Source organism: Paroedura picta, chromosome 2 (genome assembly GCF_049243985.1).
Source record: "Paroedura picta isolate Pp20150507F chromosome 2, Ppicta_v3.0, whole genome shotgun sequence".
NCBI lineage: Eukaryota > Metazoa > Chordata > Lepidosauria > Squamata > Gekkonidae > Paroedura > Paroedura picta.
The window spans coordinates 65827725-66404440 of NC_135370.1; the positions used below are offsets into that span (position 1 = coordinate 65827725).

General features: G+C 42.2%; 4 protein-coding genes, 1 long non-coding RNA gene and 1 other non-coding gene across 42 annotated transcripts in view; 3 read left to right on the forward strand and 3 right to left on the reverse strand.

The window, feature by feature from the left end:
• Positions 1-1468: 1468 nt before the first annotated feature.
• TSN (translin) lies at positions 1469-7883 on the reverse strand. Its single transcript, XM_077320541.1, has 6 exons — positions 7712-7883; positions 5615-5708; positions 5110-5206; positions 4425-4540; positions 3758-3837; positions 1469-2649 (listed from the first exon to the last, which is right to left on the reverse strand). Exons 1-6 carry the CDS (start codon positions 7775-7777, stop codon positions 2413-2415), a joined length of 690 nt encoding a protein of 229 aa, XP_077176656.1. The 5' UTR covers positions 7778-7883; the 3' UTR covers positions 1469-2412.
• A 92-nt stretch (positions 7884-7975) lies between these two features.
• On the forward strand, positions 7976-268963 carry CLASP1 (cytoplasmic linker associated protein 1). 32 transcript variants are annotated; one of them, XM_077320493.1, is made up of 44 exons: positions 7976-8113; positions 53452-53941; positions 99681-99759; positions 100639-100742; positions 103054-103145; positions 103245-103320; positions 111544-111641; positions 112632-112699; positions 135227-135379; positions 137288-137361; positions 139506-139598; positions 142995-143140; positions 146092-146227; positions 147507-147577; positions 149345-149404; positions 150888-150965; positions 152823-152990; positions 154472-154521; positions 155833-155886; positions 157745-157915; positions 159491-159514; positions 164302-164409; positions 167154-167180; positions 169838-170005; positions 179266-179373; positions 185847-185909; positions 191412-191515; positions 194133-194156; positions 196514-196758; positions 198557-198620; positions 199415-199578; positions 200897-200975; positions 201212-201355; positions 213319-213414; positions 218571-218714; positions 219201-219307; positions 230209-230325; positions 238183-238333; positions 239483-239729; positions 242563-242753; positions 245177-245305; positions 253470-253676; positions 264421-264537; positions 266359-268963. In XM_077320493.1, exons 2-44 carry the CDS (start codon positions 53747-53749, stop codon positions 266443-266445), a joined length of 4881 nt encoding a protein of 1626 aa, XP_077176608.1. In that variant the 5' UTR covers positions 7976-8113; positions 53452-53746; the 3' UTR covers positions 266446-268963. The 32 variants fall into 32 exon arrangements, with proteins under 32 accessions (XP_077176608.1, XP_077176606.1, XP_077176613.1 ...); XM_077320491.1 differs by lacking the exon at positions 7976-8113 and adding an exon at positions 25660-25897; XM_077320492.1 differs by lacking the exon at positions 7976-8113 and adding an exon at positions 26254-26451.
• LOC143831056 (U4atac minor spliceosomal RNA) lies at positions 89701-89826 on the reverse strand. The gene has a single exon (XR_013228691.1). It is a non-coding gene; the product is annotated as a U4atac minor spliceosomal RNA (small nuclear RNA).
• Positions 268964-291142: 22179 nt separating the features above from the next.
• On the forward strand, positions 291143-349893 carry TFCP2L1 (transcription factor CP2 like 1). 2 transcript variants are annotated; one of them, XM_077320543.1, is made up of 15 exons: positions 291143-291366; positions 306359-306510; positions 321096-321172; positions 326618-326723; positions 327161-327267; positions 328854-329006; positions 330990-331100; positions 334378-334469; positions 335321-335369; positions 335467-335560; positions 337121-337211; positions 337487-337587; positions 339198-339340; positions 343500-343551; positions 344979-349893. In XM_077320543.1, exons 1-15 carry the CDS (start codon positions 291305-291307, stop codon positions 345014-345016), a joined length of 1428 nt encoding a protein of 475 aa, XP_077176658.1. In that variant the 5' UTR covers positions 291143-291304; the 3' UTR covers positions 345017-349893. The 2 variants fall into 2 exon arrangements, with proteins under 2 accessions (XP_077176658.1, XP_077176657.1); XM_077320542.1 differs by lacking the exon at positions 291143-291366 and adding an exon at positions 291797-291951.
• A 29134-nt stretch (positions 349894-379027) lies between these two features.
• Positions 379028-457914, forward strand: LOC143829498 (uncharacterized). Its single transcript, XR_013228173.1, has 2 exons — positions 379028-379070; positions 457778-457914. It is a non-coding gene; the product is annotated as an uncharacterized LOC143829498 (long non-coding RNA).
• A 5157-nt stretch (positions 457915-463071) lies between these two features.
• GLI2 (GLI family zinc finger 2) overlaps positions 463072-576716 on the reverse strand; it is a 248677-nt gene continuing 135032 nt past the window's right edge. For 3 of the 5 annotated variants that reach the window (XM_077320544.1, XM_077320545.1, XM_077320548.1), the window contains 12 exons: positions 547111-547216; positions 516381-516583; positions 513059-513250; positions 498869-499070; positions 497230-497443; positions 495796-495909; positions 490501-490632; positions 482813-482962; positions 479947-480111; positions 474542-474823; positions 470018-470354; positions 463072-468177 (listed from right to left, as the gene is read on the reverse strand). In XM_077320544.1, the coding sequence (XP_077176659.1) occupies positions 465833-468177; positions 470018-470354; positions 474542-474823; positions 479947-480111; positions 482813-482962; positions 490501-490632; positions 495796-495909; positions 497230-497443; positions 498869-499070; positions 513059-513250; positions 516381-516583; positions 547111-547216 (4442 nt within the window). In that variant the 3' untranslated portion in view covers positions 463072-465832. The remainder of the gene's footprint in view (positions 468178-470017; positions 470355-474541; positions 474824-479946; positions 480112-482812; positions 482963-490500; positions 490633-495795; positions 495910-497229; positions 497444-498868; positions 499071-513058; positions 513251-516380; positions 516584-547110; positions 547217-576716) is intronic. The other 2 variants (XM_077320547.1, XM_077320546.1) reach the window with 2 other exon arrangements.

Sequence of the window (576716 nt, forward strand, 5' to 3'; positions counted from 1 at the left end):
AAGTTTATAGCTATCGATCTTAGCCTTTGTTAAGAACATGTCTTTTCTGCAGGTGCTGTTGTGTTTCCAGTGCACCTCTAATGTAAGAGATCAGTACAATAATGTGCACATGCCCAGTACAGATCTGGTGAAGCCTGCTGCAAGCAGCGTTAGCAGTGGGATCTCTCACACCAAATTGTGCCACATTAATAGGACACACAAAGGAAGGTTGAAGAAAAATATGGCCATCTTTTTGTGACAGGTGGGGGATCAGCCAACAAAATATAGAACATAGGTCCCTAAAGTGGAACATCAACACCTTTCCCATTGCTCACCAGGTGTTTTTAGAAAGTGGATGGGCTTTTTGTCAAGCAGGGCATCTTATTGGCAATTAGAGATCTGATGGGCTATAGTTTTATTCTGTTCTCTTTCCCAGTGTATTTTTTAAAAATTACCCCCCCGCCCTCCTCTCTGCTTGAATTTCCTGTCCAAGCATATGACTCTACCTCCTGCAACACCACCCTGGGCCAAAATGCCAGTATGTGCCCACAGACTCAAAAAGCTTGGGGACCCTGACGTAAGTCAACTTCCCTGTATTGCATCTTACATTTTGCTAAAATTGCAATATTTTTCCTTTCTAAAGAACACCCAAAACACAAACAATTTGTAATTATTTTATCAGCATCCATTTACATAAACTCTGTTAGTGATCTTTGAATGTGAGAATTATGGAACTTGCAATTCCCTTAATGTAAATTAACTTTTAAGTGGACCTGATGGATCTGATTGCCTCCAGCATATGCTCCAACTATAGTAATATTTGGCGCACATATTTACATAGAGCAGTGGTCCCCAACCTTTCTGAGGCTGGGGACCGGCAGGGCGTCGGGCCGCCCCCGCGCCTGCTCATCGGGCCGCCCCCGCGGGCCGCGCCTGCGCATCAGGCCGCACGGGCCACGGGCCCTGATTCCCTCTCCCCGCCTTCCCGCAGTAAGAAGCTTCCCGGGCCGCAAGCTTGCGGCCTGGGAAGTTTTTTACTGCGGGGGGAGGGGGCGGGGAGAGGGAGCCGCGGCCCGGTGCCATGGCCTTCATGGCCCGGCACCGGGCCGCGGCCCGCAGGTTGGGAACCACTGACATAGAGGATCCCATCTCTGCTCTTTCAAACAGTAATTCTACGAAATGCTAAAGGTTGAATGTTTAAATTACAGCACTGATTTCTGTAAAGACAGAAACACCTCCTTTATGTGCGCTGATACTGCTTACACATGAACAGCATTCCAGTCTGCTACTCCACTTCTTTAGATCTCATACACTCCAAACTGAATTAGCTGCCCCCTCCTCCAACATAAGCACCAGCAGAAAAAGAAGATAGTCTTTGGCTTCCTAGAAGCCCCTGCATTTAGCTCCTCTTCCTCCCAGGCAATTTGACAACACTCCTGGTTGTTTTCTTGTAGGAAATGTGTCAGAATAATATAAGTACATACACTGCTGAAGAACAGGGTTCTTTTTATTTACCCACATTAACAGTGGAAGCATTTTCTTCCCAGTGAACATTAAAAAAATAACCAGAACAAGGCAAAAGTTTTACAAAGAAAGTTACTTACAGCTACTAATTTGTAAAGTATGATGATTTTCTTATTCTTTGGATATAACCTTTATCAAAGGAAAACTTGGGAGGGGGAACTTAACAAAGCATACAACATGAAAAATAACACTGTACACTGAAGAAAAAACGTCACATGTAAATGTGATTTGAAAGATGGGCATTAAGCATTAACACAGAAGAAATTTACACATAGAAGTGGCCGGCCGGTTTGGTTTGTATCCGTAATTCAGACACTATACTACTAAGGCTATGATCCTCTGTACACGAATTGAAAGAATTTGCATCCAAGTAAGTGTGATTAAGGACCAAGAGGAGGGCAATAATTTACCTCTTACTAATCAAAAACTTTCTTCACAGCTACCTAAGGTCTTACAAAGAGATGAGATACAAAAAGATGGAAATATGAAACAAGTTACCTGGAATCCAAAGGAGCACAAGTACCCCTAAAAAATACCCCCAACTTTAGCATTTGGCTACTGACCTCCACAAGCATTGCACACCATAGAGGGGGGGGGGAATTAAACTGTGGCCCAAGGACAAACAACTCTCACACCTTGTGCAGAGCTAATAAACAGTTATGGTTGCAGTTCACAAAACAGTTTGCATATAACATGGTAACTCGCTTCCAATGCAGCCCCTGGGACAGTGTTTACTGAAAAGTCAGGTGCTTTCATGTGGACATACTAAACATTCAACAGAAAATAACAACAACATGGTTTTGCAGCTTGTGGTTCCTCTAGGCTACTGTTGGGAGAGCTCAATTAAAGCTCCTCTTTCATTGGCAGCAAAACTGAGGCAATCAGAGATTCAGTTCATCGTGCCCTGATTCATTTCTCTCCACCGGCACCATCTGTTGCCTCCTTGCTGAGCCCTCTGATTGACAGGTCATAAACGACCTCCTCAATCTTCTTGACATCATACTTGAGGCCATCGTACCGCTTCCTCAGGGAGTCATTCTTCAAGTTCAGGAGGCGGAAGCCGGAATCCAGCTCATTGATGAAAGCAGAGATGCGGAGGGGGCGAGAGTAGTCTCCAGCGGTGACACTGTTCACGGCTAGCCTAGACTATGGGAACACAGAACCGAGCAAGCTAAGCAGAGAAGCAAATTAGAACTGGAGGGACCTAATCAGAGTCCAGATTAATGCTCTCCTCTGAGTTCAGAGTGTTTTGTCCCTTTCAGAGTACGACTCGAGTGCTTTCTGCATAAGGAAGAGCTGGGTTTTTATACTCTGCTTTTTACAACCTGAAGGAGATCAAAGCAGCTTACAAACACCTTTCCCTTCCTCTTCCCACAACTGACACCCTGTGAGGTAGGTGGAGCTACAGTGAGTAAATACAATTTTACAGTGAGTAAATACAATTTATTTTACATCTTTTATATACCAGAAGGAAAACCATAACGGCTTCTGGATCAATTCTGTTTTAGGCTTCATCAGTGGTTGAAACCTCCAATCCTCCAAAAACAGTTTGTAGTATCAAAGGTGTCAAAATCCTATCGCCTTTCCTTATAGTACTATTGTTAATATATTAGTATCAATCGGCCATAGGCTTTCTAGGGTACTGTGGGGAATGCTAGTCAACGACCACTCTCCAGGAAGCCTGCGTTGGGTGGCTTATAAGTAAGCATAATAAAAACACAGAACAGATAAGTAAAAAATTAACAAACTATTAGAACAACATTAAAAAAAACTGCTGGAACATAAGCACAGGTCAAAGTATGCAAAATCTTCTAAATAGTGTCATTAAACAGGCCACAAACACTGTAAGAGCAATGTAAGAGATCAATTCCTAATTAAAAAGCTGAGCAAGAAGTAAGGTGCCTAGAAGAGAATACACAGGGTGAAAAACAAGCCTCATGGGGAACAGCATTCCAGACAAAAATACCGCCACTGACAAAGCCCTGTTCCTTTCTTACCTGGTCAAGTGGGGGTGAGGAGAGCAGAATTTGTGAAGAGGGTCAAGTATTTTCATGACTACAGCAAGCCTATCTGTGTTCCTGGTGGTTAACGTCAACTAGTAGCTTCATCAGTAACGAATAAAGCCCCATAACCTCTAGCTTTGCATAATGATAACACGTGAAAAAATATGTGCCATTAGTCTGTTGTCATTTTCATTCCAGCTATATTGGTGACAATACCTATGTTCTAAAACCTTTCAGTATTCTCCACTTACCAGCTCACTAGCAAGAGTCAGCACTCCAGAGAGGTAATCCTCAATGTCCAGATGAAAACCTTTCTCTCTTTCAGATTCAACTGCAAAGGAAAAGAATCAATCTGTATTTATGTTTGATATCAATCCCAATGGCACACCTGGGGAACAGTTTTCTCAGCAGAAAAATGTCAAAGATGCAAGATCCCCTATGCTACTTCAGACAAGGCCTTCTCCTTTTCACTAATTTGAGCAATGAATCAAAGGAGATATAGCAAGAGTGGCAGGCTTCCAGTTCAATCCTCAATGCCTCCGGTTTAGAGTTTCAAGCTGTGAGGGTAAAAAGACTTCTGTCTGAAACCCAGTCCTGCTGTCATTTAAACCAGACAGTGTAGCTCATCTGGTAATTCTGTCTGACTGATGAGACAAACTGCATGCAAAACTGTCATTATTAATCTGTGCTCTTATTATGGACAATCCACATTTTTGTAAACTTATTATAACTTTTGCCAATTGATAGCTCGAATGCATTGCACATATCAATACGAAGTTTACTGTTTTTCAAGACAGCAAGTCAAAATGCAAGGCAGGAGTCTTTCTGCATTTTAATTTTAAGCCATGACAAAAAAATGTTGCTAATTCTTTAAAGAAAATACATTTTTCCCACTTTAGTGGAAAACTGCTTACTTACTTCCAAGTATTTCTGTAACAGCTTTCCGGGTGACTAATGTCTCTGTCTCCAAGTAGACAACAAATGCTGCCAAGAATACCAAGCGCTGAAGCACAAACCTCCAATGTTCATGAAATCTGTACAGAAAATTCAGAAGTTTAACCTTGTTGTGACAACCTTTCATGCTTACGGCTTCTATATAGCAGGATAAGGCAGGCAAACTTAACACATAGGAAAATTACACCTGATTTTATACCAAGCACATTAATCATTATCACAAGGAGCTTGGCAGATTTGGGAGGGTAATCCTCCATTTTATCTTAACAACGCCATTGCAAACTACATTACATTGAGAAGCAGTGACTAGCTCAAGGTCACCCAATGACATTTAGGGACAAGTGGGCATTTGAGCCCTGGTCTGCTCAAAGGAGTCCAAGCTCATGAACCACTATGCCACTCTAGTTTACCTGAACAACAAAATGCTTCTACTTTCCCAGCTCCCTTAACTGAATTATGATGACATGAAAATGTTCAGTATATGCACATTAACCTCCTGGATCTCAGGCTTATGCCCCTCCCCCCTGGCTTCCATTTTAGAATATTATTAGAAACTGGGGGGTGAGGGTTAGATAGTATTCTATCTAGCTCTACTGCACTCTATTAATTGTTGAGTCTCCCAAATGGAGAGAGGGTTTTATTTACTCACCTGTAATACTGATCTGCAGGAAATTTCATTTTCAGAGACGCCAGCTGTGTTTTTACTGTAACAAAGTGTTCACGAGCCTTTTGACACTTCTTTGGTACTGAAATCAGAAAACAAATAAACAGCAGTGATAGCCTTCCCACTCAAGAGGAAAAAGTGCTGAGGTTAGTGTTATATAATTCAGACATTAAAACCAGCAAAAATTATTCGGCAATGTCAAATGTAATACAGCTCATAGTTTCGTAGCCAAGAGCCCACTTGGCATTACAATTCTGAATACTCAACTGATCAGTTTTTACCATTTGAGTATCCAGCCATGGAAAATGTCACTAGCCTGGTTCACTTTGTTACATCTTCGGTTTGGAATGAACAGCCTACATTCTTAAATAATATGAAGTGTATATTCCTCAAGGGAATTAATCCTCACATTTTATCATCAATCTCATAAGAATAAGCATGCTTATAACACTCTCAGGAATATACCGAAGGCAAACAGATCTTGACTTACTGTCTTGGAATCCAGAACCTTGGTGGACCCCCTGTAATACTGTCAGAATTTCTCGAGCTGTCTGCTCCAGAGTTTGAACAACTTTTCTGATCTCCTGTAAATAGGAACAAAAACAGTAAGTAAGACAAAACAACCTAAACACACTGACATCACTTGCACCTGCAACCAACTAGGCTGCATTAAAGTAAGAAATGAGAAATCAGTCTACTTTGGATCACTGCCCTGTTTGGCTCCTTGACTCCTCTTGACTGTCTCCTGCAGTGGCCATTTAGTCTGGTCACTGTGCAGTCATATGAATTATCTTAAGAATGGGTACTTTTGCTGACTCACCATTTTCCCTTTCTGCCCGGCTCCCTCTGCCCTTTTGTATTGTGTGTATTACACTATAAGCCATTTTTTTAAATAGAAAACCACAAGCCACTATGAATGCAGTGTCAGAAAGGCTGTCTATACATCTATATACAGAATGCAACTGTACAAGATCTATAACACAATACTACCATGTTTGGGATTCTACAGAATTATTTCTCTGGAAGCAATCACAACAATTCCAGTACAAGTTGCCACTGTTTTGGCATAGAGGGCCAACACGGCAATAACAACTGCAAGGAGGTCATGCTTTAGACTTGAATTCAAGGGCCAATCCACACACTCCCATGTTTCAAGTGTACACCTAATGCTATCTAGATTTACACTGCAGAGGGGCCGTGGCCCAATGCCTGAGCCTCTGTCTGATGTGTGGAAAGTCCCCAGTTCAATCCCAGGCATCTCCCATTTCAAAAAGATTGTATAATAGATGATGTGAAAGACTTCTACTTGAGACTCTGGAAAGGTGCTGCCAGTCTGAGTAGACAATGACCCTGATGTTCTGATGGTCTAATTTGGTATAAGGCAGCTTTATGAACATATGACCCAACCCTGAAAGAACTGGATTCAACTTCGTATCTGTGAGAACAAGGGAATAATACAGAGATCAATTAAAAAAACCCTATCACATTTCAATTCAACCTCCTGTTTTTCAGGAAAAGGCAAAGATAACAAAAAACAAAGGTGGGTTGGGTTTCCTCTTCCTTTAAAAATACAGGCACCCAGAGTGACAGAGCACCCTTTCTCAACTTTTTGACCACTGAGAAACAATTGAAACATTTTTCAGGCTTTGAGAAACACTAGAAGAGGCACAATTGCACAGAATACAGTTGGGAAGTAAAGCTACATGCCCATCTGGGGTCTCTCCCAGGCTCAGAAATGGCCATTTTGGGAGGGGGCAGACATGACCATATTTGATCATATATATGGTCATATCAACCATTAAATGTATAATAAATTTTAAAAATACTTTAAAAATTAATTAACTTCCACCTGGTTGGGAGACCCTTCCAGGGCTGTTAAGAAACCCCAGAGTATCATGAAACCCTGGTTGAGAAAACCTGCCTTAGAGACCCAGGCTGCAACTGCATGTCATTGGATCCTACAGCATAGTAACATTATAGCAGAGATTCACAACTAGATTTTTCTGCATGGAAAACATAATACAGTTGTGAATGATTACTACTGCAAAATGACCGTTCAAGAGCCAGCTTGGTGTAGTGGTTAAGGGGTGCCAACTTCTAATCTGTCCAGCCGGGTTTGATTCTCTGCTCCTCCACTGCAGCCAGCCAGGTGACCTTGGGCTCCCCACAGCCCTGAAAAAGCTGTTCTGACCAAGTAGTAATATCAGGGCTTTCTCAGCCTCACCTACCTCATGGGGTGCCGTTGTGGGGAGAGGAAAGGGAAGGCAACTGTAAGCCGCTTTGAGACTCCTTCGAGTAGAGAAAAGTGGCATATAAGAACCAACTCACCTGGATGCAGCTGTCACTCCCACCATCGCAGGCTACCGTGAGTTCTAATCGGTCTGAAGGTTCTAGTGGCCTCCCTGTTTAACCAACATCGCTGCTCACCTGGAATTATCGACCTTTAACCGACCATTGCTTAAAAGGCCAGATTTCCAAAGGAAGCGCTTCCCTGGCGCCACCCCGTTGCCTGGCGAGGTCCGAAGGCCCCCGCGGGAGAAGCGGGGCTGAGCTCAAGGGACCCACCGTGGACCCCTCCTCATCTCACCTCGCGGATATCCTGGTCGGCGGTCAGCACCCCCTGCAAAACGATGAACATCTCGCTGACAGACATGGTCGCCCCACCGCCGGAGGAACAGAGAGCGCCTTCCACGCTTCCGCTGTGGCGCCGCGCCTCTCCTTTGCCGCCCGGAAAAGGAAGCCATAGAGACGGTGGCAGCCCTGACAAGCTCTTCCGGTTCGTTCTCCCTTCCCAGGCGAGAGAGATGGAGATGGGAGAGCCTAGAGCGGCGCTGCGCGTGGGCTCCCCTAGAGACGGAGCGCGGGCGGCCCCGGAGGCTCCTCTGCGGCGGGGTGTTGCAGCAAAAGGAAGCCGGCCGGGGGGGAGGCCAGCCCGGCGCCTTGGAGGCCCGTTTCTTCAGCGGGTGTTCATTTTGGAGGAGGGCTGCGCGTAAGAAGCCGACAAACGGCCGGGACGAGGGGGAGTCATGAATTTCTGGAAGGGCAGAGTGGACCGTAATGGCGGAAGATAAGAACCCACGCAGGAAACGCAGGGAGGCTGTTCACTGGTTAGAGTAAATTAGTTAGGACCTATAATAGACGGGGAGGCACAGGTTTTGTCAGGGGGTAAAAAATAGTAACAACCTTACAGGCGGATTCGGGTGGGTGGCCGTGTTGGTCTGAAGCAGCAGAACGAAATGTGAGGCCAGGGGCACCTTTAAGACCCAAAATGTTTTATTCAAGGCATGCACACTCCCTCAGACAATGGAACAGGGGTCCTAAGGGTACAGATAAGAGGAGAGAATAAATTAGTAAACAGCCGTCACAGCGAACGTGCAGCTTTTTAATAGTTGGATAGTTCCTTGCTTAGGCGGAGAAGGGTGGGCCTAGCAACAAATCTCCTAATTCTGTCCACGACTGGGAAAGTATCTGCCATTAATCACCAACTTTAACATATTTATTTCCCCTATGTTTTTGTGAACAACTGAACCCAAGGGACAGATTTTGTTAATGTAGCAAGGAACTATGTAAACATTATCATGCTGAATATTGGTTTGATGTTTGCTTCTTTTGTATTATTAATTTGCTCTCTCCTTATGATTTTTGTTCCCTTGTCTGAGGAAGTGTGTATGCACACAAAAGCCCACACCTTGAATAAAACTGTTGGCATTAAAGGTGCCTTTGGACTCACATTTTCTTCAACCCTAAAGGTGGTTTCCTATTGTTCCCTGAAGTTTAGTGGCTGGGCATCTCTGATCCTTTTTCTGTCTCTTATTAGGAGAAAGGTTTCTATGGTAACAAAAGGCAATGCATTTTTTAGTGTTTTCTCCTCAAGGCCTCTATTGGAGTACATTTTGATACTTAGAAAGGGATAAGATTCTTGTGCTTTGAAAAGTGCCTGTGGCCAACTCCCACAAAGCAAACTGCACTTGAAGGCAAGAGAGCAGACCAGGTCTGGTGTGCTTTTCCCCTCTCCCCCTTGCCATTTGGTAGCCCCAAATCCAGGTGAGCATGAGTTTGAGTGTTGTCCCCTCAAATAGCCTCCACTAATAGTTCAAAGAGCAAAATACAGTAGTTAGATCACTTATTGTGTCTTAATTTAGTTTTCTTAACCCAATGGTTAAGAGTCATTGAGTGTCATTGTCAGCGCAGAATGTCTTTTTCTATCTGGAATTCAGTAATTTAAACAAATGAGAATAGCAACAAGAATTTGGTATTATGGGACTATTTTCTGGACTGGGGAAAAATGTAGATGTAAGGAACTGAAAAACTGAGCTTTGTCCATAAAAGCAGATATTGAAATAAATATTTGTTTCATTTTGCTGTGACATATGGCTAACTCTTTTTTACATCATCTGGAGACCCAATTCCTCATGCAATCAAGCTCTGGAAGGTACTTTGAGAGATTTTGTCCGATGGCTGTCTAAAAATTAATTCCTTTAAAAGCAATTAAAAAGTGGGGATACAAAAAAGGAAAAGAAACAAAGGGATTAGACCACATAACTGCATTTGTCAAAGGCAATCATGTAGTACAAAATGTATAGGACAGAATCTTTTCATCCCCAATAGTATAAGAAACACTGGAGTAAGTTTATCCCCTCCTTTAACCATGTGTACTTCCTCAGGAAAGAAGTCACATCCTCTCAGTATCAACATATTACTGGATTGCAATTTACGATAGTTTTGGGTGTTCTACACATTTCATGTGTTAAATGTGCATAGTCCCTAGCAGGACTGCCTAGTAAGAAAGGTATGTTATTTCAAGAAAATCTGTAGCAAGATTTTTCAACAGAGGTTATCTGAAGCCCTGGGGTTTCTGAATAGCTCCAAAAGGGTTTCACCTATCGGGTGGAAGCTAATCAATTTACATGTAAAAAAAATTATCAGGTGATATAGCTATATATAGTAATTTTCACTTGCCCTCCCTGTGGCCAACGATGGACCTGGAGGGGATGCAAAGGGGAAGCCCTTTATCATAAACATCTTTGCTAGCTGAGGTTCACCATACATGGCAGCAGCTGGAGTCCAGAGAGGTAACTAATCATTTTAATTTAATTGCATTGGGTATGGCACTGGGCAATGGAACACCTGATGCCTGCTCCAACCCTGTTCCCACCCAGTGGACTAGACTGCTGGGCCATTTTGGGCAGTGGGAGGGGGGGTGGAGCATGGCACTTACCTGGCCTATGAGATCTTTGTGCAATGGAGGTAACAGGAGACTGCTCGGATGAAAGAATGGGCAGAGCCACTCCGATTGTAGCTTTAGCATGATGGAACAACTTTATTTGCAGCAGTCAAACAGAATCCAGTGATCTCCATATATACTTCTCACTGGGTAGCCTGAGGACTTAGTCACAAACAAAGCCTCATGTGTGCAATGCCCATTCCCCCATCAGACTATCTAGCAGCTTTTAGCCTGGAATGGTTGATGCCAAGCTGATGAACTTTGGGTCCAGCATCATGTGGGGCAGTATTGGCCAGAGGTGGCCACTCCCGCATAGGCGATTGACTTTCTTTGGCTTGAGTCTCATGGTGCAAATGGCCTTGCACCTGAGCCTCCACCCCCCTGCTTCCATAGGTGAAGGGGTTAGTTCCATTTGTCTTCCCAGTCCCTTTCCATGGTAGCTCAGTGAGAGGGAACTCACAAAATGCAGCTGCTTCCTGCTTTTACCCTGGAGCCTGGGCTCACAGCATTGGCAGCGGGAGCAGGCTGGAATGGATTTGTTCCCATCCAGGCAGCGCAAGGGGATCTGCCCAGCCCTGCACTGCTGGCTCTCTAAGTTGCCCATGTGGGTTTTCCTCCACATCCTCTTCTCTTGCCTATGGGGCCTCACTGTGAGGACTCACCAACTTGGAGCTTACCAGCTGCTGTCCTCAAAGTTTGTATCTCTGGTATCTGACATCACTTTTGACAAGACAAATGAGTCTGACACCTATAATTTAGCTAAAATGCCAGTTTAAAAGTTTCCCATAAACATGCACATTGGCTTGATGTTCTTAAGAGATGCCGCTTTATAAATGCTAAATACAAGCATCATCCTACTTGGACTCAAACTTTGTTCCACTTACCCCTTGTGAAAGAAATTCTGTTTGATGTCTCCTACTATCACCAAGCATCTCACATTAGTCACAGTGATGCTAATCTGGATTTATTTGCTTTGTCTGATATCAACAGCTACATGGTACTTGCTGATCTTTTAATTCATCATGCAAAGCCAAAGTGCCAAACACCTGAACACGACAGTGGGAAAGACTGGCTTGTTTGCTTCGTAACTATTAGGCAATAAATATGTTTGATGTATGGAAGATTGTCATGTCTTTAACATTAGTGCAGCTTAGCAATTATTTTGATATGGAAAAGCAAACTCTCTCTCAAGCCAAGCACACTCATGGCTCCCTCATCACATCCCTGAATGGAGATCTGGCAGTGCAGCCCACCCTAACCTGCCAGAGGCCAGTCCACCATTGGGGTAACAGCCATTAGTCACATTGGCATCTGAAGCTGGCCCCTTGCAGAGGGAGCTGCGAAGACTGCCAAGGCCAACAACAGACAAGTGTGGATATCCAGGTGTCTAGCAGCCAGCACCACTCCGAGTAGCCAGTCACCCTTCCCTGGAACTGCTCACATCCATGGACCCTCCGTGGGTTGCCTCTGGCAGAGGCACTGCCGGCAGGGGGTGGGGGCAGACCACTTGCCCAGAGGGACTCTGCAAGGTCTGCCGGTAGTTTCTTGATGCCCCCTTGTCTCTCCAGGTGCATCCCATGCCAACAAGCCCCTCCAGGTGGCTGGCACCCAAAGTCACAGTTGCTGCAAGGCTCTTCATCCATTGTAGGCACCTGGCCATGGCATGCCACCATTCCTAACAGCTCACCAGGTGCCCTCATTCAATCACAGCTCAGGTGGAGGACAGGGTGGGTAAAATGGGCTGTGCAGGCAGCAGTCCCTAAGCCTGAGAACCAGTCAAGGGACTTTCATTCTCCTTCCCCTGCGTGAGCAGCTTCTGGTCTTGGCTGGGCATCAGAAGGAGTCTCTTGACACTGAGTACAGATGGCTCTCTCAGTTAAAGTCACAAGGAACCAGTATAGACAGCCATGGACATAAATCTTTAAAGCAAATGGGTGAACGTGAAGAAGCTATAATCATCGGGTTCCTAAAAAGCAGAAGATCAAAACGCAATAACGGCTGCTCCGATAACAAACTTACACCCGTTACAGACTAAATTTTCATAAATCCTTCCTCAACAACAATTAACTAGAATAAAACTAAGTAAACAAGCCATAATGTGCCTGTTTTTTTTTACGAAGTAATGAAATGGCAATCATGTACAATGAGGTTATAACTCATCAGTCAGACTTCCAAGACTTCAGTCAGCTGAATGAACACTCCCAACACTCTGAGCCTTTCAGGAACATGCTTGGAGAAACCCTTTTGATGTTCAGGAAACCAGTGCATTATCCTCTGATTATATTGCTAAAGCATTCTTATAAGGAGAAAATTGCATAGTACAGAGTTAAAGGGACACTTAAAGGAACAGAGTCATAAGTATATTATACAGGGATATTAGCTCCCACATGCAGCTGCTGACATGCCTCCTGGACAGCTCCTGGCTCACCCTACTGTCTTCCTGGATCCAGCTGGCACTGAGATTGAGGGCAACCATGGGTTCCCTGATGTGCTGTCCTCACCTCTGTATCTCATGGAGTGTCCTAGAATCATAGAATAATAGAGTTGGAAGGGACCTCATGGGTCATCTAGTCCAACCCCCTGCACTATGCAGGACACTTGACCATCCTCACTTGACCATCATGGGACATGCCCCACCTGCAAGGGAAATCACAGTTTTGTGAAAGCACTGCACCCAGCCTTGTGGCAAGGACGAGCCACCCACATTCACCGTCCATGAGGTATGCAGAGTTTGGATAGACAATGCTCTGGAGAGCCTGGCCCACCTACACACTCTTCCCCTGGTGACTTTTCAGTAAGTGCCCAACATGTAAAACTGCCTGGTTTGCTGGCTCCATGCATGCCTGGGGAAGCGCTCCCCACCAGCCAGCTACCAGGATTGCCAGAAGCTGCTACACCATCCTGCCCCCTCCCAACATGATACTGGTCTGGGCCAAGGAGGCAAGAGTCAGTGGTTACTGCTTACTTGTGGGTTCATTGCTGCCCTTTGGGATCCCAGCAGCCAGACTCCAGATCCTGTGGGCTCTAAAAGTGGGGAAAGAGTGTGGACTTTGCTGTCACAGGGGGTCTCTTCTCCCCAGTTGCTCATCTGGGGGTGGCAGATACCCTGTGCCTGTGTTGGCTGGCTCCGAGCTAGGGACTCGCTCACTCCCAGCCTACAAGGCATGGAGCTGCTTGGCAGCACCCCGTGCTATACACCCTTCCTGTGTTGTTGTGGCATGCAGTAGTGGTGGCATTTGTGGGGAGGGTTGGGGATCATATATGGGTGATTCAGTGATTGGGTGTACCTCTGGTCAGGATCCCGAGCTGCTTGAGGTCTAGACGGTTGTGGCCGTAAGTGTCTACTGAGGGGGTGCCACTGGTGTCATGGGCTGCACCTCCATTTTTGATGGCACAACTTTGTTCCTGCTCCGGGGGAGATGGAGTTCCCCAGCTGGAAATGCTCAGGAAGCTGACTCTTACTCACAACCCCTGGCGCAGCCACATTTTCACCAGTGCAGTGCTACTCATTGTTAGCAATGGAATAGTCCTCCTTACCTTTGAGGATCTCCCACTTATGTAAGTGTTGGGGTCAGTTGGTTCCCTGTTCTCATTCAGCCCCCATCACACTCCCCCCCCATTTGCTCTCTCAAATTCATGAGGCTTCCCCAGATCTGTCTGTTTTTCTGCTGTGTTGTATTTTGATGTGGTTTATTTATTTACTAATTTATTTCCATTTTTAGTCCACCAGTCCCAGTAAATGCTGGCTCATGGCAGCTATGAAATGTACAAACATTTAACCTCCAAAGTTCATAGTTTCATATGAGGAAAAAAGATGAGTTTCACCAGGGGGCAGTACATTACATTAGTGCAAGCAAGGCCTTTCTTCCCCACTCAATTTGTAGTGTGTGTGTGTGTGTTTAGGTTTCTGTGCAGTTTATTCCCATTTGTAATACACAGTATATTATGGACTTTGGTTAAAGATATTTTCTGTTTCCTGAGAGAAGTGCTATATTTTATACTGGGGAAGCACTTAAATAGCATGCTCATCTGCTTAGTAGTTTAATAGCAATGTAGATTGTGGGTGTGTATCACTTCTTTGTAAGAACAGCCCTCCATCCCTCGTTTTGCCATTGTTCATTACTGGTTCAAATGGTTTGTACCATTTTACAAGAAAGTTAAAACTGGCAGGAGATTCAGAGAAACTTTCCAAGTTGATTACCAGAGGGTTTGCCTTGTGTGGTTAAATATCTCAGCCACTGGTATTGCTTGGATATGCCTCCTCATTTAAATTGTTTAGGTAGATGCTGAAATTACCTTTGCACCCAAATCCTGTACGAATTCCATAAATGCATTAGTATTTGGCTTGAATTAGTATTGGCTCAAATGTGCATGATTTCCTTTGCCAAGCAGGCAGTAGATGAAGAGCCAGGATTTTATTCTGGGTAGGAGAGTATTTGGAGGGGGGGCAGTGTTGCCCTCGCAACAACATCATGCTACTTTTTAAATTGGCCTCTCCCCTGTGCCTTTAACAGCAGCGGGCTGATACGCAGAAACTAAGCAGGTGAGACTTTTCAAGGCACAGAGATAAAGAATGCTGCTGCTGTGACATTTTTCCAGGCTCGGCTGCTGTTCGTGTACAAGGAGCAGCATCTGGGCGAAAAGTGGCAACCATATTTGCAGTCTGGAATGCAAAATTGTATGGTCACTGGTTGCAATTTTATAATCTCCAAGATGGGAATAAGGGAGATGTTAGGTGCAGCTGACATGAAGTAGTTTATAGAGGTCAGGAAGTGAGATTCACATAACTCCTCTGGTGATAAGTTTTTCAACTGTCTGCTGGTGATAAATTTCAACTGGGTCTTTGGCAGCTTCTTGGTATTCAGATAGTAGCAAGTGATACTGTGGCTTTCCATGCTATGGTAAGCTTTACGGGCTGGATTTCACTCCTCAGGCTGCTACTAAAGTGCAAGAGAAAGCCAGATATTTCCTGTTGTCAACTCTATGTTGGGAAATTGATGGAGATTATGGGGTGGAGCCTAGGAAGGACAGAGTTTGGTAAGGGAGCTCAGCGGAAATGTGATTCCACAGAATATGCCCCCTCCCCAAGCTGCACTCCATTTCCTCCAGGAAAACATATCTGTTTTCTGGATGATTTTTGACACTGTTGCTGGCACTTTGTGTGGATCCTTAGCAATAGAAATGGCTTAAGTGGCTGGGCTGGGGAGCAATGTGAAAGTCTTGTGTTTGATGCCCACTGCATTGCACTTGGGGCAGCTGCAAAGTTTGGGGATTTCTCAGGCCTTGCCATGGCTATCTCGCCTGCTTTAGTCGCACTGTTATAATAATGCGTTTCATTTAAACCATTAATTCTCCTGGGCACAAATTTATCTTTGTCCAGAGTGGAGTCTGTATTCTTCTGGCATTATAAAAGCAGCAGTAATTAATACAGTACTGCAATTCAAGCCAAACCATGGAGCCCAGAAGGGACTGACTCAGTAGTTGCTTTCTTTAGGCTGCCTGGATTATAAACATACAACTCTCCTTAGCTAGGCCTAGGAGCAGAAAGTTGGAATCTGATACTTAACCAAACATACTTTCCAGAGCAAATGCAGAGACGTGCTGTGTCATGAGTTATGCCTAAGCCCTTCGGAAGGAGATTCCATACTCTGGTTTCTGTGGATCCAACTCAAAGCAACATAAAGCCCTTCAGTAAGAATCTAACCCTAAGGGCCCCTGAGTCCATTGAGTTTAGCATAATTCACATTTTCAGTTAATTGCAAATTATAGTATTTGGGTAAGCTACAAGAGACTGGGAGAGCTTTTCCGGCAATAATAAATGGATTTGTAACTTAGGGTCCTCACAATTTGTTGTTGGCCCACCCAAGTAGGCCACACCCTGGATCTCATTTTTGGCATGGGTTTGAATGTGAATCTGGTCATAGCAAATGCCATGCCATGGTCAGACCACCATGCCCTGAAGGCTTGGCTAAGGCTTCCACTGAGATGAATAGAGCGAGTTTGGAGGAAGACTCATGATGAAGGCTTGAGAACATTTTATAGAACGCTGATGAAGACCTATGAGATGGCAATGAAGTCAGTAAAATGAAACTTTTATTTGACCACCATCGCATCTGTGAACTCACACTCAGCACAATTGGTTAGCATATTTTCATCTGGGGAAAGGGAACAAAAACTCAACTACCATCAACTGGTATGGGCTGGGTTGTCACCAAAATGCAGATGACACGCAGCTTTCCCCAGAAGCATTAGCCAGCTGCCTGGAAGCTGTGACAAGGTGGCTCAAGCAGAGTCATCTGAAGCTCAGTCCTTCAAAGATAGAGGTCTTGTGGTTGGGCAGGAAGGGTCTAAGCGAGGAAGTGTGTCTGCCCAACCTGGACAGTGTTCAGCTATCTGTGGCTCACTCTGCCAGGAAGTTGGGTCCAGGTCACAAGAGTAGCATGGCTGTCCTTCTACCACCTTTGCCAAGTCAAACTACTAGCGTCCTACTTGGTCCTGAAACACCTAGCCCTAGTGATCCATGCGATGGTCACCTCCAGGCTTGACTTGGCAACTCACTCTATGCAGGCCTATCCTTAACTTTGATCCAGAAACTGCAACTGGTCCAGAATGCTGCGGCCAGGGTCCTCACAGCAACACCATGGAGGTCCCACATCCGGCCCACCCTCCAACAACTGCGCTGGCTACCAGTCGAATTCCTGATCAAGCTTAAGGTCTTGGTAATTACCTTCAAGGCCATACATGGTTTGGGCCCATTGTAGCCGAAGGACCACCTCTCTGCCTATGCCCTTCAAATAGTTCTGCATTCCGCTACCTCCAACTGGCTAAGTTATGCCTGGCCTGCATGAGGTCCAGCTTCCTGATGCCTAGAGGATGGGAAGGACTCTTCCCAAGTGTTCCCTGGCTTGGGAAGCAATTGGCTGGCTCGGGTTGCTCAGCTGGGCTGGTGTCAGATGAAAATAATTGAAGATGAAAAGGAAGATAATAATAATAAATAATTAACTTGGCAAGAGAAACATTAAGTATAAACAAGAGTGGCATAGTTGAAGAACAAGAAATTGTTTTTATACCCTGCTTTTCCCTCCCTGAAGAAGTCTCAAAGTGGCTTACAATGTCCTACCCTTCCTGTCCCCACAAGAGATACCTTGTGAGTTAGATGAGGCTGAGAGAGTTCTGAGAGAACTGTGACTGCTCCAAGGTCACCCAGCTGGCTTCCTGTGAAAGAGTTGGGAATCAACCTGGGTTCTCCAGATGAGGCTACCACTCGTAGCCACTATACCAAGTGTCAGTGCCATTTGGGAAACCCAAACTGGAATCCACACTCTGTCTTGGAGTCTCACTGGATCAGTCACACACTCAGCTTAACCCATCTCACTGGTTTGTTGAAAGAATAAAGTAAGTATGCTTGTAATATGGTTTCTGCCTCTGTTTGGAAGAAAAACAGTGTATAAATGTCTAAGGCAGGCATTCTCAACAGGGGTTTCCTGAGATCCTGGAAGGGTGGGAGTTAATTAATTTTTATTTATTACATTATTTTTAAAAAACTATCAGGTGATATATAACCATTCATGGCTATGTTGATTTGCCCCCCTCCCCCCAATAGCTGATGATAGGCCTGGAGGGAGTGGAAAGAACAGGGGCTGTAGTCATAAAAATCCCTGTTGGCCAAGGCTCATTGCACATGGTAGTGACTGGAGTTGAGAGAGATAAATACTCTCATTTTAACTTACTTGCATGGGGGGGTGGGGGATGGAGCATGTTGTCACATCCAGTGGGAGTGCCTGGGTGATGTCACTCATGATGATGTGACACGCATGGCAGAGAGACGTGTCCTGCTGGCATTGCTTCTGGAGTTTCTGGAAGCCCGAAAAACGTTTCAGGAGTTTCTCAACAGTAAAAAGGTTGAGAAAGGCTGGTCTAAAGGCTGGGCTGATATCAGCCTCAGAGGACCATCAGTAAAACACACGTAGTACATTCACAGAAAGCTGACATTAAGATTATGATAAGGATTCCCATGCAAAGGCCCCACAAGACAGAGCTGTTCCGTGAGGCCTACGGTTGAGGCCAGGAAATTAACATTGAGATACACTGTCCACAAGAACACCATTCTGTCAACAGAATTGGGCTCCCTCTACAAGATTTTAAGAAGGTGGCGTAAGAATATAATTTAACATACTTTAATATATTTTACTTGAAATAGTTCATAAACTATATATCAATGTCCAAGATTAATTGTATATGTCTTATTGTTACCCACCCTGAGTCAACTGTTGGGTGGGCTAAAAAAAATAAAGCTATTATTATAATAATTCTTATAGATACATTCCTACTAATTAAAGTGGCCATGCTCATCAGTGTGCTGCAAATGGCAGCTGAGCAGATCAACCATGAACAGAAGTCTGTACCATCCCTCATTACTGCTCCCCTAAGTAATTTCATTAATTAGTTTAAGGGAAGAAAGGATTTTGCAGCCTCCTCCAAACCATATTTACTCAGAAGAGGCCGCTGGTTTCAATGAGGAAGGCTCTCAAGTCAGTAGGTGAAGGACGGTGATCCTAATGTGCTTATTCAGCAAGCTTCATTCATAATCTGAATGTGTTCATCACATTCCAGGAAGTTTGCTATAAGTGTGGGATGAGAAAGACCAACATTCTTCTATGAGGCAGAAAGAGCAAGTGAGGAATTTATACTGGTTTTGCAGGGCTGGCAAAAAGCATACATTAAGAGAAAGATGGGACAAAACAGATCCAGCTGTGGCAGTATAAAAGGAAATGAGAGGCCAAAGCAGAATTAGTGTGTATTTAAGAATATGTAATGCCAAAGATAGTTACATATTATTTTTATGTATAAAACTAGTAGTAAAGCCTGTTGTGTCCTGTAATACAACAGGCACTAGCTCATGGTTTGGTGTGGGTTTAATGCCTCACTTGGAAGCTGGCAACCCTAAGAGGAGGTCTCTCTGTGCACAGCAATCTTGACCCTAGTCAGGTTTATGCACACCTAGGTAGTGTGGAATTCCAGAACATGAACCTACGGCAGCAGTTCTCAACCACTCCAATGTTATGACCCCAACTGCGGCAGCGGCGGGGTTGTCATCAGCGTGCACATGCACGCGGGCCGTGAGCACCTGAACGCGGGCAGCGTGCATGTGCGAGTGTGCACATGCAGGCACGCTTGCGCACAACAGTCAGGCAGTGTGTAGGCGGCCATTGCAATGGCTCTGCTGCCACCTGCTGCCTACTACAGCTGCCGCTGCCACCCCCAGCTGCCAAAGCCACCGTGGCGGCAACCAACCTGGGGACCCCGAAGAAGGGGCCAGGTGACCGCAAATGGGGTCACGACCTCTAGATTGAGAACCACTGACCTCCACCAATCTGGCAACCAATCTGGCATTTGGTTGAGACCAAGCATAACCAACAGTGACTTAAGGGCCCCTGCTCCCCTCCCTCTCAGAACTCCACCAGTATGCTCTGGACCTGTTTGCACTGTTGCATTGTTTACACTGTTTATATTGTTACAGCGATCATTTATTAGTATTACTATTACAGTTATTCATATGTTATAGATTGTTTCATGTATTGTTTATACGTTCCATGTAAACCTCCCTTAGCCTCCAGGGAGGGCAGTATATAAATATAATAAACAAACAAACAAACTCCTCTCTGCAATGTTTTCTTGACCTTAAATAGATCAGGGGGTGTTGTGTAGCTGGTTAAGTGGCTGCAGAGGCATTATGCCCTTTTGAGGCCTCACTTCCAAATCTCAAGGAATATTTCCAGGCCAGGGACAGCCAACCTTCAGGTGGGGCCTGGAGATCTGTCGAAATTGCTGCTCATTTCCAGACAATAAAGATCAGCTCCCCAGGCAAAAATACCTGCTTTGGAAGGATGACTCTGTAGTACTGTACCCCACTGAGGTTTAGGGAGGCCAGATTCCAGGTGGAGTCTGGGCATCCCCTGGAAGTACAGCTCATCTCCAGGCAGTTAGGCTGAAGGGAGAGCTCTTCCCCCTCACATGTGCCTGTTCAAAAGGAATAAATGTGGCCACAAACACGCCTTGCCTAGCACATTCTGTTGCTTGGCTGGTGATGTCTGTCCTTCTGAAACCTAAGGCCTACTGCTGGCAACTGCAGTCTCTGTTGTTCGCAAGGCCAAGTTGTTGCCTAATAAAAGTGGATCACCTAGTTCCCCTAGTAGTTTGTCTACTTTCCTGTAAAACTAACTGCACTTGAAATTCTGGACCACTAATGCCTTTGATTTCGTAGGACCTTCCAGGCAAATACTGCTTTTTATTTACCAGGCCAAGCTTGAGAAAAATCACTTCAGTTCCTATGTCTCTCCAGCCATTTAGTTGTTCACCATTTACAGTTTCAGGCTGTAAATATTTATTTAGATCTTCTTGCACTTTCCAGACTCATAGAACCCATGCTGGTTGGTCTGTCTGTCTGCGCCCCAAAATACAAACAGTTACTGGTAAGAGCTGGCCAAAGCCCATAGCCCATGTGGGATACACCCGTACCTCTTCACCCCAACCTCAGCCTGCAAGCCTCTCAAATAATGTAGGTTATTCCTGTGCATTCTGCAGTATAACAGAGATTTTTAAATTTATGGTCTTCGTGTGTGAACAAATATATTTTTTCATTTGGAGACTCTAAAGAATTGTTGATGGAATCTGAGGATCATCAAGGGGGGGGGGCAGAACTGTGACAGAAGTTCCATGATGCAAGGTATGCGTTTTGTATCATCACTACCTTTCCAGTCTACAAAGTTTGGTTATCTATAGAGTTTGGTTAACAGAGCATTTCTTTGGCATTTTTTTCACCTATTCTAACATTCTACCATTCTTTCTTACAAATGGTACAGAGATTTTAAAAAACTGTATTTGGTATTAATAAATCATAAACTATGAATAAATGAATAAAGAGAAAAACCCCCAATTCCTAGCTTCACCAATCTACTCATATTTACCTGTTCAGGTGGGGATATTACTTCTCAGCCACCTCACTTCCTTTACCACAAAATGACATGCAAACTTTTGTCCTCCACATTGATAACTTGAGAATAAACCCATTTTGGCATTCTGTAGCCAGAATTCTGATTCCTTTATAAAAACATCCTGTTGAATATTTCTGTTTTGCCCATTCTGTGGTCTGACAGACGTATAGGAATTTTCCTGACCACCTCTGGCAGCTCTTCTCCAAGTTATGAACCAGTGGCCATTCTATGCATTAGGTGACCCCGCCCCCCATTGGTGACCAATGATGAAATTCCTCAAGTAATAGGATTCCTGACTAGGCTCTCCAGCTCTGGGGTTGGAAATACCTGGATACTTTGGGGGTGGAGCTGGGAGTGGGCAGGATTTGGGGTAGGGAGGGAGGGACCTCAGTGGAGTATGACACTATTAAATCCACCCTCCAAAGCAGCCATTTTCCCCAGGGGAACTGATCTCTTTAGTCTGGAGATGCTCTGTAATTCTGGAGGAACCCCAGTTCCCACCTGGGGGACTAGAATTTAGAACAGTTCTCATGCATATTGAGCGACAGGCAAGATACTCCTGTATGAGTCTCTGGTAGTTCTTATTTTTGACTTTGGTTTATTTGGGGGGGGGGGTAGAGCATTAAATATTCATGTTATACTTTTTGCCTCTCACGGTTTATATTTTTTATATCGCGGACTGACAACCACATGACAGCTCCCCCCGCCCCCTATAGCAGAAGCCTAAATGCTCTGCTTAAAATGTACCACGGCTCTTCCCCCTGATTTTAGAAAGAGATATTTTGAGAGAGAGAGTGAGTGATTTTTAATACCTGGAGGACAGTCAGACACCGAGCACGAGCAAACCACAGCAAGCCCACCCGCCGTTTGTCGTCCCCCCCCCCCTCCTCCCTCCCTCCCTCCCTCCCTCCCGCCCGCCCGCCCGCCCGCGCAGCTATTGTCGGCGGTTTCCTCCTCGAGCCAGCTTAGCACAGTTGCAGCAGGCACTGGGCGCATACGTCACTACAGAAAAAGAATAGACGACACATGCGCAGTGGGAGCGGTGAGCTCATCGTCTCGGCTGGGCTTCAAGACCTCGCCGCTGCCATCTTCTCTCCGGGCTCTGCAGAGACGCTATTTTGGTCTCAGCCAGTCTTTGATTAGATTTCTTCCACCGAGGAGGGCACGCAGTCCTTGGAGTGGACTCGTGATTTCTCTTCGTGCTGCGTGTTGTACAAGTGTTTTTTCTCGGGTGGCATGTGCCCATCGAAGGGCATCGCTTCATCAAGCGACTTCCTGTGAGACACTATTGAACTCCCGCGAAGTGTGTGTGTGTTTGTGTGTAAGGAGGGACGTTCAAGTGGATAGCCGTCTCTGAGCTTCCAATACCTGAAGAGATTTTTTTTTTGGGGGGGGGAGTTATTGGGTGTTGCCTTTCCTACTGCAGAGGCTTGTGGGGAGATAAAATGTGAAGAGTGCTGTGGAAGTGAACTTGCACAGGAAAGCTCATACCTTGAATAAAACTTTGTTGGTCTTACAGGTGCCACTGGATTCAAACTTTGTCTAGCTGCACTTATACTTTTGTGATGTAATTTTTCAAATAGCATTCTTGAGTTTTTGTGTGCTCAAATTGAGATTTTTCTAATTAACTGGCAATCAGTATTATGTAAAAATCAATATTATTTTAAATTATCCAATGATCAATGGAGAACAGTCTAGTGAATCCCATCCTGACTAAATACAGTGGTGCTGAATGGATATTCAGTCCCTTTCTCTGCATTAAGAGCGTGAGTGAAATTTGTGGCTCAAGAACAACTGCAGATTATAAAAAACAGTTCAAAATAGTCAAATCAATATATCACTGAAACTTACATCAAGAAAAATACCAGCATTCTATAGCGTGATCAGAAGTTGGTACAGAATGCTGCAGCTTGGTTACAGTGGAAAACACGTCATCCCAGTTCTGCAGATCCTTCACTGGTTTCCATTCAGTTACTGGGTTCAATTCAAGGTTCTGTTGTCACTTACAAAGCTCTTAATGGATCTTGGGTCCACATACCTGTAGGACTGTTTGTCCTGCTATGTCCTATTGTGACAGCATTGTCCACATGAGCAAAATCTTCTATAGGTGTCCCTCTGCAAATAGGTAAGATCAGCAACTATTCATTTATGTACATTCTCTGTGGTGGCTTGCAGGAGGTCAGAAAAGCACATATACTTATATCATTCTGATGAGTGTCAAAAGGAAAAGGCATTTTAAACAATGGATTAGAACTGTAGTAGGATGGAACAGCCCAGGTATCTTCTATTAGGAATAGGTTTACAGTCTATTACAAAGTTTTTAGTATGTCTCACCGTCCTCTTACTGCATTGCCTTTGACCTTTGGCACCTGCTTTCTGTATAGTCATTTTCTGTCATCCCATTTAATTAATTAATTTGTATTTATATACCACCCTCCCCTGTGGCTCAGGGCGGTTTACAGAAAACAGCAAATTACAGAAAACATTACATGAGTAATAGTACAAAGAAGTTTGATAACTGAATCAACAATTATAACTTCATTGGTTATAGTGTTCAGTGGTGATTTTGAGCGCAATCCCATTTGCATTGTTGTCTAATTCTCTAGCATTGTTAATTGGAGATCTCCATTATCTGCTTGTTTATGTTCTGTAATTAGTCTTTGAGTTTCAGTTTAAAAGGTAGATTATAAATGGAGTAAATCATTTAAAAAATTGAAAATGCAAGATATTTGAACTCGAATTACTATTAATTGAACAATACATTGAACAGGTATGCTTCAGAGAAAGAGCAAGTTTGGTTATCAAGTCACAATCAACAAGCTACAAAAAAAATCACTACCTATATCTGCCTTGGGGTCTTTGTATAGATTGCTTGTGTGATCTGACGTGGCCTGGAGGAAATTATCCAGATCTGTATTTGTAGCAGCATGTTCCAGTTTGCTATATTTGACTAAATCTCATTCATATAGCATCTTTTTCATGTGTTTGGCAAGCTACTGAAATATAGACAAATGTTGAAATTTCGCAGGGCCTGCAAAAGGGAGCTCCTCCACCAGGCATTTGCTTGAGACTGACCAAACCCAACAACATCCATGCCCTGAACCCGTCTGACCTCTCTGGGGGCTTATTTATTGATTATTAGTTATTGTTGATTAAGATTCAGAACCACTGTTGATGATGTTATTTTTGACTATGTTATTTTATTTATTTATTAATTTATCATACTTATATACCGCCCTCCCCGGAGGCTCAGGTCATTCATTATACGTTAGGTCATTCCATGTATCTCCCCAGCGACATTATATGTAAACTGCCCTCAGACATATGGAAGGGCGGTATAAAAATCTAATAAAATAAATAAATAGTACTCTTCAATGGCTTGTGTATTTGTGGAATCCAAGAATGGGATGAATGGTTTTATTTCTTCAGTTTCTTGGGGACAGACATGTTCATGAGACCTGTGAATAAAAATCAGAGTTTTACCTCAAAAGAATGTGTGATCTACAACTAATTGCTTTACATTATTTCCTTAATCAATTGTTTCTTAAATAGTTACTTCTGACCTGTACAACTTCTTGCCTTTTGTTTCCCCAGAATGGATTACTTGCTCAATTACTTCCTAAATTAAATTCTATGCTTCCAAAGTCATTTGTGTCCATAAATGAATAATTTCCTAAATTAATTATGCCCTAGTCCTTTAATTACTTCATAATTGATTAATTCCTAAACATTTCCCTCAATTCATTGATTTCCTTAATTATTTCCTAAATTGTCTATATGCTTCACTAATCAATAACTACTTTAATCACGTCGTACCTGATTTTTTTTTGCTGGACCCATAAAAAACCACAATAACAGTTAAGCTCGACTACTGTAACAAATTGACAAAAGTTGCTAGGAAACAGTGACGTGCCAGGAAGACGTCGTAGCTAACGTTAGCAGAGCGGCACAATAATTGGCCGCTCTACACCGGGAAGTTTATGATTGGAAGAAAGATGGCTCCGGGAACTTTTCAAAGTAGCCGAAATCACATGTGAACTAAGACTCGTCCTAGTTGACGATTTCAAGGATATCGTCTATGGCCGGACGCTGGGTTTAAATCTCATATTTCTCCAGGCAACTGGTTTTATTTTTGTAAACGAGTAAGCGCCGGCGCTTTCTTGTAAACGGGAGGCGCGCGCGTTCCCTATGTTGGACGGCCAAGGGATGCACGCGCAATTGACGCTATGCGGGGCGCATGCTCATTCTGGGCGCCCGAGCGGTAGTGTACTGCGCTTGCGCATTACCGGTTCTCCCCATGTAGAGCGAGCGCTACATGCGCGTGCGCGGTAGAGGCTCCATTCTTACCAAGCCCAAGCTGCAGCTTTATCAGCAACACTAGGGTGGAGGAGCGCATCAGCCATGCATTGCAGCAGCGGCAGAACTAACAAGGGCAGCGGCGGCAGCAGGAAGAAATAGGCGCATCAGTTGCCCCCGCTCGCCTGAATGCCTCTTTTAGGACGAGCAGGAGTGCAGATTCCTTTGCGCCCGCCCCCAGTATTCAGACCGCTGCCAGGTATTCGCACCCCCTCCTCGCGCTGTCATGTTCGATGGGCTTTCCGCACGGGGAGGGGGAAGCAGGGGAGAGGATGCCTGGCTGAGCGGGGGGAAGGGAGCATGCTTGGGGGCGATCCGCTAGCTTCGGAGCTGTGCGGACGCCTCCCGGTCTGGAGGACAAGGGGATCCAGTTTGGGCGCAAGGATTGGCTGGGGTGGGTCGGGCAAGGGGTTTCCTTCTGGATCTGGGCTCCCCGCCCCCCCCGCCTCCCCCATTCTTTGAAGGTTGCTTGTTGATCCCCCTCCCTCCCCCATGCACGGTAGGGTCCGCTCTCGCCGCGCTAGCACAATGAGTGAACGTGGTTGGGAAACTCTTCAGGAAAGTGATCTGCCCGAGGGAATTCTCCTGCCCTCGTCCCCATCGTCTTGCTCAGTGACATGATTTATAGTCGAACAAAGCCAATGCATAAAGCTAGTGCAGCCTGGGAGAATGGGCTGGGTTTCTTACCAAGGCTTCTGTGGATTTGTTGCGCGTGTTCAACATCTAAGCCGAGACCGAGAAAAGAAATCTCAGGTAGATGCAGCTTTTGTTTCAACTCTGCCTCTCGCTATTGTGTTTAAACGTGAACATAGCTGCTGTACAAAAGTGCATACGTTGATTATCTCAGCTTAATTTTCATTAACTGACAAGGGGAAATAGATACGATTCAGTTTTCTTCTCAGATTCGTTGGCTTCTTTGCTGTGCCTTTATGGGTGATCTGTGTGTGCCTGTAGACAACATGTGAATAAATAAGGTGATGCAGTAATCTGGATAATGATATCTGTTTGTAAATCAAGTATATACTTTGGGCTTAAAGTCAGACCGGGGAATTTCATCTTCAGAACTAAGGCATTTTTAATGCTGTCCTTATTGATGGGACTGAAATGCAGCAGGACATTTTGTTAAAGCTCTTGAGTGGTGAAAAGGTTGTTGGAGTCTTCTCTTGTCTTCTATTGGATTTGTGCTGTTTCAGTTGGAAATGGATAGCATGGACCTCCAGACTATTGTTTTCGATACCATTTGCTATGCATTTATTATAACAATTCCAGCTATCATGCTGTAGAATGCTTCTGTTAAAATTAAAAAAATGAAGTACATGCATTAATAATACAACTCCACCCATAAGGTTCATAATTCTATATGTTTAGCCAATCCTCTTATCTCTCCTGTTCCTCTCAACATATGCAACATTCCTCTCAACATAAGCATATGTTTATCCTCAGTTAGTTGCACATAAGGAGTCATTGATTTGGCATTATGTATTTGATATTTTGCATAGGTATTTGATATTTTGTATATATGTGGTTTGAATGTTGGGATTCTGTAGAAAGGTCATAATTGTGGGTTATTCTAGCATGGGTTTTATCATACACAATGGTGCAGAATGTTTAGATGATGTTAGTTGACTCCCTTCTGTTTCTGTCTAGCACAATAACTTTAGCTTTTGGTAAAAATGAAATTTGGTGCTATGAATAAATAGGGCCGCTGACATAATTGGGGAAGAATGATCCAACTCTTTTTTTGTAAATGTTTTCAAGTTTCTAAGAGACCCAGTTATTTCCTGAAGTGCCACTCCAGCGACAAAGATTAAAATAAAGATTATCTTCCTATATTGCCTTTCCATTTTACAGTAATAAATTATTTTTCCAGTGAGCTATGAATTCTTAGAAAGGCCTCTTTCTAGCGAATGCCCCCCCATCCCCAAAGGAACATGATTTTCTGACTGCTAGGCTGGACTCCTCTCCCACAGCTAATTCTTCCTCTTCCTCCTGTACATGTGGACTGCACAACACACTCGTCACTGTGTTGGGATGTGCAGAACTGTCTTCCAGTTCAGACTGTTTGCAGCCCAGGGGAGTTCCAAAACCCTATTGTTTGTGGTGCACAGGGGTCATCGATAGGGCTTGGCTTCTGTGGTGTGTTGCTCCTCCTCAAGCAGGGGTGGCCAAACTGTGGTTCTCCCAATGTCAATGGACTACAATTACCATGAGCTCCCACCAGCATGGCACATTGGCAGGGGATCATGGTAACTGCAGTTCATGGATATTGGGAGAGCCATAGTTTGGCCAACCTTGTTCTAAAGACATGCGCAAGTCCAGATGGTGCCAGTTCTCCTATCCTGGCCACTCAGCTAACACTGAATAGCTCATCTGCTGCTGAGATTCCCTCAGCCAGGTTACTGGGGATGTGAAAGTTTTCTGTGCTAGAGCTTTCTGTTGTTGAGCTCAAAAGGAAGAGAGATAAAGTGTTTGTTTGTGTGTGTATGAGAGAGTGGGAGTTGTGATGAAAGAAATAACTATGTAAAGAAGGATGGACAATATGGACAGTTTTGCTTTATTTCAGCCAGGTCTTTGTTTATTATTAAACTTTTATTATGCCAGTGCTCCTAGACCTGCTACCCTCCCCCCAGTGGCTTACAACATTGCTTAAAATAATGAAAACCAGTACAGTACTAAAAGGCCCCTCTGAGATGCAGCTAAGTTTTACCTGTTAAACTGTTTGTTTGACAACAGGATGTGAAAGATCTGGCCCCTCCTCCAGAAAGCATTGACATCTGGTGCCCTGTCCCTCATATCTGCCTGGACACATATGACATCTGGAACAAAAATTTGGAGGGTGGGTTAATTTCTTAGTGTTTGTGTAGTTGACACTCGGTAATTAGAACTTGAGGAATGACAACAAACCCCCTCCTCTTCAGGTACTCAAAGAAAATTTTGGTTCTAGCTTCAGTCATTGCAGTTCACCGTGAAGACTTTATTTTCCGTTTGGTTTCAGGAAGAACACATCTTCCTTCTTGGCATCGTTCATTACATTGCTTCCAGTCGTCACTTGTAGACAGCCTAGGCAAGCCGCTCTTCCAGCTAGCTAAATCAGTGGTCTGCAACATCATGGGCCTGACAAAGCTGCTCTTGTTTTGGAAGCCTAAGCTGCTAGTATGCATCTTTCAGAGAGCAAGGGTGCCTCACTTTCTGTTTGCATGCCCAGTCAGAGAAGTAGCTGGATGAGACAAGGTCTTGCAGTGGTGGAGTATGCCTCATGGATCCGACTCTTGGCTTATTTTTAATGGCTTTTATAGTCTGCTTCCTTCTCTAATACTCAACATGGATTATGCAGTGTAAATCAATGCAGCCAGGAGGCTGGGATTTCCAATAAACAATGTAATAGGATTGGTGGTGGGAAATGGCACGCCACATCTGATTTATGGAGGGCCTGTAGGATTAGGATGTGGAAATTAAAACCAAGAAAATATCTTGAACAAGACTGAACTAAAACAATATCAATATTAACATGGCCTGTTACATGATTTAGAAATTACATTACAGGGTAATACTTACAGTAACAGGTAGTATATACTACACCCATTAGTACTGCCTGTATTCTCTTTCCTTTTATTAATGCATTTGTCCTAAATCAGTCTGTGATAATAATTCCTTTCATTAAAAAATAATCCCTCCTGAGATTCAGATTCTCATTGTTTGGACAATGGCCGGAGAGCCGGAGGCTTCTTGATCTCATCAGTCAGGCTGTTCCATAAGGTGAAACAGAAGGAATGCTCATGGACAGACAGTTATTTATCTTGCTCATTTGGAGGCCATGATCAGATGGGCGTAGCTGCTGTGACAAAGCAAAGGGGGAGAGGCAGTCCCACAGATATGAAGGTTCAGGGCCACAAAGTCCATTGCATGAGATAGCCAGTATTGAATGAGGCAATTATTGAGCCTGGTAATTTATGGGCAGCCAGTGGAGTGACTGCAGAATGGAGCTATTATTCATTCCCTGCTTAGCTCTTGATAATGAGCTATGGCATTCTGTGCCAACTGAAGTCTCTGAGTTGACTTTGAGGGAGACCTGTGTAGAGTACATTACAGTAATTTAGTTTCTGTGTTACGGGGGCCTGGATCATGGTGGCCAGATCAGCTGAGTCAAGGTAGGGGGCATCTTCTGGGCTGAAGTTGATGGAAAACATTTTTTTCAAGTCTAAAATTAATGCTGGACCCAGTATAACCTCAAAGTATAATCCAGTATAATCTCAAAGCTCTTGACCAAGTCAACAAGGGTCAGCTGACTCCATTGAAGGTGGGAAGCACAATGCCCTTCAAGATTTCTGCCTATCCAACCAGCATTTCATCTGCCTTTTTGGGATTTAGGTTCACTTTGTTAGTCATTTAACTGCCCTGTACAGGTAGGGGCTGTACCTCTGCCTCATCGCCAGGAGATTTGGGCAAGAAGACAGATATAAAGCTGGGTGTTGTCAGCATACTGATGGCAGCCAACCCCCCCCCCCCAATGTGCATGATTTACTATTATTTATTTGTAGGTTTAGATTTTTACCTCATAATCCCCCTGAGGGCTCAAGGTGGATTTACATAGAGGTTTAATAGAATGGTGGCTAGGACTGCACCCTATGGAAGCCCACAGGATAAGTCCCACACTGATGGCCAGAGGTCTCCAATGGCAACCCTTTGAGGCCAGTCTGTGAGGAATTATTTAAACCAGTCCAAAGTACTTCTCCTGATATCTTTGTCTTCAAATACCTCAAAAAGATGGCTTGGTCCACTGTGTCAAGAGGCTGCAGATAAGACCAGTAGGCTCAACAAAGAAGCATGGTGGAGCTCATCAACTGAAGCCACTAAGGCTGTCTCTGTCCTATAGTGTAATTTGAAGTGAGACTGAAGGGTCCAGATGAGATATCTCCGAATGCTTGGCTAGTATTTCCTATACCAGACTTTCTCACCCAGGGTTCTGCGAAACCCTGGAGTTTCATGACATTTCTGGAAGGGTCTTCCAAATGTGTGGGAGTTAATTAATTTGTATATATTTTTAAACTTGTTAAACATTTATCAGGTGATATGACCATATATGGTCATGTCAACACACCTTCCCCATGGCCAATGATCGGCCTGGAGAGGACTGGGAGGGCCCCCCAGGTGGGTGTGTACTTAGCTATGCTTCCCAACCTTCTGAATGATCACACTACTTCTGGACTTTCTTGAAGCCTGAAGAATATTTCAGGAGTTTTCTTAACAGTAAAAAAGTTGAGAAAGGTTGCCCTATACCAAGTTCCCTTTGCATTCTGATTGAAATTGTAACCTTGAACCTGGTGAGGCTATAACACTGTCACAGTCCACTGGGTCCTAGTGCTGATTAGGCTGAAAACCACTGAGCTGAGTGAAGCTTCACTCTCTGAGAATTATTCCTGGGAAAGGACTTAATCGGTTGTGAAGGAAGAGGCAGATGTTGATAGAGTTAGTACAGAAAGCTGTACTGACATTAGGTCTTGCCAGTTAGTGGTAGATGAAGTGGAATTTGAAAGACAGAACTAGGATCCTGGGTTCTTCCTTTTGGCCTCAGTCTTGTCTCTGATCTTGCTTTCATAATTCAGCCTCTGTGATGGTGTGTCAGCCCAGCAGTTTGCATATGTGAGGTGACAGGCATATGTGTGAGAGACTAGAATAAATTTGAATCTTGACTGCATGATATTTCTCCAACTTTTTAAATATCTGACTTGATAGCTGACACATTTCTGTTTGGGATAAACTGTTCCCCTGAGTACAGTGTGCTTTCTCACTCTGCTCGCCAGTAGAGTGTGAAGAGTTCGGGGGTGTTTTGTTGTGACACATGCCGTCCCCCCTCCATACACTTTGCTAATTGATCCAGTTTAGCTTTGCCTTTGGTAGTCTTCTTCTTGAACCCCCCTCTCCTTTTCTGCCAGTGCTGATAGGCATACATTGGAAGGGATGCAAAATGTTAACCCTTTTTGGCACCGCCTGGCAAGGTGGTCAGGGTTGCTAAGCAGTGACGAACTGGAGTCACTCATCTGCAGTCTTAAATATGCATCTTTGATCTCTCTTGGAGTGCCTTGTTCAATCTGAAATGCAGTCATTATGGAAAAGCAGTTCCTTGGCTTTGGAAAGGAGCTGGCTCACGCAGCAGGTTGCCAAGTGGCTTTCTGCAGGGCAAAATTCATCAGGTGCTTTGGATATAGGTTTGGCATCATATTCTGGTTGGATATTGCCTGATTTTCCTTCTCCCCCTGCTCCTCTCTGTGTCATGATGATTTCATGTTTGCTGCATTTCCCCACCATGGTGATGTGAAGTGGCCAGGGAAGTACATATTTGAGAGTCAGGACTCTGCCAAGGGGAAAAAATGCTAGTTTCTGTAGCAGGCAGCCAGCGTTTGATCCATCATCTCCTCTCCCCCTTGGCAGAATCTTTCTCCCCTACCCTCCAAATCACTCCCTCACATACTCTCCTCCAGAGTAGTTATAAAGGTTGTATAAAGTGGGGGAGTTTTTAGTGCCTGCTAGTTTGAACACATCCCTATGAATGGTATTACAGAATCAGACCACTGTTCCCTCAAGTTCAAGATTGGCTCTTCTGATGGTTAGCAGTGTTCTAAGGCTGAGGTAGAAGGCTTTCCTGTCACCTGATCCTTTTAACTGGTGCTTCTGGAACCTGCTTGCAAAAGACGTCCTCTCCCACTAAACCCTGCTTGTGCACTCAAGGACCTCCCCTAGGGGTGAGGACATTGTTAGCAGGGCCAGCCCTTGTTGACTTTAGGATGAACTTTCCAGATTTGAGCATGCATACAAAAGGTGGTGCGTGTGTGTGTGTAGCTTTCGTCCTGTCTTGGATCAGATAGGTGCTCAGTTGTCAGGAAGGAATGTATGTGAATCAGGTCTTCCTGGAGAGAAAGAACTTGATTGCTATCATATATACATATCCCCCTTAAGGTTGATACTCCTAACTATCTTTGCTCAGAAATAAGTCACATTGATTTCAGTGGGAAGCATCAGAGAGCCTCAAAGCATTATTTCAGGCTGGCCTCTCTTTGTAATACCTCCAGATTCTTATCCTTTCTGTTGCTTGTGCTCAAGTATAAACATATCTCCTACAGGTGCACAACTCTGATTCTATGAAAGTTTATGCTGGAATATAAGTGTTAGTCCTTAAGGTGGCACTTACTTCAGTTTAATTTTGTTGTCATCAACTTATGTGGCCTCCTTCTGCAATGGTACATCTCTCTGTATTCAGTCACACTTGTTGGCTCGCCTTGGGCTCGCCGCGGCACTGATAAAGCTGTTCTGACTAAGCAGTGATATCAGGGCTCTCTCAGCCTCACCCACCCCACAGGGTGTCTGTTGTGGTTAGAGGAATGGGAAGGCGACTGTAAGCCGCTTTGAGCCTCCTTCGAGTAGGGAAAAGCGGCATATAAGAACCAACTCTTCTTCTTCTTGTTCTTCTTCTTGTTCTTGTTCTCCTCCTCCTCCTCCTCCTCCTCCTCCTCCTCCTCCTCCTCCTCAGGAAGGATTCATCTCAAGTATTGTTGGCTCACATATTTCTATCCTTTGCCCTCCAAATTAAAAAAGAAGCTTTTTCCTGGGATTTCTGTGCACCTTTATTATGGGTGATGGGGGAAAAAGGATTGTGATCTTGCAGAAGTGATGCAGGGATAGTAATAGCAATTACTTCAGGTTGATTAACCATAAAATAAAGTGGGAGCTTGTCAGTAAAGGTTGTCAAACACTCCCCCCCCTGAAGTGCATTGTATGGGCTTTTAAATTGTGTTCTTTTGTACACAGCTTAATTTTATGGTGGTGTTTTGTTTATAGTAGGGAGAGAAGTGTGTGTGTGGGGGGGGTGAGGGTTTTGTTACTGGATTGTCAGGGCAGGGGTAGCCGACATAGTCAGGGTAATTTTCTAATAGAACTGGTAGTCTTAATTTGATGTGTTGTAAGGGTGTGTTGAACTATCTAAGGAGTTAGAACTTTTGCCCTTAATTCATTGAGGCTCTTGCACGTGTGTTTGTGTTCCTAGGAGTAGGCTGTGGAATGCTGAAAGGAGGTTATCAGTGTAATCTTATGGAGTTATTCCAGTTTAAACCAAACAAAACCAGTGAGTTTAGAGTGGAATAACTCTGCAGGGGATTGCACTGTTGATATGGCCCTGAAAACCAGCTGCTGGGTAGGGTAACTTTAGTGTACATGGCTTTGTTCTATGCAATAGCTGTTGATGGTAAACTATGTATTATTCAGGTCAGATGCTTTAAAAGTTTCTTGCAAGTTGAGTATTCTTGCCTGAACAAAATGCGGATTTGAGTTGGATAATTTGAATTATGTTAACCTCCGTAACAGCAAAATGCTTCGTTGCACGAAGACTACCTTATTGTAATATTGAGCTGATGTAATTTAAAAATGGGAGAAAAGCGTAGGAGAATATTGGTTGTTTCATGAACTGATGGTGTACAGTATACTTTTAAAAAACACCACCTCAGGGTATTGGTGTGACACCACCTGGGGTTGCCAGCCTTGGTGGGGAGGGGGGGTTGGAGATCTGACGCTATTACGGCTAATCTCCAGATGACAGAGATCTATTCCCCTGCAGAAAATACTTGCTTTGGAGAGTGGGCTGTGGCAGTGTAGCCTTCTGAGGTCTGTCCCTTCCTCAAACCCTGCCCTCCTAGGCTCTACCCCTCATATCATCAGGTATTTCCTAACTCACAGCTGGCAGCTCTGCAGCCCCTCCCCCATGCCAAAATACCTTGAGCTGGCTTTGTTTTGTGATGATCCTTGTATCCCATTTCCTGCTGCTGAAATGTAATTATCTCAGCACTGTATAAAGTGACCATATTGAGGAAACAACTGGCACTCTTGCTCTTAAATTGCTGTTGGCTACGTAAGTGGCAAACACGTTTTCATTCACTGCATCTGTATGACTTGTCTGGTAGTGGAGACAAAGGGGATCAACTGCCGGTTTTCATATTTTCAGTGGCAGTGTTCCATATCCCCCCCTCCCCATCTCTTTCTTCCAGCCACCATCAGGATCCTTGGTGGCCATATCACTGACCTTTGTAGTCAGCTAAGCCAGGGGTAGTCAACCTGTGGTCCTCCAGATGTCCATGGACTACAATTCCCATGAGCCCCTGCCAGCAACTGCTGGAAGGGGCTCATGGGAATTGTAGTCCATGGACATCTGGAGGACCACAGGTTGACTACCCCTGAGCTAAGCCATCTGCAGCCGTCCTTTCAGATAGGGATAGGAGCCTTAATGCCCTTGCTTGATACGTCTTACTTTCTCCTACTTCTTTTGGCTTCAAATAAATACCCTGGTGAAGCGTTTTAGAGAACTCTCAAGCTTGCTTGAACTCCGTTAACTGTTCTCAAGAATGAAAAAAAAAAGAAATGTGCCTTTTTGTTTTTGGATCGTTCCGTAAAAGACACATTAGCATTTTGCCACCCATGTTTTTTTTTTAAATATGTGTTTTAGATGTGGGACAATCCTTTCAAAAATATAATTGCCTCAAAAGTTAGTAGCCATGGGAATGTAGTTCATATTAGGCTTGTGCTCAATATTTTATGTTTTGGGATTATCAGACTGGCATCTCTTCTCAGACTAGCAATTTTTACAACATACTCATGCAATATTTATAGCAGTATTTGCAGACCCAATAGATCCATTTACATTTACCAGGAGAGGTGGGTAATGAGCAGCATTTCCACAAGGAGAAGGGGGGGAGATGAAGGAAATTACCTGCTGTTCATGGTGTGTGTGTGTGTGTGTGAGAGAGAGAGAGATAGTAAACTCTAGCCAGTAACTCAGTTTGGTTTGCAGCACAAACAGTTGTGTTGTGGCTTCTTAATGGCTAACAAACTATTGTGATGGAGTAGAGGATTTAAATAGTAGTGATAGTAGAAGAAGAATTGGTTTTTATACCCTGCTTTTCACTACCCAAGGAATCTCAAAGTGGTTTACAATCCCTTCTTTTCCCCACAACAGACTCCCTGTGAGGTAGGTGAGGCTGACAGAGAACAGCTCAGAGGACTGTGACTAGCCCTATATCACCTAGCTGGCTGCATGTGATGCAGCAGGGAATCAAATCTGGCTCTTGATATTAGAATCTGTTGCTCTTAATCACTAAACCAAGCTGACCATTTTTAAAGTCCATCTCTTGACCAGAAGAGAAAAAAAGTTGTGAGAATCCAATTTTTGCATAAGACCTATGTGAAAAAATTAAGGCTCCTACTCTTGTCACCAATTCTGTTAATCTATAAGGTGCTCATGGACTCCTTCTCTATTGGATCTGAATAAGTGAGCAGTGACTCACAAAAGTTCCCTCCACCATCTTAACTCCATCTTTGATGAGCCTTGCTGTGGCCGCAGAGGAGAGTAAGCAAGCCAGAGCTGCTCTTGACCATCCCGCCTGCCTGTCTTTTGCCTTCTTCCAGCCTGGAGCCCTCTTGGCTGAGCATGTCCCTGTCCAGGAGCTCCAACTCACTTCTGTTGAGGATGGATCCAGCTGCCAGACCAGCTGCTTCCCTCTCTGGCCTCCAGTGGCCCCCTGTGTTGGCCTACCTACCTTTTGCATTTAGCAGTGAGCCAGAGGGGTGTCATTCCCAGCTTGGGGGCATATGCAGAAGGGGAAGGGTGCTTCCTACCCCTCCCTTTCTCCTTCCCTCCCATCTCACTGATGTTGCTGCTGTCAAAGGTACAGCTGGTGTCAAAGGGTCGCCCCAAAAGAACAGAAGATGAGCTGGATCCTAAGCACTGGAGCCTTGCACCCTGTAGGAGATTGCCAGGTCCTTCTAGGCAGCCTAGGGGACCCAGGTAGGCCCTGCTCCAGGGCTTTCACACTGTGGTGCTCCCTTGTCAATCTGGGCAGTAAAAAAGGGAAGAGCCAGCCAGAGGAGTGGTTGTCAGCCTGGCTTCCTGCAAGAGTGTTCTTGACCCAAGTCTGGCTAGCAGCCCAAAGCACTCCTGGTCTTGCTGAGGCCTTTCTTGATCTGCCCGCGGGGGTTTCTTGCTGCTCAGCTCATGGGAAAGGTTAAGGCGGCTGATCAGTGGGTATTTCCTTTTCTGGTGAGGCTGCAGAGAGGTTTATGTGAGGTAGGCAGCAGGCCAGGCCTCACTCGCTAGCCTCTCCGTCCTTGAGCCACCCGCCACCGCTCCCCTCACCCGCCACTACAGCCGGTGTCCCCAGCTCTTCAAGGGAGGCAGCAGGAGGGCAGTGAACCAGGCCTCGATTTCTTTGTCAGCTTCATCGCTCTGTCCCGCCCAGCAAATGGCCTCCATCTTCTCTAGGCTGCCCGCGGAGCCCTCTTGTCCCTCACTCTTTCCCTTCCCCCAGCTGACCTTCCTTCCCATCAGAATGCCACCACTTCTCCCTGCCTCCCTCAAGAACACCATTTCACTTCCAAATGAACTTTCATTGCATTTTCTACCACATGTTTTCACATACAAAATTCTTGCCTTATTCCTCTAATTTTTATCACTACAACCCTAGAAAATCATTTTGGGTGAGTGAGTGACTTGACTCACCATGACCTTCATGGTCAAATGGTTATTGAAATCTGGATCTCTGTATTTTAACTTATTTATATACTGCCTTCCCTTGCAACTCAGGGCTGTTTACATAGAACACAGGGATAAGTGCATTGTAATTCAATAACTTCAAGTAGAACACAATAGTAACAGTAGTTTCAGTAACTAGTGATAACAATTCCAATTATATTTCCACTAATGATGACAACATTAACCTGTTAACTATGATCCTGTAGGTTGTTTGGTTCAGGATTCAGTTAATGGGGAAGAGTTTCTAGGGGCTCAATACAATCGACCTCAAAATGGCAGAGGAGCGCCATTTTGCAAGCCCTGTGGAACTGCGGGAGGCAGGTTTTAGGTCTAAGACCAACTTCATTGTTTTAGCATATATTCCGGTATAAAAGACCAAATAAGTACAACATGAATGTACTACTACTATTTATTTCAATACATGTGCACATACAGAACTTGAAAACATCATGTCATGCACAAATCCAAAACATTTAGACACATGGATCAGACAAGAAACAAGAAAACCCAATGCGTCTTCTTCAGTGGTCTAATATTTAAATGCACTCATGTAATGTAATAATGGGGACCATAAGGTGGCAAACAGTATGGAGAGGCTCCCACAAAGTGCCACCCTTATTGAAGCCCTCTCTCAGCCTGAGTGTATTCTCATGTGTCTCATATTCCTTATGGCTTGTAATCCATCTGTGTACTGGATATTGGTATACAGAGATTGCACATCCATGGAGGCTAAAGTAATATTCTCTGGAAGGTTATTCAAAGATTGTATTTTTCCTAAGAAAATCTGTGGTGTCACATAACTAGGAGCATTTTCATCTCATCTTCCTCCCTGCTTTAACTGGTGTTTTTTCCTCTGCCTCTTTTTCCTTTGGAGGGTAGATTCTCACTTTCTGGATCAGCCTGAGGGAGGAATATCTAGCATTACTAGGACACTTACACTAAGAATTATGTGATTTGCTTGTTGTTGCTGTTTTTTTACTTAGTGGTTTGAGTTTTATATGCCATCTTGTTATTTGCAGTTAAGCAATTTCCAGAATTTTGTGTTACCGTATGTTGCTTTTTTGGTTTGTCTATTGTTTTCCTGCTTTTCCTTTTATTGATCTTACAAGATTCAACAAAGATTAAAACAAGTAGTTTATCTTTCCCTGTCTGCCATTCCAAGCTGCTCTCACATGTGTGCTCATTTCAAGCCCAGACAAAACATCTCCTGACACAGAAATCTAGGAGTGCATGTGTGAACAGAGTATGTACTGTGAGCATTTCTGGTAACATTCATAATATTCTTTCTCATCCTGATTTTTCAAGAAAAATAACAGAGGAATAGCTCATTTTGAGTAAGGGAAAACTATTCACACTTGTTAGCAGACTGTTTTATGTATGTAGAAAATATTTAACTGGAAGCTAACTGTCTTGTAGACATAAAGTTCTTAAGGCAGCCTGCTAGAATACAACACTGAAAATCAAATTACTAATATCTATTAAAGCCAGTGACATTTACAACAATAAATGTTTTTAAAATCCCACAAATACACCATGTGATAATTAACATTTCAAGCAAATAGAAATTATCGGATTTGAAAGGAAGATGTCTCCCTATTTTAAAACAAACAAAACAGAACACTAAATGCCCAAGTAAATTTGAAATGGCATATTATACCCAAATCTTTCAAGGTGGGTAGTGGCAAGGAAGGAATTCAGCAGCAAGGTGCCACTACAGGAAAGATCTTTATTGCATGTATCTCAGCTGAATGGAGATTTAGGCATATCTAAGTCCATTTCATTCATTTTTACATGTGATCAAGCTGCCATTATATTTAGAATATGGCAGTAAGTCTGGAAATTACCTGTTATTGGGAAATAAGTTCAGTCTAAAATAATGAGACTTACTTCCAAGAACATGGATTTTGGATTAGGGTGCAAACTTCATCCCTACTTTGTAATTTATTTAAATAGGGATTGAACCTAAAGGAAAGATTTAATGCAAAAAGACTCTTTAAAGTTTTATGCATACCCTATAATAGCCGATCAAAATAACCACATCCCATACACTAACCAATAATATGCTTGCAGATGCTGGAAACAAAAGGAAGACATCGAGTAATCAAAAGATAGAGCTTTTAGACTCAGATCTGTTGTCTATAGTTATATAAATGGGTTAGTGACAGATTTTATTTTATTATTTTCCTGGGCTCCAAGATCACTGCAGATGGGGACTGCAGCAAGGAAATTAAAAGATGCTTGCTCCTGGGGAGGAAAGCTATGGCAAATCTAGACAGCATCCTAAAAACAGAGACATCACCCTGCCAACAAAAGTGCGTTTAGTCAAGGCTATGGTCTTCCCAGTTGCAATGTATGGCTGCGAAAGTTGGACCATAAGGAAGGCCGAGCGTCAAAGAATTGAGGCTTTTGAACTCTGGTGCTGGAGAAGACTCTTGCGAGTCCCTTGGACTGCAAGGTGAACAAACCGGTCAGTCCTAGAGGAGATCAGACCTGCCTGCTCCTTAGAAGGCCAGATCCTGTAGATGAAACTCAAATACTTTGGCCACCTCATGAGAAGGAAGGACTCCCTGGAGAAGAGCCTAATGCTGTGAGCGATCGAGGGCAAAAGAAGAAGGGGACGACAGAGAATGAGGTGGCTGGATGGAGTCATTGAAACAGTAGGTGCAAACTTAAATGGACTCCGGGGAATGGTAGAGGTCAGGAAGGCCTGGAGGATCATTGTCCATGGGGTTGCGAGGGTCGGACATGACTTCGCACCTAACAACAACATATAAATGGGTAGAAGAAGTTACCTGCTCAAGAGGTAACTTTAGTCTCTTAAAAATTATATTTGCGTGGGTCTGTCTGTGTCCTGTTTGTGTATCGTAGCAAAAGACAGGGCCCAGGAGGGAGCCTTTCTCTTCTGTTCAGTGTTCCAGTCAGGTTCTCATGTTTCATCTATCACACTGGTATCTAAGGGTCTGCTTGGTTGCCTAGCAGCTTTATGGTGTTTGGGATGGGATATTGTCTCGTCTGTCGGACTAATACGTGAACAGCCCGCAAAGTCATCTTTTAGATCCCTTAAATTTACTGTTTACAATGCAGTCATTACCTAGTAGAATTATCAGAAGATTATCTGGAAATTTGCTACTTCCCATAGTTTAAAGTGGAGTTTTAGAGACTTTGACAAAGGTTTAGAGGCCTCAGAATTTGTCACAGCCTTTAGACTTGTGCAGCCATACCCATACCCAGTTTTAGTTTTCTGAATTATAACTGGTCAGCCTGTTTGGTACTTGGGAAAATGAGAAGCAGCTTACTGGGGCAATGCTGGAACACCTTTAAGTCTCAGGAAAATAATGTTGTGATAGATGTGTCAGAAGGTCAAAGGTGTATCTTTATGACTGTTTCAATCACAGTAAATCTGTGGGAGTAAATACTACTTTGAAGCTAGATTCTTGCTTTACTGAGCTCACATTAGGATATTATTACTGTTACAGTGTAGCTTAATACTACAGTGTACTTGTTTGGCATGTGACATTGTATATTTAGATATTTAGACCCTACTTTTCTCCCCAGTGGATTACAGCACCGTTCTCTTATCTATTGGGACAACAACTCTGTGAAGTAATTCAGGCTGACAATAGTTGGCCCAGGTTTCTCCACTGACCTTCTGTGACACCGTGGAGATTTGAACCAGGGTCTTTGGATCCTAGTCTGGCATTCAAACCACTTTACTATGCTGAGAGAAAGAAATGGCAACTAGCAGTGCTGTCTGAGTTCTGAGTGTGAAGTATCTTATATTCTTAGCCCCCCCCCAGGTCCATGGTAATCCAATTTAGGTCAAATGTGATTAGTGTATTAATATATATCCAGCCCTTGCTTATATCTTGGCTCTGTGGGCTCTGTATCTTCAGTGACTGATTGACTGGATGTCATAGTTAAGTTGGCAGAGCCAGGCTGATGGCAGTGGATGTATGATAAGCATCACGTCACTCAAAGGTGACTTCACTTGTATTTTTATGCCTGGAAATCCAGTTAAATCCTGAAAAATCCTGAATTTATGCTGGGTGTGTCATCATAGAGTTAATGATTATCTCTCTAGTATGGCATTAGTTTACCTTCCTTTATTTGAAACATTCAATAGATTTGAATGTTGTTTTCTGATTCTTCCTGTGTATTTTCTGTCTGCTTCTTCCAGTCCCCTTCTTCTGGGATATCTTCTGTCTGCATACAAATGGGGGTTATTTTCAAAAACAGCAGCATGGCAGTACCTGCTTATGTCTGGCTACAGTGTCTAATTTCAACCAACCTCTTTGTGTAGAAACCATCCTCCCTCAGCTGCTGGTGAGAACTATTTGTTGAAGTCGCTCTTTGAGGCTGTGCTGACATTGTACTGCTTTAGAACAAATGCCATCCAAGAGATGATTGTGCTGTTGTGCAGAGTGTCTGTGTAACCCTAACCTGGAAAGCAGATGACCCTGAGTGTAAAACCTTCTCCCTAAAAATAAAAGCATAAGCAGCTTTAATTACTCTATATAACTGTAACTTATGTGTGCATTTAACACAGCCTCTTCTTTTTCTTGACAAAGAGCTGGGGGGGGGGGGTTGTACCCTTATCTTCACTACCCAAGAGAGTCTCAAAGCGGCCTTCCCTTTGTCTCCCCACAACAGATAAACAAGGCGTGAACAATATGCCAGTGCTGATAGGGGTGGTCTAGAAATTTACTAATAAATAAATGAAGAAGTGGGTGGGGAATTCCTTCAACAGGATTGCTAAGGAATAATTGGGAGAACTCATCTTTATTTTCACATCACAAATTGGATCCCTCCCCAGATCTGGAGGACCTGTAAAATTCAGCTGTTCCTCCAGGCCTATTTATTTATTTATTTATTTATTTATTTAGATTTATATACCACCCTCCCCGAAGGCTCAGGGCGGTTTACATTAAAACTAGTCAACGATACATGAAACAGTCTTCGTTAAAACATACAGTAATTAATAACAGTGGTTGTAACCATATAACAGAATAATGTAACAGTATAACAATATAATAAAATAATATAACGATGGAACGGTGCAATACCACAACAGGTCCAGAGCGCTCTGGTGGAGTTCTGGGAGGAAGGGGGGGAGAGGGGGGAGGGGGAGGAGCGGGGGGGGGAGGGGGGGCCCTTCATTCGCTGTTGGTCTCAACCAAATGCCTGGCAGTTGAAGTCTGGTTGAAGTCTGGTTAAAACTCCTTGGGAGGCCAGCCTCCCTTCCTGAAAACCTATCCACAGGTAGAAAACCCCCCTCCAAGCTCTGTTCAATCCTTATAGGGTTAAATCATAAGAGCAGGCAGTTTTTATTGTTAATAATTGTGTTTAACTTTGTTATCAACCACCCTGAGCCAAACAGGAAAGAGTGATATACAACAATAATATTTATACGTAATCTTTTAAAATATTATTTTTAGATGTGCATCAGAATGGGTAGATCTCGTGTTAAATTTATTGTGTTTCCACTGATTGTTCAGTTCAATTAAAAAAGTGCAGAACATCTTACGTGCAAATGCAGCGCTTGTATTCCACATATATCAGTATGATTACTGGATAACTACAGAAGTCGATGCACATCTTTGTAATTCCCTGCTTTAAATATAAGTCCTCTTTCTGTTCACCTTTTTCAGTGGTCATAATGCAAAGCTTTAAAACATTCCTGTTCCAACCAGTATTTTTTCACTCTGTATTGTTTGACCCATTTCTTTGTCCTCATTCATACTGCAGGTACTTAAATGGCAGATGCGCCTTGCAGATTTCCTAAACTGATGTTGCTCAGAAATCTTTAACTAGTGCAGATCTGATATAAGTAAATGTTACAGATGGGGCCACTATGAGGAGCCCCTGTAAGGGATTTTTCTTCCCCTATATGACTCACCTTTTACATGTCATATGCATGTTACATTGCTAAAAGTTGTGTGCCACACAAATATCATTAAAAGAGTGAAAATCTGGAGTTTGAAATACTGTATTAAATATTCCAAGAATTAACATAGCTATATATGGTGGCAAGATTAGGGGAAATTAAAAATGCCTATAGAAAATAACAATAAAATAATTGTGTTGGATTGGAATGCTGTGTCATCCTGCTGTGATCTTTAGAAAGCCACAAATCTGTTTTGGTGAATAAACTTATAGAAGATAGAAGAAGCTTCCCCTGAAACTGCTGACATATGAAGAAAAAGATGTAGAAGCAGCAATCAAGATATTCATGCACTTCTGGATTCCCCTGAGGTTCTGTTTTATTCAGGTCTTTTTTGGTTGTTTTAGTGCCTGAGTGCAGCATGTCTGCATAATTAAAGAAAATCACTTCTTGCTAAAAATGTGCAACATAGCATATATTTATTAAAAAGTTAGTGCTTTGCTGGGTCACAAGAGGCTATTTGAAATTTAGGTCTATTTAAAATGTTCACATAGAAGCAAATTCTGTGTTTTAAAAGGACTTCTAAACAGTGAGTTTCTTGCCTTTTTCAGCAGTTAAAAATGCTGCAATGAAATATCCATTTTTGATAAGTTAGGATGTGTGGTTTGGACAGCAGTAAAAAAAAACACCAAAAGTTGTACAATAGACTTTCACTATTGTGTTCATTTTCATGCCCATTCCTCGTTGTGATTGTGTGCCTGCCCTGAGAACTTATGATGATTCAGGAAGGAGTATGGTGTACGGATCAGTTATCATAGGCCTTCTCAACCAGTGTTTCATGAAACCCTGGGGTTTCTTGATGGCTCTAGAAGGGTTTCCTGAATGTATGTATGTATGTATGTATGTACATACGTATGTACGTAGTTATATAATGCCCCCAAATGGCCAATGATGGGCCTGGAGGCGGTGGGAAGGGGAGGGGCCCAGGGTGGTGTGTACACAACTGTGCTTCCCAGCCATATTCTGCACGATGGTGCCACTTCTGAGGTTTCTTGAAGCCTGAAAAATGTTTCAGGGGGTTCTCAAAGGTAAAAAAGTTGAGAAAGACTGATCACTTTTACTTTTGGATTTTATTGGAATAAAACACCTCCAGCCTGGATAGTTTTAAATTTTTGATGGAATAATTTAATAGGTGTGACGTGATTAGCTGTACTGTGCTATCCCTTTTTGGAAAATGTTATTCCTTCTCCAAAGCATGATTCTTGAGAAGTGCTTAAGCAAAGCTTGATATATGCCTGGTTAGAAAAACCCCTTTCATTTGATATCCCTATATCATAAAGGGAGGGACAGTCAGTCATGGAGCACCTGCTTGGCATGTAGAAAGTCCCAAGTTCAGTTGCTGGTGGTGCCAGTTAAAAGGGTCAGTTAGTAGTAAGCTCTCCTTGAGAGCCCAGAGAGTCACTGCCAGTCTGAATTGACAGTGCTGAACCTGGATGGGCCAGTTTTCTGATTCAGTATAAAGCAGCATGAAATATCAAAGCAATGATCTCTTCAATATGTATAATTCTCAGCATGGTCCCATCTGTGGAGACTGTGGCTGTGAACAGACAAGTCAGGTTTTTTTCCCTCTATAGTTATGCTTCTTCTGCTGTTCTTTGCTTGTTAATAGAAACCAGAAAATATAACATGCTAGAAACCTTTTATAGTCGTAAAGTCATTGTTCCTTCTTCAGCTCTGCATCTTGAACTGTTTGATGTGAGCTATCGTCTTTGAACTCCTGGTCTTTCTCCTGCTAGTGGTGATGAAGATTCCCAAGAGGATTTGTTAAATAAATACTATATACATGATATTTCTACATCCTCAACTGCTTACCATTGCCTTCAAAACCAGATTAGCCTGATTAGACGCTGCCTGAAGAGTGTGTTTGCATATGCTTCAAAGGGACACTGCTTTTAGTTCTGCCGTTCTCCAAGTAATAAAATTTACAGAAACCACAGAGTTTTTATAGTGTTCTGTTAGTAACAGCTGTAGCTGCCTAAATGCCTTTGTACTTAAGGCTTTTGCAAATGTAATTCTGATTTCTGCCTTATATGGGTTGTTATGGAGTCGATCCCAAGTGAAGTATCAGTTCCTTGTTGCTTTCCAGGATTGGAAACAACCTGGGTAAAGAGTCTTTATCAGGGGCAGAGTTTATTATGCACGCCTCGTATTTTACTGTAGGGGGGAGATCCCTTTCTCTTCTCTTCCTTCCAGTACTTGCCACTTACCAATTTTGGGGTAGTGAGAGGTTATCAGGGATGGTGAGAGTGAGTCACCAGATGGAAACTGTTAACTCTGAAGGTGTGGCTTTGTTTGGGGCATCATAAGCATGTGAATAGGGCAGGCATCAATTTGAAGGTGGTAATCCATGCTGTGCAGACTGCACAAGTAGAGGAAGAAGAAGAAGACTTGGTTCTTATATGCTGCTTTTCTCTACCTGAAGGAGTCTCAAAGCAGCTTGCATTCGCCTTCCCTTTCCTCTCCCACAACAGACACCCTGTGAGTTACGTAAGGCTGAGAGAGCCCTGATATCACTGCTCGGTCAGAACAGCTTTATCAGAGCCGTGGCGAGCTCAAAGTCACCCAGCTGGCTGCATGTGGGGGAGCAGGGAATCAAACCCAGCTCGCCAGATTAGAAGTCCGCACTCCTAACCACTACAGCAAGCTGGCTCTCAAACACATAGTTGCCCCATGTGAATGTACCGTTAAGTTATAGCAGAAGTATGAATAATGCCATAATTAAAAGCAGCAGAGACCTTAGACTAAAGTTTCTGAAAGAATGAAGAACAAAATAATTTCTGTTGTATTTTACTTTAATGTAGTATCTTAATCACCAGAATAAATCATGGGGTCACTAGATTGTGAGAGAGTAACTGCGAGGTCAAATTCAGTGCCTCCTTAGCTTACTGAATGCAACAACTGGACGGTTAATTCACTTTGCAACTATTACGATAGTGCGCTTAATTTAAATCTAGGCATGCAGAAAGAGTCATGATAATTGGATCCAAGATTCCTGTGTAAGAATCTGATAAAATCCATTGGGTGGCCAGTTTCTACTCTGGCACTCACTATTCTTGCTGGCAAATGTACTTTTGGGTCAGTTTATGTGTAGCAATTGAAGAGCATAAACCAACTTACTTTCAGATTACTTGGTGTGTATTGTTCTATTGGCTTCCTGTTGTACCTCCCTATTGAAAAGAGTTGGTGCTGTTTCTCAGCTGTATGAAAAGCAATTTAAGTAAAATAAATTAACTGTATGGGAACAAATTGAAATGGTCAATACATTACATAATGTTGCCAAAGTCAGTGGTAAGAAGGAAAGAATATAGGTAATCCTTATAGCCATATCACTGTTACTTGTGCATTGTGGTATAAATATTTTAATGCAAAAATGATGTTTAAAATTAAAATATCTTGAATTATGTGTATTAGATCTTCTCACCTTAGTATTACGTATCTTATGTTTTGCATGAATCATGACACTCCATCCATGTTTAGAAATGGAAAGTGAATGGAAAATGAATGGAAAAACAGTACATAAAATACATATAATATGGAAAATACTGTCACTATTTATTAGATTCATCAGTAACTAATGGGGTAGCCAATTGGGTAGTACAACAAGTTTATATCCTTTATGATTGTAGAGGGTTTCTTCAGAACTTTTGACATTCAGAAATTACAGTGCTGGTGTGAATTGAGAATGGTGTCTCCTTGGAGAATCTGACTGAGGCTAGAGTGGGGGCATTATAACTTCAGGTGTTCCACTCTTACTCTGAGATTAGTGGCTGACAGAAAGAGGGCATTTCAATAGTGGCACCTCATTTATGGCATGCCCTTCTCACATGGCTACCCACTTGGATCGCCCTTCCCCTTGAGGGTTCCTCGGTCTGTATTTTGTGTTATTATGCCCCGACTTGTTTTAATGGCATTAGACTTTTTATGATTGTACTTTATAATGGCTTTGCATCATTATCGTTGCTGTAAGCAAATCTTTGGAGAGGCTTTATATACATTTCCTAAAGAAATAAAACATGTGGTTGAGAAAGGGTTGTCTGTACTCTGTCTCTTTCGGATTTGCACATTTTCATACTGTACTGTCACTTCAGTGCTTGAATGCCTGCTGAATTAAGCTGCTGCATTCTTCCTTCCCTGCTGTGATCCAGCAAAACTACATATGCTCTTAAGGATGAACTCTGCACACTGTAAGAGGGCTCTTTGAAGTTTCCCCATAAAGCTGCTTGCTTTGCTGAAAAGGCAAGCTACTTTTTGATTTAAATTTAAAATGCAAAGTGAACAGCTTCCTGCTCCTTAGGTATGTGAACCTTCAACATAATACCCTGCCCTTCAACCATTTTCTCTGATTAAAATAACAGTAGCTGACCTGTGAAGGAAAGTGCCTGAAACAGTCAGGGTGCAGTGCAAGGTCTCCATCTGCAGCAGCATTAATGACAGATGAACAAAGAGGCTATAGAGGTCCATATTTTGAAACAATGGTTTTAGATCTTGACCTTTCATAGCCTCAGAAAATGGAAAGATAAATGTAGAGATCCTAGAAATCAGTGAGTTGAATCCAAAGGATCACTTGTGGTGTTCTGCTTGTGGATTATAGCCATGGTGGTGTATGGTTAAGAGTGGTGGCTTCTAATCTGGTGTTTCATTCCCCGCTCCTCCACATGCAGCCAACTGGGTGACCTTGGGCTCGTCACAGCCCTGATAGTGCCCTGATAGTCGGGTGCGGGAGGCCTTGAACTCTAGTATGGATGCCGTCAATATAGAACAGGGTTGCTTCTATCATACCAACAGAGGATATATGAGATTTTTAAAAGAAAAGAAGTCCAGTAGTATTGTTAGATGCTATATTCTGACTTGGCCAAGTGAGAATCTATGATAGTTGAATATCCAGAGTTATAGGAAGGATATATGAAAGTGATCTAAGCAGCATGGTCTCTGATGAACAGTTCAAGTCCAAGTGATGTTAGATGTACCTAACTTTTCTGTACATGTATATGAGTATATTTTCAGTGATTTCTTGTCAAGGGGAGATCGGAGGCATAGCTTCTATATTTGGTTAAAGGTAATACTTTTAATAAAATAGATTTAAACCAGACAAGATTCCTTCATACAGACACTGGCTTTGATCTGATAACCATGAACTCAAATCTGCTACTCTGCTGTTACTTTAGAGTAGGTTACCAGCAAATGCAGTAGGTTACTTTAGAGTAGGTTACCAGCAAATGCAGTTCTTCCCAGATTTCTTATTAAGGGCACACTGACTGATGACCTCATTCCTAGAAATTCATTCAGTTACAGAATCCTGGTTTCTGTAACTGAATAACATTCCATACCTCCTTGGGAACTACTTTCATAGTCCCTTGGAACCCAATAATAAGATCTTGACCTCTTTCTTTTATGTTACAGTTGGATTCTTGTCTGGTAGTCTGGGATTGCATCTTAACTGAAAAGGATGTGAGTTACATCTGTCTTTCAGTTGAGTGCACCAACCCCGTATGACAGGAGTATATACTACTTGTGATCCTCCTCTAATACATGTGGTTACCATTTTGTGTAAAAAGGGCAATGCACATATTTTCTATGCATAACACTGGTAATTGGAAGATATGTATTTGCACATACTGAAGCTGTGAATGATTGAAAAATGCACAAGTTGCTATATCAGGAGCATTATGGGTTGTGTGTTCTTCCTTTACACATGGCTGGTGCACCAAAACCTCCAAAGGGCTTCAATGAGGATGTGCAGGGCTTGTATTACTTAAAGTCGGAGTTGCCTCCAACCACTCTACTTCCTCTGGTGTAAGGAGCCGTGCAGCAGGACTTGTGTAAAGAACAGTGTCAGTCAGTAAATTAACAGAAGAAGAAAGCGGGAATATTGATAACCTGGAAGTATAGTTGGTATGCATAGTAGCGTAACTTGACTTCGTAAGAGAGCCAGTTTGGTATAGTGGTTAGGAGTGCGGACTTCTAATCTGGCATGCCGGGTTCGATTCTGCACTCCCCACATGCAGCCAGCTGGGTGACCTTGGGCTCGCCACAGAACTGATAAAACTGTTCTGACCGAGCAGTGATATCAGGGCTCTCTCAGCCTCACCCACCCCACAGGGTGTCTGTTGTGGGGAGAGGAAAAGGAAGGTGATTGTAAGCCGCTTTGAGCCTCTTTCAGGTAGAGAAAAGCGGCATATAAGAACCAACTCTTCTTCTTCTTCAGCTCTCGCTTTATAAGGCAGAAATCAGTTAGGTTGTGCTGCTGTATTGTTTTAAAGTGCATGATGGCCATATGTGCCAATGATGCCTGTGTTTTTGTGCCTGCTCTGGTTGTTTACATAGCGAGATCTTTGCTGTCTAGTTGCCAGTTTTCTCCCTCTCCCCCCGCTTCATGCTGAGCATGACCTGCTTTCGTTCAAATATGCCCTAGTTTCCTTTTAACTGGGAATTTTAACAGTTATTTTTAGAAAGTTTCTTTTATACATCTTTAAAGTTAAAGACGGCCTAAAAATAACATCCCTTGGTGTATGTGTGTGAGTCCAATTTTCAGAAAAATCATATTTTAAATATGTAAGCACTTGTTAGACTGAAGGTGAAGTACGGGATGGGGAGTGTAGTTGGCGGAAGACGAGGGCCTGTCTGTCACAGTTAATGCAGAGAATCCTGTATGAGGATATATTTGTGTCTCTGCCCGTGTGTGAGAGAGATTGATTTCATGATGGAGGGGGAGGGGAATGGTGAGGCTGCAGCTGCTGGTAAAATGATACAGAAGAATCAGCAGGCCTGTAATGGAGGGAACCTCCAGCCTGCATTTCCTTGGCTTCTCTGAGAAATGGAAAAACTCTGCTGAAAAGAAACTGTTAAGGCCCTGGTGCTCTTAGCTGTAGATAAGGACCAAGATAACATCAATGGTACGTAGGAGGGTATATCACTTATTTATTTTAAAAAAATAATGTTGAATCATCAATGCTAAAATGTTCATTAGGGTTCATGGCTATTTACCAGTGCTGCTTTTCACACATGCTGTGTTCATGCTTATTTTGAGCACCAGTTTATATCAGGGCAAAGAAAAGGAAGGGTTACTTTTAATGGAGGAAATTAATGTGATGAAAAAAATCCAACAGAAGGGGATAGGGAGTGTAATTTGGAATGTGTACTTGGCATAAGCAGAATGCTGTTCATTAGTAACACTGGTAATAAGATTATTTGTGGGAAACATCTATAGGAACATGCATCAGTAACAATTCTAAATAGCTTTGGTGGTGCACTTAATGGGAATTGCTATCAATCCGGTGTGGCCCACCACATGTATGTTCAAAGTGCCTGTTTCAATAGACCAGTGTTTCTGAACCTTTTCACCATTGAGAAACCCCTGAAACATTCTCCAGGCTTTGAGAAACCCCAGAAGCGATGTCAGCAGGCCACACCTCCCTGCCTCACCCTTGGAAGTCACATGTTATCAGAAGTGACATCACCCAGATGCTCCCACTGGAAGTGACATCATGCTCCATTCCCCCCCCCTGCCCAAAATGGCCCAGCAGTCTAGTCCACTGGGTGGGAACAGGGCTGGGGCAGGCATCACATGTTCCATTGCCCAGTTCCATCCCCGCAATGCAATTAAATTAAAATGAGAGTAGTTACCACTCTGGACTCCAGCTGCTGCCACGTGTGGCAAACCTCAGCTAGCAAAGATTTTTATGATAAAGGCCTTCCCCTTTACATCCCCTCCAGGCCCATTATTGGCCATTGGGAGGGCAGGTGATAATTACCATATATGGCCATATCACCTGATAAAGGTTTTTTAAAAAATTAATTAGCTTCCACCCAATTGGTGAAATCCTTTCGGGGCTATTCAGAAACCCCATGTCTTCACAAAACCTCTGTTGGGAAAGCTTGCTATAGATACTCTTGGAATAACATACCTTTCCTACTAGGCAGTCCTGCTAGGGACTATGCACATTTAACACATGAAATGGGTAGAACACCCAAAACTATCTTAAGTTGCAGTCCAGTAAAATGTTGGTACTGAGAGGATGTGGCTTCTTTCCTGAGGAAGTGCACATGGTTAAGGGAGGGGATAAACTTACTCCAGTGTTTCTTATACTATTGGGATCTTGCACTTTGAGTATTATACTGTGTTGGCTTGCCTGTGCCAGAGACCAGAGGTACAGCCTTCTCTCATTAACTGTACTGATACTTTTAGCAGAACCTTAAAATGTGCCTTAGCCTCATGTGACCCTGTCTTATCCTTTCTGTAGGGAAAAATGGGAGAGTACTGCTAAGCAAAACTGCCTTGTACCCTAAACATAAATCCTTCCATTTAGTAGGTACTTGGTCCTATTGATTTGCCATGCACTTTCTTTTCAACTAAGTGAGCTTAGGTTGCATATTGTCACACTTTGAGAATACTGTTTTTCCTGACTGAGAGGTGTTCTTGTAACAGCTTCAAGCAGATTCCCTGCAGAGGCAGCATAGAAGATTTCTGAAGAAATCTGTGCAGTAAAATACTGAAGGTTAAAGCTAGATATGCAGTCTATGATACTTGTTCCCCCACATCTCTATAATTAAGTAGAACATTAAAAAAATTATTTCTCTTAAGATTCCAAACCATTAGTTACCTTGGTTGTATACAAAGCTTTAGGATGCTTTGGGCTGATCCTGTGTTGAGCAGGGGGTTGGACTAGATTGCCTGTATGGCCCCTTCCAACTCTATAATTCTGTGATTCTGTGATTCTATTTGAAATAGATTGATATATCGCTGTGTTATGTAGACCTCAATGGAAACGATGGAAAAAATTATTTTTAACATAGGAGGTTTTGGAAATATATGTGTCCACTAGTTCAGGAAATAGTTCAAATATTTTTATTGGTATGATAAACAAGTATTGTTAGTTTCATATATAGAGCCCAGTAGTGTTCTGGGCCTTATATCAGTGGTCCCCAACCCCCAGTCCGGGGACTGGTGCTGGTCCGTAGATCAGTCGGTACAGGGCCGTGACTCCTCCTCATCCACCTCCCTGGCTGCTGCCTCAGGGGCTGCCCTGCCATTTACCGCTGGCTCATCTTTGGTGCTTTCCAGCAGCCACCATGGCTGGGGCTCCCCTCGGTGTGGCACTGCGCAGCTGCTGCTGGCAAGAGCCCCCCAGTGGGTGGTGGGAAGTCAGGGGCACCGGCGGGAAAGCAAATGGAGCAGGGGCTCAGGTGGCGGTGTCCCTCGGCAAAAGACTACCCCCCCCCCAGCCTCAGTAAAATTGTCAAGCGTTGACTGCTCCCCGGTGATAAAAAGGTTGGGGACCACTGCCTTATATGATGAAATTCCACAAAATTTTCAAATATGAAAGGGGGGGGGGCTACAAGACTAAGGTGGGGTATCCTATCCCTACCCCACTTGTCACTGTGCCCAAGTGCTGCTCCCTGCCACCACCTCACCACTACTGCTGGGCCACTGTGACCCCTGACCCATGTCACGTGAAACAGAAATGGAACTTTGCCTGCATGTGTGTAGACAATGCTTTTTATTTGTGTGTGTGTGTGTGTGTGTGTGTGTGGAGTTAAATCCCCTAATGTAATTTTTAAGGTTTACAGGTGTTTCTGTAAACCTGAGGTGAGTCCCCCAAACTTGGCAGAACAATCCATTTTTGTCAGCGTGTACCCAATCCATGAATGTAAGTACCGGCAGATAAGGACACACTTGACTATTAGATATAAGATGCTGGGTGAAGATTGCACTTTATGGTTGATATGCAAACCCTTGCTATCCCTTTCTTTCTGTGAACTTTGCAAAGACATAATGCTTGGAGACTGCTTCAGTGGTTCCTTTTCTTTTTGATATCTTCTGATTTATACTGGGAAGTCTTCTGGCAAAGTATCTGCCTGCATATAATTGACTGCCAAACTCTACATTTGATCACAGTTGCCTTCTGGAGTTTTTGAACAAAGCCTCCCCCTAGTAATTTATGTTCCATAAAAAAGGATTAACTCCTTAAGGGCAGAATGCAGTATTGGATAAAACATTAAGATCTTGTTGTTTAGACAGAGTTTTACTGGATTTTGTCACTGGAGCTAGTTGCAAGGGAACTAATGGAGAAATAGGTTTTAAAAATTAACTTGGAACCTTTATTTATTTTTTATTTATATTGAGATTTGTACCCCACCCCTCCTAGCAGGGTACTTAAGATGGAGCTATGTGCTGTTTGTTTTTTTGATGTATTATTATATGTAGTTTGTTGCTAACTTTTTCCTCTTTAAAATTTTCTTGCAGGATGGACTGTTGAAATAGGGAAGAATCGCAGACCTGGTCATACAATCCAGCTGGCCTACTCTCTGCTTTATTTATCTATTACTGGTTATTTAAATTGAACTTTTAATAACCTGCCAGCTGCTCTTCAGACACACATGGTGCATTGTTGTCATTCCCAGAATCGTATCTTTGAAATCCAGGCCCTCGGTAACCTTCATCGAACAAAGAGGCGACCTAGAGGATACATCTGCAGCAGGACGTTTTGAAACCTGCTGCCCTCTAGCTTCCTTGGTCAGTGCTGTTTTTTTAGCACATCATGGAGCCCACGATGGAGTACTGCTTGGCACAGGTTCTGCAAAAAGATGTTGGAAAGAGACTTCAGGTTGGCCAAGAACTGATAGACTATTTCTCGGATAAACAAAAATCTGCTGACCTTGAACATGATCCGACCATGCTGGATAAAATGGTTGATGGTCTTGCTACCTCGTGGGTCAATTCCAGCAATTATAAGGTAAGGTTGATGATATGCAGAGGTAGTATGATCAGGAACTTCAACTTTGATGAGTTAGCACAAGCTTCTTCATCAATTGTGGAATGAGAGATTTCACTCCTCTCTTATAAATCCTATTAATCTTGCCTGTTTCTTATTGATCAATGGTTGATGTGACAAGTTCTTTATCTTGTGGCAGCTTATCTCATAAAGAAGATCTGACATCGTTTTATAAACAAAATATCTACGTTGACTGAAATGAGCATAATGCCATTAAAGTGATAATACCCTTACATTACTAGATTGAATCACTGTTCTGTGTAGCTTGCTGTCCTTATTTTTAACACTCTCTGGATAATGTGGTCAAATTATGAAGCAACATGGAGAGCCAATGAAGAACTTTATTGGTATTGATTGCTTTTGATTTCTGACAGCCTTGGATCAAGAAAGATCCTCAGCATGACATGCATTCTGTTATAAACCACCACGAGCTGGCTGGTCTGGGAGCTGGCGGTGTAGAAATTTAATAATAAATAATACATAAATTTAAATTAGCATCCGCCAACCTTTCTAAGTCATATCAGTATTTGTACAGAGATGGACATGGAAATGGTCTGTTTTTACAAAGAAGGCTTTATAAGGCTGTAGCCAAGAACGGTAGCCCTGAGTAGAGTTCTCCCCTTTCCTGTCTGTGACATGTGATGCAGGTTGCTCTGTTCTGATATTCTTCTGTGTCCTTTCCCACCCCAAAGTTGCACTTAACATTGTTGTCTGCTGGTGATGTGGAGCTGAATCTCAAAATCAGGAATGTTCTTCTGCTTGAATTTACCGGGAGAGTTCTATTGGCAGTCAGAAGCAAGCTGAGCTGAATCCCAGAGTTGCTATCATTTCCACTTACTCCTAGGTTGCTTAAATGTTGCACTCCACCCATATGCAAAATCTGGGGCTGATCTGCTTAAGGAACCAATATAGCCAAGTGGTCAGCTGTGGGAAGCAGGTGTCCTTGTGGAGGCAGTTTCAAGAGCCCTTCTTCTGACAGCTAAGTGGTGAAAATGTTCCCCAACATGGCTGTCAGGGCATATTGTCATATTTTCCCCAGTCAGAAATTGTGGTAAGGGTATCTGTGGCAGGCCATGTTGAACATGTTGTGCATTGGCATTGGCTTCTTGCAGCAGTGGACCTGATGGTGTTACTTTGTTAAGGCCTCTTGAAGCTGTCTTAGATTGAGGCAGACTAGTTTTCTATTGTCTGCCCTAACAATGGCTCTCAACTTCAGCGTCAGTGATTCAAGAAGAGGCTTTTACCAACTCTGCCACCTGAGGCTCTTTTAACTAGATATGCCAGGAGATGAAACTAGGAACTTGTGGGTTTAAAGCGTATGTTCTGCCTCTGAGCTTGCTCCTCATTCACTGTTAGCCAAATACTTTTAACTTGCAGTTCAGTGTTGTTGAGACTGAGTTGCACGATATGCTATGCTGTCTGGCGTTTGTTTGTTTGTTGTTAAGAGGAAGTATCAGATGACCTTGATGTCTCTGCAGTGTATTCCCAGGTTTTGTGTTGCTCTAGATTGCATTCTGTGTATTATAAGTATTCTGCAACTTGTCCCTTAGAAAACACTATATGTCCAGTCAAAACTTTAAACTTAATGGATTAAGGAAAGGTTTTCCCCACCTTTATGGAGAGAACCAATTGCAAGTAGAAGTTTAGAAGAATAGTGCTGCTGGGGGGAAATGTAGCTTTACAACTGACAGTAGCTTGTTGTGACCTCGCTGGAGAAATGAAGTCTCATAATCCTCTTGTCAGAACTTCCCAACCATGACTCTTAATACTGCTAATCAGAAAAGGAGTTGCTTCCTCCACAGTGACTATTTATGGCTTCACACAAACTTCAACATGAACTATTTGCTAACAACTGTTGTACTTGCTGCTAAGAATTAGATAACTAAATAGTTATAAATAGTCTGCGTATGGCAGTGACCAATACTTGAAGATCCAGGTCTGTTACTGCAACTACACAAAAATAAAAAAGATGGTTCTAATTAATTTTGAAGGTATTTTCCTCACATTAAAACTTTGTGATCTGAATTCACTCTCAATACTACTTGAGTCATGCTGATTCTGTTTTGTGAGGAAGGGGGTAAGCGACGCAGACAGACCTGCAGTCAGGTTTTGTGGTTACAATAGGTAGTAAAAAACCACAAGGACAAAGTTCGAGTCCAGTGGGCACCTTTAAGACCAACAAAGTTTTATTCAAGTTATATGTTCGTGTGCATCACACTTCTTCAGGCACATTGAAATACAAACATCTCTGCCTCATAAAGATTCGGCTAGAGCAGTGGTTCTCAATCTGGGTGTTTGGACCCCTCTAGGGGTTGAACGACCCTTCCACAGGGGTCATGGCAGGGCAAGCAACTTGGCTGGGGGGTGCCATCCACACAGCAACCCTGTGGGGTAGATTGAGATAGAGCGTTCATCTGTCTGGAGCAGTGGAAAAGAGCGAGATCAGCATAAAGGGTTGTGGCATTAGGAAGGTTGAGAACCACTGGGCTAGAGAAACAGAGTGTATTAGAAATTCTATAAAGGAGAGCAATATGAAAAATAGAAATCCCAGATGAAAGGTTGTGGTAAGATATGATTCTTCTAGTCATGCTGATAAACCCTCAATTTACATGGCTGGTGTACATGGCTGGCTGTGATCCCCATAGCTGAGAGTGTGCAATAAGCCTGCTCTGTGCTGCATGGAATTTGATGCCAGATTTGGTTTCTCACAGGGCCACTGGAAGCAGAGTTAGTCTTTTGAGGGCCCGATTTACATGAAATGGATATCTCTCAATTCATTCTGGTTACCTGCTGCCAATTTCTGTTAAGGCCTGAATCTTGTTGGGACCACTGTGCTGCAAAATGCGGCATGTGGTTAGGCAGGATCCCCGTCTTGCCCTGCACCACAATGCTGACCGGGCTTGGGCCCTAGACTGCACTTCAATGAGTTCCTGCTTGGAAACTTCTTAAAATGGTGGTGTGCCCCCAGGGTAAACTCGAGGACACCTGTTTCATATAGTTAAGCCTGAAGTAAATTGAAAGCAATAGAATTAGACGAGTGTTAATCTGTTCAGGATGGAGCTATAAAACTCTTACATTCAGGAACGTGTGGCCCAGGCATGTATGTGTTTGATGCTGGTACCTAGGGACTTCACATTGGGCTTGAAATAATTGCTGGTTGAATTCCTCGGAGAAGCTTGGCATTGATTGAGTGGGTTTTTTGTCAGGCCTCTTCCTTTCCCCATCAACATTTCAGGACAGGCAGTGGGGTTCTGGGGTGAGGGGAAAGCATGGGAAGTTCTATTCCACCAATTACTTTCCCAAACTTTTCCATGGTGACCCCTTTATTTAGGCTTTTAGAAAGTATCTCATATGGAATTCTTATGCATCGGGCAATGAGGGAAATCTGGGATAGCTCTTGCTGATTTTATGTCCTACTGAGTATACAGAACAGCCACTGCAAATAGAAAAACTTGCATGTGGTTTTCATCATCAAGGGTCAGTGGTTGTTCCCCTATGACTGTCCCATTCTGGTAAGTTAAACTTCATAGGATTGTCAACCGTCTGGGAAAAAGATTATCTGCCCCTTTAATAGAGTCTTAGCTTACTTCCATACCACTAAGGCTTCACCTATCTATTTCTACACACTAAGCCTCATTTAAAAGGACAGGATAGGTTTTTTCTTCTTCTCCAGGCTGATTGGCAGCTTAAAATCACACAAGATCACAGTATTTTATAGGGAAAATCCCCCCCAGTTATTCTTTCATGTTACTAGCAACACGCTTAGGGAAATTACCAACATGAATTAATCTACTTCAGTATTGTGCATTATTGTGTGTTGCAGAAGGTTTATTTTGCCTTTGGTACTAAAGGGATGAAACAGATGGCTTGAACTTTGTGAGGTATAGATTAAAATAAGCTGTTGAAAGTCTGTACATTTTAAGACATACGTAGAAACATTTACATGTTCTTTTGATAAAAGAAACTGGATTGATAGTTGGTGGGCTCTCATGGGTCCAAAGATAGATTTTCAGCAATGGGTGTTCCACTGCCTCTTTCAGCTTCACCGGGAATTCTCCGTTTGAGAGAGAGAGGTTGATTAACTCCCAGAGGGGGCCACTATGGGCAGAGGTCTAATAGACATGTGGTTGGCCATGCTCAAGCTAGCATTCTGTCCACTTCAGTCAGCGTGAATCATCTCAAGTCTCTCAGTGTTCCCTCCAGAGATGGCCTCTAGTTCTCTTTCTGTGTCCAAGGCTGGAGGGAGGTCATGGTGGAGTGTTGAGATTTTGTCTGTGAAATAGCTTACAAATGCCTCACAGCTAATATCTGATACACTATTGTTTTGGTGCCCTTCTTCTAGGGTAGTGAGTGACCGAATTATCTTAAGTAATTGTGCTGAGCTTGAGCATGCAGACACTATGGAAGTCAAGTAAAAGTTGCATTTTTCTGACTTCACTGCCATTGCATAGGCTTTCATATGCATTCTATAAAATGTTTTCAAATCTTCATCATGAGCATTCCTCCAAACTCGAACAAAACAAATGAATCTATAGGTGATGGTCAACATCAGAGTCAGTGCTGTTTGAATCCCCTTCATATGAGACTTACTGAATTGTTGTAGTTGGGCCTTTCATTCTTTAAAGGTAAAGGTATCCCCTGTGCAAGCACCGAGTCATGTCTGACCCTTGTGGTGATGCCCTCTAGCGTTTTCATGGCAGACTCAGTATGGGGTGGTTTGCCAGTGCCTTCCCCAGTCATCACCGTTTACCCCCCAGCAAGCTGGGTACTCATTTTACCGACCTCGGAAGGATGGAAGGCTGAGTCAACCTTGAGCCGGCTGCTGAGATTGAACTCCCAGCCTCATGGGCAGAGCTTTCAGACTACTGCGTGAGAAATACAGGACACAGCAAAGAGGGTTGTGTTTTAATGACTGCTTGTGGAGGGCTGTGGGTGTATAGGGAAAGTCAGGGTGGAAATATTAATCTTTAGTAGCTTTCAACTATGCATAATAGATGAGGCTTCAGAAAGCAGGAAAACATGCGTTTAATAATGAGCAGGCTAGACAACAGAACCTTTCAGCACATCCTAACATCTTGCCAAAATGTTATGAAATTCTTATTTGGAGACTTCTGAGGGAAGGGCATAGTGAAAAGACCTTGTGTGGAAACCTTTAGATCAAATCTGATCTTGGCATAGAGAAAAGACCTTGTGTGGAAATATTTAGATCAAATTTTTGTGGTTTATTTGAATCTTCAGGCTATATGAAGAAAGAGTGCCTATGTACAATGTTTGATCTCAGTTTATTGTAACATACAAGCTGGAAAGAAGGTGAAGTTGTACCTGCACAATTTCTGGAAAAAAATTCTTGAAGATTGGAAGAAAAATGAGAGCCCAATCACTTCCAGCTGAAAAAAAAGGACATTTGGAAAAAATTTAAATATATGCTATATTCAACTTCCCATCAAATCTGTGCTCTCTGATTTCTGCTTTAAGGCTGCAAACTTAAGAATAATTTCCTAGGACAAAGCTCTTCTAGAACAGGGTTGCTCTGGACAAGCCAGAATGTGGCACTGATTATCAGAGGCTTGTTGTTGGGAACATATTGTACCCCTTTTAAAATGGCTACATGGGCTATTTTGTTTTTAGAGTTTGATGGAGATATGAACCCATTTTGAATACCTTAAAATTTCAGATCTTCATATGTCCTCAATTCCTGAGTCTTGCCTGACTTCTACTAATGTAATAAATGCTGCTAACATCATTTGGGAGATGTTCTGTTAAGAACGTACACCCTTGCTTCCAGTAGAACTAGTGCTGTGCCCAATAATAAGATAAATAATTGCCTGGAGATGTCTGTCCTGAGCCTGGCCTCAGAGATAAGATACAGAAGCTAGAAGATGAAGAACTATGAACTCTTGCCTGCCATGAGTAATTCCCTATTGTTCATAAGTTAGGTTGCTGGAATATGCATTAAAGAAATTTAATTGGTAAAAGTTAACAAAACATTTTGAATAGTAGTAAATAGATCACAAGGTAACTGGAGACAGAAGATGATACTAGTATAGAATGCATGGTGCATCAATTAGAAATTTAGAGAACTTATTTTCAGTGTCTGGATTTGAAGTGTGTGATTTGGTTTACCTGAGCCCCAAAACCACCTAAATCAGTGTTGATTCTGAGGTGGTGTTTTTTGGCTTCTCCTAAACCAAACTGCAATTCTCTCATTTGATTTGGGAGTCAAATTGCAAAACCCCAGATTGATTTGTCTTTCGATTCAGGTGATTCAGGTTTCCTGAATCGATGCTCTGCCATTCTTGTGACCCTTTTCGCTTCCTCCCTTCATAAGGCAGAAGAAGCAAAAGGGAGCCAAGCCCCCATCCACCACCAAACTTAACATTCCCTCGCCATAACCTATGCCTCGGGGGGGATAAGCGAGAGATAGTGTGATATTACAGCTATAGTGAGGAGGGCCCAAAGATCTTAAATGCTCTGGCCTCAACCACAGATCTGGTGGAAGAGCTCCGTCTTGCAGGCCCTGCAGGACTGAGAAAGCTCCTGCAGGGCTCTCAGCTCTTCTGGGAGCTCATTCCACCAGGTTGGGGCCAGGACTGAAAAGGCCCTGGCCCTGATCAAGGCCAGACACACCTCCCTTGGGCCAGGAACCACCAACAGATTTGTACCTACAGAGTGGAAGGCCCTGCTGGGGGCATGTGGGAAGGCGGTTCCTCAAATATGTGGGATCCAGACTGCGGATGGCCTTAAAGGTCAAAACCAGAACCTTAAAAATGATCCGGAATGTAACGGACAACTAGTGTGGCTGTCTCAGCACAGGCTGGATGTGGGCCTTCCAAGATGTCCCTGTGAGGAATCTAGTGGCTGCATTCCGGACCAGCTGCAATTTCTGTGTCAAGGATAAGTGAAGGTTCACGTAGTGCAAGCTACAGACATTAAGCCTAGGGTTGGGCGCTTTAACGCCCAAAGCGGCCATTCGCTCCTGACACAGCCAGCGCTGCGCCATGGGGGGGGGGAAGAGTCGTGGGCATTGGAGCACCGGTGGCCGCACACACGCAGGTAAGGAGCTTCACGCCTGCGTGTGTGCACCCGCTGGTGTGCTGATGCCTGTGCCTCCCCTCCTCTCCTCTCCCCCCGCGGCGCAGCACCGGCTGCGTCGGGAGCGAATGGCCGCTTTGGGTGCCGAAGCACCCAACCCTAATTAAGACTGGAGGTGACTGTTGCATGGATCACTGTGGTTAGGTGCTCCGGGGACAGGTAGTACACTAGTAGCCTCACCTGGAGCAGATGAAAATACACTGTGTGGACTACTCTAGTGACTTGAGCCTCTATCAGTCGGGAGGTGTCAAAGGTCACACCACATTCCTGGCCTCTGGTGAGATCTTAAGTTGTGCCCCGGTCAGGCTGATAGCCTTCAGTGGGAATTGCCCATTGAGAGGTCTGTTTGCTATTGCAGCATTAGCTTTATAGGAAGTGTGCTGGGAAACACCACATTACTTACTGTTTAGTTTAATTCTGTTTGTCAATTCCAACACGTATTCTTTAGTGTTTTCTTATGTAGTGTATGAAATCATTGTTCTTTACAAATGCACATACTTCTTCTCTGGCCTATTGCCTCCCCTTGATTTTTAAGTTTTCCACTTAAGTTGAAAGTTTTATTCTTCTCTCACTTGTCTTTGGCATTACTCCTCTTTTTATTAGAATTTCTTGTCTAAATATTTTAGAAATATCTTAGAAAATATATCCTCTTTGTTAGCATCGCTAGGCAATACTATCAATATTTTTGATATATTTCAGACTCCCTCCCCCTTTGGCTGAGTGGGATGTCTCAGAGAAGTCTGAGAATTGGGTTTCTGTGTGAGTCTTCTATTCAAGCTGAGGGCTGGTTCTTCATCCTACCATACTATTGTTAATACTTGCGTTTTTTAGTAATTGGATTAGGTCTTGAAAGTCAAAGTAATATTTTTCTCTTTTGTTTAGGTGGGTAACTTGGGTGAGCCCAGTGTTCAAGGGGTCAAAAGGGAGCAGGAAGCATTAAGCAAAGTGTATTTTTATCACATTACAAATAGTCTGGGCTTCCTGGAGGAAATGGGCTGCATAAAGAAATTGTGATTTTTAAAAAATAAATTAGAAACCAAAGTTTATGGTTTTTTCCAGCTCTGTGAAATGAAAGTAAAGAATACTTCAGGTATTATTTTGGCAAATCTGGAGATCATCCATGTTAGGGTTGGCTGTATTTCTGCCTACTGTTTGCAGTGTTTGTATTGTGCCCTCCACACAAAGTCATGTATGATTTGCACAGGGTTTCCTTAATATTCACATTTGCCTTTTGGTGTAAAATAACCCTTGTGAATGAGAACATTTTTTCATTTCTGTAGCAAATAGCCAAATTAGCTAGTGGTTTGGTCCAATACAGTAGTACATAGCAAGTGCATTTTATAGGGCTAGTCAAAGAAGAAGGCAGATGTGACCCTTTGTAATGGGTTTGTCAGGGTTCAGTGCTAGCTCAGTGAAAAATTAAAAAAAGCTGTTCCATGATAAGGAAATGATGAATTTGTAGGCAGTGTGCTTCATTTTTGGTTTCTTTTTAAATCCCATAAAATGCATAATCTGATTTGTTTTTGAGAATTAAAATTGCACTTCTATACATCTGAATAAGTGAGTGCTGACTCATGACAGCCCATGCTGGTAAGTCTTTAAGGTGCTATTGAACTCTTTTGTGGGTATGGTGTGTGATCTCTATGGGAGCATAGCCCTTCCATCTTGCCGAGGGAGAGGCACATGGTTTTCTTTCTCCAGAACTCTAAGAAATATTCATTATACAAGAATTCTTTTGTGTCATCCAGCATCACTGGAAAGCTGATTCCCTTTGTAGAATTACACCTGAGCTCCTTGGAGGAAGGATGAAATACAAATGTGGCACCAGTTCCCCATTCAAGTTCTTTGACTGGGCATTCCTCATGAAGAATACCGATGAAAACCTCAGTGCTGCTCAAAAGCATGCATTGACAAGAAGGGCAGAAATGATAACTGATCCATCTAAAGCGATTTTAATATGTGTCCTGTGATGAGGGTGATTTAGTGTACTTGACTTTGGACCAGTTCCTGCTCCATATTTATATTTTACAATGACTGACAACAAGAGTGTTAACAGCATGTCCAGAAGAATGTGGGCCAGCTTATTGTCTTTGAATTAAAGTTTGTTTGTCTAAAAGGCTTCTGTGATAATATTTGAAACAAGTGACTGCCATGAATGCTAATTGGAATAATTTACATTTGAATTACTTTGCAGAAAAGACAATTTTATGGGGAAAAGCTGTTTTCTAGCACAATGAAGAACTGTTTAATAGAGCTCAGTTTCATTGTTATAGAGATGCAAAGGTAAAGGGGTTCTGTCTCTTCTTCCTCTCCCCTTTTGATAATTGCCTTTTAATGGAAGCATTTGAGTATCTATTTGCAATTGTGTAACATCTAACAGTTCTTTTGCATGTGATGCCTGTAATAAGGGAGAATAATTCTCAATCTAGTAACAAACCAACCTTTTCTTGATATATTGTTCCAGTTATTGTCAATTTTTGTTATGTTTTTGCTGGTAACATTTCTTCAGAAGGGCAAGGGGATATTAAAATGCAGATAAAATGTTTCCTGAAAGACATCTGCTATCTCATTCATTCAAACAACGATGAGCTCAATATTTTCGTTGGATTTATTATTCTTACTGTTATTTCGATGAAGAAGCAGAAACTGAGTCTTTTTTCCTCAATGACAAATAATCAGTAAAGACACTGTAGTGACCTGAGAAATGCAGGTAGCCAAATTGGTTCATAGCAAAATACAAACAAATGTGGTACTGAAGGAGAGTTTTATGGATACCTTGGGCTGGCAAATAAGTGGGTTCAGGATCAAATAAAGTCAAAATTTTCCTAGAAGCTAAAATAACTAAACAGAAGTATCTGGAACCCCAGTCCTGTACTCTCAGAAGCTGGCTGCAGGATCACTTACTCCAAAGGAACCATGACTATATAAAAATATCAAAGTCAAATTAGAAATAATTTGACAGCTCCAAGTACTTTTATTGGCCAGTCTAGTGTCCTGTGTCTTAGCTGAACATCTGCTCTGAGGAGAAATTTTAGTCAAAGGAGATAATCTTTACTATAGGTTGAAAGCTGAGCTACACAGCATCTGGATAACTACGACAGATATTTTGGCAGAGGGAATTTTGCCGTGAGGTGATACTCCCAATTCAGGCTAAAAGAAGAGCAGAGAATTCTAAGGAGAGAAGATGGAACCTTGCCCAGTAGAAATGGTGAAATCAGGTGTGAGGATTTCTTTAGACATATGTGTGAGAGAACTTGTTTCAGTCTCCTCAGAAGCCAGAGGAAAACTGGTACTTCTAGGAAAGGAAATTAGAGGTACTAACATAAGTTACCTGCCTTATAGAAACCAGGGGTGTTGAGAGGAACTCACAAAGATTAAAACAAAACAGACGTGTCTTGGTTAAAGACAGTGACCACGTTCTCTCAATACTAAGAAAACTTATGAACTAAGAACAGCTTAAAGAAACCTCTTAAAACCTGTAACTAAGAACCCCTAACCAAGGGATGTAAGAGATCCAAATCACCCGTAGGATCCTACTCCTCCAGTCTTCTGCCTGTTGTTGCAACAAAAGGTTCAACAAATGTATCTCCAGGGATCTTAGAATTTTGAGTTTGGGTTTTCACAATTGGCCAACTGAGGGGCCTCTTCCATACAAAGAAAAAGAGACCATTTAGTATTAGGCTGGGATTCTCCCTTCTCTGATAGGGAAAGTTTCTCTTTGATGAACAAAATTAAGAGGAGGCACTTCAGGAATCTCTGCAACAAGAAGAGTTCCTCACCTCCATCGACTTCATAGAGGTATATCATCATGTTCCTGTTCACCCAACTGACAGAAAATACCTCTGCTTCAAGAACTCCATTTCCAATTCAGAGTGTCCCCATTCAATCTCTCTAATCAGTCTGATTGTCAGAATAAAATTTCAAGGTATTCATATCCATCCTTAGCTCGACAATCTTCTGATCAAGGTACAGCACCAGGAACAAAGCCCAGCTAGACATAAAGTTGACCATACAGTACCTTCAAGATCGTAGATTTCATAGTCAACCTACAAAAGAATTTATTGTCTCTCTTACTGGAACATCTGGAGCCATTATCAACATTTCCATCAACTAACTGTCCTTATCTCAAAACAAAGCACAATGAATAATGGAGCTGTGAAACTCCAGAATCAAGGCCGGGTCTACACCCCTCATGACCTCGGCCAAGCTACTAGGTCTCATGCTTTCATATATAGACATAATCCAGTGGGGCTGACTGCTTGCAAGACATTTGGAACAGCTGTTATGACCGTATCATGCAGAGAACGAATCTGACCCTTCAGATTCCAGGCCAAATAAAGATGATTTGTAAGGTACACAGTTGCATATCTGCTGAGTGAAAAGAGTGAAGTTCACAGATTCCTCAAGAGATACAACACTGTGGTTTCTAACAAGTTTGCCTGAATGGGAAGTTGGTGAGTTTTACACCTGAGCAGAATTGCACTAGTGAAAAGAAACTGAGATCTTCACTTTTTATGAGCAAATAAATGGTGGGGTGAAGCAATCCTGACTGTAGACTTATATCCAAAGCAGACTGCTCATTGAAGGGTGCACAGATATTGCATGGTAAGGTGTCAGACATGGGACGCATTATAGTGTTTGTCAGCAAGGCCTTTGCATTTGAACCAAGGAGAAAAGGCAGAAAGTAGATCCCAGGACCAGAGAAGATACTTTTGTGGGATATGATTCTGAAAGTAAGGGGTATAGAGTGCTGTATCTGGAAACAGGTGAAGTCTATATCAGGTATGCAATTCATTTTGAAAGCGGAGTCAGAAAAAGCAGAGTCAGAGTCATGTGACTCCGAAAAAGCGAATGGTCAGTACTGACTCTTGGACCTTGAACCAGTGCACAATGATCAGAACAAGACACACAACCTAAGAAGGCAGACTCCAAAACAATCATGCCAGAGATTCAGAGTAGAAGAGGAAACAAATTAGAATGAGAGGGCATATGGACTGGACAGCAGATGAAAATCCAGGATCATATTTCTGATGCTGATTGTGACTGAACAAAGGCATTCTAGCCTTGTGCTTGTTCTGCCTCACAAGATTGATATTACTGGCTAAACCTTCTACTTGGAAGGAAATAGAATAGATACTAGCAACTGAAGTCAATAGACAGAAAAAGGCACTGCAAAAGGAGATTGATGCTCTACACAAAAGAGCAGGCGGTGGGAAGTCAGGGGTGCCAGCAGGAAAGCAAGTGGAGCAGGAGTTCAGGTGGCAGCGACGTCCCTCAGCAAAAGACTACCCCCCCCCCCGGGCCTCAGTAAAATTGTCAAGTGTTGACTGGTCCCCAGTGATAAAAAGGTTGGGGACCATTGGATTAGATTACATTTGAGATGAGTTTATAAATGTAGTTTGGAATCCTTTTGTTGCAAAGAAATTGATCTGCTTAATTTATGTAGTAAATACATTCTTAGGGGGTGAATGACTTGACTGTCCCCCATTGTAAGTACAATGAAAATCAGTCTTTAAAATGTCCTAGTTTTGAAATGAGGAACAGTGTGGGAAGCCATATTTTAAAAGCACTTGTTGGCCACAAGTGTGTATAAGATATTGTGAATGGGAATGTTCAGCCTGGAGAAAAGGAGGTTGAGAGGGGACATGATAGCCCTCTTTAAGTATTTGAATGGTTGTCACTTGGAGGAGGGCAGGATGCTGTTTCTGTTGGCTGCAGAGGAGAGGACACGCAGTAATGGGTTCAAACTTCAAGTACAACGATATAGGCTAGATATCAGGAAAAAAATTTTCACAGTCAGAGTAGTTCAGCAGTGGAATAGGCTGCCTAAGGAGGTGGTGAGCTCCCCCTCACTGGCAGTCTTCAAGCAAAGGTTGGATACACACTTTTCTTGGATGCTTTAGGATGCTTAGGGCTAATCCTGCGTTGAACAGGGGGTTGGACTAGATGGCCTGTATGGCCCCTTCCAACTCTATGATTCTATGATTCTATGATTCTATGAATTCGACTTGCTAGTTGAATACAGAATTCAGAAATACCCCTCCTGTGTTTAATTTTTTTTAACCTAAGTAAGAGTAGCATGCATTCATCAGTTACAGAAAAAAGGTCATTTTTCTGTGGAGGTAAGCTCTATCTGTGTTTGCCTAGCTGCCTGCTTTTCTTAGTGCATTTGAAAGTTAATAAGCATCAACTCTGGCACACCTCAGACTGTAGTTTACTTTTACTTAAATTTTGCATCAAAAAGCTGGGATGAAAATGTTTTTCTTTGGCATTTTTAATTCTTATAGTGTGTCTAGGAAGTGTGTGTGTTTATGAAGTATTATAGGAATAGATTCAAATGGGTAGCCGTGTTGGTCTGAAGTAGATCAATAAAATCAGAGTCCAGTAGCACCTTTAAGTCTTAAGACCAACAAAGATTTATTCAGGGCATAAGCTTTTGAGTGCAAGCACTGTTTTGACAAAGGATTATCATTGGCTGTATTTGGTTGTGACACAGTCTACTGATATAAGAGAATTGATTTTTGCTATATATTCCCTTTCATGTAAGGCAGCGGTCTGCAACCTTTCCTTGCCTGCGCGGCAGCCCTGCACAAACGCACATGTGCAGACTTGCCACGCATGCGCGTTTGCGCCGTTGGCATGCCGGCGGCCGCGGGTCTCTCCCCCCCCTCCTGAATCAAGAAGCTTGCTGGGCTGCAAGCTAATCGGCTGCTTTGGTGGACAATTTGCTCGCGGCCTGGCGAGCTTCTCGCTGTGGGGTGGGGGTGGGGAGAGGGAGCTGTGGCCCGGCGCTGAGGCCTTCTCGGCCCAGAACTGGGCCAAGGCCTGGGGGCTGGGGACCACTGATGTAAGGAGATCATAGTCTGACGAAGAGTGCTTGCACTCGAAAGCTCACGTCCTGAATAAAAATTTGTATTATAGGAATGTTCAGCATAAAACCCCTAGCGATGATATAATTTGGCTTCTTGTGTAAGCCTGAGAGATACCTGGAAAACCCATCAGACCCTTCCAACAACCCTTCCATGAGACAGGTAGATTGTTTATATTTATTGACTGAATTAAACTGTGCTTCAAGGGATGCAAACAAAATAATGTACAGGTTCAGAGATGACTGCACATAAAGAATATGTTTAGTAAAGCAAATGACTAAGGATTCAAGTCCAGTGGACTCTAGCTCCTGATAATAACTGGAAGTAACAAGGATTGAACCAAGGATCTGAATGTCAGAGTTTGTGATTGTCATGAAAGCATACATATTGTGTGATCTGTTCTGGGCAAGACAAACGGACTACAGCTTTATCAAATCTGGCATCAAACGGATTCAGTTCTCACTATAGGAATTTGGAGCCACGGCAACAGGTATCGTCTCTAGCTTTCTCATCTCAAAAGACGAGGGAGGGAAGGAGCCAAACTCCATAGTCCCAGGTGTGATGAAGCTCCTGACCTCAATATGTCAGCAATTCTTTTTCAAAACAAAACCAACAACAAAAAAATTATATGGGTTTGTTTACAGTACGTTAAAAATACCCTGCAATTCTCTCTGTTCAGCTAGCTTGCATCAAAAATGCTCTTTCAAGTGTTGTGCATCTTTGATGCCTGATCAAAGGAAAAGCAAGTTAAATTATCTTCAGAAGGACAATGCTAATAAAAAGTCAATCTGACGATTGTAACATCTACCTTTACATAGGTTGATACCTTATGGGTAGGAAAGCTGTCTGGCCTTCCACTTACATAGTTACTACTGGGGGTTAGTTGGGCCATGGTACAGTCACTGTTCAGGCATAATGACCGTCAGGGATATGGGCTTTCTGGGAAATTTTCCATTTCAAATTTAATAAATGGAATAATGTTAGTAAAAGAAGACAAATGTCCTTGGTCAAGCCTGGACCATGTACAGTCACTGAGTTTTGTCCATGCTCATTTCCCACAATTAGCTCATGTAATGTGACCGATTTGCAGCAAAACTGTCTTGACAATGATTAGATAAACAGTAATCTTTATAGATAAACAGACTACATTGACATATGTGGGGTGGAAAACATTCAATGGAAAAATACACCATTGGAAAATTTCCCACCCTACATCACTGATGACAACTGGTGGGACTGGGGTTAAAATCAGCAACTCAAAAGCTATTGTCTCAAATGGCACTTTGATCCTAAACATCTGTCCCATTGTATTTTAGGCTGCAGGCTATAGATATTTAAATATGTATATGTTCACACACACACACACATCCCCCCACCCCTTTGGAGGTCTAGATTTCCTTACTGCTGTGTTATCTATCCTGACTTGCTTTCCAAAGTGTTTTAAAGATTCTGATTCAGGTGAGTAGTCATGCTGGTCTGAAACAGTAGAGCAAAGTTTGAGTCCAGTGGCACCTTTAAGATCAACAAAATTTTATTCGAGGTGTAAGCTTTTGTGTGCACAGAATGCTTCCTTGCTGATTACACCTTGAATAACCTTACACCCTTGTATAATATTTTGTTGATCTTAGAGGTGCCCCTGGACTCAAACTTCAAAGAATCTGAGATAGAGATAAATCGTTCTGTACATTCTCAGTTGTTGCTTCTGGTGCCTGGAACTATGCCAACACTGGTGAACCACATGCCTCTGGGAAGCACACACACCGGTCAGAAAGACAACAGCTCTTCCATTTTAATAGCATAGAATCAGAGTTGGAAGGGAACACCAGGCTCAACTAGTCCACTCCCCCATACAATTCAGGAAATCACAACTACCTACCTACCCACAGTGCCCCCAATTTCATGTCCCCACCATTTTCATTATCCTCCCCCCCACACACCAAAAATCTCCAGAATCCAGCTTGGCCTGGAGGAAATTCACTTACCATTCCACAACAGCAATTAGTAATTCCCTGGGTATGCAAGAAAGGGCCAGAAGAGACAAACACTGGCACATCCCTTCCTGCCCACCCACTCACAATCTGCCTAAGTTCATAAAATTAGCATTTCTGTCAGATGACTATCTGGCCTCTGCTTAAAGGTAAAGGTAAAGGTATCCCCTGTGCAAGCACCGAGTCATGTCTGACCCTTGTGGTGACGCCCTCTAGCGTTTTCATGGCAGACTCAGTATGGGGTGGTTTGCCAGTGCCTTCCCCAGTCATCACCGTTTACCCCCCAGCAAGCTGGGTACTCATTTTACCGACCTCGGAAGGATGGAAGGCTGAGTCAACCTTGAGCCGGCTGCTGAGATTGAACTCCCAGCCTCATGGGCAGAGCTTTCAGACTACTGCGTGAGAAATACAGGACACAGCAAAGAGGGTTGTGTTTTAATGACTGCTTGTGGAGGGCTGTGGGTGTATAGGGAAAGTCAGGGTGGAAATATTAATCTTTAGTAGCTTTCAACTATGCATAATAGATGAGGCTTCAGAAAGCAGGAAAACATGCGTTTAATAATGAGCAGGCTAGACAACAGAACCTTTCAGCACATCCTAACATCTTGCCAAAATGTTATGAAATTCTTATTTGGAGACTTCTGAGGGAAGGGCATAGTGAAAAGACCTTGTGTGGAAACCTTTAGATCAAATCTGATCTTGGCATAGAGAAAAGACCTTGTGTGGAAATATTTAGATCAAATTTTTGTGGTTTATTTGAATCTTCAGGCTATATGAAGAAAGAGTGCCTATGTACAATGTTTGATCTCAGTTTATTGTAACATACAAGCTGGAAAGAAGGTGAAGTTGTACCTGCACAATTTCTGGAAAAAAATTCTTGAAGATTGGAAGAAAAATGAGAGCCCAATCACTTCCAGCTGAAAAAAAAGGACATTTGGAAAAAATTTAAATATATGCTATATTCAACTTCCCATCAAATCTGTGCTCTCTGATTTCTGCTTTAAGGCTGCAAACTTAAGAATAATTTCCTAGGACAAAGCTCTTCTAGAACAGGGTTGCTCTGGACAAGCCAGAATGTGGCACTGATTATCAGAGGCTTGTTGTTGGGAACATATTGTACCCCTTTTAAAATGGCTACATGGGCTATTTTGTTTTTAGAGTTTGATGGAGATATGAACCCATTTTGAATACCTTAAAATTTCAGATCTTCATATGTCCTCAATTCCTGAGTCTTGCCTGACTTCTACTAATGTAATAAATGCTGCTAACATCATTTGGGAGATGTTCTGTTAAGAACGTACACCCTTGCTTCCAGTAGAACTAGTGCTGTGCCCAATAATAAGATAAATAATTGCCTGGAGATGTCTGTCCTGAGCCTGGCCTCAGAGATAAGATACAGAAGCTAGAAGATGAAGAACTATGAACTCTTGCCTGCCATGAGTAATTCCCTATTGTTCATAAGTTAGGTTGCTGGAATATGCATTAAAGAAATTTAATTGGTAAAAGTTAACAAAACATTTTGAATAGTAGTAAATAGATCACAAGGTAACTGGAGACAGAAGATGATACTAGTATAGAATGCATGGTGCATCAATTAGAAATTTAGAGAACTTATTTTCAGTGTCTGGATTTGAAGTGTGTGATTTGGTTTACCTGAGCCCCAAAACCACCTAAATCAGTGTTGATTCTGAGGTGGTGTTTTTTGGCTTCTCCTAAACCAAACTGCAATTCTCTCATTTGATTTGGGAGTCAAATTGCAAAACCCCAGATTGATTTGTCTTTCGATTCAGGTGATTCAGGTTTCCTGAATCGATGCTCTGCCATTCTTGTGACCCTTTTCGCTTCCTCCCTTCATAAGGCAGAAGAAGCAAAAGGGAGCCAAGCCCCCATCCACCACCAAACTTAACATTCCCTCGCCATAACCTATGCCTCGGGGGGGATAAGCGAGAGATAGTGTGATATTACAGCTATAGTGAGGAGGGCCCAAAGATCTTAAATGCTCTGGCCTCAACCACAGATCTGGTGGAAGAGCTCCGTCTTGCAGGCCCTGCAGGACTGAGAAAGCTCCTGCAGGGCTCTCAGCTCTTCTGGGAGCTCATTCCACCAGGTTGGGGCCAGGACTGAAAAGGCCCTGGCCCTGATCAAGGCCAGACACACCTCCCTTGGGCCAGGAACCACCAACAGATTTGTACCTACAGAGTGGAAGGCCCTGCTGGGGGCATGTGGGAAGGCGGTTCCTCAAATATGTGGGATCCAGACTGCGGATGGCCTTAAAGGTCAAAACCAGAACCTTAAAAATGATCCGGAATGTAACGGACAACTAGTGTGGCTGTCTCAGCACAGGCTGGATGTGGGCCTTCCAAGATGTCCCTGTGAGGAATCTAGTGGCTGCATTCCGGACCAGCTGCAATTTCTGTGTCAAGGATAAGTGAAGGTTCACGTAGTGCAAGCTACAGACATTAAGCCTAGGGTTGGGCGCTTTAACGCCCAAAGCGGCCATTCGCTCCTGACACAGCCAGCGCTGCGCCATGGGGGGGGGGAAGAGTCGTGGGCATTGGAGCACCGGTGGCCGCACACACGCAGGTAAGGAGCTTCACGCCTGCGTGTGTGCACCCGCTGGTGTGCTGATGCCTGTGCCTCCCCTCCTCTCCTCTCCCCCCGCGGCGCAGCACCGGCTGCGTCGGGAGCGAATGGCCGCTTTGGGTGCCGAAGCACCCAACCCTAATTAAGACTGGAGGTGACTGTTGCATGGATCACTGTGGTTAGGTGCTCCGGGGACAGGTAGTACACTAGTAGCCTCACCTGGAGCAGATGAAAATACACTGTGTGGACTACTCTAGTGACTTGAGCCTCTATCAGTCGGGAGGTGTCAAAGGTCACACCACATTCCTGGCCTCTGGTGAGATCTTAAGTTGTGCCCCGGTCAGGCTGATAGCCTTCAGTGGGAATTGCCCATTGAGAGGTCTGTTTGCTATTGCAGCATTAGCTTTATAGGAAGTGTGCTGGGAAACACCACATTACTTACTGTTTAGTTTAATTCTGTTTGTCAATTCCAACACGTATTCTTTAGTGTTTTCTTATGTAGTGTATGAAATCATTGTTCTTTACAAATGCACATACTTCTTCTCTGGCCTATTGCCTCCCCTTGATTTTTAAGTTTTCCACTTAAGTTGAAAGTTTTATTCTTCTCTCACTTGTCTTTGGCATTACTCCTCTTTTTATTAGAATTTCTTGTCTAAATATTTTAGAAATATCTTAGAAAATATATCCTCTTTGTTAGCATCGCTAGGCAATACTATCAATATTTTTGATATATTTCAGACTCCCTCCCCCTTTGGCTGAGTGGGATGTCTCAGAGAAGTCTGAGAATTGGGTTTCTGTGTGAGTCTTCTATTCAAGCTGAGGGCTGGTTCTTCATCCTACCATACTATTGTTAATACTTGCGTTTTTTAGTAATTGGATTAGGTCTTGAAAGTCAAAGTAATATTTTTCTCTTTTGTTTAGGTGGGTAACTTGGGTGAGCCCAGTGTTCAAGGGGTCAAAAGGGAGCAGGAAGCATTAAGCAAAGTGTATTTTTATCACATTACAAATAGTCTGGGCTTCCTGGAGGAAATGGGCTGCATAAAGAAATTGTGATTTTTAAAAAATAAATTAGAAACCAAAGTTTATGGTTTTTTCCAGCTCTGTGAAATGAAAGTAAAGAATACTTCAGGTATTATTTTGGCAAATCTGGAGATCATCCATGTTAGGGTTGGCTGTATTTCTGCCTACTGTTTGCAGTGTTTGTATTGTGCCCTCCACACAAAGTCATGTATGATTTGCACAGGGTTTCCTTAATATTCACATTTGCCTTTTGGTGTAAAATAACCCTTGTGAATGAGAACATTTTTTCATTTCTGTAGCAAATAGCCAAATTAGCTAGTGGTTTGGTCCAATACAGTAGTACATAGCAAGTGCATTTTATAGGGCTAGTCAAAGAAGAAGGCAGATGTGACCCTTTGTAATGGGTTTGTCAGGGTTCAGTGCTAGCTCAGTGAAAAATTAAAAAAAGCTGTTCCATGATAAGGAAATGATGAATTTGTAGGCAGTGTGCTTCATTTTTGGTTTCTTTTTAAATCCCATAAAATGCATAATCTGATTTGTTTTTGAGAATTAAAATTGCACTTCTATACATCTGAATAAGTGAGTGCTGACTCATGACAGCCCATGCTGGTAAGTCTTTAAGGTGCTATTGAACTCTTTTGTGGGTATGGTGTGTGATCTCTATGGGAGCATAGCCCTTCCATCTTGCCGAGGGAGAGGCACATGGTTTTCTTTCTCCAGAACTCTAAGAAATATTCATTATACAAGAATTCTTTTGTGTCATCCAGCATCACTGGAAAGCTGATTCCCTTTGTAGAATTACACCTGAGCTCCTTGGAGGAAGGATGAAATACAAATGTGGCACCAGTTCCCCATTCAAGTTCTTTGACTGGGCATTCCTCATGAAGAATACCGATGAAAACCTCAGTGCTGCTCAAAAGCATGCATTGACAAGAAGGGCAGAAATGATAACTGATCCATCTAAAGCGATTTTAATATGTGTCCTGTGATGAGGGTGATTTAGTGTACTTGACTTTGGACCAGTTCCTGCTCCATATTTATATTTTACAATGACTGACAACAAGAGTGTTAACAGCATGTCCAGAAGAATGTGGGCCAGCTTATTGTCTTTGAATTAAAGTTTGTTTGTCTAAAAGGCTTCTGTGATAATATTTGAAACAAGTGACTGCCATGAATGCTAATTGGAATAATTTACATTTGAATTACTTTGCAGAAAAGACAATTTTATGGGGAAAAGCTGTTTTCTAGCACAATGAAGAACTGTTTAATAGAGCTCAGTTTCATTGTTATAGAGATGCAAAGGTAAAGGGGTTCTGTCTCTTCTTCCTCTCCCCTTTTGATAATTGCCTTTTAATGGAAGCATTTGAGTATCTATTTGCAATTGTGTAACATCTAACAGTTCTTTTGCATGTGATGCCTGTAATAAGGGAGAATAATTCTCAATCTAGTAACAAACCAACCTTTTCTTGATATATTGTTCCAGTTATTGTCAATTTTTGTTATGTTTTTGCTGGTAACATTTCTTCAGAAGGGCAAGGGGATATTAAAATGCAGATAAAATGTTTCCTGAAAGACATCTGCTATCTCATTCATTCAAACAACGATGAGCTCAATATTTTCGTTGGATTTATTATTCTTACTGTTATTTCGATGAAGAAGCAGAAACTGAGTCTTTTTTCCTCAATGACAAATAATCAGTAAAGACACTGTAGTGACCTGAGAAATGCAGGTAGCCAAATTGGTTCATAGCAAAATACAAACAAATGTGGTACTGAAGGAGAGTTTTATGGATACCTTGGGCTGGCAAATAAGTGGGTTCAGGATCAAATAAAGTCAAAATTTTCCTAGAAGCTAAAATAACTAAACAGAAGTATCTGGAACCCCAGTCCTGTACTCTCAGAAGCTGGCTGCAGGATCACTTACTCCAAAGGAACCATGACTATATAAAAATATCAAAGTCAAATTAGAAATAATTTGACAGCTCCAAGTACTTTTATTGGCCAGTCTAGTGTCCTGTGTCTTAGCTGAACATCTGCTCTGAGGAGAAATTTTAGTCAAAGGAGATAATCTTTACTATAGGTTGAAAGCTGAGCTACACAGCATCTGGATAACTACGACAGATATTTTGGCAGAGGGAATTTTGCCGTGAGGTGATACTCCCAATTCAGGCTAAAAGAAGAGCAGAGAATTCTAAGGAGAGAAGATGGAACCTTGCCCAGTAGAAATGGTGAAATCAGGTGTGAGGATTTCTTTAGACATATGTGTGAGAGAACTTGTTTCAGTCTCCTCAGAAGCCAGAGGAAAACTGGTACTTCTAGGAAAGGAAATTAGAGGTACTAACATAAGTTACCTGCCTTATAGAAACCAGGGGTGTTGAGAGGAACTCACAAAGATTAAAACAAAACAGACGTGTCTTGGTTAAAGACAGTGACCACGTTCTCTCAATACTAAGAAAACTTATGAACTAAGAACAGCTTAAAGAAACCTCTTAAAACCTGTAACTAAGAACCCCTAACCAAGGGATGTAAGAGATCCAAATCACCCGTAGGATCCTACTCCTCCAGTCTTCTGCCTGTTGTTGCAACAAAAGGTTCAACAAATGTATCTCCAGGGATCTTAGAATTTTGAGTTTGGGTTTTCACAATTGGCCAACTGAGGGGCCTCTTCCATACAAAGAAAAAGAGACCATTTAGTATTAGGCTGGGATTCTCCCTTCTCTGATAGGGAAAGTTTCTCTTTGATGAACAAAATTAAGAGGAGGCACTTCAGGAATCTCTGCAACAAGAAGAGTTCCTCACCTCCATCGACTTCATAGAGGTATATCATCATGTTCCTGTTCACCCAACTGACAGAAAATACCTCTGCTTCAAGAACTCCATTTCCAATTCAGAGTGTCCCCATTCAATCTCTCTAATCAGTCTGATTGTCAGAATAAAATTTCAAGGTATTCATATCCATCCTTAGCTCGACAATCTTCTGATCAAGGTACAGCACCAGGAACAAAGCCCAGCTAGACATAAAGTTGACCATACAGTACCTTCAAGATCGTAGATTTCATAGTCAACCTACAAAAGAATTTATTGTCTCTCTTACTGGAACATCTGGAGCCATTATCAACATTTCCATCAACTAACTGTCCTTATCTCAAAACAAAGCACAATGAATAATGGAGCTGTGAAACTCCAGAATCAAGGCCGGGTCTACACCCCTCATGACCTCGGCCAAGCTACTAGGTCTCATGCTTTCATATATAGACATAATCCAGTGGGGCTGACTGCTTGCAAGACATTTGGAACAGCTGTTATGACCGTATCATGCAGAGAACGAATCTGACCCTTCAGATTCCAGGCCAAATAAAGATGATTTGTAAGGTACACAGTTGCATATCTGCTGAGTGAAAAGAGTGAAGTTCACAGATTCCTCAAGAGATACAACACTGTGGTTTCTAACAAGTTTGCCTGAATGGGAAGTTGGTGAGTTTTACACCTGAGCAGAATTGCACTAGTGAAAAGAAACTGAGATCTTCACTTTTTATGAGCAAATAAATGGTGGGGTGAAGCAATCCTGACTGTAGACTTATATCCAAAGCAGACTGCTCATTGAAGGGTGCACAGATATTGCATGGTAAGGTGTCAGACATGGGACGCATTATAGTGTTTGTCAGCAAGGCCTTTGCATTTGAACCAAGGAGAAAAGGCAGAAAGTAGATCCCAGGACCAGAGAAGATACTTTTGTGGGATATGATTCTGAAAGTAAGGGGTATAGAGTGCTGTATCTGGAAACAGGTGAAGTCTATATCAGGTATGCAATTCATTTTGAAAGCGGAGTCAGAAAAAGCAGAGTCAGAGTCATGTGACTCCGAAAAAGCGAATGGTCAGTACTGACTCTTGGACCTTGAACCAGTGCACAATGATCAGAACAAGACACACAACCTAAGAAGGCAGACTCCAAAACAATCATGCCAGAGATTCAGAGTAGAAGAGGAAACAAATTAGAATGAGAGGGCATATGGACTGGACAGCAGATGAAAATCCAGGATCATATTTCTGACTAGTAATTAAGCCCGCTGTATGCCGAATACAGCGGGCGCTAGAAACTGACCTTGTCGGGCGGCGGCTCTCTGCCTAAGTAGTGGTCCCCAACCTTTCTGAGGCTGGGGACCGGCACGGGCCGCGCCCGGGCCGCGCCCGCGAGCCGCGCCCGGGCCGCGCCCGCGAGCCGCGCCCGGGCCGCGCCCGCGAGCCGCGCCCGGGCCGCGCCCGCGAGCCGCGCCCGGGCCGCGCCCGCGAGCCGCGCCCGGGCCGCGCCCGCGAGCCGCGCCCGGGCCGCGCCCGCGAGCCGCGCCCGGGCCGCGCCCGCGAGCCGCGCCCGAGCCGCGCCCGAGCCGCGCCCGAGCCGCGCCCGCACATCGGGCCGCTTGCTGGCAGGGCCGCTGGTGGACTGTTTCTTCCTGGAACCGGGAGCGGCTGCGAGGACGGCGGAGACCATTGTAAGTTGGGGGCGAGGGGGTGGTGCGCGGGGGCTGCGGCCTGCGTGGGTTCCCTCGGGCGTCAGGCCAGGAGCAACTGCGAGCCGCGCTGCGCGCGGCTCGCAGTTGCTGGGGCTGGGAATCAGAGGGAGCAATCGGCAGGCGCTTCGCGCCTGCCGATTGTTCCCTCCGATTGTCTGTCATGAGGAAGGGTCCAATCCGGACCCTTCCTCATCCCGGACACATCCCGCCCCAGAACGCCTTACTCTTTTATTTAGTCCGTGGCGCCCGTGGCGCCACGGGCGGTGTTCAGATGCTGATTGTGACTGAACAAAGGCATTCTAGCCTTGTGCTTGTTCTGCCTCACAAGATTGATATTACTGGCTAAACCTTCTACTTGGAAGGAAATAGAATAGATACTAGCAACTGAAGTCAATAGACAGAAAAAGGCACTGCAAAAGGAGATTGATGCTCTACACAAAAGAGCAGGCGGTGGGAAGTCAGGGGTGCCAGCAGGAAAGCAAGTGGAGCAGGAGTTCAGGTGGCAGCGACGTCCCTCAGCAAAAGACTACCCCCCCCCCCGGGCCTCAGTAAAATTGTCAAGTGTTGACTGGTCCCCAGTGATAAAAAGGTTGGGGACCATTGGATTAGATTACATTTGAGATGAGTTTATAAATGTAGTTTGGAATCCTTTTGTTGCAAAGAAATTGATCTGCTTAATTTATGTAGTAAATACATTCTTAGGGGGTGAATGACTTGACTGTCCCCCATTGTAAGTACAATGAAAATCAGTCTTTAAAATGTCCTAGTTTTGAAATGAGGAACAGTGTGGGAAGCCATATTTTAAAAGCACTTGTTGGCCACAAGTGTGTATAAGATATTGTGAATGGGAATGTTCAGCCTGGAGAAAAGGAGGTTGAGAGGGGACATGATAGCCCTCTTTAAGTATTTGAATGGTTGTCACTTGGAGGAGGGCAGGATGCTGTTTCTGTTGGCTGCAGAGGAGAGGACACGCAGTAATGGGTTCAAACTTCAAGTACAACGATATAGGCTAGATATCAGGAAAAAAATTTTCACAGTCAGAGTAGTTCAGCAGTGGAATAGGCTGCCTAAGGAGGTGGTGAGCTCCCCCTCACTGGCAGTCTTCAAGCAAAGGTTGGATACACACTTTTCTTGGATGCTTTAGGATGCTTAGGGCTAATCCTGCGTTGAACAGGGGGTTGGACTAGATGGCCTGTATGGCCCCTTCCAACTCTATGATTCTATGATTCTATGATTCTATGAATTCGACTTGCTAGTTGAATACAGAATTCAGAAATACCCCTCCTGTGTTTAATTTTTTTTAACCTAAGTAAGAGTAGCATGCATTCATCAGTTACAGAAAAAAGGTCATTTTTCTGTGGAGGTAAGCTCTATCTGTGTTTGCCTAGCTGCCTGCTTTTCTTAGTGCATTTGAAAGTTAATAAGCATCAACTCTGGCACACCTCAGACTGTAGTTTACTTTTACTTAAATTTTGCATCAAAAAGCTGGGATGAAAATGTTTTTCTTTGGCATTTTTAATTCTTATAGTGTGTCTAGGAAGTGTGTGTGTTTATGAAGTATTATAGGAATAGATTCAAATGGGTAGCCGTGTTGGTCTGAAGTAGATCAATAAAATCAGAGTCCAGTAGCACCTTTAAGTCTTAAGACCAACAAAGATTTATTCAGGGCATAAGCTTTTGAGTGCAAGCACTGTTTTGACAAAGGATTATCATTGGCTGTATTTGGTTGTGACACAGTCTACTGATATAAGAGAATTGATTTTTGCTATATATTCCCTTTCATGTAAGGCAGCGGTCTGCAACCTTTCCTTGCCTGCGCGGCAGCCCTGCACAAACGCACATGTGCAGACTTGCCACGCATGCGCGTTTGCGCCGTTGGCATGCCGGCGGCCGCGGGTCTCTCCCCCCCCTCCTGAATCAAGAAGCTTGCTGGGCTGCAAGCTAATCGGCTGCTTTGGTGGACAATTTGCTCGCGGCCTGGCGAGCTTCTCGCTGTGGGGTGGGGGTGGGGAGAGGGAGCTGTGGCCCGGCGCTGAGGCCTTCTCGGCCCAGAACTGGGCCAAGGCCTGGGGGCTGGGGACCACTGATGTAAGGAGATCATAGTCTGACGAAGAGTGCTTGCACTCGAAAGCTCACGTCCTGAATAAAAATTTGTATTATAGGAATGTTCAGCATAAAACCCCTAGCGATGATATAATTTGGCTTCTTGTGTAAGCCTGAGAGATACCTGGAAAACCCATCAGACCCTTCCAACAACCCTTCCATGAGACAGGTAGATTGTTTATATTTATTGACTGAATTAAACTGTGCTTCAAGGGATGCAAACAAAATAATGTACAGGTTCAGAGATGACTGCACATAAAGAATATGTTTAGTAAAGCAAATGACTAAGGATTCAAGTCCAGTGGACTCTAGCTCCTGATAATAACTGGAAGTAACAAGGATTGAACCAAGGATCTGAATGTCAGAGTTTGTGATTGTCATGAAAGCATACATATTGTGTGATCTGTTCTGGGCAAGACAAACGGACTACAGCTTTATCAAATCTGGCATCAAACGGATTCAGTTCTCACTATAGGAATTTGGAGCCACGGCAACAGGTATCGTCTCTAGCTTTCTCATCTCAAAAGACGAGGGAGGGAAGGAGCCAAACTCCATAGTCCCAGGTGTGATGAAGCTCCTGACCTCAATATGTCAGCAATTCTTTTTCAAAACAAAACCAACAACAAAAAAATTATATGGGTTTGTTTACAGTACGTTAAAAATACCCTGCAATTCTCTCTGTTCAGCTAGCTTGCATCAAAAATGCTCTTTCAAGTGTTGTGCATCTTTGATGCCTGATCAAAGGAAAAGCAAGTTAAATTATCTTCAGAAGGACAATGCTAATAAAAAGTCAATCTGACGATTGTAACATCTACCTTTACATAGGTTGATACCTTATGGGTAGGAAAGCTGTCTGGCCTTCCACTTACATAGTTACTACTGGGGGTTAGTTGGGCCATGGTACAGTCACTGTTCAGGCATAATGACCGTCAGGGATATGGGCTTTCTGGGAAATTTTCCATTTCAAATTTAATAAATGGAATAATGTTAGTAAAAGAAGACAAATGTCCTTGGTCAAGCCTGGACCATGTACAGTCACTGAGTTTTGTCCATGCTCATTTCCCACAATTAGCTCATGTAATGTGACCGATTTGCAGCAAAACTGTCTTGACAATGATTAGATAAACAGTAATCTTTATAGATAAACAGACTACATTGACATATGTGGGGTGGAAAACATTCAATGGAAAAATACACCATTGGAAAATTTCCCACCCTACATCACTGATGACAACTGGTGGGACTGGGGTTAAAATCAGCAACTCAAAAGCTATTGTCTCAAATGGCACTTTGATCCTAAACATCTGTCCCATTGTATTTTAGGCTGCAGGCTATAGATATTTAAATATGTATATGTTCACACACACACACACATCCCCCCACCCCTTTGGAGGTCTAGATTTCCTTACTGCTGTGTTATCTATCCTGACTTGCTTTCCAAAGTGTTTTAAAGATTCTGATTCAGGTGAGTAGTCATGCTGGTCTGAAACAGTAGAGCAAAGTTTGAGTCCAGTGGCACCTTTAAGATCAACAAAATTTTATTCGAGGTGTAAGCTTTTGTGTGCACAGAATGCTTCCTTGCTGATTACACCTTGAATAACCTTACACCCTTGTATAATATTTTGTTGATCTTAGAGGTGCCCCTGGACTCAAACTTCAAAGAATCTGAGATAGAGATAAATCGTTCTGTACATTCTCAGTTGTTGCTTCTGGTGCCTGGAACTATGCCAACACTGGTGAACCACATGCCTCTGGGAAGCACACACACCGGTCAGAAAGACAACAGCTCTTCCATTTTAATAGCATAGAATCAGAGTTGGAAGGGAACACCAGGCTCAACTAGTCCACTCCCCCATACAATTCAGGAAATCACAACTACCTACCTACCCACAGTGCCCCCAATTTCATGTCCCCACCATTTTCATTATCCTCCCCCCCACACACCAAAAATCTCCAGAATCCAGCTTGGCCTGGAGGAAATTCACTTACCATTCCACAACAGCAATTAGTAATTCCCTGGGTATGCAAGAAAGGGCCAGAAGAGACAAACACTGGCACATCCCTTCCTGCCCACCCACTCACAATCTGCCTAAGTTCATAAAATTAGCATTTCTGTCAGATGACTATCTGGCCTCTGCTTAAAGGTAAAGGTAAAGGTATCCCCTGTGCAAGCACCGAGTCATGTCTGACCCTTGGGGTGACGCCCTCTAGCGTTTTCATGGCAGACTCAATACGGGGTGGTTTGCCAGTGCCTTCCCCAGTCATTACCGTTTACCCCCCAGCAAGCTGGGTACTCATTTTACCGACCTCGGAAGGATGGAAGGCTGAGTCAACCTTGAGCCGGCTGCTGGGATTGAACTCCCAACCTCATGGGCAAAGCTTTCAGGCGGCTGCCTTACCACTCTGCGCCACAAGAGGCTCCTCGGCCTCTGCTTAAAAACCTCCTCTGCTTAAAAACCTCCAAATAAGGAGAACTCACCACCTCCCAAGAAAGCCTGTTCCACTGAGGAACTGCTCCATCTGTAAGGAACTTCTTCTGGATGTTTAGTCAAAACTTCTTTTGAATTAATTTCAACCCATTGGTTCTGGTCCAACCCTCTGGGGCAACAGAAAACAACTCTGCTCCATTTTCTATATGACAGCCCTATTTGAAAATGGCCATCATATCACCATCTTTTCTCGAGGCTAAACAGACCAAGCTTCTTCAACCTTTCCTCATACAGCTTGGTCTCCAAAACCCCTCACCATCTTCATAGCAATCCTCTGGGCATGCTCCAGTTTCTCTGCGTCTTTCTTCAGTTGTGGTGCCAAAAACTGAACACAGTAGTCCAAGTGAGGTCTAACCAGAGCAGAGTAAAGTGGTAGCATCACCTTGTGTGATCTGGACACTATACTTCTTTTAATACATCCCAAAATCCTGTTTGCCTTTTTAGCTACTGAGTCACAGTGCTTACTCATGTTCAGTGTCTGGCCTACTAAGACCCCCAGATTCTTTTCACACATACTACTGCCAAGACAAGTCTCACCTATCCTAAAAGGTAAAGGTAAAGGTATCCCCTGTGCAAGCACCGAGTCATGTCTGACCCTTGGGGTGACGCCCTCTAGCGTTTTCATGGCAGACTCAATATGGGGTGGTTTGCCAGTGCCTTCCCCAGTCATTACCGTTTACCCCCCAGCAAGCTGGGTACTCATTTTACCGACCTCATGGGCAAAGCTTTCAGACGGCTGCCTTACCACTCTGCGCCATAAGAGGCTCACCTATCCTACAGTGATGCATTTGATTTTTCCTACCTAAATGCAGAATTTTATTCATTTTAGCCCAGTTTTCCAACTTGCCAAGATCACCCTGTACCTGATTCTGTTTTCTGGTGTGTTTGCTACCCCTCCCAGTTTAGTATCATCTGGATCCTTCATCCCAATCATATATTGCACAACCCAGGGCCCAGGATAGATCCCTGAGGCACTTCATTTGTCACTCTTCTCCAAAAATCTTCTCTTCTGTTATGGATTGTTTCATGTATTGTTTATACGTTTTATGTAAACTGCCCTGAGCCTCCAGAGAGGGCGGTATATAAATACAATAAATATATAAATAAACAAACAAATAAATAAATAAAGATGACGAACCATTTACAAGTACCCCTTTGTGTGCGATCTGTCTACCAGTTCTCGATCCACTTAAAAGTAATAGGATCCATACTGTATTTTACCAATTTCTAATAAGAATATGTGGAACCTTATCAAAAGCCTTACTGAAATCAAGGTAAACAATGTCCACAGCATTCCCATGATCTACTGAGTTAGTAACTTTCTCAAAAAAAAGATATAAGGTTAGTCTGACATGACTTGTTAGTCTGACCTAACATTTTGGTGGAGGTAAGGTCTCTGGGAAGCTGTTCATTATTTTTTTTTGGGGGGGGGGTTCTCTGCTTTCAGTGACTGGAGAAAGAACTAGTGTACTGGGATTTGCGCTTTCTCCATCTCCCTCATCAGTGTAAACATGCTTATTTAGTCTTCAGTCATTTTTTTCATGTTCTTATAAGAGTTCTTCAACCATGTTCTGTTCTTCAACCATGTTCTTATCATAAGAGTTCTTCAACTAGTTTAAATTGGTTTGTTTCCTGGTGGTTGTGACTGCATCAAGTTAATGCTCTCACAGAACAACTCTAATCACAGTTGCACACTACTAAGCCTTATCTTCTTCACTGGACTTAATAGGGTATAATTCTGCTTAGCACTACTGTCCGATGAGATGAGACCTGGAATTTGCAGGATGCTTTTCTTGGTTATGAGGAAGTGCCGCTAGGAAGTATGAGATTCATTTACATAGTAACAACGGGTCTCGTGATGAGGCTCCTGAAAGTAGGCAGTTGGAGAAAAGGATTGCCCCAGTGTTGGATCTGGACCAAAAAGGGAACCATAGAGTGGTAAGATGTTTGCGGCTTAGGATAGGACTGAAGCTGCAGAAAATGTGGTTCCACCTAATTTGTGAAAAAACTCTTCCTCTTTCCTGAAAATTTAATAGACATTTTATGCCTCAGAGTGCTAGAATACTGTTTTAAAACAATGTTGGTGCTTTTGCCCTGCTATGTATACTTTCTGACATATTTTTCTCTGTCCGATTGTTTTTTCTTCTTTGTGGGCAGTTGCTGTTGTCATTCCATCATGCTTGATGTGATCTTCACTACATTCCTTGTTCGTCCATACCTTGGCATAGCTGTCAGCCATGTTTTCTACAAAAGAGTCACAAAGATCTGTTCTCCGTGGAGTGCTGCACATCAGTTAATTGCTAGCGGTTCCTTTATTGGTCTGGGTTTGTCCCAAGGTATCCCTTTGTGACCACTTCCTGTTATTTGCTTGTGATGGGCAACAGGATTGGGCTTCCCCTGCTTCAGCTTTGGAAATAACTGGATAATTACTGTGGTGGTCTGGGCCCCGGTTAATTTTAGACTCTTGAGTTTACAAGTAGATAGCTAAAAAGGCTTAGAGGGCTTAAGTGCTTCCCCATTGTCTCATCTTAGGAGCGAGTGGGAAAATGCAACTGTAGTTGTTTTTATATTTAGTCTCCTGTAGGTTTTACTGTTGGTTTATGGAGCCTGTGGTGCAGTCATTCTACAAGGAAGCAGCCAATGCCTTTATTCTACTGTATATTGTTGAGTTTTGAAAGTGTCCCCAGCATTTTATCTACCCACCAATGGCACCTGCTTTCCAATTAAGTGTCCTGGTTGCCGGTACTGAACTGCCACCTGGTATTACAGTTTTTCTTTTGGGGATCTGGGCCTGACTAATTTGCAGGCATGTACCAAAGCATTTAGTAGGTGATTTGTAGTGGTAAAGTAGTAAAGGTTAAGGTAAAGGTATCCCCTGTGCAAGCACCGAGTCATGTACGACCCTTGGGGTGATGCCCTCTAGTGTTTTCATGGCAGACTCAATATAAGGTGGTTTGCCAGTGCCTTCCCTAGTCATTACCGTTTACCCCCCAGCAAGCTGGGTACTCATTTTACCGACCTCGGAAGGATGGAAGGCTGAGTCAACCCTGAGCTGGCTGCTGGGATCGAACTCCCAGCCTCATGGGCAGAGCTTCAGACTGCATGTCTGCTGCCTTACCACTCTGCGCCACAAGAGGCTCGGTAAAGTAGTAATTGGGTGTTAAAACTCACAAAGCTGTGATGGAATGTGTTGTACCAATCTGACACTTGAATCTGAACATTCAGCTCCAAAGTGATATAGCAGGGGTAGTCAAACTGCGGCCCTCCAGATGTCCATGGACTACAATTCCCAGAAGCCCCTGCCAGCAAATGCTGGCAGGGGCTTCTGGGAATTGTAGTTCATGGACATCTGGAGGGCCGCAGTTTGACTACCCTTGTGATATAGAATATATAATTTGAAATGTTAATACTTTTATAAAGGAATGCTGTGCTGGCAGGGGCTCATGGGAATTGTAGTCCATGGACATCTAAAGAGCCACAGTCTGGCCACCCCTGATGTAGACATTTTATGACCTTCTAAAAGAGAAAATGTAAATTCAGATTTCATGTATTGATAATATTGCCCTTAGAAATGGCCATCTGGGCTTCACCATGCTCTGAAAAAAGAGGGTTTTATTAAGGTTAGGAAAGAAGGCAGTGGGTTTCTGGTTTAGAAAGAAGGCTTGTTGGGTAATTTAGGCCTCGGGCCTCTCAAGGATCATGAGGCAAGCACTCCCTCGCCTTTGGCAGCCTGGAAGCATGCTTATCCTTTCTTGTAAACAGGGCTGTATTCTTTCAAGCGCTGCAGTTTCACAAGCCCCAAATGGAACACTTCAGGGTTGCCTTGTATTTGTTGTATATAGAGGCAACACAACATCAGAGCCTCCTTTTCCTGACACTAATTCCAGGGCCAGTTCTTAAACAGAAATATCTTTATGCAAGCTGTGCTTAGTCTGTGGCAGCAAAGATGGCAAGGAGCCCCGTCTCCCTTATCAAACAAATAAATAACTGCGGTTAAAAGTTTTTATGGGTACTTCAGACAGACTAACATTATTTATTTGGATATGCTGTCGCATTTGCCTGTGAGTGAGAATTGTACAGGAAAGTGAAAGGATGTGTTTTGAACGGGCTACATTCTGAGCTATCCAGTTCTGTTACCAGAATAAATAAACACCCCACCATAGGCATTCTAACAGTGTGGCCACTGGTTCACAGTATGATAGTGTTACACTCTGTGGGGCATAAGAACTTGTATGGGGTGGGATGGAAGAAAATCAGGGAAGCCAACGGTCCCTTTCTAGCTCAGCCAGAACGATCAACAGTACAATCCTATGCAATTGTAGTCCAGGAGTGTCAAACTCATTTGTTACGAGGGCCAGAACTGACATAAATGGGACTTTGCTAGGCACGGTCAAGCCGTGAGTGCCATAAAATGCAATGCCAGGTACCAGAGATACAAACTTTATAGTTGGCATGGACAAACCTAATTAATGATATTATTATTTTACTAAAAATACAAAAAAAGCAAATTGATTCCCAGGAGTAAAGCAGTTGATTTAGTGGGGAATCCACAACCCCCCAATAAGTGTGTTTAATCAGAACATTTCCTGAAACCATAGAATGGGACGTGTATCTTTCATTTCCATGGAAAATTGGCTACTTTTTGTAAATATAGCACTTTTAGGAGACAAGTCATCCTCCTTGAAGTTAAATAAGGTAGTTTTTCAGCAGCACCACCCCTGGTATGCCCAGCCTCAGCAGCCGAGCACAGCTAAAATCTGTCTCTCACTTTTGGTTTTCTCTCTCCCCCCATCCTACTTCTGAGGAACTCAGGGAGGCACACAGGACTTCCCTCTCAACTGCCCCATCCTCACCAACAACCCTGTGAAGTGGTCCAGGCTGAGTAACCAGCCTGGGTGACCCTGGAAATAGGTTCCGGACTCAAAAGGAGGGCGGGTCTGAACCTGGCTTTCCTAGATTCCCTCACTTTTTCAGTAAACTGCTGCATTCTCACCAACACCCTTTGGTGAGGTGGTGGCAGCGCTGACCACCTGGTCTCGCCCCCCTCCCATGTAGTGGCTTCACCAGTCCTCTGTAAGCTGCAGTCAGAGGAGGTAGGAGGGGGAAAACAACATATCTCCTCTTTCTCTGCTTTCACTGCCATTCCGTTCCCCCCACTTTTGCCTTGGCCTCATAGTCCTGTCCCCTAGCAACAGCTTCAACCCCACATACTTCAGTGTGCGCGCCCACTCCCCCCACCCCCAAGTAGCCTCCTGCTTTCATTCCCTCCACTCTCGGGGTCCAGTCTAGGCTTTTGAAAGCAAAGGATGTAGACTACAGTAACCCTGCGTAAAATTACTCTTATTGGTTCAATACAAGCATAGATAATGGACAGGTTTTTATTATATCCCGGGGGGAGGTGGGATATAAATTAAAGGATAATAATAATAATAATAATAATAATAATAATAATAATAATAATAATAATAATAATATAAAGGTTGGATGCATTGGCCCTGTCTCCAGCAACATGCTTGAAGGCCGAAACCACCGGTGACCAAATTTCCTCTTGCACCTCTTTCCTGAACACTTACAGATTTTTTCTATTTTTCCATTGGAACTCTCCAGATTTCCAAACCAAAATTGAATTTGTTTCCAGCCTGTTTATTACTTTTCTGCTGAAGTCTGTTTTCCATGTTCCTCAGTGGAATAATTTCAACAATGAATTCTTGATAAAAATTCTACAAATTTCAGAAGCTCTTATGCAATTTCTCTGCCACAGGCTAGCATAGTTAATGTTCTGAAATTGAATGGAGATGTCTTGTTGGTATCTAAGTACCTACTGGATTTAAACATGACATTTTGTTTCTACATTTTTTTTGCACAGCTGGCTGTTTCTTAGTTCTCAGACAGGCTCTTGAAAGAAATGTGCGTTATTAATTGGTCCTTGATTTCTTCTCAAATGCATTTAAACTTTACATAATTAAATCTCACCCTGTACTGCATTTCACGGACCTTTGACCCTGTTTTGATCTTTTTCTAATAACCTCCTTATATAAGTGTTGTCATAGTGAGAACTCACTGCATCAATCTCATGTGCAAAAACTTATGCTTTTTAATTTTTATGGTACCACTGGACTGTTTCATTTTTGCTATTGACTTGGCTGTTGGTGATCCATTTTTACTCTGCAGTAAGCTTAAGTTAGGGATTCAGCAAAGGGAATTTAAATGTTTCTATAATGGTTGGTGATGGGATAAATTGGATGTATGCAGTAGCTTTGTCTGCTTGCTCAATGTTTTTGTAACAGGTAATGTAAAACATTTTCTCTGGAGTATTTTGTAATTAATAGTTTCTATCTTGGCACACAAACCTCCAGGTAGTTAATTTTTCTTCTTTAGCCTTGTAAAGTGGGTCACTGTTCTAATTTTAGATACACAGATGCTAGTCTGTTAGTTGCCCCAAAATTCCTTTTTACTTTAGAGACAAGTAGTTTAGGTTTACAGATATATATTCTTCTAAGGCCGATAAAGGAGCAGAGTATATTGACATGGTTATGTTCCTTCTCCTGTGATCATAACTTAATACATCTTCCTACCTGCAAAGGAATGGGTGTACTCTTGGACAGATGTTTCTAATTATTAGATTGATATTTTGCAAACCTTTGTGCTTGTGCAATTCAAGGCATTGCAAACACAGGACGCAATTGTGGAAGCAGAATTTGAGGCTCGTTTAAGGCTTAGGCATTTTCCCCCCGCTCTTTCTTGCACGCACATATTGAAGTGGCATATATACTCTCTTGCTGGAAAGTAGCCCATTGTAGTTTGGAAGAAGAGTACAGGTGTTTACAATAGTCATTATATATAATTTATGGTAGAAGGTGGAAGAAGGTATTTTTGAAGCCCTTGTCACAGAGAAGAAATTAATGAAGGAACCATTTATGAATACTTACTGGCGCCACCTAGTGGGAAAAGGTAAAAAGAAAAAGGGTGTACAGAAACTAGGATTTGCTACCAGGTCATGTAAATCATCATCGAGGTAACAAAAAACAAAGCAACTTGTTTTTAATAAGCAACACAATAGGAGGAAGGTTCCAAAAATTGCACCTCAGTGGGGCAGAAACCCCAAGGATGCGTTCGTGTTGTGTAGGTGTTAGCAGTACTGTTCTCACTATACGTTCATTGAACAGCAGCGCAACCCCAAGACAAGGACGGTTAGTGAGCAGCAGCGCTGAGAACGTAGAGAGGAGACGGGGATAGCTAGTCAGGTCATAGCGACGGTTGTTTGGATGACTGCTGTTTGCATGCTCGGAATTGATCCGCCGGATGATGGAATAACAACGCGAGCCTTCCCGTCGGTAGCGTTTTACAAAGGAAGCCGCTTTTAGCCCCCGCTTGCCGCTTGTGGACGGTTCCCAGAATGCTTCGCGGGGACCCAACCCGCTAATTTGCATAGAGGGCTGTGAAAGTGAAACCGGAGAGGAGGAGGTGTGACGTCACAGAGGCGGCGGGCGTGTCCTTCGGTCTCTTGGCCGGGCTCCTTTCCGCAGATGCCTCGGCCGAGAGCCGCTAAGCGTCTGACCTGCAGCCGACTCGTAGGAAGTCCGTGTTTTATGCCGGAATAAAAACTTGACAGACTTCCATGTGTCACTCCCTTCCTGTTTATTTATGTATTTCTTGCTAGCTAGTAGGGACTAACAGCCCTCTGGAATTATTTGTGTTTCCTGGTTTCGTCAGCTAGGGGTGCAGTTTGAGGTGTATCTGCACCATTGAACAGCGTGGCATTGCTTCCTGAGGCGTCGGGGATAGGATCCTGACATAAAGATTTCGTTCTTGCAAGGCCGTAGCCCTGAACTTTTTTCTTTCTTTTTTTTTTTTTGAGAATCTGATGGGAAAAAATCTACTGGACTCCCAGATCAGCGAAATCGCTGTCACAAGCGAACTCTGCTTGGTTTGTGTTGTCCTGTAAATACCTGCTGTTCCTTGCCTAAGTAGCACTGAGCATGCCCACGGGGTCCATCAGAACGCCTGCTGTAGAGTAACTGGCCTCAATAATATAATAATATAACAGCCTAACAAGTTTTAATTTTTTTTAAATCAATTCAGGGATTTTTTATCCAGTTTAATGCTTTTACTGTATTGATAATTTGTTAACTGCTTGCTTCAAGAGTGTTGCATGAAGAGGTGCCTTAGACATTTCTTCAGTCCATAAAAAATGCACAGGGTTGAATGAATGCTGGCATACTTGCATTTGCCGTAAATGTGTGGGAAACAAAACTAGGTTTAGTTCAAATATTTTGATTTAATTGTACTTGGAACAGTGTGAATCAGCTGAATTTAATTTACGATGGTGCCTATGTTGAATTCCTGTTCCCATCTTATACACATGTGTGTATTTTTATCCCTTCCCTTGTTGAAAACTCACCTTTGTAATTCTAACACAAGGTGGTGGGCACAACCAGAAATATTTATTGTGGGAGGCAGAGCCAACCACAAAGCATCAGGGTGTGGGACGACACAGAACTCTAATAGCAGGTCTTCAACATTTCAGGCAGAAGCTCTGTTTAACAGCCTGCTTTTTAAAATTGTAATGTTTTCTAGCATATTCACAAAATAAGTGGATGTCTTGAGCTTGTTAAGAAACTCTGTCTTTGTTTTGCAGCCTTCCAAGAGAGGGTAAAAACTTGTTTTTGTGTTTTTTGTTTTGTATTTAATTGTATTAAATTTAATTGTGAAATAAGCTCCTGGAAGTGCTGTGGACAGAGCTCTTGTGCTAGGCGTTTGTTTAGCACCAATGCGTTAATAGGACACCACTAGTAGGGCCTTCCTCCACAGCTTTTCTCCACCCTGGACTGACATGGGAGCAGAACTGATTGACTGGCAGTTTGGCAGCTGCAGTGAATTGGATAATTTCTAATGGTTTTAAATGTTATTACATTTTTTTAATGGGGATTGTTATTAAATGGTTGCAAACTGCTCTGAGATGGCTACAGTGAGAGGGACTGTCGAAAAAGTAAAATAAATAACTAAATATTGTATACATTTCTGGATCCTAGTCTGACAATGTTGCCACCACACCCAGCTTATGCAAGGGGAAAAATGAGGGAAACCCATGTCTTCTCCTGGTTATGCCTGTACATGACTTCTTCTCTCATGAGCCCAGACATGTTTAATCTGCATATATACATGTAATAGCAACAGTTGATGCTGAATCGCTGGTGAGAGATTCTGACCAGATTTTTGTAGGGACGTAATATGAAAAGTCAACAAAATTGGATACACTGTAACACAGTGGTTCTCAACCTTCCTAATGCCGTGACCCTTTGATACAGTACCTCATGTTGCGGTGACCCCAATCATAAAATTATGCAAGTATTCTTTCATAGAAATTATTTTTATTTATTCATTCATTCATTTATTTATTTATTTATTTATTTATTTATTTATTATATATTTATATGCCGCCCTCCCCGAGGGCTCAGGGCGGTTTACAGAAAACAGGAGGAGATACAATTAACATATGGTAACAGGTAACAGTAATAACAATATAACAATAATAATTTAACAAGATGATAAACAATAACATTATAAAATAGAAATTGCGAGAGCCTCAGCTTAACTTTTGCTGGGACCCAGTGGGTTAAACCGATTAGTGTTGGTCGTAGGGGGGAGGGAGCTTGGAGGCCAACTGGAAGCTGTGGTTTGGGTCAACCTCAACCAAATGCCTGGTGGAGGAGCTCCCTTTTGCAGGCCCTGTGGAACTGTTTAAGTTCTGTCAGGGCCCTGATCTCCGGGAGCTCGTTCCACCAGGTGGGGGCCAGAATGGAGAAAGCTCTGGCCCTGGTTGAGGTCAAGCGGACTTCCTTGGGGCCAGGGACCACCAGGAGGTTGGATGTAGTAGAGCGCAAGGCTCTATGAGGAGTGTAGGTGGAGAGGCGGTCCCTCAGGTATACTGGGCCCATACCGCGTATGGCCTTAAAGGTGATAACCAACACCTTAAGCCTGATCCGGAATTCAACTGGGAGCCAGCGCAGCTGCTGGAGGATAGGCCGGATGTGGGACCCCCGATGTGTTGCTGTGAGGACCCTGGCAGCCGCGTTCTGGACCAGTTGCAGTTTCCGGATCAAGGATAAGGGCAGGCCAGCGTAGAGCAAGTTACAGAAGTCCAGCCCAGAGGTGACTGTTGTGTGGATCACTGCGGCAAAGTGTTCCGGGGCCAAGTAGGGTGCTAGTAGTTTGGCTTGGCAAAGGTGGTAAAATGCCAGCTGTGCTACCGTCGTGATAGGAGCCTCCATTGAGAGTGAGGCATCAAGTATCATTCCCAGGTTCCTGGCAGAGTGGGCCACTTTTAGCTGCACTACATCCAGATTGGGTAGGTGCGCTTCCTCACTTGGACCTTTCTTGCCCAGCCACAGGATCTCTGTCTTTTAAGGGTTGAGCTTCAGATGACTCTGCTTGAGCCACCCTGTCACCACTTCCAGGCAGCTGGCTAATGCTTCTGGGGGAGAGTCAGGGCGGCCATCCATCAAGCGTTAGAGCTGGGTGTCATCGGCATATTGGTGACAACCCAGCCCAAACCTCTGTACCAGCTGGGCAAGAGGGCGCATAAAGATGTTAAATAGGGTTGGAGAGAGGATTGCCTATTGGGGGACTCTGCAAGCCAGTTGGTGGCGGCTTGATGAGCTCTCTCCTAATGCTACCCTCTCTCCACGATTCCGAAGAAAGGAGATCAGCCACTGAAGGGCAGTCCCTCTGATCCCAGCATCGGCGAGGCGGTGAGCTAAAAGCTCATGATCTACTGTGTCAAATGCTGCTGAGAGATCTAATAATATAAGCAGTGCTGACCTGCCTTGCTCCAGCTGGCGACGGAGGTCGTCCATCAGGGCGACTAGCACTGTCTCTACCCCATGGCCAGGCCAGAAACCAGACTGGGATGGGTTAAACAGAAACTGACCAATGACGTGAAGATCCATTGTTCATAATCTTAAAACCGCCCGTGGCGCCACGGGCGCCACGGACTACATAAAAGAGTAAGGGCTGTTGGGGAGGAGTTAGGGCGGGCCCTGTCCGGGATAAAAACTCGGAGGGGCCAATCAGGAGCCGCGAAGCGGCTCCTGATTGGCCCCTCCGAGTGTCCATCCAGGACCAGGAGCCAATGGGGAGGCGCGCGAAGCGCGCCTCCCCATTGGCTGCTTCGGCCCGCCGGGACTCAGTGCAGTCTGCCAGACCGCGCCAACAGTCATCCAGCCGGCCTGCTCCTCCTCACAGCCATGTGAATTGGGGCCCACTCCGCCAGCCGCCGTGAGCCGCGCTACTGCCCTGAAGGTGGGGAGGAGCCCGTTCGGCACTTGGGGAGGGTGGGGGCGCGGCGGCGCCGGGCTCCCCTCGCCCCCGGGAGAAGCCTCGCTGTTGCGAGGCCTCTCCCGGGGGCGAGGGGAGCCCGTTCGGCACTTGCGGAGGGTGGGGGCGCGGCGGCGCCGGGCTCCCCTCGCCCCCGGGAGAGGCCTCGCTGCTGCGAGGCCTCTCCCGGGGGCGAGGGGAGCCCGTTCGGCACTTGGGGAGGGTGGGGGGGCGGCGGCGCCGGGCTCCCCTCGCCCCCGGGAGAGGCCTCGCTGCTGCGAGGCCTCTCCCGGGGGCGAGGGGAGCCCGTTCGGCACTTGGGGAGGGTGGGGGGGCGGCGGCGCCGGGCTCCCCTCGCCCCCGGGAGAGGCCTCGCTGCTGCGAGGCCTCTCCCGGGGGCGAGGGGAGCCCGTTCGGCACTTGCGGAGGGTGGGGGGGCGGCGGCGCCGGGCTCCCCTCGCCCCCGGGTGTCCATCCAGGACCAGGAGCCAATGGGGAGGCGCGCGAAGCGCGCCTCCCCATTGGCTGCTTCGGCCCGCCGGGACTCAGTGCAGTCTGCCAGACCGCGCCGACAGTCATCCAGCCGGCCTGCTCCTCCTCACAGCCATGTGAATTGGGGCCCACTCCGCCAGCCGCCGTGAGCCGCGCTACTGCCCTGAAGGTGGGGAGGAGCCCGTTCGGCACTTGGGGAGGGTGGGGGCGCGGCGGCGCCGGGCTCCCCTCGCCCCCGGGAGAAGCCTCGCTGTTGCGAGGCCTCTCCCGGGGGCGAGGGGAGCCCGTTCGGCACTTGCGGAGGGTGGGGGCGCGGCGGCGCCGGGCTCCCCTCGCCCCCGGGAGAGGCCTCGCTGCTGCGAGGCCTCTCCCGGGGGCGAGGGGAGCCCGTTCGGCACTTGGGGAGGGTGGGGGGGGCGGCGGCGCCGGGCTCCCCTCGCCCCCGGGAGAGGCCTCGCTGCTGCGAGGCCTCTCCCGGGGGCGAGGGGAGCCCGTTCGGCACTTGGGGAGGGTGGGGGGGCGGCGGCGCCGGGCTCCCCTCGCCCCCGGGAGAGGCCTCGCTGCTGCGAGGCCTCTCCCGGGGGCGAGGGGAGCCCGTTCGGCACTTGCGGAGGGTGGGGGGGGCGGCGGCGCCGGGCTCCCCTCGCCCCCGGGAGAGGCCTCGCTGTTGCGAGGCCTCTCCCGGGGGCGAGGGGAGCCCGTTCGGCACTTGCGGAGGGTGGGGGGGCGGCGGCGCCGGGCTCCCCTCGCCCCCGGGAGAGGCCTCGCTGTTGCGATGCCTCTCCCGGGGGCGAGGGGAGCCCGTTCGGCACTTGCGGAGGGTGGGGGGGGCGGCGGCGCCGGGCTCCCCTCGCCCCCGGGAGAGGCCTCGCTGTTGCGAGGCCTCTCCCGGGGGCGAGGGCAGCCCGTTCGGCACTTGCGGAGGGTGGGGGGGCGGCGGCGCCGGGCTCCCCTCGCCCCCGGGAGAGGCCTCGCTGTTGCGAGGCCTCTCCCGGGGGCGAGGGGAGCCCGTTCGGCACTTGCGGAGGGTGGGGGGGCGGCGGCGCCGGGCTCCCCTCGCCCCCGGGAGAGGCCTCGCTGTTGCGAGGCCTCTCCCGGGGCGAGGGGAGCCCGTTCGGCACTTGCGGAGGGTGGGGGGGCGGCGGCGCCGGGCTCCCCTCGCCCCCGGGAGAGGCCTCGCTGTTGCGAGGCCTCTCCCGGGGCGAGGGGAGCCCGTTCGGCACTTGCGGAGGGTGGGGGGGCGGCGGCGCCGGGCTCCCCTCGCCCCCGGGAGAGGCCTCGCTGCTGCGAGGCCTCTCCCGGGGCGAGGGGAGCCCGTTCGGCACTTGCGGAGGGTGGGGGCGCGGCGGCGCCGGGCTCCCCTCGCCCCCGGGAGAGGCCTCGCTGCTGCGAGGCCTCTCCCGGGGGCGAGGGGAGCCCGTTCGGCACTTGGGGAGGGTGGGGGCGCGGCGGCGCCGGGCTCCCCTCGCCCCCGGGAGAGGCCTCGCTGCTGCGAGGCCTCTCCCGGGGGCGAGGGGAGCCCGTTCGGCACTTGGGGAGGGTGGGGGCGCGGCGGCGCCGGGCTCCCCTCGCCCCCGGGAGAGGCCTCGCTGCTGCGAGGCCTCTCCCGGGGGCGAGGGGAGCCCGTTCGGCACTTGGGGAGGGTGGGGGCGCGGCGGCGCCGGGCTCCGCTCGCCCCCGGGAGAGGCCTCGCTGCTGCGAGGCCTCTCCCGGGGGCGAGGGGAGCCCGTTCGGCACTTGGGGAGGGTGGGGGCGCGGCGGCGCCGGGAGAACCCACAGCCATGTGAGTTTGGGGGGGGGGGCCCGCGCCAGCCTTCTCTTTCCCCCGGGAGAGGCCTGGCTGCAGCCACGCCTCTCCCGGGGGAAAGAGAAGGCCTTTCAGGACTTGAGGAGGGGGGAGGGGGCGGCGCTGGCCTTCTCTTTCCCCTGGGAGAGGCCTGGATGCAGCCCCGGGGAAAGAGCCCGGGGGAGAGAGAAGGCCTTTCGGGACTTGCGGAGGGTGGGGGGGGCCGCGCCGGCCTTCTCTTTCCCCCGGGAGAGGCCTGGCTGCAGCCATGGGGAAAGAGCCCGGGGGAGAGAGAAGGCCTTTCCCCCGGGAGAGGCCTGGCTGCAGCCAGGCCTCTCCCAGGGGACAGAGAAGGCCTTTCGGAACTTCAGACCAACTTCAGTCACATACATGCAGGAACTGCTTGGTTTCTGGATCTGCTTGCTTTCTTTTTCTTCTGCCCGGCTCGATGACATCCTCAACAGGATGAAATCCACTTTGATCTGTGAGTATATCTGTGTTTCCTTCAACAATAAAGATGCTTCTGTGTTCGGAGGGGGGTAGGTGGCATTAAGGTGTCACTGGACTCTAGATTTGTTGTGCTGCTTCACACCTACATGGGTTACAGACCCACTTGCCCATCTAACTATCCCTATGTATCCTTTCTGAATATTATTCTTTGTGCGGGGATCTTAACGGTGCCCCTGGACTCCAAATTTGTCCTGGTCTTTCACACCTGCATGGGTTGCATATATTCCGGATAAAATCCCCACTTTGCCATCATGTCCCCATCCCACATTCCACCTTCAGTTCTACAGCAACCTCCCTCTTTCATCAGTCCTACGTGTTTTAATTTCCATCCTTCTACCTCTCACCAACTAATTCCAAGGACTTGGGATGCTTCCCTTATACTACTTCTGAGGAGCTCAATGACAGCCTCACGACAATCAATCCCACTTGCCAGTCTAAGTCTCCCTATGTGTCCTTTTACAATACAGATGCCTTCGGGTTTCTGGGGGGGGGGGGGGTAAAGGTGCACCTGGAATCTAACTTTGTCCTGCTGCTTCACACCACATCCCACCTTCAGTGCAAAAATCTTTACTACAAACATTGTCTTCCAAGAACTCCTACCACAAACAGCACACCACCAGGCACATCAACAACATGCACTTCTAAGCTCTCTTCAACTCTCCCCTGGCCATCCCACCTCTCCTCACTAACACCCAATCCTCAACAACAACAGCATACCATTCTGCACACAACAACTTCATTCCACAAAAGCAGCTCACCCACTACCCATTCTTAACACGACACTCTTCCATGGCACTCCGCAGCTACAGCCCACATCCTATGAGTCTCGATAAAGAACTTTGGCTTAAAAACCACACTTCAACCCATTTCTCTTTATTTCGTTCTTTTTTCTTATTACACTCTCATGCCTCCAAAGAACTTTGCTGGTATCACCCTCCAACCCTGCTCTTCTAGGACCCCCACCCAACCCACTCCCTCCAGCATGACTGGACAATGCCACTGCAAAGAAAAACAATACAAAAAAAACCCACATCATCATACCTCCTTCAAATAAGCCCACCTAACTCCGTACACTTTACCCCCTCCCACCCATCCTCTGGACCATACATCCATTCACTACCTTTTCTACACAACAAACTATTTCCTCCCTCCATCACCAACCACTACTCCACATTCCCCTCTACTTCCTCTATACTTATCTGACCCTCTCCCACCCATTGTGCCAAAACCCCTACACTGTACCTCACACAAGCCCACACACAAAACACTGTCCCATCAACCCTTTCTAGCGCCCGTTGTATTTACAAGCACAACGGGCTTTAAATCTAGTTGTATATAAATTGGGTTTTTTTCCGGAGTTTCTCAGTTCTGCCTCTTGTCCCACCATGCGGATCTCGCTCTTCTCCACTGCTCCAGACAGACAAATGCTCTATCTCGATCTACCCCACAAGACTGTTGTGTGGATGGTGCCCCCCCTGCCATGACCCCTGTGAAAGGGTCGTTCAACCCACAAAGGGGTCCTGACCCCCAGGTTGAGAACCGCTGCTTTAACATATTTTGAAAAGTCTGCAAAATTTGATATACCTTTGTTATCAACTTCTTCCTAATGATAAAACTACGTTAATATGAGAAATAGCTGGTGACTTTGTCAGAGGTTCTGGTAAGGTGCAGTAAGTATTTTAAGTGTGCGGCCAAACCATGTTTAATCAGAATTCAGTCTCATTGTGTTATTCTGCTATTTGCACAGATAAAATTCTTTACATAAAGCCACTGCAAGCATTATACCATAAACAGCAAAAACTCAAAAAGCTGTTTAGATATTTTCCAGCAGTGGTCCCCAACCTTTTTATCACTGGGGTCCGGTCAACGCTTCACAATTTTACTGAGGCCCGGGGGGGGGTAGTCTTTTGCCGAGGGATGTCACCGCCGCTACCTGAGCCCCTGCTCCGCTTGCTTTCCCACCGGCGCCCCTGACTTCCCACCGCCCGCTAGGGGGTGTTGCCAGCAGCAGCTGCGCAGTGCCATGCCGAGGGGGAGCCCCAGACATGGCGGCCGCTGGACAGCACCAAAGGTGAGCTGGCGGCAGAGTGGCAGGGCAGCCCCCGAGGCAGCAGCTGGGGAGGAGGAGGAGGAGGAGCGGCGGCCCGGTACCGACTGATCTACGGACCGGTACCGGTCTCTGGACCTGGGGTTGGGGACCACTGGTCTAAGAGATGGAGATTGAGAAAGTTACCAATGATAGTTGAATGACAGCGTAAAGTTATGAATCGGGCAGTTGGAGCCCAGTTGACCAATTATATAGAGGAGAAGGATGATGAGTCATTCTGCTTGAATTGGGACTCTGGGGAAAAAAATAAGCAGGCAGTACAAGATGCCAGAGTTAATTGCTGGTTTCACAAAATAAGTGTTAAAAATTTACATATTCCCCCCCCTTCTCTTTGCTGATGACTGGATTATCTAAATAATATTTGTTATGTCCCCCCCCCTTTGGAAAGTAGACACCACATTTCAATATACTGTGAAAGCTGTGGGAAGTGAGACAACAATGGTAGTTAAATATCGGTGCAGGTTTTTGAAAGGGCACTTGGCTACAGTCCTCTGCACTACTAAACATGATAGGAATTGCCTCTGAGTTCACCTCCATGCTGTTGGACTGTGCACTGCTGTGCTACTGAGTTCTGTATAAGATTCACATGAGGACCTGCATGATCCACAGAGTGACGTGAACTTCACATTAGCTCCATTATGTCTAGCTTAAGTTATAAATATTATTTAGGGGCTACACACACACACACACACATACACACACACACACTAATTGTTCGGGTTATTTATCAGTGTAGTGACAGGTTGTGCCTCACTCTAGTATGTTTTTAAAATTTATCATGAATTTGCTGTTATTTAAAACAGTAATGAGTCCCATATTTCTCTCTTTTTTTAAGGTTGTCCTGCTGGGTTTGGACATCTTATCTGCGCTGGTGTCACGACTTCAAGAAAGATTTAAAGCCCAAATCGGCACAGGTAAGGCTAACGGTCAGGAACTTAAGTCAAAATGCTGTGATAACTGGATGTATGTTGGCCTGTTTGGTTACTGCGCTGTAGTTAGGGATCGTAACATTTAAAGTTGGAAGTAGAAGGCTTGCTGGCAGCTTCTGCTCTGGCTGCTGTGAAGAACAATCTAGTTGTAGCAGCAGAGATGGTAAAGTTCTGGGACACAGTTGCCTGCATGGACACACACGCATTGTCCTTAGTGTAAGGGCTGACTTGGTAGACGGTGAAATATGGAGCCTGTTCCTGCTGCTTCCTTGACCTTTGTATAGTGTTTATTTTGGGCTTTGCAGTATGTGCCTATTGATCCTTTTTAGTGAGCTGCGTGGAAGAATAAAGCAGTGGCTCCTTGTGCATCATTTTTGGCAGGGTAAAATAAGAGGTCTGCTTCTTGTAGCAGGTGTGGATGGATCCAAGGAGAGAAGAAGGAAAGAGGATGTGGCACATGTTGGCCACCCTTCACGATCTAAAGACCGTTGTACAGAGAGAAGGACTCTTTGGGTTGCAATCTGGGAATTCTACTGAGAATCCTGTTAAGAATCCTGCATGCTTTCAAATTTACCTTCCTAACCCAAGGATTCTAACTCAGCTTTATCCCACTCCCCCTGATTAGGAGTCAAAATAATGTATTTCTCAAATGAAATCCATATAGGCACTGTCTGTGTCCTCCAAGTGAGTACTGTAGGTTGATACGTATCATATTTAGGATCATATGAATGTAAGAGTATGTTTTTTCTCTTGTGTTATGTAGCGGCAAATAATACCAGACCCGCATCTTTGTTTTTAGCCAGTCAGCCTTTCTCTGTTTTTTCACATTCATCATTCAACATCCTTGCTTTCCCCCCCTTTCAGTGCTACCCAGTTTAATTGACAGACTGGGAGATGCGAAGGATTCGGTGCGAGAACAGGATCAGGCACTGTTGCTAAAAATCATGGAGCAAGCTGCTAACCCTCAGGTGAGTTTCTGGAAGTGTCAGATTTCAGCATAAAACCCAGTGGCTAATAGTAAAGTGATCCCTGGGGATTTTGGTTTGTGGCCACTTAGTGGTACACTCTGATTTCCAAAGAGGTAGGCAATACCTAGCCTGTCAGATGCCAGGGAACAAGAGGTAACAGAAATAACTATTCAGCAGGGGCTTTCAATGAACTTGAGCTTTCATTGAACTTTTAAGCAGATGCTAAAGAAGTAAAATACTAAGTAATGAGTTGCTCAGTGAATTAGAATCAGGGAGTCTAAATGAGAAAATAGAGTCCAGCTGGGGAATATACACAACCATCCTGTGTACAATTCTGAAGAGCCTACCCAATCACTTTGTAATGAAAAGTTTTAAACTTAAGCATATTACTGCAACCAAAAGATATCTTTCTCTGTATTGATCCCTCAAGGAGAAAAGGACAGAGTTATCAGCTACTTTCCCCAAACGTTCCCCAGAATTCTGGGTGACTTTCTCATGTACAATCAGTTGATTCTGCACCTTGCTAATATGGAAGCGGCCAAGCATTCCTGTAGGAAAGGCAGCAAAAAAACATTCCCGAATTAATGAGCTAAAGTTGATTAGACTGTTATGGCACAAAGGTGTTGAGTATAGAATTATATTAGGACGACAATGGTGGGGAATTATGCTTTCTATGAAAGACAATTGTCCCATGATTTTTTTTTTTTTTTACAAATGAGGACAAAAAAAGAAGAAGAAATCAAGAACCAAACTCTTAGATATTGTTCCTGAATCTATATATTATTCTCCACCATTGTCTGAGTAACCTTTCATAATCAGGTGCTTGTCCATCAGGTGAAAAGTACCACCAATTAACATAATATTGTGGATTTAGAGCATTTCTGCAAGTTACAGAGAAGGAAATTTAGGGGGCTAAAATTTTGTAGGTGCTCCTCATCTGAACCGTCCTGAGCCTTAGGGGAGGGCGGCATATAAATGTAATAAATGAATAAATAAATATAAATAAATAGATAGGCAAAAGAGCCTTTTGTGTAGAAGCATTAAAATATGCTCCACTTCACCTGCAGTCGCAAGGTTTCCAGCCAAGAATTCTCTTCCCCTCCTCTCCATTTATCATTCTGTATAATGTGTAGATTGACTCCCTGACTTTGCAAAACTTCAGTAAAGTTTGAAAGGCAAGATCAATTCCATTCTCAGCCCTTTCTAGCCAGATTGGGTTTTAATATTTCTCTCATCCTGTTGCCTTCCACGGCTGTTGTCATTACTTAGCAGTAGTGAACAGTGAGAAATCCCACGGTCAACACTTCTGTGTTCTGAAATAGGCCTACATTTAACATCCCCAGTTTTCCCCATTGATGCAACGTGCTGCCTACAGTTCTGCAAGCACTTTCCTTGGAGGAAACCGTTCTGAATAAAACAGCTTACTTCTGAATAAATAGACCTGCGTAGGATTGCTCCCTGAGCTGTACCTGTGGAAATGGTTTTCCTTATAGCATGCCTTCCTTAAAGCCCTGACCAATTTGTATATGTTTGCCCTGCTTATAGAAAGTCTTCGTTCATTACGCTGTGGATCCCTTCTAGTCTTCCTGAGCCCCCTTGACACTCATTCAGGACAGAGGTCTGGTTTAGAGGCAGCTGGGGGCAACAGTTGGTTTTTATATCTTTAAAGGCCATCTTGTCAGCCACAGAATGCCCAAAAATATTTTTCTTCAGAGAATGTAAGGCTGTTGACTGCTCAAGTGCATTGAAAGTAGTTCCTGAAAAATAATATTTTAGCCCATGTTTTTCTGTTTACTCACTGGCCCAGACGGTTGCTCATTGGATTTTGAATGAATTGAGTCCTAACTGTCTGAGAGAGATCCGGTTCCCATCATGTCTGCCTCTTTTTATCTTGTACTTCCTCACTGATCTTAGGATAGTAGATGTGCCCCCTCTCCCTATACACTGAGGTCTCAGCAGGTCAGTGTGAGGATTTAAACTTTGGAACTTCAGGTTCTTAATTTGACAATATCATCACTCTACCATGGGGTTGCCTGCCATGAGTGAATGTAAGAGCAAGGCTTTCTGGAGTGTCAGTGTGTGAACACGATAAGAGTCAACCAGTAGGCAGCAAACAATGAGAAAGTAGACCGGATCCATTCACTACTGATCAAACTGATCTTTATTACAGTTTTGTGAATATCTGGTTGTTCCTAGTTCTGCATTCTTTGCCCTGTCTCTTCATGTGTCCAAAAATATTCAAAATCAAGAACTGGAAATTACAGCTGATCTAGAGTTAGTTATTTCTTATTTTCTTCTTTGTCTGTGGCAGTATGTGTGGGACAGGATATTGGGAGGATTCAAACATAAGAATTTCCGGACGAGAGAAGGGATTTGCCTCTGCCTTATTGCAACACTCAATGCGTAAGTTGGGGCACATAAATTTTCGATATCTCTATTCAGATTATATATAATATATAATAAGTACTCACTCCAGGCTTTCTTCCTTTTTTGTCTTACTAGATCTGGAGCTCAGAGTTTAACACTGAGCAAGATTGTGCCACATATATGTAACTTACTTGGAGATCCAAATAGTCAGGTGAGTTTTCAGTTAAATGTATGTGTTAATACACACACACACAATTCTTCACCCCAACTTGGCCTTTGTACTGTGTGTAGTAAATTTGACTAGGGATATATGTTGAAACCTTGAGTTGGCAGATTTATAGAACTGGAAACTTAAAAATTGTTCTTCATTGAACTCACGGCATGGTGTTGTCTATTTTGGAGCTAATGTTTAAAGTCCAAGTCTTAAGCATGCTTATATGGATAGTTGTCCAACTGATTTTGGTGAGGATTTGATTTCACATCTCCATTATAACTTTCTCCTCAAGCCTGCCTACAAATATTTGCTGCTTCAATAGGGGCTTAATGTGTAAAACTGGGAAGATGAAGCTGTTCATTGCATGGAGGTAAATAACATCCCTAAAAGAAGAAGAGCTGATTTTTGTACTCTTGTTTTTTAGTACCCAAAGGAGTCTCAAAGCAACTTAGAACTTAGAATCACCTACCCTTCCTCTCCCCACAGCTTACGCCCTGGGAGGTATGTGGGGCTGAGAGAACTATGACTGGCCCAAGGATATCCAGGTTGGCTGCATGTGGAGGAGCAGGGAATCAAACCTGGTCTTCCAGGTTAGAGATCACCGTTCTTAACCACTGTACCAAGCTGGCTCTTGCCTCTTAAGCCTCTGTTAAAGGGGCAGGACACTTTTTAAAGACTGTTGACAACCCTAGGTAGGGCTAAAAGAGATCACAGCAGTGAGACCATGGTGCAGACTCTACCTTGTGGGATAACTAAACTCTGTCTCAGGGACAAAAGCGAGGCATAAACACATTTCCCATATCTGCTTACAAGCTGGCATGAAGCAGGGAACACTTGATGAGGTAAAAAAGTATTGAAAGGATGGGAAATTATTCCTCATATTAGAGCTATGCAGCAGTCTCTTGGACACTTTTATCTCAAATTCTGTACCAAAGCAACAGAAATCCCAAGGCATTTTGGACTGCAGCAGGAGGAGTAAGATGAGAAAGTTGCAACATACAAATGGAATGCTTTCTCACTGGAGAAACTGCAGTGGTTCCCAGCCTTTATGTGGCTTTTCTAGTAATGGGGAGCAATAGGGAACCACGTAAGGCAAAGAATCTTTGTCTTTTATTTTGTAAGTTCCCCCCCCCCCTGCTCCTCTTGGAAGGTCAGTGCACATGATTCTCCCTTCCTGTTGATCCTTGCAAGAAACCCATAAGGCAGGCTAGGCTAGGCTGAGAAGATATGACCGTTTATGCACTGGAGGTTTCATGCCACGCTGCAGACTAGAGTTTTAGTCGTGGCAGGTTGCCCCACCTCTTCTTGCACCCACACGGGGGAGCATTTGGCCTGGTGTGCCTCACCCGCTCCCGATTTGTGCTCCTGCACGGGAGCTGGGGCAGTGAAGTTCCCAGTGCGTAAACGATCAATGGCTGTACAAAGGCTACCTAGTGAACATCATGGCAGAGTGAGAATTTGAACCTAGATCTTCCAAATCCAAGTCCAGGACTCTAACCACTAGATCCGCCCCCCCTCCATCCTTCCTAAAATCTCATCTCTATTCTTTGTTGTGTTCATATACTTTAAGAGCCCTTCTCCCTTAAATGAAAGTTTAAATTAAAGCTGAAATTCTTAGAACATTGAATACTATGCTCAATATCAAGTGCTTTGTTCAAAGCCAACTTTTGCTTATCAGAGTTTGCAAGTGTTTAAGTTTCACAGCGCTCCTTGTATGCAGAATGCTGAGAAGTTGGATCTTAGCTGAAGAACTGACAGATGGCCTACGTTGTTTGCCTGCGACAGAGCAATTGGTGTTTTCCAAACAGTTTGCTTATTATTTCTCTATTTAGAGAGCATCAATGTCTAATTTCTACATGGTGCTCTAAGGCAATAAAGCTTTCTTGGATATGTCCTTGGTTAACATTGCCAAAAATTAATCTATAAAGACTCATTTGGAATTTACATCTTGTACAAAATAAACTATTTTGTTGAGATTAAATCAAAGCACTAGTAGTTGAATACATTCTTTTAAAAGGGATTATGGTCAGCCTTTGCCAAAGGGATAGAATCTCCGATCTGATAAGATGTTATCCTTTGCTTACTGCTGCTTGTTTTGTTCTGGTAAAAGCTGCAGTGAGTGGACTGTGGGGCAGTATTGCCCTCTGTTGGTTGAAGTTGTTAAAACAGAAAATTTGCTTCCTCTTTCAATTAAAGTTTTGGTTATTTTTAACGTTCAGTTAAAACTGAATAAAACTGAATACCAATGGAGGTATTTCCACAAATGGAATGAATATTTTTGTTAACCCCCCACCCCCTCACAACCTCCCAACTTCCCACTCATGCTTTTCCTGGGACCTCCCAGGAGCACATTTGGGGTGCTGAAAAAGTATGTGGTGTGTACTGCAAAATGGGAAGAGAGAAAGCCCTGTATCTCAGATGGAAGTCTCTTTTGCCCATGGAAATTGGGTGGATCTGTTCCCTTAATGAACACTTAATTTTACCAGGTATTTCAGATCCTTCAGTAAAAGATAATTATTGTTTACTAGTAATGCTGTTGGGAATGGTTTCAGTGGCTCTCCTTATAAGTTACCATTGCCATCATTTTAAAAGCATCTAGGCGATATCACTGTTACCTGTGGAAATGCTTCCTTTGTGTGATTCGTTATGTTGCCCTTTACTATCACATGTTGGGTAGAATCCAGGGAAATCCAGGAAGGGATAGCCTTTCACAAGGTTGTTTTGAGGGCTGCATGACTAACACATGCTGGGCTGCACCCACTGCCTGTTGACCATACTGTGGTCAGTTTAACAACAATCATTTTGCTGGTGAAGCCTGCTGGGAGGCTCAAGTAAGGGGCTGTGAGCTTTTGGGAAAGGGTCAGGGAGAAATACAGGAAAATGAATAAAATGCAGGCCCAAATCCTTAAATTGTTCTTCAGGTCTTTATAATACAAATGGAGCACATAGGAAAAATCCTCCACTTGCAAAATCATCTTTATAGAAAATCCAGTATGAGGTAAGGAACCAAGTATGTTATGTGCTCTCTAATGGTGCAAACTATAGTTTTACATTCAAAACAACCCTGGCCTGAATGACCCAGGCTAGTCCAATCTCATCTGATCCTGAAAATTAAGCAGGGTTAGCCCTGATCAGGACTTGGATGGGAGACCACCAAGGAAGTCTGTGGTGGTTACACGGAGGCAGGCAAGGACAAGCCACCTCTGTTTATTTCACACCTTAAAAACCTTGTGGAAGATTGTTGTAAATAGGCTGTGACTTGATGCCAATTCACCAGGAGAAAATGGTTGTACTGGAAGGTTGACTATGGTGGTATGCCCCACCGAAGTCCCTTCCCCAAACCCTGCCCTCCTTAGGGTCCACCCCCAAAATCTCCAGGTATTTCCCAACCCAGAGATGGCAACCCTATCTGACCATCAGAAGTTGGTAGAATCCTAAGGCCAGTAGTAGGAGCCCAAGTTCCAGAACCTTGCCAGTGAGCAGTTAAACAGAGTGACAGTTGAAAAGGCATAGGTGAGTTATTTGGGTGACAGGGAGGGCACAAAAGCTTCAAACTACGTAGACCATCCCTATATTCTCTCTAGATGACTTGAGGTTTGGAATCACCATTCAGAGGAGTTTGTATACTCATAGTTTTGCAACAGAAAGCTTTCCCACTATATGTTGTCATGGAGATAGATAAAGACCTAAACCTTGTAGGATTAGAAGTTTAAAAAGAGAGCGTGTGGTAGAACGGGTTTGGGGGAGCGTGTAATGGGGGAGGCTGGTGAGTCAGATACCCGTTTGTTCTGGAAGGAACAGCATATAGGAAAGGGAAGATGAAGTAGAAAAGTTTATGAGGAACACTATAAAACAGAGGTCAGACCTTGAAAAGCTTTTAAAAATTCTTCAACATGTTGTCTTTAGATGAGTGTTGAATTTTAACCTGATTTAAGTTGAAGCCGTCTGTCTGTCTGTCTGTCTGTCTGTCTGTCTCTCTCTCTCTCACACACACACCACACACCCAATCACACACACTTTTTAGTTATGCATTGATGTTCTTTAGGCTGGGAATTCTTTTAAAAATTTGAAAAAGAGGGGTGAGATGCTGGTCATGGTTCCAAGACCTGATGAGTCTATCCGTCAAGAAACCATGATGCCTCCCAGTCAGGAAGGACCTTCATCAAGGACACTTTCTCCATCCTTAGCCCAAGATGATAAGCCTCACAGAATGGAAGTTGAGTGGTTTCAATTTAGGGAGATAGGTTATTTGGATAAGGTCATAGCCACCTTAGTGGCCTCTACCAATTGGGTTTACAGCAATACTTGGCAAGTTTTTGTTGCTCTGAGAAAGGGTTGGACCTATGCAGAGCTAATGTGAGCAATCTTCTGCCCTTCCTTCACATGGGTTTGGATTTTGAGCACTAGAATTCTTAAAAGGCAGGTAGCTGAAATTTCTGTTGTAAGAGATGTCAAGAGGGGGTTGGGGTAGTCTTGCTATCTTCATAGGAAATTTCTCAGGAGAATGTCTCTATCTGTTTGACTTTTTAGAAAACCATCCTTGGGAAATAGGGTTTCAACCTCCACTCTTAGCAGATGGGTCAGAGGATGTGTTCTTCTGGCATGTGAAGCCAGGAGCCTGGATCCTCCAACAGGTGTAACTCCCAACATGCTCAGGGGAGCAACAACCTCAGCAGCCTAGATCTTCCCCTTCCTTAGAGGTGATCTGCTGTGCAGTCACTTGGAAGTCAGTTAATTTCTTCACCAAACACTACTACATTGACTAGGCAGCCTTTGCTAGTGTAGCCTTCAGTAGAAAGGTTCTGGAGCATACCTTTTCATGCAAAGGTTTCAGTGGTTTTTACCCTCCCAGGAGCATTCTGCTTTTCTATGTCCCTCATGTTCAGACTGTCCAATCCAGGATCCCTGGGGAATAGAAGGTTTGCTTCACTGACTGTGAATTGCCCTTCTTGGTTATCCTAGGATGGGGCAATCTCTTCCCATCCAGGGGTAGAGCCTGATCTGTTTCTAGGGGTGGCCTATGGCCTGGATAAAGTATGCTGCTCAGGTTCAGGGAATCCAAACATTTTTCTGAAAGGTCCTTTGTTCAATCTTTACCTGTGTTTTTTCACCCATTTCTATGGGTTGAATTCTTTTTTTGCTTGGCTATTGGTTTGGGGTTTTACTCATTGTAATACTCATGCATGAGAGATACTGCTTTGGAACCAGCCTGGGACCTTGGGAGAGAGAAGCCTTTCACCTATGGAATCAAAATAGACAGCGAACCTAGCTGGCTCCAGGGAGGGGCTACTTCTGCATGTTCAGACTGCCCCACCCTAGGACTACCAAGAGGGGAGATTCGCAGTAAGTGAAACAAACTTTCCATTTTATCCCGCAGCTCTCTATGGTAAAATTATGAATATCATCTGCTCCTCCCCTTTCCCCATAACATGCTGTGAGGTTTGGCTTGGTCATTTCTCCTTCCTGCCAGGAATGTGGCATAAGAGCAGGTGACATCAGCATGTCTGATGGACCTCATATCCTAGTTATGCCCTTCTTCATAATTCTGTACCGGGAGTCTGTTGATCGTACCATGGCCTCTTAAGTTCCCTCAGTATGATTTACCTTTTAATCTCCAACAGTTTGTATTTTAATGTGACACATTTATCTTCCTTGTCTGCTATTACTGAGCAGATATGAAGCGATTGATTTGATTAATTGGTTGTTATTATGTTAAAGACTTTTTGGCAGTCTAAAATAAATTAATCGGGTTCTGTATTTTTAACATCTTCTGTCAATAATTATTAATGCAAAAACCCTCTCTAAATGGTAAGTACTAGGGTGGAAGAAGATATAAGATAATGCCTGCTGTGTTCATGAAAGCATTATTTACATAAACTATTGATTAATTCATATGTAAATTTAGGCAGTTGTAATAGATGGAGACTCACAATCAGCTAAAATCTTTTGAACGGGCAGCATTCCTGGCTGGAGCACAGTATTTTGAGACCTTCAAGAAATAGCTGGCGACTAGTTCATTCGGGCTAGCTACCTTTATTATTCCCCTCCCCCCCAATTCTTTCCACATTTAGGGTTGCTTGCAGAAAGCTTAATTATCACCTGAGCTATACATAGACATCTTGACTATTCAGCCGTTATATTGGCCCATTATGCACGGCTGCCAAAACGGCGATTTTGGGTCACATGGAAAACGTGGAGGGGGAAGAAGCGAAGCAAACCGCTCATGTACGGGACAAGACGCAATGGCGACAAAACCCAGAGTAACCAATTATGCACCCGGCGACCCCGGCGACACTTCTGGTTGCGCCCCGATCACCCGGAAGCTGCGCTTTGTTCCGTGTTTCGCTAACGCGGCTTTTTCGGTGGCATGCACCAAATCTGCGGCTGGTTGCAGCCGGCATTGTGCGTTATCGGTGATTTTAGTCGGCACTATTCTACCCCGAATGCGGACCTTCCCCTCCGTGCATAATGGGCCACTGGCCTGCAGATCTGAAGCACGTAGCCTGGTTTCCTGTGAGTTTCTCCAGGAGACCCTATAAATGGATGAAATCACATAAAGAAGTAAACCTTCCAGCGATGATGTGCAAGCTAGTCCCATGGGTATTTGTCACAGAACTGCAATATATTAATAGTATGATATCTTAAGTGCGATGTATGAATAATCGGCTTAGGCTAAAGAGTATAGGCACATAATGCTATTGCCAAGTAATGCTGCACCCCAGATGAAGCAGGACGTTACTGCTGTGGAGTCTTGGGGTATTTCTGAATCTTTATTTTGCATCGGCTGTGAATATTTACGATGGCATGGTGTGACAAAGCTATGCTGTTAGACCTGCGTTTATAGCTCAGGTTCTAAAATGGAACAGGATGTACCAATACCCTTAGGGGGTTAACTGCTTGCAAATCAATAGTCCTTTTCTGTTCTTTCCAATTTTACTTTCAGGAAACAGAAATCTTCTCTTCTGGATTTGCCCAGCTGAGTCTGTTGGGCATTCCCAAAATGATATGTTTTTTGGATTAAGTGCCTAATAATAGAGCCTTTCAGTGTTCCAAGCCTTAAAGGGTATCCTGGTTTCCCACAGTTATTAGGAATTTAAGGTTATGCCCCTTGGACTTCCACATTTAGGTAATCAGTTAGATAATAAAGTAAATGTGGCTTGAACAAATGTAGAGTCCAGTGGTACCTTTAAGACCAACATGTTTTTATTCAAAGTATTAAAGGTATGTGCTTTCGTGTGGTATTAAAGGTATATGCTTTTGTATCTGAGGAAGCGTGCATGCACACGAAACCACATACTTTGAATAAAAACATGTTGTTTTAAAGGTGCCACTGGACTCTACATTTGTTCTGCTGCTTCAGACCAACACAGATACGCACTTGAATAAATGTTGCTTGGTCACTTTAAAAAGAGGTAAAAATTTACAAGACACCCCCTGCTCTCAGGTTTATGAATTTAAACCAAGTTGGTTGATGCTTTGAATAGCACACCTACTGATAAAAATAGTTATGTAGTACAGTGATCCTCAACCTGTGGGCTGCGGCCCGGCACCGGGCCGCGAAGGCCATGGCACTGGGCCGTGGTTCCCTCTCCCCGCCCCCCCGCAGTAAAAAAACTTCCCAGGCCGCAAGGTTGCGGCCCGGGAAGCTTCTTACTGCGGGAGGGGGGGAGAGGGAATCAGGGCCGCGCCCGTGCATTGCGCATGCGCGGCTGCACATGCGCACATGCACCATGTGCGGCTGAAATCACGCATGCGTGGCAGTTTCGCGCATGCACACATGCACGATTTCAGCTGTGCATGGCGCATGTGCGTAATGCGTGGCCGCGCATGCGCGATGCGCGGGCGGGGCACTTGCCCTGCCGGTCCCCAGCCTAAAAAAGGTTGGGGATCACTGATGTAGTATATCTCTTATGCCAAAATTTTCCGAGCCACCTAACTGATAATAAACTGCAAATCTTTCAGATTACATTGTTAAAGGAATAAGTTTGTTCATTCATTTTGATGGCAAAGTTTCCCATTATAGGTTGCACAATTTAGTAATAGAGGGGCTTTGAGGGAGGTCCTACCATACATAAGGTTTACACTATTGACTTTGATGGTGACTTAAAGGCAGCTGTTACAGATGGCAACTGTGGTATTGGTTATCATTTAGAGATTCTTTTAATTACATATATCAAATATATAAAATTAATTTCTCCCATTGCTTCTCTCCACTATTAGGTTCGTGATGCAGCAATAAATAGCCTCGTAGAAATCTACAGACACGTAGGGGAACGTGTAAGGGCCGATCTCAGCAAAAAGGGATTGCCACAGTCTCGGTGAGTGAAGATTCTTCTCTGTTGGATTTCCTTCAGGGGAGGGGGGGTGTCTTCTACTTTGCCTTTTGCAGCTGAACTAAGATAGAACTGCATGCATTGCTTCTCATTTGTAAGCTGCCCCGAGGTCACTACGGAAAGGAGTGGCCTAAAAATCAAATCAACCAATCAATCTATATTTGCCAAGCATTCTTATCAGTTGGATCCAGAGAACAGGGCTGATCCTTTATGTTCAGTAGCCTGAAGTGAATACAAGCAAGCTCTGTGTGAGTGTTTTTTAAACTGGAATGTCATTTATGTTATGACACTTCATACAATTTGATTGAATTACAAAACCCTGAGATTTGCATTGTCTTTTAATTCATTACATTTTGAAGTGCTGTCACTTTACTTTACCTTAAAGGTAAAGGTATCCCCTGTGCAAGCACCGAGTCATGTCTGACCCTTGGGGTGACGCCCTCCAGCGTTTTCATGGCAGACTCAATACGGGGTGGTTTGCCAGTGCCTTCCCCAGTCATTACCGTTTACCTCCCAGCAAGCTGGGTACTCATTTTACCGACCTCGGAAGGATGGAAGGCTGAGTCGACCTTGAGCCGGCTGCTGGGATTGAACTCCCAACCTCATGGGCAGAGCTTTCAGACAACATTTCTGCTGCCTTACCACTCTGCACCACAAGAGGCTCATTACTTTACCTTAATCTCTCTTTAATGAATAAAAACTAAGACTGAGTGCACCAACTTCTGTTGTCTTTTGTTATAATATACAGTTGCATGTGCAGATTTAATATTTAGCACACATTTCACAGTATGCTTTTTCTTTTTATACTGATTTTAACACCTGTATCTCCCTAGCAAAAGACTTTGAAAGGCCATCTATCCCCCACCCTCAATAGAATTAGTGGCAAAACATAGAGAATTGTATTTGTCTGTTCTCTCATTGAAAGGTTTCCCAATAACAACTGATCTTTACTTGTTGATCCCCCCCTCAAATCAGGCTGAACATAATTTTCACAAAATTTGATGAGGTCCAGAAATCAGGAACCATGATCCAGGGATCAGGTGGTAAGTAGAAATGTTTGCACATCTTTGCTGTCAAATGAGATAGATGTAATACTGTCTGAGAAAGGAAGGATGGTAGTTTTAGTTTTTGTTTGGTATTCTGATACACCCCCTTCTTTTGAAGAAGTGGGGGAAGGATATAATGAAGTCTCAGCTTAATTCTTCAGTATTTAAGGTCCCTCTTCCAACATTGTATTCCAGTTTGGTAATTGTTCTGGTTCACTTTACAAATCATGTGAAAAATTAACTTGATTAATGTAAGAAGGTGATGGTCTGATGTTTTTAAAAATGGGCAAAATAATGTATTTTAATATTCAAATGGTGATTATATAATTGCTATTTGTTTAATGCTAATATGTTGCTTTTTCATAAGGCTTCTAATAGTTTTCCAACCCAACTGCTCATTGCTCTCATCTAAGACTGTTTAAATAAAAATTCATTCATTCATCGCAGTTACTTAGTTTCAGGAATTCTGTAGCATGTCTTGGATCTTTCAATGGGTCTGTACTTGTTACTGGTTACATTCTTAAGGAGACCTTAATTAAAGTTATTAGAAGCTCTGCTTTGGTTTGTAAGTGTCACTGTATACATTTACAACAGAATATTTTGTTAGCTTCTTTAGGATCTGATCATTCTATCACTGTTTTGTTCTGGCTGAATGATATGATCAGATTCCATCTCTTGCAATATTCAGTTGTGGCAGTTTTAGTTTCTTGATGTTTTGTGGCTTATTGCCTTGATTTACCTACCCTCCAGTCTCCAGATAACCAATTCTGGATTAGTTTTTGAAATGGGCACTTATGATAAAATATCACAGTGGAGAAAGATGCAGGGCGAAAAGGCGGAAATATCCTCCCCCCAGGTGTTTCTAGTTTCTATGGAGCCAGTCTCTTAACTGCCCCTCATTTTGAGCCAATTAAAAATAAATTGTGTTTGGTTTAATTGGATACAGTAATTGAAACTTATTTCATTAGGACAAGTGCAACTAACTGTAGGACAAAATGTTTTTTGTATTGTAGCCTCTATGCCATAATGGATTGGTATCAGAGACTCTCTTAAAGCTGTTTTATGCTGTTTTATGCTGCTTGAATTATTGTTTTTAGCTATTTACTATAAATAAAAAGGTTTATAAAAGCTGTTGATGCTGTTCTTAAATTCTGGGATTTAATCATTGATTATGATTTTGTAGGGGGTCTTTGTAAGCATACCTGCAGAGGTTCTCTGCAGTGGTAGCATAGAAATTGTGCAGCAGAAGTAGGCACGGCTTGTAGTTTTCACAGGCAGTAGTGGTGTGTTGGTCCTTTCCTGTCTCACTTGGCATGTATGCCGGCACTACAGGTTGCGGCCACGGCTTTTCTTTCATGCTTCTTCTGCTGTAAAGCCTATTGGGAAGCCCACCTTGGCTCCTGCCTCACCCAGTGCCTGCTCATTCCCTGGCAGTGATGGCTGTTAGGAGCAGCAGTGGCAGCTTCCACTGAGCAAGAATCAGAGAGGACTTATCACTCTTCACTTTCCTGACCTCTGCTTGTGACAAAGGGGCTGCAGAACAGCATGTTGCTGAGAGCCCCTAGACATTTATTTAATACTGTTGTTCTGCAATGGCTACATTTAAGACATTCATTTTCCCCTCCTTAAGCCCTCCTTAGTGAATTTGCATTTTAATATTAACTGTGCTTAGTAAAATTAATAACAGTTGCTATCCTTTGCATTAGACATGAATGCATCTGTTTATGCAGGAAGAGATTCTTGCAATAGTGGAGTGGTTCATCCAGTGTGACTATTATTTCACGTGACTGTGGTATTTGCAACCACCCTCGGGACAGGAATGTAGAAACCTGGGAACTTAATAGAAGAGGGGAGATACTGCTTTGTTGAGAACATATTGCTTTATTTTCAGAGGAATCTGACATTTGTTTAGAAGTAATACTTTAGATATATCTAGGGTAGATATATTTTTAATTAACAGATCGTGTTGCATACAGAATGGGCGTTTGATATGATGTAGAATTGACCAAATGTCAGCTGTAATCTGTGAGATGATATTGTAGCACACTGTAATGAGAGAACTATTGATTGAAGCTGTTTTGGCAACTGACAGTGCTAAACCTGCAACTGGACAGTGACCAAAAAGGAAGATTCTGTGTGGAGCAACTCCTAAGTGACCAGGGCAATCAACCAAATAATTACCGTATTTGCAGGCGTATAAGACGACTGGGTGTATAAGACGACCCCCCAACATTTCCACTCAAAATATAGAGTTTGTAGAGCCTCTTGTGGTGCAGAGTGGTAAGGCAGCAGACATGCAGTCTGAAGCTCTGCCCATGAGGCTGGAAGTTCAATCCCAGCAGCCAGCTCAAGGTTGACTCAGCCTTCCATCCATTTACCGATCCTGAGGTCGGTAAAATGAGTACCCAGCTTGCTGGAGGGTAAACAGTAATGACTGGGGAAGGCACTGGCAAACCACCCCGTATTTAATCTGCCGTGAAAACGCTAGAGGGCGTCACCCCAAGGGTGCTTGCACAGGGGATACCTTTACATTACATTACTGTACCTGGCATAGTCACCATTGTACGGCCGCAGCGCGACCGCAGCGCCTCCGGGCCGCCCCTACATTTCCCTGTGACCAGCACTAGTGTACAAGTGTGCATGTGCGAGCGCCACGTAGATAAGGGGTGGGACGGAGCGCCGCTGCTTCCCACCGAGCAGAACGAGCCGGTCACGCTGAAAAGGCTGGCATCCCTGTCTCGCTGCTGATGCTCGCCGCAGCCACGCTGATGACCCACTGTGGCCGCGCTGGATACCGTGCGATACTGGATGGTATGTAGAATGAAGTGGGCAGGCATCGGGAGGCCACTATGGGCAGCTATGTCTATCCCAACTGAAGGGCACCCAGCGTATAGGACGACCCCCCCCCTACTTGGAGGCATGTTTTTCAGGGGGGGGGAAGTAGTCTTATACGCCAGCAAATGCAGTATGTGCTTGAGCATACTATGTACCAAAAAAAATTGCACCCCCACAACACAAGTTCATATGCTTGTGGGTGTATGGTAACATCCATTGTATAATGATATGAAGTATGATATGTATATCCATGCAGAAGGGATATATTGTGTATGTATATGTGATATGTGAGAGTAAAAGAGAACTTTGGCAGAGGGGGCAAATTATGGTAGGTCTCTTTTATGTATCACCTTCCTCTCTGTCATGTTCTGTGGCAAATCTCCTAGAAAAGACAAAGTAAGAGTTCTGACTAAACAAATTAGCAGTTTATTCAGAAGAGTACAAATGACATCACAAACTAATGTGCTGCCAAAGGTGGAAAAGCAGTTGCAGAGGCAAATTCTATGCCCCACCCCCACCCCCGGTACACAATAAGGACAGTCCTTATCAAAAGATAGTACAGTTTATAGCTAACACCTCTAGGTGGGAAGAAAACAGCCAAAATATCTAAAGGTACAATACAGGTTCAGATAGCCCAGAGCATGGGAACAGAAAGGCCAGGGGGATGAGCAAGTCCCTGCATGGGGTTCTGGCACACTGGTCAGGCAAATCATGACAGGTGCTGGTGGCTACCTGGCACTCTCTTTCTCTGCTGTGGGGGCCTGTTGAATTAGATTTATGCTGGAGGTAGCTCTTTTACCTTCTGCAACATTAATAACAGAAGGCTGTTTGGATATTTGAGGTTGTTCCTGATGCTCAGATGCAAAAGCTAGCCCAAAGTTGTATAGCTATATCCTAGCTCTTCAAATAGGTCATTTTTGGTTTCAAAAACCTAAAAATGAAGCGGCAGTTTAAATGAAAGATCTCTTAAAAAGAGAGCATTTGCTAACCCTTGATGGAATATTACTGGAACCAAAAATGTTAGCATTTCAGATTGGAAATTGTCTTTCCAACACATAGATTCCAATTCTTATTCTTATGTTCCGTTATAAAATGTAATGTGGATTTGTATAGGGAACTGTTGGGTTCAGAGGCTACACATGTAAATCTGTATTCCATCCCATTCTGAGTGCTTGAAATGGATTAATCAAGAACTAAATATGATTTTTTTTTTGCATGGTAGTGCATGAGGATTTTCCTCAAATAGATTTTAACAGCATTAAAATTCTTATATGCAAGAGCTTTGTTTTTAAGCTTTGATAGCATTAAGGAAAAAAAAGGGGGTGAATTGCAACCTGAAGTAGGGTTGACTTATATAAGAAGAAGGAGGATTTCATCTTGTGGATATGCTGCTAGTTGCTAGGTTACAAGGTCTTTTCAGTTCCTCACAGCCAGAAAATGGTGCTAAGCTACATGATGGATTTCTCAGATGCTTAATGCTCCCCCCCCAAAAAAAAAATCCTTCACAGATAATTAGTCATTCTTTGCAGAAATTGCAAGTGCTTCTCTTTTCTTCTCTAAAGCATTCAGGAAACCTAATTATTTTTCTGTAACTGCCTTTTCTAATTACTCAGATGCACTTACTATCAAAATATGTTTTCAGCATGAAAAGGTGAAAAACTACATCAGGAAAGAGCTATTAAGTCTTTCCCAGTGCAACAAAACTGACTGCACTGGCTGGACACAGAGTCCTACTAGGACAAGAGTTTGATTGGTTAGGGTACTTCTTAAATTAGGACTAGGATGACGAGCATGCCCATACCCTAGTTCCATTTTCTGGCAGCAGAATGGGTTAATGTAAAATAAGACAATTCTGAAACACATCATTTGAAAACTGAATAGAGTCATTTGATTCCAGTAATTATAGACTGGAGTAACTGCATAGGATTGCTTTGTAAATTTTTACAAAGATGATGTCATGACATGGGGGAGATACTGCTCTAAAATTTGCTGAGTCCTGGAGAGCCCACACACCCACGGCATGATGTCACTTTTTTTTCCCGCCACAGAAGTGCCATTGCATACAGGCATGACACTGGTGGACTGATTCCCATCCTATATTTGCCAGGCCATGGCCTGGAATTTTTACTGGGTATCCTGTCTCCTGGCTACTTCAAACAAATGCTGGAGAAAGTTCAAGCAGGAATTTATCCTAATAAGTCCTTGCTTGCATTTTTAGAACAACTGGACCATTTTCAGTTGGAATATTGCTTTTCCTGCTTGCTGTTGCAGTGCCACCTGACAGCACTATGGTACCAACCTTTAGGTAAAAACCTAAATGTGCAAGAGTTATTTAAAATACATAATTATTTATACTGCTGTTTGCATATGTTGAAGAAGCTACTTCTAAACTTTATAACTTTAAGATGGACTTCCGGCTTTTAAAATATTGTCTTCAAGTAATGAACAAAATGTTTATTTCTTTGCTTAATGCAAGGTAGAAGGATCTTGGCTGCAACTCATCGTAGACCCAACAAAATTCTTCTCTAGAATTCTGAAAAAAAAAATAGGCATATAGTGAATGCAATAGGCATATAGTGAATTGCAAGCAAAATCTTCAGTTGCAGAACTCAGGATTATAATTACTGGATTCATTATTGCTGCACTTCCTGTATATTTTGCATTGATATTTGCAAACTTAGAATGGGTTCCATGGTGTTTAATGGTTCCATGGTGTTTAAACTTCCCCATTTGGTTTTGGTAGGCATAGTTATAAACACCGTGGATTCTGTCTGCTTGTTTTTCCACGCTTTCCAAAGATGGGATTAAGAGACATGTTTCTATTGAAACGTGCTTATAAATGAGAGAGGAGCTATTGTGCAGAGCAGAACAAGTGTTTCTTCTCCAACTGCAGAGCAGGCTTTTATTTTGGAGCTGAGGTAGCAATCACTGCTTGCACTAGGTCAGGGAGGGTGGAGAGTTAACTGGTGTTTAAGTTGATGAGAGACAGCACTGTAGGACTGTTTCAGATCTAGCCTTCAGCTAGCATCGCAGGATCACAGCAGATCATGACAGCCAGCAAAGGTAGGCATATTTTCCTTAACAGGCAAACAGACTGGATAGAAATATTTTACTAATTACTATTTGCCATCTCATCATTGAATAAACTATAAATTATAAACTGACATTAAGAAAACAAATCTTTCCGGAAAAGGTACCTACACGATGAAAGAAAGTTGCAGCAAATGGCATTTTATCAGCATGCATTGGAAGGAAATTCTTAAAAAAACAAAACAAAAACCCTCCATCTGAATCCTGGTCTGGAATTATTAAAGAAATAAAATGTCTCAGGGCACAATACCTTGTAATGTGTTTGGAGAAAGCTTGCTGCTGTGTATGCCACGCTAAGCTAGCATGACATACATAATTGCTTGTTTGCAGAGAAAAACACACACAAAAAATTGGTGGTATAATAATTGTTTCAGGTGGCCGATGGAAGGTTATTTAAACCGTGAAAACTGTCTCGGTCACAAGGCATATATGAAGTGAAAATGAATGGCAGCCTAAGACTATGCCAAAGGAGTGCTGGGTTCCCTGTAAATCTTAGCTTACATTTTTTAGCTTGGATTCTGCAGCAGCAAATGTGCCTGTTAAGTGGGATATGCTCTAGACTAGACAAGATAAGGCAGTGATGCTAAAGTATCTGCATACCTACAAAATAGTGATTTGCAGGGGGAGATACAGGTTTCTGTTTTTCTCCTGCTTTTCATTTCAGAGAAACATTTCATGTTAGCCATCTTAGGCGAAGGAAGCTGTGTCTCACTGTCCTCCTCCATCTCCCCTCTCGTTTTCAAAGATCATGGTTTTGGTTTATTTTCCCACCTACATTATGTTTTATTGATAAAGTACAATTTGTTTGTTTATAATGAGCTAAATTGGTCAGCAGAATCCAAATACTATTGCTGATTGCTAAATAGTGTGCGTAACCGTTACTGCCTCCTATCTGTATAATCTTTCAGGGATCTGTTTTCAGGTTTAGGAGATGCAAATTGGGACTCTGAAAGAATTAAAACCCATTTAGTTGCTTAATTAGATGTATATTGTAACAGTATATTAGTGCAGGTGGTTTTGAACATACTTGATGGTTATTCTTCGTCTTAGCTGAACAACATCTTCAGTATATTGCCTGACCAGAAAATGGCAACAAAGTTAATAACAAAGAATCTTTACCTTCTAAAACCTGATTCAGTATCGAGCAGCTTAATAACATAAATCTGATTCTTTCCTTCCCTACAGTTTACTGACTTACTAATTCTAGAAATATATTTCATATATACAGCATGGTTTCTGGTCTCAGCCTACTGGTCTCAGCCTCAGTTTTCCCAATCTATAAAGTGGGGACATTGTCCAGCTAAAATAAAGTATCTGACTTAGATTAAGTGAGGGCATTGGTTTCTTTTAGCCTGTTATTCAGACAGGCAGAAGCACTTTGAAGTCTCATCCAAAAATCTTTCCACCCATGATTACTGGAAGTACTGGATTGAACCTGAATTTTTCTACCCCACAACACGCGTTTTACTACCGAGGTATGGCCTTTCCCAGGATAGAGATGGTGGTTAGTACTTATGCACCGTTTTACTAATGTTGCGCCTGTGTGCATGCATCGACTGGCACGCCTGCACTCCCCCCCCCCCCCGCGGCGCTGGGTGCGACAGGTGGGAACGGCTGCTTTGACGGCCGCATCGCACAACCCTAATGTAAATTGCCTATTTCTGAACTTGCTGTTTCCTTACTAGCAAAAGACGAAGACTGGTGAGGGCAGCGAGTAACCAAATAAATGATAACTGAAATGCTTGTTAGTATCTGCATAGCTCTTTGTTAGGCCTTTATTAATTCAAAATATTTCTGTTTAGCCTCTCAACAGAGGTCTCTTACACTAAATCAAAGTGGCATGCAGAACCTTAAATCTTATGGCCTTGTGTCCACCTAGGATATATTATTTTAAAATGACTTTCTCCCAGAAGTGGGACCCAAAGTTGTTTTCACTAAGCAGAAGTGACAGTACAGTAAAACAGGGGTAAAAAGCATCACATGTCATGGGAGAGGATTATGAATGTGGGTTTGGCTAGGTAGTTGCAAAAAGCCAGTGCACCACAGTGTTTCTGATACAGTACAGTCCTCAGCAATTATGGCTTTCTAACTCCATGGAAGTCAGTGGTCTTATTTATTTATTTAAATAGTTATGCCTCATCCTTCCTGGTGGCTCAAGGCAGCTTACTTATAAAGCATAAGACCACATACAAACCCCAGATATCCCCCTTTCCCCCTAAGATGCCTGTTTATTTGTGCCCCAGCAAAAAGCCTGATGAAGAGACAGGGCTTGCTGTAGTTCCTGAGTATCTCTAGTTAGGTGGGGCTCCATCTCCTCCTTTAGGGATTCCATTCCATAATGTGAGGTCTCAAGGGAAATGGTTTGGGCTCTGCTTGATTTTGGTCAGGTCATCCTGAATGGTGGAAGAACCAGCAGGTGGCAGCCTGGAGACTATATCTGGTGTATGGGAGGAGAAAGTCCTTTGGGCATGTGGAGTGCAGACAGTCAGAACTGTAATGATTGTAAGCAGCACATTGTGTTGAACTCAGAAATCCTGGTAGCCAAATGTGGTTATTTCAAAATGGGCAAGATGCATTCCCATCAGGTATTCCTGGCAGTCATTGGGCTGTTGCAATCTGGACCATTCTATCTTCAAGGGCATTTCAAGGTAGAGCTCCTTACAATAATTCAACTGTGAAGTTCAAAAGCATGGATTAGCATGTCTAGATCAGCTGAGTTTATGCAAGGAGAAGTCTGGTGAACCAGATGCAGCAGATAGAGGTCTCTTGGCCACTTCAGCAACCTGCTTTTTGAACAGCACCCTCATGTTGCTGACCTGCTCAGCAAAAGCCAACTCCCTTCTGTCCAGGACAAGGAAATGGAAACTGCCTTCCTTACCAGCCTTACCACTGTCTTGTCTGTATTCAGTTTCACTGTGTACATGTAACTTTACCACTTTGGAAAGATGTAACTATTAAGATGCTGAAGTGTGTATTTGGACTATGTCCCAAGCTACTGAAACTTCAAAAGAATCATTCTCAGATGGTTTATGTATACTGGAAGCCGTTTCTAGTTACAGACTTGGGGCAGCTGACAACATATAAAAGCCCGTACGTGCGTAGTTAAAAGCAGATTAATTTAAAATGAGAACTTTAATAATTTAGTATTCAGTAAAATTTGGAATCACAGTACTTTTTTCAGTTATAATACATTTTAGAACATTCAATATATGAGACTACATAATACATGCCATATAATACAATACCCATGTGGTGAGATTTGACAGTCTAAACAAGGTTCAGCATCTCCGTAGTACTTTTCTTTATTGACTGGCAGTAACCCACTAAATAAAAATAGTTCAAAAACTCTTTTCTTTACCTATAGGGCTTTTTTTTTTTTTTGCTGCAGTCCCAAGAAAGAAAGAAAAAACGTTATTGCCAGTACTTCTCTTTACCGATCAGCAGTGTTTTTATCCTACTTGGGGCTGCAGTAGCCAAAAGCCCATATAAGTAATGAATAAGAGTTTTTGAACCATTTTAATTTGGGGGGCAATGGCTTGGAACCTTGGGCTTGTGTAAGGGTGGGTTGCTCATGACGTGATGCTTTTCCACCCTCCCAAGAGCTAGCCAAAATACTGATGTGGAGTGACTTCTTGGGGTTTGTGTGTGTGTGTGTGGGGGGGGGGGTGTGACCTTTAATGAGAAGAGGAAAGTCATCCTTCTCTTTGTACGCTTGTAGATTCAGGATGCCATTGAGTTGCCATGTTTAGGTTTTCTTAATTATGCGTGATTGTTGTTAGCCTAGGAACAGCTGTGATGCTATGATGTGATTTAGAGCAAGTCCTCACACTGTAATAAATGATGGTGAGCAGTGTATTTAAAAAACAAAAACAAAACACGAACAGAGTTAAACAATACATACCGTCTAATGGCTGGCTTCATTGCTCTACTGAAAGCGTTAATCATACCACTCTGCATTACCAGAGAATCCTTTGGGTTGCATTATGCTAAGCAGTGTGAATGGCTTCCTTGTTTACTTCCCCAAGACCAAGCCAGACATGAATAATAGTGCCTTGCTTTATTTGTATGCGTAGCCTCTAGTGAGTTCATTGTAAAGGAGAAAATTGGGGAGGAACACTGCTACATTCTTTTTCTTTTTCACCTTCACTGTTGAGCTAGTCTAAGATACATGACGGCCACGATCTCTGTGGTCGGTGGCACGTAGGCATCACGGACTGGTAAAGCACACACCACTCTGTAACAGACCTGCTGAAAGAGCATTTTCACCAACATGAATCCTCCCGAGTGTTAAGGTCTAATAATGATTACCAGCTTTTCTGAATACTACCCGAAGAAGTCCTGGCTTTCAATCACTTTTCTGCATTCAAGATCAACATCCAGCTGGAGAAGAGGGACCTGTCTCTTGTATCTCCCTATCAGATAAACTTCAATAGTGTTTGTGGGCTGCACAGCCCTATCTTTTGGAATACATATTCTTCTGGCTTATACAAAGACTGTTTCGCTGCAAATCATGATTTTTTAAAGTTGTTATAGCAACCAGTTACCATAAGTACCCGTTCAGTAAATATATTACAATTTAAACTGGGGAAATTGATTAAAATTAATTATTTGTGTGACACAGAGTTTTTTCTCCTACCCTTCTTTTGCTTTGCTTGAGAGTATTATAGTGACTTTTGACCCAGGGCATTTAAAAAATAAGGAAACCACTGTGTTTGTGGTGTGTGACATAGGAAATGGCAATGTAAAAAGGTATTTGGAGTTGGATCCATTGGTTCCTTTATAATCTTCTGTAAGAAAAGGCTCCTTTCACTGCAGACAATGGAAGAGAACCATGGGCTGCAACCAATTTTATTTTTATTTAGAAGGAGGAGGAGGAGGAGGAGGAGGAGGAGGAGTTGGTTCTTATATACCGCTTTTCTCTACCCGAAGGCTCAAAGTGGTTTACAATTGCCTTCTCTTTCCTCTCCCCACAACAGACACCCTGTGAGGTGGGTGAGGCTGAGAGAGCCCTGATATCACTGCTCGGTCAGAACAGCTTTATTAGTGCTGTGGCGAGCCCAAGGTCACCCAGCTGGCTGCACAGATTCAAACCTGGCTCGCCAGATTAGAAGTCCACACTCCTAACCACTACACCAAACTGGCTTTTATATATGTACTAGCAAGAAAGCCCATTGCAAGCAGGAATGCAATGGGTGCCAGAAACCAAGGGAGACTTGGAGATGCAAATCTCTCTCTCTCTCTCTCTCTCTCACTGCGTCTCTCGGTGTGCCTCGCAGCAGGAGGCATAGCAGGTAATGAGGAAGGAGGGCTGGTGTGCAGTTTGGGGCAGCTCTCTCTCTCTCTCTCTCTCTCTCTCTCTCCCTCCGTTGCAGCAGGGGCAGCTCTCTCTGTGTCTCTGTCAGCAGCTTGGAGCAGCTCTCTCGGTGTCTTTCTCTGCCTCCCTCACAGCAGGAGCGATAGAAGAGAATGAGGGCTCCTGTTAGGTCTGGCAGGGCATTGCTGGCTGCACCCTGATTGGCCCTATTCCAACTTGGATAGCCAGACATGTTCCATCCTCCAGGCTGTTTCACAAATATATAGAGGAACCATGGATAAGGATGTGTACCCATGCTGGACTTGAAGAGATGCTGAACTGAACTGATCTTCTGACTGCCTGGTATATTAAGAGGAAAAATCCTCCCTTGCAGACTGTAATTATTAATGAACATTCATTTTGCAACTTTCTCTAGTTATTTAAAGAACTGAGAAAATTATGAATTTAGATTTTTTTTTGCTCCTCTTAGACTTTAGGAACAGATGAATCAGACAACAGTAGGAACTTTTTTGTAGCTAAATTTATCAAAAGCAGTACAATCTTGTCAACACCGCTCTGTGAAAATAACACATGGGTTCACAGGTCTGAGAACAGGTGTGGATTAGGGTTTTTATTTAACTGTATTGCTATGGGGGGAAATTATAAGCAGACTTAATTAACCTTACTATGGTTCAGGGAATTGATCTGTGAAATCCCTTCCCACACTCACTGCAAAATGTGGATGTTACTTAGAATTTTAAGGTCATTCTTAAATACACATTAGAAGGTAAGTCCCAATTAAGTCAGCTGACAAGATGATTGTATACACCAGCCTTTCTCAACTTTTTACCATTGAGAAACCACTGAAAGACTTCAGCCGCTGAGAAACCCCAGAAGTGGTGCAATTATGCAGTATATGATTGTGAAGTATAGCTGTGTCCACCGAGGGTCCTCCCCTACTCACCCTATCCAGGCCCATCATTGGCCATTTTGGGAATGGGGTGGACATGACCATATATGGTCATATCACCCAATAAATGTTTAACAAATTTAAAATATATATATATATAATTAATTCTCACACCCATTCAGGAAACCCTTCCCAGGCTGTCAAGAAACCCCAGGGTTTCATACAACTCTGGTTGAAAATGCCTGGTATACATGGACGGTACCAGACAGCCAATATCAAAATCAAATAGATTACATAATCAGAAGCAGCGGATGGAAAAGCTTTGTACTAAATCAAGACCAGGAGCTGATTGTGGTTCATATCATAAACTGTTAATGCTGAAAATTAGAATACAGCTGGAGAAAAACACCAAATAAGTCATAATTCCAAATACAATGTAAACAACATTTCTGAAGAGTTTAAATACCATTTAAAGAACAGATTTACACTACTAAGTTTAAGTGAACACGAACCAGAAGAACTGTTGGCTGAATAGTACCAAGGAAGAATGCACAAAGACTATTTCTGTAGTCAAAAGAAAAGAAAAGAAAAGCCTCATTGATGACTGAAGACACTCTTAAAATTGCTAAAGATAGACAAGAAGCAAAAGTAAAAAGTGACGGAAACAGAACCAAAGAAAACTCTTATTATAACCAGTGTAAAGAAATAGGAGAGAACCAAAAAAAGGGGAGAGAATGAGATCTGTTCCACAAGATCCAAGAAATCAAAAGGATCAATATGGTTAGTCATATTGAAAGATCCACACAGAAATACATTAATTAAACAGGACAAAATAAAGAAAAGGTGGAAGCAAAACACTGAAGAATTTTGCAGAAGAGATGAAAGGATGGCAGGGTCTTTTCAAGAAGAATCTAAAAACCTACAAGTTTAGAAAATGAAGTGAGAGCAATTGTGAGGAACAAATCACCAGTAGTAGATGGAGTATCAATAGAGCTATTCCAAGCCACAGAAATGGAGTCCATCAAAATCTTAACAAGAATATACCAATGAAAATGGAAAACAAAACAGTGACCCGCATACTGGACACATATGGAGGTAAAACAGATTTTTCTTCAAGCTTGGGGCACTCTCCAGGTTTGCTGAAAAATCTGAAATCTTAAAAAAAGCACAGACAGCTCTCCTACAGGTTAAGGAGCCAGCCCAGCCTGGGTAGATCACAGATCATGACAGCCTCTCTGGGCCTGGCCTTTAAACTAAAGTAGGATGACATTGGCAGCTACAGAGGACACTGGCAACCATACTGGGCTCAGCAGCAGCAGTGGAGGATGCCAGTGGCCACACTGGTAGAAGTAACAGGAGACCCCGGGCTCATTAGTAGCTATGCCAGGCTTGGCTCTGGGGGAAGTTATGGGATCCCCCACATATTTCTTCCCTCGCTGAGTCATTTTGGGAAGTAGCAGAGATCGGAGTAGGGATACCACACACACACAAACACCCCACCTCCACCCTGGCAAGTATAGCAGATTCCCCCTTGATAGTGTTCTAAAGCAGTGGTCCCCAACCTTTTTATCACCGGGGCCCGGTCAACGCTTGACAATTTTACTGAGGCCCGGGGGGGAGTAGTCTTTTGCTGAGGGATGTCGCCACTGCTGCCTGAGCCCCTGATCCACTTGCTTTCCTGCAGGCGCCCCTGACTTCCCGCTGCCCCCTGGGGGGCGCTGCCAGCAGCAGCTGTGCAGTGCCACACCAAGGGGGAGCCCCAACCATGGTGGCCGCTGGAGAACACCAAAGGTGAGCCAGTGGCAGAGCGGCAGGGCAGCCCCCGAGGCAGCAGCCGGGGAGGAGGACGAGGAGGAGCCGCAGCCTGGTACAGACTGATCCACAGACCGGTACCGGTCTCCGGACTGGGGGTTGGAGACCACTGCTCTAAAGTTTGCTCAACCATGATGTTCATGGATTGTCTTGCAGAAGCACCATTTCAGTCTAGTCTAACATGTTAGAGAGTTGTTGCAGATCTGTATTTCATTTAACATGGTTAAGACATCAAGCACACAGAAAAGCTGTTTGGAATATCACAAAACTGATCAATAATAAACCTATTTTTTCTTTAAACGAATATTATTTGAATAGGTTCTTCTGGGAAGTTCCTTCTGTCATTACTAAGATGTCAGCATTAGTTTCAGCTTGGTCATTTATAATCTGAGCTCCCACTGTAGATGGGCATATTACATCCTGATAATGAAAAGCCATGCTTCTGAGATCATGCTGGCATCTTGTAATTTGAATTGGTTTATTATTTGTAAAGCATTTTGGGGGATCCATCCAGTAACAGAAATAAAAAGGTGTATGTCACCAAAGTGTAATGATAAAACATTGCATATGAAAATATGAAAATACTATTGCAAAAGTCTGTTATTTGGGATGTTCAAACAGTGTTTTCTCATACCTGACATGAAGACATCTGATTTGCCAGTAAGGTCTGATTGATCAGTTACTTCAAATCCTTTTTAGAGCTTTGAGAGTAGAATGATGACATGAATTGTGGCTGAATTGCTGTGTAATCTAATGCATGCATCATCAACTCAACTGACAGTCATGAGCTCAAAATTCCTTCTGATGCAGTCTTGCCTCCCCCCCCCCCAATTTGAGGGGAGGAAACAGCTGCATGAACAATTTTTACTATAAAAACCTTTGAGGGGGAATAATATAGACACTTTGCCCCTCCTACTATATAGCTATATATTTTTAAAGAAAGAAAGAAAGTAGGGACAACACCACAGTCTAGTTCTCAGAGAAAGTTTACTACTTGGATATTGGATATGAAGAGCTAAAATTATTGCCCAGTTGATGATGAGCAGGATGCACCAGTCTCTGAATAGGATTGCTTAGGTGCAAGTATTGGTAAACTGGCAATTTAGCTATGACTTCCAGTTCTAATCTGATTGTTCCTTGGGGAAAAGGGGGTTCTTTCCATTTAATTTTTAGCCTTCAAATATATCATGATCAACAATTTGCTTTGCTGTTTTGATTGCTGTTGTTATGGATGTGTGATAGTCCATTTTAATGGGGGTTTTTAATGGGTTTTAACGGGTTTTTAGTTGGGCTTTTGTAAACCGCCACGAGCCTCTGGGAGTGGCAGTCAATAAATTGAAGAAATAAATAAATAAAACAAAGGAGCTAAATGAGGTCTATTACTTTGGGGAATACTTTATTTACTAGCATTTTGGGCACTCTTATGAAGACACAGTTTGTTATAAAGACCATTATTTGGTGTAATATTGTGGCTAAGAGACTAAACTGTGAATCAGGCAGTCCCTTGTTTGAATCTTGTCTTTACTACAAACCCATTAAGTGATATTATTATTATTATTATTATTATTATTATTATATTTATAGCCCGCCACTTAAGAGCCTCTTGTGGCGCAGAGTGGTAAGGCAGCCGTCTGAAAGCTTTGCCCATGAGGCTGGGAGTTCGATCCCAGCAGCCGGCTCAAGGTTGACTCAGCCTTCCATCCTTCCGAGGTCGGTAAAATGAGTACCCAGCTTGCTGGGGGGTAAACGGTAATGACTGGGGAAGATACTGGCAAACCACCCCGTATTGAGTCTGCCATGAAAACGCTGGAGGGCATCACCAGGGTCAGACATGACTTGGTGCTTGCACAGGGGATACCTTTACCTTTTTAGCCCGCCACTCCCTTGCGGCTCGTGGCGGGTAACAATATCACAAATCCCCATTAAAACCCCATAAAAACAATAATAACATTGCCAATCTTGCCGGCATGGCAAGAACGGCAGCTCAACTTACCCCCCTCCCTCCCACTACTAGCGGGTGGAGAGGAGGTCCTGATGATGTTTTGCTTCGGGTCCAGAACCTGAGTCCCCGGGGGAGGCATAGATCTATTATCAGCCCCGGCCTCAACCATAAACCTGGCGAAAGAGCTCTGTCTTGCAGGCCCTGCGGAACATTGAAAGATCCCGCAGGGCCCGCAGCTCTCCTGGGAGCTCATTCCACCAGGTCGGGGCCAGGACCGAAAAGGCCCTGGCCCTGGTCGAGGCCAGGTGTGCTTCCCTAGGGCCGGGAATCTTAGGCAAGCCCTTCTCTCTTTCTCATCCTCAGCTCCACCCCCCCAGTCTGCAATCTGAGTATAATAATACCAACATTACAGAGTTGTAAGAACTACACAGAGTTGTAAGAACTCTATAATAATACCAACATTACAGAGTTGTAAGAACTACAGGGTTATGGATGGGACGTTCTTTGAAAACTTGAAAGTACTCCATAGATTCTAAGACTTACCTCTCCTTCAAAAGGAGCTGGAACTTTTGTAAGGCTGTTTGGAACATCCTTTTGCCCAGGATTTGTCTCAGTATGATAGTTTAACTTGCTAAAGGAAAGTATTTAGGATCTAAGTTATGCTAGCAGATGTTACTATTTGGAAACATATAGGGCTGGATCCCATAGAAAAGAGCCCTGAATACACGATGAGGGGTGATTTTTGACAATTCCCCCATGCCGTAGTTGTAGCTGCTCAGTTACTCTATCGCATGTTATTCTTGGAAGTCCTGCACCATGCTTCCATGCACAGATTTTAGATAGGATCCAGCCCATGGATGCATTAAAAAGCACAGTTATATATATTTCTAGGGATTATAAATTGGGAGTGGGTTTTAGATATACTCTCTATGCAAAGTTCTTGTATTCCTGGCTTAGCATCTCTTTGTTCTAATTTTATATCTGACACAGATGTGAAAGAGTGAGCTTGTACAAACAGATACTGACAAATGTATTTGTCATGGATGAGTGATGACAGCTGTTGAGATGCTCCCATTAGGTGCCCCATGGGATAAACTTGGGCTATTTCCTCTTGCTTGGCCAAGCCAGCCATCGTGAGCTTGCCTTCCACCTTAGGTTGTTTGCTGTAACTGCTTTCAGAGAGGCGATTTCTGCCTCGAAATGTCTAAAACGTTCCGAGGCTGACCATGAAATGCACTGGTCTCTCACAGGCACCTAAGCAGTGGGCTGTTTAACTCTGTGAGCAAAAGCAGCATGCTTAATGAATACAGAGGGCAAGGATTGATTATGTCCTATATTTGAAAGCTGCAGCGGTCTATGAGACAGTGTTACATCTAGGCTCGTCATGGAAAATATGAAGGAATGTTGAGGAAGCTTATTTGCAAAAGGATATGTACCTGTAAGCAAATTTCTCATGTTTCCCTTTATTTACAGAAGGACTTTTAAGGATTTTTATCTTCCTTTAAGTACAACAATGAGCAAACAAAGGCCTCTTTTGATCAAGGCATTTGTCTGGAAATTGCTATATGTTGGTCATAAATGAGCTTTGGAGCATGGAACTTGTTATTAATGATGATGGAACAGCCTACTGCTTTGGTTGATGTCTGCTGAAAACAGTGGAAGTTAAAAAGGGGGTGGGGTGGGGGTGGGGGTGGATTTAACCTTACAAAATGTATAGCTGGCTACAGAATCTGATCCTTGTTATCAATGATAATTGCATTGTCAGTTATAATGTTGTGGTGAATATCAGTTTTACTTTGGTGTGTATATATGGACAGGTTGTGTCTTATTTCCGGAAATCCATGTTCAGATTTTCTCTTGTTCTTTGTTTCTCTTTCTGCCCGACACACGTGCTGCTTAGAGACCTCATGTCTTGAACTGAACATGATAGATTATTGAAAATGAAGGAAAAACACTGAAACATATTAAACTATTCTAGTTAAAAATTAGAATCAGATGCTTATTTATTGTCAACAAGGAGCTAAATGTAACTTTTCTCTAGAATGTTGGATTTTGTGTCCTTCTTAAAGAGATGCCTTTCAAAAAGTGTTTTTCCTTGATAGTTTAAAAATGAGCCGCTTTGTAATATGAATAATTTAGAAATGATGCTTTGCCCTGGAATACTAAGGTATAAGAAACCACACCCTTTGTGTGTGTATGAAAGAGATACTGCAGTTTAGAGAGGACTGTATGCTTTCTGTTGTCAAACTGAAGTCATTTTTATAGTATCTGTGTTTTCTTTTTGTCTTTTTTAAATAATAATGAGACCAGTCCTTTCAGAATTAATTCCTATTTTATAAGTTGTTAAATATAGATAGGATAAAATTTCTACTCAGCCTTCCACAATTACAATAAGGTTAATACAAGCAGATGCTTCTGCTGCACTATAACTCTCCATATAATTGAGCCTTTACTCTTTTGTGAAGGCATAGCCCACTGATTTCATTCTGCATGACTTGTATGGTATGGTGCTGGGATGGCAGCTCACATGTCTAAAGATCTGAAGGCAATGAAACCCTGAGGGAGTAGCTTCTTCCATAGGCTCTCCCGTCATGTTCTTCTCTTACTTTAGGCTTGATCCAGTACAGAACTGGGAGCATATGTTTGAATGTTTTATTGAACAAGAATACAGAAACAAATGTATTTGGGATGGCTACATAGGCCATTGGAAGTAAATATGCACAACATAGGCTCATCAAGACTTTCAAGTATTTCCATTGGCCAAATTCCAGAGAGCTGTGAGCCCAAGAGAGCTGTAGTTATATTTTCCTTCAACATTAGTCCTTACTCTACAGAGTAATGAGAAGGCAGTATCCCAGAAACATGTTTCAAATCTGGTACAGGCAAACCACAGAGAGTGAAAGGTTACACTGGGCTAGAGTAAGCCACTTTGTATGAGCCTAAACAGATATTTAGAGCCCAGCCAATATTTATCTGTCAAAAAACTGCAATAAAATCCAAATTAAATAGTTAAAAAACAAACAAACACCAGAAAGCAGAAAATAATTCGCTAAGGGGGGAGGGCTGTCCGGGGCCAATCGGAAGGCGTGCTGTGCACACTTCCTGATTGGCCCCTTGGCCCCGGACCACAGGCCCCAGACTCGCCTGGCTGCCTCCACACCAGGAGCGCCAGCTGCGGTGGACTACGCAACCGCCTCCTCGCCCGAGGAGAAGACCATGGCGAGGAACAGTGGACTGGCCCCAAGGGGACGCTGCCGCGGCCCATCACTGCCCTGGTCCGGACGCTGCCGCACGGGGCTGCTCCGTCGCTGGGAGCACCCAGGGCTGTGGGAAAACGCGCTGCCCCTTAGAGGGGCGAGGACACTCCACGGCAACAAGCAGCAGCCTGGCCGCACACAGACTGCCCTGCGGAGGATCGCGCACCTGCCTACTGCTCGCCAGACGGTCCTAGGTAATGGGCAGCTGCCTCGCCGCAATGCGAGGGACTTGGGGGCTGGCCCACGGGGGGAACCCTTCCCCCGCCCCGCCGAGCACCCATGCTGCCTTCTCGCCCCCCAGGAACACTGCCGCTGCTGTCAGGACGGGGGGCGGAAGGGCTTCCCGCCCCCCCTTTTCTAGCCTGCTCTTAGAAGCGGGCTTTGGAGCCTAGTATAGTATATGACAGCAGTGAGATTAGCTGCAAATATTTGATAGAACTGATACATTTTTATAAATCTTCTAAAATCTTCTCGGTTTGTCTCCTTGGGGGAGAGGATTTTCTGATTCTGAATGTTCTTGAAAACTCACTTCTATTAGATGTGGTGACTGGGCAATAGTGCATCACTTAAAGAAGGATGGTAGTCATATGACAGTTATAATCCATGTGCCCAAGCCCAGCATTCTTATAGGCACAGAATTCTTCAGCTCCAAATCTTACCCCTTGCTGGTGTTAGTATTGAATTTAGGAGATGAAGCTTTTGGGTGTGTTTTGGTGCATTTGTGCCCTTCAAACAGATTGAGCGTTACTGGAATAAACCACTCGGCATGATGGGCTGCTTGTCAGGTGGTATATCAAGTAATGGAGTGTGTTTTAATCTCCATATTGGAAGAGATTAGATTGGCAGAATAGGTGGAGTGGGGAGACCTAGAATTCCAGTTGTTCTTGGGAAATAAACAATTCACCCTTCATGCAATATCATTACTTTGGATTTGGATTTACCAAGCAGTAATTTTATTTTGTTCAGTTCTCCTGTTAAGGTCATATTCACAGTTATTCCTGCCAGAAAGGTAAGGCAAATAGCAACCAGATAAGAGGATTTTTCAGTGGTGGCATCTCAACATGAAAATACTGTGAGAGATGGCCCCTAGTTCTGCCCTCAGACATCCCAGCCTGCAAAGGAAGTCTGCAGTTACTGTGACATCAGCTAGTGAGAGGTTGTGGAACCTCAGGATGGGGGGAGAGTAAAGTGGAGAGAAAGTGTGGTGTAGCCCCTGACAGATTAGTTAGGTAGTTAATCTTCACCCAGAGAAAGAACTCATACATCTCATCTGTAGTCTACTTACATAGGGCTCAGAGGTCAATCAAGAAGCAGGAACCTGAGCGGCTACCTAGCTGACTATGCCCCCTGAAGAGTGCTTTACTCAGCGAATTCAAACTGGCTGGTTATCCTTGACCCCTTGAGAAATACAGTTCTGAAGGGCCTGCAAAACAGAGCTCTTCTGCCAAGCTTTTGGTTGGGGCCTGTAAACCTTCCCCAAGACTAACCCACTCCTGGAGATAGAATCATAGAATCCTAGAGTTGGAAGAGACCTCCAGGAGTGGAGAATACAGAAATGAATGTTTTTTTAGCTGATGTGGATTGATGTATTTTAACTGTTTTTAACTGTTTAACTGTTTTTAATTTCTAAATTGGTAATTATTTAATGTATGATGGATTTTAAGGATGTGAACCACCTCGAGCAGGTTGTACTGGGAGAGGCAGTATATAAATATATAATAATTATAAATAAGTAAGTAAGTAGTTGATATCCTGTGTTACCTTAGGGAAATAGGTCTTGTGAGGGGGGTTCAGTAGGTTGAGATTCCTAGGCTTAAGGAGGCATTTCAAATAAAATCATTCTTTCTCTCTGTCAGTTCAGTAAAACTATGGGTGTGTGAATATGTAAAGGTTTTAAAGCAGAGTTCTGCTGTCCCTTGCTGTGATAACCAATAACTTGTTACATTCCTTGTCTTATCTAGCAGATCACTAAACACCATAATTCTTATGAGTTGTAAAATCAGAGCCCAGTAGCATCTTTAAGACCAACAAAGATTTATTCAGGGTGTGAGCTTTCGAGTGCAAGCACTCTTTGTCAGATAATCTTCTTACATGACAGGGAATATAAGATTATATATAATGTAAGAAGATTATAGTCTGACGAAGAGTGCTTGCACTCGAAAGTTCACGCCATGAATAAATCTTTGTTGGTTTTGAAGGTGCTCCTGGACTCTGATTTTATCATGCTACTTGAGACCAACACGGCTACCCATTTGTATCTATTCTTATGAGTTGTGAAAGAGTGTGAATGGTGGTGTGAATGACTCCTGGAGAAGGTAAAAGTAGTAGAAATCACCTCAGAGCCCTATTTACCTCCCCAGCCTTTGTCTATAGCTGCAGCATATAATCCATTGCAGTTATCTGTTCACAGTGCCTTGCTGATTATCAACAACTCATGCTGTAACTACTCTGATCACTGCTTCTGGAAGGTGTGACAGACATGGTGGTGGCCTGAGAATGTATTTGACCATCACAAATATTCTCTTTGAGGTTTATGTTCTACCTACCTTATTCTGCTTTTAGTTCCAGACCAAAATGTTTCCTTTTTTCCCTTGGCATTTAACTGACGGAGACTATTTAAAAAACAAACAAACATGTTTTACCATCTGTCTCAATTCCAAGGACAGTTTTATGGTAGTCATTTTTTAAATTTACAAATGGTATACCCCACCTTTTGCCCTCTTCAGGGAATGAATAGCATTATAGGTAGCTAAATATTTCATGGTTGAGTTTTTGTTTCTTGATCATTTTTTCAATCACTTCAGTGCTGTTTTTGTTGCTGTTTTATTTGATTAGCCACCTTGAGCATATCTGAAGAGAGCCGCTAGATACATTTTCGAAATAAATGAGTATATTTCATGTGCCTGAAGGAAAATCTAGAAAATGTCTTAGTACTTGAGTTAATGATCTAGGTGTCAGTAATTTGACACGTTATGGAACTGTACTTGTTATGGTAATGTATGGTGCAGTTTTAGTAAGCATGGGGCAAAGGTATGATGGTTGCTTGAGTTTCCTTTGGATTAGTAGTCGCTGCTAACCTGCATTTTCCCCTATGTACACTGGTCAAGAAATAAATTTGAGTCCATCCCAGAGTAATTTGACATTTTTCATGCTATATGAAAAATACAATCTTTATACAGTTACAAATATTCTGAAAGGGTGGTCAAGCAGTTTAGAACACTTTGCTTTTAACGTGTGGATAAAATTATTGTGTAAATATCTTGCAATACTCATGAAGCCGGACATCTAAACTTGTAACTCTGAAGCTTTTTGTGCTACATTTCTGCAAAGAAAATTTGTTTTAAAATTAAAATTTAAATATATCTCTACATTTTATCTTCTGCAGATAAAAACTTTGATGATGACGACTCTGTGGATGGAAACAGACCTTCCTCAGCCAGCTCCTCTACATCTTCAAAGGCTCCTTCGACCTCTCGAAAAAGTGGGGTGGGAACTGCTCGCAGAGCTGGATCAGTGGCTTTGGTCTCAAAAACCCCAGGTAAATCAGGCTTTTACAAATTAATATCTAACACCATGAGTCTTTATTTTCCTCCTTACCCTTACTTCACATTTGAACACACTTGAAAGATGTCTGTATTGACATTTTACTGTGTTCAGTTTTGGGCACCCCAGTTGAAGAGGGATGTAGACAAACTGGAGTGTGTCCAGAGGAGGGCTACAAAGACGGTAAGAGGTTTGGAGACCAAGACATATAAAGACAGGTTGGGGGAGCTTGATCTGTTTAGCCTGAAGAGGAGACGACTGAGAGGGGATCTGATAATCATCTTCAAGTATTTAAAAAGCTGCCATGTAAAGCAGTGTCCCCCAATCCCTGGGCCGTGGACCAGTACCGGGCCTTGGAGCCTTCGGTACTGGGCCATGGCGGGGGGGAGGGAGGCGCTGGCGCTTCAGTGGGCATGCCTCCCTCCCCCCCTGCAGCGTGGTGCTCACTGTGCCAGGAGCAATCGGCCGCTTTGGTGGCCGATCACTTCCGGCGCAGCAAGCACCGCGCCGCGGGGGGGGGCACACCGGAATGCCGGAGGGTGCAGGCATGGCAGCTCTGCGCCTGCGTGTTTGCGTTCGCTGGTATGCCAGCGCCCATGCTCGCGCCTGTGTGTTTGCGTTTGCCAGTACGCCAGCGTCTGCACCACCCCCCCGGCCCAAAAAAGGTTCTCTCTTGCTCGGAAGGGATGGATTAGAACCAATGGGATGAAATTAATTCAAAAGAAATTCCATCTAAACATCCGAAGAAGTTCCTGACATTTAGAGCGGTTTCTCAGTGGGCCAGGCTTCCTTGGGAGGTGGTGAGTTCTCCATCTTTGGAAATTTTTAAACAGAGGCTAGAGAGCCATCTGACCCAGAGGCTGATCCTGTGAAGGCTCAAGTAGGGTTGGACTAGATGACCCATTAGGTGCCTTCCAACTCTATGATTCTCTGATTCTATGAAACGCAGAGAGAATTCAGGAGAGTGTATGTTCAAGGTTTTGGTGAATATACTTGTATACCTTGTCTGTTACAGGCAATTTAATTATAAATGAGTCCAAATCATTGCATGCATGCCTAGCTGTAATTCAGGAAAGGAAGAGGGGTTTTAAACTTTAACTTCTGCTCAGATTCACTAAATAACACTTGTTTTTCAATGCTGTTACCAGCAGTTGTTTTTTTTTTAATGCAGGCCTTAAAAAGAACATAAAAAAACTTACACTGTTAATGGTAGTGGGAATATCTAGGTTTCAGTTAGATAGACTGATTTGAGTTTCAAGAGTTTACTCTCCTTTTTCCTTCCCACATGGCTCCAATCCAAACCCTACCTGCACGTGCATCTTTCAAGAAATTGGCATTTATTTATTTTTGGTGGAGGAATGAGGTGTCTGTCAAGTCAGTTGTGACCCTAAATCTTCATTTTTATGTAGTTAGTAGTGGTTCTTGTAAGATAAGTGCATTTTTCAGATGGTAGGCCTGTCTTGGTGAATTTAACTGCAAGGGGATCCAACATGGCAAGAAAATAACATTTATTTCTAAACGATATCTGCGGGAAAGCTGCTTTATTCTATGTCAAACAATAACACAACCAATAAATATTTGAAAGACCTTTCCTCTTCTTTCCCTCCATCTATCTTCATATGTATCCATATCAAGAATACTACAATTTGATGACACATAAGGCTAAATTCTTTAAGAGTAAAGGCATCTCTATTGATATCTTATACTGTTGATAGCGTATTGAAACTGACCTCTGTGCACAGGTTGTACAAGTTCTTTCACTTCTACTGTCTCTCTTTTTACTTGTATCCATTAAGTAACTTAACTATCCCTTTGCTGCACTTTCAAATGCTTGTTTTAGCTGTTATATCATTAACTTATTGTATATTAACCATTAAGACTCTCTTACTTCTGCATCTCCCAGTGGCTAAAGAAGGAGCTGGTGCTGTTGATGAAGAGGATTTCATTAAAGCTTTTGAAGATGTCCCTACTGTTCAGGTAAATAGTATCATGGATTTCTGACACTTATTTAAAAGTTAAAATAGGCCTTTCTTATGAGCACTTTGAATGCTGCTCTTGTGAATTAAACATGCCACCACGGACAGCTGCTGAAGAACTTAATTCTTCCTGTTCTTTAACCATAGCAGATTTATATTTGTGCACATCCTCCTTTGTGCCTGTGCTGTTCTACCCTCTTTGCCCCAGCTATAATTATAGATAGGGATAGCATACACTACAGTTTTTTTCTGTTGTATTTTTGTTCCATATTTCCTCGAAAGAACTCAGGGCAGCCTACATGATTTTCCCCCTCCTCTGTTTTACCCTCACAACAGCACTATGAAGGGGTGAAAGAGTGGGTGGTCCAGCTTCACTTGGTGAGCTTTATGACTGATATAAGACAGGTCCTAGTATGACACTAATCACTACATCACACTGGCCCTGCAGTGCAATCATATGCTGAGTTATTACAGTCTAAATCGAATTATTTTGGTGGGTTTAAGACAGGAATAACTATATAGGCTTATTCTGTTCGTCTACAATGTCACAATTATAGAGTAAGTCTACTAATTTAGGGCTTACATTGCTACCATGATCAAACCTTCTCACTTCCCAATCCAAATTAATAATAATAATAATAATAATAATAATAATGATGATGATGATGATGATGATGATGATGATGATGATGATGATGATGATTGGATTTGTATCCTGCCCCTCACCAGCGTCTCAGGGCAGTTAACAACATAATTAAAATACAACATAGGATTAGATGGCATCCTTGTGTTCATCATATGCATGCTGCCACCATTTTAAAGCTTAGTACAGGTGAACTAAAATTGCCACAAACCCCCCCACCCAATGCCCTGAGATGAAGCACTCTTGTTTTCCCCCAACATTTTTTCAGGTGCTGAAATGGCCATGGAGGGATGCCTCTCAGCACTTTAAAAGATGTGGAAGACGGGATAACAGCACCTCAGTTGACTGTTCAGTGAGCCCAGTCCCTTAAGTCATTTTAAAATCACCCATTTTAGGCTTCAAAATGATGGCAGCGTTCCCATTGCAGACAGAAGGATGCCATGATATCTAGTTAGGCCTTGAGTGTGGAAACCAAGAAGATAAATATTGACTGGGGCTCAGTTCAGCTTCTAAGTAAAGCAGATTATTTGCATTTGCCCCAACAAATCTGTTGATAATAACATTTTTGACTGAGCTTACTATTCCTATTACCCACCATTATATGTGAACGCACATTCTTTTACACCAGTACATGTCTGAATTGCCTGCAGAAACTTCAGAGTGGAGTTCAACCAAATCTTAACCCAGGCACCCTGTAAACTGGTTTCAAAGGAATGAAAATGATCCTTAAGAGTCTTTATGGATAGTTGGTTAAATTCAGAATATATATAAAAAGATAATAGAAAATTATGTTCACAATATGATTTTAAAAGATTTGGATTTTGACATCTTTGTACATGTCACTGTTTTTTAGCTTCTGAAAGTTATTTGTTGTCTCCTTAATGAGGTAATAAAGAGAAATAGAAGACCTGCAGACAAGCCTATGAACTGTGTCTCTAGAGCAGTGGTCCCCAACCCGCGGGCCGCAGCCCGGCAGCGGGCCGCGGCTCCTTCTTCCCTCCCCCCCGAAGCGAGAAGCTCGCCAGGCCGCGAGCAAATCGGCCACCAATTAGCTCGTGGCCCGGCAAGCTTCTCACTTCGGGAGGGGAGGGAAGAGAAGCTTGCCGAGCCGCAAGCTAATCGGCCGCTTTAGCGGCCGATTTGCTCGTGGCCCGGAGGGGCCGGGAGGGGAAGCCGCGGCCGCTGGCATGGCGAACGCAAACGCGTGTGCGTGGCAGTCCGCACATGCGTGTTTGCGCTGGGGCTGCTGCCCTCTCCGCCCACAACTCCACAGCGGTCCGCGGCAAGCGGAAGCTTGCGGACCGCTGCTCTAGAGTACTGGCATCCTATTTAATGTAATGAAATGTATCAAACATATATTAAAAGGTGTAGATGATTGATGTAATTATTATAAAGGAAATAAATAAATTCAGTATTTAAGAAGTCTTCTGGCTCAGTGGTGGAAACATGTTGTAGTTAAATAAAAGCATTTTATTAAGCGTTATTACACTTCCTCTTCACAGATTTATTCCAGTCGAGACCTTGAGGAATCCATCAACAAAATCAGAGAAATCCTGTCAGATGATAAACATGATTGGGAACAGAGAGTTGCTGCAGTAAGTATCTGATTCAATATGAACAAAAGTGGGAGACATGCAAGGAGTTTCAGGAGACCCACTATGTCCTCTTTCCCTTCCCTGAAAGCCATATATCTTCTCCCAGTTTTCTGCCGCCCTCTCTTTCCCAACCACCAGGCAATGTATCTTTATTTGCCACCCTTTGTTTTCAGCGCTGCATCCTTCTGTCACCCTGGCAGCCCCTCTACCCAGGAAAACCCTGGCCCAGGAGCACAGTGCTGGTCACTGTGCCTGGTCCAGTTGTGCAGTGGGGGACTAATGGGGGGCATGTCACTTTCCTTTGTATCCCCTACCCATACTATTTTTTCTTTACTTTATCCTGGGAGTCTCTATGTCCTCACCCTTCCTCACTTCCTTCTGTCCTTCCTACCCATCAACCAACCTATTTTTTATCTGCCTACCCGTCTTCAGATATATTTACTATTTCATGTGCACCCTGCTTTTCTTCACAATGGGGATTCAAAGCAGCTACCACCATTCTCTTCTCCACTTTATCTCACAACAACCTTGGAAGTTAAGCTAAGAGTGTGCAACTGGTGCAAAGTTATGCAGTGAGCTTCCGCAGTAAATAAATCTTCTAACCTGGGTTTCCCAGATCCCAGACCGAAACTCTAACCAATACTGTCTTTCATTGGTTAGCTGGTGTTGAACAGTAGACAAAAAACTGGGATCACAGTATAAAAAACCCAAAAAAGAATCATTCACTGTGAGTGATGGTTGTGTTTTTATAATAAATTCATAACATTACACATGGTCCTTCTATGATTCTATATTCTATATTCATTACAACAATTATAAAAATATCTCAAAGGTCAATGTGATCCTATAATGTAAATTTTAAAAGGCCCTAGCCTTGTGATATTACAGAGTAGCTTCTTTAATGAACTGTGATGAGCATCGAGACGGCCATTTTCATAATTAATCTTCCCCAGAGGTTATTCTTGCTATATTTTCCTTAGAATCATAGAGTAATAGAGTTGGAAGGGATCTCCTATGTCATCTAGTCCAACCCCCTGCACTTTGCCGGACACTCACAACCCTATTGCTCATCTACTGTAACCTGCTACCCCCTAAACTTAATCATAATCATTATCATAATCTTCCTAAACATAATCATAATCATTATAACTTTAAAAAGACACTGTAGCTGCATGTGTAAGTTCTTCTTTCTTAAAGTTTCAGATGACAATATAACCTTTGTTGTTGTTATGTGCGAAGTCGTGTCTGACCCATCGCGACCCCATGGACAATTATCCTCCAGGCCTTCCTGTCCTCTACCATTCCCCGGAGTCCATTTAAGTTTGCACCTACTGCTTCAGTGACTCCATCCAGCCACCTCATTCTCTGTCGTCCCCTTCTTCTTTTGCCCTCGATCGCTCCCAGCATTAGGCTCTTCTCCATGGAGTCCTTCCTTCTCATGAGGTGGCCAAAGTATTTGAGTTTCATCTTCAGGATCTGGCCTTCTAAAGAGCAGTCAGGGCTGATCTCCTCTAGGACTGACCGGTTTGTTCGCCTTGCAGTTCAAGGGACTCGCAAGAGTCTTCTCCAGCACCAGAGTTCAAAAGCCTCAATTCTTTGACGCTCGGCCTTCCTTATGGTCCAACTTTTGCAGCCATACATTGCAACTGGGAATACCATAGCCTTGACTAAACGCACTTTTGTTGGCAGGGTGATGTCTCTGCTTTTTAGGATGCTGTCTAGATTTGCCATAGCTTTCCTCCCCAGGAGCAAGCGTCTTTTAATTTCTTTGCTGCAGTCCCCATCTGCAGTGATCTTGGAGCCCAGGAAAATAAAATCTGTCACTATCTCCATTTCTTCCCCATCTATTTGCCATGAATTGAGAGGGCCGGATGCCATGATCTTTGTTTTCTTGATGTTGAGTTTCAAGCCAACTTTTGCACTCTCCTCCTTCACCCGCATCAACAGGCTCTTTAGTTCCTCTTCACTTTCTGCCATTAGAGTGGTATCATCTGCATCAACCTTAGGTAATATATATCAATTAGTACATATTACATATTACAATTATACAAATCATTTTATGATTTCCTAATTAACAGAAATAAAATATCTTAGTTGAAATCTATAATCATTCAGAAATGTATATTACAATTATACAAAGCATTTTATGATTTCCTAATTAACAAATACAATATCTTAGTTGAAATCTATAATCATTCAGAAATGTTGTAAATGGATTACATTAAAAATGGTCTTAAAACAGTAACTACTATAAATAACATAATAGATCCAAACGTCTATTAAGTCCAGGGAGCACATACATTTTTACCCTATAAATCCAAGCCGCCTCTTGATGGAGTAATGTTTTATGAACATTATAATGATTATGTCTATGAGATGCATATTTGGCTACTACAGCATCAGCAGTGTCCCTTTTCTACAAAATGTGCTACTAAAGGTGCTTCGATATTTTTCTTATAGATTTGTGAACTGTGTTCCATAATCTGTGTTTTTACAGCACATACACTTATCTCAACATAAGAGAATTTGACAGAAACCAATACTTCAAGGCTGACAATATGGTGTGGTTCTCTATTAATAACCACTGACAGCATTAATTTCTAAAAGCCACTGGTGTTGTTTCTATTATATGGGAGAGAGGCTAACACCTCCAGTGGATTCTTTTTTTTCCAGATTTCAGATTTTTCTGTAAACCTGGGTTGTTTTCCAGGTTTATAGAAAGATCTGCCATTTGTCTTTGGTGCAGTCTCCACATCCAAGTGGCCACAGATCTGCTCATGTTGAGAATAAGGTATATTTATGGCACCGGTACACCTAATCTTAGGCATATTGAATTGATGCCATAAATAATAAATACACCTATTTCACAACATTGGCAAATCTATGGATACTTGGAGATATATATAACCATTTCAAGTGTCCAAATATGCATATGTGTATAGATTTAGGAACCTTTCGCACTCAAAGTGCTGCATGCATTTTATCTTGAGAGTTCGGGCATTCAGTTTTTAGAGTAAATATTAAATTCTTAATGTTGTATTGATAAATTTGAATAGATCATATTAATGTTTATATTTTATTTTTTATTTAAGAACGCTTCTATCCTGCCTCTCTGCTGAATAAATCATGGCAGCTAATAATATAAATCAATAGAACAATCACATCTTTTAAAAGACACCCAAAAAAGGAAGAGAAAAGAAAACACATCAGTATAATATATTATCCTTTGTTACTCTTAAACCAGTCTTTAACAGTACAGTCTTCAGTGGAGTCCACTAATTGTTTAGGATTGTGCTATAAATCTTAGTGGAATATCCCCCCCCCCCATAAAACTGAAAGATAGTCAATAATATACCTCTCTACTTATCTTACTTTCTAAATGTTTTTGTTCGCTAGCTGAAAAAAATCCGTTCACTGTTGCTGGCTGGAGCAGCTGAATATGATACCTTCTTCCAACACCTGCGCTTGCTCGATGGAGCATTTAAATTATCTGCAAAAGACTTGCGGTCCCAGGTAGTGCGAGAAGCTTGTATCACATTGGGGTAAGGACTATAAATCAACATATTCTAATGTGTAATGTTGTGTGTTCTAATAGGCAGATGCCAAGGATTTCTCAGTCTTCTACAAAGAGTCTGGGGCAACTGAACTACAGAAACTAGATTTCCAATTCTTGTTTGGTTTTTATTGCACATGTGTAGGGATGTGCAAAAAATACCAGAAAATTATTTATTGGTATTTCTTGGGTATTAATTCAGCCATATAAATACATACATGCACACACTATTTTTCAGCTATTTGAAATGTCTGAGCTCAAAAAATCCTGAAAATATTTGGGAGCTTTTGAGACCACTGGATAGCTTCAGTTGAAGTACATTTAAAAGGCTCTCATAAGTAGAAAATAACCAAATACCTTTGGAGTGAACTCTTAGCTTGGGAAATGCAAGCCCCTTTAAAAGCCTTCAGAGTTCACTCCTGCCACTACTGTGATTTGCAAAAGGTATTTAAATTTTATTTTATTTTTTTCCAAAGAAGAAATAGACAAAAAGAAAAGAAAAAAAGAAATTATACAATTAGAAAGATAGATTGATAAGCATCCAGATTCTCCCCTTCTCCTGATAAAACTCTTAACATAGTTCTCCCCATCTCCTTTTCATCTAAATCCTAACAATATTTGATATTTAGCAAAGGTTTACTGCTATGTTACTACTTTCATTATTACTACTTATTCCAGTATGCATCTTATTATCTCTACAAATCCACATTAACATTTGAACAAAACATTATTATACTGTAATTCAGAATAATACTTCAACAAATGACAGGTATCAAGAAGACAATAAAAACAGAAATAATTATAATACAACTTCTGATTCTATGTAAATCATACATTTTTAAAAATGTTTCTCATTATGAGCTTACTAATCCTTTACTCTTTTTGATGAATCACTGATTTTCCTAGATAAGATTTTTTAGTGAAACATGTAAGGAATTTTTTGGAGAATTTAACTCAGTAATAAACAATTTTTACTTATTTTGCACCACTGGCCTCGGCCCTTAAAAATATCTCATTATAGGTTAACTTCTGCTTTCATAGTAGACTCGCCATCCTTCCTCAGGTTTTGAAAATGGTCAGTTTTTCAAATATGACCTCAATTTTTTCCATGACAGCATATTCAACCATTTTAATATTCTAATTTTCTAAGTGACAAAGAATATTTTTCCATTTCACTGTGTAAATAGTTCTAGCTGCAATCACCATGTATTCAGATACCTCTTCCAATACAAGACAGTGAACCCAGCACATGCCAGTGCAAGAGGATCACCAAAATGTAATCAGAGCCTAAAGGTGCACTGAAAAAATTGCCTTTTAGTTATCTATCTCAGCATAAAATTAAGTATATAATTAAAGCCTTTTAGATCCCCCTGAAATTGAGCATTCATGAACACATGAAACTGCCTTCTGTGTGAGACCACTGGTCTATCAATGTCACATCTACAGTGGCTAAGAGCAGCTATCTTGGTGTTGGGTCTTTTACATCAGTGTTCCCCAACCTTTTTATCACCGGGGACCACTCAACGCCTTTTACTGAGGCCCGGTGGGGGGGGGTAGTTTACTCCTCTACTCTCAACCACTGCCCTAACACTCTCTGAATGCTATGGTAATGTTTAAACATCCCTTCAAAATAAGATACAGACACGCAACAACAATGAACATAAAGAACATTTTATTTTCATGGACATTTTAACTCATGACAATGACAAATCAATGGGAACCCTGAGCTTGTTTCTCTGCAACGAGATATTCCCATCTGGGAGTGATGGGAGACAATGACACCCGAAGTGTGTTGTAAAGGGCCGGGGGGGGGGGGGAGAAGGCGTCCTTTGGGGCCCACCTCCAATTAGTCGAAGGACCACATGTGGTCCGTGGCCCACAGGTTGGGGATCGCTATTTTACATTACCTATTACTTCTTTAACTGGAGATGCTAGGAATTGAACCTGGGATTTGTTCTGAATACAAAGTAGATGCGTTTTCACCAGTACACTGATATATTCTTATTATGTGTTTGCAAAATTCACCAAAATTTTGAAATCAGTGACAATGACCAGTGATAGCAAATATTTAGAGCAGAAACTAGAGAAAATACAAACCAAGTATTACATTATTGAGATGGGAAAAAAGGATGATAATTCCACCTGTAGAGGCATGGCTGTTCTAGGTAGAAGTGTGCATATGTTTTATTTACAAATTATTCTCAAGCTAGTAAGAGTAGAAAGAATAAAACTAGAATATAATATTCTCCTCGGGTTCAAACTGAGTTCAAGGTGAAGTTCAAGTGATTCCGTTCTTTCAGCAAATGCTTTAGTGGTAATTCTGTGATGAACTCTGCCAGAAGCACTGATTGACGTAAAAGGTACTAGGGCAGTTTTAATAGCAGCTCATAAAATTCACAAATGTCAGGGCATGATAGAAAGCCCATGAGAAGGTTGAAATGAAAGCTGAAAATTCAAGTAATTCATCTGTACCCTCTGGGCTGCTCTCTGATAGCAGGACAGTGACTTGTATTGAATTCATCAATTGTAAAAACACAAATGAAGAATAAAACACAATCTCTTGGGGGAAATAGTTTCATTTGATCTGTAGTTCATAATCTATATTGACAGAACTGCAGAAAGCGAAAATAGAAACTGTAATCTCCAGCACCCCCCCCCCCGTTCCAGCTATAATAATTGGTATTTGTGGAGCACTTTTGAATGTTCAGAATTCTGTATATATATAGCCTTAGATCAAGCATGTACAGAAGGTGTATATTATCCTCAGACTACAGATGTTGGGGGTGGAGATGGGAGGGAATGGTCTTCTTTCACATTAAATCTATAGCAGAAATCTGACAAAAAGTGAGGGAACTCTTGCATAAAGGAGCTCTTGCCTCGTAGTTCAGTTTCTTAGCCACTCTGATACACCAGTATGATAAGAGTCTTTTCTTTCTTCAGGCATCTGTCATCCATCTTAGGTAACAAGTTTGACCATGGGGCAGAAGCCATCATGCCAACAATCTTTAATCTCATTCCCAACAGTGCCAAAGTTATGGCCACCTCTGGCGTAGTAGCTGTCAGATTGATTATACGAGTAAGTATCTCTCAAAGCAAAAATGAATGCTGTTTCTCAGGAACATTCTGAATACAGCAGGAGAGGGGCAACAAATGGGGAAAATGTTCCAATTAACAGACTTTTCTGGAGAATCTTAAATGACAGCATCTTTAGTAATCGATCAGAGAAGGTTCACTGCTTGTACTTACTAATTTTTAAAACATTACCTCTTCATCCAGAGTCAAACTTGAACTTTTCAAGGCTCAGAAGCCAAGTAATCCAGTGTTGCCCTCTGGGCTTCTCTTTATTAGTGTGGCAGTAGTCTCTGCTGAATTTGTCAGTGATTAAAACTCAAATGAAGAACAAAGCAGACACTGGGGGGGGGGGATGAAATATGTTTTCTGAAACTAACAGCTCAGTCTGAGAAAGCAATCTGAATTTCACTCTGTTTGCTCTTGCAAATATGTTCCCCTGTTGATGTTCCCTGCTATTTATTTTAATTAACTTTCATTCTCTATTCATGAAGGAGAAACAAATCAACACATCTCCAATTACAAGTTAACATCAGGTTTAAAGATCTATGATCACAGATTCTGTGGTAGTAACCCTAGAAAGAAAACAGCTGTAATTCTGAGCTGTGTATTAAGCTAAACAATCTGTGACAAGACAAATTGCTTGGGGCAGGGGCAAGCACTGGCAGGAGCTCTTTCTCCCTTTCCCCCCCAACCCAGGCAGCACCACTGAGGCCTGGCGAAGCCATGGTGTAGCAGCTCGGGGCAGGGGCGAGTGCCAAGTACTGGCCAAGGCTCCCTCCCTCCATCCTCTCCAACCCAGGCAGCCCCACTGAGACCTGGAGAGGCCACAGCAGGGCTGCTTGGGATGGGGGGGAGCACTGGTGAGGGCTCCCTTCCCCCCCTTGACCTGGGCCTGCAGTGCCAGGCCTTTTCCCCTCCCTCCCAGCGTGCCCTCGCTAGCTGCCTTACCTCTTGCAGTCGGTCCAGTATAGCTGACTGTCATTTCTTCCACATGGAAGAAGTTGGAGGAGGATGCAGACAGGGGTGGGATAGCTTACCTGAGTAACTGTTCATTGGACGGATGACCAATCAGGTAGCTGATGAGTCCCAACCACCCACCCCTGGCGAGCTTTATGTTACAGATTGTTTTCTGCTACTCATGCAGAAGTGAAAATGGCTATATTTGCCTCTTAAGCCTTTGACCACTGGAAGTCCAATGTACCTGCCTGAGTTTAGCAACTTGTTAAAGATATTTGTTTCCAATGTTCCTAAGGGTTTCTTCATTTTCTAAATTCATTCTTCAGCATACGCACATCCCTCGACTAATCCCCATCATCACTAGTAACTGTACCTCCAAGTCCGTTGCTGTTAGAAGGTGAGTTGTTCTTTTAATTGGTGGCTTAGTAAAAATCACTTGTGTTGCACTTTTCTTATTACACTGTAGATACAAATCTTAGTATCTGACTGTGCCTCTAGAATAGAAACAATAGGTCAGGTGTTCTTTATTTGAACCAACCAGTGTTGAAGATGCAGGACATAATCATGTAATATTACACAGAAAATTTTCTCTGCCTGTATAGTTTAGAATATTAAAGAGGAGTGAATATAGTGGGTTTGATGCTAGTCAAAGTGTGCTTGGGTTTTCTCTGTTCTGAAGACTACAACCAACTCGAGCTGTAAAAAGGAAATTTGTTAGTTCCTTGGATGCCTTGTTTTAACTTGCTGCTGATGCTATTTAACATGTATCTAGCACCAACAGTGTGTAGATTGAATTTATTTAATCTCAGAGTTGGAAGGACTACCAGGATCATGTAGTCCAACCTCTTGCTAATGCAGAAACGACAGCTATAATATTCCCAACACGTACATATTCAACTGTTACTTAAAAACCTCCAGCAACAAAGAATCCAAAAGGGAGACAGTTCCAGTGTTGAACACACCGTTGTCAGGAAGTTCTTCCTCAAATTTACCTCCTTTGCTATAGCTTATATCCATTAGTCCAAGTCCAAGATGACTGAAAACATATCCATCCCAACCTCCGTGTGGCATCTCTTTAGGTTTCAGAAGGTGGTCACCTCACAAGCATCTCTTCTCCCATGGGGAGATTCCCAGTTTCTGTGGCCTATGTGATTTTAAAAGAGGAAAGTTGAATGATGTAAGATGCTTTGGGTCCCTATTGGGCAGAAGGTGGAATACACATTTATTGATTGATTGATAGATTTCTATGCTGCCTTTCTTGGACTAGCTGAAGTAACTAACTGACAGACTGATCAACAGACAGACAAACAAAGAAACAAACGAACAACAAGACTAAGAAGAGGGGATTGGGGACACCTTTTATTACATAGACTTGAAGCCTTGAAGTAATAGTGAAGCTGCTGCTAAATCTAGAACTTCAGATGGCTCTGTTGGAGAGAATTTCTCCCACCCACCTGTTTTTGTTCTTCAACCCCATCTTGGCAGTCATCAGTCATATCATTATAGTTGCACAGTTTACCAAGCATAATGTACAGTATGTGAGGCTGCTCCTGTGGGCTGTTTGTAGGCGGCAAACCCCAGGTTGTCAACATAGCCAACTGTTCTCTCTAGCCTTCCAGATAGATTCAACACTATGACCAATAAATACCAAAATTATATGGCTCCCATGTATTACTTTCCTATAAGCATTGAAGGGTAGAACTGCTTTAGCTGTTATGATTTTAATTATTTATTCCAACTGTATTTTTGTATTTTTAATATTTTATCATGTTACATTTTTGCTGTAACTCTACAGAGAAAGGGCAGGAAACAAATATGATGATGATATTAATAAATTTCTAGGATCACAGGGAACAGCCACTAAATTATAAGATTCAAGTTCAAAGTTTATGCAAGGACACATGGAATAATGTAGTGGCTGTTTCACAGAAACAGAATTAATATTCTCCCTAGAACTTGCCAAGACGTGAGCATCTTCTAGAAGCATACATTGTTTTGCAGAACTGCTGTTTAGTTACCATGTGTTAAATTGATTTGTTCTTAAAAATAATTTTTGTGGATTAAGATTTCATACCTTTCAAATGAATATCTTTTTTAAAAAATGCATTGTCTGTCTTTAGTACATAGAATGACAAAATTTATATATTTCATTAATTTTTTTCAGACGCTGTTTTGAATTTTTAGATTTACTTTTACAGGAATGGCAAACACACTCCCTAGAAAGGTAAGATGTTGGTATTAATTAATAGGGGAGGAGTGCTTCCTGTACAGTATTATTTTTTAAATCTTGACTTGGACTTGAGGAAATTTTGGAGGGGACCATGGGAATAAAAGAGAACCCAAGTTTAAAGAAAAATTTTAATCAGAGGTATCCACTACCTATGGCTATACAAACCATAGGTAGTAGAACATTCAAACAGGTGTCAAGCCATTTTAGCTAACAGAGAAGATGTTCTTTTGACCTCATTCCTTCAAAGTGGACTATTAAGTCTTTCACTGTAGGCAACTGCCAGATCACCCAAGTTACTGGGTGTTTTTTTAAAACCAGAGATCTGTGTCTCATATGTAATAGCCTGTCAGTTTAGAGCATTTAAGCCAGTTTGTGTACAGTGATAGGTGCTGAAGTTTACACATCTGTCTGCAGGAGTGCATGCAAAGATAGAAGAGCATATGGAAAAAGTCTTATCAACTGAAAAAACGTTGCAGTTCTCCAAATTAGGGAGACTGTTCCCAAGCTTCTTAGTCTTAAAATTGTCTCATAAGAGGTGAGGCAGCTACATCTTTCACAACAAACTTACACAATTCACAACACAATAACATTGTGTCTATGAGTATTGGATGTTCTGTTCGCTTAGAGGGCAACACCTTCTGGCTGTGGAGTTGTACTTTGTAGTAAAAACAAACATAATATCTTCCCTTCCAACTCTATGGTTCTATGATTCCTTAGCACCTTTGTGGGTGTTAAATTGAAAGAAAATTGAGTTAAATTCAATACTGCATGACCAGAACAAAAAGGAGAGAAGATTGCAGGGTCAGTGAATTACTCTTCTGAAAATAAATGTTGTGCATTCCAGTTTGCCCTCTCTTTCCCCGATGATACAAAATTGCAGAGGGAGGAAATCTGTAGGTTAAAGCCTTTGCTTGGAAAGCACCAAATGTTAAATTTGTTAAATTAAAATGTTAAATGGCTTCTGTTTCTCATCACTGCAGCCATATTACCCTGCTCTTTGTCACATGCCTCATCACCTTGCCTGTCCCTGCTGCCCAGGTACAGTTCTAATCCCAGCCAGACTACTTTCTACTTCCTCACAGAAGGAACACTGAACAACTTTAACAAGCTTTCCCCGTGCCAGTTATAGCAGTTCAGGCAGTTAATAAAACAAACGCAACACAATACATCTCAAACAATTTTGTTTCAAATTTATCACTGAAGTGGGTTTTCACAGTAATCAGTCTCTGAAGGCATGGCCTCTGAAGAATGTTTTCTTTACATTTCTTATGCAAGAAAATTGAATGCAGTAAGGCTGACTTGCAGAAACTTACACAACGAACAGTGAAGCACTCAAAAGGGATATTGTGTGGAAATAAAGGCTGTTTGCTTTGAGGAGAGTCAGACAGATTTCTTGCATTCTCCTCGTGCCCATGGTGGTAGGGTGCTTTCCCCATTTCACCCTTATCAGCTAAATGATGACATCTTCTCATCTCAGGCACATATCAGTATTGGCAGAAACAATAAAGAAGGGAATCCATGATGCTGACTCTGAAGCACGGATAAAAGCCAGAAAGTAAGTTTGGTTTCTTCTCTTTATACATTGCTGGAAAACCTTAAACTGTGCAGAGAAATGCAAGGAATTCAAAGACTGTTCTATGGCTCTTTCAGGAAATATGATATTTCTTGATGAGGGGCACCATCATTGTTTCAAGGACTGGGAAAAATACACAGTGCCGCTGTACATAGTTGATGTTAATACAATAATTTATGTAGAGTTCTCTGCATGTGCCCTAATTAGTCATTAGTTTGCTTACAGTTTCTCAAACTAAGCCATTACTACTCATCAATTTAAAGGCCTTCATTAAAATTCCTTGTCATTGTTTTCTCCCTTAATTTTATGGACAGTCGCTCAGCTTGCTATAAGAGGTGTCCAGGAGTTTCCATGTTAAGTTCAATATGTTATTTTTAAGAAAACCAAACTACAAAATTGTCAGTTAAGTGGGGCTGAATTGTACTCCCCACTGAGATCTTATTTTATAATAGCTAGAACAGAAGTGTTGAAGTCATTTTTTACAAGGGACAAATCTGATATAAGTGTTACTTTGTCAGGCTGGGACATGTGTACATCTGTAGCAGAGATATAAATGACACAGGTAAACCCAATTAATTATATTTTCTTTTATCCAAAATAGAAAGCAATTGATTCATAAGAGTGAAAGAAATTGATTTATTAAAGAATCGACAAAAGTCCCAGTAACTCATATCGATGGCTGGTTGCTTGCCCAAGTGGTATCATGAAAAGGGGTGGGGGAAGTAATCTTACAATTTCATACAAACAAATTTCTTTTTAAAATATATAGCACTTTTAGGAGATGAGGCATCTTCCTTACAAGTAAATAAGGTAATTTTTTTTAGCACCCCTCCTCCCATGTACTCAGCCTCAGCTGCTAAGCTCTTTGTTTCTTCTCTTCCCCCATCCTACCTCTGAGGATCTTGAGGAAGCACACTGGACTTCCCCATCCCTCCCCCCCAACTTCTATTCCCTAGTGAGAATTGGAGTGGGATCCTTAGGAGATACTTTCCAGTTCCCCTGGAATAGAGCTCTATTGTATGTATTCCCTCTTCTGCCCCTAATTCCCAAGGTTCTGTGGAAGAAGCTTCTTGGTGAATCTAGGGCTGTCCAGGCCTGGTCATGCCAACGCTTGTTTCCCAACCTCCTCAGAATGTCGGGGACCATAGGGATCCGCCTCCCCCTGGTCCTAAAGGTGCTACTTCAGTCCTGAAAACCTTCAACTAGGTATTCTTACAGGTTGGGTTTGAGAGATGGGTGTGAGAGAGAGGCTTTTGTCTTTTATCTTGTCCTCTCCCAAACTCCTGAATTAGAACCTCCTCCAGATTTCTCTGCCAAGCACCTTTATGCAGAAAAATTACAGGAACAAAAATTATTTAGTCAAAATTAAATAGATATTTGCATTTATTCTTATTTTGTTCACATAGTCCTGAATTTCACTGTTGTTTGGCCAGAACTGGCAGATTAGTTTTTGTGCATTGACTAATATAGGAGTTCCCAACATGGTGCCCCTGGAGCCCTGGCACTTTTTCTGGTACACGAGTGTTTTTACAAAGTAGGCAGGACCAGATGGGGCTTTTGCCCAGTATGGCTTCTGATTGAGAATTCAGATTTGATTGACTGTGCAGATTTTTAAATATGATGCTTTGACATCAGCTGCCACCATACCATAATGACCTTCACTGACTGAAGTAAGGTGTAATAGCCATTTTGTGGCCAGCTCTGTTACTGGTAGCAGCCATTCTGTGACTGTGGCTACCACCCTGTGTCAGAATTCCAAAGGTGCCCACTGGCTTTAAAAGGTCGGGGGACTCCAGGACTAATACATTGCTCAATGTTTTCTTGATATTTTATTTTCAGGTGTTACTGGGGTTTCCACAACCATTTTAGTCGAGAAGCAGAACATTTGTTTAATTCATTGGAATCTTCTTATCAGAAGGCACTGCAATCTCACTTGAAGAATTCTGATAGCATAGTGTCTTTGCCACAATCAGATCGTTCCTCTTCTAGCTCCCAGGAGAGTCTCAAGTAAGCCCTTTTGTACACTTGCTCCATAACAAAATATGAACTGTTTCTTTGGTTTTGAATACATTCAGAATCTATAAATTTGTGCTACTCTAGGCTTTGAAGTTCTTTCTGTTTCCTTTATGAGGTTATTAACATTCTAGCCTTGTGTACAGTTAAGGATTTAGCTTGGTTTTACAATCACTACTTTTATAAAATACTTAGCAAGCAAAATAGTATTCAGTATACATTCAAAATATTCAGTAGTATTCAGTATTCAGAATGGTATATTCAGTATTCAGAATGGTATTCACTATGGTTGATATTCAGTTTTCATATTTCATCAGTTTGCCTCCCTTTATACAAGGCAAGCCTAGTATATCACATTATGTAATTGATGGCAGCTATTTCACATTCATGACAGCTTTAAATTTTGATTCTGGAGTGAGGATTTCACTTACACATGAATAATTGAATGTGTAGATTTTATGTAGTAGATTGTTGATCTACCTTTAGGTCATTTAATTATTTGATGGGTTCAAAAATAATTATTTTGTAAGGGGGCTAGAAAAAGCACATTCTATTCTAGTCCTAAAAGATAAAGGTTTGACATAAAGCATGGGATACATTTTGTGCTAACATCATGGACTGATATGTCCAGATTTCATTTCAGTTTGGGGTGGGGGGATGCTAGGGTCCTCACAGGAATATCTTGGGTTAGGGTTAGGGTAAGGGTTCATATCCATTGGTTATGGCTCATATCCATTGGTAACCAGTTGTGGCCCAGATCAGGTTCAAGGTTTTGGTTCTGACCTTTAATGCCCTTTGTGGTCTGGGACCTGAGAGACCACCTGTCGCCCTATGCCCCCCCCCAGTAGGGCTTTATGCTCTGTGGGTACCAACTTGTTGGTGGTTCCTGGCCGCTGGAAAGCTCGCCTGGTCTTGACCAGGACTGGGGCTTTTCAATTCTGGCCCCAACCTGGTGGAATGAGCTTCCAGAAGAACTGAGGGCTCTACAGGAGGGTAGCTGTCCAAATTCTGCAGGGCCTGCAAAACTGAACTCATCTGCCAACTCTACGGTTGAGGTCAGGGCATGGAAGATCAGATGGGCCCCTCCAGGAGAGATAACTACTGGGCCAGAACATCACCTTGTGGTAGATTGCCGGCATCCGTGGATTCTCTTATGGTGGCACCGAGTGGGAGTGAGTTGTGTGAGGGCAGGAGAATAGGTTTTTTGCTGCCAGGATCTGTAATTTTAATGGGGCATTATAAGTGTTGCATTTTATGTTGGGTTTTTACTATGTAACCCACTGTGAGTTGGCTTGCTAATAGCGACTGGAAATAAACCTAATAATACTATCCCTCGTTTTCTGAATAGGCTGTGTGACCTATTATAAATTAAGAAAAGGGCACCCCTAAGATATAACACATTGTTTTGTAGCTGCTGTAATTTACTAATCCAAACAAACTCTGTTATTAAATTGTGCATTTTTATATTGTCCTAGCCGTCCACTTTCTGCCAAAAGAAGTCCCACTGGAAGTACTACATCACGAGGTAAGAGGGGGTTAATTGGCTTAAAGAAACACTCAAGTACAACTTGACAAAAGATTTTAAGTTTTCCAAATGTAATAGTTGTGATTCCTGTGATAGTGATATCTCCCTGTCAGGGAAATAATGGTTAACATTATGCTACTTCAGCAACAAAAATGTTTGTTAGGCACCCAGGGTTGCTTTTTGTATTGAAAGAAAGATCTGTTTTCTCAATTATCCTCACATATGCCTGAGTAAACCACTAAAATGTGATTAGTTGTGACAACCATTTCTGCTTTCATTCATCTTTGTAGGATTCTTTTGGATTTTGTATTCTGTAAATGTCATCCTACCAAGTTATGTGTGGGGTAACAACAGATTCTCTATTATATGCTTGGTTTATGGAACGCCCTTTCCGTCAGTACTTTGTATAAAGTCAATAATTTTATACAGATCTCTATTACAAATAAAAATAAAAGTGCTAAGTGTTCTGTCTAAGGGTGTACAATTCCCCCCTCATTTTTAAAATTGGTTTTCATTTTTTAAAACGTTAACTTCTGTTATTAAAGCCATTTGTTTCTTTGTGAGAATTTTTCATTGTTCTGTCCATCCCTCAGTAATTCTTATTTATAGGAACATATACTTGTATAAGAGCCACTTGTTAATGGCAACTGAAAATCTTATTCTTCCCTTCCTTGTGTGATTTGAATGCTCTCTCTGATTCATCCAGGGGGCTGCATTCCAGTACACATGGGAATATGTTATCCTAGGGGGCCAGGGACAAGTGAAAAGATTCTTAGCCTATGCTGGCCCCTTCTGGCTTACTGGCAGTGGTCTCAGTCCTAGTCCCAGCACCATCCTGGTCCTCACAGTAAATGTGTGTGTGTGTGGAGGGGGGGCAGAGAAAGGAAAGTTTCCATGTTGATCACTCTATCTCTTTTCCCCTTCTCTCTCATTATTTTGAATTCTAAGCCAAGCAGCAAGGCACCAAAATAACAAAGAGATAAGAATATTAAGTACCATATACATTTTTAATTTCAGCTAGTTACAAGGATATTAAAGCAAATAGTGTTTAAATATACAAAACATAATGCAAATGTTTCATTCAGATTTGCAAATGAACAAATGGAAAATCTCCAGATAGAATTGCTGGGGACTTTCAGTGTGTAGAATATTGATTTTTAGTATACTCAGTTCCTTGTGCTTTATTTCAGACCATGTTTTTTTCTGATGAATGGGGGACATAACAACTTTGCAAGTGACAGTGATAATAAGCTGTAGCAGAAATATAAAAGTAGATGGCATTAACATACCCTGTAATTTTTATTCTCACAGAAGCTACATCAGAGCAGCAGTGTGAGTTAGATCAAAATAAAGGGTTGATTGGAGGTAGGAGAACCTATATTTTATGCAAAATAGAGTCAGAATGGCTCAGGGAAGAGGGGAAAGAAATACTGGCTTCCTCATGTCTCTAAAACAGTAGCTCAAGCAAGAGAGGAGATTTAATTATTTTTCACATCACACTTGTGGCCAGCATATATAGGTATGGGCACAAAACTGAAAAAGATGTGATTCATGTTGGTTTGTGTAAAACCAAAACCAAAAAAGGAACACAACCCAACCTTTACAAGTGGGAACTCAGAAGTTGAGCTGTATAAAAATAGTATAAAAACAGTAATTATTTACTGTGGTGCACAATTTAAAAACAGAATAAAAACTACATAAAAACTATACAGAACTAACTGCACATAAGACCAAATGTGTTTCGACCCTACTGGGTCTTCCTCAGTGGACAGAATTATAAAAATACACTCTATATAAAAAATCTAAACTCATTATAAAGTGTAGCTGTAGTTTCCAGGATCCCAGTTTGTGGCTCCACAAACCCTGTTGAAAGGAATAGCATTCCCTTTTACAGAAAGCCCAGAAAACAGCTGAGTAGCAGGGAGCAGCTTGCTCACCACCATGCAGCTGTTTTGGGCTGCCTTGTGCACTCCCTTTAAAGTTTAAAGAGAGTGCACAAGACATCAAAAAGCTGCTGAGTGGCAGAGGGCTCTCCACCATTCAGTTATTTTTGGCTCTCTTGGGGAACTCTTTAAAGTCCCTTTAAAGCCCTGCTTGCTGCTCTATACATGGGTCACCATGAACTGCTTTAAAAGTTCATGGAAGCTCATGATGGTAGACTTGTCATGAAACCACATGACTTTTGTTCAGAAACCACAAATAGGGCAAATTCATGATGAATTTTGTTACATGGTTCAGTTTGCACCCATCCCTATTTATATAGGTGGTTCTCACTTGATATGCTTATATGCAGAAAGGTAGTCACAACATTGGTAAAGCAGCAGCTCTTGAGGGCTTGAAAGCACCACAGTCTCTTATGTATTCTTGAAGAAGAAAGGAAATCTTTATCTGGCTAAGTAGGAAAGGGCGGGGGGAGAATGTGTATGAGCAGCCATTAAAAGGAAATCTCAAGATTAGGTGCTACTTTTACATGAAGAATCAGCTAAGATAGTTTCCATTTTTTAATAAAATATATTAAACGAGAATTGTTTCCTATGCATTCTCTATAAATCTCAAGCTTGTTCAGAATATGTTAGAACTCAATCCTCAGGTCTCTTTAAAAATATTTATTTATAAGAAGATGGCTTACAGCAGTGGTCCCCAACCTGCGGGCTGCAGCCCGGTGCCGGGCCGCGAAGGCCATGGCCCTGGGCTGCGGCTCCCTCTCCCCGCCCCCCCCGCAGTAAAAAACTTCCCAGGCCGCAAGCTTGCGGCCTGGGAAGCTTTTTACTGCGGGAGGGCGGGAAGAGGGAATCAGGGCCGGGCCGCGCATCGCGCATGCGCGGCCCGTGCGGGTGCGGCCCAATTTGCGGGCGCGGCCCGTGGGCGTGGCCTGATTCGCGGGCACGGCCCGCGGGCGCGGCCCGATGCCCTGCCGGTCCCCAGCCTCAGAAAGGTTGGGGACCACTGGCTTACAGTATAAATAAAACAGCAGATTGGTTTTCTTATATTTTGAATATAATTTCTAGTCTAAATGAATCTGTCCTGGCAAACATTATAAATATAATTCCTTACTATTCGACAGTGAATTTTGAGAGCCTTTGAGCCCAGCCATTATTTGAGGGGTGGGCATAGAAGATGGAAGTGGTCCTCTTGCTTCTGACTCGCCTGACTGGAATGTTAGACCTTTCAAAGAGTGTTCAGAATCCTCCATTTCATTTTGCATTTCTTTCCTTTCTCGAAGCCTCAACTGTGAGTGCGAAATCAGTGTCAACCTCAGGGTCTCTCCAACGTTCCCGTAGTGACATCGACGTGAATGCAGCCGCCAATGCCAAATCTAAAGTATCATCTTCTGGACCAGATGCACCCTTTAGCTCTGCTGCTGCCCTGCCTCCAGGCTCCTATGCATCACTAGGTAAATTTCATTTCTTTCTGGCCAGGGATATCAACAGTGATTCTGAACTTGTAGAGTAATTATGTAAAATGTGTTGTTTAGGGAATGACTTCCTCACAGGGTATAGCTTGTATCCTATGGAATAAGTCATTGGTCTGCAGCTGCTTTTTCACATAAAACTATTAGGTTTCTTAAGGTATCACAGCAGGGTTTTTTTTTAAGGCTTTGGGGGAGAAAAGTGTTTTTTTTTCCTCCTGTGAGACTTCTTCATCAGCCAGTCCCAAACTGTGAAAACTGATGAACAATGTTCTATGACAAAATATAGTAGTTACAAAATAGGGACATATTTTGTTACTTTCCATATATAGGTGTCTGTATTCTTTATAAATGTTTAACTTACCAAAGAGAATTAATCTGGGAAAATAAATTTCCTCTCCACTTGCTCTGTTACTTATACCTTGGGATCATCACCAGAGTACAGAAAACAGATAAATGGGAATAAGGGTACTTCTGCCATTCTAGCTGTAAAAATAGACTCATTTACCATAGAAGTCACTTTTTTTGGTAAGGATTGGGGGATTAGTAGTGTAGTGAAAATAACCATGTGAAGATCACAAAATCATTATGTGGGGCACAAGTGTGCAGCATTTTCATACCCTGCTACTTGGCATTTGGTATCTACTAGCATATTTTTTTAGCAATGTTAAATATCTGCAGCAACTGTCTAATTCTCTACAGTTTTGAGTGGAACAATTACAGAAATTCTTGGCTTTTGGGGGAAGGTAGAATACAGCTACCAGCCCTGTGCAGATGGTCTCTCTGTATGTTGGCTCTCACTAAGTGGAGAGAAAGATGGAGCAGGCACAAACATGCTGGCCACACATCTATGCAGTCGCAGAGCTGTCTGCACGATGCAAATTCACAGAAACGTCTGTGTGTATTCTCCCCCCTTCCCCATGGTCAGTGGTGCTGCTCTCCTAACATTTCCATAGCATGGATGGCTCTGCAGTTATGTAGAGTGAAGGGTTTTACATTCCCTGCAGAATGGCAGTACATTAACTTCAGTTGAAAGGCATTAGCCCCCTCTTCTTTGCCTCTACATTGGTGCACGAACAGTTAATTTAATAGTCATTTACATCTCCTCCAATACCATAGATGCTTCATGCAGCATTCTCTATGGAATCATGCAAAAATGTGTTAGAGTTTATTAAACACATTATAATGCATTCATTACCTTACATGCTTTTTTGTTTACATGTCAGGAGGCGGCGCTATTGTTTCCATAATGTTTACTGCAAGGAGCAGTGTGGTTATACTAATGAAAAAAGAAAAGGCATTAAGGCCTCAAGATGATATAAATATCTAAATATGTGTGTGTGTGTGGGGGGGGTGTCTTGGGCAATTGCCATGTATTTTTGTAATAATTATATGGCTCTGGGTGTTCAGTAATAGCATTTTTCTTTAACTAACCCACATTTCTTCAGTTCAGCTGAATTTTTTGGTTTCTTTCTTTAGCTAAATTCACATTGCCCACTTCTGCTTATGCTACTAACTGTTCCCTATTATCCCTCTCCTTATTTTTAACTTTGCTTAAAGACGGTACTACCAGTAAACCTGATGGTAAGCAGTCTCTGTGTCCCTGAGGTCTGTCTCCAGCTTTAACCAGGTCTCTGTAATCACCAAGTAGTCCCTGGTTTTCATCTGTGTTCACTCGTGCCTTTTGCATGAACTTATGCATGGTGTTTTCCTTTTACTCATCGTGCTGCTGTTGGGTACCCTTTACGGTGTTTCTTAGCTCACCCTTGTAAGGCTCAAGTTTTAATAGAACATCTGTTTCAAAGTGGTTCAGTAAACAGTGTTTATGAATTTCATTGCATGTATGAACATTATGAATACAATATTTGTTTAGTTGAAATTCATGCATAAAGGATGCATTGCCTCCCTGGTTCTTGCAACTGAAAAAGATGAGGAAGAGGGGTTTTTTATACCTTGGTTTTCATGATCCAAAGTTGTTTCACAGTAGCTTACTATCGCCTTCCTTTCCTTTCTCCAAAACAGGTAGGTAGGGCTGAGAGAGCTCTGAGAGAACTGTGACTGGCCCAAGGTCACCCAGCTGGCTGCATGTGGAGAAGTGGGGAATCAAACCCAGCTCTTCAGATTAGATGCTTTTATCCCCTACACCATGCGGGGCTCTCATAAAAGCATGTTTATGAACCGTGGCCATATCTTGAAGAATATACTAAAAAGTTTAGGGTGGAGTATAAAGAAAATGCTGTGCTTCAGTCCCAGTAAAGTTAACAGTTAGCTATCAGATAGGGAGAATGGCATTTTGAGGACCAGTTATATATAGTTTAACTTAAATCTACTCCTATTATCTCTTGCTAAGAAAAGGGGTTTTAAAAGTTAAAATATATTCCAATTCCTTGTCAAGCATCCTTCTAGTTCTTTTATTTTTATTAATAGTTCACTATCAGTAATGTTATTTATACCACATTGCTTCAGTTTCATCATACTTCTTTGCCATTCCTATTTTCTCAGGCCAAGATGTAACCTGGTGCTACAAGTTGGCCTTATGTGCCTCCCCCTTCCTGCTCATACATAAATGCTCCATTCTGTTTCCCCCATTTCAACATTGCGCGTGTCTGTTGACATGAGAGTCTTTACTAGGTTCTTAAATTCTCTATGAAGTGCCTGAATTTATCTGGGATTTCAAAATGGATTTAGAAGTGTGATTATGCCGTTGCTGGATAAAGGGAGAATTGGTGCACAAGAGGAAAGGAGGTGCTCTCACCGCTCATGGCTTGCTTGTATCTCCTTGTTTCCGTGTAAGACTATACCTTCTTTTCTTTCCCCTCTTCCCTTCCTAGGGATACAAACTCCAGTGTTTTTATTCACTTTGTGTTCACAAGCGAGAGTTCTTGATGATGACATAATTCTGGTTTAGAATTCTGCCTTGTTGGCAGGAAACAAACCCTAATGCAATTAAAGTACCTAAATTCCAATATCATATTTGATTGTGGACAGATTGAAAGCTTTCTAAACTAGAAAATCTGCAATGTCTGTGTGATGCATGGGGGGAAAGCAAGGTAGGATGGCCTTGCATGCATAAAGTGTGACTGATTTGTGATGTCTGAGAATGACAGAAGATTGAGCCAGAACAGGAAACAAAAAGAGCTCCTTCTGAAATGAAATACTAGGCCAGATTTGGATGCTCTTTTTCTGAAGCAGAGGAAATATTTTTAAACAGTGATGATTTTGGTGCTATCACCTAAATTAATAGTTCTACGTAGTTCTATATGCTTTCTGAGAATGGTACCAATAGGCCTGGGAAAGAATGTAGAAGGAGGAATGGGAAATTTCTGTTAGTTTCCAGACTGTAATAATAAAAATGATGTGATCAACAACAGAGGCATGCACATATATAAATGTATGGCAAAACGCATAAAATATAGCTAAACCAATACAGTACAGTAGTTTTACACAGCAGTCTTGCTGCAAAATCATAACTGGGGAGATGGCTCTTCTAGATTACCAGAAAGAGCTATAACGTATTTCTATAGATAAACAGTTCCCCTGGAAAAAAAAGCAACACCCATTTGCGGTGGTGGTGTTGGAGGTGATGGACAGTGTTGTCAAGTTGCAGCCAACATATGGCAACCCCATAGGGTCTTCAAAGCAAGAGATGTTCAGGAGTGTTTTGCCATTGCTTGCCTTTGTGAAGCAACCCTGGACTTTCCTGGTGGTCTCCCATCCAGATACTAACCAGACTCTGCTTAGCTTCCAAATTAGGCTAGCCTAGGCTATTCGCATCAGGGCTATCCACATCTGTAAAGGTAAAGGTATCCCCTGTGCAAGCACTGGGTCATGTCTGACCCTTGGGGTGACGCCCTCTAGCGTTTTCATGGCAGACTCAATACGGGGTGGTTTGCCAGTGCCTTCCCCAGCCATTACCGTTTACCCCCCAGCAAGCTGGGTACTCATTTTACCAACCTCAGAAGGATGGAAGGCTGAGTCAACCTTGAGCCAGCTGCTGGGATCGAACTCCCAACCTCATGGACAGACAGCTTCAGACAGCATTTCTGCCGCTTACCACTCTGCACCGCAAGAGGCGCATCTGTAGATCCACATCTGTAGCTGTCTTTAAAATAAGTGTTCCACTGTATTGGTTTTGCTCTTAGTATTAGTCTTTTTGATGAATAGTTAAGGCTGGACAGAAGGCTTGTGTTAAATTCTGTTCTTCATTAATTTGGGTCTGTAACTTAAAATTGATGGTGCGGGGGGGGGCAAAACTGTATTATTGGCTTTCAGGTCTGTACTACAATGTAGTATTAATATTGTTGAAATGCTTTGTTTTTTATTATTACAGTATTAATGAATAATACAGACTTTGTTTTCTTTCATAACAGTTTCCTTAAGGAGTTAGCATTTTGTTTAGATAGGGAATGACTTGTAGATGCTACTGTTGCAATAAGAGCATAAATGTCAATACAGCACATATACTTTCCCTGTGATAACTTCCTAATTTTCTGAGTGAGTGGAAATGATGGATGTTGGTGGGAGAGAGTGAGTGGGTACTGTCTTCTTGGACAGCCTGTTGCAAAAATGCCTGATACATTCTTTCCAGAATGCATAGGTTTTCCATCCCACTTTCTGAATCAGCACAGGTTCATATTTTCCTTTCATTTCAAAAAGGTTGGCAACAATAATTTGTTTAGCTGCCTTGGCTCCACCATGCACCTTTCATACATGTCTTCTGATTATAGCTGTTAGATCCAGGCGACAAAATATGTAAGTGCTATCAAAGCAACTTTACAAGGCTGCTGGAGCAGTTTTACAGTTTACAGCTGAAGTAACTTCTCAGAATGTTTAGTATAATATACTGTTCTAGCTTTCCTTAGATATCTTCACTAATTTGGTTTACAAACATAGCAGCAAGGGTATCAATCCCAGTATGCTTCAAAAGGACCCGTGTCAGAGCATCTATATAATTAGTTGCACCCCGCTTTTCTACCCAGTGGAAACCCAAAGTGGTTTATTTTATCTTCACAATTACCCCATGAGGTAGGCTAGGATGTGTGTGTGTTACTGGCTCAAGGTCACTCAGCGGGCTTCCATAGCAGAGTAAGGAGTTGAACCTGGGCTTCCCAGATCTAACGCTCTTGCCACTATGGCACACCGGTGGTCACACATGGCAAGCAGCTCTTCTCAGCCACCAGACAGCTATGTGTGACTTATCTGGCTCTCTCTGAAAGAAGCCATACATCCACAAACACGATTCACACACATGAAAAAATAATAAAACTGACTTTACTGTGTCTCTCTCACTGTGTATTCCTAAACATGATTGAACTTAAAAATGACTTTTGCTAGTTTTGTGGCATACAAAAATTGTTAGTTTGGAGCGAGTTGTGCTCATTTCCAATTTTTGTGATAGGAGAACTCCCCATGATACACTGTTTATTATTTTATTGGTCACTAAATTGGTTCTAGGAATGTTTTGCTGGGTTTCTGATGTAGGTTTTGCACTTTATGGAAGACATATTTTAAAATGTTAACAGGCAACTACTAATCAGTTATTTTTTATACAGTGTAGTATGGCCTGCAGTTTACAGTAATGCCTCCTGGAATATGCAGTTGATGTGCTGTTCGCAAAGGTCAAAACCCTGTTTTCCTAGAATTCCATTTCCATGTTTTGTCTCTACTTGGCCTTGGAAATATCACACTTAAAATGCAAAAAAGCACAGGCTTGGAAACAAGATCCATTTATATCAGATAAACTGAGTACATGCATAGTTAGAAGTAGTCTAAGACTTTAGACCCAACCTGGCTTTTTGGAAAGCAAGTGCTATATAGATACTTTTAAGTATGTTTTGGCCCTGGGGCCTTTATTCTCACTAGCATGTCACCTTCTCATTTGTAAAGAAGGGATGATAATACCTCATTAATTAATACCATTATTCTGAGTATCCATCCTTCCTTCCCTATCTCTTTATGTTTAATTCCCTCACACATTTATTCAATTACTTTTTACACCAACATCAGATGAAACATTGGAAGCAATTTTGCTTTTCTCCTGTATTACTTTCCATTAAGTGTACCTTGCTTTTTGTGTATTGCACCTAGCTACAAAGAATAAATATTTGATAAAAAAGTAAATTCCTCTCAAATTTGGGTTTGAGTTATTTCAAATATAGAAAAAATAGGGAAGCTTTATAGTTTGAATTCCAATAGATTGGCTCGTTCTAGTTTGAATAATGTAGATTAAGAAATAAGACATCAAATTCCTCATTTGGTTGCTTGAAATGTTGTGAGTATGGTTTTCAAACATGTCTTTTGATGTGTAGGGAGGAAGACGTATACATACCCATTTTAATCTGTTGAACCACTGTTGTCTTTGCTTTCTCTAGGTCGGATCCGTACAAGAAGGCAAAGCTCTGGAAGTGCCACAAGCATTACCTCAACGCCCGCTGACACTCGAGGCCGCAGCCGAGCTAAAGTAGTTTCGCAGTCCCAGCGTAAGAAGTCATATAGTTTCCCCAAGTGTTTTCAGCGTTTACCTTCACAGAAACTTAATTTGGCCAATGTGTTTCATTATATTTCATTTGGGTCAGCCATCTTCTCTAAAGGCGTAACCTGAAGCCTTGAAATATTAGCCCTATCTTCAAGGTATTGGTTGACTCTAGGAAACATCTCTTGAATACTAAACATCTTCCCCACCATCTCTATACCCTCTTTATTTTACTTGGATCTAACTACTCAGTCTTAGTAAATTAACAATGAATGCATTGTTTGACTTTGTTTGCATTGTATATATGCATGAAATCCAGTGTGCATATAATCTTAAAGCCAGGCTTTAAAGATGCATTCCCCCATTAGAGACTGCTTCTTTTCTGTAATATCTACGTAATAATTTTGCCAGAAGATGCTTATAAAGGGCTTGCTTTAACTTTCTGCTATGGGATCAAGTCTACAGAATCTGTGCATTTCTAAGTGATATCCAGCATCATAGGAGTAGGAGGATGCCTTCCTGGGAATGGGAAGAATATGACTCTTCCTGTTGCTGGGACTTTGTTTTGATTGCTTGAGTTTTGACATTGACGATACTAAATGTTCATTTGTTTAAAAAGATTAGATTCATTGACAAATGATACCTGATTGTCTGCTTCTACGTCCCTGTGCTGTGAGCCTGATGAGTTAGAAATATCATCATATAGTCAGTGAGGCACACATGTAAATATGGCTTTTACTCATTCTGGTTTCTGCATACCTGAGTTTTCATCACTTAGATTATAATTCCTGGATATCTGAGTATAATTCTAGCTAAGGGGCAGTGTTAAATTGTATTGTTTTAAAAAGATTAGTGGTTGTTTACTGTAAATGCACATAATAAGAAAATAGTTGTCTCCATATAGAATATCAAGAGTTCCTTCAGTGCCCACTAAGTCTGTCAGGTCTTTAAGTCGTTTGGCACTGCATGTTATTGCCTTTCATGTATGAGTGAACTAGCTTCAAAGCCCGTTCCTAAGAACGGGCCTTGAAAGGGTCCCCTCCCCTTGCCAGGCAGCTTAAGGTGGCTTTGGGCTGCAGCTCGCAGCCAGATCAAGTGGGGTGGGCCGGGGGCTGGGACAGAGCTCCTTAGCAGGCAGTCAGCAGGCTGGGAGGCCCTCGTCAGCAGGCCCAGCCTAGCAGGCCAAGAGGCCCTCATTAGCAACCCTGCTTAGCAGGCAAATAGGTCCTCGTTAGCAAGCCCTCCACCACCCTTTGGCCAGGGCCCTCTCCCCATACCTGCTGCTGGCTCCAGGCACTGAGGCATCTGAGAGCAAAGAGACTAGAGTCCAGGGACGGAGGGTGAGAGCTGCAGGGGCAGGGCCAATCAGGGCAAAGCTGGCTGAACCCCGATTGGCCCTATTCTAACTTGGACAACCGGGCACGTCCCACCCCCTAGGCTGTTTCACAAATATATAGAGAAACAAGAATGGATAAGGATTAATCTTTTGAACTTTGTAACCAAAGGGGAAAATATTCTAAATATGGATGAGTCTAATGGACTTCACTGAAGACTCCAAAGGCAAAAATATAATAAAAAGGGAAATAACAAAATTTATAAAATTTATCATGTGGTTATGAATCCAAGAAGTGGAATGGTCATTGTCATAATTTGTGATATTTGATATTGGCCACTATATGTATGTAGAGAAGAACAGCATATCCACATATGAAACTTAACTTGCACAAATTCACGGGTATTGCGAATGCTGAAAAAGGAAGGGCAAGTGTAAGACTGAATATTCTTAATGTGATAGCAAAAGTGCTTCTTGGTTTTTAAGGTAGTTTAATCTCTTTCCATTGTTCCCTGTTGAAAAAATGAAGCTATTTTTGTGTCATTGCTTCAAGGAACATAATGGTAAAAGGTTAGGGGACATAAGAGAAATATCCAGATCATGAATGTGGTCTGGAAGAGTGCAGACTGGAATAGCTGTACATTAGTACAGCTATTCCACAGTATCCAGTTGCCCCTTCTTGCCAATACCCTAGTTCCGCTTACTTTTGCGGTGCAGCAGGGAGTCTAGGTTGTAGTGGCCTCCTAATTGGATATAGCATCATTCTGAAAAAGCTAGACTGAAGAAACCAGCCTCCTGCTTGTACACATGTGAGGTGTGCCATAGCACGTCATAAAATAAGAAGCTCTCCAATGTGGCTTGGCAGGCACGTCAGCCTTCCCTGCCTGTTACCACTACCATCCCATTTTAAAAGATTGTCAGTGAGCAATATTGCTATAAAACAGAGACAGTGCTTGGTTCCTTGTAATTGATCTTACGCTCTGTTTTGTCTGTGTTCTGCATTGTTTAAAAATCAGGAGGGAAATGTGTTGGCTAATGAATATTTGCATGATCCTGCTGTATGGTACCTGATGGTCATTGCTGTTCTTACGATAGTAATGCCAACCTACCCTGCTTTGTAAGCACAATGTTCTGGGTGAGCACATGATACCAGAGTTCAAAGCATTATGCTTGTGCTGCAGTTGTTTCACAAGCAGTTATTTGTCAGCTGGTGGAATCAGGTCATGGAAATTTGTGTGTGTATGTAAATGCTTGCTGTGTAGGTTTAATCCATAACATGCTGCATAATGTCAACAGTGATGTATTTGTCAGAAAGCAACTCTCGGTGTGTGTAACTAGCAATACTTACTGAATTTTGTATTGTCTCACTGTCCTTAATTCACTTTCTGCCTGTCCTTTGGTCTGCTCTCATAATGCAGGATCCAGATCAGCTAACCCTGCTGGTGGTAAGAAACACCTTCTTGTTTTTCACTCTGGTTCCATGACTGTACTTTCCTTCACACTGTTTTCATCTGTTTCAGTTTTGACAAACTTTGTTCTCCTTATTTCCTCCAGAGATTCCTAATATAAAAATTAATTCCCAATGGTATGCTTATAAATTGTTAGTACTGTCTAATTTGATGTGATGTTGCCCAACAATATTGTAACAGATCAGATTGTATAATTCAGTTTATTTGTGTGAGATCTTGCCAGTATAAATTCTAGGAAGGTTTGACTTTATGGAATATAAGCGGCTAGCTTCAGAGCCCGTTCCTGAGAACGGGCCTTGAAAGGTTCCCTTCACCTGGCCCCGAGCCAGGCAGCTTGTGGCTTTGGGCGGCTTGGACTCCAGAGCAACTCACAGCCGGATCACGTGGGGGTGGACGGGGGCTGTCCAGCTCGTTAGCAGGCAGTCAGTAGGCTGGGAAGCCCTCGTTAGCAGGCCCTCCACCATGACCCTTTGCCCAGGGCCCTCTCCCCTTATCTGCTGCAGGCTCCAGGCACTGAGGCATCTGAGAACAATGAGGCTAGAGTCCCAGGACGGAGGGCGGGAGCTGCAGGGGCAGGGCCAATCAGGCTGCACCCTGATTGGCCCTATTCCAACTTGGACAGCTGGACACGTTCCACCTCCAAGGCTGTTTCACAAATATATAGAGGAACCATGAATAAGGATAAGCAATGAAACGTTTGTTCTAAGATGCAGCACAGGGTTGAGAGTATGGCACAAATACCATAGTATGCTGTTTTATATTTAGTTTTCAAGCATGTTGATTCATGATTTAGAAAGGCTAAGAAGGATGTAGTATAATTTTCAGAGGTTTACAGTCGAGGGGGGGGGAATGCATAGGTTGAACAATGCATGCAATGAGTTCAGTGAAACAAGTATCTCCCCCTTTGACTTCCCGCCACCTCTTTTGTGCCCCCAAAGTTTTTTCTGAAGGTTGGAGAGGGAGTTACTTAGGAATAGAGTGAATGCAATGCAGGAAGCTGTACCTCAATGGACACCACTTCTCACTTGTTGCAGCTCATTTATAAAAGAACAAGAATTTTGCTCAAGTGTATAATCATGGGTGGATTTTTGCTAATTTTCTTTCTTGCGGAAATCCCCCATTCCCTCATCATGTTGCATCACACTCTGTTCCTCTGTTCCAATATTAAAGAACTGTTTAGGAGGTGGGGTATGATTGGGAGGGCAACTACAAGGGAAATGAAGAAATCTACTTGGTGAACTCATTACTTTCAATAGTTATTTGAATGCAACTTGTTTTTTTTAAAAACTACTCTGAGATACTTTTATTTCTTGAATAAAGATTTAGCAACATAAAAAATGATACTATGAAACATGTGGTCCATTTTTGGACCATAAGTCAAGAGACATTGTTTTTTAATTATTTGTTGTAAATTAAATTAATGAAAATACTGAAAGAAGTAGTAGGATTAACTTCATTGCTGGTCTAACATTAAAAGACCAAGGTCCAAATTGTTATACAAGTAGTTCAACAAAATTCTTAGATGAAAACAAGTCTTTTTCTTAAACAGTAATCCCACCCAAACACACACACACGCACAAACTCACTTTTGCATGACATTATGACAAGACATAAAAGTAAGCTGCATTGGTTGTCAGTTGTGGCCCGGATCTGGTTCAAGGTTTTGGTTTTGACCTTCAAGGCCCTTCGTGGTCTGGAACCAACGTATCTGAGGGACCGCCTGTTGCCCTATGCTCACTGCAGGGCCTTGTGCTCTGCGGGTACCAACTTGTTGATTGTTCCTGGTCCCTTGGAAGCTCGCCTGGCCTCAATCAATGCCAGGGCCTTTTTCATTCCTTATGGAATGAGCACCTGGAAGAGCTGCAGGCCCTGTAGGAATTGTCAGCTTTCCGTAAGGCCTGTAATACAGAGCTCTTCCACCAGATTTATGGTTGAGGTCAGTGCAGGAAGATCTAATGGGCTTCCCCCTTAGGCTGTGTCATTGTTGACCTAGCTGCTTGCTGCCCCAGCAGGTGTAACAGTATGGGGAGGCAGAGATTTTTACTACCATATGTTCTTAAGTAATGTTTTGAATGTTTTATTGGTATTTTAATGGAATTTTATTGTTATAGGGTTTTATCAACTGTTACCCACTACAAGCTAGTTTTACTGGGAGTGGTGGAATATAAATTTAATAATAATAATAACAACAACAACAATAATATAAATTGAAGGGGGGGAAGTCAAAACTTCCTCTGGGCTAGCCACAAGCTACTTATGAGCCTAAACGAAGACTAGAGAAGTGTCTGCTGAGTATTAGAACAGTGACTCTTCAGAACGAAGGGATATACTGACAATAATGCGATTTACCCTTCCTTTAGTATATATTGTTGCATTGAAAGTCCCTTAATGTTCCTTCTACATATTATTTTGTAGGACACAGTAAGAGTTGTTTCATAACATCTTATTTTCCTAAGGAAAATGCTGTTTCTTAATATATAGGATGATCAAACGTCCTTCTCATCATATGAGCAGCTTCTGAAATCTCCAGGCCTGAGCTTAATCTACTTCACTAATGATTTTTGAGCTGTAGTACATTGTGTTCAGCATAGTTACGAGTTACTCTGAAGAATGTGTTTGTGGTTTCTTTCTAGCTGGCAGTAGATCCAGTTCCCCTGGCAAACTCTTGGGAAGTGCATACGGTGGACTGAACAGTGGAACGGCCAGGGGACCTCCAGTGCCATCACCTTCTGACAAACGCAGCAAGGTCCCAAGAAGTCAGGGCTGCAGCCGAGAGACAAGCCCAAGCCGAATAGGTCTAGGTAAGATCTCCTTGACTTCAAAGTAGCCAAAGATGATATTTTTAAGACACTTATGGGCAAAAGAAGAACATAACATGACACTCTAGTGTGCCAACAAAACCTGCTGTGGTTTGCCACCGCATACTCTCGTATGATTTATAAGAAAGACACATTAACTCCTCTATAAGAGTCTGTGCTTCCAGCATATGAAAAGTGGACTATTTGTTGCAGTGTGTGTCAAAATCTCTCACACTCATAAAAAATCTCTCACTCTCTCATAAAAATGTTCATGCTGTTCCATACTAAGAGAACTGGATGGTTTAGACAGAACTATCTGGTGGATTAATTTAAATTGCCTGGCTTTTTAAAAATCCTGATTATAATTGCAGATTTTTAAAAAGTCCTTTTATTAATAGATTAGTTTAAATTCTGTTTCCAGTTGCATTACTCAGCTCTGTCCTGTGGCTTAGGTTTTGGATATATCTGCATGAATTAGAGAATGGAATTGGGAGCTGTTAAAAATTACATGATGTCTTTGGGGAATGTTTTCCAAAAACATTATGTTTCTGCTTCTCCCCACATGGCAGAAGACAACTTTGTATAGATTGTCTATACACAGTATAGTACTATGTTGTTTCCTCTAATCATAAATTGCTCCTACTATTGCAAAGTTAATGATTAAATTTGTTTAATAGGTTGTGTTTCTAATTAAGTGCGATTTTGTTTGAAGCATATTCCAGGATACATCTTGAGTAACTGTCCAGTCATTGTAGACAAGTCTAAGAAGATAAGGCTGGATATAAATATTTTAAAGAGATAAATTATGCATGAATCTTTATGTTGTCTGTTTACATATAAAACATGTGTTGCCTTCACAAATCTTGCTTTAAGATAGAACTTATATTGTAAAAGTCATCAGTTTAGAACTAGACCATATTGGGCAGAATTAAGGGTGAAGTTGCGACTGGGAACAGATAACTTTAGTGTCATCAGAATTTTAGAAGTCAGCAGACAAGTGGAATGGTAAAAGTAAAAGCAGGCAGGACTGGAGAGGGAAGACAAGCCATCAGTGCTTTAACTACTGGGGAGGGTCTGAGCAGAGGGTTCAGACTAAAACCTAATGGGAGGCATGTGTAATGGGAAGATGGATGGGATTCAAAGCATAACATTTTTGAGGGAGGTGAGCTGAGAGCTCTGAGCCATGGCAGAATACAAATCAAGACAGTTAAGGCATAGATAAAAAGGCTTAAGTAAATGATCAAGAGACCAGCAACAGGCTATGTCCAGTACTAACATAGTCAAGCTAAATCTGGAAAAATTAAGACATCTGTCCAGAACATAGTCATCCTAATCTAAAGCCTGGATGTTCCTTGTGTGTAATATCAGTTTTCTCTGTTGCTACTATTTGATGCTAAGTTCCAAGAGTTCACTTTTGACACAGTAGGGAAAAAATACTTGTAGTTTGTCAGATGTGTTAAGTGGAATTTGTAGCAAGTCCCCTCCTCTCTCCCAACTTTAGGACAAGTGCATATTACAAATAAAACTTGTTCCAGTTACATTCTGGTCATCTTGATGCTCAGTTAAGCTAGGCTTTAATTTGATATTTATCATTCAACCTCAGTATTCAGATTATCCAGTGGGCCATTTAATCCAAAGTTTGCAAGAATGAGGGCTTGCAAGCAAATCATGTGTCAGTAGCTGTTCTACTCTTCCTTTTTACTCCATACTCTGGAATAACTAAATATATTAAAGAACAATATACTACGTCATCCTAGTGATGTGAATAGCCCCTTGGGCTGTTTAACTAACTATATAAAGCAAATGGGTGCCTTTGAAATGATTTTCTTTACTCGTGTGACACTACTTCTTTTGCACTTCCTTCTGATGTCGGTGGAGGGTGACCTCTGCTGTGGAGTTTGCATTGCTTTTCCACTAGCATTCCTTTTCCACAAGAGCTCCATGTTAGAAAAATTGATCTGATGCAAGCAGAAGTGCTAGCAGCAGAGGAAGCAAGCATCTTAGCAGCCTCCACAGCATCCAGAAAGACATGCAAAGGGAGTTCTGTGTTAGGATCCAAGCCATTGACCGTATTCCTCAGAGATGAATTCTTCAGGAATTCAAAATGTGTGTTTCATCTTTGCTCTTCAGTGCAGCTCCACACTGGGACTGTGTCTGTGCAGGCTAGTCATGGTGTGAATTTTTCCAGCTCTAAAAGCTATCACAGGGGTGCTTCTGCCCTCTGGAGCCAACACAGTAGGTTTTCTCCAGAGGCAGGAGCCCCCTCTCTTTGGCTGGCACATGAGTAGAAGCGTTTCCAGTGAACTCTTTGCTTGTCCTTTCTCAACAGAACCAAGTTGGAAGTGTGCTTGCATACGAAAGCTTATGTCTTATGTTGGTCTTAAAGGTGCCACTGGACTCAAATTTTGTTTTGCATGCCACCCACTTGATTCTTTCTCAACAGAGTGGCATTTTTTTCTTGTTGTTTCTTCTTATTCTTTGGGCCAGTTGTTTCCCTGGTGGGCATCCTGGTGAATCTCATAATGTAAATGTTTGTGCCATCTGTCAGCATTTTACATACAAGATGTGTTCCCATAGGGCATCTTGACTAAGGATGCATTATGGGAGAGGGCTTTGTTGGCTTTGGTCCTATCCAAGTTGGTTCTTAGCTCAGAATGTCCCTCCCTGAGCTAATCAACCCTGATGGTCTTGTTGTGGCCCGCTGTCCGTCTAATCAATCCCAGCAGTTCCAGCCACAGGAAAAGCACCCAGTCTGCCAAAAGGTGTTGCATCCATCACATCTGTCTCAGAGTTCAGACATGGCTCCCCATCACTGGTCTCCTTGGGTCCAATCTGTTCCTGTTTGCAATATCTGTCTAAGAAACACAAAAAATCTAAACATGAAGAGAGAGTTGGTTCCCCTTTCAAACATAGTAAGTTTTCTTTGGTCTTTCCAAGACAATCATCTGAGGGGCAAGAGGTTGTTTCCCCCCCCCCCTTCTCACATTTTGGTTATTTTGGGTATAGAGTATGGCTATACTTTAAGAGACTGAGGAAGAACAATTGGATATTCCTGCAGGTCAGCTAGTGTAGCCTGACCCGACATAGCCTCTGTCTTGGCAGCAGGTTTGTCTACCACTATGCCACTCCTACTGTATGTTTCCAGCAAATTTACAGCAGTGTTCTGAACACTATTTTCAACAGTCTCTACCTCTATTTTGGGCTCCAGACGCAATCCTGATAATCTCAGATAGTTGGAAGTCTGCTTCTCTTTTGTAACATTTATGTCCCCATCTCATGACCCCGATGAGGATGTGGTTACAGTTCTGAGAGTGTGTCCAAACCACCTCCAGATAACTAAGGAGGTGACCCAACTCTAGTGTCTGCAAGTTAAAACATTTGCCTCTATGGCAAGCAGATACTGAGGATAGCCAGAGCTGTGGACATTGACATTGTCATGTCAGATAATAGGGTAAAATATAAAATTTTGAGTCGCCTTTACTCTGACTCTTCCAGCACCATGGCGTTTCTTGCTTTGGAGGGCCTTGCAAAATTTGAAGGCTCTGATTTGACAAAAGCAGCCTCTACTCTGCTTTCCACAGGATTGAGAATTTATCTAAGATCAAGCAAGGTTTGTGTTATTTTCTGACTACCCATCCACCTGTCTCCACACTGGTCACAGAGGACATGTAGGTGCATCATAGACTTGGCCAGCGCACCTCTCTTGAATCATAGACTTGGCCAGCGCACCTCTCTTGAAGACCGGGAAAGCTGGTGCCTAGATTTCTTAGAGCATTAATATTTTTTATCTGTGTCTCTCAACTTTCAAGTGGAAAATTGTCAAGTGATTATGAGAGGGTATCAGCTTTTCTTTTAGGACAATCTGTCATATTATTTAGAGACACTTCATGAAGAAATCAGGTCATTGGCCAAGATGATCTGGTCAGAAGCAACCAGACTTTCCAAGCAGATAAATGCTGGCAGATACATGGCTGACCTCTCAGCCAGGTCCATGGCCTCTGCCGTAGTACTGAGAAGGCACTCGTGGCTGCGTACTAACACCCTCTAGTTGTAGAAATTCCTTCAGGTTGGGGATCTTCTCTTTGAGGGATCAGCTCCCTTCTCTCATACCACAGATGAATTCTTAGCAACCATTAAGAGAAATCATCAAACCACAATGTCTGTGGGTGTCTTTTCCTCTCCTCCTGCTCCGTGAGAGCATACGTTTGCTATTCCCTTTTATAAGGGCCAGAAAAAACAACTACAGGAACTTTATCTAGTTCCAGTTCCTATAGAACTCCCCAGTTGTAGAAATAGGTTAGCTCAGTTTTAGGAGGCATTGTAGTTCATATGCACCAATAGTTGGGTTTTGTGTATAGTTCATAGTGGTTAGGAATTGGAGTTTGCAGTTGATAACATATATGCACATATATTTTGATGTGCTCCTTCAGAAAGGGGCAGTGGAAAGGGTTCCCATAGGCCTGTCGTCATGTATTTTCCACTCTAGATTTTTTCTTTCTTGTGAACAAAGAGGATGGAGGCTGTAAACTCATATATAACTTAAGAGAATGAAAGTTTTTGAAGGTTTAAAAGTTTAGAATGCTTTCTCTGCCATCTGTCTAGTTTCTTATTCCTGATTCCTGGTTTGTAGTCCTAGACCTTAAGGATGCATACTTTCATATTCATCCCTCACACAGAAAGTACCTCCATTTTAGATAGGTGTAAGACGTTTTTCAACACACTGTTTTTCTGTTTGGCCTTGCCACCCCTCCTAGAGTTTTCACAAAGTGTATAGTGGTGGTTGTGGTTTTATATGAGAACCATGGGTTGTACCATCTTCCCTTACTTCAATGATTGTCTTATTGTAGCACTGTCCCAAGAACTCTTGAGGATGCATATAAGAGTAGTCCTCTCTATCTGTACCCAATTAAGCGTAGTGGTTAATTGGGAGGAATCTTGCCTAGAACCTCCCTATTATGTTGAGTTCATTGAAGCCTCTCTGGACTCTGTTAAGTGTAAGGGTCTTCTTGAAGAAAAGATGGCTGTCAGTCAAATCGATATAGCGTTTACTGGGCCTTAAGGTGTCTACCGTGGCTGTTGTGCCCCTAGCTCAGGCTTTCTCACACAGGGTTTTGTGAAACACTGAGGTTTCACAATGGCCCTGGAAGTGTTTCCTAAATGAGTGGGAGTTGATTGTTTTTAATATATTTTTAAAATTTGATATGGGTGATATGACCATATATGGTCATGTTGACCTGCCAGCTCCCCAAAATGGCCAATGATGGGCATGTACACAGCTATGCTTCCAAACCATGTTCTGCATAATTGCACCACTTAAAGGCTGAAGAATGTTTCTAGGGGTTCTCAATGGTAAAAGAGTTGATCAGTTCAGACCCATTCCTGAGCATTGTTTTTCAATCCCTAGGGTGGTTTTGAAATCTCTTGTATGGTGGGCAGAAGGTGCCAACTTCTTTACTAGGGTCCAGTTTGGTTTTTTGATTCCTCAGGTCACCCTCACCACTGTTGCTTCACTGTCAGGGTGGAAAGCTCATTGCAAAGACCTCTCTGTATAGGGCAGATTGTCCACCCTTAGTAAGAGCCTCCATATCAACATCCATGAACTATGTGCTGTGAGATTTGCCCTTTCTTTGCAGATATGCTCAGAGCAAAGGGTTCTAGTTCAAAAACGGACAATACCTCTACAATATACTATCTAATCAAGCAAGGAGGTACAGGGTCTCAAAGGCTATGTATGGAGGCCACAGCAGTCTGGGAGGCCACATAGCTCATAGTCTTCCCCAGGGTTATTCACATAGCGAGAAGCCCAAATTCCAAGGCAGACAGCTTGAGCAGTGTTTATCAGACCAATCATGAGTGATCCATCTAACCCAAATATCTTTGGGAGGTCTTAGAGAATCCCCCTCCCTTGGGAAAACTTTTTGCAGACCACAAGACAAGGCTCCAGAGAGTTTTCCCCTGGCAGCCAAGTCCCATCCTTTCTGAGATATGTTCTAGATACCCTGGGGAGACCTTATTTTATGCCTTCCTGCTGTTTCCCTTTCTGAACAGGATTATTGTAAAAATACAGCAGAGAGATTGACCTGTATCCTTATAGCCCTCTTTTGACCTTGCCAAGTTTAGTTTTTGGAACTGTTCTACCTCTGGAGCTCAGAATACATTACTCTCCTCTGATGCTGGACTTACTAATATAGGGGCGGCTTATATGGCCTGCTTACACCATGCAGCATGGAAAAATCATCCCTAGGGTGACTCTTCTCTTTAGAGGTTGTAGGGCTGCTGGGGTGTCCACCCTAGTTAATAGGCTTCTCTTTCTCTCTAGGGTTCCCCTTTCCAGCCTCCAGCTCTTCTTCCAGCTCTTTCTCTCCTTTCTACTCCTTCATCTAATAGCTCTTTCTGCTTCTTCTTTCACTCAGTCTTCCAACCTCCTTCTAATTCTTCCTCAGTATCTGACCCCTTCCGTTTCTCCCCTGAGCAGAGGTTTCAAAGTCATGCTGTGATTGCTTCCCAGCCCCTCCCACTATCTGGCATCTCTTGGTCAAAGCCTTGCCCTTCCCTAAACCTGAGGAAATTGTGATAAGGAAGCCTGGGTCATTCTTGGAGCCACTGGTGAGCCTGGCACGGCTTCCCTCCGTGGCTGGCTGATAAAGGTCAGAAAAGCCACCTGCTGCTGGGAATTCTGCAGGCTGTGTTTCATGGTTCCTCTGTTCTGCTCGCCTTGGCCTTGAGGGAAGGTTTGGCTGAACATTCCTTTCCCTTGCATCCTCTACCTCCAAGCAGCAGTACAGGGTGATGTTTCCCCTGCTGCTTTCTCCTACTGTTACTTTCAACTTTGCTCTAGAGCTGCCTCTCCCTCAGTGAGTTGGGGGTGGTCCTGGGGGTGAGCCTGGGGTCTTGGTGGGCAGGTGGCAAGTGGGAAAGTCCAGGCCAAGTTTAGGGTCCTGATTCAGGCCTGTAAATCCTTCAAGAGACATTCTTATTCCAAGAAGTGGATTCTTGAGGCTTGAGCTTTGTCCAAAGAGTGTCCCTGTTTGTATGTCCTTTACTTTCATCCTGGAGTACCTACTTTCTGTAACACATGAAGGGTTGGCTGTATCATCAGTTAAGACCCACCTAGTGCCCATTTTGGCATGATAGGAGGGTACAGAGAGTGCCTCTTTTCTTACGAGCTTGCCCGACATTTTTTAAAACAGTTTCTGAATGTGTTTCCTTCCATCCCTCATATTGTCCCTCAGTGGTCTCACTGGTGCTTGCACAGATAATGGAGACCCTTTTCCTTTGAGCCCATGGCCATGTGTCCATTGGCATTACTTTCCAGGAAAGTAACCTTCCTGGTTGGGCAAGGAGGATGAGCAAATTAGCAGCTCACAGGCTGGATTCCCTGTTTCTGAAGGTTTTTAATGAAAGGATCATGTTGCATCCCAGCTTGGACTTTCTTTCAAAGGTAGTCTCTAAATTTCACCTGGCACAAGAGATTGTGCTGCCTTTGTTTTTCCTTATCTGGGCTTTAAAGCTGAGAAGGCCCATATGCTAGATGTTAAGACACTGCTCCATTATGTTGATAAAACTAGCCCTTTTTGATTTGCCAAGGCATTCTTTGTTTGTTATTGGGGCATAAGAAAAGGAAGGCTTCCTTTTCCTAGTCCCTTTTTAGGTGGGTGGTAGGGGCTACCCATTCTTGCTACAAGGCAGCTGGGAAACCTATCAGTTGAAGGTGACAGCACTTTCCACAGGGTTTCTCGGCTCCTCTCCTCAGGAGAGTCCCACTTGTGGATGTTTGCAAAGCTGCAACATGGTTGATGGAGGACATGTTTGTGAAGCATTATATGTTGGACTTGCAGGTGAGGAAGGGTATAGTGATTCTCCTCTCTTTTGCTGAGAGTATCACCCTACTTCCTCCGGTGAGTAAATGGTCCCAGTGTGGGGTTGCAGCAGAAGACAGAAGATGAAAACAGAGTTGCATTTACCTGTAACTGTGTTGTTCATTGATGTCTTCTGTGCAGGCACACATTCCCTCTCCTTGGCCTCACTGTGCACTTTTACATGATAGTTCTCCTTGTGTGGGGGTTCATGGCAGTCTTGCAGTCTTACACTCCCTTTACCCTGGAGCATATGATGGCTTGGGTAGGAAAAGCCACCCTGTTGGCTCCAGAGGGGAAGAGGTCCCATCACGATAGCTTTTAGAGCTGGAAGAGTTTATTCCATGGCCAGCCTGTGCAGGCACAGTCCCAATGTGTGTCTGCACAGAAGACATCGATGAACAATAGTTACAGGTAAGTGCAACTCTCTTTTCCTTTTTTGTTTAATGTATTTCTACTCCTTATGCATACAGCGTCTTTATACCATATCAACCCACTTTATCCAAATTTTTATAATCTCAGATTTAACTATGGAGGCAGAACTGAAGGAAGTTAGAAATGGACAGATGAAGGCAATAAAGAACAAATTAAAGCACATGAAGTTGTATGTAGAGTTTGTATTAATTGGGTAGGAAGGTGTTGGTTAAACAAAGATTGAGAGGGTGTTTGAAAAAAAATGACCTTACTCGTCTTAAGGCACCACTTTTCTTCTACTTTTTACTTGCACCACTCAGTAGATGGACTTTCTCGGGGACCCAATTGTAGCTGGAGTTAGAGATTTCAGTAGATTTCTTGTAGCTTGAGCAAGCCAATAGAATGTTGCAAAAAGAAACAGGAGAACTTCCGAGTGACCACCTATAACCATACTGACCAAACAGACACATAAGTTAATATTAATTGTATGTATCTGATGGATTATGGATTGTCAGACTTCAGAGTTCTCCCTTTTGACAAGTTATTATTGTGATAACTCTGTGTCCATATAAAATGGAAGACTCATGCAAAACTGAGGTTGTTTTTAAAAAGTGGAGTATTCCTAAACCCTTGCCACAGATATTTCATTTATTCCTCAACAGAAGTTTTAGCCACAGCCCTTTGTCTGGCTTTCTGCATGTATATCTCTAATCCTCTCTTTCCAATGAAGACTTTCTGTCCCCTTTACTAGGATGCCAGCTGGGATTGCCTGCCAGGCAAGCCTCTCAGGTGTGCTGATCTGTAACGCCAAAAGCTTAACTTGACGTGCAGGGCAATTGGTTTGTGACATGCCAGACTTGGCTGCTGGCTGGCTGCTGCCAGTGAAATTTCCTAATGTCCGTTATGACCATGAATGTGACTTTGCTGTCTAAGCTTTGTGTCCTCATTAAACTTGTGTTCACCTTCTCTGAAACTCTCCATGCTGCATGCTAGCACGGAGCAGCCGTATCCCCCGACCCAGCGTGAGTCAGGGGTGCAGCCGCGATACCAGCCGTGAGAGCAGCCGAGATACAAGCCCTGCTCGGGGCTTCCCTCCACTTGGTGAGTACCTGCAGGCAATGGAGCTTCTAAAGGCCCTTCCCTTCCCCCTTTTCTTGTTTCCCACTTGAGACACATTGCTAGGTGGAATGAGCTTGTTTTCCTCTCTTTACTTGCCCCCACTTCCTCCTTTCTAATCCCCATGTCTCTTCTGTTCCCTCCTGCATGCTTCAGTCCTGCTTTCCTTTAATAGGAAGTCTTTGTGATGATTTCTAGACTCCTTTAGCACACCTGAACAGATACAGAAACTCTGAAATAAAGTGGCCTGTGTCATTTTAGTGAAGGGCTGACAAAGCATGATCTGTGGTCTTCTTGGATCCAATGCGGTAAATTCCCTAGAGTGGGATTTAGGAAGTGCGCTCACACCTTCTTGCCTGATCTGCATTGTATCCTTGGGTCTACGTGCACAATCATAATCATGGCAGTTATTCCAGGGTGACACTGTTCCAGGTTCTTATTCGAGATGCTGTATCCCCTATTCCAAAGGGTGATTCCTGAATGTGTAAATCACAATGGTTTTGTTTTAACTCCACAGGGAAGCATCATCCTGCTGTCCCTTAGTTTTAATGGGCAATAGGAGTCCAGAGAACCACTATTTAAATTAGTAGTGCAGGTTCTTGGCTCTTTGTATTAATGCTTTGTGGTGGGTTGTGGGGGGGGGGGGAAGAGGGAGTAATATTGGTTAATTAGTTGCATGAAAGATTTTAATGGAAATTTTCCTCCAATCTGAGCACCCTGTAGCTTTCAAAGGCATGGACTGGTTTATTGTAAGCATCCAGTCTGCATATAAAATATTATGCCAGTTTATTGTGTGATGAATGGCATTCATTATTACATTGAAACAGCAGAATCATACAGTAATACTGGATATAATTTGCAATAGATGCATTATTTAAAATGTATTTTAAAAATATGTTAAAACCCCTCTATTTAATATTTAGTCAGTGTGTGCCTAATATTTGAGATTTCAGAATGGAGGAAGTGAACTGTTATGAACATGATGCTGTATCTTGCTGTACATGTAGCCTGTGGGGACTGATAGTTCAGATTTAATAAATAATACTTTGTGAAAAATATAGTACATTCTAGAGGTTTATGTCCATTAGTTTTACAAAATGGACATTGAGGATGACTAATTAGGTCAAAGATGCTGAGAAGCCTGTGGGTTATTATTTTATTTATTTGCTTATACTCTGCTCTGCTGTTAGAAAACCTTTCCAGATATGGATAGGATTTTTCTCTACTTAGCTGTGTTTTAGTCTCTCTTTAATAGGAGCAGAAAGAAAATATAAGGTACACTAGTTATGCTCTACATGCTCATGATGATTAAAGGAACTTTATACCAAAAATGGTGCCTATTTGGCATACATACTGACTTTGAACTTATATTTCTACTTTTTTTTACTAATATTCCTAATGTCTACAGATGTATTTATTTATAAATCAAGAATGTCTGTTCAGGATTTCTGAACAGTTAAGCCATAATACATCTGTGTTGTGATCTTGGTATGCTACCTTGCTTAAGAATATAAGTATCTTTGGAGCCAGATGAAGGTCTTTGCATGAACCGATTATGCACGCGGCGATCCCGGCGCCGCTTCTGGTTGCGCCCCGGTCACCCGGAAGCTGCGCTTTCTTCCACATTTCGCTAACGTGGCTTTTTCGGCGGCATGCACCAAAGCTGCAGCCAGTTGCAGCCGGCACTGTGCGTTATTGGTGATTTTAGTCGCCGCTATTCCACCCCGAATGTGCGTTATTCCCCCCGTGCATAATGGGTCATGGTGAGAGTATAAACTTAACCTTGGTGGGCCAGTGGTCAGTTTCTCTTGGCTCTTCTAATGACTGTGGAGATTCATGCAAAGAATTCTGGACTTAATCTGATTCCCTAAAGTAGAAAGCTCACCCTGGTGGATATGCATTTATCAGTATGAAAGGTTTCAATATTCATCATCATCATATTTAAAATAAAATAAAATTCATTAATTAATTCATTTTCTTACATTTGTATTCTGCCCTCCCTTCCGGCACAGGGCTGTTTACACAGAACATAGAGAGGTACAGCATAATTCATGATAACAAGTAAAACAATAGTAACAGTGGTTCTAACTGATGATAACAATTTCCATAACGTTTCCAGTAACATTTCCATATAACATTTCCAGTGATAGTGGTAACTTGATCACTATGATCTCATAGTTTGGTCAGTTTGGGATTCAGTACATAGGTAGGGGGGTTTCTGGGAGCCAGGTAGATGCTGTTGTTTTGATTTACCTCAACCAAATGCCCAGCAGAAGAACTCCATTTTGCAGGCCCTGCAGAAGTGTGGAAATTCAGGCAGGGCCCTGATCTCTTCAGGGAGTTCATTCCACAATGTGGGGGCCAGGACAGAGAAAGTTCTGGCCCTGGTTGAGGCCCAACATGCTTCTTTGGGCCCGGGGATGACCAGCTAGTTGGAGGTGGCAGAGCATAGAGCTCTTTGAGGGGTGTAGGCATTGAAGTTGTCCCACAGGCACACTGGGCCCAGGCAGTGTATGGCCTTAAAGGTGATTAGCAAAAACTTAAGTCTGATCCGGAATTTGACTGGCAACCAGTACACTTGTTGGAGAGTGGGCCAGATTTGGGACCTCCATAGTGTTCCTGTGAGGACCCTGGCTGCTGCATTCTGGACTAGCTGTAATTTCCAAATCAAGGATAAGGATAGGCCTTCATAGAGTGAGTTGCAGAAGTATAGTTTAGAGGTGACCATCATAAGGATTACTGTGGCCAGGTATTCTGGGGCCGAGTAGGGTGCTAGTGGTTTGGGTTGGTGAAGGTGGCATAATGCCAGCCGTGCTACTCTTGTGACCAGAGCGTCCATAGAGAGGGAAGCATTGAGGATCACGCCCAGGTTACTGACACAGTGGGCCACTGATAGCTGCACTCCATTGGTAACATGCTTCCTTGGACTCTTTCTGCCAAGCCATAGGACCTCCATCTTTGAAGGGTTGAGCTTCAGACGACTCTGCTGGAGCCACCTCATTACTGCTTCCAGACAACTGGCTGCTCCCTGTGGGACACCGCATGTAAGCTGGCAGCGGCTTGATAGTCTCTCTCTTATTGCTACCCTCTGTTTTTTACTCCGGAGGAAGGAGATCAGCCATTTGGGGACAGTCCTCCCATATCCCAATGTCACTGAGGGCGTAATCAGTCAACCTGGGAAGAGTGCAATCATTTTTGAGATAACTAACTATGGATTTAGATGACTAGGAGACCTAATTAAGAAGAATTATATTATAGAGTAATATAGGAACATGTAGACAAATTGTTATATGTTTGATTGGATGTTTTGGAGATAACTAGACAAGGGGAACTGGAACTAATAACAGGAATGTGCCAACTGAGATGGCAAGTAGGGAGGCCAGAGAGGACTGGGGATCCCAGGAGCCTCAGATGGAGCACTACAATTATCAGCTCTTGCCGGGGTTCGGTTGACAGCCCCTGAGAGCAGTTTTGGAAAGGGGTGGATTAGAAATCTCAAAAATAAATATAAACTGCAACCACAAATGGAGCTTGGTCATGTTTCTGAACCCCACGCTATCTATTAGAGGTCCAGATCCTTGCAATTGTCACCTTCAGACTAGACTACTGCAACTCACTGTACACAGGGCTACCCTTGTATCTAATCCAGAAACTTCAACTGGTTCAAAATGCAGCAGGACGATCCCTCACATTTGACCAATGCTCTCCCAACTGCGTTGGCTCCAAATTGAAGACCGAATTAGGTTTGCAGTATTGAAACTCACCTTTAAAGCCCTAAACGGTCTGGGACTTTTGTATCTATGGGATCATTAATGGAGTCATGCAACATAGCAGCAGAACTTGTGGGAGAAGTGTTCTACTCTTGCATTCTCCCTAACATGCATGTAACCTATCAGAAATAAGATTTTCTTTTTGTATAGGAGATCATTCCAAAATGCAGTCTCTCACCTGCTGTTCAGCCCCCCCCCAAAAAAAAAAAAAAAAATTGCAGCTGACCTATGGCAACCTGGAAGGTGTTTCAAGTAGGGGTGTGCATTCAGTGTAAGCTGAGCCATAAAATTTATTTAAACTGAATACAGATCAAAAAATCTGATCAGCTACCAGTTTAGCTGAGCCTGAATAAAAGCTGAATTTTTAATTTTTTTTCTCCAGTATATTCAGCTGTACTGAAGAGGAGATGGCCCCAGTAGAGGTGGCAGGGAGCTCTCAGCTCCTGCCACCCCTGGTGATCTGTTCAAGTCTGTCTTTGGTGGTGAGAGACTGTCTATGGTCTGTCTATGGTGCCATGCACAGATTCTGGAGACATCTTCTGCAGCTCAGTTTAAACTGCCCTGCAAGCGAAGCCAAGGCAGCCCAGTTTTTTTATTGGCATTTTTCAGTCTATTGGACCCAGAAAAAAAAGAGGATTTTAAAAAAAATATCCTGGATTCCAAGATCACACCTAGTTTCAAGTTAAGTGATATTCAGAGATGGTTTACCCTTGCTTGCCTCTGTATAGCAATCTTGATATTCTTTGGTGGCCTCCTGTCCCAGTACTGAAGAGGGCCAATGCTGCTTAGCTTCCAAGATCTGATGAATTCAGGTTAGCCTGGGCAAGTTGCAGTGTTAGAAAGAGAGAAAAAAAAGAATCCTTTCACATACTGTGTCATAATTGGATGGTCTCTAAGTGTGAGCTGCTCTGTTTATGACATTTTTTCCAGTCATGTACACTAAGAGAAGATGCATGTTGTGAAAACTTGGGGAGACTAAGGTAGAGTGAGTGTGTGAGAGAAATGTACTGGAATAATATAATTGTAATGTATATTGTCTTAATTTACAAGTAATTGTCAAAATGAGCAATAAATATTAGATTTCTTTTGCTTTACTTTTATAATTTAGTTTGCAAAGTAACCTGTTATTGCTCATTGATTAGATAATTTGTACATTTTCTGTTAGCTATGTCAGGTGTGTTCAGGTATGGAAAATATGTGAGTGAAAATATAAACAATGGTAAGTTCAGGGTGTTTTATCTTTTTTTAAAAAATAGGTAATAAGTTACTGACTTTGAAACTGATGGGACATTGTTGCTGTAGCAATTTGTAGGAAAAACCCGAAGCAGTGTTTGACTTATGTCCTTTATAAAGGACAACAGGAGAACATGTGGAAAATACAAAAAGACCAGGTGGATTTCTGTTCTGCATCTCCTTTAAACAAACATCTCTTTGTCCTTTGGTGTTAGTAGCATTCACTTATTACACTCCTGTTCAGATCATTTCCAGAGTACAAGCTGAATGCAAGTGTTGTTTTGAAAGAATGAATACGTGCTTTCTGCACTTTAGATTAACTTCTTTGGCTAAAAATAATTAATACCACCTTGTGGAGTCACATCTGCTTCCTCTTTGAGTGATCCAGGGGTGCATGAAAATAATACTTTCAGGAAGTAACTTTCTTTAGCAGTGAGATATATTATCTGACATTATTTGGCCATTAATTAAGAATATTACCTGAACTCTCAATCTAAAGGTAAGTATGCTTACTTACAGACAGATAGCATTGGGACAGATAGCATTGTCTTGGTGTTAATTCCTGGCTGTGTAATTAAGAACATGCACTGTCCTTTTATGAAATCAGAACTTTCAAGAAATGCCAATATAAACAATTTTAACTCATTGGAGAAATGGGCAAAAGAAGATTTTGCTGTTTTGCTATTTCTTATCGTAGGTGAGTTTGGATGCTACAAACAATGGAGTTGTATGGATTTATGATGTTGTACTGCATTCAGATTGGGAGAGGAGCACATGTTTTACACGCAGCATGTCTTAGCTTTCGTCTCCCATCCCCTGCAGTTAAAGGATCCCAACCAGCAGGACTTGAAAAAGACCTCTCTATCTGAGATTATGAATAATAAAGACTTATGTTTGTTATTAATAATGGATGTAATGCATGAAACAAATCCCCCCCCCCCATATTGTGTTCTATTATTCTGCACCGATGTTACTTTTATTGGCTATGGGCTCACATTTCCAAATTGGAAAACTGGAGGTTTGATTATTGCAAGCACAGTTTCTAATGATTTATTGTGATTCTGCTTTGGGGTTTGGACTGATCACATCTAAATCTTGTTGCTACTGAGTTGATTGTGTCATGTTCTCATGATGATTCTTCTGGGTCTGTGGATCTGGCAGGTCATTCATGCTTGTCAATTGCAGCTGGAATTCTTTAAAGAGATTGCTTTTGTTTTTCATACATCATACCCCATAGCTGAGGGTGGAGGAAGAGTAGAGAACAAGCAGGGAATTTGGTCCTCCCATGGGAACTGCCCTCACTTTAGATGTCCATTCATATGCAGTGCCATTTCCTTCCACTATGTAACACCAGTGTTGGTATTAATCATATGCATCCCCTTTGGACTGTGGCGTTTTTTGTCTTGAGTACTTGTGTGTTAATCCTGTGGGTGTTGCCATTCCTTCTACTTGCAGCCTCTCGACGTCATTCCAGGTCCACTAGTGCTCTCTCCACTGCTGATTCTGTTGGGCAGTCAGGTGAACCAAGTGTTAACTGCATGAATCTGCTTCTTATTGTCATTATAACACTGACCATTGCAAATGTTGCTTAGCACTCAGCATGTGCTTTTTTTAGCCACCATGGGATTTCTTTTTTGTTGTTAAAACATGCTTTTGTCATTTCATTTTGTGTTTACTTATTTTATTCCAGTGGATGAAACAGCGTTAAAATGGGAATCTAGAATTCTGCTATACCCTTTCCACATATACTGTAGGTGCATGGCATAAGTAATTTCATGGGGGACCCTCCTGACATGTGCAGAAAGGAACAGGTTTTATGTATCCTGCTGCAGGAAAAACTGATCAGCATCAACAGTGATTAAGTGTATAGATCAGGTGTGCATCTCATTTTAATCTTATTATAAGTGGCCACATTTAGTGTAGCAGCTTTTTGATGTAATCATAATTTTCTCAGTTGAATGTTAATTGTAGCAATACATTTAAAACAGTTTCACTAGTTAAAAAGTTAAAAATATTTTCCAAATTAACAATGTTGTTCTTTCACATATAACTGCTTGGTGAGAGTTTCCTAGAACCATGAGACCATATAAACCTTACATTCCTAGCAGAACTATACCCTCAAAGCCTGCTATTCAAACAGACATATGATTAGACCAGAAAGCCACTATACATTTATAATTGCTGAGGATGGATCCAAAGGTGCTTTGGTCACCAGCATAGCAGTATTTGGTGGAAGGGGAAAGTTTTTGCCCATTTTCCCTCCCTCTTCAAACCCCTGCTTCATGAAAGTCCCCTGAATCTCAGGAGCAGAATTTTATGGGGATCAGTGGGCTGCAGTAAAGGAGGTGAAAAAGTTCTGTTCTGGGTCCAATCTTTTGCAGGCATCTTGTTTACTGTAATAGCACCACAGCATTGAGTACTAGAGTTGCCAAACTCCCATGTGGCACCTGGAGGCCATCCCACTATTACAGGCTCTCCATATGATTGAGATCAGTTCCCCTGGAGAAAATGGCTGCTTTGAAGAGTGAATTCTATGGCATTATACCCTGCTGTGGTCCTATGCCAGCTCCACCCCCAAAATCTCCATGTGTTTCGCAATCCAGAGCTGACAACCTTACCTGGTACCAAAACAGAACATAACTTTATTCAAACTTAAGGAAGACCTGGTATGGGCCCTGTTAAGCCATAACAAGCCACAGCCAACAACCAACAGCACAAGTTAAAAGTGAAACTCCTTAGGGATCACATTAAAATAGCTATACCATAAAATAGGGGAACATCAACAAATTTAGAACTGCCTACATGAGTTTCTTAACCAAGACAAGTATCATGATTTGTTAGAACTTTTTTGAACACTTTGGAGAGCCAGCAGTTTGGGTAGGTTATAGTCTGCAAGTATTAGTCATTGGGAAGTCTGTCTTCAAATTGGAATCGGTAAATATTGTCTGCTAGTGCTAGAAAGTGAACCAAATTGTTTTATTTAATAACATTTTGTAAAATAAAGAGCAGACAAAAGTAGAGATTTCTCCAGCTCTGTAATAACACAAGAAGAGCGCAAAGGTGGATGTGGCTTGCTACTATACCAGTAGCAAACCCTAAGGTATAGGATTATTTACTTTCCCCTTTTCATGAAACATTTGCCCCAGGTATGTTTTATACTATGGGTCCTTCCTGTGTCTGTGATTTTTATCAGAAGAACATGAATGGGCATTGCAAAAAATTTTCGTTGAATGTACTGCCTTAACTTTTCAGTGAAATGGTTCTCATGGTGTGAAATAGAAATATGTAGATAATTTGTGTTTTAGTGCAGTCCTAAGCAGAATTATACCTTTTAAAGTTCTTTGAAGTCACTGGGCTTAGAAAGGTGGAATTTGAGTCAAGAAGCTGAGTACCAGCTCTCTCCAGGTCGTATAGTAAAATAATCAGTGAAGAACCTGAAATGATACTGATTTTGATTTTAAATAGTTCTCATAATATAAATTTGTCTTCAGTATCTTGTGGGATAGCTAAAGCACAGCTTTTATAGGCTTGTTTCTGTGTTATTTTAGTAGTGTTTGGGGCTCTACTGAGATTTGTCAGAGAGTTCCCTTCCTGTTTCAACATCTTTAGCTAACTCAAAACAGAGCAGTTTTCTTGAGACACGGATATTGAAAAAAAAAACAAATCCCCAAGTAGCAGTTGAATTACACTGTGCATACACTAAAATTCAGGTATATAGGTGCATGCCAGACTATCGTGGGTGGTGGTGGTCCTGTAGGGTTTTCAAGGCAGGAGATGAGCAGAGGTAGTTTGCCATTGCCTGGCTCTGCATAACAACCCTGGACTTCCTTATGGTCTCCCATCCCAACCAGGGCTGACCCTGCTTAGCTTCTGAGATCTGATGAGGTCAGGCTAGCCTGGTCCATAGACTGTCCTTAGTGTTATTTAACCTAGGCATTTTTCTTGAGCATTTCAAAGACTTGCAACTTGATTTACTTTGCCATTCTGATTATCCCCATCGTTTAAAAAAACTATCATCCCTTTTCTAATGCAGTTTTAAATTGCTTAAAAGCAGTAGCCAGGATTATCAGTTCTGGTTCCTTGGAAAACTGAAAGTTTTGCAATTATTTTGCTTCTTCTTTCTCAGGCCCATGCCATTTGGCTTTGAAACTAGTTCTCTAGTAGTCTACTTTTTTCTTGGAGGGCATCCATAACCATGTTTGGGTTAATTATTCATATTCATCAAAATTTGTCCAAAAATATTCTGTATGGGCACTACCAGAAAAAAGGTTCTGATATTTAAAATGAATATGGTGATTCCTTTGTGAGCAAGGTGACAATGTTTATTTATGTATCTTCTAGAATAAATTTCAGCTGCATATTCCTCCTTGATTTGGGAGGGGGGAAGGTTGTTGCATCTGCTGATTTCACATGACATGAAACTGGTCCTTCCAGCTTCATGTGGGCCATTCTGAGTCCAGTTTCTTCTACATGAAAGCATGGCATGCATCTTGATTTTTACCATGCCCATGAACAAAATTCATAGTCCCAATGTTCCCTTTCAGCACAACAATGTTGGACATCATAGTACTATTTCAGGTGTGGATTTACCACCAATAATAGCAATATTTCCATAATAAAAATGTAGTTCAGTTGAAGCTCAGCCTTTTCCAAATCCATTTCTTGTCCATGGTTGCATTTCTCCCATTGAAATTATGGTATATAAAAATCATATAGAATCATAAAATGCTTAGCTTTGGCTGTTTCAGACTGTAATTGCCTTCAAAGACTGCTTAGTGGAATTTAGCAAGAAGCATTGCAGAAGCAAAATTTCATCTCACGGTGAAATCGACATAGCAGGCATTTGATTTATCACTTTCAGTACATTGTTACCTTCTCACCAGAGAATCGACTACATAGAACAATAAAACAAGTGTTTTTGCCACTCCTGCAACTCAGCGCATTAAAAAAGGGGATAGTAACAACTTGCAATTTTTTTCCAGTCTGTAAAATATCATGCATCAGTTACTTTGGAAGTAGTTCTTTGTTTAACATGTTTATTTTTGCATGTAATGTATTTTTATTTTAGAAAATGTGCTTGTTGAAAATTTAAAATGTTTGATCTGCTAATAACATTTTCAAAAATGGAAACTACTTTAGGTAGTACAGCCTGCTTACGAATGATCCATTTGACCTTCCTGGTGTTAACAGTGGCTCCCTTCTCTTATCACATAGTGTATCTGATATGGTTTTAGTTTTCCCTTCATGCAAAATGAACATATTCACTGATACATGAACTTTTGTTTGAGTAAAAACAAGTCTCGACAGTAGCTCACAAGTGATCCTTCCTGTTCTATTTCTGTCCTGTGTCATTTGTTAAATAAAATTTTTCCCTCAATTTGTATTCTAGCAAATACCTTTACCATAGCATTTGAAAACATGAAGGTGCTTAAATTTTGTTTTTACTTAGTCATTAAATACTTGTCTGCAAATTACCATATCAATTTTCAAAAAGGTCACCCACTGCGTAATAGGACATTATACATTCAAACTTGTGAAAATGAGATAAGAGTCCAAGTTTTAGATTTTAAGACATTGTCCCCCTCACTTTTCTCTCTGCCCACTGTAGAGCCTTTCCCCTGCTTGTGATGCTCTCTTCTTCTGCCATCAGCACTTCTGCATGTATAGGGGCTCCTGGAAATACATTGGTCTTGCACATGTGGAAGTACTAGTGCCAGAAGAAGTGAGCACCCCAGCAGAGAAAATCCTCTGTAGCAGAAGTGAAACAAGGGGAGCAGCGTCACAGCCAAGTCATGGTCTCTGCTAGAAAAGTGAGATTTAATTCTCACAAACATTGCCAATCTAACTCTTCTTTACATCCTATAATCTGCTGCTAGGTTATAAAAGGGTTAAGTGTCATTTAAAATCTTCCGTAGAAATTTGAGGACCTTGATTGTATACATTTTTGAAGGCTGTTTATTCCCTGCGCATACTGTGGGTAATCTCTTTTGCAAGGGTTAAGATTCTGCAATGAATGAAGCAGAATCCAAAAGAAACACAAGTTCTTCTAGAACACCAATATGTATCAAAAGTTGAATGCCTACCCAAAACCATAATTCATGTTATAGATGTAAGACACGACTGTGCAATCCTATGCAGAGTTACTCCAATTAGTCCATTAATTTCAGTGGGCTTAGACTGGAGTAACTTTACATAGGGGTTACACTGTAAAATAGTCCAGAGAAGAGACAACTGAAGACACATGAAATTGTTAATTTCCAAGAAAACTCTGTTAGTGAAAGAGGAATGTTGTTCTTTTGGGGGAAGTTTTGGGAGGGGATGTATGTAGAAAATCCCGTGAATTCTTTTTCTTTGATAGAGTATATAGATCTGATGAATTGTGTTTCTTGAAGCTCCCTCCAGTCTGTTAGGAACATTGGCTTCTTGCTGTTGCCTTGTTTAATGGACTCTTGTTAAAGTTATTAGATCTTTCCCTTTATGTCTTGGAAAAGAGATCCCCAACCTTTTTGAGTCAACGGGCATCTTTAAAATCTGACGCAGGACAGTGGGCGCAGCCACAAAATGGTTGCTGTAAGAGGCAGAGCCAGTGACAAAAGATCTGGGAGTGACGACATGCGTAACTCTGAATGTAGCTCTTCAGCATTTCATTCAGAAGTTCTGTTTAACACGATGCTTTTAAAATGAATATAACATTTAAAATATTTTATGACATAGTATACATTTTGATCTAGCTTAAAAAAAACTCATTTGGCAGTATCTGTCAAATCTTCAATAGCCAATCAGAGGCTAACTATGATCCATGACTCAACACAGTTTCTGAGATGCAAGCTTATGACAAGTTTTTGTTTATTACTTCCTGTTGTATTTGTACTATCTCAGAGTAACCAATGCACAATAGGACCTAATAATAATTAAAAGCAATTGCTAGTCTTTGGTGAGTTCCTGATCAGCAGCCTAATTACTCTTCCAAGGGACTGTAAACTTGCATTATAATGCCTTTCGTTGTTGTCTTTTGTGCAGACCGGTTTGGGCTTGGACAGCCAGGCAGGTTGCCTGCCTCTATGAATGCAATGCGAGTCCTCAGCACAAGCACGGATCTGGAGGCTGCTGTAGCTGATGCACTGGTAAGATGAAAAACACAACCCTTCCAACACCAGGAAGTCATTTTAAGTTGCCACCTGTACGTATGTTCCTTCGTCTTGGTTTATAACTGTTCTTTTTTTATGTGCTGGTCTATGACTCTGTCTAAAAAAATTGGGGGGATGTTTGGCATATGTGAATATTATGCTAATGCTCTGTCCAGCAGACAGAGTCACTGTGGTAATTGCCTTTGTTGTTGAGAAGATTGCTTGAAGGGATTAAGCAACTAAATGGTTTGTACTTAACCACTTTTATATAGAAGTTAGTCTCCTCAGGTTTGGCTTAACTCATTCCATGTAAAGTACAGCTGAAGTCTGTGAATTATATGTTGCATTTAACTCTAGGTACCATATATCTATTTTTCTCATGAGGCTCTTATATTTTCCTGAGGGCAATGTATTCATGATATGTGTGTCTGTCATGGCTTTCCTTCATAGTGTATTTGTTTGTTTTGTGCATTATACTTTCCTCTTTGAAGAGTTCCCTTTTTCTTGTTCTTGTCTCAGGAAAGGTGGTGAGGGAGAAGATCCATGTAGCCTTAGGGGTGTAAAAATTCCTGCTAATTTCTAGATATTCCTGATTTAATATACATGTGAAAGGTGCTGCAAGTTTTTAAAATCTGAATGCACTGAATTTGTGTTCAGTCAGAAGGCAAAAAAAAAATGTAAACCAGTCAGTTTATGTATTTGGTAGCTATTCCCCATGGATAGTTGTACGGACAAGAAATAGGAAAGGATTAGTAAATGTGTAACCATAGCCCAAGTGACAGCAGTTCTGAGAATGAGTGTGACATTATCAAAGACCCTTGAGATTCTTTTTTTCGTACTGCTTATAGAGTTTAAATTCCTACCAATGAACTAAAATGGCAACTTTTGAGTAAATTTGGGTATTACGAACATGTGATGACAGCGAATGTATCAGTGAGACCGTTTATGCACTGGGAACTTCACTGGCCCACCTCCCGTGCAGGAGCACAAATCCAGGGCGGATGAGGCGCACCTGGCCAAATGCTCCCCCATGTGGGTGCAGGAAGAGGTGGGGCAACCTGCCACAACTAAAACTCCAGCCTGCAGCCTGGCATGAAACCTCCAGTGTGTAAACGGTCTGACTCAAGCGTACCTTTTCAGCACCTTATACCTAATATATGAATACTACATGCATCTGGAAATTCACAAATTACGCAGGAAGCACACAGAAAGAAATAATCCATGTATACCTTGTCACAATTTATTTATGTATAATTCAAAGCTGTTGCCTTTCTGTTTTCTGCACTATGGAGGACTCTTTCCTTTTATTGACCGTTTATGCACTGGAGGTTTCATGCCAGGCTGCAGGCTGGAGTTTTAGTTGTGGCAGGTTGCCCCACCTCTTCCTGCACCCACACGGGGGAGCATTTGGACCAGTGTGCCTCATCTGCCCCCAATTTGTGCTCCTGCATGGGAGCTAGGGCAGTGAAGTTCCCAGCGCATAAATGGTCATTCATATATATTTGAAAATGCAAAGCATTATGACCTCAAAAACTGTAAAACAATGTAAGAATCCCTGATGATCTATGAACTGCTTTAAAAGTTTGTGGAACTTTGATTTGTGCCCATCTCCAGCTATTACACTAACTCTTATATTTAAAACTTCCTAAAAGTGTGAAAAGGCCTTCAGTTATTCTACATGATCCTCTCTGTTCTTCGTTCTCTTTTGCTCTTTTCTTTTTAGACAGCCCTTTTACTTTGCTAGCTAGTTTCCTGCCTAGTTCCCTGTTTTTGCTGAAAATACACTATCAAGTAACCTAGTTCACAGACTTTTTTTTCACACCATTTGTCTGAAGTAGAAACATTATTCAAAAATGCTCTATCCCACCAATAAAGATAGCCCAGATCTCCTGAAATGTGCTTATTTCTGTATCTATAAAAAAGAACTTCATTTAAAGAAGTGTACCAGGATACAAACAACAATCATGAAACTGCCTAAAACCATCCCCCCAAAAAAGCCTTGTTAATTTGCTGGTCATGGGGAAATATTGGGAAAAATTGAGATAAAGCTATTTCAGATGTGGAGGAGGGAAATGTGAGCTAGTTGGTTGTAAAAGAAGGCCTGAAATCTTGGAAGCAGTTGTGTTTTTGGAAAACTTCAATAAGGAAGAAATGTATTATCTACTTTGAATTTAGTTATATGAGACCATAAAGTGTGTTATCATAGGCTGGGAAGCGATGGTCTGTAGGCCTGTCTTTGAATGCCACCTGGAGGACAGACAGAAGTTCAGAGGTAGTATTCCTGTTCCCTAAATTTTACAGAAATGTCAATGTCCACAAGGTGGGGAGACACCTGTCAGCATTAGTGAAGATAGAATGCTAAATATACATTGTCTGCGCAAGACCTCTCCCCAAAAGGACTTCGCTTGCAGCAGGAGCATAAGAGTAATTAGTTTGATGTCATGCCTCGCCATTTTAATTTTATGTTGCTTGATGTAAAAGTGGCTGAACTGTATTTTTTTATTTGCCAAGACACATTTGCTTGTACGTTTTTGTTGCAAGAACAATCCCTGCATAAGCTTCTGACATAATTCTTTATGCTTTCTCCCACCCTTCAATATTTTCCTGCATACAGCTGTTAGGAGACTCCAGGAGCAAGGTACTAGTGCTATCTTGACTTTTTTTCCTTCATTCTTTTTTTTTTCTTTTCTTTTTTTTGTACTTTCCAAGGTTTTGGCTTCCCCTGTTATCAAACTATTAGAGCTCATATCTCGAATTCTGTCATTTTGCATAAATGAATTATTATGTAAGAACAGTAACGACAGATATTGTTCTATGTGCCTTTTAGAAGTCAAGGTACTGAGCTGAGAATCCCCAAATTTTGCAGTGGGTTTGAGCATATGTGCCTGTAAACTTCTTAAAATGTAGGTTTTCAAACTATTTAGATTTTGGAGAAAGTATGAGGAGGCAGAAGGTAATGAAGAATGGAAAACAATAAAATAAACATTAGATGGCTATTAAAGGTTAAGGTAAAGGTATCCCCTGTGCAAGCACTGAGTCATGTCTGTCCCTTGGGGTGACGCCCTCTAGCATTTTCATGGCAGACTCAATACGGGGTGTTTTGCCAGTGCCTTCCCCAGTCATTACCGTTTACCCCCCCCAGCAAGCTGGGTACTCATTTTACCGACCTTGGATGGCGGAGTCAACCTACAGCCGGCTGCTGGGATCGAACTCCCAGCCTCATGGGCAGAACTTTCAGACTGCATGTCTGCTGCCTTACCACTCTGTGCCACAAGAGGCTCTAAGATGGCTATTACAATATGATATATTCTTGGGCCATAATATATCTCAGGGGGGTCTCCAGCAGGCTGCTTGTGGGCACCAAGGCGCCCACTGACACCTTTTCTGACACTCACCAAGAGATTTTAGAAAGTGAGTGGGGCCAGGTGGGGCTCTTACCTAGCAAGTCTTTTGATTGATTATTAAAGATTTGATTGGCTGTACAGATATTTCAAAACGTCTTGGCAGCACCTGCCACCACACCACAAGGATCCTCATTATGTGACTGAAGGTAAGCTGTGGCAACCATTTTGTAGCTGGCTCAGCCATTTTAGGGCTATGCCCACCATGCTGTGAAAGAATTCCAAAGGTGCTCATGGGCACAAAAAAGTTGGGGCCCCCTGATAGATACAATATATTATATTATATATAATAATATATAATAATAATATATAGTATAGGGACTATATTGTAGGGACAAGTTGGCCACAGCAGTCTTCTAGGCATTAAAGCCCCGTGTCCTCCTCACCAGTTAGGCTAGCTGAGCTCTGACCACCCATTTCCTAGTTTTACTTCTTTGGGGTGAGAACCAGAACATTACTTTGAAAAAGGTGTCGGAGTGCCAAGTTCTAGAGCTGGTATGTTCTTATAGCAAGTTTGCTTGGAGTTAATTTTGTTTTCTAGTCTGTGCCACTTCCCTAGGAAACCTGCCAAAGATGACTTATGATCTAAAACATGTTTAAAAAAAAATAAAACAACATAACATTATTGAAGCCCAGCATTCAAAACACATATGGAGCAGCTTCAAAAGCATCTCAAGCTAAAAATAATCTATCAAACAATGTGTGTATGTTTGTGTGTTTTAATTACTACCTTAATTTAAAACCTGGGTAAATAGAAACGTTTTGGCCTTGTGCATAAAAGAAAGTTGTGTAGCTGTGAACTGAGCATAAGGATACGCACAGTCCACAGGTGAGGTGCCACCTCAAAAAAAGTCCTGCCTCCAGTCACTATTTGCTTCACCTTTGAAGCTAGGGACCTCTAGGGGGAGATCTTAGCTAGCAGACAGGACAGCTTGGGAATATATAGTAGCTTTTTAAAGCTGTGCACAGCAGTTATCTACTTCTTTAGTTTATCTGTCAACATCTGTCCAATGTTTACTTTATGTGATCATCTTGATAATGTACCGGATAATTTATTGAGAGATCAGCATACATAAATATGAGTTATCAGGAATTCTAGAACCTGAAACACAACAAATGGTAAGTTTAGGAGTGAAGTTTAGGAGGTTTTCAGTCTGTGCTTTTGTCAACAGAGTTCCCTAGACTAAAGCTGCTAGCTGTTACTGGGGTCTGAGTTTAGCAATAATTTCAGCCACACCTCTGCCAGGGAGTACTTACCTTTTCCCATTGTACACCTGCATTATCTTTATTGATTTATGATGGAATCACTTAACTTTAAAACATATTAAATGGAATTGTCTCATTTAACCTTTAGTAAAGAAATAGACATTAGCAGTCAAAGCAAATGCACCGTTTCATAAGCCTTCGTCTGACATAGCTGTTCATTTATTTGGTCCACATGATATTCAGTGAGGGCCCCGATCTGCCTGACTTGTGAAACTTTTGTGCTGTAATTACCTACAATGTTCAGTGTGCTTCTTGATCAGTGTATAGTTTTTGCTTCAGTGAAACCATATAAAGTGTATTAAGCTCAGGGATTCTTTTCGTTCCCCAGAAAAAGCCAGTGAGACGAAGATATGAGCCATATGGGATGTATTCTGATGATGACGCTAACAGTGATGCATCCAGTGCTTGCTCAGAACGTTCCTATGGATCTAGAAATGGAGGCATACCACACTACCTGCGACAGACAGAGGACGTGGCTGAGGTCTTGAACCACTGTGCGAGTTCCAATTGGTCTGAGAGGAAAGAGGGGCTAATTGGCCTACAGAACCTACTGAAGAGCCAGAGGACATTGAGGTGATTTTTTAAATATAAAAAGACAGTACAATAATGGGGAAGCTAGTGTAGGTCTGGAGTCTTCAAGCTGGCCAGCTAGTGAGTTTTAATTCGTTGGCTGTGATTCGACTGATTTAATTGATTTTATTGAATTTCTGATCCTGCTCTCCCAGCAAGCCAGCTCAGGGACCATGCTATATATATACATACACAACAAGACCAATTAAACTTAAAATTTTAATTCAGTTAAAATCACACAATTAAATAAAAACAAATAATGGTATCAGCAGTTGAATTTTCAGAGCATCCTCTGATTTTCATCTACGTCAGACCATGGTCTCAATATCTTATTGTAGGTAATAGATGGTGGGTTGGTGGATAGGTGGAGCCCAGAAGATGTTAACATATCAGCCCCAACCAAATGCCTGGTAGAAGAGCTCTGTCTTGCAGGCACTACAGAATTGTGCTAACTGCAACAGGGCCCAGATGTGTTCTGGGAGCTCATTCCACCAGGTGAGGCCCAGGATGCAAAATGTCCTGGCCCTGGTTGAGGCCAGACATACCTCTTTGAGGCCAGGAGCTGGTTGATGTTAGCATAGCACAGCACTCTTCGGAAGGCATGGATCCATCTGGTTTATTTTGTTATCTGAATTGCATAAACCAAGTAATAATATAATTGATCTATTGTGTGTGTAATATGTTGCAGAGAACCACTGATTGCTTTCATGGTATTTTCATCTAACAGACATGTTTCAGATGGGAAAGGGGCGAGCATCTAATTCTTGGGTTTTTACTAATTTTTTCCCCCACGACCTTGATCTGTTTGCTGTTAGTGGTTGTCCTGAAAATAACTCTGTACAAATAGGGCATCATCTGAATTATTTTAGACAACTTTCTGTATTAGGTTTCTTCGGGTTGAATCTTTGAAGAATCAGACCTTAACAGTAAACTGATAAGTTCTGTTCACACTCTCTGTGGCTACTCTTCCATTTCTTTATTGCTGCTGTTCAAAACTGTTTCCAGTTGAGCCAAAATATGGCTGCTTATTTCAAATCATGTCTCAGAATCTCCCCTCAGCGAAACATGCACCTGTTCCTGTCTGATTTGGCAGGCTTCATGCTTTTCCAATTCCATTGTCTGAGCATTCTACCATGTCCGTAGGTCATATTTGATGTTTTTTGTCCAACCCATTGGACTTTTCTTGAGACTAAGAAAACTCCAAGTTTCCACTGCTTGTCTTTCCCCTCTGTATCCTACACTTACACTGCCACTGCAGCTCCTCAGTTCGCTCCCCACTACTGTCTTCTCCCATCACATAAACGGCTTCCCTGTTCTTCAGCTTTCCCTTAGCTAGGCTGCAGTTCCATCCCTGCTTAAGCATGCCCTTTCAACCTGCTTACTAGCTCTCCTGTCAATAGCACAAACCATTTCCCCCTACGCTGCAGTCATAACCACTCTTCTCAGTAGTTCAGTTAATGGCTTGGTGTATGTAGAACTGTAACCAAGAGACAGGAAAGCTCCCTACAAGGCATCCAGCTTTTAAATTTGCCTTATGGGGTTCTTTCTGAAGAAAACTTAGTAAAGCAATGTCTAAATTGAGTCAAGTTCCAATAGGTATTTTGATGTTAAACATTTGTAAGAATATATCAGAATGCCACTGTAATACATTTTGTGCTCACTGTTGTAGCAGTAGACAGAAATGTCATATTCTAAGTATTGTCTTTCACACTGTAAGTTGCAACAAGATTTCCTTGCCATATTTTCCAGATATCCTATGTCCATTCTTAAGTAATCTATTTCTTGTGTTTGTGCATTTCAGCCGGGTTGAGTTGAAGAGGTTATGTGAAATCTTCACACGCATGTTTGCAGACCCTCACAGCAAGGTAAAATCTTAAACATATGTTTAACGTACACTGTTTTTGAACAGTCGTATGTTCTGATGAATTTGTTATTGAAACCTCAGTTCTCTCAGTGCTATGATGACTTATATTTTGAGGTACGTTTAGCTTTGAATGAACTTTTCCTAGATTTTCTTAGTGAAGGGATTATAAATGTAATCAATCAATAATTTTAATGCAAACAAAGCCATGATATTTTAGTAGTTTTTCAGTAAAGGTTCAATGCTTGCAGTCAGCATGAAATAGGGAGATTCTTTAAATGAGAATTATGCAGACATGAAATTATCTAAGGTGAAAAAGATTATTAATACTTAATTATATGGTTTTGAAAGACAATGTTTGCATGAATTGGGGATGTAGGCAAAGGTTTTATTCTGTTTCTTTCAAAAACCTTCAGAACTATTGTTAAATATTCTTTCTCAAAAGTTGTCATACTTCCCCTGACTGCTTACGTTATCTGTTTGGGGGGGGGGGCGGGGGGAGTGGGACTGCCCTAGAACAATTACCTTCCAATTATTTGTGTTTATGTACTAATGAATGGTCTGTTTTGTTGCATGGCCTGCTTTGCGGTGGAATTCACAACAGAGAGTAAGTGTATTCTCCTTCCTCCTCCACCCCACTTCTTTTATCTATTTAATATGCCACATTCTAGAAATTACAGTGCTAGCATGAGTTCCAAGAGCTCTCTTCTTTAAGCAGATTTCACAAAGTTTTTCTTTTGATAATTTGTGTGCTATTTTTAAATCGTGCCCCTCCTTTTATCTCTGTGTGGCTTATAGGTTTTCAGCATGTTTCTTGAAACCCTGGTAGACTTCATAATTATTCACAAGGATGATTTGCAAGACTGGCTTTTTGTCCTCCTGACACAGTTACTCAAGAAGATGGGAGCTGACTTGCTGGGATCAGTACAGGCAAAAGTGCAGAAAGCTCTGGATGTAACAAGGTAGCCTGTCCATAAACAGCAACGAATGGCTTGTAAACTTTCCTGCAATGCTATTTAACAGCATCTGTTTACTTTTAGTTAATATTTTAGGAAGTCTGGATCGTTCTTCTAGACCCAGAAGGTGATATGAAATTACACCTAGTCTAGAGCTGGGTCTCATCTTCCAACAGTTAAGATTATGGGTTAAATACCACTGGGGAAGGAGGAGTTTGTTCAGCAGTTTCCTCTTACCATTCGAGACCTTTGGTGATCTTTGGTCTCCTAGAAGCAGCATTTCAATAGTAGAAGTCAACTCCACAGACGGAAATCCTTTCAATCAGCAGAAATGTTCCATGGTTTTGAAGCCCTGAGTTCTATTCTTTGTATGAGTCATATTGTTTTTTCAACAACCAATAGCTACGGTCTTTGCTCTGATTATAAATCTCAATAGATGCTGTTCATCATCATCATCATTATTCAATTTATTTCCTGCCACGAGCCGCAGGGGAGTCACAATATCTTCAAACCCCATTAAAGCCCCATTAAAAGACATAAAAATACCCCCAACATGGCGGAAAAAAGAAAACCCCACTCCTGCCCCCACTACTAGAGGGGTGGGGGAGGAGGTCCCGATGATGTTCCATTTATTAGTTCCATTTACCTTTTCTTATTAGTTCCATTTAGCTTTTTCTTTCAACAAATTACTTGAAAGTATCATTGAAACAATGAAGGGCTGCCTGTAACTGTGCACAATGGATGATGCTGTGCATGCACATATATGTTAAAATAAGAGTTTATATGGCAGATTTATACCATTTCAGCCCATTTGGCCCCCAGGATAGTTTACAGTTCAAATCTATAACAAAATGCAATTTGAAGTAATTTGCAGGAGACTTTTTGAGGGAGTTTCTACAGTTTTGCTTTTGGAGAGAGGGAAATCTTTGCCTGTTGGGGAAAGAAGAATTCATGGATGCATTAGAAACAGGGAAGAGGTTATCAAAAGATGGTGACATTTCCCTTAATCCAGTTCTAAAAGCATTTAGTTCCAGTCCTCACTCCAAGTCTTCTCATTGGACTGCTACAACTACTGTAGCTCTTTGTTCAAATAGTGTTGGTATGTTTTGTTTTTCATCTTGTACTATTTAAAGGACAACTGCTGACACTAGATATGATCCTTTACTATATAAATGGAAGAAAAGAGGAAAGGGGGATAATAGCTCGAATATTCTCCCCTGTGCTTTGGTTGATTATATACAACATCTTTATATGCCAGGTTGTATATAAATCTTGTAACTAGTAATTAATTATGTTGTCATGCATCTTTTCTTTTTCCCCATAGGGATTCTTTTCCATTTGATCAACAGTTTAATATCCTGATGAGGTTTATTGTAGATCAAACCCAGACGCCAAATCTTAAGGTGAGGAATATCTTTGTTTTGAAGCACGGCTATTTCTCCTGTTACAAAAGTGCAGTACAATCATTGATTGCAGAGATTGAAGAAAGTAGTCTTGTTGCAGTGCTTATTTTAAGGAATTTCAGAAAATTAACAAATGATCCATAGTAATCAAGCAATCATCTGCAAGCTGCTGTATGTGAGAATTGAGGATTTTAGATTGTTATTCCTTAGTTATACAATTATTCTATTTGCTTTAGGTAAAAGTGGCAATCCTCAAGTACATTGAATCCTTGGCCAGACAGATGGACCCAACTGATTTTGTGAACTCCAGCGAGGCAAAACTTGCTGTTTCTAGGATTATCACTTGGACAACAGAACCAAAGAGCTCAGATGTGAGAAAGGTAAGTTATAACAATGAGAGGTGATTACAGGTGGATAAGCTGTTCTTTCCATATATTCAAGGTAAACCAGTTTCAAAGGCCATTGTGAAAAGGGGGTGAGAGTACATCTTTTCAAACTATGTGTACCCTCTGTTTTAAATGCCATCTTAACTATCATATAAACGGATTGTCAGGCTAACGTCAGTTTTCTTTTCATATTCTAAAAACCACCTGATTCTGTAACTGATCAACTCAGTGGAGATGAAAACAGCTTTACTATACTGAGAGCCTGTGTAGACTATAATCTGGGGAACTGTGTTTAATTGCCCACTCCTTCACGTGAAGCCAGCTGGGTGACCTTGGGTCAGACACAGTTCTCTCAGAGCTCTCTCAGCCCCATTTACCTCTGTTGTGGGGAGAGGAAGGGAAGACAATTGTAAACTGCTTTGAGACTCCTTTGGGTAGTGAAAAGTGTGGTATAAAACACAACTATTCTTCATTTCTGATATCTGATCAACTCTCCCCCCCCCCGTACCCAATAAAAGGATCTGTAGATCTCAGGCAAACCCCCTCACACTCACAGTTTCCCCCCCCCCCAATCTCTGAAGGCAGGTTCTGAAGGACAGAAAAGCAGACATCCTGAGTTTGCTTAAGGGTTCCCCAAAGTTACCCCATGACAGTTTGGTAGGCTGTTTCACCAGACAAGTCTTCCATATTAAGTGATTAGTGATGCAATGGCAGACATGACAAGAGACTTCCAACAGGGGCTCCCCAAAGGTATCCCATGATAGCCTGATGGCACCCCATCCCCACCAGACCAGTTTTCCACTTATAGTCATTAGCAATGCCAGCTACAACAAAAAGATAGCCATTCTATAGGGAGTTCCCCAAAGTGATCCACAACTGCTTGCCAGGCATACCAACCCCACCATGCCAGTATAAATCAAGGTTCTCCATTTAAATTGATCATGAGGTAAGGGGTATGTTATGAAGTAGATGTAGTTTCATGAGTTAGGTGTTGGATGAGGGAGATCACCCTGCCCAGAAGAGGTGGTCATCCTCCCACCCAGCGATACAACCCACAGGCTGCATAAGTCACCCACAGAGGAAGAGGAATGGGTCGCACAACAGAAGACCTGAATCTTGCCATGTGATGTCCAGGGATGGGTATCCCAATACGGGGAGGTTGAGGAAGGCCAACTCATCCATCCTGGCTTTGTCCAAGTGGGAGCAGGGGGGGGGGGGACTGGGAATGTCTCCCAGATGAAAGAACACCCGCTCGCTCTGGTGGGAGGACAGAAGAGAAGACTCAAGGCTATGCCAGAAAGATCAGGCCAGGTTGGACCTTGAGTTATCGTGGTTGGGCCTTGTGTTATCAGCACTCCAGGGGAGTACTCCAGGGCGGTGGTCCCCAACCACCTGGCCCTGGCTTGTTGCCGGGCCGCAAAGGCCCTGGCACCGGGACGCAGCTCCCTCTCCCCACTGGGCCGGGCCGCGCATGCGTGTTTGCACCATGCGTGGCCGCAAACACGTATGCGCAGCACATGTGCAGCCGGGTCACGCATGCTCTTTTGCGCTGTGCGCAGCCACAAACGGGAGTGCCGCGCATGTGCATTTGCGGCCACGCATGGCGCAAAAGCGCACGCGTGATCTGGCTGCGCATGCGTGGGAGTGCCGTGTGTGCGTGGGATGCGCAGCTGGGCGATCACCCTCCCTGCCGCTGCCGGCCCGCAGCCTGAATAAGGTTGCAGACCACTGCTCCAGGGTATTGGCAGAGGTGGGCTTAGGTGCATATCTCAAGGGTGGCAGCATCCCAGGTAGCTCCAGAATATCTTTCATTACCAGGAGAATATGTGTGCTAGACAAACAATGCCCTTGGGTTGCGCAGCCTTGACAGCTGCCAGGATGTTAGTGCAGGCATTCATGACCATGCAGGCACAGACAATGTTGCTGCTACCCACCCACTCCCTCAGGTTATTTTATAATTGTTGTGTGATGTGGTCTGCAAGCATTCCCTGCATATGGAGCAAAACCATTTTATAACCTGGTAGCAGGACTGTACTCTCCTGGGACCCTGACAGTCCAGACAGATAGATCTAATGGTTGCCACCAGTGGGCAGTAAGGGAGAGGTATCTGTGCTGTTGGCTGTTTCAGAAGCCTTCCATGAAGTTTACAGTTTTCCCTTGCACTCTGGCCAGCTCACTCTTGACCATCACCACAGCAGAGTGGTCCTTGGCAGGAGAGACTTGTGGGCTCATGGTCCTCCACAAGGGGATAGAGTACCATGAAGCCAGGTTTTCCATCAGCTGGGAAAAGGCTATGTCTTCCATGAGGGAGAAGGCAATCATCTTACCAACAAGGTGAGTGACTGCTTCCTGGGCCCTCACTGTCCCCATGGGAATGACCTCTTGGGGGTTAACTTGGCTTGATGTCTCAGCACCCTGAGTGTAAGGAGCCTTTCTTTGAGGAGCCTCCTGCTCACCCGTCACTTCTCTCTGCTGAGAGAAAGTGGGCCTTGGTACTTGGGGATGGGGGTCTGTGGTAGGTCGTGGATGGAAGATGAGCTGCGGGCCCTGCGGGATTTGCCATCCTTCCACACGGCCTGCAAAATGGAGCTCTCCCGCCAGGCTTATGGTTGAGGCCGGTGCCTCCCCTTTTCAGATCGGGCCCCCCTTCTACATCAGCAGTGACCCCTGGTTTCCGGATAGTTCCGCCGCCATCAGGTGGGGTGGGTTGGGGAGTTGGGGATTGTTTTAGGTGTTTTTATGTATTAGGGGTTTTATGGGGGTTTTACATATTGTCACCCGCCGCGAGCCTCAGGGGAGCGGCGGGTTATAAATCTAATAATAATAATAATAATAATAATAATAATAATAATAATAATGATGATGATGATTTCACCTCATGACACCCTTTGCACCCATGTTCACCTTCATGGCACAGATGGATTGGTTCACATTCAGGAGAAGTGGGAGGGTATAAAATGTTGGTCCTCAGCCCAGAGCTGCAAAGAAATGGGCGGTATAGAAATCTAAATAAATAAATAAATAAAGGGACCCACTAGCTAAGCCCCTTTGGCATGAGCCAGAGAGATGGGCAGCTCAGAGTACTGTCGGCCTGATACCCTCAAACCTCAGAAAGGGAGAACAGTTCACTATCAAAATGTGCATCCTCAGCCAAGAAACCCACTAGCCAAGCCCCTCTACTCAATGTGAGCAGTGAAACAAGTTGCCTCAGAGCCCTGAGTTCACCTAACACACTATCCCCAGCAGGGGACAGGAGTTCCCAATCACAAGGAAATGTGGTCCTCTACTTGGCTTTTAATAAGTTCCCTGCTTCTCTATAAATAGCTGAGGGAAGAAAGGCTGCAGTGCTGAGTTGACCATATTCTCATCCCATAGAGCAAAATGAGAACTCTGTTATTGACAGCCGGCAGTGCATCTTAAGCTTTTAAGGACTCCTATTTGTGTTACCAAGGCTGAAGAATTCCATGCTTCCATTGCCTTGGAGTTTTGTAAACAATTGAGCATAGACAGTCTGCCTGAATCATTCGTGAACCACCACACAGAACCAAAGTTCATGAACTTTTTGTGCTGGGTGTCCTTCCATGAACATCCTTTCTGAGCCATGAACCAGTGACAGACTTTACGTTGTAAGCCAGTTTTTATCCATCTTTAGTTCTTACTGACTTCCTGAATCAAGGCACTTTGCAGGCCACCAAATTTACCAGTTTTAGTACGTTTATTCTAGAGAGAATGATTAGGTTTTATTAGGTGCTCTGTCTGAATTAATTCATGGGAGAGCATCTGGAGAGAGTGAGAGTGATTTAAAAGTACAGTTCAAGACGTAGGTACATATAAAGCGATCTCACCTAAAATTTCTGTTTTCATTTTGCCGATTCCCCCTTCCCACAATGGTGCTCTGACTCCCCCAGGAATAACAATTTGGGTTGACATTTTGGGCCGAGGGGAGGAGAGAATTATCATTCCTTCCACCCATGGAAATTATAGGCTGGATCCAAGCCAAAGCCCCAGACAAAGATGTTAACAAGGAAATTTTATATGAAGTTATGGAACAAGAACTGGAAATAAACAGACTATTCCCTGTGATACTATGCTCCCCATACCCAAATGATTATGCTAATTTACTCCTCACTCTGACAGGACAAAAAATAATAGTGGTCTTGATATAGGTTATTTGCTTGTAAAACAAGACTGTAATACACTATATAATACCTAACTGTAGATTATGGGTCTGTAATGTGACAGAGCTCTGCCATTAGGGGTCATTGTTATACACAAGATAGAACAGTCTTGGCAACTGTTAAATCAATAAGGTTCAAATGGAGGGGAAAATGCCTCAGGGCCTCATAGAAGAAAAGACAAAAGTTGCTAACAAGCACACAAAACTTGTGAGAGAGACTACCAGTGAAAGAAACCAGTATCAATTGGGAAATGACACTACCCAAACACATGCTTTATACCTCCTCCCTAACTACGAATAGGCTAAAAAGGATCCTGAGCAGTAATTTGGTTGTTAATATTCAATGTAAGGGAAAGCAAATGAGGCACATTATGGAAAAAGAACTATGGGATGTAAATTGGTTGAAACTACCTAAGGAAATACTCTTGAATCAATAAAAATACATTCTCAGGGTGTTGCAGGAATGCAATCAGCAAATTCAGTTGCCCATTGTAGACATAATACTCTCAGTTTCCTTATCATCGGTAGGTGATTGTAACCGGGGCGGGGGGGGGGGGGGTCTTGGATACAATCACAATGGCAAATACCCATTAAAGACTCCAGTATAGTTCAGAAGTTTTAGAATCTATCTGTTTTAGAAACCTCTTCAGATAAAAAGCATTTTGGGAAGAATGATTTTGATAAAGTATGATAGAAGAAGTATGATAAATAAATAAATAAAATAAACAGTTGTGTGTGTGTGGGGGGGGATGAAGCAGTGCCTCCCCTAATGGCCTTCTTCTAATAGGAATCATTCCCCTTAGCCTGCTCAAGCTAGTTTTTGGAGGAAGGAATTGTGGGAGTAACATAACTTACATGTTGAGCCTTAGCAGTTCCTCACTGTAATTATAAAATCAGAGTCCAGTAGCACCTTTAAGACCAACAAAGATTCATTCAAGTTGTGAGCTTTAGAGTGCAAGCACTCTTCGTCACTGTAATTATGTTCAGCTAGGCAATGTTCCTCTTTCTGCCAGATGGTGGTGATCAACAACCAGCAATAGCTTTCTCCATCATGGCCTGCCTGTGAGCTTCCTGTTAGAATGTGGCTGACTGGGAAACAGAGTTCTGTATTCAACTAAGCTTTGATCTGAAACAGACAGAAACCAATACCCCCAATACCATTGTGAGGGGACAAAATGTGAAAAATGCTGCTAAAGAAAGAACCACTGCATCAAGAAACTGTTTTCAAGTTTAGCATTAGAATATTTAGGCTTATTTGCCTGGTTGAAAGTTGCTGATCAACTAGGATATCTTTCAGTCTGCGTTTTGAAGTCTTAGGGCTGCAAGGGAATGCAGCCCAGGAGGCTCCAGTTAAGCATGCCTGAGAACATTCCATGTGCCCTATCAACCTCCACCCCTCAAACCTAAATGTGATTTCTCTTTAGTAAGGGGAAAGTTACTTTTCCAGAGTCCCATGAGAACTTTGTTTTATTAGTACTGCACCTCTTCTAGGGCTTGCTATTGTACTGAAAAGAGACTGTGCAGCTGAGCCTCATCTGGTGCAATTGAAGCCCTACTGGAGGTCAGTGACATAATGGAGAAAGTAAATTGTAAAAGGATCAGGGGGATTAAATGGTCTTTCCTTCATTTTCACATAAGCCTCCAACCTAGGAAAGCTTTCAGCCTTGGGAGGGACTTCTCAAGCATGGTGAAAGAGAACATACCTATCTCTCATACCACATAGGTGAGTATGTAATCTGCTAACTCAGAGTAGAGTTAAGCCTCAGGACATGAGCCCTCTATGTCCCAAGGCAGTTCACATGCATGCTTCTGATGTATCTCTTGCTTATCTTAGGGATCACAATACGAAAAAGGAAGAAAGGTTCAAAACATATACAGAGAAAAACAGAACCTTTCCAAGGCAATTGGTACAATACATTTTATATATCAATAATTTTTTAAGGACCAATTTTTCTTCAGTGGTTGATTCCTTATACTCTTATCAACCAATTTTTATATATAGATAGGCCACCGGCTCTGTAAAGTATTGTGGGGAATGTCACTCAAAAAATGTTTGATAAGAGTATAAGGAATCAACCACTGAAAAAAAATTGTGAAAACGGAGTATACCTAGAAACCATTTTGGTTAGTCCTTAAAAAATTATTGATATATAAAATTTATTGTACCAATTGCCTTGGAAAGGTTCTGTTTTTCTCTGTATATCTTAGGGATCAGCAGGCAACTCTAATTGACTTTTTCAAATATAGCCTTGTCTGTGGCTGATTCTCAGCACAGAACTCTGGATGTAACATTCAACAGTCCATAAAAGGAGGCTATTTGCTAGTCCTTTAAAAAAAATAAAACCAACTACTGTAATCTCTTAGAAATTGGGGGCTGATAAGTAGTCAGCAGGGAGGGGGAATAAACAGAACTTTCTCCCCTATAGTGTAAAGTAGGCTGATGCTACATGGGCGGAAATGGCCGGAAGGGTGGGCATATGGCAGCAGGGCTAATCCCCGATTCCACATGATGTTGCCACTGGGGCAGGCCTCTCCTAGGCCAGTTGCACGTTAGGCTGCTGTTGCCCTGCTTCAAGGGAACACAGATATTTTCTGCGTTCCCTGAGGTACTCTGGGGGCCAAAGGGGCCTAGCCTGGCTAAGGCCCATGTGTGCGTTCTCTGGAGGCCCAGAGGGGACAGAAAATGCCCCTCAGTTCCATGGCACTTTGCACCACTGCGAGGCCAAATGGGGCTTTTTTTTTTTTTTTGCAAGAAGGTAGGATTGCGTGAGAACGCAATCTCACCTTTCTGTACTCCCCCCCCGGGCGTGGCAGAACCATTCTATCCTGACTGTGACCATCAGGATGCACAAATCCTGGGAAGACTGGGTCCGCTGCTGAAATGTGTCCCCCACAGGGACACAGAAAGCGATGGAGCATGCATCTCCATCACAGTGCATCAGCAGCGGCCCAGAGTGGTGCAGGTGGTGGGGAACCACCCATAAAGTGACACAGCTGAGCTCTAAGAGAAGCCGCTTCCCAAATGAGTTGTAATGCAGCAGCATTGAATCTGAACTTTATAATGTGATACAGAACTATGGATGGTAATATTTAGCTATGTAATGGAACTTCATTTGCAAGGCAGAGGTATTTTTACCTCTACCTTTCCATATTGCATGGTAGAATCTCAGGTTTGAAGAAAATTTGCCCTTATCCTCCAGCCATAAATTCATTCCCTACCCCTGCTTTCAAAATATTCTGAACTGTCAGGGCTTTTTCCTCCATTTCAGTTAAAGTATCCTAGGCAAAGTGCAATGAATTAGGGTCAGAGGAAATATTTTCCCTTCAGTCCTAATCTCTCCCTGATTCTTGTTTTAGTTTGAAGTATTTTGAGTCCATTAAAGTTCATAGCAGTCTGGATTTGAGAGGGACTGCCTCATGGTTCAGATCTCTTCCGCCAGAACAGCCAAGCTGTTAAGGCAGGTCAATTTACACTCCTTGGCACTCAGCTTCTCTTAAAATTCCATGGTACATGCATCATGCTCAGTGCTCATCAGGCTGTGGAGGGGGTGTGCTTTTAAATCTGCAAAATAATTTTTTTGTGCATATTTGGAGAGAAATCCCTAGTACGCAAAACAAGCACCCTCATTTGCTGGTGGCCCCCACTTTGTTACCATATGTGCTCAAGGAGACGTGTACAGTAGAAATGTCTCAAATGTAAATATGCTTTACTTTGCACTTCAGCCTAAAGCTACACTGAAATATTCTGAGTGGAGGGCAGCAATCTTCCTTCTGCTGTCTCTTGTTTCTGTCCTAAATGGGGAGCACTCCTAGTCTTGGCATACACATGACTAAGGGGATCTGCTGACAAAGGACCATGCTCTACTACAAGCTTGGAAGGAATGCTGAGAATCTAGACATAATGCAAACAGAAACTAAGTTTATTGAGGAGAATGAATGGCGCTGGAGAATGAAGCAACTTGAGAAGTCAAAATAGTATTGAACATACAGTGATAAATGTTTAGCACTAGAAAGGCCATATTAGGCACCAAATATTCCAAATATGCTCCATGTGCAATTCATTCAGTTCAAGAGAAGATTATAGGTGACCTATCTCTGCAGGTCTGGCCAAGGTTTAGGCTTTTGTTGGTCTCCTTAAGAAACAGCCTGCCTCTGCTACCCACTTCATTGTTAAGGACAATAAAATATATGCAGATGTGTGGCAGGAGGATGTATATATTCCTTTTCATAAAGAATTGCATAGTTAATTCTAAAAAGGGTGTTGATGCTGAAAAGAAGCTGTTAGACATGGTTAAAGAAGGCCATTTTAAAGAACAAAATCTATTAACCAAATGTCAGCCCTGCTGTGTGGAAGAAATAAGGGAAGTAGAGTATGGTGGCTATTTCAGTAGAATTTTACTACTGATGATTCAGTAAATGTAACAGAGCAGCCACACAATGGTTTTCCTTGCAATTTTCTGGCCTCTGTGCCCCACAACTGCCATTCTCATTCCTACACATCGCAAGGTAGACTAAAACTGGGAGCTTTTGAAAAGGAATCAGTTAACGACAAATTGCTGTTGCATTTTCACTTTACAGTGTTATTTTTTTAAGAAGAAGATGCCCTAAATAGCTTTTCATGGTGCAGGATGGGGAAATGGCAGCCATTGGGGATTTAGGCAAGGAAAATGACTGTGGTGTGGGCGAGAGTTGCAGAAATACACGCTCATCCTCCACACAGCCTGTGACAATATTTTAATTGCTTCTTTCCTAAATGATTATACCGAAGAAGATTGAGAAAGATCATAGTGAAATGCAGGGGGGTAGCGGGGGCGGGGGAGGGAAGACACATGATTAAAAAAAAGAATGCTGTTCTGTGAATGCTCCTGAAAGTAGTTCTGGAGTAAGGGAGCTAAATTAGAGCAAACAAAACATCCTTGTAGAAGGAGCCTGAAACTACTTCTTTGCAAAATTACCTGAGGCATTCAAACTAAGCTTTGGTCATAAAACTTTACAGGGAGTCATGCAGTTTCCTAAATATGCTTTCTTATTAGACATGGAAACTAAGGGGCTTCAACAGAATTAGTCTGGAAAATAATTAATAATGCATAGATTATGGAGAAACTGTGCTGCAGACACTGCAGCATTTATCATAATTCATTGAACTCATTAATGTAGTACATTTTATCTCACTCAGGGCAGTATACATTGTTCTCCCCTGTCCCGTTTATCCTCAAAACAACCCTGTGGGGTAGGTCAGAATGTTCTAAGCATTGTATAGATGAAATACCAGAAGCTGGCAGAATTTGTATGTGCACATGGAACATTTTGTCACTATCACATTGACGTGTGTGCTGTCAAATGAAGGCTAAAATGTGACGGAAAATATTTTTTTCTTGGCAGGTGGGTTTTAATTTGCTGTCTCTTAATGATACTTTGGTATTGTAGCATATTGCTCCAAAATTCCATATAAACCTTAAGGGCATTTTCATAGAATATACTAAAATAAGACTTTATCCTCTTTTTTTATTGAATGTGCGAATATATTTTAGGTGGTAAAATGAATTGAAAGATGGGTTCTTTGAGAGACCATATGAGACAAGCATAATAATTTATATCTCTCTTCCTTGGAGAACAAGAAGACAGAGGAAAAGTGGTTGAAAAACCCATTAGTATTTGAAACATGTTTGCTTTAATGCTATTAGAATTAAAAGATCTTTCTGTACCTAGGTTTGTTTCCAAAACAGGGGCCATCATTTTCTGTTTGTTTTGAATATGAAGTTCAAGAATTATGTTGGCCAGTTCATATGTTTTGAATTCTATAAAGAATAGGGTTATTAACAGGATTGATCTGTATTGAAAGTAGCTTCAGGACAGAAAGAAGAAATTAATTCGTCATAGATATGCGTAATTACATCATGAAATGCATTGTCACAAAATGAGAATGTGATGACTACAATAATTTATAGAATTAACATATCATATTCATGGAGGATATAACTTTCAAATTCGGAGATAATTCAGTAGAACTATATTCAGAGGCTGTAGACTTCTGAATGCCAGTCTTTAATTAGTTGGGTTCATAGATTGCTGTGAGCTTCTGAAAAATACTCAGATAGCTACTACTGAGGAAAGAGTTCTTAGTAGGGATGGGCATGAACCTGCTGATGAACTAACCAAGGATTCCCAACCAGGGGTCTGTGGACCCCTGGGGGTCCATGGGAATTCTGAAGTGGATCTGTGGGAGCTCTGAAGCAGTTCCTACTCTTCTTTCCAGCCTACCTGCACACAGCTACCATAATAGTAATAGTAGTAGGGAGCAAAAGGAGGGCTAGGAGTGTGGGTATTGATGTCACTTTGAGGGCGTTGCATGGGGATGCGGCCAACTGACTTCACTTCTAGTCTCCTCGAAGTCTGAAAAATTATTTCAGGGTCTCCTCCATGGTCAAAAGGTTGAAAAAAAGGCTGAACTAATGTTTGGCATGAATTTTGCCCAGTTTGTAATTTGCAAATTGAAGAACCTTCATGAACTTCCATGAATTTTGTTGCAATTCATGGTGGTTCATGAAAGGCAGAAGCCTTTCAGCTTTTCATGAATAACAGCTCAGCTGTTTGGTTTAAATGTCCTGCCACTCAGCTGTTTAGAAACCATTGCTTTCTGCTCCCTGCAGCTTTTCATAGGAAGCAGAATGAAGGATTTAAATGGCTTCGAACTATAGCTTTCTGTTCCCTGTGAAAAGATACATGGAGCAAAATTCAGGGGTTTAAATGACTCATGAACCAATACAAACTGGTTCGGTTGACAGACTGGCCTATCAGTTCGTGGTCTAGCTCATGCTTCAGACATAAACTGAACTGCAAAAATGCAGTTCATACCCATCCCAAGTTTTAGTATAATTATAAGTCATCTTGTGTTCTGTCAGAGAATGCAGGATTTATAGTATGGTAAATGTAAGTAACCAACTCCTATCTTTAGCACTATGGTTTTCAAAATATGAATCCAAAAGCACAAATATGTGCTTGGATTCCATGGAGGCTTTTTTTTAGATGCATTTCTGTCCTTGGGGCACATCTTCCTTGCTTTATCCTGCCTGCTATAGTCCCCCAAACCATCTGGGATGCTATTCCTAGGCAGATAGGAGACCAACAGGAGCAGCTAGAGAGAATTGGAGGTCTGCAGCATAAAGGGGGAGCTGACAAAAATTGGTGTTCTTTCATCTGTGGAAATCCTCCATGGGATTTGTTATGCTCTGGAAAACTCATGCAAGTAAAAAATGTTCTCGGTTTGCAGTCTAATCTGCTAGCACTCTTGCAGTGATTTGCTGCTGGTTTTGCTACCATAGAAATTCTTGCAGCTTGCATTAACCTAGTTCCTGCCTAATGCTGTGAAGCCCTTTGAAGTCCTCCTTTTGGAACTATTAGTATAATGATTTGTTGCTGCAGTCCGAATCTCCTGATCTTTCTCCTCTAGAAAAGGGAAAACTAAATTTCAGCTCTGGTTTATATTGGGAATAATAATAAGACTACCTTTAAGTCTCTTGACCGCAACACAAATAACAGAAGGAGTAAGCAGCAGTAAAATAACATAAATATCCTTTGCCTAATTAGACTTTGAAAGGGCATGTTGATTATGGGCCTTTTTAATTGTTGCTGCTTTGGCTTCAGATTGGAGAAGCATCCCCTGCTTTGAAGATGTAGCTCATGCACACTAAAATATATATTGCCTTTTAGGTACTGGTCACTGAAAATCTTGTATTTGCTTCTACTAAACCATGTCCCCTTTCCTGTTTGTTGAACTCAGACCATGCATAGTTGGGTAGGTGAGGATATGCCAGCTAGACCAACAGCAGCATCGTCAGGTCCTGGTGAAGGAAACTTGGAAGAGAAGTGTAAACAGGTAGACTGAAAGTAGTGTACACTAATTGTAAGATATTGCTCTTTGTTTGCAGTCTAGAGTTCTAATTTAGTCTAGATCTGTGGAGAGAAATGGATTGAGGGCCTGATTTAAATTGCAGTGGTGACTATTCATGTGTGTTCGTGTGTGCAATAACTTGGTTTAATATATGTTTATTTTCACTCTCTTGAGTTTGACTTAGATGTCTTATGAAAACAGTTTCAAAGAGACTGTTGCAACAGTTAGTTACATCATCTGCCGAGTTCCCATCTCAAGATTGGATGGAAATGACTAAAAACTCCCAGTCCACACCTGGGGTGTGCCTGCTGCCTGCTTTGTGTGCAGCATACATGAATTTTGGGATAACTCCTCCCTGTTGTAGGAGACAAAAGCAAGAGTAAAAAGAAAAAAGACAACTTGGGTTGTATAAAATAATTTATGCCCTTTTTATCAGGCATTTGAAGAATGGCATATGCAGTCTTGCTTGAAAAAAATGTAGGGGGTTCTTCCCCTGGATTCAGATAGGTGTTGGTGGAAGATTCCTGAGGGGAAATAAGTCTGCAATAGTAAGAGCTCTTTCAGAGCCATGAACACAGTTGAAAAAGAACAAGGGGGCAGTGGTTGTATGAGGCCCCTAATTCTTCCAAGGAATTACTTTATTTAGGAACTGAAGGATTAAGGAACAGGGAGGGGAAAACAGGATGGAACTTGAATGTGTGGAATTTTTTTCTAGGAGTTCATGAACTAGAAATCTTGCTTGCCCAGTTGCACTACTGACTCGCATGTAGGTTTCTCTGACTAAACCAATAAGTCCTATGCTGAGATTTGCATGATTTTTCTGAGTGCTGATATAGTTTGGCATGATTCAAGCTTATTTTATTCATTGCTTGGACTTTTCATTTTTGGACCTTTGATCTACAATAATATTTTCACTTCAAGTGAAGCTATTTTGATGAGTGTTCTAAAGTTCTGTAGAGTCATATGGATAAGACCACATTGTCCAGGAATAAGTACAAGGCATGTTCACTATCCATCTGAAAGAATTATGGTTAAAGGGTAAAAGGTATAATTAAGTTAGTTTATTGGTTACATTGACCAGTATAGACAATGTAGTAAGAGATAGTTAAGATTTTCAGAAAAGGATTTTATCATCATCAATAGAAATAATTTTCTTCCAGGTATAAATTCTAATGAGTTAAGTAGAAAGGATAATTATTAAAGTGGTTTCTGTACATATCTCCACCCAACTAGAGTTGGCCTCAATTCAGCCCCTGATGAGTGACCTTAGTGACTTTCAGTCAGAGTAATATTTACTGTTTTTACCCAAAGGCTGCTGTGAAATATATAACAAAAACAATACAATGTATTTATACAGGGTACAAAATAAAATACAAATATTGTTTGTTAACATACTGGCCAAAAGAAAATACTCCTTACGTTTCATAACTGGAATAATCTAAAGTCATCCCTTAAACTGGAAGTTCTGTTTTTTTTTAAAGATATTTTCTTACCTTTGTTAGTAGCAAAACCAAAAAGAAATACTCAGCAGTTCAAATATTTTATCCACATCAAAACATTATATCCAGTGGATTCAAATAAGAAATTATCTTGATATAGAAGTACAATAAATGTGTATCATTATACGAAGGACATTGTAAAATATAATGAAACTCTCAGGTTCGAGGCATCCCCCAACTTAGAAACACTGATGTGCACGAATACCCCTGTCACTCCTATCTTGATGGTCAATACCCTTCCCTTTGTATTAACATTTTCTTTAATTGGCATATTGGAGACTCCAAGTTATTGAACCTGTTTGATTAAAACTTCAGTCAACACTTTCATAAGATACACAAGAATTAAATCATTAAAATAATCAGCAAGTCCCTAATAGGAATGGTCATGAATGAACCATGAAGCATAATTTATCACAGCTTTCCCTGTTCATAGTTCACAAACTGAAGTTCATGTTTGTGGCATCTGTGCACTTCCACATTGGGATTGCATTTTCATAGGCCAGCCACAGAAAAGATTTCCAAAGCTTTCTAGGAAACTGTAGGAACATCTCTCTCTCTGGCAGTTTTCCAACAAAACAAGGCCATTATTCCCTCAATTCTCTTTTTACTACTGAAGAGGGAGAAATTCCAGTGCTGTTCTTATGGTTTCTCTTCAACACATTCTTGAGGCTGAGGAAATTTCTTTCTCTCAAAAGTTTTCCTTTTTGACATCAGTACTTGTTTTAGTAAAGAAGAAATACATTTAAAGAAGAAACAGTTTTGGTTTTCCTCAGAATTGAGCCAATTGTCACTTTAGAATGGTGCTGTTAAATGGCAATTCTCTATGCCTTGACTGTCATGGGAGTCACACAACAGAGCTGCCTGCTCTTTGTGCCACCAGATTTCCCCCTTGTAGGTATGTACAGATAGAGCTGGACTCAGAAGATATTTTTTCAAAGGCTTTGGCTACATGCCAGCCTGAATAAAAGGAGAGTCTCCCTCTGTAATAAGCTGGGGTAAAACAGTCTCAAACTCACTGGAGGCATGGGTTAACTGAGTCTTGCAATTCTCCAGTGCTCTTTGTGATGTCATGTGTCAGAAGAATATTAAGCACTTTAGATGGGGTTGTTTGGACCTCTTCAGCCCCTGTAGTTTTAGTGGCTGAAGTGGATGGACTTTAGAAACAGGAAAGTTAATTGGTTGGGGAGACCACAACTTTAAAGGGATTGCAGAAGATAGCCCCCCCCCCCAAAAAAAAACAGCTGAGCAGTTGGGTGGCACTCCCTGCTGCTCAATTGTTCTGGGTTCTCTGCAGATAGCCCAAAAAAACAGCTGAGTGGCTGGAAACACCTCTTAATTGCTGTGTTTGTTTTTCAGGATTTCTGCAAACACTGTTTAAAGAGACTGTGGTCTCTTTCAATAGGGCGTGAGGGTCCATAAACCAATTTGGTTTATGGTTTGTGAATAAACTGGTTTGGTTTGTGGCTTAGTTCATAGTTTGACCATGAAACACATTTTCCTGGTTCATGCCCATCCCTAGTCCCTAAGCTTATGAAGCTCATAAGATAATGTCATGTAAGTACACACACAAAAATTCATATCCTTTTTCCCCCCAAGGCCATCTGTTCTCTTTGCCACCTTGATAGTATTTTTCTGCTCATTTGCTGAGGAGCAGTAAAGTTTAGTTCATTAAAAGCTATATTGATCGATGAAAAGCTATCAGAAGCTGAAAATATAGTGTGCCCAGTTCTTAATCGGCTATCCATTATTGCAGCCGTTCTCAACATTTTACCACTGAGAAATCCCTAAAATATTCTTCAGGCTTCGAGAAACCCCAGAAGTGGCACAATCATGCAGAATATTGTTGGGAAGCATTGCTGTGTACATGTCCACCCAGGGCCCCTCATTTTCCCAACTCCAGGACCATCATTGGCCATTGGGGGGGAGGAATGGGTCAACATGATGAAATATGATCATATCACCCAATAACCATTTAATCATCTTTTCAAAAATTAATTCCCACTAATTCAGGAAACTCAGGGCTGTCAAAAAAATACACTCAGGTATTTACGAAACCCTGGTTGAGAAAGCCTGCATTATTTAATTCAATCAAGTTTCTTTGATGATTATCTGCTTGTTTTATCTCACTAGGCCAACATTCTTTTTAATTTTGAGATTCCATTGTCAGCACAATGGTGCCCAGCCTAACCCTAGCAGACAGCATATTTTTATAAGCCCCCAAAACTTTGAAAAATAAATAATTTGGGGATGCTCCTCCCTTCCCACCTTAAAGTAGCCCAAGGTTCTGCCTTGTAAAGCACATGGTCCATTGTTTTAATTTTATAAGCAAATAAGGCAGGATTCACCAAATTATTTCTTTCAGAGGTAGAAAATTTGAGTATAGCGTTAGCTGACATAAAGCCCTGAAAATTGTGAAATGTGCCTTCTAGGAAACTGATTCTCAAAGGGTACTGCCAATTTGAGAGTGCATTTATGAACACAGAAAAATGAAACTGTTGTTTTGTGGCAGGTTTATCATTCTAATCCAGCATAAATTTGGTTATAAACAAAGATAAACATTTTGTTAGTCTTTAAAATGTCACAAGACCCCTCTTTACTTTTGCTGCAACAGACTAACATAGGATTTTTGAACATTGAAATCATTTAGTTGGAATTTGCACTAAATGTTTTGAAACAATACCTGTTTGACTGCAGCTACTTAGACAACAGGAAGTTCTGTTACAAGCCCAGATAATATACCCCAAAGCCATCATGACCCACCAGTTTCCAGCCCTCTCCTCAGAGAAGAAAAAGGCCTTCTCTGACATAGCACAGAGGATAGTGCAAGTTACATATACTAGATCCATGCTATCATGAATTTAGCTCATTCCTCCATGCAACAGAAAGAAGAGACCCAAAAAGGAAACGGTCACATAACGCAGTCTGATGGGAAACTGGGGAAGAACAACAAGCACCTTTTCATCTATCTGTTCTTCAGGACAAGGCTAAGATAGCCTTACCACATCTTTACACCTCAAAGTTATTGGATGGGTTTTATGGGCCCATCACTCACTGACTTTAATTCTCTCTGAAGATAGCTGGCTGGACTTTGGATGCCTCCATAGGAATGAGTAAAACTTCCAGCCTCAAAATCTGAAATCTAGAAGAAAAAATTGGAATGCCTGTATTGTATATTTCCAGAACACAAGCTGTGAATTATCCTCCTGCTGCAGCAAAAAGAATAAATGCTTGTAAAAAAAAAAGATAAATATGTTGAAACAATAGAATCACTTAAAGTACTTTTAGAGCTCCACTATTAATGAAGGATGGGTCTGCAAAAAAACTGTGATTCTTTTTCAAGGAATAACATATTTGATGAGATGGGTGACAAAACCAGCATACTATTGATGTTCAACTTGCTACAAGCCCTACATGGTTTCCATTGGAGGCAGAGTGCTGGACTAGATTGATCTGACCCAGCAAGGCATAGGAGGTGGGTGGGTGTGTTTCAACCCATATGACTCCATAGCTGAAACAAATAATTCATTAGATTTATCTTCTTTTAATGAATCCAGCCTAAGTTATTTTTCATAAGACCCTCCAAAATAATGATTGGATAATAATTATACTAATGTTTCTTTCCTTTCCTTTCTTTCTTTCTAGGCAGCACAGATAGTCCTGATTTCTCTGTTTGAACTGAATACTCCTGAGTTTACCATGTTACTTGGTGCCTTGCCAAAAACATTCCAGGACGGTGCTACCAGGCTACTACACAACCACCTCAAGAATTCCAGTAACACTAGTGTGGTGAGACTGTTATGTATCGGTTCTATAGAAAATAACTGTCAGCATTTATTAACTTAGCTGTTGAATTGTGTAAAGGCACACTTGCCATCAAGATACATGGCTTATAGGAAGGTACAGATAGCACCTCTGATAAACAAAGACTACAATCCTAAGAAAATGTTCCTGAAAGTAAGCTCTGTTGAATAAAATGGAATTAACTTCTGAGTAGACCTATTTAGGTGTGCTCACTGAGAATCTTGACTTTTCTTGGAAAACTTTGAAGTGTAACTACTACACAACTAGGAAACAAGGGCTGTCGGTAGTATTTGATTAAATCCTACTCAAGTGAATGGTTCTGCTTAACATACAAGCTAGTAAATATGAATATTGTTTAAAGCAAAAGATATATAAAGTCTGCATCATATTGTTTCATTCTTTTCTTTTCCTAATCCTGTGATATATTCTGTTTTCTTCATTTTCATTGTGGTTTTTTTGCTTTTATGTTAGGGTTCTCCTAGCAATACAGTGGGTCGAACTTCTTCACGGCATCCTAGCAGCAGAACAAGCCCCTTAACTTCACCTACCAACTGTTCTCATGGAGGACTGTCTCCAAGGTAATACTGTAGCTTAATTTGAAGGGTTACATAAATATATAATGCTTTCAGCATGAAATATATTTTTCAAGAATATATCTCGCCAAGAACAGCAATACAGGCAACAATATAGCAAAAAAAATTGCTCAAATTTGAAAGTAGACCAGAAGATGAAGTTTATCTGTGCCATAATAAAAACCTGAATAGTCCTTTAAGTATTTTAAGAACATGTCTAAAAGTTGGAGAGTGATATGCCAGCACACGGGTGTTTTACTTGCAGATAGATGTGCTCATCTATTTATCACAGGCTAATCACAAAAAGATTTTGTTGATGCATTTTTGTACTTCATTGTGCAACTAAGTGATAATAATGTATTAAAAAGTGTCTCTCAAGATCTAGAAAAGGAGATGTCTGGGGAACCAGATCAGCCACTGGGAAGAGTTTAGTAAATTCTCTTAGTTTATTTTATACAAAGGATTGCACAGAAAACTAAAAGAAACACCTTGCCTAAAAGCTTACAGTGTCTTTGTTTCGTGATATAAGAGGGAAGAGTGAATTATACATAGACGGAGGTAAGAATGTTATATGATTCTGGCAAGACATGTCTATGGGTGAGTTCAGGGCAACATTGCTTGAAAGGATTGTGGTGGTAGAATTTTCAGACAACCAATTCCCCCCCCCCCCATGCTGTACACGCTAGCCCATTCCAATACCAAATCTTCCAAAAGAGATATGGCAAGTTGTCTTTCTGTAGCTATACATCTATTTCCTGGGCTTATCAATATGTCTCATTATTTTTCTGCTTTTTATTTTTTCACGGTAAGAGATGACGTGTGATATTACTTTAGAGAGGGATGTAGCTAAGTTTAACAAAACAGAAAAGTTCTATGGAATGGTCTGGACTGTTGATGGAGGGGCAGTTTTGTTAATGGCTGCTGTTCTACAGAAAAAATGGCCCCAGAGTTCCTCCTATGCTGCAATGATGCTTCAGAAGTGCCTTAAAAAGAGTCAGATAATAATCAGATATGTTGTTTAAAGTGTGAAATAAATGAGCTTAAATCAGGGGAAGCAGCAGTGTTCATTGTTAGCTGGCAGTGTCAGGGGCATTAGCCGGCATATACCTGGAACCTGGTACAGGCACATTCTGCTTAGCATGCCCAATTGAAGTATGATTGATATGGATAAAACTGACATTTTCCTACTAACTAATTATCTCAGTTTGGGAGAGCATGAAAAAGCAGTTTTCCTATTATCAAAAGTACTACTTATACCAGAAGAAAAAGCATCTTTCCTCAATTGCACAAATATAGTACTTTGTACATACCATTTCAAGTGGTCCATACTCACATTGGACACAGCTCTATTGAACAACTGGGGGAGTGGAGCATGCCTGGTAAACCACATATTTGAAACGATTTTAGTGGGAAAGGCCAATGGTAGTTTAGATTAGAGAAGATAATAGGCAGAGCTGTGCAAAGATGGTTGCTTTGCATACTTCTTTGGTTCATTGTGGAGATATCCACAGGGCACTTTGATTTATGCAAGACAAACATCTTTCACTGTGCAAAGTACCTGGCAGGAGAGAAACATGCTCCATAACAGAGACCTTGCCTCCACAATAGAAGAGAAAAGTGTGACTGAAAAGAAGACTTAGGATCCAAAACATTTTTGTTGTTGTCAGTGGATAATGCAAATTAAATGCATATCACTTTACATAATTTATTCTATTTACAAAGACAGTGGTTTTCAAAGGCTGTTTGGCAAAACAAACAGTAAACAGCAGTTAAGATGAGTAGTGAGCATTATTAGTAATGGCAGTGTCACAAATTAGAATCAGATTTGGAATGGTCCATACTGGTCATCTAGTCCTACCCTCTACTCAATGCAGAATCATCCTAATGGGTCACTGACAAGGGTTCATCCAGACACTGCTTAAAGCAGGGGTAGTCAGACTGCGGCCCTCCAGATGTCCATGGACTACAATTCCCATGAGCCCCTGCCAGCGAATCTCAAAATTTTCAATGTCACAGTCTTCGTTCATAAATGGACTCCAGCCTATGATGAAGTGTTTCTAAGCATGCTAATGGAATTTCTAAGCTCAAGTTCTTCTTTGTTATTGCTCAGGCTTTGGGCATTGGTACATAGGCACCTGAAGCCACATAATTTTGGCTCCATTTGACCAGACCTTCCCATGTGGGCCTCTACTGTTTACTTTGCTTCACTGAAACCTTCATGTTGGTCATCTTCTTCCTCATCTAGTGTTGGTTTAAAGCCCTGCTGATGAATCTCCCTAGGTTCTTGCCAAACACATTATTTCCCAACTTTGATAGGTGAAGTTCATCACGTACTAGTAGCCTGCCTTCCAGAAAAGCTATTCTGTGGTTCTGACTCTTGACACAGACCCGTGACACAGTCCAATTGACAACTTCAGAAATCATCAGGATTTCTGTCAGGAGTCTGGCCTCCTTATCTATGGAGGCCCTGGTCAACAATGTTGCTCACCAGGCATTTTATCACCGCCAGGCCCAACAATCTGTTGGCACCCAACCTAGCTACAGTGATTATGCAACAGTCACCAACAGGCTGGATTACTATAACTCGCTGTACAAAGGGCTGTCCTTGAAACTGCTTTGGAAATTTCAGCTGGTCCAGAATGTGGCTGCATATATCCTTACTGGGACCCAATGGAGGCCCATATACAAACTTTCCTCGCCCAGCTACACCGGCTTCAGATTGAAGACTGGATCAGGTTCAAGATTTTAGTTCTCACTTTGAAAGTCCTAAATGGTCTGGGACCATTGTATCTATGGGACTGCCTCACCTACTATGTACCCCAGAGAGCATTAAGATCTAGTTAGCAGAACCTGGTCAGAACCCCCAGACTCAAAGAGATCAGATTGGCTTCAATCAAAGCCTTCCATAACACATGGCCTTCCATAACCCTCGGCAAAGAGTCACCAATGACCAACATTTTCCTTTTCCTTCCATTGCCATATCTTCATATCCTTATGTCCTCCTTACTCTGTCTTTCTTGTCCTTGTGGTTCTTTCTGTGCCACCACTGCAAGTGCCTGGATTTGATTCCTGAATTGTAGTGGCACTGAGTACTGTCTTGCTCAATGCCTTTGGGCTGGTGTTGTAACATCCAGAGGAGATTCATTAGGAAATTCAACAACTCTGTTGTCCCTTTGACCATTCTCCACATCCCCACATTCAGGGCACCCTGGCTTCTGTTAATGAAATTCTTTCCTTTCTTGATGTCAAGAAGTGTAGCAATCCTTCCCTCTAGGCTCTGAGCCTTCTTTTCTAAGAGCCTTATCAGTTTACACTTTTGACAAATGAAGTCCATCTTGTCCTCAGGGAGGAAAACAAACATAACACACTCCCAGTAGGGGACTGGAAATGGACCTTGAGCATTCATTATCACCTTCTGAGTGGATTCCTTCACCCTAAAACTTCCTTCATGTGTTGATATAACTTGGATTTTAAAGGATAACATCTACTGAAGCCAAAAGTGCTAACACATATAGAAATGTAAAAACTTCTTAATTCCTTACAGACTAAGAGCCACAGGCCTGAGCTCTTCGGCACCTTTGATGAGGAGGGGCCCTGGAGTTCAAAGGCCATAGCCCCTACCTCTCAACAGTGGAGGGTGGAGCCAGCCATCAACCCCAAGCAAACAGATCCTCCTCAGTCAGCAACAGTGACATGCTGCAGCTCTCCATTTTCAGTTATATTTGTATGAAAAGCATAAATATACAAGACGCACGTTTTCATAAGTGCACATTGTTGATCATTAAATGATTATGGCATCATACTCTGGATAGTTCAAAAGAAAAGGTGGTGCTTTGACCATCCACATTAACATACTGGACCAACTGTGTCTATTCATAGAATAGAGTTTAAATGGTATATTGAAGATTTTAGTTAATGCCATGAGGCAGCCATCTTCTAGTCAGGTTGGTAATAAATAGGCAGCATAGAAAGTTATATGCCGGGATGTTTAGAGGTGGGATCTTGTGGAAGTTTTTTGTTGATGGGGAGAGCAAATTTCACTGCACTCCTGGTGCAAACCACTGACTCTCCCTTCATTCTGTCAGAGAAGGAGGAGCTGTTACTCAGGAATACTGTCTTGAGGAATGTTTTGCTCTGCAGGAGGAGGCTGAGATAATGATAATCCCGTCCATCAGCAGAAGTGATCTGTAGTATCCAAGGCTTTTCTCTGTACAGTTTAAAATCTAGATTGTAGCCCACGTCTCTATCCAATGTCTGTTTGAGTCTTTCATTACTTTCCTTTTGCTTTTTGACATAGTGACATTCATTGTTGTTTATTTAGCCTGTTGTTATTTGTTTGATTTGCTACCCTGCTTAGCTTTGGATCATGTTGTGCATTGCTGTTAAATCATTCTCAAGCTCCTTAATAGTTCTGGATCCTCAGGGTTTCATGGAAGACACTTGAAGGCACTTTTTATTTTGCAAGAAAAGGAAATAGTTTAGTATGAATTAACTTGTACTATTGTGAAAAAAATTCTTCATGGCCTCTTCTCCTGTTTTGAAGAAGTATTCTTGCTAGTTTTTCAGGTAGTTCTTGGAACTCATTAGAACATCCTGATTGATTAGTGGCATTAATTCCTCCCTTGTGTGATAAACTGTATGCACCCACTATCAATTGATCCTGCCGCTTACTTTATCAACATGTTTCATTAACTGTAGTGTAACCTTCAGATTCCCATTACTATTCCCCAACAGCTTCAAGTTATTGATTCATAATCTGGGAATTATATATAAATACAAGATTTCACTTTCTAATAAGCAGAAACTCCCTGTTTTGTTTCTAACAGTGCCATGGTTACCATACTGAAAATTCTGAGTATCTGGTCTTACATATTTAATACAACACAGTATAATATATATCTATATCATAAAATGTGGTGAAGATTCATAGAAATGTTTGAAGCTTAAATGGCCCTACCAAACCAATTTCTAGCCCATTGGTCCACAAGATAACTATATGCCAAATATTATGCATATCTAATATTTCCTTTCGCTGCTAGCAAACTGGGCCTCTGATTTCAGCTGAGTAAAATGCCCGTGGTCTTTTGATATGAGATACAGAAATATTTGAACCTTAAATCTTCAGGAATGTTGTCAAGCACCATAACAACTTAGCCTTGTAGGCATCCCTTGGAAAATTAGCTGCCTGCTTGATCAGTATCAGTGGTTTCATCCATGAGCTTGCCTTGTAAGAACCTATAAAGTTTCTTTAAAAATGTTTAGAATGTTAATGTTAATGTAAGATTTAAATAGAAAGTTTATTATGACCAGAGTGACTTTTTAAAAGCTATGTTTGCATTAGCGATCTAGGAAATTTAAAAGGTACATACTATACCAATTTGCTTTCAAACTGGATACTCTGTGCTCAGTGTCAGATTCAAGAACTGGGATTACTAAACAATTTTCAATAAGTTTACCAATCTTTGTTGTTTTTCTTTAAAATAAGGTTGTCAACTCCTTGGGGAAATTTCTGAGATTTTGGAAGGGTGTTCTTGGGGATGTGATGTCACATCCAGGTCACAGGTTAGCTCCTTTTTCCATGAGCTCACTTTGACTTCCAAAATTTAATTTTTAAATTTAATTTTCCATTTAATATTGTGGTCTCCTGCCTTTCCCCCACATTACAGCATTTGAAGATTTCAATAGACATGTGGTCTGTATGTCATACTAACACTTTGATCCTAAGTATGTGTACTGGCATAACTGGCTACTGGCTAGTTATGTCCATACAACCTTAAAAAACAACAAGAAAACCCCTCTCAGTAGGAGTCCAGTGCTAAACCCCATGGGTTTCCAGAACTAGTGCATGCAAGAAAACAAACCTTGTAAAATATATAAAGAGAATGTATTTGTATAACGTTTAGAAATAGTTTTACCTATAGGAAACACCATTCTAAGATCATACTACAAAGAAAACAAGAAAATCTAGATTGACTATCTAATACATTTAAAATCTACATTAGATGGCACAAACTTACAGTCCCAAAGCAAAATCCATAGCTCAAGCATTATCTACATTGCTGCGCATTACAATAAAAGAATGTCATGGTCCAGGCCTTTAGTCTATCAGAATACTAGCTAGTTTTTCCTGGCTCTTAGCCCAATTATATATATTGTTTTGCCAACAGGCATTAGGTGATGATGACAATCCAGGCAGAACATATTCTTGTTGGAACCCTCCAGAAAATTACCTCATCACTTCTGATTCTTCCCCTCCCATCCTGTGGGCCACAGATTCTCATGATGACCCTGGTATCCCATTCCTAACTCTGGCCTTGAAGATAAGAGCCATGTAGGCAGAGAGGCTCAATTAGAAATATCTGCAAGATGGAATGAGCCCATTACTATACACGTTATCCCTTGGGACCAATCAGGGGTGCTTTGCCTCAAGAAAAACTTCTTTGGGTTTTTCTTAAGATTAAGAAAAAATCATTCTAGAGGGGCTCACTGGATAATATCAGCCAACAGCTGTCTCATCGCTCTCTGTTACCACCTAATCTCTGGCATTAGTGTCTCATCAAGTAAGTCAATTTCTCTCTGTACCATATCATAGAAAAATTTGAACTCCTAGAACAGCCATCATCTGTAGCAACTCTGGGACTTCCTTTTTCGAGATTCTGTGGTATGGCATAGCTGCCACTTATTCCAGGGGCACTGATTTCTGTAGTTTGGAAATCATTTGTAATTCTGGTAAAACTCCAGGCCATTGGGAATTTATTCTTAATTATTTCCCACAAATATGCCATGTTTTCTATTGAATCTGTTCAGGTTGTGTGTGAAATCTCTGAGGTATTTGTTAGTCCTAACCTTCATGATGTTGTTGGAAGATAGTAGAATAACAAATAGGTAACCAGTTACATTTCTTGTTTTCAAGCAAATGGTGCAGCTTCCAGATGCCAGCATTAAAACATTTTTGCAGCTTTCCCATTTGCCCACTGAAATACGTGTTGCATTTTTGAACTGTATTTCATTTCGCTTAACTCTGGCTGGCTGTGCTATCTTTCCTTCCTTCTGCTGCTTTCCTACTGTATTGTTTCTCTCCACAAAGACTAGCTTAGAAAGCTCACTTAGGAACAGAACCTTTTAAACTGTTATATGAGTGAACTGTAATATGTCTTGAGGTTGCATAGAGCCTGAAACACCTGTAATGTTAAACTGAGAACCCTCTAACTACTTATTTCTTCAGTTTTGAAATTGCCAGGAGAAGAAATTGCCTTCCTTTTCTGCCAAAATATTGCATTTTTAGATTATAAACACATAGAGATGGACTAGTTATAATATAACAGGATAGATGAGATGGTTACATCGTATGCTTATATGTGAGAGTGCCCATTAAAAGTTGGGGTTGCATGGCTTTGGATGTCATCCTACAGGTTGGTGAGTTTGAAGTGCGGCACATACCTTTTGTTTCCCTCTTGCTCTTTGGTGAAATAGTATCTAGCGAGCAGCATAATTGCTATTTCTATCTGTTTTCTTACGTTACTTTCCCAACACTGTCTCCATAGAGACATTGCTGTAACATGCAATAGAATTATTTCTGACTTCGACATCTAACCTTGCAGCATTTTTCATTCCTATTATACACAAATAAAGCAGCTTCAGAGATACACCGTGTCCAAAGAGATGTGGCACTAAATGCAGAGGGACAGCAGTGCTGGCTGGTATCTAGCCTCAAATCACATAATGAAACCTCTATGACTTTTAACAATGAGTGTATGGAACACTGGTATGAATTCTAACCAGATTTTAACTCAAACCACAATTCACAAGCCCACTTCTAACATCCTGCAATATAATGTCCCTGGCATGATATGTATTTGACAACTTTTCCTCTTCCTGCCTAATCCTTTCCTTTACAAACTAGTCATGAAAGAAGAAAATTCTGGTTTTGTATCTGAAATATATGAATTGATCATATTGTGGTAAAAGATATTATACATGAGGCCTCCCCCCTCTTCTTGTATCGCTGGGTTCTGCGAATGTCTTCTTCCCAGCCCCCCATGCTTGGGTCCTGCTTCTAGCTACAGTTTATCAGTAAAATCCGTGGAGATCTTATACTGTACTGTGGCAAGCTTAGAAAATGGAAGATGAGGGAAATTTATTATGAGGGAAGAACAGGAGTGGTGAGAGATACACGTTGAAGTTGTGGGGCCCTCACAGTTTCCTAATTTGGGAATATCTGACCCAGGCTTTTGACTCTTCTGTGTGGGAACATTTAAATCACATGGAAGATTCACATTAATATGGATTTCAGACTGCCTGAGACATGTTTAAGTCTTAATAATTTCCAAGGAATGGTTGAGAAATGCTTGTTCCTGAAGTAGGTGTCTGCATGGAAGATCTCCTGACAATTCTATGTATTCTGAATCAAGTTCCACATTCCAAGAAAGGCACGATTTAAATGCAATAAATCTCTATGCTACTAGCCACATATACAGGTATTCGTTTGTTTATTTATATTTATCTATTTATTCCCTGCCCCCACTGGTGTGGGGCGGCTTCCAACATTGTTTCATAAACTATATACAATAAATGAAAATCATATATAATATTATATTAATCTTTAAACTCATCACCCTAAAAGCAATCATGCCAACTGTATAGGCAATTTATTCAAGAGGATCTCACTTTTCAGGGGGGTATCATATAGAGCAGCTTTTCTCAACTGTTTTGCCACTGAGAAACCCCTGAAACATTCTTCAGGCTTTGAGAAACCCCAGAAATGGCGCAATCAAGCAGCATATGGTTGGGAAGCATAGCTGTGTACACCTCCACCTGGGTCTCCTCCCCTTCCCACGCCATCCAGTAACATCATTGGCCATTTGGGGGGCCAGGTCAACATAACCATATATGATCATATCACCAAATATTTTTTTAATTAAAATTAACGCCCCCCATTTGGGAAATCTTTCCGGGGTCATCAAGAGCCCCCAGGATTGCACAAAACACTGGTTGAGAAAGTCTGGTACAAAGGGTACCCAGACCATTTAACCAGAGTCATCTTGGTGTTCATTGGCCCCAACCAAATGCCTGCTGGAAGAGCTCCATCTTATAAGCCCTGTAGAACTAACCTAGTTCTGTCATGGCCATTGGGTCTTCTGGGCGCTCATTCCACCAGGTTGGGGCCAGGATCTGTGGATCAGGGCCACACAGAGACTAAAGTGATTTTTTTTGCATGCTTGGGGAGTCCAAGTGTTGGCAGGCCAGGAACCACACTGGACCCAGCCTCAGAGATGTGGCAGCCTGTGAGCCACACTTGGTCTGGCAGCAGAAGAGGAGGCCGCTGAGCTCTGGAGCTGCACCAGACTTAGCACTGGGTGGAGATATGAGATTCCTCCCATCCAAACTTATGGTAGCACAGTATGCCTGGTAGTCAGCAGCAGAGGAGGACACTGGCCTCAGGAGCTGTGCCAGGACCTCTTCCCCTCCACACAAGTCTCCCCTTCTCACTGATATATAAGAGGAATCTCCAGTGATTGAGAAAGAATAGATTCCCCTCTGGCCCATTATGCGCGGCCGCCGAAACGGCGATTTCGAGTCACATGGAAAGCACGGAGGGGGAAGACGCGAAGCAAACCACTTACGCACAGGACGGAATGCAATGGCGGCAAACCCAGAGTAACCGATTATGCACACAGCGACCTCGGTGCCGCTTCTGGTTGAGCCCTGGTCGACCGGAAGCTCCGCTTTCTTCCGTGTTTTGCTAACGAGGCTTTTTCGGCGGCATGCACCGAATATGCGGCCCGTTGTAGCTGGCGCCGTGCGTTATCGGTGATTTTAGGTGACGCCATTCCACCCTGAATGTGGACCTTTCCCTCTGTGCATAATGGGCCTCTCTGATTATCACAGATCCCCATGTGTATTAATAATGAAGTGTATACAGGAGGCAGCAGAAGATAAGACTTTAATATGTTTTCATTTGTTCATCCTTGCTTAGTCAAAATGTTGCTTTGGCAAAACTAGGGAGCACAGCTTAAAACACACCGAAATGGCAACAGGATGAGAATTATATGAGACAGCTAATTTCTTCTTAGTATGGAAGAGGATAGCTTTAGAATACAAATAGATATCAGAACTGATTAGTCTTCACATTGGGCATTTCTGGCCCCTATATGGTTTTACACTTGGGCATTTGGAAGTGAGAAAACATATCTATTTTTTCCATGGCCAATCCAGTCTCGTGCTATCATTGAACTTGCTAAAGGAAATTATTTAAGGCATGGACACTGAGATGGAATGGCTTAAATGAACTGGAGGTCAATGGTTTTTGTTATAAGAAAAGCTAGAGTAGAAATCCAGGTTCATGAAAAAGCACCTGCTCAAGTTACTGCAAGTTTTATTGGAAGTTTAAGTTATAAGATTTACTCTTTTCTTCCATAGATTTATACATAAATCTGTTGACCAGTAACACTTTGTGCATAGATACCCATTGTGGGATCCTTTTCAGTCTGTAATTTCATTTTATGAGTTTTTACAATAAGCTGGTTCGAGGTGCATATTACAATGTGGTCAAATAGACAATTTGAAATGGGCTAAATGATTTGAAATCACTTCCAGATAAAACCAGATGTCAGTTTTTTGTTGTTAATTTCAGTTGAAGGATATAATACTTGCTATATACTTTTTAAAACATGCCAATTGAAACCATGAATTATCATAAAAGTCTCCAGAAGAGTATAATTGATTGCAGAGTGTTAACATGTTTGCATGAAGCAGATCAATGGAGTATTCCTGTCTCATTTGTTTCTATTAAGTTTCTTTCTTGCTGAGAAAGCATGAAAACACTCAGCCTCTTAGATTATAGTTTTTTCTCCCTTTTTCTTTTTCTGTCCCCCCTTTCTCTTTTTTCCTTCCTGTGATCACTGCAGTCGTTTCTGGGGTTGGAGTGCAGATGGGCTGTCGAAGCACCCCCCTCCCCTTTTTCAGCCTAACTCCATCCCCGCTGCTCCTTCTCACAAGACTTTCAGGCGCTCTTACTCTCCCAGGTAAAAAACTACCTGTTAAAATCCAACTTGTCTGAGGTGTCACAATGTTATTTACCATTGGCTCAGTGCTTTCAAGCAGACAGGTACAGGGGATTTGGTGAGGGACAGCTGCTCATACTTTATTTTTAATGGGTGGAGAAATCATAATACTACTTAGCATTTCCTGGTAGGCCATCAGACAAATATCTGAAAGCAATATACTATGGAAACGTTCTGCTTTCTTCATTCATTTGGCTAGAAGCACTGCAATAAAAGCAAGGTCAGGGCTTGTTTTACACACCCTTTAACCCACTTCCCCCTCAGATTTGTGTGTGTAATGAAAGCTCAGCAGCTGAGTCTTGTGCTAGGAATCAAGAGATCAGATCGAAAGCAAGAACTAGAAGAGAGGTTAAACAGTCTTACTTAGTAGTCAGGCTGCCTGACTCAAATAATACCAAGAGGATAGATTCAGGAGTGTAGCCATGTTGGTCTGAAGCAGCAGGACAGAGTTTGAATCCAGTGGCACCTTTAAGAACAACAGTATTTGATTCAAGGTATAAGCTTTTGCGTGCATACACACTTTGTCTCAGACTTCATGCACACAGAAGCATATACGCTGAATCAAACTTTGTTCGCCTTAAAGGTGCCACTGGATCCAAAGCCCAGATGAGTTGCTGTTTGATGTTATATTGCCATGTGCTTCAGTGGAAGAAATCAGTTTAATTAAATTGCATTGTATGGAAATGGGAAAGATTCTTCCTCCATTTCCTAAATACTTAATAGGGTTCTTTCAGGAATACCTAGGATTAGTATTTACCTAGGTTCTTAGGAGGTGATTCACACTTAACATGTCAAATGTGGTTGCTGTGTATACACTGGTATTTGCAAGAGCAAATACCATTAAATGTGAAGGGAAAGCTATATGTGCTTTACATACACAGTATTACTTTGAAGATCTTGTATCAGGGAGCATAACTGACCAATGTTTCCCAGCATGTATACATTATGTATCTATAAGAGCACATTGTCCTAATGGGCTTAACTGCCAAATGCAGTTACACAAAAGACCAGCCTTCTTGCTTTGTTTAAAATTATCATAATTGGGTGCATTTATGGTCACTGGCCCTGATTAAACAAAACACACATGAAAGCAGCACATACATCCCAGTAGACAAAGGGAAATTCCCTCCAATTGGCTGGTGGGAGGGAATGATTCCAGCTTTCCACCAAGAGATGGTATGATTTCACTGCCACTTGGTCTGCTGAAATGGACTTGAGAGACTTAATAACTTTTCCCCATCCAGCTAAGGATAGACAGGTCAAAATGTACTTCAGCACGTGTATAGCTCCTAGGTGGATCATACAACAAAGATTAGCACTATATTTGACTCACTTTTCAGTACTTTTTAAAGGCATAGATGTCCCTTTCTCAATCATAATAGTTGGAAGACTGAAAATGCAGATGTCAAATGGGCGGTATAAAAATCCAAATAAATAAATAAATAAATAAATAAATAAATAAATAAATACTTGCAGTGATAAACATCGGAATCTGATAGGAGTAATTGAACACAGAGAACAGTGTATGTACAATGTTCCCAATTACTTTAAGTAGACAAATTAAGTAATACTGTGTTGTCATACTATTCATTCCTCCATTTATTTTTATGTACTTTATTATGGGATATTCAAAGCAAAATAATGATAACATCACTTGAACAAGGAGATAGAAATGGAGAACCACACATAGGTTCAGTTTATATGAGCCAAGAAAGAAAGAAATATATTATTGATACTTAGAAGAATCTAGGATAATCCTTAAAATCCTGGTATTAGTAAATATCTTAGACTGTGTTTTTGAAGTCTGGTGCAGCTGGAAAATAATATTGTGACATCTGTAAAAACTGTGCATTTCTTTTCATCACTTTGTTCACCTTGTGACTCTTCCAGTTTTCAGCATGAATCATTGTTTTCTATATTGTGTGGCTGGTTATTGTAAATGGATTTGTTTCATCTTGCATTTTTCCCCCCACACACATAATCTATGTATATAGTACCTGTTCTGACTAAATGTATTTGTTTGCATAAATTGTTCTTCTTTTTAAAAATTCAGAAGCTGCTGTTTCTTTCTTGAGCTGTGTTATAAAGATTAATTCTTGAGTTATGAAAATAGATCGTGAATTCTGGGCATCGGGATATTGTGAAATGTCAAATGAACCCCATTTTGTGATTGTAGTAATATGATATAATCCAGGCATTTATGTTATTTAGAACAAACAAGAATAGCAGATTTTGATTGTTAAATTATGTGTAGAATTGAATATTTAAGAGGTGTAATTTCAATGACTGTTTAAAACACTTACGAAAAATGATTAGAAAATAATCCTCACCCTTGGATTTATGCAAATGGTATTTCCATTTGATTCATACTGTTATTGTTACACTATCAATGTATACAATATTTGCAGAATAGTTTAAACAAAAATTATGCCCCTGGATAGAGAATTATAGGAAGGAAACATTGAGGAGGAAAATGCATGTGTGCACTTGAAAGCTTCCACTATGAATAAATCTTTGTTGGCTTTAAAGCTGCCATTGGACTTATATTTGACATTGTAACAGAGTTGGGAAGGTAACTGAGGAAGAAAGAATGGTCATGTGAATCAAAGTAGACAGGTGAAGAATGACAATGATCCTAGGATTTGATGGGGAGAAGTAGTGTGTATGTACTACCTGTGTAAATTAATCCAGGTCTAAATTCTAGATGTTAAAAGGTGAAGAGTAGAAGATATATATTTTTTGAATATGAGAGAAATAGTGACATTTGGATGCATAGGGGGAAAATAGGTTGATAATGGAGGAAGAGTTTTAAGTTCTATAGCTGATCAAACTCATTTACATCTTGCAGGGCATTCTCCAGTGCCAGTATGGATTCAGTGAAGAAGGCCATTATTTTATCATTCTCAAGATCTTAAAATAAAATTATACTGTGAAAATATATCAATGTTCCAATTTTATGTCCATTTTGATCAATAGATTCAAGTGGGTAGCCATGTTGGTCTGAAGTAGCACAACAAAAATAGAGTCCAATAGCATCTTTAAGACCAACAAAGATTTATTCAAGGCGTGAGCTTTCGAGTATATGCACTCTTCCTCGGACTAAATGAAAAACCACCATAACACATATATCCACAGTTATGATGATTTTGCATTTAGTCTGAGTAAGAGTGCATGCACTTGAAAGCTCACGCCTTGAATAAATCTTTGTTGGTTTTAAAGGTGCTATTGGACACTATTTTTATTAATAAGGATCAAAGGGGTAATTAAGTCACATTTTCAAGTGTTTTTTTTTTCAGCATTGTTGGCTAGACATTTGACTTAGCTGACAATCTGTGCATTTGTAGATGAAAAATGTGTCATTTTAATGTTTTCTGAAATATCACACTACTGCATTTGGGCATATCTTGTAAGGTTCTCCATGTGAGGAAAGTGTTAGTCAAGTTAATTTGCACCAAATGGTATTGTTTTTTTTTTTATCTGAGACTGGCATGATTCAATCAGCTTTTGGTTTTGTTTTGTTTTTAACCTGCCAGGTAGCTTTTCAGAATCCCGTGGTGTTAAGTCCAGAGAGAATGTAATGTGGCAAGGGGTACCGAACTCTTGCCTCTAGTCCTAATTTTGCCCATGTATCAAATAACAATGTGCTGTGTGAATCACATGAGCACATTCAAACTCACACTATTACTTAGAGGTTTTTTGAAGCCTTTTCCTAAGTGAGCACAAATTTGTCAAGGCAGAAATGTTGGAATTCTGTGTAACATCTGTTTTCATTTGTACAGGAAGTGTAGCTTCTGTTCTGTTCTGTTGACTAACGCAGCTGTAAATATATAGTAGGAACCTTTCCTACCTTGAAGGGTCTGTAGCATTGTCACCTTGGCATCTTCATAGCTGTTATTAATTCCCGGTCCTGTGCTGTCATCAGATGCCTGCCTTCTGCTGTGTTCCTTTTGAATTTAGGAGTCGCAATGTGGATCCTTTGCCTTTTTTGAATCTCAGGATGGCTTACAATAAAAGCAATATTAAAGACCGAGGCTCATCATGGATACAGAAATTTAATTGTGGTGCCTTGTATTTTCAGAAATGATTTTATTGTAATGTCTCTCAGTGGAAATACTAAGATTTGGATCCAACCAGTTTTTCCATTGATAAAAAAGGGAGGAAAGGTTCCAATTTGACTACCAGAAGAGCTACGTTGGAGCTATAGTAATGATTGGAATTGGCCAAGATAGAATCAAAAAGTTGACTGGATCCAATCCCAAGTTTATCATTTTCCATTAGATTTTTTTGTTGTGTGGCATAAAATAAGTGTGCATGAAGATTCTGTCATTGCTTGTTCATGTGTAAACCCAATTTTATACCATTCAGTGAAATGCAGTGAATAAATTAATTTCTTAAGGAGTTGCCTTCTATACGGTCCCCAATATTCAATTAAATGGAGCATTTGAAAGCAAAAAATCGGGGAGAGATTTGGCTAGAAGTAATTTTTTGTTTTAGTGATGGCAAAGCCATTTAGTTTTTAAGGTATAGGACAAATAGGAAAAAAATTGTCTGCCTTTGCACAGTGACCCTGGTATTCCTTGGCAGTCTCCCATCCATGAAGTAAATAGATCTGATCCTGCTTAATTCCCAAGATCTGAGAAGTTCAAATTTGATTGAATTCATTACTAGTACTGCTACTGCTACTGCTATTACCCACCACTCTCAGCAAGCCGGCTCGTGGCAAGTTAAAAGATTTAAAAAAAAAACCATTAACACAACAACCAATAGAAAAAGGCCAGTGTGGCAGAAAAACTATCCTTTCCCATAATGGAACACCTGCCACCCTACTCTTTTCCAAATGGTCACTAACTGAGGAACATCCATGCAGTCAGGAAATCATGTATGTATGTATGTATGTATGTATGTATGTATGTATGTATGTATGTATGTATGTATGTATGTATGTATTTAGTTGTTTATTTATTTATTCTTTATTTTTATTTTATTTTTTTTATAAAATTGGAATTCAGTTGTTTAATTTCCTCTGTGTTTCAGCCATCGAAATTCATCATAAAGACATTGGGTTTTTTCTGTTCCCAAAGTTGTTTTTTTTTTTAAGTTAACAAATCTTGCCTGGTTCTTATAACATTATTTAGGCTTTATCTTCCCATATAGCAAACTTCAGTAGGTAGACAAAGAATTAAGTGAAGCTGTTAGATGAAAAGTTTTATGTGTGGGCTCACTCAGTGACCTGTAAAGATATGATAGGTTGAGCAAATTTTTAGATACCAGACTTTTTACTCTAAATCTTTATACACAACTTACTTCATTGGTAACCCCCTCCTTTCAAAAGAAGTGGTTTCCTCAGGTTTGAGGAGACCCAATAATAAAAGCTGGTTCAATTGTGAATGTATTCAAACAGGAGCTTATTCAAAGCATTAAAGATTTCCATGTCAACTAATGAAAGACAAAATACAATTTTGAAAGAAAGAATATAAAGCTCATGTGAGATCTAAAACGATGGTGAAAACCCATTCTAGATGGCAGGCCTTAATCAAGGCAGCTAAAGTAAAAGAAAGCAGAGGGGTTTGGAAACTTATAGCAGGTGGTAATAGATTGAATAACAATGCTATGAAGAATGTGATCTCTGCTAGAACATGGGAAGAACATTTTGCTAGGTTGTACAATAGAAACCAATCTTTGCTTCCCATAAAGGATCCTTTAAGTTGTTGTGTACAGTGGAATCCTATCTCTATAGAGTTTTTAATGGGAAAGCACCTAGAAGCAATTATATTATAGCAGATATTCTAAAATCAAATGTAGAGTGGTGGGCTCCATTGTTGGCATATTGGTTCACTTACATTGACCAGGCAGGAATAATTCTGGAGGAGCAGGGGCTCGCCATAATAATACCGATTACAAGAAAAATAATAAATCTGATCCTAATAATTATAGGCCCATCAGTCTCATAAATACAATCTGCAAAATTTATACCATGTATCTTTGTGTTAAGTTATGTGACTGGATAGATCAATGGCAAATATTAGACGTTGAGTAGGGGGGCTTTGTACATGGGTGTTCCACATTAGATCATTGCCTTGTCCTGGATTACCTAATACAAAAATATGTAAAGCAAGGAAAAGGCACTTAATATACTGCCTTTGTGTGTTTGAAGGCAGACTTTGACTCAGTCTAATATCGAGACATCTCTAAATGATAGGCACAAGTGATTCACATACAAGGTTGCAAAGTTTTGTCCCACTACAATTCATAAATGCAAAGCTCTTTTACTAATATAATTTTATTAATTCTCATCTTTGCTATTATGATATGTCTTGTTGGAGCCCTTTTATATTAATTTATCATCATTGACATACATTAATTTTAATGTATCTGTGCCATACTGATTTAATTTTTATTTGTTCTGATTCTGTGCAGTTAGGCACTTTGTTTAAACTTGGATGATGTAATTTTATCTAGTTGTTGAAATTTGCTGGATTATTAGACTTTTGATCTTAAGGTAGAATTAAGTCTTTTGAAAAATCTACAATAGGCACTGCAACAAAATGGTCAGAGACAAGTGGAGATTACTAATAATTCTTTACACTTTCATCTGTTTCGATGGAGGTTTTTTTCCACCTTTGCTTCCAAATGGAAGCACTGAGGGGAATGGAGTGTCTTCTGTATGATGTGGTGCTGCAATCAGGTTAGCATGCCATTAGGAAAGAATGGTATGTATTTTCCTGCCTAGCAAAGGTTCCACATTGTTGCCATTTTCCCACTGCTGGCCCATCATGGATGTCACTTCCCCTCTGCTGTAGTCACTTCTATAGCATTGTGACAATCTGTGGCCATTCTCTGATATCAATTTTTAACATAGCCATTGTAGTGTTATAGAGCACATGTAAATAAAAGGGTGGCAAGTTGCCATGTCAGCAGTGACAACCATGCAGAGTTGAGAGCCAATGCAGAGTCACTGTGAAACATGAGTCAGAACAAATTGTGGAAGAACTCTACAGAAACCATCTGCATGTGGAAGCTCTGTTGCCAGCCTCTGCATTTGCAGTGAAAGTGAAAGCAATGGAAAAAATCTTTGCTGATTAGAAGCAGCCTTTATACTCAAATCTGCTTCATGCAAACCTCATTGGCATCAATGATGCTAGCTTTGATGGGGCGTTTTGAAGACAAGGCCAACAGTGAGAGATTTTCAGCAATCCCTATATGAATTAATGTCCAGTGGTAATGGGAAACTTCTTGACATTTAATGCTGAAGCACTAATCTTTTTTTTTTTTTAGTTTCTTTAAAACAGCTTAAATAGTATGCTAGCTTTTCCTCTAGATGTAATTATCTGGTTTCACACTTAGAAAGTAAAATATCAAGTTGTAATGAGCGTTTTTATGTTTCGTGCATTGAATCCCCGATATCATAGTTTTTAAAGGTTCCATAATCATTGTCTGTCTTTAGTTGCTGTTAATCATTTATTACATACTTAGGCCTAGACTAAGAATAACAGAATGCTCGAACTTTTCGTATTTTTTAAAATTTGTATTCTTTGGTTTATGATAGTTGAGAGAACAATTCCATTACCAATTTAATTAAAAGTATTGCTTTTAAGTAGTTGTAACATATAGGGAACACAGTTCAATGCAAGCATAAGTTGGCTGTCCTAATTCACTGTTTGAATACATCATTGTAGCCAATACGTTTCCTGTTAGCCACAAGATAGCATACAATTAAAACTAGAATCCAAATAATGGTTCTCCAGCTTAGCTATATTATAGCTCAAGACAAACAAATTGGTCCTTGGTTTTAATACTCTCTCTATATTCAATCTTCAGCGTGCTGGATTATGATACGGAGAATCTAAATTCTGATGAGATCTACAGCTCTCTTCGTGGAGTAACAGAGGCAATTGAAAAGTTTAGTTTCCGTAGTCAAGAAGATCTAAATGAACCAATCAAACGTGATGGAAAAAAGGACTGTGATATTGTAAGTAGCCTGGAGGGGGCTGTGAAATGGATTTTGAAATTGATTATCCTTTATCATTCAAATAAATTAAATATCCTACATTTAACTAATTTCCCCACAATGGAGTGTCTCATATACTTTCTGATTGCCAAACTTTAATACTATATTTTGAAGCAAACACTGACCTATCATAAGAGTGGCCATTTAACCTTTTTTTGTGCATGAAGCAAGCTTCATATAAAAGGCCCTCCAAGTGCATACTGTGATTTTTAATTACACATCACAATTCCCCTCAAAGGAGTATTGGAGGGTGAGGCCAAAACTAACACAACTGCATGAGTAACTGTTTCAAACAGATGTGGAACATCTACATGTTTAAATTTCACATAGCAACCCACATGTTAATCAGGCCATGTTTGTGCATCAAATGTATATTGGACTAAGTAACAGAGCAATTCCTGGTTTTAATATTTTCAACATTTACCTTTTATTTCATGCTGTGCGTTTGTGATTTTTGTTACAAAGGACAAAAAAAAGAGAACATTCTTTGTAGGAAACTTTTTCTTCCTCTATGGATATTTCTCTCCAGTGCTGTTAGACATACAAATTCTACAGTGAAGGATTGGAATCTGGCTGACCTCTCCTTCCTTCCATGACATTCCCAGCCCCACCTATAGTTTGAACATTGGACTCTATATTTGTATGCCAATAAAGGTTTTCTGAGTCTGAATCTTGGACTCTATATATACAGGAATCCAGTGTATATTTTCCATAGCCTCACTGTCCGTACACCTTGTTTTTGTAGTGTGCAGATCACAAGGATAAGTCATTGGGCTTCAAATATATGGGCCACTAAGTAAATATTGATATGCATGACAGGTGGGAGCATGCTGGAGTGTTCTGACTTCCCACTGCATGTCCGAAAATCTGCATGGAGCTTATAATTCTCTTTGTTTTCCTTTAACTCTGAAAATGACAATTAGAAACCAAATTTAATATCTCTCTGCAAGTTTAGTAATCCTGTAGCATGATAGCTAGCATTTAAATACCAAGAAAGTAATAAAGCTATTACTAAATAGTTTCTCATTGATGTATACAAGTATTAATAAAATACATTATCCTCTTCTGTTTGGCCAAAGAAAGTAATTTTCCTGCATGTTTGGTCCCCAGGTTTCTCGAGATGGTGGGATAGCCTCAACAGCCATTGATGTTCGTGGAAGCAGTGATGTAGTGGAAGGAGGAAGGATGGCTCTGGACAACAAAACTTCTTTACTCAACACCCAGCCCCCACGTGCCTTTTCAGGACCCCGAACCCGAGAATATAACCCCTACCCATATTCTGACACTATCAGCGCCTATGACAAGACCGCTCTTAAGGAAGCTGTGTTTGATGATGATATTGATCAGCTTCGGGATGGTTGGTATTGTGTTTTCTAAACTCTTTGATGATAGTTTTCCATATTTAATTGTTAATGAAATGTCGTGCTAAAACTAGCTTCCTGATTTACATCACTTGTTTATTCTACCAGCTACAAAGAGTTGCAACAAAGCTTTGAGAACATCTTATAAGATGCTTATGAAAGCCTATTGGATGGCAGTGAGAATGGATAATGAGAGTTTTATGCTGTTTTCACTGCATCCACCACCTCTCACCCAGCCCAGTTATTCAGGGTAATTTGATTGTTAACCATCCTTTCAGAAAGGTGTTCAAATATTAGTCAATCAGAAATTGTGAGGCTCTTTGCAGATAAAATTTCAACACTCTGCCACGGCCTTCCACTAATTTTTAATACAGTGAAAGAAATGGAGACCCTTTTGCCACCTTTGGAGGTAGGTTTTGATCGCTTCAGATGCCTTATGCAGGCTGACGTTGACAGGATGCTAGGTTCTGTTAGGCATACCACTTGTCTACTAAACCCCTGCTCCTTGTGGCTCCTTAAAATGGATGGCAAGAAGGTTGGAGGACCACTCCAGAATATAATAAATCTCTCCCTTTCTATGGGAACTCTCCTGGACAGTCTGAAACAGAAAGATATCCGTAGGACCTGTCCAACTACTGCCCAGTTTCGCATCTAGCATTCCTGGGTAAGATGGTTGAGAGAGCTGCCATGGACCAATTACTAGCATAACTGGATGATGCATCAGTCCTGGACCTGTTCCATTCTGGCTTGCGCATTGTCTATGCTGGACTGAGGCGGGTCAATGCTGCTTGTGTTGCTTGATCTCACAACAGCATTTGAAATGGTAAACCACAAGCTTCTTGCTTGCTGCTTCATTGATGCGAAGATACAGGGGACAGCCCTTCAGTGAGTGACCTCCTTTCCCTGTGATCAAGGGCAAAGGATCACTGTTGGGGAGAATCAGTTGCACTGCTGTGAACTCCATTGTGAGAGTTCCTCAGGGAAAGATTCTGTCCCCAACATTTAACTTCTTTATGTGTTCCTTTGGCCGTCTTGTCTGGAGCTTCGGGTTTGGATCCCCTCAATATGCTGATGATACTCAGCTCTATCTCCTTATGGTTTACCAACCATATACCCTTCCAAGTTTACTGGCATGGTGTTTGGAGGCAGTGGTGGACTGGCTGAGAGCAAATTGCCTGAAGCTAAACCTTTTGAAGACAGAGGTCCTGTGGCTGGGTAGGAAGGACCCAATCAGGAAGAGTGTTTAGCAAAACTGGATGGAGTGCAGCTCTCGACTGTACACATGGTTAGGAATTTGGGTGTAAACTTCAATACCTCCTTATTATTGGTGGTCCACGTTATGGGAGTAGTGCAGCTGGCATTTTTCCATCTTTGCCAAGCTAAGTTGCTAGCACCCTATCTCGCCCTGCATATCTAAGGGACCTCCTATCTGGGTACACCCCTTGAAGAGCCCTTCAGTTGGCCCTTCAATTGGCAAACACTAATTGACTAGTGGTCCCCAGCCATAAGCAAATACCCTTGGCCTCAACCAGATCCAGGGCCCTTGTGACCCTGGCTCCTACTTGGTGGAATGAGCTCCCTAGGAAGATCAGGGCCCTATCAGAACTCAAGCAATTCTACAGGGCCTGTAAGACACAACTCTTCCTCCAAGCCTATGGTTGAGGCCACTGGAATCTATGATAACATCTGATCAGGACCTCCCTCATCTCGCCCTCTCCCCTTCTTCCTCCCCAATTATGGGGCCAGAGGTTTAATTATATTTCATCCTAATTTAACTGTATTTTAAATTTTATAAGACTTCTACTGCAATTGTATGTCTTGGACTTTATTTGCTCACCACTCCAAGGCATCCTATTGTGAGGGAGTGGTATAAAAGTAACTAAATAAATAAAAAAATAAGAAGAAGAATTAGCATAACCAAACACAGACTGCACAAACCACTTGTACCCGAGGATGGGAGGGCTGCAACCAACTGAGCCTGGCTGTGTGGCTTAATAAGAGAAAGGCGCAGACCAGAATGAAGACTTCTGACCCTGCCGACCCAGCTAAAAGCAGTTGGCTACCAGGAATGCTGTCAGGCCCTCCCTAGAAAGCTTGCAGCTGTGGAAATAAGGTGATGGCTGTGGTTGAAAGACCAGAGCTGCCACAAAATGGTATCATTCTATATCACCACTGGTAAATAAGTATGTTGAGGAACACAGATTTTAGGATTAGGCAAAATATTTTGCATCTTATTCACCATAGGGCAACTTAGTCCAGGTTTTTATTAGAAGTCAAATGCCTGAGAAGCATTAAGGGAACTATGATTGCCAATGAAATTTAGGGTGGAATGTAAGGATTAAATCTACTGTATGCTCCTTGATAAGTGCACATCTATATTTATAAAGTGCATTATGGTAAGTGAAATTGTTCTGTAAGCTTCCCTTTCTGCAGACTGCTATATTGGGACATAGAGATCCAGATGGGTGTAGATTCTGGTGTGCTGGACCAGAGAGAGGAATCAGCCACAAAGCCCACTAGGCCAATTACCATTGTTCAGGGTACAGAAGCCCGAGCAAGATGGAGGGGTGGGGAAAAAATGTGATTGACCTAGAGAAAAATGTCAACACTAAGGAAAATTTAAGAGTAAATGTTAGAAGTTACAGATCAAACTGCTGAACTGTTATGAACTAAACTGTGTGACCAAGGAATCACAGGGGAAACTTTATGGGTACAGAACAAAGAAATACTTAATGTCCAATCCTCAGATATTTGCTATTAATTAATATCCAGTCCTCAGTTATTTACTACAGTTGTTGGTGTGACTTGCTTTTCCATTTGTTTCGGCAGTGCCCATTGATCATTCTGATTTGGTGGCTGATCTTTTGAAAGAGCTGTCCAATCACAATGAGCGAGTGGAAGAACGGAAAGGAGCTCTTCTCGAGTTACTGAAGATCACAAGGGAAGATAACCTCGGAGTCTGGGAAGAACATTTCAAGACCATTTTGCTTTTACTACTTGAAACACTCGGAGACAAAGATGTAAGATATAGATGTGTTGAGCACCCCTTTATTGTCCTTTATTCTACATCCTTTTATTATGAGAAGTGTGGGCATTATAGCTTCTGAAGCTTTCAGGGTAGGTTAGTATAGTAACACCTTTTCAAGGACATTGTGTTTCTGGCTCCTGTTTCATGAACCTGATGCCAATAGAATTCAGTACCAGTGAAAACATGGCTCAGTTTTGGAACAGAATGCACTGGTGTTCTCTGGCCTTAATTATGTTGCCTTGGATCTTATGGAAGCCTTCTGTGGTGTTATGGCTGTAGCACTAGCATAAGATCATAGTAGAGGAATTTAACACTTACAAATTAGTGTTATACAGTTTATTAACACTTGGGTCTCCCATCAGATGTTTGGATAAGTGAAATTAAACTGTGTTGGGAACATGATCAAAGATTGTTTCAGTGCTTGTACATGCTTGCCATATCCTGGGGTTGTGTATGGAACTTGATTAAAGACATCCTGGTTTGATTAAGCTCTACGTTACCATGACATCTGAATGTGAGTGCTTCGTTAGATTCAATCCACAATATGCATTGGTCAGATGTGTAAATTCAGATATTTTTACAATATCAGGTTCAGATTGAACTCCTCCTTTTGCCTCCTCTGGTACAACTACCCCTAAGTGTAATTAATTAATTGACTGATATAGCATTTGCAACCAATTAATTTCTATGCATATTGATCATTCTGCTGCCCCCCCCCCTCCAAGACATATAATGGGGGTGGTGGTGGAAGAAATGCCAGACCTTTATCATTTCGTGGTCTATTTAGATAGCAAATATGAAATACCTAAAATCCTGTCTATGTTTTTACTTGCTTATAAAATTGAGATGCTATTAAAATGTTACTGTGAAGCAGCCAAGAGGACTGTTTGCATGCCAGTTATTGTTTCCAGCTTTTGTTGTCATAGATGCATCAAAAAGATATAATCAGGAGGCAAATCATGTGCTAGCACATGGATTGCGCAGGTGAATACAAAAGCATCAGGATGTACTTAAAAAGTTCAGTCTGGAGCAAGTTAAACTAAATATTCCTCTGTTGAAACTGTAGGCACTGTTTGGCATGGCTGTCATCCAAAAACATAAAGTAACAGTTATGTAACCTGGGCAGTTGTTCTGCTACTCTCCTAACAATATTCCTGAAGGAAACAGGGTTAGTGAATGGTGTAGTTGGTTGCTGAATGCTATAGCAACAAACTGATATATCCATAAGAAATGTAATTTGCAATGAAAAACCTTGGATTGGTAACAATACTTTATTATGTCCTGGATTTCAGAAGACTAGATAAACTAAATTTGCTTAACCTCAATTTAAGTATCCCTAACAAATCAGTCAGTTGGGTTTGTTTACTTATTGACGTGTATTTCAGAAACATACTGGAATTTAAATGCAAAAGATTGTTCATTTGAAGCTTTCTGTTGGATGGTTTAGATCAGTGGGTGCTTATAGGTGACTATGGGTATACAGAACCCTCTCCCTCGGTATTTTTCAGGTTCAGGTATATTGAACCCAAAGAATATTGGTATTTCCTGATATTCCTGAATCCGAATACCAGTATGCTATTCTGATTCAATAAATATTTGATTATGCCATTTTTTTCCAACCCCATTATACCCTGTGGGGACCATTCTAGTCAATGTTCCCCTTGGGGTATAATGGAAATTCAATCTGGGGGTTTCTGGGGCTTTGGGGGGTGGGTTGTGAGATAGAAATATCTCATTTGCAACACAGCTACTGGTGCCTTTCCTCAAAAAACTCTCCAAGCTTGAAAAATGTTGGGAGTCCAGTTCTATGGGCCCCTGAAGAAGGTACCCCATACTAGGTTGCTTTCAATGGAGTCGGGGGGGGAGGTATTTCAAAGTGGAGGAAGTGAAATGGATGGGTTAAGTGTCTCACAGCCATTATAGCCTAGAAGTAGATCAGTTGTACCCATCAGCTGTTAGGCCAAAATGGCTGGCAGCCATTTCACTGGTCTATTTTGCTATGCCTTTTAAACATAATACCCGCCGTGAGCCTTAGGGGAGTGGCAGGCTATAAATTGAAGTAGTACTAATAATAACAATAACAATAATAACAGCAGATCAGCTGCAGATATGTAGTGTTCAGTTGTTAGGTTTAAATGTCTCAAAAAGCTACTGGAAAAAAGTCCAATGAATGTTCAGGAAAGGCGCATTTTTCAAACATCATTTCAGGGGCTCCAAACCAAGTTTGTGCCGCATTTTGACTCCTGTACTGGTTCATGCCCATCCCTAGATATCAAACACCTCATATCCTACATTTCCTGTTTTTTACTAGAACAAGAGTTGTGCATCAGTATTATTTCCAGCTCATTAATGTTGGCTTCATGTTAGTGATTCAAATAATGGTTTTTCTGACATGTGTTGCTACTTTTCTTATAGCATTCAATAAGAGCCCTGGCATTGAGAGTGTTGCGAGAAATCTTGAGGAACCAGCCTGCAAGATTTAAGAACTATGCTGAACTGACTATCATGAAAACTTTGGAAGCACATAAAGATTCTCATAAAGAGGTGAGTTATTTTGGCTCTCCTAGTGCTGCTTATAGAGTGAGTACTTACCAAGCAGTGAATCTCAGCACTCAAAATTTATGTTGCCCTAGCTAAAACTTGCTATTGGTACCTTGAATGTAAAGAAGAGTTCTTAAAACAAATTTATATGTACACAAGGCCATGCCTCAGAATTTTCTTCCCTTTGTCTGAAGCATGTACCAGGGTCCTATATCTTGAGATTTTTGCAAGAGGTATGTAGGTAGGTAAATAGATGTAATAATGCAGTTTTAACAGTGAGTAATAGCATTTTAGCGAAGAGGGAAGCGTGCTAGTGCCCTTTAAGGCAACTGTGAGAGAGACATGCTTGGCATATCTGGAAAAAGTTACAAAAGAGTGATCCAACGTTCTCCTTGCGCCTCATGGAGTGCTATGATGGAATGGCATACTTTGCCACTAATCTACAAATGCCTAATCAGTAATAACTAAGCAGCAGCCAGCAGCAAGTATCATTTTTTTAAAATCCTGTACTTAATAAATGTCAATAACCATGACAGATAATGCAAACAAATGAGAGAGGGAGCTAAGTGTGTGCACAGATATGACCATAATTCACACATGTACCAGAGGACAAAAACTACAGATTCTAAATCAGGGGTAGTCAAACTGCGGCCTTCCAGTTGTCCATGGACTACAATTCCCATGAGCCCCTGCCAGCATTTGCTGGCGTTTGGACATCTGGAGGGCCACAATTTGACTACCCCTGTACTGAAAATGTTTCATCTGATATGTAAAATGGAATAGGCTAGTTGCCAAACAAGGAGCCATGGGGAAAGAGTTCCAGTGGCACTGCATAAAAGGCTGTGTTCCTAATGAACTCAAACTCTGATCGGAAATTTTGTAATGTGGGCAAACTGTCTTTCACACATCCAGACCATTTTGGGATTATTTTGGGTTTATACCTATACTTCAGATTGGGTCCAGAAGTTAAGAAGAAGCCAGTCTAACCCTTCCATTAACAAAAGTCTTCTGGAGTGCCTTGCAGTATTCTGTTCCAGATGTAAAGGAAGCATGGATAACCATGATTGTTGACAAATGGCATCTCAGTCCTGACTAAACTAGGTTCAGATTACTGGTTCTCATACAATCAGTTACAGATCCTGATTCAGGACATCTGCCGCTTCATCTTAAAAGAAAAAATAGGTCTGGGTGACATCAACATACTGATGATGCCAGGGACATATCCAGGGATGGGGGTTTAATACAGCAAATTTCCTTCCATTAATGAGCTGTCTCTCAAACACTATGGTAATTTCAAATAATGTCACTCCTCCATGCCCGTCCTTGTTTACTACAGGATCTTCTTAACAGATTTGGGTTTTGTTTTTTGTTTTTTTTAGTATTCTGAGTGTTATAGCACTAAACCAATATATCATTTCAGTGCTATAGTGGCACCTTTGAGATGCCTTGACTGTCTCATTGGTGCTACTATATAGCACTATAGCACTCACCATATAATGTTAAAAAGAAGTCTGCGGAAGATTGCAGAGCAAAAAGCGACATTGTAGGAAGTGCTATGGACATTTTAAACAGGGCGCCAAAGTGATTCAGAAGCACAGCAAAGGGGTAGAAGATAAAGTAATGCAGTTTCTCTCAAAAGTAGCTGAACCATACTTAGCTAACCCTAAACAAGTGGGTTTGTATGAACCGCTAAATAAAGTCTACTAGCAGCCGATTACTAAAATGAGTCTGTCTGAAATGGCAGGAAAAATCTGTTAGCAATCAGTTACTAAAATGGAATACGAAAGCAGTTTGAAAATGGCCATAGTGTTTAAGCTCTATAGTAACATATCAATTACTGACAGTATAGCAGTAGTGCGGAGTAGTGGTTAAGATTGTCAGAGGAGTAATTTGGAAGGCCCAGGTTTAAATCCCCCTTGTGCCATGGAAGCTTGTTGGGTGCCCTTGACACTCTCTCAGTCTAACTTACCTCACAGGGTGGTTGTGAGGATGAAATGGAGGAGAGAATGATGTAAGCTACTTTGGGTCTTGTTTGGGAAGAAATAGGAGGTATAAATAAATAAATGTGCCAACTGCCAGTTAAATAAAAAGTCCTTTGGAGGTGTGGGGAGGGTGGGATGGCAACCATAGGTGACTAGGACAGGGACAGTGCAGGGAAACCTTTGGTATAAAAATGGGGGAAAGCCACAAAATAAAGTAACCAATTGGGCTACAACATATGGCCATGTAACCAGTGTAAGGAAGAGTGGTCCTGTGTGGTTTAGCATCACGGAAACTAATGTGTAAAGATTGTCTTTAGAAAGGGAGGGCAGGAAATATTTAATCCGTTTAATAAATCAGCATGTCTGTCCTACACTTTCTTGGAAACAGTTTCTCCACACGACACTAGTTTTTTGTAACAGCATTTAGCAGCAGTTGTAAACTGATTTCAAGATAAAGCAGTCGGACAAAACATTTTGTTCTAAAGGAGTGCCTTTATTGGCAGGCTTCTCCCAATTGTGCATTCTTCTTGACTCACCTTGTCTCGATGCCCTTGTTTTCTTTCTGAATCGCCTCCATGAAAGAAAGGGGAAGTTTGCCATCTCCAAGTTCTCCTTCCATATTCTTCAAATCATATTTTTGTACAGCTGTGGCATGCAACCTAAAAAAATATTAGTGTTGAAATATATCAGAGTTTTTATCTTATTCATCTCTTGTGTGCATTTGTAAATGTAAAATGTGAGTTTTGATGAGGCTACATGTGTGCATTCCATCAGTCACTGGAAGCAATCTCCACATCGTATCACTCCACTTGAGTCTTCCCAGAAATTCTCCATCAAGCAGACATGGAAGAATGGCAGCAGACGTACCATTTATGCAGGCATGCAAGTAGTGAGAGCCAGCTTGGTGTAGTGGTTAAGAGTAGCGGCCACTAAGCTGGTGAGCAAGGTTTGATTCCCCGCTCCTCCCCATGCAGCCAGTTGGGCTCATCACAGCCCTGATAGCACTGTTCTCACAGAACAGTAATATTAGACCTTTCTCAGCCCCACCTCACAGGGTGTTGGTTGTGGGGAGAGGAATGGAAGGTAGCTAAGCCACTTTGAGACTCCTTTGTGTAAGGAAAAGTGGGGTATAAAAACCAACTTTTCTTCTAATTTGGCAGTAATGAGTGGGAAGACCAATTACTATGGATAGATCTGTAATCATTTCAGAAACCTTAAATAGTTAATTTGTTGTCAAAGTGAAGCTTCATGAGCCAGGAAAATGAAAGCTTATTCAGTTATATTTAACTTGCTTCACTAGTCGAGGTTAAGTTGGGTATCAGCCCACTAATATTATAACCCTGGTAATTTAACACAAGCAGAGCTGCCATTTTGTATAACATTAAATTGAGCTCTATGGTTTTTAATAGGGGGTGTACATTTATTTCTTTAACCAAAGAAATCACTAATGTAACATTTCTTGATGATTTTGATAACACATGCGCAGCACTGGGAAGAAAAACATCTACCATTCTGTTCCCAGGTGGTTAATATTAACCTAATTTGTTCCAGTGTATTTACTCAGCCATAGCTACCTAATAAAAAAGGTTATTACAATTGATTTCTGACATAACATTTTGTTGCCTCTACCCATGAAATAATCAAATGGGTTCCGAGACAGATCTTAATAGATCATTTGAACACTCCTGTATTTATCCTCCCCCCTCCCACTTATATAATATTCCCAACTGAAAATCTAGTTCTGTAGCACCATAGAGGCCAACAAGATTTTCATGATACAATCTTTCAACAGTCAAAATTCCCTTTCTTAGATACCCTTCTCGGAAACTTTGCCCTCCTCAGCCTCCCCCCACCATCTCCGGAAAACTCCATAGCAGACCTACCCATGTGTGCCTGCACAGACTACGCTCAGTGAAGGTCAATTACAAGTAATGTTTTCTCTGACTTAGGTAGCCCAAGAATCCATGTTTTTTTTTCTTTAAAGAAATGTCATGGAGCCCCTGCCACATGTCTCCATCAGCACATGCCAGACACCTCCTTTCCAAAGTGGCTGTAGCAAGTTGCCAATCCCCCTTGGAGGCTCCTGTCCTCTTGCTGCCTCAGAACAATGGCAAGATCATTATCAGCTGCACATTGAAAACAAGTCTGAGAAAAATGTTTTGATTGTTTGTCTGTGGACAGACCTCAGAGGGTAGCTGATCCTAGTGGACCACAGCTCGGGTGGCCCTGATCTAAAGTCTGGTCAATCTTACCACTTGATTGGGAGGGACTCTCTCTCAGAGACAGCAAGAAACTTCCTAGCTGGAGGGCATAGGAAAAGGCATGGGAAAACTCCCAGAGCTACTTGGAGAAACATAATAAAGACTAGCATCACATAGAATGTGACGCTCCAGTATTCCCTTGAAACCCACCATTGGCGACTGTCTGTGGATGCAGCATGGCAGGTACCTATATCTGTGTACTGGAAAACATATTTTAACACAGTTCAATGTTATATTGAAAATTATCACTGTGTTTACATTAGGACTGTACCTGCTCAGTGCCCCTCACATTTTCTGGCTAGTGCTTGGGGTGCTCTGGAAGCTGAGTGACTGATTGTAGTGGCAGTACTATGAATACCCTCCCTTTGAAAGAGGGCTAAGCTGATTATTTCCTTTTCCCCTGTGGCAGAGAGATCCTTCCCCCATCCTCCTAACAAACTGAGAGGGCTCCATTTTCATGTAAGTAGAAAAGCACAAAAAGGCCTCGTCTTCTGTCCTTACAAAGGATACATGGAACACATGAAATACCCTTGCAGGACCCCAAGACCCCCCAGATGTCATTTCAAGAACTATGGGCTTAGCATAAGTTGTGTTAGCTAAGGAACTGTAATAGGATCCTTTCAGAACAGACAGTATCACCAAAAATCTGGCTATCCTCTCCATATCCATGGATCCTCTCATTCTTTGACATTTTCAAACTTTGTTATGTACCTCTAATCTGACTTGCAACATGGAGGCTCTTTAATACTCCGCTTTTCCTCCTCCTTTCTTTGTCAGGGCATTTAATATAATGGTGGTATAACCTTCCTTCCTTCCTTAAGAATCATTAGATTGTAAATTGAGTTTAAGGTAGAGAGAGATCTCTCTCAGAAAACTCTTAGTATTCTCACTTACATTTCCCAGAATGCCTTTGTGTATCAGTCTGTAGTTGAACATATTCTTTTCCTCCTTCCCATACTTTTGTTGTAGTTTTTTTAAAAACAAATATTTAAAGCAAATATCCTGATCTGCTTTGCTTTAGTACCTGGAGAGGTTTTCTTTATCTTGTCACAATAGCCTATTCATCGTTGTGGCTTCTGCACAGAAGACCACTTGATGGACAAAAGTTACAGGTAAGGGCAAAATCATGTTCTTCTAATCCATTCCCCACTAAGGTTTACTCTGCATGCACTACATGAATATTTTGGAACATGAGAAATCTGTAAGGCATTCTAGCATTCCTGGACCTTGTGCCTATGACATCAAATGAGGAAACAGTGAGCATTATCGGCTTTTTGCTTTTATTAGGAGATAAAACATTAAACCTATGTTGTTCACGTGTCCTGTGTAGGCTTGGCCATGTTGTCACTCCTAAGGTTTGATGGCTTTACATGATCTTGCATCACACATCTAAAAACAACCTGCAGTGCTCTTGGCTTTTGACCTTTTGAATTCAGTCCACATAGCTGTCATAAGATAAGTAGATATTTCCTCCTACAGTTTGACGTTGGAATGTTGTTCTTCCGTAAACATTATTCTGCTCTATCCAGCCACAAAAGATTTGCTCTTGAGTTCCTCCTGCTGCTGCGGGGCCAGAGGTTTCTTTAAATCAGGAAGAGGAAATGGAGGAGCAATTCCCCCCACCCCCACACTCCCTAGAATAGATCCTGCCTAGCAGCAACAGCAGATACTTTGCAGATTGCCAACCCATTATTAGAGTTCTGTCAGTACAACAATCACTGTGGAGCTTTTTTTACCCCAGCACCACCCCTAATTAGTGGGACTAGGAGCACTGATAATTCACAGTGGGTACTTCATCACAAAACATAAGTAAGACTCTTCATCTTAGGAAAAGTGCACAACGGACTATTGGACCTGCTATCTTCATGACTGGTCTGACATATGTGAGAAACTCATTGAAAACCAAGAACATCCCATTTAAAAGAGCATTGGTTCTCATGCTTTTGTGATTGATAAGTCTCCTACAGTGTCTGGAATAGGCAGCATAGCAAAGTAACAAAAAGTACAAGAACTACAAAAACAAAAAAACAAAAACAGCTCAAGTGCCTTAACAGAGCTTTGGTTTTTATTATTCCTACTGAAAAGAAGAAGCAGACCCTGCAAGTTGGCAAGGTGAATCCTGATCCTTCTCCAACTTTGAATTCCAAGTCTTCTCAGATTCCAATTCTGTCATCGTATGTGGTCTGGGCCCTAATTATCTAAGAAACCACATCTCTGCCTATGCCCCCCAAAGAGCACTATGCTCTACCAACACCAACAAACTGATGATGCCTGGCCCTAGGGAAGATCGTCTGTCATCGACCAGAGCTTGGACTTTCATGGTGTTGGCCCCCACCTGGTGGAATGAGCTCCCAAATGACATCAGGGCCCTGCCGGAGCTTAAACAATTCTGGTCTGCAAAATGGAGCTCTAGACAAATGAACAAGCCACCAATCAAAGTCCAGAGGTCCCTCCCACCATCCACTGCACCAACAAAAGAAAAAACAGAATCACAGTGCAGAAAAGCTGAGTTCCCAATGGTTGAATGTTAAATTATAAACTGCTTTATTCAATACAAGTTCTCATTGTTAAGATGTTATTATATATTTAAGTTAAGATGTTTATTGTATCGCATTGTATTATGAAAGTTTCAATTTAAGCCGTCCTGAGCTGAAAGGGAGGGTGGTATATAAATATATATATATATATATATATATATATATATATATATATATATATATATGTGTGTGTGTGTGTGTGTGTGTGTGTGTGTGTGTGTGTGTGTGTGTGTGTGTGTGTGTGTGTAATAAAATAAAAACATCTTCTGGGAGCAAGGCCAATCTAAACAGAGTGTTGAAGTAAGTTCTTTGCTGAGAGTAGCAATGAAAAAATTACTAACATATAGACCTTGCCCCTTGCTTTTTCTGAGTCTTCGGTCAGTTTTAAAAGAAATGGTTGTGCCAGAGCATTAGATTGTTTTAATGGGCAACCTGTACTCTGGGCAAGAGGCTACCATGAGGACAGAATATTGAAAAGCAGAATGAGTTCCAATTGGCAAAGGTATCAGGCAAGGATTTATTTTATTTCCCTCCCTCCTCCAACTATATTTAGACAATATCATAAGGAAAGTTGAATTAGATGGTGAAGTGAAAATTGGTGAAAGGATAGTTTTAGATATGCGGATGAAGCCACACTACTGATAGAAAATAATGACGATTTGAAATGACTACTGATGACTGAAGGAAGTGCTGCCGCAGGATTATTGGTGAACATCAAGAAGACAAAAGTAATGCTTACTGAGGAATTACATTCAGGAGGTGGTGGGTTCTCCTCCTTTGGACATTTTTAAGCAGAGGCTAGAAAGCCATCTGACAATACTCCAGATGCAAACATAAACACCCACACACATTTCTGCTAGTTACTGACTGAAGTTGACTAGGAAATCTCATTGTCCCTATCTTGAAGACTAGATGAAGTCTTGTATTTTCTGACTCTTGAGGAAAGTAGGGTTTTAATTGTTATGCATTTTTGGAGTTCTGGATGCAAACACTAATTATATTTTAATTAGCATGTTACTGATTTAGGGCTGTAACCAGGGTAGACCTATTGAATTCATGATCCCACCTGGAACATTGATTTGTTTTACAATGATGCCCTCCCTCCTCCAGAAAAGTCTTTTAATTCATGTGCATTTAATGAATTAGTACGTGGCCAGATCATGCGTTCTGTTGAATGGCCATAATTGCTGAATCCTGGGTGAGAGCTTCTGCTCTTTTTGGAAATCATCTTTGTTATTTCTGAGCTTTCTAAATGGGGGCAGGGGTGGAAGTACTGCTTTCTGCTCACTACTAAAGAAAACAGCATTTTGTGTTTAGTTAAGTCGAAAAGATGTGTGTTGCCTATAAACTGCAAATCTCCTTTCTCTCCTCACTCCCACCTCTCCAGGTTGTTAGAGCTGCTGAGGAAGCTGCTTCCACTCTGGCTAGCTCCATCCACCCTGAACAGTGCATCAAAGTGCTGTGTCCCATCATTCAAACAGCTGACTACCCAATTAATCTGGCCGCTATTAAAATGCAGACTAAAGTAATCGAGAGAATCTCAAAGGAGTCTTTGCACCAGCTCCTTCAAGACATCATCCCTGGGTTGTTGCAGGTAATGATACCTTGTATTCAGGCATTTTATCATCCTGTAAGCCATTATGTTAATGTTTCTGTATGTAAGCTTCTGGCATGTGATAAATAAGAACTGTTTAGTTAAGAATACGAATAGACATTTAGAATGGAAATGTAGCCCAGTGGCGGGTTAACTGTATGTATGGTGTGTGTATATTTATTGCGGTTTAGACCAGAACAATACAAGAGCAATAAAATACAGTACATGCTTGCCAGTGCACAGGATGATCTGTATATTTCATAAAGCAAACTAGCCTCCTGGCTACAATTTAAGGAGTCATATTTAGGGATATAAACCTTGATTTGGTCCAAAGCGTATTTTAAAGTGCCTTTATCTACCTATGTACTCCCTGCCCTCTAAAATCTATTGGGTTAGTCCTCCTTAGGATCCCCTTAATCTGGAAAGTACTTGTTAATGCATGTCTACTGATTCCCACCTAAGGCAGTATACTATGATGTATATAAAAATACCTATATTATTGGGAGAGGGGATCTATATAAATAAAATTGCTTTGTTATAGTTGCCTTTCATTTTTCTCACAAGTGAATCAGCTGTTTACCTTGTCTGGACTGGGGCAGGTCACTGCTACTTGTGTTGTTAGACCTCATGGCAGCGTTTAACCTGGTTGATCATGCGCTGTTTGTAGCTTGCTTCCTCGTCAACATGGGGAGATGGGGGTCAGCACCACAATGGCTGATCTCCTTCCTCCAAGGTCGAGGACAGAGAGTAGAAGTTTTATTTCGCACAGCTGATCTGGAGGCTCTGGCTTGGGTGTCATCAGTATGCTGATAACACCCAGCTCTATCTACTTTATGGAAGGCTGTCCAAACCCACCCCCAGATACACTTGCCAAATTCCTGAAGGAGGCATTGGAGTGGCTCCAGCAGAGCCAAGCTAAACCTGGAAAGATGGGAAGTCCTGTGGCTGGGTAGGAAAGGGTCAGATGAATTTGGGAGTGATCTTTGATGCCTTCCTAACAATGGAGGCACAGATCACCATGGTAACCTGCCAGGCACTCTTCTGCTTTTACCAGTAGAAGCTACTAGCGTCCCTGGAAAACCTATCTGCAGTGATTTCATGCAAGGGTCACTTCTAGATTAGATTAGTGTAACTTGCTGTATGCAGGTCTACCATTGACCTTTACCCAGAACCTGCAGCTGATACAAAATGCCACTGTGTGGTTCCTCACTAGGACACCATGGAGAACCCATATTCAATCAGTCCTCTAGCAGCTGGATTGGTTGCCGGTTGAATTCCAGATCAAATTCAAGGTGCTGGTTCTAACCTTTAAGGCTTTGTGTGGTCTTGACCCTGAATCTCTGAGTGACTGTCTCTCCCCATATGTCCCTGGAAGAACTCTTAAGAACCCTTAAGAACTACAAATGTGAAAATGCTGGTGATCCCTGGCCCTAAAGAAGTTTGACTGGCCCTGGTCCCAGCCTGGTGGAATATACTGCTGGTGAAAACTTGGGCCTGCAAAATGGCGCTATTCCACCAGGCACATGGGTGAGGCCAGGATACACAGATGGACTGCATCCCTCTCCCCACCTCCCTCTGTCACCCATAATTAAATACATTGAAACGGAGCATAGGGATAGTTTTATTATTTGCCACCATAGTTGTATGGTTTGATATGTCCATTGTAGCGATTTTTCATTGTAATTGAAATGTATGTTGTACACCATCCTGAGCCTGAGTGCAAAGAGGAGCGGTTAATAAATCAAATTATTATTATTATTAATAATATATCATTTGGCATGTGTAGTGTAGCCAGGAGATCCTAGGATTGTCTGGCAGCCAGGTAAGGGACATTCAGAGCTGGTTTGCCGCTGCCTGTGCCTGCCTCTACAATACATGATGACCTTAGTGTTCTTTGAAGGTCTCCCATCCAAATACTAGCCTGTTTGAGGATAAGCATTCTCTCTCGCTCGCTCCCCATCCTTTTCATAAAGCACATTAGTTTTCCTGTAGCCCTGCAGTGGTTTTTAGGATTGGGAAGGGCTACCTCAGAAGGGATTAATGGGAGCTGGATACCAGATTGCTCTTCCTTGAGCTGTTCTATACTCTCCCCTGTTCTGGGAAAGCTGGTTCTTCAATCATGAAATCTTCAATAATGAAATAAGCATATTTATAAACCACATTTGACCTTTCCCACACTGGAGGCTCCATGCCGGACTGCATGCCGGACTCCAGTCCATGCCGGACTGCCGTTTGAGCCAGGCAGGTTGCCCCACCTCTTCCTGCTCCTATGAGGAGGAGCATTTGGCCTGGTGCACCTCATCCGCTCTGGATTTGTATTCCCTCATGAGAGCCGGAGCAGCGAAGTATCCAGTGTGGAAACAGTCCTTGCTGTATAAAACATCTGCTTGTATTCTAGGAAAAATCCGATCATCATATAATAAAAATATTTCAGTTCCAAAGACTGCACCCACAGAACAGGCTGCATTCAGTTTACGCGAAGCAACCGCTTAAAGAAGTAATATTTATTTATTCCAAAGTCACCCTTCAACCCCAACGGGTCCCTAAGGCAGTGAACATGAAAACATTTCCAGGTGAAAGACAGTCTCACTGTGCTGAGCAGTTAGGAGATTTCAACAAGGCCTTCTGTGTTGTCACATTGTCATTACTTCACTGGCAGGCTTTTTGTAAGTTTGGCTGAAAAAAACATGATTCACTGCTAGATATTAAGAACCTACATACTTTACATTGCTGATCACATCAGCGGGCAAAAAAAGTTCCTACTTGCATATCTATTTGTTTTTAACTGTATTATGAAAATAACACCTTTTGAATAGGCCGTGCTAGTTAAAGATTTGAAGCCCAGAGTTTATGAGTAGGATGCATTTCAGCAGAACAGAGCAGCCCTGATAAAATGTGTTCATGCTGTATTTTGAAGCACAGGTCAGGAGAAGTTGGCAGGTACATTTATTGGTTCCCTTACCTCTGGGGATTACTTGACACAAATCTTATTATACAAGGTCAAAGCTAGGTCATGCCTTGGAGGCGAAGCCATGTGTGGGACGGACAAGGTCCGTGTTACAGCAGGAAGCTCTGGCAGAGTTCCAGCTGACTGACTTGGTGCATTCTCCCTGTTCCCTAGCTGTCCTGAGGACTATGTGATGTCACTGAATATTCAGAAAGATTTTGAATGATTTTGCAAAGACAAGACACTGGTGCTAAAGAAACTTACAGTGAGGTTTTTAAAAATCTGGAATTGTGTATGTGACAAGCAGTTGGGCAGGCAGTTTGTAGCAGAAAAAAAGATAGCAGAGAAAAGGCTACGTTCTTTCCTTCCATTCAAGTCGTAGTAAGTAGGAGGTGAATTCTTCTTCTTTGGAAGTTCTTAAGCAGAGGCTAGATAGCCATCTGACAGAACTCAGGCAGATTGTGAGTGGGTGGGCAGGAAGGGATGTGCCAGTGTTTGTTTCTTGTGGCCCTTCCTTGCATCCCAGTGGCTAATAGCCACTGTGGGATGGTAGGTGAATCCCCACCAGGCCAGGCTGGATTCTGGAGATTTTTGGTGCTGGTGGGGATCACTTGGGCATGAAATTGGGGTCACCATGGGTGGGCAGGTAGTTGTGAGATTCTGCATTGTGCAGGGGGTTGGACTAGATGACCCTGGAGGTACCTCTATGATTCTATGGTTCTATCCCATGACTACCTTTCAATAAGGAAAACACATATCCACCTATAGGGCTATGAGGCAAACTACAAGTTTGGCCATGAGTCCAACTCCATTTAAGAAGCATTTGTGGTTCTTTAAAAATTGGCATGAGGCCATAGGGACAGTCCTGTTTCTGCACCTGAAGATTTTGGAGAAAGAGAAACCAAGAGGTCCTGGGACTGTTGTACCACATGCCCAATCTGGACTGGGGCCTTTTAAAGAATTTCAAGTGCTTCTAACGTAGCATCAACAGCCATGGGATGGACTTCTGGCCAATGACTTGTAATCTGGCCCTTTGTTACGTACAGCTGCATGTAATGCACAGGATGAAGTGCTCTGTCTTCATTTGCATCTTTCTCTCTCTCCCTCTGTTTTTCTCTCTGGGCCTTTTAAAAAAGTGGTGGTGCCACTACTGCAACCCAGCTAAGGTTTGGTCCAACAAAAGTACGTTCCTTCTCACCAGCTGATGAATATTTTAAAGAAGCGTGAAACAACTTTTTCTGTTAGATTGATTTCTGAGGTATTTTAAGAGTTCAGTAAAATTGGAAGGAGTGTGCACACACACATGTGTGTATTTTGGATAGAAGTGAGTATATATTTTGGTGATCATCCAGGGTCTGTTTCATAGGGTTGGTTACCTATTATTATTATTATTATTATTATTATTATTATTATTATTATTATTATTATTATATTTATATTTATAACCCGCCACTCTCCTGAGGCTCGCGGCGGGTGACAACATGTAAAAACCCCATAAAACCCCTAACACATAAAAACACCTAAAACAATCCCTAACCCCCCAACCCACCCCACCTGATGGCGGCAGAACTATCCGGAAACCAGGGGTCACTGCTGATGTAGAAGGGGGGGCCCGATCTAAAAAGGGGAGGCGCCAGCCTCAACCATAAGCCTGGTGGAAGAGCTCCATTTTGCAGGCCATGTGGAAGGATGGCAAATCCCTCAGGGCCCGCAGCTCATCTTCCATCCACCATCTACCACCTACCTCATCTTCCATCTACCACCTATCCCCAAGTACCAAGGCCCACTTTCTCTCAGCAGAGAGAAGTGACGGGTGAGCAGGACGCTCCTCAAAGAAAGGCTCCTTACACTCAGGGTGCTGAGACATCAAGCCAAGTTAACCTCTAAGAGGTCATTCCCATGGGGACAGTGATAATGCTATGGGGAGAGCCCAGGAAGCAGTCACTCACCTTGTTGGTAAGATGATTGCCTTCTCCCTCATGGAAGACATAGCCTTTTGCCTGATCTTTCTGGCATAGCCTTGAGTCTTCTCTCCTGTCCTCCCACCAGAGCGAGCGGGTGTTCTTTCATCTGGGAGACATTCCCAGCACCCCTGCTCTCACCTGGACAAAGCCAGGGTGGATGAGTTGGCCTTCCTCAAAGTCAACCTCCCCGTATTGGGATACCCATCCCTGGCAAGATTCAGGTCTTCTGTTGTGCGATCCATTCCTCTTCCTCTGTGGGTGACTTATGCAGCCTGTGGGTTGTATCGCTGGGTGGGAGGATGACCACCTCTTCTGGGCAGGGTGATCTCCCTCATCCAACACCTAACTCATGAAACTACATCTACTTCATAACATACCCCTTACCTCATGATCAATTTAAATGGAGAACCTTGATTTATACTAGTATGGTGGGGTTGGTATGCCTGGCAAGCAGTTGTGGGATCACGTTGGGGAACCCCCTATAGGATGGCTATCTTTTTGTTGTAGCTGGCATTGCTAATGACTATAAGTGGAAAACTGATCTGGTTCTTTTTCTAGATGTCTTGCCTTCAGAGAAACATTATTAACTCTGCCCTGCTGACAGTAAAGACAAAAAGAAATCAGATATTATAATTTATAACTAATTTACAGCGCAGATATACTTCAAGGGATTAGTAAACTGTCTCTGCATAGGTCTCGCATAATTGGTCCTCCTTTAGCTAGGTGTAGACTCCTTCCTTTTGGCCAGTTCCATCTTTTTTTAGATTCAGTAATATATTAACTCAAATTGAGAGCAAGCATTCAAAGACTGAGCAACCACATGATTGAAGGCTACAGGTGACCTTTTAATAGCTTCCACATGGCTGCTGATCAAATGAATCTTATTAGGTCAGAAAGGGGAGAAGCAGCCTGAAAACAGTACTCAGAAACTTTGCCCTGGATTAGAAAAGTAAATGTATAAAACATGAATATTTATACTTCTGTCACATTTGTTAATGGGAACCTGACCCCATCTTACTTTTAAAAAACATCTCTGCTGGATCTGGCCTAGAGATAGGAAGCAATAGAAATTTTAGGAATATAGGACAAAGATGTTTTTAGGATTCTCCCAGCAGAGGTCACTCTGAGCTAATATCAGGGCTCTTGGATGGTATTTTACTGCTGCAATTCCACTTTAGTAATTTGTGTCTCAAGCATATTTCCTCAAAACTGTAGTCTTGATACAGAAAGAGATCATTTTCATGGAAACTTTGTTCCCGGAAAAATGCTTCTTTCCCTTAGCTATTTTCCCTATTGATACTGTGAATGATGTGACAAATCTAGTTCTGTCAGTGGTATGGGTTCTTATTGGACAGTATCTGTAACAGATAGCATCCCCCCCCCCCCCCATAGTAGCCAAATTCTTTTAAAGGCCTTGTTTTTTAGAACGAAACACTCACACAGATGTGCTTCCCTGCTGTATGATTTAGGGATCACTCGTCCCTCAACAACAACAAAAAAGCAGTGGACAATAACAAGTCCCCAATAATGCCCTACCTTTTAATAAACAACTTTTTAAAAGCTTTTATTTTAAATTCTTCTTCTGTGCAGGCATACATGTTCAGACCTGCTTCAGAGATCTCTAGAAAATCTGGAGCACTTAGCCTCCTCTCTGCACAGGCTGGCCCCTTCCCATCCAGCTGACACATGACAGAGTAGGATGAGCGCTCCTTCTCCCAGGCCTTTCTTTGCCACCTTGAAGTTTGGATGTCTCCGCTCTCTCCTGATCCTCATAGGTTTTTCTTCAGTGATTCACCCCCCCCCCTCTATTCACCCTTCTTCGCTTTATTTCTTTACTCTGCTTCATTTCTACAAAAAGAGGTATTGGAAATTATTAGTCTTCAAAAAGAGCCATGAATGTGGCCTGGAAAAAGCTCATTTGAACAACCATGACCATTGTCTCGTATGCTTACAGTGTCTGCACCTGCTTGATTGACAAGCAGTTCACACCAAAGGCTCTCTTGGACTAGGCTTCCAGACTGGGGAAAGGCTTTAGGGCTTTGTGCAAAGATCAGATCCCTTCTAGGATGTTGCAACCAGGCCGCTGGGCCCATACGCCTTCTTCCTGGACAGTTCCATTAAACTCTGTATCAGAACTGGGCCAAATCCAGCACCAGAGAAACCACCAGCAACACTTAGTGCCTTGAAACAATTGCTGCAAAAGAAAAAAATGAAAGCAGAAGACTTCTCATCCCTCCTTCTCCTTCTCTTCCATCCAGTACTTGCAGGTTCATCAAACCCCTTGCACACCTTTAACATATCTTACATAACATCAAGTTACTGTTTCTTGGGTGAATAACTCAGCCTGCCCCAGGGTGCATTCTGCCCTGTTATTAAGAGCACCCAGCCACTGATATAGTGTATATGTGTTCTTGGATCCATATTCACACCCCCAATCCATTGGATCTTCTCTCCATGAATCCCTGGTCATTTTGCTCCTGCCTCCACGGACCTCTTCCTGCCCCCCCCCTTTATTTTCCCCGTTCCACCTTGCCTTTCCTGTGTGCGTTTTTTTGTCTGTAGCTTCATTTTTATTTTTTTTTTCAATAAAACCCTTTTCCAGTTGAACCTATTCCTGGTTTATTTTGAGAATTTTCTTAAGGGAAAAATCCCCATAAACATAGGTAGAGAATCTGAGTTATGCTCGCTCGATCTGTCTCCTTTAAGCTCATTCCCTCAACTAATTAGGAGTCTGTCTTGTTGATTGACAACAGTGGGAACAACAGCTACCACTTTCTATGGAACAGAGCTTGCAGCATGCCATGATACATCATCATCCCCATCTACTATGGATCTGTCCCTCGGAATCAAAGAAGGAAAAGCCTCCATTCTTAGATGGTTCTGATGCCCCCTCAGAACTGTCACCTAATTAATGTATTGCAAACCCATAATCATCTCTGATGGAGGACCTCTACCTCAGACAACTGATCCAAATGGCTAAGTCTCTTAATATTGTGATCATCTGCTCAGAACTAACTATGACTCCATTTCCTTTACCCACCTGACATGAATTTAATTGTGTTCTCAGTGCTACAAGGCTTGTTATCTGGACTAAGCCAGTGTTGGCTTTAGGGGAGTACTGCAATGTTCTTTTTGCCCACCCTATGGCTAACTCCATTGTAACAGAGGTCATCTGAGCCAAGCAGTACTCCAGGTCCCATGCTTCACCATTCGATGGAGAGGGATGTAAGCTTGATGGCCTTAAATGCAAGATCTACACATTGTTCATCCTAACCCTTGCATCTCAAACTTTAATGCCATTATGGGGTGTTGTCAAATGATCTTGTAAAAAGAATGGCTACATTCATTGATTCACTTCTAGAAGAACAGAAAGCTGTGGCCGGCTACATTCATTGATTCACTTCTAGAAGAACAGAAAGCTGTGGCCAAGTTCCTACAGACAGAGAGCTTCAAACTGAGAAAGCAGGAAATAAATATTGCACAATTTATCAAGTTTTCTGCAGTAAATCTATTGCTTCTGCCATAGCCCTACAGTGGCACTCCTGGCTGCACTGTGCCACCCTTTCCAACAATTCTGAGGCAAGAATTGAGGACCTCCCCTTTGACGGAAAGAAATTGTTTAGCTCTCAGAGACTCTCCAGCTGCTCCCACTTGAGCTTCATTCACACAGATGACACAGTGGGAAAGATGGGTTGAGCCAGGTGCAGGACCCATGCCTGGGGCCCAGGCAAGAGGCTGGAATCCCCTGTTGTCCAGGGTACCACTGGCCACACTACACAGCTTTCGAGGATGTGGCCCTCATCCTTCCCAGTCTCTTCTGCTCCTACTCTGATGCCCTCCAAAGATGTTGAATTCACTTGCTGCATGGGCTCACTCTCAGGCACTGGACATGGGAACTCTATGATGCCCAGTATCCTCAGGATGACTGCCGCTGTTCTCCTTGCAGGAATCAAGGCATGGAGGTGGTTCACAGTATCAACCGCAAATATCAGGGAATCAGAATCCACTTCTGCATACCCACCTGGAAAAAAAGAGTGTTCCACTCCTGGGGCACAGTCCAAATAGTACAGAGGGCAAAGAGGGGCAGTAGGGTGTCTACAGTTGTTGGCTTCCAAAGGCAGGTTTGGTCTAGGTCCAGGAGAATAGCAATCTGAGCCAGAGCTCATCCTGTTGGATCCCCACATGATGTTGGATAAAACAGAGATACATGCATCTGTAATAAGGACCAAGACTGCCTTGCAGGGTCCATGGAGATACGCCATGGGTCCGCAGGAAGCCTACCCTGGGGTCCATGGGACAGACCTCTGCCACAACCCTCCCCCCCATTCAAAGCACCTTCACCTTTCTTGTGTGTATTTCCAAACCAAGAGCAAAAGTTGGTCTACAGCTGCTCCACAGGGGTCTTCTGCAAGGGAATGAGTACAAGAATTGTGCAGTTTCTCACTCCATCTCACCATAGTGCCTATCCAAAAGGGAGCCCAGCAAAGAACTGAGCTGTCAGTACAGTGCACAGCCAAGAGCTCTCTTGGCCCAGAACCCATACACCAAGTACCCTAATAGAAAGGGACCATACTCTCTGGATTGCCATGCTGATGGACTTGCATACAGGAGGTGATGTTGCCAGAGTGCCTACTGCCATGAATCAGGGAAAAGGGGGAAGGAAGTTGGAGAAACAGACTCCTCCTTACCTGTTAGTCATAAATGCCCATTTGTGTCCTGCCTCTGGAGATGGGGTTACCTGCTAGAATTCAGAACTGGGTGAAATCAATCACAGAGGGTAGACTTTGATCTTCCTGTTGGGTGCTGGCATAAATTACTTGCTCAGTGGTGCTAAGTGCATTCTTTGAGCGTTCCTGGCTGCCAGGGTGCTCACTCTTTGCCTGCATGGCAGGGAGATATCAGAGAACATCCCATGCTATGCACCCTGCCTTGTGACTTTTGGGGAATCCTGGCTCAGGTTTTCTGTAGGGCTAGGGGGACTGTGATTGGGTGCTGAGGGGAAGGACTTGGCTGCTATAGGGGAGGGAGACGATTAGATGGACCTTCAGTCAGTGTCCTGAATGTTTAGGGCCTCATGAGTGTTGCCACAGTAGTGGAGAGGAGCACTTGTTTTTTCTGTTCAATAGCCACCTTTGCACTGTGCCAACTTTGTGTCTCTTTCGGGATGTCCCAGGGCTGAAAGGTATTAGGAAGTGGACTGACTCTGGCCATATCCCACATTCCATCCACAAAACCAGCACAGGGCCTTGTGCCTGAGCTGCACTGGTGAGCAGCTGCCATGGAGCTGTCCTGGTGTCGGAGAGCAGCTCAGTGGCACTGGGGTCCTGCAGCACCAAAGTGGGCCCTTAAGCAGGCTTATTGCCAAGATACACTGGCATAAAGGTCAGGCAGCTCCCTCACCCCATTCACCCCCCTCCCCGGTTACGATTTCACTGTGAACATACAGGCGCTATAGTTAACACAAGATATAACTGATTCATTTAGTTGACTGCAGATGGAATGTCACATTCCCAGAACATAACTCAGTTTTGAGTGGGATCTTCGTAATTGTTACTCAGGTTTTTACGCCATTTTCTATCAAAAGCTTTGTTAGTGTACAGATCCGAAGTGGTTTACTCCCTCAGAAATCTTGTGCTTATCAAACAATGACCCAAATGTAACCAGATTTCTCAGTGTTTCCTCAAATAGGATAGTTAAAATTCGATCTTACTTGGAAGAGCCTCCTTTAGAGCCTTATGTGCTTATCCTTTTCATTTCTTTGACTCCTAATATTGGAAGAAGAGGTCTTGTAAAGAGACACTCAGTTCTCATAACTGTTTTTTGTTTTTTTTAGGGCTATGACAATACAGAGAGCAGCGTTCGGAAAGCCAGTGTATTCTGCCTCGTGGCAATTTATTCAGTTATTGGTGAAGAACTAAAGCCTCACCTTGCACAGCTCACTGGGAGCAAGGTATGTATGCCACTTGATTTTGGGATTAGAAAAGAACACCTGCTCCTACACACGTGTTTTGAGTCACTATGCCATCACAAATCTTAGTGCTTTGGGGACACACAAATACATATAGGCGTGTGACACCAAGCATGGCAAACTCTATAATAATTTGACTTACTGCTGTAAAGTAATTCTTGGATCAAGCAATGGAGTGTTCATCAGAACAGTTTTAAATCCACCTCTTCCCCAGTATTTAAAAAATTGTGAGTTTCTTTGGCAAATGTGTTTAAATGAAAGTGTAGATTTGTGCTTTATTTCTAATACTGGAATTTAAGCCCGCTGTAGACAAAATACAGCGGGAGCTAGCAGGCAGTGGGTGGGTGTTGGAGGCCCTCCAGCCCTCCCCTGGGCTGGGTGCCCCCCTCCCCCAAGGCCCTCACTGAAGCCTGCCCCGGCCACCCCCCTTCTCCGCCAATTCCCCATCTTCAGTGCCTGCTCTGAGCCCCGCACTGAAGCCTCCCCCACTCTCCCCCCTCCGCCTGAGTGTCCGGCTTCAGCGCGGGGCTCTGAGCAGGCCCATCATGTCTGGAACACGGCAGGCCTGCTCTGAACCCCGCGCTGAAGCCTCCTCTGCCCACCCCCCTCCTGCCGGAGTGCCCAGCTTTGGGGCGGGCCTGCTCCTTCGGCTGCGCCATAGCCTCCACCGCCCACCCCCCTCACCCCCCAGCAGGACCAGTGCGTCTGGGATGGGCCAAGGGGCTGATTGGCCCCTTGGCCCCGGACTGACATTCGGAGGGGCCAATCGGGAGCCGCTTTGAAGCTCGCGATTGGCCCCTTCGGGTTTTTATCCCAGACTCGCTCCGCCTCTTTCTCCTACCACATAGTCCTTACCCCTTTATTCTTACCGCTCCCGCAGAGTGGTTTACAGATAAAGCCAGCAGTTGGTGATTCAGGAAGAAACAAGGCAGGGATGGGCAGAATTACGTTTGGCTTGATTCAGAATGGGGAGTCCCTCTGAGATTATTCTGAAATTCGAATCACAATGCCTCACCCAATTCCTGTCAAGTCTCATCTTCTTCCCTGTATAATATCCCCAAAATTTGTCATAGCCACCTCCAGTCCTGGGGGAAAGGAGTCAACTCGGGGGGGGGGGGGAGAGGCAGGGGGGGTAGCTTGATTCATAGTGAGTTCTGGTCAAATCTTTGCCATGCACCTATTCCAAATTTTAAAATGAGAAGCAGAAGACCTTTATTGGTATAAATATTTCAAATTTTAGTGCTATCACTAGTTTGTATCAATCCAACTCCATGATACTTACTTCTAAGGTAAGGTTTTCTATTGACAGATGTTATCATGAAACAGGTGTGGCTGGCATAGATGTGGTAGTACTTGAGGGTATGACTGGGGTGGGAAATGTACCTTCTCCAGGTTCAGCCATAACATCCACAGATTCTACTTTGAAAGCTATCCCAGCTAAAAAGCAAATAAAAGTTATCACTGGATCATTTTGTAAAGCTCTCAATTTTTGAGTTATTTTTTTTAAGAGGGGACTAATTTTTTCATGTCTAGGGTTAACTACTGAAAAGTGAAATACAGTGGAGTAAGAACTCCCCCATGTCCATATGTGACCACTCACTCAATAAAAATTATCTTTTATTGCTATTCAGATATTGAGCAGCAGTAGTAAATGTGCAATAGAGGCTCACTGATCTGTGATCAGATTTCCAGAGTAGGAGTTTTTTGTGGTAATCCCTATGGAGATGAGGATTCTGTCAGAGCAAGGCATGGGAAACCAACTGTGAAACTCACCATGTTGACCCAACTACTTTACTCTTTCAGATGAAGCTCCTCAACTTGTACATAAAGAGGGCCCAAACCACCAACAGCAACAGCAGCTCATCTTCAGATGTTTCCACGCACAGTTAATGGAGATCTTGGGACATACTTGTAGACCTAGAAACAATCAGCTGTGCCTCTCAGAGACCCTCCCCTCATCAGTACACTCCATCTGCTGACAGAGGCCACGCAGATATTTGTTGCAATCAGTATTTTTGGTTCTCAAAGGCTTTTTAATTGTAGGATATTCTTGGTATTGAATGTAAAGGAAGCAAGGCCTGGGTTGCAGTCTTCACAGAAAACAGCAGTAGAAAGCCATATGTAAATGTTGCAGTTGACCCACTAGTATTTCCGAATTCTGGTTGGTTTCTGAAGTTACCCAGTTCTTTGAAGCTTGAATCATTGATGACAGAATTTGGCTTTACGCCTGGTTGTTTACTTGTCCATCATTTGCATTTGGTTTAAACCTGCTAGTTTCTCCAGTTCTCCCAGTTTCTACGATGTGTTTTTTTTTAAAAGAACCACTGGGGTTAAAAATTGGAATGACCTGGCTGTTGTCCAGAGAAACCTGTACAGATGACAGGATCAACCAGGCTTTTAAAAAAAAGTAAAATAATACCAGCACTTGATGGACCTAGGTCAGGAGTTTCAGCAAATTTGTAATGGTGCTGCCGTTATGAGGCAGACACAGATCTAGTGTAATTATAGCTATTTTAAGACCTGCCTCTGTGTAAATCATTCATTATCTGCTTCCCCTCAGTATGCATTTCTGCATTTTCATTTCAGGGTTTTTTTGTTTTTGTTATATAACAGCATGATTTACTTTAGTATAAGTTGATAAGTTTTCCCTTTGAAGGAGAACTAATGTTATTTTGCCAGCAATCAGACGCCATGCATTTTTTAAAAAAAAATAATGTTTGTTGTATACATTTCTAATTGCATTTTGACGTCTTTTTTGAAGTTTTTATTGCCTTGTCCTGCAACTGGTAAAGAACTGCCCCTCTACATATTTAACTTCCCCCCCCTTTTAGATAACCATAATATATTTGATGTGTAGAAGATGACACATGTTTTCATGCTCTGTTTAGTTGTTGTGTTTTTTGTTTGTTTTTTTAAGCAGATCTCTGTTCAGAGAATTTCTTCCTCTTACGAAGTCTATTAGTATGCACTGAAAGTAAATGCACTGTAATGTGTGTAATGTGGAGCATCCACAGAATTACACTCAAGAGGAATCGACAGCCCATTTTTTTGGAAACAAATGTCAAATTTGCTACTACTGCTGCTTCAGATCTCAGAAAGAAGTTTGTACTTTCCAAAAGCTGACTGCTTTTCAGGAACTGCAATTTGGATAACCAGGCCTTACTTTCTTAATAAAATACTGTTTTTTGTTTGTCAGATGATGCTTTTTAGTATGACACTTGTTCTGTTAACAGCCACCTACTTATCAATGACTCCCCATCCTCTGAGTATTCTGCACCTGCCCCCCACACACACACATGCACACACACTCCCCGTACAAGCTGGATCATTTATAACCTCATTTTGTGTCTAATGTACATAGCAAATTGTTTGTTTGTCTTTTAGTATCCCAGATCCTGTTTCTTCAGATGGCACTCAAAGGGCTAATTTAGTCTACACCATTTGGGAGCAGAGGAGGGATACTGAATTTCCCAGGCAAAAGGGACTCTTGTGGCTACCAATCCATACAGGCTGGTGGAAATAAATCTGCATGTTGTTGGGACATAGATGTCGGAATGGGGAGGGCTCCATTTCCCCAGCACTGTCCATATGTCTACAGCTGCCTTCTTCCTCGCTGCCTCTTAATGCAGGGCTTTAATTTTTTTCAGAGTTTTCGAGAGAGAGGTTTCTTTTCCTTGTGTTTTTCCTCCCCCAGGCCTTTTATATATGAGGATCTGCATAGAACCCTGTCTGCTGTTGGGTGGCCTTAGATGGTGACATCCATGCTATCATTGGGCCACCGAGGTTCCCAAGGTATGAACAAACCAACCAATGCAAGCCCTTTTTGGTCTCTTGTGTAGTGCTGATTTAACTGAGGCATGTGGCTTTCTTTTTAAAAGGTACACTATGTGTGCTTGCCTGGATTACAACACAACACAATTTTTCTATTGCTTCCTACTAGCTTCTCAATAACCTGTATAAGTAATGTAACTTGCCACATTGTCATATAAATCTTTTCTTTCTACCATCTGCCCAGCCCCTTTATTTATCAAGCATAATAGTGCATATTAAAAGGAGAACAGAGAAATGTTTGTAGAATGCAGCAAGACTTTGCTAACAATAATAATGTTTAAAATGGGAAGGTCAGGCTGCAAAACCACTCAGAACAGTCAGCCATGGGGGGGAGGGGAGTTTGTTGGCATAGTGTTCACGCGCATGTATTTAATTTCTATTTGGGGGTTGGATTTTTTTTGGCGCTTTTGTCATGTTACATCCATATCTGTATTTATATCTTATTTGTTTCAATTTTGAGTGTATCATGGCAAATGTACAGATGTTTTTATGTTAACATTTACATGATAGAATTTGCTAAAAAAATAATAAAACCTTTTGAGTTTGCCCTAGAATAAATGAAAGAACTTTAAGTCCTCGTGGAAGCTTCTTTGCATTGCTTTGCATTCTCATAAAAGGAGAATTTTAATGTCACTTGGCTGAACTGGCTACACTGGGACAGAATTCCTTAAACACCAATTCGCGCTGAATTTACAGTATGACTTGCACACACGTATTGTCCAGGTTTATAGATGTTATTTTAATGTTCCAAACATATGCCAGGAAGAAGAGTGGTGATCACTGTGTCTGTAAGGCCAGTTTCCTTTGCATGCATTAGAAGGCCTGTGCGATGGGCCACTAGACAGTTGTGCCCTCCAGCAAGTGGCAAATGGGTATGCTGAGTGGGTGTGACTTGCAACCATGGCTATGATCAACTTCAGGGACATAATCTGGGATCACAGCGTAAAAAACCCAAAACAAGCAATCACTGTGATTTATGGCTACTAAAGTGCAAAAGGTGCACACAGAAATGCATACTTTATTCCTTCTGGACTTGTTCTTGCTTTTTCCTAGATTAATACAATTCATGAAAACATTAAGTTTTTTTGTCATCAAAGTAGGACAGTTTTTCCATTTTGGGATACAGAACTACTTAGGGATGAATGAACATCCACAAGATTTTTGTACAATGATTCTTTTTTCCATTTTACAAATTGTAATACTAAAAGGGCAATATATATACTTTCATAAATAATGGCAGCAAACTGCTTAATACCAGTGCTAGGAGAAGGCCATGGCCTCTGTGCCTGTTTGTTTGGCCCTCCAGGTATGCTATACTTTGCTGTACTTATGTTCCCCATTGATAGCCATGGCAAATTCTACATCAAGCCTTATTCAGGGAAGAAGGTGTACATTGGGGTTGAGCGCTTTGGTGTCCGAAATGGCCACTCGTGCCCGCATGTGCTCGCCAACCGGCGTATCAATGCCCGCACCTCCCCTTCCCCCCCCCCACCACGGCACTGGCTGCTTTGGGTGCGAACGGCTGCTTCAAACACCAAAGTGCCAAACCCTAGTGTACATCTTTCTAAGAATGCTCTCCCCACCATAAATTTGCACATGCATCCCCGCACCCATGGACTGCCTCATGTTTTCAAAAGTTAGGCTGTATTGTTATTTGGAAATATAATTTAAAATAATGATTTATAGCGATGGGTATAAACCAGGTTATGGGTAAGTCCAAGAGGGGCTGAATCCCAATCAGGAATGGTGGGAATCTATAAAATGTGGATCCTCGCCCAAGGAACTCCTTAACTAAGCCCCGCCCCTCTGCTCCCTGAGTCCACTTAATACCCTGAAACTCCAGCAGGGGAGAGGAGTTCACAATCAAAATGTGTGTCCTCAGCTGAGAAACCTGCCAGCTAAGCTCCTCTGCTTCGCATGAGCAGAGAGAAGGGTGGTTCAGAGCCCCGAGTTGACCTAACACTTCCAAACCCCAGCAGGGGAGAAGAGTTCCCAAGCACAAAGGAATATCGTCTTCTACTCTGCTTTTAACAAGTTCCCTGCCTCTCCATGTAATTGTGAACAGCTAAGAGAAAAGAAGCTGTGGAGCTGAGTGTATTTATAGCATTCTGTTCCTGTAGAGCAGGATGAGAACTCTGTTATTGGCAGCCAACAGTGTCTGTTTTAAGGGCTCCTATTAGCGTTTCCAAGGCTAGAGAATTCCGCCACCCCATTGCCTGGAAGTTTTGTAAACAGTTTAATTGACCAGTTACTCTCGTAATATAATCATTCGTGAAATGCCACAAACACCATCAAAGTTCATGAAATGTTCATGCCTTCCATGAACATCGCTTAGCAAGCCATCAACCAGCCAAAATTTGTAACAAACTTTACTTTGTGAACCAGATTACATTATTTCGTGAGCCAGTTTGCACCCAAATAAATGAACTGAGCATCAGGGTGTAAGCCTTGTAATTAGGGTTGTGCGATTCGGCTGGTTCGGCGGCCGTTCCCTCCGGGCGCAGCCAGCGCCACTCCGCGCGGGGGGGAGGGCGGTGCCGGCAGCGGCGTGACAGCGGGCGCAACCACACAGGCACGCCTGCGTGGTTGCGCCCGCTGTCACGCCGCTGCCGGCACCGCCCTCCCCCCCCTGCGGTGCGGCGCTGGCTGTGCCCGGAGGGAACGGCCGCCGAACCAGCCGAATCGCACAACCCTACGTAATCATTGGCTAGATCTGGTTGGAAGTGTGAGCCAGACTGACATGTCCTTCAACTAATAATGTGTACCCAGGAGAACAGCCAGAGGCAGCTCCTTCCATCCTCTGGCCTTGCAACATTTGACAAAAATGTTCCTTCTGCACAATTCTTAACAGCGCAAGAATTGCATGTGTTGAACAAGTCCAGGTGCTCTAGGATTTTGAACATTTTGAGTTTTGTGCTTAATCAAAGCCACATGTTTTTAGACAACCTCTTCCATCTGTTCATTAGACTGAAGCTTTGTGCCTTCAACAGCTGCATAAGAGGCAGAAATTCAACAGGTTGAACTGTCTCCTCAGAATTGTCAAACTCATTGGTTATGCAGGCCAGATCTGACATAAATGTCACTGTCAGGCTGGGCCTTATGTACCATGAAATGTAAGGCCAGGTGCCAGTCATATAAACTTTATAAATGGCACTGGCCAACTCAATTATATTAGTTTTTATTCAAAATACAAACAAAATAAATAGATTCCTAGGAGTGAAAGCAATTGGTTTTCTAGGGAATCCATATAACCCCAATAAATATATAATCATATACAAGCCTTAGTTTTTCCCCCAATTGATATCATAAAAGGGGGAGGGGTATATAACATTTCCATATAAACTAGTTATTTTTGTATATCTAGGCTCAAGGTTGACTCAGCCTTCCATCCTTCCGAGGTCGGTAAAATGAGTACCCAGCTTGCTGGGGGGTAAACGGTGATGACTGGGGAAGGCACTGGCAAACCACCCCGTATTGAGTCTGCCAAGAAAACGCTAGAGGGCGTCACCCCAAGGGTCAGACATGACTCGGTGCTTGCACAGGGGATACCTTTACCTTTACCTTTAGCATGTTTAGGAGATGAGTAATCTTCCTTGCAAATAAATAAAGTAGGTTTGTAGCATTCCCATGTGCCCAGCCTTAGCAGCCAAACATGGCTACGATCTGTCTCATGCTCTTTGTTTCCTCTCTTCCCCCATCCTAACGCTGAGGATTTCAAGGAGGCACACAGGACTTCCCCCATCTACCACCCTGATCCCTACCACCATCAACAATCCTATGAGGTGATCCAGGCTGAGCAACTGTCCCCGGGTGACCCTGACATGAGAAGAAGGGTTGGTTCTTATATGCCACTTTTCTCTACCCAAATGAGTCTCATAGTGGCTTACAATCACCTTCCCTTTCGACACCCTGTGAGATAGGTGAGGCTGATAGAGCCCTGATATCACTGCTCGGTCAGAACAGCTTTATCAGTGCCGTGGCGAGCCCAAGGTCACCCAGCTGGCTGTATGTGGGGGAGTGCAGACTCGAACCCGGCATGCCAGATTAGAAGTCCGCACTCCTAACCACTACACCAAGCTGGTTCCAGGTTCAGGAGGAGAATCTGAACCAGGTTCTCTCAGATTCCCCCCTGCCAGTTCTGCATTTCCCAGAGAAGTGGTGCAGAGGGAATGGTCTGACAGACTGCTTTGCCAGTCCTCACTAAGCTGCAGTCAGAGGAGGCAAGAGGAGGAAAATACCCTGTGACCTCTTTCTCTGCTTGTCCCCGCACACCATTTTACCTCAGCCTGATAGTCCTGCTTCCTAGCAATTTCCTTTCTCCTTCTTGACAGCTGCAACCCCACACACCTTATCACATGCACTCCCCCCCCCAAACAGCCTCCTGCCTTCCCTCCCTTGTACCAATTGCCCACAGGCCAGATAAGAGCCCTAGATGGGCTGGTTCCATTCCCCAGGCCGTATGTTTGACATGCCTAAAGGCACAGAAACTGTTGGGACAGGAGAAGGAAAAGTTGTGTTCGTTTCTGTTCTTCACCATATAGAGCCAGTGACATGCAGTGGTTAAGCATGGCAGCTTCTAATATGACGAGCTGGGTTTTATTCCCCACTTGCAGCCAGCTAGGCATCCTTGGGCTCGCCACAGCACTGATAAAGCTGTTCTGACCAAACAGAAATATCAGGGCTCTCTCAGCCTCATCCACCTCACAGGGTGTCTGTTGTGGGGAGAGGAAGGAAAGTCAATTGTAAACTGCTTTGAGACTCCTTCAGGCAGTGAAAAGCAGGGTATAAAAATGAACTCTTTTTCATATATATGTGCTTCTTACACAAATTATTCTGCGTGCTAGACAATGCTTATTTTCACTGTGAAAGGTTTTATGCACCCTTTTCGTTTTCCAGTCAAGTCATCACCTGGTGTAGGCCATTTATATCCAGCCTAGCCTGATCTCATTAGAACTCAGAGGCAAAACAGTGTGAGCCCTGATTAGAACCCAGGTGAGAAACCACCAGATAGTCTTGGGTTGCTATGAAGAGGCAGGCCATGGCAAGCTATCTCTGTTAGCCTCTTGCCTTGAAAACCCTATGGGGTCACCATAAGTTGGCTGCAACTTGATGATACTTTGTGTACCAAGGCGTGCCAACAATAGGAGCTCTTCAGCAGATCCACACTCTCCCTATTCCAAAGTGGGAAACCAAACACTGGGAAGTTAAGAAAAGAAAGAGTCAATTCATGCAAACGGAAAACATTAAAGGCAGTTCAAACCAGAATGATTTAAGGATGGTCAAAAGGATTAAGGGTTGGTTTACAAATATATCTGGAGGCGAAAGAGCACTAAAGAGAAAGTAGTAATGAGTAATTAGCGAGGAAAGAGTTGACTTGCAAGGGGCTAAGATAATGAACTCCCTTTTAAATCCAGTTTTAACAAGAAAAACTGAGGGGGAAAGGGATTTGGATCAATTAAGAAGCAGTAAGAAAAATATGTTAAAAATATACTTAGGAAATCTAGAAGTGCTCATAGGGTTATGCACAGAAGAAGTAGATCTGAGGCCTGTTTACTCAGAAGTAAATCCAACTGAATTTAACGAGACTCATGCTGTAATCCTATGCATACTTACTGGGGAATAAATTCTATTGAACTCCTAGAATCTACTAATCTGTAAGAAGCACAACTGTTAGTATGCATGGCTGCACATTTACCTAGGAGTAAGTCTCATTTAACTCAGAATTTATTTCCAATTAAACATGCTTGGGATTGCCCATTATAGCTAACTTTTGACAGGACAGCCCCTGTCATTAGGTTCCATGCATGCTGGTGAGTTTTGTGGTTCTGAGTGCCAAGATTGGACTTCTTATTGTGGTTTTGCCTGACAAGTAGTCACTAGTTAGAGAAAAAGATTGTAGGCATTTTAACCTAAAAATAGAGAGGCCTAATTCACACATAAAATAACCTCTAGTTTACCATTACATGAGTGAAATTAAGAACCTAAAGGCTTTAAGGCATGAATAGGTATACATGCTCTGGCCCCTCTCAGGTACAACCATGAAGAGAACTCATGCTCAAGAGAGGATAGGGGGAGCAATGGAAAAAGCTGGTTCCCTAGCTTGTGGCCAAATCCATTAAGACAGGAGGGGAAAGACTACAGACCCCTCTGGAGCTCCTGTGGACCCCTGGTTGATAATCCTTGTTTCAGATAGTTAAAGAGGGCAATCATGTCCCCTCTCAACCTCCTCTTCTTCTGGTTGACTATTCCCAAGTCCCTCAGCCTTTCTTCATAGGGCTTGGTCCCCAGGTCTAGATCATCCTCATCACTCTCCTCTGCACCCTCTCAATTTTGTCGACATCATTTTCGAAATGAAGCCTCCAGAAATATACACAGTACTCCAGGTTCAATCTGACTAATGCAGTATACAGTGGGACTATGAAGTTTTGCAATTTTGATGCGATGCCCCTGTTGATACAGCCCAAGATTGTATTTACCTTCTTTACTGCTGCATCATACTTTCTGCTCATATTTATAGTCCTTATGTATCCAAACATCCCATTTGCACACACTGTTACGCAGTAATATATCTCCCATTCCAGTATGCATGCTTCTCATTTTTGTGACCATGATGAAATACTCCTCTCTTTATTGAATTGCATCTTGTTCTCATTTGGCCACTTTTCCAGCATCTTTAGATCTCGTTGAAATCTATCTCTGTCTTCTGAGGTGTTCACTACTCCTCCCAATTTGGTGTCATCTGCAAATTTGATGGGTAGTCCCTCCACCCCCTCAACTTATACAACCCTGCCCGTGTGTGTAAAATGCCTTGGTTAGTAGGAAAGATAAACTAATAACAAATTATGTTTTGCCTTGAATGCCAAAGTCTTTAATTAGGTCACTCACCACACACAAAGAGAAAAAGGAAGGCATGAGACCACATAAGCTTAAGGATCCCTGAGTTAATCTGGTGCTAGTGTCTGCAACGTAACAAAAAATCTAGACAAAGAGCTTTCGAGCATGAGTTTAGCAAGGGAAAACATCATTGTAAGTTGTTGACTTGGGAATTTAATGCAGGAGCAGCTGTTTTGCTGTTTGCGGTACAAGTCTGTCTGCTTCTTCCAAGTAATTCTGCTTCTATAAGTATAGCAAGTATATCGTGGGTTTCTTGTGCTCTCTCATCCCAAACACATAAAATCAGTTCAGGTATATAGCCGTGTTGGCCTGAAGCAGCAGAACAACATTTGAGTTCAGTGGCACTTTATAACCAACACAGTTTAATTCTCGGCATATACTTTTGGGTGCACACACCCAGAGTGAAACTGTGTGGGTCTTAAAGGTGCCACTGGTCTCAGCTGCTCTCAAGCATAAAATCAAGCGGTTCTTTCCCTGTACTTTTCAGACATCAGGGAAACAAAGCACATGTAACAAAGTAAAGTTTACTGCCTCATAATGGTTAGATTAGTGTATGTAGAATATAATAAGCTCTACATGCTATGCAGAAACTAATAACTAACACAACGATTATGTAGCCAACTGTTTGCACATTAGTACCAATTCTAGTCCTATTAAATTTTGACTGCAGTTACTGAGACTTCTACAGCATTTCTTTTTAGAGCTTTTGTGTACCTCACGTGTGTCAACAACAAATTCCCATCCTTGTAAAGAAATGCTACAACTGAGCACAAGCCTTTTCAACAGAAATTAGTTGAAACTAGGATTTCAAAGGGTTAATCCATCACTGACATGCCCCAGGGGCTAAGGCTGTTGATGATTTTGTGGCTATACTAAAAATAGGAGGCTAGTTTTCTAATCTCCTGGCCACTTATTTCCGCTCCCTGCCAGTTTTTTCCTGCTTTTTCCTGCAAAGGGGCATCTGCAACCCAGAACTGTCTGTGACCCTACCTTCCTAGAATGATTACCAAGATTTTAAAAGGTTTGCTAAGTCCAACAGTTTAGCATTCTTAAGCTGTCAGTTCGTTCTGTAACAGCTTCAGTGAAGTAAAATCAGCTGCCGGGTGTTTTTATTATTATTTCTTTACTGTCAAATGTCCTTGCTAGAGAATGCCACCCAGTCACTAAACCTAGGGATTCCTTGAAACAGATCAATACTGGCTGAGCTTTTCTGAGATCCACAAATAGGAGAATCTCATTTATTCTCATTTGGATATCACCCCTCCTCCAAGAAAGATGGGAAAGCATACATAAAGAGGTCTCCTGGCTTGGAAATTAGCTCTGAATTAGTGCCAATGCTAGAAGCCCAGGTTTTATATATATACGGTTTATATATATAAAGGGCAGGCGTGTGGGGCTCTGGTCTGGATCACAGCCTGATAAGGCATGTTTCAAGCTTCTTTCTCTCACACACACACCCATACTCAGATCTGAATCAGAATCCTATGACCTGCTTTCTGTAGAAGGAAATAAACACACAAGAGCAGACTAGGAAATCCAGCAACTCATGCTAAGCAGCCCCTATGGTACTACAATCCAGCAGTGCAGAATCACTCTTCTCAGTGGGACCATTCATGGACTTTGCCTCACTCATTGCACCATCTCCTAACCTGGAAGCAGTGCAGGAAGAGGCCATTGGAGAGCTGACACCAACTGCCATTTCTGCTGAGGGATCCAAGGCTTGGATGGAGTTGCTGGGACTTAGCTCTGATTTGCCCTGGGCCATCAGCAGCCCTCTCAAACAGTGGCCCACCCCTGCTTAGGAGGGTGTTAATGGAATTCCTGGTATCATGTGTTGCTCACCCACATGTGTAATTTAGTCAAAGGTGAGTTATATGAGTGAGCATAGGATATGAACTTATCTATATCTCCTGGAGCTCTCTTCAGCACTGTAACACACAGGTTCATTCTTCACCCTTAGAAACATCCCCTGCACCATCCCCTCACAGACCAATAGATTAATTTGACAGAAGTCCCTATAGCAAGGAGGGAAGAACATACGAGCTAATCAGCCAGGCTTTTGGGGAGGCAACTGGAGAATCTGTATCTTTGTGAGATTAGAAAACCTGAGAAGCTTCACCTCTATATGGCCTGTGTAAGAACCAGAATTCTTGGCCTGTTTCACAGATCAAGCTCCTTTGAGGGGGATAACAGAAAAGTAGCATGGGCCCAGGAGCATATACTCAAAAGGATGCTTATTATTATTATTATTATTATTATTATTATTATTATTATTATTATTATTATTATTATTATTATTATTATTGCTGACATAGTTCATCATTTTAGCTTCTGTGCAGGCAATACATGGGATTCCACATGCACAGACTGGGTACAGAGTTTTCCAAGTGGATGGAGTCATCCCATCTGAACCTTGTATTTCCTGCCCAAACCAGCACAGGACAGGAGAAAGAAAGTATTTCACCCTCAGTCTTCTCTTCACATCAGTGAGGAGAGGTCCTTTTCTGCAAGCATTCCTTGTTTAATGCATCTTTGTGAATTTTTTATTCATATCTCTTCTATTTTCTTACGTGAACTTTGAGATTTGTGCACTGAGCTTGCAATTGTCAGCTTCCAATCCAGCTGACAAACAGGATCGAAGAGCACTATCGGCTCTGAAACCCACAATGGAACCACCTCAGAAAAAAAAAATCTCTGAGAAAACATGCATCTCCTCAGCACTGAGCATCAACCTCCCCTTGAAGCCAATCCCTGGTTCTGACTGTGGTTCCAGAACAGGGAGCCCATCCTGGGACACCCTCACCATCCTTTCAGGCCCTGGGATCTTGGACAACAAAGTGTTCAAGGTTCTTCCTCTACCATTGACCTCAGTTCCTCCAAGGTCAAAGGCACTAGCTGTTAAAAAAAACTACTCGGCATGATGCCTTCTTATCATTTCTACAGTTTCCTATGCTAGACTTCATACAAGGGACCGCCAAAACTCATTTATTCAGGTATTTAAGCTGTTTAAATATGTCTACTGCTGCAGGCTTTCTTTCCTCAGATATGTTCTTTGTTCCTTGAATTGGTGGTCAAGCAAAGTCAATTCATCCAAGGGAATAGAATTTGGGACACACTCACAATAACATACAGGTGTTTTCAGATGCTTCATTTATGGAATGGGGGACTCATTGCTTTGTTTTTTCAGTAAGTGCTCACTGAGCACTAAGGGAGTCTGCTCTGCATATTAATCTCTTAGAGAGATTAATACCTCCACCCAGGCTGGTTGCTGGTTGCTCCCTAATGTGAAGCGAGGTAACAAGTAGCAAATCCAGTTTTGGCAATTTCCCTCATCTCGAGCCAAATCTGGCCAAAACTTGAGCCAGCCCCTGGACAGCCTCTGGATGCAGATGACACCATGTGGAGGAAGTACTGAAATCTACCAGCAGCCAGAGGATCTCCAGGGGCAGATTCTTTGTGCAGAATCGGTCTTATTCTGTACATGCTGTCCCACAGAATGTTTAATCCCCTTTCAGCAGAACACAACTTATTTCATATGGGCCCTTTATCCCCCTCCCAAGCATGAGTTCTCTTGTCGTTTCTGTGCCTGTGAGGGGGAAGAACCTACAGGCCCTCCACCTTAAAATTCCTGCTGTCTCTCCTCCTTCAGTCCTTTTTGAGCCTGTCTGTTAATGCAGGTGGTGATGTCACTTCTGGTGACATGGCACTTCCAGGGGAGGAATAACAGGGAGGTGTGGCCAGATGACATCACTTCTGGCACTACTCAAAGCCTGAAAAAAATTTACAGGATCTCCTCCATGGTCAAAAGGTTGGAAAAGGCTATACTATACAATTAGTGTGAATTCTTGGAAAGAGGCTACTGTAGTAAGAGCAGTGCTCTAGTTACCATTCTGCTGATCAGCCCACACTCGCCTCCATGGTACGTGAGCTTACTATACTCCCATGTGGGTTTGCACAGAAGTCCCAACAGTGAAAACACAGTTGCACTTACCTTTAACTGTTGTTCATTGAATGGTCTTCTACACAGTCACACATCCCTCCCTCTTGTGTCCTCTGTGGGCTGTTCTGCATATCATGCTATTCTTTTATGTTGGAAAAAGGGGGACAGAGGAACGAATGCTCACCCCTCTCCTGCCACATGCTAATTTGACCAAGAAACACCAGCTCTGTACCAGAGAGGGAGGAGCACTTGGAAAATTCTAGAAAGTTGGAGAATTCCTCTCTGTGGCTGACCTGCATGTGTGCCTGTACAGAAAACCACTCAATGAACAACCATTAAGGTAAGTATAACCCTGTTTCCTACCAACCTGGAAAGTTCTGGCATCCAGAACCTTGCCTACATGTTATTTTCTGATTATTCACTGTCTTTATACTCTTGTTCAGGGTTTCTGTAAACCTCATTGCATTGTTTGTGAAGTGAAAGGAAAAAATATTGGAGAGATCTTTAATGCGGTTCTGATTTTCTTTTTCTTGTGTGGAAACTGCTGCAACATAACTCCTCCTCCATCACTCTGGCAACAGAGGAATCCTAAACTCACATGGCAAGTGTTAACAGTGCTTAGGCCAACATCACCCAGAACAGGCCGTTATGTGCTACAGACTTGTAAATATACCAATGAGGTGGGGAGGGGCTGCAGATTATTCATAGAGATAAAAATGGCATGTACCTGGTCAGGTGATTTCAATTTCTTAGCACATAAAGGCCTTGTGATTTTGGAAGTAAGGGCTCAGGTGCCCTTCAGTCTGAGCAGGATACTCCTCTGAGTTGTTTGCCAAATAGTAAAGCAGACTTCTCAATTGTTCCATTGTTTCCAAGTGACTGCATGTGATGGCATCTCTTTTACTATGTTCAAAGCAGCTGAGTGTCCTACTAAGGAAAGAGCTGATATTAGCTTCTTAGTTTATCAGGATGTTGGGAGATGGGCTGGTTTAGGCTGACCTTAGGAACTGATTATGGAGGAGGAAACAGTGAATAATTTTCACATGAGCTTTTATACTTAATCAGTGAAGCCAGCCATTCCCACTTTATTAGGAGAATAAAGGGCAACCAAAACTATCTCAGATTCTGTTGCCTTATCTATGTTCAATCTGAACGGCAAGGATTTTAAGTTGGATCATTTACCTGCCTGTGGTTTAACATTAGTGAAGCCAAGATGTTGCAAAACCGAAGAAATGGTGAGATGTGGAACATTTCTCCCTTCAAAATCCCTGGGTAAATATTTCCATTATCTCTGGGAGAGTCCAAACTGGTTATTACAAAGCCTTTACAAAGTGATCCATGTTAGTTTCCCAACAAACAACACAATCTCAATATAGAAGAGATAGCAACCTTTGGCTGTGTTTCTAATCAGAACAGGGGCTCAAATGTGAAGACTTCTGAACATGGAATGATCTTTGTGATTTTGGGCATGGACAAATGTCTCTTAGGAATAGCCTGCCAGGGTGACTGATTGATTGTAACTCAGTATTCTGAAAATTAGAATGTCATTTTCTGCAAAATGAATAATGCAAATCATAAAATAATTTAAAGGTCACAAGCATATGTGATTAATTGTTTACTTGATATGAACAGCCATGGTAATACAAGGTGTTTCTAGATGAAAATACAAAATATTTGAATAGCATACCTCAGGTTTGGGGACATTAGAAGAATTTTCCAAGGAGATCTTCCCCCTTCTTGCAGCAGCTTGGTGAGAAGAAGCCACTGTGGAATACCTTGTCTGGGCAGCACAGGTGCTTCTACTTGATGCTTCTACCTGGCCATCCTGCAAAAAAGCAGCTGTCATATATGCTAAGTCTGTAAACTCCAAAAGAATGAAGAATATGTTTCAGGTTTGGAGAATATATTTGCGGCAGGAAGGAAAACCTGAAAGAAAGCTCGGTTGTGTATATACATGAGCAGCATTATACAGGACCAGTGGTCATATCTGGTACATCAGGAGAAAGATAAAAACATTTCCATGCTTAGCAGATCACTACTAGAGTCATTGTCACATGATTTTTTGACCCTGTTCAGAAGAAGGGTTGGTTTGTTATACCCTACTTTTCACTATTCGAAGGAGTCCCAAAGTGGTTTCCAAGCACCTTTCCCTTCCTCTTCCCACAACAGACACTGTGTGAGATAGGTGGGGACAAGTATTTGGCCTTGTGACATCTCCGCCAAGCATCAGTTTCATGTCAGCCAACTTCATTTCCTCAGTCTCTCCTAAATAGGGCTCTCCACTGCAGATGACTGGATGTCAATGGGACAGGAGCTGATGTCAGTGGGATAGGATGAGAGGGAAGGGAAAGCAATCAGCGAAAGGCATCTTTTTGTCCTCCTCTTGTATAGCCTGCTCTTGTATAGCCTGCATATGAAGTTCTTCAGTGCTCACTTGCTGGCCTGAAATGGTTCTAGATTAGAATGGTTCTGAAAGGCACAGCAGATGTTGTTTAATTGGGGGCAAACTGACTATTTATTGGGAAATTTCCCAGTAGGCTACAGCCCTTGAGGACCACTGGTGGCCAGAAGCAAGTATTACAAAGTTCTACCAACTCTCTCAGAAACTCAGATGTCGAGATACCAGGCCCCAGGTGGAATCTGGGAATCCCCTGGAATTATAACTGATCTCCAGGCAACAGAGATCAGCTCCCCTGGAGAAGACAGCTGCTTTGGAGGGTGGACTCTGTAGCATTATACTCAACTGAGGTCCCTCCTCACCCCTAATCCCGTCCACTCCCAGCATCATACTCAAAGTCTCCAGGTATTTCCCTACCCAGAGCTGGTAACCCTACTCGACTTTTCATTGACAAGAGTCGTTGGTGGCAGCTCAACAACTGTCTTTTCCCATTCTGTTGCCAGTTCTCAGGAGGAAGCAATGGGTGTGTGAATACCCATTATTTGTACTGCTGAGTTGAATGATCCCCGAAGTGCTGACTTTAGCACCACAAGGGGCACTCAGCTTGCTCCAGTACCACTTTCACTCTTCCATTTAAGTGTCTTGAACCCTTTTGTGAACAGGTGAAAAGAAGTGAGAGTAATAATAGTACTATAGCAGTGTGAGACTGAATATTTAAAAAATATCTTTTGAGTCCACTATCCTTTGCTCCTATGAGCCCTTCAGGGACACATGGATGGATCTGTTTTAATGGATAACTGCTGTCACTTTGCCTTCGCCCGTAAGGTGCAGCAGGACATGAAGCAAGCTGTGTGAAGTGAGGCTAGTCACAAGCATTGTGGGCTTACTGCCCATACCGCAGCTTCATGTTTGTGCAAACGCTAAACATTAACTCAGATAATTGTGTTTAGCATAATGAAGTGCTTTTCAATTGAGAAATGAAGGTGGCATAAGATTAAATTCCTGTCCGGCTCATAAGAGGGGCAGGAATGCCTAAGTCAGCCACCAGGGGTATTATTGCCGGTTGCGATGCATGGGCGCATGCGTCCATGAATTAAAAACATTTTGACTGTAATTAAATGCATCCACAGTGTTCTCTCTATTGTGTAGCTGGAGTTTTGTATACAGTAGTACATACGCAGTTAGTAATTTATTGCTGATAAAGCAGCAGGTGGGGTTGGAAGTTGAAGAAAACATCTTTGTCAGAGATGTCTAGACTGTGCCCTGACCTGGATAGTCCAGGATAGCCTGGTCTTGTCAGAAGCTAAGCACAGTTGGCCCTGGCCAGCATTTGGATGGGAGACCACCAAGGAATATCAGAGCATGCAGTGGCAAATAAAGATCTCTTGCCTTGACAGCCCTAGACACACATTTGGGTGGAAAGACATCCGCAGCAAAGAATATTCTTGGGTAAAATCTACAGTCAAAGCCCACATGGCTGAACTAGGTTTGACTCATCCCTGGTGTATATTGCATCCAATGGACAGAGATTATATTTTTATTTCCTCTGTGCATTGTAAGTGCTTTCAGGTAGACTATTTTCTAGTTTCAGCTATTTTGACGTCCCACATATTTATGATATAGATATTAATGTTATTTCTGATCATGCTCTCCATATCATTAGTCCTTCTGTTCCGTTTATGGCATTTTAACGTTTCTCGTTGCTAAGACTTAAAAATCAGATGATGGCTGAGGTATCAGCATGTTTAAATATTAATCAAGGAACAGCTAGTACTCATGCTACTGAATGAGATGCTTGTACAGGTTTTATTAGAGGGAGAATTGTTGGGTCTGCTTCTCATAAGAAGCTTAGAGAAACCACCTTGCAAGATCAACTGAAATATTGGTTTAAGTTAGTTTGTTGGATCCCTACACCAGGTCTTTTGCAGGAACTGCAGAAGGTTAAATACAAACTAAATACTAATATTAGCCTCATATATCATGGCTGTTCATATGTTGTTGACTCCCCAGAACTCTCAGCTGGAGGCTGGCAACCCCAGAACAAATGCCTTCAAAAATTACATCAAGCAGTCCCAAAAAGACAACATCTATGTTGTCACCTTCTACAATATATCCCCAGCAGAAAAGGCAACAATGTCACAGCTGTCAACTTCTAAGCCTCTCCAATGTAACATCAAGGATCGACTGCAGACCTGGAACATAATACTTTGCCGATGCTCACTTGCTCAGAAAGTCTGCCCTTGCTTAACAAAAGTCCCCTTCTGAACCTGAAACAACCACTCACCACCAGCAATAAAGAGCCAGCCCATGAAAATACAAGCACGTGGAATAAACCTGTAAAATCATGTTACCTATTCAGTTCCTGTATCTACGTGAACAACACTGTCGTGGAACTTAATGATACCAATCATACCATCAAAAACTTATGTACTTACACACTAATCAACCATTAAAATGAAAACACAAAACAGACAGATAAATATTTTAATCTCCTTGGGCACTCATAGTTTTGAGAAAGCAATACTTCAGAAAAATGTTTCAAAGAGAGACTTGGGTTAAAGTACTGTGTTGAAATTCACATGCAGATGTTCCATCTTCTGTGCAGTCCCGATGATAGAAGTTTCTAGCTCTGTTAGCTCTGAGGGAGCCATCTTGGTGTAGTGGTTAGGAGTGTGGACTTCTAATCTGGCAAGCCGGGTTTGATTCCCTGCTCCTCCACATGCAGCCAGCTGGGTGGCCTTGGGCTTGCCACAGCTTTTCTGACCAAGCAGGAGTATCAGGGCTCTCTCAGCCTCACCTACCTCATAGGGTGTGTGTTGTGGGGAGAAGAAAGGGAAGGCGATTATAAGCTGCTTTGAGACTCCTTCAGATAGAGATAAGCGGCATATAAGAACCAACTCCTCCTTCTTCTTCCCTCTGAAGTGATTTCAATGGTTTTTCTCTACATAAACTATCATGGGCTTTGGAGGAGCAGTGCCCCACACCTTTAGTTCCTTTCTTGTCACTGTGAGGACAGGAGCTTCTGAGCATTGTCTTATGTCTCTTTGGACTTCTCCTTTTTCCTCGACTGGAGGCTGTTGGTCCTCTTTGGTCAAATCTTCTATGACCCCATGAACTACATAAAAAAGGAAAGACTGAGAAAATCATGAGTTGCAATTATGGCTGACTGAGCTGTAAGCTAAAGGAGCATTTGCAACTGTTCCCAGGGAATCCAAGCCATGGGGTTTTCATTCTAGATTTTTTTCTAGTAGATAAAAAAAGATGGGGGCAGTAGGTCGTTTTTACAAGTTTTTTGAATGCTTATTCTATTAACAGTTGTTGAGTTCCTTAGACTACGTGTGTAGTTTGTGGTCTTAGATTTGAACGATGCTTGTATTTGCTTCTTCGTTTATGAGAGGCATCTTCAATTAAGATACGGAAAGAAGATTTTGCAGTACATTGCATTCCTTTTTAGTTTAGCAACTGCTCCCAAAGTCTACCTAGTGTATTGCTATGGTGATTCCCCATTTGAGGACCAAAGAATTTTTGATCTTGCCATAGCTTGATGATTGGCTTATTATAGCATCGTCGAGACATGAACTTATGTCACAGGTGCATCTGACACTCCACACTTGCTAGTGTCTTGGCTTAGTTGTCAACTGGGAAGAGTCCAGATTAATGGCTTCACAAGTACTTCAGTTTATTGGTACAAACCTGTACTGTATTGCAGTGAAGGTCTACCACTATAAGGAGGAATTGCCCTTAAATTTCTGGTAGATCATGTGTTATGGATCCATTGGTAACCTGCTTTAATTATATAGAAACTGTTAGGCCTGATAGCATCCACCACTGTGATCACTCATCAAGCCAGGTTGAACAGGTATTCAATTCGTTAATTGCTGTCCGGATCCGGTTCAAGGTTTTGGTTTGAACCTTCAAGGCCATACGCGGGTTGGGACCCACATACCTGAGGGACCGCCTACTGCTCTATGCCCCCCGCAGGGCCTTACACTCTGCGGGTGAGAACCTGTTGGTCGTCCCCGGCCCGAAGGAAGCATGCCTAGCCTCGACCAGGGCCAGGGCTTTTTCAGTTCTGGCCCCTACCTGGTGGAATGAGCTCCTGGGTGATCTGCGGGCCCTGCGGGATTTGTCAGCTTTCCGCAGGGCCTGTAAAACGGAGCTCTTCCACCAGGTCTATGGTTGAGGCTGGGGTCAGCGAATCAGGGACATCGCTCCCCTCCTAGGAATTGGAGTGTACGCTACTCCCCTATCCTTTCTTCTTCACCTCTTTGATAATTGGGGGAGGGATGGGATTTTTAGCCGTCATGTTAGTAGATGGATGTTTTAATGGGAATTTTAATGGGATTAGTTGTTGTGACCCGCCTCGAGCCTGTCGGGAGAGGCGGGAAATAAATCTAATAATAATCATAATAATAATCGTTAATTAGGAAGTATCTTTGTTTCTTAGTACCCAGATATATTCAAAAGCCTCTCCTTTGGTCCAAGCAAGATTCTCATCTTTTTCATGAGTAGCTTTTGGGTCCCGCAGGCTACTATGACCACTAATATTTAATTACTATGATGGGGAGAACATTGTGGGGATCTATACTAGGGTTGCCATCTCTGGGCTGGAAAATACCTGGAGACTTTGGGAATAGAGCCAGGAGTGGGTGAGATTTGGGGCAGGGAGAGACTTCAAAACACCCATTTTCTCCAGGGAAACTGATCTCTGTTGCTTGGAGATGAACTATGATTCCAAAGGATTGTTAGGTCCCACCTGGGGACTGGCATCTCTAAGTAAAATTCATAAATATCTATTAGTATATTAAAATACATAAGAGTTCAAAATGTAACCTTGAGAGGGAAAAGAAGCAGAATTAATAATAACAATATTCCTGTAATAATAAGGAGTGATCCAGTGTAATGCTAGTGAACTATTCATCATCAACTTGGCATCAGCGGGTTTTGAGAAGATCTTTATAACCAGGATGTCAAACTTTGCCAATTGTAACATTATTCTTTTACTTCTACCTGCAATGAGCATCACCAGTTTGTTTTAGTTGAGCATCATGATAAAATGTTCTTAAGATATCTTTTTCAATCTACTGTGAATGCTGGCCCTCAAAGAATCACATGAGCTAGATACTCAATGGATCTATGGTCACTAGAGAAGACTTACTGATTACATGGGGTCTTAATATAACAACATTGCCAATTGTAATGTATCCATATGTGCTTTAATAAAGGTTTTTCTATACTCAGATTCTGGTATATCAGTAAAATAGGGCAGGAGGGTTAAACAGGGTAAGGGAGGACTGCTTTTGCTTTACCAGTCCATCACCAGCTGAGAGTGGGTTACTACCCCTACCCCTTTCCGAGATCTTTGTGGCAACTTTGGACTAACATTGTATTTTATTATAAGATTTCATGGAGTAGGCGCTACCTGAAATACATAAACCTAGCAACCTGTGATACCCCATTTTCTCAGGAACTGTGACAATCCCTGAAGGGGGTCTGGGGTAGGCATTTCATGGCATACATGCTGGCAGTGGCATACCGGATCATTTTGGCTGTTTTTTTAAAATTGTTGTCACACATGGAGTTGACATCTTCAGTGGCATATCAACCACAACTCCTAGCTCTCTCTCCTAGTCAGTTTATAGTTAGGATTTTTGGTCCCAGTGTGCATAACTTTGCACTTGCCCACATTGAACTTCATTCATCATGTTGATGCTGACTTGCTTAGCCTCAATAGGTCCCTCTGCAGAGATTCAGAGTTCTCCTTGGTTCTCGCTGCCCTGGACTGTTGTCATCAGCAAATGTCGCCACTTCATTGTATGTTCCAAATCATTAACAAATTAAAAAACACCAGACCCAGTACCAAGCCCTGCTGTACCCCATTGATCACACTTTCCAATGTGAAAGCTGTCCACTTATCCTCACTCTCCGTTTCCTGCTAATTAATTTTTAATCCACATGAGGACTTGTCTGCTGAGTTTTCTTAGGAGTCTTTGATGAGGAACTTTTATCAAAAGCTTTCTGGAAGCCTACGTAAACATCTACTGGGTCACCCTTGTACACATGCTTGTCCACCCCCTCAAAGAACAGTACAAGGTTAGGGAGACAAGATCTTCCCTTAAAGAATCGATGCTCATTCTTCTTCAATAGCTTTTGTTCATCAATGTTCCTATGAATTCTATCTTTAATTATGGATTCTACCAAATCAGCCGGCATTGATGTTAGACTGAATGGGCTTGAATTTCCCAGATCTCCAATCAAATCTTTTTAAGAGATGGGGATTACATTATTTACCTTCCAGTCCTTGGGAATGGACAAGGGTTTGAGACCCACATTTGAGTTCTTTCAGAACTCTTGGATGTATGTCATCTGGGCCTGGTGATTTTTCAGTGTTTAATTTGTCCATCAGTTGCAGGCTCTCCCCTCTTGTCACTTCAATCAGACTCAGGTCTTTCAACACCCCTTCTGACACCAGTGGGTCTGGAGTAGGTAAGCACCTCCCATCGTCCACAGTGAAGACAGAGGCAAAAATGCATTGAGCTTCTCTGCTATTTCCCTATTATTCTTTAGTAATTTTTTCACCACAAGGTCATCCAAGGACTCCACTGCCCCCTTAGCTGGTTTTCTGCTTCTAATGTATTTGAAGTATTTAAAAATGTTTGCAATATGTTCCTCACAATTCCTTTTTGCCTGTCTGCTCACTAACTTCCATTTTATTTGCCGAAGTATGTGCTCTTTAATTTACCTGATTCAGACTAGCCTTCTACCACTTAAAGGAATCCTTCTTACCTTTTATCATGACTTTGTTCATTAAACTTGCAGGTCTTTCTAAGTACCTATTCATACCTTTCCTAACCAGCACTATGCATTTTATCTGAACTTCCAGTACTGCAGTTTTAAATACTCTCTAAGCTTCTTGAAGGAATTTGACCCTCCTTACCTACTTTCAGTACATCTTCAAAAAAAACCCCCTCATTTGAGAGAGGTTACCCCTTTTAAAGTTAAACGTGGTTGTGGGAGTCTTTGGGGGCAACTTCCTATTTACATAAATGCTAAACTTAATAGCATTAAGGCCACTGTTCTCAATCAGTGCTATCATGTTTACATCTCTCACCATGTCTGGAGCATTAGTAAGGACTAAGTCCAGGATTGCCTCCCTCCTGGTAGTTTCCTGGATCATCTGCTTCATGGCACAGTCTTTGAGAGCATCTCCATGAAGATGGCTGACCAGGAGAAGCAGAGACAGTCAGTTAGGCACCCCAGTAAGACTCCTGAGGACTTCTTAGGTATGCCCCACTGCTGCCAGGTAGCATGAAGGTCTAGGGCAGGCTTTCATGAAATCCTGAGGTTTCTTGATGGCCCTAGGAAGGTTTCCTGAATGGGTTGGAGTTAATTAATTTTTAATATACTTTTAAAATTTGTTAAACATTTATCGGGTGATATGACCATATATGGTCATGTCAATCCACTACCCCTTCCAAAATGGCCAATGATGGGCCTAGAGGGGATGGGAAGAGGAGGGGCCCTAGGTGGGCATGTTTGCAGCTATGCTCCCAAAACATATTCTGCACGATCGCACCACTTCTGGGGTTTCTTGAAATCTGAAGAATGTTTCAGGGGATTCTCAATGGAAAAAAAATTGAGAAAGGCTGATCTAAGGAAAACAGGGCACTGTGCTGAAAAAAGGGGAAATGTTCTCTCAAAAGGGACTCCTTCTACAGTTGGTGAACACATATCTTTTTGCTTCAAGGAACCATCCCTGATCAGGGAGGGGGATCTTGGTAGGTGGTGATTCAGTCCTTAGGCATATAGGTAGATGGGTTGCAAACACATATACTGACTGCACAGTGACTTGCTTGCCTTGTGCAAAGGTAGCAGATATCACACATGGTTTCAGTAGGTTGGTAGACAGTGCTGGGAAGAAGCCAGTTGTCATGGTATATGTTGACAGCAACAATAAAGGGAAATTTAGTTATGAGTGCTGGAAGGAAAATTTAGGCTGCTAAGCAGGAGACTCAAGGCCAGGACCTCCAAGGTAGCCTTCTCAGAAGTGCTGCCTGTTTCATATGCAGGGCCAGCTAGACAGGCACAAATTAGCAGAATACATGGATGAGATGATGGTGTAGGGAGGAAGGGTTTAAGTTTGTTAGGCACTGGGATGCTTTTCAGAATAAGCAGGGCCTGAACTAAAGAGATGGCCTCCGACTAGGCTGTTGACACTTAAAATCTAAAAGAGCAGTGGTCCCCAACCTTTTTATCATCGGGGACCACTCAACGCTTGACAATTTTACTGAGGCCCGGTGGGGGGGGGGGGTAGTTTACTCCTCTACTCTCAACCACTGCCCTAACGCTCTCTGATCGCTATGGTAATGTTTAAACATCCCTTCAAAATAAGATACAGACACACCACAACAATGAACATAAGGAACATTTTATTTTCATAGAAATTTTAACTCATGACAATGACAAATCAATGGGAACCCTGAGCTTGTTTCTCTGCAACGACATAGTCCCATCTGAGTGATGTGAGATAATGACACCCAAAGTGTGTTGTAAAGCAGTGGTCCCCAACCTTTATTAGGCTGGGGACCGGCAGGGCATCGGGTCGCGCCCGCAGGGACCGCGCCCGCGCGGGCCACGCCCATGCTTCGGGCCGCGCCCGCGAGCCGCGCCCGCGGATCGGGCCGCGCCCGGCCGCACCCGCGGGCCGCACCCGCGGGCCGCGCCCACGAGCCGCGCCCGGCCGCGCCCGCGGGCCGCACCCACGGATCGGGCCGTGCCCGCGGATCGGGCCGAGCGGGCGCGGCCTGTACGGGTGCGGCCCAGCCCTGATTCCCTGCCCGCCCTCCCGCGGTAAGTAGCTTCCCGGGCCGCAAGCTTGCGGCCTGGGAAGTTTTTTACTGCGGGGGGGGGGCGGGGAGAGGGAGCCGCGGCCCGGCGCCATGGCCTTTGCGGCCCGGCGCCGGGCCACGGCCCGCAGGTTGGGGACCACTGTTGTAAAGGGCTGGGGGGGGGGAGAGAAGTCGTCCTTCGCGGCCCACCTCCAATTAGTCGAAGGACCACATGTGGTCTGCGGCCCGCAGGTTGGGGATCGCTAATACAGAGGATAAAATTGGGAATGTATGAGAAACAGATTTGCTTACATTAACTCTATGGGTGGAAGTAGCGGTCCTGAAAGGAAGTTCAGCTGGGAGTTTGTTATAGCCCACCACATCAAAGGTTAGAGGATGATTTAAAAACAGCAAAATAATTAAGGAAAGCAGCTAGATGAAATAACTGTGTCACAACTGGTGGATTTAACTAACCACACACGGATTGGGTCAATGTGGGTTCAAGTCAGGAGCCAGAGATTGGGTTTCTGGGGGGCAAGCCCTGCTGCTAGCCCCTCCCTGGAGCTAAGCTCCAGGTTTTCCACCTGCACTGCAGGCAGCGAAAGGCGGGCCTGGCGCCTGGGCCCGGCAGAGCACTGGGGCGGGGGCGAGGGACAGAAGTGTCCCGTGGCTGACCTCAGCACCTGGGAGCGGCCAAGCCGCGGGTCACGCGGCTGCCCAATAAAAGCGCGCGGAGCTTGTCTGCCAGTCGAGCGGCTGTGGAGCCTCGTCCCGACTTTGCGCGGTCCCGGGCAAGGATTTTGTTGGGCTAACTGAGAACTGCTTGGCGGGGAAGGACGACGAGACGGAGGAGAGAAAATGCTGTTTTGGCACACGCAGCCGGAGCACTACAACCAGCATTCGACAGGCAGCTACTTGCGGTGAGTGGGACCCAAAGACAGACGAGCAACCGGGGGGGGGGGGTTAGGGGTTCAACGGTGCCCCCGGGCAAAGGGGTGCTTAGCCCAGGGGAAGCCCTGCGATGCCGCTGCAGGTCCTCCCCAGGGATGTTCGGAAGCGCAGACTGGAGAAAGCCGCGGCGGTAGAGGAGCGGGTTCTCCCTGTGCCCTCCCCGCTTTCGGGGACAGGTTGGCGCTGTCTTCTCGGGAGCGAAGCACGCTCCGCAGCGAGGCACTTGTGGGAGGGGGGGGGGGAGCCCGAGGAACCGCGGCGCTCTGCCGCTTTTCGCTTGCGGACTGAGTGAGAGCGGAAGCCCCGGAACACGCGTGTGTGCGCGCGCGGGCTAAAGCAGGGCGCAAGACTCGAATCCAGGATCAGAAGAGGCATGATGGCTGGGGCGCCAGGTGCCATGGCTGGAGCGTGTTAGAGAGTCGTTCTGGAGCCGTCTCTAAAGTTGTGGGGACGCCGGTTCTTGCCTTGGCTTTGTGGATGCCTCGTCGGAAGGCAGTGCGTGTGTTGGTTTCGAGCTGCGGCCGTACGTGGATGCCGGGCCGGAGGATAAGCGAGTGAGGGGGCTCAGATCGCCGGGTGGGACCTGAGGATGTGGCTAGGTGCCCTGCTGTGAAAGTGCGGGGTGTTTGCCGTGCAGCTTGCGGAGGGACGAGTGCTGCGGGGGGCTGGGATTTTGGGCAGTTTTCCGCTCTGCGTTGGAGAGGGATTTTTTTTTAAATTCCGTATAAATTACACGGATTGTCCATTGAGTTGTTGAAGTGATACTGGCGAGACAAAAGAAATTTTACAAACATGAGGAGCCTGGCAACAACAATATAGCATCCGAGCTCCTTTCTAAAAGAGGATTGATTGTCCTTTCCTTCTGAGGAAGGGTGAAGTGGAGTTGTGCAGATGAAGTGGAGATGAAGTGGAGTTCTAGACTGCAGGGCTGAAAAATTCACAGGGTCGAGGGTATATGGAGGTGGTTTTAGGTGTGTCTGTGGGGGCTGTATTGGTCTGCAGTAGGAAAGCTTGGTTCAAGCCCAGTAGCATCTGAGAGATGAACAACGTTTTGGGGGTTGCAAACTTTCAAGAGTCAAAGCTACCTTGTTTCTGGCAAAGAGAGCTTTGAGTCTCCAAAGCTTATGCCCTAAAAATCTTGTTGGGCTCAAAGGTGCTCCTCAGCTTGACTCTTTTATAATTTGCTACAAATAAAGTTCTCTCTCTCTCTGCTGCTATAAGCTATCACGTCTGCTCCTCTCTAAGGACCAAAATTGAATATTCATTTCCCAAGCTTTATAAACACACGTTTAAGGGAGAGTTTAAAGGCTGTGTTTAATGCCTGAATCTATTACTTGGATAGTAGTTGTTCCAGATTAAGAGTAAAGGTACTGAATAGGTCCACTGTCACCTTGAAGTCAGTTCTTGTTTGTCACGATGAAATGGATGCTGTAAATCTTTACAACATTTTAATTTAGCTGACATAGATTTTGGGGTGGCATTCCATAATCTCCCCCCCACCCCCAGTGACTCAGTTCAAGTCTGTATGCTGAGCATGAGGACTACAGGGTCCGTCATGATGGTCAGTTCATAGCCTGAGGAAGAGTGCTTGCACTCGAAAATTTACACCTTGAATATATCTTTGTTGGTCTTAAAATAAGGTGACCAGATTGTTCCACTTTTGGAGGGACATCTGGGGGTACCTGGCAAATTGTACGTATGTTGAAATTTAAAAATATATGTTACAATACTATTTTTGTGTTCTATGAAACTTTTTGTTGCTCCATGCAGACCAAATTTTTAATCCAGAACCCCCCCCCCCAGTCAATGGTGTCCCGCTTTGCCAATGTTAAAATCTGGTCACCTTATCTTAAAGGTGCTACTGGACTCTGATTTTAGGGTTCCCAAGAGTCCTTAGTTGACAGACAAGTGCAATAGAACCTGATACTGTGGGATGACTAACAGTAACCCTGATCCTTGGTGCCTGTATTTTCACCCAGCAACAACTTTGGGGAATGGGGATTAAATGGAAGAAACGGGCAGGGAAGAGCTGAGTTGCATGAACATTCCCCCAGGATCACAGCTTCACCCAAAAAGTAAGCTCTTTCCGCAACTCACGAAACAACTCTAACGTAAAATAAAAACAATGCAAAAAACAATGCAAGACAAGTCTCAGGGCTGAATGACACTGCATGTGTGAGGTATCACTCTTCCATAGCTAAATCAGTTTGGATCCAGTAACAGGTAGTCTAGACTGGTGGGGTTTGTGACTACAGTCACAAACAAAGTATTGCAGTAGTGTAAAGACCTGTTGGCTGCATCCTATTTTTTTTTAATGGGGTCAATTTTTAACTAAATGGAGTTGGTGGAAGAGTTCGTCAAACTGGACAAACAGCCTTTTTCTGTTTGTTTCTATCACCCCCCCCCTTTTCAGCTGAATATTTTCTTCCCCAGAAAGCTCTGATTTTCAAAGAGTTCTGTTTGGGCTATATTAACTGGCCAGGCTCCTGAAAAAGGAAAGGCCATATGTTGTAATAGGAAACTGATTATGGCAAGATTCTGTTTCTCTCTCTAAACAAATCACCTTTCAACAGGTGTGAAATCACAGCAAGGAGCTGCAAAGCACTTAGTATCCCAGACAATGAAAACACTAGTTCTCTAAGGGTACATTACAAGTATGTGATCGTACCACTATTAATTTGGATTATTAGATAATTTTTCATTCATTTTACTTGGCTTGCTTTTCATGTAGTTTTATTCTGCCTTATAGCCACATCAGTCACATTTCATTTTAATTTTAACAAAGAAAGTCAATGAAAACTTTAAGTTTGTAACATGTATGGCTTTCTAGTCAAACAGAGTGATTTTCAATCTATATTGATTGTGCGTCTAGCATGTTGGTGCTCATTAATGCTGCTAGCATTTCCAAATATCTAAGAGACACTCTTCTGTTGTTGAATGTCACCTCTCTTTGCTTCAGACATCACCTATTTTTACCTCTGTTGATAATTCTCACTAGGAGGAAAACTGATTCAGGTGGGTAGCTCTATTTTCATGAAGCAATAGAATTGCTATAATCCAATCTTAGCTACACTTATTCCCCAGTTACTTATGTATCTTGAATCTCAACCAGGGTTTCATGAAACCCTGGCATTTCTTGACTGCTGTGGAAGGGTTTCTCAAATGGGTGGGAGTTAATTCATTTTTAATATATTTTTAAAATGTGCTAAACATTATTGGGTGATATGACTACATATGGTTATGTCAACCTGCCCCTTTCCTCCCAGACTGGTCAATGATGGGCTTGAGGGGAGTGGGAAGGGGAGGGACCCCGGGTGGGCATGTACACTGCTATGCTTCCCAGTCATATTCTGCACTATCATGCTACTTCTGGGGTTTCTTGAAACCTGAAGAATGTTTCAGGAATTTCTCAACAATAAAGAAGTTGAGAAAGGCTGCTCTAACTAGTCCTTCCTAGCAACTAACCCCCTCCCCCCAGTCTGTAAGGCTTGAAGAAGTCTACTTGAATGTATCTGAAGAAGCGTGCATGCATACCGAAGCTTATACACAACATTAAACTTTCACTCATTCTGCACATGTTGGACAATGCACTTTCAGTGCACTTTAGAAGTAGATTTTCCTGTTTTGCTCAGGAAAATCCAGCTGCAAAAGCACATTGAAAGTCTTCAAGACTGGACTCAAATTTTGTTCTGAGATGAAAACTGTCTAGAGGGAGATTTAACTCCTCCCCCACCCAAAATGGGCTCCTTGGAGCTACTAAAATCTGTTTCTAAAGGCAATCTGTATGTTTTCTTCTCCAGGGCAATATTTATTTTAAAAATCCACACAAAAATGTATTGAAAGGGCATTGAAAACCTATTCATAATAATGGCATAATGTATACGATGTGGTTTGATTAGGCAGTGCTGCATATGTTCTAAACACTAATGTGTTTGGAATAATTGTATAATACGTTTTTAACAGTGTTGTGCTGTTCATTTTTTACGTTCTTGTCTTCATCTAGAGGTTGACCTCTAGTTTTTCAGGTAGTCATTGAGAGGTGTTTCTCTAAAGCTGCAATCCTAAACACATTTACTAGGAAGTAAGTTATATTGAGTTCAGTGAAATATACTTCTGAGTAAATATTGTGCTGCATGTATAATTTGTCCTAGCAGTTCTTGCTTGTGTTCTCATACTTGATTATTTTGCAGTATGTTTATATGGTACTTTATATTCAAGATAAAATCAACTTTTCCTCTCAAAGCAAAGGTCACTATATCATACAAATGTAGCCCTGTAGTTTAATATTCTTGACTTGCATATGACCTCTTTAGGCAGAGGTTGCATTTAATCACTTATTTCTGGGGGATAGCAGAGCCCAGGGAACAGAAATTTAGGTTGCTGCAGGAAAGCGGGCAGAAAAAATTCAATCTCCAGCCAGGTATTCTTGTACTTGTGCTAACACTAGGCTGGAGCCAAGCCCTATCTTACTGCTTACATGTAACTCAAATTACTTTAGACAGAAGACTACATATACAAGACTACTCTCTTATTTTATTTATTTATTTTTATTTATTATTCAATACTCCCAGACTGGCTGGCTCATGTCGGGTTACAATACTTAAAACACCCCACAATAAAACACAAAATCCCACCCCTTAAGAAAATTGCAGTGGCATATCTTCTAAGCCCATCCCCACCGCTTCCCCAAGTTCTATTCATCCATCCTGTGCCTTGGGGCAAGAAGAAAATATGGGGGTCAACCTATTGCCCCAGCTGTGGCAAGGAGGGGCCTATAGATCTTGATTGGCTCTGAGAATATCAAATACCTGGGGAAGAGCTCCATCTTGCAGGCTCTGTGGAACTGTGAGAGTTCCTGCAGGGCCTTTAGCTCTTCCAGGAGCTCATTCTATCAGGTTGGCCCAGGCACACTTCCTTTGGGCCAGGGACCACCAACAGATGTGTACCCACAGAATGAAGTTCCCTGTGGGGGAATAAGGCGATAGGTAGTCTCTCAATGGTCTTGAAGGTCAATACCAAAATGTTAAACTTAATCCTGGACACAACTAACAATGTTAGTGGAAAGCACATCTATCCTTAATGTATGTAATTTGTATACTCAAAATAGACAATACATAGCATTTTATTTATTTATTTATATGCTGTCACTCTTGGCCTGGCCAGCTCATGGTGGCTCACAACCATTTAAGCAATTTAAATTTCTTATTATCCTTATCCATGGTTCCTCTATATATTTATGAAACAACCTGGGGGGGGATGTGTCTGGCTGTCCAAGTTGGAATAGCTTCCGCCCTCCATCCCTGCACTCTAGCCTCTTTGCTCTCAGACGCGCCTCAGTGCCTGGAGCCAGCAGCAGGTAAGGGGAGAGGGCAAAGGGTCATGGTCGACGGATTGCTAACAAGGGCCTCTTGGCCTCCTAGGCCAGGCCTGCTGATGAGGGCCTCTTGGCCTGCTAGGCTGGGCCTGATCACGAGGGCCTCCTTGCCTCCTAGTCTGGGCCTGCTCACGAGGGCCTCCCGGCCTGCTGACTGCCTGCTAATGAGCTAGCCAGCTCCCGCTCGCCCCACTTGATCCGCCTGTGCGTTGCGGCCCAAAGCCACCTTAAGCTGCCTTGCTGGGGGCCAGGGGAGGGCACCCTTTCAAGGCCCGTTCTTAGGAACAGGCTTTGAAGCTAGTTTTATTATATTTCTGTCCTGGTATGGCTTCCACAACAAGACATTGGGACTGAATCTCACAACAGTTACTGTAAAACTATGAATAGAAGCAGCAACACAAAAAAGAAACCAGTAAACCATTGCAATCTTACTGCTTTATATAAGAAAAGGTTGGGGGAAAGCTCAACTGGCTCCGCAAAGACCAAAGACAGGGGAAGTGAACATTACGGAGAAGAGAATTCCAGAATATTCAGACTACTGAAAAAAGCCTTGCTTTGCACAGGTCACAACCTAACTGCTATCCAAGATGAAACCAGGAGCAAAGCCTCATTGGCAGCTCTTAGGAAGATCATATAGGGAGTACATGTTTATCAGATATACTGAACCCAAATCATTTAGGGCTTCAGAAGTTAAAATAGGCAGTAAATTGTGGGGATCACAGAACTAATGTATAGTATGCTTTCTACAGCTCAAGCCCTATAAGAATGTGGCAACATTTTGAACCACCTGAAGCTTCCAGTCTTCAGAAGAAGTCTTATACAAACCCCTTTACCACCCAGAAATCTCTAAGATATGGTGGTGGTATCCTTTTGTTCCAATAGTGGAAACAGCTAGCAGATTAGCCCAAGGTGCTAAAAGTCAGAGCTATCAGACTATGGCATTGCTCTATAGGCTGAGTGAGGAAGCTGAAAAGGTCTGAACCAAACCACTTTTACTCAATATTAGATTTAACAGCTTGCTTTTTTGACATTCAAATCCCTTAGCTGTCTAAATTTGTTCATATTCTCAGTAAATTGGCTTTGGCTAGCCATTGGAATTAATGAGATTGCCTTTTAATCCAGACAAGTTCTAACATGCTTCTAACTTGATGAATTCACCAGAAAAAAACCAACCTTCATTCAACAGTTTCAGTTGTGTTGGTCTGTACTACAATGCTTGATTCAAGTCCAGGAACACCTTAAAGTCTAAAAATATTTTCTGGATATAAGCTTTCAAGTGTCAAAGCTGCTTTTATCTGATCTGTCAGATATTGACTGTCAGAAGCTTATACCCCCCAAAATCTTGTTGGACTACTGGACTTGAATCTAGATATTTGTTCAACAGATCACTGAAAGCAAGCTTTCCCTTGCTTACACACAATTTAGAAATTTTTTTTTGAAGGTTCTGAAAGTATACACACTAAGTTATTCTAAAGATACCTTAGCCAGACTGACTAAGGTGACTTACTCTTGCTTTCTTCACCTCTAATAGGATTGGGGGGGGGGAATTAGGGGCTGTTGTGGGAGTGGGGAGCAAGAAAGTCACTCTGCAAGCAGAAACCCTTGCCCTCTGGGAAATGCTGGTCTAGATTCAAGCCCATGCTGGTTCTTCTACCTTGCACTGCTGAAGCTTAACTTCCAAGGATCAGATTTTGCTACTTGTTTAGCACTCATGATGATGCCTAAAACCCAGTCCCTGACATGGCTGATAAATCCTCTTGGCTCTCCAAAACCATGCTGCTGATATGGTTTCCAGGTCTAGTCTCTGAGGAAAGTCTATTATCTTCTGTAAAATATGAAGGAAATATTCCACTGCTATGCATTGCAGCAACTCTATGATGGGGAAGGCCACATTTTGTAAAACTATGGATTCTGGGTCTTTCTGTCATCTTTGGATCTAGCAGGTCCTGGCTACACGCTATTGCAAGTATGAGAAAACTAGTAAGTGTCATTAACACTAGGTCAGATGGGGTCTCCCTATGGTTTTGTAGAGATTGAAGTAGTTTGGTTTATGCTGTCACAAATGATGTAAATGTTGCCCTTATAATGGTCTCAATCTTAATTGTAGTACTGTTAATTTTTAATTAATCTCTGAATCCCCTTTCTCTTTGTCCATAATTGGGCGTTATTGTATAATTACCCATGGGTGGATAGTAGGGTTGTGGAATGCCAATGTGGTATAATGGTTAAGGCATCTAGGGAGACCAACATTCAAAAGTAATATGTACTGTCCTGATGGACTAGGATGAAAGTCATGATAAAAATGCCTCACAAATAAATAAATACACACTAGAGCTAATTTTCCTCTAATGAAACTGTAAGGGGGGGGAATGCTTTATCCACTAATGTTGAGCCTGTTATCTTGAACATTCTTGAGAAGGGTGGTGGTGGAAGGGACTTTTGAGAAAAGTTTCAGAGCAAAGCTAAACACCAAAAAACCTCAGCTGGTCTTTGGAAGTAGAACAATTATACTGTACAATGACTTTCACAGAATCCTTAAAAGTACTGTCAAATATGGCGACAGTTAAGTAATTGTATGTAACAAAACTTAATGCATGTGCAAATTTAAATATATGGTGTATTTTTATTATTTTAAATCCTCATCCAGGTTCTATCACCTCTGTACTAAATTTGTGTCTGGCTTAGCCTGGTACTGCAGTTGTTTTGTCAGTTGGTATGAATCATTTCTAATTTTTGCAAAAATTGATTCTAAGTTGTTTGTCAATGCTATCTCAAAAAATCAACCAACAAGGATTCTCATCCCTTAGGTGGAAAATCTACATAAGGGGTGAGAATCCTTGTCCCCTGCCCACTCCCTCCTCCCTCCTCCCCTCACTCCCTTTCCCGACTTGTGCGCGTGGCTCCTGGGTGTGGCGGCTGGCGCAGTCTCGGTGGCTGAGGCCCATACTGAGGCACACTTGCCACCGCAGCCCCCACAAGTCTCCTGAGGCTCCTTCCACTCTCCAGAGCATGGGAGTGGCCTTGAAAGCCTAGCAGAGGTGGCAGCAGCCCAGCAAGCCACAGCACTGAGGTGTGCTTGCTGCTGCTGCCCCTGCCAGTCTCCCAAGGCTGCTCCTGCTCCTGTTATGGTGGGAGCAGCCTTGGCAGACTGGCAGCAGTGGTGCCAGAGCAACAAGCATACCTCCGTGCTCTGGTGCTGCCACCGCTGCCGGCCATCCAGTGGTGTGTTCCCTACGGCGGGATAATGGATGTCTCGTCTGTCCACATTTCTGTTTGAGGGAGTGTGCCAGTAGATGCTCCACATGAAAAACAGTTTCTTACAGAATAGGTACAAATGAACTCTTTTACTGAATCAGTTTTATTTTCTTACTTTTATCCTTTGTTAAAGCAGGGCTGCATAGGAGAGATTACCAGTTGGCATGAAATTCTGTGGGATTGCAATGGCATCTCCCTTCCACTCCACTCCCAGATGTGATGTGCATCCATTAACTGTTCTGTAGAAAACGTAGTTTTGGCATGCAGGACTGGAATCAACATCCCTGCACATTTCCCCATTCTCATTCCCATTGGCTTTGTGATAGAATTTGTGATTGCATGGGGCTTATTATTACTAAAATTATTGTCACTAAAATAAAACTGATTAAGGAATTATTAATGTATATTTGTTTCCCCAATATCATTACTGGATAAAGGTTAACTGGAAAGAATGTAATACAACTATTCCTCTATGGATCTGAGAATAGCGAGGTGTTTTTTATTCCCTAATTTCATCTTCACAACAATCCTGTGATGTAGGCTGGACAGGTAGGCTGGATTGTGAGAGAGTCACTGGCCCAAAATGAACTGGTGAGCTTCATGTCACAGTGGGTTTCTTAGACTGGCCTAGACTAACACCTTAATTATTACAGCTGTTTTGAGGGACCATAAAAAGAAACACGAGAATTATGTTTGGAGAATATTAAGCGAACATAGGGTTGCCAACTCTGGATTGGGAAATATCTGGAGATTTTGGGGGTGGTGCCAGGAGTGGGTGGGGGGACCTTAATGGAATATAATGATACTAGTTTCAAAGCCCATTTTTTTAAAAAAATGGGCTTTGAAAGGGGAGAAGGGGCAAGGGGAAGGGACAGAGGAGGGATCCCCCCCCACCAGCTTACCTGATCCAGGTGTCTGCCGCTTCTAGAGGTGGGTCTGGGAAGGGCGTTGTTGGTCCGTGCAGGGCCCAGAGGTCTTGGGCCGGGTGGCTCCACAGCTTCCTGCAGCCTTCTGGCAGGCCTAGGGGCAGGCTTGCCATGGCAAGGCTATTGCTGGGCCCGGCAGAAGGCTGTGCCTGCAGGCTCCACCAGGTTTCTGGCAGGGCCTGGGCCAGGGCTGTCCCTGGGCCCGGCAGAAGCATCTGCCCGGCCACCTAGTTTCCTGTGGGCTTCTGGTAGGCCCATGGACAGGCTCCTCATGTCGTAGACATGACGAGTCTGTCCCGGGGCCCGCCAGAAGCCTCTGGCCAGCCGCCCAGTTTCCTGCAGGCTTCTGGCGGGCCCAGGGACAGCCTCGGCGCATCTACTATATGGTGAGCCTGTCCCTGGGCCCGGAAGAAGGGTGCACCGTCGGGCGGCTCTCCAGGGTCTTCCAGGCGTCTTGCGGGCCCAAGGACAGGCCCGCCCAGTTTCTGGTCTTCTGGCAGGCCCAGGGGCAGCCTCGGCACATTGACAATGTAGCATGGCTGTTCCAGGGCCCGGCAGAAGGTTCCGGCTGCGCAGCAGCCCCCCTCCCTGCCCAAGGTGGCTGCCCCGGCGGCACAAAAAGAGTTCCTCTGCCGCCAACCCCCTCCCCGGGCATGGTCCCTGGCTCGCCGGGAGGAAAGGAGTAGGGCCTCCGCATCTTTGACGTGGCGGCCCTGCTCCTTTCCCGCCAGCGAAGCCTGTTCCCCCGGCCGACTCACCAGAACGCAGAGCCAAGGACGGGCCAAGTAGCCAATGGGGAGCCGCACTGTGCACAGCTCCCCATTGGCCACTTGGCCCCAGAGTGATACTCGGAGGGGCCAATGAGGAGCTGCTTTGCAGCTCCTGATTGGCCCCTCCAAGTTTTTATCACAGACTCGGACCGCCCCTTTCTCCTCCTACCTTGCCCTTACTCTTTTGTTAATACCACTTCACAGGAGCGGTTTAAAGATGAAGTCACCTTCCGAATGCAGCCAGTTCCAGAGGAACTGATCTCTGTTGTCTGAAGATGGGCTGTAAAGCCAGGAGATCTCCAGGTCTCACCTGGAGACTTGCATCCATTTGTGAGCATTCCAGAATTTTAAACAGCTGTTTTGAGACACTGGTTTAAATATCTGATCTGAATAAAACTGTAAGGAATTGAATTGATGGTTTGGAAGGCCAAGGGCTAGGCTAGCATACTAGGCTTTTTGAAACTTGTGTTTTCATCCTCCCAATGCAGAGTATAAGGCATTGAGATGGAAAGTTATGTAATTATATGTTGTGTAATATAACAGTCAACTCAGCCCTTGAGCTGGGTTGAGGCTATACAATGAAGTAGTTGTAACACAAACAATATTGCTTTTAAAAAGTATTTTAAGCAGGAGCTGGCAACATTTTACCAGTAGTGGGCCACACTATCATAGGGCGATAGCAGTGAGGAATTGAATGATAACTATGCATCTATAAAATAATTTGTTGTCAGGCTAATAGTAGTGAGGGAAAAAGATAGCTAAAGGGTATATCTTAAGAATGGAAAGTGAGAAATGAAGGGGAGAAATGGAGAAAACTAAGAAGGGAAAGGAGGAGGGGGAGTATGAATTTGATGGCTGAATGATCAGTTCTAGGTGCTCCTCCCAGAATTTCCCTTCCCACTTAGAGATGTGAAATTTCCAGAAGCTTGATACCATTTTTCATTGGGAAAAAGAACTTCAGAAAATGTTAATATATGCAGCACTTGTTTTCCTATCAAACCTAAACTATTTTACAGATTTAGCTACACAAAATACATGATTTGGCATATAAAATTATGCTACTTAGCATATTTATAGAGTTTAACAGCACGTGTCTTCATTTTCTAAAAGAAAAAGTATATCAAATTCCTGAGAAAGAACCTGAGAAACCCAGGTCTGAATCCTTATTCTGAATCCTTATTGCATGGGAGGCTCTGTGTTGGGATACCGCCTGGTGTTTGAGCTGGGGTGGTTGCCCCGCCTCTTTCTACTCCTGCACTGGGGAGCAATTGGCCTGTTGTATCTTGTCCTCCTTGAAATTGTGCTCCCTCATGGCAGCTGGGGTGGGGAGGATCCACTGCACTGTGGGGTGGCACGGGCCTCATTTTTTTGTTTGTTTGTTTAGAAATGTGGTATCACATACCAACGTAATACCATATTCTTTTTAAAAATGTTCCAGGTGGCTCTGCTGTGCTGCTCAGCATGGTGTAGCTGCCTGGAGCATTTTTTTTGTCCCTTCTGGGATGCCGTATCCAGCTGAGAGTGGGGAGAAGCTGGGCTGGCTCTTCCCTTCCAGATGGCTCTGGCTTGACATAGGGCCCGTTGACACCCGGGTCAAAAAAAGGAATGTAGAGTTGTGTTCCCTTGCCGTGGGGCGTATGAGACTTGGACTAAGCTTCCTAACTCACACTTTTAGCTAATGTTTTAGCAGCCATTTTGAAGTAACTTTCAGCCTCCTAGAACCATAGCTTCTTCTGGGTGTTTACTGCCAGTTGTTCTACTGTACATTTGTACAAAAACTCCCACAAAACAATATTTTAAGAACCCTAGTGTGTCTAAAGGCCAACCTTCAGTTGACATTTGGTGGCATTTGTTTCTTGACTTAAAAGAAAATAACCAAATGCAGTCACAGGAGCTGCCGGTAAAGGTTGATGGGGACTTTGTAACTTTTTCTGATGGGTTATCTTCTAAGAAGAATCCACTGAACAAATGCAGCCTGGGGAAGGTGTTTTTTTTTTCAAAGTTAAAAAACGACCAGTGAGAAGGGTCAGGCAACACGTGAACCCTAGCAAGGTTGCTAAAAGCATTTTAATGCCGTGAAAAGATCTGGCCAAAGTATTTTGATAGGACTAGGAAAACTCTTTCTGTGCATAGCCCTTTGGTTTTATTTCTCCATAAAAATGAAATGGTGGCCTTTCAGTTGAGAACATTTTATCATGTTTATTGCCAATCATGCATGCCTCATTTAATGGGCTTAGAAGGCTTCCTCATCTCTCCCAACCTGGTGATTAGAAATTGGAACAAGGAGTGAATGATTAAGCCATCCAGAAGCCAGGCAAACACCTTGCCCATCCAGATCTTGATGCTAATGTCCGTGCGTGGCATGAGATTAATTTCATGAAACTCTTCCTTCCATATCTGAAGAGTAAATTGTTACCTGTTACTGATGGATAGAAATGAGTAGGAGGGGTGAGCACATAAAATGCTACACCACTAGGGCATTTAGATTGGAAGACTAAAAGGTTATAATTGGCAAATAAAGTCAGCTGGATTTATTAGCAGACCTGGCAAGTCTGCTTCTTTGTGTTAAAAAGAGGGCATGTGAATCTACAGGTCTTGTCTTCAGTTGCAAATGGTATTTTGAATAGATTGTTGTAATACTATTGGTTTTAACTATAGCAAAATAGGTCTGTGAATAGCATATCGTTACTTCTGGATGCCACGTGGTTCTTTTAGATTTCATAGCTGGCTTTTTCCCCACTTCCTGGTAACCAACTTTGAAAAATTCCCGTGACACATGTTTGTTTTCTGAATCTGGTAAAAGTTTGTGGAAAGACCTTATAATGTGGCCCAACTTGTTTGGGAACTTTAAAAATTATATCAGGCAAATAATGTATAAGGTTATACAGCATCCCCAAATTTTGTATTTTAATATTCAATGAACAGTATCAAATTCTGTTATCTTGATTATTCTTCCTTTCCCTCTTACAATAAATTAATTTTGTTAATGATGGTATAATCCAGATTTGCCTATACCGTTCAATCATGGATAGCAGTATTCTGTTTTGTAGCAGTATAAACCTCTCTCATCAGCTCCAACACAATTGTTAAAATAACGGTTACTACTTTCTGATTCCTTGATATTTCACTATCATTTCTTTAATGCCAATTAAGATATATTATTGAAAGGGTATTTTTATAACACAGTTCCAGAATACATGTGCTGTATTTGCTTTTGCAGGCTTTAAATACCAACAGAATTGTAGTTTATAACAGCTTCATATTAATCATGTTTCTATTCCTTCTAAGCATAACTGTATGATTTGCAATTGAACTATTGCATTACTGACCCACCAGACCAAAAGTCACTGGTGTGTGTATGTGTGTGATTTGCAGTCACCTCTTCCATCCCTGAAGTATGGATCTACTTTGGATGAGGGTTGGAGCAAGGGTGATAGATAATATAGACATGCTTCTGTTCCTTATTTGGAGACTTCCATGAACTGTATACATGCCCTGTCTGTGGTTAATATGCCATTTCTCCCAGCTAATCTAATCTGAGTTGATCTTTTATTCATAGGTGTATGTTTTCCCATACCACAATAACCTTTTAAGCAACTGCATGTTTAGATTAACACAGGCCTACTCTCTACCGGCAGCACCACTCCAGGCTGCCACCGGGTGTTTGGGAGAGGTTGCCTCACCTCTTTCTGGGTCCAGACAGGGGAACATTTTCCCTGCTGCACCTGGTCTGCCCCAGATCTGTGCCTCTGGAGGAGGCAGATGGGAAGATGAGGTTCCACCACGCTATGGGATGGTGGGGGCTGATTTTGATTTTTAAGAATAGGGTATTCAGTTACAACGCAATACTCCATTCTTTAAAATAAAAGAATGTCCCAGGTGGCTCTGCCATATTACTTCTAATGTTTAAGTACCTTTGTGTTGCAGATTTTTCTGTTTATTAAATATAATAATATCCTACAGTGCATTCCCAGAGTGAATAATGCACTAATTATAAGAACAGTAAAATACAATGAAGAGAGACAACCAGACTCCCAATTCCATGTTGAATAAACTCTAACACTGTTAAATTCATCAAAAATATGAGCAGCTCTTCAGTTCTATAGTTTAATCCAAACAGCCTATGTGCAAAACACTGTATGGAAGACCAATAGGGACAGGGTTGAGCTTGATGACTTTGGGAGTGCGTTCCAGAGATGCAATCTTGATACTAAATTAACATTACTAAACTGAGTTTGGTCACATCCTGAGAAGACAAGATTCACTGGAAAAAACAATGCTAGGAAAAGCTGAAGGTGGCAGGAAAAGACCCAACATGAGATGTATTGACTCAATTAAGGAAGCCGCATCCTTGACTTTGAGACCTGAGCAAGGCTGTTAATGGTAGGATGTTCTAGAGGTCATTAATTCATAAGGTTTTAATAAAGTGGAAGAGACTTGATTATGCATAACACGCACAATGAAAAATACCACTCTTGCATTGTTACTTGCTAGTGCAGATACATGGAAAAGGACCTCAGTGCCTGATCAGATGTCTGTGGGTGGATCCAATCCACAGTGCTGTAATTTATTTGGGTGATTTTGAGTTCTAATAAGAATCTTTCTGTATTTAATGGTGTTAATTCTGTTGTTTCAGTGATGTCCTTGCACTGCCAATCTTCAAACAGGAGGAACCTCAACTATCTCCTGAGAATGATGCAAAACTCCCTGCCTTCCAATATGTGCTCTGTGCAGCCACATCTCCTGCTGTGAAGCTTCATGAAGAGACTTTAACCTATCTCAACCAAGGTAGGACCAGTGCAAAACTGAATAAGCAAAGAAGCAATGCTGTCCATTGGCTCCCTAATTAAGTTAAAGCCCTACTTGGTCTGGGAATTGTTGAAACTAAGTTGATAGGAACTTATATAGCATTCTAAGTTTTCTAAAGGAAAAAGTTAGAAATACAATAATATTTCTACTGAAAAATGAAATCTATTTGATCACATCTTCACATTGTGAAAGCCAATTAACTTCCATGTGAACTGTAAGTTGACTTGAACAAACAAAACATACAGTCCCAATGAGCAATTCCCTCATTATTGCTGCCATTTTGAAGTATAGGTCTGCAATCTACCTGCAGATCAGTGTTGTGCTACAAGTGAAAATGGGAGGAGTTTCACTAATAACCATTTATAGGTTTGCCAGGCCAAGGCTGGCAGCCAGTGGGAGGGCTGTGAACAAGATGGGGTGGGCACAATGTTGATACATGGCTTCTACCATACAGTACCATAGAATTTCTAGGGATTTTCTCCTGCTGCCACCTTGAGTGGCAGAAGGCAGTGGATCTTGCCACGTCTTCCCACACCTAGGTGTGTGTTTCAGTGCAACTATGTGGTTGTCTTTTTACTCAGAAAGCTCCATAGAATATAGTGGGTAGAATACTGAAACTAGACCAGAGAAGCCTATGGTTTCAACTTTCTGCTTACCCTGATGCTTACTGAGTAGCCTTGGGCTAGTTGTGACTTTTAAACAATTATGCCATAGGGTTGTTGTAAGAATAAAATGAGGTAACACTGAGCTTTTTGGAGCAACAAATGTGAAATATTAAGTCTGACTATATTATTTTAAGCTGTGGTGGAAATGCCTTTGTGCAGCTGACAGAATCTATGTATTGCATTAGGTATAATCTGCTGATAACTCCTGTGTATACTGTAGACATAAACAACACATTTTTCAGAATATATTTGCTATTTAAATGTGAACAGTTTTGGCAACAGTTGCTGTGCTTCACTATGTTTGGTGATGATACATTATTATTATTATTATTATTATTATTATTATTATTATTATTATTATTATTATTATTATTATTATTATTATATTTATATTTATACCCCGCCTCCCCCCGAAAGCTCGAGGCGGCTTACATAACCCCATCCCCTAAAACCATAAAATGACAATAAAAACCGATAATTTACAGTAATGGCAACAGCCATGGCGTAATCTACTCATTTGCTCTCCGCATCCTCAACTACGGAGGGGGGTGACGCTCTCTACCGCCAGTTTGTGAGGGGGGGCTGATCTTCTTTCCGCCCGGCCTCAGTTATAAGCCTGGCGGAAGAGCTCCATCTTACAGGCCCTGCGGAATGCTGGTAATTCCCACAGGGCCCTCAGCTCTTCCGGGAGCTCATTCCACCAGGTTGGGGCCAGGACCAAGAAGGCCCTGGCCCTGGTCGATTATTAAATTATTATTAAACAGTTCAGGGTTTTCATTGATATTCAAAATAGCTATGAGTCCTGTTGTGACTCAGCTGCTTCTGTGACAATATTTGGAGGAGGGCAGGATGCTGTTTCTGCTGGCTGCAGAGGAGAGGACACGCAGTAATGGGTTTAAACTTCAAGTACAACGATATAGGCTAGATATCAGGAAAACGTTTTTCACAGTCAGAGTAGTTCAGCAGTGGAATAGGCTGCCTAAGGAGGTGGTGAGCGCCCCCTCACTGGAAGTCTTCAAGCAAAGGTTGGATACACACTTTTCTTGGATGCTTTAGGATGCTTAGGGCTAATCCTGCGTTGAGCAGGGGGTTGGACTAGATGGCCTGTATGGCCCCTTCCAACTCTATGATTCTATGATTCTAATATATTTTTATTTCTTTTCTGTTTTCTAATGTTAACTTCTATTTTTTCCTGCTCGAAGGCAGAAATTAAGATACGTATGCTAAGGGAGTATAGGATGCAGCAGTTTGTGAATTTGTGTCTCAAGTATTGTATTGAACTAAGGCATTCTTGAAATTTCAAGTGTTATAGAGTTCAACCTAATATGCAAACTGTATGAATTAGTTTTTATTAGATCAATAAAATAAGAAAGTATGTGCTGCATATATTTCAGTTTCCTCCCAAATTTCCATTCTGGAGGGGGAATTGTAGATTTTTTCCCCTGTTGCTTACTTTTTTTTGAGAACCTTACAGTTGTCAGTGGTTAATTATTCTTGAAAATATGACAGAATATGGGCCTATAGGGATTTGAGAGAAGACCCCAGGTGACTCACTAATACACAGTTTGCATAAAGTACCCAGGCCAGGCCTGGCTGCTTTCTACTGTTTAATTACAGATTTCCCACAAAAACCAGTCTAGTGTAGTAGTTAAAGATCCAGACTAGAATTTGGGAGAACCAGGTTTGAATCCACATTCTGCCTTGGAAGTTCACTGGGCGACCTTGTGCCAGTTATACATTCTCAACCTAATCTACTTCACAGGGTTGCTGCGAGAATAAAACTGAGGACAGGAGAGTGATGTAAATTCTTTTGGGTCTCCATTGTGGAAAAAAGTGGGATATAAGTGATAAATTATAGGTATACCCTCCCCTGGAGTAAGAGAAGCATCCACGGTCAATGGCTTCAGATACCAGCATGGTAGTGGAATTTGAATAACGTAGTTTTAATAATTGGTTTTAATTAATGATTGTTTAATTATTATTTAAATGTAATTTAAGTATAATGTTCACCGACTTGAGCTAGGTTGCCGAGAGGGGCGGTTGTATAAATCCAATAATAAATAAAGATAAGGGGCAGATTAAAGAATAAACCTTGATGGGTGGGAAGGAGATAAGGAAAAGTTGAGAATATGGGGCTGCCAGGAGGTAAGAAAAAGGGGAAATCGGGTGGGGAAGGGGAAAAAGGGGAGACTGACATCCATTCGAGTTCCAAACCATACAGCTGGGCCATAGTTCTGAGGGAAGGAGGGAATCTGAAGTTTGAGAGATAGAAAGGTAGGTGGGCTGGTGGATGGGAAGGAGAGAAGGAAGGAGGAAATTTCCTCTTTCCCTTTCGCTGAAGGGAAGGAGGAAATGCTGGGGGTGGAAGAAATACAGTGCAACCCTGTAAGTCCTTGTAGGTCCTCAGCATCCCAAATGAAGCTCCATTGGATGTTGTGACATGGTATTGGCCTGAAATGACACGCCTGGTGAGGAGCCTGTGCATATGTTAAAAGAATATTAATATTCCCCAGTGGTAACTATGTTAGATTGTGGCCCCCTGGCAGCTCTGTACCAATATTAAGGTATGTTTTGAGAAGACACTTTCAACTGGGGGGTGCTAATAAAATAGTATGAGTTTAGGACAGGGGGTGGAAAATACAGATGAAATTTAGAGGTGCAGGAGAAAGTAACAAGAATCCTGTGGCATTCTTAAAGACAAGTATTCTAGCATAAACCTTTCATGACCTGGAGGTTTTTTTTGTCAAATGTTTATACTAGGTACTCACTAGGCAGGTATTTGAAATGATGGGGAGGGGGGAGTTGTAAACAGCAGGGTTAAAAGACCACAAAATGCAGGAAATACAGAGTGAAATGTACTGGATTCGTCTGGATTAATCTGAATCTTACACAATTACGCAATCTGCATAGTTTGGCTCATTTAAAACTTATAAAACAGATTCTCTCTGGGAATCTCATGTGTGGATATGCTATCCTTTAGCAGATGTAGTTTGCTTTACATGTACTCTTATATTTGAAATAAATATAAGACACTAAGTCACAGCCTTTTCTCATCCTGTGGAAATGAAGACTGGAACTTCTAGGTATACATCTATCTAACAGTCTCCTTTTATTAATTTTTCCAGTATGATGGGGGAAAGAATGCTGATCTATCTTTAATATTTATTGTAAGAAAGGTCTTGGCATTCAACCACTATATATAATATTTCTGTGAATAAATAGTAAAATAAGAGTCTTTGGTTGCCAGAATTGTATCTTTTTACCCAATATATATCCTGCTTTTCTCATTCTTTTAATGTCTCAAAGCAGTATGAGTAGGGAGTAAGAGACCTGCCTATATTGCAAAACACGATTGTGCCATCCTGTATTGTAGGATAAGCCATGGCTACTAACAAGGCACTGGTATTAGAAGATGTGATGGGCCAGGAGATGTGGAATGCAAGACAGAAAATGTGGCACAGATTTCTCTATGCAGTGCATTGCAAAGACTTGATGTAGTATACAAGTCTTGCTTGTTTTTTCAACCTCACCAGCATATCCTGCACAGCATACCATAGTGAACTCTGGCAGCACACAGTATTATAGCCTAGAGAAGAAGAGATGCATATCAGGATTGGAACCAGATAATGCTCCTCCCTTTTGATGTGAGTGAGACCATAGTCCCATCATGTAGCCCCTGTTTCAGCCGGTCCTCACTCTTGCACTCCTGCTCAACAGCCAGACAGATCCTGAGATTCCAATCCAGGACAGCTGTATGTACTATTTCCCACTGTCCTAGGGAGGCATATCTAGAGCAGATATTCTGAGAACAGGGCTGAATTGGCACTCATATTCCCCCCCCCCTGTTGATCTGCTGAATTCTGATTGATCTGAACATGGGGCTGGGGGTGGAGAGAAGCGGGACTGCATAAAGCTTCAGCTGGTACTGAAGGAGCACAAGGCTGGAGAGGGCTTTATCACCTGCCTTTTGTCTCACAACTACAGCCAGAGCAAGCCAGGGAGGGGCAAGTGGAGCACAAGGCTGCTGTTTTTTTTTTTTTTTGCAGCCTGAGTGAGCGGGGGGGAGTGGAGGTGGGGGGAAACAAAATCTGAAAGACAAATGTGTGCACATAGAGAAGAGTGGGCTTTTGGACCACAGTCATTTAAAAATGGATCCCAAAAAGGAGGGCAAAAATAAGACTTGTGATGGAATGGTGACCGGGAACCAGTTTTCCTGCAGTCTTTGAATTGAAGCCCTGACCAATCAGTGACAGACTACCGTGCTATTTCAGCACTGGAGGTACAGAGAAGGGGATGGAAGTTAATCTGGAAAAAATGGCAACATCTATACTTGCAATACTGGGAGTTTTGGATCACCTTTCTCAGATGTAATGAGTAATATCCACACTTGGATATCCCGGAGAAAAAGTGGTGTCACTGTGGACTCAATCACTGACGTTGCAAAGGGAAAATTAAAAGCAATCAATATCAAGATGGAAATCGAATAATTTTTCTATTTGGGCTGTCAGAGGATAAGAATCCCAGTGCAAATTAAGTCCTGGGTGACCCTTCATTTTATAGTTGGTTTATTACTTCCAGTACTCTGAAGTTACATGCAGATGCCATATTAAGCTAGTTACTGTGCTCAAGCTGAGCTTGAGTGCATCTGCTTGATGCTAGAGGAAGAAGAGGAAGAAGAAGAAGAAGAGTTGGTTCTTATATGCGGCTTTTCTCTACCCGAAGGAGGCTCAAAGCGGCTTACAGTCTCCTTCCTTTTTCTCTCCCCACAACAGACACCCTGTGGGGTAGGTGAGAGCCTTGATATCACTGCTCAGTCAGAACAGTTTTATCAGTGCCGTGGCGAGCCCAAGGTCACCCAGCTGGCTGCATGTGGGGGGGTGCAGAATCAAACCTGGCATGCCAGATTAGAGGTCCGCTCTCCTAACCAGTACACCAAACTGGTTAAAGTTACTGTTGTCTTAATGCAGCCTAAATGTTGGCACCTGAAATGGTGAGTGTGGTTGACACTTCATTTATCTCAAATATTAATTAGTTCCTGTCCCCGTTATATTGTTGTTTAAGATCACTGGAATTGTGTTATTTAGATTATTGTTGTTGTTGCATTGGTTTATGTTATATATTAATTTGTTCCATGTATCCCCCCATGTTGTATGTAAACCGCCCTAAGCCATATGGAAGGGCGGTATAGAAATCAAATAAATAAATAAGTGCAAACATAAGATGAAGGAAATTTCTTAGTGGAATGATAGGATTCATGTCCGGGGCTTTTCCCCTTGTCTCCACAGATGTCTTCTCTCTAGTTTCCCATGTCTCAGCCCTTTCATTTCTAAAATTAAATAAGAAAATCCCAGGCTAATGTAGAAGCTTGAGGGTTCCCCCATCTATGTGCTATTATCATTTCAAGATAACATTTCTTTGGGAAAGTCTTTAGAAATACACTTTTAAAACAGAGTTGCCTTGTTTCTTTTGGACAGTGACTGAATTAAAATTTAAGCCCGAAGCTACTACAACGAAAATTTTGATTTAAGAGCCCTAGAAGAAAGGGATCTTTGAACTGACTGCAAAGAGCCTCAGGTTGAAGACCCATAACTGCACAATATTTATAATTTGTCTTCCAGTCAATCTGAATTAAAGACTTAGTTTAAATCGAGTGGCATCTTTAGGACCAGCAAAGTTTTATTCAAGAGCTAAGCTTTCATGTGCAAGTAGACTTCTTCAGATATAATGAAAATATAATTTCTTCAACCATTACATATAGGAAGGGGGAGGAGGGGTTAGTCCCTGGGAAGTTCAGATACATAATTAAATGGGTAACCGTAGCTGAGATGGGTCTGAGGCAGTTATCAGAATCTTGCAAACGATTACAGAAGTTTGACTTATTTATTTATACATACTTTAATTTATACCCCGCAACTCTCGACAGTGTCACCTCATGGCAGCTTATAATGTAAAACACGATCACAGAGTGCCAATAAAACCCCTTAAAACATTAAAGCCCCCAAACAATTCCAACATGTTCAGTTGCTGGGTATGTAAGTCTTGAATGACAATCATGTGTAGTGAGATAAGAAGCTGATGTCCCATTAAGTCCTGGGGGCTTAATATTGTCCTGTGTGTTGTAAGAACCTGCAATTCAACAATCTCCTGTCCTCTCTCTGTACATATGGTTGAGGAAACTCTGCTTCATTATATCTGAAGAAATGTGTTTCCACATGAATGTTTATCTGGAACAGCTTCACTGTATAATAAAAATCTAAGGCCTAGGTGGATGGAGAGTGGGCAGGGCCAGTCCGATCTTTGGACCAGTTGGAAGGCGTGAAGTGCCTTCCAATTGGTTCAAAGTTTGGACTGGCCCTGCTCCCCCTGGACTTGGGACCAATAGGAAGGCGACACAGCTCACCCCCCAGCCCAGCCTGGGACAATCTGGCAACATCGCTGCCAGTCTGCCCCTGACCACCGAAGGGAGAGGAGGTCAGTAGGGCTACCAAGGGGGGGTGAGAATGGAAGCTTGGACATACAGCTTGACTAGTTTTTTCTGGTACATTCTCTGATTTCTTGACTTATTTAACTCCTCCTATTAGTTATTAAAGAAGTTTACAATTGAAGGACCAGACTTCTTTCCTCTTTCTCTTATTTCTTCTACAGCAATTTTCAAAGATCAAAATTATAAACATGTAGGCAACTGTTTATTTATTTAGATTTTTATACCGCCCATTTCTTTGCAGCTCTGGGCGGTTGTTGTTGGCCCAGCAGAGAAAATCCAGACCCCCCCCCCAATTGAATACATGTTGAATATTTTTAAAATTAAAAGCAAGCATCTGAGCTTTCAATCAGTGCACTGATGTTAGGCAAATGCAAGAAGCTGGGTATAGATGATCTTCTTCAGCATAGTAGAAAATACCAGAAGTACTAGAAACTTAGTGAAGTAGCCTGGAAAACCACCCGATTTTAAATGCAGTACCAAATATGTTTAGGTCTGAGGAACTTAAAAGTACTTGTTAAAAGTATTTGGGAAGAATGGGTGGGGCAGACTTCCTTGCGTTGATGCACGGAGAGTCAGCAGAGTGTAAGATGGCCCTGCCCTTTCTGTGCCAGAGGGAATATCCATCACTGCAGGAGGAAAAGTGGTCGGAAGTAAGGAACAGGGTCCCTCATGTGTGAGCATTCTAATAGAGAAGCCCGTCCCCTTCTCGCTCGCAGGCAGTCTTGAAGACAGAGTGCATTAACAGAAGTAATTTTTAGAATTCACTTCACAGAAGACCAGTTGTAAGTTTGTTAATGTTTAAACATGTACAATGATAAAAAAATTAATAGTTTAAACCGTTGCTTATAAAATTCACATCCCTACTTAAAACTTGATCATGACATTGTGATGATTTTGCTGGACAAATCTTGTTGTTGTTTCTTTAAACAGATTAAGGAAGGGATAGGACTACTTCCCTGATAAGGAAAACCTAATTCGTTTTCTAAAGCAAGAAGACTGTTAAGATAAATGAAAGAAGTTTATCAAGTTGGTTTACTGAATCATTATATTACTAGATTTAAAGCCCATTTTATTCTGCAATAAAATGGGTGCTAGCCCGTCTCCCTGGGGAAGCCTTCGGAGGGTTCCCCCCCACAGAAGGCTTCCCCCCCATTGGAAAAGCCTTCTGAGGCCCCGGGGACGGCGATCGCTGGCTCTGTGAGCCGCTGATCGCTGTCCCTGGGGGCTCAGAAGGGTTTCTCCTCACTCCCAATGGGAAAAGCCTCCCCAGGCAAGCCAGTCGAGGGGGGGGCAGGGGCCTACCTTCCCTCTTGGCGGCCAGCAGAGGAATGGCCGCCGTGGGGTGAAGGTTTGCCCTTGTGGGGGGTGGGGCGGGTTGGGAGGCGCTTCGCCGGGCCAAACAGACAATCAGCAGCCGCACTGTGCACAGCTGCTGATTGGGGTTTGGGGATGGACTGACAAGCAGAGGGCCCAATCCGCTTGTCAGTCCAGGGGAAGGGCCCTTACTCTTTTATATAATCCGCTCCACAGGAGTGGTTAATTATGGGAGGGTAGCACATCTCTGGTTGGGGCAAGTTGGGACCTTCCCTTCCTTATAAGTTTAACAGGAGTGATTTTTGGCCTTCTCAGGGACTTTTTGGGGGTGGGTTGATTGGCTCCCCCCCACCACCTCCAGCATGGTGGCTACACAACTTTGTAAGCATGTCCCACCTGACAGCAAAGCTGCTGGTGACTCCTGTTTTGCTTTGTGGCAGGCCCCACAGACAAGCACAGCCTCCCAGTCTGTGGCAGGCTGAGCTTCAGGAAACCCTAGCTGAAAAAGCCTGAAGGGCTACAGGCATAAGTGGTTGGATAGAATGCTCTTTAGAGCATTCTAAAGTTTACTTTCTGGTGATGCTCACAGGCTTATTACTGTTTTACAGCAAAAGCCAGAAGTCCTTAAAATTGACATGAAATATATGGAATTGGACTTTTGAACCATTTGCCCCCACCCAGCCTCTTATTTTAATGCTGCTTCCTCATGACATTGGAAGCAACCCGTAGCCAGTTTTTGTCCTCTTTGCTGGGAAAGCGGTAGAATCTGTATCCTCTTTCTTGTCGTGGCACACAACAAGGGGCAAACAGGGGCAAGGCTGTCTGAAAGAAAAAATGTGCAAGAGCCTCTGCAGCATTTTGGCCGCCCTCACACATTTCCAGATTGGAATTTTTTTTTTAAAGGCATGGTCTGAATTGCAACAACACCACAAAGCAGTGTGCCCTCAGTTCAAATAAAATGTATTGTCATGTTCTCTTCAGTGTGCACAGTAAAAATGGGATCAGCCAGGAACCCAATCTAAAACACATTCTCGTTTGTGTTTTCAGGTGGTGGAGTATGAATGGGGAAAGAGGGGGCTTAGCGTCCATGCTCTTTATTTTAAATCTTTATTGTGAACACACAATCATCAAGGCCCAATTACCATGGCCAGCCTATCAGGAATTTATCCAAACATAGAGACCATTATACAATGCATCCCAAATAGCGAGCTAAAGAAATGTTTTATCTTTGTGGTGTGATCCTGTAGAAATGCGGAAGTGTAATTAAAAAAACCCAAAACTGTTTTACTGTTTTGATGTGTCCCCATAGCAATGCAGATGTGTATCTTTTTAAAATTAGTTTTGGGACTTGGGGTGGGGTAGTTTGAGTCCCTGAAACAGCTGCTGTGAAGGGATTGGTGGCTTGTATTGACTGATAACTCGAGGAGCAGGGGGAAACCTGTGGGTTGTCCATGCTTCCTGCTTCTCCATTGCCTCGTGGGGAGGCAAAAAGCTGCAGTGAGATGGCAAGACTACACAGGAGGAGTCTCCTGTCAGGAAGTGTTAAAACGCATGGTTTACTATCGCTCTTTTACAAGAAGGAGATGATGCATGTTGTCTGCCTCTGTGCAGAAATGGTCTTGCTCTTTCAAGGTCAATATCATTATTAGAGATGATGAGGATTAAACCTGGGACCTTGTGCACTCAAACCAGATACTGTTCTACTATAGCCTTTCCTGTAATACATGGACTGTGGCAAAAGCTACCTACAATGGTGCACTAGCCATGCCTCTACCATAAACCACCCTATGCCAGCATCTGCTCCATGAAGCCCTATCAGCATCTGAACTAAGCAAATAGTTCTTTTGCATGACTTGACAAAGCTTTCTTATATAAACAATACAAACTTTTAATGGCATCAAAGCTTTCTGATATTTGATTTGTCATTCTTTCAAAATTGTTGGCAAATAGCTCTTTTGTTCTGAACATAACAACCGTGATTGAGTGTTTGTCATTTTAAATGACAGAGACAGTAGCTTTACACACACAAAAGGACTCATAGAATGTCTTCTAGTAGGGTAAGTGGATTTGCACATTGTACAATCTAGCAACATTATGAACCCAAGCTATGTTCCTGCCCGTTTTAAAGATCATCATTGTATAATTTACAGTTTGCTTAGTAGTACTACTACATAAATGCCCATTGTTCATGGCAGTCCTGTTCTAGTCCCCTCCCAGAAGCTCCCAATAAGAGTGCAAGGGGTAGAGGCAATGCCAGTTGAAATTACATGATCAGAGGCTTGCTGAACACACCTGTGGTTGTACCATGGTTTTTCCACGATGGAATCGCTTACTAGATCGTGGATGCTAAGATGATTACCATCTGCCAATTTAAATAATGCAAGGAGTCTTTGTTTTGTTCGTTTTTTTAGACTTCTGGGAAGTCACAGGATTGTTGTCATAGCCATAGATTTCAAAATGTTCCAGAACACCTAATAGTTTCTTGAAAGCTCATCAGGCTTCTTCAAGGAGAACCATAGATGACTGGCATTCATAATACTAGCAAAAATGTAAACTTACCTGCTGTTCTGCCCTAATGTTAAGTTTGCCAGTTCTAGAGGTAACACAGTGTTTAAGGAAAGACATTTAATAGAAACATGGAAACACAACATTAAAGTAAAACATGGTGTTAAAACAGTTTAATAGTGCAGCTTCTGGATTCACCTTGAGTTGATCCTGTGATGATGCTCCTCTTATGCTTTTCTACACCTTCTACAAAGGCTTTCCTTTGCTGTGGCACTCATGTCCTCTGTTGCCATTGGTTTTTCAGGGACAAAATCAGTCTTTTGCAAGGAGCCTTCATAAATGCAGTAGTTCTAGCAGCACAGGAAGAGCACACTGAGCTATAGGAAATCTTTGCAACAGCTAAAGAGATGTGTATGTATGAGGAGGGTCATAAGATCTAAGTCCCAGTTTCTGTTATCCAAAGCACTCTAAGGATTCAGTAGGAAACTGAGTTAATGGCATTTGAGAATGTCAGTGTTCAATTCTGAGCAATAATTCGCCATTCCAGTGGTGTTCCAGTGTAGTGCATTAGTCCCTTCATCCCAGAGAGTGCTTCAATATTTAGTCAACCCAACCAGGCATTTGAGGTGTACTGGGCATAGGATGGCAGGAAGCCACCAACATGGTTGTTACCTCCCAACAGAGATGTGCCACTACTGCCCACGTTCAAAATAGGCTGAAGACAGGCTTTCCAACTGAGTTGGGAAATTCCTAGGGATTTAGGGTGGGACTTGAAGAGGATTTAGAGAGAACAGGGAAAGGACCCTGGCAGGGTATAATACCATAAAGTTCCCTTCCAAAGCAGCCATTTTCTCCAGGGGAACTGATCTCTGGAAATCACTTGCAATTCCTGGAGAATTTCTGGCTGTAGCTGCAGATTGGCATCCCTAGTTGCATAGGAGCTGCAGCCTGCCTTGAATCTGGTAGCAGCATGTAAGGAGGTGTACCCCTGCCACTCCAGCTGATAGAGCCTGGCAGGGGACAAAAAGAAGGCACTTAAGTCAATAAAATAAGTTGAATTGGCCATGACAGTTGAAGGCTGCAGGTTTAACTATGCATATCTTTGGAAGTAGGTTCTTCTGAAGTTGTATAAAATACTCATCTCTTTCATTATAAAAGGATTTGAGTAAGTTCATTGTTGAAAGAAAAAATAAGCATGTTGTCTGCTGGCTTTTCTGAAAGTATTTAGAAAAGAATGGTATGGCTTTGCCTGTGGCAAATTAAATATTTCAAGATAAGAGACTTTAAGAATAAGGCCTAAATTAATGATTATGGTAATGGGTGTAGGGACAAACAATTGTTCTGAATGATTTATTCTGAAAAAGACTTGTGCACACGTACAAAAGCTTATGCCTGGAATAAAATTTTATTGGTTTTAAAGATGTCACTGGACTCAAACTTTGTTATGCAAAAGACTGTGGTAAGTGTCAATTTTGAGTGCACTGTTTCTGAATCTTTCATTTTCATTTCATTTGAATCTTTCAATTTCAATTGAATCTTTCAATTTCAATTTCAAAATGCTAATAACTAAAATGAGATTTCTTTTTGTGCGGATTTTACATTGACCATAGACTCCTTTGACTTTGTTGAACCCTAGCTAATGTCCTATCTGCTGTAGTTCTCATGGTCACATCACATTCCTGGGATTCCTTAATATGAAATGTGTCAGAATAAATCTAGATCAAATTCTAGAAATGTAGCATTTTTCTTTTCTCTGTGGGAGAAAAATATATCTTATGTACCAATATTTGGAGGGTCAACCTTATCACTGGCCAGAAGGCTTAAACTGATTACTACTCAGTAATGGGAGTGGTGGGCTATAAAGTGAATTATAAATAGATAAATAAATAAATAAAAATTTCTGGTTGCCTTGTTATACATTGATTAACATTCTTTTGTAAGGAGGGGAGATGGTTGCAGGAAGAACCTGAAAAACAAGTTTTGTGCATCTGTTCCTTAGTTTTATTATATTTATGATGATGTTGCTCAGATTATGGTCAGTGACTTACTCTACAGAATTTTTGTTGTTCCAATAGTTTTGTCTCCCTAATTACTGCATATATACAGGGGACCATGACCACACTGTTGCCTACTTTAGAGTTGCTACAGAATACTTGTTATACATGAGATTTTATTATCTACTTTTCCCATTTTGAAAATCTGACTAGAGGAAACTGTCATTCTAACAACTAGTGTCTAAACTGAATATTCAGATCTTCATATCTAGGCTTAATAAGAATGCTTTGAATAATAACAGTTAGTTAGAACCAAGCAAAGACACAGGAAGCATTTCATTTCCTTCTATCCTGTGATTTCCTTTTTCACTTTCCTGAAAGCATCGCTCCTTCCCACCCAACAGTGAACCTACCTTTATCTTTCCCTCTCTCCACCCTGGCAGCCTCTACCAAGGAAAGCTATGACCCAGTTGGGTGGTGCCTATCAGTCCTCCTTCAAAGACCAAAACAGCAGTGGAAAACCTTTGAGTAAGAAGAAACCTAGCCTAGAAAGCTGTGGGTACCTAGCAAGGAGTTTTAAGCTTCAGGCACTCCTTATATCATTTGGAGGCTTTTAAAAGCCCACAATGTTTTTGGTTTTTTTTTTTTTTAGTTTTCAGATTTTTCTGCAAATCTGGGGCATTTTTCAAGCTTGTAGAAAGATCTGTCTTCCCTGTTCACAGCTCCAGTCACCAGATTTAATTATCCTCAGATTTGGTTAATTTAGCTATTAGTAAATAAATGATGATATTTGCATATGGAGAGGTTTTAAGAAGTTTGGGATAATAAAGCTACTAATCGCCATTTATGATCAGGCTTCTTTATATGACCATGGTATCTTACAAAAGCAAACAAAGAATGCTAGAACCAAATTACTTATCATCACAGTTGTACTTTCATTATAATATTCTATGAATAACATATGCAAAACACACACACACACACACACACACAGATATGAACACTGCCATTTCAGAATTCTTTTAGGCCTTTATCTCACTCCTTCGGATTTCTCTGATATGTGCAGTCAGCAGTTATATCCCTACCTGCCAAGGAGGCTTAATGTATTCCACAGTACATCTTGGTAGTTGTTTAGGGTCAGAGATAAATATCCATCTTCAGAATTGTGGATGTTCAGCCAATAGTTAAGCAAGGATTCTGGATGTAAAAAGCAGATTCCAGCAAACCAGTTGGGGAACACTTCCTGTGGGCTTGTGAACCAGTAATAGTCTATGGCTTGTGGTTCAGGATGCACCATTGATGAGTTTCCCTGGTTGGAAAAAAGTTACATGCTTCTTATACCCATCCAAGCTTCTAGAAAGTGTTGAAGAGTTTACAGTGCCCAGTGTTTCCAGTTTCCAACAATAGTGGCTTAACAGAAAGGCTTGATCTTTCTCTTAAAGAGTCTCATTTGCTTCAGTGCTTGACTATTAATTGAGAAAAACTTGCTACATTGCCATAAATGAGCCCTTTCCAAGCATGATTGATGCCAGTGCAACTGTCTCTTACTGTTCTTGCTGCAACATGCTTAAACACCTTGGAAATGTTTCCTTGAACTCCTAGGTCAGTCTTATGAAATCCGTCTTCTTGAGAATAGGAAATTGGGAGAGTTCCAAGATTTAAACACAAAATATGTAAAGGTAAGGAGATTTTCTTCCTGCTGCTACATACAGACATGCTATAATTAGGCAGTTGGTCATGCCATTGAAAGACAATTTAGCAGTGAGAGGACTGGGCTGAGGGTCTGTCTTCTTAATCTAGGAGGATGTGGTCTTTTGGCAAACCACAGAAATGTTAGAAGCCATGTTTCCTGCCTTCCTTGAATGCTTTCTATACTGATTACCTGAAGAGAAACCTTTATATGCCTATTATCGATTTCTTGTATGTTGTAGAAAGATCCAGCATTTCGTTTAGAAGAAGGTGGCCTTAGTACATGCCAGCTGCTGGCCAGATCTGATAGGCCTTCTTGTTGGCCTGAGTGAGCTGAAAGCTCTCAAGAATCAACCTCTGGCTGCATTTTACTGGAAAAGGCTGATGATTGACAAATTGTATTTTCTGCCACTTCTGATCTTCCTTCTGGCCAGCTCAGTAAGGTTCTGGGGGAACACAGCATTCCTTGAAACTAAGTAAAAACCACTGATGTAGACTTCTTGAAGTAACATGGTAGTTTCTAACTAAAAAGAGCTTGAAAAGTGTTTGCTTACATGTGATTTGGAGTGCAACCTGGGTTATTGTTTTTTCAAACTGCTGTATATCATGATAAATATTATTTCAGCAATGTTATTTTTCAAATGTTAATATATACCATGTTTTATGTGGTAACAGGCGTGGATTGGTGGTTGCTCATGTAGCACAACCTTGAATTGGTCAATAGGTGATAGATCGAATAACTTGGTAGATTTTTTAAAATATAGAATCATAGAATAATAGAGTTGGAAGGGACCTCCTGGGTCATCTAATCCAACCCCCTGTACTATGCAGGACACTCACAACCCTATTGCTCATCCACTGAAATCTGACACCCCCTTGAACCTTCACAGAATCAGCCTCTCTGTCAGATTGCTATCCAACCTCTGTTTACATATCTCCAAGGATGGAGAACCCACCACCTCCCAAGGAAGCCTGTTCCACTGAGAAACTGCTGTAACTGTCAGGAACTGCTTCCAGATGTTTAAATGGAATTTTATTTGCATTAATTTCATTCCATTAGTTCTGGTCCGTCCCTCCAGGGCAAGAGAGAACAACTCTGCTCCATCCTCTATATGGCAGCCTTTTAAATACATGAAGATGGTTATCAGATCCCCTCTCAGTTGACTCCTCTCCAGGCTAAACAGACCAAGCTCCCCCAACCTTTCCTCATATGTCTTGGTCTCCAAACCCCTCACCATCCTTGTTGCCCTCCTCTGGACATGCTCCAGTTTGTCTACATCCCTCTTCAACTCTGGTGCCCAAAACTGAATACAGTACTCCAAATGAGGCCAAACCAGAGCAGTGTAAAGCGGTACCATCACCTCCCATGATCTGGACACGATTTTCCATTTGACACAGCCCCAAATCCCATTTGCCTTTTTAGCCACTAAGTCACACTGCTGACTCATGTTCAAAGTATGGTCTACTAAGACTCCTAGATCCCTTTTGCACATACTACTGCCAAGACAAGCCTCCCCCATCCTATATTGGTGTAAAGGGTTTTCCTACCTAAATGCAGAACTTTACATTTGTCCCTATTGCATTTCATTTTATTTAGTTTAGCCCACTTCTCAAGCCTATGAAGATCATCCTGTATTCTGATACTGTCTTCTGTTTTGTTTGCTACCCAAGTTTAGTGTCAGCTGCAAATTTAATAAGTTCCCCCTCTAATCCCTCATCCAAATCATTTATAAATATATTGAACAATACATGCATCAGGACAGATCCCTGGGGCACTCCACTTGTCACTCTTCTCCTAATGGATGCTGAACCATTTACAAAGTACCCTTTCGGTACGAATTGTCAACCAGTTATTGATCCACCTGACAGAATCAGGATCCATACAGCTTTTTACCAACTCATCAACAAGAATTGAATGTGGAACTTTATCAAAAGCTTTACTGAAATCCAGATAAACTATGTCCACAGCATTCCCCTGACCCAGCAAGGTAGTCACTTTCTCGAAAAAAGAGATAAGGTTGGTCTGACATGACTTCTTTTTGAGAAACCCATGCTGAGTCTTAGAAATCACAGCTCTCTGTTCCAGCTGCTCAAGAACCATTGATGATTTGTTCCAAAATTTTGCCAGCTACAGATGTCAAGCTGATGGGTTGGTAGTTACCCATATACTCCTTTTCCCCTTTCTGGAAGATGGGGACAACATTCACCCATCTCCAATCATTTGGCACCTTACCTGTTCTCCAAGAAATGTCAAAAATAATGGAGGTTCAGAGATTAGATCTGCAAGTTTTTTTAGTACCCCCGGATGCAATTCATCTGGCCCAGAAGACTTTGTTTCATTTAAGGAAACTTTATGGACTGCCTCTACAGTGATCCTAAGCCACCATTCCCATACCCCCTGTTTTGATACTTTTTGCCACATTGAGCACTATTTCCCTCACTAGAGAAGACTGAAGAGATATAGGAGTTAAGCAGTTCAGCCCTCTCTTCATCATCTATTATAATTTCACTTTCTTGCCCTCACAATGGTCCTACAGAATCCCTACTCTTTTTCTTACTTGAAATATAACTAAAGAAGCCTTTTTTGCTATGTTTAGCACTTCTTGCTAGCCTAAGCTCATATTGAGCTTTAGCTTTTCTAACACTGTCCCTACAATTATTGGTTATTTGTTTATACTCATCCTTGGTAATTAGGCCTTCCTTCCATTTCTTAAATGCCTCTTTTTATTCCTCTAATCGTTTGACGGCTGCTTATAGAGCCACCTTTGCTTCCTTAGGCTCCTTCCATCTTTTCTTCTCACAGGAATTGTTTGTGATTGAGCCTTCAGTATTTCACTTTTAAGAAACTTCCAGCCCTCTTGGATTCACATCTCTTTAAGTCTTTCTGACCACAGGACTCTACCAAACACATCTTTAAGTCTGTTAAAATCTTCTTTCCTGAAGTCCAGTCTATATGTCCGACTATGTAAAGTTTTACTCTTTCCCACAATTGTAAATTCCAGAATCACATGGTCACTATTACCTAGTGTGCCCACTATTTCTACCTCATCTACCAGTTCTTCCCTGTTGGTGAGAATCAAGTCTAAAATAGCAGACTTCTCCTCTCTACTTTCTGGGAAATGAAGCTGTCGGCAAGACAAGTTAAGAAATTAATGGAGTTTGTATTTTTAGCAGAGTTTGTCTTCCAACAGATATCTGGGTAATTGAAGTCACCCATGACCACTGTTTCCCCCCTCTTTGATAGTTGTATAATTTGATCCAGGAGTATCTCATCCAAGTCCTCTGACTGGCTTGGTGGTCTATAGCAGACCCCCACAATAATACCAGTCTCATTTCCTACTTTTTATATTTACCCAAATGCACTCAACTGAACTTTCATGCTCAGCTACCTGTATTTCTTCACAAGTATAAAGAATCTTAACATATACTGCTACACCTGCCCCCTTCTTTACTTGCCTATCCATTTTGAATAAATTGTACCCCTCAATTCTAGTATTCCAATTGTGAGTATTATCCCACCACGTTTCCATGATTCCTATTAGATCCTAGTCCCCTTCCTCGGTTAGGACTACTAGTCCCTCCTGCTTGTTTCCTATACTCTGCGCAGTAGTATAGAGACATTGCAATCCATCCTTTGTGAGCCCCATAGTTTTGGTTTTGAACTTTCTTGTAAGTTAATAGTTCCTTGCTTATGTGCTGTTCCTGTAGATTTGCAATCTTCCAATCTTCAGTTCTTGCCATCACATCAGGTTCTGAATTTACATCTTGCTCCCCCTTTAGATTTAGTTTAAAGCCCTCTTCACCAGGTGCACAAGGGTTCTCCCCAAAATACTTTTTCCATCCCATGTGATGTGTACACTATCTCCTGATAGTAATTTCTCATATTGACATCGTAGACCATGATCCAGAAATCCAAACCTTTCCTAACAACACCAGTGATGTAGCCAGTCATTTACTTGCATGATTTTTCTCTCACTTCCTAAGCCACAGCCACTTACAGGAAGAACTGATGAAAACACAACCTGTTCTCCCAGGTCCTTGACCTTTTCGCCCAGATCCACAAAGTCTTTTTAAATATGTTCCATGCTGTGCTGGACAGTATCATTTGTTCCTACATGGATGAGAAGGAAGGGGACACCAAAATATAAAATGTGAACTACCATTGTGGATTCCTTTCATGGATAGTCTGAGTTTCACAGACCTTTCAGGAGATACATATGCACAAGGAACATTCATCCCAGTCCATTTTGCATTTGATAAGCAAAGCCCACAAATTCAGTTAAATCCTGAAATAGATTCATTTGGATCTCTCCTGTTCATGCGCTCTCTGTGTTAATTTCTTCATTTAAGATAGATCCAGCTTAGGTCTTCTCCCCCAATAAATGTTCTGCTCAAATGATTCTGCTATTAATCAAAGAGGAGCCATTTGCCAGAGCAGCATGTTGCACTGTGCATTGCAAAGACTGCTTAGTTTTATGTTGAAAATATCTTAGGAATAATGGCTATTTTGCTTTTGAGTCTATTTGCCTGCAACCAACAAAGAACTTTCATGATATACAGTATTTGCTGGCGTATAAGACTACTTTTCCCCCCCTGAAAAACATGCCTCCAAGTGGGGGGGGGGGTCGTCCTATACGCCGGGTGCACTTCAGTTGGGATAGACATAGCTGCCCATAGTGGCCCATAGTACTATACTGTAATGTAACAAACTCTATATTTTGAGTGGAAATGTTGGGGAGTCGTCTTATATGCCCAGTCATCTTATATGCCGGCAAATATGGTAGGTCTATGTTGTGTTGTTTACATTTTCCTCAAGGTATCCAATACCTGTCTTTAAGTATATGCTTGAAATATTTTAAATATACATCTTAAAGGATCAAGATCTTATCTTCTCCTGCCTAGTGGGATGTGGGATGTATATGTATATACATCTCATATGCCAAATATGGGACTTTTTGTATTGTAACCCACCACGAGTTGGTATGCTGAGAGTGGCGGGTAAGAAATATAATTAATAGTAATGATGATGATTTGTGAGATATACTGCAATATTGTATACCTTTTATTGTTCTGTGTTTTTAGCTATAATTTCCTTGGTCTCATGTGACAGGTTATTAGTTTTATATTCCACATAATTCTACTATTATATTAGTTGGCTTGGCCAGGTTACTTTTTATAATTCATTGTATAGGAGTCTGTTGGTAGAAAGAGAAATATGGAAGAAAATTTGAGAAAGATAAGGCTGTTTTCTATTTTTGCAATGCTTGGTGTATTTGGTGATAGAGAGTCTCTACAGAACGCTACTGACCTGGGAGTTAAACCACAAATGGAATGTCTTCTATTGCTTCCATGGCAAAAAAAAAAACAGGAAATGAAGCTCATCTGCATTTTTTAAAGTCCTTCAATTCACTGTAGTCTCTTCTTTTTCTAAATAGAGCATCATTCGTGTGGTTTTCCATGACCGACGCTTGCAGTATACAGAGCACCAGCAACTGGAATGCTGGCGATGGAGCCGGCCTGGAGACCGCATCCTTGACATAGGTGAGAACCTTTCATTGTGATATCCATACGGACAAGAACTGTGCAAGATACCTTCTACAGTTTTTTTTCTTACAAGTTTTCTGCACAAATGCCTTTTTTGAGGTAGTTGCCATGCAGTAAACACATAAACTTCCAGTCCTGCATCACCTTGCCGGATAATAGCTGGAAAAAAATAACGATGCCTATTTTTTCATAGTATATTTTATGCATAAAATCATAGATACACCTTGGTTCTTAGTGTAAACAGTCTTTTTACAGCTGTCATGAGCACTGTAGTGGGAACAAAATTAAAACTAGTCATATTTTTTACAGTATTGAAATTTGAAGCATGCCTTGTGTTTTTGGCTAAGTGACTTTTCAAATGGGTCTGGTATTGCAATGTTGTTTCTGTTCTTCAATTTTAATTTTTTTAAAATTTTAGGGGTTTTCTTCTACAGATATCCCACTGTCCGTTGGTATCTTAGACCCTAGAGCCAGTCCAACACAACTGAATACCGTTGAATTTTTGTGGGATCCATCTAAGAGAGCATCAGCATTTATTCAGGTAAGGCTAGGAGTAAGTAAATGCTTTATCTGTTGATAATGTTATCCAGACCACTTATGTGGAACTCCAAATACATAACAGAAATCTTGCCATTCTTCTCTAGGCTAAATTTTGTTTCAAGGTGCTAGTGAAAGCAAGGAAGACTTCAGTGACTGACGCAAAACAGAATATGATTTCACACAATGTGAAATGTGAAGAGTATTCTACACTGCCTGTGGATTCTGAAATGATAATAGGAAAACCATACAAATATCTCAGATGAATTCAAGGAAGAAGGTGCAAGTTATTGCAATTCAATGAAGCTAGGTTGAAAAGAAAGTTAAACACTTCTTGAGATAATCATCATACTTGAGATAAGCGCCATATTTATTCCAGGGTATCAAATGAAAAGCTTTGCAAGGTGATTATGGCATACTTTATCAATCAGTTGGATACTTCTAGTAATGGGGAAGCTGTGATGTGGATCCAGACTAGAAATTTCCAAGGGCAATAAGCATTGATGCTCCCCTGAAATTCTGCTCTTATGAGCTAGACACTCCAGAATAGGAATTCAAGGGGCATTTCGAGTTGCCCCAGGAAGGGGGAAATTGTGCTCTATTCTTGGACATTCTTGTGTGTGTGGAAATATTAATCTGGGTTCAACTCTATATGTAAATGTAGACTACGCCAATCCTTCTGTAATTTTTTTTATTGATGCTATATACATTCAGCAGGCAGCTGGATGCCTTCAGAAGCATCCAAGACCACTCTTAGACTGTGCAAACAATGGACTACCTCTTATAGCCAAATCATTAATATATTTTGCTAACAAACTTTTGCAGGAGATTGGCAGTTATAGGATGCTTTGAGGGAAATGCAACTATTGCAGGACAGACAGGCTACATTATATTTGTGCTAGTTCTTCCTACATAATGCTTATTGTACTGATTAAGAATGGCTAGGATACACAGATCAGGATCTGAAGTTGTGTTATTAGATTCCTTGAGTCTTGATTGAGTTTTGTACGACATATGAATATAGGCATATGAACTTGCTTCACATACTCCCTGGGCTACCAAAAAGATGTGGCAAGAATGGCTCAAGGTTGAAATTTCTCACCTTTCACTGCCTCTCACTGGCAGTTTTCCCTTCTATACTCTGGACTGCTAGTTTTCCCAGTAACAGCTGTATCTTTTCCTTGTATGTGAAAAGTAAGGCAGCTTCTTCTGGAGGTGTCTGAAGGAAGGGATGTGGATCTGTGCTTTCATACCATGCCAACCAATGTCAATGAAGTTGGTGACACAGCAAGGCTTTGCATTTAGTCAGGCAGTCACCTGCAGGATGGGTTATAGTGGATGCTCTGGAGAGAAGGTATGGGATCCAACAAGGATTTCTTGAAGCAGACCATAACTCAAGGAATCGGTTATGAGTGAATCCTGGTTTCAGAAACTTCAGACATCCATTTCAGAAACCCTCTTGAGTTAGGGTGATGTTTAGAGCAATTTTCTAAATGGATTTGAAACCTTAAATTCTATGGCTGTAATTATGAAATGCTGATCAGGACCATTTTGTTGTTTAAACAACTCCTTCTTTCTTTTCTTGAATAGGTACACTGCATCAGTACAGAATTTACTCCAAGAAAACATGGAGGAGAGAAGGGAGTACCCTTCCGGATACAGATTGACACATTCAAGCAGAATGAGAATGGCGAATATACAGAACATTTGCATTCTGCAAGCTGCCAGATCAAAGTATTCAAGGTGTGATGACATTGTGATTTCCAGAAGTTCTCCGGGTACCCTGTGTGTGTGTGTGGTGGTACGGGGGTTGTTTGTTTTTTTGGTGGCTAATGAATGGCAGAAAATAGATGTCAGTGGAGGGCGATATTAGAAAAAGATTTAGTGTAGCTTGGATACCTGCCTGAGGAAATGCTGACTCTTGAAGCACAGTTGAAACCTGGAGGCTGAAACACGGGTGCAGGTAGGTGAAACATGAGCTGAAATACAATGTCATTTGACAATGAATGAAGAAGTTAAGCATACCCCATTTACTTGATGCACTGTGCATCAAGTAAACTAGATTACTAAATTAGCAAATGCACTAGAAAGATAGATAATACATACATACAATAAAAGGATTACAGAAATGAAGATTAATACAACAAAAACAGTATTATACACAATGTTTTCTTTTGTAAACTGCTTCAGGCATAAGGAGAGGTGGCATAAAATACAATGAAAGCTGCCTAAAATTTCAGACAATGGATTGAATCCAGATGGAACTAGCAATTTCTGTCACTTCACCTTTCCTGCTGCAGACCCCATGGGGGCCATGCCATCCCTCAGGATCCTGTTTCCTCAGAAGCAGCATTTCATGGAGATTGGGGCATTGAAGCGGAAGAAGAGAGGCAGGAAAGTTCCATTCTACCATTGGAAAACTTAATCTGGATACAATCCTGATCCCTCATTTTACACATTCTGCCAAACAGTAGAAGAGTGGGAGCCTCAGGCAGGCCATTCTACCAGGTGCGAACCACAAAGGTCAATTCTACTATTGTTCGGTTTCTTATTTCAGTACGACTGGGGAGAAATTATTTTATGGCAAAAGGTACTAATCGAATTTATAGACAACGGGCAATTTAGTGTAAAAAGCAGTGTTATGCTAAGTGTGCATTTCAACATGGTTGTTTGAAAAATAACAAGATTATAACTTTTCTTAATAACATGTACATTATGATACAAGCTAAGCTAATATGTGAATGAAGTCAAGTGTAATAATTCACTATCAAAGAATTTTATAATTTGGGACACATACAATTTAACCTGAGGGCCAAGTCACCAATTGCCATAATAACTTGTCAAGGCCCAGACCTGAGTCCCGCTGAACCTCAGCTCATCTCTCAGGCTACCAGAGCTCAAACCTGTGAGTCCTTGAGTCTAAGAGTGCACAAGAAACCAGATGTTTTTTAAAATTAAGAAAAGGCTTAGATTAGACTACAAAGAAGTTCAACACAGTCTGTTGAATCAAGTGGTTAAAACAATAAATCTGACTTCTGTCTAGACATGATACCTGCCTTCAGAAGATACGGCACTTTCACACACACTGAATAATGCACTTTTAACGAACTTTCAGTGCACTTTGTAACTGTATTTTATTGTGTGAAATGGCAAAATCCACTTGCAAATGATTGCTAAAGTGCATTGAAAGTAGATTGTCAGTGCATTATTCAGTGTGTGTTGATGTGCCCAAAGCCACAAAATTCCAACTCCCCTTTTCGCTAATTAAATTATACCATTGTTCTTCTTACATCAGGTGGCATTGCAAATCCAGTGGGGGGCTCACATTCATGGGAACTCACCTTCTCTGCTCCCTCTCCCATCTAATGGATAGCTGGTCTCCCAAAAACGTAGTCACCACATTCTTGGCTCTAGCTTTCAAAGATAAGAGCCTGTGGCTGAGATGAATTAATTAAAGACACCTGTGAAGCAGAATAGGACCACTTAACCCTAGGGAGGAGCTGTATCCTGGAGTTTAGCTAGGAACGTAGACTAGTTTCACAACTTGCCAATTGATTCTAATGAATTAGGAACGTATATTAGGAACACCAGCATTAATGGAGCTAAATTACAAAGTAACAGAAATTCTGCTCTCCATTAAATGGTTTGCTTTTATTGTGAGATAACATTCTATACCACAGTTATATATGTCTTGGCTTAAATAATATCTTCCCTGTGCTTTTGTAGCCCAAAGGAGCTGATCGGAAGCAGAAAACAGACAGAGAAAAAATGGATAAGAAAACGGCTCAGGAAAGAGAGAAATATCAGCCTTCTTATGATACAACCATTCTCACAGAGGTAATAGCTCTAAAGCCTAGATGTGCTTATTAAAATCTTTATATGCCGCCTTTCTCCATACAGTGGATATATATGACTATCAAAGGCAACTTTATATGGAAAGATATTTGACATTTCAGGAAGATTTTATGATGAACTGGGCTATAATTAAAATTATTCTGTTAACAATGCAATCTTAAATGGAGGTCAGAAGGATGTAAATCTGAAAACACTGGTAGGCATACATCAACCATTGTGTGCCTGATCTATACTGGAAAGCTGTTAGTTGTATCAGTAATAACCCAGTGAAGTTTTCATATTCCAAAGAGCTGAAAGTAGGCCTTTTCCTTTTAGTCTTATGCTTCATTAGAAAATGTCTGACCAAAGTCCAAAAGAGGACATTACAATATTTATTTTATTTATTTATTTAGATTTTTATACCACCCTTTCCTACGGCTCTGGGCAGTTTACATAAAACATTTAGAAACATTTACATAGAACACTTTCAAAATCAATATAACAATATAACAATAACATACCAACTAGAACAGTATTTTAACAATAACTTTGACACTCCCTCAGTAGGTTCGGTCCCTCAGTCTGGGGGTGGGGACCTGTAGATGTTATGGGTCAGTCGACCTCAAGCAAATGCCTGGTGGAAGAGCTCCTTTTTGCAGGCCCTGAGGAATTGTGGAAGTTCTGGCAGGGCCCTGATCTCTTTGGGGAGCTCATTCCACCAGGTGGGGGCCAGGACTGAAAAGGCCCTGGCCCTTGTTGAGGTCCGACGTGCCTCTTTAGGGCCAGGGATCCACAGCCTGTTGGAAGTGGCAGAGCGTAGCACTCTCCTTGGGGTATAGGCAGGGAGGCGGTCTCTCAGATACAGTGGGATCCCTAAATGACAAGTGAGGGTTCAAGAATTTTGGGAAGTGAGTAAGGTTGGCAGTGATAATTAAGCTCGTGTTAAAGAGCTTTAGTTGGCTATATCCTCTGTATTGTAAGAACTGCACATGCTTACATGCTGTAATTTTAAGCAACTTTTTTTCCAGCAGTCATTTATAGTGCTACAGAAGCCATGTGCAGCCTTTCTTGTGAAACATCCACTAGCACCTGTAAGACCTTTTAGAAAACAACTTTATTTTAAGGGATTGCCAGACCTAGATGGTTTGCTCTCAACAGGAATGGCCTTTAGCATCTAGCAACAAGAAATCCTGTGGCCAATAAAGAGTTAAATATTTGCTAATGCTTATGTTTGCTCCGGAGAGAAATCCTAGGAAATGCCACAGATTACCTCTTTCTTTCATAGCAAACAAACAGAAGAAATACCATTCAGAATGTTCTTGAAAACTTGACAGGTTATTTCACTCCCTGCCAGCAGCATTCACCTGGAGCTCTTCCTTTAAATTCTGTGGGATTTACTGCTAATTCCGACTGCTTTCAACTGGAGTAGGATTGGGACAAGGTTCAAACTACATAGCGGTGCATCAGCTTTTCTCTAGCAGCATTTTACATGTAGCTTATTTAATGTGAGGGCACTTCTGTCTGAATCTAATTTCAGTTTGGGATGGATTATGGCAAGTTATATTTGGTACTGATTTAACTGAAATGCCTCTTCTCCCTTTAAATTGTCACTCTGCTCTGTGATGTAGGTCTTTCAAGTCACTGACTGAGAATAAACCAGAATCCCTTGAGCTCATATTTTCCCTCCCTTTTCCCTATGCATACCATGCCAAGATCACAGCCTTGTTATTTTATGAAATTTTCATCCCAGTTGGTCAGTTTTAACAAATTGTGGTGTGTTCTTTCTACAAATCACACATATAAAGTACAATACATTTATTGGCTACCCCTCCCAGTTTAATATTGTCTGCAAATTTAATAAGTATCCCCTCTAAACCCTCATCCAAATCATTTATAAATATATGTTGAACAACATAGGTCCCAGGACAGATCCCTGGGGCACTTCACTTGTCACTCTTCTCCAAGAGGGTGCTGAACCATTAACAAGTACTCTCTGGGTATGATCTGTCAACCAGTTATTGATCCACCTGATAGAATTAGGATCCATACCATATTTTACCAACTTGTCAACAAGAATATCACGTGGAACCTTATCAAACGCTTTACTGAAATCCAGTGAGGGTCAGCAAGTAAGTTAGCTGTTGGCTGGTATGTTGTGATCAAAAGTGAAGGTGTAACCAGTTACAAATCAAAATTTTAAAATGAAGAGTAAACACAGTGTGCCCTCAAAAGTGCTTCACTGTGTGCTTTGTAATATTTGTATAAGCTCAGCCAATCATGTATTCCTCTCATGTACAAATGATACATATTCTTAGTCTTCTTTTGAAAATACTATTTCTCTGTGTAAGTAGGGAATGTGTGTGTGTGAATCCCTATCATCAAGGTTCCCTATACTTGTGAAAGTAGCAAGTCTAGCTTTAGCAGCCAATCGGAGGAAGGAAGCTGGCCTTTTGACCAGCTACTCCATTTCAGCTCAGCCTTCCCGCAGCAAGTGACCGTCCCGTTTACCCTCCCATGAGGACAGCACAAGATTAGCTGGATACTATATAGAGCTGAGTAGGAATTTTGAGGAGCCCCTCTTCCATCTGTGCCATACCATTTCTGTGGGGTGGGTTATAAGAACTGGTTAAGCCACAGAGCTGAGGGCCAGCATGGTATACTGGTTAAGAGCAGCAGATACTAATTTGAAGAGCCAGGTTTGATTCCCCATACAACAAGCTGGGTGACTTTGGGCTAGTTGCAGTTCTCTTAGCTAGAGCTCTCTCAGTCCCACCTACCTCACAGGTGTCTGTTATGGGGAGAGAAAGGGAAAGGTGTTTGTAATCTTGGAACTTGTTTGGGTAGTGAAAAGCAGAGTATAAAAAAACAGCTCTTGTTAGCAGAAATATGGTGGGTTGCTTTGGATAGGTAGGGTTAATCAGCAAGCATCCTGAGGCATCTGAATGGAGGGCGTGTCTGGGAACAGTCCATTGCATGCCATGTAGCTGGATGCACTGTGAACGTATACTCTTGGGGCTGAATGGCATCTTTGGAACCTGCTAGTAGCCCTGTGGCACATCAGGGAAGAGTGATTATGCTGGGCACCGCTGTGCACACACAGTTATAAAGGCAATGATAAGCAAGGCCAGCAGAAATACCCATCGAGTTCGGAGTAGGGTGGATCTGTCCAGAAGGCAGACCATGTGGATGCTAGAAAGACTGGTGTTTAAAGAGACAGCCATTTCTGATCCCTATAAAACATGCTTTTCTCACTGTTCCTAATTTGGTTTTGTTTAAATAGTGTTCCCCGTGGCCAGATGTGCCTTATCAAGTAAACAATGCACCGTCTCCAAGTTACAACAGCTCTCCAAACAGTTTCAGTCTTGGAGATGGGTATGTGATAAAATATTTTTATCTCTTCAACTGACAGTGGCACCATTTTCAAGTGTGTGCTTATTTTCGCATGCGTGCTTTCTCCCTTCTTTTTAGGTAGATAAGGCATATTAAGATGCAGATAGCGTTAAGACAGTTATAAAGCTGTTTTAGTGAGATGGTAACACTAAATTCTGTCCACTTGTGTTCTTGAGCAATTCCTATTCACTTGAATAGTAGCAAAGTGAAATTTTTGGTAGAAACATTCAAGCCCAATCTCTGTGTCAAACATTTTATTATGTAGTAAATGTAATAACTTAAAATTGTTTATAACTTACAATGGTCTATGAGTTGTGCACTCAGCTGTACTTTGAATCTTCTAGAGAAAAGCTAGGTAAAAATACCTTAAATGAACAAAAATGTAACCAATAATACACAGAAATTGGTCCCTTTTGACAGAGAACAAAAATTCTAAGGACCAAATACTATGGAACAAATCCTAATGCCTCAATTTTGTGTTTTTTCCCCTGAGGTAAATTCCTGTAGACAGAAACTTGAATAAGTAAAAGGTGGCTTATTATCCGCAAATTTTATTTCTTGTACCAATTCTGCAAAATGTCTTATACTCAGGAAATATTCATTTCAAAATATGGGCCTACTAATTTTTACTCGTTATTGAGTACTTAATAAGATGTGCACATGATCTTGGAAAGGAAGATCTTCTAAACGTATTTATGATTCTTTTCAATAGTTATAGTCTACAAATCTATATTTAAATTTTTGACAAACGAAATAAGTTTAACAGTCAGCAAACATCATCGTCGATAAGAGACTTAATTTTTCTTTCTTTCTTGGCTTTGTATAATTTTTAGAAACAGTTCTCCAACTCACCAGGTCGATCTCCTGCCTCCCAGCAATGACGTAAGTATTTGAGATCATGTTAATGTGATGCTTTTCTTTTTTTAGGACACTGGTGAACAGTTCATTTCAAGACCCTCTTATTCTTTTTGCAATGTAGCATCTCCTCCCTTCTGCTTCTATTCAAGATGCTCAGCAGTGGCTTCATCGAAACAGATTCTCTCCATTCTGTAGACTGTTTTCAAGTTTTTCAGGTATGAGGTTTTATATATCTCTGTGTCCTTATCATCCTTTTGTGTTGCATGGAGGGAACATGATACAATGAATACATTTTTAAGTCTTCTAAAGGAAAAACCTTTGTTGTGCAGTACGGGCACACATTTCTCATTTGTTTGACAGTTCTTTCACTTTAGTTCGTGATTTTGTTGTTGTTGTAGGGATATTATTTTCAGTGCTTAAATGGCAACATTACTTGGTGAGAATGCTGCCCTTCTCCTGAGCAGCAAACGTGTTGAGATTACTGTTGGAGTAAGGTGACCAGATTGTTCCACTTTTGGAAGGACATCTGGGGGTACCTGGCAAATTGTACTTATGTTGAAATTAAAAAATATTTCTTACAATACTATTTTTGCGTTCTATGCATTGTATGAAACTTTTTGTTGCTCCATATAGACCCAATTTTTAATCAAGAATTTTTAATCAAAAATCACCATTTTAATCAATGGTGTCATGCTTTACCAATGTTAAAATCTGGTCACCTTATGATGGAGTGTATATTTAAAATTAAGAGTTCAGCAATACAGACTCAAAATATGCTTTAATGGGAGCCCATTATGTTCTTTAAGGAGAGTAGTGATAATATCAAAGTCAAGTTGGAGTAGAATTTACCTCTGCTGTGTTTCTGAAAACTAGCTGGAGGGATCTACTCAATTTTTGGAATTTGACAGTTCATGTGCTGCTACATCTAACAATAGTTGCAAACTGGATCAAGGACAACAGTCTTCCACCATTTTGTAAAGCTTTTGTTTAAAGCTTTCTTTACAATGGAATGCCATCTAGCTAGATTTTTTTAAAAGGGGAAGGCTACAGCAAACTTTCTTCCATAGACCTATCTATATCTTCTCCCCATTATATGCTGGTGAGATCACACCATTGTTGTAAAAAGAGACATTTGAGAACATAGCAAAGGTTAAAGTACAGTTAGGGTCTTATGTAATGGGAAACCCTTCAATGTGGAAACACTTTAAAAAGTATTGAGTGTGTTACCTATTGGTATGAGCTTAGGTTTTGCATAGTTGTGTTATCTCAAATCTAGGGGTCAAGTATTTAAATGAAAGATAGGAGATCTGGAAACTGATGTTGCTGTAATGGTATTAGGTAGAACAGTATCATGCTGTAAAATGGAAATTATGTGGGTTTCCCCAGGTTGCTTCTGTTTATGATTTAATAGTGTACCTGTAGTTTCCATGTAAGGACATTTTAGTACCATTTCCTGAAAGCTATGGCCTCTCTCAGGATGGTGAGTTTGGGAGATATCATTAAGATAACACATTAATTAATTAATTCATATTGTTAAAACTGCTTTGGTTTCAGAGCAGAAGCAGCGTGAACTTGTACATGGCTTTAACATCTTTCTTCCAGATCTGCCTTTTCTTATTGACTATGCTATGAATATGGATAAAGCCTCTTTTCACCCAGCTGTTTGCTGTGTTTCTCCTCTCAGTGCCCCTTCTGATTTGCTTAACAGGACTGAGATTTGGTTTTGTAACTCTCACAAACCTTTGACAAGAACAACCTTTCCTTGAAATATGTAGGTGCTGACTTGCTGAAGATGTCTAAAGAAGATTTTGTTCAGATCTGTGGGCCTGCTGATGGCATTCGACTTTTTAATGCCATTAAAGGAAGGTTTGTAATGGTCTCTTCTTGCTGTTGTTGTAGCATCAGTTTGTAACATGAAAATCCAGCCCCGAATTTAAATATAATATTGTGCAGTGCCATGATTCTTGTGCCCTTTCACACTATTAGAATTATGCTATGATTAAATGAAGCGACACTTAAGAACTCACATTAACTGTATACTTATACCCGAGGCCCATAACAACTGATACTGTGCCTAACATGAAAATGGAAAGCAGTGTGTGTCAGTATAATGTGTTTAATGTTAAATGTTTTGCCTGTAGGAATGTAAGGCCCAAGATGACTGTTTATGTCTGCCAAGAACCTGAGCAGAATCAATCTCATCTTCACCAAAAACGAGAAAATGGAGATAACAATCTTTGTGGTAAGCATCTTGCCCTTTGGCTAAGATCCCAGTTTTCCATAAGTGAGAACAAGATGCCCTAAGTAGCATCAAAGTCAAATACTCCTCTTCAGTAGTGATGGCCTGACCCTGTTTAGTCACCATACACACGAGTAGGCAGGTACGTATGGAAATGTTGTGGTAGCACATAGTGTGAATCTAAGCTATTGTGAAAGCACTTTTCTTGAAGTTTTTAGATCACAAGCAGCCGGGTATGCTTGCAGGGAGCAGATAAGAATAGGCTTGTCCCATTTGATTAACGTAGACTGCCATTGTAAATACGTCCAAGGCGGAAAAAGGTCCCTCAGGTACGCAGGTCCCAGACCATGCAAGGCCTTAAAGGTTAAAACCAGCACCTTAAACTTTATCTGGAATTCAACTGGTAACTAGTGCAGCTGCTGGAGAACAAGTCATAAGAGAGCTTTCCATGGGGTCCTTGTAAGGACTCAAGCAGCAGCTTTCTGTACCAGCTGTAGTTTCCAAGTCAGGGATAAGGGGAGGCCTGTGTAGAACAAGTTACAGTTATCTAACCTGGAGGCGATGATTTCATGGCTCACTGTGGCTGGATGTTCTGGGGCCAGGTAGGGCACTAGTAGCTTTGCCAGATGTAGATGGAAAAATGCCTGGTAAGCTACTCTGGTGATCTGTGCCTCCATAGATAAGGAGGCATCAAAGATCACTCCTAAATTCATGACAATGTGAGCTACCTGAAGCTGCACCCTGTCAAGAGCAAGGAGATGTGCCTCCTTGTCTCATCCCTTTCTACCCAGCCGCAGGACCTCCATCTTCAGGGGACTGAGCTTCAGGCAGCTTTGCTCGAGCCAGTCTGCCACAGCTTCCAGACACTTGGGCAATGATTCAGGCGGAGTATACAGCCTGCCACTCATTAACAGGTAGAGTTCGGTGTCATCTGCATATTTGTGACATCCCAGCCAGTATCTATGGACAAGCTAGCCTAGAGGACACATGAAGATATTAAAAAGAATCAGGAAGAGAATTGCACCTTGAGGAACATCACTGGAGTTCGCAGCGGTGTGATTGTTCCTCCCTGATAGCAACCCTCTATCCCCAACTATGGATCTTACCATGATAAGTGAATGGGTCCAGGACTAGCAAGTAAAATGAATGTTCCTATTACGGGAGGGCAGAAATCTATTGGTGGCAGTTGGCCTTACAAGATTGCAGTTGTGTCTGTTAGAATTAGCAGTATAAACAATTTTAATGGATTACAATTATTCTATGTACTATACTATGAGCTGCAAGCCATAACTTTGCAAGCTACAAACCAGACCTGTAAGGCTGGATGGTATAGAAATGTAATAAATAAATAATGAGGAAGTTTGTGCAAAATACTATAATTGTGTGAATTATTAAGTGGGGAACCTGGAGGGCTGTCCTCCAAATTGCACAAAAGTTTATCCCCAGGCAAGTAACTTTATGGTCTTAATCTTGGTTCCTCACTGTAAGTTACAAACAAACACACAAAATGAATGAGGGCCCTTTCATACCCATTTAGGTTTTGCCTTGAATATATGCAGATCCTGGTGCATTCTTACAGTGAAAATCTAAAGGTTTCTCCCATTTTATTGCAGTATACCATGCCATTTTCTTAGAAGAGCTGACAACCCTGGAATTAATGGAGAAGATTGCAAACTTGTACAGTATTTCCCCACAGCAGATAAACCGGATCTATCGGCAAGGACCCACAGGAATCCATGTATTAGTGAGCAATGAGGTAAGGGTTTAATGGGAATACTTCCTGCCTGATACCAAGTGTTGTGTTCAAGGGACTTCTCTGACCTAAACCATATTCAATTTGGAGTGACCTGATTATTATGTGGGTTTCCCCTCTGTACTCCAAATTACTAAATTTCACATAGTGAACATTTTCAGCTCTGTGTGGAGTGCAAGTTAGTGATGGGATCTTAAAATGAAGACACTAATGTTCCCTCTTGCTTTTCTTTTCCTCTTTAAGAGAAGAAATCTGCATTCTCTGTAGTAGCAGAGAACAAGAAAGCCTGGGAATAGAAGTAATGTGGATATCATGCATTAATTTTAAATGGTGTATATAGAAGCCAGTAAAGCCCATCACCTCAGAACCAAAGTAGACATAATTGCAAGAGCTTTGTGGATGTCTCTCCTGTGACATTTAAAAAAATGTGAACACTGTGAGCCCCCTGACTGGAGATTGGAACTGTGGTGGTCAGTGCAAACATTCTCTGGAGTTCCTGTTTGCCTTTCAGGGGAAAACACACATAATCACCTGTAATTTGTCCTTCATACATATAAATAAAAATAGGTCCATACTGCTCAAATATTTCCTTGCAAGACCCAAATGCAGTGCCGCAATCCTGCCTCTTCACTGTCATTGTCCACTTACCATTACCATGGCTGCCTTATTTTTCATGCTAGATTGACTTTCCATATTTTTAAATTGTTGGCAAGAACAATCAAAATCTGAGAGAACAAGGAAAGAAAACAGCTGCGCAGTAACTTCCTTGTTCCTTGAGTCTAGCAAAAGAAAACAAAGCCACTGTGATGAAAGTCAGCAAGCATCAACAGTAGCTTCTTTAACACCTCCCTGAAGCAGCTGGCTGAGCTGGCAACCTCTGCTGCGCTAAGAGGTTAATATGTGTGCTGACCCTAATTCTTCTGCTTCTGTTTAGAAGGTACATTTTAAGAGTGTATTTGCATTCATTTTATTGCCTCCTTGGACAAACTGCCTCTTTCGTGACAGCAGTTTTTCATGCATGCACCCTCCTTCTGCTCATTTAGAGGATTCTTTTCCACCACCTTAGCACCAGTGCATTTTGGGGTTATTCCAACACATCCCATAATTAAAACAGTATAGGGTTATTTGCTATCCCAAGCACTTCCAAGTCTAAGGGTTTAGGATTGTTCTACAAAACATTTAGAAGTGTATTATGAACATGAATACAAATATTCAGAACACTTGGCCTAGTTTACTTGGCCTAGTTATTTCATCCATTACAGCAGCTGAGAAGTGAACTGAGAGTCCTCTTATTCTAGGAATTGTTTAGATCTGTTAGTAAGAAACATGGACGGATCCGGGTATAAAAACTTTCTAGAATAAGGACCCTCAAATCAGTTCTCAGTTGCTATAATGGGTGAAATAGCTGTGGAAACTTCTTATGTTCAGAACTTGCTATGTAGACCTCAGGAGAGAAATATGAAGCATTTATATAGCACTTCTGTTATTTGAGTCATCTAAATAGCAACACTCTGAAACAATTCTGTGTTATATCCATTTTCCTGACGGGTGACTGAAAGAAGGGTCATAAACTTATTATAGAGAGCTAGCTTGGTGTAGTGGTTATGAGTGTGGACTTCTAATCTGGCAAGCTGGGTTTGATTCCCTGCTCCTCCACATGCAGCCAGCTAGGTGACCTTGGGCTGATAAAGCTGTTTTGACCGGGCAGTAATATCAGGCCTCTCTCGGCCTCATCCTCCTCACAGGGTATCTGTTGTGGGGATAGGAAAGGGAAGGCAAATATAAGCTGCTTTGAGACTCCTGGTAGAGAAAAGCAGCATATAAGAACCAACTCTTCTTCTTCTACATATTCTTAAGGTAAAGGTATCTCCTATGCAAGCACCGAGTCATGTCCGATCCTTGGGGTGACACCCTCTAGCGTTTTCATGGCAGACTCAATGCGAGGTGGTTTGCCAGTGCCTTCCCCAGTCATTACCGTTTACCACCCAGCAAGCTGGGTACTCGTTTTACTGACCTCGGAAGGATGGAAGGCTGAGTCAACCTTGAGCCGGCTGCTGGGATTGAACTCCCAGCCTCATGGGCAAAGCTTTCAGATGGCTGCCTTACCACTCTGTGCCACAAGAGGCTCTTTTTCTACATATTCTTAGATAATCCTAAAGTGAGTGTGGACTCCTTTACACACAGCCTAGTTTCTCAATTACTGCAGTCTATCATCTCTGGAGTGACGGGTTTATCTCAATACTTATCCCATGACTTTTTCCTATTTTATTCTTACAGTCTATCAAAATATAATCTTGAGGTCATAATTTGGTTCTCCTACAGCTCACGCTGTGTTTAAGTAAACAGGCTTTAGCTGAACAGAATTCCGAATAGTCTAAAGGTGAGATTTCAGCACCACGAACAGTTCCTGCAACCTATGTTCTTAGGCCTTTGTGGTTAATTCTATCTCCCCCCCCACACACACACACAATTCTTAATTTCTTGACCATATGTGTTTGTATGCCTTGCCATCTTCATACTTTTTTGTACTAAAACCATGTCTGCCCTCCTCCATAAAATCTAGGGTTGATATTGTATATTGGCATCAAAGTCTGTCATGACAGTATGTATGGCACAGAAGCTTTCCTTAGTAACATTATTACTGCTGCTTGCAGATAGTCATATTGGTCCAATGCAAAAACCAAGCACAAAAGCCATGTCTTATCAAATGTAGTTTGGACCATGACTACAGCATATTCCAATCTAACATGGAGTAAAGGATCTTGAAAGTACTTTGAAGCTAAGGTGTTTAGCTTGTTTACTTCTCCACTGGATTATGGCCAAGGAACAACCTTTTATCATAGTAAATTTGCATATATGAATCCTGAAATAACTGGGTAAACTCGCATTTTGGGGGGAAATCTGGTAACCCATGTTTGTTGGAGAGAATTTGGCACTAGATAAATGGGTACAATAATCTTCCTTCAATTCATTTCCATAAATGCCTGACTTGTTTTCCAAATATGGGGATATTTGCTGTGAAAATCCTGCAATCTTTGCTAATTGTCCTGTGGTTGCATGCACAAGAATCACTTAAGAAGCCTCATTGCATATGACCTCTGAGGAACATGGTTAAAGGAGGCAAAGCCGAGAAAAGGACTCCCAGCCAGCTACAGATGAGGCCTGTGATTTTTAGTCTGAAAGTCTCCTTGCCGTCTCACTTGGATGGTTCTGAACCTTTTAACGTTTGAATAGTCATGAAATGCTTTAAAGCAGTCTCTGGAAAGAGAATTGCCTTGCCTGGCTTTGGTGCAGGGTGGGGTGTGCTTCATTAAATACTTGGGTTACTTATTAACAACAACAATTGCTTTGTTTTTGTGTTTAAGTGGCAGGGCAGCAAAAATGATGCAAACAAAAGGCACCAAGTGGATGTTCTTCATGCATCGTTAGACATGTGATTGGGGGGGGGGGCAGCATTGACCTCAGTTTTACCAGATATGTGGTATTCCACTGATGTGTGGCTGAAAAAAATTCAAGTGGAAGGAATGATTTTCTGTGAATCATGGTTAGGGGTGACTGAGTGTGGTGTAATAAGAGTCTCTGGTGAAATACTAGCTTGACTGACATGTAATCACTTTCACCCTATTACTTCAGTGGAACTGGCAGCTGACTCCTTTATGTCTAACATACTTGGGGGTATAGAGCCACCACCACAAATGTCCTCCTTGAACAGTGTTAGAAAGATTACCATTGCTTAGAATGTTTATCTCTTTGTGTTCCAGGGCCCAAGATAATTATTTTATCTCTTGCTGGGTCAGGAACAATGTTTGTAAATACAAATGCTCATGTGTAAAATTTTGCCTGCTTCCCCAAAAGGGTTCTTTGTAGATGAGTACATTAATATTGGGTTTCTGGCAATACAGCATTACCATACAGAATGACAAAGGTACATGGACACTGCTGCAAGAATTACGCTCGGAATCGTCGCATGGTTGTGAAAGAATGAGTCCTTCTCATCTCAGTCTAGAACCTGTCAGCCTGTCTTTTGGAGAGGTCCCTTTACAACTGAGCTCTGTACAAATATGACTGTCTTGTTCTGTGAAGCTAAAATGGAACATGTTTAGGATTGATATCTCAAGGGAAATGCATACATTTTAAATTGTTACCTTTGTTTTTCATCCAGATGGTACAAAACTTCCAAGATGAATCGTGTTTTGTCATCTCTACATTAAAAGGTATATATATATATATATATACACACATGTACATACACATACTATTTATGTATTAGTTTTAGAATTACTTCCACTTGGAATAAGGATGACAGTGAAATGACGGAAAATTGGCAGGCATAAAATGACTACTACACAAACAGGATGAATCAGAGTAGGATTCTAGAAGTAGAATATTGAGCTTTATGGGCTTCAAATGAAATGGTGGAAACTTCTATAAGCAGATAAATGAAGAAGAGTTGGTTCTTATATGCTACTTTTCTCTACCTGAAGGAGTCTCAAAGCGGCTTACAATCACCTTCCCTTTCCTCTCCCCACAACAGGACACCCTGTGAAGTGGGTGAGGCTGAGAGAGCCCTGATATCACTGCTCGGTCAGAACAGTTTTATCAGTGCTGTAGCGAGCCCAAGGTCACAGAGCTGGCTGCATGTGGGGAAGCACAGAATTGAACCTAGCTCACCAGAGTCCACACTCCTAACCACTACACCAAATGGGCTTCTCGTTGAAGTTCTGGACCCAGCATCAGAGGCTGTTTACAGCAGTGTACATGCACACTAGCCAGATGTTGCTGATGGTGCCCATGGCACCCTTTTCAGAAAGTAATAATCACACACAAACAGATGTTTTTCCCAAGAAAGAGGAGTGGAAGGGACTGAATTTTGTTTTCCAACTGAAAACCTGAAATGTGTGTTTATTGCTTTGTGAAGAAAGCTCAATGTACTTGCAAGCTCAGCAACCAAACTGGAAAGAGAAACAATGTGTGCAAGACTCCATTGTGCACATGGTTTCTCACTGTGCGCACAGAAACCCACTTTTGCATATATATGGCTTCTAGCTGGATTAGGGCATTAGTCTGCAGCAAATGGTAGGACACATGCAGAAGACTCCCTGAAAAAAAATGCAATGGCACAAAGCCAGCCTGCCTATAAGGCTTATTCAGGGAAGTTTTATTGGTAGAAATAAAATGGCAGTGGAAGGTACCTTATTCTTCCCCCTAAACAAAACATTCTAAGGCTGCCATTTCGGTTTACTATTCCACACTTAAGATTTTTATCTGAATGTGTTAAGTTCTTCAAGTAAATTTCATTCCAGTGCATTCAGTTCTTTTACAGATGGTGCAAAGATCTTTGCCAATATGAATGCATATTTAACAGTTTCTATTAGCGGAAAGTCTATTACTGTGCCTTCTTTTTATTACTTACCATTATAATATTTTGTTCCATGCTGTCTCTAAAACTCATTGTATTTGCTAGCAAGTGATGAAAAGTGCTCATTCAGTAAATAGAGAACCATTTTATATAATGTTTATTGTGCAGTCTACATCTAGTGAAAAGTACAGAATGATAGAACGTTAGTTCATTTAGAGGAAAAGAATCTCACAGATGTTAGTAAACCCTGACAAAAGTATTTTTCTTCATCTACTTTTACAGCTGAAAGCAATGATGGCTACCATATTATTCTGAAATGACCACCATCTGTTGGGACTTACAGTAGCTTTGTACTATGATGCCAATAACCCAAATCACTGCAACCAAGACTTGAAAGATGGCAAACTCATTTGGATAAAGTACTCCTGTTAACTGACTGCTGTAACAAGAAAAATAAAGCTTCATAAATTTCAGAGTATTTGGGAACTGGCAAATAGCTTCAGAGAGTGTGATGAATTTTCTACTTTTTAATGGTACCAGGACATTTTTGGTTCTTTCTTCAAAAACCATGTGCCTTGTTAAGGGAATCTTAATGCATTAAAACCCCCAAAAGCACTTCTTCCAAACCACCAATGTCTGGAACTGAAGACTGAAAATCATCGTCCTGGGCTACTGATATGGTTTCATAAAGCCCCTTATCTATTCCCTTCTCTTGTCTGCAGTTAGTTTATATTACCATATTTTGTTCTTCTCAGAGCAAAAGTACTGTCTTTGAAATACTGTCCTTGAAATTCCTGGAATAAGTATACAAACTTTTAGGGGAGGGTGCTTTTCTCTTGAAGAAACCGAAATATGCAGTACTGATGTTCTTGTCAAACCTACATTAGTACGTTGAGAACATTATTATAATATATAACTTAGTACACAAATGACTACAGTTCAATATACTGATGAAATTTCAGAAGATAAGTGCCTTAGTTTTTGAACTATTGCAAATAAATCCTGTTTTAGAAACAACTGCAGTCTGCTTCATTCTGAGGCATTGAAGCATATCTTAGTTCTTGCAAAGTGGGAAAACAGACTGAAATATATAAGTCAAAGTCAACATTTTGGGACTCAACGCTATAGAAAGATAAAAGGAAGATTTAATAATGTGGGCTTAAATGTCATATGCCATCTCAGCTGGGAAAAACCTAATTTTTTTGACAAGCTACTCAGACAAATATATATTTCTATAATGACATATAAGAAGCAATACATTTGAATATCACTTATATCATCGCTATTTATAGCAAGGCTGCAGTCCTGTGCTAGGCCCATTTAATTGACAGAGAGCCCATTTTGAAATCAATTGGACATGTGTTCAGATAAACACACATAGAAGCAAATATAGCAACCACAGAGAAAATTAGCTAACCAGACCCAGTTTTTAAAAACCTATATTCCAGTCCATTTCAGAAAATAGTGTACCCTTTAAAATAATTATATAACATTTAAGATGTCTTAACAGAAGATATGCGTCTCATTCAGAAATTTTCACTTGAAAATAAGGGTCTTCAATAAATAGGTTTGCAGAAATTAAAAGTAGTTTCAAGTGTTTCATATGTATGTTTGCTTCTTGATCCCTATATATGTTATTTTTCAAACATTTATTTGATGCCAAAGAATGTGGGGCAAGAAAGGAGCTATAGGAGTTGGATGCACAAAGACCTTGTCCTTTTTCAGGAGCAGCTTGCTTGGTAATTTCCCAGGTTATACTCCTGCATCAAATATCTGAAGATGTCCTGTATTCTGCTGCATTTAACGGTACTCAACCGCACCAGGTCAAGAGAGCGCTGATAGTTACAGAAACTAGGTCAAGCAGGAGCAGGGATTCTCAGATCTCCATGAAAAACTGGCTTTCCCCTTCACAGCTGCCTTATCTCCCTACTGATCCCAGCTTCCTGTCTTTTGTCGGCTGCCACCTCCCCATCAAGGCAACATTTGGGGTTGTCATGGCAATCCAAAATTCTGACCAATTCCAGTAATTTAGTTTGTGAATCATCAGCATGTGAATTATTGTTTTAGCCCCACTCCAATTTTTAAATAAGAATTTTCTGCAAACCACCTGAGGGATCCTTTGGTTTTGCAGAAGCTATGGAGGTCTGTAAATACCAATGCAACCATCATGACTACCCCTGATAACTGTAGCCATACTTAGATATTGTTTGGCTCATAATTGTGAAAGCATATATTGCAGGAGTGGTTTCCCAAATATTTCAGTTGTTTTTTTTTAATTTCCCTGAGTGCAAAAATGGAAAACCTTTAAAAAATTTTGGTCTACCAAATCTACCCTGATTCCTGATATCTCCAGTACCTGGCTGGAAAGGTTTTCCCTTTTGGAAAAGATGAATGTACTATTTTGTTTCCTTGCACAATCTACAATATGCTACCCTCAACAGAAGTGTACTCGTTTACTTTATCCCCCAAACTCAGTTAGTCCAGCAGATATCTATTGCTGAAAAATACATGTGCAAACACGACAGGAGGATGTTTACTTTCTGCCATATAATTGATTTGACTCATTTACTTCTGTGGCAGAAAGTTATAGGTTTTGTGATGGACATTTAGTCCATAACTTAGTGTTTTGACCAGGAGCCTTCTTCCAGAGTTGTTTACCTCATATCATAGTAGCTGTCAAGATCGTGATATTGCAAGAAGGAAATGTGGAGAGCTGGACAAATGCCTCCTCCTTTTCATCCATTTACAAAATACTCAGTCATCACTGGAAGCAATTGTATATGCTATATGTTAAAATTTCATGGCCAATGAGATATGTGCCATTTTCACTAGTATATACTAGGCATTGCTTGTTCATTTTTGAGAAATGAATTCTATCCATGCATCTCATTAATATTATCCTTAGGAATTATCAAGTATATATTACAGAATAGCAAAGAAAGATGCTGGCATTCTTAAATCATCTGTAAAAAACTACAAGTCTTAAAATACAGAAAGTTCCATAATTTTGGGAATCATTAAATGTGCATTTTGAATCCGGCAATAAAATTATGGTGATTACTTCCACCTTTTCTTAAGGACTATGAATACTGGCTAGATAAAAATGACGCATAAGCTAATATGCTCCTGTTGCCTTCACTAAAACAGATGGGGAAATTATGACTGGATAATTCAAATATGAGTGCTTATTTGTGAAATATTCACTAGTAAACACTTCAGGATTTTTAGTTTTTCTACTAATGATTTTAGTTGTGCTCCAACCTAGCAGTTTTTTAATGGTTGCGGAAAGTTTCATATTGCAATAGTAGGGCAGTTTCCCCCACCCCCACCCAGATTACCATCTGAACCTGGTAATGAATGAATGTCACTTCATAAGACTTGGTCACATTCTGTACTCAAAAGCCTTCAGTGGCCAAAATGTGTTTGAATACTTTGATTCTGAGTGCCTTCTCATAATGTGTCTAAATGTGTTCTTTTGATTGTTTTCTCTCATAATGACGATGTCAAAATGCGAGGATTTTTTTTTTTTTTGCAGGAGAGAGTTATTTGTGCAAGTGCCTTCTTTTCATGTTTTGCTAGCTGACCTGACTTTAAATGGTGAAAATTCTTTTCTGGTTAAAATCTGCTTGAAGGTCACAGGCGTAGTACTTGTATGTATGAGCAGGGTGCCTGATTTCAGTCCGTGCAAAAGCTGTCTTCTGGGCAATGACTCCCTGTTGGAGCATTAATGATGCTGCATGTATGTAATTCTCATGGCTGGAAGCCTACATAGATCAGCTGGGGCTGCAATTGCAGAGCCAGTCAGTGGGTGTGGAGACTCTGCCATTCCCATGAGACTCTGCCAGTGAACGTTGGAATTGTAGTCCATGGACATCTGGAGGGCCGCAGTTTGACTACCCCTGTTCTAGTGGTTTATCAACTGAACAGACAAGCTCTTTGTTTTACTTGCTTAGCTCTTGTAGAAATCAAAGGCTTGGAGCAGGGGTAGTCAAACAGGATTCAAACAGGATTCGCTGGCAGGGGCTCATGGGAATTGTAGTTCATGTGCATCTGGAGGGCCGCAGTTTGACTACCCCTGGTGTGGACCATGGTCAACAGAACTTTGGCATGGTCAGTTTTAATGGTGTGGGTCCCTTTTTAGGGAAGATGAACTATATTCTGCTGCCGCCTTTAACAGGTAAGAGGTGCTGTCCAACATCATCATGCCTCTCATTTGTCATTGGCATACTTGAGTGCTCATCTTATGTAGCAATACTCATTAGATTGGGTCCTTGGTGTATATCTTGTTGGCTTTATCAGACCTTTAAGATGAAGGAAGTAGTATTACACCTCCTGATTAGCCCTAGTGGGTATGGGTATCCAGAATGTATATTATCATGGTTTAAACATATATTTAGCACGTGTGTAATGGCTTCAACTGGTTATATTTCACACTCACTCAAAACTATACTTTTTTACTGATAAACTGAAGCTTATGACATATTGGTCGATTAAGGTAGGTTTTCAAAAATAAATTAGACAAAACTTGGTGTATTCAAATCCCACTGTGGCAGTAAGCCAGGAAAATTATTTTGCTATTTGTATTTTATGACTTCTGAACTTCAATTCTTGTGGTCCATGAAAGGAAGACAACAAAAAAGTTAGAGGTGAGGTTTTTTCCTGGCATTTTGTGCTCTGATCACCTCCTAGACAGAGAAAAGTCAGCTCATTCTGTTTTCATGGTAGTACTCCAACTCATGCTGAAATCTAGGAGAAGGCGCAAATGCCTTTTATGGGGATCTTCTTCAACTTATACATAAAAAATGCCTTGCTTGTGCCTCAAGAAAAGCAACTTTAAACTAGTGCCTAGCATGCTGTGCATTTCAAATGTATTCTCTTTTGCTGTTAATTTTGTACCCTGCTTTTAAAAAGATATTTCTTTAATGTGATTGGGGTAGGTTTCATTGTCTTTCAATGGGCTCAGACTTCTGATGCAACTATTTAAATTAATATGCTTAAATGAAGGGTGAGTGAGATGTCTCGACGGGAGGCCAAGCATAAGAACTGTGAGTGATACTGCCAGACCTTTGTTTTTATATATGATTTTTTAAGAAATCCTGCATATTTTGCACTGGCCATTGTACAAAAGAAAAAAAAATAACACTGTATCTAGAATCTGTGTTCTTAAAAAGATGCAAATAAACTTGTTTATAAGAAACACTTGTACTCTTGAAATTAATGGATGATCAAATCCATCCATACCTGAATGTGGCAAACTGTAAGTGTTCCTTGGTTGACTTTCCCCTTACTCTAGCTCCAGTCTGCATATTTTCTTCATAGTCAAGGCTCTGCAATGATTTTGTCAGAAGCAGGCCTCTATTTAAGCCCAAAGTACTTAAAGTTCTGGAAGTTGTGTGGTGCAGAGCTGCACGCCTGCCATGTTCCTATCCTGTGGGGGTCTGATGCCCATAAGCAACGAGTTCTCTTCAGCTTTGGATAACATCTTCCCCAGTGCTAATCTCCACTTAGTCTGTTCTACTGGTCCTCTTAAGACCCCATGTACCTCTCTTACCTGTCATTGTCCCCTCTTACCTGTGGAAGTGATGACAAGGTTGCTGAAAGCTCTGCACAGTAGAGAACTTAGGAGAACTGATGATGTGGGTATGAAATACGAACTAACATAGGCACGTACTTCATCATCTGTTATCTGATACTGATCTTAGCTTCCTCAAACGTGTTATGAAGTTTCTAGTTTGTGCCTGGAGTCTCTCCATTCAGACTCCTCCATATGTATCTCCTGGCCTACTACACTTTCTTGTGCCTAATCTTACTTGCTCAAGACTTCTAGTCCAGCCCCCTGTCTAAGTGTGTAAGCTCTTCACCCAGAAAACTGCTTATGGATCACATTCATGTATTTTCATTTCTGCTGGAAGGAATACAGTCCTAAGCAATCTTAAATTCTCACTTAGGTTATTAATTTGCTAAATCTGTAACCTGTCAACATGACTTGGAGAAGATTAGTTTACACAACTATAAATATTAACAAAAGCACCCCGGTTACTAAGCATAAAAACTGAGCACAGTAAAACCCAGTCCTGGTCTAGCAGCAGACAATAATGGTGAATGCCAATTTTGACAACTTTTGCCTCCACAAAATGGACTTAGAAATAGTTCAGAATACTATGGAAGTACGCCCAGTGTCCTTGCCAAGCTTGAGAACATTCAAAATATACCATCCAAAGCCATGTAATTGGATTAAGGTTGGGTAGATTTTTTTTTAAATCCTTCATAAAGAAGAAAGCCAAAGGCTAAAGTTAGAACAACTAGGCCAAGTTTTTGCACTAATCTGCTTTAAATCTTTACCCAACAAACTCTTTTTAAAATTGATTTTCCACCTTGCAATAAATCAGTGTAGCTTTTCATTTCAGATCAGCAATGCACCTTCTTAATCAGCAGTACAGGATCTGTACAAATGTACCTTACAAACTGAATACGCTATTTTTCTTTTGTGAAGTGAACCTACCTCTCAATGTATTCAAAATATTTGCATGCAAATGTATAACTGACCTATTAAACAAAACCTATTAAAAGCTGACAAGTGAACCTCTATTCAATGCTGCTGTATAACCACCAACCATTTACAGGTATTATCCATTTTCATTGAGATTAGTACTGGAGAAAAGAGAATACATTTATGTTTCAGAAGATTACAATTGGTCTTTTAAAAGTGCATTAAATGTAGGGGCACTAACAAGGTATTTTTGATCTTGCTGTCACCCTGAAGGAGACCTAGAAGCACAGGGTTTCTATGGGAGAGATTTTTCTGGATTGCTCTATTAGAGAATAGATGTGAAAAGGATTTGCTGATGACAATTTGATGGCCAGTGATTTATAGGATAGATGATCTTTTAAGAGACACCAAGCAAACACACAGCATTTGTTACTGGTAGCTATCGTCTTCTGACCCATAAAATGCAAAGCAGGTACATTCTGTGTACACACCATGCACACTGCAGCAATATATATTAAGTGCTGGGGCCCATCATAACTTCCTACAGCACATATCTGCTAGAGGTACCATTTAAGGAGGACAATTATTTCCTCACCTTCACATTGGACTGAATTATGTGACTCTCTTCCTTGTCCATTACTGAAGAGTCAAAATCCTATCAGGATTAAGATGCTTTCAGGATTTTAAAAGCCAAACAACATTAAAGAAGTAGTAGTAAAGCAAATTTAGTAGTAGTAAAATTGAAATTTAAGGATAATTTCCTGTTGAGGCGTATCTCAGTGAAATTAAGGTTATCAAGGCAAGGCCTGGTGGGCTCCCAGAATCACAATTTATCTCCTTACTACAGAGAGAGCTCCCCTGGGGGAGAAAATGACTGCTTCGGATGGTGGACTCTATAGCATAACAATCCACTCTATGGCATTACACCTCAGGCTGTCCCACCAGATCTCCAGAAAGTTCCTAAACTGGGATTGGCAATGCTAGGTAAAATGATGGGCAGGATATCTGGAGAGCACATTGTCTTTTTGTATATGGACAGTTTGGTACCCGAACAGCAAAAAAATGTCACTAGGAACTGGAAAGACCTCTTAGGGTTCATGGGTGCTTTTAATTGGCTCTGCTCCTTTTCATAGAACGGTAGACTGGAATGGGGAAATATAACAGTGAAATTTCTTCACATGAAATGGATACTAGTGGAAAGGTCTGTCTGATAAACATCTCGGCTTAGCCATGAAACTCACTGGGTGACCCTGGGCCACTGTCAGCCAAATCTAACTCATCGAGTTGTTGTGAGGAAAGCACACAGGTATGAGTGTGTAAAACAGGGGTGGGCAAACTGTGGATCTTCAGATGTCCCAGGACAACAAGCCCTTGTAAGCATGATGGTGTAAAAGCTTAATTTTAAATATGGCCATTTTTGATGAAAAACAGCCTTCAGTCAGTCTTTTATCGCACTGCAGTTTATCCGTTCATAAATTTGTATCAAAAAGAAAACACTCTTCAGCTGGGTCATGAGGTCACCACACAATTGTAGCTGAGAATATACTCTCTGGAGTATTTACTGATGTAATGCCAGGGGTCCCCAACCTTTTGGCACATTGGGGCCACATCTTAAACCAAAATGTAACAAAATCATTAACCGACTTATTTAGATCAAAAGTAAACAGAAGGAAACATGGAGACCAAAACAAACAATATTGCTATTGTCTTTTTTGCAAGAAAGGGACAGGATGAACAGCAGTAGATGGTGCCTCTTGAGGTAGGAAGAACCGGATGGGTCTGAGGGTGATAGCAGCAGACAAGCAGGTTAGAGGGTCACACAGAAAGAGGTTGGGGGCCGCATGTGGCCCGTGTGCCTCTGGTTGGGGACCCCTGCTTTACACAAATTCAACCCTTTTCCACAAAGGGAATTTTCCCCAACTCACTGCTCCTCCAGTGATGGAGCAAATTCCTGGTTCCACTTGATGTTGTCACCAGGCTGGGGTTATTCCTGGCCTGATTCAAGCCCTTGATTGCCTCACATTCTCTTTTTTGCCCTGAGTGCCAATGGGGCCTATAATGGGCCTGGGCCGTCAAGAAGGGAAGAATTGGGCTGTCCCGGCCTGACTCCTTCCCACCTGCAACTATGAGTACAGCATCCCGGAAGGAACAAAAAATGTCCCATGTGGTTTCACCACTCTGCACAGTGTGGCGGAGCTGCCTAGGGAATTTTTTGTTTGTTTAAGAATGTGGTATTGCATCCCAACACAATACTGCACTAGTAAACAACAAAAAAGGGGTCCCTGCCACCCTGCAGCATAGTGGAACCTCACTGCCTTGGCTCCCATGCGTGGCAGTTGAGGTGCAATGGACCAAATGTTCCCTCTGCGTGGAAGCCCGGCACTCCGGATTGGGTGTGCAAAAGGTCTCAGAGAGGACAGGTATCAATAGTAAGCAGCCTTCACAGCAGTCTGTTCAGTCTACTTCTAAGTACTGGATGCTGGAGATAAATTTGCTTCAAGATCTTGTTTATGCATGTCTTGGAGAGATCTGATTGCCCACCGGATAAATGCCCGGGCAAACAGACTACAGATCTGATCCAGCCACTACCATAGAACAATTTATTTGTTCAAGTAAAGGGTACCAAATGTTGGAAAGAAAACTTTTCCCCTAAGACCCTGTAGAGCTGATGTCAGTCAGATGAGACAATATTGATCAGATAGAACACAGGTCAGATTCCATAGAAAGCAGCTTTGCATGTTCCAGTACATGTTCATGAATGCACTACAATGTTGGTCCGCAGCAGTTCACTTTCTATATAACAGCTGCTTGCAAATTAATTTGAACACAGTAACACAACTTCGTGCTCTTTTGATTGCAAAATGTTGAAATGTAGTTCTATCTGATTAATGACAATTATTACCTTGAAATTAAACAGTGATTTTAAAAATTCTGTGTCACTCAGGTATTCTAAAAAGAACCCATTTCAGTTATCTGAAATTCATTTTTCCTATTCGTTTCCGCCTTGTTTGTTTCTTAAGTAGGAAATTAAATAAATACTATTTTCCTTTTGGCATGCAAGACCTGTTCACCGGAAAGGGAAGCAGGATAGAATGTCAATTGCCTAAGGTACATTTTTTTGCTTATTAAGTTATTTAATCTGTACATTTTGTTCTTGTTGCACTCCAAATGTAAACTTTGTCTCTGTCTTACTTCAAAATGTGCCCATCCCAGTGTCGTGACCTGGTCGGTGCCTGACATATTTTGTTTACTAGTTTTACAAGCTTAGACTTGAAGAGGGATATTTTTAGACAGGGTGAAGAAGGGGGTCTTTTGCACTGTAAACTACTAATGAGCCATAAAAAACTAGAGCCCCAAAGCACCACTGCCTTTGCTAACTTTTATGAACTTTTAAGCAAACAGGCTTGTTTAGCTCTTCACATACGGAGGGAATCCCCCTCTATGTCCCTGAAGTCAAATATTTCCATTGGCAAACTGCTTTGTTGATAACTGGAGAGGGTGAGCTATAACAAATAAAGTGTGTGTGTGTATATATAATTATAAATGTTGTTCCCAGTTGCAATGTATGGCTGTGAAAGTTGGACCATAAGGAAGGCCGAGCATCAAAGAATTGAGGCTTTTGAACTCTGGTGCTGGAGAAGACTCTTGTGAGTCCCTTGGACTGCAAGGTGAACAAACTGGTCAGTCCTAGAGGAGATCAGCCCTGACTGCTCCTTAGAAGGCCAGATCCTGAAGATGAAACTCAAATACTTTGGCTACCTCATGAGAAGGAAGAACTCCCTGGAGAAGAGCCTAATGCTGGGAGCGATTGAGGGCAAAAGAAGAAGGGGACGACAGAGAATGAGGTGGCTGGATGGAGTCACTGAAGCAGTAGGTGCAAGCTTAAATGGACTCCGGGGAATGGTAGAGGACAGGAAGGCCTGGAGGATCATTGTCCATGGGGTCGGACACAACCGCACCTAACAACAACAAAGAGTTTGAATATGCAGAGAGATGGAAGCACCATGCTGCTTAAAGAATAAAAGAATAACATTGTTTTTATTCAGAAGAGAGACATTTGATCAGAGACCTAACTGTTAGTTGTTGTCTGCAGTCATTCTTCTGTTCAACTGCTGTTCTGTAGGGAAGCTGGGATGAAATATGCTCAAATAAGCAAGAAGTCTCCTGTTGAGCCAATTAAGACACTGGAAGAAATAATTTGAAAACCATCAGGAAGTTCCTATCCTAACTATGGTATATATACATCTCCTCCACTGCCCCTTGCAGGATACCCTCTATATTCTGCTTAGTTTTGCACACTGCAGGTCTTACATATCACAACAGATAAAACATCAGATGTCTAATTATCTGAAAGACTCACAATCCCTGTCTTTTCAGTTGGCTCTGAGCTTGGGCCTTTAACAGTAGCTTGACATGGAAAATCAGCAACAATATTTTCCCACCATTTAGCTCTGGAAACATTATAAGCAAGTAAGCAACCAAAAACTTCAAGAAAAGCTTATCCATGTTTATTTGTGAAGAAGCCCACACAGTAAGGATGAAAAGCTCTGGACCACATGGGATGCAAGAATAATTAATAAGGGAAGGGTTTGATTAATAAAAAGGTAGGAAGGAATTCTTTAAAACTAAGTAAATAGAAATACATTTCTTAGAATGCCTGGTAAATAAGGACAATCAACATGTTTTTATAATGTTATAGATAAGGCGGCCCCAAAGAGAACCAAGAGGGGTATTATTTACACAAGGCTGTGAAAAAGTATGTTATAGTAACTCTAGTTAATGGCTATGATTTTGCTACAGTTTTTAGTAAGGGCAGTGATTATTCATTTATTTAGATAATTTCTATGTCATATCAGAGAACCTTCTTGAGGTGACTTACTAAAACCTTTAAAAGCATAAAAATTCAGCCAAAGTATCAAAACAATCTAAATAGCTAGCAATTTTAAAATGAGGCTCATAAAACTGTTCTCAGGCTAGCAGCAGACTGTAAAAACAATTTTAAAACATTAGCTCTTTAGTTAAAAGTCATAGTGAAAAGAAATATTTTGGACCAACACCTAGAAGAAAGCCAAATAAGTGAGCCTCAGTAGGGAGGGAAAGGTGCCATGGCTGGGAAAGCCATGTGACATTGTTTGGCATCACACTGAAAAACATATTGAAAATGACCAGACTGAAATGAAAGTTACCATATTTGAAGCTGAAAAGAATGAAATAGCCACCCCTACCAGGGCGTCACCCCAAGGGTCAGACATGACTCGGTGCTTGCACGGGGGCTACCTTTACCTTAAGTCAAAGATTTCTATTCCCATTTCGAGTTGAACCAAAATCCCTTTGAATTTATTTATTTTATTGAAAAAAATTGTATTATGCCTTTCTGCTATTTCAAGAACCACCAAAGCAGCTGAAAATGCAAACATGCATGATAAAATCACATTTTGAAACCATTGAAATCAACCTCCCCAATGCACTTCATTGCAATGACTAAAAACAGAGTTAAAATTGATAAATACAGCAATTGAAACATTGGTTAAGAAGAGATCATCAAGGGAGTGCCAAACTAAACCAAAAGGCAACAGAATGGGATAAGCAAATCTATCTTAGGAGAGAGTTCTAGAACTTTGATGCCATGACCAAGAAGGCCCTCTCCTAGGTTGCTTCCCACCTAATCTCAGAAGGTGGGAGCAACCAAAGCAGAGCATCCAGTGATGTCTATAATGGTCAGGAAGGATCATAAGGGAGTACGAAGTTCTTCACATATGTTGGACCCAAGTCATTAGGGCTTTGAAGGCCAGCACATTTCTCCCATGGAAGTTCTCTTAGACTTCATCATTAAAACAACCTACAGGAGGACACTAATTTCTGACAGTGCTAAACCTATAACTTCTAGTCATAATTTACTGCTGAAAAAAATGGTATTATAGTTTTCTGCATTTTGTAGAAAAGACTATGAGCCCTGTAATTCTTCAGGGGAAATAATATTCCATAATATAATATTTAGGTTGCTACTTTCTAATGAGCATTTCTGCTACTGATTCTCCCTTTATCCTTTGCAAATATTAAGTTTTGCACTGGAAGAACAGGGAGTGTTTGTGTCAGGAGGCCCTCTTTTATTTATCTCCTACTTTTGACAATTTTCCATGTCCGCACTTGGTGGAAAAAAATGAGATTTTTTGTGTGTGCACTCAATGTCAATGCTAGCACAAAGTGACTTAAGGTGACAAACCCAGGAGTTTGACATGCTAGTACTCTAGACATAGCTGTCTCTTCTCCTCCAATTCTGGACTGACAGGCTGTACCTAACATGACCAACAAAAGAAGATAACCTTTACCCCCTTTTCAAAGTCATTGTTTCATTTTCAGGTACATACTTGTTTAGAACAAAAATTGCAGACATTTCTTTTTGGTGTCTCAATGTTCTCTTTTGCCTGAACTACCCCTCCCGAGTCCCTAGATTACTTGACTAAATCTCTAAGATTAATGGTGTGTGTCACTGATTGGGTTGGGTGGCGCATAAACATATATTTTGTACCATCAGAGCTGCATTCCACCCAAGGCATCTCCTTTTAATGTTCTGTACAATATCACCTCATTCAACCAACATGCTGCCATTTTTGTCATCCAAGTATATTAACAGCTCCACTTTCCAGTCATCCCAAAGATTGGACCAGGGAAGGCATCAGCTCACCAAATACTTACAAAAAACAACTAATTTCTTTTAGGGATCTTTGACTCTCTTTGTTCTATAATACTCATATTAGTAATGATTCCTTTTGTTTTGTGAAAGATCACCAGGCACATTTTTCCTGAAGATCAAATGAAATTTTTAGTCCAAATTGTCTCATGGACTGTTTATGCACTGGAGGTTTCATGCTGGGCTGCAGGCTGGAGTTTCTTGGCAGGTTGCCCCACCTCTTCCTGCACTCACATGGGGGAGCATTTGGCCCGGTGTGCTTCATCCACCCCCAATTTGTGCTCCTACATGGGAGCAGGGGCAGTGAAGTTCCCAGTGCGTAAACGGTCAAGCTGAAGTATTTGTTTGCCAGTGTCTTCAACCTTGCCCAGTATGCATCATTATATATGGGATGGGATGCAAACCTTTTTCAACCTGCTATGAATTGTGGAAAGGATACCTTCTTAATCCTCTTGTTACTTGTTTCTGTCCCATTTTGACCTGTGCTCTGGTCCTGGTGGGGGCCTGATAAACTTTTCCACATGCTTGACTTACTCCTGATTTTCTTGGCAGTCAATCCATAACCATCGAAATTGATCTGGATATGGTTCTTCCACATGTTTGCCCTTCTTGTGTATTTCACAGTTGTAGAGTTAGTTAATTTTCTTCAGCAAATAATGAGGATTTTCAAGGGAGGGTTCTTTTTTAATCGGTGGCATCACAACATCCCCCTCTTTAAAAGCACTAAAATATCAATATATCTCTGGGGCATTGTAAAAATAGGCTCAGAAGGTTCCCTGAATGCCCAGTTCTCATTTTAAAAAAATGTAAGTCTCTTATCATCTTCTCTGGCAGAAATATGCCTTTTCCCCTTAAGCTGCTAGAGACATTTTAAAAGCAAACTGGGAATTCAAAGAACCTGCTTATTGTCACAATACTCTAGCAACATATCAATATTTTAATTCCATCTGTAAAAAAGAAAAAGTAATCACTCACCTTCAGGCTAAAGTGAGAGGGAATGGTTTAACCACAGTCCAGTCACTGAATAGTGGGTTGAGGTCAGTAGGCCACAGAATACCATCAGAAACATGCAGGAGGAAAATGCCAACTCAAAATTGGCTTCCAGAATGGGTAAGAAAAAGCCCCACCAGGGGGGAAAACAAACAAACAAACAAACAAAAAACCCTTTGAAATGAAAACTAAAGACACAAAAATACATGTGGAAATCTGGGGATAAAGTAAAGCACTATGAGGTCAGAACTTTACATGAAGAGTTGGTTTTTATACCCCCTTCACTACTCAAAGGAGTCTCAAAGCACCTTACAATCACCTTCTTCTCCTCTCAACAGATACCCTGTGAAATAGCTGGGGCTGACAGAGCTCTGACAGAACTGCTTTGTGAGAACAGTTCTATCAGAACTGTGTCTAGCCCAAGGTCACCCAGCTGGCAGCCTGTGGAGGGGAGGGGAATCAATCCCAGTTTGCCCGATTAGAAGCTGTTACTCTTAACCACTGAACCAAGCTGGCTTTGCCATTGCCTGTCTTTGTGAAACCTGGACTTCTTCAGTAGTCTCACATTCAAGTACTAACCAAAACCAAACCTGGCCATTAGTAGGGGACTCATCCATAGTCACTGATGTAGTTTTGTAATGTATTAAAAGTACTTTAATAATGAAAGAGAAAGAGACTTCAAGCTTGCTTCCTTTAAGATATACGGCAACATAGATTCAGCCAATCTGGTTAGGAGGTGCATGAGTAATTTTTGGTTCTGTTCCGTCTACTGATGGAAAACATATTGTCTTTAGTTCCCCCACCCCTTGTTATTTTACCATTGTTACAGGCTGAGCCTCAGTTATGAGTCTCAAGACCTGCCCATGTAACAGTCTCAGGAGAGGACTGTAATTGGAAAATGCAGCTAGATTTTCAGATAATCCCATTGGAGAAGATGGCAGGCTTCTGATTTGTAGTAGTATCCAAAGTGTTGAATTGCATAAAGCAGAGAAGCCCCAGATAAATCAGGAAGGAAATGACCCAGTTTCAAAGGTTGTCTATGGCAAATCCTAATTAGTTCAAGTAAGACTGTTTAGTAAAACTTCTTCATCTGGCTTTCATTCTAAGATAGTCATATGCTCAGTCATATGAAATATGACTTTCCCCAGTCACCACAGTAGAGCTTGGGGGTGGAGAGCAAAAGCAGAGCTTTAGTCCCTTGAAGGAACTGACCTTGCATTTTGATACAATGCTCATAGTTCTCTTTAGAAGCCACTGCTAATCCTCAGTGTTATAGCTTCTTGAGTCCTTTTGCCCTTTTCCATCAGCCATTACAGTTGAGGGGTCTGAACCAAGCAGCCCTTGAGGCTTGCTGGAGTTGCAGGGGTATAACTCTGCTTGCCCCTGGCCACCTGCAGCTCTTCAAGGCAGTGGCCCACCAAGGAATTTCCCCGAAAGTTAAATGGCCATCTCTGTATTCACTTTACCTCTTTTGGGCAGCATCTGCACCTGGATCTTTAAAAAACAACTTGTGTTAGCCAGTATTGCATGTTACCTCCAAAACTCCCTTCTGTTGTCCCACTGAACACTGGTGGCATCTCCTAAGATATGGACAGGAAGCAGAAAAGTTGAAAAAAAACCCTGTTGGTCTTGTTTTAATATCTGTTGCAAACAGTATGTAAGCATTACAATTTTTTTTTAGTAAATAATTGAGCAAATCAGCCTTCTATTAAACTGATCAGTTTTCTGTGGAAAACAAGATGTTCAGATATGATGTACTTCTATTGGGGGCTTTAGTGGATGTTCCACAAAGATCACATTTATATCAGTTCTGTCTGTGCTAGAATATATTTCTGTGTTTTCTCTGTGCCCTTGCTTTGACTCTGCCTCATGTGTAGCTCTAACACTGACTCTGCTGTAACAATCATCACTCACAGGGTTGCCAGTATTCTTTAGTTTCTATTCCCACACCTTGAAGCACTCCTTGGGGCCCCAAATCATCATTGAAAGTCCTTGTGCTGTAAGAAGAACAATGCCACAAGGGTGGGAAACTGTTCCTGGCCTCTGTAGTAATTGCTGGTGTGGCAGAGGACAAAATAAAAAATAGGGGCTTGGGAACAGATCTGCATCTCAGAACTACTTTCCATGGATTGCTTCATCTATATTCAGATACAGAACAAGAGCAATTCTTTACCACCAGGTCAAAACACTTTATATACAGTTATTAAGGAATGCATTGAAATTATCAAGGTAAGGTTGACATCGACTTTGTATAGCCCTGGGGTGTAGAGAAATTACTTTAGGTTTACCCCATACCCAATTAATAACCATTTGTTTTGTCAGTCTTCATTTTCTTGTCTCAGTGTGCAGGAATGCACATACATTTAAGTACTGTATCTATGCCAGTGAATCAACTTAGATCAATACACAATGACCAGTTTCCTCTACCCTCCTTCTCACAGTGATAGTGTTGCCAGTCCCTGCAAGTCACTGGTGGCCAGATCCAGGCTGAGGAACTCCTAGAGATTTAGGGATGGAGCCTGAGGAAGAGAGGGACCTGACTGGGGTACAATGCCATGAAGTCCACTCTCCAAAGCATCAGTTTTCTCCAGTAGTCTGGAGATGCTGTAATTCCGGGGGATTCCTCAGCTCCCACTTGGAGGCTGGCATCCATGAACTGAGGACTGTGGTATGTTTTCTAGTGTATCAGATTTTGGCCTGTTTTTAATAGTGTGTTTTTATGCTCTGGCTTGTTTTTCATGGCCATGTGGTTTTGTTGTTTTACCTGTGAGGCACCTCAAACAGGTCTCTGAAGAAGCAGCATAAACATTTTCTAAATATATGATGATCTTACATTTTTTCTACATGATAATTCCCACTATCTTAGAAGGCTTAAAATAGAATTAAAGAAATGTATGGACAGTAGGTCTATCAATATCTGATATCTGGCCATGAAATGTCCAGCAAAATGCTTTCAGGAAGCACACAAGTCAGCCATTCTTGAAACATGATTCCTGGTGTAAATGGAATTTAGTTTAGTTTTGATGGCCTTTTTCTGTTCCTGTGTCCAAGAAGCATAGACTCAGGTAAATCCATAAAGTGAAATGCATGGAGATAAAACAACAACCCTGTTTCTTGTTCTGGTACCAACTAATAATCCTGTGGTTTTGGATTTTTGTGTGTGTGTTTGTGTGTGAATTGGACATGATGGTCATAGGTTTTAATGTGACTTTCATTAAATTTTAGCTACCTTCACATCCAAATGAAGGAACCACTTCTGAGGAACCGCTTATCTGCTTATGCCCCCCTCAGCGCACTTCGTTCTGTGGGAGATAATCTGTTATAGGTCCCTGACCCCAGAGAAATACGTCTGTCCTTTACCTGGGTCAGGGCCTTTTCAGTCATGGCCCCGACCTGGTGAAATGAGCTCCAGCTGTCCTGATTCTGTATTCGTGATGACCTGTAAGTTTAATATTTCCAAGAATAAAAATACATCTGAGAGAAATGTTAAGGTGAAAACCTCAGGGCCCAGTCTTTTGTTTCAATGAGAAAAAACCTGGGGCCACTTAGGGATTCTGTTGGGGTATCAGATTCCTTGAGTATGATGGATATTCTTATTTGTGTTGCTGGAAAACAGGCTCAGTTCCCAGAGTTTGTGAGGGAAACTAGCAGGTAAGAAGATTCTGTCTTGAAACTGTAGCTACTTAAGCTTTTGCTGGTTATGAAATGAAGTGCTTGTCTGGATGCCAGAGGCTATGTGGTACTCCTTAACAACTTCTGGCACCTTGAAACCTTGGCATATCAGATGTTGGAGACTAGCCAAGGAGGTTTCCAGCTTCTAATGCCAGAGTAATCATCTGTTCCCATAGCTCTATCAAGATCATTAACAATAGGTTAAATAGGAACATTTGTCTGGGAAAGAGACCATTTCCGCATGGAGGAATAAAATGCGTGTGGCCTCCTTCTTGCAAATGTGGGTTGGTAAACCTTGTGTTTGCAGCCCTCCTCATGGGAGACCCCTACTGGGTTTTCCCTCTGCCCTGTCGTGGCTTTTTGTTGCCCAACGAGGCTGCAAGGGAAAACAAGCCAAACTTCTCCTTGGCTTGTCAATCACAGCTCCTGCTCCTTGGCTTTTCAGTCACAACAAGCCACCAATCACAGCACAGCAATTATCTTGTGAACTTAAACTTTCTTCCCCCCCAAACCCCAAAATTATTATTTTTTAAAAAGGCACTTCCGCATTGCTATGTGGTTATGCCACAACATAGATTCATTTTTAATAAAAACCAAGACTTCTGCTTTGCTATTGAGAAATGCCAGAACAATACAGCATTCTCTCCCCCCCCTTTTGGGGAGTTGTGTTCTTATTTACTTTATTTCTGTCTGGGTGGATTTCTGAGATGCTGAACATGGTAACTGGAGCCCAAAGCATCATTTTGTATAAATGGTTGGCTTAAAAACAAAGCACTCAGACCCCTGTATGATTGGGAGAAGGCTGATTGATCACCTGCCCCTCCTTTCCCCTTTCATTTCCCACCTCCAAAAAACACAAACGTGGCTGTGTTTTGCTGCATGAACTCAAAAAGACCATGGACACTTTGCAGAAGATTTTATTTTATCTTTGATAATGTAGCTTTGCAGTCACGCTGCACAGTGAACCATACCATATTTTTCAAAAGCTAGAGCAGGAAACACAGCCAGCCCCTGGACAGCCTCAGGATGCAGGCAATGTCATGTGGAGGGAGCTCCAAAACCAGCCAGCAACCAGTGGCTGTCCAGGGGCAGATTCCTCATGCAGAAATGGCCAGACACTATGTACAGAATTGCATCACAGTTTTAATGTGGAAACTAAATATGGTTCATCTTAATATGTAAAGTTCTCTTGGACTATTATTACCCTTCAGGACAAATTAATGGAGTGAGAAGGAGCAATTTGCCTTGAGCTTGTTGACATCACAGCCTGGTTCCTACCAACATAGGGAAGTTGGGGAGGGGGAGGGATAGAATGAAGTGAGAAGAATTTGACTGCATTTCTACAAGATCTGTGCTTAAGATGGCTTTGGTAGCACATGCTAGTCACTAGATGATTTTAGAATCCAGATTTACTATTTTATTTAGGAAAAGTCTCTCTATAAACCTTCTTAAGGTAGCTCACAACAGCAAAAACAAAACTATTAAAACATCTGTAACAGCTTTCACTGTTATATATAATTGAACTGGGCCCTCCTAGGCGGGCACTGTCTGGAGTGCCCCACCAACCTGGCCAGAGGAACTCTTGTGCTATCAGCACCAGTATGCCCCTGCCTGCCGCTGGGGATGGGGGTTGGTGGGGCTGCGGGGGAGGAGGCATGGAGTTCCTGGTAGCACTCCCACCTGGGCTGAAAAGCCCTGCCACGGCGTCACAGATGCTGTGGGCAAGTTTTTCAGCCCACTGGCGAGTGTGGCCAGGAGGGCTGGCTGTACTCCCTGCTGGGCCAAAAAGCCTTCCTGTGGTCTCACAGAGGCCGCAGCAGGGATTTTCAGCCCACTGGTGAGTGCAGGCAGGAGGGTTGTCTGCTGCCATCACTCCCAGGCTCACCAGGAGCTAAAAGCCCTGGCCAGCCTGGGAGATACTGCGGCAGGCCTTTTCCACTTTCTCTCTCTCTCTTTCTTTTCTATCTCTTTCTACATCTCTCCTACCTTTCTCTCTTTCTATCCCTCTATCACCTTTTCATTCTAAAACACTCAACTCAGCATTCTTATATACAGTTAGGTTTGCTGCCAAGCAACTTGATTGGTTCTTAATGGAGACTTTTGATTAGTTACAAACTGAGGGCAAATGATTGGATGCAGCAGACAACAAACCAGGCTTTCCATTGGTTATTCTAGAATGTCTGCATTTGAGTACAATCTGTTGTTTACGTACACAACAATAGGTGAGGCTGAATGTGAGTGACTGGCCCAGTCACCAAGCAAGTTCTCCCGGGAGACCTACCACAGGACTTGGAATCTTCTTGTTTCTGGAAAAAAGCTGATTGTTCCTCCAGCTTGGAAGAATCATGCTGCAGCATCTACTTTTGTAATTGCAGATGTCACCAGCTCATGCAGCGAGTGTCAAACTTTCTTGCCAATATGATGCACCAGCCCATAATGATTGATTTAGATCTGTTCTTCTGACCATGCTTTCCGTAGACCATTTACACACTGGAGGTTTCATGCTGTGCTGCAGGCTGGAGTTTTAGTCATGGCAGGCTGCCCCACCTCTTCCTGCACCCACATGGGGGAGCATTTGGCGCTATGCACCTCAATCGCCCCCAATCTGTGCTCCTGCATGGGAGGTGGGGCAGTGAACTTCCCAGTGCCTAAACGGTCGTAGTGTGGTAAAATCTGATCCCAGACATGGGCAACAAAAGGGCAAGTGGCTTCAGTTACTCTCCAGAGCATATTCTATTGCAAGTAAGCAAGCATTGACAAGCAAAATCCAACGAACAGACATTTTTTTTGTTGCGTCAGCTACACATAGCTGCTCACTGCTTCAGGCAGTTGTTTTTCTTCTGATAGTTCATTCAGGGCTAGCCTTCCATTTATCCTGGTGAGAATCTTGTTCTTTTGTTTTGTTGTTTCAGTGTAATAAGGGATAACCCTAAATCTTACAGCCTCTAACAGTCTTTTCTTACTGATACAGTTCACTATTTATGTAATAGTTTTATGCTGCTTTTCTTCTAGAAATGACTCAGTACTCTGGTTTTCCTGTACATGCTGAACCAGATGGGCTGAGGGCCATACTAGAGAAGATATTTTTTTGAGACTGTCCAGGCCCTGCGCATGTCCGGATTGGCCCGGTCCCACTGGCACCCACCCCAAACAGCCCAACCTGCCCAATCAGGCTGTATCTCCTACTCAGTCAGGCTGTGTCTCCTGCTCCTAACTATCATGTCCAACAACTCCGCTCACTTTGCCTCAGACCATTGATGGAGCTGGCAGGTCCACCCTTCTGGCTCCCGTTGTATTAGCTACAATGGTCTTTAATTCTAGTTTGAAATAACATGATTGGGATCAGGTGGAGGTTTAGAAGGAACATACTAGTTTTCAATAATTTTATTAATATTTATCCTTCTTTCATTGTGGCTAGCTGCCCTTTGTGGGATGGGCAGCCTATAATTGAATTTATAAATAAACAAACAAACCCAAAAGCATTGGTATGAGGAACATGCAAACAAAACATGTAAAATTAATTTGTGGTTTAGATTCTGGGTAGCTCTTCAGTAGGGTTGCCACCATCCATTGGGGGGTGGAGATCTCTAAAACATGCAACTCATCTCCAGGCTAAGCCAAGCCTGGAGAAAAAGGCAAATCCAGAGGGCAACATTTCTTGACCTCCCTCTTCTCTCCAAACTCTGCTCTTCCAACGCTGCACCCCCAAATCACTAGGAATTTTTCCAATATTTATTAGAAGCAAATCCTAAAAGTTACAGACACAAGAGTCCAGTTTGTTATCACCTAAAGCTTAATTATCAGCTTCAGTAAACAAAACAGTTCCTAGAACAAGATGATTCCATCTAACACACAGTATTTCCCAAAGTTAGATTACTCTACTCTTACATATATGCAGAATGCTGCTGTTGGGAGACAAAACTCCAGTGTAGATTCAATTTAGACCTATTGGTCCTCATGTATTCCAATTCATCTTGATCTGGGAATGTGGAATTTGAACACTGGTACTGTTAGCTTAGAAAGGATGCTCTAAGCTCCCTGGGTGTGAGTCACAAGGTTTTTATGGTGGGAATTAATGAGCTAGGACAGTATGTACTTTCTTAGTGCAGAGGCAGTTATACAACGGAACAAGCTGTTACTTGGCGACAGCTCATTTGGCTAGCTGTTAAGATTTAGTATGTTTAGGATGCTTCAGCATGATATACCAAGAAACACATTAGACATACAAGAGGTTATAATCATTTTCTGCAGGCCTAGTGCTAGGAGGTTCAGGTATCATAAAATCCTGCAGCATCTTCTTTTTCATGTTACATCTTTTCTTACAGATTCTGTGAGGGTCTGCTCTTGCTTTTATATTCATTGCTAAATCTTAGTTCATGCTCATCTCCACTTTGAGCTGGGACATCATCTGGGCATGCAATTGGGGTCACTGTGTGTAGAAAGGTAGTTGCGAATTGCCTGCATTCTGCAGGGGGTTAGACTAGATGACCCTGGAGGTTCCCCTTAGAACTCTATGATTCATTGGACTTCATTCTTGATATACAGTCTCTAGGGATGCCAGTTCCCGGGAGGAATTGGTCATCCCCTGGAATTATAGCTCATCTCCAGACTAAAGAGATCAATTCTCCTGGAAAAAATGGCTGTTTGGGAAGGTGGATTCCATAGCATTACACTCCATTGAGATCCCTCCCCACCCCAAATCCTGCCCACTCCGGGCTCCACCCCCAAAGTCTCCAGGTATTTCTCAACCCAGAGCTGGCAACCCTACTGGTTTCTCCCCATCAAGTTCATATCATAAAGCTATCCCACAAATTCAGTTAAAGCTTTTTCCTGGCAAGACGTCTGAGGGGTTTAAAGGGAAATTAATAGTTTTATGAGGATAATGAGGCCGCATACCCTGAACTATCCTCTAAAGCAGGGATGCCCAATGTGGTGCCCACCAATATGTTTCAGGTACTCCCTTCTTTCTTCCCTCACAAAAAGAACCAACAGTGGGTTTCCTTTGCCTCATTGAACAGGTGCTACTTCAAAAGATCTATGGAAGCTTTACCTTCATGTTTGTTGGTAATATCAATTTGGAAACATTAAAGGATGTGGTTTTATTTTATGTGTATTATTTATGTCCTATCCCACTTCATTAGGATTTAAAGTAGTTTATCGCATCATTCTCTCCCCTTCACTGTATCCTCACAACACCAACCTTGTGAGGCAGCTTAGACTGAGAAATTGTTATGGACCCAGCATCACCCAGTGAGCTTCCATAAAGCGCAGAGATTCAAAGCAGGATTCTTGACTAGCTGCCATGGGAGAGGTGGCCATTTTGTGGTGATATCCTCTGCCAAAGTGCCCACAAGGTCAGCAAGGCTGAAGCCCCTCGTGTTAAGTGGATACGTAGCGTGCTCTCTGTTAACATAAATTCTCTTATTTATTTCTTGGCCTCTGAATAAATCTTTTGCTTCATTCTCCTACGTTCTCCCGATACTTTTGCCATGCCTGGAACAACCATCTCTTCATTAAGCTATTTCCCTCTCCTCTTCAAGGCTAACTTTTTAAAGCTGTTTGCTGTTTAGGTTCCCTTACTTCAGTTCACAGTTTATTGTTCACTATGACCTTTCCTCCCATATGTAATGTATAAGATTGACTGAAGGTTTTCTGGTTGTTTTCCCTTCAAAATTATTGTTTTAGGTAATCTTCTACAGTACATACATTTATTTATTTACTTAGAATACATGAAACAATAAAACAACAGCCAAATAAAACCTAACAGACTGTATAAAAATCAGCAATAAAATCAGCAGCAGATTCTAAAATCTCAAACAAGGGAAAGAGGGAAGAAAGTTTAACAGAAACATAACTCGGGGGGGGGGGGGGAAGCCAACAGGGCAAAAAGCCAGGGTTAAAAAAAGAATTGTTGTAGGAAAGGAATCCGAGTACCTTGGTGACACAACAGAGAAAAGGCTTACCTTACTTTAGACTGCTAGAAGACATGTAGGCAGGTCTCTGTAGTTGATCTTAACAGATATGCAGGTCATATGAGAGCAGGCAAGTCCTTCAGGCATTCTGCTCCCAGACTTCTTAGAGGGAAATAGGTTTCCTGTACAACACACCAGCAAGAAACTTTGCTGCATTGTGTGGTTCCAGTTGGATCAATATACATTTCCTAACTCAATCATATCTGAAAGCCCAAATACTACACAAAACAAGTATTACTTTACCAAGTAAAATAAATATAATCATCATTATCATTCTTATTAAACATAATAAAGCTAAAGTTGACAAGTCATTCCCAACCTGATTGGCCCTCTCAGGGGGTATGCCACCAATAGTGAGTGAAAGCACTTTGGCAATGAGGGCCAATCAGGTCAAATTGCATGCACACAACTCACCCTCTTCCTGAATGGCCCTCTGTGGGAGTGTGCTGCTAATAGGGAGAGAACACGCTGTCAATGAAGACCAATCAGGTCAAATTGAACTCTGTCAATGAGGGCCAATCAGCTCAAATTGCACTCTGCCAATGAGGGCCAATCAGCTCAAATTGCATGCAGACAACGTATTCCCTACCTGGTTGGCCCCCTCAGAAATATTCCCCCAATAAAAGATGGCCCTCAACTAAGAAAGGCCCACTCTGGTAGTTTAGACCCAGTGAGGAGGGAACCTTCAGCCAGGGAGGGCTAATAAGGAATCAGCTTTCCACCTCCAACTTCCTGCTGGTTTCAGAAGTTTGCTGGGTGGAAGAGGAGGTAGCCTCAGATTATGCCCTACTGCTGGTAAGTTGCCTTGGCCTCCTGGCCTCTTTCAAATCAGAGGGTATGGGGGGAGCAAGCTGCCTCCTGGGGCAGCCTCTGTGTGCCTTCTAGAGGGGTGGGGGCTAGAGGGGTGGGGGCTACAGAACCCAGGGCAGCCAGAAAAAGCTTCTACCCTAGGAATATTTACTCATGAGTAAGTCACGGCCCACCCCGGTAGTTTAGCCCCAATCAGGAAGATGGTATAAATCTTTTTTGGCTTGCTCATTGACTGTTAAGGGATTCTTCTCCTTACATCTTCTTGCCAATGGAACTGATCTCTGCAGTCTGAAGAGAAGCTTTCATTCTGAGGATTATCCAGGTCCCATCTGGAGACAGGCATCCCTGAACAGTAGCAGGGATGTCAGCCTCCAGCTGGGACGTGGAGATCCCACTACTGGAGTTTCTCAAAGCCTGAAGAATATTTCAGGGGTTTCTCAATGGTAAAAAGTTGAGGAAAGCTGAGATAGAGGCAGTAATTGAGAAACCCTCTGTAAGTTATTTGCCAACCAATGTTTTGTTTGATTATAACATACTATTTTTATTCACTTTGATATTGAACTGAAATAAAGAACATACAGACTGAAAGTTTTTCAGTTCTTCAAGCAAATTTTGCTATCAATTAAATATTTTCATTGAAGGAAGAAACTGTGACAAGTTTATGTATTATTTAATGTTTATTGTTATTAGCAATTATTGCCATACAGCATTTCTCTTTGTTTCCCACCTGGAGCCTGGCATCCCAACACCTCCATGAGATCCAAAGCCAGAGAGTCTCCCCTCCCAAGTAGCCCTTTTCTTCAGGGGGGCTGATCTCTTTGGCCTGGAGATGACCTGCAATTCCACCAAATCTTCAGGCTCCAACTAGAGACTGGCATCCTGCAACCTCTCTGGGGCACACTGCCACAGAGTTCCCCCTTCCAAATATAGCCCTTTCATATCCATGAGTCTGGATACAAGTTGTCATTGCAGAGTCCCCCCCTTTAAAAAAGCCATTTTATCTGGAGAGCTGATATCTATATTCAGGTAACCTCTAATTCCAGGAGATTTCCTGGTCGTATCTGGAGGCTGGTGACCCCTAGGTCAGGAATGGTTTGGAGATGGCACCTCCAGAGACCAGGGGAAGTAGGAGGTTTTGCCATGTAGCTAGCTCTCCAGAAGGCCACAGTGTAGGTGTGCATCCTAGCTCCTGTTGTTTCCCTGGGTGCAACGGGCTTTATTTATTTATTTATTTATTATTTATCATACTTCTATACCGCCCTCCCCGGAGGCTCAGGGCGGTTTACATTATAACAGAGAACAATACATAAAACAGTCTGTAAAACATGTATAACTGATAACTAATAATTGTAACCAAATAACAACACAGTATAACAGTAAACAATATAGTAATACAAACAGGTCCAGGGCTTATTGATGGGATTCTGAGGGGGGGGAGCAGGGGCCCTTGGTCGCTGATTGATTATGTCTGGTCTCGGCCAAATGCCTGGTGGAGGAGCTCCTTTTTGCAGGCCCTGCAGAACTGTTTAAGCTCCGTCAGGGCCCTGATCTCCTCTGGGAGCTCATTCCACCAGGTAGGGGCCAGAACAGAGAATGCTCCAGCCCTGGTCGAGACCAGGCGGACTTCTTTAGGGCCAGGGATCCTTAGCTGATTGTCTCTAGTATAATAATAATAAAAACAATGGCATACTGTAGCATCTGAAAATAATGGAATTGTATACTTGATCTGATAACCATGGAAAATTCACATTTGCCTTGTTTCCATTTAATGTGCTTCATAATCATTTTCCCTCTGCAACATGCATGATTGAGCCACGGTGACCCTACCTTTCCCCCATGATATTCAGGAGCGAATATCTCAGTATAATTGATCAAGCTGCCTTGAGGACTCCCAGTATTAAAATGTAGATCTGTGTTTTGCTGGATTTATGTCCTCCCCACTGAGGTAGAGAAGCAATGTCTGGGCGGCAGTTCATAGACTTCCTAGTTCCCAGTTGCAAGACTTTCCACCTAAGATTTATTTTGCCTTCCTTTTGGAATCTGTTTTAAAGTGTCTGAACTCCAGAATCACACACTTCTCTCAGCAGGGATTTGCTTTGTTTTGTGAGGCTGCTGTTGGCTCAGCTCGGCTCAGCTCCCCTCCCCTCACTTGCCTGCTCACTCGCTCGCTCTTTCAGGAAAAGAAAGAAGAGCAGCCTCATGCTCAAGTCCAGGAGGCTTTCTGTTTCAATTTGGGGGGGAATGAAGCAGAAGGACTCAGGTTCAAATCGATCTGAATTCAGCAGGATTGACAGTGGGGGGGGGGAGTTAAGTGCAGAATCAGCCCTCTTTTCAAAGAAAGTGTGAAACACATGGGGATGGTCAGATCTGAATTCAAAAAATACCCCCAAACAAATGCCCTTTGAGGAAGGGGTTCTGCAAAGTCAGAGCATCAGTTAAGGATTCAACTCACTGGGAAACAGCAGGAAAAGTCTAAGAGTTGTGAAAAAGGTCTACAAATTCTGAGTGATAAACAAGTCATACAAATAATCCAGGAGCTCAAAAACAGCATCCAAAAATGCTAGTAATTAAACCGGCCTCAGGCTATAGCAGACCAGAAAACCCACTCAAAAATAGGATTGAATTGGGAAATACCTGAAGATTTAGTGAGCTGGTGCCTGGGGAGAGGCCTCTGTGGGATATAGTGCTAAAGAGTCCCCCATCCAAAGCCATTTTCTCCAGAGGAACTGATCTCTGCAGTTTGGAGTTCAGCAGTAATATCTGGACATCTTCAGGTCCCACCTGGAGGCTGGCAACACTAGTCATATTTCTTTTTTCTGAATCAAAGTTCCACTGCAATCTACACAACCATTCCAAAAGTCACCAGAAAGCTCTTCATGTCTAGTAACATTTTGCTTTTTGAGTTCTGCTTCCAGTAGCCATGAATACGAGGGGAGTCACTTTTCATCCCTTCTTGGAAGTAGATATATGTGATTAGCAACGATTATATCCTGCCATGTCATAAGATGTTTCTTTTGGGAACATTCCTTTTAAAGATGTAACGTGACTGAAGTCCAAACTTAAGACTGTAACAATATAACAAAGGTAAATATGACTAGCAAGAAGTAATTACTAATTACTGTCACCCTTCGGAAAACTGGAAACCTCAACAAGCATTTTCAGAGCCACTCAGAATGACATTTTCAAGGATCATTTCCTTTCAGCTTAACCTGCAAAAGGCTGATGGCCCTGATTGAAAAGCTGTATTTTAACCAGCTCCAGCTGGAACAGACCAGTTTCTTTACAAACATAATCACTAATTTGAAAACACGGTATGCTCTTAGAGGGGTGGGGAGCAGAAAGGAAGACGGTGGACATAGAGGTAAAATGGAAATAGTTGTGTGTAGCTGAAAGAATTCACTTCAAAAATAGCTGGACTTGTACTTATAATTTGATGTTAAAAATGAAAGAGCAGCAACCAGATACGATGTTTCTGCCCTTCAGACTGCAGGTGGGGAGACTGAATATTCTGCTCCCTGTGTAAAATGGCTCCATACAAACAGAAAAGCAGCACATCTAACCAACTTCCTCCGTGAATTAGATAGAACATGTGTGGGGGCAGCCACCTGTGTGCTATGGAGGAGGACCACCAAAAAGGCCTGTGCCTCTGTAGATGATTGCCCTCCAGGCAAGGTCTCTCTAAAAGATATCAAGGTTCTGCTAGGTCCATATTGGAGGGCCAGCCATACTATATTGGAAGTATGAAACAGCACAGCAAATAGCAACGCCCTCATTTGGGGGTAGTTACGAGAGAAACATTGAACTCAGGGTTCATAAACTCAGTGGAATAGCCCTGGGAAGCAGTTAACTCACAGGCTCAGTTTCTTAACTGACAAATGGGACTGTTAATACTTCATGTCCGAAGTGTGTAAAGATAAATTATATCATTACAGCTGAGACTTATGTTCCTCTTACCTGGGTGCTCTCTCAGTGATAGGCAGGAGTCTCAGGGAGATTCATAAGGAGGGCATGAAGCCATTTAGGAGGAAATGCCTTAGGGAGGTAGGAGGCTGACTTAGCACACTTCGGTTTGCACGCCACCTTGTGCAACACCTTCCACTTCCCTCCCTATATATGGCCAGAAATTAGCTCTAAAAGATCTTGAGCAAGTAGAAACACATGTATGGATAAATAAGTTTAATCTAACACCGACAGTTACCCTGGGTTTGTTGCTTGTGTTTCCATTTGCACAAGAGCTCTAGCTTAAGCATAGGTTTTGCATAGGATCCAACCCAGTATCTATATTTGCATTTTCTGTTATCAGAGCTTGTAGCCTCCGCTGGACCTGATAGTCATGAGATTTGTAGGTGGCAAAAGCCCTCCACATTTCTAAAAACATGGTATCTATAGTCATAATGACAAGCTGATTCTTTCATATGATTCAGTTCCATATGAATCCGCCATGTAGCGGTTTTCAAATAAATTCAGTGAGGAAGTTAAGAAGCTGAATCTACCCTGAATCTAACTGTGACCTATTTATTTTTTATTTTATGTATTTATTTATTAGATTTCTATACCGCCACCCCCGGACCAGCCGACTTGTTGCGGTTTACAATAAGGCATAGCAATAAAAATGCTAATCCCCAGAAAATGGCAAGGGTGTACCATTTTACCGACAAAATACAATACAAAACAGAATATATTTAAGCAATAAGCTTCCTTAAACTAAAGTGTACATTTACTTTTTTGTCATTGAAATTCACATGCATATAAATAATTTCTCACAATAGTGGATCTTCTATCACCATTTTCTTCCTCATTCCCTCGTATGACCCTTATCTTGTGAGTTCCTTGAAGGCTTCACAGTTACATAATGGGCCTTCAGACTAAACAGCGTTGTTAATTTAGGCCCCTTCCCCAATGTGCTTCACAGAATACACTTAATTAGCCCCTGAAGAGCTGATTTCCTCTTCCTAAATGCCTCCTCTCTTCCTAAAAATTGCTGGATCTTTCATAATTTGATCTTGGCTAAGATGTTATACCGTTTTTTCCTCTATGTTTGAGTTTTGATGGCTGACCTTGTTTGTACAGTTGTGAGATCTCTGGAGTGGATCCAAAGTACCACAGACTTTCTCGCCTCCCTCTTTTCACTGCAGCCCACGGTACCCCCTTCAAATGCGAGGGGGGGGAACGGAAAGGGGGAATCAGCAGAGACACTCTCCACCTATGGAAATGCTTTTCTATGGGTGGAAAACAAACTTTGGATCCAGTTCTAGTGGCACCAGAATTTGTGCTATGGCATTTAGACCAAATCTGGAGTAAAAGAGAGCTCAGTAATTAATTTTTATTATTGAGATTAAACATACAGGAAGTGGAGGGGGGGGGAATGAGACAGCATGCCTTAATGCACACCTTCTGAAAGATATTTATGTATGTATTTATTCCTTCATTTATAGTCTCACTTTCTCACTGTGACTCAAGGTGAATAACAATTAAAACAATGCAGCAGGAACTGTAATGTATATAGGATGAACAATGTTAGAGAAGGTACATATACACACAGTAAAGAAGCATTGAGTTTGGGGGATGATACAGTGAAACACATAGTAACAGGGTTGAAACTGGATAACAGAATCAGAGAACAGTGTTAAAAAGCACATTCTATGACTACCTTAAATACGACTACCACAGATGACTATGGAAAGGGAGGGGGGATGGGGCTAAGAGAACTGTGACTGGCCCAAGGTCACCCAGCTGGCTCCCTGTGGAGGAAGAGCAGGAAATCAAACCTAGCTGCCCAGATTAGAGGCCACCACTCTTAACCACTACACCTAGCGGGCAGAAATGTAAAGTGTTTGCTGGATATTGCTGTGCAGCTGCATTAGGACAATTTTGTAAATTTTGTAAAAACTTTAGACGTCCCCCCCATATGTCACAAGTGATGTTCCACCCCAATTTAGAGAAGTATCTTAAAAATTGTAGCTGCAGAATAAATTGATTGCCCTGCTCAGCTGCTAGGTTTAAATGGTTCAACTCCAAATCGAACTGAACAAAAGTGCAGGAAATATTTGGGGGAGGTGCCTCCCTCAAACCAGCCAAATTCCCAAGGAATTTAATGTTGTGAATCAGTCAGAGTCCACTTTCCTTTCAAATCAATCTCAAGAAATTAACAAGAGCATGCATAAAAGTTGTCTCAAAATTGGTATTTCACTCCAGTTAGGCCAAGCCACTTAATGAAAATAGACAGTGAAAATTGTTGGCGAGGTTGCAGTGAATTAAGGATGTTTATTCATATGTGTTGGTTTTGTCCAGTTAAAGCAAATTATTGGAATTATTTTCAGAGATTGCTAAAAAAATAACCCAGGAACAAGTAAAACCTATTATTGAACTAGCCCTCCTCAACTTATTTATCAATGAAAACACCCAATGTAAACAAAAAAACACGTATCAAATTTCTTTTAGTTGCAGCATCCTAGCTAGTTGCAGCTAGGATGCTTGTTGCTCAATGTTGGAAGGGTGCTAAAGCAATTTCCTTGGATAGGTGGTGCACTAAATGAAGTAACATACTGCCACTTGAAAAATTAACAAATAGATTAATCCAGGAGTGAAAAAAATATGATTTTAAGATAATTTGGACTCGTTTTATCATTTAATAGTATTTTCAGATTATAGCTCAGGAAAGAATCTTCTTCAATGGATGGACAATCTTTCCTGAAAATTTGAACCATGCACCGAATAGTTATGGAAAATCTCAGCCAACTTGGATGAAAGCACCCCCTCCCATTTTCTCCTTTCTTCCTTTTTACCTATTAATGCTTTTTCTCATACTGATTAATGTATTTTCTTTGGAGTTTTTTGGATGGAACATAATGATGATATCTCTTATACTGGATATGAGGTTAACAGATGGTTTTGTGTGTGTAAATAAGAACAAACTGGGAATCACCAGCAGAACCTTCTATTCATTCTAAATATAAGATTATTCCGCCTAACAAAGAGTTTTGTGGTCTTCCAAAGCTTGCATAATTTTTCCCTAAGGAAAGTTGATTTAATGAGAGGCTGCATCTACTGACAATCAGCAGAAAGAATCACTAGTCATGAAATCTGAGATCATCTGTTATATGTTTGGGAAAACGTGTCATAGGGCACACAGTTAGCATATGTCCTATCATCAAACTATTCTATGAACTCTGAGAAAACAGTATAAAGCATGAACTCAGTATACAAAAGATGTGTATATTTGAAAATTACGAAGACCAGGAGGACTTTGTTTAAATCGAGTTTGACTTCAATCCTTCTTTTGTCAATGAAGTTATTGCTAAAGAGATTTTTATTTCTAACAATTGTAAATGGGGGGGAGGGAGTAAATGAAGTTCCTAGTTACATAGATCATATTCATTGTGGTTTAACCAGACAGATTAAAAGGCATTCTTTTGTTGGACAGTCTTAGAAAATTAATGAATGGTGAATGACTTTCCTTTGGGGATTTGGCAGAGAAATATTTTCTTGCTCTACAAATTATCCCACAATATTGTGTTCATTGTTCCCCCACTTCTCTCAACAATAAGAAATCCAGGGGATCCCCTTTAGGGCTTATATGGTGAATGTTGACTTCTAATCTTTAATGTTATACCATGAACCACCTTGTGTGTCATTTCTGTGACAGAAAGGGAAGTTGCAACAATGGATAAATACATATGCAAACATAGCATACTTGGAATAAACAGACACCTTTGGCAGCCAGGACAGTTGCTGTTGTTATATCAACTTTTCCAAAACATCTGTGCAGATTTGGACTTCTGACTCAGAATTCTCAGTCCTCTGTCTTTGTCTGCATCTATTATTCAAACTGTTGTTGCCTCTAGCTGTTTTTCTTTCCTAATGAACAAGCAAAGAGAATTTCTGGTTAGTAAAGGTAAAGGTAAAGGTATCCCCTGTGCAAGCACCGAGTCATGTCTGACCCTTGGGGTGACGCCCTCTAGCGTTTTCATGGCAGACTCAATACGGGGTGGTTTGCCAGTGCCTTCCCCAGTCATGACCGTTTACCCCCCAGCAAGCTGGGTACTCATTTTACCGACCTCGGAAGGATGGAAGGCTGAGTCAACCTTGAGCCGGCTGCTGGGATTGAACTCCCAGCCTTATGGGCAAAACTTTCAGACGGCTGCCTTACCACTCTGCGCCACAAGAGGCTCATCTACTCTTCTGGTTAGTAGGCGCTGTTAAAGGCCTTGTGTTGCTTTCCAAATAACTCATCAGATTTAGTCTTTTTGGGTGTTACTGTTATGTAGGCTGTTCACATGAGTGTCATTGAGTTGCAGACAGCTTATGGCGACCCCAGCAAAGAGCTTTCAAGCCAAGTTAGTAGCAGAGGTGATTTGCTATTGCCTTCCTCTGTAGAGTCTTCTTTGGCAGTCTCCTATCCAAGAACTGACAGTGCTTTCCATCTGAGTTCTGATGAGACTGGGCTATACTATAACATTCAGCTTTCCATCAAGAACCTATTAACTGCATAATAGAGGTCCAATGCTACCTGCAATTTCCCCAATTCATGCAACCATCATATTGCATGTGCAAAGAAACTCATGTGTTTATTATACATATACCACTATGACTACCAGAATGTTCATGGTTTGTGGCCACAAATACTAAAGCAGTATATCTACATTGTGAATAGCATATGTGCCTTATAGACATGGTTGATAGACGCCACATAGACTGCAATGTCAGAAAGGGTCTAGTGTTAGACAGAGACATAACAATACACCCAATCAAGCTACTTCAAATATCTAAACACTTACAAGAATATTTATTTCTAGGAACAAAGAAAATTCAAAGGATGCTAACTCAAAAGTCTATGCTGATCCAAATTTTCTAGTCAATTGTGAGTGCATGTGTATAGTTCACTGTGGGATGGTAGGTGAATTTCCTTCAGGCCAGGCTGGATTCTGGAGATGTTTGGTGGTGGTGAGGATCACTTGGGCATGAAATTTGGGTCACTGTGGGTGGGCAGGTAGTTGTGAGTTCCTGCATTGTGTAGGGGATTGGACTAGGTGACCCTGGAGGTCCTTTCCAACTCTATGATTTGATGTGAGAGATTGAAAAGAATGTAAAGGCTTTGTAGGGAAATCAACCATGTTGCTTTGTCAAAGCCAAAGGTTCAGGGGCACAGGATAAATGGGAAGGTAGGAAAAAGTGAAATATCAATAATGTGAACCAATATGACATAAAAGCCAACTATATTTGGCTGCTTTTGTGTTAGACTCTTGTACTAACTGACTGAGCTTTTATGATGGTAGCATGGAAAAGTTCTGTGGCTGAACAAATTAGTTTGCAGTTCAGCCTCTATGAGGACAGTGGTGTCAGTTTGGCTGGGATTGAACCCTCACACTAGGTTATGGCTGTGTAAAAGTAAGGCAATACACAGCACTCGTAGGAAAGCAATTGAAACAGTTCCCCTCTGTCCAGTTCAGGTCTCTGTGCCCCAAAGAGACAGGACTTGTAGGAAACAGAATTTGCTTTTACCCCTCCCAGGAGAAGAGCTTGCATGATGAGGAAGTTAAGAGTCAGGGTTCCCAGAAAGAAGGAGCCTAAGGGCAAAATGTGATTTAGAGAATGAAGTCTGATGGAAGGGCAGGTAGAGAGTAAGACTTGTGGGAAAAGGCAGCAGAGAAAGGCAAATGAAGCAAGCAAGGAGGAACTATGAAGAGACCTTACATCATTCAGGATGGGGAGAGAGAAAGGAGTGCCAAGGAAACTGGTAAAGAAACAGGGTGAGTAAAGAACTTAGGGGAGAGACAGTGGCCTGAAAAGCTGGGAGCTGAAAAAATGGAGATGCCCAAAAGAAAACAGGACTAACACATAATGCATAGAGGCAGAAGGGGCTGTGCATTTCTGGTAAGGAGGAAGTGAAGAAATAAACAAGCCAAGGGTACACAGGATAGCTAGGGGAGGTCTATACCTCAATGGAAGGCTAACTGGATGTGCAGATAAGAACATGGGAAAGCAACTTACATTCTGGGATCAATATTTCTCCATTTTTTGGCTGGTGTCTTTGGATGTGTGTTTCCCTGCCCCTGGTTAGTGTGGGGAAAGGGGATCTGTGTGGGGAAAGGGGTCACCACCAAGCTTCCACAGCAGCCGAGCAGTGGCTTGTGGCATTTGCTATGTGAACTGTGACCAGGGTTCTTATGGAGGCTGTGCGGCTGAAATTACTCCCAACCATGCAGGAGAAGAACCAAAGTGCCATGAATGGCTTGTTGTCCTTGTGTTAAATGAGTCAAAGAGAAAGCCATGGAGGCTGATCCAGACAGCTCAAGACAGGAGCTGAAGAGAGGGTACAGGTGCTTTTCATGCTCCCCTCCTTCCTCTTGATAGCCACTCACAATTGGTCTGAAATTGGGTTCATCGAAAATGCACAGGGGGAATTTTGCACCCCAAAATGACATTGTGCTTTATTTTAGTGGAGACTTGACAAATGCAAGGCTGCCATCTGGCTGCTTGTTTAACCTACTAAAGAATATCCACGTCACACACATACAATGCAGCAGTTCTTGAACTGTAGTTGGATTTTTGCTCTCCATAGTGATGACATCAGTTATTACTAAGTTGGGTTCATTTGTCTCCTTAGCAAATGTGTGTTCTATGAGCGGAGCTAGGGCTCCACAGCTTCTCTATTTAGTGATGACTGAAACAACTTCAAGATGTTCAAGTAGTAAATATAAATCTGAGAAAGTTTCAGTTCACGTGCATATGGTGTGATCAAATAGTGATGTCACTGGTTCTTCACACCAGTTAAACAAAGGGCACTTCAGCACATCGAAAAATTAGCATTATGCCAGCATAAAGACATAGCACTAAAAATTATCATGCCTCCGGCCATTCTTCACCTTCTTCCTGTCTCACTTCCGTCTGCTGCCTTTTTGTGCTTCTTACACTTCACATACCTGCTTGAAATGGCGGAAGAGAGTAATGCATTTTACACGCGACCCTTTTCGGCTTGTCAATCAAGCCAGGCAACCAGTCCCCTTTCTCAATGTTTTAAAGGGCCTGTGATGTCTACTAATATATTTTTATAAATTCAATCCTTTTCCATTGAAACACCTATGCATCTAATCATAGATGATTAGTGCTTTTTGAAAGCTACCACTTATGGAATCATGAGTCTTGAATCTTTTAAAAATTAATCTTTCCTGATTTGGGGGAGGGGGACTTTAGAGAGGCATGCTTTGTGTTTAAACTGTGGTAGAATTTGGAGGTGTGTGAACAGTTATTTGGCCTCAGAAGAGTTTGACAAATATGAGCATTTTCCATTAGAAGTAATCAAAATGTGTGGCCAGGTTCATGTTAAGATGAGCTCCAGTTACCTCCAGATAAGATCTTTCTGAAAAACACTGAAGGGAAGCCAAGAGCAAGAGTATGTACCTATCATGGAAGCACTGTTGACTACTGATTGGCTGTAGCTGTTGCTTCTTGAGAACTCAGTCAGTGAGGTCTCCTATGGCTCCTTCTCAGGCAATATGTAGATATTTTTCTTAATATGAATTTTGATTCAGATTTCTGTTTCACTTACTTGTATATATTTTTCTGTACTAAAAAAAGTAAGTTCTCAGTGGGAGATAGGAGCATTGGTCTAGAGAATATAGTTCACTCCCCCCCCCCAATATGTATGTGGAATAGAACTTAATTTTATACTATAAAATATTTCTATGCCATATTTTGACTATGAGATCTCCAAGAGGGTTTAGGAATAAAAAATAGTATACTAACAATGTGATACAATATTACAATTGTCTGTATTCAAAAGACAATTTAAAAAGAATCAGCAGACAGATAGCAAGATTAAATATTCCCAAATATGGGGGGGGGGACACACCAAACACTAATGAACCAGTATTCATATTTTTATTACTGTTTTCATGCCAAGAATTATTAAGAGGAAGCCATTATACATTCAATTATGCATGGTGCCAACCCAACCTAGCCCCCACTGGCACCCATGGTAACCCAGGGAACATGGAATGTTCTGCATTCCCTTACTGCAGGCTTTCTGGGATATTGTGCCAGGCTAGGGCTGGGATGGTGGCAGAGTCATGCACAATTGGGGCTGCCTGCTGCCGCCACCCTGGATTTCCTGCCCCATGCATAATCGGTCGCTAAGAAGATATCAAGAGTGAAAGGGAACCAGAAAAAGTATTCAAGAAGAACTGCAGTTTTTAGTTAAATCCCTTTTGAGTCACAGAAAGCCTGTGCTGAAAATAAAGGCTACATTGGCTGCAAGCATAACACTACAAGGTTTTTAATGGTAGAGCACAGCACATTATTTTGTCTTTAAAACGCTAAATTAAAACCTAGATTCTTTCCTAATCATCACGTGGCCACTTCCCAGAAAGGGGAAAAACCATTCATATCAGTGGAAAACTGGCCAGTTGGCAACCCTGCAAACAAACATGCAGACAGTATACATCTTAAGCACTGGGTTGCCTGAAGTAAATGAATTAAATAGGAAGAGGGTTACATTGACTTCTTTGATCTTGCCATGGCCCAAATCTGAACAAGGCACCCTCACACTGTTATCCTTTAGATAATGCTGGGAAGATCAGTTCACAAATCTTCCAAGGTCATTTGTGGTTTGGCCTACAATGATAGTGAAACAGTGTGGATTTTACACTCTGCTAAAAATTAACTTGTGCTGTGTGTACATTGCAAGATGACAATTTGGTATTCATTTCTTGGATAGCAGGCGGGCAGATTTTGGGGACTTGGATATTGGAAATGAAGACCACATCTCTATAATATACAGGAGCAGGGCACAGCATGGGGAGAGGGAGCTGTCTTCCGGCAGTCAGCAGACTGCCAGGCACTCCACTCCCAGATGCCTCCCTTGCAGCTGAAACACACACTTGGTCAGCAGGCAGCACATTGCACTCCAGCCATCTAGGAACTGTCCTGGGGGACAGCAGAGGCTGGATCACCAGGCCACCCCAGCCCTTACCCCCCCCCCCCCCGGTGCAGGCAGTCTGGTGTGCAGACCCAGACTGCCCAGCAAAACAGCTCTGTTTATGCCCAAGCTGCCAGCTGAGACAGAATAGAGAGAACGGCAAACAGGAGCACCACAACCCCGTGGGGGGGGGGGGCACAAGTCGATCCTACATACAGGAAGGGCAAGTGTGAAGTGTCACCACCAGCAGCCAGAAAGAAGTTGCTGAGCATGTAGCCCCCCTTGCTCGGCCCTCGCTGCCACACCCCAAATCGGGGATGGCCAGGCCAGACCAGACCCACTACCCTGGCCGTCTGGGCTGGTCTTTCTGGTGGCCAGGTGCTTCTTCTTCCTTTTGGCTCTGTCTGCTGCATGTCCAATTACGTGGCCCTGGTAAGTGCACGGCCAACCTTAGTAGAGGGGATCTGAGCATTTCTGCTTCAACCCTTGTGGGGGGAAATTATGCTCAGCCTAGGAAGAAAAATCCAATTTTTTAAACCCATAAAATGAATTTAACATGAGCCCTGAAAAGCTCAGAAAGTTGCCCTGGCCCTGGATTAGGATTCAGAGCTATATGTCAGCCATGATGTCTCCTTACAGGGAATTCTCCTAGCTGCATGTACATAACTGAAGTGGTGAAAAAGAATGGACTTCAGGAGGTAAATACTTCTAGGAATCTTTACACATCAATGCATATTGACAACTTACAACTGCAATTACCATCTGAAGGTGTTTTAAGTGTTGTTTGTATTGGACACTGCTGATAAGGTTTCTGTAGCACTATTGTCAAAGGTTACTGAACATTGTCTTCCAAGTCAAAGACTATAAAAATAAATAACCCATCAATCTTTCTTAACTAAACTGTTAAGGGAACATGCAAAAGTTTACTTGAAAAGTTCTGCCTTTTATGAGAATTTAACATGCTCCTAAATGTTTTTATACAAGTACATTGAGGCAGGTGATTTATATTTGCATCTGACTAACCAGCAGCTGCAGAACAAGTGCTCCTATAAAAAAGTCAATTTTACTCTCTCATACCATCTTTCCTGGCACTTAGCAGCCCATGAGCATGCCGTGCAGATGAATAATCATCATTTTGTCTTTCATGTAACACATTTTGCCAATGTCAAAAAAAGTCTCTGTGAGCAAAGACAGAAAGATGGCTTGATGCTTGGTCCTTTGGGATAAGGAAGCTGCAGTAGTCTGAGGTCCTCTGAGCTACTTAGAAGGAAGATAGAAGTTTGCCCTAACAATGTATACAGAGAGTGTCTCACAAGGACTACTTTGATACTATCCAGAGATTAAATTGATCCTGTTGATCTGGCTTGTTTTCTAAAAAATCTCTTCTCTGGCCAGAGTTTGGTAGTGGCCTATGGGATAAAGGATAGTCCAAACTTATTTGCATTTTAAAGTCTGTGACCATCTTGGCAACTGATGCTTGCGAGTAACATTTGTACCCTGTGTCCCAGTGAAATCATATGAAGCTTTTAGGGACAGTTGCTCCACACACATATAGCACTGATCGGACCAGCAAATGTAGATGTTTGAAGTTGAACATTACTTCCCACGCATGTTTTGCCAGCACAGGAAAGAGATTTTTAACGACAACCATAAGTGGATAAGTACTATGTAACTTCAATAACAGCTTTTCTGTATTCGCTGATAGCTTTTTGGTATTCATCCACAAAGACATGTCATATGGATTGTAATTTAACGTTTTGGCTCTTTTCCATGAATTTACGGAGATCTGCATTCTGAAGTACAATCTTCTTGATGTCTGCTTATGCATCCTATGCTTCCTGTTAATGGCAAAATATTTTGTGAAAGTGAGCTTGCATCCCCCTTCTTGTATATTCAGAGGTACGCTTGTGATTGGAAGTCCTTCCATGTGCCTTTTCTTGGTCCACCTCTGACTGGAAGACTAGGGGGCTTTCCGCACCGGGATCCTTATAGCAAATTGTTTGCTGAACGAAAAATTGCCATTTAAAATAGTGGAATTCGTCATTATGCATACCTGACTTTGTAGTGGAATCCAGTTGCGTTTCTATCGTTTCCCAAAGGCTTCCGGTCTCAGCAAAAATTGCTAGAAAGGAAGCGCTATTGCCAAGCTCATCCCGCCCCTGGCCGTCAAGCAGCCAATGGGCAGCCGTTAGCATGCTCCCAAACAGCCCCTTTCCCTTTAAGAAAGGTTTTTTTTTTAAAACACACCCATTGCAACGAATCTGTGTTGATTCACTGTGTTGATTCACTTATCTGTGTTTGAGCTGTCGTTTCATCGTTGCCACGCTCCTCCCGAGTAAAAAAAAATCCCCCCCCCTCACGGGCCCGATTTTCGGCCGAAAACAGTGTAAAAAATAAAGGGAAAATACATCAGCAAACGGGCTTCTCTGTGCTTAGTGACTAAACAGCTCTGGGGAGGGACTGAAGCCGGGGAAGCCTCTAAACAGAGACTCGCTGGTGGGTTGAGCCCCGCTCGCTCGGAGAAAAAAAAATGGCTATCGCTTTGCCGGAAGATCAGAGGAGAGAGCCAGGGGGAGGGACTTTGTAGAAACCACAACAATGGTAACGCACAGAACTTTCCCGCTAGTGTTGCAGATTGGTTGCAGGAGTGTAGTGCTTTCCAGAGGGTGAATCCACTTTTGGGGATTTCCCTGAAAGCGCTATAAGGAAGCGCTTTTTGCGGATCGGTTTCAGGTGTGTGGCAGATTGTCAACGACGTTGTGCATAATGGCAAATCAGTAGCGTTTTCAATTGGCAACCATTGTGCGATTTTGAAGGCGTGTGAAAAGCCCCTAGTAGTCGGTTCTCTTGTGTTCCAGGCTTACATGAACACTTTGTTAGTTGTGAAATTGTGTCCTACCCATTGCGACCCCATGGACAATGATCCTTCTACCCTATCAACATTTTCATGGCGAAAGGTGTTCAATCCTTTTGGAAACACAGATGTATTTAATTGGAATTAGGAATTGGGAAACGAATAGAAGGGATTAGTTTGCTGATCTCCTGTCCTGTGACATGAAGCAGTGACAGGTAGCTAAACAACAATGGAAAAAAGAAATAATGATATGGATTCCCAATTGCATTATCACTAATACGTACACAGATTTTTCAGAAGACATCATTAAATGGCCATACTGGGCTGGGGAGGTGAGGGTTATATCTACTGAAATGCCACCTTCCACTCAATTGTAAATGTTGTGCACAATTTTAGGAGCCCTGTCCCCTGCATTTTGTCACTGCAGGTGTTGCGGCCTCTTGCCAGTAGTGGATCCTTTGCACATGGCCTGGAGGACTCAAAGGGAGCCAGTGTGCCAACTGTGGTCCAGGAATTCTAGGAGCACAGCATCCTTACTGTGGGAGTGGCCAGTCCTTCTCACTGCTGGCTTCACTGTATTCATTGCCACCAAGAGGCAATGGCTGGCCTTGCCAGTGAATGTGAGGAAGGGCGGTTTATCAGTGTCCACAGGGACAGCTTCCTTTATTTTTATTAATGTATGGGAAAAGAGAGCACAAGCAGTGACTTGCTAAGTTATTATTGCTTGCTTAACCTAATAATGACCCTTTCTTCCTTCTTATTGAAATCTCAAAGTTATGCATTGGCATTAACCCCAATAGTCAGGTAGCCAGTGGCTAACGTGCAAGTGCTATCTAGAGAACTGCTTGAACAAGGACTGGGGTAGAATTTGTGTGTGCAGGTGGGGGAAATCAGTTCCCTGTTTTCAGGATCAGCCGCATGACCAAATGAAGGTCAAACACAGACTAATTGCAACATTCTATTTAGTGCATGACTAATTGGGAATTTTGAACAGGAAATGTGGAAACATGAAGGGGAATGTGTGCTTGTAGAACTGGTGAGTGCATTTTATGTGTGAGAGGTGAAAGCCAGGGATTGTATGAATCAGGAAGTGTGGGTTAAGCTACTAGAATCCAACCCAGCTCATTTGTGTTATCCACCTACAGTAAATCCACACACTACAAATTTTCTTACTACAGTGGAGGCTAACAATATGTTGTGCATCAACAATGATGCTCTAGGTTTGATTGGTTAATTGCCATCACTACACATGTGCCACTTAAGTAGATTCATAGAAAGGGAAAGCCCTTAGTTGAAATCCAGGTACATAATTTCCAAAATTTCTCTGGAAAATGATATATGACAAGAATTCTCAACTTCTGAGGCAGCTTGTGCTTTCTTATCAAAGTCAGAGGGAAATCTAGAATGAAAATATGAGATTTTGTCCCTCTGTAATTTCTTTTTCTGAAGAGAAATTTGAAATGTGAGATGACAAATGTTATGGTCAACATGGTTGCCAAGGGACATGAAAAGAGGATACAACTTCCTGAAGTGGTCATTGGTTTTCAGGAAAAGAAACCTTGCATTCTCATTTGCCACCCTCTGTCCTTTTTAGATCTTGCATCATAGCAAACTTTTCAGCAGCTGTAGGCAAGGGAAAGAAAAGTAGATATAATTAGCACATACCATCATCACTAATGAGTACATAACCTGTCTTAGAAATTTATAGGTCATAAAGATTATTTTGATTGTGCCTCAGTTGAAATACCCTAGTGAGGACACATTATAAATTCCAAAGTCACCTTCTCTCAGGTGACTGCAATCTCTTCTGGTAAGTAATTTTAAAAGGAGCCATTTCATATAGAAACCAGCAAATCCTTAGTCACAAATCCCACAGCAATGATAAACTACTGATTGTGTTTACTGGTGGCTAAGATCTGACAAAATGGCTTGTTCATAATTTTACAAAGAATAAAAATGCCTCCATTTTGAAATGACTAGTTGTTTATCTTCATCTTAAAATCAAGTCAAAAACATATTTATTTTCTATCTGACTTATTGTTGGATGAAGGTCATAGAATACACTTAGGAATAACCTAGTAATTATGTTAACATTTGATTGCGCATCATCAGAGCTTTCTAACTCCTGAAAGAGTCTTCTCATTTCCAATATATGCTCATCAGAAGAGTCTCTTTCTTGATAATGCATGCTGTACAGTCTGGCGGAGTAAGTTCATCCTTCTGTCGTGACAGTGATGCTGAACATATTGTTATGAGGAGTTCAACGGTATGTCTTGTCCTCTCACATTCTACATATATTTTGCTTTTCCTTATTTTGCTGATTCATGATGCTATGTAGTATCTTAAGTTAAAAACATGTTTAACAAATTATTTGTAATTTGGGAGGATTTACGGGCATAGAACATTAAGGATGGTCCAAGTTGAATTGGATTCACCTGCTTTTATCTTTGCTAATAACAAAGGAAAAAAGAATCTGTCCAATGGCTTAATCAGAGTATAAAAGTCGGTTATCTCTTTATTTCCACCTGGACTCTGCCAAAACAGTCTCTAGATTATTCTCCATTTTCAGTGCTTTCATCAGTGGCAAAATGAGTCCTCCACAAAGTTGTTATTAATAAATTCAATATATTCACTGAAAGTGCTGTCGTTTTCGACAATCACTTGAAAATATAATTAAGGGAAAAATGCTCCCTTGGTGTGGAGAGTCAAGACCTTGACTTTTGCTTATATATTCCCACTGTCCTGATGGGCAGTTCATAGTCTGAGGAAGAGTGCTTGCATTCGAAAGCTCACACCTTGAATAAATCTTTGTTGGTCTTAAAGGTGTTACTGGAGTCTGATTTTATTGGGTCAAAAGCTGTATGATTAAGTGGATGCAAAATTTTAACCATAATGTATCTTCAGAAGAATGAGAACAACTATGGGTTCAAAATGTTAAGCTTACTCAATGTCAATTGTTGACCATGTGAATAGTTATGCAATATGATTAAAATGGCAACTATAACAATCTAATGTCTAAATTGATTTTATTGTATTTGTTATGCTCATTCTTTTATCTTAATATGAAAATAAAAATGTTTAAAATATTATCAGATTTTCCAAATGGTTGAAACTGTCCTAAATCTTCAAATTAGTTAACACTCTCCAATTTCTTCCAATGTACTTAAAAGATTTCCTCCATTATTGTTCCAAAAATTGAACTAACGACTCCATAGTCATATCTTCAGCTAGCTGTTGTATATTTTCCTGTCCCTCAATCCAAGATCCTAATATTACTTTTGCTTCTACTAAATAAAATTTCTCACTATTGCCTTCCATCAACAGTTCCTTATAATACACTTGTAATCCTACAACTTTCTCACTAATCTTGCTTTACTTACCAACCTGTTAACCACATCTTCCTCTTCAGTCTTGCTTTTCTTACTTTTCTTTCCCAACAAATACAATCTCTTATCTGATATCTGTTTATTTGTCTTAGTAGCCAACTCCTTACTTATCAATACATTGCTATTACTCTGAACTCTATATTCCATCTCCAATTCCTTTAACTTATAACCTCTGCAGGAGTCCAACACCTTAGATTGCCCTCACTTGGGCTCAATTTTCCCCTTAACCACTTCAATTATTTCTTTTTTTTTCTTTCTACAGAATGCCTAAACCTTCTATGCTGTAATAGTCCACACTTCATTATAAACTGCAACTCACAATCCAAAAGTACCTTTTACCTTTCCGATATCCTTACTTTTACATGTACCTTGATGAATCAACACAAACTGAACTTTTCCACTTCTATACTCACAAGACCTACACTTATACATCATTGCTTCACCTTCATGTACTCCTTTAAGATGGTTTTCTAAAGCACTAAATTTGCCAAAATGTCCTTTACAAAGCAGGCATGCCGGAAATGCTTCACGAAACCCAGGAGCCAACCAGACTGAAGATCGCGGACCAGACAGTTGTCCGATGTCATCCAGCACTGTCTGACATCCCCTGTTGATTTCAATTGAATACACTTTACTCCAGTTTAGATTAAATACTTCTGAATCTGGCTGATTATTTATTACAAGCAGAGACGACCCGTCAGAATGAAATTTCCAAGCTGCCGATGGCAAAAAGCTTTATTCAGAACGAGTTTCTAGGTATAAAACCTCATTTTCATATTTTACTTTATTTATTACAGCATTTTTGCTGTTATTCTCCCAAGGGTTCCACAATGGCATACATAACTTTCCAAACAAAAGTATTATACTAATATACTAAAATAGTCTAAACAAATCAATTAGCATTGACCTAATTTTGGCACATGCCTCTTGGGCTCACATCACTAGCCACACCCAGCTATTATACCTGGAAGAGGGAAACACAGCTGGCTAGATGTTCCTCAGCAGCAATTCCCTGGCCTTGTTTAGTTGTGTTGACAGCAACTCTTTACTGTTTTATGGTCCACAATAGTTTTAAATGAATATATAAAAGTTCCTGTATTTGGAAATGTTAGAAGCTATGTTTTGTACTAGCAGGCCCAAGGACTGTCATTTGCCACCTGCAATATTTGTACGTCACAGGTTGTAAGCTTTCATTCACGGAAGGCCGGTTTATGTAGCATGCCAACTAATGGCATTCTAGTTACAGTACTACTCTCCAGCCTGCACACTTCACCTATTGGCCTCTATTTTCAGGTGGAAGTTAAACTATAACTCAAAATACCACATGGAGTTGAGTACAGCTTGGGCCTGCGGCTGTCTTTAGCTTTTTCTCAGTTTAAGGAAGGAGGTAAAACAATTTTGAGCAGTAAAACTATTTCTAAGAAAGCTTGGTGTTGCGAGCAAAGAGGGAAAGTGTTTTGGGGTTGGTTGGTGAGTGACACCTACCTTTTCCAATTATCAAACTGACTTCTTCCCTCACACTTCAAGTCCATAGATACATTTTGTTTCTACTTATACATCAGTGAAGCATTGAATAGTTTAGGTAGTATCATAAATCTTCAGAAAAAAAATACCTTCTGTGTAAATTAATACCATGAACCTTAGTGAGGAATTTCTTCTTAGGACCTTTACATTATCTAAGCAAATGCACTATAAAATATGGACTTCATGTATAGGTCTGGTCCATATGGTATCTTTGTGTCATGAAAAGATCAGAGAGATGTCACTTGGAGCTATTTGGAGGAAGGGCAGGATAAAAGCTTGAGGGACATCTTAGGCTCCCATTGGCCTAAGATGACCAAATGACCTCTTTCTCAGCCCAACCTATTTCAAAAAGTTGTTCAGAGAAAATGTGGGAAAGGAAGAGGGACATTATTCTGAACTTCCTAGAGGAAGAGTGAAATTAAAATATGTATGGGATAAATAAAAAAAATTGTTCCTCCTAGTAGGACACCACTATCCCTGGGCATAGTAGAAGTGGGAGAGTCTGTCAGGACCATTGATCTAATTCTATATGATAATTTATGAAAGGGAAGGCATATTGGTTTTAAGAATTTTTCAAAATGTGATTTTATGAAGAATTCGTCCCCCCTTCCTTTATCCACCAAAAGCTTCATGATACACCAGTCTTGATCAGTCAATACTTGTTTAGTCATTTATCACCCAACAGACAAAAGGAATAAAACATATTTTGCAACTGCTGGGCCGATAGCACACGGGGAGGAAAGGCTGGGCTGGCAGTGGCATGGCAGCAGGGCTAATCCCCGCTTATGCATCACATCGCCACCAGCTTGCCCCCCCCCCCAGTCTTGGATTGCTTTAGGGCCTCAGTTGGCCCACAGCAAGGGAATGCTGATTTTTCAGCATTCCCTTTTTTGATGTGGCCAATATTGGCGGCCAGGTCGAGCCAGGCCCACGCACACAGGAAAAGCTGGGTCTGGAAGGTCTGGCTCCTCCCTGTGCTACAGTGGCCAGGAGGGGACCAAGCACGCCCCACTTGGCTCCATGCCATTTCATGGTACTGAGGGGTCAATTGGGGTCATGTTTTGCTATTTTGCAGGAAGGTTGCTCTCATTCTGTCTTCATGGCTTTCTCCCTTTCTCCCTTCTTTGTGTCCATCCACCCACCCCGCTAGTGCCCACTGTATTTTTTCTACAGTGGGCTTACTTTTTAGTATTGAGAATATTTTAGTTATCTCTGCATACCAACTCTTTTCTGACAGAACAGAGCAGTATCGTTAACACAAAGCAAAATTGGAATATTGCAATTGGCCAAACAGGGTGGATGACAAACCTAATTAAAGAAAGTCAAAAGATCATTCTTACATAGGTTGACCAAAAATGTGACCAAAAAGCATCCTGCCCAACCTCTTTATTGAAGTTAAATGGCCATAACCACAGTGAACCTGAGCTGTAAGTGCTGCAGGAAGTTGCTAGATGAGTCACAGCAGCTTTTATCAGTTGTGGTGTGTTTCAGCTTTTCCCAGAGTCTCGTTCTAAGGATGGTATCAAAAGTTTCTTTCAGATCAATAAACTCTACATAAAGAGAGCCATTTGGGAAATGCATGTAATTTTCTATCAAATGATATAGAACTAGAGAACGGCCCAAAGCTGAACTACTTTGGGTAGTACTAGCTTTCCTGAGTGGAGGTTGTGGATCAAACTTTCAGCTGGAGAAAGGGTCACCTCAGGTCAATCTGGAAGAGGGTGAAGTGGTTCAAATATTTCAGGAGTAAAAAGTTCCCTAGGAATAGCAAACAAGATTTTAAAGTATGACTTCCAAACTTCTGAATGAATAAAGGAATTATGCCATGCATTCTATTGCCCATATTGATCATTTTAAAGTATAGATATAAAGAATAGAACAGAAAAAACATTAGAATACATTATCCACCTTAATATATATATACTAATACATTTTTGGAACTACCTATTCACAAAGTACAGGTAAGATTGCTAATGTTTCTGGAATTTTTCTGGAGGTCTTCTATTTATTAAACGTCAGCTAGTTCACTGACTGGAGGCCTAGTCTACAGAAGTCTGAGGAATTACTTATTTTCCTAGACAAAATAAAACAAAAAGAAATCCAATAACTGATTAAAATAAACTAAGTTAATTATAAATCTTTAAAGCTCTGTTATAATTCTAAATATTACTCCCTATCTAAGGGAGGGATAACTAAATTGTAGTTAGCATGAGAAGAGCTGACTAAATGACTAGCAGAAAGAGGCAGCCTTACTAGATAAGTAATTTAACTTTTGCTATTTTTAAGAGGGTATTGTTGCATATGCCCCCCCCCCCATAGTATGGCAGGGCCTCCCCAACTTGGAGCAGTGCTGTGGGCTTGCACCAGGCATTTTTGCTATTTAAATGGACTCCGGGGAATGGTAGAAGCCAGAAAGGCCTGGAGGATCATTGTCCATGGGGTCATGATGGGTTGGACACGACTTTGCACCTGACAACAACAACAAAGAGGGTGTTGTCGTCGGGGAGGCTCTGCTGTGCTGCGGCATGGTATGGAGCACTAAAAAGATTGATTTTGGGCGGCGGGGGGGGGGGAGGAAGTTCAAACATGACAGAATGATCCTTGAAGCTTGTGCCACAAGGGAGTTTGTACCATGTGACAATGACTGGCAAGCCAAAAAAAGAAAAAAATACCAGTGTAAAGTTTCCACTTCCTGTCCATTGGCTGCCTCTTACAGGAACACAAATCTGGGGTGGACAGGGGGTCAAGCGGGCCAAAGGCTCCCATGCAGTTTTGGGGGAAATTGGAGTAACTAGCCCTGGACCAAAAACAAGGTGGCAGCACAGCATAACGCCTCCCATGCATTAGAGGTTTAGGAGATGATTGTGCTGAAATGAAAATAACACTTGATTGTATAACAATATGGGGATAGTGGCTTTGAGAATCTTCATAATTATATTTTTCAAATGTAGACTTAAAATTAATTAAAGAGACAGGAAGTGAATGTTCCTTAGGTGTAAATATTAATGGGCCATATTTCTCAGTATGTGTAAATGTATCAGTCCATGATTAGACTGCAGTGGAGCTAGACAGATTCACATAATTGAGAATGTGGCAAATACGTTTTGAGGGAAGGGGAGGAGTAAAGTCAGCCAAAATGTTTATTTAATGTTGGCCATTAGAAGCTATAAAACTAGCATTCCACCCGTATTTTCCTACATATGTAAGTCTCAGATTAACATTTGTACTTTATTCATAGAACTATGTGTGAAGGCTTCTCTGATAACCTCTAGTACTTAAAATTTACTTCTCTTGATGATTTAAAACATAGCTGCTGCCTTTAAAAAATATATTATTATTATTATTTCAAATAAATGCACCCAGATAACAAATATTAGATTTATGGATGATATTGACATGACTGAGCTGCTGAGTTGGCCTTCAAAACAGATTTCCTTCTCAGGCAATTTCATGACTTTACCCAAACAGGTTGATGATGATGATGAAGAAGAAGAGGTTCTTATATGGTTGATGGAATTCCAGCCTTTTCTTCCAGGCTGCTGAATCCCTGGCTGTCTGATTCATAGCCCAGCACAGCCAAAATGAGCTGGTTTCAAATAATTTATTTACACTAATGTTACAGGAAATATCAGCTGAATGGCAAGTGAGGAAGACTTGATCAAAGTTTGATGATGCTAGAGAAATGATATAATAGTAATTCTCTTAGGGAATCTGGATGGATTAAGTTTATCTGGCAGACAATTCTTAGGACCCTCATAAAATAATGGTAATTTCCCAGGCAAAATCTTAGCAGTTATAATAGTATACAACCAAGGCACAGATGTAGCATGTGGCATTCTATAAGCCCATTAAAAAAGGGGGGATAGGAAAATTGTGGGGCCATTATTTGACCATATTCAATGAATTTGGGATGTTTTGTAAACTCCAATACGGGTGCTTGAAGAAACTCAAGCATAACTTACAATTTAACTAACAGATGTCATTCGCTGAAAAGCTATCTTTATCATTTTCCTTTTAATGACATACCCACTTAGAACCAATATCTTATGAAAAGGAAAGTACAGTGTTCTGTCTTACCTGATCAAGTTTCCCAGCTCTGATTAGAACTGGCATCTGCTAATCAATCAAGCCAAGTTTTACAGTACAAGCTTAAGCATCCACATTGAAGTCTTACTGGTGTTAATGGGACTTACTCCCTGGGAAGTGTTCTTCAAAGTAGATTGCAGCCCCAACTGATTATTGATTAACGCATGCAAAAAACAGCGCCTCAGGTGGTAATCTTATCAAAGGTGAGTAGAGAGGAGAGAAAGCATGATGCAAGACAGGGAGCTTGAGATGAATTTATTTATTTATTTATTTATTTGATTTGTATGACCGCCGCTCTCGGAAACCGGCTCGCGGCGGTTCACAATGTGATATAGGTTGATATTTAAAATGTGCCCAAAGCATGAGTTGACCCTTGATAAAGTTCACTTCTAGGGTGTGGTGAAAGCTGTTTTAATTACCTAACCCTGACCTGTGTGTTGTAGTGAGCCTACTTTACAACATGAGATTGCAGTGGATGACATGGGCCTTTCCAACACTGTTTCAGAGAATTTCTACATCTCATATTCCTTAGGTTATAGCACCACCTATTGTTGTCTTGTTTAAGTATATTCTATTGAGAATCTTAAAGCAATGCACTCAACCAGTAATAACAGACTCTCCTCAGCATGGGATGACAACACAATTTCAGGGTAGCTATTACAAATACAGATAGAAAGAATGAAACTGGCTTAGTGCATATCCTTAGGTTTATAGTGCCATCTGGGGATATCAGTCTCTATGAGTTTTTTCTTTCACTTGTCTTCAATATGAATGTTTCTGAGTTTGCTGTTGTGCAAGATGGTCCTCCCAATTATTGCGATCTCACCCTCTTCCCTCCCTTACACACTGGATTTTCCCTTCTGTGTCCTTTCTTGCTGAGCATCCCTTCTGTCTGTCTTCTTTTTCTTCTGAGAGAGATACTAGCCCAGCCCAGGGAACTGAGAAACATTTCCATGACAGAGGCATGTAATCATAGGTAATATAGCTCACTTTTGCTGTGAATGATAGAGATTTCTATTGGATGAGCTGATCAGGTGAGCAGGATCAAATAAAGTTTGTATTACAGACTATAAAAGACACAGATTCACAGAAGGAGTCCAGGGTAACAACAGTCCATTACCTAATCAGATGGTGCTCTTACAATCAGTTAGATTATTCCAGAAATATTTCTACAGGAATTACTAGACTATCTTTGTCTGAGGGAAAGTTTTCTGTGTGATACAAATCCAGCCTATTATACTCTAGCCCACATTGATACTGTGCTGTAAACAGGGCTGAACCCTTAGTTTCTTATTTGGAGAACACAGTGTTTTCACTGCGGTCTTGTTCTGCAGGGACAATTTTAGGTTTTCAACCTCAATGGTGCCACTAGAGGGCTCACAAGACAGAACAGACTGTTGTGTAAAGCTCATGATAAGCCACTGCCAATGAAAGACTCAAACTTATTAATATCAACCTGTCGTCTAAAGAATTTCTGATCCTTTATGAAAAGTTAAACCCAAACATCATATTAAAAGTTATTCATCACATGACCTGAAATCTTAGGGAAGGCAAGAGTTCAATTCTAGATATGCAAACTATTGAGCCCCCCTTTAATGACTTCAATAACCAAATGACTAGAAATGCTGTTGTTGTTGTTAGGTGCAAAGTCTTGTCCGACCCATCGCGACCCCATGGATAATGATCCTCCAGGCCTTCCTGTCCTCTACCATTCCCCGGAGTCCATTTAAGTTTGCACCAACTGCTTCAGTAACTCCATCCAGCCACCTCATTCTCTGTTTTCCCCTTCTTCTTTTTCCCTCAATTGCTCCCAGCATTAGGCTCTTCTCCAGGGAGTCCTTCCTTCTCATGAGGTGGCCAAAGTATTTGAGTTTCATCTTCAGGATCTGGCCTTCTAAGGAGCAGTCAGGGCTGATCTCCTCTAGGACTGACCGGTTCTCCTCTAGAAATGCTAACCTATACTAAAACACCCCTTAGTTTGAGAAGAAAAGAGTTAAGGCATTTCCATATTTTTCAGCCTGTTTAGTGTATTAATTACAGTGCTGGACTTCAGGTTGCCAATGTCCAGGGGTACCTGGAGATCTCCTGGAATTCCAACTGATCTCTAGACTAGAGAGATCAGTTCTGTGGGTAAAGTGGCTGATTTGGAGAATGGACTTTATGGAATGATACCCCACTGAGATCCTTCTCCTCCTCATACATCACCCAACTCAGTTTCCATCCCTAGGTTTCCAGGAATTTCCTAACTTGAGGTTGGCAACTCAGTTGAGCAATGAGATCTGCATTGAAATCCTCCCTTATTCATAAAACTTTGTGGGTGACCCTTGGCCAATTATTAGCCTAACTTTCTTCACAGTCTTATTGTGATGATAAATAGAGGAGCTGAAGCTTATGGTTGCCACCATGAATTCCCTGGAGTCCATGGGATTGAAATGTGATAGTAACTGTAAGCAAAGCGTCATAATAACTTCTGCACCATGCAAGCAGTCATGTTTATCTACAAATAAATGAATAAAAACAGGAGGGGGTGATCATAAAAGCAACACATGGGAGAAGCAAAGTCCCTCCCATAGTGCCGTAGCCCCAATTCAGTTCACTGCATCTCCCACATTTGTTTTTAATTATATTCCACAAGGCCTGCAAAATAGAGCTCTTCCACCAGGTGCTTGGTCGAGGTCAGTAGCAACATCTATTGCCCCACCCCAACCAGATAAGTGCCCTCTATGGGATTGTGGATGAAATGTCACCTGATCGTGTTATGTCATGTTATGACTGTTGATGTCGATGACACTAAGACTGTTAATATGGTTACATGAACATATGTTATAATTGTTGATGTTTAGATTATTGACACAGTTACCAAACTTATTCTGTACATTGTTACTCATCTAATGTTTTCTGTAAACCACCCTGAGCCGCAAGGGAGGACAGTATATAAATACAAAATAAATAAATAATAAATACGGAAAACAAATCCTGGAAATTTGTGTATTTTTTCCTGTTTTATATACTCTGACCTATACTTGCAAGAATCTTAACAGTTTTTGTATTCCTTTGGATTGTTATAGTGCTTCATGAGCACGTACTCTTTGAGAACCAGAATATAACAATGGTGACAATAGTAATAGTAACAGAAGAGAACAATTTAACAGAATAGTAATCAAACAGCTCCATGGTATAGATTCAGGTACATGGATTCCAGGGAGGGAGGTTCAGGGTCCCAGTTGGTGTTGTAGTCTAATATTTAAATACACTCCTATGATATAATAATGCGAACTATAAGGTGGTAAACAATATGAATGGAGAGGCCACCACACTAATGAAAAATGTCCTAGTATATCTCTTGGAGCCTTCCAATTAGAGTGTTCATTCTTCAAAGTGCCACCCTTATTGAATTCCTCTCTCATCCTGAGTGTATTCTCATGTGTCTCACTTTTTATCATAGGTGTGTATTTAAATATTAGACCACTGAAGAAGATCCCGAGAGGGGTTGAAATGCATTTGTTTTTCTGGTTTCTTATTAATTATCCATGTGTCAAAATGTTTTGAATTTGTACAGTACTGTGTGATATGTTGATGCTTTTAAGTTTTATATGTGCATACATATTTAAATAAATGTTTTCATTTAAATATTTAATACATATTCTGCTGCTGCTCAGCCTTTCAGGTACCTAAGGTTACAACAGCATACATGAAACCCCTGTTAAAACTACAAAACCAAAGATGAGTGGGAACCCCCTCCCCCCAAGCATCCTGTCAAGGCAACCATCCACCTCGAGGTGGGGGGTTTGCTGGTGTTCTAGCGCTGGCTGGGGAGGGGCCCTTGATTTTCTCCGCTCTGGCCTCAGCCAAAGGCCTGGCAGAAGAGCTCCGTTTTGCAGCCCTTTGGAACTTTGACAGCTCTGTCAGGGCCCTCAGCTCTCCTGGGAGCTCAGATTGGGGCCAGGACCGAAAAGGCTCTGGCCCTGGTCGAGGCCAGATGCACTTCCCTTGGGCCAAGGATCACCAACAGATTAGCACCTGCAGTGCATAGAGTCCATTTAGATGGAGAATCTGGTTTTTTGTTCACAAACCCACCTTAGAACTGTAGAATATGCAGCATTTAATAACTTAGTTCACCTATGGTGAAGGCCAAAGAAACAGAGAGATAATGTGCACTTGCTTTCTTTTTAATTTGCCTTTAATTAAGCGCTTCTCAGCCTGTGCCACGTTCTTCAGTTACTTTCTCTTTCTCTCTGACAGACTACTTGCTTTTAAGCAGACTTTTGTTCACTGCACCTGAACCTACTGCTGGATGAGCTACAGATATGTGCTCTATTATAAATCTAACTTAAGATTTATCATCTTTTCTGCTTTACTAATTTTGTTAGCTTCGAGTAGGGATAAGCAGGGAAAGAGAAATGGGGACTGTTTCAGATTTGGTCTGAAGCAATCTGGACCGAATCTAATTTCTCTGAATCAACCATAGGTTTTATGGATCGGATTTGAATTGATTTGGCACAATTGAAGTTCTTTTTGTCGTTTCTAGGCTCTGGGGTGGGGGGTTAGGTAGAGGCACCAAACTTGCAGTGTGACTGCAGGAGCCTCTCCTCAAAAGAACCTACAAGTTGCACAAAGTTTGGACCAAGAGGTCCAATTCTAGGGGCACACAAAGAGGTGGCCCCTCTGATCTCCATTATTTATGATGAGGAAAAAAAACTCCAGATTCTCTGATCTGTTTGTAGATTCTCACCAGAGGTCCAATCTTTCTGCAATGTAGGGTTCTTTTGAGAAGAGGCTCCTGCAGCTACACTGCAAGTTTGGTGCCCCTACCTCAAACCCCCATCCCCCAAGAGCCCAGAAGGGACAAAAAGGGGCACCTTCCCCCCCTTCCGCTTTCCCTTTAAAATTTAAATGACCCTTTGTTCAAATCATCAAATTGCACTGAATCATGATTCAGCGATTCGAATAGGGTTGATTTGGCCACTTAAACGTATAGGCAAATAGTGATTTGGATTGCATTTGGCCAATTTGTGCCCGAATCAAGGCTGATTCAGGTACTTTTTGGCCAATCCAAAGAGACACATCTCTCTCCAATTTCAGTATCCCCTCCTATGCCATTTCCCTGTTGTAGTATGGAATTAGTATTACTCTCTTCCGAGATTGTTGTAAGAGCTAGTGAAGATTATTGCAAATGCCAAGTGCACATTCTAAGTATTAATGTTAACTCCAGTACTGGGAAGGAGATGCGATTGGAGGAAAGGCACTTTCAGTAAGTCCTTTTAGCCGGCCTAGTCTGCACACACAGGATAATGCACTTTCAATGTGCTTTGGCAGCTGGATTTTCCTGTGCGGAACAGGAAAATCTACTTTGAAAGTGTATTGAAAGTGCATTATCTATTGTGTGCAGACTCTGCCCTAGATAGGATGTAAAAACTCGCACATCACATGTTTCTCTCTGGGAACTGAGAGTGGTGCATGAGTTGCAGAGCTATTGGAGGTGTTGGGCCCTTTGTTGGAGTCTTGTAAGATCCCCCCCCCCCCCACTACTTAGCAGGATGCAGAAACCAGCAGGATGCAGAAACCAGCAGGATGCAGACAACCAGCCTGCCAAGTCAGAGCTATGCTACCACTTAGTAAAAAACTGTAGCTGCAGAACTGAGTGCTGAACAGGTTAGGATTAATGTCATCAGTGGCATGCAATAGATGGTTTCAGAGCAAGTCCTCCAGTTGTGTATATAGAAGCTTAGTAGTAAGCACGGAAGTCCCATTCTCTCACAGAAATTGTGTCTCTGTGTCATTTTTGACACATCCCCTGGAGCCACTCAACAAATCCCCTGGTTTCCGGCCTCACATCCCCACCGATTCCTGCATGGTTTTGTGTCAGGGAATGATTTGATTAATGAAGTCAAACCAATGCAGAAATCTGCACAGATGCAGCTTCTCTGTTGGCAAATAGCTCCAAAGGCCACAGAGAAGAGCAGAGTTCCAGCAGCTCTTTAAAAAAGGAACATATGCCCTGGCATCTGTGGAAGGCCCAGGAAGGGGTTTGAGTGGCCTCCTTCTGATGCAGGTCAACTTGTGCTTTCACACAGGCTTCAGCAGAATGATTCCTGATTTATGTCTTTATGCAGTAAAAGAAAAAGGAGACCTCATCGTTTTTAGGAGAGCAGAGTGGGCCTTTTGTCCATTCAGAAAGAAAAACTGAAATAGTTCATGCCACTCCTGGCAATTTCTAGTGGAAAAGCCATTGTATGTAAATAAAAACGAAACAAGACAAAACCCAAGCTCTGGTGTTCAAAATGGTTTGCTCTGAGTTTATGCAGAAGAGTTAATGTTGTGCTCTTACTACATCTTGGTGTAAACTGCACAGAGCTTTTATTCCAATCCCAGGTCGATTCAGTCCCTGCCCTCTACACAGAATGCAATTTCCGTTTGGATTTTGGGCGATTTAAATTTTCCTTCTGCAGCAAGAAGGATTGATCCAGAGTGACCCTATCTTTATTGCGTGATATCTTAGAGTGCTTTTAATGCTCAATATTTTTCAAATCCAGATTGGGAAAGCAAGCTCCGTGGTAGAGAACCTCTGATAGGCCACACCTGGTCATGTGACAAGCTTGCCTTAAAGGAGAAGCCCCTAATTTCTCTCAACTTCTGTTGGTCCTGGATTTTTTCTCCCTTCTCTGCCTTTTTCGATCCTCTCCCCCCCCCCTCCAAGAAAAGAAAGAGGCTCCCTGCTTGGCTCCTCTCCCCCCCTTCAAGAAAATAAAGAAAGAGGCTTGCCTCCCCCCCCCCCTTCTGAGCCTCCCTAACCACGTGCAGAACACTTTCCTGTTTCAATGGGGAGGGGGGGGGAGAGGAAGACCCGAGTTCAAAGCGATCTGAATTCAACAGGATTGACGATGGAATAAACAAAGTAAGTGCAGACTCTGCTCTTGTCTCAGAAGACAGATGTGTGAGCAGGAACAAAAAGAGGGTGAAGAAACTTGTCCAGATTTACACAATCAATCACTCATTTATCACTTATCGTAGGAACAGCTTTCTTTTAAGATTTGTGTTGGGAATCCAAATTGTGTGGGTATCTCTACTGTTGTGCTAGAACAGAGTGAGAAGAGTAGAGCAAGAAGTTCACCAGAGGGATTATTACTTGTACTACTTGAGATAACTTGAGGGTTTGTTGATATATAAAACTAATTTTCCATGCACTGTATGCTGTCTATTGTGGAGCTGGCTTAAAGAAGTAGCTGGTGATGATGATTTATGCTTGTTGTTGTTGTTGTTAGGTGCGCAGTCGTGTCCGACCGATCGCGACCCCATGGACAATGATCCTCCAGGCCTTCCTGTCCTCTACCATCCCCCGGAGTCCATTTAAGTTTGGACCAACTGCTTCATTGACTCCATCCAGCCACCTCATTCTCTATCATCCCCTTCTTCTTTTGCCCTCAATCGCTCCCAGCATTAGGCTCTTCTCCAGGGAGTTCTTCCTTCTCATGAGGTGGCCAAAGTATTTGAGTTTCATCTTCAGGATCTGGCCTTCTAAGGAGCAGTCAGGACTGATCTCCTCTAGGACTGACCGGTTTGTTCGCCTTGCAGTCCAAGGGACTCGCAAGAGTCTTCTCCAGCACCAGAGTTCAAAAGCCTCAATTCTTTGACGCTCCTTATGGTCCAACTTTCACAGCCATGCATTGCAACTGGGAAGACCATAGCCTTGACTAGACGCACTTTTGTTGGCAGGGTGAGGTCTCTGCTTTTTAGGATGCTGTCTAGATTTGCCATAGCTTTCCTCCCCAGGAGCAAGCGTCTTTTAATTTCTTTGCTACAGTCCCCATCTGCAGTGATCTTGGAGCCCAGGAAAATAAAATCTGTCACTACCTCCATTTCTTCCCCATCTATTTGCCAGGAATTGAGAGGGCGGATGCCATGATCTTTGTTTTCTTGATGTTGAGTTTCAAGCCAACTTTTGCACTCTCCTCCTTCACCCGCATCAACAGGCTCTTTAGTTCCTCTTCGCTTTCTACCATTAGAGTTGTATCATCTGCATATCTGAGGTTGTTGATATTTCTCCCTGCAATCTTGATCCCAATTTGTGACTCCTCTAATCCCGCCTTTCTCATGATGTGCTCCGCACACAGGTTAAATAGGCAAGGCGAGAGTATACAGCCTTGCCGAACTCCTTTCTCAATTTTGAACCAATCAGTGATTCCATGTTCAGTTCTCACTGTTGCTTCTTGACCTGCATATAAGTTTCTCAAGAGACAAATAAGATGCTCTGGTAGATTCAGATTCAGAGTACCTTTATTGGCTTCTCGGCCTTTTGGCTAAGATCAAGTGTGATGTTCTGGTATTCCCATCTCTTTAAGAACTTGCCACAATTTGTTGTGCTCCACACAATCAAAGGCTTTAGCATAGTCAATGAAGTAGAAGTAGATGTTCTTCTGGAACTTCCTAGCTTTCTCCATGATCTAGAGTATGTTGGCAATTTGATCTCTAGTTCCTCTGCCTCTTCAAAATCCTGCCTGTACTTCTGGAAGTTCTCGGTCCACATATGGCTGGAGCCTAGCTTGTAGGATTTTGAGCATATCTTTGCTAACATGAGAAATGAGAACATGGTGATTTATGCTACATCAATGTTAAACCCTTTCCTGGTATTAAATAAGGATCATAAGCAGTGATTGCTGAGCACAATTCAGTAAAGGACAGAGGTCATATGGCTTCCACTCTTACCCAACAAGGTCAGGAGAGATAGGTGAGAGTTTAGATTTACTTTACATAATGTTTAAATAGCAAATCACAGTAAGCTTCCTTGTAACTTGTAAGCTCCTAAGCAAGAACCCTACTGGATCAGAATAATTTCTCATCCACTGTCCTTATTTCCTAGTGTGGCGCACCAGATGCCCCGCAAAAGACCAGAAGCAGAGCACAGAAGCCAAAACTTCTCCCTTCACAGCAACTGGTAGACGACAAAGAAGAAGAGTTTGTTTTTATATGCTGCTTTTCTCTACCATGAGTCTCAAAGCTGCTTACAATCACCTTCTCTTTCCCCTTCCCACAACAGACACCCTGTGAGGTGGGTGAGGCTGAGAGAGCCCTGATATCACTGGTTGGTCAGAACAGCTTTATCAGTGCTGTGGTGAGACTAAGGTCACCCAGCAGGCTGCATGTGAGAGAGGAGCAGGGAATCAAACCCTGCTCACCGGATTAGAAACTGCTGCTCTTAACCACTACACCAAGTTGGCTGTCAAAAGAGGTAGCATTTTTTTGGAAGGTGGATATTCCATTTAGTCTCAGGACTGATAGGCATTGATGGACCTGTTCTTCAGGAATTTGAGGCAACCTAGTCATCAGGAATGAGTTGTGAAATAGGTAAGCAATGACCCTTTAGCCTTTCCCCCCCTCATCACACTGTTCACCATAAGAATCTGCAGTACTGCCTCTTCCACTATCCCCCCCCCCCCAAGAGCATTAATTTTCAGTGACTAAAACCTGCTTAGGATCCCCAGCCTCAACCAGGGCCAGGGCCTTTTTTGCCCAGGGAGTGCAGAGCCATTTATGACCTCAAAGTGTTCCTCAGGACTTGCAAAACAGAGCTGCTCTGCCGGGCCTTTGTGGCCTGACGACAACATCAAAATCAAATTCCAGCAAATACTATTGTATGGCCTCCTTTTCCCCATCCCCTAGATTAGGGGACAGGTTAAGCAGGCTATGCATTGCTATGTTTGGGGGAGTTTGGAGGGACCACTAGGATCTAAGCATGCGTCATTAGAAAGGGATTGGTGGCTGATGCTGTGTCACAGTGATGGACAAGCCAAAACAGGGGTGAGGGGGAGAGAGTTGTCCTGACTTCCTTTCAACCATCTGATTTGTTAGGAAGCAAAAATCTGGGACAAGACTGGGGGATAAAGTGAGTGGAGACTCCTGTCAGGAAGATGGAAACTGCGCAGTAAGTGAGCGTGGATATATAAACAGGAGGCATTGTGCCTTGGCTGCCTCTGTGCGGAAATGGTCCTACTGGAACTATTTGTTCCATTTGTGAATAATGGAAGAACACCATCTGAATTGCTGTTGTCCTGTTGTGCATGTGTGGTGAAGGGATGGCCTTACCTTGTGGCAAAGAGTTGGGACTATATTGCCTTTTAAGGGAAAAATGAATTGGCAACCTAACATCCTTTCAGTCAAATATATTTCATTCATTATTTGTAGAATAATAAAATGCAGTCCCTGTTTTTTAGATGGTTTATATGGGCAAAACTTAGTATTTCTTCTCATGTTAATGGCATTGATTTATCAGACTGCACTATATTATATTATTAGTAGAGCCAAGCCCATTGCATTCAGGAACACAATGAGTGCTATATTGAGGGGGGGGGGGTGGAAGAACTCTGTGGATGGCCCTCCTGGAAAGGCTGCAGGCTGGAGGCCCCCAGAAAGGGAACTCACTGGCAGGGTCAGCACTCACACACCAGGGATTTGCAGTCTCTGAGACTGGGAGGGAAGTGGAAGGAGGAGGGGGTGGTCAGGGCTGGGGGATGGAAGGCGACTGGCTGGCTCCTAGACAGACAGGCAGGCTGGTTGGAGGAGGAGGCCCTCAGGGGCAGGGCAGCTGCCCCGAGTGGGTGTTAAGCACTGAGTGGCACAAGTCATGAGACATGCTCCTCCTCCAAGGTCTTCCCAGAAATATATTATGTGGTACAGAAGGTAGCTTATACAATTGCATATACTATTAAAGGTAAAGGTAAAGGTATCCCCTGTGCAAGCACTGAGTCATGTCTGACCCTTGGGGTGACGCCCTCTAGCGTTTTCATGGCAGACTCAATACGGGGTGGTTTGCCAGTGCCTTCCCCAGTCATTACTATTTACCCCCCAGCAAGCTGGGTACTCATTTTACCGACCTCGGAAGGATGGAAGGCTGAGTCAACCTTGAGCCGGCTGCTGGGATTGAACTCCCAACCTCATGGGCAGACAGCTCCAGACAGCATATCGCTGCCTTACCACTCTGCGCCACAAGAGGCTCATGCATATACTATTGGACTATACCAAATAATCGTGCAACTTTTGGTTGTTGTTTTTCCTTGCCATTATAAATTTTAATAATTAATTTAATAACTTAATATTTTAATAACTATCTGTGAAGTAAGAGGCATGATGGGGATAGGTGGAAGAAAGGCTTGGTCAGTAAGTTTCATGGTGGAGATTCTTGAGTCTTCCACCTTGAATTCCACTCATCCAAGCTATCCAACGTATATTTGATGTCACATGAAGAGAACTTTGTTTTTGTTCTGCTTACTAGATCATCTTTGGTCCAACTTGGTGACCTAGCAATATGTTGGAGCAGGTGTGTTTCTTGCAGCTCCGCACATCAGAGGCCTTTTTTCGTTCATGCAGCATATTTTTGGGTACCTTGTTCCTTGGCAAACTAGGTCACTTGCTGCACTAACAAAATCAATGCTGCAAAAATGCCCATATTGTCTCTAAACATTTGACTTTCCATGATTTCTTTCCTGCACATTTCTGCATCACCTTTGCCAGCACATAGAAGTATTAAGCAAAGGTTGCATTCAGATGATACATCAAGCACTTTGGGACTTAAGGTCAGTTTGATGTGATAACGGAAGTCAAACTTTGATATGAAGCACATTTTTCTAGTAAGATACAACTATTTTCCAGAAAAGATAAAAATAAACTCCCTTTCAATATAGGCCTAGGACATCTGTGCTGCTTAGTCTTTTTCTCAGATTAGCAAGTGAAATTAAAATAGTGCTTTTATGTGGCACACATTAAAAGAATATTGTCAGAAAAGAATCTGACAATACCCATTCCTATGAGGAAAATGCTGATGCTTATTTGCAGTTTTGTTTCTCTGCCATATACTTGCCTTCCCTGCTTAAATTAGGTATTTCTGTTTGTCCCAAGTAGTATTCCTGAATTGATTCCTTAATGCTTTAAAGTAATTGTTAATTAATTTTTTTCATTTTTATGACTATACAGAATTAGTTTATGATCACAGAAAATAAAACAGAGCATTTTATGAGCAATTGCTTTGGAAGCAAAGAGAAAAGTACTAATTAAAGTTCATTTGTCTCCTCGTGGGAACTAGAACTGATAACTAAAGCTCAATTCAGAAATGCAGCGGAGTGAAGCAATTAAGCAGGTCTAGTTTTGATTATTCAAAGGCAGAATGGATGCTGGCTCCATCTCATCATATCCACTAAGATCAGGTATGTAACATGGAATTTAGTGCCATTGGCACTTCTTGTGTGTATGTGTACAGAGTGCTGTCAAGTCGTCTCCCACTTATGCTGGCAGAAGATGACCTATCATTAAGAGCCTGAGTTCAGCCCTTGCAGGCTGAGAGCACTTCTTAGGCCAGGAATGATGTGTTCTGCATCATTTTTAGACTTTTAAAAACGCTAAATTTAATTTTTAAACTCTCAGAAAATACTTTAAAAAGCTGAGAGTTCTCCTGCCACGTCACAGACACGTGGAAGCACAACTCAAAGTGGCTGACAGATAAACAGTTCTGAAACTGATGGACAGTTTAACAGATTTGTAGACAAAGGGGCAAAATCCATTGTAGATTTGCTGCCATCTTCTGCTGGACTCTTGTGTTTCCAGCACAGTGTGGCTATAGTGCGCAGAAAGAAGATTCCTTATGCACCAAGTCTTACCTTTGTACAGTAACTATTGCTTATCTTTGGCTGCATCATGTTTCCCTTTTTGCAATAGTAAAAAGCTTTTGTAATGACTTAGTCACTAGCTTTTCCTATTCAGCAGGAATAGTCCCAATTTAATTTTTATTTACTTGGTTTATTTATAGCCTGCCTTTCTTGCTAAGACTCAAAGCAGGATAGAAAACAGAGCAATCAGACAGCAGAACACAACCAAGAAACAGGATTACACAATTGGAGAACATGTGAACAGAAGAACATCTAAGAAGGTATATTATAAAGAGAGTGGATGACAAGGTATAGGACAATGTAGTAAAAGTAGGGCCCATCCCTGTTTTGCTTCCGTATTCCAGGTAGATCACTGTTTCTGTTTTGTTCCTTTTGTTGCCTTTTGGATGCCTTCTTAAAATGTTATTAGTGAGAGTTGCTAGATTTCTCATTCTTCATGGTTGAACTTCCTTCCCAGGGGCTCTTGAAGTTATGTTTAACAGCCAATCACTAGATATCTCTAGTGTCTTGTATAACTACATGCATACACACACACTGCAGGTATTGAGAATATTATCAGACATTGATGTTAATTAATTAATTAATTAATTAACTTATTTATTCATATTTTAATTTATATGCTGCCCCTCTCCAAAGGTCTCAGGATGGTTCACGTCAATGAATTAAAAGCCCATACAAGTTAAAAATTAAAAAGTACATTTAAAACAGTCTGTACCTTAACTCCAATGTCCATACAAACCTCAATGTTAAGGTATTGAAATGACTGTCCAGGAACAAAATGGAGGCTAATGGGGGGGTTCGGCAGGGGGGTCACATTAGATGGTAATGGTGGGCTCAGCCTCAACCAAATGCCTGGTGGAAGAGTGCCATCTTACAAGAGCTCTGGAACTTAGAGAGCTCCATGAGAGCTCGCACTTCTAATGGCAACTCATTCCACCAGGTTGGAGTCAGGCACACCTCCCTGAGAGAGCCAGCTTGGTGTAGTAGTTAGGAGTGTGGACTTCTAACCTGGTGAACCGGGTTTGATTCCCTGGTCCCCCACATGCAACCAGCTGGGTGACCTTGGGCTCACCACAGCACTGATAAAACTGTTCTGACCGAGCAGTAATCTTAGGGCTCTCTCAGCCTCACCTACCTCACAGGGTGCCTGTTGTGGGGAGAGGAAAGGGAAGCCAACTGTAAACCGCTTGGAGACTTCTTCTTCTTCTTCTTCTTCTTCTTCTTCTTCTTCTTCTTCTTCTTCTTCTTCTTCTTCTTCTTCTTCTTCTTCTTCTTCCTCCAGTTATCAGGTTTTCAAGGGCCCTGTATTGCTATTTTAAAGGCATCCAGAAGCATTTAGAAACAGTTGATTAACTAAGATCCTAATGCCTTAATCATCAAAAATGCAGGCTCATGTTCTATTGCAATGCCACATTAACACCACCCTGTAGCTCTGACCAACCTTAGCTCTGACATAATTTTAATTATATTAGAATTAGTGCACCAAGGATATTATCTAAGGTAGGTCTAAACAGTTTTGGGGGTGTAGACCTCTTTGATGTGTTGGAAAAGAGATTATGGCTTGCCTTGATAATTACTCTATTGCATGTGGCTAAAAATTCATTACAAACAGAGTTAATAAGCTGTCAACAAAGCTTTGGTCTCTAACAAGCAGGGAATTCTTTGTGACTTTTCTTTGGCCCAGTGTGGTAGCTGCAATTTATTGTACTAGTCTTGGGGATCAAGTTGAAATGCTCATGTATGCACAAGCACAAATTTCTGTCACCAAGGACTAGTCACTATCATCCAGGGATTATTGTGGCTGACCATATGATGAATAACATTGACTAAATTAAAAAAACTCCAGAATAACTATATGGCATTTTTTTTCCAGATGCCTTATACTGAATAAGACTGTTGATCCATCCATGTCAGTATTGTCTATTCTGGCTCTCCAGAGTATCAGGTTGAGGTCTTTCACATCACCTGGTCCTTTCAACTGGAGATGCCAGGGACTGAACATGAAACCTTCTACATGCAAAGCAGATGCTCTATCACTGAGCCATGGGTGATCATACTTTAAGGTAGTCTACCAATATACCCAGTTTTGATGGATCCCTGTGCCGATACTGAAATGCATACTATGGGGTCAGACACAAAGGGCACAAAGGTTCTCCTGCATGTGTAGAGGGATGTGACTCCCCCCAATTCCAGATTCCTCTCCAAGCAGCTTCTATACATGCATCTGGAACACATCACAGACCAATAAGGTTACAAAGGCAACTTGAAATAGTGCTTGAAGTCATGCAAGGCTTCAGTTTCCATTTTGGGTTGCCTTAGCAAATCAGCCAAAATCGGAAGTCTCTGACTCCTGTTATGCTATAGGGGCTTTCTGAACTGTACTGTGTCCTTTGCCGAGGGCTGGGCATCGGGCGGGATGCTCAATACTTAAATGAAGGCAGTATATACTATGGATAAGCTTGTAGAACAATGGGAGCCAAACATCTTGGTGTTTGTCAGGTTGCTACAGAAAACCCAAATTGTTTCTGAAGTCTTATGTGTTCATTTTGCAAGACTTCAGGTGGCATTTGAGCAACTGTAGCAACCCAGCTGGGTACCCAGTCCAGGGATAGAAAGAATTGAAATCCTTCCTCCTATACAGATCCATTATTTATTTTATTAATTAATAAAAAATAATTTCTACTTCCCTTTCCCCAAAACATGGTAGCAAAATTATTTATTCACAAGAGGGGGATGTGCAAGAACTTGTAGGGGGCATCTCGTTGCCCCCCTTCCCTGAAAGCCTCCACAGCCTCTCCTCTTTCCTTGCCTCCTTCTCTCCTTCCAGGCCACCAACAAATCTACCTTTTATCTGCTATGCATCTTCATCTACATTTATTGTTTATTTACTTCATTTTTAGACTTCTTTTTGCCACAGTGGGGACCCAAGTTATTTTGCATCATTCTTCTTGCCTCCATTTTATCCTCACAAAAATCTGGTAAAGTAGGTTAGGCTGAGAATGTATTATTGACCCAAAATTACCCAGTGAGCTTCCACAGCAGAATGGCGACTCAAACCTAGTTCATCCCAGATCATAGACTGCAACTCTAACCCTTACACTGGCTTTTGAGGGGTGGCTGTTTTTGAATGGTAGCAAGGAGCTGGGCCTGACTGAGTCATACAAGCTGGGGACTTAGAGGTCACCCAATGGCCACTGCTGGGCCTGGTTCCAATGACTCCTCATTCAAATGCCAAACAGGCCTGGAAAGTGGCCTTCCCCCTGCCTTTTCCTGCCAGACACCAAGGCATGAAGTTTGCCAGCACTGTTCTCGTTGAGGAGTAACAATCATGGGGAGCATCTGTTTCTTAAATCTACTGGGGCTTTTTATCATCTGGGGGGTGGGGCTTTAATTTTCGATGTAATTTTTATTTTAGATTTGTTTTTTTCTGCAGATATGGAGTTTTTCTTAGGTTTGTAGAAAAATCTGCCCTTACAAGCTCATGGTCTCAGTCTCTGGATTTTAATGTCCACAGAGGGGGCCACGTTGAAAATTAGGTTTATTGATTTCTTGGTGTACTCCTGTACTGTGTTTCTCTCAAAAAGTGGCTTACAGAAAATTCCAAACGTCAAAATTATTGAAACAAATACAACAAAGAATGAAAACACAAACACATAATAATGACAATGGCAACAAAAATAATAAGCCACCTGAAACAGAATTCTGCCCCTAATTAGCATCACTGAAAAAAATAAATCAAATCTGCATGAATGGCATCTGGTTGCTAAGCTCCACAAGAGAAAGAGCCATATAAACACCACAGGAGAGGGCATTCCTAGATATGGTGCTTCAACCAAAAAGGCCCAACATGTCTCACTAAGCAGAGAGCTGAAGAGTCTTAAGGAAAATCTTAGTGAATGGGGCAAGTTCATAGGGGAACTGACAACATATTGATGGTCTACTAGAATTTTCTGCACAGACATAAAGAAGTGGAGAAAGTAAAAAGAAAGATGTCATTGACACAGCCAACCTGAGAAAGAACGAATTCTCAAATGAACCTTTCTTTTTTTATCACGTCTGTCCCCAAACAAAAAACTAAGGAGTGTGTGACAATCCCTTACTTGCATGAGAGAGAAAAAATTATCTATCCAAATGCAGAATGAAGGAGACAAGATTCCTCACAATGTAATGATTTTGAAAATCCCATTAAAACACAGTATCAAATACTTCCATAGGTTATTGGCCAAAAGTTTGGAGTCTCTTTTGATACATTTCAGCTTAAATATGTGTTTTGTCCCCACTGATTGATCTTGATCTTTTAAAACCCCATGCTCCAGTATTTTTAGTCTGTCCCATACTTCCTAGCAGGAGCATTTTTTGTTGTTCTTATTAAAAATATATGGCAGAAAGTCCCTAAGTGAGCTTGGATTTAGACTAGCAAGCAAAACTACCTCCAATGACTCGTTTACATTTCAAAGAGCCTGTTTGTTGTACCTGGTAATTAGCATACACCCTCCGTAGAAAATGAGTCCATTAAAAAAAAAAAAGACCGGAGCTCCAAGCCAATCTCCCCTTCTAAATATTTTTAAGTGCATGATTAATACACTTCCCTAGCTCCTGTCTAGGTCTGCAGAGGGAGGTCAGGGAGCAGGTAAATGAAAGAAAATGGCTTCATTCGGCATTGACTAAGCTATTAATCATGGCCAATTTTCAATAAATCATGGCAGATGGCAGAAACAGGCAGGCACTCATGGGAAATGACACACCATGTGCATGATGGGAACCGTGGATTTTAGCAGACACCAGCAAGGGAAGAGGTCACTCTTGCACACATGCTATGTCCTGTGGAGCAGCGCCTGTATTTCGCACCTGTGTTTCACTTCAGCGTGACAGCTATCTCCCATAAAGTCACTCTGTAAAAGTTTCTGGTAGCCCAAGTGAATTCTCCACATTCCATCCCTCACTGTGTTCTCTTAGTTCTGTTTCTCATCACTCTCCAAACATTGACAGCCCCTTTATAACCAGCCTCCCAGGAAAACAGAGCAAACATCAGAGCAAACCGGTATCTCAATAATCTTCATTGATTGAAGAACACAAAACTGGACTGGTAATATATTTTGGTCGTATTGCCACACATGGTGTGGAAAAAAACAAATATACAAAGGATAAACTACATTTATTTATTTACTTCACTGATATCCCTCATTTCTTCCAAAGCAGCTTGCACTTGTTCTCCTCTCCTTCATTTTATCCCTGCAACAGACCTGCGAGGTAGGCTAGTTGGAGTCTGTGAGACGGACCTGAAATCACCCAGACAGCTTCCATGAAGAGTTGGGATCTGAACCTGGGACTCCTGGATCCTAGTCTGACACTCTAGCCACTCCACCATGAGTCTCAAAGGCAATGGCTAGATCTTCGGGGTGAAATAAATTCTCCTATTAGGGCCTTCCATATGGACTCCTAAATAAGAATAAAATAGGTCTGACTACACAGAGGTGTGTGTGAGAGCACTATTTTTGGAGCATTTCTGCAAGCTAGGCAGTAATTTCTTTGGGACAAAAGAGAGAATAAATTGAAAATGGAAGCTGCTGAATAGGAATCCCAGAAGCTACATATGTTTCATTGACTTAATTAGAATATATCTGTGCTACCTCCTGCTTGATGCAGTTTAAAATTAAAACCCACAATATATATATTTCAAATCCATTTTTTAAAATGACCATAACTATCCATAAAATAAAAACAGAAAACAGAAAACCCCTAATTAATTACAGGGGACCACATTTCCCTTACAGTTTAGATATGCTTTCAGATCAGGTTTGACTTTTAGAGTTATAGGAATCCAGCCTTGATGTTTAGAGATCCCAACCTATTATTTGGATGTATAGATGGTGTGATGCAAGAAGGAAGGAATTGTACTTTCTTTACCTGCCCTCAAAGTAATCTGGGAGGAGAGGCGGAACATGTGGCCTGGCTGAAGGAAATGAACTGCACTTGTCAACAATACTGAATCCCTGACCCTGTTTTGGGCTAGTGCCTGTCATAGGTATGTGATGACTGTTCTGTTTCCTCTGGCCCATAAACTTCTTCCCCTACAATGTCTGGTGTCTGTTCCTCTGTGATCTAGACTTTTGGATACCACTACTCTAGTGCCTTGGCAATCTTTGAACAATGGCTTATTATGTCTGTTATTTGTTGGTCTATAGTTAGTGTCTTCTGTTTAAGTCACTCTTCAATTTGTGCCATTTCTAGAGCTTGGAATAGATATCAGTATAGTTTTAGTTCTCTAATTTACTTCAAATCCCTCGATAAATTCCGTGTTTTCCATGTTAGCCAGATTGAGGGTCCCTCCCACAGGCTGCCCACTGGCCCTCTTGTTGCCAACCTAGAGGCTAGACAAGAGTGGGTAAAGTGACATTTATGGGGTCAAGCTTCTTCATCAGGCCACCAGGACACCACCTATCATTTGTTTCTTCAAGTAGTTTTCCAAAAAATGTAGCTATTGAACAAAATATCAGAGTTTGTGCAGGAAGTGAAGGGCAGAGGCATTCTCTGTGCAGGGCCCAATATTAAAGTCAGACCCTACAGTGTATTATCTCATCAGTTTTGAGAAACTGTAATAAGCCTCCTTATGTATGACCAAGGGTCTGTAGCGACATTACTTTCCAGTCTGATAAAGTTTAATGGTTTAGAATTTGAAATTCAAATATATGATTTCCAGCCCATGGAACCCCCCCCCCCCCCGCACACACACTTTCTTTGGTCTCACAAGGGCCTAATAACAGCGTGTTCATTTTTAATGGGGCATGTGTTCTTCATTACACTCAACTCTCGACTTCTACAATTATGCCATGATGGGATTTCCTGTCAAAGTCATAAAGAAAATCCTATTTCCATTCCCTATAAAGCTAACAACCACCAGTTTACAGACAAGCCAAGACTGCAAAAAGAATACTTTCCACTCCTGTCATTAACCCCTTTGTCATATGATCCACAGGTTTTTACATCAGCGTTTGCAGTTTGGAGAAGTTCAGTTATTGTTCAGCGTAGGAAAATGCAAGAGGTGTACTGGAAGATCACCAGGAAACCTAAATAACTGTGCAAAACGAAGCAGACAACATAATCCCTATTGCATGCTTCGTGCATTTCTTCATAAATGCTGTACAGAGCAAACACAAGAGTTCTCATTGACCTGCCTCTGAAAAAGAGCTCTCTCTGGGGTGGCCCACAGTAGTTGTGTGTAGTGGAAAAATGGCAGGCAATTCTGCACCAGAGTGCTGGACAGGAAATTAAGTTTGCTATACCTTTCAGGGGAGAATGTAAGAAAAATGCAGGATTTAATGATGTAGATGGGATTTGGGCCAGAACCCCAGAGGTCATGTAGCACACCTCAGAAATTTGTCTGGGGAATTTTCATCATCAGATCTTGTTCTGAGTCTTACTATAGTCACCAACTCTCTGCAATAGACATCATCAGTGCTCAGAGGAACCTTTGTTATCCAGACCAAACCTGCATAAAACATAATTCTGACATGCTTTATGAAGTGTCTACATGTTGGCATGGCTTATTATTGCCTCCGAAGAACCCATGCAGCTGCCGCAGTTAGAAACAGAACACTGGGCTACAGAGATCACTGCTCTGAGGCACCGGGACAGTTTTTGACTGCCACCTACCAAGCCATAATTGTGGCAACGAAGTAGTTGGTTAATGGCATCAGAACGTTATTCATTTTATTTCTAACATGGATGAGTTGCCTCTCCTGCAAAACACTGAATGGAAATTAAAGCAGTCAGTCTAAAACTAAGGCAACAAACATTAAGCACACTCAGTAGTGACCGTGTAAAACCCTATTTAATAACCCAGTGAATAGTTTTTTTAAAGGTTTTTTTTAATTACAATGCTAGAAATAATATTTGAGAACCAAACAGTTAATAGATAAAAATAGCAAATGACAACATGAACCATAGCAGCATTACAAGAAAAGTTAAGCAGGGTCATAAAATATTGCCCAACCCTGGCAAAAGTCTCTGACATTAAAGTCACCAGTAGAAAGTCATCAGAGAGCTGAGCGGGCCAGCATCCCAGTGACATCGTGGGTGCTGTTGTGAAGAAGGCCCTGCTTCCAGTGCTTCCAGATTTTATTTGACCTAAGGATAAAACGTGACAGAATGGTCTTCGGCAGCAGACGACGGGGGTTCATTTAAAGCCAGCGCTGTATTATCTTGCTACCTTTAGGGGAGGGCAGGCAAGAATGCCGTTTGGTATTTCTGTCACAAGCACCATTTACCACCGTGGACCAAGTTCAGAGACAGTAAAAATGTCCAAACTAGTTAAAGTCTTGTGAATAATCGCAGGGCAGGATCAGAGAGGGTGATTGGTTCTTACTGCAGTTGCTTTAATCACAGAGGACAAGTAAATCTCAAGCAAACCATCTCCTCCACTTTACCCAGCATATATAGATAGAACATGTTCCCATGAACAATTATTGTCTGTGAGAGTTTATTTCATCCTATGTTTTCTAAACTAAGGCTTTGTACAGTGGGTGCGGAAACTGGCCATGGGTAAGCATAATACCAGGAATAGTTTTGTGTTTTGACAGTGGCAAAAAAACTGATTTTGAATGTGTTTCATTGGCTCCTAGTTTGCCTTCTAGTACTGGTATTACAAAGTGAGAAGAAGAACTGGGGATTTGTACTCTGCTTTTCACTGCCCAAAGGAGTCTCAGAGCGGCTTAAAATCATCTACCTTTCCTCTCCCCACAACAAACACCCTGTGAGGTAAATGGAGCTGAAAGAGCTCTGGCCCAGGTTCACCCAGATGGCTGCATGTGGAGGAGTGGGGAATCGAACCTGGTTCTCCAGATCAGAAGCCGCCACTCTGAATCACTACGCCAAGTTGGAACATGATCTTGGACCAGATACTTGAAGTGCTCGCATCTCCTGCATTAACCTGCATTCTTGAGGCCCTACTCTGTATACAGGAAATTAGAGTTGCCAACCTCCAGGCAGAATTTGCCGATCACTCAGAATTACAAGTGAACTCCAGGCGACATAGATCAGTCTCCCAGAGGAAAATGGCAGCTTTGGAGGGTGAACTTTATAGCACGATACCCTGCTGAGGTCCTTCCCCAAACCGTCCCCTGCCCAAACTCCCAAAGCTCCAGGAATTCCCCAGCCCAGAGTGGTCAACCCTACCTAAAGCACCTGGTGTAGGCCCCAGAGACTGTGAAATTCTTTCCTCACAGAAGCTGCCTGAATTTTCAAATATTCTGATGCCTGGATAAGACCTTAAATATATGTGTGTAAAGAACATTTTTACAGTTGTTCCTTCAAAGATTTATGGGCTTTCGGGCTGACTCTCTTTAAATGGACATTTTATTGTCTAAGTTGTCTGAAGTTTAAAGTGATGATGTGCTTGTTTTTGGTTTTTCAGCTGGTTTTATTTATTGCGGGGTTAACTAATATCCCCCACCCCCTCATCTGATGGCTATGTTTTAATTGTTAAAGCGGCTGTGTTAAGGATTTTAGTGCTGGCCGATTATAGCTTGTTTTGCATCTTTTAAATTCTTTTAAATCATAGATTGTGGATTACTTCATTTCCTTTGGTAGAAAGGCAGGATATAAATGTTTTAAGTGAATGAGTGCATGATTGAATGGCATGGGGAAAATCTAGAAATTCATAGACATTATGGAGTTGCACCATAGACAGATACCTAGTTTTTGTTTGCCAGAACAAAGTTTGAGTCCAGTGGTACCAACAAAGTTATATTCAAGGTATAAGCTTTCATGTGCATGTATACTTCTTCATATACACATATAAAAATAAAGCTGGTCTGCCTGTGCTGTAATATCAGGGCTCTTTCAGCCTTACCTACCTCACGGGGTGTCTGTTGTGGGGAGAGGAAAGGGAAGGCGATTGTAAGCTGCTTTGAGACTCCTTCGGGTACAGAAAAGCAGCATATAAGAACCAACTTTCTTCTTCTTCTTCTTCTTCTTCTTCCTCTTCCTCTTCCTCCTCCTCCTCCTGTTTCATACCAATATGGCTACCCACCTGAATCCATCTTTGTCTGTCAGGTAGTCCTTGGACGAGATCTGAGAAGTGATGAAGCATCTTTATTGTACGGGGGAAAGTCATCTCCCCACAAGGTGGCACTGAGAAGCTTTTTGTTTTAGATCTTTTTTCTCCTTACACTTCAGCATGAGCAAGGGATTATTCAAAGCAACATCACTGTCCACTTCTGCCACAGTCTCTTCACCAAATCATCCTTATGGCACCATCTGGTATATAAGCACTTGTTTTCAAGTCAGTCAAGAAAGGTGCACTTATTTTGACGTGTGAAGCGAGAGCTGTGATTTCCTAGAGACAGAACGATATATGATATGTGATTTCAATGTTGTATTTACCTAGAGCTTCAAAGATTTTATTGATTTCTTTGTTTATTTATTTTATGGGGAAGGTTAAGGAAAGACCTGGCAACCTACCTGTTAAAATGTTTGCTGAGAAAATCCTTTGTGTGGCTCTCAAAATGATTTTGTTGTTATGCAACCAGAGACTGGGGAGGAGCAAGGACCTGCAGCAAGTAGCCCTGGATTTTATGACATGCCTGGGCAAATCCAGCAGGAACCCCAGGTGCTGATGCTGCCAATGGTGAAAGCAAGGGTCTTCACTTTATTTATTTTTATTTATTTGTTTATTTAACTTTTATACTGCCGTTCCCTTAGGCCCACTACGGTTTAAAGAGTAAAAATAGGAGTGAGGCAGTCAGATCATTCAGATGGACCCAGGGAGCCCAGATAGAATATGGGACCATTCGCCCTGGCCTCAACCATATGCCTGGCGGAAGAGCTCCGTCTTGCAGGCCCTGTGGAAAGCTGTTAACTCCGACAGGGCCCTTAGCTCTTCCGGGAGCTCATTCCATCAGGCTGGGGCCAGGGCCGAAAAAGCCCTGGCCCGGGTCGAGGCCATGTGAACATCCCGAGGGCCTGGAACCACCAGTAGGCTTGCACCCACAGAGCAAAGAGCCCTGCAGGGGGCATAAGCAACCAAACGGTCCCGTAGGTAGGCAGGATCCAGGCCGCGTGTAGCCTTAAAGTTTAAAACCAAAACCTTGAACTTGATCCGGAAACAAATTGCAACCAGTGCAGATATTGAAGCACCGGCTGAATATGGGCCCTCCAAAGTGTTCTAGTGAGGACCCTGGCAGCTGCATTCCGTACCAATTGTAACTTCTGGGTCAAAGACCCAGGCCTGCATAGAGTGAGTTACATCTGGAGGTGACCGTTGCATGGATCACTGTGGCTAAGTGATCTGAGGACACGTAAGGCGCTAGTAGCCTAGTTTGGCGAAGATGGAAAAACGGCGTCTGGCTACTTTTGTGACCTCAGGGAAGCATCAAAGATCACGCCCAAATTCCTGGCTATTGGTGCAGGTGTTAATTGCACTCTATCCAGGCATGGGAGATGTGCTTCCTGATCCGGCCCTCTACCAGCCACAGGACCTCCGTCTTGGAGGGGTTGAGTTTCAGGCGATTCTGCCTGAGCCATCCAGCCACTGCTTCCAAACAACTGGCAAATGTATTCGGGGGGGGGGGGAGTCTGGCCTTCCGTCCATTAGGAAGTAGAGCTGGGTGTCATCCACATATTGGTGACCATGAGGTCTAACATCATGAGCAGTGCTGACCTGCCCTGATCTAGTTGGCACTGGAGATCACCTGTCAGGGCGATGCAAACTGTCTCTACCCCATGGCTAGGTTAGAAGCCAGACTGGAATGGATTAAAGGCTGAAGTTTCATCTAGGTATGCTGAGTTAGCCCACAGTGACCGTTTCAACCACCTTCCCCAGAAACACAAGATGTGAGACGGACAGTATAGCAAGGCCAGGTCTTATGGATCCAATTACCGTTTCTTCAGCAGAGGCTGAAACACTGCCTTCTTCAGCTCCAGTGGGAAGTTCCTGGTGGACAGGGAGAGATTTATAATCTCACACAGGGGCCTACAATCCTCTGGAGTAGCCAAAAGGACAGGGCTAGAGTAAGCAGGTGGTTGGCCTCATCAAAGTAAGCAGCCTATCCATTTCGCTTAATGAGAGCCATATGGAGTCTTCAAAGGGAGCCTACAACGATGGCCAAGGGGCCTCTTTACTGTCAGTATATGGCAGTCAAGTATTGATCATATAGCCACTGATATAAAGCTATGTCAATGCAATGGATTCCAGGGGCATGTCCAGGCATGTAAGGGCATGTAAGGGCTTGTCTCTAGTTGTCAGCCTGAGTCTCCATAGGAATGCATTGGGATGATGCAATAAGGTGTTGCACCTGTGGCTAATTACCTGAGTGAGTCAGCACTGTTGTGATTGGCTGTTAAACTGTATATATGAAATGTGCATTGTGTTATTCTGTCTGCCTTCTTCATTGAGAGCTAAGCAGGACATTCTGAAACTCCGCTGAATGTATTGCTGGATGCTGGATGTAAATAAATCACTGTAAATAATTTGCAACAACTTGGCTGTGTTGGTGAGTGATCTCTTCTCTGCTGGTGGTTGGACCTCTGTCCAAGTAAACAGCGCAAACTCGCAACAGGGTTATGGGCCCAGCACGCTGCGCTAGCGGCCGGAGGCACCACCACTGAGGCTGGAAGAGGAAGAGAACTCAGTTGCCTGGAGTTGGATGAAGGTCTGTGGCTACCGAGAGTGACTTGGAGGACGTGCAGAACGCAGGGAAGTCCAGTGAGTCCGAGGATAGCACAGCGGACCAGGCAAGCAGCAGCGGCTCTCAGGAAAAGGCCGAGGAGGTGAGCAAAGAGGGAGTCCAGGCGTCTTGGCTAGACGACAGCATGGCATGCGTGGTGAATGCGCAGCTGGTGGATAAGCTCACCTCAACAAACTATAGTGTGTGGGCACTCCGGATGGAGCACTATCTCACACGAGAGGCTCTGTGGGAGTGTGTGTCAGCTCCTCCAGCAGCCCCCACACCAGAAGACGTCAACAAGGACCGGAAAGCCCTGGCGAATATCGTTTTGAGTGTTGCAGATGACCAGCTGATCTTCGTGACTGGCTGTACGACGGCGAAAGCAGCATGGGACAGCTTGCAGTCGGTATATGTGAGGAGAACGGCAGGGTCCAAGATAGCAACAACAAGGAGGATGTACCGTCTCCGGTTATCTAAGGGAGAGTCGGTGAGAAATCACATCAACACATTGACAGCCTGTTTTCAGCAGCTAGAGAAACAAGGCAAGACGCTCCCAGATGAGGATAAAGTTTACATTCTTCTCTCTTCGTTAAGTGATGACTACAACGTGCTTATCACTTCCTTGGAAAGTCTCGATGCAGACAAGCTGACTCTTGTTTATGTGACGGGTCGTTTGCTCGAGGAACAGGCACGGCAGGACGAGATAAGAACGGTTTCCCCTGGCACCGGAGGTGTTAAAAGCGAGCAGCAGAGAATCAACGGCTGCGACAGCGTTCCAGAGTTTAGCTCTGGGAGAAAACAACGGCAGAGCCAGGAACAATGTGTTTACAAGGTCCGACGTTGTTATGGTTGTGGCTCTAAGGAACATTTAAAAGCGAATTGCCCAAACAATAGCAAAAAGGCTAAGGGTAAGGATTGTTTGAAGAGGCAGGGAGCATCTTTGGTGGTAACTGGGGGTGGTGGTGTTGCTGGGATTTGGTTACTTGATTCAGGAGCCAGCCAGCATTTCTGTGCAGACAAAAAGCTCTTGAAGTCTGTACAGCCTTCCACTCTCAAACATGTAAACTTAGCGGATGGCAGCAGTTCTATAGTCAGCTGCCAGGGTAGTGTAGAATTTTCTGCCCTGGGGTGTGTGTTTGATCACGTTATGCATGTACCCTCGCTTGAAAATAACCTTCTTAGTGTATCCTCATTGGCTAAGCAGGGTTTCACTGTTCAGTTCTTTGGGGACAGGTGTACCATAAGCAAGGGTGATAAAACTCTGGTACAAGGAGAGATGCATAATGATGTTTACAGGATTGTAAATGAGTCTGCCAAAGCACAAGCGGTCCTGAACAAAAATCCCCATAAGAATTGTATCCACCTTCTTCATAGGCGCCTAGGCCACGCCAGTTTCAATGTCATAAACAAAACACTGGCTATGTTAGGCAGGGATGATGTACAAAAATGTGATGCGTTTTTAGACTGTGACATCTGTAAGCAAACCAAATCTAAAGCTTTCCCTGTAGCCAAAAAGAGCTCTAGAATGACTGTAAGAGCCTTGGAACTAGTGCACTGTGACGTTATCGGCCCTTATCAGCCTAGTTTATCAAAAAACCGTTTCGCGGTCATTTACACTGATGACTATAGCAGATTCAGCTGGGTGTATATATTGAAACATAAATCCGAGGTGTTTCAGACCACCAAATATTGGCTTAAAAGGGTTGAAAAGCAACTGGGTTTGGAAATGGCTGCATTCCAAACAGACATGGGAGGCGAATTTATGTCACTAGAGTTCACAAAGTGGCTTAAGGTCAAAGGTATAGAGCATAGGGTGGCAAATGTGGCAACCCCACAAGAAAACGGGCTGGCTGAGAGACGTGGGGCAGTCCTACAAACCATGATGTTATCAATGATAAAGGACTCAGGGTTAAACATGGGGTATTGGGCTGAAGCATTAAAAAATGCATGCTATGTGGTAAACCGTCTATGGACGAGCAGTATACAAAATATACCCTACAGGGTTTTATACTCCAAAAACCCAGACCTAGACCATCTGCGGGTGTTTGGCACTAAAGCCTGGGTAAATGTACCACTAACAAAACGTAGAAAAGGGAAGGACAGAGCTCAGAAGCTAACCTTTCTGGGTTACCAAAACAGTATGAAAAGCTATCGGTTTCTAAACCAAAATAATTCCTTGAGCTTCAGTCGCTCAGCTGGTTTTTGTGAGAGTGAGGGCTGGCCAAGGATTCATGCAAATGATTTCCCTGGCAAGGTATCTCTCCCACTAACAGATGGCTCTGAAGGCCAAACGGAAATTAAGCAAGAGGCTACTCCCTCGTCTCCTGCTGACAGGCAAGATTCTGCTCAAGCAGAAGGAGGTGAAAGAGTGCTTCCTAGGGTGTCAGAGCGTACCACAAAAGGAAAACCACCTCAGAGGTACGGTTATATTAATAACGTCTATGCTGAACCGGAGAATTATGAAGCAGTCATGTCTCTGGACAAGTCTGAGAGAGAGGCCTGGGTTCAGGCAATGGAGACTGAGTACAAATCTTTAATTGAAAATGAAGTGTTTACTTCTATGTGTTTGCCAGCAGGGGAAAAGGTGATATCTTGTAGATGGATTTACAAGCTCAAACGGTTAGCAGACGGCACAATCTTAAGAAAAGCCCGTCTGGTCGCTCGTGGTTTTAGTCAATGTAAACACTTAGACTATGACCAGACATTTGCCAGCACATTACGTGCAGAAACGCTAAGAGTGGCATTGCTAAAGGCAAGCCAAAATCGAATGAGAATACATCATGCAGATTTTGTTACTGCTTACTTAAATGCAAGGGTAACAGAAAACTTATTTATGACCCAGATCCCTGGTTTTGAAGGGGAAGACAAACACAAGGTCTTAAAAATAAACAAGGCATTGTATGGACTTCATCAATCAGCATTTTTATGGAGAAAATGTCTTGATGAGGCACTACTCAGTGTTGGGTTTCAAACAATGTATAGGTGACGTATGCATGTATAAAATACAATTGTTTGGGTCTAATTGTTATTTGCTGTGTTTCGTGGATGATTTAGCATTTCTGTACAACACAGAGCAACAAGTTGATTGGTTTGTGAAAACAACAGAACAACTATTTAAGGTCAAGCATCTGGGCGATGTGGAGCATTACCTAGGTGTTGACATATCCCAGGATGGCCAGGGTGGCTATGAAATGTTCCAAGGGAAGAAAATACTAAAGTTACTGGAGAGGTTTAACATGTTGGAAGCAAAGGCTGTAAATTCTCCAATAACCACTAGCTATCTAAAAGACCCAGAGGGTGCGATGTTGGAAGATGTGACAACCTTCCAATCGCTTGTGGGATCTTTGCTATATATAGCTACTTGGTGTAGGCCAGATATATACTATGCTACTCATTTGTTGTGTCAGCGATGTTCCTGTCCAACAATGAGAGACTGGGTGGCAGCAAAACGCATACTTAGATATCTTAAAGGTACGGTACACCTTAAGCTATCTCTAAGTGTGGATAATAATCCAAGGGTGTGGGCATTTAGTGATGCAAGTTGGGGTGACCTCAATGGAAAATCCACATCAGGGATTGCAATTTATGTGTCTGGTGCTCTAATAATTTGGAAAGCATTGAAACAATCACATGTGGCCACAAGTACATGTGAGGCTGAATTCTCTGCTTTAAGTGAATTGTGCTTACAGGTTGAATGGTTAAATCAAGTCTTAATAGATTTTGACATTAATGCACCATTGCCAATAAAGGTGTATTGTGACAGTACGGCAGCAACCCAGCTGGCTGTTGACAAAGGGATAAAATCCCGCAGTAAACATATAACCATTCGTTACCAGAATGTAAGAGAAGCTGTAAAGAAGAACTTAGTAACATTGGAACATTGCAAATCGGAAAACAATGTAGCAGATATCTTTACGAAGGCGCTAAGTGTGGATAGATTTATCCAACTGTGCAAAGCCTTGCGCATGGTGGCTGAAGGGGAAAATGACACATCCAGGAGTGATCAATACATGCCTGAGGAGGTGTGTCAGTATATGGCAGTCAAGTATTGATCATATAGCCACTGATATAAAGCTATGTCAATGCAATGGATTCCAGGGGCATGTCCAGGCATGTAAGGGCATGTAAGGGCTTGTCTCTAGTTGTCAGCCTGAGTCTCCATAGGAATGCATTGGGATGATGCAATAAGGTGTTGCACCTGTGGCTAATTACCTGAGTGAGTCAGCACTGTTGTGATTGGCTGTTAAACTGTATATATGAAATGTGCATTGTGTTATTCTGTCTGCCTTCTTCATTGAGAGCTAAGCAGGACATTCTGAAACTCCGCTGAATGTATTGCTGGATGCTGGATGTAAATAAATCACTGTAAATAATTTGCAACAACTTGGCTGTGTTGGTGAGTGATCTCTTCTCTGCTGGTGGTTGGACCTCTGTCCAAGTAAACAGCGCAAACTCGCAACATTTACGGTATCAAGGATTTGTGGAAAGTCATGGCAGAGTGACGAGGCTTGCAAATGCCTCACAGCTGAATTCCAGTTGACTTCACTTTGTGCACCTATCCTCAAGCGTGGTAAGAGACTGAATCACCCTAAATAATTGTGCTGGGTGTGAGCTCATGGATGCAGTGGACATAGCATAAAAGTCACATTTAGCTACCTTCACAGCCATCTCATAGGACCTCATAAGTGTCCTGTAGGATGTTCGCGATGCTTTGTTGTGAGTCTTCCTTCAAACTCGCTCTAGTAATCTCAGCTCCCTTTCCCTCTTACATGGCTTCTTGTTATACCAAGGCTCGTTTGAGGTGGGGGCAGACAGGGCGTTGGTGAACAATCTCATTGAAGGCAGCCAGCATCTGATCATGCCAGTCGCTGACTAAATCATCTAATGAGGCACCAGGAAATATCGGATCCTGCAAGGCATTCATTAAGTAACATGTATAAATAAGTAATATGCCTCCAAAACATTAAAAGTCTTAGTACTTATACGGATGCGACTAGAGATTTTAAAAAAAATATCCAGGCTATTATAATAGGATTCTCTGGAAAGGGGGAAACATGGCTTTATTGGTTTTACAGCTACTTGTTTTAAATAACAGTCTATTTAAGTAGTCTTTTTCCATGTGGAGGGCCGAAGGCAGTTTACAAAAGTGTACTATACATGTACCAGTATTAGAAACAATAAAATTATAACCCAGATCATCCCATCATGAATAAAACAAAAATCTTCATTCAAATTTACAATCCACAAAAAGGCAATAAAATCAGTGAAGTTGTGCTGACTTCACACCACCCTAAATGTAGGTGACGAGGGGAAAGTTCCAGTCGTCTTCCCTTCTCCCCACAAGCTATGAGGTAGGTGGGGCTGAGAGAGCTCTGACAGAACTGTTTTGTGAGGACAGCTCTAACAGGACTGTGATTAGCATAGGCAAGCACTATCCTCACTTTATGTTTCACCTCTGAGGGGCTACATGTTGTTTTCACTCCTCCTGCTGCTACATTCATTTGTCCCCTTAAACCGATCTAAATTATTTTTATTATATACTGTCTTTAAAATGCTGTTTGTTCAGGCATGTAACATGATTGTTGGTTTATTATTAGTGAATTCACTCTTGGATCTATGTACCCTTACTCAAAAATACGTCTCAAGATATTAAATGAGATTGACTCCTTAGTAGCAGTTCATAGGATTGCTGTTCTGATTTTGTAAAATTCTGAGGCAAGTTACATAAACAGATGAGCATGGAAAGCTCTAGTGATCAAAAGCTCAAATCTTACCTGGATTTACTGAGAGTTTAGGGATGTGTTACTTTACGTTCTAAACTCTTGGGTCCAGCCCTGGAAGCCCAGTTTCAGCATGATCCTAGGTGTGCTAGCAATTCGGGGGGAGGGGAGGGGATTCGACACATGGCTGCTGTTTGCACATGAAACATGAAAGTGCCAGTGGATTGTTTCCCACTGCTCGTTTTTTTAAAAAAATTATTGATTATACTTAGAATGAATACTTAATGTTATCCTCACAATCATTACTGGTGGAGCTCAGCAGGGCTTCCCCCTCTTCCCAGTGCTGTAGCTACAGAAGAGTTAACTTTCTAGTGTTGCTGACAAGGCAGGGATATTCACACACAGAGAGATGCTGCACATGTTTAATACTCTTCATGGTGCTTGGGTTGGAGGACAGACTGTCTCGTCTCTCTATGACACCATTGTGCCCGTTTTTGTATGCAAACACCCTTCACATTTCGATGAGAAACAGATTTGTAGAGTCCCTTTGCCAATCCAGATGGGCCTCTTTGAGTTTTTGTTCTGTATGAAAGCCAAAATGGAGTCTCTGCTCTTTCCCCACAACTAGCACATCCTGAGGATGATTACCTAGGGAATAACTAGTTAGCATATGCCTCATCTCGACCACCTGGGGAAGATGAGGGCAGGAATGGGGTGTTGGGATCTCACTATCACCAACTGCTGATTCCCCAAGTCTGCTAAACTCCCACAAGCAGCCCTGCCTCTCAACAACCTTGGCTGTTTAGGTAGCCATTAAAAGAGGCAGGTTGCTTATTTTTCTTGTCACCTGTGAGCAGTTTATGGTCTTGACTGATTGGACTCAGTAAATGTGGGAAGAAATAGCCTTTGCCTCTTAATTACACACACATTATGTCTAGTTTACACACACACACATGCACACAAAAAGACACGTGCTGACTTTGCAAAGGGGAACTTGTGATATAAACTGTTTCCAGACTCCTGAAGACATAATACCTCATGGTTTCACTCATGGCGCATAATGGCATTTCATCCAACTTCCCTACTTGCCATGCTTCATTGCGTTTATAATTTCCCCTTTAAATTAACTCCTTTCCCTTGACTGCCTCACTTCCATTTTCACTTTAGAAACCAATTTGCAGTTTCAAAATTGTTTTGACTGTTTTGTTTATAGACCAGTCATGGGAGCAGAATCAGAATATGTATCAAATTTGTGTCCTCTCCAGCTAACCATATTACTTCCCTATAGTAAAGTAACTAACTGGTAAATAAAAGGACAGTGACAGTGGGTGCAGATTGGGTGCATCTTCTTTAGCATGCTCCATTCACCACACATGCCTTTCAAAAGCAGGCATATTAGAGCATCAGTCCATTTTCCTTCTCTCTAAACCAGGGGTGGCCAAACTGTGGCTCTCCAGATGTCCATGAACTACAATTACCACGAGTCACCAAGCTCTGGACCAAGATCCACCCTGCTATGCTTCTGGGCCTTTCTGCCAATCCACTTTTATACTTCTCTGGATAGGACCACCTAGCTAGGGTTGCCACCTTCAGGTTCTGCATAGCCTAGGAGGTAGAGGGTTGGGACTTCAGGAGGTATAATGTCATGTCATCCACCCTCAAAAGACATAAGTCTCTCCAGGAGAACTGATCTCTGAAATCTAGAAATAAGTTGTTATTCTGGAGGATCTCCAGACCCTACTTGAAAGCCATGACATGTATACATATTTTAAATTATATTATATGAAAAATGTTTATATTGTATGAAAAAATATGTAAAATTAGGGTTAATTTTAGTGCTAGGAAAGTCCATTGTTTGTATAAATATTTGTTTTACATTATATTATATGTAAAACAAATGTCAAAAATTATGGATGTATTTTGGGGGCAATTTTGGGGTTATAGTGAGTATTGGCTTAGGTATGATTCTGGCTGGGGAGTCACTGCATGTAGAGGGAGCATTAGGGGTCTTTTCAGGGTGGGGGAGTGGTGGCAGGGACCCTCCCCCCCACATGAGCAGCCCTGCTGAGGCTGGGTGCAGCCGGGCCTGCTTGGGCAGTGGGAGCAGTGGGAGCAGTGGCAGGGACTGGCTTTGTGGCTGCTCCAGCCTCCCTTCCACCTCCTTGTGCCACCTCGTGGCACCAAGGCTGGGGCCTGCCTTCCCTCCAGAGCCTGGTAGTGTGGGCTCATGTCACAACCCCCTACGATGTCTTCCCTGACTGTCAACAATGGCCTGTCGTGGCAAGGCCAAGCCTCGTTTCCCCCTGCCTCCCAGCTCCTGGCCAAGTAAAGCAGTGCCTTGGGTAGTGGCAGTCCTCCTCCCCCCCCCCACACACAGTGGAGGCCAGGACTGGCTCCCTCTCCCTCTCAGGCCCCATCCACTGGTTAGGTGCGCCAGCACCCCCTGCCCCAGGCTTGCTGAGGCCAGGAAATGCTGCAGAGCGCCATCTGGGGGTCAGGGGAAGGGAGGAGATTCTGACCTCCTTTCCAGGCTCTGAATGGCGGCGAGTGGCTCTGAGTTCTTCTCGGCTGGTTTCTTGGGAGTGGGTGCGAGTAGGGCCAGCCCAATCAGGACTGCATGTCCTGATTGGCCCATAATGTTCCAGGGGACCAGAAGTAGAAGCCAGACCAGCTCCGTCTGGGAGGGCTCTGTGCAAATATTTATACAACTAAGTATTAAAGATATGTTAAAATTATGGATTTATATTGAGGTTAATTTTAGGATTAAGGCTAGGGTAAGCATAGGTATGGTCCCGTTTGGGGGGGGATGGTGGTTAGATTTAGAAGAAGCATGAGGGGTAGAGAAGAGTTAGTGTTGGAGTTAATTTTAAACTTACAATTAAGATTAGCATTGTTAAGGTTCTGGCTGGGAGTTATTACGTTTAGACAGAGTATTAGGGGTAGAGAAGAGTTAGAGACATGCTTAGGAAAGGCCACAGAATGTATTTTGTGTTGCAGTTAATTTTAGTATTGGGGTTAGGATTGGCTTAGGTTTGTTTCTGTCTGGGGAGTCATTAGATTTAGCTGGAGTGTTAGGGACAGAGAAGAGTTAGAGACATGGTTAGCAAGGCTGTGGTGTGTATAATTTCTAAACATTATATTATATGTAAAAATATGAGTATTGGTTAGGTATAAAGGGAGTATTAGGAGCAGAGAAGAGTTAGAGACATGGTTAGGAAAGGCCATAGTATATATACATTTTTTTTTAATTATAGGGTTTGGGTTCAAGTTAACTTAGGTATGGTTCTACCTGAAAGCTGGCAACACAAAGTGAGCTAGCATTGGTTGATTAATCAGATCATGCACTCTGGAATTGTTTTCACTGTTCTTTTTTACCTTGGGCTGTAGCCCGTGGGTGCGTTCCTCTACCTACATACCATCTGACCATGGAGACTTTTTCAGAAGACAAACTTCACAGGGAAAGGTGGTATAAAAATTTAATAATTCAGATAAATGAATAAAATATTTCTATTTAAAGAATGAGCCCTTGCTTTTAAATGGGCAAAGGTTTCCCTTGAACCACTGTAGAAGATAAAAAATCATAAGGGGTAATGGGTAATTTAAAATGAAGGACAGGGCAACCTCTTCACCTTCAGTGCTGAATCTGCATGATACCACTGTTCTCCACCACAACAATGTAAATTGGCTATGGAGGTTCTAGACTGACCTGGAAATGTTGCAGCCCCACAGAGGTTGGTTATAATCTTACTAGTGTATGAACTTCCATGAGCACAGTTGTACTTCTGTAGTTTCTTTCTGTTGCTGGAAAAGCAGCCCCAATCCTGAGAATGCTATCCTGAACAGGTTTGACTTTGCTGCTCATTGTCTGTGCTTCTACTTGCACCTATGACTTTCGTTATTCCTATGGCCCTGAGGGAAACTGTGGAGATTCCTGAGGTGGACAGACCCAGGGAACTCTTGATTTACCTCTTCCACCAGGTTTCTAATAGGATCCTGCTATAATAATCTGGACACGAGTCCTCTGTCTGAGTTTCTATGCAGTTTGGAACCTCAGGTGTAGTGAGAGTCATCAGGGGGCTCCTCTCTCTGACAAGATGTCCTCCCAAGTTGAGGCTAGGCCAAGCAGACCTTGACAGATGTGGCAAATACATGGATGGAAGAACTATGAAGGTAGAACATCTATGCCTGTATACACAGCTATTAGGTCAACCCTGGAGGCACAGAGGCAGAAGTAATCATAGATACATAGATACATAAAGGGAGGCTGTTTTGGGTCACTGTATAAGCGTATGCAGTTATACAAATCAGACCACAAAATAAATATGCATACGAATGACCCCAGTTATTGACATTTGTTCCTTCTCACAAAACTCATATTTGAAATGGAAATGAAGAGCTCTTAAATAGCAAACCTAATATTTGCTGCTTGCACTACCATTGTCAAACGGATTATATATGTAACTTGGCACTTCAGAAAAGGTGAGCAGATTAATATCTGGGCTGACTTGGCCCCGTAATGAAGCAGTTTGAGTATTTCACTGTATCTTTGAGTCTAGATCACAACTCAGGTACCATTAAGCCATCACAAGGTGAAATCAGGAGAGACTGAGATGATATCCCACTGCTATCCCAGTCTGTTGTTGCTAATTGATTCATATTGCTATGCTCCCATGCCACTAGTTTTTCCAGAGATCTTTTGTAACTTTTTCAATCCTGCCAAGTTTCTCCTTCAGAGAATGTGAAACTGCCATCTGAATCAAATCTTGGTCCCCTCCCCCCAGCTCAATACGGCCGATAGCAACTGGTGGACTTTCTGTAGGGTCTCAGGCGCAGAAGGGTCTTTTCTGCTCTGTATTCTTTAGCTGAACATGACAGGGATTTAATTTTAATTTTATTTATTTACACATTTGGATTCCAGTTTTATGCCTTTACAAAGGCCATCAAGGCAGCTAAGAATTTAAAACATTTTAAAGCCATTACTTTTTTAAACCATTAAAATGAGCCCCTTTCAAACACACATAATTAAAACAAATTAGAAACCAGGAATTAAAACATTGGTAAGGAAGGAGAGATCATTGGTGAAAGGCAAAGGGAAACAACAACTGTTGTTGCCCTCTGGTGAAAAGGGAGAGAATTCCAAAGCTTTGGTGCCATGACTGAGAAGGCTCTCTCACAGTCTGATACCCACTGAATCTGAGAAGATGGGGACACCCAATGCAGGGCCTCCAAAGTTACTGTGGTGGTTAGGGTTCATAAGGGAATAGGCAGCCCTTCAGGTATGTTGGTCCCAAACAATATAGAGCAGGGATAGTCAAACTGCGGCCCTCCAGATGGCCATGGACTACAATTCCCAGAAGCCCCTGCCAGCGAATGCTGGCAGGGGCTTCTGGGAATTGTAGTTCATTGACATCTGGAGGGCCGCAGTTTGACTACCCCTGATATAGAGCTTTGAAAGTAAAAACCAGGACCATGAATTGTGCCCAGGATCAAATTGGGATTGAATCTGGGACCTTCTGTGTGCGGAGAGGTTGTCATGGATATGTGGCCTCTCCCATTTTATTTTTAAGAGCCTTTTCCTCCCACTAACATTGCTGCACAAATTTCCTCCACCCCCCCAATTCCCACATTTTACTTACAAGAAAAACACGGGGTTGAATATCCTTGGCCACGACTCAACTCTGCTGGCAAAGTTCCCTGTAACTCATTTCTTATAATCAGACTGACAAGAAAACTTGTGCATCTCCCATCCAACTATTTAGCTCCCCCCTCTGGATTTCAGTGACATTGGGGTCATTTCTGTGGGGCATTCTGGCTAGGACAGAGTGATGTCTTTAACAACAACAAAAAGTAAATGTCTGGCCTTGTTACTTCACAGCCAGCTGCACCTCAGTTTTGGGAAGGTTTGCAAACACTTGGATTAATCTCTAAACTACCCAGCCCACTTGAGCCTGCTGCTGGAAAAGAAACTGGGAAGGAAATCCATTATATGCTTCCAAGCCCAGCCAGAAATACTATAAGTACAGCCTCTTCAGGGGTGATCCCAGCTGAAACAGGAAATGTTAATTTGTGCATGGTTCTGAAAATCTGTCTCTGTGAATATTCTGTTCATTTAGTGAACATGAGAACCTAAGAACAGCCATGCTGGATCAGACAAATGGGCCATCTAGTTTAACATCCTATTTCCCACAGTGGTCCTGGGGTGCTGTTGAAGACCTACTAGGAAGATACAGAGGACATAGCCTCCCAATGCTTTTGCCTGCAGCTCTGGTCTTCAGAGGCTTACAGACTTTGAACATGGGAGTTCCGTGTAGTCATCAGAGCTTATACAAGTTAAACTGTTGTGTGTAACAAATTTACAAAATTAGAGCAGTTTCTCAGTGGAACAGGCTTCCTCGGGAGGTGGTGGGTTCTCCATCTTTGGAAATTTTTAAACAGAGGCTAGATAGCCATCTGACGGAGAAGCTGATTCTGTATAGGCTCAAGGGGGTTGCAAGTTACAGTAGATGAGCGATAGGGTTGTGAGTGTCCTGAATAGTGCAGGGGGTTGGACTAGATGACCCATGAGGTCCCTTCCAACTCTATTATTCTATGATTCTAATGAATTTTCAAGTATTTTTCACTCGGTTATTCAATATTTTCTTAAACATGAAAAACATACAAATTACAGATTACAAAGATTTTAAAAATCCAAGTAATGTTTCTTCAAAGCCATACTGGTGTTTTTTGTTTTTTTTAAATCACTCATGCTGTAAGCCAAAAGCTCTTCTAAAAAGTTTACTGTCATATTCTCTGTGACACAGCGGAACAGATAAAGATCTGCCAGTATCCTTTGGAAGACTGTTCCACAACACCAAGACAGCTAAAAAGCCTGTAAACATGCAGTTATGTGTACTCTCGCAGATGTGGAAACCAGTAGAAAGCACTGGTGTGCTGAATGGAGGGAGACCAGCAGAGAGGGACCTTGAAGTATGTGGGGACCAGGTCATAAAGGCTTTAAAGGTAAATGCCAGAAACGGAAATCAGCAGGGATCCTATGCAATGATAATAAATGAGGCATAATTTGATCCCTGCAGCCAGCCACTAACAAGAAAGCTGGATTCTGTAGTTTGAACAAATTGCAGTTTTTGAATTGTCTTCAAGGGCAGTCCCACATGTAACATGTTGCAATAGTTGAACCTCTCAATTACTATTCAGTAGATCAGTCTGGCCACATCAGCTCTCTCCAGGTAGGGGAAAAGTTTGTGGGCTGAATATAGCAGGTCAAAAGCATTCTTGGCTAGTGCAGTTAGATAACTGCATAATAGAACTAAGGCCAACAGGACTTCTTCATGGTGGCCATCAGAGAAAGTTGAACCTCATCCAACATGGGGAGCAAAATCCCCTCTAGAGCAATTCAACAAGTAAACAACTGAGGTCATTATACTTTGGAAAAACTAAGTAAGAATGTCAGCCTCTCTCTCACACAGCCATTTCCTGTCATAGCACACGTTGGCTACAACCTCGAAAGTTATGAGTGCACGAAAACTAGTTCTTATGAATCAGAATGTGCAAAATGGTGCTATACTTCCAGTTCCTCTCTCTGAATCCCCGTGCCTAACACCAGGGTGGACTTTCTCTTCTCTAAACACATCAATCATTGTCTTTGGGAAGAGTGGCGGGGACTGAATCCAGGCCTTTTGGTCACCAACTGATGCTTTCAGAACTAATAATACTGATCATTGGTTTTGTCCGCGAGTCTCCTCCTTGCAGAATCTTTGATTGAGATTCGCCTCTGTAACAACATGTCACTATAGAAACTGTGTAGTAGAAACATTTATTTAAATATATTCACATGTTCCTGAATTATTCCAGGATATGCAACTTCTACTGCTGTTGACAAATTTTCGATTTCTGGTTAGTAACATCTAAGGATTTCTAGTGCAGAACTCAATCTCTTCTCTATATCTGGCTTAAATCAGCTTAACCACATGCAACGATTTGGTGGGCCTTGCCTTAGTTCAGACTGATTTGGTCTTTGCATTCTTTGGGGGTGTAATATAAAAACTCACAGTCCAAACCCCTGTACCCCTTTCCTCTTAACAGACAGGAAGATTAAATGATTGCTGTAAGCGATGGGTGAAGTGCAGGCTCCTACAGCCCCCTCATGGGGCATCTCTCTTGCACATAGCAGGGAAGTCGAAGGCTTTTGTTTGTATAGCATCATTTCTTTCTTGGTTTCCCTCCATTTTTTATCGTTTAGCTAGTCAAGATGTGAGTTTGACATTCTAGAAACATAAAAAAGCCAAGCAGTATGTGTTAATGCAACAGATTTAGCTCATATACAGTTCTCTGGGTGAGATAAAAATGAAGATTTCTAGTTTCTAAGTTGCTGTCCAGAATGATTGTTGGATTCATTTGGGACTTGGGGGAAGGGCTGTGGCTCAGTGAGCATCTGCTTGGCATGCAGACAGTCCCATATTCAATCCTTGACACTCCAGCTAACAGGATCAGGTCTTGCCTGGGACGCTGGAGAGCGACTGCCACTGACTTGTGCTGACTTGGATGGACCAATGATTCATCAGGATAAAGCAGTTACCTTTGTGCTCATGTGTGTTGGGGAAGAATAGTGTCTTACTGCCGGAGAACATTAAATTCGATATTGACATCATTGATCTGGGTTGATCCAGATCACACTGAAGCCAATTTCACTGGGATTACAATATGCTTTGGAAATGGTGTTCACCACTGCCAGACATATGAGGAAACAAATAGATGCCTTATACAGAATCAGAATTTAAGAACATCAGTCTCCATTAAGGATCCTTGTTCCTCCTGCGGGTGATCATAGAATCATAGAATTATATAATCATAGAATAATAGAGTTGGAAGGGACCTCATGGGTTATCTAGTCCAACCCCCTGCACTATGCAGGACACTCACATCCCAATCACTCATCTACTGTAACCTGCCACCCCTTTCCCTTCACAGAATCAGCCTCTCCATCAGATGGCTATCTAGCCTCTGTTTAAAAATTTCCAAAGATGGAAAACCCACCACCTCCAAGGAAGCCTGTTCCACTGAGAAACCGCTCTGTCAGGAACTTCTTCCGGATGTTTGGATGGAATTTATTTTGAATTAATTTCATCCCATTTGTTCTGGCCTGTCCCTCTGGGGCAAGAGAGAACAATTCTGCTCCGTCCTCCATATGGCACCCTTTTAAATATTTGAAGATGGTTATCAGATCCCCTCTCAGTCATCTCCTCTCTAGGCCAAACAGACCAAGCTCCCCCAGCCTTTCTTCATATGTCTTGGTCTACAAACCCCTCACCATCTTAGTTGCCCTCCTCTGGACACGTTCCAGTTTGTCAATATCCCTCTTTAATTGGGGTGCCCAAAACTGAACACAGTACTCCAAGTGATCTGGACACGATCTCCGTTTGATACAGCCCCAAATCCCATTTGCCTTTTTAGCCACTGAGTCACACTGCTGACTCATGTTCAATGTATGGTCTACTAAGAACACTCATGGGAGAACACTCTGTGTTGCTTTCCCAAGGATGGTAGCACTTCAGCCATACATTACAGGTTCAGTTGCAAAAAAGGGTAGTATGATCTTGGTTGGGGAACAAATTACCTAGCTCTCCTATTCTTAACTTAAAGATGAATCTAATAGCTGCAGTCTCTTCTGACAAACTCCTTCCAAACATTTCTGAGCTACTCTCATTTGAGTCAGGCTGTGGCCATAAAAAGCCAAGCAGGCCACACCTATTGCACTCAAGCCACAGACTCGGTGATGCTTTGATTCTCCCTTCTGGGTGGGTCTGGCTCTGTTGGATAGCCCTCCATTTCTAGGTGGGCTCATTAAGCCCAGGTGTGGTTACATTTCTGCCAGGTTCATGAGTGCCTGTTGCTTGGTGGAATTTGTTTGTTTCTACATGGAGATGGGAAGAATGGATCATCATCATCATCATCAATTCAGTATATTATCTTTCCAATGTTGTTTGTTTATCAGGTGTGATTCCTTAGTGTCTTAGCAGGATATTTTCCTAGGCCCTCTACATTCAATTTGATATACCAAGAGCCCTGCCAGAAGCTGGGGCTGCTGGGATAAATCACTAAACCTGAGCACTAAACCTGTAAGTAGTCTTTGGGGTCTCAGTACAGGGAAAGGAGGGCATTGACTCACCACATTGGGCCCCTCCACAGCCTACCAAAGAGAATCCAGACATATCCTCCATGGCCTTTTGCTCACGCTCTTTCTCTGGAGCCCCACCCATCCTTGAAATCCCACAAGAATGGATATTCTTGCTAGATATTGGATGGGGAATTCCCTTGGTCATATTCTGGACCTTCCTGTGAGCTGGCCAAAGGCTCAGCAACTAGGCACAGCTCCTTAAATGAACACCATGGATTTACTAGCATTGCTGGTCTTTTCAGATCTCTTAGGATTACAATAATCTCCAAGCAATAGAGATCAATTTACCTGAAGAAAATGGCCAGTTTGGAAGGTAGATTCTATGGTCTCATACCTCACTGAAGTGCCTTCCCTTCCCCAACCCCATCTACTCAGGCTCCACCCCCAAAATCTCCAGATATTTCCCAACCCAGGTATTGCAACCCTACTGGTAAGGTTCTCCTAATGTTCGACTGAAACTACCCTTCTGCAACAAACCTATAAAGACAAATTACTTGTAGAGTATTTTTCAGCTTGGAGTGGTCATTGATATGAAGCTTCATGCTTCAAGAACTTCTTAAGGTCATGGCAGGAGGGCCACTGGCGTTATTATGGTGGTTGTCGTGAACTATAGTGCCTGTTCCATTGACTTTCAAGGAACCAGAGGGTATCTTTAAAAAAGAAACAAATGCAGAGTTTCTATTATGCTTCCTATGGACTTGTTGCTATGAACATGTCTGTTTGGTTAGTAGTTAAAGAGTGGTGATTCCCCTCTCCTCCACATCCAGCCAGCTGGTATTCTGTCAGAGCTCTTTCAGCCTCACAGGGTGTCTGCTGTGGGGAGGAGAAGAGAATTGTAAGTGGTGAAAAGCAGGATATAAAAAGCAACTCTTCTTTATCTTCTTCTGACACCTTGCCTTGAAAGTTATATGTTAAAGCTCCTCACTCTCACTCATCTGAAGCAGGTTGTAGCAACCTCCTCCTATCTACACAACAGGCTCAGGCAGAGGAAGGGCTGGCAAAGGCATCCCATGGCGTCCTCCTGTGGCTCACGAAAATGGTCCTGGAACTCAGAACGCAGTACAGCCACACATCTGTTTTTTGCTTTTGGTTTTTGCTGAAATGAGGGGGTAAATGGTGAAAGGAACAAATGTAGACATCTTTGCCTCCTTTAGAAGCTTTGGCTGCTTTCTATTATATGCTTTAGATTAAAGGACAACGTTAAGGTACAATCTTTTAAGGAAACAGGCAAAGGCCACTCCTAGAAGGAAATTGTTTACCTTGATAAATCCTCTTTTTAACCCAATATCATTACTCTCACCAAAACATTTTCCTTTCATTACGTTCAGGGTGCCTGGCGGTTAATGTGTATAAATTTCCATATGTTTGGGGCAGCTTACTTTTCTAATTTTTTTTATAAAAAATCCATAATAATAACAATTACAAACTGAAACCTGTTCTGCCTAACCCCTTTCCCACCCATCCCCTTTAGCAACGTTTAGCCAACTGGCTCTGAACCAGAAGTGCTATTCCCCTATAGAGACTTTCAAACATTTATTCATAACATGGATCACCAGCAAACGCCTCCAATTCTCCAGTTGCCTATGCATTAATGAACATCTGCTAACGTTTCTTGCAAGTTCAAGGACTTTGTGGGTTGGCTGGAAAATGAAGACTTAATTTGTCTTTGTGCTGGAAAAAAAGCAAGCAACTGGAGTGGGGGGGGGGGATGCAAACACAGTTTCATCCAATCCAGTTGGGGTCAAGGACGGTTCTGATGCAATGTTTTCCTCTGTGGGAGTTTTGAAATCATTCACAGTAAAGCATACATGTGCATTAACAATGTACTTGAAAATCCATATAGATTTTCAGCATTGATGTAATCTGTGTGAGAGCTGACATGAACCCATTCCACACACATAGGATAATGCACTTTCAATGTGCTATGGCAGCTGGATTTTCCCGTGCAGAACAGGAAAATCTACTTCTAAAGCGCATTGAAAGTGTGTGCAGAATAGATCATGGTAATGGCTTAGAGTGAGGGAATAAACTGGAAAGGGGATGCTTTAAACTTGCTTCTGCTCTGAACTTACTAGGTAATCTTGGGCCAATGACTATGTCTCAGTTGTAGCCCCAGCCCTTTTAAAAATCTCTATTACTGGTTTACCTTCCATAGCCCGGGTGGCCAACTCTAGAGACATTCCTACAGATTTGTGGGAGCAAAACTGTGGAGGGTAAGGTTAAGGTTTGGGAATGACCTAAGTGGGATAAAATGCCACAGACCCAACTCTCTGAGGAAGCCGTTTTCTCTGAAGAAGCTGATCTCTGTAGTTTGTAGATCAATTGAAATTGTAGGAGATCTCCAGGGCACACCTGGATGTTGCCAACATTATTCCCAGCTGCATTAAAAATGACTTATGTGCATATGAACGACTTGGAACTCAGCCTATCAAATAAGTTTCTACTCTGACTTGCCTCTAAGGAGCTCAGGGGGACATACATGGATCTCTCTTGCCCATTTTATCCTCACAGCAATTCTGGGATGCCCAAATTCCCAGCAAATTGGGGATTTGAACCTATGTCTCTCAGATTGTAGTCCAACAACTGCACCACTGTCCTCAGTTATACTGCGCCTGCCTTTTCCCTTCCTTCTTGCTGTGGGGGGGAGGCAGGCGCAGCTGCCGGTGGCCCGGTACCGTGACCTTTGCAGCCCAATACTGGGCTGCAGACCGGGGGTTGATGACATATGCTTTGGGCTTGTGGTCTTTTTTGGGGAAGTATTTACTCATATCAATATTGTATTCATTGATATTTAGGGATGTCAATGCACTTTTAAACTATTTGCCTGTTGTTTCCTGGACATTATTGATGATCAGTGAAAATATACTGTTGCTAAAAGACTTACATTACAACACTGGAGATAGAAATGCCCACTTCCAGTAATCCAGTGGCCTGAAGAATGAGCTGGGAAAGGGGGGACAGTTGATCTAGCTGCCTTCTCCTGATCATATTATTATTATTATTATTATTATTATTATTATTATTATTATTATTATTATTATTATTATTATTATATCCTGCCTCCCCCCGGAGGCTTAAGGCAGGTCACATAAAACCAATCCCCTAAAACCGATATAGTAAAATCACTGTAACCCGTAGTACAGGGGTCTGAGCACCTTGTTTTAAAGCCAGTCATTAGCATAAAATGTCTTTTTGGGCTTCAGTTACTTGTCCAGCCTTCAAACAACTGGGCCAAGCAAAAACAGTACTGTCTGCATATTCTGGAGGTGGGAAATGAGGTAGGAAAGGGTGGTGGTGGTGGTCTGGTTGCCTTCTCCCAATTATACAGGGGTCTGAGCATTTTGTTTTAAAGCCAACCATTAGCACAAAATATCTTTTTGGGTTCCAGCTATCATGTTCAGAGTCTCAGAAATCCACTCGGACATAAATAAAGAACAAGAATTCCAAAAAGAAAGGGGGGATGCTGTATCGTTCTGGCGTTTCTCCATAGAAATGGGGCAGTATTGATTAAAATACATCTTGTTGTGGCATTACTGCATAGCAATGTGGAGGTGCCTTTAAAAATTAATTTCAGGGCTGGGGGAGGGGTTCAATCCATGTGAGAACTGCTGTGCTGTGATTTGTGGCTTGCTGTGGTTGACAAGCCAAGGAGTGGAGGGAGAAGTTCACGTTGCTTTCCCTTGCAACCTCGTCAGGAGGCAATAATCTGTGATGGGGCAGAGGGAAAACGTGTGGAGGGCTGCAAACGCAAGATTTACCATTCCGTGTTGATAAGCAGGAAGCCACTTGTGGTTTACCCCTCTGTGTGGAAATGGCCTATTTGTTTGAATTCTGGTGTTGGAGAAGGCTTTTGCAGGTTCCATGGACAGCAAAAGTCACAAACAAAAACACTCTACAGTGCATAAAGCCTGATCTATCACTGAAAGGCAAAATCACAAAACTTACTTTGGCCATATCATGTGATCCAACTCAATGGAGAAAGTGATTATGCTAGGATTGGTCAGTGGAAACAAGAAACCAGACTGACAAAGCATGTCGCAGTTAGACATGATCAAAATGGACACCAGCCAGAATACTACACACCTAAAAGAAGCAGTACAAGATCAGAAATTGTGGTGGCAGTTGTGCCATAGGATCACCAAGAGTCAGACTCGACTGAAAGGCTAACATCATCACAGATGCTGGTATTTTGAGTGCCAAATTATACAAGATTGTGGAAATCCATGATGAAACTCCAGGTGTTGTATTTGGGCTGAAAAAGCACCCTTGGGAGAGGAATCAATATGGAGAAAGGAGCAGGAATTCTTCCTCTTAATGCTCTGCTGGGCTACTTTAAATCCCAGGAGAGAAAAAAGACTGCTTTCTGTATTTCTGTAGAGAGGCCTACCACACCCCTGCAATTAACATACTTCTAAGGTAAATGTTTGGTTTAAGGGGCATAGATCAGGAATGCCCTGATTTATAGAAGTAGAAGGTGTGCTTCTTTGCAGATTGCAAAAATTATTAGCAAGAAATGGGAAAGGAAACAAGCCTGCCCAATTTCCTGAAGTGGTGCAGAGAAGGTTTTTGTCTGCTACAGCACCCTGCCCCCCAAACCAAACTATGCATTTTTTGTGTGCAAATACCACACTTTTCCCTGTCACTTTAAGCTATGTTTTCTTTTTAATGTAATTAAGGTCCATTAAAACACACTTGCCATCAAAGTGCTGAGGCAAAAGAAAATGGACCTTTTCATAGGCTCGCTGTAACTGGGTAGGAACAAGATTGATAGATGCTGTAGCTCCAAGAAAAATGATAGGCAACTCTCAGGCAAAAGTGTGACAACATGGAAAGTCTGGTTTATTTGCTAGGGCAGGTGCAAATCTTTCAGCATGCAAGAGAAATGAAACATATTCCACTAGACTTCTCTGATAGCTGTCCTATTTTTCCTCCCCTGGTTCACAGAAACTCTTTCTTTGGAGACCAGACCTTAAACAACCTTTCATTTGAGCCTAGAACAAATTAACTCTGTGTTTTGAAAACTGGAAAAAACTGCCTAGTATAAATGAGCTTCTTATGAAAGAAGATAAAGCATGGAGTAGTGTAAAGTGTCCTCCTGGGAGAAAAAGATCTCAAGAAGTTTTGAAATGCTTGTGTTGTGCCGTTTCTACCTGTCATCTAGAAACATATTTTCATAGGCACATCTGTGTAAAAAGCTCAGGTTAGTGGACTGCAGAGAGGCAACTGTTTATTCTCTAAGATTTTAAAAATTGGATTGGAATGAGATGACCACCTGAAGCGATAGCAACCAACATTTCTGGTAAGTATGCCATGTGGTAATTCTAAAATGTCACAGGGCTTCTCTAGCACTGACTACAGTTTTATGCTTCACCTGAAGCATAAAGCCCTGAAGTGGGTTTGTCTTTAAATGGACTAAACCAGGGAACAGGCAGAGACATAGCTTTGGAGGTGTAGATGTCGGTGTAGTAGGTCCTCAGTTCCCTGTTAAGATGCAACACACACTGCATAGCCAAAGGTTTTCTTTATTACATTTTTATCCCATCCTCATGAAATTGAGAGCAGTATGCATAGTTTTCAACTGTTTAACCCAGGGGTAGTCAAACTGCGGCCCTCCAGATGTCCATGGACTACAATTCCCATGAGCCCCTGCCAGCATTTGCTGACAGGAGCTCATGGGAATTGTAATCCATGGACATCTGGAGGGCCGCAGTTTGACTACCCCTGGTTTAACCTCACAACAACTCTGTGAGGTAGGTGAGGCTGAGGGATAAGGACTTATCCAAAGTTGACCTGGCTGTTCATGACCTAATTCAAAGACCTTGTTTTAAATCTTCCCTTGTAGCATTGCTAAAGATGTGGACAGCCACTGATCTGTACCCCTTCACCATGGCTAGAATTCCAAGGGTTTGCATGAACATCACACACGCCCCACTTAAAGCACTGGAGTCTGTCACCCCTCACTTGCTTCTCAGTGGGACACCAGAAAGCCTAGCTGCCAAACAAAGCTGTACATAAGGCATTGTCTCCCTTTGAAACCCTTCTCAAGGGACTTTGTGCACGCCAATATAATTGCTTAATAATAACAATCTATGAGAACATCTCTTTCATCCAGGCTCCTGTCCACAGAAAGAGATCAGATGCTTACAAAATATGGCAAGCTTTCTTCTCTTTCCTTTGTCTGCTACAGAACTTTAGCTCTCCTCCACAGCAATAATCATAGAATCATAGAATCATAGAGTTGGAAGGGGCCATACAGGTCATCTAGTCCAACCCCCTGCTCAACGCAGGATCAGCCCTAAGCATCCTAAAGCATCCAGGAAAAGTGTGTAGAGAAAAATCCTGGAGAAGAAACATGCAATCCCTTCTTGCAACATTTGTGGAAGATCAGAGCTTTAGTATATTGAATTTAAAAGTGACTTTGTATAATCAAATGAAAACAAACCAAAGCACAATTCAATATTTTAATGTATAAATTAAGATAGCATATTTGCACCATCTATCCCTTTGCATGTCTTATGACCACTACTTTGCCCACTGCACATGAATCCACTTTATGTCAAGAATGGTATTTCTATCTCTGGTCGTGTTTTTAATGTTCTCAGGCCTTCTATCCCAGAGTATACATGTAGGCTAAAAATGCTATCACCAAACGTATGCATTTTTGGGGGGTCTGATAACCAGTTAGGAGAATCTATTTTTAACCAGGCCCATGAATTCCTGGGCGATGATAGCTCAAATACCAAAAAAAGTTACTTACTGATCCCTAAATGAAACTTCCCATCTAACTTCATGGGTTCTAATTCAAACTTACAAGGTCTGGAAGATATAGGGATAAGATAGCCTTCAACCCAGGTTCTTTCTTCCTCCAGCTCTGTGTACGAATTCCTGAGTGTTACCTATGTATATGTATACGATTTCATACCCTACAGCTTCCCAGAAAAATAACATATGCCTTTTTATTCACACCAGTGAGGAACACAAACAGGATCTATTGGAGGTCTCCCACACTAACCTCTTCTGAATACATCCGCTGGGATTTCAGAAAAAGCAACTCTGTCAGGGCCCTTCATGAAGAACTCAAGGAAAGTCTGATAACATAGTTTTTAAAATACCAGGTAGAGTCCACTGCACTTTCAGATGTAATACAACTTTAATGAAAGCGGTGACAACAAACAAACAAACAAACAAACAGCGCCACAGTGCTTGGGGAAGACATCAAAGTGTCTCGCGGATGCCTGAGCCAGTATGTGCTCCCAAGCCTCTCATCCCACTTCAAGGCACTTGGAGGCTTTTGGATGTTCAAATACAAAGATGTGTGGGTTTAAACAGCCCTGCCTGGGACTGGATGGGAAGCAAATGACACCGGAGACACCCAGGTTACCATATGCAGGCCTGTTGAAGTTCCCCGTCTTCCTTTTGCCTTTTCTGTTCCTTTATGATAACCTTTGTTTCTTTGGCAACAAAGTTTTCAGGCATACATTAGAAAACTGAGATGAGGGGGGAAAACATTCAAGGATTCGATACCGAGTACATAGCATTGGCTTAGGGACTTTCCAGAGGGTTGTTTTTTAATGGACTGTTCCCTTTAATTCAGTGGGTCCAGTCCAATGAGCTATTCTGTTATGGGATATTCCACACACTCCCTCCCCAAGTAATTGGTATATGTCTGCTGTGGGTGATTCATTGAATTATCAAGGGGTGATGCTGGAAGCAGTGAAGATGAAAATGCAAATCAGTTAAAGAATATTTGTCTATATAACTGAACGATATAGAAGAACCAGTTTCTGGTTTATGTTATTTGATCCATGCCGTGTTTTCACAGGGATGGGTACTTTGTTGTCCTCTTGTGAGGGGTACCCACACTCTGGAAAGGCTAGTTTGATGCCATTCCGGAGGAGGCAATGTTTTTCTGAGAGCAGGGTGCTCAGTGATGAGTTGACTCTCTCTTTCTCTCTCTCTGCTTATTCATTTTATTTTTCACCTGTACTTACTTATTTGATTTATTTAGCTAATTTAAGTGCCACCTTTTGGCCTTATGAGGGCCCCCAATGCATCTCAGAACACTTTGAATACATTTTAAAACAAGCAAGAGAACCCAATCAATCAAGAAACAGTAAAAGAGGATCAAGGTACCATCCTCTCAGGCCATCCTCAGGCCTTTTGGAACAGAAATGTATTCAGTTTTCTCCTGAAGAAATGACACCAGCTTCATGCCTTGAAGAAGTGAGTTCCACAAGGTGTGGTCAGCCGTTTGGAGAAGCCCTCCTATAAGTTCCTGCCAAGTTTACTGCAGAAAGGGTAAGTTTTCATAGGAGAAGCCTATTCATTGATCACAAGTCTTGGGCAGCTTGACATGGGAAGGATCAGTCTTTTAGGTAATGTAGACCCAAGTCATTTTGGAATTTAAAGGTCAAAACTAGCCCCTTGGGTTGAGCAAAGAACTGAAAGCCAGTGCAAATGCACCTTAACATTACGATTCATTGTAGCAAGTTCCAGTAAAACCTCTAGCCCACTGTGAACTGGTAGAAACTTCAGCCTTCAAGGGCATTCCCATGTAGAACATATTGCAGTAATCTAATCCAAGGCATATGTGACTGTATCCAGAATGACTGTGATACAATGAGACAGAAATCCCTCTCCCTGCTTTGTCTTCATTCAATGGCAGCAGAAGGAAGCTGCCCAGCTGACACCTAACTGGCAGGGGTGGAGAGCAGTTGTCCCTACTCATGCCACATTAGTGGTGTAACTTCCACTACCACCCCCACCCCCCATTGCTGCCAAACTCTACAACTAGAACTGAGTTACGCATCTGGTTATTTTGGCCAGTATTTGAAAGATACGCACAAGCCCAGATTTTTCAGGGTGCCAGATTAGAACTTCATCTGTGATACCTTTCCAGCTGTATGCCATCTTTGAGTCATTGTTTATTGGCGGTCTTTGCTGTAACACACTTGAGAAAGGTGGGCTATGTATGACCATAGCAATAGTAGCACTAATAATCCATTCTTCTCATTCTTGTTCTCTGCCCACCTCCTTCAAGCTTCCTGAACTCAGCTGTGTAACTTCTGCTAGCGCCCCCCCCCCTTTTTACTTCCTATCACAGACTGGGAAACATTACTTTGCGCTACAAATGAATACAAATAGCAGTGGCCAGACACTGCATCCAAACACGGCTGCCCTTTCATTAGCCCAGGTCAAGGGCAGGATGTCTCAGTGAAGGTGGATGCTTCCCAGGACGCCGCAACTTGGAACCATCCTAAAGCAGGTTTATGACACAGCTGAGAGCAGGCATGAATGCAATAGCCTAGTAATTCAATCATTTTATAGAAGTTGATCTGTCCTTTTTATTACAATTATTGTCAGCCAGGGTGTTTCGTTCCATCACCGAAAATAAACATCATCTATCATACTTGCAAAGATTAGCCTGTGACAGATCCTCCTCTGCTTTGCATAAATGTGTATTAATGCCGGCTCTGTCGGAAGGGGAGAGAGAAGTCTATATTTCACAAGAATGATTAGACAGTGTCACTGCTGCTTTAAGTAATGTCTTTCCATGACTGATCATCGTACTGTGAAACATCACCGCACGCGCACACACGAGCGCAGAACAGAAAAGAAGCAATTTATTGCCTGTGACTGAACTTTGTTTTAACAGAATTAGATGCAGTAGCACACGGCCGTTGGTGGGGTTTGAATACAGCACTGGTAATGCTGAGGGTGCTGTGGAGTCGTGGACACGTCTTAGAGATAAAAATGAACTTCACAATTCTGATTAGCCTCCCTATCAGGTTCCACTGGTACTTTTCTGTTCTGCATGTGAGTTCTGGATTCATGTGGATGGGGCAAGAGCCCACCTCCTGCTATGTTATTCAGAATCAGTACTGGGCCAGGATCTGTGCAGAACGCAGAAGAGTCATTATCTTTGCCCAGAAGCTTACTGGGAGTGGTTGAGTACACCCAACAACACAGTATTTATTTATTTATTTATTTAGATTTCTATACCACCCTTCCCTAGGGTGTGTGAAATAGATCAGAGGATTCCTGTCATGTTAAAGGCAATATTTGCAAAAGTTACAATTTACGTGTTCAGTTGGGTGCCAGGGCAGAACACACCCGCATATCTCACACTGAGTGAATGGCCTTACATTGCATAAACTCTGTATTGGAGGTGGTGCTCCAAATGCTTTAACTGCAACATCATTTGTTGATACAGAAAAGTGTGCCCATGCTGCAAAGCCTTTACGAGCTATTTTGCAGACAAAACCTCAAGGCTCCATTGCAGCCTCCCTCCAACTACTGATACGGTGCGGAATCTAGAGGGCCCTCGGCCGCCTTGGAGGGAGCATTTGATGGCCCGTGCTGATTGAAGTGGAGAGATTGCTAGACTTGGCAAGGCCAACCACATTCCCATTAGACCCCTGCCCCTCATGGCTACTTAAAACAAGCAATGAGAGGCTAGATGAGAGATTATTAGCCTCTCCCTTTCAACAGGAGAAAAAGGCAGTGGTCTGCTTGCAACTGGGAAAAAAAAACATTGTTAGATCTACAGGATCTTGCCAGTTACTGCCTCGTCTCAAGATTAGTGTTTCTGGGGAAGGTGATTGCAAGGGCCGTCACGGACCAACTGCCGGCTTATTTAGATGAAGCTTCAGTCCCGGCTCCATTTCAGTCTGGCTTCTGACCTGGACATGGGTTGGAAATGGTGCTGGTTGCCCTGATGGATGACTTCCAGAGGTATCTAGTTCAGGGTGGGTCACCTACCCTTCCCCACAACAATGTGAGTAGTTGGGGTTGAGAGAGCTCCAAGAGAACTGCTCTGTGAGAACAGCTCTAAGAGAGCTGTGACTGGTCCAGAGTCATCAAGCTCGTGCATGTGAGGAATCAGGGAAGCAAACCCGGTTCTCCAGATCAGAGGCTGCCACTCTTAACCACTACACCAAGATGGCTTTATAAACTGGAGATGAGCCTGAATTAAATACATTGATAGTAATGTCTTTAACCTGTGTACAGCATGCGACCCATTCAGATGAATGCAGCTTAATAGCCATGTATCTCAAAGAGCTTCACAAGTCCATTGCTCTTTTGCATCCACAGAAATTAAAAAGAAATAAAAAGATTTAGCATGCAGGCTGTTGTCTTTGGACCCTCCAAGGTAAATGGCAGAGAGAAAGAACGTGAATCTAATGGAAATAACAGAGCTACTAAGTTCTCTTCTGTCCCAAGTCATGGGCTTCTAAAATATCTCAACTATTTCTAGTAGACCCAGATTCTTCTTGACCCATTAACTGCATGTGTCTCACATTGTACAGGGCTGTCTTAAGTAGGATTATGAGAAGGTTTGATGGAAATACATGGATCATCTAAGCCTATGGAATTATTTTTAGGGTTGGAATGTACTTTTGGTCTGATGTCTGCGTATAAGCATGCATTTAAGTTCCTCGCAGTTCCTGGAGAACAGAGATGCAGCACATGACACTGCTAACTGGTAATCCTCCATACAGAGGAAATTTCAGATAATGGTTATATTTAAGTTCTGTGGAATGTAATGGTTTCCCCCCTCCCCCCATGCCCTGCAGTCCATGTTATTCATGTCTCCTAATGGGCGGCTTTCATTATCATTATCCCTAATAGTGCTTTATTGTATTAGTTACAGTTAATTTAAATGTTACTGAAGCATTGAAAACAGATTGCAGATGTTTCCAAACAGATGTTATCTTAATGTTAAAACTAAATCATGAATCTTTATAGGGCATTATTGTCTGGGCTGAATTAGAGCACTCTAATAGTCACATATGTGTTTAACTTTTTTTTCTGAAGGAAATACTCCGGCAAAGGTGGATACAGACCAATTGATTTGTGCACAGTTAAGTCTAACATCACCCCCTTTGGTATCTTTGGTTGCCCCTTAAACTGAAGAAGTTTAATCTTTTTATTTCTCTTTCATCTAACAGCCTGCATCTCCCCATGTTGCATTTGCTATCATCCCCCCACCCAAATCAGAGGAGTATTTTGAGAAGAGATCTGAACCCAGGAAACCATGTCTCGCCTTATCTGGCATGGCTTCATTATAGAAAAGTCTTGCACAGCTCACTTATGGGTTTCTTGCAAAGCGTTCATGGTCTGTCACTCAGAACTCCTTTTCTGTGCCAAGTCAAAACATTCAAAAATATTGATTTATAGTTGTTTTATCCCAAATGTTAACATGTGTGGTTTAAGATGCATGTACCCTAGAGAGTTTTAGAAGGTAGCCATGTGGGCCTACAGTGGAATTGCTAGATTCAAGTCTAGTAGTATCTTAGAGACCAACAAAATATTTTGGTGGGAGACATGAACACTGGGAGGCAGACCTTTTATTGCCCATGGACAACCTCCTAACCTTAAACAACTTCATACTCACTCACTCCTAATGTGGATACCAGGGCCTGCCACAAACCAAGATGATGTCAGAAGCCTGTAGTTTCTGCCATAATTTTAGATTGTTTATTTAGGTTGATAGCTATGTAGGGTCTATAGTTGATCTTACCTGTTGGCCATGTTTTATTGCCCCGATGCTCATTTATTACCCTGATATCCCTTCCTGCATTCCTGCCCCCTTTCCTTGTATCTCTCACCCCCATCCATCTCCATTCCCCTCTGGAATGCAACCTTGGGATCTCCCTATCTGGTTGTTGACACTGTTTGAAGTCTTCCCACTTTCCCTGGATTCAGATCATCGGGGGTGATGGTACCGCTTTATTCTGCTCTGGTTCGGGCTCACTTGGAGTACTGTGTTCAGTTTTGGGCACCACAGTTGAAGAGGGATGTAGACAAACTGGAACATGCCCAGAGGAGGGCAACATAGATGGTGAGGGGTTTGGAGACCAAGACATATGATGAAAGGTTGGGGCAGCTTGGTCTGTTTAGCCTAGAGAGGAGATGACTGAGAGGGGATCTGATAACCATCTTCATGTATTTAAAAGGCTGCCATGCAGAAGATGGAGCAGAGTTCTTATCTCTTGCCCCAGAGGGATAGACCAGAACCAATGGTATAATAAAAAAGAAATTCCATCTAAACATCTCAAAGAAGTTCCTGAGTGGTTTCTCAGTGGAACAGGCTTCCTCGGGAGGTGGTGGGTTCTCCTTGGAAATTTTTAAACAGAGGCTGGATAGGCATCTGATGGAGAGACTGATTCTGTGAAGGTTCAAGGGCTGGCAGGTTACAGTGGATGAGTGAGAGGGTTGTGAGTGTACTGCACAGTGCAGGGGTTGGACTAGATGACCCAGGAGGTCCCTTCCAACTCTATCATTCTATGATTCTATGGAGATTGCAACATGAGATTGTTGAATTTAAGTTAATTCACTAGGCAGAACAATGACCCCCCTTCCAATTTGAATACAGAGATAGAATCCTTATCTCACTTCAGATACTAATTTTCTGCCCTCAGGCATCTCCCTCTGCTTGAATTATATTTATTACTATGTGACTTTTATCTCTGTATCCTAAATTCCTTCTTTTTCAAACCCCTCCCATCTATGGACTGGGATATAAGAACTCAGAGATCTCCACTCTAACTTGTATCAGATTAAGACAGCTTTAACTCTTGAATGCTTATATTATGAAATTGTTGTTGATATCTAAGGTGCTACTGGACTCAAATCTAGCTGTAACCTAGGCAGTGTGGATGTGACCCACTTTCCAATCTGTACCCCAATCCATACCAAAATAGCATGAGGAAGACAACTCCTATTTCACAATCTTTCACTTAGAAGCTAAATAAACTCTTGGATAACTCTATACACAATTTAAGTAATGCCACCTATATGGGCAGTGGACCAGAAAAGGGCTATAAAGACAGGTCATTTTAAACATCCAATGGTGCAGGTTACTCAGAGGTGAGGAAGACAGCTTGAGAGATAATGGAAGAGGAACAGCAAAGATGGTTGTAGTTTCCTATCTGAGCAGGCCTGTGAGATGGTCTGATTCTCAAACCAGGGGTACAGATATGTGGCTAGCAAGTAGTCCAAAAGGGGAAAGAAACAGGGACATATGACATGTGAGAGCAGGTGTTCCAGAGCTACACCAACCCAAAAGTGAGCTTTGGGGGACAGACTCTAGCTCTATTTACAGGACAAGAAGCAGAGCTGAAAACCAAGAGTCTTTTCCTTGTAAGGTTAGATTTACAGGTAGTTCAGGGGCCCAGGAAAAATGTCATTAAAGGTTAAGAGATGAAAGGTATGCAAACTGAAACGGCAGCCCTGGTCTGATCAGAAGACTGGAGCACTGGGAGGCAATTCCAAATAGTGTAAATGGGAATGTGATGGGAAATGCTAATTAGGCATACCGAGAACTTATTTTGTCAAACTCCTTTAATTGCTTATGAAATGAACTCCTGATTGGATATCCTTGCTGTTCCCTGGGAAAATTTGTTTTGAGCACAGCATTGCATTGAGAATCTTTGTGTTTGCATGAGACCAAGTCATTGCAGCTTGTACCTCCTTTTGTATAGTCTGAAAACAAAATCATCTTGAAACAAAAGGCATAGATAGATAGATCACTAACTTGCAATAAAAAGCATAAATTTATTTATAGTTCATTCCCTTTCTGCGTCAGTGCAATTCCATCAAATTATACTGTCTGTTTTTTGCACCTGTGCAGTCAATGGTAGCCGTTAGAGAAACAGTGCACTGAATAACTAAGTAGTAAATCTCAACTCATCTCAATCATTAAACGGTAATGGCTGGGGAAGGCACTGGCAAACCACCCCATATTGAGTCTGCCATGAAAACGCTAGAGGGCGTCACCCCAAGGGTCAGACATGACCTGGTGCTTGCACAGGGGATACCTTTACCTTTACCTTAAATCTCAACTAAAAAAAAAGCTCATTCTTTTTCTTGGTCCTTTAAAAAAATGTAGCTGGCTGAGGAAGGGGACACCGAATCAACATATTTTCCTAGATCCTCACCAAACCCATGGAGAAACTGATGGACCCCAAAATCTCTTGCTTACTGGGAAAGCATTTCTTTGTAGCTCATTGTACTCATTGTAACTTCGTTCATACAGGAACTGCGGCTTTGCATTATGCTGTCTTTTGCTATCTTTTAAAAGAGAACAAAACTCTGAACTCCCACGATTTTGCAGGGCCTGCAAAAGAGAGCTCTTCCACCAGGCATTTTCTTGAGGCTGACCAACCCAATAAAATCCACTGGTCTCCCCTGACGCCCCCCTTACATGACCTACCTAAGGGTTCCGTTAAAGTTGCTATCTTTGTTGAAACATCCTAGTTGATGTGCTATGTGTTATGACTGTTATATTTGTTGTGATGTTCCATGTAATTACCTCATGATGTTTTCTGTAAACTGCCCAGAGCCGTATGGGTGGTATAAAAATCTCAAATAAATAAATAAATAAATAAATAAATAAATAAATAAATAAATAAATAAATAAATAAATAAATAAATAAATAAATAAATAAATAAATAAATAAATAAATAAATAAAAACAATGCTTTATAAACACCTGCAGCTAGTATACTAATAAGACAGTCCTGCTGTGGTTGTAGGTCCTTTTAATATTCCACTCTTAGGCCAGAGGGAGAGGAGTCATACACAGCTGTGCCTTAGGAAGTGATTTCGACACTGTCAGGAGAAGGTCAAAAACTGCATTATGGAGCAGTGGCTATTTTGGTATCTCTTTCAACCTATTTTTATAAAGAGGCTGTGTATGCCAAAGAAGATTCCATTAATTCAAATCATAGCAGAAACAAGTAATTTCCCTCATCAATATTTGAAACTCTTCATTTAAGAAATTAAGAACTATTTGTGCTTTTGTCTCTTTTATTATGCGGAAATACAAAAATACTAATAATTTTTTTTCTATTGGCTTTCTGTCCCTCCATGTACTCTCTCAGCTTAAGGTGTCTCACAGCAGATGTATATTTTAATAATATCTGGGATGTATTTTAAATCCATAATTCTGCAACACATTGAACAGGCAAAATCAGTCCAGTTTCCCTGTCATATCCTATTGATCTCTCTTGTTTCCTTTTGGAGTCAGCATTCACTAATAGTGCAATATATAGACATGCAGTTTGGAATTACATTGCCCTAACTAAATAACTTTGTAATCAATGACAGGTCATTTTCAGTTGATTCCTTTAAGACTTCCTTCATCTGTGAACAAGGGAAAATGGTGCTTATTGAGACAAGCTGTGAGTGGAATTAACAAATATTCTTGCTGTTCCCTCAAGGAAGATGGTCACTGGCAGAGTAAGGTGCCATTTAAACATTCTCCACAATGACAGTTTGGTTCCATCTCTGCAGTTGCTCACACTATAGATGAGTAAGATCTAGATTTTCTGCTTTCAAGGTTGCTGTGGGATGCATTCTGTATTCTTGGCAATGTGGCACACAACCATGCAAAATGCCTACCTCTATGAGTAGAAGACAGGGAAATGGAGTAGTTATGAGTAGAAATGGAGTAGTTATGGGAACTGCAGGCATCCAGGTAAAACTCTAATAGTATCATTCTCTTTCATTTGGTGCCAGTGTCAGATGATTCCATTCTCATATATCACAGATTGTTTTAGTGATGTTTGGTATTTGGAATTAAATGACTTTTGCATTCCTGGAAAATGGGTAGCAGTTCTCAAAGTTAACACAATTCATCTTTCTTTCTTTCTTTCTTTCTTTCTTTCTTTCTTTCTTTCTTTCTTTCTTTCTTTCTTTCTTTCTTTCTTTCTTTCTTTCTTTCTTTCTTTCTTTCTTTATTATGACCTCTTCATTTCAATATAATTATATACCTGTCCCACTAAAATCATTGGGACTACAGTGCATCCAACTTTGGTTCAGTTATGCTCTCTGTTTGCAGAGCACTGCAAAGCAGATCAGATCTGGCAAAGTAACTAGATATCAGAACACAATACCTGTGCTGTTTATCTAGATCAGCCTTTCTCAACTTTTTGACCATTGAGAAACCCCTGAAACATTATTCAAGCTTTGAGAAACTCAGGAAGCAGCACAATAATGCAGAATTTGGTTGGGAAGCATACATGCCCAACTGGGGCCCCTCCCCTTTCCAACCCCTCCAACCCCATCATTGGCCACCACATATGGTCATATCACCCAATAAATGCTTAACATATATATATTAAAATTAACTCCCACCCATTTGGGAAACCCTTCCAGGGCCATCAAGAAACACCAGGGTTTCATGAAACCCTGGTTGAGAAAGCCTGGTCTGCTGATTCAATCCCCCCCTAATAAAGAGAAAATAAATATCATAGATACAAAGGAATAGGCAGGGGATAAAATATATTTAAATTTTCTTGATTTAGTAAGTAAAAAGTATAATGATCTGGTGCCAAAGTGTTACCTGGCATGAGTCACTCCCCAAAATGGGCATGTATTGCTTTGAATGAAATGGACACAATACCCCATAACAGATGGACATATGCATTAAGCTAGCAAATGAGGCAGCATGTTAGACATTAGGAGGTTACAGTTCCTGCCAGAAACATCAGAACAGTAATTCATATTCCACCTTTTAGGTTTACATGGTGGAGTGCTGCCTGGATGTCATGGACCTGACTATGAGACTATCAGAAAATTCATGCTACTCGCACATAAAGAGATCTGTGAAAAAAGAAATAGGATCATAACTGAATGTTTTCCTTTGTTGCTAGGGTCTTACTGCCCCTTATAATCTTACAGCACAAAGTAATTCAAGTGGCTTCATGAACTACTTAGGTCATGCCAAGGCTTCCAATATGTCTCAATGCATTTTTGAATTTTGGTACTCCAGCTGCAGGTGAACACCTTAAGAAAAGAACTATACAAGAAGGAACACTGGGGGTGCGTGTGTACATGCTTTATTGGATTCACACCAAAAAGCTGTTTATACTAGAACTCTGCAGCGGTTTTCCGTGAAAACTTCTCTGTCAAGCTCTGGTCAGGGTGATAAGCATCATCATTGTTGTTAAAGTTCAAGAGAAGGCTATCAGGTAACAGCTAAAGGCAGTTCCTCAGTGGTCCCTGGTGACTGGAAGCTTCTTTTTTAGTGAATAATGATAGATTTGGGTCTCTGGTGCTTGCCTATCACTAACACAGCCTGCTTGCTTGGATTAGAACTTGAAAACAATTGGAAGTTTATCAGTTGGAAGGAGGCAGGATAGATTATACAGCTGATTGACCAGAAAGACCTAGGAAACTCCAAGAGCATTCTTTTGTGGGAAGTGATATTTCTTTAAAGACTAGCCCTGTTTCTTCATGTATCTGTTTTCCCAACCCTTGTTCAGTTCTGCTACTCTGTCCTTATTCAGGAAACTGAAAAAGTCTGCAGCTGTCCATTGAACATTTTACCATTCAGTTAAAAGGAGATGCATGAAATTATACAACATGGCCAAGTTAAGGTTGTAGACTTCAATAGGATGGGACATCCAAAGAACAGTGCAGCAGGGTTTGGGCTACAGAAATCTGAAAACAAACAGAAATCTCAAACACAACTGAAACAAAGCATAATTTTTTTAAAAAAAGATGACATGGTGCAGAACAACATATTCTGGACTGCAGCATGCTAGCCCACTTTTCCCCCTCAGAGTCCAGATTTTCCCTACATTTTCCTCTCCCTTTCTGTCTGAACAACCTTATTTATCAATTTTCTTATTTTCTGAAGAACTATGGCTGTCTCATCCTGTATAAAATTTTGCTGCTGGCTCAGCCCAGGAACCTGAGGGAAGGATCAAGACCCCACTTTAATCCACTGAAATGGCACTTGAGGCTTTTTAAAGTTCCAAAAATAACAAAATATTTTATTCAACAAAGAGGGGAAAGGTCAGATGAAATCGGGGGCAAAATTATTGAGATAAATCAATAGAAGCATATAAACATATACTTCAAGCAACTGAGAGTTTCCTAAACTTTCCACAGGACTTAGAATATTTTAAATGAAAGGCTTTTGTTTCAGTGTTTACTAAACTCTCCAGTATACTGTCTTGAGCATATTTGACTCTTTTGGTTTCCAGAATGCAGGGATACTCTATCCAGTACCCAAACCCCCTCATTAAAACAGCAGGGCTAGTTTGTTTTTTTACTGATTCTTTCAGAATGTAAAAGGCAGTTTCCAAACACACCAGACCAGGGATCAGGTGGGTACTTTAGTTCCAAAAAGGGTTGTTGTAGATTCCTCAGGTAAGAATTCTGTCTGTAGGATTGGAGCAGATACAACTATAGCATAGACCCTGGATGTATATAATGAATCAGTTGATACATTTTGGATGATAACTGGAGGCATGCAGGCATGGTTCTCAGTCAGTAGGTTTCCAGTGTTAGGTGGTATCTATTTATCCATTTGGGATTTTTACAATAGTGGCCAGAAAATGTATTTTTTACATAGATTGGTTCATTGTTAGGTTGATGGCGGGGAGAAAGTCATTGAATGCTTGGTGGAATATGACCAGGGCTTCTTTACCATGTATCCAGAGAATAAATATATCATCAAAATATCACAGGTATAAGAGAGGTGTGAATGGGTGGTCCAGTTGTTTGTAAAAAGCAGTATTTGAGAGTTGTCTTTGAGCCTCTTGGATGTAGTCTGGTCTATTCATGATGACAATGATTTCCCCTTTGTCTGTTCTTTAATTATATCTGGGTTGTTCCTGAGACTGTATGTGGCCTTCCTTTCAGCATGGATGATATTCTACTATACACTGTTATTTGCAGAGCACATCTGTTTGGATCCTATGGTAAAAGCATTCTATTTAGAGATCCAGTGTGGCATTGTGAGCATCTGGAGGGATCCATTTGGACTCTCTCTCTCTCTCTCTCTCTCTCTCTCTCTCTCTCTCTTTCTCTCTTTACATTTTTAAATGGTATATGGTGGTAAGTATCCTATTCATTGGTGGGTTGGAGGGATGGTAGCTATTCTCCAGTAGATTGTGTGATGGTATATTGCGAAGATGTCTGTCCTTTGTTGTTATTGGGCTGAATTCAGACTGCCCTCTCCTCAGCATTTAGCACTCAAGTCTTTTCTCTGCTCAACTGCTGCTAACCAATCAGATCTCTTGGGGCAGCTTGTCATTCAAAGCTCTCCCTTAACAGCTGTTTACACAGAACTCATAAGATTTTACAGTCCACCATCCATACTTGCAGTGATAGGTGGGAATACAATAGTGTAGGCCACAATAGTGTATACCACAGTCCCTATCTCTTTACCAATGCACGTTCCTGACCATATCATTATACTAGAATTCTATTTAACCTGTTTTAAACGCTCTCTTGAATTTTGCATAATTTGCAGAAAGCTAAGAGAGTGGGAGCCTTCCTAGCCTTATCAGCAAGGCCATTCTATGATGCAGGGGCCACCACACAGAATGCACAACAAGTATGATGGGTTGAACGAACCTATGTTGGTGGACAAAGAGAGATAAGTGGTTCTGCAGGTATGGGGGGCCAAGGCCATGAAGGGCTTGTATTTATTCCCCCAAATAAACATACTTTCCTATAAATATCATACAATATACTATATTATGAAATTATTTGCACATTAAATGTTATGCTCAAGTAACTACCAGTAGGAAAGAGTACAGTTAGTTTGCTGGCAGATTTGTATTGATTTGCAAATTAATTTTGTCTCTTTCTAGATCAAGGGTGTGCACAACTTATTTAATTTGTAATAAACACAATTAGAGAAATGAATGAGCTATCAAGATTTTTAAAGTATGATCCATCAATGCTGGCATAACTTGTAATCCTGGTCATTATAAATAACAAGGATATTTTGCAATATGGAATGCAATTTCCCCTGCAGTATGTCTCATTACTTTATGACATATGGGTTAATATTAAATTACAATGCCTTAATTTTCACATCAGGGCTTAATTTATAAGTAAAAGGTTAACAAATTGCCTCTGCAGCAGTAAATTTTGTTGTGAATTTGTTTGGAACAGTTTCTCTCCCCCTCCCCGCCTCCTTTAAAGTATGATATATGTTATCTAGATTGATCCTAGTCATCACCACTGCCATTCTGTGCCACGCAAACAAAAAATAAAAAAGGTGTAAACTGTTCCAATTTGGCATAAGAAGCAGTCTGAAAGCATAATGGGTGCAGATAAAGTGCTAATGTCAAGTAGAACTAGGTAGGTCTCAATCTAGTTTGGGTGCATATGGGAGAGGGACAATGCAATCCTATGCAAACTTACTCCAGCTTAAATCTATTAAATACAATAGACTTAGACTGGAATAACTCTGCATGGAATTGTGAACAGGTGAGCTACTCTATGCTTCCCAAAGGATGAACAGGATATGTGTCATCAATGATAAAAGATTCCAGGATGGAAGACTTCCCTCTATTCATTTTTCCATAGACAAAATGTCATGAATATTCCACATCTAGTATGCATTCAATTTGAAATGTCTCATTTATTCCCTATTGTATTTTCCTTGGAGGTTAAGCATTTATCTATGCCACTTCTGCATGTGGGGCAAAATCACGTGATTTCTCCTACCCATAATTGTGTGATAGTAAATGCAGCCATTTCTCCCCTCCACATTCTGTTGCTGCATCTCACCTTTCCCCCTCCTCACTGGTGGTGAAAAAGGTACCAGCGAGAGCAATGTGCTGTTTTAGTAACCACTCCTCAGCCTGTCAATCAATGGAGGCAACCAATCAGATGTTTGTGTGCCTCCAAAGTTCCCCAAAGTGCAATTAAAAAAAAAATTGAAACCTATGTATGGCAATGCATATGCATTGCCCTGCAAGACACAGCATATATATACTAGTCTGTTGTATCCAGGAATACAACGGGCGCTAGAGCTTGGCAGTGGGAAGAGGAAGGAGAGGAGTTGTCCAGTCTGTAAGGGCATGGGGTGGAATGTGTGTGTTGTGTGGGAGGTTGTGGTAGTGTGGTAGCAAATGAGGGCATGGGCGTGGAGATATGGGTGTCAAGAACCTGTGGATTGCAATGTTCATTGAGTGTTGGAGAGGACTGACCTTTGGGAATTGTGGCATAGTGGTTACAGATGAGCTTTCCAGAGCCATGTCTTCAGATATGTGAAGGGAAAATCAGACTGGAGATTCTTCTTAGGGGAAGATTACATGGCAACCAATTCCTCCCAGTTCTGCATCATTATCCTTCTCGTATGAATTAGGTCACAGATACCAAAATGTTCCCCTACTCTAATACACATGGGATAGTCACAGTACACAGGTGTCCACCCTGTTCCTTCTGTCTCCATTTTTTCACTGTTGATAAAATGTTATGTGCCCACATGGTTCTATCATGGTTACTCCTTAGAACTGCATTTTTGAACCCTGTTTTTTACTACCCAAAGGTTTTTCAAAGCGGTTTACAAACACCTTTTCCCTTTGTCTCCCCACAATAGACAACCTGTGAGGGATGTGGGGCTGTGAGTGGTCTGAAAGAACTGGGAATGGGCCACAGTGACCCAGCAGGCCTCAGGTGTCTCAAAGCATTTTCCAATCGTCTTCCCTTTCTCTCCATAGCAGACTTCCCATGAGGGAAGAGAGCCTCACATGGAAGCTGGCAACCCTAAGAGGAAGTCTCTCTGTGCGCAGTGGCTAAAAAGGCAAATGGGATTTTGGGCTGTATCAAATGGAGTATCGTGTCCAGATCACAGGAGGTGATGGTACCGCTTTACTTTGCTCTGGTTCGGCCTCACTTGGAGTACTGTGTTCAGTTTTGGTCACCCCAGTTGAAAAGGGATGTTGACAAACTGGAATGTGTCCAGAGGAGGGCAACAAAGATAGTGAGGAGTTTGGAGACCAAGACATATGAAGAAAGGCTGGGGGAGCTTGGTCTGTTTAGCCTAGAGAGGAGACGACTGAGAGAGAATCTGATAAGCATCTTCAAGTATTTAGAAGGGTGCCATACTGAGGATGGAGCAGAATTGTTCTCTTTTGCCCCAGAGGAACAGACCAGAACAAATGGGATGAAATTAATTCAAACGAAATTCCATCTAAACATCCATAAGAAGTTCCTGTCAGTTAGAGCAGTTTCTCAATGGAACAGGCTTCCTCGGGAGGTGGTGGGTTCTCCATCTTTGGAAATAGCCATCTGACAGAGAGGCTGATTCTGTGAAGGCAAAGGGGTGGCAGGTTACAGTGGATGAGCGATTGAGATGTGAGTGTCCTCCATAGTGCAGAGGGTTGGACTAGGACTGCAGCCTGTTCCCCGCGTTGGTTTACTATCCTTCCAGAAGTTAGGATGAGAGAAAATCCAAAGACATTAACATCCAAAGGACAAATGGACAAAAGGATTCCCTGCCCCCATGCAACATATAATTCACGGACCTTATGAACTTACTGACAAAGGATATGATAATATGCAAAGGAACTGCAGCTGCTGGCAATATTGTGTGTGTGTGTATATGTGTCTATAGGATTCAGATGATCCAAATGGTCATGTCTAAGACGCTGTAATTGTGCTAATTGCTATGGTTGCATGCACAATTCCTATGCAGAGATTCACAATATTGGCACCGGTGTTTGAATACCACTTGGTTCTTATGCTCTCTCCAAGGATCTCGCATGCAGACTTCCAGCCAAAGTTAAAGATTCTATGACCTGGGGTCAAAGTTACCATAGAAAAGAACCATGTCTCTCTGTCCCTGCCATGCTCCCTCTTGCCATCATGCCTCCTTAAAGAGGCATCAGAGCCATCTAAAAAGAAAGGTGGTGGTAAGGCAGCGGCATGCTGTCTGAAGCTGTCTGCCCATGAGGTTGGGAGTTCGATCCCAGCAGCCGGCTCAAGGTTGACTCAGCCTTCCATCTTTCCGAGGTCGGTAAAATGAGTACCCAGCTTGCTGGGGGGTAAATGGTAATGACTGGGGAAGGCACTGACAAACCACCCCGTATTGAGTCTGCCATGAAAACGCTAGAGGGCGTCACCCCAAGGGTCAGACATGACCCGGTGCTTGCATATTCATGCTCTTTCATGTAGGGCAAAACCGCTGCACTACCACCATGCTCTTCTTTGTAGGGTGAAGCCAGGTGCTGCTGTGCCTATACAATCCTCATTGGCCAAAACAGGCCCTATTGTGGCTGTACTCTTCCTTGCTAGCTAGATCACCCAGGCTGGCACAGGGTGAAGCCAGGCCCTGCTGAGCCTGTGCTTCTTCCCACAGAGCAGAACAGAGCATCACTATAACTATTCACCTCCTTGCTAGTTGCAAGCAATATGCCTGGCCATCAGTGCAAAGACAGGCTCTATTGAGCTCTATGGCTAGCTTGGGAAATTCCTTTAGATTTTGGGAACAGTGTCTTACGACAGCAGGGAGCTCCATGAGGATGTGATGTTGCTTCCGGCAGTATCATATCCTGTGATGGCAAATCCTTGTCAAAGTTCAGTTCCTCTGCTACCCCTTCCTTTGAGGTCACTTTCTCCCAGAAAAATTCAGTTTTTCAATTTGAATTTCCCATTTTTCTTCACCTGGCCTTTTCTTCCCACCTTTTCACTTATAGCTTTCTGTATGCACATGGTCTGGTATGAATGCAACCGAAAAAAACCCTCTCAAAATCCTCTTACGTTTCCCCATCTCAGTGTTATGAAGAAAAATTCTCCTCAATCCACAACTTGTCTCTATTCTTTACAGGTGACAATCAGTTTTTTCCTAGTCTCTATGGTATACCATAGGAGAATCAGAAGGCATAGAGCATCCACTATAGCCATTCTAGGCTTTCCATTTCTTATTGACTCTATAGCATATTATAGAGTATACTACAGAGTATGTCCTCTGAAACTGCCATTTCCTCCAGGGGAACTATATAGTCTGTGTTTCATTTATCCTTACATTTTATGCATAATAAGGATGTACATGACTATTCATATCATACTTTGGTTTCTTTTCAGTTTGCATAAATCTTTCGCTATTCATATCCTTAATGTTGTTGTTTTTTATCTTCTAGTTAATGCTGCTGAAGAAAGTCATGAACCAGGCTTTATTGTATTGGAATCCTGTTCAGCATGCATTATAGAGAATTTCTCCTTTGGCTTCCAAGGTTTGGACAATAAACAGGACTTAGAATTTGATTTGCATTATTGTATTATTGTATACATCTACATACATACAAACTATATTTTTCTTGTTGTTCTCTCCTTTGTGTGCTCCTGCTGAGGACCCAGAAGAAAGAAACAATTTAAGCTGAAGCTTGCTAGAAAAATGTTGCTCGTCTGGTGGAAGCACCTTGCCAGGATATTGGGGCATGACATGTAATCTTGGGGTTTGACTCATCTTCCTGAAAAGCATCTGAATATGTCTGCACATTTTTTCCTCCTGAAAAGAATTAAAAATAAATTGCACTTCATATATCAAGATGTGTTTTGTGGCCTTAAATAATTTCAGTTTCATTAAATCCTGGCAAAGAAAATGAACTCCCTTGTGCTGTAGTATTGTTGCAGTTGCTTCTTATGGGGTGCAGGTATCAGGGGCATGACTGAATGCACTCAGTATGACTATAAGCTTCCTGTTTGTTATTTGAATTCTGTAGGGACCAAGTAGAATATGTCACCTTTTGAGGGGGGAAGCAGCAGGAGAATGGAGCGGCAGGTACTCCGGAGATTCCAACTTCTGATCAGAGACTGGGAATCAGTTCTTGGGATAAAATGCATTGTCAAAGTATATTTTCTGCATAATATGAGTATTTTATCTTGGAGACATGATCTAGTTCACTTTTCTTATATCCTTGCTTTGTGAATCTCCTTCTCAACTGCCAGGTGCACCTTTACCATTTCAGGAATGAAAGTAGAGACATTTGAAATACTCTTATTCTCATAGCAAGGATCAACCCTCATTATATTCATACACTCTCAAAGAGTTTCTGGCTGCTGAAGTAGGTTGACCGTACTTGAATGTTGGATCTCACAATGGATCTGATGTTAACTTTAATACAATAGCTGCACATACATAGGACTGCCAACTACAGATTGGGAATTTCCTGGATTTTTGGTGGGTGGGGAAGGTAGGGAACTCAGCAGCACATAATGCCATAGGACCTGCTCTATTTTCATCAGGAGAACTGACCTCTGTAATCTGAAGCTCAGTTGTAATTTCAGAAGACTGCCAGGCCCCACTTGGGAAGCTGGCAATCCTAAACATACAACAACGTTCATTGTTGGTATTTTGAGGTGGTGTTGGGTGGAAAGAGCAGTGTATTGTCACTTTGAGGATCCATATATACAATTACATTTGTCCTGGGGAAAAGGCTGAAGAAATGGCACCACTACCTAATTTCTATGTAAAGTTGCCAAATCTGCATTGGGAAAATCCTGGAGATTTGGGGGAGAAGCCTGGGGAGGGCAGAGTTTGAGAAGGGTTGGCATATTATTCCATAGTGTCTATGCTTCAGAACTGACATTGCCCACAGGGGCACTGGTCTTCGGATTCTATGTAGCACTTGTAATTCTAGGAGACCTCCAGGCCCCACGTTTCTGAAAACATTCTCCAACATTTTCTCCAAAATACAAATAAGGGACAAGTAGAAAAACAGGGACTGTCCTGGGTAAATTCAGATAGTTGGCAAGCGTGGATACACAGTCCAAAGGACAAAAAAATCAACCACATGGTTAAGAGCTTCGCTTTCCTCTGGTTCACTTTATATTACTTTTACTGCAACACATCTAAAGTGGCAGTTTACAGGTTTACATGGAACATAAATCCAGGAGAGAGAAATTGCAGTTACAGGGACAGGTTTGTTTCGTTAGGCCATTTTACTTACAAGTTAAATAGCTGTTGGCGAGAGCCCTCGGTTGGCCATAAATTGTCATTCCTTATAACACAGAATACTTTGTTGATTTACAATGCGGCATGTCTCCCAAATGGGCCTAAATGCTCATAAAGAACAAGAGCCCTAGTGGCATGAAGAGAGACCATTGTGACAAGAGGCTGCTATTGGTTGGAGCTCAATGAGGCCCAGCATTCAAGGCGGGGGTGGTAGCGGAGGGCAGTCTCTTCACACTGTCATGACTGTTGTTTGAATAAGAAGGAATCAATGAATGATGGGGAATAATTTTGGTGGGAAGAAGAGGCTGCACATCAATGAAAGCTTGATCCACTACTTGGGGTTTCCAGTAAGGGTTCCTCAGGCAAGCTCTCTAGTACAAGGTTTTAGTTAAGGGCCTGTCCCTAAATTCATAAGGAGCTCCTCCATGAATTGGTATTCTCCCTGATGGACAGTTCTACTTGCAAATGTGTAATTATTGCATTCGTAACTTTATCATATTAGGCACACATCTATAAAATACGATGTGTGAAATGGTCCTTAAATTGTGTGATTCCTCTCTCCATAGATGGAGATCTTTGACTCTGCATGATACAATGGCTGGATGCTGCTGTAAATGCAGACAGAATAACAAACAACAGTTACAACTGGAATTATGAAAAAAAATATTTTAATGTACAAAACATTTATATACAGTTTCAGCATATGACTGCCATCCTTATGATGTAAAAAAAAAAGCTAAAAGGGTCCTTAAGATATAAAGACAGAACATTTCAGCTACAATATTTTATTAATAACGTCTTCTATACAGAATATATACAACACCAGTATGGTTGTTATAATACTATTACAGTAAATAAAGGAAGACTGTCTTTGTAAAGCTGAAGAATGTCATGGGCAATTGAGGACTGTGTGTATGTGTGTGTTTCACACATATACATACAAAGCTCAAAAACTGTTGTACCAAAATACATCCATTGAATAAGACACTTTGCCGGAAGGCAGGGTTCTGATGAGTTAATACACACAGCTTTGTCCATGATGCCTCGCTAGCACTGAAATTCCATGAAGTGGCTATGCTCAGTGATCATAGCTCACCCAACTAAGCCATTCTATAACATCTGCAATTGTCACTCGAGAATTATGGCCCCTATGAATAGACCCATCATGTCACACCATTCCTTACTAGGCCCATCGTTAGACCTAACTAAGGGATGTGAATACATTTTGTCAAAGCTCATTCAGAACACTATCCAAAAGTGTAAAATTGCCTTACTCAGAAGACCCTAATATTTTTAGCTAAGCTTTACTTGACCCCTTGTGATGGAGAACAAAAAATAAATATATTTGGGAATCATATATTGGTTTCAATAACCTAAAAAAGAATAGCATGAAAAGGTACTTCTAGCCACCCAGTTGCTCTCTTGTTAACTTTTGACACATCCAAGTAACTATCAATTTAAATTTCCCTGCTGCTTTTGTATGGTGAACCTTTTCTTTTTGGCGGGATCTAGTGTTTCCCATGTCAGGAAATAAACTTGCTTTCCAATGAAAGGTTCACCAAGCGAAACTGACAAGGAACAGTTACCCTGGGATCATTCTGTCACAGCAATGATTGATATGCTGGTTTATGGAATTGTGTTGGAGGCCAGCAGCAGGTTTACAGGAAAACAAGGATCACATGTATATGAATGGCTGTTTCTGGGCATGAAGTGTACGCTATCATGATTGCACAAGTGACAGCAGCTGCAGTGCATGTGCAGACTTCCTGGCTTTGCTGAGGTACCACCAGAAGCCTTACAGGCAACTGAATGGGGGTTGCTAGATTACAAATTTAGAGTAGTGATAAAAATGGGAATGTGACCCGCATTTTCTTCTGTAACTAAGTTTGAGATAATTTGCTTTATTGACAAATGCTGGTTTCTCATTCAACCATGAATGATGGACAAACATCATCATTATCAACATGTATCATCAATACATAAAATAAATTTAGTATACATTATGCTTCTGCATGTTGTTTCAGAACTGTATTAAAGCAAAATGCACAGTAAAAACAGCTACAGGATCATGATGGAAGGATATTTACATGTTCTGACCCAAGATTCCAACCACATGTGCTTGTACAGATTGAATCCAGTGAACTCCCATTCATGCCCAGGAATGAGTTTACGCATTGTACTTTTTCCTCACAATCTATCCAGTTTGGGAGTGGGTCCTTAAATAAATTGACCCATCTCTGAACAGCTAGCACGCTTAAAATAATGTTTTCACTCAGCTGAATGTATAGAAAACAGCTCATTCGTGCAGTGTGTGCATGTAGAAATAATTGTGGCTTACAAGGGCCAGCTCCACTTGGGCTACATCGGATCCAAGCAGTTGTTTTTGTTACACTCCTATCCTGCCCGCCCTCCTTCCAAGGACATCAGGGCAGTATTTTTAATCAGACAGCAACCCTGGGAAGGAAGCGCGGCTGAGAGATGAGGCCACTCAGCAAACTTTCTCAGGCCACAGTTGATTCCACATGCCACACTTCTGCACAAGAAGCCATTTATACACCATGCAGCTGCCGAAGAGAAGGTCTTCAGGACAACAATAAATTGTGATGTCAACTGGTGACCTAGACAATGTTTCTGTACCATCGCATGATTCACCTCTTATTAGTAAACTCTGTTGTGGCCCGACTCTTTGTGCCTTCAACTCCAGCGTGAAGTCAATGGAGACGAGGAATGACCCATGCTCTTTAAGAAACCATTGTATGCCATTCATGGCAAAGACCTTTTTCCTACTAGACATATTTTTAAATTAGCGGCATTTTCAAGACTCCGCTACATTCTCCATGATATAAACTACCTTGTAAAATTCCTCTGATAAAAAAGAAATGGGGCATTAATCTTTCACATAGTCTCCCCATCAATGTGACCCCCTCAAATGTCTTTTAGCAACATTGCGATGCCCTATATAAAAGTACCTTTATTTTATATAAGCTTCTGGCAATACACTTTATTTGACGTTAATGGACAAGAGATGCCTTGACGATTCAACAACTAACACACAATAAGGCACTTTGCTGCAAAACTGTTCAGGAGCTGAGGCTTCTCGGCTAAGCTGCAAGGGACCAAGAGCTATATTGGCTATATAAACAATGCTGTGCATGCCCGTGTGTGCACACTTCTGGCCAAAAAGCAAAGCACTAAAGCATCAAGCAGACACAGTCTGGCTTTTTTTTGCATTTAGGTCAAAATGATACCCGTCCATTTGTCGCTAGAGAGGGGAAATTGCATTTTTGCAGCAATAACAAAATGAAAACCAAAAGGAGATGACAAAATGTGCTTTTTACAACGGAGAAAGAGATTGATCTTTAACACCACTGTGTAATATTTTAGTGCACAACTCTCTAGTGTTCCACATTTGGAAAAGTCCCGTCTGTTTTCCACATTGAAAAGTAGAGAACGCGTGAAACTCTGAAAAAGGGAAAGAAGAGAAGGAAATCACATTTTTAAAATGATGTCAAATGTGGCCTGTCTTTTATGAAGAAGGACATTTGAGAGGTATGTTCTAGTACTGTGGTGGTGTTTGTGAGCACGCTGTAAAACAAGCACAAAAATAATACTAGAGAGAGGTGGATACTTTCAGTGCTTCTTTTATATAGTTTATACATGTTTGTACAAAGACTTTCCCCCTTATTTGGAATCCCTTTAATGTATTTAATACTTGTAAAAAAAACTACTCTATGAGTTTCTTTCTTTTTAAAGAACAGCACATTCATAAAATTGCTTAGCGTGTAATCTCTGATCATTCTAGACAGTTGTGCTTTAAGCATTAAGACATCATGTTAAGAAATTTACTCTCTTCTGCCAAGGTGGTCAACATAGAGCTCATGTCCCCTATTGCCATATTGCTAATTCCAGCTGGGATAGATGGCAGGGTCAGAGAGTTTCGGGGAGTTGTAAGGCGAGAAGAGTTCTGGGAGAGGTTCTGCAGAATGCTAGGGCTCAGGGTCCCAGACATCAGGCTGGAATGATCACCATCATCCATGATAGCATCGAAATCTATCTGAGGAGGCTCCAGAACCTGTGAGTCCACAGTGCTTGAAACCTGATTAGCTCCAGGAGAGGGCATGGTGGCCGGCTTGATGTTCAATGCACACTGTTGCTGTCTTACACTACAGTCTGCATGGTTATTAAAATTCCCATCTTGTTCATACATGTGTATTTGACCGTAATAGTGCATCAAATGGCTGTCCCTCATATTACTGTTGCAAGACTGAGGCTGAGATGATGCCATCCCATTTATTCTCTTAGGGGTGGCCTCCACCTTATCATGCCCTGGGCTCACATCGGTAGATGGGTGCGGTGTTCTCATGTAACCCAACTGTTGCATAGCATGTATCCCTCGGTATCTGTTGGCTGGACTGGGATTAGATGGAGGATGAGGCTGTACTACAGAAGTGAAGCTGTGCTCAAATGTACCTATGATATCCTGCTGTGGCTCAAAATTTGTCTGATTTGAGGTCATCAGTGCAGGAGGCTGATGGAATGCTTCCTGAGCCACTGAGAAGTTCATATGGGTTGGCTGAGATGAAAAGCCCTGCTGATGCCCTGGATCCTGTATTACCTGGTTGTGCATTGTGCATTCTCTGCTGCCACTGACTACTGGATTTGGATCAGCCATAGCATTCATTGCCTGAGGATGAACATGGGATGCGGGCTTCATTATGTTGTTACAGGAAGGGGAAAACTGGTCGTTGGTCATTGTGCTTGGGCTCAGCATTTGATGAGCCTGGCTATACCCTTCATGTGAGTTCAAATCTGAATGGTTATTAGGATTTAGATTTGCTTGTTGCTGCTTTAAGTGCATACAGTTTAACTTTTGTCCATCCAAGTTTGCATTCTTGTGCATAAACTGCTGCAGGTTTGCATCCATGTTCTGACCAATCTGCGTCTGCTGATGGCTGAAGTTCTGATACTGGCTGAAGTTGTGCTTCTGATGGACTACAGCTAAGTTCCGTGGTGAAAACTGTTGCTTTGCGTGAACAGAGGCTGCATCAACAGTACCTGAGCTGACCTCATTCCATTGGACAGGCATGTTGTTTTTGCACATACTGGAGGACATACCAAAATTTATTTGACACCTGCCCATTGCTGGAGCAGAATGATTCATACTCACATCTGAGACAGCCATTCTTCGCTGGTTTAGCATGTTATTCTGTTGTCCTTTTGCATTCACTTGGAAGCTCTGCATCTCATTACCATACCCTATAGAAGAGTTGTCTCCAGCCATCCCATTGTTTTGTGATTTGATATATTGCACTACATCGTCAGGTAGTACTATATCATCATCTCCAACAGAAACATCTGTCTCACCAGATGTTGCTTCCATGGCAATATTCTCACTAATACTTGGTGGCCTTGGGGAATACATATGCCTGGTGAGGCTTCCATCTGAACACGCATAGCCTGAAAGATTGAAGTTCCTTCTGTCCAAAGGAGAGTGGAGAGGATTCATGTTGTTGGTGCTATTGAAACGATGGACCCTAGGAAGGGAAGAAGGGTCTCCAGGAGGTCTCCGCACAGGATCACTTGCACGCCTTGCATTATTGCCTACCATGTCATGAGGGAACGCACCTGGTGTTCCATACCCATAAGTGTTACTGTCACTACAACGCCTTGGACCAGGAAGGTGGCGATATGAAGGCAAAGTAGGTTCTGACCCATCAAGAAGGGAGATTTTGTTCTTTAGACTCATTCTTTCCATATTAGGCAATGGTGTGGGTGGAGGGCCACCTGTGGCTGCCGCATACTTAGCTTTCAGCCTGTACTGCTGAGCTGGTGTAAGGTGCAGAAGATCTTGGATCCCACTACACTGGCTGGCATCACTTGATCGGCGTGATGCATCTGTGGAAATTGGGTCATAGGAATCAGCAGAACTTGTGTTGTTTGGACGGTTTCCAAATTGTGATGCTTCACTGGAACGGCGGCTGGAGAAATAAGGGGATATCCCAGATGACCTGCGACTGACCGTGTAGGTAGAGCTCATGGTGCTGGTTGAGCTATCACGACGTTCAGTTAGTTGATTCAACATTGTAAGCTCATTGATGGACAACTCTGTTATCCTTGGGTTAGGCAATGCTGTAGAAGATCCACCCATGTTGTCCAGTGGATAGCCTAAATGAGAATTGGGAAGAGGGCAGGTTCTTAGTTAGTGTTATCAAAAGGCAACCCCAACAAGAGTATGTGAAACGTCTCCCTCTGAATGCATTCTCTCTTTTAACCTTTGCTTATCCCCACATATCTCTGTGTTATTAGTACTCTATGGCTTTTCATAAGTACAACATACTTAGGCTGTTAGCACTGCTGATTCCCAGAGTGGAGACAGATGATCGTTTTTAAGAGGTGCTATAACAGAACTATGATTGGACATAGTGTACAACATACATTATTTTTGTTCAGCTGTCCTCCTGGGCTTGTGGGGTTTTGAAGCACTACAAAACTGATTTTTATCTCTATAGAAGAGTAAAAACTGGGTTGCAGGCCACAGGCAAGGATGGTCCTATTATCCCACTTCCAGGTCTCAGGGGGAACCCCCCCCCCGCATTATCTGCCCAACTTAGAGAAGACTATAACATGAATAGGGCTGTGAAAAGCAATACATTGACTACAATCGACCCATACAAAATTTAATTGGTATTGAAATAGATAAGGGGAATTTCTTAGGATCAGATTGTAGCAGAATGAAACCTTTGATTCACATAATGATTTCTCCCAGCCAGTACAACTGATGAGCCATGAAGAAGGATCTCAAGTATTCAACAAGTGGGATCTTTTTCTTCAGGGGTAATTGTTATAATGGTGATTCAGCTGAACTGCCTTTATCCAGTTGATATCAAAGTTCCAGGAAAGTTCCTGAATTTGTAAATCAACTGAAAAAAATATCTTAAAAAACTCTCACAAAGATCTGTTATGAGCCTTGGGTGCTACAGAATAAGAAGAAAGGATGGAGGAAGAAGATTTGCCAGGAAGAAATCTGTTTTGACAGAGCCAGTTTCCCAGTAGAGCAGGACAAGAGCAGCAGTTCTTTTCTCACACAGAATCCCAGATTTTAATTCAATGGTTCTCTTTCCTCATATATTTATTTACGCTTGTTATTTGAGAGCCAGCTTGGTGTAGTAGTTAGTAGTGCAGACTTATAATCTGGGAGGTTTGATTCCGTGTTCTCCCACATGCAGCCAGCTGGGTGACCTTGGGCTCGCCACGGCACTGATAAAGCTGTTCTGACCGAGCGGTGATATCAGGGCTCTCTCAGGCCCACCTACCTCACAGGGTGTCTGTGGTGGGGAGAGGAAAGGGAAGGCGACTGTAAGCCGCTTTGAGTCTCCTTGGGGTAGAGAAAAGGGGCATATAAGAACCAACTCTTCTTCTTCTTCATTGGTTGAGTAATGCAAAGCCTTAAGTTAACTGATGTTTGCTTCTCTGTTTGTTTCAAATACCACTGGAGTGAAATATAGTATACATATTCCAGACACCATTCTGCTTTTTAAGGCAAAAGTCTATTTTGACCCTCACGCCATTTTCAAGGGCACAGGAAAGCTATAAAATTTAATGCAAAGTTATCTTTCTCTTAAAGGTTGAGACATTGAAAATTATTACTTTGCATTTATATTACTTTAAACATGAACCCCAGCGCCTCTTTTCAAAAAAAGACAGCAGCATTATAGCACACCATTTGCTATAATGTTGGTGCATGTATTTGTAACAATACTCTTTATGTTTCAAATTTGAGTCCAGTCTTGACCACCACACTTAAAAGACATCAGAAAAGAAGTGCAATACATTCAATATTTGGCTTCAAGTCTGAGACCGGTCAATATAAATTGGTGCACGTGCTGAGGACATCCACATTCCAGTTTTAGATTCCAGCTCAACTCACCCACCCCTTTTCAAGCAAGGAGAAGAGACATCCAACAGATTACTGAGCAATAGTTCAAATAACAGGGGCCAGACCTACCATTGCCAGGGATGGGAGGCAGCTTAGTGTTTCTCATTTGAGGTGCAGGATTTGCCCATGAGCAAGAATCCTTCACCGTCCTGAGTTTCTCTTTCTTGAGCTGTTCAAGGCGTTGCATTGTTGTCATGTGTTTCCTTAGCTGAAGGCTGACTGTCGCGTTTCCAGATGAAACTGTCGAGTCCACAACAGGAGTGCCATCTTCCAATGCGGTCAGGTCTCCCAGACTTCCTCCACTGTGCATGTTCATTTCCACTCCACTGTCATTGTTGTTGGTGCTCCCAAGTGGTGATGGTTCACTGCTGCATGATGACTGGCCCCCAGGACTGGACTGATACATCTTAGCAAGACAAAGAAAATGGAGACAATCTTAATGAGTTTGAGATGCTTCCCTCTGTATCAGATTTACTATTATATGTGCATTGAATAGTTTTTCATTTCAACACTCATCTCAAAATCAGCACCTCTGGTGCAACAAACTTATAATAAGAAATAAATGCATCATCTCACAGAACATTTGATATTTTAACATTTATTGGTTTTATTTTGACTGATCTTTTATGGCACTCTTTTTCTTCTGTACCCACTCCCTTCTCCCTTGCTTGCCCATACTATTGTTTAATTAGTCACTGTGATTTAAATGCTGTTGTTGTTTATTGTCTTCCATTGCATCGTCCCATCTCACGTGGTATAGGACCTTTGACACATATCACATGAGTTGGCACTCGAATTAAAAGCCAGTGTGGGAAATGAGGGCAAAGAAGATGAAATAGATTCTATTGAGAGGAACAACATAAAAACAACACCATGTCCGCATTGTGTGAAAGCAAGAGAGGTTTCAGAAGATGGAACTCAAAAAGAGGCAAGCAGGTTTAGCTGGCCACTGCAATTAGCTTAAAAGAATGTTCACTATGAACATTCCTTGTCTCCCCCCCCCCTTTAAATATATCAGGACAACCCTAGTAGGTGATTTATCTCTATTCATTCATTGGTGAAGACCAATGGTGAAGGCCATGTAGACTGGAGTAGGTTTACGTCACATTTTTGTTATTTTTACATTTTAGACATTAATTTGAAAAAGTTTAATACAATTTAGAAAAAACTCCTCATGACCAACAATCTTTACACTAATATATTTAGAACCACAGGAAAAAAATGTAAAGTCTATTTTGTGCTAATTAAAGTTAGCACATTAACAGAATTAAAAGTCATTTCTAATAGTAATTCCAGTTTGCATCAAACTAGATTTGTCAGAGCTATTTGCTGTATAGAGCCAACTTGGTCATTATTGCCCATAAGTGTGATTGTACTGTGGTACATTCCCCCTCCTGTAAAACAAGGGATTTAAGTGATTAACTTAATTTTTATGACTTTTTCAAGGATTGGTAAGTAAACATCAGGGAGCTAAAAGCCTGGAGGGGGGATTTTCTTTTCTATTTGCAAAGCGAATTGTATGTCTTCAGTTGAGAAGTTTAAGCTGTTGATCTTGAAGATAAACCTGGAACATTAGTAGATGTTTGCCCTCCCAGCTCTATCTACAGCAGAATCAAGCCTGACCCAGTGTATTTCTTGTGGTTCAAAGGACCCTAACATGCTTGGCTGACAGGCTTTATAGGAAGATAAGGGCATGATTTGCAGCCTTAGGTCTGGTAATTTTTTTAAAAAGTAGTTATTGCAATAGGAATTGCATTTCACATTAAGCAATTTATTTGTAATAGTAGTGAAAATATTCTCTGCAGGCTCATACACAGGGCTCTCAGTTATTAGGGCCCTGGGATGGTGACCTATGATGGTCCATTCTAGAAGGTGGTAGTGTTGGAATGCCAGATGACCCTTAATTTAAAGGTTCCTCCCAAACGCTACTGGTCCATAGGTCAGGATGGGGGAGTCTGTCCGCTGTCTTCCAGCAAGAGCTTTCCTTGTGGACAAAGTCAAATTGCTTTCTTACCTATAGTAGCAGGTCGAGAGAGACTGAAAAGGGGAATATTGGCAAAGCCAATGTGCCACGTTACTTTGAATGGAGCATGGCACTGCTGTAGTCGTACATGGAACTAATAACATCAGAACATAGAGGAAAGGTTAGGGTAGCAACAGCATGCCTATGAAGTGACACCGATTTACATGATATCGCTTCCACTTCCCACAATATTTTAGCATTGTTTCCCTGTGTTCTGCCGCATTAGAGAAATGCCTTCTCTGCCACAAAGCATGCTGAAATAAGTGTACAGTCTGAATCCAGTTCTATTCCTATCTCCCGTTGTGTAGGCTGGGATAGAAATGAATTCTACAGGTGTGAGGCTGAACGGAAGGTTATCCATAAAAGGAGTTACCAGAGGCATGTCTGTGTGCCAAAATGTAAAATATGACAACGAAAGGATTGTGAATGCTTAGACGAAGCTCCATTTGGCCATGGCTATTTTATCTTGCACATTCTTGGTGCTTGCAGAAAACATGCATGTGTCCACATACACACTTTGTTCAGCCACACAAAGAGGACAAAGCACAGAAACTCTGACAAAGACAGTGTATTTGCTCACCTTAGTACCGACTGTCCTTGTGAAGTACAATAGAGAAAGTTAAGAGAGGAGAAAGAACAGATTATTAGAACACAGACAACACTGAGGGGAAAAAGCTGATGTAATTGATGGAACAGGGAACAAAGGAGAGATACAAAAATGAGGATAAGTTTGCAGCATCCATGACACAAGAATATCTCTCAGGGATGTTTTGGCCTTAGTAGGTTTCAGTTGAGTACAGATTAGGAATTGGCCTTTGGGTAGACAAGAGCGCAGCAACAGTGCCAGCTACCTGCCTCCACTTTGCCTCCTGCCCCACGCTGTTGCCCTGCCTGGGAGCTGAAGCCACTAAGCCACCTTGCCAACTCTCTCAAACTCTTTTTATTAAAAAGCAGTAAGCCGCATGTGCTTTATAGGCCAGCCACCTACCTGTCATGTCGGTGGCCAGGGGGTGAGGCCAGTCTGGGGCCAAGGTACCAATCAGCAGCCACGCATGGCCCCTTGGTGCCGGACTGCCAAGGGGCCAATGGGCGCTCTTCCCCATCCTGGACTGAGCCCACCCCAATCCCCCTTACTGTTTTATTTATACTGCTTCCACGGAGTGGTTTAAGATAGCATTTTATGAATCTCCTTCTGCTAAGGCTACAACCACAGAAGGCTTTCTCCACTTTTGGCTTCCAAGCTTCAGTTTCCCCCCACTTCCTAGGCTTTCCCCATCCTTGGAAGACAGCAAGAACAAAGCATGCTTCCTCTTTGCTCTTGGCTACATATCGTCAGCTTCCCGACCACTCTCCTTTCTTTCCACCTGTTTCACTGAAATCCTGAATGCGTAAATAAGCGTTTTTGAGCTTTTACCCTTCTTTCTTCCTGACCAGCTACTTCAGTGCATCCCCTAAACTGAAACAAAACAGATCATTTCCAGCCCCTCTCTTCCCTTTTGGCTCTTTTTGCCTTTCAAATTTCCTCCATAAGAGGACAAACAATCACGAGCAGGGAGTAGTGGGATTCAAGTCCAGAAGCACCTTAGAGACTAACTTTATTTTCAGGGTACAAACTTTTGAGATTCAAAGCTCCCTTTTTCAGATACTGCTAGCAGGAAGAATTGTGCATGTGTACAAAAGAAGGGAGAAGGAATGCCCTTAGAAAGTCTCATCTCAAACTGAATGCAGCTAGAACTACTAGGGTTTTTTTTGTTGCTCTCTCCTCTCTGTGTGAAGGACGTCAGGAAAAGTAACACTACTGTACAAAGTGGGATTTGTGCATTCAGAAATCACAACAATGCCAGTTAACAATCTACAGATGATAGCTGAGAATCTCAGTGTAGCATCCACCAACAAACCATAGTTTATTGAGCAACCTGCATTCAGACAACACACTAAAGCAAGTGATTTACTGTGACATCTGAATATATCCCAGAGATGTGAAACAGTCTGAATAGTCCAAAACACTATTTAAATGCTATTGCTATTCATAGGGAGAGGCTGTAGAAGAAGACATGCATCACATGCACAGGGCTCCAGATACAGTCCCTCACATCTCCAGTTGAAATGATCTCAGTTGAAATGATCTTTGAGAAGGGTCATCTTTCCAGACAGATTGACTCAGTGAAAAGCAACAGCATGTTGTTCATGCTCACATTGTTATATATGGTGGAGGTCAGCCAAATAGCAGCAGCCTATATGTGGGACCAGGCATCTAATTTCTCTAAAACAGCCTGCCTGATGAACTGGCATTGGTCTGTGACTATGAGAAAGAGTGGTATGAGCACAGAGAAGACAAATGCTTCTTTAAAATGTTTCCGCAAAAAAAGTTAAGAAATACTGTAGCACTAAATAGAAAGTTTGCATGTGTGAGTGTAAAGCACTGTCACGTGACAGCAGATTTATGGTGACCCCAAGGTAAATCCTTGGGATATGGCACAATCCAAAAAGATTAGATGATTAACTTTCCATATGATCTCTGAGATTTTAAACGGGCTCCTTCAGCTTTTCAAATCAACTGCTTTTCTTACCACAGAATTCTCTGTCTTTATTGTTTTGACTTGTAAACAGTCCTCCGTCCCTCTGGTGATGCTGTTTGCCTCGGCGCTCTCCTCTGCAGCTTTGCCACTCTGCTTGGCACTTGCTTCATTGTCACTATTTTCTTTAAGGGCAGGTGGTCTCAGGTGAACATCATTGCGCTGTTTCTTGGTGACGTGTGCCTCTGGCCCATGCACAGTCTTCACATGTTTTCGGAGGGAACTGGGGTCTGTGTACCTCTTGGTGCAACCCGGAATTTTGCAGACATAGGGTTTCTGTAAACCGGGACAAATTTAAAGATCAGTACGTGAATAATTTAATACAGCATTTGTGGAACACAATTTCTGTGCTATGTTGATACATCAGTATTGGATTCAGAGCAGCTGTAATTTATGAATCTGTCCAAGCACTGATGGTCTAAGGGCATCCATCCTAAGACTGATTAAAATGTGCGGGACTGCAAGTTTTGTTGTATTCCCATGAGCTCTGCAAGAATGCTTAGAAAGGGCATGTTTTAGGGGAAACCACAGCTCAGTGGTGGAACACATGTCTGCCTTGCACCAAATAATACTGCCTCATAATAAGGCAACTTCATATATTCAAAACCAGCTAGAGGAGGAGTTCGTTATCTTGTTGTGGGTCTACCCATTGTTCACAGCTATGAAACACTACTGAAAATGGCAGTTAAAATAAGGGAATCCTGTGGGACTTCTCTCATCTCCCCAATTCTGCCATCTATCTTGGGCAGTGTGGATTTGACACTTCATAGACTATTGCTCAGGATAAGCTTTAAAACCACACATTTTCAAAGTCTGGATCAAAACTCAAACTTTGCCAATGGTGCCTCTACCCAGTACATCCTAACGCCTTTCCGAATTGTATTCTGCTTGCTCTGCATTTGCTCCAGTTGCCACAGGAAGGCTGGCGTGGTTAACAGGGGACATGCAAGGCATCGTGTGAAAGCAGCCTATTTTGGGTACTGATGTCAGGGGGTAGGAGAGGGGCAATTTGGAAGAAACAATAAAAACAGAGTTAGAGGGCATCAAATCCCCTACGTCTCTATCACCTGTCAGCCAGGTAGCTGTTACCTCGCATAGTGGAACCCACAGGTATTTAGTGTTTATGCCGATGATAACAGTGCAGCTCTTGAAATCATATTAATAACCACAGTGCAAACAAAGTTGGGGCTACATAGCTGGGAGGAAAAGTAAGAAAACAGGAAGGTATCTTCCCCGCCTCCCGTCTCCAGGCAGGTTATCCATTCCAGGTTCACTGTGTCTTTGCACAAATGTGGTCAGTGCTGGGCTGTTTCTGAAGGGCTGAATTCATCGAAAAATGCCATTTCAGGCAAACAGCTGCTTAAAGTACTTTTCCACTGAAATGCTGGAAAGGGTCCATCCAAAGAATGACCCAGAATATGTTTTCTCAAGTTTACTAAGAAGCGAGCATGCATGTTAGTTGCTATATCTTCTTTCTAACAGGGCACTTTACATAGCCAGAACAATTCTTACTCATTAACCTTTTATTGTAAGGCAGGGAAGTATCTGAAACATTTATATTCTAAGCTTTCTGCAAATAATCACAGCCGCGTTGACTCTTGTGCACCTAGAAGCAGAGTACAGAATGAACAGGCAGACATGAGGTAGGAGTTGGGATATTTTTTCACGAGTACACTTACAGGTTCTCATAAGTGTACACTTACTCTGGTTAGGTTAGCCTATTCAAGAGGTCAGGATCCAGAATCCATTCAAGCTTTGAAGAAACTAAATTGTCTTGCCTTGCAGGGTATCTTCTCCAGCATAAACTATTGCTGCTGGGAAAGATGACCCTCTGCCACTGTGAGTCCACATTTCCCAGTACTCACTTTCCCTTCAGCCACACAGCAGCTGCCGGGAATGATGTTTTAAAAGTCTGCAGAGGCCCAGTTTGGCTCAGGACCATAGTTTGTGTGTGAGGGAGTGGCTCCTGCCTTCCCATCCATGCCACTTTCCCAAACTGATGGAGCAATTATTTCCTGTAGAACTCTCAAATGAAGAAAATAACCCCCCCCCCCCCGGGCCATTTCATCTTGGAATAAAGGCCTGGAGAAGGCCTCTGTAGGCTTTCAAAATACCATAATTACTATGTGGCTGTGTGGAAATCAGGTCCGGGCCAGGGGTCTCAGATGTGACTTATTGGGAAAAATGTCATATATTGTAGTCTTACTGTGAGACTAGTACTAACACAGGCAAAGTATCTGAGTGGAGTAGCTGCTTATATAGAATCAAGAGAGCTCTCCCCATGTGAGGAAAATTTTATGGAAATATTGTTTTGTTTCAAATCCTTATAAAGAAAAATCTCATCTGTTACAAGGCCTGTTTTAATTTACTAACTGGCAAAATTCCCTGTCTGTTTTATTATCTCCTGATTCCTACTCGTCTTCTGAATATATAGCAAGAAACAGAACCTTTGGGTTTCATTCACATCCTATGGCTACCTGTATATCACCCTCAGAGAGACCTTGCTATAAATTACTTGCTCATCAATCAAGGTAGGTAAATTGCTGACAATAATAAGCTTTTATGTGCTTGACATATTGGTGGCTATGACAGACCCCCTCCCACCCACAATAAATTTTCCCTCCAAAATAAAATGTTCTCTCTCAGACTGAGCTGCCCTTGTAGCATGGTTTCTTTGTCCCACCCTGTCGCTGACAGATCTTTTGGCTTTATCTCAGCCCTGGAACTTTTTTTGGAAGGTGTAATAATCCTTTTTTCTTAAAACTCTTTTAAGAATGGCATTGAGACTTTTGTTATCAACAAACAAAGGATTTTATTTTTCAAAGAGGTAAGGGTAGCTGGATAGAGGAATTCAAGTTTTGTTATACAAAGTTATTTTATAGTTTGATGTTCTTTGTTACAGGCTTTAGAGAGATTCTGATGTCCTTTCTTAGTATTTGAGTTTTCTTTATTCGGAGAGGTTTCTGTCACTGTGTTTATCCAAACACATCTATTTTTTTTATCTTTGTGAGTTCCTCTGAACTCCTCTCGTTTCTTAGAAGGTGGGTACTCTTCTTCTGGTACCTCCAATTTTCCTTCCAAGAAGTACTAGTTTCCCTTTGACTTCTGAGGAGACAGAAGCATTATTTCTCTTACACTAGTCTAAGGAAATCTTCACACCTGATTTCCTCATATAAACTGGGCAGGGATCTTTCATTACAAGATTTCTCCTTGAGTATCACCTCACTGCCCAAATTCCCTCTGCCAAATTTCTGTTCCAGTTCTCCAGACACTAAAATTCCTCTCCTCAGAGCAGATCTTCAGCAGGTTCTATCAGAACTAGCTTCAAAGCCCGTTCCTAAGAACGGGCCTTGAAAAGGTTCCCGTCACCTGGCTCCCGGCCAGGCAGCTTAAGGTGGCTTTGGGCCGCTGCTCGCAGCCGGATCAAGTGGGGCAGGCGGGGGCTGGCCAGTTCATTAGCAGGGCTGGGACAGAGCTCTTTAGTAGGCAGACATCAGGCTGGGAGGCCGTTAGCAGGCCCAGCCTAGCAGGCCAAGAAGCCCTCTTAGCAAGCCCAGCCTAGCAGGCCAAGAGGCCCTCATTAGCAGGCCCTCCACCATGATCAGTTTGGTGTAGTAGTTAGGAGTGCGGAGAGCCAGTTTGGTGTAGTGGTTAGGAGTGTGGACTTCTAATCTGGCATGCCGGGTTCGATTCTGCACTCCCCCACATGCAGCCAGCTGGGTGACCTTGGGCTTGCCATGGCACTGATAAAACTGTTCTGACCGAGCAGTGATATCAGGGCTCTCTCAGCCTCACCCAACTCACAGGGAGTCTGTTGTGGGGAGAGGAAAGGGAAGGCGTCTGTAAGCCGCTTTGAGCCTCCTTTGGGTAGAGAAAAGTGGCATATAAGAACCAACTCTTCTTCTTATTCTATGACCCTTTGCCCAGGGCCCTCTCCCCTTACCTGCTGCTGGCTCGTCTGAGACGTATCTGAGAGCAAAGAGGCCAGGGACGGAGGGCGGGAGCTGCAGGGGCAGGGCCAGTCAGGGTATTTGCACCCTTATTGGCCCTATTTCAACTTGGACAGCCGGACACATTCTACCCCCCAGGCAATTTCACAAATATATAGAAGAACCATAGATAAGGATGTGCTCTCTCTCTGTGTGAACCAGAACAAACTCCCTCCAGCATACTGCTACTATATCAATTCCCTCTGAACAGTTGCTGGTTAATGAGAGTGCTTGGAGCTGCCTGTCACTCAAGCTGTCTCTCTTAGTGAGAAATATTAACCCTTCACTTACTTGTTGCTGTATTGTCAGCACTTGAAACCTTACTATCATAGTGCTGTCCGTCACAGTGGCCCTTTAACAGATCACACTCCCCGCTGGCTCCCCTTGGTTCCTGACCAGCTCGTTCTCTGTGGCTGCAGAACCAGCCCATTCCTTTAGGTACAGTCAAAACGATGCAATGAAAAAGAGTGTGTGCTTTATTTTTGAAACTGCATGGCTTAGGCTTATCAGGCTTTTCCTTGGCAAAATCAGAAATTACCTGCATACCCTTCCTGATAATAGATTTGCCTCTCCCTTCCCAGGCCTTGGAATAATTACACCCCCTTTGCCTCCTCCTGTCACTATCCCACCTTGCCACTACCCTGTCTGCAAGCCCTCTTTGGGAAGAAATAAACACCTTGTCCTAGTTTGGATAGATGCATTGTCCAAATCAGTCTGTGAAGTGGAAGAGGAGATTCCAAACCGCCACAAGGGGTGTCAGTGTGATATCACTAGACTACCACCCAAAGTAGAAATCCTGCTGTTCTGTTTGATCATAATAATTCATATTAATCATTACAAATGAGGCTAGAGGCTAAACTCTGCCAGGTCACAGCTGTTTTTTTAGAACTTTAGAGCATTTTCCCTCCCTTCCTGCCGTTTGCTTAATTAGTGGTAATATAAATTTCAACCTCAGAATTAACCGTTTGCAGTAGACCATCACATGCTTTTCAATAAAGGCAATTTCCTGCCTCCCCCAGCTACTACTAACGGGTCATAATTAGCCAGGTTTAACAAAGCATTTGCCTTGAGCTGCTGTGTTGTGTGTCCAGAACATTAGCGTTGGGTCCTTGGATCCCAGCTCCATTTAAACACTGAGCATAAGGAGAATTTTGGACCACTAAGAGGTGGCAAGCAGCAGTATTCGGAACCCAAAGTTTAACCATCTGTTTGTGGTTCATGGGTTGGCATTTATAAATATAAAATTTGCATGGTCTGCCTCTCCAGTAAAGCAAATACAGAGCCCCCAGAAAATCCAGCTCACCACTAAGGAAGCAATTTCATCCATTAATTTAAAAAAACCCAAAAAACAAATTCCAGGATATAAAATGCATATTATAGCAGCAACCCCCACCCCAAGATTGCTCCTACCTCATTGGAATGCGTCCTGTTCTGGTGTTTTGCTCGGTCAGAAGCATTAGAAAATGCTTTATTGCAGCCTTCATGTTCACACACATAAGGTTTTTCTCCAGTGTGAGATCTCAGGTGTGTCTTTAAGTTCTCTAGCCGGGAATAGGCTTTGGAGCAACCCTCAAACTAAAAGAAAACACATCAGGAGTGTTAATCTGCTGGAGGCATTTTTCCATATCATCTGGTTTTAATTCCCACCTCCTTGAAGAACCTGATTCCTTGAGGGATCTCAGCTTTTCTAAGCAAGATGAAGGGGAAAGAATTCATTTAAAGTAGAGGCCTGAATTGTCAAACTCAGTCCTCTCTATTTTTATCAAGAGTAAGGCCACTCCATGCTTGACAGGACTCTCATGACAGTTATGCACATGCTCATTCTACACCAGGATTTCCTCACACATGAAAATCTTTAAATATACTTGTACACATGCTTGAGATCCCTAACTGAGCAGAAATTCCCTGATGTTTATGCATGTTCAACAGGATCAGGTATGTCATCTGTACTTTAGGTGTTTGGTGCAGGAAACACAGGGGTAATACTGATATGTCTGTCCAATCATTCTTAGAGAGAGAGAGAGAGAGAGAGAGAGAGAGAGAGAAGAAACACTTACAGACAATATGGGATCAGGTGCCATTTGTATGTATTGAAACATGTCTTTTACTTAGTGTAATTGGTGGTAGTGAAATTTCTCTGAAGCATCTTTTGATAGAAGAGCATTTAAAGAACTCTGAATGATGCAAGGGATTGAAATCTGCCTATTGCCAGTAGCCTAATCTAAATATTGAAAGGTTGGTATGAAAACTGATATGTTTCATCTCTGCCCACCACCACCAACTGCAACTAAAAGGTTACCCTGGTCTAGGTTGAACAGAATTCCTTATCTTTATTGGTTTAAAAAACAACAAAGTAAGTGTTGAAAAATCAATGCACAATGAAACTTGAGGAAGAGCTCTCCACCAGATTACAGCATTTTTTGTTTATTATATTTATATACCACCCTCTCCTGTGGCTCAGGGAGGTTTACATGGAACATGCTGGAAAATGGAACAATAAAGTATAACTTGGCAACCATGTCAATGAGTAACAGTAGTAACAGTGATAAAAGAGAACAGTGTGTAACAACATCAATATATTAACAGTCCCATGGTGGGTCAGTTCATGGTGTTTGATTCATAGGGAGGGGTTCGGTTGACATCAACCATATGCCCGGTGGAAGTGCTCCATTTTGCAGGCCTGTGGAACTGATCCTTTGGGAACTCATTCCGCCAGGTGGGGGCCAGGACAGAGAAAGCTCTAGCCCTGGCTGAGGCCAGACGAGCTTCCTTGGGGCCAGGGATCACCAGCCGGTTGGAGCTGGTGGAGTGTAAAGAACTTTGAGGGGTATAGGCAGAGAGGCGGTCCTCCAGTATACTGGGCCCAGACTGCATATAGCCTTAGAGGCAATTAGCAAAACCTTAAGTCTGATCCAGAATTCAACTGGTAGCCAATGCAGTTGTTGGAGAATGGGATGAGTGTGTGTGTGTGTGTGGGGGGGGGGTGATGTGAGGACCCTTGCTGCTGTATTCTGGACCAGCTGTAGTTTCTGGATGAAGATTAAAGGTATGCCTGTGTAGAGCAAGTTGCAAAAGTTCAGTCAAGAGGTGACTGTCACAGGGATCACTGTGGCTAGGAGTTCCAGGAGCAAGTAGGATGCTAGTAGTTTGGCTTGGCGTAGGTGGTAGAATGCCATCTATGCTACTCTTGTGATCTGTGTCTCCATAGAGGATCATGCGTCGAGGATCATGCCCAGGTTCCCAGCGGAGTGAGCCACTGATAGCTGTACACAGTCCAGATTGGGCAAATGTTCTTCCTCACTTGGAGTCTTCCTTCCTGCCCAGCCATAAGAGACTTCCATCTTCGAAGGGTTGAGCTTCTGATGACTTTGCTTGGGCCACCTTATCACTGCTTCCAGGCATATGGCTAATGCTTCAGGGGGGGGGGGGAGAATCAGGGCAGCCATCCATCAGAAGGAAGAGCTGGGTGTCATCTGCCTATTGATGACATCTCAGTCCAAACATCCACACCAGTTGAGCAAGAGGGCACACGAAGATGATAAATAAGATTGGAGAGAGGTCCACTCCCTGTGGGACTCCACGTGTGAGCTGGTGGCTGCTTGATGATCTCTCTCCTATTGCTATCCTCTGTCCATAACTCTGCAGAAAGGAGACTAGCCATTGGAAGGCTGTCCCCTGTATGCCAACATCGGTGAAGTGGTGAGCTAAAAGCTCATGGTTGACTGTGTCAAACGCTGCTGAGAGGTCTAGTAGCATAAGCAGTGCTGACCCACCTCGGTCCAGCTGGCAATCAGGATTATACCTTCTTATTCCAGTGTTTCTTTCTTTGCTGTAACATATGTGTAGTATTGAAAGCATGCACATCCAATAAACATTGTGGAGATAAGGCTGCCATATTTCATGGCTAACAGGACTGTCAGTGTTTATTGACCATGATGACTAAATGGAATCTTCAGGTTCAGAGGCAGCAGTACACCTCCAAGAACCAGCTGCTTGGGGACAACAACAGGGGGAGCTTTTGACCTCTGCGATTCCACCCGTGGGCCTTCCAGGACATCTGCTTGGCCACTGTGGGAAACAAATTTTTGGACTAGATGATCCAGCAGGATTTTACATTTCTTATTATTGGGCACATATGTTGATATTCTGTATTATGAGAAATACATGGAGAAAAAGGTAAGATGGTACAGGCCTACTGCCCTAATAGACAGAGACTTTGCCCCGTTTGTCAAACATGCACACTTTTGTAGTGATTTTTCCAGTATCAGTGTCTTACCGTGCACTTGTGTGGCTTCTCTCCAGTGTGCCTTCGCATATGCACAACCAGCATGTACTGCGCTTTGAATGGTTTCTGCTCCCGAGTACAGTCTTGCCAGCGACAGACAAACTCTTTCTTCTCCCCATGAATGTGATCATTATTGATGTGCTGGAAGATGAGAAAAGAAATCAGTTTTTTTTAATATTAAAAAAAAGTCAGCAATGCTTGTGTCACTTTCTCCAGCAAGACTCTCAGAATCTGTAGTACTAGGAAAGGACATTAAGAAGTAACACCACATCCCTCTGGAGGCGCTGCAAGTCTTCCTGGATTGCAAAGTTATATATGGTTTTCAAGAGGAACCAAAAGATCTGGAACAGGTATTGTAGTACAGCACCTCTATGAAATGCTCAATTTGAAATTTTCAATCATATTTATTTTGGGCATTTCTGTGTCTCATCATTAGAGTCCTGCTTGAGGTGGCTTACAGTGACAGGTTTCTTTTCAAGTGACAAGAGTAGCTCCTAACCTTAGAGACTGAAATCAAGTGGCTGAATAGCAAGAATAAGAATGGCAACAATATCCTACTTGAAGGCCTTTTGAGTTCCTCTGCTGCGCTGATGTGTAGAACAGGTTCCTGGACTAGCTGGATCACTTATCTGATCCAATGGGTCCTTCCCCATCCTTGTACAATCTGGACCCCCTGGGAGGGGGCCTACCATCACCCCCAAATTTACGTCTGGTTGTCATAGCCAGGAATAGAAGATTTGAAGGTCAAGGACCTAATGAGGGATAGTTATGATCGCCATCTGTCCTGTTCTTATCTGTTTTATATTGTATTTTTAGAGGTTTTAATGTTTATATTATGTTGTGAACTGCCATAAGGCAGCTTGTCTGGGAGTGGCGGGATAAAAGTCCAATAAACAAACAAACAATCAAAGCTGATCTTACTATTTTTTAAATGACAATCCACATGGTCAGAGCAGACTGAATAGATTTGGAAGATAAGGATTTTTAAAATTATATTTATACCACACTTGTCCTCAGATGACTTTACAGCATCAGTATCGATCCCAGACACGCTCATACTGAGGAAAGTTGGATGAACAACCTTGTTTAGCTTCCGCATCAGGTCAGCATTGTAATTTTTCAAACCATATTCTGGTTCCTGGAGATATAGAGGAATGCCCTCCACCCTCGTATTTCAGTCATTGTGATCATACTCTGCACTGACCTGGATAGCACAGACAAGCTGATCCCATCAGCTCTCTGAAGCTAAACACAGTCAACCCCTGGCTAGTATTTGGATGAGAGACCTCCAACAATTTGGGTTGAGTTCCTCCAAGGAACACTAGGGGTCATGATACAGAGACATGCAATGCCAAAGCACCTCTGAATGTCTCTTGCCTGGCTGTCACAATCCTCAGATCTCCACGCTACATTACAAAAAAAAAATCTGTATGGGATCAAGAAGACCCCAGCTGAAAACTAGTAGTTGGCAGAAGAGAGTGGGAAGAATGAAGGAGCCATCAAGCTCTAAGCACAGAGCATTTGAACTCTTGGCTATGCAGATGACTCTGGTCAAAGCAGAATAATGGTTGATTACCTCGCATACTGCTAGTAATCATACTCAGAAGACTATAGTGATAGAATGAAAACTTTTCTTTTGAAACAGAAACTATGGTAGTAGTCATGATATCAGGCTAGGCAACCCAAAGTTAAAATCTCTAATCTACTATGAAAGTCATTGGGTGACCTGGAGCCTAACCTACATCACAGAGTTGTTTTAGAGATAAAACAGATGTCAAGAGAATGATGCATTCTTCTCAGAGCTTCTTGGAGGAAGGGAAGGATAAAAATGTGCTGTGTATATTAAGTATAATCTTTTACAGCACAAATAGGCAAGATGTGAGAAATTTACTACTGGATATCTCACTGTGCAATCTTTCTAAGTCCTTTGACTTCAGTGGATTTTTAAGGGTGTAACTCTTCATAGGACTTCATTGTCGGTTGGATCCAGAGCAAAATTTCTACTTGTGTTAGAGCAGTGTTTCTCAACCTGGGGGTCAGAACCCCTTTGGCGGTCGAATGACCCTTTCACAGGGGCCGTGGCAGGGCAAGCCGCTTGTCTGTCTGGGGCAGCAGAAAACAGCAAGATTGGCATAGTAGGACAAGAGGCAGAACTGAACTGAGAAACCCCAGGAAAAAAAATAATTTATATACAATCATGAACAATGGATCTTCACGCCATTGGTCAGTTTCGGTTTAATTTCTGTGAAAGAACACTTGCATAATTTTATGGTTGGGGTCACCACAACATGAGGAACTATGTTAAAGGGTCGTAGCATTAGGAAGGTTGAGAACCACTGTGTTAGAGTGCTTGTTCAAGTGGGAACCCAAGAAATAAAAGCAGGCAACTTGCATTAAATCACACTTATTGTATCTCCACTTACTCAAGATCTTCTGTAACCAATTTCTGGGCAATATAATATATAGGGAGGAAAGTACTAGGTGTTGCCCAAGATCTCATACAAACAGAAGAGCTGTTTCTGCTTGCTCATTGCTGGATCCAAGTCAAGATCTTTAATTTTGTTTAAAATTAGTAGTGTGTGTGTATGTGATGGGGGGGAGGGGGAGGAAATGACCTAAATCAGGATTTTGGTGCTGGGACAGTTTTAACAAAACAAAACAAAAAAACCCACTGTTTCTTCCTATGCTGTTTCTCCCTGATTGGCTATTAGCCTTGTTAGTAGGAAAAAAGACACAAGACCTGCCTTTTCCTCTAGGAGCCAGTGGAGGAAAGGCACTTTCTATCTGGGTAATGGCCCATGTGGATAGGGTTTATCAGAGTATGATCAAGGTGTCTCCCCTGCCAGGTAAGCATAGGGTTTATCCCTCTGCTCCAGTGCTGCATTCCTGAGCCAAACTGCATCCATTTTGAGGATGATTTAAATGAACTGAAATCAGGAAACCTGATTGTTGCCCTCTCAGGGTTTGTCTAGTTGTTTACAAAGTTGTTAGAAAGGGTTCTCTGTCTGCCCCCGGATCTAATTCCTTTCATTGCAGTAGTGATTTTTCTCTAACAGAAACAACAGAAGGCTATCCCACTTCAAAGAAGCCGCTGAAGATTTTCTCAGATGTACTCACCAGATTTATGTGTGGGAATCTGCTTTGTTTCTTTTGTTTTTACTACTAATTCCCAAAAAGGTTGTTTTGTTATTGGACTGTTCATTGTGGTTTATTCATTATTGTTTCTTTTGTTTTGTTTGTTTCATTTTCATAATTTTATTAACTACCATTTTGCATTGGCTTCAGGAGAAAACCAGAGCTTCTTCCTTCTCAGGTTTCCCACCTAGACTGGACAAAATTCAGGGGCAGGGGGTTGTAGTATTCTACAAGGGTATCCACATTGCCAAATTTCAGATACTGGTGCAGCAATGAAAAGCACCCAAGTGTAGCATTGAATTTTACAGGGAAATTGATAGGAAAAGTTTCAAACAGTAGCACAGATAGCAACCATGTAGCTTGTAGACCAGTAGCAGCTATCTATATATATAGATACCTACAATCTAACTAACTGTTGCCTGCAGTCACTTTTCTGTTGTTCAGCTGTTCTGCAGGCAAGCAGAGGGAAGTGTGCTCAAACAAGATGGAAGTGACTTGTTGAGCCAATCAGGACACTGGAGGAGACAATCTGAAAATCATCAGGAAGTTCCTAACCTTTCTATGCTGAATAGATATCTCCTATGGCCCGTGCAGGAGACCCTTTATATTCTGCTCAGCTATGCAACTGCAGGTCTTGCATATAACAACAAAGGAGAGAACATTTGGTGGTACAGATAGGGTAGGCCATTTGGGCAGGGAGGTAGTCACAGGAGGACCCTGAGTTAGATTTTCTTTGATTTGATGGGGGACATGGTTTGGAGAACAGTAGCCAAGATGAGGCAGGCAGTGGCAAGGCTGAATTTGCTGCAGCAGGGCAGGCAATGAGAAGACAGAGGAAGCTTCCATACATGCTTCAGGCCTGGAATTACCTCGCAAAGCCCAAAACATCTCTCCCCCTCGCCCTAAGCAACACAGTGCATTCTCTTTATGCCCTTATTTAGAAAATGTTGGCTGCCTGAGATGGTATCTGCAATAACAAAAGACCCGAACAAAACAAAAGAAAATGTTTTTCCCCATTACAGGCTATGTAGATGGGGAATTTATTTTGTTTTCTTGTCCATTACAATAATTATGGCACACCCAATTACAGGCTATGTATATGCAGAATTTGTTTCATTTTCTTATCCTCTACAATAATTATGGAACACCCCATTTTTGTAGTCAATCTAGTGTAAGGAGCCAGTGGCAGACTGGAGAACCAGATTTGATTCTCCACTCCTCCAAATGCAGCCATCTGGGTGACCTTGGGCCGGTCATAGTCCTCTCAGAGCTCTCTCAGCCTCAGCCACCCCATAGGGTGTCCGTTGTGAGAAGGAAATGCGATTGTAAGCTGCATTGAGACTCCTTTGGCTAGTGAAAAGCAGGGTACAAAAACCGACTCTTCTTCTTCTGAAAGAAATACACATCTAGTGCCAGTGTTATTTTGGCCTTGCTATTACATGGATACATGGGGGAGTGGAAGAAAGTAGGGATTAATGAAGGGCCCAGTAAGGTCAGCTTCACCTCATGGTTTGCATCACGACACAGAGATTGTGTGCTAAGAATATTTATCTGGTTTTGCATTGCTCGGAATACATACAGTGATATGAATGCTGAAAAGGCCCTAAATCTGTCATAGGTGAGCAATGTCGAGGGCTCCTTAGAGGACGGAGAGGCCAGCATAGCCAGGCCAGACGCAGCAGAATCCAACAAACAAGAGGAGGCGGTGTAAACATGCCTTTTACAGAGTCACCTCCACTCCCTCAGCTCTGATCTAGCCAATGAAAGCCAGCTGCCTATTTGCAGCCCTCCAAGATCACCTGCACCATTAGAGAAGTAAAGGTGTAAGCTTAGAGCAGAGCTGCAGGCTAAAAGGAGAAGTGCTTGCCTTATGGCTAGCCTTCGGCTACCTGATGAAAGTGATGATGAATTGTTGCAGGATTAAGTCTGAACAGCTGGCACTTAACTATAAATCCTCTTGAGGGCCATTGTAGGTTTTGGATGCAATGTATGCTATATGCTGACAACTCCGTGCTTGAATCTTGAAAGCCTTGACTTCTTGGGACTGGACTATTGTGCTTGCCTGACCTCTGAATCTTGAACTTAAATTACTTTCTATCTTGTCTCCTCCCTTGGTTATTTGGAAGAATGATGAAGCTTGCTACAATCTGATAACCACACCTGGCCAGACTATTACAAAATCACCTGATCAGGGTTAATGTTTCAAATCCTTATAAAGAAAAATCTCATCTGTTACAAGGCCTGTTTTAATTGTGAGCATATATACTCTGATTTATTTTGAAATACAAAATATTCTTGCTTCTAATGTGTTTCATCAGAACTGGATTAAAGTGTTAAATAGGCTAGAAGAAACTAGGGTTTCTGGAGGTCCGCCCCCCCCCCCAACATGCCTGGCTTTGAAGTTAGTTGAGCTTGCCAAACATGGAAAAAACAAGTCAGATACATTCTGCAGATTGTGCATCCCTCCCATCCCTTAGCATACATTTTGAAAGTTGATGATGGCTGTTACTTTTGTAGATCCATCTTTACGTTGCTCACGCCCTGTAAATTGAATGCAGTTTTTGCTAAAAGGTGACAGGGAAAAGGCACTTTTATTTTACTTCAGTGAAAGGCAAGGCAGGTGTTTCTGGATGTAATAGTTTATATGTATTGCTGACAGGTATCACAGGACTTGAACTGAGTGTCCTGTGAGTTAGATATTGCTTCACATAACACTTGGGCTGCTTGTGGAAAGAAAAAAAATATAGGGGAGCTGAGCTGAGATGCTAGCATCAGGGCCCAGAATCATCTTAGTTCTGATCCTAATCAGTTGATGCTAAAGAGCCAATCCAATGCAATTCCATGCTACAAAGTCTACAGAGAGGGTGCGCTCCCTGATCTTGCTGCTTAGAATGGCAACTGTTGCTTGTAATAATAATTTTGTCATTTCTGTTATACTCCTCATGTCACTGACTGCACTATGTTTGGAGAACTGGAGGCTGACAGTCAATTTCAACTATATTGCCATGGCTTGTTGAGACTCCAGTGGGGCTGCTCATTAAAATGGTTACTGTGTTCCCTTCAAAGGAACTCAGAACAGTATATATGGGGTTATCCTGTTCCTCCCTCTCCATAACAACCCTGTGAGATAAGTTAGGCTGCAAGATAGTGACTTGCTGAAAATCACCCAACAAACCCTATGACTGAACCCAGCACATTGGTTTGTGGTCGTGTAAGATAAGCCAACTTCACCCTGCAGAGGTCTTTACAGATGAGTAGCTTCCCTCATAGAAGCAAGGCTCATATGGAACGATTTTAAATGACTGCCATATGGGTAAACCAAGGTAATGCCAATGGAGAGCAAGATCTAGCAGAAGTTTCACTGAAGTGGAAACATGGCCCAGTTCTCTTGGGCCATCACAGGTGTTTTGTGGTTGTGCAAGGTCAAACCATGGTACAAGAAGGATGATACCCATTATATTCTGCTATTATTTTCATTTTATTTACATTATCGTCCAATTTTCTCATTGGGAATCAATGCGAAAATCACAGAGTAAGTCAAATATGATCAACAGGATGGGGCAGTCAATGAACGACACAATAAGGTCTGGATTGTAGAAATCTGAAAAGGTTTGTATTGTAGAAATCTGAAAACAAGAACTGATCTGGAAAAGAGCTGAAACAAAACATAAACATTTAAAAATGCAATATTAAATGAGACGTGAATTACACAGTAAGAGCATACTTAAAACAAAAAGCAGTACACAATAGTGTAGTTCACACGACTCATCCCTTTACTATCACATCTTTTTGCTACAGTACAGCCCTGTTATCTGCATTAAAAAGCCCTTCGAATAACTGAATTTTGCGTAGCTTATGGAAAGTCAGGAGACTAGGAGATTTCCTTACCAAATAAGGCAGCTCATTCCATACGGTGGGGTTCAGAAACACATGAAATTGGCATGGGCATGAACTGGAGCACAAAACAAATTTGCCCAAGACAATGCCCTGGTTCAAGCCCCCTGAAATGATGTTTGAGGAAGGTGCCTCCCCCAAACATTTCCCAGACCTTTCTCTGGTTTGGTTTGTCCATTTTGCACTGACCCTGCTGTCAAGCTCAAATTGCTGCTAGCCATTTCAGCAGGGGGAAGTGACATGGAATGCAAAAATGGCTGGCAGTTCTGGTTTGTGCCTATTCCTTGCGTGAAACTATCTCCACTTTTCCTCTGAGGGGTAGTTGTTCATTGCACCCTGAGCATCATATCAGTCATTATGGTATGGCAGGGCATGTTTTCCTGGTTATGCTTAAGTGTACAAAAAACCCACTTGTATAAGATGTGAACTCAGGCAACAGAATTCTCTCATTCTTAACGACTAGGTTCTGAGAACAATACACAATAATTCATCAAAGGCTTTCCTGTAGCTAAATTCTTCTGGGAGTTTGACCTGATTTGCCAGGCTTTGCTTCTGCTGTGCCTTGTAACCATTCTAGCTATAGCATATCTTGATCGGAAGGCAGGACAAAACCTCAGATTTATGGCCTGTATCTTTTTGACATTACTTACATGGACGAGCTGATCCTGAGTGTCATACTCCTTTGCACATCCTTCCCAGTGACAGTTGGTTTCATAAATAACTTCAGGCTCCTGTTTGCATTCATCCTTATCAAGTTCCTCTTTCAAGTCTGTCAGATGCTCCTGTAAGATACAAAACATTCTGTGTAAGATGGACTTGTTTTGCTCAAACCCGAGTCACTCAGAGATTACATGGCAGGTGCAAGTAAAGAATGGAAGAGCCACAGCATGGAAACAACACAGCAGTCCTGAAAAAACTAAACAGATTTGCACAGGATTAGCTATTAATCTGTTGTGGTAAAATTAAACTCAAGTCCAATACCACTTTAAAGAACAAAATTTTATTCCAGCATAAGCTTTCATGTGTCAGAGTTCACTTCATCTGATGTATGAATTACATAGCAATTTATAACCGAGCATATAAAATTTCAACATTTGACATATTTATGGATTTTTAATGTTATAAAATGCCTTCTAGATCTACAAGCATAACTCCAAATATACCCAGTACTTGAGAAAAAACTTGCAAGCTGATAGCTTAGCACATATACCTTAATTTTTACTATCTGGTTAGAAAGAAGTCAGTTCTTAATGAAAATATTAGAGTTTTTCTCTGAGGCTCTGGTACAGTTTCTGTTCTACCTCTTTCTGATCTTATCTTTAAAAGCATTTCACTCATTCTAAAAGAATAGATATTTCATAGAAGTTCTGTCTTCAGTACTTTCACAATTTTTCCAATTTTTCCATAGGAAAGAAGTGGGTGTGAGGCAGGCCTTAGAGGCCCCTACCCCCAGAAAACAAAACACAAAAATTTCCCCTATTTTGTCTGGTTATGTCTGGGCGTTTACATTTCTACCCTGATCTTTTTTATATCAATTTTTCCCCTTCAGGATCTTCTAGGAAACACTTATATATGTAATAGTTTGTTATTTAATAGTAAAATTTTGGAGGAGGGGGCAAGTACATTAAGTGTGTGTGATTTTATAATTTAAGCAGCTGGGGTGATGTCACATGGCATTTGTGACTTATATATATACATTTTAAAAAATTTAACAAGCAAAAGTTTGGTGTTAATTGGCATGCAATTGCCTACTTCTGTCATAGGATGTCTGGAAAAAGTTATGGACTTATGCTGCAGGAGAGGGACAAGCCTAAAAAAATATGTACATAATCTTGTACCTTGTTCCCCAGGAGAAAGGTGGTGGGCAAATGGAAAGGCCTGGTGAGCAGTGATAAGCAAACAGAACAGACAGAACAGGAATGGCATCTCCCACTCTCCTTAGGTACCAGCCCTAGTCTTGTAATCTCCGAACACTTGCCTGACACTACTTATTGTTTTGCCTCTTGGCAGATGCTAGAAGGAATATATTTTGCACCAGTCATTGCTTCTGTAGTACATATATCTATCTGCATCAACCTACCCACAGGCCACTTCCATTAAAAAATAATTAATCAGGGACTAGTTATCTACAGAGTCATTGCAACAGGAGACAATCTGTTTATAGATATACTAGTAGCAAAGCCTGTTATGAAAATGTGATGTAGAAGGGCGGAGGGCAGGGAGAGCCCTGAGGGAGGCCATGTTTGCTGGTTCACTATGCAAGAGCCCTCCTGCCCTTCACCCTTGCTCCTGCAGAGCAGTGAGGGCCAGGTGGTGATCTAGACTGGACGGCCCCCATGAACTGTCTCCGTGGCCAAGAGTTATGGACGTGTGGCATGCCACTGTGGAGTGTAGATGGCCTTTCCTGTCCTCCCGGGGGTCAGGAGTGTGAGGCAGCCATGGTGAAGCATGACTGGATGGCCCTCCCTGCCCTCCTGAGGGCCAGGCCACAGAGCTCAGTATGGCTGGGACAAAGCATGGCTGTATGGCTGTCCCCAGCTTACCTCCTGCTAGCTCTTTCTCCTCCAGCCAAGTGCTGGGAAGTGGTACAGAGGGAGGAGGAGAAGAAGAAGCAGGGGGCGGGGAAGAACTTCTGATTGATACTCAGTCAGGGACTGCTGTCATCTCATTAGGGGATGTCCCTCAGTGATGGCCAATCAGAGGTTCAGCACGTTGTCAGAAGGATGGGCATCTTTTAAAGTGGTATGATACATATGTTTAGGACTTCAAAATTGTGCTTCTTCCTGAGAAAACACTGGGAACTGATGGCAATTCTTTCCTGTAGTTCTTGATATCCTGGCATGGGCTCAGGATGTTGGGATATATAAAAGCCAGTCCCCAACTTATACCTTGTGATAACATGGGGCGAGGGTTCCATATACGTAGCCTACCATTTTCAGAATATGTATATACTTGACTAAGCCCAGGATGATCAAAAATAGGTTGGAACATGCCTAGATGTCTGAAGGTGCAAGGAGTAGCCCAGAACACTCCTGAAATGCTGTTCCTGGGAGACATGGAGATTTTCCAGCTCACATCTAGGTGGGATCCAAGCCAGGAGACACTATATATTTTTGTGTCCAAGAGGACACAGTGCTGCACATCCTTCAGCCATAGTAGGGCTAAAGCAGATCTCTGTTAGACCATCATGCCTGGCTCAGTTTTCCAGAGGCAAGCCAGCCTTGAAGGCTCAAGTCAGGCCTAGGCTTTTGAATCTATTTAAAGAACAAAAACAGGTAATGCAGCTGAGAAGCTGTGGGTTTGTTCAGACAGGCCAATTTTAAACGTTACACGACGACAAGCCCTGTTCACAAGTTACAGTGAATGCACATAGAATTCAGGTTACAGAGTAATTATAATATTAAATTCAGTGCATGTAAGTGTATGATTGAATCCCCATGTTCATCCAGGTACTGGGCCACGGTTTCACTAGTAAAGTGAATACTTGTTGACTCTTTCTTATAAACAGGTATGTGAGCCTACATTCAGGCTGTACATATGTTTGGTACAATGTGAGCACGGCTAACATCAGGCAGTTGTGACTTTCTGGATGATGCGTGTACAAACAAACAGTACAGATCTGAATTGTTACAAATAAAATAACCATAAAGCAAAAGTGTATGATTTGTGAATCTTTTTTTTCTAAATAAACCTACTTAGGACTTGGATATGAAATTAACTGAAATCTGGAGCGATAATGCTACTTTGCTCAACTAATAACCAGCCTTAAGAAAAACAGGAGGTTCTTTCCCGTAGACTTTCAGTGTAAGAGACGGCTCTCTGCGCCCTGATTAAGTAAGGAGTAGAGCAAGTTGGTTATTTTGTGTCATGTGTTTTCTGCCATTCTGTGCCGAGGTGTTCCTAAACCCAAAGCTCTGGAGACATGCCTCTTTGCCCTAATCATGCTGACTACAGCATGCTTATCTTTCTCAGATATGCTATCTTCATCAATTTTACCAGCCCCCTGATGACTGCACATGTTGCTGTCCCCATGCATCATGCTGAAGCCTGCTTCTGAACTGGAGCTGGAAGAGGAATTTGTCATAAACTCTTCTCTTGGCTTGACAATAGCATAGCCTCATATTTCATGAAAATGAAGTGCCCAGAGCACTGTGGATAGTTTACAGTTGTGATAAAGGACGGTCAGATAGATACCGTCAGCCATTAAACAGTTTGGAAGTGTGCTGCTCCGACAGGAATGCAGAAGCCGGTGGGCCCTTCTAGGTGTCAAAAGCTGTGTCACCGAAGTAAAGGATGCTGCGGGGAGCAATTCCTTTCTGAACAAGGACAGCTCCCTTCTGGAGAGCTTTCTACCTACATGCAAGATCTCGTTGTAATCTATGTTTGCTCTGAGACACTGTCGCTGGTTGCTTTGCTGCCTGGAAGCGTCAAACATCATTTTTTAAAGGCTCTCTGCTGAAATATGACATTTCTGCTGAAGCTAGCAGGTGGATTCCATGACCCAAGAACCCACAGCATGTCACACTCAAATCACTCAAAGAAACCTGCACCTACCCATCATGCTGGGACTTTGGGTAGGACATTGGTTACCTTGAGAAGTCTGAATGTAAACATTCCCAACCATAAATTTTGCTCCTGCTAAAATAAAGAAACCCATACATTCTTCAGTGTGCATGCTTGCTAAATTTTTACAGGCGAGGAGCTGGAAGTCTTGGTTATATGCAAGAGGTACTGTGTGTTCAAATGCTTCCCCTCTTGGAGCTACAGTGAAATGAACACAACCAGTTTTTCATACTGGTACAGTTTCCAGAATTGTAAAGGTCCCAGAGGTGTTCACAAAGGTACCTTCTTCCCTGAGCACTGCATGGCGATTTCTAAGCACTCCCTCCCCCAAGTTACATGGCAACCATCCAGTCACAAGCCTGACTACAAACCAATATGTACAATGGAGAGCTGCAATCAGAATACCATTGCATTGAGAGTGACTACTGACTAGTTTCAGGTAAGTCAAGGAAATAGCAAGCCAAATCACACGCTGAACGGAAAGGTAGAATACCCCCCACTCAAGTCACTAGCCATTCCAACCTATAGTCCAACAGGTATATCAGTCAGTTACTTTTTGGCCTACTTTACGCACTGTTCTGGCAACATACCTGTTCCTTTCTAGTGGGTAGCTCTTACATCACAATAAACTCCATAGATACTTTCTGTCAGTGACTCTGTGCAATATATGAAAGTGTGATGGCAATGGGGTGAGGGGAGGAAGTGAGCAATACCCAAATTCTATCTGAGCTACGTTTTGTGTTACTATTCCTGCAAGGTCCATACAACCTGGATAAAGTCACAGGCGTGAGCTGAAAGGCACGAGACAAAAGGTTTAGTCCCAGGGCTCATGGCATGAAACCTGTGCTAGCCAGCCTCTGGGAGCAGGACCACAGAGTGTCTTGTTTCTGGTTTATTCTATTGTTCTATTTTTTTAATCTTTAATCTTATTTGTCAGCCACTTTGGGTCCTTGAGAAGAAAGTAGGAAATATAAATGCCCTGAATAAATAAATATCCAGTGTTATTACCTGTGACATAGGAAGCTGCTGCATACATTTAGAATCTATAATGAATAAAATTCAAGCTACAATGAAATGAAATTTAATAGGAAACTAGTCAGTAGTCACAGTGCCCAGCGGCTTATTTCTCATTCTGGTAGGGCCTGATGTCCTAGTGGAAAGGAGACATATGGACACATGGATGAGGGAGAGATCAGTTGTCATGCATCCAAATAACTGGTAATGTCCATGTTTACACAGCAACAAACACGTCACGTTGGCAGTTTGCTGTCATATTAAGGAGTGCAGAGAAGAGCAGAATTAATAGCATTTCCAGAGCAGTTAGTTGATAGTGTTAACGTTCAGTGGAAGAGTTGAAGACAAGACTGCAATGGAAGAATTACCTGAGTAGGTGGGGAAGCTGGTGGCAGGGTTTCCATTTCAGTCTTGACTTTGCTGCGTTTGTTAATTACTGGATTGACAGTGCTGCTCACAGCTGACTCACTGGTCTGCTTGCTCTAAGGAAACAAAATTAATGGGAAGCCATATCAAGAGTTTCAAATTAATGTAGCCTTGTTGCCAACATAATCTCACCATATGGCAAAGTTAAAGAACTATATTATTAAGTGCTGTAGATCTGATTAGGTCAGAAGAATTCACGCATTAGATTTCTGCCGTCCTTTCGTAGAAACTTATGCTGGTGAGCAGAGTGAATATGTAGCATGATGTTTGAAAACAGCTGTCCTGATCCTCTACCATTTATGTTTTTTAAAACCTGCAACTAATTGCAGCATAATGTAGATGGTGATAATCACTTGAACAGACCTTACACAGAAAGCAATGCAGTGCAGACAGTGGCCATAGGTGGATAAGCGTCTGCAGGAGCATGTGGATGTGCAAATACACCTGCGGTCTTTATCCAAATATACGTGCATAGAAGTCAAGGAAAATTTACTCCTCAGTTTTAAAAATGGAGGTCTCCTTTTGGCTTGAAGGACAGCATTATTATTATTATTATTTGTATTCAGAGGCTTATTTCAATTTATTTATTTTTATTTTTAAAATTTTATTAGTGTTTATCCTAAAGACTAATGGTCTGTGTGTGGGTGTGTGGGAGAGGCCAGCCTGCCAGATGACACTGCTAACTTGGTTGGGGAAGACTGTCCCAATTTAAAACACCTATGTGCATTCCCACCATTATTGGAAAGATTTTGTAACATACATGTACATGGCAACCTCCTCACTTTGACTTGCTGTCCCATGCACAAGTGGATCATGGGAATAGTTCTGTAGGTTTCTCTCAGTTAGTTCCAGGCACTCAGGCTTGCAATTTGAGCCTACAGATGCTAATTTATTTGTTTGGTGGGTACAAACCTGTTTTTGGACACCTTCAGCTCTCACAAGTAAACTGAAAGGCTGTAATTTGAATGCTGTTTCACATATGCTCAGGGCAAATGTACATATTAGGTTAACCCTGTGTCAGTACATGCTTTGAAACAGGAATATATGAAAGGATGTGTATCAGTTACTCATACAGTTTATCACTGCAGATCAGTATCTCTTGCTTACTTAGAGGGAAATACATGAGTTTTGAGACTGCTGGGGGAGGAAGGGAATTCGGACCAGTCACAGGGCAGAAAGTTCTAAGACAATGATCCACGTCGGTAGAGCTGTGGTGATGGTAGAACTATGGTGCTTCTGTGTTTAAAGGATTCAACTTTGCAGTGATACTGACACGGCAACTGAAAAGATGCATTTTGATAGATGTACAAGGTTTTGGAAAATTGATTTATAAAGAGCCTGGGTCAAACCTGGTCAGACGCCAATGTGAATCTTACCTGGTTAGAATCAGCTATGCAATTGCTGCTGTTGCTGATCTGAGCAGGTGTAGAATTGACAGAGATGACTGCCACATGCTGTCGTGCAGGGAATGTTGGGGATGGCTGGATGAAGGGGGGCGTATGTCCAAACGCTGAACTCAAGCCTCTTTGCTGATTCAGAATCTGTTGATATGTCACTGGATTGATAGGATGGGGGAAAGTGAAGGCTGGACTGGAGAGAAAAATATCACAAGATGAAAAGATAACAATATACAGCTGGAACACTGAAGACCAGTTGCATCCTGTGAATTAAGGGACCTAGGCTAATAGCAATATGTTTGGGCATCTTGCTTCTTCTTTGGAAATGTCCTATAGGTCTGCTATATATATACACAAAGGTGATGCCAGGCAACAAAATTATAACATTTTCCTTTTGTTATAATGATTTCCCCAGAAGGTACGTATAGAGCAGCTTCTGCACTTGTGTGGGTATTTTAATAAGGCCCACCAATATCTCTACTTGTGAACTTTGTTGTGGGACATTTTAAATTTGCCGAATATAAACTGCAGGTTTAGAGCTCTGATGGATTTCTGTTCATTGGGCCCTATCTGGAGCTCTCAAAGCAATATTCTGGCTGAGATCTGTACAGTGCATCATGTAACTGTCTCAATCTCTAGACTCTTTTAGTTCAAGTAAGAGCCACCATGGTAGTGGTTGGGAAATTACAATCCTTCTGTCACCTGTATCATTATCTCTGTAAAAATCCATGCAAATACTATTAAAATCTGCTGCTAAATGTGCATCTGAATCCTGATTCATTGAGCTTCATTAACATTTGAGACCCTGGGAAATACCAGGGAAAGCATGCCATTATATTACTTACATTTACTTATATTTCCAGGGGCTGTAAGGCTCATGTACTACTTATACTACCGCAGTAGTTATAAAGAATGTAGTGTTATTAACCATCAGAGTTATGTGTAGTACAGAAAGCAGGTGGGGGTTTGGGCACTAGGATGTTTTAATAGGGGGAAACAGTATGCTCATATTGGCATGCATTTTGTAGGAATACATTTTGAGGAGGGATCCCCCTCCACATACACACACACCATGGACCTGATCATTACTCTTTGATGAGACATTTATCCATAGTGGGAAGATACAGTAAAGAATCAACAAAAACCTGTTATGTGCTCCCAAATCATCATCAACAACAACATGTTATTTACAGTCATTTAGACCAGAACAACAAATTCAAAGTAAAATGCTGAATGCATTTAAAACTCAGAATCATAAAATCACAGTTAAACAGTAATTTGCATAAAATTTGCCAACATGACTATTATAAAAAAATGCACAAAAATTTAGTTCTCTGTGAAATTTTTGCACATCTTAATGATGGTAGCCCAAAGCACTGTCACTTTCAACTGTTGAAAGAAACATGGTACATGTAATATATCCTTTCACATGCATGAAATCAAGGAATAATTCCATTGCTGCAGGTATGTAAACAGACATGCTACATAAATTAATTAAATTTTGCACACAATTTTTCCTTCATGATTTCCATTTCTATGATAGTTGTTCCAACAAACATTGCTGGAAAGAGATCTACGAAACTCTCTAAATGAAAATTCAATTCTACTTCTACCTTACCTTATTGCCCCTGCCGATAAATGCCCATAAGATCCACTTGCTGCAGAACTACTTCTGGAGTTATTTATATAGGCCACCAAGGAATTTGGGGAAGTCCGAATCATTGTCTGAAGATCAATGCTGGCATCAGACAATGGGGATATGGAAAATGCGCGCTTTCGACTTAATCTTGGTGTCACTCTTGGACTGGAGAATCTTGACACTACGAAAGGAAACAAAGGAATAGGGCTTTGGTATGAATTTTTTTTTAAGCAGTTCATCTTAAAGGTAATATAAAGAAAGGAATTTCCAAATTTTCTGCTTTCCTTTGGTGGTGGGGGAAAGCATCAGCTCAGTATTTTTTTCATGCAAAAGGAAAGACCCTTCTTTTGCTTGAGATGCTAGAGAGCTGCTTTAGGTCAGAGAAGATAGTAAAGAGCCAGCTGGACCATGGTCTGACTCAGTGTATGTCAGCATCATCATAGATTCATAAGTCCACAAGATAGCTCCTGAGTCATGATGAAGGACCAAGAGGAGTGCTGGGTGAATTTGGTGCTCTCACACTTTGTTGTAATAGCCAGAGCCTTACACCATTTCTGGGGTTTCTCCAAGCCTAAAGAACGTTTCAGGGGTTTCTCAATGGTAAAAAAGTTGAGAAAGGCTGGATTAGGCCAAAGGGGAACCATCCAATACAGGTGTTAAGGAAAGACTCTCTTAAGCTCAATGATTGCTTGTCAGGGATGAACCCAAAATTTAATCATCTGAAAGTTAGTAGCAGTCATGGATCATTTGTAAATCAGGCAGGACTCTTTGCTTTCTGGCAGCTATGAGCCAGTCCACCGTTCTCAAAGGGGCTGTTTAGCAGCCTTCAACAAACTTTCCTATTTTGAGAATAAGTAAAGTAATAGGAGGTCTCAGTTGACTTCATGAGAGTCTGGTATTTAATTAATAGTTCTGTTGTTTACTTTTCTTGTTAGGGGGAAGGTTTGGTCTAGCTTAACTGGTTATTGGTTTGCCAGCTTATTTCAAATAATAGAAACCTGGCCTACGTTTTGATTTTCAGAACAGGATCTTCTTAGGATTGGGGCAATTCATGTTGTAGGGAGGGATTATGCTTACTGGAGAAAGATGATACTCTTTTGGAGGACAAATGAAGACCTTCATTCGGCAGCTGTCAATCAAAGCCTTTCACCACCATTAAATTAACTTCCAATTTAAAAGAAGGGAAGAGGCACAAGTCAGCCCACACAGGCAGGTTCATAGAAGCTACTCAGTTATAACCTGTATACCCCCTGTACTAGCCACTGTTAGCTAGTAGGGCAATTGATCTACGCATGTCTGCAGTTGTCACATGTTCATATGAAGTGTTACTGATGAAACATTTGGATGCAAAAAGCTTTTCTATTAACACTACCCACATTGCTTTATATGAACAACTGCTAATGTTATATTAAAAAGAAGCTATTTTTATGAGACCAAAAGTGCAATCCTAAAAACACTTTCCAGGCTGTGAGCTCCAATAGGTAAATGGGACTTACTTCTGAGTAGACCTGGTTACCATGAGAAGTCTGAATGTAACCCTAACCCTACCCTAAAATTTTCCAACTAAAGCAGCTATCCATGTAGCCTGATAGAAATTAAATTGGGAAAGCAATGTATTTTAAACAACAGCTGCTGAATTTGGAGACAAGTGCTTATTCTAGATGCAGTTCTGCAGTTACTTACTGCAGGTAACAAGTAAGCCTTTTCCTTGCACTCCCCATCTGTACTAGACAAAACAACCTTGTTTCACAGCACTCGTTCTCAGATTTTTGCATTGTAAAAGTGAACCTTTTGCAGCTGTCAGTTTTAAATCACTGTCATCCTCTGTCTATTCATACCACTACCAGAACTAAAATTACACATAGTTTAAACTCTATGGTGTTAAAAAAAATCAGAATGCTGTACCCATTAGCAATCCAAATTCTGTTTATGTATAAACTAGAAATATAGCCCGCTGTAAAAGGGATACAGCGGGCTCTAGATACATACATTCTGTGTTGTCCCGCGGCGACGGCTCTGTAGTCAGCTCCGTGTAGTCAGTAGCGGCGGGGGAGGCGGGGAGGGGCCGGCAGCCGCGCTCCGCGCGACTGCCGGGGTCTTTTCCTGCGGGCGAGAGTCTTTTCCAATGCGGCGAGAGTCAGGCGGCTACCCGAGGGATCCTGCGGCGGGCTGACGCGGCGAGAGGCGCTTTGCGCCTCTCGCCGCGTGAGCCCGCTGGCCGAGGGAGCCCTTGGCAGCCGCGCTCTGCGTGACTGCCGGGGGCTCCCTCGGGCAGCGGCCTGACGCAGCGAGAGGCGCTTTGCGCCTCTCGCCGTGTCAGCCCGCCGGGCAGGGAGCCCCCGGCAGCCGCGCTATGCGGGTAGCCGGCTGACGCTCTCTCGGGTAGCCGGCTGACGCTGCGATAGGCGCTTTGCGCCTCTCGCCGCGTCAGGCCAGGAGGAACTGCGAGCCGCGCTCCGCGCGGCTCGCAGTTGCTGCGCGCGGCTCGCAGTTGCTGCGCGCGGCTCGCAGTTGCTGCGGCTGGGAATCAGAGGGACCAATCGGCAGGCGCTTTGCGCCTGCTGATTGGTCCCTCCGTTTGTCTGTCGTGAGGAAGGGTCCAATCCGGACCCTTCCTCATCACGGACTAATCCCACCCCCAGACCCCTTACCGAATTATATAGTCCGTGGCGCCCGTGGCGCCACGGGCGGTTTAAAGATGTTGAACACCCAGCTAATTTGCGTCCTTTACACAGTTTATGCTAATCCTTCTAGTCAAGAGGTAGGGAGATGGGGTAGTCACCAATGTCTTGAGCACCAGGAATTCTACTGAGCCTCCATCTGGCTGTGAATGCTTCAGCCATTGTTGCCTGCACACTGTCAAGCCTACATTTATGTCCCAAAGGCTAAATACTTGCTTTATCTAGTTGCTATCTCACGAAGTAGAATTTTCTGCACTTTTTTACACTTGGACGTCAGTCTCAATATGTCAAAGGAAAAAAAGAGCAAACGGATAGTTACAATCTAGCTATGTAAGATATAGCATGATTTATATGAATATTCAAAGAGCCATCAAAAGATTTTTGTTAGCGACACCTTCCCATGGGATCCAAGCCACAGAACACAACTCCATAAAATTCACCTATAGATGTAGTCTAGCACAGGGGTAGTCACAATCTGTGGTCCTCCAGATGTCCATGGACTACAATTCCCATGAGCTCATGGGAATTGTAGTCCATGAACATCTGGAGGACCACAGGTTTACACCTGGTCTAGCATGTAGGAACTCAAACTAGAGCTTTAGGAAGCTTCATTTGAAAAATCAACAACAACAACAGGCACTCCCCCCCCCATGGATCCCTGAGTTTGTTTTGCAAATTTGATCATGCATGTTGCATAACGTGCCAGTGGCATGCCGTTAATGCTGCAATTGCTTCCACCTTGACCTGGATTGTGAGGAGTAAGGTTGCCAGCTCTGGGTTGGATATTCCTGGAGATTTATCTGTAATACCTGGATAGGATGGGGCTTGGGGAGGGGAGAAAACTCAGCAAGATATAATGCTGTATGGTCCACCCTCTGAAGCTGCCATTCCGTCTAGGAGAACTGATGTCCAGAGATCAGGTGTAACTCCAGGAGATCTTCAGACCCACCGGGAGGTTGGCAACTCTAGACTGGGTGAGCAATACAGCAGTACAAGCATCTTGAAAAGCATATACTGTAGAGCATGGAAGTATCTTGCACATTTCTGCCCCCTCTTGCAAAAACTTTGCATGAAGATCTCTGGAGCACAGTGGTTTGGCTAATGAGGAATTGTGCTGCATTTTGTGCCAAAGCACCCACTTCTTGATTAGAATTTCAAGATATTGCAATATATGTTACTCTCTCTCTCTCTCTCTCTCTCTCTCTCTCTCTCTCTCTCTCTCTCTCTCTCTCTCTCTCTCTCTCTCTCTCTCAGAGCTTCCTCTATGTCCCGTCGCCTATCTAGCTAAGAAGAAGAAGAAGAAGCAGGCTGGGTTTGACAGTCATATTTGTCTCTGTTACTCCTACACCTCAAGGGAGATCTGTTTATTAATGTGCCACTTCCCTTGATAAATTACTAAATAGAAAGAAAAGTCTTGTACTCATTCCCTGCTGCTCCTTCCTGTGATTTATGCCCGCAGTGTCAGCTCTGCCATTGGTCCCCATTAATTTGACGAGAGAAGAAGTCTTGATGTCCAACAGCAGCCCGGGCTTTATTGGCGCAGCCGTCTAACACACCCCTTCATTGCACACACCAGTAATTTTTTTCCCTGTTGTAAAACTCTGTTGGAAGCTGTCAGATTCTGCAGGTCGGCCTGGGACTCTTCCAGCACAAATCAAGTAATATGCATTTTATTACTGTCTGCTCTAATTTAGATCCTCCAGGTTCAACAAGCTGTGGAAAAGGCTTGGATTCTCTTTTTAAAAACGCAGCCTCTATGATTGTGGGCTTAAGTTTCCACCAGGGTCTCTTGACTCTGGTGGTTTCACATATGTGCAAAGGTCATGAGGCTGACCTCAGTTTATTCCACTGATGAATGACTTTTCTCTCCTAGCAAGCTTTCATGCAGGATGGAAGCAAGGGAATAGTCAGTTTGTTTTCCTTCAGAGAAAACCAGCACAAACATAGTTAGGACGAAAAACCCAGGGTGTTTTCACACATGGTGTCTGAAGCAGTTCTTGCTTCAACTGAGTTTGTAGTGCTGAAGTAAAAGTCACATTGGCCAAAATGTTCAGTCACATTACAAAACTTTCCATAGAACTACAACCACCAGCCAGAGATGGTTTATCCATGTAGCACATGTATTTCCAGGGGCCCCATGCAGTGCCTTTCCCTCCATGGGACAGGGTCGTATCCTCTCTCTTTCCCCCTTTTCCCTCTTTAAGGACTCTTTGAGTGACACCCCTTTCCACTGTGGGGTGTGTGTGTGTGTGTGGCTCTCCACCCCCAGTCTGGCTGCTCCTGCTGCAATTATAATCTGCTAGGGCCCCACAAATTCTTAAACTTGCTTTGGTGCTACAGGCCCCACAAATCCTTAAACCACTCCTGCCACCAGCTGTCATAATCTATCTCTGGGAGGGTCTCAAGGAGAATTTAAGCCTCAGAGACTGAATTTTTAAAATTTATAGAATCATAGAGTTGGAAGGGGCCATACAGGCCATCTAGTCCAACCCCCTGCTCAACGCAGGATCAGCCCTAAGCATCCTAAAGCATCCAAGAAAAGTGTGTATCCAACCATTGCTTGAAGTCTGCCAGTGAGGGGGAGCTCACCACCTCCTTAGGCAGCCTATTTCACTGCTGAATTACTCTGACTGTGAATTTTTTTTTCCTGATATCTAGCCTATATCGTTGTACTTGTAGTTTAAATAATGGGAGCCACATAATTTTCACAGTTTGCAGAATTTAGTTTATCTTGGGGAAGAATCCATACTGTTTTTAAGCATGGCATAAAGTGTGCAGTTCTGGAGGCCTCACTTCAAGAAGGACATAGATAAAATTGAAAGGGTACAGAGCAGAGTGACGAAGATGATCTGGAGCCAAGGGACCAAGCCCTATGAAGATAGGTTGAGAGACTTGGGAATGTTCAGCCTGGAGAAAAGGAGGTTGAGACGGGACATGATAGCCCTCTTTAAGTATTTGAAAGGTTGTCACTTGGAGGAGGGCAGGATGCTGTTTCTGTTGGCTGCAGAGGAGAGGACACGCAGTAATGGGTTTAAACTTCAAGTACAACGATATAGGCTAGATATCAGGAAAAAAAATCACAGTCAGAGTAGTTCAGCAGTGGAATAGGCTGCCTAAGGAGGTGGTGAGCTCCCTGTATGGCCCCTTCCAACTCTGTGATTCTGTGATTATTGGCATCATTTGTTTACCCACTGCTAGCTGATGCAAACTGCAGCACATTATCTGGCTGTCCAGCTGAACCTCCCTCTCTTTCCACCATAATCCATTCCTGCCTTGCGTGTGTATGGGGGGGGGGGAGGGAGTATTTCCTGTTCACAACAGATCATCAAAGAATGGCTTCTACTATTCTGTTGGCCCTTAAAAATAGAAAATGCCACTTTGCTGTTTCTTTAAAAAATATGTGGCAGAAACACAGCTTTTTCATCTCCTTCTCCTGGGAGATGTTCAAGTCCCATGCATGGAGACAGCTCATATATCTAATGAGGAAGGGAAGTAAAGATAAAGAACATGAAGGCTATAATTTCTAATGAAACACTGCTGAAGAAAAAATGTAGCGAAGTTACACTTCCTGTTAGCAACAGATCATCTGATACTATGTTCAGAGAATCACCTGAAATGATCTGTTATTTTAAAGATATCGAAGGGTATAACTCTGAGTGGAACTGCTCTATAAAAACACGTATCAGGGGAAACATAGATAGTAATTGATCCATTTGCACTCCAGCTGTCCAAGCCAGAGCTTTTTATGTGGCAGGACCTATACTGTGAAAGGGGCTTCCTGAGGTTGTGAGGAAGGCCCCTGCTGTGAGGGCATTTGAGTACCACCACTGCAAAACTGAATTGTTTAGAAATATTTTTGCATTTTTACTTCTGAATTGTTTAGAAGTATTTTTTACATTTTTAGATTGACCAACTTGGTTTCATGATCATCCTCTACATTTTTAGTTTGCTTTAAATTCTGGCTCCTATGTTTAAAATTTGTTGCTTCCATTTTTTAAATTATAATTTTCCTCATCTTTTGGGAGAGAGGCAGGATAGAAATGGATTATATGTACAAAGCACTTTAACAGAAGACAACTTTTTCCCCCTGTTTCAGACTGATTCGTGCTCTTTTCCCCTCAGAGTCCCATTCCACAAATTTCTAGGTAGTATCTAAGATTCTTCAGTTTTTACATTCAAGAAGAAAAACATTGGACATTCTAAGATAAAAAAGAAAAACCACCTATTGAGTGCATGGAAATATCGTTGTGTCACAAAAGAACCCACTAGGATATTAGAATACCTGAGTAGAAGCACCCTTTTTTCTTGGCGGATGAATGGGAAAGGATGAGAATCTAGAATAACCACAGAACTACTGAAATATCTTTGCTTCTACCAACCAAGGAAAATTCCATTCATAGGATACAGAAATAGACACAATCCCTTGAGATATCCAATCAAGCTCAACAGTGGTAGATATAACTTCAAAGGGAGGTCTGCATTTGATGTAGGGCAGTCACCTTATCGCTAAACAGCAACCAGCTGTAATCAGCCTCCCTGAACTACTTCCTTATTTAAAACGTTCTATGCCGTGGCATCACCTCATCTTGTTTATACAGCAACGAATGCCAACTATTCGTACTAGGTGATATCCCAGAAGACTTATTTCATCAGGCTTAGAGGCCCCTTGAGCTTTTCATTTCAAGGCATTCTAAAACCTTTGCTGGGAGACAAGAAAGCAGTTTTCTATCCTACAATCCACAAAAGTGGTTGTCTAGGAGTCCTTAAACCTGCATACGTAAATGGGATTCTTTTAAAACCCAAGATTCAGGAGAACTTTAGATGAAAGAACTGAGGAAAGTGCTCTTGGGGATGGGGTTATTTCTTCCGTCTTGTAAATACTACTTTTCAGCTCAGCATGGCAAAAGTTATTGGATTTCTCCAACAGTGAATTACATTTTCAAGCCAGATGCATGAAAATAATAATTACAGGTTTTAAAAAAGAATTATCTGCATCCATTCTATCTTCAACAAGACTCTTGGAACTGCCGAAAGCCAGTTGTGTAGACACACACACACACACACAATGCTATGTATTATGAACCATTTGGGCTTTGTCATGATTGTCTGTACCCACCAAAGACTGTAAAATAAAAGATACCACAGAAATTCAGTCTAAAAAGAACTTCAGCATGAAACATCCGAGGAACTTCACAGGCAGAAGCCAATAGACTTCTGAAAAAACAGCTGCCTTTCTAAAACACACATGCCAGCATAAGGGTGTCTTTGCATATTGCTTGAAGTAAATGAATAGTAAATTTGGGAGATTCTCCTCAGCCAAATATCTGAGGAATTTTGACAGGATTCTATATATTTTCCACTACAAGTAAAATTTCTAAAAGGGATTTTACACATCTCTAATTCAAACATTTCACATTCAAGTCTGTTCATGCAGATGACACTATTAAAATACCTTATGCTTCTTTACACAATGTTTTGTGTTTTCATGTAATGTACAACACACCGAAATTTTGTATGCAGATAATGCTTATGCTGAACAAATAGCAGTTTAGTATGCTGTCTCTCTGTATGAATGCCCACAGTCATATTTACCACCATGTTTCCTATATACATACTTTTACATGTATATATAGTAAAAATAATAGAACACAGTATTTACAGGTGTTTAGTTCTATCCTCCCCAAACAAGATTTGTCAGTTTTCCTTTATAGAAGAGGCCTCTTCTGCATCTGAGAAGGTTTCTGCAGAAGAGTTACATGCACAACTGTATACTTTCTTGATTTCTTCCTTTGTATGCAACCACCAGAGTCACATATTGTTATGGTGGAAGTTCATTTGACAAGGTAAAAGGGGGTATGGTTTTCAGCAGTGTGCAGTCAAGTCTTTTGTAATCAGGGTTCTTCTTTGATCCAGATTTAGCTGTTTTGAAGGTTCCAGCTAGCTAGCAGGAGAGAGGCTGAACAGCAATGGATGGGGTAATAGGAAGGCAGAGTGTCAAAAACCAAGCTGATTTTCGTATTAACTTCATCTTGTGTACTGGAAACGTTTGTATAAACCCACATCATGCTGCTTAAAGTACTCTGGGGCTGGAAGGTGCTTGCTGAGTTTCTGAAATAGTTGCTGAGGGGACCAGTCACAAAGATGTTGTTTTGTTGCACAAGTCTCAAATTCACACCCAGTGATGAAAGTTTAATAAATCTCAAGATATCTGAGAGTGAACTTTCCAGTTCTTTCCCTACAATCTCTTGTCTCTTATGCAAGTTGGTTTTACATTTGTTTGTCATTTGTCTGTGTACGCTAATGGTTAGGGAGTTTAATGGCCATTTCAAAATCCAATTGGAGATCTGGGACTTCCAACACTCCACGTGCTGTAGGTCCAAATGTAACAAGATGATATTTCAGCTGGAGTTATGGCTAATGTGCTCATTTGGGTAACATTTTAAATAATGTAAGAAATGTAAGAAATATAATGCCCAATTGGCTACACAAATTCAAAAGTATCTGCTTGTATACAGGGTTGTAAGAAAAAAAAGTATGCTTACTATTTTTAAGTTAGGGTTCTTCATTATATCTACTATTCAAAATAACTGATGTTTAACCAAGTCTTTGATTCCTGTGGAAGATGGTCAACCAATTGACCACATTTTTATCTTGATTTGATGTACAGGTATATAATAAAAGAACAGCCGAGCAGTACTGGGGGACACACCACTAAATGTAGCTGGAAGAATCTCTCCTTACAATTAAAAAAACACCCTGTTCAAAACTAGCCAATAAGGAGAGACCAACCATGTTGGAAAATTAGGGTACGTTAGTTCATGGCAGCAAACCTATAAATGTTCCCTGATTTCTTGACTTTCCCTTCTTTCTATGTAGTGACACTGACTGCACCAAAAGCTGTGTGCTTGCCAGATATGATTCAAACCATTTTTGTCTAGGGATAGGATAGACAGCTTCCTGCAGCCTTGATCATACTTCTATATGCCCCAGCCTGCCATTTGGCTTACCAGGAGCATATAGAAATCATCCTTCTGCTGCTTGTTACATGGTGTGGATTGTAAGACAGAATTGTGTAAGAACATATTGGAGGACGAGAGGGTAGAAGATAAAAGAAAGGACCAAAAGAAGAAATTCAGCTACAGTCTTAAGAGGTCTGTTGTCACTAATGGTCTATGAAAGGTCACAGAAGCACTTCCTCAGAGGAACAAACTTAAAAGCTGATCTCATTCTATGAAGTTTGCCAAAGTTCTGTCCTCTTGCATGCCATTAACAGAAAGGCAGCTGTGCAATACCAGACATTTTACTAAAGAACTGCCTCCTGAAAAGAGTCCTATAGCATGCTGACGATTAATTAGCAAGGCTTGAGCATGCGTAGGCAAGAGTGTAAGTCATCAGACACCAATCAGGCGGATTGGACAGGACACTAGAGGGGGGAAAACATATGGTTGGCTAACTGCCTGAAACATGGTAAACAAATTCATGCTTTTCTTTGTACGTACTAAATCTCAACATTTTATGTATACGCTAAAGCCCATTGTATCCAGGAATACAATGAGCACTAGAGCTTGGTGGTGGGAAGAGGAAAGGGAGTTGTCCAGTCTGTAAGGGCATGGGGTTGAATGTGTATGTTGTGTGGGAGGCTGGGGTGGCATGGTGACAAATGAGTGTGTGGGTGTAGAGATATGAGTGTCAAGAACTTGTGGTTTGGAATGTTTGCTGAGTGTGGGAGAGGACTAACCTTTGAGAATTGTGGCATAGTGGTTACAGATGAGCTTTCAAGAGCCATATCTTCTAATATGTGATGGGAAAATCAGACTGGAGACTCTTCTTAGGGGGAAATTACATGGCAACCAATTCCTCCCAATTCTGCGTCATTTCCCTTCTTATGTGAATTAGGCTGCAGACTCCGAAATATCCCCCTGCCCTAATACACATGGGGTAGTCACAGTACACAGGTGTCTGCCCTGCTCCTTCTGTCTCCATTTTTTTATGGTTGATAAAATGTTCAGACCTGGGACAGCCAACCTCCAGGTGGGGCCTGGAGATCTCTTGGAATTGCTGCTCATCTTTATAGATCAGCTCCCCAGGCAAAAATGGCTGCTTTGGATGGGTTACTGTGTAGCATTGTATCCCACTGAGGTTTAGGGATGCCAGCCTCCAGGTGGGGGTCTGAGAATTCCCTGGAAGTACAGCTCATCTCCAGTAAGTTAGGCTGAAGGGAAAGCTCTCTCTCCTCACATGGCCCCAGACACCCCTTGGTTGCTTGGCTGGTGATCTCTGCCCTTCTGAAGCCTGAGGCCTACTGCTGGCAACTGTGGTCCCTGTTGTTGTCCACAAGGCCAAGTTGTTGCTTAATAAAAGTGGATCACCTAGTTTCCCCCAAAGTCTCACTGTCTACTTTCCTGTAATGCTAACTCCACTTGAAATTCTGGGCCACTTAAGCCTTTGAGTTCATACGACCTTCCTGGCAAATACTGTTTTTTTTATTTACCAGGCTAAGCTTGTCTCAATTCCCATGTCTCCCCAGCCATTTACTTGTTCACTATTTTCAGTTTCAGGCTGTAAATATTATTTATTTAGATCTTCCTGCACTTTCCAGACTTGCAGGACTGATGCTAGTCTGTCTGTCTGTCTGAGCTTCAAAACACAAACAGTTGCTGGCAAAGGCTGCCCAAAGCAAATAGGCCAGGAGGGACACATCCGCACCACTTCACCCCAACCGCAGTCTGCAAGCCTCTACCATCATCTATAGGTCGCTGCTCATCTCTAGATTATAATGATCAGCTCTGCAGGCAAAAATGGCTACTTTGAAGGCCGGACTCTGAGGCATTGTGCGATTTTGAAGCTGCACCTCGAAGAATATTTCCAACCCAGGAGTAGCCAACCTCCAGGTGGGGCCTGGAGAGCTCCTGGAATTACAGCTCATCTGCAGACTATAAAGATCAGCTCCCCAGGCAGAAAGAGCTGCTTTGGAGTTTGGACAGGGTTGTTGTGGAGAAGAAACACTTAAGGCCTCCCATGCAGGTTGTTGTTGAGGCCTACAACACAGGCCTAACTGTCAAGTCCAACAATTTCCCTCACTTTGACTCAGACCGCTGATGGAGCTGGCAGGTAGCTGATGAGTGTGCTCCTCCTCCCTTCAGGCCTGCTGTGAAGGAGCCTCTAACAGCCCCTGACTGAAGTGAGGGAGGCGTTTCCGAGAGCAACGCAGAGGAATCTATGGGGGGGGGACCTCTGCTTTCCTTTGGGGGGGGAAGCTTTCCCCTTCTGCCAAACAGTTGGCTGACAGAAAAGCTGCTTCTCACTTAAAATACTGATCTGGCCAGCCTCACTGCTGGAGGGAAGAAACAGCCAAGCCTTCTGTATTTCTTCTGTCCAACTCTGCAGATTTGAGGCCTACTGCACAGGGTTGTTGTGCAGATGAAATAGGAGGCAAAAGAACCTCCGCAATAGCATCCGTTGGACTGGGAGTTGGGCCAGGAAGCCCTCACACTGCCTCTGCAAGATGGCGTGAGGGCTTCCTGGCCTAAGGGGGAAAGGAGGCCACCCCCCAAACCACTTAGTGTGTCCCTGTCAGCAGCCAGGGGCAAACTGGCTGTGAGCTTGCCAGATTGCCCCTGGCCAGGGTGGGTGGGTAGGCTGTGTTGCCTGCCTCCCTATTGATCCAAAGTCCGGGGATGGGGCTTCACACTTTCTGATTGGTCCAAAGATTGGATTGGCCCCACCCACTCTCCGCCTACCTAGGCCTTAGCTTTTTATATTATACAGCAAAGTTGTTCCAGATAGTCACTGCCATTCTAATCTACCTCATATATCTAACATAGCAAGCGTTGCCTATGAAAAGTCACACTGCAATACATCAATTAATATTAAATGTGCCACTTGGTTCTCTGACTTAGTAAAGCTTGTCTCTACCCGTAGGTAAATGATAAAAAACCCTTTGTATCACAAAGCTATTTTCAAGAAAGACTTTATCAGGCAGCTACAGCAATACAAAAGATTGTCTCCATCAGTTTAAATACTGCCATCGTATTTTTCCCTGCAGTCTGACTGGCTGATGATTAGTAAAACTTTCTTTCTCCTAAGCCCAAATATGGTCACCACTTAGAATCTCAAGAGAGAAGCCTGCCAAATCTTGGGAGATAAAAGTTCCTGTAGTGTTTCAGCCCTGGACAATTCTTCCTTTCTCTTCTCTTATTCTCTGCTGCAGTAACCTCCTCTGCTTCAGAGAAAAGAAGAAACACAAAGAGCACAAACCAGCCAAAATGAAGTACTTGCAAGTCCCCTTGATTTCAACAGAAGAGTTTAAGCGTGTGCTTTTACTTTCTCCCACTGAAATCAGTGGCAATAGCAATGCTTCAGCTTGGTTGGATTGTGCCCAAAGAATCATCTTTAAAACAGAAAGACAACAAAACAAAACAAAAACAACCACCCCAAACCAAACCCACCCCAAACACCCATCTTGTTTTAAAATTAAAAGAGAAGAAATTATCACCAAGACTGCTATATCTGTGGAATTAATTATTTGTTTTCTTAACTGTTTGGAAGGAGGCCCTGCTGTTTCAAAACTTGCTGCCTAAGCAGGCAAGGCAAACATAGGGTTGGTCTAGAATTTCACCTCATCCCAATCCCCTGGATCATGGAGGGGGTGCTCACTCGGCATTAATTTGCATAATGTAACGTGATCATGCATTTTTATATTTCTTCACCCCTCAGTACTTTAATGAATTTAATGAAGGATGTTAGTCACTAGCCATTCTAGACTTTTCATAATGGCACTATTTGCTGTTTAGTTCTTTTTATTTACTTATTTAATTTATATTTATGATTCAATTTATATCCCGCCCCTTCCACATAGTGGCTCGTGGCAGGTAACAGCGGATTAAAAGGATTCTCAAAAAAGGAAGTAGCTTTTGGGGAGTAGCCTTTATTGCCTATGGATGCAAACAGGAACTACATTCAGACATATGAATTCACGAAGACTAGCTCTGTAACTCAGTGCCATGTGCAACGCTGTACTTCACAAAAACTTACATGCATGCGTGCACACCAGGGTTGCCAGCCTCCAGGTGATCTCCAAGAATTACAACTGACCTCCAGGCTACAATAATCAGTTTCCCTGGAGAGAGGGATGCTTTGGAGGATGGACTCCATGGCACCATGTCCAAGCTGTGCTTTCTCCCCTCCCGACACTCTGCCCTGCTCAGGATTCACATCTAAATCCCGATACGTTTCCCAACCCTGATTTGGTAATACCCTGCATGTATGCATACAGGTGTGTGCATGCTTACACACAAACACATACACACTTTTACAACCAGAATCCTATTGTGAATAAAATCAACTGTTCATTACAAGCTGCAATACACTTCCTGTAGAAATCTGGCACAGAGTTAAAGAGTCTGTCATCCATTCAGGGGATGATCATTCAAGCTGAAGTACCCTTGGGATGTGCAGAACTGAGGAAGGTTTATGCTTCCTTACTCACCGTCTACGGGGCCGAGGTAATCGTGAAGGTGCGCTGCACTGCCTGCTCCCCCGCTCTGCATGAGGAGGTCCCCGTAAGGATTTGGATGGCTGGGAATGAGCGTCATCTGGTGATAGTAATCCACAGGGTTGGTTCCTGCCGGAGGAGGGGGAAGGCCAAAAAGACCCCTTTCTTTCAGATGCTCATGTGCTACTATACAGGCAACGAGTGAAGAGGGCAGAGAAGGGGGTGGGGGGAGAAAGAGAGAGAAATAGCAAGGCTAAAATATTTCCACTGTGAGTAAACTTCTGCAGTGACGTTAGAATCTGCCCTTCCCCTGCCAAAAGCTCCAAGTTATGACTCTGACGTGTGCTTGGGACGTGTGCTCTCTGTGGACAAAAGACACCGGCCTGGGGCCCTCCACATTCCTCCATTTCCGCAAATTTATAAACAATCTCTTATTTCCACACACCCCTTCTAATAATCCTTGTCTATGAATGTGGAGTTCACTTTAGTCAGATGGAGGGAAGATGGCGAGGGGCTGAGGCGCAAGAAGACTGTCAGAATTAACATCCCAGTCCATTATGAAACAGAAAGACAAGCACAGCCCAGTTAATGAGAAGCAGCATAAGAAAAATTAAAGCAGGAGTCTAATACGCAGCATGAGAGGGATTTTTTTTTAAGTGCCTGGCAGTAGAAAGCCATTTGGCTTGCCAGAAGCAATTATCCTCACTTTTGCCCATTTGTGAATTTTTAAATCTGCCTCCCTGCCCACTCTCCATTAACTTATTTACTATGGCTTTCAAAAAAAAAAAAAGGAAAGAAAAGAAAAAGAAAGCTGAAATCTAGCACAAAGGCCTCTTTCTAATGTCAAGTAATAATAAAATTTCTTGTGCAGGCAGGAAGGAGGGACGGAGAGCTGGGAGGGAAAACGACTACAACAGCAATAAATCGCATCTGTAGTTTGCTAAGAGTAGAGCCTTGGAATCTTAACACTTGCTACAGTGAGAGGCCTTTGGGACTGCCAAAGCAAATCAGAAGCCACAGAAGAAGCCAGGTTTTACAAGATGTGTTAAGTCTACATGGTTGGATTTGCCAGGAAGGTACCCAATATCCAGTTCTGATTCCGTACACTTGAGGCTTATGGCTTAATCACAAATGCACATTAGGCAGAAATATCATGGATTCCCACCCCCGTAGGGGCATACCAAAATTATCACTGGAGCATCTATATTAATGTCAATTGGTAGTCTAGTACAAAGAACATAATAGGCAGTGATTCCTACCCACTGCTGCTTCATTTTGGTATCCAGGCATAGGCTAGATGTAGCAATAAAGCTATGCCAGTGAGCTCAGGGATCCTCTAATTCATGTATTCCCTACTCCCTCACACAGAGCAATCTAACTGGATAACTTTGCTTTCATGGCAAGCCAGAGTTTACTATTACATCCACACTATTCTGTTTTCTATGGAAACCAAGAATCCCAACTGAGATTAAATAGAGTTTGGAATCCTGATTTTGGGAGAAAGTACAAAACCATATTGTGATGGTTTAGATGTGCAGCATTCTTTACAATATATGTTAATAAATAACAATCTACTTTGCGGCTGCATGAAGAACATCCCTTTTAGTGACTGTGTGTGTTGGTTTTGTGAAAACTTATATATATATGGAGATCAGGACCCAGAACATTCTGAAATGACTTTAAAAAGAGGGCTAAACACTTCAGTATCTAATCATGATGTATATGTATTGGACATACTGAGAAAATTCAATTCTAGACATAAGAATCCAAGGAGGAGTTCTATTTGTGCACACTTCAAACACAACCCTAGATTAAGCATAATGAGAATGTGCTTAGGGCACTAAAGAAATGGGGGCACGCTAGAGATGACATTCTCAGGCATTCGTTCTTTTATGGCTGTTCATAAGAAATGCTAGGCAATGGAACCACTAGCACTGATAAATGGGGAGGGGGGGATCGAGGACAACTATGTGACAGACTGGATGTCCGCTTCTGCTGAGTACAGAAGCAGATTTGTCACTCCAGACAAGGAGTGACAATAGATTTTAAAAAATGCACTTTAAAAAGAGAAAACTTTTAAATGAATAAATAAAATACTTATTTAAATCCTATATATCTCCAAGATTAAAAAGCAATGGAATGAAATATGTTTTATTTTGTACAAATCATATTTCTCCAATAGAATGTCTTTTAAAAAAAATATCCACCAACACCAATTTTTGTAGAATGAAGATTTTCAAAATGGAAGAATATGGTTTTGAGATCACATAATCTCAGTAGAGATATTATCAGATCATATTTAATTTTTGGGAGGGTGATTGAACATATTTTTCAGTATTTTTTGTATTTGCATTACAACAGTTTTATTTAAAATGCATTAAAAAGTGTTGAACATTTGCAACACTTTTCTGTTGACCTAGTTATAAGTAAATAATCTGCATATATTGCTTACTGATATTTAGTGTTAAATAAACATATACATTTAGTTTACATTTAATATAATTGTCGGGTCTGGTCTGGGGGATGACCTGGAAGAGAAGTGAATTTTTAATCTCATATTTCACCCTCAGCACTAACTGAATCCTAATGTCTTGCCAATTAAGCAATGGAAGAGAGGAGGGGCACCATTCTTGGGCTGTATTTAGGGCAGGCTTTCTCAACCAGGGTTTCATGGGGTTTCTTGATTGCTCTGGAAGTGTTTCCCGAATGAGTGGGAGTTAATTGTTATAATTTTTTTTCAAAATTTTCAAACATTTATCAGGTGATATGACCATATATGGTCATGTCTACTTGCCTTTCCCTCCCAAAATGGCCAATGATGGGCCTGGAGGGGGTGGGAAGGGGAGGGGCCTCAGGTGGGCGTGTACACAGCTATGCTTCCCAACCACATTCTGCATGATCACACCATTTCTGGACTTTCTTGAAGCCTGAAGACTGTTTCAGGGGTTTCTCAACTGTAAAAATTTCGAGAAAGGCTAATTTAGGGCATCAGGTGGCCTTAATTCAGCCCTGCTTCAACATGTAAGTACAGTTGTGTAAAGTGGACTCATCAGAATGAAAAATAAATAACAAATAAGTGGACAGCAAATGGCAAGATAGCGGGTTTGCTACTTCCTACATTAGCAGAAACAATAGAATAATGTGAGCTGTTACTTTAAACCACTAATGGCAAAAGTATAATTAAGTAAGTAATTTCTTTTGTACATGGATAACCCCTGTCATGGACTCTATCCTACAATGGTTACTTTATCAATCGCAATGAATATATAAAAGGTTTAAGTCCTTGAGCATAACCAAAATTGTGCATCTCACTTACTGTCAGCTGGGCTGAGACCTCTAGCAGCTGAGATCATGGAAAGGGTAGGACTGCTGTGCATGGATCGGAGGTAGTGTTCCATGTGGGGGTTCATGTATGGGTGAGGAGGATTGAAAGGTGATTCTGCAGGTCCCGCAGGATGTGGAGAAAGACGGATGAGAGAGAGGTCAGAGATAACAGGACTGCCACTCAGAGCAGGAGGTCTGCAAAAGAGGCAGAAAGAACTTCCATGAATGGGACATTTTGTTCAGTTTCTTAGTGTACTAGCAGACAATGAGATATAAGTACAAAATTTAGGGAGAAAAAACACTCAGTTCAACAATTCTCACATGCAGCATTGATTGCTTTTTCTTCTGGTTGCTGAAACTGCTAGCGAGGAAGAAGAAACTGTTGTTGTCTCACCAAGGACATGTAATTAAAGAATTTAACTGACATCTGCAGCTTTAAAACTAATTAGTTAACAATTAAATTTTAAAAAATGTACACATCAAAATATTGTGCTTCTTGTGAAGACAGCAGAGAAGTGAAGACACAATTTACCCAATAAAAGATATCATACATTTTAAAACTATCTTTAGCATTCATTTGGTATTACAGCAAAATAAACGGGAATCCTGTAGCACTGTAAAAATTAACATAATTTTATTTCAGCATAGGCTTTGATGGACTTCTTCAGATACTATTATTCTCTTTAACAGTAGCACATCAGAATCAGTATGGACTCAAAGTATGAACTACACCTATTGAAATTGTCCTCACCAATTAAAATTGCTAGCCACTAACCATCTTTTGGTTCTTCTGTGTTCAACCACAGTTCAGATGTTGTTGCATAGAAAGTACAAGCAGATTAAGTTACATCCAAAAGCAGCCTGCGAGTACAGAATGCCATTTTTATTTTAGACAATACTTGTTTTGATTTCTGATGTACCATTTAAACAATGACAGAAAGATATATCTAAATTTATCTGGCAAGGGGAAAACCCCCCTAAGAGTAACCTTAAAAGGAATTCTGCACATTGAAAAGAATAGTTATTAAAAATCGCGCCCCTTGCCATTTCTCATCTTGCTCTGCCGCTTTCTTTTCCTGCTTCCTGGCACTCCGCAATGCTGATTAAAATGGTGGAGGGGAAGAATGTGCTATACACAGAACTCTCCCCCCACCTGTCACTCATGAGAGGCAGCCAATCACCTTTCCCCTGTTTTAGGGACAGTGATTCATTTTCTTTTTTTAGTGAAACTTCTCAATTGCAACACCTATGCATCTAATCACAGATGCATAGTACTTTTTAATGCCACCTCACAGCCTTGAAGCTGAAGAATAGTAATTGTTTTCACGATTTTTGGGTGGGAGGGGGGCTGAGAGGTATGCTTTTGTGTGTTAACTGGTGGGGGAAATATTTCTTGGCTACGCCTAGCCATAGCAACACATATTAGTTGCTCCAGACTCTTTGCTAAAAAAAATTTTTTTAAGCCCCATTCGGGTAGAAGGGAGTGGGAGGTGGGCTCGAGGGCAGGCGCTGGAGACAGAGATCGCACTACTTTGCCCACGTTGGTTACGCATGTGGCTTGCTGCTTACTCTCCTCCTGCTAGCACTAGATAGTTGGGGGAAATCCACTTTTTGGGATTCCCCAACTATTGCTTTGAAATGGAGGATATAGCTGCTGGTTTGCTGCTGGTACGTTGCATGCAGATAACGTTGTGTAAACTGTCAAAAAAGAGCGTCTGCATTAGGTTAGTATCTCACCTTTTTACTTGGGTGCGGAATGGACCCAAGTATTACAAGATGCAAAGGAAAGAGGAGGTTTGAGTTTACCTGATTTGAAACTGTATTTCATAGCCTGTTGTGCAGTTCGGATGAAAGTCTGGGTTAAGTTGAAGAACAGGAGGTTATTGGACTTAGAACAGCATGATCTGAGATTTGGATGGCATGAGTATTTATGGTATGACAGTGCTACAGTTAATATAGAATTTAAAAATCATTTTATTAGATGTGCCACTTTAAGAATATGGAATAAATATAAATCCAGATTATGCACGAAAATGCCTTTATGGATTTCTACACAAAAAGCTTTTTACGGGAAAGAAATGATATTTAAAGATAAATGGTTGACATATGGTGATATATAATGGATTTTTCACAGGGGGATTGTAAAATGAAAACAAGAAAAGATAGCTGAAGGATATTCCTATCAATGGTTCCTTCATGCACAACTATTTGAAATATTTAAAGCAAATTAAAAATTGTATGGCTCTGACTAAGTGAGAACTGTTTTTGAAATACAATAATGTACCAATGATGAAATTTGAGATAGGAGAAGAATCTATGAAAATGGTATGGTAAAATGGGAAAACATTTTTGGACATGATATACTAATGGAGCAATGGGAAAATATGCAGACAGAGTCTTAAATTTACATTAAGCTCCAATCTTAAAGTCAGCTTTTATAAACTGATGCATTGTTGGTTGTTGCCTGAAAGGTTATCAGAAATGTATAAAAGTTAGCCTAACACTTGTTAGAAATGTGCACAACATGAAGGGACATATTTTTCATTCATATAGTTTGTTTCTCTGTACAACTATAGTAGCAAGACTGTTATATACTTTATATATTTAGCTACTTTATGATTGGTCCACCACATATGGTAAAATGATGCATTTATATTTTGACATTTCCAATATTTATCAACATAGCACTTATTAATTTTTGCGGTATTTTGGTGGGTAATATACCATCCTAAACACATTTTGTACCAATTTTCTTTTTACATTTGACATTCAGTAAATTTTAGTTCATTGACCCACTGTCCTTCCCATTGATCTAAATTTATATTCTCTCCAATGTTTCAAGCCCATTTTCTCAAACAATCTTAAATTTGTTGTGGAGAAGCACGTAATACATTCTTCAGGCTTTGAGAAACCCCAGAAGTGATGTCTGCAGGCCACAACTCCCTGCCAGGCCCCTGGAAGTCACATGTCACCAGAAGTGACATCACCCAGACACTACCACCAGATGTGCCATTATGCTCAATCGCCCTGCCCCCAGCACGAGAGATGGTCCAGCAAACTACTCCACTGTGGCAGGAACAAGGCTAGGGCAGGCATCTGCCACCCCATCACCCGCTGCCACTTAACTCAACAGAGTTAAGTTAAAATGAGAGTACTTACCTCTCTGGATTTCAATTGCTACTATGTGCAATAAGCCTTAGTCAGTAAGGATTTTTATGACCAGGGCCCCTCCCCTTTCCATCCCCTCTAGGACGATCACTGGCCATTTTAGGAGGGGAGGAACAGGTTGACATAACCACATATAGTCATATCACCCAATATTTAAAAAAAATTTAAAAAAATTATTAAAAATTAATTAATTGCCACCCAATTGGCAAAACCTTTCTGAGGCCATCGAGAAACTCCATGGTTGAGAAAGCCTTAGTCCTGGTTTTGAGGACTAAAGGGGAAATATGAAAGAATAGAAAAAAGAGTGATCTTAAAATTTTTATGTACTATCATAGTATAACAGATAACAATTTGATTTATAAAATAGGAAGACTCTGTACTTCTCTTTTCCCCTTACCTCCTCTCTCTTTTGCCTTTCTATTTGGTGATTTGTAATTTTTTTCTTGCTTATATTATATTTTCAAAACTCTGAATAAAAGTTTTATTAAAAAACAAAATCAGCCTTCAAGTACAAAATGATGGTATTGTTTTATGCTAGGCATACTGTAAACAATAAAGGCTTTTAAAATATTTGTGGAATACAGCTGGATAATTTTGTCACTATTTACAATTCTCAGCATGATTCTTTCATTTTTCTACTAATATTAGGAAAATATTCAGTGTTCAGATTGTGCTATTTAATAGGATTTGTATGTCACTATGGGCATGAATGTTATTAGTACCAAAACTGTGGCATCATCCACATCAGCAACCTATGCTTCCTGTTTCAGGATAGGCTGCAGATAATAAGGCAACTGTTTAAAATCTACCAGTTAAATTTGTATTGGTGGAGAGCAATGGTGGGTGAACGGAAAAAACAGAAAAGTGAATCAAAGCCTGTGTTTCAGGTTCGGCTTGAGATCTTTACAAATAATCTCTGGCTCCATCTGGAAAAAATGAAATGGGATTAAAAATAAAAGAAGTGATGTCATTAAGAAAACATCTGACATATTTAATGCTGATGAAGGTTAAATTCAAGTGTGTGACTGTGTCGGGAAGTGGGTAAGATCTAAATTGAAAGCAGTCCCATACTACCCTGACCTCCAGAGCCTGTCTTAATGCATAAGTCTTGAAAGAAATTCTCCCACATATACAATAAGCTCTCTCTTTCATCAATACTCACAGTTTCTCCCAACAGGATTGTGACTGCCTTTGATGCAGGCTTGAAATTATGTATTACTTGGTTTATGACCCTTTTGAGTCTATTTTGATCAAACTAGGAGGTGAACATCTAAAGCCCATTAACAATATTCAGGGTTTGGTTTTGCCCAAGGCTTCTCATGGAAGAAGCTGTCTCTTTGCAGTTACTTTGAACAGAATAGGATGAAGGTTTTGATTCAGTTAGGTGTTATACTGAAGAGCTGGTGTGTGTGTGTGTTTTGTACTTCACTTGTTTACTACCCAAAGTCTCCAAGTGGCTTATAATCATCTTTGTCTCCCCACAATAGATACCCTGTGAGGTAGGGGAGGTTGAGAGGGCTTTGAGAAAACTGTGAATGGCCCAAGATCACCTAGTTGGTTTCTTGTGGAGGAGTGGGGAATCAAATCTGGTTTGCCAGATTAGATCTGCTGCTCTTAAACACTACACCAAACTATACAAGTGTGTGTGTCAATGAATCATCACAAGCAAGTAAACTCATACTCTACATCTGCTCAAAACACTTGGAAATGGAACAGAAAGAATGCAAAGCACTTGAAAAAGTGGAGATGATTCTACTATGAACTTCTGGGACTCTAAATGGAGCTCTAACAATATAGCAGATATGGAAGTTTAGTGAAGTATTCTCAAAAATTAATAGAGAATGTGCTGGTATAACCAGAAACAATAGAGAATGGCTGACATACTGTTTGGTATAATTGTTGTTTATCATTTCATTGAGAAAATAGGTGTACTACAGAATTAATACCAAAAAAAACATTGCTAGAGTGGCTCATTTCCAGTAGCAACTGCTTTACAGTTGTACTATTATCCAGACCATTCATATCTTTATTTGATAATTCTGCTGCTTAGTAAATATAGATTACCTTTTCCAATGCCAAGTCCAATAAATGCTTTCATAATTTCTTATTATTGCATCTCAAAGCAATTTCATCTTTTAGACTTGCAGCTCTGGGTTGGAGAATACCTGGAAATTTTGGAGGTGGAACCTGAGAAAGGCAGGGTTTTGGGAGGGAAGGGACCTCAGGAGGATATACTACCATAGAGATCACACTCCAAAGCACCAATTTCCTTCAGGAGAATAAAACTGTAATCTGGAGATCAAGTGTAATTAGGGTTGCCAGACATAGCCTGCCAAAGAGCAGGGAACGGGATGGGGCCATTAAGGGGTGCAATTGCCAATAGTGTGATGACAATTTGGGGGGAAACCCCAAAGTGAGATTGCATCTCTCTAGGAATCACGAGAAACTCTATTATGTATGATCGCGCCACTTCTGAGATTTCTTGAAGCCTGAAGGATGTTTCAGGGGTTTCTCAAGGGTAAAAAAAATTGAGAAAGGCTGCCTTAGAATTTCTGGAGAGTCCTAGACCATTTATGCACTGGAGGTTTCATGCTGTGCTGCAGGCTGGAGTTTTAGTCATGGCAGGTTGCCCCACCTCTTCCTGCACCCACATTGGAGAGCATTTGGCCTGGTGCACCTCATTCGCCCCCTATTTGTGCTCCTGCACGGGAGCTGGGGCAGTGAAGTTCCCAGTGCATAAACGGTCCTAGAGAGGACAGACATGGAGTTGGCCTGATAGCTATTTTTTTTTGTATTTTTCCTCCCTTTGCTTCAACTGCTGGAGGGCAAAGCTGAAAGGAAGAGGAGGGGGCTCTTTTCTAATTCATGGCCTCATAAACAGAAAATACTTTTTATGAGGAAAGTCAGAGAAAGAAGTAAAGGCATAGAAAATATAGAATGTAAAATACTTAACTGCGCCAAGATGGAGAACAATTAATCATTAAGAATGTGAACTAGTCTCAGAAGGTCAGACAAAGGGCTTTTTAACCTAAGAAACTCTTGCAAGGAAGGAGTATCTGTATATGAAATAGCATGAACCATGATTCTGGAACGTTATGTCTCACTAACTCACCCATGGGTTTTTCTTAGGGCAATAGTAGATTAACACAAAAATAGGAAAAGTTTCTAAATGTATGATCATCAGGTGATGATTTTGGGAATTGTGGTAGAATGTCTTCCCCTGGAATATTTGTCTGTTGCCAATTTTACAGCCTTCTGTAAGCAGGTGAAGACTTTATGGTTTTGTCTGGCATTTTGTAACTGATTATAATTGGCCCTCCTTCATGTTCATGTGCCTATGTAGTTTGCTAGTGTTGTTATTGGTCACCATTTTTGGGACCTTAAATTGGGTGGAAAGGCAGTTAAAACATTTTTAGATAATAAATTAAAAATAGGGGTGAGAATTTAGGCTTTCTTTACTGTAATAGTTGCATTACATCTTTGCTCCACAAAACTCCATGCAAGTATCAATGGGCTCTTTATCAACACAATTCTGTGAGGCTGTAGTAGTGTATACAAACAACATCTAGGGCAAATTTCTGCTTGGCATCTCCATTAGTTTTGGTCCAAGTAGCTGAGCAAGCTGATTGATAGGCTGACTGAAAGAAGGCCCAACTAGTGAGAGAATGGGTCAGAGAGCTAAATAAAAACCCTTCTTTTGAAGCAAAGCTGGTGTGTCTTATTGTTCACAATACTTTACATGGTAACGAGGATAAACTGAAGGCATCCTCGCAAACGAGCAAACACAGAAGGGTATGCTTTTGCATTGTGAGCATTCCTGAAGCTGGAAGAATATGGCTGCCATGGTGGGGACTATTTTACAATTTGATAAATGAAAGTCCCACTCAAATTTTATAAACAAACAAACAAACAAACAATTTCCATAGATTTCTAGGTCACCACTCTTCACTGCAAATGATGTCATACGTGAGAATAAAAAGAGAAATTTTTACTCAGTGTAATAAGAAATCTCTTACTACCTGAAAATACTTTTGGAGTAAGACATCTCTTACTACCTGAAAAACTTTTGGAGAGTTAGTAAATCTGCTGCAGAACCACTGTAACCCTCCTCCTAGCAAGATGCTGGAGCATTTTGAATTTACCGTAATTCACAATCCAGAAAGCCTCGGAAGTCTATAGGGGAGTTTGTAGCTGAACTCAGAACTTCAATTATGGCACCACATTGACAACAGTTAAAGGATCAGTTAGTCTATGAGGTGGTGACTGCTGACTGAATCTGCCCTAACCTTTGATTCTGACTATGGTGACTCTAGCCCTGGCTATGGTGACTAAAACTTTACAAGATTTGCAGACCTACAACAGGAGGTGAAGGACCTTGTGCAGGGATTGACTGGACATGTCAGAAAATGGTCAGAGAACCTGACAAGGAAAAGAAACTTGTGCTGTATTCCACATCTTCTCAAGCTGTAGATTAAAAAATGTAATGTGTTAGAATAGTATGTAGGGCTAAATCATAAACATCACTCCACAATTCAGAGGATGTACACACTGGAAGAGAAAAGACCTGTAAGTGTGGTTGAGGAGGCAACATATACAGTTCACTATCTGACAGGAACAAAAATTCCTAAAGTGGACCCTATTTGCATTACCTTGGATGTAAACAACAAGAAGATGCTATTCGAACTGGACACAGGTTACAATATAACTCTTAAAAGTCAATCATCAAATGAGACTTTAGGGCAGGGTAGGAGAGAAGCCTTGTTGAAGTCTAGTACAATTCAATTCAGAACATATACAGGAGAAACACTTAAATTACTAGGTGAAGTTTTGATCCGTGTCCTACTAAGATAAAGTAAAACTATTACTACTGGTAGTGATTTCAAGGAGAGACCCTAACTTACTTGGAAGGGGATGGTTAGCTGATTTGGGTTTAAACTTTGAAGAACAGTTTCAGGTTTTCAACCTGTCTTATCTAGGCACCAAGAAGCTTTCAAGGAAGAGTTAGGTGCTATGAAGTTTACAATGGCAAGAATATATGTGAAACTAAACATATATGTGGAACCACCACATTGTTTTAAACCCAGATCTGTTCCCTTTGCAACGAGACAAAATGTTAAAACGAAATTGGAAAGATTATTAAAACCAGGTAATACTGAAGCTGTAAAGGTTTCAGAATGGGCAGCCTCAGTTGTGCCTGTATTGAAACCGGATGGTTCCTTGCGCATATGTGGAAATTACAAATTGCCTGTCAACAGGGTAGCACAGTTGGAACAATACCCTATCCCTAAAACAGAAAATCTTTTTGCAATCTTAGCAGGAGGTTGGCTGTTTACAAAATTAGACATAAGTCATGCCTACCAAGAAATTGTTCTGGATGATGAATCGAAAGACTGTGCTACAAGAAATTCACACAAAGGTCTGTTCAGGTAATATTTGGTATTTCTTTTGCCCCAGAAGACTATGGAAGGAGATGGGCCCTTTAAATACACACACGCAACACATGAAGTCAAATTACATAATAATGTACAGGTGTCCTTTCCTACATTTCCTGGGAAACTGCCAGCTCAACCAAATAGCATTAGTCAAGCTTTTCGGGGGGGGGGGGGGGGAGGAACATTAGTTTCTTTTTTACAGTAACAAATAGAATTCTCTAGAAACAACCATGAATTTGGATGGAGGCTAGTAAACAGAGGGGCTGAGAGAGCAGATAAAAAGGATGTATCATGCTTGAAGCACAGTTTGCAACTATGAGAAGAAGATCTCTGATTACTTCACCAGCTGTCAATAGTTTCCCCAGCCTAGTGCCATATTCTCACCTTCCTGTCAATGTTGAAAGCTACCCTGTTGATTTAGGATTTGATGTAAATTCCTCCAAAGACACAGGAAAAAGAGACAGCATGGCAAGTGGTATATGATGGGGGTACGAGAGCAAGGCGGTAAAATATATAAGGACCTGACAGATATAACCAGTGGGACATCAGGAATGTCATTTGCTTCCAAGGATACTACCAAATCTCTACAGGTTAGCGGGCTAAGGAAACCGGTTGGATGCAGAAAAGTGAAACCAGACCTAGGTTATGTTGAATACTCTGAAGGGAAGCAGGTAGTAGAAAATGCATATTGCTTGGGGAAACACACATACAGTACCCCAACAAAAATCTATCTAGGATAGCAGATGTCTCTAATGCTGGAAATATCTCCCAGTAGTTGTAAAGATATATATGAGGGTGATGCAACTGTATATCCCGAAGCTCATTGATGGGACACTTTCCTCTCAAATCCTTCCTGTATCGTTAAAATTAAACATGCTTTTAAAATTTTAAGGAAATATATTCATAAACAAAGCTACGTTCTATTATATTATGGACCAATCTGTCAATAATGTAATGGTGAAAGCTAACCATTGTTCAAGCAAAGATTTTCTACCAGGCGTCTTCTCTCATTCTCTCAGCACATGTCTCTGTTTCTTAGGCAGACACATATCTGTACACAAATCCTTTTCTGCTTGACCCCCAGATCACCCTGTTTCCATTACAACATTATTGTAAGCTCAACCAGACTTGTTTCAGTGCCAGCCCTGGACTGTCATTCCTTCATGGTATGCTAATAAAGAAACCACTGTTTTAAGCTGATACAAAGCAGATTTTTTTAACTGGGTAAACACTGATCTTTTGGTAGGGAAATTACATTATAAAATTTTGTCTATAAAGAGACACCAAATCATACAGATGGACTTTTGTTTTAGGACACTGCAATACAATATACACTAGTTAATTCAATTGTTGGCTAGCTATTTGCTCGGGTTCTAAAAAAACAACCACCTCGTTTCTTCTTTAGTTAACAAGAACATTTTATTTTACTGAATTTCTAAACCGCCCTCCCATAAGGCTCAGGGCGGTTTACATAAAACGTTGCGGGTACACATTGTAATAACGGACAGTAGCAGTAATCATAACAGTGGCTCCAAAATTAAACATAATAACAGATTCATATTGAACAACTTTTTATTTATTTATTTATTTATTTATACATACATACATACATACATACATACATACATACTTAGATTTCTATACTACCATTCCCAATTGGGGTCACGGCAGCTTACAATGAACCCCTAGGGAAGTCAGGTCATGGAGGGAGGTGTCTGGGGGAACCAGCAGATATTGTTGGGTCGGTCAGCCTCAACCAAAGCCTGGTGGAGGAGCTCTCTTTTACAGGCCCTACAGAATTGTGGAATTTTAGGAAGGGCCCTGATCTCTTCAGGGAGCTCATTCCACCTGGTGGGGGCCAGGACATAGAAGGCTCCGGCCCTGATTGAGATCTGGCGTATTTCTTTGGGGCCAGGGATCACCAGCTACTTCAGTGGTGGAGCGTAGGACTCTTTGGGGGGTGCGGGTAGAGAGATGGCCTCTCAGGTACATTGGGCCCAGGCCGAGTATGATCTTGAAGTTGATTACCAAAACCTTAAGCCTGATCTGGAATTTGACTGGGAGCAAGCGGAGTTGTTGAAGTGCAGGCCGAATGTGGGATATCCACAGTATATTTGTGAGGATCCTGGCTGTGGCAGTTTCCAGATCAAGGAAAAGGGTAGGCCTACACAGAGCAAATTACAGAAGTCTAGTCTAGAGGTGACTGTCTCATGGATTATTGTGGCTAGGTGTGTTCTGGGCCAGGTAGGGCGCTAGTAGCTTGGCTTGGCATAGGTGGTAAAAGGCCTGCCATGCTACTCTCGTGACCTGTGCCTCCAAGGAGAGGGAGGCATCAAGCTTAACACCAAGGTTTCTGGCGGAGTGAGTTACTGATAACTGCACTCCGTCCAGGTTGGTACAGCTCCTAATTAGAAAATGGTGATGACAGAAATTACTGTCCAGAACACGTGTTCCATATGAAGAGAGTAGCATGAGATATAGCAACAATGAAGCATGTCATTCTAAGGACCCAATAGGTATATTATACCGGGACCCAGTCAGAGGCCCATGGGTGCATCCCAGATTGCAGGGGCTTTAGTATAATATGTATAATAACATAATAAATAAATAAATAAATATAATTATGACCTTTCAGAAATATAAACTCTTTTTCATGTCACAAAATTATAACATGGGCTGGAGAGTTGGGCCCATGTGATATGTTTATACTGAGTCAAGACAAGTAAAGTTTTCAATCATTGCGAAGATGTGGGAAGGGCCTACAAGAATGTCGTAAATATTTAGTCCCTTCTTCCCTGTTTCAGGAAGGCTAGCATGTAAAAATTTGCTGGATCTTAAAAAGCTGACTTTCAAACCCTTGAATTAAAAATAATTTTCTAACCCTATTATATATACCACTGCATTGCAGCTCTCTAGAGCATTCAACTGAGTAAGAAAAAAGACCAGATTCGTAAAGAGCAGGTGCAAAGTGCCTGCCTCACTCAGTCTTTTAAAAGTACCCCTTCTCAATACAACTGGCCTTTCTTTTTCTAAAATGCTACTTTTTAAGGGTTTGATTAAAGTACTCGAGTGACACCATTATAGAACAAAAGTGTCTGATAAACAAAGGGGCAGAGACAGCAGTTTTCTGGCTTTTCTTCCCTTCTACTGATTCTAACCTCAATTATTTTTGAGGAATTAGATAGTATGTCAGACTTCAAATTTTTAAATTTTATATCTCAATCTTCTGTAACACTTAAAGAATTTGAGCTTTCTTTGATGAAGCAATATAGTCTGTGTTGTTGTAAGAGAGAGGGTTTGGAATAAGCACGATTGTGGAAATTTAATTGATCAAATTATTAAAAGTTAAATAATTAAGTAAATGTAATTTCAATCAGTTTATAATCATGTTTTCTTCTAACACACCTATATAGTACGAAAACTAACATGAAGCATGTCTGAAGTTGATAAACTGAATGATCATATCTGGTTTCAATAGCAGAGCTAGTTCTTTGGCAGTGAATTTGCACAACAATCTGTGGCTTTTAACTGGCATCAGGAGTAAATTAACTGGAAGCAGGATTGGTGGTAGATCGTGCCCTGGAGGAACTGTCTGGCTATTCAGGTTCTATGTATTCATAATCAAGAGAGGAGATTTAGGTACACTGAAATCCACCCTTAAGGATGCTTTGCAAACTTCAGAGTATACAGAATGTGGCTGCTAGTCGAATAATATAACATGATGATCATCTGATATTCATCCTGTACGTACCAGCTGCACTGACTGCCTATTGGTTTCTGAATCAAGCACCTTACTTTTTTGAGGAAGGTGATCGAGCAGTTGTCTGTGGAACAACTGCTGGCATACCTAGATGAAGCTTCAGTACTTGACCAATTTCAATCCAGCTTCTGCCCTGGTCATGGGGTGGAGGTAGCTCTGGTCACCCTGATGTATGATCTCTGGAGGCTATTGGACTGAGGAGGGTCAGTGCTGCTAGTGTTGCTTGACCTCCTAGCAGTGTGTGATATAGTTCATCATGAGCATCTTGCTCACCATCTCATTGACACAGGGATATGGGGGACTGCCTTTCAGTGGCTGATCTTCATTCTCTATGGTCAAGGATAGAGGGTAGCTGTTAGTGAGAGTCAGTCACAATGCTTTTGACTCCACTGCAAGGTCACCCAGCTGGCTCCATGTGGGTGAGGAGTGGGGAATCAAACCCAGCTCATCAGATTAGAAGTCTGCACCCCAAATCAAGCTGGCTCTCTCTGATACTGAGCTTGAAATAAGAATAACACATAACAGGTTATACCATGTGATTATTAATATACAGCATGACTTTGTCTAATGCTGTACTTTGTCCTGGAAGCTGTTTTTGGGCAGCAAGCAAATTCTGCCTGGTAGATGAGAAGTTCTATTGGTGCAGGAATCACAATGTGATCCACATCTCATTTCAATGCTGGACTATTGTTTCTGTATTCGAGCCTTACATTTGCTCATTTTAACCATATTCATATTATATTCATATTATATAAGAAAACATATTGCATCTGTAGATTACTGGTAGGTAGGACTGCTATAAGCTCTAAATACCCCATCACAACACAGTTTCCACTGCTATGGAATAGGGCAGTTTCTGCTGCTCTTAAAAACAACAAGAAAGAAGGCTTAAAAGCAATAAAGTTTCTCCCACATAACTGGTTTGGAAGGGCTGATTTAGATGTTTACTTCTCACACATGTCTGTCACGGACAACATCTTCCCTACCAGGGGTGCTGGGTAATTGCATAGAGCACATGTCAGCTTCACAAAGCTCAGGGGTCATCTAAAGTTACTGCACCAACACACCATGTGTTTGGACAGTGCTCAAACAGGGTTATTTAAACATTATACCCCACCACGTGAATTGCTCATAAAAAGAATCGTTCATGTCAACCAACGATATGGGTCTGGAGGATGACTTCTGAATGGTCCTCACAATTCAGGGACCTTCTGGCATACTGGGCAGAGACAAAGCCTTGAGTGCCTGTTCCTGGATTAAAATCAGAGTCCAGTGGCACTTTTAACATCAACAAAGATTTATTCAGGCGAAGAGTGCTTGCACTCAAAAGCTCATGCCCTGAATAAATCTTTGTTGGTCTTAAAGGTCCTACTGGACTCTGATTTTATTGTGCTACTTCAGACCAACATGGCTACCCATTTGTATCTGTTCCTGGATTCTTACACTTGTGTCTGTTTAAAAGAGGAGTGGAAAAACAGGCCCGATCTGGGGCTTGCTTTATGATCTGAAATTCCTCCGATGTATGCCATATGATTTTTACCATGCAGCAGTGGCCAAATGGCTTATTTTTACACAGCATAATGTTTATGGTCTGCTGTCAGCATGGAGTATGATGTAAGCCCTGATGTTAGCCAAATAGCTATTATAAAATATGTTCTTTACATAAAGCATTCAGCAAGTTTTTTTTTAAAGATCTGCTTAGTTTTCAGTATAAAAACATACACATTCATTTGGCTAATTTAAAGTAGACTATGACTCTTTTTTAAAAAGGGAACTCTGCTGCAACCCCAACACCTGAGCCATTTGCCAGTTGCTTAAAGCTATCCTAATTAGGTTCTAAATTTAGAGTGCTGATGTAAATTTCTATATTTTTAAAATATGTTGAAGCCAGCCAGATTTTCTGGGAGCCAATTCAGGGGCAGGGAGTAAGAAAGGGGAACTTGAGCAGACATGAAAGAGGAGCAACCCTCTCACTGAAACACTCTGGCTTTCTCTCTAACTTCTGAGCTCAGTTCTGGAACTATTTTCAGGGCACATCCCTGGAATATGTGACACAGTAAGGAAGAAGAGAATCTCTAAGCATTTTATTTTACTACTGAATATCCAGATGCCATCTGAGAGTTAGTGGCAGGGCTTCTAAATAGACTTGTGCCCTGCCATCTCTTTTAAGAAATGCCAAGTTTTCCTCAGTCTGTTTTCTTCCCCTAGAGGTCATTTTTCATGTAGGAAGGATATGTGTTCCATACCCTATCTTCTGTCAGTTCGGCATGTTGTGTCGGACACATTTTTATCTTCCTTTCCTCTGTGAGGCTCAGAATAGCATACATGATCTCCCTCTCCTCCATTTTATTCCCCACCCCACCCCCGCAGTCCTGTGATTGTGAGATTCATGGCAAAACGAAGATTCAAACCTGAGCTTCCCTAATCTAAAACTCTAGCCACTACCCCACATATGGTCTCAAGCTCATTTTATCCTGTGACTCATTTGCAGTAGCCATCAGTTTAGAACTCAAACTTCACTGAGCCGCTAGGTCTCCTGGTCTGCTTGTATTTATCATCCTCTCAGAATCATAAATCCATGCTCATGTATATAGTACATCAGCTTCTGGTGACAGTGCCATGGCACTAAATATGATCAGGCAATGCAGACACCATGCCAAACTACAGTGAACACAAACCACATTTTGCAAATCCACTTCAGAACCTGATTTCCGATTCTGGTATTGCTGACTGCACACAAGCAAAGGTCTGTCAATTCAGACACTATGCCCAACTATGACCGTTTATGCACTGGAGGTTTCATGCCAGGCTGCAGGCTGGAATTTTAGTCGTGGCAGGTTGCCCCACCTCTTCCTGCACCCACATGGGGGAGCATTTGGCCTGGTGCACCTCATCTGCTCCCGATTTGTGCTCCTGCACGGGAGCTGGGGCAGTGAAGTTCTCAGTGCATAAACGGTCTATGGGAAGAAAGGACCATAAGAGGAAGCATACCTCCCCAGTCTTGGCAGAGTGTTATTAACATCTTCATACTCTGTCAGGAATCTGGGGGTGATCTTTGACACCTCCTTTTCTATGGAGGTTCTGATTGCAAATGTAGCTTGACAAGCATTTTATCATCTGTGCCAGGTGAAGCTATGAGCTCCCTATCTCGCCCCATGCAACGGTCACCTCCAGACTTGATTACTGTACTTGCTGTACTCAGATCTATGGAATTTTCTGCAACAACTTTGTCATGCATTCCACGAAACCTGATCTTTGATGAACCCGAAATTCTTCCTGTCTTGAAAGAAAACATCACAACACTTAATGTCAATGGGTTATTTTCAAACATGGATAGCATACTTGTATTGCTAGGGAGTTTTCTCAGGTTTTCAATGGAAATTCAAGAGACGTGTAAAAGGAAGTTATTGTCTGATAAGAGTTCCTTATCGGGTGCCTGAAAACTTGAAAAACACAGGGGATGTTCAACTGAGAAATCAAGGGATGTGTTTAATCTATATAACAAAGAAGTCATTAATACATACTTTTTTTCTCTTGGCTACTCAAATCTTGGAGACGTTTCTGCCATGTTAAAAACACGATTCCTTCACTGAGCAGAGTTTAAAAGTGCTTAATCATGGTTTCACTGTGCTGAATACAAGAAGATGATAATAAAAATCATAGCTCAGATCTACCTCCTTGGTGCCTGCATAGTACAACATTCATGTGGGGGAAAAACTGATGAGGAAGGAGTGGTTGGCTTGTCCACATTGTCTCAGCCCCACTTCCTCTTCCATTGCTCAGTCATGGTACTTAATTGGTCTCCCTCCCCATCTTTATTGTATCAGTCAAACCAGATTTGGGACACAGGTATTCCTGGTCTTGCTACAATCTCCATGGATGTGTGTGTGTCACTGGATTGCTCAGGGAAGGGGAACATACTCATTGAATGCCATGACTGAGCAAAGAGAGATAAGAGTATGGATGGGGAACAAAGCAGGAGAACTTTTAAAAATGATTTTACCATAGAGTATCCAGCAATTCCTAGAAAGGTGTAAAATCAAGTCTGGGTTTCCCCACAAGTGGTGTCACACTATTGCTGAAGGCTATCCTGCTCTAGTATCCTTGGGAGGAAGTAAGACAGGATTTCTCCTTTAAAATTCCTGTTCAGGCACAGGGATGAAATTTAGCCCACTTCCAGATTGCTAAAAACTGAAGTAAATGATAACAGATGACTAGATTGTCCTGTAGCTTCTGAAACATTGTCTAGGTTTACAGCAAACATGTTCAGCAGGGAAGCAAACTGTCTGCAACAGGCATGATCACTCCTAAACCCAGATTTCCTCACCTTGCCAACATCCACCCTGAGCAGCTGTCAAACAGCTTTGCGGCTGTACAGTACCAAAGGCCAGTTCCAGTTCCTTCTGCTTTTCAGCTGCTTTTGTATTTGTGCTATAGCTGAAAGCACAGAGTTATGGATGAATGTTTCATGTAATCAAAAGACTTGAGGAAGGAACTATAACTCACTAGCTTAGTTTCAAGTGGATAGCCGTGTTGGTCTGAAGTAGCACAACAAAATTTGAGTCCAATGGCATCTTTAAGACCAACAAAGATTTCTTCAAAGTGCGAGCTTCTGTGTGCACACACACTTCCTCAGACTTAAGGAAACTGAGCATAGTGTTTAAACAATGACTCATTGTTTATTTCAATGAATGGCTGTCCAAGGATGTGCAGTGATAGAACTAGATGGTAGAATTAGGACTTCCAAGAGCATGTGCATGCGTGAAATGCTGTTGATTGCACTACTCTGTGCTCTTTGGATATGAGGAAAGTAACTTTCTGAACAGGGTCAAGCTGCTCACAAACAGCCAGATCACTTGACAAAACGTTTCCTACTTATAAAAGGCAAACAGAACATCAGTTGGGTAGTGGGTGTTCAGACATCCCTCGTTCTCACTACTGTCAAAGAGAAAAAACATAACTGATTGTTGGTCTGAATGAAATGTTTGGTCATTCTAAGCACTGTTCTGCAATGTTGCCACTCTTTCTTGGCTTACATTATGTTTCGAAGCATCGGGTGGCAGAATTATCCTTTAAGAGGATAAATCTAAAATATAAATATAAATATAAAATATAAATAAGTTATTTCAAAAGGATAAAGAAGTTACTTCAAAAGGTGGGAGCCTCTGAACCTAAGAAGAGATGCAGGCAAAATGTTGATTAGGCAAGAAGAACGATTTAAAAGCTTGGCCACAAAGTAAAAACAAACTTTAAAAGTGGCCCTTTTATGTTAATAATTTATCAACCACAAGTTTGCATCTCTTACTCTAACAGCAGTAATTTTGAACATGTGGTCATACTGTGGGATCTGATGAGAGGTTTTCAGGTGACAGACTTGGTCAGCCGCTCCCTAGCCCTCATTTGGCCTGTATGGAATAAGCATCCACAGAAACTCAGAGAACCCACGTTAAAGAAAACACTTGTAGCAGATGATGTGTGTGTGCTATATTAGAAGAAACAGCCTAAACTTCTTCATGTTGACTCAAAACTAAACCTCCTAGTTTAATGAGACTTACTTGCAACTATGTATGCAACAGATGGTCATTTAATCTGACATGTATTATTGTTGTGCTATCATGACATTTAAATATCAGTTGTTGAAATAGCAAGTTAGCACGAAGCACAATCTTATGCAAAATCAGAGCTTCTGGCACGTAGAAAGCAAAACAATGCATTGCTGGCTGAGCATCAAATTAAAGTCCTTCAGACATCTACTTAAAAGTATTTGGAACAGCCAAAACATATTTCAGTTGTGAAGTACATTGTCTGATGGGCACCCAGCTCTATCCTTTGGATTTTTTAGGAGAGTGTGTTTTGCTGAGAGAATTCCTGGCAGGGCATCTAGACCTTTGCCAGATTGGGCTTGGTTTAACCCCAGCCGCTTGGGTGGTCTAGTACTCGTCAGGAGCTCTCAGACTATGTAGTCTAATCCTCACTGACTCATCTCATTCTCTCTTCAAAAGTTCTGAAGCACAGAAATACATGGAGACTATTTGAGAGTATCATTTCTTTAACGCAGAGGTGTCAAACTCATTTGTTACAAGGGCTGGATCTGACACAAATGTCACTTTGTTGGACTGGGCCATGTGTCCTATAAAATGTAATGCCAGCTACTGGAGATGTAAACTTTAAAAAGTGATTCCAGATGCCTGTGTCTAAGGGATTGGAGAGGATGCAAATCTTCTCCCATATATAGGATAGATGGGCTCACATTCTAGCTGGATCTGAAGAAGTGAGCATTAACTCATGAAAACTCATGCCTTCCCACACATTTTATTAGTCCTTACAGAGCTACAGGACTCTTGTTCTTTTCTACTAGTGTGTGCGATCAGACGACCCATACTAATCAAGTCTCAAAGTAAATAGAGCAGGGTATTCTCAACTTAAATCGTGCTTGTCAGAAGAATCCCCACTCCCGCACAAGAGACCCCCTTAGAGCCCTGGTCCTTCAAAGTCAGACTAACAGCGGCTCTGTTCAGATTGGCTGCAGCTCTCCAGGGTCCCGGGCAAAGGTCTTTCCCATCCCCTGCTACCTGATTGTTTTAACTGGAGAGGTTGGGGGCTGAATCTAGAACTTTCCGCATATCAAGCAGATGCTCTACTGCTGAGCCACAGATACAAACAGGGTGACAAACCTCATCAGGCCTTTCCAAAGAATAGTGGCAGGAGGAGGAGGATGGTAAAATTCCAATCATGCAAACAAAATGACCACAAGAGCAAGTGACTTTCTATAAAACTGAGCTCATCTTGCCTTCCTCTCCCAAGATCCTTTAATACCAGCTGCAGATTACAAGAGGCCCATCTCTCCTCCGGCCCCACAAAGAAGATGGCAGCAGCAAGAGGAGAAACCTGACCTGAAAGCTGACTTGGTGAGGCAGGGAAGCTCTGCCAATCAAATCCACCCAGAAACCACAACTCCCTTCTTTAAGCCCTCTTGCCTTGCTCCCAAGGAAGCCAACGGAAGAGTTGGGAGTGTCAAGACAGCCATGAGAAATGTCCCAGTACCTTCCTTCCAATCTCAGTCAGCTGTAGCAAAGAATAAAGGAAGAGGAGGATGGTGGAGGCAACTTCAGCCAGTAGTGGGAAAGAGGCTTGGCTTTGTTCCTTTCCTTATGCGTCTGCACAGGAGCCCCAGGGAAGAAAACTTTAGACTAGGAATTCAGTTGCTCTCAGGCCAGATTCGACACCTGCAGGGGCTGGTTCCAATATTTGACATGCTTGCCACTTATGTCACAGTTCTTGAATGAACCCAGACTGGGGAGGGGGTCTACTGGTATGTCCCATCGAAGAAACTTTGCAGTTCTCATATCCAGCAGCCTAGAACTCACTTTCCAATTTCACATTCAATTTGTATTTTTATTGTCATGCACTAGATCGCTCCAAAATACTGGCATGTGTGTAAAGTGCCATCAAGTTGCACCTGATATATACTGGCCCCAGCAAGGGGCTTTCAAGACAAATGAGAAGCAGAAGTGGCTTGCCATTGAGTTCCTTTGCTAAGTCTTCCTTGGTGTTCCTTGGTATTGCCACTAAGTTCCTTTGCAAAGTCTTCCACGTACCCACCCTGCTTAGCTTCCAAGATCTGATGAGAACAGTCATTATCAGCTGAATATTGACTGAGATTTTAGTTTAGTTCAGCCAGCCTTCAGTAGTAAGCTCAGACTGTATTGTATAACGTGATGACAACTACATTAGAAGAGGTAAGGTAAGGTACCTGATAAAGGTAGCTTTGACACTTGAAAGCTTATACCCTGATAATCTTGTTGGTCTCCAAGGTACTACTGGATGTGAATTGCAGACCAACGTGGTTACCCTCTAAAAAGACATACATTACCAGCATTTTACTCTATATTTTCATCCTGCCCTTTCTCCAGTGAACTCAGGTTAGTGTACATGATCTCTTTCAATTTCACCGCTACTGTGAGGTCGGTTTGGTTCCTGGATAAAGGATCTGTGCAGACACCATAATACTTAAGTAGAGAATCTGAACCCAGGTTTCTCCCAGTCACAGTTTATTCATTACACTGCACTCATTTGGGGCGGTGCTGTACCTCAGTGCAGCTCAGATGGGAAAAGGAAAGGGACGGAAAAATGGGGTTTGGGGCCATGGGGGACTGCTGATTGCCATTGCGTCTGTTTTCATGCCTTTGCACTGCAGGAAAATGGGGTCCGAATGCTGTTCTTATACACTCCCAAGCTGTTTTGCTGCTGCAATGAGGGCTAGGGATGTCAGCCTCCAAGTGGGACCTGGTGATCCCCCAAAAGTCAAGCTCATCTCCAGACTACAGAGATTGATCCCTCTGGAGAAAATGATTTGGAGGGTGAAATTGTAATCCTGTCCTCCCCATCCTCCCTCCTTGTTGGGGGCCAGGGGGGACCTGGTAACCCTAATGAAGGTACATTTTGACAGCCCCTGTAGATGCAGCCGAACTCTGCTTTAACTTCAATCATTTTACATCACTTTACACCACTGGAGTACCTGTAACAACACGCTCTACCAACTTAATGTAAATTATTATTATTATTATTATTATTATTATTATTATTATTATTATTATTATTATTATTATTATTATTAGATTTATTCCCCGCCACTCTCTTGTGGCTTGTGGCAGGTTACATCCTAAAATCCCCATTAAAACTCCATTAAACAATAATTACATTCCCAGCATTACCAACATGGCAAGATCGGCAACTCAACTTCCCCCCCTCCCACTACTGGCGGGTGGAGAGGGGATCCTGATGGTGTTTATTTCAGGTCCTGATGGTGTTTACTTCAGGTCCTAATCCCAAATCCCGGGGGGGGGCATAGGTCTATATTGTCAGCCTTGGCCTCAACCATAAACCTGGCGGAAGAGCTCCGTTTTGCGGGCCCTGCGGAACGATGAAATATAATATAGTCTACACCAATTTGACTGTATAACAAGTTATGAAATCACAGATATCGCACAGCAATGTATACAAATCAACACTAAATATTAAGTCAAAAATTATGCCTATTTAAACAGACCTTTGATTTCAGAGTTTGATAGCTTAGCTCTGTGGAATTCTTTGATATTAATGGTGCTTCTAAGGAAAAAAGGAGAGCCTCTTGTGGCGCAGAGTGGTAAGGCAGCCGTCTGAAAGCTTTGCCCATGAGGCTGGGAGTTCAATCCCAGCAGCCGGCTCAAGGTTGACTCAGCCTTCCATCCTTCTGAGGTCGGTAAAATGAGTACCCAGCTTGCAAACCACCCCGTATTGAGTCTGCCATGAAAACGCTAGAGGGCGTCATCCCAAGGGTCAGACATGACTCGGTGCTTGCATAGGGGATACCTTTAAGGGAAAAGGAATTCTGTCTTTTTTCAAAGTATGTGAACATGAATTTAACAGTGGGCAATTTTTAAAATAGACTTGGCAATGTTTTAAAGACTAAAACTTTCCTCTAGATATATCTCTTCAGAAAAATGATGGGTAACACCTGCCCCGAAAAACAAAACAAACTAAATTATAAACTCAGGGTTAAAAGGGAAGTCTCATAAAATTTACTATTTTCATTATTTTATCCACTGATAAACAGAAGGAGGCAAAGGAATTACCACATATAACTTGTTAACATAAAATTTTGGAGTGGACTTTTAATAACAATGTGGATTACGGGAGGATGTCCTCCTAAATGAACATGTGCCAGAGGCTTAACATGAAATCCATCAGATAACAGTCACATTTTGGTTTTCACTGGAACAGTGATGCATTGTAGAACTGCCAACACCATATGTTTCCAGGAGTCTACAACTCTGAGATCTCATTGCCCTTCAAAAACCAAGGAATTAAATTCTTGATCTTTGCATAAAGATGTAGAGATAGAAGATTACATTTCTCAAGGTTCCCTGGGGAGCAAATTATTGTCGAATGAGTTTGTGTGTGATGTCCAATGTCATTTTCATCTAAAACTCATATGAGTGATGTGCTTCTCTGATAGAACGCTCACAAAGTTATAGAGTTTAAAAGAATACAACTTTCTGCTCACTCAGTGGCTTGATTTGACTCTTGAAAAAGCCCCATATCTGGAGAAGTACAGAAGCATGAATCAAAAGAAGCCCAAATTTTTTTAAAATGTTGAAAAGTACATAAGGGAGAACATCGGGACTTTCTTGGAACACAAATAATGAAGTTAAACTGATGTATGAAATTCCTTCTATAAAAAGTGACCTTAAAGGCGGGTGTGCCCCATTTTAGATGCCCCTGGAGGCACAATGCCATCATTTTTTACAGAAATGCCTCCTTTTGATTTAACGGACAACATGCTAAAGCTTACAGTCTTAAAAAAAAAAAAACCTCTAAGTACACAAGACTGATGTGTTAATGGGAGCCTAATTAGTCATACGCAATGTTCTGTTCATTCCCACAGACCAAAGATAATCCTTAGCAGTGAAGGGTGTCCAATTAATAGAACTTAAAACCAGGAATGGAGATCAACAATGAGATAATCTCAAACATCTTATTTGCCTCTGTAGGGAAGGAACAAGGTAAGCATGAAATGAGCCGGGTCCACCAAAATGGGACCAAGGAGCAAATCCTAATGGATTGAGGTAACAGGGAATGATGTGCAACCTCATCTAGGCATTCACAGAGACACAGAGAATACCATATTTAATATTCTGGTGATCTAGTGTGCCTCTCTGTCTTACAAATTTATTTCATCATACAGAATAATGCAGATGTAGGTACATCTGTATTGAAATTGTGTCTACATTTAGATGGCTGTAACTATCTTGTAAGTAAAAACTGGGAATGACTAATAACATTTCCATTATCTTTATTTCAATAGGAGAAAGCTATTCATGTGCTTAATCTCCACTGAAATCAATGGGACTGAAAAGTGCACAACTGTTGGCTGTTTTGCTTAATATAAATCATGTGTTTTTCTTAACATCCATACATATTCCCATTTGGTATCAGTTCCCCACAGGAGCCACTCAACTCAAAAAAACCTGGAAATGAGCTCAAATATTTTGAGAGCTGTTGTGAAACCAAATCAAGATCTAAGTATTCTCAAGTGATGTGACATGAATTTGGACATAGAGGTGACTTAAGGTCCAACAGGATAAAAAACATTAGAAGCTACTTGGAGATTGATTTGCCTTCTAAGGGTCAACCAGGCATGACACTGGAAGAGCTCCCATCAGAACTTCCTAGCATTTTATAATGCAGATAGCAGCTGTCTGGGCAGATTGCTGCCAAAAGAAAAGAAAGCTTAACTCTTCCACCAATGTAGGTTTTCCTATCTGAAGTAATGACTTCTGTATTGTTAGTAGCTCTGGGATGAAAAAGTCAGGGAAAGAGAGACTGCCAGTATTTGTTTTCCTCTAGGGCTATGAACAATGTAGAATATATATGTTTGCATTCTATCAGCGAAACCACATGGAGGACTGACTTTTTTCAGCCAAAGGACTGAAGTGACATCACACACGCACTGGCTTACTGAATCAAGAAGACAACCATATATACATCAGTATCATGTATATGACAGTTAACAATATCAGATGATGCCATTCAAATTTTATGTACAATATTTTACATGCAATCATCCACACTGCCTACACAGCAGAGATTGTGCATTTGCAGAAAGCAGGAATTTCCAAATACTCAGGAGTTCAACTGGATATCATTTCCTGTAGTGTGATATGTTCCTCTTTGGAGATCAGTGTATCCCCATCATCATCATCATCATCATCATCATCATCCTTAATATAAAACATGACTGAATCTGTTCTTTTTACTTTGTTGTACTTTTATCATAAGTAGATATTTATTTATTTATTTATTATATTTATATACCGCCCTCCCCGAAGGCTCAGGGCGGTTTACATAGGAACAAAGAACAATACATAAAACAGTCTATAAACAAGTGAATACCTTACAATAATAATACTAATAGTTGTAACCATCTTTAACCGCTCCTAGCGGAGCAGATAAAATAAAGCAGTAAGGGCCCCGAGGGCGGGCCCTGTCTGGGATGAGGAAGGGTGCAAATAGGCCCCTTCCCCCGGACTGACAATTGGAGGGCCTAATCGGCAGGTGATTGCCCTCCGATTGTCAGTCCGGTGGCAAGGGACCAATTGTGAGCCGCACACAGCGTGGCTCGCAATTGGTCCCTTGCTGCCAGACTGACGAATCGGGAGGCGCTTTGCGCCTCCCAATCCGCCCCCCTCCGACTTCGCTCGCATGCGGCCGGCCGCCGCCATTACCTGGCTCGCTGTCGACAGGGCAGGTCGCCACCTGCCCGCGAGACCAGGAGGGCCCAGCGGCTGCGGCGCCAGCACTGCTGGCGGCCGCAGCTGCCACCAGAACGGCTCGCCGCCAGCCCACACAGCCGGGGGTGGCCCACGGCGCCACCCGCATCCGCAAGACACCCCCGCATTGCCGCAGCCGCTGCCCGCCCCGCCCACACACAGCTGAGCTTGCCCGCTCTGTGCTGCTCTGTTTGAAGCCAACCTGTAGAGCCAAGAAAAAGCAGCTGCTTTCTTCGCCTCTCTGTGGTGCTTGCAAATCGAGCTCCCCTGCAAAGGGGGTGGAGAGACATGAAAACACCGCTTGGCTAACTTTAAATCAGACCTGCTTTGCTCTGTGGAACTTGATTTTTTTTGTTTAAAAAAATTATTTTTCTATGCTTGGGGGAGGCGCTAGGATGTAAGAATACGGCACTGAAAGGTGATTGGTGGCTGATGCCGAGTCGCCGTGATTGACAAGCCAAAATGGGGGGGGGGAGTGGGTTGTCCTTACTTCCTCTCAACCTCCTGACTTGTCAGGAAGCAAAAACCCAATACTCCTGTCAGGAAGAGAGAAACCACGTGGTAAGTGGCCATGGATCTGTAACCAGGAGGCAGTGCATCTGTGTGCAAATGGTCCCAGTGTGTTCCTAAAAACATATTATCAATATCTGAAAAAGCCAGCTATAAGGGACTAAACCACAAACAGTCTGTGTAGTCAAAAAGATTCAACTTTCCACTTTCCTTTTTCATCTTGCAAGTATAAGTTAGCGTTCCAAGATGAATTTTCTACCTATTTCTCTGGGCCAGGACAGGGTTGCATAGTTGTTGTATTTAATGGGGGAGAACAGTGACATAATCCCCCCCCCCCTTAAAGGACTACCACCAGCAGTACTGCCACAAAACACAATAGTTCTCTCTGAATGACAGTGCTGCGTCTGCATCTCAGAACATGCCAGGACACCAGTCTAAAGACAATGCCTTGTTTGTTAGATTTCTAGTGTCTGACAACTTTTAACCACAGGAAAGGAGCCACTTTGAAGAAGCCTTTTGCTAAGTCAAGATCTAGGATGGAGCACTGATACTTGGGGCAAGGGTAGATGCTAATCTCAGTGCTAAATCTTACACTTCTCATTGAATTTCTCTTGTATTTTCATTGTAATTTTTTAATTGTGACTTATTCAAAGACTGCTTGTTTCATCTGGTCCATTTATTCTGCAAATAAATTAGCAGCTTCATCTTGTTTAGAAACATTGAGAACTTGAACTCTATTGCACCCAGATGAAGATATTGCTATACGAATCCATTTAATTGCTACCCAATTGTCAACCTGAGGTGTGTTTATTAATTGTATGCAATTACTCTAATGTGGATTGGCCTGATTCTGAGAAATTTTATCAGTATAGAAGAAAGCACCAGAAAGCAACTGTCTATACTACCCTCTCTTGTAAAAACACTGCTGATTTCTTTCCCAACAGCTGTGATGAAGTAACCTCCACTCTCATTAGGTTATATGCAAACACTGATGAAAGGGAACATAGAGCTGTGTCACATTGAGCAGTCAGGAAACAAACCTTTGACACAAAGCAGCAGGCAGATAATAAGACTCTGTGGTTGACAACAAATGAGACTACACTTAATTTGCTGTGCAGTGTTCATGTAATTAGATACATTTGGTACAGGCAAGAAAGTAGACAGCTCGAATATGGTCATGATGAATTGGGAGACCCTCTGTCAGGCTCTGATCATATTAATCATAAAGCCAAAGCTGGGTGACTCCATTTTTCTTTCGAATATACACTCTTTTCCTTTTCCATAGGTTAAAAAATAGCTCTACAATTTTGAAAAACTGATTTTCTTATTTCAGTTTTGCCATTGCAAGTATAATGAAGTAGTCTTAAGAATTAGGTTATTTACAGACACTTCTTTGGACATGGCCCAGTTGATTCCAATTGTATTTCATGAGTATTCCCAATTATGATATCAAATTCATAACTATGTGTGATTTGAAGGATAGGGAAGTATGTAAATCAAGGCCTTTCTTTGCCTGGGTGTCCCAACTGGAAACATCCAGGGCATTATGTGTTCTTACCATCCTTTGCTTCAATTTTCCCTGGCCTTAGTCTATTTTTTCTCTACCCCACTTATCTTCAATCTTTTTAGGAAAGAATGCAGTCCAATTGTGTTGTGATGTCATCTCACCTGCACAGAAAAGTGCATTTTGAAAGGTCCCACCCATACAAGTGTTGTTTCCCTGCCCTCAGACACTCCCCCCCTCCCCACGCCACTGGAGGACATTTTGTAGGCTTTTCAGGGTCTTCGAAAAGCCCTCTAGTGGTATTTCTGGTGTGAAGGGCTCATGTCAGGAAAATGTACAGAAAATGGGGGCAGTTCTGTTACCAATATCTATGCCTCCTTATTTGGAGTGGAGATGAAAGCTACACAGAAAATCCTTGTCATGTGGAAATAACCCATATGTTAAGAGCCTTCAACAGGTGAATCATCTCAGTCTCCCTGGCCTATTGTTTTACATTTCTGTATGACCCTTAGGCTAGTTCTGAGTCAAGTCTTCCAAAACTATTCAGCCAAGCATGCTTTTGCTTTCTGTCTGGAATTTAGTCAATCCCACTAACTTTTTCACGGCCCCTTCTGACAAAGTGATAGAACCTTTAATTTTACACATGAACCATCCAGTAACAAAATAAACTATAAAATATCTGGTTAATATGCCAGATAAAGTAAGTAGTGAGTTAGAGACAATGTTTTCCTTTTTTTACAATAGGCCTAGTAATGTGATTATTCTGACTTATTCTGACCTTTGATGGGGGATTCTTCTAGGCTTATTTCACCTTATGGAAGTGCTTTTACCCTAGGGCTGCCAGATCCCGCCTAGTAACTGGCAGTAGATGGTAGGGGGCACTTACCAGGAGAAGGAGAAAGGCCCAGTCCATGTCGCCAGCATCATACAGGAGGTGACATAATCATGCCAGTGACTTCCGGGTGATGCTAGAGCATCACCTAGAAATCACTGATGTAATGACGTCACTTCCTGTGTGATGTTGACAATGTGGTCTAGGCTTTCGTCTTTTTACTGGTAAGTTAACTTGTTGATTGGCAGCTGGGGGGCAGGGCCTGGTGGTGGGGGACCCCCATCTCCACTGGGGGCTCTGGCAGACCTATTTCACCCACTTGGACAACTTACTAAGAAAGATTATTGCAATTGTTTGGGCAGGTGTGGTAATTAAAAACCTGAGATATTTCATCAAGAATTATTTTGAGAGTGTAATATTCCAGCTGACGTCTGCATTCTTGTGGTTGTGGACTAAGTAATGGTTCACATAATCATTTTTTCTAGGGATTAAAAAAGAGAATTGACTTGGTTAAGTGGGGCTGGGCATGCACATGATCTTGTAGATGCTCCTACTGATATTTATAGTTTACAGCCATCTATGTTCAGAACAGAATTCAAAGCAAAGATTGAGCTCAGACTGAATGAAAGCCTTCTGAAAGATTGTTGTGTGAACTGACTGTAAATTCAACACAGTACTGCAGATAAACTTAACCATGTAATTCCCAATAGTACTTAGTTTAGAATAGTCTAGAACGGAGTTAGGGATATTTTGTATTATTCCTTGCGTCTTCATTTATGAGGAAAGAACAGAACAAATTGTAACCTACTTATTTAACAATAAAACCAACAGAGCATTTCCTGTTGCTGTCTCAAAAACCAATGAATTGTGAGTTTCAAAAACTAATCATGTATCTATTTATCAGCCTTATAATTATGTCCAGATATTTATTTATTGATGAACCGTATTGTTGGGGGCATCAAACGACAGTAATCAAGATGCGAGCTATGCACAGATAAATCCAACAAGCAATGTTCAGGAGAGCCAAGGAGGCACATTTTGTCCCAGGCATGGTGCCTAGTATTTTTGGCAACAATGAAGCAGAAAATACCCTTTTCAAAGACTACCACAACTCCTCATTGCATGAAATTGCACAGCTGTCAGACCTTTAGATTCTCCTTCACCCTCACAGCAGTTCCACTCCTCCTCAAGAAGGGATATCCGGAAACAGTGCATTCCAGGAGAGGAAGGGAGAGAGCTCTCAGCAGCACTGCAACTCTTCATTGAGTTATGACACCACATATTTCTCTCCTCACAGACTGCAGCCAGAACAGCCTACCACTAACATCCCTCTGGAGAGAATTTCTTCTTCTTCAAAGTCTTATCATTATCGCAGTGTCAGTTGTTGACTGTCACAGATTGCAGAAGAAGCTTGAAACGCATGAACTAATCTGGAAGAGCACAAGTGACTGTGAAACATTAAAGAAGGCATGCACAAATAGTGATGTGGTCATTCTGCCCCGGCTTTGACTTAAGCAGAAGGAACTGACAGAGCTGCACACCAAAATTCCTGAGGATTGTAGACAAAAATGTGGCATTTGGTGCTTAAATTCAGCTTCCTAAGAAGCGTAACTTAAAAAAAAAAGGCTCTCACCCATATGGTTCAATGATATGCTTGAACAGGTGCAGTCAATGCCTACTGAAAAGAAACCATATAAGTAGCTAAATGAGACTTACTGTGGTTGAGGGCAGGACTTCCATGCCCCGCATACCTCCTTCTCTTTTCCCATACTACCAATGCAGAACAAATTAAGCAAAATATTTTAGAAAGCAAGGATCGAATGGTGTTTAGAATTAGACATAATTATGTTGATTTCTTCATGGAATATTTTATCCAGGCCACATAATTCAGCTGAAGTTCTCCTGGACCACGTCATTCCCATTTGGACATGGAAATCCAGTTGTTCTTGACACAGAATGTAGTAATGACTGTTGCCTGGTTAAGGACTGTTGATGTCTTTATCATGGAACCCATACAGGCCTAAAGATAAAATCATCCATAGCACTGTATGTACACCATGCTAAAACCCTCCAAATTTCTACAGATATTCCACCTCCAAATTCCTAAACAATACCTCATTTTGTGCAAAGGACAGCTGAATTTCTATCCTTATAGCCAGACAATTTCATAGCAACTGTACAGCAACCCCAATATCTGATGCTGATACCTTCTTATACTGAAATATCACACTGCTCTCTCTCCTTCATATAATGCTATATCACTTCTCCATCTCTCTTAACTAGATCATAATCCCAAATTATATAGTTCAAAATCAAACACTCTCTCCACTATAAAAGACTGACTAATTTATATATATTTGTAAGTATCAGTGTATTTTAAATATTTTTTCCTGGTCTTGTGTACCTGTGGAGGGGGAAAGAAGACTTTCTCTCCCTCGCTATCAGCTACCGAGGCTTCATCAGACTATATCCTCAAGTTCTGCTGTTGTTCAAGACTATGCATTTATTTTATTAACAGAAAAATGATGGTCAGTATGCTGAATTTTGGATTCAGGATTAATTTTTGTCCTTCTTTGGTGTGATCCCAAAATTGTGGACTAGACACAGTCTTTGATTAGTATCAGCACTGAATAATGGTGTACATACATTGTTGTCAGTTTTGGAGCTTGATAGTTTTCCTGCATTCATGCTGGTAAAATAAATGTTTTAAATCAGTGGTCCCCAACCTTTTTATCACCGGGGGACCAGTCAACACTTGACAATTTTACTGAGGCCGAGGGGGGGTAGTCTTTTGCCGAAGGACGTCGCCGCTGCCTGAGCCCCTGCTCCACTTGCTTTCCCGCCGGCGCCCCTTAGTTCCCGCTGCCCGCTGGGGGGCGCTACCAGCAGCAACTGCACAGTGCCACGCTGAGGGGGAGCCCCAGCCATGGCGGCCGCTGGAGAGCACCAAAGGTGAGCCGGTGGCAGAGTGGCAGGGCAGCCCCCGAGGCAGCAGCCGGGGAGGAGGGTGAGGAGGATCGGCGGCCCGGTACCGACTGATCCACGGACCGATCCCGGTCCCCGGACCAGGGGTTGGGGACCACTGTTTTAAATGAACAAATGAATGATTAACTCATTCAGAGAAAAAAATGTGAACTTTGATTAAAGAGCAGAAGGAAGGCAGAAACAGCAACTACAGCTTTGGGAAAGGAGTGGCAAAACTTACCCATGAATAGCATGGATGGAGTGAGGTTCATAATGGTATCTTCCTTCCTGGTGACGCATGTCAATTGGCAAAGGAGCATGGAAGGCTGGGAAAATATGCTGTGGAACTGTGGGGAGAAAAAGAAGAGAAAAAACTTTAAACAAAATCTTTTAAAAAGCAACCCATTTCAAAGGCACTAAAGCTCCATGCATTTCAAGAGCAAGTGCCGAGCCAGACAAGGGGGTCTTCATGATATCAGCGCTATCGTACACCAGAGAAGTGGAATGAATAAATAATCAAAGTCATTTGGAGAAATCCTACATCTTTGACATAAAAGGTCTCCAACAGGGTTTTTGACAAAGACAAGCAACTAAGCGCTCTTTGAACTTGGGGAGATTATAGGAAGCACCAAGGAACGCTTGGCTCACAACACAAATCAGACTCGACAGAGTTTGGCAGAACGTAGGCCAGCATCTTTTCCTCTGCCAGGAACAGCAGAAGAAGCACCTTTCCCCAAGGTGTAAAAACACATACAGAGTGCGGAGCTTGGAAATATTTACATAAGGGTGGAAAAGCAAGCAGCGAACAAATGTGAACTCTGTATAGTGTAAGGACTGGCTGGGAAAGATCTGTGGCTGAGGTTTTGAGAAAGCAGCCCAAGTTGCCTCCCCTTGTCATCATTTGTGCCCCCTTTTTATTCATCTGAGAATCTTTTAAATCTGCCCTCAAGTGGTCTCACAGGACAATGCTGATAATATGAAATCTTTAAGCTGTAATATTTATTACAGCCCCTAAAAGTTGAGGGCTGCCCGACAAATGGAAAGTGCATTAAATTAATCTTTGTTGCACAATAATGATGATAACTGATTAATATCGCAAACAGTGGCTGGTTAATTATAAATCCTGGAAAGCCTCCAATTCACTGTGTTGAGATGGAAGAGATGCAAAGTAGATATTAGCAAAGGGGTATGAAAGGCTGGAGAAATATGCTGTAGAAATGGGTTCCACTGAGGTTCATGAGATGATATGCAAGTTTTAAGGGTTCACATCATTCTTACTCACAGAATGAAAAGTTAGCACAATTTCAGGTATACAGGGAGTGAAACATAGAGGTGGGGCTGTCTCTGCCCAGGTCCAACCCCAAACATAATATGAACACAAATTACATAGCATATGCTGTTACCATGAATAGGTGAATACTTGGATTTCTCTGTGTGTATAATATACCCCTCCCATTTCAGTTTCTCACATCCCAACTTTCCTCTAATGAGCTTAGGGCAGCATTCTCCATATTTGATCCTTATGACAGCTCCATAAAATAGATTCAGTATCACAGGCTTGTACTTCTTTCCTTCAATGAAGAGGCAGGAGAAAATAAAACTAGAAAATTGCTGCCTGACCATGATGTCACTTCCAAGAAAACCTAGAAATTATGTCACTTCTCTAGTCATCCTTGGAAATTAGGGAACCAGGAAAACCTATGGTTTTACACTTGAGTTTCTGGCAATTTCTAGAGAGGAGTGATGGGGTAGAATTCTGTTTCTCCTAGTAAATCACAGAGTCTTCCCTCTGTCGCTGCCTATTTTCCATGGCAACAGATATGAGGACCAGTTATAATTCTAGGCCTCTCCTTAAGGCTGGCAGCCGTAAGTACTGGGGATCCCTGAGTTAATATCTCAGATCAGCCATGAAGCTCACTGGATGGCAGTCACACTCCCTATCTGACAAGGCTAAACTAAGGAGAATGAAATGGTGCAAAGAAGAAACTCAACAGCTAACCCAAACTACTTGGAGAAACAATGAAGCAATACTAGGGTTCCCATGTGGCTCAATATCACAGCATCTCCTAGGCATGCAGAAGGTCCCTGGTTCAATCCCTGATATCTCCAGTTAAAAGGACCAGGTAGATGTAAAAGACCTCAATCTAAGACCCTGGAGAGTCAATGCCAGTTTAAGTAGTCAGCAGCGTTTGATCATGAGCTCCCAGCTCACCGCCTTGCCGACGCCGGCATACGGGGGACAGCCCTCAAATGGCTGATCTTCTTCCTTGGGGGTCATCAGATCACATGTGGAGTCCCACAAGCACCAGTCCTCTCTCCTATCCTAAATATCTTCATGTGCCTCTTGCTCAGCTGGTGTGGAGGTTTGGGCTGGGTTGCCACCAATACGCAGATGATGCCCAGCTCTTCCTCCTGATGGATGACAGCCTTGACTCTCCCCCAGAAGCATTATCCAGCTGCCAGAAAGCAGTGACAAAGTCGCTGAAGCAGAGTCATCTGAAGCTCAATCCTTCAAAGATGGAGGTCCTGTGGCTGGGCAGGAAGGGACCATAGGAGGAAGCACGTCTGCCCACTCTGGATGGAATACAGCTCATAATGGCTCACTCAGCCAGAAACCTGGGCGTGATCCTGGATGCTTCCCTTACAATGGAAGCTCAGGTCACAAAGGTAGTGTGGCTGGCATTTCACTACCTCCGCCAAGCCAAACTACTAGTGCCCTCCGTGGCCCTGGAACATCTAGACACTGTGATCCATTTGATGGTCACCTCTAGACTGGACTTTTGTAACTTGCTCTACACAGGCCTACCCTAATCCTTGATCCGAAAACTACAGCTGGTGCAGAACGCCACAGCCAGTATTCCCACTAATACACCATGGAGATCCCACATCTGGCCTGTACTCCAACAACTCACTGGCTCCCAGTTGAATTCCGGATTAAGCTTAAGGGTCTGGTAATCACCTTCAAGGCCATATGTGATCAGGACCCAGTGTACATGAGAGACTGCCTGCCTGCATGCCTATACCCCCCAAAGAGTCTTACGCTCTGCCACCTCCAATTGGCTGCGGATCCCTGGCCCCAGAGAAGAACGTCGGACCTCAACAAGGGGCAGAGCCCTTTTGGTCCTGGCCCCCACCTGGTGGAACGAGCTCCCTGAAGAGATCAGGGCCCTGTCCAAACTCCCACAATTTTGCAGGGCCTGCAAAAGGGAGCTCCTCTACCAGCCATTTGCTTGAGGCCTAACAACATCCATTGGTCCCCCCTCAGACACCCCCTCCGTGACCTGAACCAGTCTGACCCTCCCAGGGGAGTTCTGTTAAAGTTGTTCCTGTTACAATATTATTAATCTATTGAAATTCTGTTAATCTTAGAACCACTGTTGGAATTGTTGTTGATATGTTACGTTATGGCTGTATTATATCCCTATGATGGTCTATGTAATACCCCACGACATTTTATGTAAACCACCCTGAGCCATATGGGAAGGTGGTATAAAAATCTAATAAACAAACAAACACTTGGAAAGAAAGCAGGAGATACTGGCACTAGGAAGAGCCCATAAATGATAACATGGACTGAGTGCTAGGAGGGCTGGCCCTCTTCACTGGAAAAACTAACCAACTAGCGGATGGCAGTGTATATACTAAAAGAGAGGTGAGGAAGCACCCTGAGAGTCAGGCGAGCTTGGGGGAGTAGTAGATTCCCAGGAAGAAGCCCAAGACAGCTGCAGAATGCCTTTTAGACATGAGTTTCTCAGCATAGGATTGCACTCCCAGGGTAGTAAAATTAAACAAGACATGCAAAGGGAAACTGTGGCAGAATTATTAGTGGATGGATATCAAGTGCTAGAATGGGTACTACTGAAGACAAAGCAGCATTAAAAATATTATTCTGGGTCAGGTCCTGTATCTGCTTATATTAAATAAAATCTTTAAATGAATAGTATTTGTTAATTGAGTTTCTTTAGCATCAATTCATGTTTTATTTTTTAGATTTTATATACAAAATGCATTTGTCCTTGAATCCCAGAACAGTGGTCCCCAACCTTTATGAGGCTGGGGACCAGCAGGGCATTGGGCCACTGCCGCGGGGACCGCGGCCGCACGGGCCACGCCCACGCGGCGGGCCGCGCCTGCGGGCCGCACCCGTGGATCGGGCCGCACCCGCGAGCCACGCCCGCGGATCGGGCCGCACCCGCGAGCCGCACCCGCGGATCGGGCCGCACCCGCGAGCCGCGCCCGCGGATCGGGCCGCACCCGCGAGCCGCACCCGCGGATCGGGCCGCACCCGCGGGCCGCGCCCGTGGATCGGGCCGCACCCGCGAGCCGCACCCGCGGATCGGGCCGCACCCGCGAGCCGCACCCGCGGATCGGGCCGCACCCGCGGGCACAGCCTGCACAGGCGCGGCCCGGCCCTGATTCCCTCTCCCCGCCCTCTCGCAGTAAGAAGCTTCCCGGGCCGCAAGCTTGCGGCCTGGGAAGTTTTTTACTGCTGGCGGGGGGGGGAGAGGGAGCCGCGGCCCGGCGCCATGGCCTTTGCGGCCCGGCACCGGGCCGCGGCCCGCAGGTTGGGGACCACTGTCCCAGAATATCTACATGCTGCTCACCCTGTGAGTGGTGATTATGTTTTAAAATGGCCACACTATAAATACAAGTTTGTTGTTTAGGAATGGAAACAATAGCCCTTGTTTCATGTATTCACTAAATAAATTGCAACCTGAAAAAGCTAGATAAGCCATTCACATTTGATCTTAGAAATTAATTTTGTAATTTCTTTAAAATTTCATTTTAGCTCTAGAACATGAGAACTCCTACATTCCCCCACCTTAATTGGTGGCTTTTGACTGTGGACTAAGGGGGTCCACAAGAAATATGGGGCTGCTGCTAAAAACAGTAGTCTTGTGTCCAATTTTGTTTTTCCTCTCTATAATGTGCATATCGGGCCTGCGCTTAGGCAGCTGCATTGGCTACCAGTTGAATACTAGATCAAGGTCAAGGTTCTGGTTTTAACCTTTAATGCCATCCACAGACTGGGCCCTGTGTATTTAAGGGACCGCCTAACTCCCTATGCCCCACACAGAGCCTTGCCCTCTACAAATAGGCTGGAGGTCCCTGTCCCTTGGGATGTTTGTCTGGCTTCGACCCTGCCTGGTGGAATGAGCTCCTAGGAGAACTGAGGGTCCTAATGGAGTGGTCAGAGTTCCACGGGGCCTGTAAAACACAGCTCTTCTGCCGGTCATTTGGTTGAGGCTGGGTTAACCAAAAGATATTGCCCCTCCTCTGAATGCCCATTGGAACAATAACTTGGAGATGGCAACCAGGGGAGGAAGGACTGGTGGACTGCTGAGGGATGGTGGTGGGGGGTTATTTTTTAATTGTTTTAACCTCTGTTGTAAGCTGCCACAAGCTGGCAGGTCTGGGAGCAGCAACTATGACATCCAATATAACATCAGCTATAACCTGTAAGGATGGGGAAATGCATGTAATAATGACTTAATGGGAGAAGGTAAAATCTAATTCACTGTCTGCTTTTCTCACTAAGAGAAATATTACACAGCATGAGATGATTCAGATCAACAAGAATGAGACATCTAAAAACAAAATTACAGAGTTTTGGATTGTAATTTACTAAACAAGAGCAGAAAATCTGAAAGCAGAGATACAACCAGATATAAACAAAGTATAAGCAAAGAATGTGACATGTTAAATGGTGCAGCAGTTACATAGAAGGAAAAAAAGAAACAGTACAAACAGACAGCATAGTACAGACAGCAATCCCTATACCTTTACTGTAACATCTTTCTGAAAACATTTCATTTACAGTGGGGGTCGTCAACCCCCGGTCCACGGCCCGTTACCAGGTCACGAAGGCCTCAGTAGCGGGCCAGCGGCGGCTGCACCTGCCTCTCACCCCCCCCCCCAAGCAGCGAGAAGCTCATGGCCCAGCTAGCTTCTCGCTGTGAGAGGGAAGGGGGAAGAGACAGGTGCGGCCGCCGGCATGCTAGCGGATGCAAACGAACATGCATGGAGCACCTGCGCATGTGCGTTTCCATGCAGCTGTGTGCGATGCCCAGGCCACCAGCTCTCCCCCACCCCCGGTGGCTGTTCTCAACCACAGAAAGGTTGGGGACTGCTGATTTACAATACAGTCCTGTCTACTACTTGATCATTCAGTTTTGGAATCTGTTGTTCTTGTTATTGAGAGTGGGGAAAAGAAAAGCACCGTATTTGACAGAAGCTGCCTTGAATATTGCATTTGATAAATGTAGCATAGCAATTTTTTAAAAAGACAACAAACTTGCCATTGCACTGCCTAGGTCCACCTTGAAGAAGAAGGATTTATAGAAGCTTTCCCCCATAGGTATTTCTGTGCAATACAAGGTCATTGTATCAGCTGTCACAAACAACTCCCTAAACCAGTCCCAAATTATGTAGACTCATGCATAGCCAGTAGCTGGGAGACAGAAGAAAAGGCTTCTGCCAGTTCCTATCCACCAGCTTTGAAAAAGGAATATAATTGCGCGCTCTCTCTCTCTCCCCCTCTCTCCCATGACTCATCTTGTCAGATCTCAGAAGTTAAGCAGGGTCAGTATTTGGAAGGGAGACCTCCAAGAAAACTGCAGAGGAAGGCCGTTGGGTTTGGAAGACTGCAGTTTGAACAATTAATGGCTGAAAAAGAGACAAGGAGACAGAGAATGGGGAGAGGATATGGGGGTTGCCAGGAGGAGGGAAAGAGGAAATAGTGTGGGGAGGGAAATTAGACGTGCCCCCCACAAGTCTTTCAGGCTTCCCTGCCATGCTAATAGGCCTAACCCAGGGACTGGTACCACACTACTGATACATTGCTTTCCTAGCTGAAGGCTATGGGGGAGGAAAGCGGAAGACAGAGGGGCAGAGAAATACAAGTTGGCTGTTGAGTGAGAAAGGAGCAGGAAAATGGAAAAGTCCATGGGAGCTTTTAGGAAAGAGAAATTGTTAAGGATTCCCAGCCCCAAAGAGGTGAAATGGGCCTCAACCAGGGCCAGGGCCTTTTCATCTCTGGTCCCAGCCTGGTGGAACGCTCTCCTTATAAGATCAGGGCCCTGTGGGACCTTAATCAGTTATGCAGGGCCTGCAAGATATTGCTGTTCTGCCAAGTCTCTGGTTGAGGCCTAGAAATTACATCAAGAACATTCTGGACTCCCTCCTAAATCCATCCATCTAATAAATCCTCTTAGAACTTCTATTAGCCTCCCCCCCCCCCAGTTCTGTTCAGTTTTAATTCTCTAGAAGAAGGAGGCTTTCTGGTGTTTTAAAATCTTAAATTAATATTTATAACCTCAATTTAATTTATTGTATGCTTAATGTATGTATTTTCAACATTTGAATTTATTGAGATCTGCCTTGAGTCGCTAGGGAAGGGTGGAATACAAGAATAAAAATAAATAAATGGCAAGTTATGGCAATACTCTTGAGATTTCAAGAAGCAAACAGTTGGTCTGCCACTGCTTGCCCTTGCATAGTAATCCTGGTCTTCCTCGGTGGTCTCCCACCCAAGTACCAGCCAACCGCCCTCCCTCCTTTGATTTATATACCGCCACTCTCAGCCAGGCCGGCTTGTGGCAGTGTACATTGAAACATAAAAAACATTTTAAAATTCCCTACAATATGCTTAAAAATAAATCGCAATACAATCACAGCAACTTAATGTCAGCAAACCATTACCCCACTTCACCCAAACCCAGTGCCTCAACTCCTCCATTCCCAGTTTTCGTGCCCAATTGCTGACCTCTGGCAATAATTGCCCGGGGGGAGGGGGGACGAAAAAAATGGATGGTGAAGAGGTCAAATGCATTCAAGAACTGCTTGTGAGATTTGACAAGACCAGGCTAGTTTGGCCCGTCCAGGTCACAGTGTGCGCATACACACGCGCACACAGAGGAGTTGGCTTTGTACATATTTTTTGTTACTGTTCTTGTTTTGTGCTTGTGGTGTAGCGCATTAGTCTGGTTTATGGTAGTCTTAACAGTGGTGGCTCTCATCATCTGAAGGGATTTACCACCGTCTTGCCTTAGAATTCCACTCTGGTTGCCTTTGGCAAAGGCGTACTTTGACACAAACGGAGATCATTAGCAGCACATCAACTTGGTCCTCCCTGTTTTTGTTTCAAGGGAAACATCCTTGAGTGTTTTGGCTGAGTGTGAAGGAATGTGTCTTTTCTGATTTGCACAGCAGAGGAGGCCCTCATTCTTTTAATACCACAAGCCATTTCAATCATAATGACTTTCTCAGATGTAGTAGAAATGATAGAAGAGACCAAATGGGAATTCTTCAGAACACAGAACTAAATCATCCTTACAACAGTCCAGCTTCTCATCCCTAAAGGAATAAGAGCAAGCAGTATGGATTCCATTTGATTTTCCTTGGAGCTTGGGAACATGTCTTAGATCACAGTCCCAGAAAGCAAACTTCCTAAGGTTATCAGTATGTGGAAGAAAGATGTCTCTTGTCTGTACCTATTTGCAGAGTGTCATCTGAATAATGATCTTGCTGTTTTAAGTGAGCTGGGTGACTGAATGAACACAAGAAAAATATCTTGCCTGAAAGCAAAACCTAGGCTAATGTACCGTTAATAATGGACTGGGTGAATTATCAGAGGAGATAATAGGGAAGGGTCAGAGAAGGTCTGAGACAAAGAGGAAGGGGGGAAAAACTGGGTCACAGCAACATGACGGAGAATATCCCATTGGTACGCCTGTGGGATTCTCCACAGATGAAGTCATGATTACCACACAGAATATTAACTTGCTGGGAAAGCCATCTGTAGGACCTCCACCCGACACAGAATCAGAAGAAAGGAAGGGAAAACACATCAGACAACTTACAGTAGCTGTGACTTAACCTGCGATCAAAACTCCATTAGGGGGCTTAAATTTAATAGCATTAAGAATAACGTGACTTATTTGAAGTCGTTTACAAAATACGCCCAGTGCAGACTGTATGCATTTATTCTAAAGAAGATAATTATGTGGTTACTAATTACACTTTGTCTGCACATTTTAAAGCCAGAGGTGAATGTGTAATTTGAGGTATATAGAAATCTCATCCAAATTTTATTGCATCACTTTGTAGAGATCTTCCCCCAACCTCCAATCCTGGCTACATCAGATCCCCCCCCCCACACACACACACACAAAATAAAGAAGGCATAGCATCTACAACTCGTGCCATGAAGAAATTTAAATATCAACAAAATCAGATTCTACAATATATACATGTCTCATTTTACAGCTATCCCTATTGTTGTCCCCATGTGAAAAACAAAAAGGCTGTTCAAAATAACTAAGTATCCGGTTCCCAATGAGAAAAACAGGAAAGACCATTTTAAGTATACTACCAGGTTCCTGGATTGATGGTTTGCCATGCAAGAAGAGTGACTTATTATTAAATTTCCTGAGCTGGGTAATGCTTGTGTGGTTCTGGGTTTAGAAGGGATCCACACATAGTTGGATGACGCAGTATTATAACCATTCATGTTCTGGATTCTTCTTTCCATGTTTACAATACTGCAATATCCAACAACATGTGGATCTTGCCTTACTACGCTGCAGAAGGCCAAAGTTCCCAGATTTGCCATCCCAAAAGAATCCATACCTTTGGACAATTATTATGTAATTTACTATGATGTGCAGTCAGTTTGCAGGGTTTGGTGGAAGTTTTTTTGGGGGAAAAAAGGGCAGCCTTTATTCCATTCAATGTGCTTTTGAAGGAAGATCTAATAAATTGCAGCTGTCACCCACACACACTGCTTGTGATGTCCTGTTCTCTTTTGCTTATCATAAGCCTGTATTGTCTTTTTAGCAGCTACAATGTTAATGCCATAACTATAACAGTTGGATCTAGGTAATGCAACAGGGTAATGCAGTTGTGTTTCCAACAGAGTATATAATCAAGCTGTAAAGTGTTCCAGCACTAATCAGCGAGAGACAGTTTGACAATTTTTTTTTTTTGTACCGGTGTCCAGTACCAGCTGCTTCTGATGAAGACACAGGAAATACCAGCATGAATAATGATGGAATAATGTGCTCATTAAACTGTTTCCAAACATCCCCCATGGCAGGAGGTCAGTGATACACCCTAATTCAGACCCATTTATTACAAATTGAGCTGTTATGACTCTCTTAAAACTTGCATCTCCTTCCCCCCCCCCCCAAAAAAAACCCACAATATCTCTGGGTTTTATTCCCTAGCTGCATCTTCGGTACACTGTGAAACCAGCAGCAAAACAAGGGCCATAAAAGCTTCCCTGGAGGTGCTGTGAAAATGAGCATCGGCCTGCAGCTGTTTGAACACCTTCTGAGAAAAGGCTGTGTTGAAAGACAGGGTGTTATTGTTCTACTTGAGGTTTTCGATACTTTTCCTTATAAAGGAAAAATAAACAATGTGAAAGAGCATAAAAGCATCCACAAGTGTAGTTCTACCCATTATAGCCTAAGCAGTTAGCAAACTGACCCAAAAACCATTGCTTTGTGGCTTCTTGAAGCCTCTAGGCATGGGCAGCCTCTGGGAAAGTTATTCCAACAGCAGAGGCAGTTGCTGGAAATGGGGCCAGTGTTGCAGGCATGGTTTTACCACAGAATTTTCAACAATTCCTAGAACTACCCACTGTCACTTCATGGTTTTCTCTGGATCCACACCACCTTTTCTCCTTGTTTTCCCACCACCATCACTTGAAGCAGTGCCAGGCAATGGGAGCTCAGGAACATGAAATTATCTTATACTGCGCCAGATCCTTAGTCCATCTAGGTCTACTTAGTTGTTTCCCCATAATGGTTACATGAGAGCCTGTAAAAGGAGATGACAAGTTTTGGACCCAAAGAGTTTACTGCACACAAAGCCAGTGCTATATCAATGAGCCATAGCAACAGCCTCTCCCTTGAGAGAAAATATTTTTGGCATTCCGTGGTTATTTGGTCATGGCAACACAGTAAGCTTTACAAGGACAGGGTAATACTCCACAGGAGTTGTTCACCATTTCATTCCTTCTAGGGATATATTACTTGTAGGGTTGTCAAGTCCCTCCTAGCAACCAGTGAGAGATGGGGGGAAGGACCAGGTGTGGGATGGAGGCCCAGGCTGTGTCCCCAGTGATGTGGTGATGTTACTTGCAATGGAAGTCACAGAAGTGACATCATCATGTTATGATGATGCAATACCACCCTGGTATTTGGGCAAAAAATCTATGGTAAAAATGACTTCTACCATAGCGTACCATATACCAAACTATAGCTGGCTCACCTCCTGCTCCTGGTAAGTCCCTGCACTGACCAGCTGATTAGTGACAGGGAGGTTAAGCTTGGTGGTGGAGGATCCCCTTACTTCAGTGGTGGGGCAAGCCTAGCTACTGCTGTGTCTTACTGATTTTCTGCTGTTATTTTACAGATCCTGATCCTTTTGGGCTCCAGAAAGGCCTCTAATGCAGGCCTTTTCCAGAAAGCCTCTTGTTGATACTAATTTGTAACCTGTTGTTTGTATGTGAGTGAGAAAACCTGATTTTTTCCCAAGCTGGACGACAGTGAAATGTACAGGTACTTTAACATGGTGATTATGGATAGGCCTCAAATAAATCTGGAAATCAAATGTGTACCAAAAGCAGAAAAAAACAAATGGTTTTGACTGAATTGAGTAGATGGTTAATACATATTTTATAATTAAAAGCAGAAAAGTCCATTGTACAGTTGCAAGGCAACCAGTGGGGTGGCTGTGAGTAACAACACCAGGGGGGGGGGGGTGAGCATGGTATCAGTGACATCAGTGATGTCATTGTTTTCTCTTCAGCTGCTGGTCATTGGGCCACTCCTGCGTGGCCAGAGCTGGTGTTATCTTGGTGGCTGTCAGGCCCCTTGACTCCTGCAGCTCTCCTGTCTTCTTACCCCCCAGGAATCCAGCTGCAAGGGGGATGGTTTGGTGTGTTGGTTGCCTGAGTCTCCTGGGTCTCCTGTTCCAGCTCTGTCAGGTTGCTGGGCTAAAGGCCTCTTGCTCTTTATCTTTACATATCCCAGTCTCTGTGAATCCAGACACCTTTTCTATCCACTCCGAGCAGAAGGAGGAACACTAAATATGCCCCCCGCAGGGCACTTCGCTCTGCGGGTAAGAATCTGCTGATGATCCCAGGACCCCGGGAGGCACGCCTGGCCTCAACAAGGGCCAGGGCCTTTTCGGTCCTGGCCCCTACCTGGTGGAATGAGCTCCCTGAAGAGCTGCGGGCCCTGTCGGAGCTCTCTGAGTTCCGCAGAGCCTGCAAAACGGAGCTCTTCCGCCAGGCGTTTGTCTAAGGCCGGGTGATGGCCCGGGGCTAAGATCGGACCCCTCTCCCCGGAGGGGGGAGGCCAGTACTAAACTGACCTGGTTCCCCAGAGTGTTCCATCCTATGCCCAATTATCCTCCGTTCCCTTCTGCTCATCCAGTGGGCCTGTACGGGAATAGTTTTAATCGCCATCATTGTGACTTAGTCATTGTTTTAATGGGGTTTTAATGGGGTTTTAATGGGGAATTTTAATGGTTAATATATTGTATTTGTATTAAAATGTTGTGAACCGCCGCGAGCCGGTTTCCGAGAGCGGCGGTCATACAAATCAAATAAATAATAATAAATAATAAACATATGGCAGTTCCTTTTTGGTTGAAGAAACCTAGGTTGGGCTGATACATAGAGTCATCAGAGGCAATGGGGAAACTTCTGCAACAGCTCTCTCTCACTGTGACATTTATGTAGAGGGTATGTTTCCCCATAAGCAATCTGGCAAGAGATCAGGGCCCAATGTGCATAGGGACGTTGTGACATGTTGCACAAAATTACCACTCGTGAGATTCAGGGGAAAAATCCCTTTGTGGGGAAACCCCCATGTTCTTATCTCTCTAAAGTAGGAAGCAGGCCCACCCTGCATTCTGCCCTGAGTCCCAGCCCTATCCCAACTCCCCACCTGCATCCTTCTTAGTCCAAAAGGCCACATTCCACTCCTAGCTGCTATAGGGCAGAAAAAGAGGGATCCTTCCTTGCACCAGGGATACATGAGAGATTAGACTAAGGACAAGCAGTGGTGGCTTCCTCATTGGGGATTGGAGAGAAAAAGGTGTGTCCTCTGGTTAGACTCTACAGTTGCCATTGGTTGGGGTAGGGGGTCTAAGCCTTTAAGGAACTGCAAATCCAGAGGAGCAAAACACTCAACCTGAAGGGGTTTAAGTCAGCAACTCATTAATTCCGCAGGTCCAGAGCTGCAAAGTGCTCAGAGCCTTGGAAACCACTTCATTGCCAGGAAGTCATGCCAAGACGTATGTCTAAGCACCTCTCCAATCTGAAAGTTATTATGGAACAATAAGGCCACAAGTCCCGACTGCACCACCATCCTTTTTAGGCTTCACTTCTCTGCTTCTTCCCAAGAGGAAGTACTTAATAAGAATAATAATATCCTGAAAGAGTAACCCACGGCAGTGTAATTAAAAAAGCTTTTCTTGTCTCACTTTGAAGGAGGGGAGGGGGAGAACTAAGGGAGGGGGGAATTAAAATCAGACAGGAAATTCCACGAGAACAAGTTGGCTTGTGTCCTAATAATACAGACTTCTGCCAATTCCTCCAGAAAGCAAGGGAGGTGGGGCAGTGCAGTAGGAGGAGGAGAAGCCCTATAGACTGGCTTAGAGCTCAAAACATATTGTAGACTTGACTGCTGTGTTAATTCTAAAGGGGAGAGAAGGGAAACAATCAACTCAAAGGAAGTTTGCTTTGCTGGGAAGTCACTGTTATATAATGCTGCCATTGTCTTTAAAGGGTGTGTGTGTGTGTGTGTGCTGCTACGGTTTTGTGAAGAAACTAGTGCGCAGGTCTATTGAGCTAGATGAGCCAGATGGATCCCAAGACTCATTCTTCCAAAAGCTGCTTTAAAATAAGGGGCTAGCAACTGGCTAGCAAACTTCCTGGAGTCAAATAAGGTAGAGGAGAGGGGGGGGGGAGAGATAAAAGGGAAACCAGGTGGTTGTCATAGACACATGACTATGCTAGCCTGAGTTTTAGAGTCAGGGATAATGGCAACTCAAATACTTTCTCTGATGAAAAAGAGATGTTTAAGACAGGGGTAGTCAAATTGCGGCCCTCCAGATGTCCATGGACTACAATTCCCATGAGCGAATGCTGGCAGGGGCTCATGGGAATTGTAGTCCATGGACATCTGGAGGGCCGCAGTTTGACTACCCCTGGATTAAGAGGTTGCTTTTCTTTACACATATTAAACTAGCAAATCATTCTGGTTTTTTTTTAGAGAGTTTGGTGTAGTGGTTAGGAGTGCGGACTTCTAATCTGGCATGCCGGGTTCGATTCAGCACTCCCCCACCTGCAGCCAGGTGGGTGACCTTGGGCTCACCATGGCACTGATAAAACTGTTCTGACTGGGCAGTGATATCAGGACTCTCTCAGCTTCACCCACCTCACAGGGTGTCTGTTGTGGGGAGAGGAATGGGAAGGCGACTGTAAGCCGCTTTGAGCCTCCTTCGGGTAGGGAAAAGCGGCATATAAGAACCAACTCTTCTTCTTCTTCTTCTTGTATTTTAACACTATTGGCACCCACCAAATACTAGCCATATCACACTACTAGCTCACTAACTATGCCATTCTAAAGTAAGGTAGGGGATAGATCTAGAGGCCTAGAATCACAAATCTTCTTAGAGTCCTTGTGCCAGATGCTTGAACCTCTGGCAAATGTCTATAGATACGAAACACTACTGAAAAATATCTAGCCAGTGAAAGCAAAAAGATCAGAACCTTAGCTGGCAAGGGCTTCCAGGATTTTACACTCACGTGGTGTGAAGACTGCATTCCGGGAATCCATTTGCAAAACGGACTGCATGTATGGATCAAAGCAAGAGCTGTACCTAGCCTACATCCCGCAATGGGCCTCTTCAGATGGGCTAAGCCACAATCCCCTTCTTATTCTTGCTCTGGTCCTGCTAACATTGAAATCAATGACCTGCTTATAAAGGATTTAGCATGACTTTTACAGTGGAGAAGCATGGGATGCCAAGGAATACATTCTTGCTGAGATGCCCTAGAGCCAAACATAACTTCATGAATAGAGGAGTGTAGAAATTTCACTCATTACCATGACCGGCTCACCCACTTTGAGGGCATAATTTCAAACATTCCCTGCAACTTCCATTTCTGCCAGTCTAGCCATTTGTCAATGCAGCCTGGCAGGGACATAATTCAGCCTAATTAACCTTGCAGGGGCAGTAGGTGAAAAAGAAGAAAATACTAATTGGCTGTTTCACGGGTAAAATGACTGGAATAGAGCTGTGTGAACGTGGCCCCATAAGAGATGTTTCCCAGGAATCCACAGAAGATAAGACACCACAGCAGCTGGAACTTTGTCACCAGACAACAGCCCTGGATGCCTCCTCGGAGTTTAAGAATCAAAAGTTGCAAGGGAGAGGAGCCTACACAGAAGTTTTGATGGTGAGTCAACCCAGGTGTGGTGAGTCATCCATTTAGCCTTGTTGCTAAAGGTTTAGCCTGTTCAAGGTTTTTGGTATTAAGCTTTAAGGCCCTAAATGGTCTGGGACTGATGTATTGGTGGGACCACCTTTTCCACTACGTACCCCCCCCCCCCGGTCATTAAGATCATCTGACCCAAACCCCAGCTTAAAGGAAGTGAGACTAGCTTTGACCAGGGCCAGGGCTTTTTCAGCCTTGGCCACAGCCTGGTAGAACACTCTACCAAAGGAGATCAGGGCCCTGCAGGATCTTAACTAGTCCTGCGGAGCCTGTAAGACAGCTGTTCCACCAGGTCTATAGTGGAGGCCCTGATGGACCATCAGGAAGTGAGGGCCTCACTGCTGGAAACTGAGGGAAGATCTGGCCTCCAAGGATTGGACTCCCCCAACCTAAATTAGTGGGTGCTACTGGATTATGAAATGTTTTACTGAATGTTAATATGATTTTATACTTTTATTCATTGTTATTACATGTTGTTACCTGCCCTACGAATTTAGGAAGGGTGAACTATAAAAATAAAGTTATCTATAAATTTATCGGGTCTACATCCTTCTCAGGGCTTTCAAGCCATACACCATGCCCACTTTCTTCTCAGGGTTTACTGATTGGGTTTGGGAGTTAATAAATGCCTCTCTGCAAGAGGATGTAGTTCTGGACACTTCAAAAGAAGCAGTTGTGGCATTTCTCCTGAAGAAGGAGTTCCTGGACCTAAATTATCTAAACAACTACTGCCCAGTATCTAAGATTCCATGCTTGGGCAAAATTCTTGAGTTGATGCATACACTACAGGCAGTCTTGCATGAAATTGATTATCTAAACCCATTTCAATTTGGATTCAGGTCTGGCTTTGGGATGAAAATGGCCTTGGTCGCCCTGACTAAAGTCTGTCGCTGGGAGAGTGACAGGGGAGTCATCCCTAATGATTCTATTGAACCTCTTGTTGGCTTCTGATATCTTCAGCCATGGTATCCTTTTAAAGAGGGTGTCTGGGCTGGTAGTGGGGGCATTGTGTCTTGGTGGGTCTGTTGTTACTCTACCAACTGATTCCAGAAGGTGATATTGGGGGACTGTTGCTTGACCCCATAGCATTCATGCTGTAGGGTCCCAGAGGTTCCATACTGACCCCCTTGCTATTTAACATTTACATGAAGTTGCTGTGAGAGGTCATCCAGGGATTTGGAATGAGGTTTCAATAATATGCATATGACACCCAGCTCTGTTCTTCCTTAACAGCAGAGACAGGAGGATCTGTGTAAACCCTGAACAGGTGCCTGGAGAAAGTAATGGAATGAATGAGGGCCAGTAAACTGCAGTTCAATCCAGACAAGAATGAGTTGCCATGGGTCAATGGAGAAGCTGCTTGGAGACTGCAGAGTCAGCCTGTCCTGGAGGGGGTTGCACATTCTCTTGAAGGAGCAGGTGCTATTGGATCCTGGCATATGATTGCAGGTCTCCTCCATGGCGTGTAGCACCTCTTATCATCTCCACCTGTTAGTCAAAAAACATGATCTGGCCACAATGATCACATCTAAGTGTAATGCACTCTATGAAAACAGTTTGCCAGGTTACTATCATGGGTTGGTGACAGGGATCATATCATCCCTGTGCTGAAACATCTGCACTGATTACCCATCTGTTTCAGCCAAAATTCAAATTGCTGATTCTTGTCTTTAAGGCCCTAAATGGCTTGGAGATCAGGGCACCTGAAGGACTGTCTTCTCCCATATAATCTAGTCTGCCAGTTAAGATCTGCTTCTCATCCTGATATCTGTGCCCCTGATTTCAGAGGTCAGAGGGTGGTGACTAGAAACAGTACATTTATGGTGGTGGGATCTTACCTTTGGCAACTAGATACCCAGCTTGGTGTAGTGATTAAGAGTGCTAGCTTTTAATCTGGCAACCCGGGTTTGATGCCACACTCTGCCACAAGCAGCCAGCTGGGTGACCTTGGGCTAGTCACAGTCCTGTTAGAACTGTTCTCACTGAACATTCTCTCTCTTAGCCTCTCCTACCTCGCAGGGTGTCTGTTGTGGGGAGAGGAAGGGAAGGCAATTGTAAGCCACTTTGAGACTCCTTCAGGTAGTAAAAAGCAGGGTATAAAACAACTCTTATTTTTTTACCTGAGGCTTGCCTGGTGATTACTTTATTTTAGGCCCTAGGCCAAGGCATATTTTTAATGTAGGCTTTTAGGTAAGGGGCTTATCTTAGCTTTTTAATTGTTTGTTTCTCTTTAACAGATAGTTTTTTTGCTGCTTATGTACAATGGCTCGTTTTTAGTGCAATGATTTTATTTGCTACCTGCCTTGAGCAGGAATCTGAAGGTGTCATAAAAACATTCAAAATAAATGAATCAATAAAGATACGCATTACTTTCCTTTTGTCATGTAGGAAAGATGAAGCCATAGTGTTCAAAAGTTAAATATACAGGACAGAATGAGTAATATGTGCCATGGTTGTTTCAGTATAGATCTCAGGTCATTATGGGCAAATAAGAAATTACACCTTGAACTGAGTCCAAAAACATGTGTGTAGCCAGTGTTGCACTGTTTCAGAATTGGCATCTTATATACAATGCAGCCTACACCCTTCAAAAATATACACTTTTTTGCACTAATTGAAGCTTCCTGAATTCTTTGAAGGGTAGCTGTACATACTGTGCTTTATAACAATCACACTGAGGTTACAATAACATGGATCAGCATTAGTAGGTCAGACAAGTCAAGAAAAAAAGAGAACTTACGCACCAAACACAGATGACAGAAATCATTCTTAGCAACGACACTAGCCTGCTCTAATAGCAAGGCTCTGCTCTAATAGCAAGGCTCGGTCCGGAATTATCTCCAAACTTATCTAACCAGACAGGCTTAACCCTGTATGAAATTGTCATATTAGTTCCTTCAGAAACATTGGCCTTCCCAACAAACATCATCTCCGTGTTGTCTAGTTTTAAGCCCATATCCGAGGCCAATTGTTTCTGATTTACCCACTGGGCTTGTTCAAACAGCCCTGCTGATTATCTTATTGAACATGTCCCAGCATGGTAGAGCCTCCTTTTGAACATCTTTTCCTTAGCTACCGGGCAGCAAGCTTTCAATGAGAAGCAAGCTTGATATGTTGAGGTTATCATGTAGTCAGCTATAGGAATCAGCTTAGAGGGTTTTTTTTTAAAGAAGCCAAAGTGTTAAGTTTACACATTTGTGTTAATCATATGGCCCAGTCTACCTCCCTCCCTCAGAGGCAAGATTTTCCCTCAGCTTTTTTCCCTTTACTGATTGAGTCACCCTAATAATGTATTTTCTTCTTTGCTGAAATACTCTGGCTGTCCCAATACATTTTGGTTGTTCACTCAGCCCAGGAACCCCCATTAGTTTAAACAAATAGAACTCGGCATTTTGAAATTAAAAATAACAAAAACAATTATTTAACATAGAGGTGACAGGTCACGTGAAATCAGGGGATGACATTTCTAAAATAAAACCAGTACATGCACAGACTTTAGTTCTTATGTTTCAGACTAATGAGAGGTTCTTTAGCTTTTCACAGTGACTTAAATCTTTATGTTGAGAAGATTTTGTTCCAGTGTTTACCTCAAATACTTTGGTACACTCTTTCTGGTACCCATATCCCTTCTTTTGAAACTTGTATTGAGTTTTTAATTGACTCTTAATGTCTTTAAAGGCAGTTTGTAATCACACCAGACCAGGATTTCTACATTCTTCAGAGCTAACTCTTTGTTTGACTGGGAAAGGAAATTCTTTTCTCTCTAGAAGAGCTTTCTCTTCTCTCTAGAAGAGCTATCCCTTTCTTTGGCTCAAATGGGAGTCTCCATCTAACTACCCACTTGTCCTTGCCAACTTTCCCCAGTTCTTCTGTCTTCTGTCTCTGCTAAACTGCTCTCAATCATGATGAAATTCCAAATGAATTATCCTCAGTATTCAGCTTTAGTCTTTCTCTCAGGTTGGTTATATGAACCAATCAGATTGCTTGGAGCAGCCTGTCACACAAGGCTCTCTGCTTCTGTGAAGAATTAACCCTTCACAGTCTTTCAGCAGCACTTTACTGTCCATCACAACTGATTACTAGTTACTGTGAGAAGCTGTTAGTATCAGAGTAAACTCCTGCATATATGTACACCCTCAGTAGTTGCAAAATCAAGTGATGATTTGCAGATGTGAAAATAGCTCTCATAGATCAAGCAGCACCAAGCAGAGTTTTAGGATCTCTACATCCAACAACATATTCAATGGTGGCACTGCAGACATCCCATTATTTCCAAGAGAATATATACAAGTTTATAATTATGTGATGTAAAACTCCTTTGTTTTCTGTACAGAAATTGGTTTAAAATTTTCATAAGCCTGCTTTTCTCCTGACAACATGAGGAAGTTAACTACAGAATACATTCAAACTTCATTAAAATAACCAATATTTAAATCATCTTGTTTGCACCTGGGAATAAATTCCGTTTTTTAACCAGAGTCTTCAATTGTTTCAGCTTTGCGCAAAAGCTAGGAAACCACAACCCCACAGCACCTTTTTCCAGAAGATTGTCCTGCTAGTATGGGGCAGCCACAGAAGGCGGGGGTGGGGGGAGGCCAGGCCATTGAGGAATGTGTCCTAGGCAAAGAAGACTGAGACCTTGTGGGGAGGTGTAGTGCTACCAGACAAAATCAGCTGGCAGAACACAGCAAGGATGTAGCTCAATAACTCTTAATCCCTGTACATTATACATTATTACTTGAAAGGAAACCAATGGATATTTTTACTCGAAAAGCTTGCTTTTAAGAAATCACTGTTTTGAGTGCAGGAGAGTGTGTGCTTGCATATGTGTGCTCTTCCATTTTCTTCTCCAAATCATGTCCCTCCAGCTGTTTTTCCTCCAGAGTTCTGGATGCATGTTTATTATAGGCTGACATAATTTTACGATACAACCCTTGGCTACCATTGGTGCCTTTGCTATATGTCTACAGCTGCAAAAATTCAACCACCCGGGCTATTCCCTAGCACAGATATGTGGTGTTAGAAGAAGAGAGGCACCTGCAAAGAGGCCTGTCATGCAGCTGTTAGGCAGACATGCCATGAAATAAAGGTGGCAGCCAAGGTATACAGAATGAGGTCATTCGATCGTATTTAGATTACAGTCTTCCGAGAAGTTGGATCATTTCCAGAGCTACCTGTATACTTCATGCTAAAAAAATAACATAAAACCTTTATCATGAAAATCCAAATTTAATAAGATTTAAAAATCATGCTGAGTACATACTTCACATAAAGTTGCTTATTCTGTTAAAAATAATTGTTGTGTCCCTGCTAGCTAATGGAAAGAACTGGAATCCTACCCTTGGTTACTGGAAGCCCTTTTAAAAGCCCTAAAACAGGGGTAGTCCGTGGACATCTGGAGGACCACAGGTTGACTACCCCTGCCCTAAAACCTAAGGGCTAAGACCTTGTTTTACAAAATAAAACAAGTGTTCAAATTTGGATTAAGGCTGTTGCACGGAGGGCAAGAGCCACAAACCTTTGGGGGTGGCAGGGGTGGGAATAGAGTTGCCAGCTCTCGGTTGAGAAAAAGCTGGCTATTTGGAGGGTACAGTCTGGGGAGGATGGGGCTTGTGAAAGGGAAGAACCTCAGCCAGGTACAATGCTAGAGTCCACTATCCAAAGATGCTATTTTCTCCTGGGGAACTAATTTCTGTCACCTGGAGATCCATTGACATAGCAGGAGATCTCCAGGCCCCATCTGAAGGTTGGAAACCTAGGTAGAAACACATAGGAACCTTTGTGCCGCTCGTTTCTCCCGCAGAACCAGTAAGCGGGCATATTGAATAATGCACGGAGTGGGTGTGTGTAGCTGCTATTTATGCTATTTTCAAAAATTCCACAGGAGATCCATTCATGGATTTTTGACATCATATCTATCTAGTTTGGCCATAAGATCTTTTCACATAAACTAAACCCCATTTCTTGTACTTCAGATCTATGAATTAGCATGAGTGACTCTATAAAGACATTCACACACACTGTAAATGGAACAACTTCAAGCAAGGTAGAATATCAAGTCTTATTTTCACTTTTTCCCCCTCTACAGGATATATAAAAGAAGACGTTTCTTCTGGAGGAGAAAGCGTGGAGGCCAATGTCTATACCAGAATCTTTGATTTAAGTTTGTTTTGGTATCTTTACTAGGCTTTAGCCAGTCAGTAATACCTTTATTGGCACAGATCTAGGTGTTAGCTATACGCTATAGCCTTTAAAAAAGCAAGCAAAGGAGACATAGTTGCTGTGGCTTGGCATGGAGCTTTTGAAAGGATTAGCACTACTTTTGAAGCCACGCAAGTCATGAAAGGCTAAGAAAAGATATTCACAACTCAAACTCATTATAACATCATTAATGAAATAAAGATCTATTCTAACACGATACTTCTCTTCAGTACATTTCCAAACCTATAGGGATCAATTTAAGTAGCATCAGGATTTCACGTTACTGTTGTGCTCCTCTGGCTACTCTAAAACAGGAGGCATACATACACCTGGTTTTTCTGATGACTAGAGACACTCCATGGTAAGTAAATGGATGTCTGTAGTCCCTCTCTGTGAATCCAGTCAGATTGTTAGTCTAGCATGGTCAGTATTATTTAAGCTGATGGGCATCGGCTCTCCATGGTCTCAATCTTTGATATCACCAGTCCTTTTAACTGGAGATGCTCAAGATTAAACTTATGATTTTTGGCATGTGAAGAAGATGCTGTATCACAGAGCCACACCCCTCGAAATGTTTTGAAGAAGGATGAAATTCTCTTCTTTATTCATTCTCTCCTTAGTGGTCTGTACTTTTTTTTTTATTCAAGGAGCTTAGAGCAGCAAACATGGTTATTCTCCTTTTTCCTCTCAATGACTTGGTGAGGGAGGTAGGATGAGAGAGCGAAAGAGACTATCCCAAGGTCTTCCAGTGAGCTCCTTGGCTGAATGGGGATTGAAAACCTGTCTCCCCTAAGAATATCAGAGGTGCCATGTGGGTTGGATCAATGGTCCCTCTAGTCCAGCATCTTATTTCATACAGTGGCTGATCAGTGGACCTGCAGGGCCAGCAAACCAAGGCCTCCTCTTGATGTTTCCTCTTGGCACTGGTGTTCAGAGGCTTACTGCCTTTAAATGTGGAAGTTCCCTTAAGGCACCATGGCCAGCAGCCATAGATGGAACTATCCTCCATAAATCTATACCAGTAGCTATCACTACATCTACTGACAGTTAATTCCACTGTTTAATGACTCCTAAGTTCTAGTTCAACAGTGACCACTGCACCACATTGACTTTACTCATAATTTTCTAATCCTGAATCCTGTCCCCTCCTAGGTGTTATGTTTTTCTAAATGAAGAAGCTCCAAATACTATATCCTATGCACATATGAAAGGTTCACGCAATGTGTTTTCATTAAAAGTAGATGACTGATGGTGGAGTTACTACAGCTATTAGAGGGCCATCTTTCTCCTACCACCTCTCCCTCTTCTTGTGTTTGCTATTATGTGGAATACACATGCCAGGAAACTGTCCCAGGAGAAGTCCCACACAAAGAACCATCTCAGGCTCTTTGATCCAATGGTGGCAACAATCCTCACCACAAAGACCAAATTGTTTCACTGTACCACATCTCAAAAGCACATGCAAATCATAAGGCTGGTAGATCTTGCCATTCTATAATGAGTACAAGGCAGTCAGTATAGTCTTGGAGAAGAGGAAAGAATGAGGGAGTTATCAGTTGTACCCAGCTGTGGTTTTGGTGCTAGCTAATAACCCCAATGTATCATCCTGCCTTGGTAAGTAAATGTTCTGACTGGTATTAAAAATGGGCCTGGTGCATTTTACAGCACATCCTCCTTGCTGCTCATGCAAAGTGCTGGTTGTTAGCATGCTGCCTGTGCAATTAGGGTGCTTAAGACTGTGAGGGGTCTTCAGAAGGTCCTGAAGAGTGATTGCAGTTCAGAATAATCATCCACCTGGTTGGGCGTTGATTTATGGCCTGCTCTGTTAATAGCCGTGCTTAACACAGGAGTTTGCTGAGATTAAGTAATTGCCTTAAACAAAAAAAAAAGTTTATTATCTTTAAGTCTTTCACTGATGAATGAATGGGTGCTGGAGAAATCATGTAATAGATCATCTGAGATTTCCCCCCCATCACGCGCACACAAATTTAAAACAGAGAAAATTATGAGATAGTTCAAATGAGGTTTTTAAAAACTGTGCTTTCCATTGATTGCTAGTACAAGAGATAATTACAGAGAGAAGCCTGTAACTGTTCAGTATTAATAGTTACAGATAGTACTACCACACTAATAGCAGAGATGGTATACAGAGTTTTAGTTGCAACTAGCTATGCCGCAAGGTCCACAAAACTGGGGAAGATATTATATCTTAATTATGGAGTCAATTTGTGAGTCACACTTGGATATTATCCTTTGACAACATCATGTGATGACTTGCAGCTTACGGCCAACCACATGTTTAAGAAAAAAATCACTTCACAGGCTCCTTCCTAAATGATACTGCTTAAGATTGTAATTGAGGAGATCTTTCTAAATGCTGTTCTACATTACAGTAGCACAGGGGGATACACTTTTCTCACTGGTTCACAGGGGATTTAAAAAGTTTTAGGAGCATTCAAAAATGAGTTGTCTCATCTGTAATTTGCATAGACCAGGAACGACTCTATCCCATGAATTTGCTGAGCATGTGTATCAGGGCATGAATGAATTGTCTCCAGTGAAAAGATTTTTGTTTGCATGTGTTAGGACATAAGGAACGCTGTGGCATTTGAAAAGTGATAGAAAGTTCAGACATGGAAAATATTAGGGATGAACATAAACTGGATCATGAACCAAACTTTAGCACGAAGTTGGCCTCGTTTGGAACCCCATACCACTATTTTGGGAAGGAACTTTCCCTGAACATGTACCAGACTTTTGTCTGGTTCGGTCCAATTGTTCAGGCCATTTAGAAGAAGGAGATGAAGAGTTGATTCTTATATGCCACTTTTCTCTACCCGAAGGAGTCCCAAAGTGGTTTACAGTTGCCTTCTCTTTCCTCTCCCCACAACAGACACTCTGTGAGGTGGGCGAGGCTGAGAGAGCCCTGAAATTACTGCTCGGTGAGAACAGCTTTATCAGTGCTGTGGTGAGCCCAAGGTCACCCAGCTGGCTGCATGTGGGGGAGTGCGGAATCAAATCCAGCTTGCCAGATCAGAAGTCTGCGCTGCAAGCCATTTAATCTGTCTAGGGTTTTTGTCTGTGAGTCATTTAATCCATCTGTGTTCTTCCCCCTAAGTTACATTTAATTGACAAGGTGAGATGTATAGCTGAAATGATTTATATGATCATAGTTATGCAAATAATTATCAAAGCTATGGTAGGACTGGGCATTTATTACTACTTTGTCAAGCACTTAGAATTAAAAATGTCACACTGAAAATAATTTTAAAAGTGAGAACTCCTTGCCCAAAGACACTCTAACTGGACAAGAACCAACAGGAACAGATGGACAGATATTGGAAATAAACAGCAGGGGAAGGCTGTTGCTTCTGTGCCCTTATATCCTTTAGGGCAGGGGTAGTCAAACTGGCAGGGGCTTCTGGGAATTGTGGTCCATGGACATCTGGAGGGCCGCAGTTTGACTACCCCTGCTTTAGGGGAAAGTCACCCAAAAGGGAAGAGGGAGATCTTCTCCACTCCTCTTTTACTGTTAAGGCAACAGACATAGATGCAAAAACTGCACAAAAGCATTGGCAAAACTCAATCTTCAGCAATCTGCTATTACTTTAAAATAGGTAACTGAATGTCCTGTTTGTACACTGGTTCCACTACACGCTCCTACTCCTAATACACTAAATGGAGTCCCTGCCATAAGGTAAATAGTGAAAGAGTCCAGTTTTCCTACAAATCATTTCCATCAGAATCTGTTATTTTGATTATCCCCTCTTCCTCAGTTTCTTTTCAGTTTCAGCATTGTCTGGTAGGACCCAGGGCTAGGAATCTAATCCAATACACATTTCCAAGATCATTATTGTATCTTTTGGCATTAGGATTTCCCCATAATATGTACATAGATTTCATATTTCCTAAAGAAACATATTAATTGTATCCTCACAGCCCCTACTGAAAAAGCTAGACTAAAGACACACACATTTGCCAGCTGTAGTTGCTGTTTGAATTAAACATCAACAGTATGCTACATAATTAGCTCTCTATTGTGAGTAATCAGAAAAGGCTCTTGAGGGTCCCAACAGATCTTACCCTTGATCTGGGTTAAGGAGCCTTTGACCCAACCTTGTCATCTTTTATAATAAATGATATCTCCACATTTAAAGAATGTTTCCTTCAACAATAGAAGCCCCAAAGGGTCTGTTCCCTCAAGAAACACGGAAGACATTTTCCTTTAAAGGCAGATTAAGGAAATTCCATGCAAATGCTGTGCACTTCACATAGAGCTCCACCGAACCATAACCAACCTGCTTCCCTCCCCACCCCTTGAAGGGATCCCACTGGAACAAAACATGTCAGTTTGAGAATGAATAAAAGTAGCTCTGGCTGTTTCTTTTTCCAGTAGCAGGTTGTATTTTCACTGAGGCCTGTGGCTTCGGTACAGTTACAGAGAACGTCAGCAAGGCGGCTAAACAAGCTAAATCTAGTATCAGATGCTGAGGGTTAAAATTCATCTGCAACACTGCTGAAATCATAAATCTCAACAACTGCTGTCGGTTCTGTCTGTGTGAGACCTCTTCACTTGAGGCGATTCTGCATCTAGCATATAATGAAGACGTAACTACATTCTTGCTATTTTTTCCTGATGTTACTTGTCAGGAATATATTCAAAGCACATAATTATTCCTATACTTTCTTGAAGTCACTGCCAGCTACAGTTACCAATTGGGCTTCTGGTGAGGAATGGGGGGCACATTCTGAGAGCTCCCTGACATGCTGACATCACCCTGAAGTGCATGTAGGAGCATGTACACAGCATGTAGGAGATGGTCTGGCTTTTTTGACAAAACCTAATAGGAGAATTTGCCTGAAACCATAAGGCATCACCCCCCACCCAACTTTTGGGTGGTGTCAGCACATTGGGACATTCTTCTGGGTTTAAGAGAGTTTGGAGGAATGTGTGGGAAAGGTGAGTCTGGACAGCAGGGGACACCTACTCAGACCAGTAGACCAGACAATCCTACTTCCAAGAACTTTACTCAGCCTGACAGGAAAACATGGCAGCTACTGAAACTAAGACTATGCAACTGTACCTTTTATAATAGTCTTCTGGAATCATACCTTTTGTAATATTTTATTTATTTGTTTATGTTTTAGACTTGTTTCCTGCGGCACTGGTCAGACCACACCTGGAGTACTGTGTGCAGTTCTGGAGGCCTCACTTCAAGAAGGACATAGATAAAATTAAAAGGGTACAGAGGAGAGCGATGAAGATGATCTGGGGCCAAGGGACCAAGCCCTATGAAGATAGGTTGAGGGACTTGGGAATGTTCAGCCTGGAGAAAAGGTGGTTGAGAGGAGGCATGACCCTCTTTAAGTATTTGAAAGGTCACTTGGAGGAGAGCAGGATGCTGTTTCCGTTGGCTACAGAGGAAAGGGCAGGCAGTAATGGGTTTAAACTACAAGTACAACAATATAGGCTAGATATCAGGAAAAAAAATTTCACAGAGTAGTTCAGCAGTGGTATAGGCTGCCTAACAATGTGGTGAGCTCCCCCTCACTGGCAGTCTTCAAGCAAAGGTTGGATACATACTTTTCTTGGATGCTTTAGGATGGTTTGGGCTGATGGTCTGTATGGCCTCTTCCAACTCTGTGATTCTGTGACCTGGATGACTGGGGTTAGCCCAATCTTGTCCTATCACAGAATCTAAGTAGGGTTGAACCTGGTTGGTATTTGGCTGTAGATTTCCTTAGTCTAGGGTCGCAATGCAAAATCAGGTAATGCAAACCACCAATTTGTCTCTTCCCTTGAAAACTCTATGATGTCACCATAAGTCAGCCATGACATGATGGCACTTTCCTCTACCATTAAAGTCTTTTAACTGTCCTTTCAAATTATTATGAAAACTGATAAACAAAGACATATTTGTATTTGTCAGGCTGCAATGACATAAAGTAGCATAATGCAAAACTCAGACATGGAAGCTTGCTGGCTAATCTTCAGCCAACCATTCTTTCCAAACCTAGCTTAATATAGCTTAATATTGTAAGCTGTTTTGAGTCACATTGATTAATTATGCATGGTGGTGGCTGCACTGGGCTGCTGCTGGTTTCTCACGGTGGGGCACCATGCCCAGCTGCTTCCCATGTAGGCACTGGGGATGAAATCCCCAGCACAAACCGTCCACCCGGAGTTGTGTGTGCAGGGGTCCCACCACAAGATGGTGGGATAGCAGCATGCTGCTATCCCACCATCACGGGGGATGTAGCACCACAAAGCCGAATGGGGTGTTTTGTGTCCCTGCAGGGACACCGTAGGTAAGGGGGAGGAGCCTGGCCCAGTTAGGCCTCTGATGGCTGCCATGGCAAGAAAGGGAATGCAGAAGAATCTGTGTTCCCTTGCCGTGGCCATCATAGGTCCTAAAGCGGGCCAGGGACAGAAGAGGGCCCAGGGGGTGTTGGCATCATGCATAAGTGGGGATTAGCTCCACTGTCATGTAGGTGCCGGCCCACCCTTCCCTGCCTGTGCATAATCAGTCATTAGGAACAAAAGGAGGATATAAATCTCTAAATAAATACATCAGAAAGTACACAAAAATATATTGAACCAAGGAAACACTGAATAACTAAATTGGGCTGGTGCTTATGAATCCATTCTGTTAGCAGAGAAGACTTTTTCCTACAGAAAAAGTATGTTCTGTCAGTGGAAGACAGATTCGTAGGGTTCCCATTCCTGAAACACTGTAGCCTTGTTTCACAAGTTACAGTGAACATACACATGTGCCCTGTATGTATAAGTATACCCATTTGTAAGGATCAGCCAATATTTGTTTATTTTGCAGATGAAATTGGGCACCAATAGCAGGATAAATAATAGGTTTAAATAATATCTTCAGGGGTATATGTGTTTAATGTACCATAAGAATTACTCAATGCACATGTGAAGAAAAAACAAGTGTATGATGTACCCAGATTGTGGATGTGTTCATCGTAACCTGTTGTAGAAAAAGAAAATTCAGTTAGGCTGTTCTGCCTTATATTCAAATTGACTCAGATTTGGGAGCAAAGAGGCTGCTAAGTGATGAATCTTCCCAGGTGACAACTCGGCTGGCTAAGTTTTGTGCCACCGCCATAAAAATCTGATGCTCTAAAGTAGCATAATTTTAAGTTCTATTTTATGATCTGTTTTAAATTGTATTATATTAAATAACCATATTCTATTTAAATTCTATTTAAATTCTATTTAGTTTCTCAGAGCAATAGGCAGCCTTCTTCACTAGGAATAGCTACCATATGTCCAAGTAGTAAGATAACAAAGTGAATATATATGGGAGGATGTATACAAAATATGGCTCAAAAATCTTGTAAGTTACAGAAGAATTCACATATTCCTACTGGAGATCAACATTAAGCAAGAAGAAAAGTTTTTGTCTTCAGAATCTTTAATAATAATCATTTAACCCCCCCCCCCAAAAAAAAAAAAAGATTAGCATGTTAGGGAATGTCTAGTTTCTTTGTTGGACTTCCTCGGTTGTGTAATAATAATTGCACATGACCAAGCAGAGCTCAAGATCTCTTGGAAAACAGAATAAATTTACCTTGCTTGCATTTTCCCATAGAAATCATAGAAATGATTGCAGAACCACTGACCAGGACAAGGTGTAACTCTGCTTAGGACTGCAATGTCAATTACCATTTACGCAACCTGCTAGCAGGTAAATAGAGGCTGTTCTGCAGAATCATGAAAATAGCATAGGTGACAATATTCTTGAGAAATCTACCATGGGAGCTCTTGAGTAGGATAAGCAGGTTGCTTGAGTGGTGTTTGGAACACAACCATATTTGGTTCCTAATTTTTTAAAAAGAATAAAATCCAGAAACATCCTGTTCCAGAAGTAAGCTCTCATTCTTTTAACTAAAGCTGCCATGTAACAAAGTAAAAAGCTGATTTTCTGAAAAAGTTTGGAGTGGGCAGATTCAGTGGTCTAGAGGAGTGATGCCCATAATTATCCATTCTTGTTGCTGTTCTCTTTCTAGTTAAACACAGAAATGTGTTCAATTTATGCTGTTCTCACCTCCCAACATGCACAATTTGTTACCCACTAAGGCTAAGAAGGTTTGTCAGTCAAGTATTGTGG

What these genes read in the sequence shown, in the direction of transcription:
- TSN (XM_077320541.1), bottom strand. Translation starts at nt 7,777, where the DNA reads ATGTCTGTCAGCGAGATGTTCATCGTTTTGCAGGGGGTGCTGACCGCC. An exon ending in CCGACCAGGATATCCGCGAG is followed by an intron (nt 5,709 to 7,711) that starts GTGAGATGAGGA and finishes TCCTATTTACAG; the next exon opens with GAGATCAGAAAAGTTGTTCA. An exon ending in TGACTCTTGCTAGTGAGCTG is followed by an intron (nt 2,650 to 3,757) that starts GTAAGTGGAGAA and finishes GTGTTCCCATAG; the next exon opens with TCTAGGCTAGCCGTGAACAG.
- CLASP1 (XM_077320493.1), top strand. Translation starts at nt 53,747, where the DNA reads ATGGAGCCCACGATGGAGTACTGCTTGGCACAGGTTCTGCAAAAAGAT. An exon ending in TTTGGTCTCAAAAACCCCAG is followed by an intron (nt 135,380 to 137,287) that starts GTAAATCAGGCT and finishes TGCATCTCCCAG; the next exon opens with TGGCTAAAGAAGGAGCTGGT. An exon ending in GAAAAAAGGACTGTGATATT is followed by an intron (nt 238,334 to 239,482) that starts GTAAGTAGCCTG and finishes TTTGGTCCCCAG; the next exon opens with GTTTCTCGAGATGGTGGGAT.
- TFCP2L1 (XM_077320542.1), top strand. Translation starts at nt 291,875, where the DNA reads ATGCCTCGTCGGAAGGCAGTGCGTGTGTTGGTTTCGAGCTGCGGCCGT. An exon ending in TAAACACAAAATATGTAAAG is followed by an intron (nt 321,173 to 326,617) that starts GTAAGGAGATTT and finishes TTTTCTAAATAG; the next exon opens with AGCATCATTCGTGTGGTTTT. An exon ending in ATACAACCATTCTCACAGAG is followed by an intron (nt 331,101 to 334,377) that starts GTAATAGCTCTA and finishes TTGTTTAAATAG; the next exon opens with TGTTCCCCGTGGCCAGATGT.